This window comes from Podarcis cretensis, assembly GCF_951804945.1.
Source record: "Podarcis cretensis genome assembly, chromosome: 1".
Taxonomy (NCBI): domain Eukaryota; kingdom Metazoa; phylum Chordata; class Lepidosauria; order Squamata; family Lacertidae; genus Podarcis; species Podarcis cretensis.
The window spans coordinates 18,501,746-19,074,141 of NC_137170.1; the positions used below are offsets into that span (position 1 = coordinate 18,501,746).

Sequence of the window (572,396 nt, forward strand, 5' to 3'; positions counted from 1 at the left end):
TACCAAATGATCCTGATCTACCTTCATTCCATCCTTGGTGTGTAGATACATAGTATGTACAAATCCCTGACTTGAGACACTAACAAGTGAAACAGACCTGATTTCTTTCTTAAGAAGTCAGAATGTTCATGGACATTCCATGACATCATGGCAAGTCAGCCAATAACTTGTGAGGATAGGCTTTTGGCCAACACTTCATAGTAGCTTTTTAACATAAGATATGATAACCATTAAAAAAGAAAATGAACTGTAATCTGTTTTCAGAGGGAAGAAAAAAGCAATCCCTTTATATAAAACACACTTTTTATACATAATTAGTTTGAACATTTTGCTCAGCAGGATTTCTTTCACTGAAAGTAACACTGAGAAAACCTCCAAGGTTGATACTTAAAAATAAAAGCTGTACATCAAACCAAAACCACCAGCAGAGACTCTGTATCCAAAAATGAAATACATGTCCCTTTTTCTTTCCTCTTTACTGGCTATAGTAAAACGATCATTTGTCAGATATATTGTTGTATTTAAGAAAGGGGTGTGTATGCATGTGTTGGGAAGTTAATGGAGTCACAAAGGCTACTGTAATGTTCCTTTAAGACAAGCATTTCATGTCAGGGAAATTAAGAGATCAATAGCTCATAACTAGTCAAGAATGTCAGGGTACAGACATCTTGGCGGAAGGCATACCTACCCTTGATGTAATCTAGATCTGAATATGTGTGTCCGCGAAAAAGGACATACTAGATTTAGGAATTTCAGATGGAGAGGAAGACAGGGAGAATTTTGCAGACTTTTGAGTTCTGGAAAGCACTGGGAGTTGAGCTTTCTCTCATGAGATCTGTTGTGAAACAATAGAATTTGCTGCTGGGAGTGTTTGAGCCTAGGTGGACCTATATACTTATAAATAAACTTTAAGACACTTGGACACACCCTGAGTCTGCAATGATCCCTGCATCCAAAAGAAGATGGCAGCCAGGAAACCTAAAAGAGCTTAACAGTGCTGATCAGGCATTTCAGAGGGGACCATGAGGACGGATTTACCTACTTGCAGGTCTGTTGGGAACAAAAACTGTTATCTGGGACAGGAACTGTGTGCATAATAGCCTGCTTCCATCTATGCCTGTTCCCAGCTGGACTGATACAACCACATAGAGCTGGCACAACAAGATATTTTCATGGTAACAACTACTGCTTGGCTGACACAGCTGCTGACAATCCATTATAAGGCTTTAGTGGTGCTTTAAATCAAGTTGTGCACATTTCTGACCATTGTGCCTGGGATCATGTAAACAACTTGTCCAGGTTATTCCATTTTATGAAAAAGGAAGGTTTGCTTTGATCATTCAAACACCACCCATTAACTTGAGAAGTCCCAGAGAAAGATCGCGAAGCAGAACTGAAGCACATCATCAACTCTTGAGTGGATGAAGTTAGTCCCAGTGATTATTCCTTGTCTGAGAACTCTGTATTCTCCCAGTCTCCTTGTAAGAGGCTTGTCTTTGACGCTGCAGATCGCTTAACATAAACCACTCTGTCGCCGCCTAGAATTAATTCGGTCAAGTTGCTTCGAAACAAAGCAAGTGGCCTACCTGAAGGAGAAAATAATTTTGAGAGGGGGTGGGGGTGGGTGGGAGAACAAATCAAGATCTGTAAAATTTGCAACACAGGCTGAGGTAAAATGATAACACTGGAAATGTAAAAGCACTGCAGAAAGAGAAAACATGATGTCCAATCTAAGATGTAAGGAATTCCTGCAACATCTCCTGCAGCCTCTACTATTACAAGCCAATGTCCATGTTGCATTCGCTGCAATCCTCTCCCATGGTGACTGGAACCTGTCCTCACCAAGGTGTGCTCTATATTGACTGTATAGATCACCACCATCAGTGACAAATCTCAAAGTGGCAGCTATCTATAGTTAGCATAGAATGCACCTGTTAGCTTGTTGAGTGGGGCAGCCTGATAGGACTATAGCTCTGAAAGCACTGAACTAGCTGTCAGTGAACTATTGGGACCAATTCAAGGTATAAGTACTAACATAAAGTACTAAGGTATAAGTACTAACATAAAGTACTAACATAAAGGTAAAGGTACCCCTGACCATTAGGTCTAGTGTGGACAACTCTGGGGTTGCGGCGCTCATCCCGCTCTATAGGCAAGGGAGTCGGTGTTTGTCTGCAGACAGCTTCTGGGTCATGTGGCCAGCATGACTAAACTAAGCCGCTTCTGGCAAACCAGAGCAGCGCATGGAAACACAGTTTACCTTCCTGCCGGAGCGGAACCTATTTATCTATTTGTGTTTTGACGTGCTTTCGAACTGCTAGGTGGGCAGGAGCTGGGACTGAACAACGGGAGCTCACCCCGTTGCGGGGATTCGAACTGCCGACCTTCCGATCAGCAAGCCCAACCATCTCAGACCCTACATTCAGCAGGCGTGGTCTTCTTGGTGGTGCTGAAAGCCTTCGCAGCGGTGTTTCCCTAGTTGTGGAATGCCCACCATGATGAAATACACTGTCTCCATCATTATTAACTTTCAAGAGGAGTTTGAAAACACTCTTGTTTTCCCAGGCATTTGGTGGCTGAAGAATACTGTTACTGGCAACCTCGAGATCATTGGGTGGAAGCATTTTTTTATAGTGGATTTGCTTTAGAATGCCTTTTTTTTTTTCTCCATTTCTGCTTTTAAATTGTATATATTGGTTGCCTTGGGCTCCTTGGGGGAGGAAGGGCTGGATATAAATTGAATCAATCAATATACTCAGGTGTTCCACTCCCAGGTAATACCCAACAGGTGAGCAGGGCTGTGCTGTGTTCTCCGTCTCCTAGCGTCCATGCACAGGGTGAACAACTGCAGGGAAGGATGTGCATGGAACGTGTGCGGAGGAGGGCAACCAAGATGATCAAGAGTCTGGAAACCAGGCCTTATGAGGAATGGTTGAAGGAGCTGGGTACGCTTAGCCTGGAAAAGAGGTAAATATCTTAACATGGAAGATGGAGCAAGCTTTCCCCCCCCCTCCTGCTCTGGAGGCTAGAACCCCAACCAATGGCTTCAAGTTACAAGAAAGGAGATTCCAACTAAACATTTGGAAAAATTTTCGGACAGTCACAGCTGTTCAGAAATGGAGTGGTCTCTCTTGGTAGGTGGTAGACTCTCTTTCCTTGGAGGTTTGTAAGCAGAGGTTGGGTGGCCATGGATTGCTTGAGCCGAGATTCTTGCATTGCAGAGGGTTGGACTAGATGACCCTTGGGGTCCCATTCAACTCTGATTCTATGCAAATACTTCCATAAGATCCAAAGCCCTGATTGTGCGAACTCCTTGCCCACGGCTATTTGTGCTGTATGCATGGAGGGGGATCCAAACGGAAGAGCTAGTAGGGAAGGTCCATTGCCGAAGAATTGATGCTTTTGAATGATCGTGCTGGAGGAGACTCTTGAGAGTCCCATGGACTGCAAGAAAATCAAACATGTCCATTCTGAAGGAAATCAGCCCTGAGTGCTCACTGGAAGGACAGATCCTGAAGCTAAAGTTCCAATACTTTGGCCACCTCATGAGAAGAGAAGATTCCCTGGAAAAGACCCTGATGTTGGGAAAGATTGAGGACACAAGCAGAAGAGGACGACAGAGGACAAGCTGGTTGGACAGTGTTCTTGAAGATACTAACACAAATTTGACCAAACTGCGGGAGGCAGTGGAAGACAGGAGTGCCTGGCGTGCTCGGGTCCATGGGGTCACGAAGAGTCAGACAACAACAAGAAGTAGGGGCACGTAAAATTGGGAGTGGGGCATTCCACACTTCGGAGACTTGCAAACAGTAGCTGTTCCCCCCTCTATCCTTAATGGCAATGGTTGGTTTGCTTCAATCTGCATCCTTCATTATTCACATTAAGGGTAATAGCTTAGATGGCTGCAGAAGTGTCAGCTAAAACAGGATAATTGATGGTATAAGATATATCTGCCTGGTTGCACACGCACCCACTAGCTGCCTTCAATGAAAGGCTATAATCAGTGCTAATTACAGGGCATTTGGGAAAATTTGTTGGTCTGGGGATATAGGTAGATAGAAAGAATATCCTAAATATCATTGTTGTAATTAAAAGAGCAGTGCTCTTTCATCTTGAAATATCCCCGAGGTATTCAGACAAGAACCGATGCATAACAAGCAGATTACTTTGCCCTGTCACTGGTTGGAAGATATAATAGAAGCTGTTTAACGATGAAAATCCAGATCAAAAATAATTACAACAACAAATGGAAAGAGATGCAACTCTGGATTGGAGGTACGAGAAGAAAAAATTAGCCCAATATAAGCTTTAAAATGGAGTTATATGTAGAGTCGCCCCTTTATGCTTCAAAATTATTTAGTGTTTTATTGCTGCTGTAATGATCCACCGCTTAGCACTGCTGTTCTGCTGTGAGCTGCTTTCATCATATCCACACGGAAAAGCAGCCTGCAAATTTAGAAAATAAATAAAAAACGAGGACTGGCAGAGCTTTAATTTAAACAACTGCATGAACACCGAGGAAGGTATAACAGGTAACTTAAAGGGAACTGCAAGGAAGCTTACCTGTATTTTAAGTGAATCTTGAACGTGTCACCTAGAACAGGTTACTGGATCCTATGTTGTAGAATAACTATGGCGTTCTTCTTTCTTTTTTAAAAAAGAAGTTGGGGTGGGGGGTGGGGGAGATGATTGGCGCTTGTTAGCAATATTATGTCACTTCCTCTCACCTGTCCACGTTGTCTGCAGAGTGATGAAGAAATGTTGGCACTGAGGATGGGAATTGCAAATGGCGGCAGCTTCCTCTTCGTTGTGAACAGAGAGCATGCACCCCAAGTGGCGATAGGATGGCCAGCACTTGTAGTCCTCTGTATCCCTGCTGTGGAAGCCCTTTAAGGCAATGTAGTCTTGGAAAGGGGAAGAGACAAGATGATACGATTATGTACGCAGCTGGAAACGGAGAGATATTTCGGATTTGGCAATCAGCGGGAGAAACAGGAAATGGTGCCTTTCTTAGTGCTCTTCCCTAGCAGATCAGCTGCGAATCTCATCTCAACAAAAAGGCAGCCCGGAACATACTGTCCTTCTCTTAGAGGACAATGCCAATCACCAAGCGACTCCACCCCACCCCACAGGCAAGGAATGTGAGTTGTGCTGGCACCCCACTGAACTGCTGTTCCCCCACTGAGATCCAACCATTATGTAAAGCCCGTAAGAGTATATTGTGTGAAATAATGTACCTTTCAATTGAGAAGGCTTTTTCTGCAGATAAAGTCCAGACTTGTATAAATGCAAAACTCTCTGAAAAGCTCTCAGGGTTTCATTTGTTCTGTATCGCAAATCACCTACAATTACAGAAGAGGAGACGGGGAATGATTTAAAGAAGGAAGGTGATTAAGAGCAGCTCTTACTTAAAACTTTTTTTTAAAAAAAAACCCCAATTCCCATAAGAATGTACCTGTGGCATTTAGGATATCCTTCAGAATGGGTTGCAAAACGAAGGGTGCAGTATGTGGCAGGAGATAAGTGAAGAAATACCTGCAAATAAATACATCTATTTTAAAATCTTAAAATTCTGTGTCAAAGATCTTCCATATTTCTACAGCACAAGGCAATTAAGAGTCATGTGTTGTTAAAATCCTACACGTTTTGAATCTCATCTCTCCCAATGTTGAAGGCTTGGTTTATGATCTGAAAGCAAGCAAAAAAATTCCTGAGGCCCCTGCAAATATAATAGCTGCACTGAAGAAGCAATTACAGCAGATGCAGCTTGCATGGAAAATATTAAAGTTGCAGGATCACCGTCCTGCATCTGGTTACTGTAGTGGAACACGAACTAACCTCTGGCAGAACAGAATCAGGTTGTCTGACTGATCAAATTTAGTCCTTGACTTAAGGTTCACTTCCCTTCGAATCTGCTGAAATCTGCTCTTCAGATTTACACTGTTTCTCAGGTGCTGGCCATATGGAGCTTCTGACTAGCACATGCCCTCTTCCAGCAGCATTAGACAAAATTAGCCTCTTCCAATTTTACCCTGTCTGGGGAGATGGAGGCAGATACACAGTGTAGTAACACAGAAGTGCTATGGCAGGCATAGGGAACTTCTATTAGGTCCACCAGGCTGTTGAGAATTCTGTTCCGCCTTAAGGGACAGACGTGTGGAATTGTTGCATGTCACATGTCTGTTTACATTCCAGCACAGTATGCTGGGAATTTCCGTTTGTGTATAGCTTTGCTGTTTTGCTTTGGATACGAAGGAGATCAGACATGTTTCCTTTTGTCCTGATCTACGCTGAATAAACCTGCTTGTAAATATGCTCACACAGCCTCTCGTGCCACTTCTGTTTGTGCGGCGTTTTCTGTGCTGAATAGCGTGCTCAGTCTTCTAAAGCCTGGGCCGCAGATTTATGCTGGACCAAGGACCAGAGTTCGTCTGGCGCACCGGCCGGTGGGCTGGAGCCAGCTGGGGGCCTGCCAATTGCCCCCGTTTCCTTGGGTGCATGCCAACATAGGCTTCCCCATGTGGCCTTTGAGGCTGTTTTTGGCCAAGTCATGCCCACCTGTCAAAGCTGGTTCAGAGGCAGGTCAGCACACGAGGTGCAGAGTTTGGCATCGTGAAACTCATCAATACCTCCTGACTGGACTTGCTCCTCTAGAGCTGTTGCCAGGAGTGATTGTCCCTGCCTTCTACTTCCTCTAGGTTTCCCAAGCAGCCTCAAATGACATCAGGGTACCTGTAATCTCTGTTTTGCCCTACGCATCGCCCTGTATGTCCTTGAGAGGGGAGCTTGTTGCAGTAGGACAGGCAAACTCCTGGGATTTTCCTGCAGCCTCTTTGCCCCCCCCCCTTCTTCAGCCTCTGAGTCTAAGCTGCTGCCTGCCACAGGCTCCCCATGCTCACTAAAGCCTGTCGCTTCACCATTCAACCATTCCTCTCCCGCTTCTCCCCTTGACCTCTCCTTAGCGTCCCACCAACAACCCCTGGGCTCTGAGCCTTCCTCCTCTGTGGCTTCCCCAGCTGGTACCTCCCACCGTTCCTTGTCATCTAGCCAGTCCCTGACACCACCTGTCCAACAACCAACATCACGTATGATGTTACTTGTGGGGCAGATGCAAGCACAACTCCTTACCAAAAGTGGTTTTTGCAAATGCTGGTGCTCAAGTGATGGTCAGAAGCTGCAAAGCCTGGTGCCTGCTGGCTCGGAAAGCCTTGAGTCCCTGAGCAGAGGGAAGCATCCAGACCCTGATTAGTGCGGCCTAGGACCCACGTACCTACAGGACCACCTCTCCTGGTACGCCCCACGGAGGACCTTAAGGTCCACAAATGACAACACTTTGGAGGTCCCAAGTCGCAAGTGGTTAGATTGGTCTCAACTAGGGCCAGGGCCTTTTCAGTACTGGACCCGACTTGGTGGAACGGTCACAAGGGACTAGGGCCCTGCGGGACTTGACATCTTTCCGCAGGGCCTGCAAGACAGAGCTGTTCTGCCTGACCTTTGGTTTGAACTCAGTCTGACCCTTATGTTTCCCTCCCCTTATGGTTTTGATCTATGGCCTACTATTAAAATGAGGCTGCATTTTAAATTGTATTTTAAGCTGTGTTTTAAATTGCTTTCTCCCATCCCTATTATGTTTTTATTGTAATTTTACTGATGTGAGCAGCCCTGAGCCTGACTCTGGCTGGGGAGGGCGGGGTATAAATAAAAATTATTAATTTATTATTACTGGACATTTGTGCACTACGCCAGATGGCTTTAGTGTAACTGGTTGTTGTTGTTGTTTAGTCGTTTAGTCGTGTCCGACTCTTCGTGACCCCATGGACCAGAGAATGCCAGGCACTCCTGTTCTCCACTGCCCCCCGCAGCTTGGTCAGACTCATGCTGGTAACCTCGAAAACACTATCCAACCATCTCGTCCTCTGTCGCCCCCTTCTCCTTGTGCCCTCCATCTTTCCCAACATCAGGGTCTTCTCCAGGGAGTCTTCTCTTCTCATGAGGTGGCCAAAGTACTGGAGCCTCAGCTTCACAATCTGTCCTTCCAGTGAGCACTCAGGGCTGATTTCCTTCAGAATGGAGTGTAACTGGTACATTTATCTTTATCTGCCTCAGTCATTCACTGGGTTGGGTAGTTTGGGGCTCAGCCTCTGCCTCTCATGGAAAAATAAATGACCCACAAATGACCATACAGTGGTACCTCAGGTTAAGTACTTAATTCGTTCTGGAGGTCCGTTCTTAACCTGAAACTGTTCTTAACCTGAAGCACCACTTTAGCTAATGGGGCCTCCTGCTGCTGCTGCGCCGCCGGAGCACGATTTCTGTTCTCACCCTGAAGCAAAGTTCTTAACCCGAGGTACTACTTCCGGGTTAGCGGAGTCTGTAACCTGAAGCGTCTGTAACCCAAGGTACCAATGTATAATTTTTTGCTTTGCACTGATTCCTGGTTAAATCCAGTCCCAGAAGAATGGAGTTCCGAAGGCTTCCTTTGTGTGCTGAGCTCCACCTACTTTAAACTCGGAAGCAGGCCTTATTGGGAGTGTAGCCTTTTATTCTCTTTTGTCTCACTCATTCTTATGAATGAAAGTGGCATTTCTAGACTCCTCTGCCTGATGCAACCTCAGCATGTTGCTTCCTGGTAAAGGCAGTCATGGGAGAAAGAGGTTGTAAAGTCCCCTAGGAGTTCCCCACACACATTTGTTTGCAATTGGGTGGGAAGTTAGGGGATGCCTTGATGAGCACACAGAAACTTTGGTACATGTGGATACGGCTCTTTCATTTGACAAAATAAAAAAATTCCTTCCAGTAGCACCTTAAAGAAAGCTCATACCAAGAACTAACTTAGTTGGTCTTTAAGGTGCTACTGGAAGGAATTTTTTTATTTTGTTTTGACTATGGCAGACCAACACGGCTACCTATCTGTAATCTTTCATTTGAGTCATGCTTTAGCGGTTAAATAATCATATGCAATTAAATGCTATTAACCCTAACTTTTTGCCTCCTAGAAGGAGTTGTCCAAAGTGGATTCTCAATAAAAAGAAGGCACAAATCACACAATCATTAAAACATAGCAGCACTGTGAAATTCAGGATGCTGGTTTTGGGGGGCATTTAAAAATAAAATAAAATCACCCCACGTACCGGTAAGCATTGAAGAGGTTCCTTTTCTCATTTATTCCTTCACACTTCCCCTGCGCAGAACACCTGAGAGAGAAGCTTTTGGTGGGGAATTCCAGGGTGCAGTCCCCATCCCCTTCGCAGGACAACTCCTCAGTGCTCACGTCATCCAGGTCTGCGACTTTGAGGACCCCGTTCACCATGACAAACTGCCTGGGCTGGAAATCCAGGAGGACCAGGGAACCCAGAGGAGACTTGGCTAAGTAATGGAGCAGCTCAGCCAGCTCCAGGCAAAGCTGAAAGAGAAGGTGAATACACTTTTATTGGTTGGAAGCATCCGAATAAATGGAAAAGGGATGGCTAACATTATTTATTTCATAAAATCTATCTCCTTAGGGACGTGGGTGGCGCTGTGGGTTAAACCACAGAGCCTAGGACTTGCCAATCAGAAGGTCGGCAGTTTGAATCCCCGTGACGGGGTGAGCTCCCGTTGCTCGGTCCCTGCTCCTGCCAACCTAGCAGTTTGAAGGATGTCAAAGTGCAAGTAGATAAATAGGTACCACTCTGGCGGGAAGGTAAACGGCGTTTCCATGCGCTGCTCTGGTTCGCCTGAAGCAGCTCCGTCATGCTGGGCACATGACCTGGAAGCTGTACGCCGGCTCCCTTGAGCAATAAAGCGAGATGAGCGCCGCAACCCCAGATTCGGTCACAACTGGACCTAATGGTCAGGGGTCCCTTTACCTTAATCTCCCTGGCCACATCAGGAAATCACTAAGTCCTGATCGAACACAGCAAAAACAACCAAACTCCCACTGATGATTATGTCCCTGGACACCCTTAAAGCCTTTGATTGTTTAGAATGGAAATTCCTCTTAGCAGTATTAACCAACATGGAATTTGGCCCCAACTTCCTACAAACCCTTAAACAAATTTACTCCTAAGCTTCAGCAAAATGTAGGGTCAATGGTATGGACTCTAATACCATAGCAATCCAAAGAGGCACAAAACAAGGGTGCCCACTCTTCCCCCTTTCTATTCATCCTGGCCCTTGAACCTCTAGTAATCCGAATCCGGGCAGCCCCTGACTTCAAGGGAGTGGTAATAAAAGGCAAAACCTATAAATCAGGGCTCTTCGCAGATGGCCACAAGACCCCACAAACACTGCAGCCAACTAAAGATATCCAACCACGCCCATCCCCCCAACCTTTCTCACTACCAAGAAAGATGTATGCATACCTCTCCTGTTATGCCCCGCGGAGGACCTTAAGGTCCACAAATGACAACATTTTGGAGGTCCCAAGTCACAAGGTGGTTAGATTGGTCTCAACTAGGGCCAGGGCCTTTTCAGTACTGGCCCCGACTTGGTGGAACGCTCTGTCACAAGAGACTAGGGCCCTGCAGGACTTGACATCTTTCCGCAGGGCCTGCAAGGCAGAGCTGTTACACCTGGCCTGTGGTTTGGACTCAGTCTGACCCTTATGTTTCCCTCCCCTTATGGTCTTGATCTATCGACTACTTTTAAAATGAGGCTGCATTTTAACCTGTATTTTAAATTGGGTCCCCCCCTTATGTTTTTACTGTGATTTTATTGGTGTCAGCCACCTAGAACCCAGCTCTGGCCGGGGAGGGCAGGGTATAAATAAAATTTATTATTATTGTTGTTGTTGTTATTATTATTATTTGTGTATGTGTGTATATACATATACATATAACATAAATGAACAGAGAACCTACTCAAGTTACACTGGCATAAAACCCCACAAACGTATTAAATATTACCACCCCAACCCCCTCTCCCCCTCTTCTTCTTCCCCCATCTTATTCTGTATAATGTCTCTGCCCAAGATCCTGGAGAGCTGTTGCCAGTCAGAGTAGGTAATACTGAAGCTAAATGGACAAATAGTCCACACACTGCAGCTTCCTATAAGGAGTAAAAGGACACTTTTACTCTGGTCAGTGAGGGGAGGGTTGGTTTTATAGCAAATCTGGGTGAAGGTCATTTTCTTGCATTATAGTTTAAGGTCAAACAGCCATTCCCAGGTTCATTTTATCAAACTATTTGAGACTTTTTAAGACTTTACCTTTACCTTTAAGACCATCATCAGTGATGTGGGATACAGGTGAATTGCAATTAAAAAAATAATAATACCAGAGCAAGTTTCATCAGCAAACAGAGAAGATGATCAGTATCAATTCCATCTGCCCTCAGCCAGAGTCCTAAGGTCTTTGAATGAAATGAGCTCTCTTTGTTTTTGTTTTCTTACTTTAAATCTCTCCTCCCAGGGGGTCTGCAGAAGTTGAATCATCTCCAGGGGAACACCCAACTCCAAAACGGTGACCACCTTCATTTCAGGAACTAAGCTAGGATCATAGCACTGACCACGCAACTGTCAAAAGACAAAATGCACAGATTGCTGTTATATGCTGAAATCAGCTAAATGAAAGATAAGATCTGTGTGTGTTTTGCAGAACTGGCAATGCAGATCTTTGCAGTGGGGTGGAGGGACACCCTCAACAGATCTTAGGAGATTCCACAGTGGGAATATTCCTATGTGGTTGTGGTTTCAAGCACGCTGATAGTACTGGATAGGAAACCATAACATTAATTAGTCTGCATTTTGAAGTTGAATGTTTATACCGCCCAAAGAACAGTGCATTCCCATTGATGTTTATTTACCATTAACCTAGCCAAGAGTAATTTCAATTCCAAAGAGGTACCGGTACCTTTTCTATGGCTTTTCCCTCCCCGCCCCCTAATGAGCTCTGTCAGGTCATTAACAATAATTGAACCAAGAAAGAGTTTACAGGATGCAGATGTAAGAGCTTCATTTATCTAAGGTATGTTTGTGATTAAACATTTCCCATTTTCCCCGTTTCGCTGTTCCCACCCTTTCTTTTAGGCTAATATCTCTTTGGGCAGAGAGGCTGGAGGAATAAAGGTAAAGGTAAAGGTACCCCTGCCCGTACGGGCCAGTCTTGACAGACTCTGGGGTTGTGCGCCCATCTCACTTAAGAGGCCAGGGGCCAGCGCTGTCCGGAGACACTTCCGGGTCACGTGGCCAGCGTGACATCGCTGCTCTGGCCAGAGCCAGAGCCAGATCCGCACACGGAAACGCCGTTTACCTTCCCGCTGGTAAGCGGTCCCTATTTATCTACTTGCACCCGGAGGTGCTTTCGAACTGCTAGGTTGGCAGGCGCTGGGACCGAGCAGCGGGAGCGCACCCCACCGCAGGGATTCGAACCGCCGACCTTTCGATCGGCAAGTCCTAGGCGCTGAGGCTTTAACCCACAGCGCCACCTGCGTCCCCGGCTGGAGGAATACACAACGCCATTTAAGGCTGCAAGCCTAACCTAGACAGTGGGGCTTATTCCCAGGTAAATGGGTTTAGGACTGCAGCTAGTGATCATCAACTGAATTCCGCAAGTTGGCAACTACTACTAAGGTTTGAAGAGTATAAAATAGGTGTTCCCAAACTGTGGTCCATGGACCATGAGCGGTGAGCGTCATTTGGTGGTGTGGTCAATGGTTTGTCTGTGAAGAACAGCAGCCGCTACGAATGGCGGGTGCAGCACATTAAATATTCCTCTTGATTTTTAATTGTGTTTCCATTGCTTCTTTTAACTTCTCATATTGCATTTCATTATTTCTTATTGTGTTTGATATTCTACAGGATTGGAACACAAGAAAATAAAAATTGTGGGAAACGCCATTCAAAATCATGCTGTACTTATGTCAGCAGATCCAGATCTGCCTTCTACTTACCCTGGGAGAAAGAGGAAAGTGGCCCAGAAGAAAGGCAATCTAAGTCTAGACATTTCAAGGCAGTAATTCATGGGAAGGTTTGTTCCTCTTTAATAAAGTACAAATTGGCGAAGAAACAACCAGGAAGAGGAGCACTAAGGAGGAACAAGGGAAGCGGCAGATCACAGGAGGCAACATAGTCTTCATAACCTCCATAAGCAATTATCACAGGCTTATCTCACTTAAAAAAGAGAACACACCCTTCAACAGCAGTTGAAGCCAGTACTGTATAGGTGCTTTGATGGGAGAGACACTACTTAACAACTCCAAAACTCAGCTGGCAGAAATACTTGGAATTACATCAGCTTAGACTGCGATCGCAATCGCTTTTGCTTAGAGCAGGGATGATGGGAATTGTAGTCCAAAAAACAGCTGGGGGCCCAAGGTTGGGAAACACTGACCTAACCTACATCATAGGATTGTTGTGAGGATGGCATGAAATGGGGAGGAGAGTCATGTACACCACATTGAGACCCTTGGGAGACAAAGGTGGTGTATGAAATAAATAAATAAATAAATATATAAATAAATGCTGAAATAGTGCAAAGCATTGCAGCAAAATATGATTGAACACATGTATTCAAGCTACAATCCTTGGAAGTAAGATGCACAGAACTTGGGATTTGCTGCCATGTAAATCTGCGAGTAAGCCCCATTGAACAGAACGGCAATTGCATCCGAGTAAACATGCCAAGGAATGTGCAGTTAAGTTTGAGGCCAGAACAGCACCCAGTCCCATAACATTTCTTAGTGTGACAGTTCAAGTCCTGGGCCACGTGGACAATAAATAACAGTACAGTTAAGCATGCACAGATTGACTTTTCCTTCCCAGTGAGTTATCACAGGTCACCCACCGCAAGTGATATTACTGCGGTGGGGAGTTTAAAGTACGATTTCCACTTAGGCCCCTGCCACAATCTACTATTCGCTTCCTCAGAAGCAGTTTCCATTCCGCTTGGTGGGGCTTCCTCGCCGGAAAGTGCGCACAAGAAAGCAGCCTTAATCCCAGCGCAAACTGATTTCAGTGAAGCTTCATAGCATAGAATCATAAATTGGAAGTGACCCTGTGGGTCAACTAGTCCAACCCCCTGCAATGCGGGTTGCAATCCTAACAAGATAGGATCGCACCACGAAGGCGAGCACCGGGCTACTCCCCCAGATTATTCAATCCTGCGGAGTTCCCGATGAGGTCGGCCTTCCCCTGCCTTCCCCAGACCGGTGCTACGTGCCTTGACGACGCCGGGATGCTCCAAGCTCTGCAGCAGAACCATCTCCTTGAGCAGCTTGTAAACGGCCAAGCGGTAGCAGCCGCTCGGGTGCGCGTAGCGTTGCGCGCAGCGGCTCACGTCGCGGCCGGCCGGGTGCACGGACTTCAGGGCGACCTCGTGGCCTCCTGCGCGGGGCAGGACGGCCCTCTGCACCAGCTTGGTGATCCCGGAGCCCACCAAGCGCACGCCCGTCGCGCCGCTCAGCTCCGCGCAACCCAACGCGTCCGCGGCGGGAGAAAAGGCGCAAGCCGCCCGGGCGGACGCAGCCAAGAGCCGCAGATCCACCTCCCGCTGCTCCAGCTCCCGCATCAGGCTCGGGGGCATTGGGGACTCCAGCAGCCGCCAAGGGCCCGAGACAACGAGGGCCAAAGCGAGCAGCGCAGGGGCGGCCAGGAGCGCGAGGAGCGCCCCGGACCTCGCCAGCAGAGCGCAGCCCGGGCAGCAGCGCATGACCCAACCTCCGAACAGGCGAGCGTCCAACCCCAACTGCCTCGCGTGGGAAACCGGGTCAGGTTCCTCCCCAGAGGCGTGTCTGCTGCAGCAAGCCGCCGCCTAGCTCCCCTGGAGAGCCTCATTTCTCCAATCGGGAAGCGAAGAAAACAGAGGGATTCTCCTAGAATGGGAGAGTTGGAAGGGACACCTGAGCATCATCTAGTCCAACCCCGCTGCAGTGCAGGAATAGGCGGCGGGATCGAACCTAATCCCTCGGCGTTAAGAGCATCACGCTCTAACCAAGCTAACTTCCTATCCAGGCATCAGAATTTGGGCAGGGAATTTCAGGGCCAGCTTATTTTGGAGTGGGGCAAGGACTGCTGAAATCCGATAGGTGAGGCTCTGAAATCAGTGCGGGGAAGGGCTTAGTAGTTTAGTATCTGCTTGTATGCAGGTTCCTGGGTTCAATTCCAGGGGTCTCTATGTAGGGCTGGGAATGTCTTCTGCCTGAAACCCTGCCAATGCAGAGCCCAATGGGCTAGTGGTTTCCTTCATAGGACATGCCACATGTGCACAGAAGAAGAAAAATGGAGCTGAATGATTCATTCACAATATACAGTGGTACCTCAGGTTAAGTACTTAATTCGTTCCGGAGGTCCGTTCTTAACCTGAAACGGTTCTTAACCTGAAGCATCACTTTAGCTAATGGGGCCTCCCACTGCCGCCGTGTAATTTCTGTTCTCACCCTGAAGCAAAGTTCTTAACCTAAGGTAATATTTCTGGGTTAGCAGAGTCTGTAACCTGAAGTGTATGTATCCTGAGGTACCACAGAAAGAAACTGTTGCATTCGTAAGAATGGAATCACTAGGGTAAGTTCTTAAACTGTGGTCTGGGCTGCGTTTCTGGATGCTTTCTGAGGTCTAGCTGAAAACAGAGAAAGGTTTCTTGAAAGCTTTGATCGCATGGCAAAGTGAGAGAGCAGAATGGATCTTCAGCAGTAAAAGTATCTGCAGTGGAAAGTTCCAGGAGTTCCGTTCAGCGCTTAAAAATGTAAAAGACACTGTGATTAGCATGCCATAATTATATTTCTTGACCCATGTTTCTGACCTTAAATTTTTGTGTGAGAAATCTGGAAAATCACAACAACAACAACAAAAATTGGAGGGGGGATTCAGTTCTCAACATGTCCACATGAATTTGCAATACAGTCATACCTCGGATTACAGACGCTTCAGGTTGCGTTTTTTTGGGTTATGGACCCGCTGAAACCTGGAAGTACCGGAACGGGTTACTTCCGGGTTTTGGCGGTCGCGCATGCGCAGAAGTGCTAAATCGCAACCCTCGCATGCGCAGATGCAGCACTGCGGGTTGTGAATGCTGCAGGTTGTGAACGTGCCTTCTGCACGGATCATGTTCGCAACCCAAGCATCCACTGTAATAATAATAATAATCCACATGGGTTGTCAATTTTTAGATGTGGCATTTCACGGCGCCACTATCATCAGGAAGCCTGATGTACACTCCCCTGTCCAGGCCTACCATTTAGGAGTAAGAGGATACTTTAATTTAAATCAAAAATCACTTTTCCTTGGTAAAGGTTCTTTGATCCCCTGCCCCGGGTTCCAATTTGCCTTATGGAGTTCTAAGCTCTAGGCCAGTCTTCCTCAAAGTTGGCCCTCCAGATGCTTTGAGATTACAATTCCCATAATCCCTGAGCACTGGTCCTGCTAGCTAGGGATCATGGGAGTTGTAGGCCAAAAACATCTGGAGGGCCGAGGTTGAGGAAGCCTGCTCTAGGCTTTAATACCTTGATCCATCTTCTAACTACGTATCAGTATTTTGCTGCCACCATATAGACATGAATACTTTGGCCAAATATGAGACATGGTTTGAACAAACAAAACTTTATTATTATAGTAAAAAGTTGATTATGACACATTCTTACATATTTTGCTTTCCATAACAGTGCTTGGATATTTTGTGGTTTATAAATCTATTCCTCATGCAGATCTAGCATCCTCCCCCCCCCTTTTCCTGTCCCCCCCACCTGTTCTGTCACACTTCACCCTCAGCCAATCACTGGTCCTAAAGGATCTACATTGGCTCCCAGTACATTTCCAAGCGCAATCCAAAGTCCTGGTGCTGGCCTGAAGGAGTGTCTCCACTTCCATGATTCAGCCCGGACACTAAGGTCCACTTCAAGGTCCTTCTGGAGGTTCCCTCACTGCGAAAAGTGAAGCTACAGGGAACCAGGCAGAGGGCCTTCTTGGCAGTGGCACCGTAACTGCAGAACGCTCTCCCATCAGATGCCAAACAGACAAACAACTATTTGACTTTTAGGAAACATCTGAAGGCAGCCCTGTTTAGGGAAGTTTTTAATGGTTGATGTTGCATTGTGTTTTTAATATTTTCTTGGGAGCTGCTCAGGGTGGCTGGGGCAACCCAGTCAGATAGGCGGCATATAAATAATAAAATTATTATTATTATTATTATTATTATTATTATTATTATTAATAATAATAATCAGCACGGGACACACCCCATCGTCCCAGCCCTCTCTCACTGCTGCTGTGTACTGGACCTTACCTTACGTCTTACAAATATCTCCCTACAATCATAGACCTCTTAATAGGCAAACCTGTACAAGTCAATTATGATGACAAACACCACAAAGCCCCCAACAGATAACCCTTTAGGCCAGGCATCCCCAACCTGCAGCCCTCCAGATGTTTGGGCCTACAACTCCCATGATCCCTAGCTAACAGCACCAGTGGTCAGGGATGATGGGAATTGTAGTCCAAAACATCTGGAGGGCCAAAGGTTGGGGATGCCTGCTTTAGGTGGGAAGTGGGGGGAGGAGAGAGAAGTGGGAAAATATTGTTAAAAAGGTGCAGTCATAGGTATATCAGTGTATTTAAATCTGAATTGTCAAATTGTGTTATTGTTATTATGGTATTTGTTGTAGTGTCTTTTGTGGTTGTTTGTATTGAAAAAATGATTATTATTTTTTTAAAAAAAACCCATCAACCATGATTGCAAAATGGCCCCAACTCCAAAATGAGCTCTCTCCTCCTCCAACGCGCCGGGAAATGGAACTTTTAAGCGGGTTCCAGTAGGAATTCAAGCTGCAAATGACAATGTCCTACTGCTGATTATTTAATCCCCTTCACAGCGAAGGTGGCGCCGTGGTCTCAGTCTGCATACTAAGCCATCTAATGGCTTCAGCGATATTGTCTCCATAATTTTAAAGCTCTGAGGCGGGACCAGCTGGAATTCAAACCGCTGCAGAAATTTGGCCATCACCACTTTCGCCTCCATCTGTGATAAAAACAATGAATGAATGAATGAATGAATGAATGAACTGGCTCTTGCCATTTTGACACAGTTGAACACTATCTCCGGATAAGTGCAAATGCTTATTCTAGGCTTGTTCAAACTACAGGATTAGATTCAGCCATTAAATAAAGAAATAAAAATCTAGCAGTCTAAGAAATCGAGAGCGCTGAAAAAAATTAATAGTTTGGATTTGTTTTTATTTGACTCATCTAAAAATAAAAATTACAGGTCCATAAGTGATACAGACTTTAAAAAAAATCTATATATAATTTCCAACCATCATTCTGCTGCTGAGACCGTTATGGCCCTCACAAAGAACTATAGTCTACAGAACTATACCAAAGAACTATAGTCTAACAATTAAGTCCTCTTGGCAAGGAACTCTTAACTAATTATAGTTTCTTTGAGGGAAGCTGTTCATATTTACAGTGATATCACAGCACTTTAATTGTGTGATGTGAACATGGCCTAAACCTCACTCTGAACGAAGCCTGAGTTCTGCCTTGCTGAGGCCCAGAGCCTGACCGCGAGATCTATATATTTTAAATAAATAAAATATTGGGGAACCCACAGCTGGGGAAGGCTGGGCTATGGGGCACCATCCCTGAAGCTATTACACACCCCACCCTGTTGTTGTTGCACAAGTCCTTTTGCCCAGGCTCCTGGATCAGCAAGGTAGAATCACAGAATATTGTAGAGTTGGAAGGGATCCCGAGGGTCATCTAGTCCAGCCCCCCTGCAGTGCTAAAGCATCCATGACAGATGGCCATCTAACCTCTGCTTAGAGACCTCCAAGATGGGCTTTTAAAAAGGACAGGTGCCACTTAAGAGGGGACTTGGAAATCCTAATGGCCACTGCCTTACCTGTGAAAATAGTTGCCCGATACAGGTATGACCTCCAAGGGAAAATGGGAAGTAGGTAAAGTATGGTCTAAAAAAATAATAGAGAGAGAGAAAATCATAGAATTGCAATGCAGGAATCTCAAGATAAGAGTTATTGAAATGGCTTTGCATAGACAGCGTCCTTAGCAATGGCTTCGTTGCAACCTTGAACTCACTCCACCTGCTTAGGAGTGTACCTGATCCACTCTTTCGGTACAACAATGGTACAGTCATACCTCGGGTTGAATGTGCTTCAGGTTGAGTGCTTTCGGGTTGTGCTCCGTGGCAACCCAGAAGTAATGGAGCCCGTTACTTCCGGGTTTTGCCGCTCGCGCATGCGCAGACGCTCGAAATGCCGTCACGCGCGGAAGCGGCAAAACGCGACCCGCACACGCACAGACGTGCCGTCGCGTTCTATTCAGGATGCGAACAGGGCTCCGGAACAGATCCCGTTCGCATCCCGAGGTACCACTGTAATCATTTTTATAGCTTCCTTTTTCCATTTCTTCGCCCCCCCTTTCCCCCTTTTTAACACATTTTTTATTAAAGATGTCTTGGTTTACAAAAGTATGTGCAATGTCTCTTTCTTCAAGTTACACTTTCTACAGATCAGTTTCATTTGTTGACACATTAGTGTTACATTAGGAAGAAAAGGGGGAAAGAGGTGGAGGGGGGATGGTGAGTGAGGTGGCAATGCTTCTACAGTGGTACCTCGGGTTACATACGCTTCAGGTTACAGATGCTTCAGGTTACAGACTCCGCTAACCCAGAAATAGTAAAATAAAAAAATTCCTTCCAGTAGTACCTTAAAGACCAACTAAGTTAGTTCTAGGTATGAGCTTTCGTGTGCATGCACACGAAAGCTCACACCTAGAACTAACTTAGTTGGTCTTTAAGGTGCTACTGGAAGGAATTTTTTTATTTTGTTTTGACTATGGCAGACCAACACGGCTACCTATCTGTAACCAGAAATAGTACCTCGGGTTAAGAACTTTGCTTCAGGATGAGAACAGAAATCACGCAGTGGCGGTGCGGCAGCAGCAGGAGGCCCCATTAGCTAAAGTGGTGCTTCAGGTTAAGAACAGTTTCAGGTTAAGAGCGGACATCCAGAACGAATTAAGTTCTTAACCCGAGGTACCACTGTATTCTACTTAGTGTATGTGTGGGGTTTTGTGTCAGCGTCGCTTGTGCAGGTTTTCTTTACTATTCACTTGTATTCCTACATTATATGTCTTGCCCAGGCAGCGTCTTGGGTTCCTGTGTGCTTAAAAGTAGCTTAACACAGAGGCCGATTGATAATACTCTATGTTGTGAAAAGCTCCACATGTTAATTTCTGCAGACCAAGCTACCGTTAAAGTAAAAAAGCAGTCAGTTTTTCTTCTGGGAACCAAGTTATCATAGCATCAGAATTGTGTGAATATTGATGTTTGCTGGTAAAGGTAAAGGTAAAGGTACCCCTGCCCGTACGGGCCAGTCTTGACAGACTCTGGGGTTGTGCGCCCATCTCACTTAAGAGGCCAGGGGCCAGCGCTGTCCGGAGACACTTCCGGGTCACGTGGCCAGCGTGACATCGCTGCTCTGGCGAGCCAGAGCCGCACACGGAAACGCCGTTTACCTTCCCGCTGGTAAGCGGTCCCTATTTATCTACTTGCACCCGGAGGTGCTTTCGAACTGCTAGGTTGGCAGGCGCTGGGACCGAGCAGCGGGAGCGCACCCCGCCGCAGGGATTCGAACCGCCGACCTTTCGATCGGCAAGTCCTAGGCGCTGAGGCTTTAACCCACAGCGCCACCTGCGTCCCTGTTTGCTGGTAATCCTCTATTAATAAATCCAGGAGGAAATGTCAAAAGATACCTTTCAATTTAGGAGTAAATTTAATGCCAACTGGCCACTTCAACTGCATGTTCCAAAGTCATTTGTATTCCCAATATGTTATCCATACAGGCCATTCAAATGAGCTTCATGTTACAATTTGTTTTTACATTTTCCAGCTTGTCTCCTAAAATCCTAAGAATTACCAGTAAATGTCAACATTTACCAAGTTTCTAACATTGACTAGACAATATGCATTGTATTAGAGAGTTGTATCCAGCATAGCATTAAATACTGTGCCCTCTCAAAACAAGGATTTCTAATTGTACCAAGCAACTTTCCCTGCTTCTTCTCCCTCTGTGCATCCACGAAACCTAGTCCCACTGCAAAAAAGTGAGATTCTTTGAACTGACAGGATGCATTTCTTGGATACAGCCCAAAGCAAACAATGAACGTTTAGCACAATTTCCCTAAAAATGCAGCAACAGAAACTTACATTGTTTGGTCTTTGCTAAACCGGTCAGGATTGAAGATAAACGGGTCTTTGAAAAACCTTTTCATGCGTCCCATGACATATTGATTAAACTGGCAAGAGAGGAGACAGTCATTTGCACTTGTAAATGCAAAGCAAGCTGCAAAAACATTTGTCATTCACAGCAAGAGGCAGCTGCACATCACAATCTCATTTAATGAAATGATGTTATCACTTCCTGGCCGTTCCTCCACATGCCCTGAAGTCACTACATTTATATCAGCATTAGCTGGAAATGTTTTTAAATTTAATTCAAACCCTAATATAAAATTGAACTCATGGTGCTGTTAGGCTGTTTGACATATGGCTGAAACAGTCACAGGTGTGTGTTGGAGAAAGCAGAAAGCAAATGTTTGCAGATAAAACAAAACACTGATATCTATGAATCTGAAAGAGAATTACTTAGATCTTGCATTCATCCTCCAATGGCATCTGAGCACCTCTAAACTAAAGCACCCACATGCAAGACTATTTATGTATTTTGTGTTTTCATTTTGTATTTTTATGTTGTAAATCACCCTGGTATTTTGAAAATACCGTAAAATCCAAAATGCCCGGTGTTCAGTGGTGGAATACATTAAAGAAATCGCAGGTTACGAATTAGGAATGAATCTGATAAATATACTTTTAATTTTGTTGAAAACGTATGTTGACAATGTGGATATAGAAATGATCCTTGTTCTTTGGATTTCAGCTGATATGTCAACACCTGTTTACTGGGGGAAAGAATCCTCACATCTTCTATCTGAATAGGGTTGTTGTTTTTAGAATATGGGACGTGCCATAATTTATTAGTCAACATATTATACCCAATCAAGGAAAAGCATCTTGTTTGAGAACAAGCTTATTGAAAATGAGTGGGGGTTTTTATATTACTTTTCGGAATGAAAGGTTTGGTGAGGATTTGAGACCAAATTCATTATTATAAAGATATGTTTATGTGGTTGCCACCTAGCGGCCCAAAGGCAAAAGTGTTTCTTTATAAAATTTGTAATGTAGATGCTTAAGGCCTGTTATTTTTATTTTTTAGGAATGGTTCCAAGACGGATGCTAGAGTGAAAACTTCATAACAGAAACTAAGAAATACAGCCAGTTATTGTTTCATCTTACTGGTGTAGCCGACATACATTACAGTGGTATTTTGGGTTGCATATGCTTCAGGTTACAGGAGCTTCAGGTTACAGACTCCGCTAACCCGAAAATAGTATCTCGGGTTAAGAACTTTGCTTCAGGATGAGAACAGAAACTGTGTGGCGGCAGCGGGAGGCCCCATTAGCTAAAGTGGTGCTTCAGGTTAAGAACAGTTTCAGGTTAAGAACGGACCTCCGGAACGAATTAAGTACTTAACCCGAGGTACCACTGTATAATCATTTGATTTGATTCCACATATAATAATTTCTGCTGTAGAGGGAAGTTAGGAGCAGATGCGGCTTGTCAACCTGGGAAGGTAGCCCATCTAGGAGAAGGAAAACTCTGCTCCTAAACTTCCACTGCCTTGTGGGATATCTGAGGGAGAAGAAAAGGCTAAAGATTAAACCCTACACAAATCTGGAGTGGAATCCCTAAGGCGGTTGGATGGTGCCTTGTAGAAGAAGAGATTGGATTTGATATCCCGCCTTTCACTCCCTTTAAGGAGTCTCAAAGCGGCTAACAATCTCCTTTTCCCTTCCTCCCCCACAACAAACACTCTGTGAGGTGAGTGGGGCTGAGAGACTTCAAAGAAGTGTGACTGGCCCAAGGTCACCCAGCAACTGCATGTGGAGGAGCGGGGAAGCGAACCCAGTTCACCAGATTACGAGTCCACCACTCTTAACCACTACACCACGCTGTCTCTCTTGTGCACCTCCTTCCAGCAACTCCTGCAGCTAAGCTGATGCTAAACATATTTCTCTGCTATCCTTTGCAGCACATCAGTGAGGCTGAGAGGGGAGTCTTCTTATCTGGGCAGCCCAGGCTTTGGCCCCAGGGAGGTCACTTTGGTGCTACTAATGCAGTGGTTTGGCTTCACCCCTTGAGGCGCACTCCATTGTCTCTCGAGACAGACGAATGCCAACAGAAAAAAATTCTGGATTTGGTAGGCAAGTGGGCAAGGGCAGAAGACTACACAGAGCACCTAGACTTAAACTTGCTTTCTGGTGCCTGGAATTCTTAGTCACCTCAGCCACCCGCTCTGGTTTCTGTGATTTCCACTGGACCACATAGTTTTAAGCATATCTTTGCCATCGTAAGGGCTTAGAAGTTGCTTTTTTTTAAGGCATAAAGGGGGGGGGGAAGGAGTTCAAGCTGAGATTCTGAGCATGTTAAGTTTTGCGACTGCTTCTACTAGATGTCTGCAGCTTCCTTGCGTTCTTCCCATATAACTATGGCACATCACGCTGCCCCAGATTTACTTAAACAAAAACTAACGCAGACATGTCATCGGGGGATCTGGGAGCTTTGGTGCTGAAGGCCAATATTTTTGAGAGAACCACTCACTTCAGTCCATTCGACAGACTCACCATCAGAGTTGTGTTTGCTGGAATTCTGACTCCTTCAAAGACGGTTTCCTTCAATGTCCAGCGAGGAACATTGGGAACCGGGGAGTATAAGCGCAAGGCTTCCTTGAGAACCTGGGATAATAACAACAGCTTGAGCCACAATTCCACAATGCTGGTAAAGGGACTTCTTTACTTAACAGCCACGGTGATTTGAGAGATAGGAAGGGTGGGCTTTCAGCTGGAAAACAAACACTTTTGAGTTTCGTCTCCAGCTCATGCTCAAACCTGCTTGATGGTTTTCAGCAAATATATTTCCCTTAGCCTTAGTTCCCCACCAGTAAGAAAAGCCTCTTATAATTCTTGAGAAATGGAAGAAATGCCTTTTGCACGACCACAGCCAGGGTTGCTCATCTGCATTTCAAACCAGGGTTTGGTTTTTTTCAGCCGGAGCATAGCTCCGACACCTCTCAGGTGGTGGGTGCCATGGCGGGCTGGCTTCCTGACACTGCCCTGCTCCTTCTGCTGCCAGTTGCCAGGGCAGGAAAGGAGAAACGGAAGGGATGGGAGGCTGAGGATGGAGAGAGGTCAGTGCAAGTTAGAGCCTCCAGGGCACTGACCCTCAAGCTCCTCCTCCTCCTCAGGGAGGCCTTTGACCAGGAACTCACCTCTGGTTTGGAAAGTTACAGACAAATGTATTGAAAGTCTGGAATGAATGATCAACAGGAAGACAGGTATACACCCTGCAAGCAATTCAGGTTGAATGCTCACTGGCACAGAACCACCCAGTAAACAAATTGGAACGAATGCTCAATAAAAACCGAACTGCCCCATAAGCTTTGTTCAGACAAATCTGGATAAATGCTGAATAAACAGATCGTCAGAAGGAGTCCTTAATCTCACCAGTGACCGCTGAGCCAAAAGGGTTGAGAGCAGCGTTGGGTTACCTGGGCCTTTGCTCTTTCTTCCTTTTCTTTTTTTAAATACAATTTTCCTCGCATTTGTTCTCCAAGTTTACCTGAGATAAGTACTGGAGCTTCCCAAGATCTTCATAGGCGATGTCTCTCTTCACACCAATGACGTCATCCACTTCAGCCTGAAGTCTACAAATCAGAAGATTTCATTGGCATCTGCTCCTTTGCAGTCGGAAAAATAGAACACTGGCCTGCATGGGGCATTCGTACAAATTCGTACATAGACTATGTAACGCCTTATGGCCATGCCGTAGAACCATATCTTTACCCACACATCTTATGCACCTGAATTTGGGTATTTGCCAATATTGTCAAGATCCCCAGATTTTTAGTAGATATTAAGTACTTCACCTCTACATCCACAACTCTATATCCACGGTTTCCTCACATTACATTTGTTCACATGCAGTCTGAATGGAAAAATTGTGTGAACTGGCCTCCAAAGTCTCAAATATTTTAAAAAGTGAAAAGCTACAACTTCCTAAAACTACCAGCATGGACAAGTGGAGAGACAAACAGTTCACCTACTTTGCAACTACCTCAGGGTTTCGTGACAGCTCCATTATGGTGAAACTTAACTGGGTAGTAGTGGTGTCGTGACCTGCAGGATAAAGAAAAAGAAGAATTTGGATTTGATATCCCGCTTTATCACTACCCTAAGGAATCTCAAAGCAAAACAATCTCCTTTTCCCTTCCTCCCCCACAACAAACACTCTGTGAAGTGAGTGAAGCTGAGAGACTTCAGAGAAGTGTGACTGGCCCAAGGTCACCCAGCAGCTGCATGTGGAGGAGCCGAGACGCGAACCCGGTTCACCAGATTACGAGACTACCGCTCTTAACCACTACACCACACTGGCTCTACACCACAGAACATGACAAGAGTGTGGTTAGGAATCAAACTATAGGTTGGAATTAGTCTTCTGATAAAAGATAGAAGCCCTGATTAATGTGGCTCATGCATAATGGCAGAAACTTAATTTCCAACAGAAACAAGCAGCAAAATATGAGATTAGGAAATATATTATATTTTCTTTTTCCAAAAGCTGATTTCTGGAGATGGAACAATGTCTCCTGGTGGAATCCGAGTGATAGTTTAGCGTGCTGCTCTGTGAGCACCTCAGGGGTGGTCGAGTGAAGATGCTTACCTGACCTCCTGGCAGGTGAACTGTTGCTGCTTACCTGGAAGAGATGGGGCAAGGCACTGGACAGAGCGACACAGTGCAAATCCACCAGCAGGAGACCATATTGGCTCCACTGGTGCTTTTGCAGCTTGCTGACCTCGTCGCCACCTCACCCCTCCCAGTAAGCAGCAACGACTCACCTGCTGGGAGGTTAGGTAAGCATCTCTGCACCAGCACATCTCCAATGTGCTTCCTCCACCAGCTAATAAAACTGACTTTCAGTCCCTCTGGTAAAAAGCTAAACTTGAGTAAGAGGTGAATCTGAAAGCAGCGCAGCACTCAACACATGAATGCAGTTCGCCAAGGTTGGAAGCAATGCAAAGTTTCAAAGTTGCTTCTTACAAACTTGTCAGGCACAACAGCTACTGACCCTGAACAGAAATAGGTATTATTATTATTATTATTCACGTCAATATATGAATCCAGTTGGTACAGTTAGCCCCAGAAAAAAAAAATCTGTGTGTGGATATTAATCTCAATACTATTTTTATCTGTGTTGGTTATACATGCCAGAAGTCTGTTCTGGGTGGCTGATCTTCTTAATTATATCTAAAGAACAACAGAACTACAAACCTGCAATGAAGAAGGTGACAAAATTGTCCAACATCAGTTCATCGTTGCAGCCCTCTTCCTGTGCTGTAATGGAAAACAAAGAGCAAAATCTGACATAACTTTCTGGACAGAAGTGTAAATTCTGGACTGTTCTAACAATAGCAAGAAGTTGGCGGGAAGGTATTGGACCTGGTTTTTCAAAGCTAGTTAAGTCCAAGTTAGCTTATTGCATTATGCTGTTGATGAGTCTACTTGGAGACTTCCATTAATTAACAGTGGTGCCCCGCAAGACGAATGCCTCGCAAGACGAAAAACTCGCTAGACGAAAGAGTTTTCCGTTTTTTGAGTTGTTCCGCAAGACGAATTTCCCTATGGGCTTGCTTCGCATGTTGAAACGTCTTGCGAGTTTGTTTCCTTTTTCTTAAAGCCGCTAAGCCGTTAATAGCCGCTAAGCTGCTAATAGCCGTGCTTTGCAAGACGAAAAAACCGCAAGACGAAGAGACTCGCGGAACGGATTAATTTCGTCTTGCGAGGCACCACTGTAGGATGAAGCAGCCAGATGACCACCTTCTGTAACACATTTTGATGCTATCTGTTTATGGTGGTTTCCCTAACAAGCAACTAAACTCGGTTCTTTAGAATTAAACGTCATTGCTTCTTGTACTACTAGCTGCAGTACAGAGAAAATATCCCCCTTTTGCTTAGGAACATCAAAGGGAAATTACAAAGAAGGCTGCATACTCAGTTACTAGTAGTACAGTGGTACCTCAGGATGCGAACGGGATCTGTTCTGGAGTCCCATTCGCATCCTGAAGCGAACACAACCTGCGCGTGCGCGGGTCGTGTTTCGCCTCTTTTGCACATGCGCGTGACGTCATTTTGACTGCGCATGCGCATGTGGCGAAACATGGAGGTAACACGCTCCGTTACTTCTGGGTCACCGTGGAGCGCAACCCAAAAATACTTAACCTGAAGCACATTTACCCTGGGGTATGACTGTAGTAGTAAGGTAAAGGGACCCCTGACCATTAGGTCTAGTCGTGGCCGACTCTGGGGTTGCGGTGCTCATCTCGCTTTATTGGCCGAGGGAACCGGCGTACAGCTTCCGGGTCATGTGGCCAGCATGACTAAACCGCTTCTGGTGAACCAGAGCAGTGCATGGAAACACCGTTTACCTTCCCACCAGAGGGGTACCTATTTATCTACATGTACTTTGATGTGCTTTCGAACAGCTAGGTTGGCAGGAGCAGGGACCGAGCAACGGGAGCTCATCCCATTGCAGGGATTCGAACCGCCAACCTTCTGATCGGCAAGTCCTAGGCTCTGTGGTTTAACCCACAGCGCCACCCACGTCCCACAGTAGTAGTAGTAATAGTGACTAATTCAGATGTTTTTGCAACTAGCATGTTCGGCTGAAACGAAGGGCTGTAAACCACTTTGTGCGGCTAAAGATGAACTTGTGGGATCCACATGGAGACACTCATGTGTGGTAAGTACAAAAGATCATAGTCTACCTGCACCCTTCAGTATCTGAGTGAGAATATCCAACGGGATCTCTTCTCCATCCTGCATGTCCTTACGCCTCTGTTCAATACACTCCTTCCCAGTACGACGTAGCATCCTTATGCTCTCCTGAACACTTTTCACTTCTTTTCTGTTCCATGGCATGTACTGTAAAACAGACAACAGGTTTGAATTGCCCATTATATATTTGCTGGCTTAATAATAGTGGGGTATTTGGTTTTTCTCTTTGCAAGCTTCCTTGAGGACTGGCTTGGCTGAAAAGAAGCCTGGAATTTGTATACCGCTCAAACTCCTTTGGGTAGGAGAGGATATACGGTATATTGATTGCAATTTATCCCTCCAGGCACCCACGTGTGTGGGTTAAACAGAGTTTCAGAATCCCATCCTTGGCGGCAAAATGAAAAGCATAGGAATCAGAATGTAAAACCTTGTTTTGAGCAAGTCCAGCTATTAAGTAAGCTGGCTTCCCCCTTCTTACCCCACTTAAGAAAGAATCAGGCAACAATTTGTACAGTAAGTTTAAAAATAAGATTTACTTGCTTTATAATCATGCATTGGTTCACAGCAAAGGCAGCTATGCAGCTAAAATACTTATATTTAGCAGGATAACCAGCTTCACAAGCATCTATTTGTTGGAAAATATTGGATTGTATTTATGTCAAAATATTTCTGAAAAATTGAATATATATATATATATATATATATATATATATATATATATAAATAAAACTGCAGCAGGCAGAGACATGTCTGCATCCAATGATGGTGGAAGGGGGGGCAGGAAGTAATATATGCTCCTTCCTCTCCAGGAGAGGAGAGGAAATGACATCACACAGAGTCCTCTCTACCAACAGTATTTGTATGGTCTGAACACTGCCTATCAGCAATACAGCTCTGTGGACTTAAACCCTTCTCATGCTAGTTAGCAAGAATATGCATAACCCTACGTTAGAGGCTGGGGATTGTCCAGCTGTCCACAAATTTCTATACACTATTTCTATACACTCCAGGCTCCTCTGATTCTGACTGCAGCAAAATGGCTGCACAGAATGCGCAGAGCCCCAGAACTAATGTCCTTGGAATCTGCAATACTGCACCAGTGAATGTGTTTGCCATCTCAGTCAGGGAGATGGTAGGGCTGTGGGGTGGATTGTATACCAGTAAGATCCCTATTCTGTCTCTGCCTCCCAACACCAAATACCAGGGGTCAGCAACCTAAGGCCCATGGGCCGGTAGCGGCCCACAGGGCTTGTCTAACCGGCCCATGGCAACCCCTGCTGCACCCGCCACCTGCTCTTACTGGCATGGTGCAGTGCGGGGACCGACATCCGGGTTGATGGGGCCTGTGCGCATGTGCATGGGCACTCCTCTGACCCAGATGTGCGCTGGAAATAGTGTGTGCGCACGCGTGCGGGACGGAGAAGCGCACATGCACACACCCTATTTCCAGTGCACATGTGGGTAGGAGGAGTGCCAGAAATAGTATGCACATGTGCACAGGTGCTCCTCTGATTCGGAAGAGTGCGCATGCACACACGCTCCAGCCCATCCTCCAACGGATGTAGCGTCGACCGGCCCATCCTCGGATAAGGTTGCTGACCTCTGCCAAATACAAACCTCACATCCAATTGCCAGAAGCACTGGCCTCCTGGTGAGAATGATGGAATATTTGTGGACCACTGCCACACCACATCCTTGTTCCTCCAACAAAAACAACAATATTTCATTTATACCCCGCCCATCTAACTGGGTTGCCCAAGCCACTCTTTGCGGCTTCCAAGACATAAAAGCATAATAAAACATCAGACATTAATAGTAACCATCTGATCCAATATAAAAGTCATAATAACTTTAAAATAAACAACTTACATCAAACAAAGCAACATTCAACAATCCATCTGAATCTAATAGTAATCAGTAAAATTAAACACCAGCAGATAATACGGTAATCAAACAGTTCGACCACAATAAAGAATTAGCAATCTAGAATGTTAGAAGGATGCTGGAATGAAGCTACGTGGTTTTAGCAGTAATGTTATAAAGGATTAAGTAAAAATGGATTGTTAACAGGTCTGAATGTAAAGTTACAATATATTAAGATAAATTAGTAAGAATAAAAACAAAGAAGGAAAGGATTTGCTGAAACAACTAATGAACTAGAATACAAAAAAGGGAGGTGTGAGGAGGTCAAGGAAACAAGCAAATGATAGATAAGATATGGAAAGATGGATGTGTTTTTAATTGTTTTTATATTTTTTTATATTTTTTTCTGTATTTTGTATTTTCTGTTTTTTTCCTTTTTTTATTCTTGTAACCTTTTGAAACACCAATAAATATTATATATATATATATATATATATATATATGAATTAGCAATCTATAATCAACAGAAGTAACAGCAAATCACAATGCATAAAATGCCACAAAACATACAAAACCATGTAAAGGGATCAAACTGAGAAACAGAGAAGCACAACTTGTAAAACTATTTTTTAAAAATATCCCTGAACTCCTCTCCTCCCAGCTGCTGTTCTCAAAGTCAAAGTCTGGGAGAGGCTAGTTGAGGTAAGGCAGGTGGAAGTGTCCTTGCCTGATGAAGAACAGAAAGTCTCTCTCCCCTCACAAGGGGTGCTGCACTGAATATACAGGCTTGCAAAGCCCCCTGCCCCTTGGCCCAGTCTCTCAACAGGAGAGCTCAATATCACATTATCACCCACCAAGCATCCTACTCTCCAGTCTTAAAAATTCCTTCCCCGGGCAATGAATCCAAATTCTTGTCCCTGCTCTCTGAACACAAGGCAGTCCCAGTTGCAAACATTCCTGCAAGGCAGGCGTAATTCTAGGATTTTGGAGACCCCCTGAATAAGCTTTACAAGCAAAATCTTTGCATAGGGCAAGTTCACACGGAAATAAATAAATGTCTGCACTCACCTCGAAAAAAGGAATGTGGGATTTGGATAGTCCTTGTAGGCTCCTGTATATGGCACGTGGAAAAGGTGTCTGGTCATCATAGACAGTGTTCAGTTCTAAGCCAAAAGCCACCTGATTAACATTCAGAAAGATGAGAAGGTTGGTCAAATGTCTGAGGGTCTGGGAAGGAGCTGCTGTAGAAACCCTTCTATTGCCATGTTAATGCACAGGAGTGGCTAGTGCAGTGAGAGTGCCTCTGGGGGGGATGCCACTTACATGACGACGACAACAACAACAACAAATTATTATTATTTAAACCCCGCCCATCTGGCTGAGTTTCCCCAGCCACTCTGGATGGCTCCCAACAGATTAAAAACAGAATAAAATATCAAACCTTTAAAACTTCCCTAAGCTTCAGGTGACCGACAGTTATGGATCCTGCCCACTGATTGGATACAGTTCCCTACCCCTGCTTGAACTTCTTCCTTGGGAGCCATTTGCAGGAATCATTTCCGTTCCCGTTTGGGGGCTTACAAAGCGGTGCCGCAGCTGTCTGTAACATGTTATGCAGCAATCCTTGAGAGGAGCTTCTCGGTGGTGGCACCCCAGTTAGGGAACTCCCTCCTCTTTCCAGTGCAGCTGGTGCCAACCGTAATTAGTTTTCAGTGCCAACTATGCTTGTTTGTTCAGGTGTTTATCGAGCTTTCAGGCCGGAGCAAGTTTGTTTAACTATTGTTTTACTGTTTGTTAAGATTGGCCACGTCCACAAATACCTTTGGGTTCAATAACCTGAGACCATAGTTAACACGGTTGTTTTATTAAGTAGCAGTTGCAACAAACACTAGTTTTCTGCTGGAGGAGCCCTTCCAGCTAGCTACTTTCCACTCCCTCACACCATTCTCCAGGGATTTTTTCCAGACTCCTATCCCAATGTCTCCTACAAGGAAATGCCTTCAAATTACCATATTTTTCGCTCTATAAGACGCACCAGACCATAAGACGCACCTATTTTTGGAGGAGGAAAACAAGAAGAAAAATATTCTGAATCCCAGAAGCCAGAACAGCAAGAGGGATCGCTACACAGTGAAAGCAGCAATCCCTCTTGCTGTTCTGGCTTCTGGGATAGCTGCGCAGCCTGCATTTGCTCCATAAGACGCACACACATTTCCCCTTACTTTTTAGGAGGGGAAAAGTGAGTCTTATAGAGCAAAAAATACGGTACTACAGTTACTGCACGTACAATTCAATTAAGACACTGTTCTACTGCTGTAACAGTAGTGGATTCTTTTGTCAAGTGAGTCCTGAGAGTAGTTGGAATTCCTAGTATTATATTTTAATTTGACAAAACCTGATAATTTATTGTCATGATCTGTGCTTTAACAATAAAAAGAAAAATGGGAAATAAAGAGGAATTCTCTGTGGTGGAGCTGAACTCAGCAGGCATAACATTTAAAACATGGATGGGGAATCTGTGGCCTGGTCGATGTTGTTGGACTCCAACTCCCATCTGCCCCAGCCAGCAGAGCAAAATCAGGGATGATGGGAGTTGGAGTCCAACAACAGGAAATCAATCTAGCATGTACCTTTGCAATGATGTCCAGGGTCACTCGACTCAGCAGACTCAGCATATCAACTTCGGTTTTTCCATCAGCTTTTCCCTCCAGCTGCTCCATAAGCTTGTCGGCTTGGTCGTTGAAGGTTCCCATCAAGCAAGTGAGGTAACTGTCCAATTTATTATTATTATTATTATTGGAAAGTGTGAGAACGGAAGTCAGTCTTATCTCTTCCGCTGTATTGTACTTTTGTACTTTACTTTTCTGTCTCTTGGAGAAGATGTGAGGGGACGCCATGATTGCTTTGTCCTGTATATATTGCTTAATAAATTACTTGGCATGCACACACCTAAGCTCCACATCGTTTCTGCTATACTCTGCTGAATGAGTGTGCACATATCTCCAGATATGTGTCACTGGTGCGCACCAGGACTGAAGATTTATGAATGTCCCGGGCTGCGCTTCATCAGGAAGACGCCCAGAGAGAGCGTTTGCTCTCCCAGGCGTGTTCTGACATTATTATTATTACTACTACTACTACTACTACTACTTATCCACCCTTCACCTGAAGGTCCCAGGGCAGGTCACAACAATTGGACATCCATTAAAAACAGCCAAAAATCAATTACAATCACAATAATAATGATGGGTCCTAAAATATACATCTCAAGTTTCAAAGGCCAGAGTCAATGCATATTTCTTCAGCATACGACAGACCATTTCTACCAAGCTGCAATCTCTCGCTCACACACAAACAGCAACCATTAGGCTCAAAGCAACAATTCGAGGTTTTTGAAGCCAACTGCAGATAAGGAAGGAAGTGTTACCCCTCAGTGGTGACCCTGGTGCAATTAGACTTGAGGGGCGGGCAGCCTTCCAATGTCCAGGTGTGTTGGCAATCCATGAACCAATATCAATGCGAAGGAACCTGCTGGCTTTGGCGATGGTTTGCTAAGGCTACACTTCACACTCATCATGCAGAATGGCATCCCGTGGAATTATTACATGGTGAGGTTCTCTTTTTCTGCCAATTTATTTCACTGATAGAGAGTGAGGTTGGAAACTGCACAGCATGATATGTCTAGCCTTTCATGGGCTAAATTCATTTTTTTCTTCAATGGATACACACACACACACACACTCAGAGCAAATAAAGGAAAGCTGCTCTGAAAAAGGATTTAAATTTGCTATATTTGTTCCATAATACACTTTGATTTTTTTTTAAAAAAAGAAAAGCTGATGAATATGCTGATCAATTCACAAGTCTAACAGTTGTGCAGCTTTGGAAAGTGTTAATTGTAGCAGAGCTGTGGCTGCTGCTTGCCAGAGTGAGAGATCCAGGACTTTCCCAACACACCACCATCACCAACAACAATCCAATTTTTTTGTGCTGGGAGGTTGTCCCTAACTGAATTTCTTATATTAATGAGATATAAGATCATGCATCATAATCCTTCAGAGCAGTTTCTTGCACCTCTAATTAAGAATTTATTTTATAAAATCCATAGGAACATATAAAGCCATTTTATCCAGTCATACCTCTGGTCCATACGGCTCAGCACTGTCTACACCAAATGGCAGTGACTCTCAGTGCTGGAATCTACACACATATAAAAAAAACGCTGTGAAAATACGATTTCTAAAAACGTTTTGAAAAAATACATTGACTTTGGCATAGCTCACTTTCGCCATCTAGTGTCACATTTGTATATTGCACTTCACAACACATTTAGAATGTGTGTTTTGCAGCTGTGTAGCTGAGTCCCAAGGGAGTCTTTTCCAGCTGGAGACACAGGGGGACTGAATCTAGGACCTTCTGTGCACAAAGTAGATGAAGAGGCCCCAAGTGCAGTCTCTGGTTCCTCTTGGGAGGGTGGGAACTATTCCTATCTGAAGCACTGGAGATCCGTGGCAAGCCATTGTAGATGAATGCTGAGCAAGATGGACCACTGGTCATAGCATCAGGCAGCTGCCTATGTTCTCTGCCTTACCTTCGACTGAAAGCCATATCCATAATTCTCCGCTGTTTGTACCAGCGGGCATGGTTGAGGTCACTTACTAAGCCATTCCCTAAAAATCTGCGGAAAATGGAGAAAAACATTATACCCGGCATATGTAATATGTCAGATGTCATATTCTAATCTAGTGTGGAGAATCAGGAATGTGCCACAGACTTCCATGGAGTTCTTTCTTCATTTTATGTTTCCCACCTTTGCCATGATATTGAAACTTGACAAAATACACACTAATGCGTTTGAAGCTGGTTTTGCAAAACCAGGCTTTGGAATAAATTCTGGTCATTGTTTGCCTGATTCAGAAGTGGTGGTAAAAAGTGGTTAGAAGAAACCAGAACAAGGAAGAGATTGGCATACATGAAGGAAGAAAGAAGGGAGGACATGATTCTAACAGCATGTTTCCAATATTTCAAACCTTGTTTTGAAGGATTACCAGAACTGAGCCTTAGATGTGTGAACATAAACTCTTATTTTGTCAACTCCCCTTCTTTAATTTTCACATGTCTGCCTTTTCTTAATATGGTACAATTTGGCATTTTAAATATATGCTACCCACTAAGTTTTCATTGCTAAATATTCCTCCTAACCTCATGGTTTTCCAGACAGGGATCCAAAATACAGTGGAACCTCGGTTTTCAAAGGTAATCCATTCCGGAAGACCGTTCGATTTCCGAAATGTTCAAAAACCAAGGTGCAAAGGGCGGTCTGCCAATTCAATAGAGGAAATTGTGAAAAACAACAGATACACACAGTGGAAGCTGTTTGACTTCCGAAGCGTGTTTGAAAATGGAAGCATTTACTTCTGGGTTTTCGGCATTCGAAAACCGAAACGTTCGCAAACAGAGACGCCTGAAAACCGAGGTCCCACTGTAAGCCCAAGTCTGTCCACATCTCTGCCAGGCATGCACAACTTGTGACCTACCCAGCCTTTCTCAATCTTGAGTCCCCAGATGTTGTTGTACTACAACTCCCATCATCCCTGACCACTGGTCCTGGTAGCTAGGGATGATGGGGGTTGTAGTCAAACAACATCTGGGGACCCAAGTTTGAGAAAGGCTGCAACCCAACCACTGATTGTGACATGCAAGGTGCCAGACACCCTTACTTTATGCAGCCTCCAGACGGGCAAAAAGAACAGGAAGTTTATCAAGGCTCTGGCAGACGCCCATAGAAAGCTCTTTGGCTACATATAATTTAGTGGGTCACAAATTGAGGCTGGTCTTATGCACAGTAGGCAGCTAGGTCTGCAAACAGTCTCCATGGAACATCTTTAAAAGTCACCCTCTGTAGGGGAGGAAAGAGGCAGTGGATTCCCCACTCACTTTTTACCCAGCTGCAAAAATCACCTCTCTGGGATCACAGGTTAACAGAAGCCAAGCAGGTGGGGAAATGTTTATGTATCCACCCTTAAACTGCAGCATAAATATTTGTCAGTTGTTAACCTTTGAGCCACATGGTGGATTTACTGGTGTTTCTATCTACTGAGCATGCTGCGTACCTAGTAAACCATTTCTGTTCTGAGCCGCTTTGGGGCTGTTCTTGCTTATGCTATGGATTGCATGGCGTATTCCGGAAGACTTCCACAGCTAACTAGGTAAAAGGCTGTGTAGCAACTTGGAGTTGCGTGTGGAGGTCCCCCAAGCCCTCCATAATAATTCACAATTCACACATAATTTTTGTTTAAGGTTTTGGGCATAATTTTGGCCATAACTTTATTAAAATACACACATGTGAGTGGTTGCTTAGGCATTGGTTCCGACTATCTGTCCCCCAGCCCCGGGACAGAACTGACTTCCGGATTCCAGTGAAAGCCAGTAAGGGAAAACAATATTGGGGATAGCATGGAGCCGGGCATCAGACCCTCCCCCCCACATGCTCCCAGAGGCTTGCGCGGTCCTAAGCCCCATTCAGGGGTACGGACGAAAGAATGGCAAGCCCCTGTGAAATATACTCGGAGTTGAGAGTGGATTTCATGCTCTTTATTCAGCTCATAGTGGTGAGGAGGAATGGAAGTTCCCCCAGAATGTCTGCCTTATATACAGTTACAGATAGGTAGCCGTGTTGGTCTGCCATAGTCAAAACAAAATAAAAGAAAAAAAATTCCTTCCAGTAGCACCTTAAAGACCAACTAAGTTAGTTCTAGGTATGAGCTTTCGTGTGCATGCACACTTCTTCAGATACACAGTGTATTCTTTAGTGTATCTGAAGAAGTGTGCATGCACACGAAAGCTCATACCTAGAACTAACTTAGTTGGTCTTTAAGGTGCTACTGGAAGGAATTTTTTTCTTTTGTTTTGCCTTATATACGTTATTTACACAATGGGCCCCATGTGATTGGCTAATTCCGGGATTCTCCTGCAGGCCAATCAGGTTGCGGATTCACTTCCACCTGTAGCTGGATTGGGTGGCTCCTGTGGACCAATCAGACTGCTGCATTCTGCATTCTGAATCCTATTGCTCTAGGACAAATCAGACTGCTGCATTTTGGATCCTATTCAGCTCAGTACATAACACCCTGGATTCCTTTAACGGAATTCCTATACAGCAGCAGCATTGGAGGGGCAGGCACCACCAATCCTTACCGCTCCACCAACCAACTTTTTAAACCAATGCCTAACCGCAACTGAAATATACTCAGAGTCGCAAAGTGATTTCATGCTCTTTATTCAGCTCATAGTGGTGAGGAGGAATAAATGAAAGTCCCCTCAAAGTATCTGCTTTATATACATTCTTTACACAATGGGCTGCACATGATTGGCTAATTCCGGAATTCTACTGTAAGCCAATCAGGTTGTGGATTCACTTCTATCTGGAGCATGATTGGGTGGTTCCTGCCAACCAATCGTACTGCTGCATTGTTCTAGGACCAGTCAGACTGCTGCATTCTGAATCCTATTGTTCTAGGACCAATCAGACTGCTGCAGTTTGAATCCTATTCAACTTAGTACATAACAGCAACCTTCCAAGTTGTGATGATTTGCTACGCAGGGACGCAGGTGGCGCTGTGGGTTAAAGCCTCAGCGCCTAGGGCTTGCCGATCGAAAGGTCGGCGGTTCGAATCCCTGCGGCGGGGTGCGCTCCCGCTGCTCGGTCCCAGCGCCTGCCAACCTAGCAGTTCGAAAGCACCTCCGGGTGCAAGTAGATAAATAGGGACCGCTTACCAGCGGGAAGGTAAACGGCGTTTCCGTGTGCGGCTCTGGCTCGCCAGAGCAGCGATGTCACGCTGGCCACGTGACCCGGAAGTGTCTCCGGACAGCGCTGGCCCCTGGCCTCTTAAGTGAGATGGGCGCACAACCCCAGAGTCTGTCAAGACTGGCCCGTACGGGCAGGGGTACCAGCGCGAGCCAGCGCAGCACACGGAAACGCCGTTTACCTTCCCGCTGGTAAGCGGTCCCTATTTATCTACTTGCACCCGGAGGTGCTTTCGAACTGCTAGGTTGGCAGGCGCTGGGACCAAGCAGCGGGAGCGCACCCCGCCGCAGGGTACCTTTAGGCAAAAACTAGATGGCATGAGCCAATCAGCCAAATGGACAAAATTCCTACCAGGCCCCTGCCCCCAAAGCAGATGACCCCATGACAGGCATAGCAAGGTCAATGCAATAGCCCTAGATTAGGGAGGGTGGGCAGGTGATCCGATGCACACAGCAAAAGTGCGCAGTCAGTGCTGCGTGCCTAGCTTTATAACCTTTGGTCCATCCCCCTAAATGGCAATACCAAAATTTGCCCAGAAACCCAACCGCCCAATCACTGCGGATGGTCATCCATACTAACCCGCCCAGCAACAGAGGGGTGGCTTGTACAGACCCCACCGCAACACGTGCTCTCAATGATGGAGAACACGCAAATACAAAATGCAGTGCGCATGACAGGCATATGCTTAGATCTGAGCTACATCACAGGTTTTAATTTGAAAAGTGCTTCAGGGGAAGGATTTAGAGTTGAAACTCAATTGGGATGTGTGTGTGCTTAACCCTTTTTGCACCTGCTGTTTCTCTGCTCCAAATCCATCTCTTCAGGACATGAGTTTTGTCTGCCATAGAACTCTGGACTAGACAGACCCTTCGCAGACCCTCCAAGTGTCCCTATACTCTGGGGACAGTCCCGGATTTACAGAAGCTGTTCCGGTTTCTGATTTGATCATGGAATGTCCCGCTTTTCCTTAGGATGTCCCTATTTTTATTGGGAAAATGTTGGAGGGTATGGAGTTATCCAACCCCCAAACCATCCGAGGGCAGCCCTGTATAGGGAAGGTGTTGTGTGTGTTTTTTAATGTTTAATGTCTTATTTTTATATATGATGGAAGTGACTGGGGTATAAATAGTAAAATTATTATTATGGAATAGGATGTCCCTATTTTCATTAGAGAAATGTTGGATGGTATGCCTTTGGTCTGATTCAACCTTTTGTTTTCCTCTTATTATTCTGAATAAAAGCCAAAGCTTGCATCTGTTGCACTTTGCAGCTCAGAGTCTTGTCTGTTTCTAAGAAGTGGTTTACACAAAAGAGTGAAAGGATCACAGGAATCAGGAGCAGGAGCCTATCCAGACTCCCCAATCCACATACAGTGGTGCCTCGCAAGACGAAATTAATTCGTTCCGCAAGTTTTTTGGTCTTGCGATTTTTTCGTCTTGCGAAGCACGGAAAAGCTTCAAAAATCACCAAAGTCTTCAAAAACCTCAAAAAAGGCTACCACACCGCGTGCTATGAGTTGCTCCTCAAAGTGAATGCACGGTTTTAAGAAAAAGGAAACAAACTTGCAAGATGTTTTCATCTTGCGAAGCAAGCCCATAGGGAAATCTGTCTTGCGAAGCAACTCAAAAAGCGAAAAACTCTTTCGTTTTGCGAGTTTTTTGTCTTACGAGGCATTCATCTTGCGAGATACCACTGTATAGGCATTCTTCAGGGTGCATATGTCTACTACATGAATAGCACTTCCATACTTGTGAGCGTGTGAACCCAGAGTCTTCTTTTCAGTCTGCACTGCCAGATGACAACATACTGGTCCTAGCACTGTATGCTCCACAGCTATCTAGGATGAATGTGTTTGTATCTTGTCCAGAGGATCATTCAGAGAATATGGAACCCTGAAATGGAATTTAAACTTCACTTGTGGAATACAGAGTTTACTTTTCAAGGCCTTCCTATATGGAAAAGCTTGGACAGAAGCAACAGAAAATCATGGCTTCTAAGCCAGGAGAGGCATCGTAAAAAAGAAGAAGAAGAAGCTAGTTATGTGTGGAGGACTACCTGGTCCTGAATGGGGTGCACAGCCTGGGAGTCATTGTGAACTCACAGCTGTCCATGGAGCCACAGGTCAATTCTGTATCCCGGGCAGCTGTCTACCAGCTCCATCTGGTACACAGGCTGAGACCCTATCTGCCTGCGGACTGTCTCGCCAGAGTGGTGCATGCTCTGCTTATCTCCCGCTTGGACTACTGCATTGTGCTCTAAGTGGGGCTACCTTTGAAGATGACCTGGAAACTGCAATTAATCCAGAATGCGGCAGCTAGACTGGTGACTGGGAGTGGCCGCCGAAACCACATAACAGTCAGTCCTGAAAGACCTACATTGACTCCCAGTATGTGTCCGAGCAGAATTCAAAGTGTTGGTGCTGACCTTGAAAGCCCCAAAGGGCCTGACGGAGCATTTCCACCCCCATTGTTCAGCCCAGACACTGAGGTCCAGCTCCGAGGGCCTTCTGGCAGTTCCCTCATTGCGAGAAGTGATGTTACAGGGAACCAGGCAGAGGGCCTTTTTGGCAGTGGCCCCCACCCTGTGGAACACCCTCCCATCAGATGTCAAGGAAATAAACAACTATCTGACTTTTAGAAGACATCTGAAGGCAGCCCTGTTCGGGGAAGTTTTTAATGTTTGATGTTTTATCATGTTTTTAATATTCTGTTGGAAGCTGCCCAGAGTGACTGCGGAAATCCAGCCAGATGGGTAGGGTATAAATAAAATAATAATAATAATAATAATAATAATAATAATAACCTGGTTCTTATACTATAATGATTCCATATATGTATAAAATATGTTTATTTCAAAAGAGCATAAGAAGAGTGGTGCTGGATAAGACTAAAGGCCCAACAGGTCCAATATTATGTTTTCACAACCAAATACCGCTGAAAAGTCAGCAAGAAGGACCTGAATGCAGCAGCTCTCTCCCCATTTGTGACTTCTAGCAACTGGTGTTCAGAGGTGTGTTTCTTCTGACACCAGAGGAAGAAGACAGCTCTCATGGCCAACAGCCATTCATATCTTTGTCTTCCATAAATTTATACATCTGTCCAGTAGAACCCAACAAACTGGCTGTCATTTCGGCATACTTATTGATTGTAACTTACTTTTATATTAACTCACCTTTCTCCAAATATATTACAAGTACGTTCATATTCTTGGTCTTTTGGGTACTGGGGTGACAACAGGCACTCCTAAAATTAAATCCTTTGGTCAGTTTTCTGAAATTCAGGTTAATCTCATTACTAAGAATATCAAGTGCTAAATTTAGGAGAACTGATTTCTAACATCAGTGTGCTGGGCTCAAATTTGAGGATGGGGCGGGTGGGTACCTTCCTTCTGCCTTTAAAAACAGGGGGTCCAATTGAGGGAAGTTATTTCAGAATACTTTGCTTAAATTTGGCGGATCTTTTGCACAGGACTTTGCTTGGCAGGTGGCTCAGCCCCACATGGTAGGGGAAGCAACTTGGAGACATGCTTGATCTGGTACCTGATATAGAACCCACAGAGGACAAACAAGACACCCCACAGGTCAAGGACCTTGAGGAGCAGGCAGGGTCCCCTGAAACCAATCCTTAGGATCCACTGGAGGGACCATCTGGGACCTGCTGAAGAACCTCTAGGGCTGTCAGAGAAGGAGGTGGAGTCACCACCACCACTTGTCCTTGAGAACCCCGGTGCCAAAAAAGGTCCAGGTCCGAGAGCAAGAACATAGTATACATGTGTCAGAGCTGCCTCTAGGTCCCAGCTCACAGAGGACCAACGCTAGGCTGTAGTAATGTACAAAAGTCTTTATTGAAGTTCTGTTTCCATTTCAAAGCCACAGCGTGCAGCCCTACGTCTTAAACCCTAGATCGGCGAAGTCCCGTCTGAGTCTCCTCCCCTATGACACCAGTTTAAGATCCTAGCCCTGCTCCACCTTTTACGCTGCTCTCTCCTCCTCTGGGTCCTCCTGCCCGCTGGGGCATTGCCCTTTCTGGACTCTTCCGACGCTGAGTCGCTTAGCTCCTCCCCCTCCCTCCGGCGGGCTTTAGGACCCGGTTCCCAGTCCTCATTCTCTGCTGTCCTGTGCTCCTGTACATTTGAACTTGCCTCTCGTGCCAGCCCAGTGACCTTTCTCCTAACCGTTACAGTACTTCGGTCACTGCTTCCCTCTTCCGGGACACTGGCCGGATCTGACCTCTCCTCCGTTGTCCGACTTTCTGATGGAGGCGTGGTCAGCCCTGCCTTATCTTCTCTCCCTGGTGGGGAATGCACTGGCCCCAATCCTTGGGACTCTTCCCCCCCACTCTGCTCTGGTGGGGAAGCTGGTCCTGATTTCCAGCTACTGCTCTGGGAGTCCCTGCTGCCCCCTTGCTCCTGGGGCATTCCCCTTGGGAACCCCCTACCCCTGGCCACTGGCGCCCCCTTCTGTGAATCTTCCAATTCGCTGGAGAGGCTCATGGAATCCCTCGGTCCACTGTCCTCTTCTCCTACGCTCCCCTCGGATTCTTCCCCTTCGCTCTCCATCTCCTCTCTTCCCTGTGCCTCTGCTCCTGAGCCCCTGACAACATGTATGAACCCAGAGTTGTCATGATGAAGCTATCCCTGGAACTCCTTCAGGACCAGCATCTGTGGATGGATAAGCCCTTTCTCTTGAGCCTTCCAGTTGCTAAAAACAAGACAAATCTCTGGTTCCTTAGGCCTAGTAGTGGTGGTGGAAGGCAACCACCTCCTTTATGACCTTGTTGAACTTCCTGTGACTATAGGCTGTTCCATGACCTTATCACAGATTATGTTGGGACCTGGACCAGTTTTCTGTGCCTTGGTGTCCTCCAGATGTTCAGGACATGCTGGCTGGGGCTGATGGGAACTGTAGCCTAAAACATTTGGAGGACACAAAGCTGGGGAAGGCCATTTTAGAGGGAGGGGGTCTAAGGAAAAAGTGAGAGCTATGGGATTTATTGGAAACGCCAAAGGTATTAGAAGCCTAGCGGTGATGTAGAGCAGCTTACGCTTTGGAACTGTCTCACCTGTGGTCAGCCTGCACATGTGCACAAATAAACCATAGGTCTCAAAATTCAAGTGAATTTTATTCAAAGGGAATAAAAGCCCTAGATAAACTATTGCACATCTGAAGTTGTAGAATTGTGGCAGTACCTTCACTCCTTCAGGGCTTAATACTATGACCACAGCTTTGTGAAGTACGTTAAAACGCACGACTGGTCCATATTCTTCTGCCCTATGAAGAGAAAGTCACCCAAGGTGTTATGTACTGAAGTTCTTACCCTGGGGCAGCAGGGGGATACTGTAGATAGTTATGCAAATGAAGGATCGAAAGTGACGTTCAGTGATTGCTCAGTGATTTCGCTCAGTGATTCAGTTATGTTCGCCCACAACTTAACACAAAGTATTTAAAAAGGAAAGGGAAAGCTTGCCAGAGATAAGCAACCAGCAAGTTATACGGAACGTTGCAGTCATGTTTTGAAAAACTGGAACAAAAAAATATGCTTTTGTTGCCAAGATCGTTTCTGTGCAAAGTTTATCTTGTGAACAAGTTGTTCCTTCTGGAGAATACATGCCACCATCATGTGGAATAAGAGAAGACCCTACTGTGTGAGTGTGAGTGGGGGTGGGGGTGGGGTGTAGATTTGACCTTTGGAGATTCCAGAGCAGTGCTGAATTTCAACAATAGCAACTCCAGAGTGTAGATAGTCCACTAACATCATCTGCAAAAAAGAATATTGAAATAGTGCCCTCCACCCTCAAATGGGGACAGATATAAGGTTGGACCCTATCCCTGGTATATGGAAAATATTTCATATCTGAAGTCATTCATGGACTGGAAGTAGAAATTTTCAACTTTGCCCTTGCTGTAGAAAACTCTTGTAAATTACTAACAAGCAAAATAAACTTTCAAGGACATAGTTGATGATTTCTAGATTTTATACCCCACCTTCCCTTTACTCAAGAGAGTTAATGGAAATGTACATATTAGGTTGGGTTCGTGCTACATAAGAGTTGTGTAGATGGCTGCACATGCCTTTCTTAATTCCCCATCCCTCCAATTTTATGGCAAACCATAGGGCACTCTGTTTTGCACAAACTGGGACTACAGCACTAACATTTCCTATTCACTTTCCCATTCTGCAAGTAGTGACTTATGGTTCCCCTAACATGCCCAGCTGGGGAAAAGGTTCTTGGCTATATAGATTGTTGGTCTGAATTTGCACTGAAGCTCATAGCCCAGGGGTAGGCAGCCTAAGGCCCGTGGGCCAGGTGCAGCCCAATCGCCTTCTAAATCCAGCCCACGGACGGTCCGGGAATCAGCATGTTTTTACATGAGTAGAATGTGTCCTGTTATTTAAAATGCATCTCTAGGTTATTTGTGGGGCCAGCCTGGTGTTTTTACACGAGTAGAATGTGTGCTTTTATTTAAAATGCATCTCTGGGTTATTTGTGGGGCATAGGAATTCATTCATTAGTTTTTTTTCAGAATATAGTCCGGCCCATGGCTGAAAAAGGTTGCTGACCCCTGTACATAGCCTCTTATACCAAGCTCTCTGAAAAATTGAAAGTAACTTACCACTGCAGAAAGAGATCACCCAATGGCTCCTGGTTTTTAACCATTTTCCAAATGAGTGGCCCATGCCCAAGAAAAAAGCTGCAAATTTTTTTTAAAAAAAGAAACAGGATGTTATGAAACTATATGAAGAACACCGTACAGTATTTTGCATTGAAATCAAATCAGGAGTGCCTATGTGATTTCACACACCAATTGATGGGGGGAAGTAGGGGGGAAGATGGCGCCGGGTCAAGCCTCAACTGAGTCTCTGCTGCGTGAGTAGGAGCTCTAATGATCAAATTACCCTGATAAAAAGGCTCAACCTATGAAAATATCTGCCAACTTTTATCAGTAAAAGGCTCTGGGAGCTGTCGGGTGGACTTTTAAACCTCCCCTCCCTTTTAAATCAACTTTGAACCACCTCCCTTGAAAAGCCCATAAAGCTGTGGGTTGGATAAAATAGCCCCATTTATTTCTGAGTACGAAGATGGTACTTACAAGTTAATGTTGCAAAGAACTGGGGATTTCACCTTTACAACCTGTAACAACTCCCACAAAGAAAAAACAGGCCGAAATTTCAACCTACTTCCATCCCAAGGCTGATGAAGCAAATAATCCAGGAAACCTCCATTCTCATGAGTGGTCTATTGACCACACCTGGATTGGAAGGGAGGAAAAAACTAACGTCGGAGGTGAGGGAATGGACCTGGCAACAGAACTAAAACAAGCTGAGCTAGCCAAAGAGGGACCTGAAGCAAGTTTAGAACAGGAGCTATTCCTGGAAAACCTAGAAGCCATGTCAAACGAGCCTCCCCTCCCCTCCCCTCCCTATCAGGAGAGAATTTAAGGTGCCCTTCCCCGACTGAGCCGATTGAGACAGACAAATGGCCAAACAGCTTAAGGGTACAATACCTGGACAACCTTATCTTCTACTTGTCAGGGATGTTCGAAGAGTTACTCAAAACTCATTTCACACAGATAAGCAAAGAACTTGAGCCACTTAAAAATTTCCTTGAACCTGCTTACCACCCTAACTGAATTGATTAAGAACCATGAGGTCGCTCTCCCTCACATGACATCTGGGACTAGGACTAATGGAGGTGAAACTAAGCCGGGACTCGATTACAAAAAAACAAACAGAAACAATTCAGTGCAGGAGGGAGGGTCCCTTGCTCCCAAGAAACCGACCTTAAAGAGAAAATGCTCAACACAAAAAATGAAGAAGACCAAAAACATCAAATTGAGAGGCCAAAAAGGAGCGCCAACCTGCCGGACTAAAAAAATGAATTTTCAGAAGCTCTTTTAGATGCTGGAGAATATAACAACAAAGAACTCTGCTTCTACAACGCAAAAGAAAATCACAAACTCAGGCATGCCAACAAAGCACTCTGAGGAAAAGCCGCACGGCCCAGGAGATCACACACCACCCTCTAGTCGGGAAATAGGAAAACCAAAGGAAATTTCAGCTCCCAAGCAACCAAGCCTTCTCTTGACATCGCAAATAAATCCTGTGTACCCTAATATAACAAAAAAGGATCAAGATAAAACAATGCAGACTTGTTGGAAGCTAACGTTAAATAATCACAAACTTGCCTTCACAATACTTCCCACAAATAGAGGACACCCATCATATGCTCAAAGAAAAGTAAATATTCCCAAAAAATTGGAATAGTCACCAGGGGCCTCGTGACAGCAGAAAATATCATCAAGATAAAATTCCTCCCTCATGATACGGCCCAAAATAGGGCTATAGTGACTTTTAAGGACGGGCTCTCAACTAAACAGACCCTTTCAAATAAAGACAATTTCCTGAGGACTGGCTTGCTTGTGCACCGTTTCTTCGAAAACATCGAAGACCCTTTACCACTTCTAGGAGCACATAGGCTAGCCAGATCAAAAACCAAAACCAGCACTGCAGAATCCAACAGCACCAGAAACGGTAAGCTGCTCTACCCAGAGGCTGGCAATCTTAAACAATCTGGCAGGCTGTACAAAACCCTGCCCTCACCAAATAAGCTAGAAAAGGATTTCTCCTCAAAGGATGAACAACTCCTAACAACCTACCTCGAGCAGATCGTACTTTCCCAGGAGCACTAATTGAAAGACTTTCGACCATAAGGAAGTCCCTGCCACCTCTAGCCCCGCCTCCTCCCATGGAATTTAATTACATCAATTGCAAATCAAAGCCTTTAACCAACGAGGAATGGACAACTTGTCGATATCTGTCTCCAGAAGAAACGGGCTCTCCTGCACCCCCTCCAATAGCCCAATCCAAAACGCAACATGTTGAACTAGTGGTGCCAGCGCCGGGAATCGGCTCAATCTTCATGGACTGCCTGGGAATCCTAGAAGCTATTCATGCAGAGGAATAAAATAAGGTCAAATTAATACCCCCAAATTAGTCTTTCCCTCAAAAGGCTTCCCCATTCCTCCGCATCGTGGCTCAATCAAGCCAAATTCAAAGGACCTGAGGAATCAGCAGCAGAAAACAGCTTTGAGTGCCTGGAATCTAAAAACCCAAGAATCAACTGCTGCCCTAAACATCATCTCCTGGAATGTTGCAGGCTGGTCCAGATGCCTCTCCCACTCTACAGACATTCCCTTCTAGCATCAAAACTTTAAAATCATCGCTCTCCAAGAGACGTGGGCGGCTGAAAACCCATCATTGGAAGGATACTATACATATGCAGTGGGAGCGGTTGCAGGCAGAGGACCAGGGAGGCTCAAGGGGGGATTATGCATCCTAATCTCACTCTGCCTAAACGCCACCTGTAATGAACTGTCCCCCCTAGACCACCTAGCAATGGCCCTTCTCATATCCTGGGGAAACTGCAGTTTACTAATTATCAATGCTTATATCCCCCCAACAAGCAAAAAAACCCCGATATTGAGGGCATCTGGAATAGACTGGACTCTTACGTTAGGTTAGTGATAACAAACTATCCGGGAGCAAAGGTCCTGCTGGTGGGTGACCTAAACGCAAGGTTAGGTCCTGATGACCTCAGTTTAGAAACCAAATACAGGCAAAAAATAGGGTACCCTGACGACTTTGGCCCGGAGGCTTTACAACTACCAAGGCAGTCAAAGGATCAACTTTGCTGGAGCCTGCCTCCTCAAACTCTCTAGGCAGCTAAGTCTTCATATCCTAAATGGCTGCACCACGGGTGACATCCCCGGGGAATATACATTCATGTCTGGGATAAGATCCAGCACAATTGATTATATGTTGGTGGACAGCGAATTGCTAACAAAAATATTGAATTTAAAAGTGCTCCCAATCATAGAGGGGGACCATTTCTCTTTGCACCTCCAGGTGTCTCCGTTAAACGAGTCACCCTTCCTGAGAACAGTATACCCTGCAGAGACCACCACATTAGAGCGACCTGGCTGCCGAGTCAAATGGACCCCTGCACTTGATTCCAAACTGAAGAAGATTCTAACCTCTGAAAAACTCCGTACAATTTTAACTGGCTTTGGGAATAATCCTAGGCCTGAGGACCCAGTTTCCATGTATGAGAGCCTGCTCCAACAATTAAAACCCTATCTTTTTAATACCACAGAGAAAAGGCCAACTAAACCAATAACATCAAATAAACCCTGGTTTGATTACACCTGCTTTGAGGCAAAGAAAGCCCTGCAAAATGCTTACAAAGCTGCCCTGACAGCCGAAAATTCTGTTAGACATCAAGCCTATCTTGCTGTCCGTGCCCTAAAAAAAGAGTATAAAGACCTAATACTCCACCAAAATAATGCCTATACCAGAAAATGTTGGCTAGAATTAACTAGTGCGGCAAAAGATCAGACACTATTCTGGAAACTGGTAACTTCTGGCACCCATAAAGCTATTTCCCCGTTAACCTCACAAATTCCCCCTAGCCTGTGGGTCTCAATCTTTGTATGAGGACGCTGAACCTCCACTACGGAATTATAATATAGAACAACTGGCTAAATGGCTGCCTGTTTCAGTAACTGAAGTGAAATCATATATAAACCAACTGAAAACGGCCAAAGCCCCAGACTCAGACGGCATTCTGGCAGAAATGATAAAAGCACAGGCGGATTGGTGGGCAGCTTTCTTAGCCACCCTCTTCACCTACATAGATGACACTGGCAGCATCCCAAGGGAATGGGGAACAGCCATAATAGTTCCAATCTATAAAAAGGGCAACAGAGGGGACCCAGCGAATTATAGGCCGATTAGCCTAGTAAGTGTGATCAGTAAACTCTACGCAAAGCACCTCCTTAATAAGTTTACAGAATGGCTAGAGAATGAAGATATCCTGGCAATAGAACAAGCGGGCTTCAGACCTGGAAGGTCCATGACAGATCACTGCCTAACGCTACAACATCTCATCGGCAAATACAAATCAGGAGAGCAGGCCTCACTATATGCTGCCTTCGTTGACCTAAAAGCAGCCTTTGATACAGTCTCCAGAACCAGACTCTGGGACAGACTGTAGGGTACTAATATAGATAGAAGGCTCCTGCTCTTAATTCAGGCACTGCACGCAAACACAGCTCTTAGAGTCAGGTGCAGCCACCTAGGACACCTAACGGACCCTATTAAAACCTTCAAAGGTGTCAGGCAAGGGTGCCTATTGGCCCCTCTACTATTTAATTTCTAAGTAACTTAGTATCTGCACTCAATGACTCAGAACTCCACCCGCCGAAGCTTGCAAATCGGCATATTTCGGTCCTGCTATATGCCGATGATGCGGTAATTCTATCTAGAACCCCCATTGGTCTCAAAAGAGTACTAAGAAAGCTCGCAGCATACTGTCAATCTGAATGTCTCAAAATCAACTATCAAAAGACCAAGATACTCACTTTTGGGGAAAAACCAAAGCTTAGAAGCTGGGAACTCCAAGGCCATAAATTAGAACAAGTCACAAACTACAAGTATCTAGGAATGGTGGTACAGGCCTCAGGAACCAACAAGCTACACATAAACTCCATCGGGAGCTCAGCGGTAAAAACCGCAAATTATATTCTTAAATTCTTCAGAGCACAAGGGGGCTTCTTCGTCCCCGCAGCTCTAAAATTATACAAGGCCAAAACTTTGGCACAACTCCTGTATGGTTCCTTTTTGGGTCCGCCTTCCTCTGCTTTCTCCCCCCTTGAGAAAGTTCAAGCTAGACTTCTTAGAGCTCTTGAGGCATCTAATCATAGCTTGCATTTTTATTGAGGCTTGATCAGGGCCTGTATTTTAAAATGAGCTTAAAGATTTTCAAATGTTCATGCCAGGCAGAAGACCAGCTGCCTAAGAACCTTGGCAAGATGTTTATTCTCCTGGACAAGGGGGCCCCCTGATTTATAGCAGAAAACAATTCTCAAAGTCAAAGGGAATTACAAGCTGACAGCCAAGGTTACACTGACCCTACATATTACAGAAGATAAAAAAAGAGATAAACATAATTAAGAGTGGGTAAATAGTAAAATAAAACCATGTGCCTCCCATTAAACTTGAGCCATATTTTCCTAAGGTTGAAAGGTCAAGAGCAGTGAAAAAGGCAACTGGCTTGGCTGGAGAAGAGGTTTTCTTTCTATCTTATTTTGAGGCTGGAAACTGTTCCTTCCTTTTTTACTTTGAAAAGGTTTATTCTTCTAAAAAGCTATCTATGTTATGTATTAAATATATTGGCTTAAATGAATTATGCAAAGGAATTAGAAGCTAAGAAATGTTAAATCCTTATGCTAGATTCTTATTTCATATAGTTGGAAGAGATCACAGGGGCCATCAGCCACCAGCCCAGCCCCCCCTGCCAAGCAGGAAACATCATTAGAGCACACATATGGTTGTCAGGCCTTTGTTTAAAAGACCTTCAAGAGAAGGAGATCTTTCAATGATGATGTGAACTCAAGATCCTTGACATCTGTTTAAGATAAAAAATTAAGATTAAACCATTTGTTTTGGAGGGCAATAGGGCGAGGTGAGCTGGTAATTAAGGTTCCTTGTTGAGACACATGTAAGATATATTACTACTTATTTGTCATTTATAGATAGAAGAATGTATATCTTTTTGTTTCCCATAAAAGGACAAGAGGAAATGGGTCTATCTTTTGTGATTGGTTCTAGCAAACAGCCAATAGGAATTTCAACCAGGCTGATTGGACAGAGGCAGCCACAGGAGGAGCAAGGGGGCTGGATTAAGGAAATATAAGTGCTGGCCAGAATGGGAGGAGGCCAGGCCAGAGCTTGGTAACCATATACCACTGTGCCTCATATTTATTTGTCTGACAAATAAATTATTATTTTAATTTCTCTATTGCTGCGTTGAATATTTCATTCCAGCTAAGCGTTAACCACAAGCAGGGTGCTACACTCTCCTCCAAGTCCCCAGATGTGTCTCAAACGCATGGGTGAGATTGGAAATGGGGATGATGAGAGTGGAGGCTAGCATTTGATTAACATCAATTTACAAATGGCTGACATTGAATCTGCTCCCCCCGAGGGATAGCCCCACTGATCCTCTGTGATCAATTCCAGTCAGGCTGGCAGACTGCAGTTCTGAACACCCTCCAGAAACTGGGTTTTGCCCCTCAAGCCCTTCTAAGTCTGGGCTTGGGCCAGGCAAAAGCCACGGTCAGGCAAAGAATATTAGATACCGAGAGACAACAGAACTGTGCAAGGTGGCCAGACTGTAAAATTGGAGAAATTGAGAGATATATAGCCGCACCGGCAGCATACCTCTTCTTTCTCATATCTAGAAATGCAAGAAGGGCCTTTACACTCGCCAGAAGCGTGGCTCTTCCCTCACCGGTCCTGGATGGAGCCTTTAGTAAAGTCCCCTATGCCCAGAGACTTTGCACCTGTCCATTGGGAGAGATAGGAAGCCCAGAACACTTGTTCTTTACATGTTCCTTTTACGAAGAGGCACGCAGTAACTTCATTGATCCCCTACTGGTGGGGCTCGCTGACCTCCCGCAAAAGCAAAAATTTGACCTTTTGCTGTTAGGCAAAGATAAGAAGAAGATCTGGATGGTCGCCAAATTCTGTGTACAAATCTGTAGGCGCAGACCATTGCCCAACTCAAAATAGTCCGGCATGAAAATCCCCAAACTCGGTTCCATGGGTGACTCTGAGTCAACTCCCTGAGATAGTTTATTGTTGCACATTGTTTCTAAATTTATTGTTGTACATTGTTTTAATTGCCTGTTTTAACCATATTTGCACATCAGTTTCTAATGCTGTGAGTGTCATCTATTTCAGAGGCTTCTACTCTGCAGCCTCTTATAGTTGTTTTAACTGCATGTTTTTATTTGTTTTTAGTTCTTATCTGTTTTAATTATCAGTTTTTATCCATCCATTATCCGTGTTTAATCTTGTATTTTATTCAGATGTTTTATCCTATGCTTGTTTCTTTGTCCTTATTTGCTCCAACATTTATCAGTTTAAAAAAATCCTAACTGCTATTTTATTTATATGTTGTTGTTTTTTATCCTGGTCTGTGACCGTAATAAAATTCATTCATTCAAACCAATCTCCAAGGAACATGCATTACCCATCCCAGAAATAACAGCCCATGACCCATCCCACTGCGACAAAGGGGACATCGTAAACTTGCATGCCTGTTCATTTTTAAAATTATTATTCCAGATACTACAACCAGCAACAAGAAGGGCCTTTACACTCGCCAGAAGCGTGGCTCTTCCCTCACCGGTCCTGGATGGAGCCTTTAGTAAAGTCCCCTATGCCCAGAGACTTTGCACCTGTCCATTGGGAGAGATAGGAAGCCCAGAACACTTGTTCTTTACATGTTCCTTTTACGAAGAGGCACGCAGTAACTTCATTGATCCCCTACTGGTGGGGCTCGCCGACCTCCCGCAAAAGCAAAAATTTGACCTTTTGCTGTTAGGCAAAGATAAGAAGAAGACCTGGATGGTCGCCAAATTCTGTGTACAAATCTGTAGGCGCAGACCATTGCCCAACTCAAAATAGTTCGGCATGAAAATCCCCAAACTCGGTTCCATGGGTGACTCTGAGTCAACTCCCTGAGATAGTTTATTGTTGCACATTGTTTCTGAATTTATTGTTGTACATTGTTTTAATTGCCTGTTTTAACCATATTTGCACATCAGTTTCTAATGCTGTGAGTGTCATCTATTTCAGAGGCTTCTACTCTGCAGCCTCTTATAGTTGTTTTAACTGCGAGTCTTTTAGTTCTTACGCTCTTACAGTTGTTTTAACTGCATGTTTTTATTTGTTTTTAGTTCTTATCTGTTTTAATTATCAGTTTTTATCCATCCATTATCCGTGTTTAATCTTGTATTTTATTCAGATGTTTTATCCTATGCTTGTTTCTTTGTCCTTATTTGCTCCAACATTTATCAGTTTAAAAAAATCCTAACTGCTATTTTATTTATATGTTGTTGTTTTTTATCCTGGTCTGTGACCGTAATAAAATTCATTCATTCAAACCAATCTCCAAGGAACATGCATTACCCATCCCAGAAATAACAGCCCATGACCCATCCCACTGCGACAAAGGGGACATCGTAAACTTGCATGCCTGTTCATTTTTAAAATTATTATTCCAGATACTACAACCAGCAACAAGAAGGGCCTTTACACTCGCCAGAAGCGTGGCTCTTCCCTCACCGGTCCTGGATGGAGCCTTTAGTAAAGTCCCCTATGCCCAGAGACTTTGCACCTGTCCATTGGGAGAGATAGGAAGCCCAGAACACTTGTTCTTTACATGTTCCTTTTACGAAGAGGCACGCAGTAACTTCATTGATCCCCTACTGGTGGGGCTCGCCGACCTCCCGCAAAAGCAAAAATTTGACCTTTTGCTGTTAGGCAAAGATAAGAAGAAGACCTGGATGGTCGCCAAATTCTGTGTACAAATCTGTAGGTGCAGACCATTGCCCAACTCAAAATAGTTCGGCATGAAAATCCCCAAACTCGGTTCCATGGGTGACTCTGAGTCAACTCCCTGAGATAGTTTATTGTTGCACATTGTTTCTAAATTTATTGTTGTACATTGTTTTAATTGCCTGTTTTAACCATATTTGCACATCAGTTTCTAATGCTGTGAGTGTCATCTATTTCAGAGGCTTCTACTCTGCAGCCTCTTATAGTTGTTTTAACTGCGAGTCTTTTAGTTCTTACGCTCTTACAGTTGTTTTAACTGCATGTTTTTATTTGTTTTTAGTTCTTATCTGTTTTAATTATCAGTTTTTATCCATCCATTATCCGTGTTTAATCTTGTATTTTATTCAGATGTTTTATCCTATGCTTGTTTCTTTGTCCTTATTTGCTCCAACATTTATCAGTTTAAAAAAATCCTAACTGCTATTTTATTTATATGTTGTTGTTTTTTATCCTGGTCTGTGACCGTAATAAAATTCATTCATTCAAACCAATCTCCAAGGAACATGCATTACCCATCCCAGAAATAACAGCCCATGACCCATCCCACTGCGACAAAGGGGACATCGTAAACTTGCATGCCTGTTCATTTTTAAAATTATTATTCCAGATACTACAACCAGCAACACCAGGGTCAGGAAGTTCTGCCACCTGAGGCGAAAAGCCCACCACCACCTCCTTCCTCCTGTGCAGGAATGCCCTGCTAATCCTGCCCCCTCCTCCTGTCAAAGTCTGTCCACAAGACACACATTTGTACATTACGATTCGGAGATCCAAGAGAATTAGCAGCCCCCTCCCTGTGGCATCTCCCATTAAGTATCACAACCCCGCCAGCCTCTTACCTCACCCTTGGGGCGCCAGGGATATGATCATACTTCATGTGGATTGATTTTATGTAGCAGCAATAAAGGCCAAAAGCCAGAAGGGCCACCGCGAGCAAAATGCGCAGCAAGCCCCAGATCACCTCTGGCGCATCCATGACAGCCAGGAGCTCAAGCCACAAAGCTGCAATGCCAAGCCTCCAAAGTTTGAATGATTCTGCCTTGGAGATTGGAGTCCTGGAGTTGTTGCTTTGGCAATAAATCCCTTTTGAGTTTGGGAGGAGCCAGGCTGGGATGCAGTAGGAGGAACCTTTACTTAAACATACAGTCCCTGCAATCAGATTGAGTCAGAAGGACCAAATGATGGTCCATTCGGATTTAATTTTAGGAGTTGGTACAATGCCAAAGCACCCAGTCGGAACATAGAATCATAGAATAGGAAGGAACCCCGCTTCAATGCGGGAATCTCAGCTAAAGCATCCATGACAGATGGCCACTGCTTAGAAACCTCCAAGGAGGGAGACTGTTCCACTGCCGAACAGCTCTTACTGTCACAAAGTTTTTCTGAATGTTGAGTCAGAATCTCAGAGCCTCTTTCCCCAGCTCGGGCTGGCAGCAGCTCAGGCTGTTCCCTTTCTTGCTCTTCAAGACATGGCAACCCTACTTCAGTGCAGCAGAAAAGAAGCTTTTCCCCTCTTCCATGTGACAGCCCTTGAGATATTTGAAGATGGCAATCGTATCTCCTATCAGTCTGCTCTTATCCAGGCTAAACATACCCAGCTCCTTCAACCGCTCCTCATAAGGCTTGGCTTCCAGACCTCTGATCATCTAGGTCACCTTCCCTGCCTCCCCATGTGCAGTAGCCCCAGCTGAGGAGGAGGAGGAGGGGAGTGCAGAGGACAGTGAGGAAAGGGTGAGAGCAGCCCCGAGTGCCTGCCTTGATTGGGAGCAGGTCCAAAGGAACTTATCTCCCCAGCCCAGCCTCGTAAAGCAAGGGGGGAAATCCTCAACCAGGAATCTCCCTTTCTTTCCCTGCTAGAAGAAGAATTGGTTCTTGGAGACACTGGAGTGTTTCTTTTAGGGGGGGGGAGTCTGTGCCACCGCCCTCTTCCCCCTGGGGAGAAAGGAAGGAAGGAAGGAAGTTGAAGTTGAAAAATGTGTCAACCAAGCCAATGAGGACTGAGTATCCACATCTAGTCCAGTATCCTGTCTTGCAGGAGCCAACCAGATGCCCATGGGATTCCCGCAAACAGGATCTGACCACAACAGCTCTCTTCCCATCTATGGCTCTTAGCAACTGGTAGCCAACGAGGCATAATGCTTCCAACAGTAAAAGTAGGACATAGCCATAATGGCTAGGAGCCACTGATGAACTTATCCTCCATGATATTGCCTAGTCCTCATTTAAATCCATGCAAGTTGATGGCTGTCACTACCCCATGTGGGAGTAAATGCCATAAAAACGCTTATGTTTTCTTCATTCCCTTTTTCTGTCCAAAGGTGGGTCACTAAGAAATGATTAACCAGGTGCAATGCAACCTCAACGGAAGACAATCACAGTAATTGAGAACTAGAACAATACAGCTCAAAGGTCGAGCATAAAAGTCATTCTTCCCCATCTCCTAAGTTTGCAATAGGATACAGCTACAAAGATAGGTGTGTGCTGTCTAACACGGATGAAGAAAACTCTGGTGATTAAATATGGTGTTGCCTTTCAAGTTTTCTTTTAACACAGTTGAGAGTAATAGCTAGCAAAAAGGAGTCAGCCATTAAAAAAAGATGGGAAGTCACAGTGCAGAATTGCTAAGCCCAGACGTACTTGTTCAGTATTACTATGGTTGTTACTTTTATCTACTGTTTATTATGGAAAGTGGTTTGTCTGTCTGTTCTCTACGAGTTCAGCCACCGCTTGAGATACTGCTGTCAAACGTGGCACAATGATTCCCAAGGTGGGAGCAGCAGTCTTTGCAGACACCTGGACACCGGGTGCCATTTTGAATCAAGATGGCAGGCAGAAACGTGGCCTTGGTGTGACTTTGCCTGATTTGGGGCCTGAAGGGTCCAAACTCACAATTTATACTATCCATTTTAAAATAAAAATGTTTTGGTTTCTACAAATTCCTGAACAGCACCAGGCACTCACTACAGATTCCAGAATAAAGTATGATTTACTTCTGTTTTGATTATCAGATACAAGAGAAAGCTACAGGAGAGATGGAGAGCCTGTGGGTCCCTAGATATTGTTGGACTGCAGTTCCTATTACATGTGACCATTGGCCATAGTGGTTGGGGCAGATGGGAGTTGGAGTCCAACAGCAAGAGGACCACATACCTGACCTTCATTTAACTTAATTTGTATACCACCTTTCTAAATACACAAGGCAGTTAACAAATAGCTTGGACCTACTGATTTCAACCTTGCTCTTCTCATCTCTGGCATGGTTTTGTTGTTGTTGTCATTTAGTCGTTTAGTCGTGTCCGACTCTTCATGACCCCATGGACCAGAGCATGCCAGGCACTCCTGTCTTCCACTGCCTCCTGCAGTTTGGTCAAACTCATGCTGGTAGCTGTCCAGCCATCTCGTCCTCTGTCATCCCCTTCTCCTTGTGCCCTCCATCTTTCCCAACATCAGGGTCTTTTCTAGGGAGTCTTCTCTTCTCATGAGGTGGCCAAAGTATTGGAGCCTCAGCTTCAGGATCTGTCCTTCCAGTGAGCACTCAGGGCTGATTTCCTTCAGAATGGATCGGTTTGATCTTCTTGCAGTCCATGGGACTCTCAAGAGTCTCCTTCAGCACTATAATTCAAAAGCATCAATTCTTCGGCGATCAGCCTTCTTGATGGTCCAGCTCTCACTTCCATACATCACTACTGGGAAAACCATAGCTTTAACTTATACGGACCTTTGTTGGCAAGGTGATGTCTCTGCTTTTTAAGATGCATTGGGGGTATATGGTGTTTTACGGGAGGGACAGTACCTCTGATGGGGAACACATCGTGCTCCTTCTGAGGTAGTTTGTCCACCTTTGGTCTCCACCTTGCACTTGGCTCTCACCTGTGGCTTCTAGAAGCTGTCGGCATGCGACAGCAACCACACCCCAGAAAAGCTTCAACTGGACAGCTAAACCAGGTGAGGGTAGCCAATAGGCCTTAAACCCTTGGTGAGTTAGGGACTTCCCCTGCATGTGAAGAGAGGCTCTGGCAGATTGAGAGGATGAGACCAACAGTGGGTCCAACAGTTAAGAAGGTGGTTTCTGCACATGCTGTAGAGGGAAATGAGGGGCAGATGGGGCTTGGCAACCTGGGAAGGTAGCCTATCTAGGAGAAGGAAAACTCTGGTCTCAAACCTCTGCTGTTTTGCAGGATATCTTCGGGAGAGAAGAGGGCTAAGGAGTAAACCCAACACAAATCCAGAGTAGAGTCTTTAAGACAGTTGGGTGGCACCTTGTACACCTCCTTCCTGGCAACTCCTGCAGCCAAGCTGGTGCCAAGCGTATTGCTCTGCTTCCCTTTGGACCACATCAGTGAGGCCAAGAGGGAGGTCATCTGAGCAGCCCAGGAACTCTGCACACACTGCCAAGGCTGCACCCCAGGGAGGTCACTTCAGTGACATCTTGAGACAGATGGATGTCTACAACAAACAAAGATGAATAGAATCCTAAGAAAGAACCTGTCACTTAGCTTGTTCAGTTAAAGAAGGTTCCGTTGATGGAAGTTGTACCAATATGGGTATTCACTTATCATTTGAAATATTTGTTCTAAATTACTTTATTGAATCGGGGAACTTCATGTTGAGGACAACACAAGGCACCAGAAGTGAAATGCATTGCGTGAAGTTACCATGAAATATTTGAGGGCTGCACATCTTTTATCTCTCTCACCCAAGGCAGCTGAGGAATGGAAGAGGGAGATGTTTGAGTACAGTGAGAAGGGAGAACACTGACATATGTACCCCTTGATTTCTCCCAGTGCCCTCCCCTGCCCTCCACAGCACTGCAAATGCCCCTTTGCGCTAGCGGACAGAGAACGTTGGATGCAGCCCAATATTATAGATCTGGGTGTTTCCACAGTTGCTTTCTTTCTTTCTTTTGCGTTTCATTCCCTGCTTTTTAAAGAGTACCCAACACCATGCCGTTATCCATTGTTTTCATTTTCTTTATTTTTCATTTAATAAAAAGTAACTGCATAACATTTTAAAAATCACTATGCGATACAGTATACAGTATTAACAAACAAACAAAAATACTACCTAAACCCCAATAAAATAGCAATATATAAAAACCAGTAAGAGCAAATAAAAACAGGACAAACCAAAAAACCACATAGACAGAGTCCACTTTTATGGGTAAAGGAAAGCGTGGGCAAAAAGGTAAATCTTTACAAGACATCTGAAACAAGTGATGGTGGCTGCTTCATATATGTCAAAGGGGAGGTCAGTGTCATAGCTATTGGGGGGGGCAAGCCAGGTTTTTTGCCCTGAGTGAAAGCTCCAGAGGCATGGCATTGAGCATGGGTAGGCAAACTAAGGCCTGGGGGCCGGATCCGGCCCAATCGCCTTCTAAATCCAGCCCCCGGACAGTCCGGGAATCAACATGTTTTTACATGAGTAGAATATGTCCTTTTATTTAAAATGCATCTCTGGGTTATTTGTGGGGCATAGGAATTAGTTCATCCCCCCCCAAAAAAATATAGTCCGCCCCCCCCCAAGGTCTGAGGCACAGTGGACCGGCCTCCTGCTGAAAAAGTTTGCTGACCCCTGGCACTGAGGCTCCCAGCCTGTGTGCATGCAAATGCACATGTGTTTGTGGGTGCCAAACTGGGTCTTTGACCTGGGTGAAATAAAGCCTATAGATTTCAGAACTCTTTTATTTTTTCTTTTGCTATTGGTATATATTGAGATTAAAAGTAATTACACACACACACACACACACACACACACACACACACTTTCAGTGTGGCCCCACAGACATTCTGAAACGCATTTCGCGATGTAGCACATTCAGTCATATTGATGGCGTAGTTTCAGTCTGCAGTCTATACCATCGTAAGGCCTCAGGGTGCCAGCATCCCGAACCCTGAAGCTCTGTGGCTGAACCAGCTGGAATTCAAACCTCTGCAGAAATTTGGCCATGACTACTTTGGCCTCCATCTGTTACAAAAACAAAACGGTGAGTGGGTACGAAGCATACAGACATAAGAGCGCCAGCTGTAGAAAAAGGGCACAATCTCCAGCTAGTATATTGATAAAAGTGTGGTGGGTGGGTGCCAGCACAAAATGGCTGCCATAGGCAACAGAAAAAGCAGGTGCCAGTACTCCACACCAGTGACTGCTGTAACACACAGAAAACCAATCCTGGGCTGGATCTACAATGACCTGTTTAACGTTATTAGAATGATATTAGATATGTCGTTCTGAAACGTCACAGGGCATACTTGTTCATTAAAGCATTTTTTACCTTGTTTGTCCCCACCCGCCCACCTGTCAAGAACGCTGTCTCCCTGCTGCTGGTTGCTCTGCATCACCCTCTGCTGTCACATTTAAATAATACATTATGAATGTTAAAGGGATGTGGGTGGTGCTGTGGTCTAAAGGCAGCCCTGTTTAGGGAAGCTTTTAATGTTTAATAGACTATTGTATTTTAATATTTTGTTGGAAGCCGCACAGAGTGGCTGGGGAAACCCAGCCAGATGGGTGGGGTATAAATAATAAATTATTATTATTATTCCATACCCCTTCCTTAACGTTAAAAACCATGAATATAGATCCGTCCCTGGTGTGGGATGTCTTGGACTCTGTGCAGTTGGAAAATCTGCTGCTATAAACCCTTGTTTTATCATACCCTACCATTTCTGTTATAAATTTAACACAGCCCCCCCCCTATGCTGCAGACACTGGACAGATTGCATCAAATGCCTTAAATGCCCCTTTAAGAGTAATTGTCTTGCTTACCATTGCAAATTTCTGTCCGATACAGGAACGAGGACCCAAGGAAAATGGGAAATAGCAATAGTAATGCCTAAAATAATAATAATAATAAAAGAAAGTGGCTTAAAGTGGTTTTGTTGACATGTCCTGTGTAGTTGTTGGGATTCCTGCGTCTTTAATAGCAGCTTGGTCTGCAGAGATTAGGACAGAAAAATACTTATTTGTATGCTATAAAGTGTTCCTTGTGCTAAGTTCTCCAGATCTAGGTGCTGTTGAAGACTTCAGAGAAACCTCGACTTTTTATATCTGCTCACTTTGCAACTTTAATAAGAGTTGCACTAACTAGTATCTCTTAAGATATTGTGAAACTCATGGAGATGTCAGAAACATCTGACATTTAAATCTACATATTAAAGCCAATGAGGTACTGTCAATAAATGCACACATGCCATAAAAGTACAGGTCATTTAAAGAAGCCTTAGGTCATGAACATTTCTGGCATTTTCTACCAGGCCTCCTAAAATCCTAAGAATTACCAGTAAATGCCAGCATTCACCAGGATCCCAGTATTTACAATGAAATGCATTATCATTTATTGAATATATTAATAGACGGCTCTTTGCCAAACCCACAGGGCAATTTGCAATGCAGATAATATTAAAGCAAACAAAAAAATCTCCAAAAAAGCTAATTCTTAGGGTTTTAGGAGGCCTTGTAGGAAATGTCAGAAATGTTCATGACGTAAGGCTTCTGTACAGTGATCAGTAAGCCCTCCTTGCAGATCTCAAAGACTGGGCTGGCTGCTGCTAGCCTAGCTCTCATATAATACTAAGCCATGGTTTGTTTAACAAATCATGAGTTGATCATGAGTTGTTCTGCAGGCAAACAAACCTTGGTTTGGTTAGTCTTCCAGTTGCTCTTGCCTTGAACCTTTGTAGCTTGGTAAGTATGTAAGGTGGGTTAAAACAAAGCAGTTAAAACAAATTAAGATTTGTAAGCCAACAACAAACCATTGCTTTAAATCTGGGTTTCTTAGTAGTAAACACACCATGGTAAAAATAAACAATATAGCACATTCACCTTGGCTGGTCTCTGTTAAAACGGTCAGGGTCAAAGACAAGTGGATCATGGAAAAATTTCCCCAGACGTCCCATGACATAGGTGCAGAACTGCAAAGAGGAGAGGCACACTTCAAAAAGAGGCAAATGCATAGCTGATTGCAATGCTTTCATTACACCCAGACATATTTCCCCAGGCATTCAACTTTTACGCAAGCCCATACTGCTCAAATCACATCCATGGCATTTGCTGGATGTGTTTTCTCTTTGTTGAATCCTGGCAAAGACCCATTCATGCAGCTGGGAAAGCCCACCGGAGCAAAAATGTCATCAATTGTTTCCCGAAAGTGCAGGTAGTGGGTGTTCGTTGTATCACGACAGGAACGCTATTCCACAAAACAAGGGTAGCCACAGGGAAAGGCCTGCTCTGAGTTACTGTGGAACAGGTTTCTGAGATCTTTGAAACGTCATAGTATTATAGAGTTGGGAGAGACAATGAGGGTCATCCAGTCCAAGCCCACTGTGATGCAGGAATCTTTTGCCCAATGTTGGGTTAAAATCCCTGACTATGAGATTAAGAGCCCCATGCTCTAACTTGCAGGAGAAGCTTTTCAGCAGACCACAGTGACTACAGTTAACACCCAACCACACGAACCACACGCCTTCTGAATAGTTTCTATCCAAGTGCTCTGATTGCACTAAACAATGATCTCAGGGCCAGTTGTAAGAAATAGCAAGCAGTGAGTAGTAAGGAATGAGATAGGTTTTAGGTTATGCTATGCTTCTAATAGGTTGTGTTATATTCTGGATTATGTATGTTTTAATAGATTATGTCTGAATAGGATGAGAGTGTTGGAGATACGTGCAAATGTGTATGTGAATCCGGTCTTGGGTGTTTTGATTTTCGTTGTTGTGTATACTGTGTATATACGGACAATGACAATAAATTTATCTAATCAACAAGTGCAATACTCCTGTAACAGTTATTGCCTGACCATCACCATTCTACCGAGATATGACATGCATATATCCTAAGAATAAAATGGAACAACCAGTGTTGTTCTTTTAATACAGAGAAGGTATCAGTGATGCCATTAGACAGGTTTGGTATTGAAGGCCATTGTGTTCGAGATAACCACTCATGGCCATATCCATTCAACAGACTCACAATCAGGGAGGTGTTTTCTGGAATTCTGATTCCTTCAATGACGTTTTCCTTTCCCGACAAGCGCAGAGTGGCTGCAGCCGGCGGATACAACCGCAAGACTTCTTTGAGAACCTGAGAGGTTGAAAATTGATTTATATATTTATAAGACATACTTGTTGACCGCCATTTTGTTTTGTTTTGTTTGGAAGTAGTTTACAAAACTTAAAATAATAAAAATTCAAAAATTAACATGGATTACCAGATGACTACTATGGAACAATTTTTCTTAATTGTCTGCATAACTATCTGGTGGCCAGACCCAGTGTGTATTTACCAGGGTTTGTCAAACTTGGGTATCCAGCTGTTTTTGGACTACAGTTTCCATCATGCCTAACCACTGGTTCTGCTTGTGAGGGATGATGGGAAACTGATTTAAACCATGTGCTAGACCTTGTTAATCATTTACGGTAATTAAGTCAAGCGTAAAAGCAGGTAATTTTCTTTTGAGTGTTAGCCTGGGGATGGGCCATTTAGGTGACACAAAGGATGAAGGGCAAATCTCATTTCCAGGTGTGTGGGTTTGGTCCCTCCCTCAACGGAGGGTTTAGTTTAAAAGACAATGCCAGTATTTTAGGGGAAGTTAGAGTTTAGAATGGCAGTAAGGGGTAAAGGGGCAGAGTTCATAAGTGGTGTGCTGGTAAGAGAGTCAAATCAGCATGCTGATGTCTGTTTTGGATCCAATGTTGTGGCTAGGGCAGAAGCCAGAATCTCTTGGAATGTAATGCTGGAAATCCCTCCATGGTAGACTCAGGTTGTATATTTGTGTAAATAAACCATATATCATAATGACGCCACAGTTTCCGCTGTGCCTCATTGTCCAAAAGGAAACATAGACACTGGGTCAAAGAGCGCCTGCAACCCTTGGAATCTCACACGGATAACCGAGCTAGGAGTGGTGTGGAACAATATATGCATCTCAACTTTCCATCTCAGTCACACCTTGGATGTCATTCAGCAACCTAACTGCCCAATTCTGCGCCAGTTCCCAGGCTAGCCTCAAGGGAAGCCCCACATATCCATGCTGAAAATTTTGACTAATAAGAGGTATCACATTGTGTTAACATTGCTGCTCAGATTTCACACAACAGTTACAAGTTACCAAGAACTAGGCTTTAAGTTTCATTTGGAAACCAACTTGTTATTCTTTCCAGCTGCCCTAAGGCATAGCAAGGACTATGCGGAAGAGCTCTAGGTTATCTGTGGCTTTGTTATTCACTTGTACCTGTGATAAGTATTTGAGATTCCCAATATCTTCATAGACAATGTCTCTGTTCATACCAATGACCTTGTCTACTTCATCCTGAAGCCTAAGAAGGAAAAACAGGAGAATCTTTAGTCAAATAATGACCACTGATCATTTCTGCTAAAAGGTAAGATTTCTGTATTTCAAAAGATCAGGATTTATTGTCCTTATATTGGCAAAATGGTCAATGGTTCCACTGTGACTGGACTGATGGACTGAGGTCCAAGGGACTACACTTAAGGTGAAGACACGGCTTACATTTGGAGAGTGGTAGAGTCATTTTGGAAGAGCAGATTCAGTAAAAACATACGTTTCACACCCCGCTTGCAAGAGTTTAACTGGGGAAAGAATGGTCGCCAGATAGACAGACAGACAGATACAGTAGTCTAAAAATGAACTGGACTGCTGCATAATATCGGCTATATCTTTTAAAAGAGACTACTCATATTTTCTTGCAATTGATATTATCAGCAGCTGTTCCTTTCTTACAAGGAAAATAGCTATCTGGAGGCAATAAACATTCATATAATCACGGGAATCAGATGGGCAAATGGCAACTGGGCTTTAAAAGATAAAGAACTACGCAACTTTTAGAAGACATCTGAAGGCAGCCCTGCATCGGGAAGTTTTTAATGTTTGACATATTATTTTTTTATATTTTGCTGGAAGCAGCCCAGAGTAGCTGGGGATGGTGATTGTACTGTTTTGAGTATGCAAGGTCTTAGGGGTCATTTTTGTACAAATGGTCCCAACCATCTTTTGGTACTTGCTCATATGGATAAAAGTTAGCATGGATAAAACAAAGCAATCCCAGATGCAAAGTCAATAGCCATTCTCAAGACTGTAATGTAAAGGCTGGGAAAAGGTATTACTGTGATTAATTGCAGATGATGATAACCATGACCTGGTCCATACATTCCAGGTGTCCATATGAACAAGTATTTAAACATGGCCAGGACTATTCCTATGTACAAAACAACAACAACAACATGGTGTGAACTATTCTCCTCTGCACAGCCCCACAAGTCAGAAACCTTTAAAAAAATAAAAACAAGACATTGCAATCTGCTGAAACTATAATCACAGACATGTTAAGGAAACAATGAAAAGGAGACGAAGCAGACAAGGCTGTTTACCAACTTTGCAACAATCTCAGGGTGCCGTCCCAACTCCATTATGGTGAATGACAACAGATTAGCAGTGGTTTCATGACCTGCAGGATAGAGAATCTAATTGGGTAGGGCAGGGAGATAGGAATAAAACTAAACATCACAATTTCAGAAACTTGAGTAGTTTGGTGTGGAAGTGTTCCTCGCTATTTACCTCTCAAGTCAGCTATCTTCTGGCTATGTTGTAGTTGGAATAAAATGCTACTCTTTTCTTAAGAGCTCAGTGCACTCTTTGAAACAGCTCTGCTTCTCATTTAAGCAATAAAGTAGGCGGCAGCATTGATGGTGGGGGTGGCTCTCCAGCTGTGGCCACCACCCTTCCCACCATGGGTGCACACGTTCACTTAGCAAATAAATGCAAAGAGTTTTGGTTCCTGCTCATCAGTTGATGAGCAGGGATTAAATCCCTGCTGCCTTGCCTGCATGATCCTGTTCCTTGCTAGGAACAAGGTGCACAACCAATGCAGGATGTAATAACTCTGTCCTCCCAGCCATCAGGTTATGTCACTAGTTAGGACAACTCATGGAGAGATGGGCGCTGTCTGGGCAAAATGGCTGCACAGGCCAAATTAGACCACTTGGTGTGTCAATATTGGCCTGTAGACTGAAGGTTCCCCCATCTAGGGAAAGTAGCTGCTCAATATAATCCAGCTAGTTCAATTGGGCCCAAGTGAATGTTTTATGAACTGCTTTGTGTGTGATCTGTCTGAAAACGCAGCCCACAAATAGAGGGCCCACACTGCAGATGAAAAGGCAACTAATCGGCATATACATTGGTTGGACATGTAAAAAGCCCATTTCTGCCTGCAGAACTTCCTCGGTCCATGGGGTGTGTGTGTGACGGTATATTTCATTTCAAAAAGCAAAACATCTACCAACCTGCAAAGAAGAAGTTGACAAAATTGTCCAGCAAATTTTCTTCGTCATAGTTCCCTTCCTGATCTGTCGAGACAGACAGTAAAGCACAAGATTGAGACACCTCTTTGAAGGTGGGCAAATTCCAAGACATTCCAAAAATACAATATAGATATTATATAGATGGGGAGATGTGACCTCAATAGTCAAGCAAACGTCGCAGGAACCAAAAAAACACACCTAAAACAACAACAACAACCCCCCCACCTCATCAGAAATACCAGAATTATGCAATAAATAGTCCTGCTTATTAAGAACCAGTATATCGAAGATCAAACCTATCCATTCTGAAGGAAATCAGCCCTGAGTGCTCACTGGAAGGACAGATCCTGAAGCTGAGACGCCAATACTTTGGCCACCTCATGAGAAGAGAAGACTCCCTGGAAAAGACCCTGATGTTGGGAAAGATGGAGGGCACAAGGAGAAGGGGACAACAGAGGACGAGATGGTTGGATAGTGTCTTCGAAGCTACCATCATGAGTTTGACCAAACTGCGGGAGGCGGTGGAAGACAGGAGTGCCAGGCATGCTCCTGTCCATGGGGTCATGAAAAGTCGGACACGACTAAACAACAAACAAAAAAAATCTGGATCCCAATACCCTAGGGGCTACAGCAAAGCAACCCCAGAGCATTTCATAATTGGAACTGCTTAAGACTATCTTACATTGTGTATATTACCTTGCATTTTCAGTATCTGAGTGAGAATATCCAATGGGATCTCTTCTCCATTCTTCATGGCCTTCTGCCTCTGGTCAATGCACTCTTTTCCAGTATTTCGCAGCAACCTTACGCTTTCCTGAATCTCTTTAACTACTTTCCTGTTCCACGGCAAATACTGCACAAATAATAGGCATTGTCATGAGAATGCCAGCATAAAACATAAACGCAGCACAGGAAGAGTTCAGGGATTTTATTTACATTAATAGAAAAATAAATTACATGGTTTTGTATGTATTTTGGCATTTTATGCATGATGCCTTGCTGCTATATTTCTTGATTATAGTTTAGTAATGATTTGTTGTAAGTGTTAAGATTGAATTTCTGGTTAATTATTATTTGCTGGTGTTCAATTTCGTTGTTTACTACTATGGGATTATTGAATATTACTTTATTTGATATAAGTTGCTTATTTTCAAAGTTATTTTTTTATTATGACTTTTTTGTATTGAATCAGCTTGTTAGATGGTGTGTGATCTCTGTTGAATATTTTGTTGCCTTTTCAGCTTGTAGACTGCCTTGTGTATAGCAATATAGAAAGGGGCTTTACAAATTAAAAGTGAAATGAAAAATTAAGAAGCAAAAGGAGGGTTTCATAGTGATATCGTCCAAGATACCAGGGTCCCAATGTCACGGTCCCCATTTTGAGACTCCTGGAACGTTCAACCACTCCTGCAAAAGAAGTCCAATCTCAGAATTTCACATTACCCCCTCCCCCCATTCTGAATTAGCTTGGGAGGCAATAACTTCAGCATCGGACAGGGAGAGTGTTTGAGAAAAGCCTGCACTGACCTCAAAAAAAGGAACGCGGGAAGTGCTCAGTCCTTTTGTAACCATAAGTATAGCATGAGGGAAAGGAGTCCGGTCATTATGCAAGCTCTTCAATTCTAGGCCAAAAGCCACCTGATGAGCATTAAGAAAAAACAGAAGATTTGTCAAAGTTCTGAGTGTTACTTAGAGCTGTCAGTTCTATTTCATGCCAACTGAGGCCGTTACATTCCCTGATTTTGCAGAAGAGACAGGTGGTTCCATTTGCTAAGAGGAGGGCCTCCAAAGTTCAGGTTTTGATCATTAATAACCTAAACAATCTGAGGCCAGGATATCCGAAGGATTCTCAGCCTTTTCCTCTTGCATTCCTTTATTAAACTTACGCTTTGCACTTTGTGTTTGGCTGTGGCCCAGTGTGTTGGCATCTGTGTTAAGAGGCGTCCCCTGCTCCTTAATGGGAATGAGAAATTCATCCGGCGAGTACCTTTGCAATGATGTCCAACGTCACGCGTCTCAGCAGGCTCATCACATCCACTCCATTTGCTCCAGTGCCTTTTTTCTCCAACACCTCCATAAGCTCTTCTGCTACTTCATTAAAAGTTCCCATCAACCCCATCAAGTAACTGGGCAATCAAGAAAGTGATACAAATGTCAATGAAACAAAAATATAATTGCAGGCTGGAGCCATCCATTGTGAACAAAATGCATGTACAAGTTTCCCCCAAGTATGCACATCCACATACCTTCCTACACACACACACACACACACACACACACACGTATGACACTCAGGAGTACAAGCACACACGTTAACACACTGTTCATTCTGTACAAAACAGATCTGGTGATGGCAATGAGAAGAAGGATATCCCTTAGCCCTCCTACCCACCCATAGAACCCATAGTCCGACCACCTGCAAGGCAGGAATCTCAGCTAAAGCATCCATGACAGATGGCCATCCAACCTCTGCTTAAAAACGCCCAAGGAAGGAGAGTCCACCACCTCTCGTGGGAGTCTGTTCCACTGATTAACAGGTCTTACTGTCAGAAAGTTCTTCCTGATGTTTAGTTGGAATCGCCTTTCTTGTAACTTAAAGCCATTGGTTAAGGTCTTACCCTTCAGAGCAGGAGAATACAGTGGTACCTCGGGTTAAGTACTTAATTTGTTCCAGAGTTCTGTTCTTAACCAGAAACTGTTCTTAACCTGAAGCACCACTTTAGCTAATGGGGCCTCCTGCTGCTGCCGCGCCACCAGAGCACGATGTCTGTTCTCATCCTGAAGCAAAGTTCTTAACCTGAAACACTATTTCTGGGTTAGTGGAGTCTGTAACCTGAAGCATACGTAACCCGAGGTACCACTGTGTATATACCGAGAGCAGTGCCCAATTTACGTATAAGCTAAACAAGCTATAACTTAGGACCCCACTCTCTTGGGGGCCCCAAAAATATTTGAAGGGGAAAAAACTGGATGTACATTTCCAAAATATAAGATAAAAAACAAATAAAATAAAACCTACATACAGCAACAGTGTTTTGTGTTGTGCAGGTTTCGATTTTGTTATATGCAAATGGCTTTGGATACCTATTAAGTCCATAAATTACCATATAGCATATATTCAACACAAAAAAAACAGCAACAATTTGTTGTTGACAAAGGACAGCTGGACATATAAAGGGCCCCATTACCTCCAGTAGCTTAGGGCCTCATTAAACCTAAATCCGGCCCTGACCGAAACACACATTCCTGAACTTTTTCCCTGCCATTGATTTGTAGCTCATAGAGTTTTTCACAAGGGGGGTGGGAAGGGAAAAAAATGACACTCCTCCATTGTCCTGAAACCATCCTACACCGTGCAATTATGGAATTGTAGAGTTGGAGTCATCTAGTCAACCCCCTGCAATGCAGGAAATGCAATACAGGAAATGCATTTAATTGTTCCTAGCAACTCACTGGTACTTAATAAGCCATTTCTTGGCTTTATTTGTTTCTCAGTTAACAAAGTAATATATTCCTGAATTATCAAGGGAGTCTCACGTACATGCAGAATGTGCTACCTTTCGGTTTTGGTTGGCCCTCTCGCTTCCAGACTATAGCTATGAGTCCATCTGTGTTTGGCATTATGGGGAATTATGGTCACCTAATTTTAAGAAGCGTTTCAGAAAGGGACTGTGCAGTGGTCCTGAGACAAGCCTTCCGGGTTCAAGCTTCATACATGGAAACAAACAGAGAGACGATCAAGCAGAGATACAAAGGCTGCAAACAGAACGGCACAATCCATAACGTCTAAAGAGTTTAGAAGGCCCTCAGCACTTTCAGAAGAATTACGACAGCACTATCAACACATAGAGGCATGGACACAGAGGGTACTTTATTACAGTGTACATTTTGGAACTCCCTTCCGTTACGGATTACACAGGTGCTGCCCATATTGGCTTAAAGGGCATTTTAATGTGATTTTTTCCCTCACAGTGCAGATTTGAAGTTGTTCTTAATAATGAAATAGCTTTACTGTGTAAAATAGTTTGGAATGAATGAAATAAATAAAGGAATGAAATAAATAAAGCTTATGAGGGGAGAATGTTCCAGGGAACCACCCTGCCAAGAGCATAAAAGGTAAAGGTAAAGGTACCCCTGCCCGTACGGGCCAGTCTTGACAGACTCTGGGGTTGTGCGCCCATCTCACTTAAGAGGCCAGGGGCCAGCGCTGTCCGGAGACACTTCCGGGTCACGTGGCCAGCGTGACATCGCTGCTCTGGCCAGAGCCAGAGCCAGAGCCGCACACGGAAACGCTGTTTACCTTCCCGCTGGTAAGCGGTCCCTATTTATCTACTTGCACCCGGAGGTGCTTTCGAACTGCTAGGTTGGCAGGCGCTGGGACCGAGCAGCGGGAGCGCACCCCGCCGCAGGGATTCGAACCGCCGACCTTTCGATCGGCAAGCCCTAGGCGCTGAGGTTTTTACCCACAGCGCCACCCGCGTCCCGACCAACAGCAAAGCTGTCAACATTTTCCCTTTTTTAAGGGAAATTCCCTTATTTTGAATAGGATTCCTTGCAAGAAAAGGGAAAAGAAAAGGGAAAAGTTGACAGCTATGGCTAAGAGGCTGCTCTTTCATAAAACTGTGCTATAACTCTTGCACATTTGCATGACACAGCATCAACTGAAATGATTTATCTCTGGAAAACATGCATTGGGGCTGTTTTTTCCTCTGACAGTCACTTGTGATAGATAGCCCTCGGGCTTTCAGCCATTTGCGATAGATAGCCCTCGGGCTTTCAGTTACACCAACTTTGGAATGAAATTAATCCTGATCCACATAGTACATTCTACCCTTATTTTACACAAGTCAACAAACACAGTTTTTGGAGTGCCACCGTGACCACCCGCTGCTTTCCTCCCTCAGAACTGGCCCACCCTGCGCTGGGTTTGGATCCCAACCAGCATAATTACAAGGATGTAACAAAAAAAGTCTCTGGACATTGTCACAAGGAACAAAGGAACACTGAACCGAAGGGAATATTTGTTTCTCACAGTAAACCCGTTCAGAATGGGCTGTACTTTTAGCAAGACAGACTGAGGCCAACAGAATCTCCTGAAGAGAAACAGGCAGCCTATTTCAAACCATTGTTTTTGCCTCACGTTGGCTTGAAGGCCGGGTCCATGATTCTCCTCTGGTTGTGCCAATGGTTGTAGTCAAGAACAGCCGACAAGCCCTGCCCTAGAAATCTGAAAAAGGCAGCAACAGAAAGATAGCATTATTTTATGCCTGGTTCAGAGGTCATGGTTCTATTCCTCTCCCCCTCTGGGAATGCTCTAGTTTGCTTCTAAAGGCCATGGGGTTGTTTGTTTGTTTGTTTAACTTGGTTCTTTCTTTAAACAATTTTTTTTATACATTTCACTGATACAGTCATTTCAACATTTCAAAACTTGACTTCCTTCCCCCTCTTTCTGCAGTTCCTTAATTTTTTGATATCTGCTGCATATCCAAATTACAGTGGTACCTCGGGTTAAGTACTTAATTCATTCTGGAGGTCCGTTTTTAACCTGAAACTGTTCTTAACCTGAAGCACCACTTTAGCTAATGGGGTCTCCTGCTGCCGCTGCGCCGTGACGGCACAATTTCTGTTCTCATCCTGGGGCAAAGTTCTTAACCCGAGGTACTATTTCTGGGTTAGCGGAGACTGTAACCTGAAGCGTCTGTAACCTGAAGCGTATGTAACCCGAGGTACCACTGTAACTGAATTTGCTCATTTATTCATCTTCTTTAAATACATACTCTTATGAAACTGCAGGTTATTGCAATAATCCTGCCAAAGTCTTTATTTGTTTGCAATTTATCTGTAAATATTCAATAAACCATTTCCATTCTTTTATAAAAAGTTTGTTATCTTGATTTCTTATTCTTCCGGTAAGTTTTGCCATTTCTGCATATTCCATAAGTTTTTGTACCCATTCTTCCTTTGCTGGGTCTTTTTTTTAACTTGGTTCTGATAGCTATTCAAGGTGTGTATGAGGATGATAAACATGCCACAGGCTCATGCTGGCTTGCCTTCCCAATTCCTAGTAATTTTTATTGCAGCCTGATACAGTATCTGAATTAAGCAAGAGTGTTTCATGTTAACCTCGTGCTAGTAGCTTTGACTCACTTTCTGAAAACAGATAGCCTTGGCTGATTATTGGATTGTTTTACCCCATATGTTAAGGGACGCGGGTGGTGCTGTGGATTAAACCACAGAGCCTAGGACTTGCTGATCAGAAGGTTGGCGGTTCGAATCCCCGCGACGGGGTGAGCTCCCGTTGCTCGGTCCCTGCTCCTGCCAACCTAGCAGTTCAAAAGCATGTCAAAGTGCAAGTAGATAAATAAGTACTGCTCGGGCAGGAAGATAAATGGCATTTCCGTGCGCTGCTCTGGTTTGCCAGAAGCAGCTTAGTCCTGCTGGCCACATGACCCGGAAGCTGTACGCCGGCTCCCTCGGCCAATAAAGCGAGATGAGCGCCGCAACCCCAGAGTTGATCACGACTGGACCTAATGGTCAGGGGTCCCTTTACCTTTACCTTTACCCCATATGTTACTTACCTTACGCCATACATATCATGAAGACCACGGTATACCATGGGGTCCTTTGGGTATTCTGGTGATGTCAAGTACACCTAAGATGAAATCTGTTCAGTCAATGTTCCAGTACGTACCTTTAATATTATATAAAGTACTATCACACAGACAAAAAAAAAAAAAAAAAAGGGAAAAGAGCTATAGATTTTCAAGGGAATATTTTAAAAAACAAACGTTTAGTGTCAAGAATGCTAGCCTCTGGTTAAGCTTCATTTTGGGACAGGGTTGATGCAATCCCATCTAGATTAGCTTTAAAGTGGCCAAGCTGTGGCTCTCCAGAGCTTGTTGGTCTCCAGTTCCCATTAGCGCCAGCCAGCATGGCATTTTTTTCTTGGATACTACCATTTCAGAGAGAGAAATACACTTCCTATTTAGGTTACATGCAATATTATTGTATTGTACAGGTAGCAACCATTTTAGGCATGGGCAACTGACATGCAACCGTTGATGCATGGGTCCTTTTCGACCCCGAAGAGGGAGGAATGGGGACGGAATGGGACAGGCTTCTGTGTGCTCGGCCAATGCACACTTTGACCTGGAACACAACTCCCGTGGAAATAGGGGATTTGCTTGTATTGTATTGGGAAACACTTGCCTGTGAGCGCTCCAATTGGAGAACAGCCTTTAAAAGCTATCAAGGGCTTTGAAGACACTCGAACTCAGGATGCAAGGGAGAAACGCGCTAAGAGGAAGGCACGTTTGGCAAACCCTCACTGTGATCAACTCCCACCTGGAAACCAATGTCCCCACTGTGGAAGGATGTGTGGATCCAGAATTGGCCTCCACAGTCACTTATGGACTCATTGTTAAAACCGTGTTTATGGAAGATAATCTTACTTAGCTACGAGTGATCAACAAAGATTGCATTGCATTAAAATACCAAATATTGTAGTTATTTTTAGGATAGTGAGGGCCTAAACTGGAAGCACTTTCCCTGAACTTAGTCAAAACATACCTATTCCTCTGCTGTGGAGACGTACTTGTAGATTGTTCTACAATAATAATATAATAATAATAATTTATTATTTATATCCCGCCCATCTGGCTGGGCCTTCCCAGCCATAAAAACCAAAAATACAGTAAAATCACACGTTAAAAACTTCCCTGAACAGGGCTGCCTTAAGATGTCTTCTGAATGTCAGGTAGTTGTTTATCGCTTTGACATCTGCTGGAAGGGCGTTCCACAGGGTGGGCGCCACTACCGAGAAGGCCCTCTGCCTGGTTCCCTGTAGCTTTGCTTCTCGCAATGAGGGAACCGCCAGAAGGCCCTCAGCGCTGGACCTCAGCGTCCGGGCAGAATGATGGGGGTGGAGACGCTCCTTCAGGTATACTGGACCGAGACCGTTTAGGGCTTTAAAGGTCAGCACCAACACTTTGAATTGTGCTCGGAAACATACTGGGAGCCAATGTAGGTCTTTCAAGACCGGTGGGCGGCCGCTCCCAGTCACCAGTCTAGCTGCCGCATTCTGGATTAGTTGTAGTTTCCGAGTCACCTTCAAAGGTAGCCCCACGTAGAGTGCATTGCAGTAGTCCAAGCGGGAGATAACCAGAGCATGCACCACTCTGGCGAGACAGTCCGCAGGCAGATAGGGTCTCAGCCTACGTACCAGATGGAGCTGGTAAACAGCTGCCCTGGACACAGATTTGACCTGTGCCTCCATGGACAGCTGTGAGTCCAAAATGACTCCCAGGCTGCGCACCTGGTCCTTCAGGGGCACAGTTACCCCATTCAGAACCAGGGAATCCTCCACACCTGCCCGCCTCCTGTCCCCCAGAAACAGTACTTCTGTCTTGTCAGGATTCAACCTCAATCTGTTAGCCGCCATCCATCCTCCAACCGCCTCCAGACACTCACACAGGACCTTCACTGCCCTCACTGGTTCTGATTTAAAAGAGAGGTAGAGCTGGGTATCATCTGCATACTGATGAACACCCAGCCCAAACCTCCTGATGATCTCTCCCAGCGGCTGCATGTAGATGTTGAAAAGCATGGGGGAGAGGACAGAACCCTGAGGCACCCCACAAATGAGAGCCCAGGGGTCTGAACACTCATCCCCCACCACCACTTTCTGAACACGGCCCAGGAGGAAGGAGCGGAACCACTGTAGGACAGTGCCCCCAGCTCCCAGCCCCTCAAGACAGTCCAGAAGGATGTTATGGTCGATGGTATCAAACGCCGCTGAGAGATCCAGCAGAACTAGGAAACAGCTCTCACCTTTGTCCCTAGCCCGCCGGAGATCATCAACCAGTGCGACCAAGGCAGTTTCAGTCCCATGATGAGGCCTGAATCCCGACTGGAAGGGATCCAAATGGTCCGCTTCTTCCAGGCGTGCCTGGAGTTGTTCGGCAACCGCTCGCTCTATCACCTTGCCCAAGAATGGAAGATTTGAGACTGGGCGATAGTTGGCCATTGTGGCCGCATCTAAAGATGCTTTTTTAAGAAGCGGTTTAATAACTGCCTCTTTCAGCGGGTCTGGGAAGGCTCCCTCACGGAGGGAAGCATTCACCACCCCACGAAGCCCATCGCCCAGTCCTTCCCGGCTAGCTTTTATAAGCCAGGATGGGCAAGGATCCAGGAGACAGGTGGTTGGTTTCGCTCGTCCAAGCAGCCTGTCCACATCCTCGGAGGTAACAGATTGGAATTGATCCCACTCAACTTGACTAGACAGAACTCTAGCACTCTCCCGCCCTGGCCCTGCTCCCACGGTGGAGTCTACTTCTTCCCGAATCTGAGCGATTTTATCTGCAAAAAACTTTGCAAAATCATTGCAGGAGAACATGTGGCCCGTACTGGGCCCCGATGTTACAGGTGGTTCCGCTAAATTGTGAACCACCTGAAAAAGTCTCCTGCTGCTGTTTTCTGCAGATGCAATAGAGGTGGTGAAGAAATTCTTCTTCGCCGTCGCTATCGCCACTTGGTAGGCTCGACGTTGAGCTCTAACCTGTGTCCGATCAGATTCGGAATGAGTTATCCGCCACCGGCGCTCTAGCCGTCTCAAAGATTGTTTCATACAAGTTTAAAGCAGAAGCTGTACACAGTTCAGGCTAGTTCATGTCCCCCCCTCCACTCAAAAGAGCCAGCCACCCCTGGAATAATTTTGAATTGGATAACCTCGGGTTACTTTAAAAAATCAAAACACAATTAAAAGGGAAGAATGCATAAATGTTAATGCTTTAAAAACATTTTTTGGCCTTTTTAAAAAAAAACAGTCAACAGCCTGACTGAAGCATGTGAGGAACAATTCCAATAGCCAAAATAGCATTTGATTTGCTCATTTACACATCCGCCATTTCAGTTGTGAAAAAGGGCTCCATTTTCTCTTTTTATACTACGTTCGCTTTCAGTCTTAGGAGAGATAATGTTTCATAGCGTACCTTTACTCCTTCAGGGGCTGATACTAATAATGCAACTTTGTGAAAGGCATTTAAACGCAGGACTGGTCCATATTCCTCGGCCCTATGAAGACAAAAAGTGACCACTGAATAATAACCCAGGGATGCACTCCTGCTGCCGTCACCACCAGAGGAGAAAGGAGAAGCAGCTGCTGCGGCTTCCAAGTTCTAGCGAGATTGTGCAACAGGGGCTTCTTGCAAGAACCCAGGAGCCTCAGTTGTGCAACGCCAGTAAGAGAGGCTTTGGCTGGGGCAACAAGGGAATGTGGACATTGGGCAGTGGGCAGCTCATGCCTTCCCCTTTCACCTCAGACAGCAAAATTGAACAGTCCATGGTCCACCCCTGAGCGTGTGAGTTGTCAGACTGTGTGCTACATGGTGTCTTATATGGTTTACCATGTACTTACGTATCTGTGCACAGCCAAGATGCAGACCCGCAAGCACTAATGAGAGGTTTAGCTTTTAACTAAAGGCTCAGGGGAGGGCCCTGTATAGCAATTCTAGTGCATCTTTTAAAAGCACCCCCAAAAGCAAACAGGAAATTGGAAACTAAAAAGAGGGACTGGAAAAATAAATCAGCCAGCAGTCTTAACTACATTGGTCTAGTAAATGCAGTGCAGAGCCTCTCGTTTCGAGCTGTCTGAATACGCAAAATAACTTACCACTGCTTAAAGAGATCGTAATAAACTTCCTGCTTTTTAATCATTCCCCAAACGAGTGGCAGGTGACCGAAGAAAAAGCTGCAACGTTAAGATAAGTCAGGCATGACTTGATGAAAACCTTTGGGGCTCCTTACAGGAGTCGAACACCAAGGTCAAAGTAAGCAGGAATTCCTATGCAACCTCAACAACCAATTTCACAATACAATGCATGTCTTATAACAAGGAACATAATGACCCAAGGGAAGCTATATACACACTGAGAAAGCCACAGTAAAGATATGTATCCCCAGGGGCCATCAAAACATCCACAAAAGAACATGTATCCCCAGAAACTATCAGAGACTCAAAATGCATGCACACAGGGGAGGGGGGGGGATGAGGATGATATGTTTTTGATAAATTGTTATGTTGAAATTTCCAATAAAAACTATTTTTAAAAAAATGCATGCACACGGAGCATGAGGAGGAGGAATGGTGTTGTTTTTCCCCCTCCTGTGTATTGCTGGGGTCATTCATGCATGGGCTGGAGAAGTTCTGTGTCAGTAATCCTTGCAACAAACCAGTATGATAGGCCAGGACTCTTATTCTTTTGTTGCAAATATGGGGCTGAGCCTGACAGAATAGTGACTGGCCCAAAGGCGCCAGGAGAGTGTATGGCACCAGAACTTCCCAGCTTGTAGTTCACACCGTAAATCACAATGCTTCACAAGTGACAGAAGACAGGGAAACAGGGCCGGCCCTAACATTAGGGTCACGGTCCACACCATATGTTGAGCACACGTTGAAAGCACATGGCTTCCTCCAAAGAATTCTGGGAATGCACAGCTGCAATTCCCAGAATCCTTAACAAACTAGTTCCCATGATCCTTTAGGGAAAGGAACATTGCTTTAAATGCATGGTCCGGATGTGGCCACAATCCTGGAGGTGGGAAAGCCAACCTAAATAGACCCCTTTCAACACATACACACACAACTAGCCTAATGAAAACCCATCATGTTCTGTAGCCAGATGTGTCAGCTGGCAAAGGAGGAAAATGTGGGGTGGGGAGAGTGGAATTGCCTACCTGAGGAACCCTAAATAAGGGCACTCTTGTTGACCATTGCCACCTTGGTTGGGACTGACAGCAGCCAATGTCCAACAACATATGAAAATTGGAAATTGCTTAGGAAACACTCATCGGTTTTTGTTTTTTTTTTTAATTTTATGCCCATTGTAGCAATTTAAACGCACTGTTTCTGGAAGTTGTACAACTTTCAATTCTACTTTTCTTGCTTCTTTTTACCGCTCATTTTATCGCATTGCAATTTGAAATGAAATTGTGACCCAACACGAGAAATAAAAAGGAGCCCTAAAAGCACAGGTAGAAACCGGTATGATCATTTTAATGCAACCACACAACTGCAGACCACCTGAAGGAAGCCCACGGACCCCAATTAGGGAACTCCTGTAAGCAGCCCATCCCCACAATGCGCCCTCCCTCCTCCCACCGAGCACCTCCTCCTGCCGGTCACTTACCTCGCCCTGGGGGGGCCAGGGATGTGGTCATATTTCATGTGGACTGATTTGATGTAGCAGCAATAAAACACAAAGACAGCGAGGAGGGCCACGAGCAAAGGGTGCAGCAAGCCCCAGATCGCCGCTAGAGCCCCCATGGCAGCCGGGCAGTTCCGAAAGCAGCCGCCTCAATACCGCCGGCTGATGCCCTCGCTCCTCTTTTGCTTTGGCAAGGGGAAGAGCCCTTCCGATGTGGGAGGGCGCACGCTGGAGCAGGAGGGTCCTTTGCGTAAAGAGGCCGCCCTAAATCACGAGAGGAAATCCTAAACGAGTTGCAGGACCAAATTCTCCATTCAGCAATTTCCCGGGGCGCGCGGCTGGACGCGCATCCTTCCTTCCACCTTGGCACCTGCCCTGTGGAACGCCCTCCCACCAGATGTCAAAGAGAAGAACAACTACAGACTTTTAGAAGACATCTGAAGGCAGCCCTGTTTAGGGAAGCTTTTCAGACCACTGTATCTTAATACTTTGTTGGAGGCCGCCCAGAGTGGCTGGGGAAACCCAGCCAGATGGGCGGGGTATTAATAATAATAATAATAATAATAATAAAAAAAAAAAAAAAGACTCTCAGTCCCAGTTCAGTCCGATGTGAGCACCACTTGCACAAAACTGACCGGGTTTTTATTTCTTTCCTAGGGGAAACCGTTATGGATGCTTGGGAATGCGCCTCTCCAGCTGAGTTAGCAATTGCGCGCGGGCTGTATCTTTAAAGGGAAAGGCTTTTTGCGCGCTGGCTCCTCCCAGTCTAAAGGCCTTTTTTGCCTGACAGAGGCGGATGTTGGCTTCGCTCGTGCCGAAGCTGAGCTCTCCGCCGCCATGGAGCCGCTGGAGGTGATCTGGGGCTTGCTGCGCCTCTTGCTGGCCATGTCCCTCCTGGCGTTTGGCCTCTACTGTTGCTACCTAAAATCTATCCATATGAAATACGATTACATCCCCAGCGCCCCGAGGGCGAGGTAAGAAGCGGGAGCGTCGACAAGTTTCCTTTCCCGATTCTATCCAGGGAAGCAGGATAAACTACAGAGCAGCAGTCAGCGGTCTGGATCCCACCCCCCACCCCCGATGCTGGCTGGGGTTAATGTGACTTTTAGCCCCAAATATCTGGAGGGTAGTAAGCTTCCGAGGGTAGTTTCTTCCCAGTACAACCCGTGCGTTTTTACGCAGAAAGAAGCCCCCTGCTATGTTCCAGGGGACTTTCCGCGCATGCCTATGTTTGCTCAAAAGTAAGCAAACTTCAACGGGGTTTACTCTCTCGTAAATGGCGGGTTTAGGATTTAGAGGTTCAACCTCCCCCACTCCACTGCCCCCTTCCAAGCAACGTGTTTATGATTCATCTTGGTCAGGCGCTATCCAGTTCATTTTCCTTTCGCTTCTTTGCTTTGGCAAAGATCCAGGCTGGAGCAAATTCATGTCGCACAGTTGAAGTCGGTTTGATATTCTACTTGCTCAAAGAACCCCCTCCCCAAATCAGACCCCCCCCCTGGTTTTTTTCATCGATAAGGAAGGCCATGCGGGAAATGGACCGGATTGTTTGCAACATCTACAACCTCCCCGCAATCAGTTTGCAGTGGATACTCAATAAATAGCAGATGTTGTCCAAGCTTTTTGCAAACTTTGTGCAAATAAATCCCGAGGAACATAAAAAAGTCGTTTGGGTTTTTGTTTGTTTGTTATGCAACAGCAGCAGCAGATCAGCTAGAATTGTGGAACTTGCATTTGTGTTTGAATCGTGGCAGTCTGGTAGTATTCCACCTGTCTCTTCTGGGATAGAAGCAAAAGCTGTGCCAAGAGACTCCTGCTGTTTCAGATTTAGATCTTATTGCATGAACAATGTTGAGCTTTAAATAATGTTTTAAATCCCGCCCCTCCATACAAGTACAGTCTACTGTGGAGGGGACCACACTGCAGCAGAGAGGAGTTTATGGCAATCTTGCAATGCAGTCCACTGTTGATGTACCAGGTAGCAGGTGGGGCCAAGGCTGGCCTAGACTTGAAGGCAAAACCCACCCACCCCCAAAGCAAAACACCCTGCAGAATGCCGAGAAACTAAAATTGTACCCCCTCAGATTCCTTCCCAGCTTGTGGAAGTCCAGACAATTTCACAAAGAAGCTTTGTGGGCAGTTCCACACCCCTTGCAGTTAGACCCATGCTTCTAGATATTAATAAGAACTCAAGATACCGTATTTTTTGCTCTATAAGACTCACTTTTTCCCTCCTAAAAAATAAGGGGAAATGTGTGTGCATCTTATGGAGCAAATGCAGGCTGCGCAGCTATCCCAGAAGCCAGTACAGGAAGAGGGATTGCTGCTTTGACTGTGCAGTGATTCCTCTTGCTGTTCTGGCTTCTGAGATTCAGAATATTTTTTTTCTTGTTTTCCTCCTCCAAAAACTAGGTGCGTCTTGTGATCTGGTTTGTCTTATAGAGCAAAAAATACGGTAGTTTTAAAACCTTACATATGAAGCAAGAGCTGGGTTAGAATGAGCATAGACACCACAGCTGGCAACTGTCTTTTGTTTCTTGGGCAGTGGGCAGTGTGGTGCAGTGGTTAGAGTATTAGACTGAAGCTCTCTAGATGGAACTGGGCAAGTCACACACTCTCTCAGCCTAACCTGCATCCCTGGGTTGCTGTGAGGCTAAAATGGAGAAGAGAGAAAACATGCAGCACCCTCTTGAGCTCCTTGGGATATTACTACTATTGCTGTTATTAATTATTAAATTGGTATAGTGCCCTTCATCTGAAGATCACAACATAAAAATACAAAACGAGAACATGAAATGCACATTAAAAATAAAAAGCAAACCAATAACCCTCCTCCCACAAACAAATTTAAAGGGACATAGAATGATGTGATAAATCAGGGACTGCCAACTTTGGCACCTCCTTTGGTGCCCCTGGGTTGAACCATAATTCCCCGATTCCCAACTTCCTTTAAAAAAAAAAAAGTTTTAAAATATTTGGAACCTGAGATAGGAGGCAAGGCCAACATTCTCATTCCCCCCCCCACTCATCTCTTGGTGTTTTGCCCCCTCCCTTTGGAATAATTTGCTGCCCCAAGAAGAATTCCTGTGTAACCCCAGTATTTGAGAGAAGGAAAGGTCTAGGTGTGGTCTGGGCAGGGGGGAGCAAGGGAGTGGGGATTTCCACAGGCAGCTCCATCAAAGTCTAGTCCAACAGCTGGGTACTCTTCTGAGTCTTGATGTTGTAAGTGGTTCTTAACACGCTGGAATTTTCCAGACATATGCCTCTTCTGCAAGACGGGATCCACAAGTTTGCCCTGTTCAGCTGGCAGATAATTGGGGGGCTGGAGGAACTGCCATAGTCTATGTCATTCCACCCATAAAATTAGCAAGACTGTGTGTAAATCTGGAGAGGAGTCATTGGCTGGTGATAGAATTTGTGTATTGTATGTCAAATCACACCAACCTAGCAGTTTGAAAGCATGTCCAAGTGCAAGTAGATAAATAGGTACCACTCTGGCGCTTCCGTGCACTGCTCTGGTTTTGCCAGAAGTGACTTAGTCATGCTGGCCACATGACCCAGAAAAACTGGCTGTGGACAAACGTCAACTCCCTCGGCCAGTAAAGCGAGATGAGCGCCACAACCCCAGAGTCGTTCACGACTAGATTTAATTGTCGGGGTCCTTTACTTTTTTTTTAATGTCAAATCACACAGCTCTGCCCTACTCCAACTCCCTGGTCCTGAATGGGGTAACTGTGTCCCTGAAGGACCAGGTGCGTAGCCTGGGAGTCATTTTGGACTCACAGCTGTCCATGGAGGCACAGGTCAATTCTGTATCCAGGGCAGCTGTCTACCAGCTCCACCTGGTACACAGGCTGAGACCCGACCTGCTCGCGGACTGTCTCGCCAGAGTGGTGCATGCTCTGGTTATCTCCCGCTTGGGCTACTGCAATGCGCTCTATGTGGGGCTATCTTTGAAGGTGACTGGGAAACTGCAGTTAATTCAGAATGCGGCAGCTAGACTGGTGACTGGGAGTGGCTGCCGGGACCACATAACACCAGTCCTGAGAGATCTGCATTGGCTCCCAGTATGTTTCCAAGCACAATTCAAAGTGTTGGTGGTGACCTTTAAAGCCCTAGATGGCCTTGGTCCAGTATCCCTGAAGGAGCTTCTCCACCCCCTCGTTCAGCCCGGACACTGAGATCCAGCTCCGAGGGCCTTCTGGCGGTTCCCTCATTGCGAGAAGTGAGTTTACAGGGAACCAGACAGAGGGCCTTCTCGGTAGTGACGCCTGTCCTGTGGAACGCCCTCCCATCAGATGCCAAGGAAATAAGCAGCTATCTTATCTTTAAAAGACATCTGAAGGCAGCCCTGTTTAGGGAAGTTTTAAATATTAAATATTTAACTTTAACACTCGATTGTGAGCCACCCAGAGTGGCTGGGGAAACTCAGGCAGATGGGCAGGGTATAAATAATAATAATAATAATAATAATAATAATAATAATAATAATATCATCATCATCATCATCATCTTGCTGGCTATGGAGCCAGCCTTGACAATGATTAAAGGGGCAGGATCCATGTCCTCCTCTTCACCTGACTGCATCTTCCATGTATGTGTATGCCTTACATGCCTTAAATTCTGCCTTTACCATTTTTTTGCAGCTTTTTCTTAGGCCACCTGCCAATGCTATGGGGAATGCTGAAAAATAATGAATGTGTTCATCAGCTCTTCTTGCAATGGTATGTAAAAAAATAATAATCAAATAGTTTAAAATTTGAGATAATGAATTGCATTGCCAGCAGTCTATATGGTGTCTTGGTTTGTTTGCTTTTTAAAAAATCTTTAAATGCATGTCTGCAGACAGAAGCTGTTCTTTTTGAAATTTTGTGTGGCACCTACTAATTGTACATACTTCGTCAATAATAAAATAATATGATAACTAGTTCTCATCCGGTTCAGAAGAAGTGTGAAAACTCCAAATGTTAGCCTCGCTGAAGAAGCAGATACTTGGGTATGATATAATTTTGTGTTTGTGGTGTTGAAAGCTGATTAGCCAATGTAGAAATTTGCTTTGTTTGCCTGGGTACTGAGAGTGAACCTTTGATCATGTGATGAAGCTACTGAGTTGCAAATTTGCCATTTGGAAAGGGTGGTGGCTGTTAGTCCCTCTCTGACCCTGACAAGTGATAATATTGCTTAACATTTCATATTTTGTAAGGTGCCAAGCCTGTGCTGCACAGCACAAGACATTGTATGGATGTTTTTGATGTTTTAATTCTGTTGTAAATAAAGTTTTGCCAGTAAAAGTTCGAATAATATTTCTGTGGGCCTCGGCAATGTTTCATTTCCAAAGGAGTCGGTTCTTATGTTTCCAGTTGCTTCAGACTGCGCAATATTTAATATCTGCGACAGGGAATGCCTTCTTTGGGGCCGCCGCCACCTCTGAACTTCTGAGGGAGGTGGAATTTCCACTGCTGAACGTAACACCTCAAGGGGTGTGTAGGGGGCAGTCTGTCAGTTATTTGAGGCACAAGTCATTTAGGGCTTTAAAGGCTAGTGTGAGCAGATGTTGGGCTCATAAAGGAACCAGCAGCCAATGCAGCTGTTTTAGAACAGGGTTTCTAAAGGAAACCCCAGCAAATAATCTGGCCGCTGTGTTTTGGACCAGTTGAAGGTTCTGAGTCATCTTCAAGGGAAGCTCCCTGTAGAATACATTGCAGTCATCCCATCTTGAAGTTACAGGAGCAATGGAGTACTATGGGCAGTTCATCTCTCTCTTGAATATCTTATATATACTCCAGCTGTCCCTATATGCTGGGGAACATATTCTCATATCCCAGACACTAAAGATACAGCTTTTTTTTTTTTAAGCGAGCCCATGTTCAGGAATTTCCTTTCAAGTCTTTACACAGCAATGACCTTAGAAAGAAAGAAAAATACGATGTCTCTTGTTCTAGTGCAGTGGTACCTCTGGATGCGAACTGGATCTGTTCTGGAGCCCCATTCGCATCCTGAGCAGAACGCAATCCACGTCTGCGTGTGCGCGGGTGCGATTCACCACTTCTGAGTATTTGCATGACGTAATTTTGAGCGTCTGCGCGAGCGGTGAAACCCGGAAGTAACCCGTTCCGTTACTTCCGGGTCGCCGCGGAACGCAACCTGGAAACGCTCAACCTGAAGCGTATTTAAGCCGAGGTATGACTGTATGTGCTTAGTATGGCAGCAGCATTTCTTACACCTTGTTTGATAGATAAATATGGTCATTAACTTGATCGTATGGTCACTTTTTACTACTGTTCAAATATCTTCCTTCACAGGGCTAATGAATATGGACCCATCTTGCGTTTTAATGCCTTTCACAGAGTCATGGTATTGGTATTAAGTCCTGAAGGAGTAAAGGTATATTTTGCGGTTTTCCCCTCTGAGCATGAAAATGAAAGTGATTTTTCAGAATTCCAGTATTTAGTGTATTATGCATCATTCCCTCTTCCAGGGAACTCTAGGAGTTGTAGCTTTGTGAAGACAGTAGGTAACTCCTAACAACTCCCAGCGCATTGATCAAACTACCACTCCCAGGATTCTTTGGGAGAAGCCGTGACTGATAGAGATCTTGACTCTTTGTTGTTTTAGAGTCTTTGACTCCTTATTACAAACCACTTGAGCACATTTTTAACTATATAGTAAGTGGTCTATTGACACGGGTGGCACAGAGCCTAGGGCTTGCCAGTCAGAAGGTCGGCAGTTCGAATCCCCACGACGGGGTGAGCTCCCGTTTCTCGGTCCCAGCTCCTGCCAACCTAGTAGTTCGAAAGCACATCAAAGTGCAAGTACCGGTAGAGAAATAGGTACCGCTCCAGTGGGAAGGTGAACGGCGTTTCCGTGCGCTGCTCTGGTTCACCAGAAGCGGCTTAGTCATGCTGGCTGCATGACCTGGAAGCTATACTATCCCTCGGCCAGTAAAGCAAGGTGAACACCACAACCTCAGAGTCGTTCTACTGGACCTAATGGTCAGTTGTCCCTTTACCTTTACCTTTAAGTGGTCTATAAGAGGACTAAATTATCCCCACCCTCACCCTCCAACTTCACCACATTACAAGTAGCTCAGGAAGACTGCTGAATCACACACTTCCCAGCATCTCTGATTTAATCCCTATGGTTCAAACCATTTGTTTTCCCAGTAGAAGAGATCTGTACATTTGGATTAAATATAGCAGGGGTGCAGGAATTAGAATTACTAAGGAAATGGAAGGAGATGGATATGAGGGATATAATTCATTCAGAGAGCCTGCGTTCATAAATAGACCGATAACAAAAAGTTCAATTCACAGGAATTGCCTTGTGGTGCTTTCAAATTTGCCATGAAAAGCAATCATAAATTTTTACTTGGTGATTGCTGTGCTCCTCAGTGCACTTTTTTGGAAGTAAAGTTCCCTGAGTTCAATACCAATTAAACATGTTTAGAATTATTATTATTAATAATAATTAAATTTGTATCCTGCCATATACCCGCAGGTCTCAGGGAGGTTCACAGGATAAAATCACGATATAAAAACACAATACTTCAGGCATGGACAAACTCTGGTCCTCCAGGTGTTTGGGACTACAATTCCCATCATCCCTAGCTAACAGGACCAGTGGTCAGAGATTAATAATAATAATAATAATAATAATAATAATAATAATTTATTTATGGGATGATGGGAATTGTAGTCCCAAACATCTGGAGGGCTGGAGTTTGCCTATGCCTGCAATACATCATCAAAATAAAAACAAGAGCAACCCAATAATCCACCAACCCCACATTTTAAAAGGGCATTGAATGTCAGACAAAGGCCTGGTTAAAGAGGTACGTTTTTGCCTGTACAGTGGACCCGCTACTGGGTAAACTGTAGGTTTCCCTTTGACGTTCTAATAACAAACTTCCCTGCTAAGTCCATCTTGTCTGAGTGCCAGCCTCACACCCAGTTAAACATATCTTCTTCTTTTTTGGAATATTTTTTTGAATTTTATAACAAATAATGATACAAATTTCATTCATCATGTTATTTGCAATTATTCTCCCTCCCCTCCTCTGGACTTCCCTCAACTCCCCCTCTGCTGAGTTATTTAGTTTTATTTATTGTATCCTGATTTTCCTACACAAAAATAAAACCCCTTATCATTTCCTTGAAATATCTGTTACTCAAATGAAATTGTGAAAGTTTAATCAAATCCTGCCAGTGAATCCAGTCCATTCTGTTGTTTCTGCAAAAAAACCTGTAAATGATTCCCAGACTCTTTTGAAGTCCTTTTTGTCCTTCACTTGTAGTTTATCTGTTAGCTTAGCCAATTCTGCGTAGTTCACCAGCTTTTCTTAACATTGTTTCTTTGATGGTATTTCTTCCATCTTCCAATATTGTGCAATCAAGATTCTTGCTGCTGTTATAGCATACATAAATAATGTCCATTTTTCTTTTGGCAGCTCTTGATTTGAGATATCTAACAAAAAGACTTCAGGGTGTTTAACAAAATTCATTTTAAACATTTTTTTCAATTCATTGTATATCATTTCCCTATATTTTAATGCATTTGCATTTCCACCACATATGATAAAATGTTCCTTCCTTTTCCTTACATCTCCAACATCTGTTATTTTCTTTCCTAAACATCTTTGCCATTTTTATTGGTGTGACATACCATCTATACATCATTTTCATGTAATTCTCTCTTAATAGTATGCAATCTGTGAATTTTATATCAACCTTCCACAATTTTCCCCACACCCAGTTATACATATCTGAGGTTTCTCTGAAACAGCATTTGTTGATTCTCTGAAGACCTACAGAATGTGTCTTACAAAAAAGCATTTAAAACTTTTTGGGGGAAATGCTCTGGCACCACTTATTGGGTGAACTTTCACACATTGAACCCTCTCAAGGCAGAAAGGTGAAGACCTCCCAGCCCACCCCAAATTTAAATACCCCAAATCCCACACTCTAAAGACTTCAGGGTGTTTAACAAAATTCATTTTAAACATTTTACCTTTCCCGCCCCGACTTGGCCACAGTGATCCATGCGACGGTCATCTCCAGGCTTGACTACTGTAATTCGCTCTACGTGGGGCTGCCCTTGAAGCTGACCCAGAAACTCCAGCGGGTGCAGAATGCTGCAGCGAGGCTCCTCACAGGGGCTCTGCCATGGGAGCATATTCACCCAGTGCTTTTCCAGCTGCACTGGCTCCCGGTGGAGTACAGGGTCAGGTTTAAGGTGCTGGTTTTGACCTTTAAAGCCCTTCACGGCCTAGGACCCTCGTACCTACGGGACCGCCTCTCCTGGTGTGCCCCACGGAGAGCCTCAAGGTCCATAAATAGCAAACCCTAGTGCTCCTGGGCCCTAAGGAAGTTAGATTGGCTTCAACCAGAGCCAGGGCCTTTTCAACACTGGCTCCGGCCTGGTGGAATGCTCTGCCTCATGAGACCAGGGCCCTGCAGGATCTGATTTCTTTCCACAGGGCCTGTAAGACAGAGTTGTTCCGCCTGGCCTTTGGCTTGGAGCCAATTTGATTCCCTCCCCCTCTTTCTTTTTTCTTTTCCTTTCTCCTCCTGAGATGAGGCTACATTTTAATATTTTAATGTTTCAATATTTTAATGTTGTATTTTATTTTTGTTTTTAAGTTGTAATCATTCTTCTTGTTTTTATTATTGTTTGTAAGCCGCTCTGAGCCCGGCCTTGGCTGGGAGGGCGGGGTATAAATAAAAAATTATTATTATTATTATTATTATTATTATTAAACACTGGTGGGATGGAGGCAGCCCTGTATATCTTATTCCCTCTTCACAATTTTAGCGGAGGGTATTCATTGTGACCACATGAATTACCATATTTTTCCTTGTGTAAGACTATATTTTTTCCTAACTTTTTGAAGTTTAAAATATGGGGTCGTCTTATATACGGATAGTGCATAGTGCATTTTCTTAATTTTGAGTCCCCCAAAATAGGGGGCATCTTATACATGGGGGTCGTGTTATACATGGAAAAATACCGTATATGTGAATACGGACTGACAAAATGATTTAATTTTAGGAGTTCCTGATGTTACCACAATACCCAAAGGATTCAGTTTCATATGGACGTCTTTTTAATTTATTTGGTGTACGGTAGGTAAGATGTACATAGCTAAGATGTACTGGTATGTGGCGTGTGGGATGAGAAAATTCCATTGATTCAGAAAAAGGTTGTGATCTTTAATGCCACCAGGCAGGTGAATTTTTTCAGGCTCTGTTATATGCAGAAATGGATAGCACTAAATAACTTGGGTTCAGGATTCCTTAAGGACCACCTGACCCTTTTTATCCCATCCCAGTCACTGAGAATATCCTGAAGAGCACTGTTCATTGTCCCCCCCATCTTAACAGAGCGCTGATGGGCTTCAGCTGGAAGTTGAGTTTTTTGCTTTGCTAGTCCCAGGCTAAGGGACGCAGGTGGTGCTGAGGGTTAAACCACAGAACCTAGGACTTGCCGATCAGAAGGTTGGCGGTTTGAATCCCCGTGACGGGGTGAGCTCCCGTTGCTCGGTCCTTGCTCCTGCCAACCTAGCAGTTCAAAAGCAAGTCAAAGTGCAAGTAGATAAATAGGTACCGCTCCGGCGGGAAGGTAAACGACGTTTCTATGCGCTGCTTTGGTTCTCCAGAAGCTGCTTAGTCATGCTGGCCACATGACCCGGAAGCTGTACGCCGGCTCCCTCGGCCAATAAAGCAAGATGAGCGCCGCAACCCCAGAGTCGGTCACAACTGGACCTAATGGTCAGGGGTACCTTTACCTTTACCTTTTAGTCCCAGGCTATGGACCACCCTCACAGCAGAGATTTGGCAGTCATCCTTACAGCTAACTCTTGGGAGACCTACTTTATGTGGACAGGTCTATTCAGCTTCATTCCCCCCCCCCCCAGATGAGCCTGTCATTTTAAATGATTATTTTGTACACCACCTTGATATTTTCTATGAGTGGGCAGTATACACATTTTTTAAAATAAACAAATAAATAAAAAGTGCAGGAAATGTTGTACAATCGAGGTGTCGAACCTATGAATTGGTGACAACAGACCCCCAAGTGCCAGATGGCATTTCTAAGCGGTTTCATACAGATATTGGAACAGCATAGGAGACAAGATAAACTCAAAAGTCTAAGGTATTGACCCAAGAATATCCTATTGCCGCTTTCTGGTACTGACACTGGAGGGAGTTCTGGAAGCTCTGTCAATTAGAGAAGAGGTCAGTTCTTCTTCAACTCAGTCTTGGGCTGATTAACATCCAATACCCTTTTAAATGTGTTGCTGGGGGGGTATTGTTATGTTTTTGTGCTTGCTTTTATTATGCATTTTGGGTTTTCTCCCTCCTGTAATGAAATTTTCTGTTTTACATTTTAGAATATTCATTTAAGCAATCTTAAAATATCAGTGACTTCCCTTCTTCTCTTTCCATGGTTCATTTTGCATAACTTAAATCCCTGCATATTTTACATAAACTATACCATTCAGTATTCCATTATTACCATGGTTCAGAACATGATTTCAAAACTGGCCCTGAAATAGTAATAAAAATTCTCCATCGTTTTTCAGATTTTTAGGAAATGGCTTGGTGACTGATCGTGATTATGACCACTGGCACAAGCAGCGGAAAATTATGGACCCGGCCTTCAGTCGCAAGTAGATATTAACTGAATGTCTTTTCTTAAGTGATGCTGCGCATTTTGGTTCATGTTAATAACCAAACCACCTATCTCTAAATGAGCTTATGGCTCAATTTGCAGATAGCACTAACCCGAACAGCATGAATGTATGAATGTGCAGGCTTCTGGAGAGGCAATCATGACTGTTTTACTTCTCTTGTTGCTGCTGTGAGCTAATCCATGATTTGGGTTAGCAGGTTGTCTGAACCAGGATTCATGGTTTGTCTCCCTCCAGACAAACCATAGGCAGTGTAAAACCCAAGGACAAACCTTGGTTGCAGTTTGGCGCAAGACAAATCATGAGTGTGGGTTTGGAAAATATACTAAGACAAACCACAGCTTAGCTCACAGCAGCAGGAGGACCAGATGTGGAGAGGAGCAAAGTAGTCACAATCTCCTCTCTTGAGAACCAGCACGTTCATGCTAAGCTATAGTCCAAGTAGCTGTGCTGTGTTTCACCTCCATACTGGAGGCAGAAATAATTCTGTGTGTGTTGCTGGAAGCCACAGGAGGCGAGAATAACCTTGTGCTTGGGTCTTGCTTGCTTGGCCACTGTGAGAACGGAATGCTGTACTGCATGGGCCATGGGTCTGATCCAGTTAGCTCTTATATTCATTTGCATACCTTAGACAGCTTCTAGTTTGACCGCAAAGTCCTGCATTTGCTTGATTTTATTAATTTTACAGTTACCTGATGGACTTGATGGGACCCTTTAACGAGCAAACAGAAGAGCTTATGAGGGTGCTGGATGAAAAAGCCGATGGAGAAACTGCAGTGGATGTGATGAGCCTGCTGAAACGCGTGACGCTGGACATCATTGCAAAGGTACTCGCCGGATGAATTTCCTGTTTCCATTAAGGAGCAGGGGATGCCTCTCATTCTGAGTCAAATTGAGTCAAAGGGCAGCACAAAGGACAAGTTCAATATGGGAGAAAAGGGTGTTGGGAAGCCCTCACCCTTTTGGGCTAACACATAGGGAAAGGAAATCTTACATTGCATGTCTGTTGAATAGAGCCACAGCACAAATAAATAATTTTTGCCAAGTATCCAGAGAAATGCTGCAATTCACCAGCTCAACTTTCACCCAGCTTCATAAGACATGCAAAGCTGACATCAGAATAATAACAATGTTGTAACTATTTTTTTAATTGCTGTTGCTGTTTTAATTGTATGGAATTCATGTTGGCTGGCTTTAATAGTGTTTAATTTTGGTTTCATTTTTGTATATTTCTGTGCCAGGACCTTCAGGTGAAAGGCAGGCTATATATATGTTAAGTAAATATATAACAAAATGTACACATGCATACACAGCCTGTTGTGTTTCTGACCAAGAAGCCAAGGGCTTTTTAATGTTCCTGTAACACTTTTGTGAACTTGAAACAAGATGAACCCCACAGATATAGTGTACCAAAACATTTCCTCCTCTTTGGTGTTTAAAAGACTTGAGAAATAGAGATCAAGGTTGAACTGCAAAGGAGGATGGCAGAAAGCAAAGATGTTTTAGATCCCCTTTCTTCACATTATCAGGCAGCCTTTGGCCTTGAACTGAACACCCTGCATGATGACAGCACGCCTTTTCCGCATGCGATCTCCATGATCATGAAAGGACTGGGTCAGTCACGCAATCCATCATTTAAGGTCAGTGCAGGCATTTCTCGTGGAACTCTGACCCTCTCTGAAACATACATTATTGCTTGTCAAGCTTATTCCAAGAGTCTTGGACAAATCCTTTTGGGAAACTGGCAAGTGATGTTATCACTTAGTTCTTTTGCACCCCAGCATTCCTGCGCCACTAGATATGCCTTGAACATTTTTGCTTGGGCTTGCCCTGTTCTTCCTACCTGTTTCCAGACTGTCTTGTACAACTGTAGGACCAGCGTAGATTTTGCATAGCTGTTTTATTGCTGATCAATCAGCGATCTCTGATATGTTGGAATGGACCATTCAACACCTGCTGGTTGCTATTGCATTCACAAAGGATGCTTGTCTAAGGGATCATGAACCGCCAATGGGCCACAGCTATCTTCTGTCTTAGCAGGTGGCTTTTGTTGACAGCTACGCCGTCCAGTAATATGTTCTTGGTTTTGCTCTGCTCTGCTCCTCATGATAGTATCTGTTATCTGTCCAGTATCTGCCAAAGTACAGGAAAGAAGTGAAAAAGGTTCAGGAGAGCTTGCTGCTGCTGCGCCGTTTTGGCAGCCAGTGTATCGAACAGAGACGCAAAGCTATCCAGAACGGGGAGGAGATCCCATTGGATATTCTGACTCAGATACTGAAGAGTGCAGGTAGGGGACTCCTTTTTTAAATATGCTTTTTATTAATTTTCTGGTTTACACAAATAAATACAACAAATTTCATCCATCGTCCACTCATTTCCTTATCTGCCGCTCTGCCGAGCCATGACTTCCCTCGCTCCCTCCAACCAGTTTTCCTTTTTCAATCTACTTCCTGCAGTCTCTTCTTATTTTCCCAGTCCACGCCGTAATATTTATTTCAGTCCTGCTAGTATCTTCAGGTTCCTACAGTTATTATTTATCTTTTATCCTAAAAGACTGGCTGATTAATTGGTGTGTCTCTCAATGCCCTGTCTCCTAGAGGTGTAAGTTCCAGCGTTAAAAACCACAGTAATCTCCAATTTCCCCTTCTATTCTGTGTTATTTATATAATCCATAAATTTAATCCAGTCGCTTTGGAATTTTGGATCCTGCAGGTCAGTTTTGCTAGTTCCACATATTCCAACATCTTCATCTGCCACTCCTCCACAACTGCTAATTCTTGTACTTTCCATTTTTGGGCAAACAAAATTCTAGAAGCGGTCATTGCATACATAAATAACCTTCAATCCACCTTTCAATTTCCTCTCCCATCAAGCCCAGCAAAAAAGCTTCTGGCTTTTTAGGAAAGGTATATTTAAACATCTTTTTCACTTTGTTGTAAATCATTTCCCAAAACGATTTTGTTTTCTCACATGACCACCACATGTGGTAAAAGTCACCATCCTAATCTTTACACTTCCCGCGTAATTTACTTCTCATCCTAAACATTTTTGCCAATTTCACGGGTGGCAAGTACCATGGGTACATCATTTTCATTGTATTTTCTTTTAAGATGGTACATGCTGTAAATTTTAAGTTCTCGTTCCACAATCTCACAACATTGAGTATGATGTGTGAGTAGGGGACTCCTTTTTTCAAGGAATCTTAGAATTGGAAAGGACCAAATATAGGATGGGGAACACTTGGCTCGCTAGCAGTACATGTGAAAAGGATCTAGGGGTCTTGATGGACCACGAGCTGAACATGAGTCAACAGTGCGATGCAGCAGCAAAAAAAGTGAATGCTATTTTAGCCTGCATCAACAGAAGTGTAGAGTCCAGCTCAAGGGAAGTAATAGTACCACTCTATTCTGCCTTGGACAGACCACACCTGGAATACTGTTTCCAGTTCTGGGTGCCACAATTTAAGAAGGATGTTGACAAGCTGGAACTTGTGCAGAGAAGGGCAAGTAGGACAATAAGAGCTTTCTGACAGTAAGAGCTGTTTGACAGTGGAACAGTCTCCCTTGGGATGTTGTGGACTCTCTCCTTGGGGGTTTTTAAGCAGAGGTTGGATGGCATCTGTCATAGAGGCTTCCTTTTGGGCAGGGAGGTCAGCCTCACTCTTGGTTTCCTGTCTTGACAGCTGAGGGAGGGGACTGCGATGCTGAAATTCTCCTGGACAATTTCGTCACTTTCTTCATTGCAGGTTGGTAGATCTATATTCCGTTTTCCCTTCCATCCTTTAATTATGAACTGACCCAGACCCTGCGATCATCCTTTGAGGCCCTTCTTCATGGGCCTCCTCCGTGAGAGATCTGGAGGGTGGCAGCATGAGAACAAGGCCTTTTCTGTGGTGGCTCCCCACTTGTGGAATGCTCTTCCCAGGGAAGTTCGACTGGCGCCTTCATTATATATCTCCAGGCACCAGGCTGAAGTGTCCCTCTTCAACCAGGCCTTTGGCTAAACTGAGTGGTGGTGATATTGTTTTTATTTGTTATTACGGTATGTATTTTTGTGTTGTAAACCAACATGTGATCTTCAGATGAAAGGTCATATAGAAATGTAATAGATTGTAATAATAAAGTAATTAGATTCCCTGTCTTGCAGGTCACGAGACCACTGCCAACTTGTTGTCTTTTACCATATTGGAACTGGGACGGCAACCTGACATATTGAAGAAGTGTGTGAAGTTCGCCCTTTCCTTTTATTCTTCGTTTATTTGTGTTTTTATTTTTTAGCAGGTCCCTCCTACCCATTGACGGTCCGTTGAGTTATTTTATGCACTCTGTGTATGTCTAATGTTATACAGTGGTAAAGGTAAAGGTAAAGGTACCCCTGCCCGTACGGGCCAGTCTTGACAGACTCTGGGGTTGTGCGCCCATCTCACTTAAGAGGCCAGGGGCCAGCGCTGTCCGGAGACACTTCCGGGTCACGTGGCCAGTGTGACATCGCTGCTCTGGCCAGAGCCAGAGCCAGAGCCAGAGCCGCACACGGAAACGCCGTTTACCTTCCCGCTGGTAAGCGGTCCCTATTTATCTACTTGCACCCGGAGGTGCTTTCGAACTGCTAGGTTGGCAGGCGCTGGGACCGAGCAGCGGGAGCGCACCCCGCCGCAGGGATTCGAACCGCCAACCTTTCGATCGGCAAGCCCTAGGCGCTGAGGCTTTAACCCACAGCGCCACCTGCGTCCCTTGTATACAGTGGTACTTCAGGTTATATACGCTTCAGGTTACAGACTCCACTAACCCAGAAATAATACCTTGGGTTAAGAACTTTGCTTCAGGATAAGAACAGAAATCATGCTCTGGCGGCGCGGCGGCAGCAGGAGGCGCCATTAGCTAAAGTGGTGCTTCAGGTTAAGAACAGTTTCAGGTTAAGAACAAACCTCCGGAACGAATTGTGTACTTAACCTGAGGTACCACTGTAGCCAGAAACTGGAGAAAGGAAAAGGAGCTCAAGGTGGCGCACAGAGTTCTCTTCCTCCCCATTTGATCTTCACAACAGCCCTGTGAGATAGGCTAGGCTGAGAGTGAGTCACTGGCCCATGATCACCTAGTGAGCTCCACGGCTGAGTGAGGATCTGAACCTTGGTCTGCCAGGTTTTAGTCCAACACTCCAACCATTATATGTGTTGCATCTCCCTTCTCTCTATATGTGTTGAACTGTGTCCTGGATTGTAACCACCCAGGGCACCTAAACTGGCTAAGATTTGGGAGCAATTATTTCTTATCTTTGGATGAACCAAACCAATATGCATTTTGACTGTGTGAGTGAATTATGGTGCTGCTTAGTCCTAGGAAGATACCGTATTTTTCACTATATAAGACGCACTTTTTCCCTCCTAAAAAGTAAGGGGAAATGTGTGTGCGTCTTATGGAGTGAATGAAGGCTGTGCAGCTATCCCAGAAGCCAGAACAGCAAGAGGGATTGCTGCACAGTGATCCCTCTTGCTGTTCTAGCTTCTGGCTTAGCTGCGCGAAGCCTCTTCAGGGCAGCGGGATGAAGGCTGTGCTGGCTTCTGGGATTCAGAATATTTTTTTTCTTGTTATCCTCCTCCAAAAACTAGGTGCATCTTATGGTCTGGTGCGTCTTATAGAGCGAAAAATATGGTAAATACAGATACTTTCAAAGGTAGATGTCTGCCTTTTAGCATAATAAACAATCCACGGACATTTGAGTAAAATTTCTCCTGCATTTCCTTCTTAAGACTTCAGGCTGAAGTGGACGAGGTCGTTGGGGTGAAGAGAGATGTTGCCTATGAAAATCTCGCAGAGCTTAAATACTTATCACAGGTACACTTGGGGAATGCTCTGAAAAGCTCCTAGATGCCCAGCCATTAAGAGTAAGACATTGGTTTTAAGATGAAACTTGAGGCCTCGTTTTAGAGGAAAGAATATCTCAAAGTTCTTTAGCTGTAATATTAACACCATGAGGGGAAAAAAAATCTCAGTTTCTCGTAAGGAATTCTCATAGTGCAGAGAAATCTTATCTGCTTCATCAGCCTCCAGAAGAATAAATGTGGTACTGTGATACTTTTTTAACTGTTCAAACACTGGATATGCAGTTGACTCTAATTCTTCCTGGTCCATCCCTGTAGCAGTAGGAAAGTTCAACTAGTGCAAGCAAAAAAATCCCTTAGTGCAGGAGCAGCCAAGATGGTACTCTCCAGATGTTATGGATTACAGGTCACCAGCCAGTGGTTAGGGATGGTGGGAGGGCACTGCATTAACTGTCTCTTCCTCACAGCACATAACTATGTGGTCCTTTCGTTTGGGCATGATGGAATAAATATGCCTCTGTTACTCATTTCTTGTGCACAGATCTTCTAAGGTTATGCTTCCTTTATGCAGTGGTACCTTGATTCTCGAACATAATCCATTCTGGAAGTCCGTTAGACTCTCAAAATGTTTAAAAACCAAGGTGTGGCTTCTGATTGGCTGCAGGAGCTTCCTGCACACAAGCGGAAGCCGCGTTGGATGTTCAGCTTCCGAAAAACGTTTGAAAACCAGAACACTTACTTCTGGGTTTTTGGTTTTCGGGAGCCGATTTGTTCATCAACTAAGCCGTTCGAGAACCAAGGTTCCACCATAAATTCTATAAACTGTTCTGTTCTATATTCTGTTACCATTGCATTTTCCAAGCACTCAGAGAACATTGTTTTGAACGGGGGGTGGGGGGCCTGCAATCCTTTCACTTGCACAGCATGCCAGTTTTTGCTGTGTTTGCCCTGTCTTCTAATTTTCAGTTTTTAAAGAGCTAGGAGAACTGGCAGTCTCCTCTGGAGACTACATAACAAACTATTGCTGCTAGTAGGATACTCCTACAACAATGAAATGGTAGATGAGGCTCACTTTTTCTGGGTCTGCAAAATGAACAATCTTGGTTTGCATCCCTGATGAGTGCTTATCTGGGAGTCAGCCCCACTGAACACAGGGGCTGCATTTGGCCACAGCATAGCACTCAGAGAGCAAGCCTAGCTTCCCCTCTGAGTTCTTGCACTTGTCCCTTCCCTCTCTTCTGGTATGGTAGCAAGAACATCAGAAACTTCCATTTCTGGTTTAGATGAACCACAATTCAGTGTGTCATCAGACCTCTAAATACAGTCGTACCTTGGTTTTCAAACAGCCTAGTTCTCGAACGTTTTGGCTCCCAACCGATCAAAACCCAGGAGTGAGTGTTCTGGGTTTTGAACATTCTTTTGGAAGCCGAACATCCGACGGGGCTTCCGCGGCTTCCGATTGGCTGCAGGAGTTTCCTTCAGCCAATCAGAAGTCACAGAAGTAGGAAACTTACAGGGGAATTAAGGCTGAGAACAAATTATTAGTTCAAATAGCCCCAATAAACTTGTGACTGAACTGACTTTCTATGGGAAGAATTCCAGATGAAAACCCAACCCTACCATTTAACAAATCATACTAGTTGGTGAAAAGAAATGGCTCTTTTTACCTTTTCACCCTCTTAGGTTCTCAAAGAATCCCTGCGGTTATATCCACCAGCTCCAGGAACTGTCCGCTGGACTGAAAAGGAATGTGTCATTGAAGGAATCAAAATTCCAGCAGAAACCACTTTAATGGTGAGTCTTGTTTGAATGCCATGTGCTGTTATCTAACACATTGGAATTCAACACCAAACTTCCCCTGATGCAACAGACTTTTATGTCCAGGGCAATGTATGCACTCTGATTCTCTAAGAGGATGAGAAAGCAGCAGAATCTGCTCATGGCTTGTTGTGGGGATGGTGACTGGGGAGAGGGCCTTCTCAGTATTGGCGCCCGCCCTGTGGAATGCCCTCCCATCAGATGTCAAGGAAATAAACAACTATTTGACTTTTAGAAGACATCTGAAGCCAGCCCTGTTTAGGGAAGTTTTTAATGTCTGGTGTTTTGTTGTATTTTTAATATTTTGTTGGAAGCAGCCCAGAGTGGCTGGGGAAACCCAGCCAGATGGGCAGAGTATAAATAAGTTGTTGTTGTTGTTGTTTATTATCCTTACTGTGGCAAACCTAGGCAAGAGACATAGTAATTTCTAAAAGTAAAATTCCTGACACCCACAAAGTTGTTTAGCTTTATTTTGGGAAACCTCCCGCCCCTGAGTGATTTTAAGCTTTTGGAGCTGTTTCCACTGCTCCCCCCCCCCACTGACATCATTTTTACACCCAAAAACCAGTCTACCATGCATGACTAAGTTTTTTTTTTTAAAGTTATGCAAATCTCCTCCTTAGAATGACTAGCAGAAGCTGAATTAAATTGTGCAAGCTGTAAATTATGTGAAATGCAGGATGACATGCAAATTAACGTACCTTGCAATCCTATACCTGCCTACCCTGTTAAGTAGAGGAGATTACATATGGCATATAGGATTACAATATTCATTTCGTAATTGATACAGGTTCCACTATTTGGTTTTTGGATTGTTGCAGAATTTTTCTTCTTCTTTTAATTACAGAACGCTTGGTTTTGTGCCCCACTTTACCAGGCAAATTTTCCACTCAAAGCAGCTTTTAATGTCTAAAATAACACAATGGTTTAACAAAACAACGTTAAGCTATAACGAAGCAATGAAATATTAAAAAGCGGATCGGGAGAGACACACTAACTGATAATTGTATGCTAGGAAATGTGTACTTAGTGGGGGTGTTCAGTGTGATCACTTATTATTAAATGCTTTTAATATTTCTTTGCTCACAGTTAAGTTGCCTTGAGCCCTTTAGGAATAAGGCGATGCATGTTCTGTGCAGGACTAATCGGAGAAAGGAACAAGGACTTAATTAAAATACTGTATGCATTTGCCTCTAACTTTGAACAACCAATGTTTTTGAAGAATCATATATACAAATGTAAACTGTTCTGTTCCCTTGGCAGTTCAGCACCTATGTCATGGGACGTATGGAAAGGTTTTTCAAGGATGCGCTGGTCTTTGATCCTGAGCGATTTAGCAAAGACCAGCCAAGGTGAGTCCCTTTGTTATTTGTTCTAACAAATAATCATAATCATAATCATAATAATTTATTTATACCCCACCCATCTGGCTGGGTTTCCCCAGCCACTCTGGGTGGCTTCCAACAGAATATTAAAATACAATAGTCTATTAAACATTAAAAGCTTCCCTAAACAGGGCTGCCTTCAGATGTCTTCTAAAAGTCTGGTAATTGTTCTTTTTGACATCTGGTGGGAGGGCATTCCACAGGGCAGGCGCTACCACCAAGAAGGCCCTCTGCCTGGTTCCCTGTAACTTGGCTTCTCGCAGCGAGGGAACCGCCGGAAGGCCCTCGGCACTGGACCTCAAAAATACGTGGTGACTGTCATTGAGACATACTACTAATTCTTAAGATTTTCAGAGGGCTTGAAGAAAATATCAGAAATTTTTGAATGCCAAACACAACATTAGGACAGGCATTGGAAGTGTCTGCCGGGTAGGGGTGTAAGAAGGCATCCATTTCTATTGCAATCCATTTTCGTTGTGTGCAGTGCTGTCTCCATTCTGCTGCAGTTTGTCATCTGATTAAAAAACTTACATTATTCACCTCGCTGTCTGCTGCGGTGGAATTTCACGTTATTAATTACATTATTCCATCCCATTCATTTCGGTGCAAAGGAAATGCAATGCACACAGAGAACCAATCATAATCGATTGCATACCACTTGCAGACTGAAAACAACAGCAACAGTGAATATTGATTGTATTTGCTGGATTGATTTCCATTTGGCACGTGGAACGAATAAGCAAACATCAAATTCTCCTGCGTCTGTACCAGCAGACTATAAAATTTTCTGCCGCGTGTCGGACTTTTTAGACATTTTCCCTTACTTGTGATAAAAACTTAAGAGTTTCCAGTAAATGGCAACATTCAGAAAATTATTTCACTTATTTAGGGTTGCTACGTGACCAGGGATAAAAACAGACTTGGCTTCTTTCTGTGCTTTTTAACAGCAACTTGATCTGTAGAAATTAATCGACAGAGCTTTTTTGGGCGTAAGCAGAGATCAGGAAGTGACTATGACTATTGTCAACCTGCTATTAAATACAACACCTAAATGGGAAGGTTCAGTCATAAAGCAAGGTCCCAGGTTCAGTCCTCAGCATTTCCAGGTTGGGCTGGTAAATATTCCCTGCCTGAACCCCCGAAGAGCTGCTGTCAGCTAGTGTAGACAATATTGAGCTAGATGAACCAATATCTGACTCTGTATATAGCACCTTACTGTGTTCCTATGTTCATTAGCAGCTGTAATATATGCTGTTGCCTTTCTGGTGTTTTAAAAACCATCTTATTCTTGTCTGTCTTGTTTTTGTGATGGTTTAGGCTGTCCTTTTGCTATTTCCCATTTTCCCTGGGACCTCGTTCCTGTATTGGGCAGATATTTGCACTGGTAAGTAAAGCAGTCCGCTGGTCAAGTGATGCAGGAGATAGGTCCCTTTGTTTGAATTGCATCCCCTCCTCTTCTGCTTTTATGAAGTCCTACTTGCTGCTGCGGGTGGCGCTGTGGGTTAAACTACAGAGCCTAGGACTTGCCGATCAGAAGGTCGGCGATTCAAATCCCCGTGACGGGGTGAGCTCCCATTCCTCGGTCCCTGCTCCTGCCAACCTAGCAGTTCAAAAGCATGTCAAAGTGCAAGTAGATAAATAGGTACCACTCCGACGGGAAGGTAAATGGCGTTTCCGTGCGCTGCTCTGGTTCACCAGAAGCGGCTTAGTCATGCTAGCCACATGACCCGGAAGCTGTACGCCGGCTCCCTTGGCTAATAAAGCGAGATGAGCACCGCAACCCCAGAGTCGGTCACGACTGGACCTAATGGTCAGGGGTCCCTTTACCTTTTTACTTACTGCTGCAGGCAGGAGTGGAAGCTGAGTTAAGGTACTAGTGGAGTAGCAAGATGGGAGACCCAATGGCAATATCAAGGATGCCTTAGTGGAAGAAGCACCATTTTATAAAGCAAAGATAAAGAACCTTACCCCCCCCCGGTGTCGTTGGACTTCGACTCCCATCAATATGAACCAGCATGGCCATGGTTTCAGAAGCTGGTGTCGCGGTCCGGTTCATGGGCAATCGAAGTCCCGGCTGGGGATGTCGGGACCGGGTGCAAGATGGCGGGGTGGGAGCAGGAACCGGAGGCGAGAAGCCAGGAGTCAAGAAGCCAAGGGTCCGAGGGTCAGGAAGCAAGGAGTCATGAAGTCAAGGGTCCAAGGATCAAGAAGCAAGGAGTCACGAAGGCAGGGGTCCAAGGAGCAAGGAGTCACGAAGGTAGGGGTCCAAGGAGCAAGGATTCAAGGAACCAAACGCAGCAAGGCAGGGAACGTGTTGCTGTGGCAAAGAGCTCTGAAGGAAAATGCTGACCTTATATCCCTTCCCGGCTCTTGCCACCAGGAGCTGTGAGTTATCAATCGGCCTCACCTGTGAGGCCGTGCCTTGCCTCTTCAGAACAAACCTAGGAAGGCCCCAGTCCTGGTCACAGGGCCTGGCTCCTGCACGCACCCCTGACAGCTGGCTTCTTTCAACAACCCATAGTTAAGATCAACCATAGTTTAGGGTTCCAGACAGATTGCTAAACGGTGGTTATTGGAAATCAGAACGGGAAGCTTCCAAACTGATGGAGAAGAGAAGGGAGCATGTGAGTTCAAGGCTTACTTAGACTCGTTCTGGTCATCCTAAACTATGGTTTTAACATGTGGATGGGGGACCTCAGGCCCAAGAGCTAAATGCAGCCCATCGAGCCCTTCTATCAAACCCTTGAAGACTACCCAGGTGAAACCACTCTCTGGCCTTGCTACTCACCACTCTTAAATGCTTTTGATTGGCTAGAATTGGTCACTGAACTGTGGTCTTGCATATTGCTTGCCCAAATGGAGGATGAAAATGGGTGTCAAAGGTGCATCCGGAAACATGGCTGGAACGTAGCATACTGTGAGAGTCCTAACTCTTGCTCAAGCCACCTCTTTCCTCTGGCCCTGCTCCGTTACAAGGCTAGCAGCCCCTTAAAAGTTAACCAAAAATGAATTATCACCCTTGAACTAAAATGTGCTGCAACAATAAAAAATACAACTTTTTTTAATCCAAAAAACAAACAAAACCCCCTTGGTTTGGGGCTTCAAAGGTACTCAGTTAAGGTAATTGAAGGTGACACCTGACCAGTGATATCTGTCACCTCTGAGTGCACTTTCAACCAAGGAATTATGCTTACACAGATTTACAATTGTCTTTTCACCATTTTCAAGTCTGAACGAGTGGCTGGTGGCTGACTTGCACATAGTTTTTAAAAGCGAGGTGTCTCCCCAATCTGGCATGCACTCTGGGAGCAATGTACTCAGTCTAGGAACTTCATAGTCACTGTGGTTTGGGATTTGTGCAATCAGGGTGTAACCAGTGAGGAAATAGCAATATACAGGGAAATGGGTGTGAGCAATGTAAGGGTCTAAGGATTTCTTAAAACAAGAAACTGTGTACAGTACAAAATTGTATAAATTGAAGGAGCTCTTGAAATATACTCTAAGAAGGCTCCCATTTAATTTGGATTGCGAAAGGCATTATTAATTAAACACGCTACAGTTATGGGAAGCCATAATAATAATAATAATAATAATACAGTGACATCTTACTTTGTGCGCATAATTGGGTATTGGTAGGTTTTGTTATAAGGATGATTATACACCTAAAGTTGGCAATTTTGGGGAAATGATAACTGAGACAATTTCAGGAGAAGAAAGGGAAGAGGAAGAGACAGACGACAAAGAACAGTAGATCTAACTCAGACTTGACAACTTACTAATTGTATATAAATTATGGCTTTAAAAACACTGTCTTGGAACATGAATGGGCTTAACAATAAAAATAAAAGGAATCAGACTGCTCATATATTATTAAAAAAGAACCTTGACCTAATCTTCTTACAAGAGACTCATGTAACAAGAAAACAGAAGAGAATCTTAAGTAATAAGAGATTAGGGTTGGACTTTGTGGCATCAGATAAGGTTAAGAAAAGGGGAGTGGTACTATACATAAAAGAAAAATTTGATCCAAAATTAATGTACAAAGATGAAGAAGGGAGAATGATAGTAGTACAAATTACGTTTCAAGGAGAAAAAATAATTGTCGTTCTCTGAACTAGGTAATAAGTTACTAGAGTGGATGGAACAAAAAATGATATTGATGGGATTTTAATGGAGTGGTGTTACCAAATTTTGATAGATCAACAAAAAAGCAAGAGATGAAGGAAGGCAAGTTACCCCGAACGTTTTTTGATTTGGTTGATAATATGGGACTAATTGATGCTTGGAGATTTAAAAATCCTACTACAAAACAGTATACTTTTTTCTCAAACCTAAATCAGAGTTGGGGGAGAATAGATCATATTTGGATATCGAAGGAACTGACACAGAGTTTAAGTAAATCTGAAATTCTCCCACAAACTATATCCGACCATAATCCAGTATTTATAGAGATAAAGGGTAAAGACGTTAGAGCATTCAGATGGAGAATGAATGAATATCTATTTAATGACCAAAAGATAGTAAGCAAGGCAAAAGAAACAATTGAAGAGTACTTCAAGTGGAACTTAAATAAAGGGACATCTATAGAAATGGTTTGGGATGCAGGAAAAGCCGTTATGGGGGGCTTCCTAATTCAGAAAAATAGCCACTTAAGAAAAGGAAAAGAGAAAAAGAAAGAGGAGATTTTAATACAGCTTATGGAGAATGAAAGACAACTACTAAACCAGGAGATGAGACAATAAAACAAAATATAAAGATATTACAAGCCCAATTTTCTATGATAGTAAACCAGGAGACTGAGTGGAGAATTAAAATGATGAAACAAAAAAGCTTTAAATCAGCCAATAAAATAGGGAAATAACTGGCGTAGCAACTAAGAGAAAGGAAAAAACAAAATACGATCTGTAAGATAAGGGATGGAGAAAGGATAGTGGAAGAGCCAAAAGAAATAAAAAAGATATTTCAGAAGTACTACAAGCATTTATATAAAAGAGAAAAGTAAATAGATCATGAAATAGAACACTATCTGGAAGAACATCATCTACAACAGATTGCAACTGAAGAAAAAGAGCTATTAAACCAGACGGTTACAGAAGAGATTAGGAAGGCAATAAAAAAAATGAAAATAGGAAAAGCCAAATATTATAAAACATTAAGTGACCAACTATGTCCAATATTATGTGAAGTTATGAATAACACTTTAAAAGAAGGAAGGATTCTGAACACTTGGAAGGAAGCCTATATTTCTTTAATTCCTAAAAAAGATGTGGACGCCCTAGAGGTGAAAAATTACAGGCTGATTTCGTTATTAAATAACGACTATAAATTGTTCGCGGATGTAATGGCAGAAAGATTTTAAAAAGTGTTAAATAAAAGAATTCACAAAGACCAAACGGGCTTCTTACCGGGGAGACAACTGAAGGATAACGTAAGAAATGTGATAGATATCATTGAATACCTGGAAAGTAGAATAGATAAACAGGCGGCCCTGATATTTATTGATGCCGAAAAGGCATTCGATAATGTTTCTTGGCATTTTATGAAAGAAAATCTGAAAATGATGGGGATGGGAGAAAGATTTAGAAAAGGTATTGAAGCTATCTACCACGAGCAAAAAGCGAAACTTGTAATAAATAATAGTACATCAGAATTTTTCAACATAGCCAAAGGGACTAGACAAGGTTGTCCCTTGTCTCCTTTACTATTTATAACAGTATTGGAAGTACTTACTAAGAGACTGAGGGAAACAACAGGTTAAAGGAGTGAGGGTGGGGACTAAGGAATACAACATGAAAGCCTTTGCAGACGATATAGTACTAACATTAGAAGATCCAAAGAATAGTGCTCAAGAAGCTTTACAGAAATTTGAAGAATTTGGCATAGTGTCAGGCCTTAAAATCAATAAGACCAAAATGTTGACTAAAAATTTAACTAAAGAAGATATAGTAGATTTAGAACAAAAAAACAGGAATTATGACAGCAAAGAAGGTGAAATACCTTGGAGTGTGGATTACAGCTAAAAATATCAACTGTAATGGTTCTAGGGGTTGCTCGTGCGTAAACCGGCTGGGTTGCCTGGCTGGGTTGCCTGAGTGAACCTTTTCTGTCCGGACAGCCACTCACCCGTGGCTGTCTCAATCGCTGGCAGAATCCATCAGTGGGCGTTTCTTGAACTTCTTCCAGCAAAGAAGCTCTTTGAAGCCTGGTCTCCGCCTACTCTCCCTGCGAGGAAGCCTTCTGCGCAAGGAGGGTGTGGGCAGCGGAGGACCCTTACTCTCCCCGCTGGCCCCGCGGCGAGGAGTCATGGGACCACCTCGCCGATTTCCCCATCTGCCCCCCCTTCTCCACTGGTGCTATGCTGATTCCCTTCCCCAGAAGATGGGCTGCCTCTCCCCATCCCTCTGGATGGGGCCCGCTCTCTCCCTCTGGCCCTGATGGCAGTTCCCTGACATCAACCTATATAAGGACAATTATGAGGCCACTTGGAATAATATTAAGAAAGATCTAGAAATCTGGGAGAGAATGAGACTATCTTTTTTGGGGAGGATATCGGTTATCAAAATGAATGTCCTGCCCAGAATGTTATTTTTATTTCAAACTATTCCTGTACTTAAAGGGTTAAAGCAGTGTAAAGAGTGGCAAAGAGCCTTGGCGAGATGTATTTGGCAGGGAAAAAGACCGTGAATAAAAATGAAAATATTGGTAGATAAAAAAGAAAGAGGGGGTTTTTCCCTACCGGATTTAAGTTTATATTATGAAGCGGCGTGTTTAACGTGGCTGAAAGATTGGATAAGACTAGAAAATACTGACACTTTGGATTTGGAAGGCTTCGATAACAGGTACGGGTGGCACTCGTACCTGTGGTACGAAAATGTGAAAGTACATAGAGGCTTTCTAAATCATATATTTAGAGGACCAATATTCCAAGCATGGGAAAGAAACAAAAATCTATTGGAAAGGAAGACACCTTGGTAGATTTCACCAATAGAGGTGTTAATTGTTAAAAAAATCAGTATGGAAGGGAAAAACGCCACCTATGAAGAACTTACGTTGAAAACTGACCAAGGCATTAAACTTAAACCTTACGAAGAGATAAAGAATTCATTTACAGGGTGGTTGCAATACCACCAGGTAAATGATTTTCTAAAAGAAGACAAAAAGAAATTAGGATTTGAAGATAAAAAATCTAAATTTAATGTGGAAGTTATAGAAGGTAAAAATAAAACATTGTTCAGGATGTATGATCTTTTACTGGAGTGGTACACAAAAGACGAGGAGGTGAAGGAGGTCATGACTAAATGGGTGATAGACATTGGTTATAACATCGATTTTGCAAGATGGCTAGAATTGTGGAATGTTAATATGAAGTTCACGGCGTGTACTGCACTAAGGGAAAACCTTTGGAAAATATTCTACAGGTGGTATCTCACGCCAGTGAAATTAGCTAAGATCTATAGGTTGAAGAATAAAAGATGCTGGAAATGTGGAGAGGTAGAAGGTGATTTCTACCATATGTGGTGGTCATGCAGCAAAGTGAAAGGCTTTTGGGAATTGATCTATAATGAGCTTAATTTTTTTTTTAAATACACTTTCCCCCCAAAGCCCGAAGCTTTTCTGCTAGGAATGACAGGCAAAGAAATTAAAAAAGAAGATAAAATATTATTCCTATACGCCACAACAGCCGCAAGAATTATGTTAGCACAAAACTGGAAAACGGAGGTAATACCTGACTGGCAGGTCAAAATGATAAACTATGCCGAGCTTGCTAGAATTGTTAAAGAAATTGGAGTTCTTGTTGGAAGTACACTGAAAAGGATATACCAAGAGCTCTGGCCAAAAGTTTCAATACAAGGAATAATTCCTACTCGAGAGTTGAAAAGAAAAACGTGTATATTCTGCTAAGAATAACAGTTTTAAACTAATAGTAAATTTAAACACAATGTATAAGTGCGACAGTTTTAAAATAATAGTAAATTTAAACACAACGTATAAGTGCGACAGTTTTAAAATAATAGTAAATTTAAACACAACGTCTAAGTGCAGAAATAATGTAGTTTCAAATATGCAGTGATATAGTATAAAGGTACATAAAATACCAGTATACAACAATTGTTTTATACAAGTCTGAATGGCAGTCTAAAAGAGTCCATATTATATAAAGTCAGAATAAAGAATCAAATAGGGCCAAAAAGAAGTATCCGGAGTATGAATTAGATGTACGACTCAGTAGTGGTGACCAGGACAGAGCCCTGTTTCGGAGTAAATGCCTTCTTCAGCTGGTAATATCAAATAATATGTCAAAATAGATCAAGGTTCTCCAATACCATAAATCATAAATATAATGAAATATATACATTCTGAAGTATATTAACGCATATCATGATATTTGGTTCTATACCTCGGTTTTTTAAGGAATATAAATCTGTTGGAAGTCTGTATCATTCCATTCTTTTGTGTTTCTTTTTCAACCTGCGTCTAGAAATGAGAATTTGCAAGAGTTATTATTACCAGTCAAATTGTTTGTGAAAAACGGACATCAGATGAGTGTTTTCTCACCTTAGATAAATGAATCCAAATTTTCTTGCGTTTCTCTGTGCGTTTTCTATTAGGGAGTGAGATCATTGCCTTATATGTGTGTCTGTTGGGGAGGAGGATAGGCTCTCCCTTCTTAAAGGTGTAAACAGAGAAGAGATATAAAGTCCAAGGTCATCTGTAGTGGTTTTTTAAAGAAAAGAATTGTAGTCTTGATGTTCATTCAAGCCCTTGGGGGACATCGTTTCAAACAAATGAATATATCGTGCTTCCTATTGTAACAATAGTCTATCAATGTTTCTCCTGGTGTATAAATCTACTTTTGGTTTCCAGATAATGAAGAAGACAAAATCATCCTCCGTATGTTCTTGCTGTATATAATGTTCCACCATTGGGGCTTCTAGCACTCTGTTGCGGATCCGTGATCGATGTTCGTTTATGCGTAGTTTAATTGATCTGGTGCTTTTGCCTATATATATCTTGTGGCATGGGCACATCCATGCGTACACGCTATTCTTCGTGTTACAGTTACTAAAATGTTCAATCTGAAATTTGAAGCCGGTCTGTATGTTGACAAACTCCTTTACTTGTAGTGCGTATTTGCATACATTGCATCTACCACATTTGTAGTGACCTTTAGTTGATGTTTCCGGGTATGTAAGTTGGTCCGATTTCACCAAGTAATTTCTCAGTGATTTGGGTTTTTTTAGACCAATTATAGGTGGTTTTTGACATCCTGGGATGTTGGATAACAAATGCCAATGTTTATATATGAGTTTCTTAATGCTAGAAGTATATGGTGTAAATTGCAGTGATGTGTAGATACGATCTTCTCTGGGTTTATCCGAGGTTTTTAAAGCAAGAAGGTCTTTCCTGTTTTTCACTTCTGCTCTATCTTGAGCTGCAGCAAGAGTCCGTGATGTGTATCCTCATTGTAATAAAGACTGTGTGAGTTGATGGGCCGCTATTTTATAGTCATGTTGGAACGATGCATTTCTTTTTAGTCTTAAATATTGTCCATACCGTAAGTTGTTCAATAAATGTGGAGCGTGAAAAGATGAAGAGTGTAGTAATGAATTTCGATCGGTCAGTTTGTGATATGGGCGGATCTTAAGTTGTTGAGAGTGATCTTTAAAGACTGTGACATCCAGAAAATTAACTGATGTGTCATGAATGGTCCCGGACAGTTGTATATTTGGATCTTGGTCATTGATCCATTGGAGGAATTGTACTGCTATGTCTTGATCCTGTATAACGAAGAATAAATCATCTATAAACCGATAATACTTGATTATTTTAGATCTAAAAGGATTGTTATCATGAAGGATGAAAGTTTTTTCAAAGTGTATCATGTAAATATTCGCAATAGAAGGGGCACAGGAAGAGCCCATCGCTACGCCTTTGGTTTGCAGATAGAACTGTTTTAAGTAACGAAAAAAGTTATAGTCCAAAATGATATCCAGGATGTCGAGCAAAAAATGTGTTGGAGGTTCTCTCGTGGGTCTGGAATCCAAAAGTGTTTCTATAATCGTCCTGACCTCAGGTAACGGGACATTTGTATACAGAGACTCGACATCCAGGATGATAAGGGAAGCCTCCTTTGGTATAGTAGTGTTCTCGATGTGTCCAATAAATGTTTTCGTATCCAAAATATAAGACGGAGTGTCGATGGCGAATGGGTGCAAATAATATTCCATATACTGACAAAGGGGTTCCAAGATAGAGTCATTACCTGAGACAATCGGTCTGCCTGGTGGAGCATTGAGTGATTTGTGAATTTTTGGAAGTATATAAAAGTACTGGGGTATTTAGCTAATGGGACCTCCTGCTGCCACTGCATAATTCTGTTCTCATCCTGAGGTAAAGTTCTTAACCCGAGGTACTACTTCCGGGTTAGTGGAGTCTGCAACCCGAAGTGTTTGTAACCCAAGGTGTTTGTAACCCGAGGTACCACTGTACACTGCTTTTCACCACAAATGGTCACAAAGTGGTTTTCCACTACCAACAATAAAACTATCAATCCATCAAAATAACACAAGTGTTCAAAACAAAAATCACAGGTTAAAAACACATTCAGTAAGTCGACAGGGCACAACTTGCTTAAAACAGCCACTGAAAATAAAAAAATGTTTTTCTTGAGTTCAGAAGGAGAAGGAAGCTTGTCTGATCTCAGCTTAGGATGCAGGGCCACAGAATTGGGCCCACAACACTGACTGCACACTGGATACAAGCCGTGCATCTGAGCCCATGGGAAACCACTGACAGAAACTCTCCTGAAAATCTCAGAGATGGGGAAAGAGATATAAGGTATTAAGGAATCCAGCTGGCACTGTAAAGAAAGAATTCAGAGTGTACTTAGAGCGTGTTCCTGGTCCTTCCTTTCTGAAGTTGAATTGTTAGGCATCACATGACATCAGGCGGTCAACAAGTACCCACCCACCTGTCAGAAGTGCAGAGAGTACCTTGGTTCTCAAACTTAATCCGTTCTGGAAGTCCATTCCAAAACCAAAGCGTTCCAAAACTGTAATGGTTGTAAGGGGTTACTTGTGCGTAAGTTGCCTTCAATTTCAGTTAGATTCCCTGGTTCACCATGCCTTGGCTGACAGCCCACACTCCGTGGCCGGTCAGTCGCTTGCAGAATCCGTCAGTGGGAGTTTCTTGAACCTCTTCCAGCATAAGAGCTGTTTGACGCCAAGTCTCCTCCTACTTTCCCTGCATGGAACTCGTCTGTGCAAGTAAGGGGAAGGCAGAGGCGTGTCAGCGCTCTCCCCACTAGTCTCTCGTGAAGGGTCTTGGAGCCCTGTCTCCAAATCCTCCATCTCCTTCTCTTCTCTACTGGTGTTACGCTGAATTCCTTCCCCCCTGCTGGTCCCCTCTCCTGCATCGTTTTGGAGCCTTGCCTCCATCTCTCGCTCTGATGTCAGTTCAGAACCAAGGTTCGTTTTACCATAGAAAGTAATGCAAAATGGATTAATCTGTTCCAGACAAGACCTAAAACAGCAATTTAACATGAATTTAACTAACGAGACCACTGATCCATAAAATGAAAGCAATAATCAATGTACTGTACCATAAAATAAATAAGACAGTATTGTAGATAGAAATAATAATAAAAAAAATTTCTTACCTGCACCGATGATAGTTATTGTTTGGATTGCGGGGGCGGGGGGCTTTTTATCCATTTCCGCAGTCATACAATCAATCAGTCAGTAGGTGAACTGGGTTCCACACAGTCACAAAAACAAATCAACCGAAAAAGCCTCAAAAACGAAAGCACCAAACTTAATCCATTCTGGAAGTCCATTTGACTTCCAAAATGTTCAAAAACCAAGGTGCAGCTTCTGATTGGTGCAGGTGCCCCGGAAACAATACCCAGCTTCCAAAAAACATTTGAAAACCAGAACACTTATTTCCGGGTTTTCGGCATTTGGGAACCAAGGCATTTGAGTACCAAGGTGTTTGAGAACCAAAGTACCACTGTACTGGATTGGGGCTGCCGGTTGCATCCTGATTTCAGATTTAACTCTCTGTTTTGTGGTCCAGGAGGATTCCAAGGCAAGTGTTCTCTTACCCCGTGTGTCCAGAGAATATATAGATATATTTGAGCACTAATTTGAGCAAGGGGGAGAGTCTTGCTGCTCTCAGTAGGTGGTGGCAGTTAGTATTAGCTGGTAAGCTTCCCTTATTGACCACCTGGGGAGAAGGGCTTGTGAAGGGACCCCATGAAGGTCACACAGAGTCACTTGGAAGGACTGGATGAAGATGCAATAAAATTAAACACACCAAGCTCACTATTCTATTTTGGTTTTGTTTGCTTATAACAGATGGAGGCTAAAGTGGTGATGGCCAAGTTCCTGCAGCGGTTTGAATTCCAGCTGGTCCCGCCTCAGAGCTTTAAAATTATGGACACAGAAACACTGGCGCCATTGGATGGTGTGGTGTGTCGGCTGAAGCCACGCCGTCAGATGGGCGGGGAAGGAAATACTTACTAGAATGTGTTTAAAAGTGCACTTTATACATGGAGAGAATAATTGGGTGCTCTCTTCCCACCTTGGATCAAATCTACACTTCTAGGTGCCATAAGAAAGCTGCAGAGATAGCGCAGGATAGTGCGCACCCCGGAAATGATCTCTTTCAGCTTCTGCCTTCTGGAAGAAGGTACAGCGTTATTAAGACTAGGACTATCCGCCTGAGAAACAGTTTCTATCCAAATGCAATTTTGATTTTAAACACAGTGTAAAGAATCTCTATGGGACTGTATTGTATTTTTAAAAGGGGGTATCAGAGTTTTTAGGGGGCTAAACAGGCTGGGATAGCTGGGATAGCAGGCTTGTTGGTTTTGAATGTCTGATGTAGATTTTTTTCAATTCCGTTGTTCTGTATGGGACAATGACAATAAAGATTATCATATCGTATCGAGAACAGACATCCCCCCAACCCCTGTGGGTCAGGCTGCCCTCTAGTCATTCACAAGATGCTTTTATGTAAAGCAGTATCATGGGTTCACATGGTTGGAAATCAGAGGTGTGGGGCTTTGCGAGTGCCGCCAATCAGTTGATCTGGTGCTTGCCAAGAGCACAAAGCTTTGTAGATGCCAATGATCTGCTTGGACCCCCTCATCTCTAAAACTCTAACAAAACAGTGTAAGACACCACAATAACTATTGCAGAGCACTTTACAAGCTGCAGCCAGCTTCCTAGTCATTTTTGCACTTTTTTGTATTCATATAAAATTAGCCGAGAGCACTTTTTAAGTTGATGGGTAGTGGTGTCTTTCCTTTGGCCGCAGATCACCTTCTGCTGTAAACTTTTCAAAGCTTAGCAACTGTGTGAAAAGCAGAAGGTGGCAACTTCAGAGGCATTCGCTCCTGTGTGAAAACGAGGAATGCTTCTGAGGGGATGACGCTAGCATGTTATCATACAAAAACAAAGAATGCATACTTCTTTTCCTGTAGGACTAGGGGTGGGGTTGTTGGGTGATAGCTCCGAGGCCTGGTGCCTCCCCACAAGGCAGCGTTGCCTGCGATTCTACACTCCAGTCTCCTGTCACGCTGATGTGGCCCATATCCAGAGACGTGAGCACACAATGAGCAGAGTTCAAAACTCCTCAGCCGTGAGCAGTAACATCTAAGCCTAATGTATTGCAAATTAAATCAATCGTAACAGAACAAAGAAAATATGGCCTCTCTGTCTCTTGCTCGGAGGTAAAGGTAAAGGGACCCCTGACCATTAGGTCCAGTCGTGACCGACTCTGGGGTTGTGCCGCTCATCTCGCTTTATTGGGCGTGGGAGCCGGTGTACAGCTTCCGGGTCATGTGGCCAGGATGACTAAGACGCTTCTGGCGAACCAGAGCAGCGCACGGAAACACCGTTTACCTTCCCGCCACAGCGATACCTATTTATCTATTTGCACTTTGACGTGCTTTCGAACTGCTAGGTTGGCAGAAGCAGGGACCAAGCAACAGGAGCCCGCTGACCTTCTGATCAGCAAGTCCTACACTCTGTGGCTTAACCCACAGCGCCACCCGCGTCCCTTCTTCCTTGGAGAGAGAACTGCAAAAGCAAAAGCAATACAGAGCGGAAACAGCGTATCTCAATTTCCTCTCACAAGACTCCCAAAATCAGTGCTGGAATGTAAACAGACATGTGACATGTAACAATCCCACACACATACCTGCAGCTCGGGAGGAATGGAATTCTCAACATGGATTCCCCTAACAAGCTCCATCAGGAGAAGCTCTTCACAAGGACATGCACTTAAGAAATGGGTGCCCCCAATTTGGTTCTGCAGGTGTCTGGGGCGAACCCCAAGAATAGGGAGGAGTACTCCATGTGCCAAGCTGAAATGCTTGCACAGATGGAGCGTTGCACAGATGGTGCAAGCGTTTCATTTCCTCCGTTTTTTCTCCTATGCAAAATTTAATTGGTTAACCAACCCCCATCCACGTGATTTGGTGATTCTGGTTTGTTAAATGGGACGCTGTAACCAGGTTTTACAATATCCATCTGTTTCCCATCTGAGAAAAGGGAGCAAGCAGTGAGACCAAGCCACTGGCGGACTAGTCCTTTCCCATTAAATCAGGGATGGACACCCTTTGCCTCTCCTGATTCTTGTTAGACTTCAGGCTCCCATCATCCCTGCCTACTGGCCATGCCAGCCGGGGCTGATGGCAGTCGGAGTCCACAACAACATCTGGAGGAGCTCAGGCTAGCCACCAATGCACTAAAAAAGTCTGGAAACTTTCCTTGCAGCCTGTGAGTCTCCCTAACACTGAGAGAAGTTGTTTCTACAACTGCATACAGTGGACCAGTGTGATTATGCCAATGTGTTTTGTATATATACAGCCTAGGACCCTCATACCTATGGGACCGCCTCTCCTGGTATGCCCCATGGAGGACCTTACGGTCTTCAACCAAAGACATCTTGGAGGTCCTGGGCCACAGGGAGGTCAGGCTGGCCTCAACCAGATCCAGGACTTTTTCAGATGTGGCCCCTATCTGGCAGAACGCTCTGTCACAAGAGACTAAGGCCCTGCAGGACTTGACATCTTTCCGCAGGGCCTGCAAGACAGAGCTGTTCCACCAGGCCTTTGGCCAAGGCACCGTCTGACCCCCTCCTTTGGTAATCCTCATAGAACTCTAGCCCAATGGTTGCCATTAATTTGATTTTGAATTCATTTTAGAATGAATTGGTTTTAGAATGTATTTTAATTAATTGATTGTGATTTTATGTAAACTTTTACTTTTACTGTTGTTAGCCGCTCTGAGCTCTGCTTTGGCTGGGGAGGGCGGGATATAAATAATTTTTTATTATTATAGAATCATAGAGTTGGAAGAGACCACAAGGGCCATCGAGTCCAACCCCCTGTCAAGCAGGAAACACCATCAGAGCACTCCTGACATATGGTTGTCAAGCCTCTGCTTAAAGACCTCCAAAGAAGGAGACTCCACCACACTCCTTGGCAGCAAATTCCACTGTCGAACAGCTCTTACTGTCAGGAAGTTCTTCCTAATGTTTAGCTGGAATCTTCTTTCTTGTAGTTTGGAACCATTGCTCCGTGTCTGCTTCTCTGGAGCAGCAGAAAACAACCTTTCTCCCTCCTCTATGTGACATCCTTTTATATATTTGAACATGGCTATCATATCACCCCTTAACCTCCTCTTCTCCAGGCTAAACATAATAAATAAATTTTTATTATTATATCTTGTTCTACTTTGCTTCCAAGAAAATACCACTGTCCTGCCATCTCTTGGCACTACTTTCTGTTCCCAGATGGACAGCTGAGGGCTCGGCCATGCTTCTTCCATGCAATTCTAAAATATAAATGTGCTTTTACCCTTGCAAGATTGAATATACTGCCTTCAGCTGTACTTGAGGGACGATTCCAACAAGTCCCACATGAAAAACGGTGGAAGCATAAATAAAGAACTTCGCAAGGTTTTCAACAAATTGTATTCAAAAGGTTTGAAAAGGGTTCAGTGCTTCAAGAAGAGTGCAGAGAGCAAGAGATGGTGTGATTCGGTTTTGGCGATTGCGTAAATGGTATAAAAAGGAAACGGAGACTCAAATTTAGGCTTTCAAGAGAAAGGCAGCCACGGAAATGCAGTGAAAACAGAGATTGCGCAAGTTGATTTGAAAGAACTGATGTGCAAATTTTGAAAAGAAGTGGAATTTGAGTTGAGGAAAGAGTGAGACTGAGGAAGTGGAGCTGAAAAGAATAAAGATTAAAAAATGGATCTGAAAGAAGTGGTGGATTTAAAAGAAGGGAAGCTGAAAGGAGGTTTAATAAGTAGTTGAAATTATATGAAATGGAGAAAAATACTGATATATAAGCTGAGAAAGCAGTCAATATACCAAGCTGGATCCAGAGACTTTTGCTCAAAGAACTTGCTATTCAGAAGAACAACATATCCTTTCAAAATGTGAAATGTGTGAAAAACTTTAAACACGAAACTTTTTTGGTAGTCTAATGTTAGGTCACAACTACACCATACCTTTAAAACACATGGCTTCTCCCAAAGAATCCCAGGGACTATAGTTTATCCCTCACAAAACTACAATTCCAGGCACCCTTAACAAACTATAATTCCCAGGATTCTTGGGGGGAAGCTGTGCACCCTAAATGCATGGTATGCCTGTGACCTGAGCTTTTAATATTATGCAGGAAACTTGGTTGGTTTTTGCAGCAACAGGTTTCCAGAATTGCTTGGCTGACATTAAGCACAGTAATACTGGTTTGCCATCTAGTGGTTGTCTGGATTTATTTATTTTTAGGGTCTCAAAGCGACATGGAAGTATCTCATATGTCAGGGAACTGACATCGGAGCCAGAGGTGGAGGCAAGGCTCTCAAGCGATGCTGGAGAGGGGCCCAGCAGAGAGAGAGGGAGCTCATCGGCTGGGGAAGGAAATCAGCGTAACACCAGGGATAGAGGGCAGATGGGAGAATCAGTGAGGGGGCTCCAAGACTCTTCGCTGGAGACCAGCGGGGAGAGCACGGGTCCTCCGCTACCCACACCCACCCTGCGCAGAAGACTTCCGTGCAGGGAAAGTAGGCGTAGACTTGGCGTCAAAGAACTTCTTTGCTGGAAGAAGTTCAAGAAACGCCCACTGATGGATTCTGCTAGCGACTGAACAGCCACGAAGTGAAGGGCTGTCCAGCCAGAACAGGTTTAACCAGGCTACCTAGCCAGGAGTGGTGGTAACTTACGCACAAGCAACCCCTTATAACCATTACAGCAATCCGTCAGTCACTGACGTTGCTTGTGCACAGCGACAGGCAGGCAGCAACATGAGTCAAACCGGAGGAGCCGGCGCCACGGAGCAAGCAGTTGGAGTGCAAAATCTGGTGGAGAGGAACCGAGATTTGGAACAGCATGTGGCTCTCCTGACGGCGCGGCTGGACGAAAGGCGGACTCGGGATGCACAGGTCAGACCCACCCCCGTCGCAAGGAAGGTACCAGGACTGGTACACAAGTTTGGGGGGAAGCCCCAGGACTATAACGCGTTCCGAACGGAAATAGAGTACGCTTTGGAACTGCAGCATGATGACTTTGCTGATGATGGGGAAAGGGTGGCCTATATTGTCAGGCATTTACAGGATGGGGCCCATGAATGGATCAGGCCCCTAATGGCGACGCAAAATGCTGCCTTGAAGGACCTTAGGAAATTCTATCAAGTGATGGATGCAATGTATTCCAGTCAAGTGGAGCAAAATGTGACCAGACGGGAATTGATGGGGTGCAAGCAGGGGAGTCTATCAGTTAGAGACTACTGGTCGCGTTTTGCGATATTGATACACCGGCTTGGGTGGGATCTGGACTCTGAACCCATTCAAATGTTGTTTGAGGAGGGGTTGTCCCCAACCGTGAAGGACGAGCTTTCCCGTGTGCTCCGCCCGCAGTCCATGGATCAGCTGACCAAGGCTGTGCTTGCGATTGGCGTAAGACAGGAAGCGCGGGCTCAGGAGAAGCGTGAAGGGAGAGGAGAACGTTGCCATGACTACTGCGTTCCTGAAATGCCGAGGCAGCCTTCCCAGCCGGTTGAGCCAATGGAAATAGACGGTGTGCGCGTGAGAGAGAGGTTTCAAACTCCAGTGAAGGTTGCAAGAGGGAGGGAAAGGATTGGAAAAGCACCAAGTGTTTCCTCTGCCAACGGCCAGGACATTTTGCCAGGGTCTGCCCACAAAGAAAGGCCTGGCAAGGGATGGTGGGAGCCGCTGGCTGTGAGGAGGAGGGGGAAAAGGGGCAGGTGCAGGGAAATGCCAATGCTTGGCTGCCAATCAGCGGGCACAGCAGCCAGGCCAGCAACCAATAGAAGTGCCCCAGCCAGACCCCCCCAAGGCAGCTATAGCCATAGAAGTGGTACTAGAACTCCCAAATGGGCACCCAGTCAAGGTGAATGGGCTGCTGGATTCAGGCAGCTCCTGCAATTTCTTCAGCAAGGACTTCGCTCTAGAGCACCAACTCCACCTGCTGCCCCTGGATTTCCCCTTGCAAGTGACCACCATAGATGGCAGGGAACTTCTGGGAGGGGAAGTGACGCATCAGACCGGGCCATCTGAGCGGTATTGTTGCAGCCAGGGGCCCAGCAGAGCTGGAGGCCGTGCGCCTTTTTTCCGAGGAAGCTGAGCAAGTCGGAGCAAAACTACATGGTGTATGACCGCGAACTGCTTGCATTTTATGCAGCATTTCGACGATGGAGACATCTGCTAATAGGGGCACAGCACAAGATCCAGGTGTGCACGGATCACAAGAACTTGGAATACTGAAGGACTGCGCGAGTACTCAACCAGAGACAGATTCGATGGGCACAGGAGTTCTCCAAGTTCTTCTTCGAGATCCGGTACGTGCTGGGAGAGGAAAACGTAAGAGCAGATGCTCTCTCCCGGAAGCCGGAGTACATGGAAGGAGAGGGACTGCCGGAAGTCAGACACGTGTTCCCAGAGAACCGATGGGTGTGTGGGGGAGTGTTGGTTGGGAAACGAGAACTGGCCGGGCTGACTCGAAACGACGAATTCGCTCAAACAAAAATCAGGGAACTCCGGGAAGGGAGGGAAAACCAGGGAGGGTTTGAGGAAAAGGAAGGGCTACTGTACTACAAGGGGGCGATGTACATACCAGGGGAGACCTTGAGGGGAAGGGTGCTCAAACAGCTCCACGACAACCCAACAGCGGGGCACTTTGGTCAACACAAAACCATGTTGCTTGTCACCAGGCAGTTCTGGTGGCCAAAGGTAAGGGAAGATGTACGGGAGTATGTACGGGGGTGCAACCGCTGCCAAAGGGCAAAGGGGGAGAGGGCTGCCCCCGCAGGGTTACTGGAACCCTTACCCACACTGGGAAGACCCTGGGAGGTGGTATCCATAGATTTTATGACAGATTTGCCCAAGTCAAGGGGGAAGACAGCAGTCATGGTAGTAGTCGATCTGCTGACAAAAATGTGCCATTTCATAGCTTGCTCGCATGCGGTAACGGCAGAGGAAACAGCCAGGTTGTTTGTAGATCACATCTTCAGGCTGCATGGGGCTCCCTCGAGGGTCATCTCGGATCGCGGGAAACAAATTACTTCCCGGTTCTGGAGGAGGCTCATGAGCTTGCTGCAGGTCGAGGTGGGCTTCTCGACGGCGAGACACCCGGAAACCAATGGGCAAGCAGAGAGAGCGAACAGTATATTACAGCAATACCTACACTGCTACGTCAGCGAGAGACAGAACGATTGGGTAGAGAAACTAGTGCTGGCTGAATTTGCGTACAATAACGCTGAACATGTGTCCACGGGAATGAGCCCGTTCATGGCCAATTATGGGTGTCACCCCAGGGCCTTCCCGGGGAGGGGGGAGGAAGGGTGGAGCGTACCTGCGGCAGAGCAGTTTGTGGAAGAAATGGAGGCCTTGCACCAGCAACTTAAGATAAACTTGGAACGGGCCAAGGAAATTTACAAGAGGCAGGCAGACAAGCACCGTCAGGAAGGGGAGACCATAAGGGTGGGAGACCGGGTGTGGTTGTCTACCCAAGGGTTATGCTTTAAGGGAGGGTGCAAGAAGTTGCGGCCAAGACGGCTGGGACCTTTTGAGGTAACGCAGCAGGTGAACCCCGTGGCATTCAAGCTCAAGTTACCTGACAGCATGAAGATATACCTGGTGTTTCATAGGTCCCTACTCTCACTGTACGGGGGGGCGGGAATTCCCGGGGCGAGAGGGAGAAGTCACCACACACCCGCAGGTAGAGGAGGGGGAACACCACAACCAAGCCATGGAAATCCTCGATTCAAGGTGGTGAGGGCGCCAGGTGGAGTACTTGGTAGCTTGGGAGGGAGAACCCGAGTCAGAAAACACGTGGGTTCCCGCGGAGGCGACCAATGATGCATATCTTGTGGAGGAGTTCCACGGCCTGTTCCCAGATAAACCCAAACCACTAGCGAGATTCTGGGAGGAGCAATTTGGAACCACAGACGACGAAGAGGATTTTGTGGGTTTTCCTGCCTCTGAAGAGATCGGAGCGGGTGGGAAGCAGGGTTTGAATCCTCAGAGGATGGCGACAGCTCATTCCGGGGATTCCCTGCATCGTCGGCCGAGGAAAGAGACGAAGTTGGGTCAAAAGGTCGGGCAGGGGGTGGAGGGGGTCCTGGGGGGGAGGTGGATGTCAGGGAACTGACATCGGAGCCAGAGGTGGAGGCAAGGCTCTCAAGCGATGCTGGAGAGGGGCCCAGCAGGGAGAGAGGGAGCTCTTCGGCTGGGGAAGGAAATCAGCATAACACCAGAGATAGAGGAGGGCAGATGGGAGAATCGGTGAGGGGGCTCCAAGACTCTTCACTGGAGACCTGCGGGGAGGAAGATGGCTGCTGCTCAGCAACAGCAAGGCCATGAGAGCTACCCCGGTGAAAGACTGAATGGGGCCAGTTGGGAAGACTGGAGTAAGCGCATATACTACTGGCTGGAAGAAAATCAGCTTTGGGAATGTACACAGGCTGAACTACTTCTTGCCCAGCCCAGTGCTGCAGCTGCAGAGGCTGAGAGGTCTGCAGGCACAGTGGAAGCTTGTGAAGCAGACGTGGCTGCTGCTCTAGAAAAGGGAGCAAAGGGTGCTAGCCATTTTAAGGGCCAACGTTGAGGCTTGGCTGTTGCCAAAGCTCCAAGGGAAGAAGCCCTGGGTCGCGTGGCAGGCACTGAAGACGGCATGTCAGGCCGCAGTGGGAGCCAGACCAGAGGGGGCTAGAGGATGCCCAGAGAGAGCTGTGAGCCCAGAGGGGGCTGGGACTGTTCCTGGAAGCTGTTTCTATGCTTCGACACATCTCTGTGATGGACTGTGTGCTGGAGAGAGGCTGAGAGCTGGGAAGAGGAAGGCAGTTGCAGTCTGTTCCTCAGGCAGCTGGGCACCCAGGAGTGGGGGTGCAAGTCAATCCAAGAGCTCTGGGAAAGCCAAAGTCTCCAAGAGTTGTTTGTGCTCTGAGGCGAAGTCCAACAGCGAAGGGCATTGTTCTGCAGAGGCTCTGGAATGCAAGGTCAGCCACCTGCTAGGAAAGCAGATAAGCGGCGGTTCTCAGACGGCGAAGCGTGAGAACACCAGCAGGAGCCTTGCAACCATGACAACCACAAAGGACACTGACACTGGCAGAGGCCCCGGTGGGGGTGCGAGCGTTGCCATGGCAACCTTGGAAGACAGCCAGAGAGCCACTTTATCTTTTGTAATCGATACGGGAGCGACCCACAGCCTAGTGCCATCTGGTGGGCTCCTGAGAAATTGCAAGACAGTTAAAACTGGGCGTTTTGTCACGATGGCAGATGGTTTTAAGAGACAGTTAACTGAGACTGGTTTTTTATACTGTCCTTTTATAGATCATGAGGTGCAAGCTTTTGTGGTCCTCAAGCTTGCTCATTCTCTTTTAAGTGTATCAGCTCTTATTGCTGATGGGTTTGATGTGGTGTTTACTAACAATATGTGTTATTTTTACAGGGATGGGAAGAAGCTCCACAGTGTTGAGGGGAAGGACAGGCTCTTTCTGGTGCAGATGCCTGTCACTGATGCTACTGTTGCAGAGTCCCCTGAAGAAGCACAAGTGCAGTGTGCAAATGTACCACCACACCATGATTGTTTACATTTGTGGCATCACAGGTTTGGGCATGCAGGGTGGTCATATGTTAAGAAAGCCGCAGAGAACACAATTGGGTGTGGGTTCAAGGCATGTGATAAATACTTAGATTGTCAAGCTTGTAAGCAATAAAAGATTACAACATGCACATATCCCAGGTCAGAAAGGAGGACCAGCAAACCCTTTGATCTGGTTCATGCAGATTTATGTGGTCTGATGCAGGTAGCTTCTCTGGTTCGAAGCATGTTTTGGTTCTGATTGATGATTTTTCGAGACACACCTGGCTGTTTACACTTAAACACAAGTGGGAGGCGGCTGCACTGATCAGGGATTGGATCACAGCGGTAGAGCTGCGTTTCTCCGCCAGGGTGGTTTCCTTTCAATCTGATCGGGGGCGGAGTTCACAGGTTCTGCGCTGCAATCTTTCTTCAGGTAGAAAGGTATCAGTCATCGATTGACTGCCCCCTACTCTCCGCAACAGAACGGGGTTGCGGAGAGAAAACATCGCACCCTACAGGAATCAGCGAATGCTATGCTGGCAGACTCGGGTCTGCCACAGCGCTTTTGGGCTGAGAGTTATAAGACGGCATGCTTTGTTCAGAACAGGGTGTTCAATTCAAGTGTGGGAGACACGCCGTACTTTCTGCTGCATGGGAAGAAACCCAAAGTGGATTTCTTGTGTGTGTTTGGCTGTGAGGCTTGGGTCCTCATTCCAATGGCCATTCGCAGAAAAGGTGAACCAAGATCTAGGAAAATAATCTTTGTAGGCTATGAGCCGGGCTCAAAGGCGTGGCATTTCGCATACCCTACTGACAACCAGTTTAAGCTGCTTATTAGCGGCAGTGCTGTTTTGCGAGCAGAGTGGGTGGAAACGTCTTCACAGGAACCCGGATGTTCTGTTTGACTCAGATGAGGAAGAGGAGGAGGACGAAGCTGAACCTGTTGCTGAGGTGGACAGTCCACAGCCACAGAGTCCAGAACCGAGGTCTCCAAGGCAGAGGCTCCGAACCTCTCCAAAAGGGAGTCCCAAAACCCCTCCACAGGTCTCTGTCAAGTCTGAGCCAAGGAGTGAGCCATCCTCGCCAGCAGACCCAGCTGTGAGGCCAAAAAGGCGCAGCAGGTCAGAGGGGGAGGTTTCTGACACAGGGGATGGTGTGGCTGGCCCAAGTGAATCAGGCACAGTTCCAGAGTTCATGCTGAGGAGGTCAGCAAGGTCAACCAAGGGAAAGGTATGAAGCCACTAGCGTCTGGGTAGGTGTGGCTAGATGTGAACCTGAATCCTTTGAGGATGTTCAGAAGTTGCCTCAGGAAGAAGCTAGCAAATGGCGTGAGGCGATGCAGAAGGAGATGAACTCAATGGAGTCTCTTGGTGTGTTCTCACTCACACAGCTGCCGGCTGGAAAGCAGGCTGTGAGTTGCAGATGGGTTTACCGTCTTAAATCCACAGAAGCTGGAGAACCACAGTATAAAGCTAGGTTAGTAGCCCGAGGATTCACACAGAAGAAGGGTGTCCACTTCACGGAGGTCTATTCGCCGACCTCGAGAGCTGAGACTTTGAGGACACTTTTAGCTTGTGCTGCACAGAGAGGTTGGAAGGTGAACCATTTTGATGTGGATGTTGCCTACCTGAACTCAGACCTCCAGGAGCAGTTGTACATGCTTCCTCCTCCAGGGTTTGGAGTCAGTGTGCCAGGCACCGTGTGGCGGTTGCACAAATCCATCTATGGATTACGCCAATCTGCCAGAAATTGGAACATGTGTCTGAATGAAACCTTAGAAGAGCTAGGTTTCAGGAGAAGTGTTGCGGACAGCTGTCTCTACCTTAAAGGTTCAGGTGAGATCCAGCAAGCTGCCCAGATTTTTGTTGATGATATCTTGATCATGGCACAGACAGGCCTAGTGGTGAAGTTTGGGAACTCAGTAGTTGGGTGGAGGTCCCGAAAGCAAAGTCTCTTTGCACTTTCATCTACTGAAGCTGAGTTCAGTGCGCTATCTGAGGTTTGCAGAGAGCTGGAGTTCTATGTGTGTTTGGTCCAGGAACTCTGTGGAGAAGATTGTCTTCCGGTCGTGGTGCATGAAGACAATCAACCGTGTCTCAAATTGGCCGAGACGGCGCAATTCAAGGCCAGGACCAAACATTTGGACATACGTTTTCAGAATGTGTGTCAGAGCGTTTGTGAGGGGCTAGTTATTCTAAAATACTGTCCCTCAACCAAGAACCTCGCTGATGGTTTCACAAAACCGTTATCCTTCCAGAAGCATGAGGAGTTCTGTGAAGGTCTGTGTTTGGGGTGAGCATTGTTGCTTATTTCACCAGATGCAGGACAAGAGGGGGTGTGGAGTTTGGAGTTCACAGGGTTAAAACTCCTTGGTGTCCTGTATCTGGGAGGGGCCTGACGCAGGGCTGTACGTCACAGGCTTTGTCTGTCTTTGTCTGTGAGAATTGGTTTCACTTTTGACTGAGAGACGCTGCAAAGAAGCTGCGTGTGCTTTTGGCACGGGAAAGATGCCGGAAAGCTCCAATGGAATGAGACTGATTTATGGCTTGTAAATAAACGCTTTTAGAGATAGCAACGAACTGTCTCTGGACTTGATTTATCCCTCTATCTCACATGGATGGCAGGACCGCTGCTGCAACTCTGTTTTTCCTGCCCAGGTCAGCCCCAAGCAGAACTACGCAGGGAAGCGCTGACAGGACGGCAGGATTTAATTGCCAAAGAACCCACTTGCCAATCACCCCATCACATCATTGTCAGATGACTGACAGGTGGGTGGTCCCATCCAGCTGTCAAAGTCGGCCCATGGGGTGTGGCCCCAAAAGATCCCTAACTCCTGCTATGCATGTCTACTTAAGAGGTAAGCCCCACTGACTTCAGTGGGCCTTATTCTCAGGTAGGTGTGTATAGGACATTGTCCCACCTTTCATTTATATGAAAAGTTTCTCATAGCTGTCGAGATAATCTTTAAATTGCGTAGGCAATGTTTCAAAGGCCAATAATAAGAATTAAACAGACACACACCTTTTTTTTTTAAATAAGCAACAATTGTAAATATTAAAAGACCATCTCCAGATTTTCTGAATTGCAATTTTGAGAGAGGAAAACAAAAACATAGAGGAATACAATTTTCTGCATACCAGCTGCCTGGAAACATGAGCTGGTGAAGTGTTACCTGTTCATCACAAGCAATGCTATGGCTTCTTGCATATTAGCTAAAGGTAAAGGGACCCCTGATCATTAGGTCCAGTCATGGATGACTCTGGGGTTGCGGCGCTCATCTCACTTTATTGGCTTCCGGGTCATGTGGCCAGCAGGACTAAGCCACTTCTGGTGAACCAGAGCAGCACACGGAAACGCCGTTTACCTTCCCATTTATTACCTTACCTATTTATCTACTTGCACTTTGACGTGTTTTCAAACTGCTAGGTTGGCAGGAGCAGGGACTGAGCAACAGGCGCAAACACTTGGCAAACCCTCACCCTAATCAACTCCCACCCGGAACCCAATGTCCCCACTGTGGAAGGATGTGTGGATCCAGAATTGGCCTCCACAGTCACTTACGGAATCATTGTTAAAATCGTGTTTATGGAAGACAATCTTACCCAGCTATGAGTGATCGACAAAGATTGCATTGCATTAAAATACCAAATATTGTAGTTATTTTTAGGATAGTGAGGGCCTAAACTGGAAGCACTTTCGCTGAACTTAGTCAAAACATACCTATTCCTCTGCTGTGGAGACGTACTTGTAGATTGTTCTACAAGTTTAAAGCAGACGTTGTACACAGTTCAGACTAGCTGATGTCCCCCCACTCCACTCAAAAGAGCCAGCCACTCCTAGAATAATTTTGAATTGGATAAAAATGTTACTTTAAAAAATGAAAACACAATTAAAAGGGAAGAATGCATAAATGTTCGTGCTGTGCTTTAAAAACATTTTTTTGCCTTTTTTAAAAAAAACAGTGGACAATTCCAATAGCCAAAATAGCATTTGATTTGCTCATTTGCACGTCTGCCGTTTCAGTTATGAAAAAGGGCTCCATTTTCTCTTTTTATACTACGTTCGCTTTCAGTCTTAGGAGAGATAATGTTTCATAGCGTACCTTTACTCCTTCAGGGGCTGATACTAATAATGCAACTTTGTGAAAGGCATTTAAACGCAGGACTGGTCCATACTCCTCAGCCCTATGAAGACAAAAAGTGACCACTGAATAATAACCCAGGGATGCGCTCCTGCTGCCGTCACCACCAGAGGAGAAAGGAGAAGCAGCTGCTGCGGCTTCCAAGTTCTAGCGAGATTGTGCAACAGGGGCTTCTTGCAACAACCCAGGAGCCTCAGTTGTGCAACGCCAGTAAGAGAGGCTTTGGCTGGGGCAACAAGGGAATGTGGACATTGGGCAGTGGGCAGCTCATGCCTTCCCCTTTCACCTCAGACAGCAAAATTGAAGGGTCCGTGTGAGTTGTCAGACTGTGTGCTACATGGTGTCTTATATGGTTTATCATGTACTTACGTATTTGTGCACAGCAAAGATGTTAGTTTCTGTTTCCTTCACTGTGCAGCAAAATGCTTGTCACGGGACATTGTTTTGCATTCCACAGTCAGAGTACTGTTGGGTTCCCACGGGAATGGGAGACTGGATGTGACGTTCACTGGTTTCCTGTTTTTCACTGTTTCTCTCGATGTTCTTTGTTTCCGAGAGGAGTTGCTTCTCTGCTCTCGCAGAGGCAAGATACATGTTTGTATTCTCTCAGCATAGAAGTGTAAATAAAGTTAAGAATGTGGCACATACTGCTTATCTTCCGCTGTGTGTGACGACGCTCTGTTTGGGCTCCAGAGAAGACGAGCCTGTATCAGCTTCAGCTTCAGATGGGCCGAAGCTGGTCAAAATCTCACATTTTTTGTTCTGGGCCCAGAAAAACACAATCTAACTGAAGAATGGCCGCTGGCAAAGGAACAAAGAAACAAAGGATCGGAACAGTGGCAGAGGGACGGATTGGACGTTATCTGCGCGTCAAGATGATTGATGAGAGGTATGTGCTCATTGCTCCGGGCAGCCTGCCAGCTCCTAATTAATGGCTTTATGGCTGGACTTTGAACTTTTAAAGCCTTCTGCTTGGCAGAGGCTTGAAAAAAAGTGCTTTTAAAAGAGCTTTTGGAATGAAGCAGCTAAACACAGACTCAGCTTGTTTAGAGCAGCAGAGATGGCTAATGCAAGGCTGGCTGATGCTTGTGGGATTCCTAAGCTCAATAAAAAGAATTAAGCGAACTGGGTGCTCTATGCAGAGGGTCTTCTGCGAAAAGAAGGTCTGTTTACAGTTATTACAGACGCCCCCCCCCCAGCTCCAATAACAGATGAATGGGCAGCTAGGGATTCCAAAGCAAGGGGAACACTTACATTGATAGTCTCCCCAGAAGAGCTCTGTCTGTTGCGTGATAAGACCTCAGCCAGAGAAATTTGGGACACTTTGAGAGAGGCTCATTTGAGGACAGAAGCTGGTGCTTCTTTGTTCTACTATGCCAAGTTGCATGATATGGCACTTGCTGAAGGTGCAGATGTGCGTACACATCTGATGGAGATGCAGAATCTGAGACATGAGCTGCAACAGAGAGGACTCACCTTTCCAGAGGCTGTGTATTCCTTCATGATACTACATTCTTTGGGTTCAAGTTGGGAGTCCATTGCCACTCAGATTGCTGTTCAGCCAACTGCTCAGCTCACAGTAGCCCATGTTACTGCCATGATTCTGAATGAAGCAGGCCGCCGGGGTGCTAGTTGCATGGGTAAGGGGGAGTCTTCACAGACGTCATCCCAGAATGCAGTGGAACCACCAGATGGCGCCAAGGCTTTGAAGGCAGTGAAATGCTAATCGTGTGGATGTCTAGGCCATATGAAGAGGGAATGCAGATTTCCCAGGGCCAAGACAGAGCAGCGCAGTGAAAGCTCATCGCGTGGAAAAGGCCAAGGCCAAGGCAAAGGTCCGGTGTCCAGGACAACGCAGCACAAGGCAATGGTCTCATGCTTCACTCCAAAGGTTGCAAAGGTCCAGAAGACGTCTAGATCTTTCTTTGTCGTGGATTCGGGAGCCACGAGACATTTATGCAACGACAAGCGACTGTTCATGTCTTTTACACCACAGGAAGATGCGATTCACCAGGCGGATGACCACGCGATCCCCAGTCAAGGCTACGGAACTGTTGTTCTTCACAGTTTGGTCGATACACAATGTGCTCTACGTTCCAGATGCCACACACAATCTACTCAGTGTTGTGCAGCTGAATGAACGGAAAATTGAGGTTTCCTTCAAGAACAAGAAGTGCACCATCACAAAGAAAAACAATTATGTATTGCATGCTGAATATGTTGATCGTTTGTTTGTTTTGTATTTTGATGATGATGTGCAGGATGAAACTTGTTGCATTGCAGGTTCTAACCAAAGTTTGCATGCAGGATGTATTCATGATTTTCACAAGAAATTTGGTCATTTGCATTTTGAGGCAGTATCTAAAATGCCTGCCTTGGTTGAAGGTATGCCTACTAAACCCTGCAGGTACCACATGAAGTGTAAGGCTTGTGCAGCAAACAAGGTGAAAATGGCTGCGAAAGGTAAGGTGTCTAGTAGGCAAGCTACAAAACCATACCAGGTTGTTCATGCTGATTTGGTTGGTCCACTATCGCCCTCTTTGGGTGGAAACAGGTACTTCATGGTTCTCATTGATGCATTTTCCAGGTATATTTATGTGTACAATCTCAAGCAGAAATCAAAGGCTTTTCCAAGGTTCAAGGAATTCTGTGCTTGGTTGGAAAATATTCATGGTAAAAAGATAAAGACTTTTTTCACTGATCATGGGGGGGAATTCACTTCTCAGCAGTTTGAAGCTTTTCTGACTGAGAAAGGAATTCAACACGATTTGTCTAGTCCTCGCTCGCCATGGCAGAATGGACTTTGTGAGAGGGCAAAGAAGACTTTGCTTCAAGGTTTAAAAGCTGAATCTCTCTCTTGTTTTGTTTACAGTTATAATCGCAGGTTATCTTCAGCGATTGGTTGTACCCCCTATGAGAAGATGTTCTTTGTTTCCAAGAGGAGTTGCTTCTCTGCTCTCGCAGAGGCAAGATACATGTTTGTATTCTCTCAGCATAGAAGTGTAAATAAAGTTAAGAATATGGCACATACTGCTTATCTTCCGCTGTGTGTGACGATGCTCTGTTTGGGCTCCAGAGAAGACGAGCCTGTATCAGCTTCAGCTTCAGATGGGCCAAAGCTGGTCAAAATCTCACATGTGTGCTACATGGTGTCTTATATGGTTTACCATGTACTTACGTATTTGTGCACAGCAAAGATGCAGACCCACAAGCACTAATGAGAGGTTTAGCTTTTAACTAAAGGCTCAGGGGAGGGCCCTGAATAGCAATTCTAGTGCATCTTTTAAAAGCACCACCAAAAGCAAACAGGAAATTGGAAACTAAAAAAAGAGGGACTGGAAAAATAAATCAGCCAGCAGTCTTAACTACATTGGTCTAGTAAATGCAGTGCAGAGCCTCTCATTTCGAGCTGTCTGAATACGCAAAATAACTTACCACTGCTTAAAGAGATTGTAATAAACTTCCTGCTTTTTAATCATTCCCCAAACGAGTGGCAGGTGAACGAAGAAAAAGCTGCAACGTTAAGATAAGTCAGGCATGACTTGATGAAAACCTTCGGGGCTCCTTACAGGAGTTGAACACCAAGGTCAAAGTAAGCAGGAATTCCTATGCAACCTCAACAACCAATTTCACAATACAATGCATGTCTTATAACAAGGAACATAATGACCCAAGGGAAGCTATATACACACTGAGAAAGCCACAGTAAAGATATGTATCCCCAGGGGCCATCAAAACATCCACAAACGAACATGTATCCCCAGAAACTGTGGAGTTTGGAACAGACAGGGTTACAACTCCGTGGTGCCCTGCATCTGGGAGGGGCCGGAAGCAGGGCTTTACGTCACAGGCTTTGTCTGTGAGAGTTACTTTCAGTTCTACCGAGAGACGCTGAGAGACACAGCTAAACAGACAGGCTGTGTCTGTGTGCTTTTGGAAGCACGGAGAATGCAGGAAAATTCCGATGGAGAGACGGATTTATGGCTTGTAAATAAACGCTTCTAGAGATAAGAACCGATCTGTCTTTTGGACTTGATTTATCCCTTTCTCACATGGACTCAGGACCGCTGCATTATTCTGCTAGGCCAGCTCAGAGCTTCCAGGGATACGGAGCTGAACTGGGAAGCTTGCTGGACCCAATATTCCGGACGGGGAATTTATTTTCATGCCCAAAGGTTATGGGTGTTACGTGTTTCCTGACAAGTGTGAGAAGGGAGGAGAACGCCAGCTTTGAGTTGCTGTGATCTCCTGCCAGGGAAGGCAGTGGGAGATGCTGGGGAGCGGAGCCAAAAGCCAAGAGAGACGGCTGCTTCGGACGTCCAGCTTGCTGGCAGAGTGAGTACGCTGAAAGCCCCGGGGGGAGGAGAATGGCTGCTGCTCAGGCACAGCAGGGCCAAGACAGCTACCCCGGTGAAAGGCTCAATGGGGCCAACTGGAAGGCCTGGAGTGAGCACATGTACCACTGGCTAAAGGGAAAGGAGCTGTGGGAATGCACGCAAGCTGATCCAGGCCAGGCCCAGCCCAAAGCAGACGTGGCTGATGCTCTAGAGAGAGAGCAGAGGGTGCTAGCCAGTTTAAAGGGTGGCATTCATGCATGGCTGTTGCCAGAGCTCCAAGGGAAGAAGCCCTGGGTCGCGTGGCAGGCACTGAAGACTGCATGTCAGAAAGCAGTAGTAGCCAGGCCAGAGGGGGCTAGAAGATGCCCAAAGGGAGCAGCAAGCCCAGGAGGGGCTGAGCAACGCCCATAAAGCCCAGAGGGAGCTAAGAGAAGCCCAGAAGAAGCTGGGGCTGTTTTGGGGAGCTGTTTTTATGCTTCAACACATCTGTGTCCTGGAGAAAGGCTGGGAGCTGGAAAGAGGAAAGCAGTGGCAAGCTGTTCCTTAGGCGACGTGGCACCCAGGAGTGGGGGTGCAGGCCGATCCATGAGCTCTGAGAAAGCCAAAGTCTCCAAGAGTTGTTTGTGCTTTGAGGCGAAGTCCAACAGCAAAGGGCATTGTTCTGCTGAGGCTCTGGAATGCAAGGTCAGCCACCTGCAAGGAAGGCAGATAAGCAGCGTTTCGCAGACAACAGAGCCTGGGAACAGCAGTAGCAGCCGTGCAGTAACCATGGCAACCAGGATGGACACTGGCATTGACACAGACCCCAGTGGGGGTGCGAGCGTTGCCATGGCAGCTTTGGAAGACAGCCAGAGAGACACTTTATCTCTAATTATAGACACGGGAGCGACTCACTGTCTTGTGCCATCTGGTGGGCTCCTGAGGAACTGCAAGACAGTTAAATCTGGACAAAATGTCAAAATGGCAGATGGATCTAAGAGACCACTGACTGAATCTGGGTCTTTATATTGTTCTTTCTTGGATTGTTGGGTGCAAGCTTATGTTGTCCCAGAGCTTGCGCACTCTCTTTTAAGTGTAACAGCCTTAAATGATGCTGGGTTCGATGTTCATTTCTCTAACACTTGTTGTTCCTTCTACAGGGATGGGAAGAAGATCTACAGCGTTGAGAGAACAGACAGGCTCTTTCTGGTGCAGATGCCTGTTGAAAATGGGGCTGGTGGAAAAATGGGACTAGTGGAAAATGGGACTGGTGGAAAAATGGGGCTGGTGGAAAATGGGGCTAGTGGAGAGTCCATTGAAGATGCCCATGTGCAGTGTGCAAATGTCCCACCACACGATGGTTGTATTCATTTATGGCATAGAAAATTGGGGCACGCAGGGTGGTCGCTTGTGCGAAAGGCTGCCGAAAACACCATTGGTTGTAGGTTCAAGGCTTGTGACAAATACCTAGATTGTCAAGCCTGTGAGCAGTCGAAAGTCACAACTTGCCCATATCCCAGATCAGAGAGGAGGACAAGCAAACCCTTTGAACTTGTCCATGCAGATTTGTCAGGACCCATGCCGACACCTTCTTTAGCTGGGTCTAAGTGGGTTCTAGTTCTGATTGACGATTTTTCGAAATTTTCTTGGGTTTTTGTGCTTAAATGCAAGTCAGAGGCGGCTACATTGATCAGGGATTGGATCACTGCAATAGAACTACAGTTCTCTACCAGGGTGATTTCCTTTCAATCTGATCGCGGGGGGGGGGAGTTCACAGGTTCTGCGCTGCAATCGTTTTTCAGGCAGAAGGGTATCAATCATCGATTGACGGCCCCCTACTCTCCGCAACAGAATGGGGTTGCAGAGAGAAAGCTTCGCACATTACAGGAATCTGCAAATGCAATGTTGGCAGACTCAGGTTTGCCACAGCGCTTTTGGGCAGAGAGTTATCGGACAGCATGTTTTGTGCAGAATAGGGTGTACAATTCCAGTGTAGGCAACACACCGTATTACTTGTTGCATCAGAAGAAGCCGAAGGTGGGGTTTCTTCATGTTTTTGGGTCTCCGGCTTGGGTTCTCATTCCAAAAGCCATGCGCAGAAAGGGTGAGCCAAGGTCTAGGAAGATGATCTTTGTGGGCTATGAGCCGGGTTCAAAGGCGTGGCGTTTCGCATACCCTACTGGCAACCAGTCTAAGCTGCTTATTAGCGGCAGTGCTGAGTTTTGCGAGCAGAGTGGGTGGAAGCGTCTTCACAGGAACCCAGATGTTCTGTCAGACTCAGATGAGGAAGAGGAGGAAGGCGAAGCTGAACCTGTTGCCGATGCGCGCAGTCCACAGCAACAGGGTCCAGCACCAGTTTCTCCAAAAGGGAGTCCCAGGACCCCTCCACAGGTCACTGTCAAGTCTGAGCTAAGGAGTGCACCATCCTCACCAGCAGAACCAGCTGTACGCCCGAAACGGCGCAGCAGGTCAGAGGGGGATGTGTCTGACACAGAGGATAGTAGAGTTGATCCAGGTGAATCAGGCGCAGTTCCAGAATTCACGCTGAGGAGATCAGCTAGATCAACGAAGGGAAAGCCACCTGAAAGGTATGAAGCCACTAGTGTCTGGGTTGGTGTGGCTAGATGTGAGCCTGAATCCTTTGAGGATGTTCAGAAGTTGCCTCAGGAAGAAGCTAGCAAATGGCATGAGGCGATGCAGAAGGAGATGAACTCAATGGAGTCTCTAGGTGTGTTCTCTCTCACGAAGTTGCCGATGGGCGAAAAAGCTGTTAGCTGCAGATGGGTTTACCGTTTGAAATCCACAGAAGCAGGAGAACCACAGTATAAAGCAAGATTAGTGGCCCGAGGATTCACACAGAAAAAGGGTATCCATTTCACAGAGGTATATTCGCCAACCTCGAGAGCGGAGACTCTGAGAATGCTTTTGGCGATAGCAGCACAGAGAGGTTGGAAGGTGAACCATTTTGATGTAGATGTCGCCTACCTGAACTCAGATCTCAAGGAGGAGTTGTACATGCTTCCTCCTCCAGGGTTTGAAGTCAGTGAGCCAGGCGTTGTGTGGCGATTGCACAAATCCATCTATGGATTACGTCAATCTGCCAGGAATTGGAATATGTGCCTACATGAAGCTTTAGAAGAGCTAGGTTTTAAGAGATCTCTTGCAGACAGTTGTCTTTACATTAAAGAGTCAGGCTTAAAACAGGAAGTGATCCAGGTGTTTGTTGACGACCTTTTGATGATCGCACAGACAGGTAAACAGGTGGAAAAGTTTGCTAGAGAGCTTGGAAAGCGGTTCAAGCTGAAGCAGCTTGGAAATGTCAAATCCTATTTGGGCGTGCAGATCACAAAAGCAAGTGATGGAAGCTTCTTGCTTTGCCAGAAAGATTGAACAGTTGCTTGAGAAGTTCAGGATGTCTGAGTGTGCAGGTGCCAGATCGCCCATGGAGGCTGGTTTTGTAAAGGAGTGTCAGCAAGTAGAACGTGTGGTGTTCGAAAACACTGAGCTCTTTCAGTCAGCTCTGGGTAGTCTGTTATATCTGTCACAGTGGAGCAGACCAGATATAGCGTTTGCTGTCAATCTGCTCAGTAGAGAGGCCTCAAGTCCTAGTGTGCAGGCCTGGAATGGTATAAAGCGGGTGCTGCGTTACCTGCAAGATACCAAAGACTTTTGTCTTAAGTTGTCAGCTCAAGGAGATGTCAAGCTGACTGCTTGGGTGGACTCGGATTGGGCTAACCTTGAGGATCGCAAATCAGTGTCAGGTCTGGTGGAGGTCCCGGAAGCAAAGTCTCATAGCGCTTTCGTCTACTGAAGCTGAGTTCAGTGCGCTATCAGATGCTTGCAGAGAGTTGGAGTTCTATGTGTGTTTGGTCGAGGAAATCTGTGGAGAGGATTGTCTGCCCGTTGTGGTGCATGAAGACAATCAACCGTGCCTTAAATTAGCTGAGACGGGGCAATTCAAGGCGAGAACCAAACATTTGGACATACGTTTTCAAAATGTGTGTCAGAGCGTTCGTGAGGGGCTAGTTGCTCTGAAATACTGTCCCTCAACCAAGAACCTCGCTGATGGTTTCGCAAAACCATTAACCTTCCAGAAGCACGAGGAGTTCTGTGAGGGTTTGTGTATGGGGAAAGCATTGTTGGCTATTGTCCCCAGATGCAGGACAAGAGGGGGTGTGGAGTTTGGAACAGACAGGGTTAAAACTCCGTGGTGCCCTGCATCTGGGAGGGGCCGGAAGCAGGGCTTTACGTCACAGGCTTTGTCTGTGAGAGTTACTTTCAGTTCTACCGAGAGACGCTGAGAGACACAGCTAAACAGACAGGCTGTGTCTGTGTGCTTTTGGAAGCACGGAGAATGCAGGAAAATTCCGATGGAAAGACGGATTTATGGCTTGTAAATAAACGCTTCTAGAGATAAGAACCGATCTGTCTTTTGGACTTGATTTATCCCTTTCTCACATGGACTCAGGACCGCTGCATTATTCTGCTAGGCCAGCTCAGAGCTTCCAGGGATACGGAGCTGAACTGGGAAGCTTGCTGGACCCAATATTCCGGACGGGGAATTTATTTTCATGCCCAAAGAAACTATCAGAGACTCAAAATGCATGCACACAGGGGAGGGGGGGGATGAGGATGATATGTTTTTGATAAATTGTTATGTTGAAATTTCCAATAAAAACTATTTTTTAAAAAATGCATGCACACAGAGCATGAGGAGGAGGAATGGTGTTGTTTTTTCCCCTCCTGTGTATTGCTGGGGTCATTCATGCATGGGCTGGAGAAGTTCTGTGTCAGTAATCCTTGCAACAAACCAGTATGATAGGCCAGGACTCTTATTCTTTTGTTGCAAATATGGGGCTGAGCCTGACAGAATAGTGACTGGCCCAAAGGCGCCAGGAGAGTGTGTGGCTCCAGAACTTCCCAGCTTGTAGTTCACACCATAAATCACTGTGCTTCACTAGTGACAGAAGACAGGGAAACAGGGCCGGCCCTAACGTTAGGGTCACGGTCCACACCATATGTTGAGCACACGTTGAAAGCACATGGCTTCCTCCAAAGAATTCTGGGAATGCACAGCTGCAATTCCCAGAATCCTTAACAAACTAGTTCCCATGGTTCTTTAGGGAAAGGAACATTGCTTTAAATGCATGGTCCGGATGTGGCCACAATCCTGGAGGTGGGAAAGCCAACCTAAATAGACCCCTTTCAACACATACACACACAACTAGCCTAATGAAAACCCATCATGTTCTGTAGCCAGATGTGTCAGCTGGCAAAAGAGGAAAATGTGGGGTGGGGAGAGTGGAATTGCCTACCTGAGGAACCCTAAATAAGGGCACTCTTGTTGACCATTGCCACACTGGTTGGGACTGACAGCAGCCAATGTCCAATAACATATGAAAATTGGAAATTGCTTAGGAAACACTCATTGGTGGGTTTTTTTAAAAAAAAAATTATGCCCATTTAAACGCACTGTTTCTGGAAGTTGTACAACTTTCAATTCTACTTTTCTTGCTTCTTTTTACCGCTCATTTTATCGCATTGCAATTTGAAATGAAATTGTTGTGCAACAAGAGAAATAAAAAGGAGCCCTAAAAGCATAGGTAGAAACCGGTATGATCATTTTAATGCAACCACACAACTGCAGACCACCTGAAGGAAGCCCACAGACCCCAATTAGGGAACTCCTGTAAGCAGCCCATCCCCACAATGCGCCCTCCCTCCTCCCACCGAGCACCTCCTCCTGCCGGTCACTTACCTCGCCCTGGGGGGGCCAGGGATGTGGTCTTATTTCATGTGGACTGATTTGATGTAGCAGCAATAAAACACAAAGACAGCGAGGAGGGCCACGAGCAGAGGGTGCAGCAAGCCCCAGATCGCCGCTAGAGCCCCCATGGCAGCCGGGCAGTTCCGAGAGCAGCCGCCTCAATACCGCCGGCTGATGCCCTCGCTCCTCTTTTGCTTTGGCAAGGAGAAGAGCCCTTCCGATGTGGGAGGGCACACGCTGGAGCAGAAGGGTCCTTTGTGTAAAGAGGCCGCCCTAAATCACGAGAGGAAATCCTAAACGAGTTGCAGGACCAAATTCTCCATTCAGCAGTTTCCCGGGGCGCGCGGCTGGACGTGCATCCTTCCTTCCACCTTGGCACCTGCCCTGTGGAACACCCTCCCACCAGATGTCAAAGAGAAGAACAACTACCAGACTTTTAGAAGACATCTGAAGGCAGCCCTGTTTAGGGAAGCTTTTCAGACCACTGTATCTTAATACTTTGTTGGAGGCCGCCCAGAGTGGCTGGGGAAACCCAGCCAGATGGGCGGGGTATAAATTATTATTATTATTATTATTAAGACTCTCAGTCCCAGTTTAGTCCGATGTGAGCACCACTTGCACAAAACTGACCGGGTTTTTATTTCTTTCCTAGGGGAAACCATTATGGATGCTTGGGAATGCGCCTCTCCAGCTGAGTTAGCAATTGCGCGCGGGCTGTATCTTTAAAGGGAAAGGCTTTTTGCGCGCTGGTTCCTCCCAGTCTAAAGGCCTTTTTTGCCTGACAGAGGTGCATGTTGGCTTCGCTCCTGCCGAAGCTGAGCTCTCCGCCGCCATGGAGGCGCTGGAGGTGATCTGGGGCTTGCTGCGCCTCTTGCTGGCCGTGTCCCTCCTGGCGTTTGGCCTCTACTGCTGCTACCTAAAATCTATCCATATGAAATACGATTACATCCCCAGCGTACCGAGGGCGAGGTAAGAAGCGGGAGCGTCGACAAGTTTCCTTTCCCGATTCTATCCAGGGAAGCAGGATAAACTACAGAGCAGCAGTCACCTTTCTGGATCCCCCACCCCGATGCTGGCTGGGGTTAATGAGACTTGTAGCCCTAAATATCTGGAGGGTAGCAATCTTCCAAAGAGTGCCATTCCTGGTTTCTTCCCAGTACAATCCGTGCGTTTTTACGCAGAAGGAAGCCCCCTGCTATGTTCAAGGGGACTTTCCGCGCATGCCTATGTTTGCTCAAAAGTAAGCAAACTTCAACGGGGTTTACTCTCTCGTAAATGGCGGGTTTAGGATTTAGAGGTTCAACCTCCCCCACTCCACTGCCCCCTTTCAAGCAACGTGTTTATGATTCATCTTGGTCAGGCGCTATCCAGTTCATTTTCCTTTCGCTTCTTTGCTTTTGGCAAAGATCCCGGCTGGAGCAAATTCATGTCGCACAGTAGAAGTTGGTTTGGTGTTCTACTTGCTCAAAGAACCCTCTCCCCAAATCAGACCCCCCCCCGTTTTTTTTTCATCAATAAGGAAAGCCATGGAGGAAATGGACCGGTTTGTTTGCAACATCTACAATCTCCCCGCGTACAGTTTGCAGTGAATACTCAATAAATAGCAGGTGTTGTCCAAGCTTTTTGCAAACTTTGTGCAAATAAATCCCGAGGAACATAAAAAAGTCGTTTGGGTTTTTGTTTGTTTGTTATGCAACAGCAGCAGCAGATCAGCTTGAATTGTGGAACTTGCATTTGTGTTTGAATCGTGTCGGAAATTAGTGGCAGTCTGGTAGTATTCCACCTGTCTCTTCTGGGATAGAAGCAAGAGCTGTGCCAAGAGACTCCTGCTGTTTCAGATTCAGATCTTATTGCATGAACAATGTTGAGCTTTAAATAATGTTTTAAACCCCCCCCCCCCCATACAAGTACAGTCTACTGTGGAGGGGACCACATTGTAGCAGAGAGGAGTTTATGGCAATCTTGCAATGCAGTCCACTGTTGATGTACCAGGTAGCAGGGGGGGCCAAGGCTGGCCTAGACTTGAAGCCAAAACCCACCCACCCCCAAAGCAAAACACCCTGCAGAATGCCAAAAAACTAAAATTGCACCCCCTCAGATTCCTTCCCAGCTTGTGGAAGTCCAGGCAATTTCACAAAGAAGGTTTGGGTGCAGTTCCTCGCCCCTTGCAGTTAGACCCACGCTTCTAGATATTAATAAGAACTCAAGATAGTTTTTAAACCTTACATATGAAGCAAGAGCTGGGTTAGAATGAGCATAGACACCACAGTTGGCAACTGTCTTTTGTTTCTTGGGCAGTGGGCAGTGTGGTGCAGTGGTTAGAGTATTAGACTGAAGCTCTCTAGATGGAACTGGGCAAGTCACACACTGTCTCAGCCTAACCTTCATCTCTGGGTTGCCGTGAGGCTAAAATGGAGAAGAGAGAAAACATGCAGCACCCTCTTGAGCTCCTTGGGATATTACTACTATTGCTGTTATTAATTATTAAATTGGTATAGCGCCCTTCATCTGAAGATCACAACATAAAAATACAAAACGAGAACATGAAATGCACATTAAAAATAAAAAGCAAACCAATAACCCTCCTCCCACAAACACATTTAAAGGGACATAGACTGATGTGATAAATCAGGGACTGCCAACCTTGGCACCCGATTCCCAACTTCCTTTTTTTAAAAAAAGTTGTAAAATATTTGGAACCTGAGATAGGAGGCAAGGCCAACATTCTCACTTGTTCCTACTCATCTCTTGGTGTTTTGCCCCCTCCCTTTGGAATAATTTGCTGCCCCAAGAAGAATTCCTGTGTAACCCCAGTATTTGAGAGAAGGAAAGGTCTAGGTGTGGTCTGGGCAGGGGGGAGCAAGGGAGTGGGGATTTCCACAGGCAGCTCCATCAAAGTCAAGTCCAACAGCTGGGTACTCTTCTGAGTCTTGATGTTGTAAGTCTCTGGTTCTTAACACGCTGGAATTTTCCAGACATATGCCTCTTCTGCAAGATGGGATCCACAAGTTTGCCCTGTTCAGCTGGCAGATAATTGGGGGGCGGGGACTGCCATAGTCTATGTACTGTTCTCATTCCACCCATAAAATTAGCAAGACTGTGTGTAAATCTGGAGAGGAGTTATTGGCTGGTGATAGAATTTGTGTATTGTATGTCAAATCACGTCAACCTAGCAGTTTGAAAGCACATCCAAGTGCAAGTAGATAAATAGGTACTGCTCCGGCGGGAAGGTAAACGGCGCTTCCGTGCACTGCTCTGGTTTCGCCCGAAGTGACTTAGTCATGACTCGGAAAAACTGTCTGCGGACAAACATCGGCTCCCTCGGCCAGTAAAGCGAGATGAGCACTGCAACCCCAGAGTCGTTAGTGACTAGATTTAATTATTGGGGTCCTTTACCTTTTTTTAAATATCAAATCACACAGCTCAGCCCTACTCCAACTCCCTGGTTCTGAATGGGGTAACTGTGCCCCTGAAGGACCAGGTGCACAGCCTGGGAGTCATTTTGGACTCACAGCTGTCCATGGAGGCGCAGGTCAATTCTGAATCCAGGGCAGCTGTCTACCAGCTCCACCTGGTACACAGGCTGAGACTCTACCTGCCCGCGGACTGTCTTGCCAGAGTGGTGCATGCTCTAGTTATCTCCTGCTTGGACTACTGCAATGCGCTCTACGTGGGGCTACCTTTGAAGGTGACCTGGAAACTGCAATTAATTCAGAATGCGGCAGCTAGACTGGTGACTGGGAGTGGCCGCCGAGACCACATAACACCAATCCTGAGAGATCTGCATTGGCTCCCAGTACGTTTCCGCGCACAATTTAAAGTGTTGGTGTTGACCTTTAAAGCCCGAAACGGCCTCAGTCCTGTATACCTGAAGGAGCATCTCCACCCCCATCATTCTGCCCGGACACTGAGGTCCAGCGCCGAGGGCCTTCTGGTGGTTCCCTCACTGCGAGAAGTGAGGTTACAGGGAACCAGACAGAGGGCCTTCTCGGTAGTGGCACCTGTCCTGTGGAACGCCCTCCCTTCAGATGTGAAGGAAATAAGCAGCTATCTTATCTTTAAAAGACATCTGAAGGCAGCCCTGTTTAGGGAAGTTTTTAATATTTAATGCTGTATTGTTTTTAACACTTGATTGTGAGCCACCCAGAGTGGCTGGGGAAACTCAGCCAGATGGGCGGGATATAAATAATAAATATCATCATCATCATCATCATATTTCTGGCTGTGCAACCACCCTTGACAATGATTAAAGGGGCAGGATCCATGTCCTCCTTTTCACCTGACTGCATCTTCCATGTATGTGTGTGCCTTACATGCCTTAAATTCTGCCTTTACCATTTTTTTGCAGCTTTTTCTTGGGCCACCTCCCAATGCTATGGGGAATGGTGAAAAATAATGAATGTGTTTATGAGCTCTTCTTGCAATGGTATGTAAAAAAAATAATAATCAAATAATTTAAAATATGAGATAATGAATTGCATTTCCAGCAGTCTATATGGTGTCTTGGTTTGTTTGTTTTTTAAAAAAATCTTTAAATGCATGTCTGCAGACAGAAGCTGTTCTGTTTGAAATTTTGTGTGGCACCTACTAATTGTACATACTTCGTCAATAATAAAATAATACGATAACTAGTTCTCATCTGGTTCAGAAGATGTGTGAAAACTCCAAATGTTAGCCTTGCTGAATAAGCAGATACTTGAGCGGGATGTAATTTTGTGTTTGTGGTGTTGAAAGCTGATTGGCCAATGTAGAAATTTGCTTTGTTTGCCTGGGTGAACCTTTGATGAGGTGAACCTGATCAAAGTGAACTTTTGATCAGGTGACGAAGCTACTGAGTTGCAAATTCGCCATCTTGAAAGGGTGGTGGCTGTTAGTTCCTCTCTGACCCTGACAAGTGATAATATTGCTTAACATTTCATATTTTGTAAGGTGCCAAGCCTGTGCTGCACTGCACAAGACATTGTATGGATGTTTTTGATGTTTTAATTCTGTTGTAAATAAAGTTTTGCCAGTAAAAGTTCGAATAATATTTCCGTGGGCCTCAGCAATGTTTCATTTCCAAAGGAGTCGGTTCTTATGCTTCCAGTCGCTTCAGACTGCGCAATATTTAATATCTGCGACAGGGAATGCCTTCTTTGGGGCTGCCGCCACCTCTGAACTTCAAGAGGGAGGTGGAATTTCCACTGCTGAACGTAACACCTCAAGGGGTGTGTAGGGAAGGAGGTGGTCTGTCAATTATTTGAGGCACAAGTCATCTAGGGCTTTAAAGGCTAGTGTGAGCAGATGTAGAGCTTATAAAGGAACCAGCAGCCAATGCAGCTGTTTTAGAACAGGCCTTCTAATGGAAACCCCAGCAACTAATCTGGCCGCTGTGTTTTGGACTAGTTGAAGGTTCTGAGTCATCTTCAAGGGAAGCTCCCTGTAGAATACATTGCAGTCATCCCATCTGGAAGTTAGTGGAGCATGGAGTACTATTGTAGCACTCTGCTTGTGGTTAACGCTTAGCTGGAATGAAATATTCAACGCAGCAATAGAGAAATTAAAATAATAATTTATTTGTCAGACAAATAAATGATAGGCACAGTGGTATATGGTTACCAAAGCTCTGCCTGCCCTCCAGCCCTGATGGCCAGCACTTATATTTCCTCAAACCAGCCCCCTTGCTCCTCCTTTGGCTGCCTCTGTTCAATCAGCCTGGTTGAAATTCCTATTGGCTGTTTGCTAGAACCAATCATAAAAGATACACCCATTTCCTATTACCTTTTATGGGAGACAAAGAGCTATATTTCCTTCTATCCATAAATGGCAGACAAGTAGCCATATATCTTACATTTGCCTCGACAAGGCACCCTAATTACCAGATCACCTTTTGCCCCTGTTGTCCCTGTTGCCCCTGCATTCCAAAACAAATGGCTCGTGGTATTAAGTTCTATCTAAACAGAGATCTTACTATTTACCAACTCTTAATTAGTGTTTTTGCAGCTTGATTGTATTCTGTAATATGTAGGGTCAGTGTAACCTTTGCTCCCAGCCTGTATTTCCCTTTTACAACCTTGAGAAACCTGTCTCCTGCTACTACTATAAATCAGGGGGGCCCTTGTCCAGGAGGATAAACAACTGCCAAAGTACTTAGCCAGCTGCTTTTCTGCCTGGCATGAAACATTTGCAAATCTTTAAGCTCATTTTAAAATACAGGCCTTGATCAGATGCCTCACTATTGTAGCCTTTTTTAATCCATGGGTAGGAAAATTTGTTGCAGAGGCACCTGTGTGATTCAGTTCACAAAAGACAGGCTGCAGCAAAAAGCATTTTACATCAGGTTTTTATCCTGTTCCCCAAACCCCTTCTTCCCTCTCCCCCTTCACAGATTTTTACATAGAAATGTTTCTTTTTGTTCTCTGGCTCTGCTCCCAGAAGTATGTTGCAAATCAATGTACCAGGACAAGGTTATCTTGGATCTGGGAAGCGAAAAGCTTTACTGTTCTCAGCTCTAGGTTTGTTACAGTGTTTTTCGTTACAGAGAGGACTGCTTAGCTAACGCTTTTTGTCTTAGAGGAAAATGCAGTTTTAAAATGCTTAAGGGGAGGCCTGGCTGGGGGGGGGGGGGAATTCACAAACAGTTTTTAGGGCTTTCTGGGGTAACCCTAACTGTACCCCTTCACTATGGGCAGTTCATCTCTCTCTCGAATATTTTATATATTCTCCAGTTGTCCCTGTGTGCTGGGGAACATATTCTCATATCCCTGACACTAGAGATACAGCTTTTTAATATATATAATGTGAACCCATGTACAGGAATTTCCTTTCAAGTCTTTACACAGCAATGACCTTAGAAAGAAAGAAAAATACACTGTCTCTTGTTCTAGTACAGTGGTACCTCTGGATACGAATGGCATCTGTTCCGGAGCCCCATTCGCATCCTGAGCAGAACGCAACCCACGTCTACACGTGCACGGGTTGCGATTCACCACTTCTGAGCATGCGCGTGATGTAATTTTGAGCCTCTGCGCATGCGCGAGCGGCGAAACCCGGAAGTAACCCGTTCCGTTACTTCCGGGTCGCCGCAGAATGCAACCTGAAAACGCTCAACCTGAAGCGTATTTAACCCGAGGTATGACTGTATGTGCTTAGTATGGCAGCAGCATTTCTTACACCTTGTTTGATAGATAAATATGGTCATTAACTCGATCGTATGGTCACTTTTTACTACTGTTCTAATTTCTGCCTTCACAGGGCTAATGAATATGGACCCATCTTGCGTTTTAATGCCTTTCACAGAGTCATGGTATTGGTATTAAGTCCTGAAGGAGTAAAGGTATATTTTGCGGTTTTCCCCTCTGAGCATGGAAACGAAAGTGATTTTTCAAAATTCCAGTATTCAGTGTATTATGCATCATTCCCTCTTCCAGGGAACTCTAGGAGTTGTAGCTTTGTGAAGACAGTAGGTAACTCCTAACAACTCCCAGCACATTGATCAAACTACAAAGCGTGTTCTCCTTCATGGAGAGCACGTGTTGCGGTGGGGTCTGCTGAGCCACCCCTCTGTTACCAGGCAGGGTCTCTAAAGATGGCCTGGGGCAGCGATTGGTTCACTGGGTTGCTGGGGTAAAAGTTATGTTGCAATTTTGGTGGGAGGGGTAAAATGTTTAAATACTCTGCACGCAGCCTGGAGCTTTCTCTTTGCTGCATGCAACGGATCACCCGCCCACCCGCCCTTGAGTAAGGGGTTGTTGCATTGACCTTGCTATGCCTGTCATGAGGTTGTCTGCTGTTGGGGCAGGGGCCTGGTAGGAATTTTGTCCATCTGGCTGATTGGCTGGGCGATTTGGTTTTTGCCTACTGCGTAGCAAATCATCACAACTTGTAAGGTTGCGGTTAGGCATTGGTTATAAATTGGTGGAGGAGGGGTTAGGATAGGCTGGGCCTGCCCCTCCATGGTTGCTGCGGAAAGGGAATTCCGTTAAAGGAATCCTGGGGCTTGCCATCTTTTCGTCCAATCCCTGGAATGGGACTAGGGCTGGCAAGCCTTCGGGGAGCATGCGGATGAGAATTGAGGGTCTGTGACTCAGCTCCATTTCTCCCCGACTTGTTTTCCCGCACTGGCTTTCGGTGGTGCCCGGAAGTCAGTTCTGTCCCCAGGCAGGGGGACAGATATGTTGTAATCTTCGAGCCTAGTCAGAGGAATGTGCCATTCTCCAGGCACCCGGCTCAGATTACTTGTTGACCTCCCTGTCAGCGACTCCCAGCAGGAGACAGGCGGGGTCTCTATCGGCGATCCTCCTCAGACGTGAGAAGAACACACCACTCTTCCCTCCTCCCTATCTTCCCCAGGAGGGGGAAAGAGACAGACAGAAATGTATTTACATGCCTTTATTTCTGTCTATGCAACAGTACAGAGAAACATGTCCGTACTCTTCAAACACCAACAGCAGAGAGAGAAAACTCCACCCCTGTACTTCCAGTACATGTCAGGTGACACACTGAGCTAACATCCGGTGCTCAGTACAGTGAATAGACTGTCCCTTTGCTCCCACGGTACAGTCACAAACATCAACATCCTGTTTGGCTTTTCCAGCCAGCTGCAGCTCGCTGCTGCATTGCTCCTTTTTGTAACATACTCCCCCAAAAGAATCAATGCGTGTTGCGAGCAAAGCTTGATCCAAAGAGGAAAACAAACAGTTGTTATACATACAACATTCCCCTGTTGTTACAGTTCTACCCTTGGAACTCCCCGCCACTGGTTTCCCCAGCGTACCTCTTTGGTTGTCTGGCTTCCAAGGAATGAGTGCTTCTTCATTACCTTGGTTAGCAACTCTCTGTTGTGCCTTTGTCTCTGACTTAGACACAGTTTCAACCTGTCCTCGGTTGTGTACAACAGCAACACATGCAACAGCTAAGTTGGCAAACTCTTCTGAATACCTCTTGGGTGGTACACCCTTTGTAACTCTCTCAGACCTATGTATGAGGTGCTGATCCTCTCTGCTCACTGGTTCAGTCTCAGGACTCTTTGGAGAACCAGTTCCAATAGTAAACAGTGGTTCTTCTTCCACCTGTGAAGGTCTAGCTATTGTGTGAGATTTCCTCTCAATGACTGTGTCAACTGAGCTCCCTGAGCTATCACTGTCTTCATCAGTACCACTGTAATGAGTAAAATCATCATCATCATCTGAATTGTCCTCTGTGGGAAATGTGTGAACAATTACTCTCTCCTGTTCAGGAGCGCTCTCTAGAAATTTTGTAAGAATCACCTGACCAGATTCAGACAGATTCAGATTCAGACCAGATTCTGTAGAGACCCTTTTCATATCCCACAAAAATGCCTTTGACATTTTTAACTCCACCTGGAGCCTCTGTCCTCACATGAGACCCAAAAACCTTGAAATGGGCAACAGAAGGTTTTCTATGGAACAGCTTCTCAAAAGGAGAACTTCCCAATTCTTTTGAAACCCTTCTCAACCACATATAACAATACGACATTAACGACTCCGCCCAGAACTCATGTGGCAGATGTGAACTAAGCAATTGCGCTTGCATCCCCTTTTGCAATTCTTTGTTCACCCGTACACAGACACCCCTGTTCCACGCTTCCGCTGAAACAGCTACTTTGTGCCTTATCCCTTTCTCCTGCAGGAAGTCCTGAAAATCCTGTAAAAGAAAAACTGGCTTCTCATCTGTGAAAAGACAATCAATGTTAGCATCATGCACATTTTTAACCTTGTCACAAAACTCTTTAAACCTTTCTAAGGCTTCTTGTGGTTTTTTCAAAACATACACTGAAACATAATGAGAAAAACAATCCACACACACAAGGTAAAATCTTGCATTGCCTCTAGATGGTGCTAGAGGACCAATCACATCAGCATACACCCGCTGAAATGCCCTGTCGACTCTGGTGACCTTCCTGGCGTCCTTTGCCACACCTGCGAAAGAAATCATGTTAGAATCAGATGAATTACATTTCATGTAATCACTTTGATCAAAAGTCAACAAATACAGTCCATCTTTCTCTCTGGCAGAAAAATACAACTCTCCATCTTTGTAGATCTTGTACCTTTCAGCATCATAGGACAGTTTTAGTCCTTTCTTGGCAATCTGTGAAACACTCAGCTGATTGAATTGCAACTCAGGAACCAAGTACACATTGTCTATAGTCAAGTTCAGACTCTCAAGATACACAGTCCCAACTCCGGTCGCTTCCAGCTCCTGACCGTTGGCCTGCTTCACAGTGAAGCTTTGCTTCTTAAACGACGAAAACAGATCTCTGTGTGGGGTCACGTGGACGGTGCAACCAGTGTCAATGATAAAAGCGTTCCCCACCTCTGGCGTGGTTCCTTTCGACATCAAAGCCTTTGCAGGTTTCACCTGTGACTTGGTACGACTTTTGCCTGACGCCTCAGGCCTTGCAGAGCTCCCCTTGGCTCCTTTCTGTTGACGTGGCCTCTTACAGTTCCGCTGAAGATGCCCAGTATGTCCACAATTATAACATCGGACAACGTTCAAAGCTACAGCATCCTCTCCAGTAGCAGTAGCAGTGGGGGAGCTAGAACTCCGTTCCTCCCTCCCCCTGTCCTTTACTTCCAGTGCAGCAAGTCTGTCCTGTTCATTAAGGACAACCGCGTACACTCTCTCCGAAGTGAGATCGTGCGCTGGAAGGGAACCAAGCTGACTGGCAACCGTTTTGTAAGTCCGATTCAGGCTGTTTATCACCATGAAGCAAAACACTTCCTCCTGCAGATGGAAATTGCGTTCTACCATCTGTTGGCGCAGAAACTTCATCTCCGTCCGGTGCGCTTGAACATCTCCATCAGGCGCAAGCCTCAGATTGGTCAGCTTTTCAAAATACAGCAACGCTGAAGAACCAGCATCTCTCTGATGTGTTCTACGCAGCGTCTCCCAAACCTCTCGCGCATATTGCAAATCCTGAATATGCACCAATTGACAATCCGAGACACACAGAATTATGGCCGTCCTGGCTTTCACATTCCGTGAATTCCAACCTTGCGTTGGTGCTGCAGGGATGGGGTTCTCAATCACCCCAAAAAGCCTCTGATTCTCAAGCAGGGCTTTCATCTTTACAGACCATGAGGCATAATTGTCATTAGTCAGGGGAGGTGGGTAAGGCAAGCCTCCCCCCTTCTTGGCATCCATTTTAAATCTAGGCCTCAGTTCTCACTCTAGAGTCTGTAAAATTTCCAAGAGTCTCTCTTGGCTGTTTTTACTGCCTTCTCCACTTGGCAGTAAAACCGCAAGCTGCTTAAAAGTCCTTGCAAAGATCAGTGAAGTAGACAAAACACACTCCGTGTTCCAGCCCCCAGCCAGCAAAAGCTTACTCTTCTGACTTTCCATTGCTTAGCAACTGTGCATACCAGTCTTATCTCGGTATGCAAGGCATGCGGCTGTGTTTCTCCACAGTGCTGGTTTCTAACGCAGACACTTTTGTGAACCGAAAACTTTCCTTAACGCGTTCACTTTACAGCCATAAATCCTCCATACCTTGGGGCTCCGTCGCTTGGCAATCAGCTCGTCTCGATGCCCAGCCGTCTGTTCAGCTCCCAGCTGCACGCAGACGTTATCTTTCTTCTCTTGGTGCAGAGGATGAAGAACGATCCATCAACCTCTCACGTAGCTTTCCATGGATCAGAACCACCGGCTCTTGCTACCAGATGTTGTAATCTTCGAGCCTAGTCAGAGGAATGTGCCATTCTCCAGGCACCCGGCTCAGATTACTTGTTGACCTCCCTGTCAGCGACTCCCGGCAGGAGACAGGCGGGGTCTCTATCGGCGATCCTCCTCAGACGTGAGAAGAACACACCACTCTTCCCTCCTCCCTATCTTCCCCAGGAGGGGGAAAGAGACAGACAGAAATGTATTTACATGTCTTTATTTCTGTCTATGCAGCAGTACAGAGAAACATGTCCGTACTCTTCAAACACCAACAGCAGAGAGAGTCTGTGATAAGATCTGTTGGCTAATTACTTTATAGCCCCAATTAGCCTCAGTTTACTGCCCAGCAGAGCAAGCTGCGCAGACCTGCTTCTCTCCGGCTTCGCCTTGCAGAGTAAAAGCACAGCGGAACAAAACTGTTGCAGTCTGCTTCAGATCCAGACAAACACACCAAGCACCTGTGTGTCCAAATTCATCAGTTCTTTATTGCAGCAAATATTTACAGCTCAGCATTTCTCAGATTCTCCTGGACTGCTAGCATTCATGGCGTCCGTCTCTCTCAGAGACAAAGAGAGAACAACAAGTAGAGCTCCTCCCTCCTTCCAAACGTCAGAATGGGAGGCACAACTCAGAACAAATTAACCCAGTAAGTTCTGAATCCCAACAGAGTCCACCCCTGTACTTCCAGTACATGTCAGGTGACACACTGAGCTAACATCCGGTGCTCAGTACAGTGAATAGACTGTCCCTTTGCTCCCACGGTACAGTCACAAACATCAACATCCTGTTTGGCTTTTCCAGCCAGCTGCAGCTCGCTGCTGCATTGCTCCTTTTTGTAACAAGATAGTCTTAACCAATGCCTAAACAACCACTCACGGTTTTGTATTTAAATAAAGTTGTGGCCAAAATTATGCCAAAAACCTTAAACAAAAATTAAGTGTGCGTTGTGAATTATTTGGGGGGTGGCTTGGGGACCTCGACACGCAACTCCCAGGATTCTATGGGAGAAGCCGTGACTGATAGAGATCTTGACTCTTTGTTGTTTTGGAGTCTCTGACTCCTTATTACAAACCACTTGAGTACATTTTTAAATATATAGTAAGTGGTCTATTGACACGGGTGGCACTGTGGTCTAAACCACAGAGCCTAGGGCTTGCCGATCAGAAGGTCGGCGGTCTGAATCCCCGCGACGGGGTGAGCTCCCGTTGCTCTTTCCAGCTCCTGCCTACCTAGCAGTTCGAAAGCACATCAAAGTGCAAGTAGATAAATAGGTACCGCTCCAGTGGGAAGGTGAACGGCGTTTCCGTGCGCTGCTCTGGTTCACCAGAAGCAGCTTAGTCATGCTGGCCACATGACCCGGAAGCTATACTGGCCAGCTCCCTCGGCCAATAAAGCGTGATGAGTCGTTCGACTGGACCTAATGGTCAGGGGTCCCTTTACCTTTACCTTTAAGTGGTCTATAAGAGGACTAAATTATCCCCACTCCCACTTCACCACATTACAAGTAGCTCAGGAAGACTGCTGAATCACACACTTCCCAGCATCTCTGGTTTAATCCCTATGGTTCAAACCATTTGTTTTCCCAGTAGAAGAATTCTGTACATTTGGATTAAATATAGCAGGGGTGCAGGAATTAGAATTACTAAGGAAATGGTAGGAGATGGATATGAGGGATATAACTCATTCAGAGAGCCTGCGTTCATAGATAGACCGATAACAAAAAGTTCAATTCACAGGAATTGCCTTGTGGTGCTTTCAAATTTGCCATGAAAAGCAATCATAAATTTTTACTCAGTGATTGCTGTGCTCCCAGTGTGCTTTTTTGGAAGTAAAGTTCTCTGGATTCAATACCAAGTAAACTTGTTTAGAATTATTATTATTATTATTATTATTATTATTATTATTTAAATTTGTATGCTGCCCTATACCCGCAGGTCTCAGGGAGGTTCACAGGATAAAATCACGATATAAAATCACAATATATCAGGCATGGACAAACTCTGGCCCTCCAGATGTTTGGGACTTCAATTCCCATCATCCCTAGCTAACAGGACCAGTGGTCAGGGATGATGGGAATTGTAGTCCCAAACATCTGGAGGGCCGGAGTTTGCCTATGCCTGCAATACATCACCAAAATAAAAACAAGAGCAACCCAATAATCCCCCCAACTCCACATTTTAAAAGGGCATTGAATGTCAGACAAAGGCCTGGTTAAAGAGGTACGTTTTTGCCTGTACAGTGGACCCACTACTGGGTAAACTGTAGATTTCCCTATGACGTTCTAATAGCAAACTTCCCTGCTAAGTCCATCTTGTCTGAGTGCCAGCCTCACACCCAGTTAAACATATCTCTCTTTTTTTGGAATATTTTTTGAATTTTATAACAATTAATGATACAAATCTCATTCATCATGTTATTTACAGTTATTCTCCCTCCCCTCCCCTGGACTTCCCTCAACTCCCCCTCTGCTGAGTTATTTAGTTTTATTTATTGTATCCTGATTTTCCTACACAAAAATAAAACCCCTTATCATTACTCTGAAATATCTGTTACTCAAATGAAATTGTGAAAGTTTATTTAAATCCTGCCAGTGAATCCAGTCCATTCTGTTGTTTCTGCAGATAAACTGTAAATGGTTCCCAGACTCTTTTGAAGTCCTTTTTGTCCTTCTCTCATAGTTTATCTGTTAGCTTAGCCAATTCTGCATAGTTCATCAGCTTTTCTTGCCATTGTTCGTTTGATGGTATTTCTTCCGTTTTCCAATATTGTGCAATCAAGATTCTTGCCGCTGTTGTAGCATACATAAATAATGTCCATTTTTCTTTTGGTAGCTCTTGATTTGAGATACCTAACAAAAAGACTTCAGGGTGTTTAACAAAATTCATTTTAAACATTTTTTTCAATTCATTGTATATCGTTTCCCAATATTTTAATGCGTTTGCATTCCCACCACATAGGATAAAATGTTCCTTCCTTTTCCTTACATCTCCAACATCTGTTATTTTCTTTCCTAAACATCTTTGCCATTTTTACTGGTGTGGCATACCATCTATACATCATTTTCATGTAATTCTCTCTTAATAGTATGCAATCTGTGAAATTTATATCATCAACCTTCCACAATTTTCCCCACACCCAGTTATACATATCTGAGGTTTCTCTGAAACAGCATTTGTTGATTCTCCACAGACCTACAGAATGTGTCTTACAAAAAGGCATTTAAAACTTTTGGGGGGAAATACTCTGACACCACTTTTTGGGTGAACTTTCACACATTGAACCCTCTCAAGGCAGAAAGGTGAAGACCTCCCAGCCCACCCCAGATTTAAATACCCCAAATCCCACACTCTAAACACTGGTGGGATGGAGGAAGCCCTGTACAGTATATCTTATTCCCTCTTCACAATTTTAGCGGAGGGTATTCATTGTGACCACATGAATTACCATATTTTTTCTTGTGTAAGACTATAATTTTTCCTAATTTTTTGAAGTTTAAAATAAGGGGTCGTCTTATATATGGATAGTGCATAGTGCATTTTCTTAATTTTGAGTCCCCCCAAATAGGGGGCATCTTATACATGGGGGGGGGGCGTGTTATACATGGAAAAATACAGTATATGTGAATATGGACTGACCAAATGATTTAATTTTAGGAGTTCCTGATGTTACCACAATACTCAAAGGATCCATTTATATATGGACGTTATTTTAATTTATGCGGTGTACGGTAGGTAAGATGTACATAGCTAAGATATACGTGGCGTGTGGGATGAGAAAATTCTATTGATTCTATTGATTCAGAAAATTCTATTGATTCTTCAGGCTCTGTTATATGCAGAAATGGATAGCACTGAATAACTTGGGTTCAGGATTCCTTAAGGACCACCTGAGCCTTTATATCCCATCCCAGTCACTGAGAATATCCTGAGGAGCACTGTTCATTGTCCCCCCATCTTAACAGAGCACTGACTGGCTTCAGCTGGAAGTTCAGTATTTTGCTTTGCTAGTCCCAGGCTAAAGGATGTGGATGGCGCTGTGGGTTAAACCACAGAACCTAGGACTTGCCGATCAGAAGGTCAGCAGTTTGAATCCCCACAACGGAGTGAGCTCCCGTTGCTCGGTCCCTGCTCCTGCCAACCTAGCAGGTCAAAAGCATGTCAAAGTGCAAGTAGATAAATACGTACTGCTCTGGCGGGAAGGTAAACGGCGTTTCCGTGCACTGCTCTGGTTCACCAGAAGCAGCTTAGTCATGCTGGCCACATGACCCGGAAGCTGTATGCCGGCTCCCTCGGCCAATAAAGCGAGATGAGCGCTGCAACCCCAGAGTTGGTCATGACTGGACCTAATGGTCAGGGGTCCCTTTACCTTTTAGTCCCAGGCTGTGGACCACCCTCACAGCATAGATTTGGCAGTCATCCTCACAGCTAACTCTCAGACATTTCTTGGGAGACCTATTTTATGTGGACAGGTCAATTCAGCTCTCAATTTTTTATTTTTTTTTCAAGATGAGCCTGTCATTTAAAACGATTATTTTGTACACCACTTTGATATTTTCTATGAGTGTGCAGTATACGCATATTTTTTTTATAAACAAATAAATAAAAAGTGCAGTAAATGTTGTGCGATCAAGGTGTCGAACCTATGAATTGGTGACAACAGACCCCCAAGTGCTGGATGGCATTTCTAAGCGGTTTCATACAGATATTGAAACAGTGTAGGAGACAAGATAAACTCAAAAGTCTACCCAAGAGTCTATTCCCACTCTCTGGAACTGACACTGGAGGGAGATCTGGAAGCCCTGTCAATCAGAGAAGAGGTCAGTTCTTCTTCAACTCAGTCTTGGGCTGATTAACATCCAATACCCTTTTAAATGTGTTGCTGGGGGTGGGGTATTGTTATGTTTTTGTGCTTGCTTTTATTATGCATTTTGGGTTTTCTCCCTCCTGTAATTTTAATGAAATTTTCTGTTTTACATTTTAGAATATTCATTTAAACAATCTTAAAATATCAGTGACTTCCCTTCTTCTCTTTCAATGCTTCATTTTGCATAAATTAAATCCCTGCATATTTTACATAAACTATACCATTCAGTATTCCATTATTACAGGACAGTGGGTCAGAACATGATTTCAAAACTGGTCCTGAAATAGTAATAAAAATTCTCCAACTTTTTTCAGATTTTTTGGAAATGGCTTGCTGACTGATCATGATTATGACCACTGGCACAAGCAGCGGAAAATTATGGACCCGGCCTTCAGTCGCAAGTAGATATTAACAGAATGTCTTTTCTTAAGTGATGCTGCGCATTTCGGTTCATGTTAATAACCTAACCACCTATCTCTAAATGTGCTTATGGCTCAATTTGCAGATAGCACTAACCCAAACAGCATGAATGTATGCTTCTGGCATACATTCTGGAGGCTTCTGGAGAGCCGATTGTGACTGTTTTTCTTCTCTTGTTGCTGCTGTGAGCTAATCCATGATTTGGCTTAGCGGGTTGTCTGAAACAGGATTCATGGTTTGTCTCCCTCCAGACAAACCATAGGCAGTGTAAAACCAAGGACAAGCCTTGGTTGCAGTTTGGTGCAAGAGAAATCATGAGTGTGGGTTTGGGCAATAAACTAAGACAAACCACAGCTTAGCTCACAGCAGCAGGAGGACCAAATGTGGAGAGGAGCAAAGTAGCCACAATCTTGAGAACCAGCACGTTCATGCTAAGCTATAGTCCAAGTAGCTGTGCTGTGTTTCACCTCCATATTGGAGGCAGAAATAATTCTGTGTGTGTTGCTGGAAGCCACAAGAGGCAAGAATAACCTTGTGCTTGGGTCTTGCTTGCTTGGCCACTGTGAGAACGGAATGCTGTACTGCATGGGCCATGGGTCTGATCCAGTTAGCTCTTATAAAGTGGTACCTCTGGTTACGTACTTAATTCGTTCTGGAGGTCCGTTCTTAAGCTGAAACAGTTCTCAGCCTGAAGACCACTTTAGCTAATGGGGTCTCCTGCTGCTGCCGTGCGATTTCTGTTCTCATCCTGAAGCAAAGTTCTTAACCCGAGGTACTATTTCTGGGTTAGCAGAGTCTGTAACCCGAGGTGTATGTAACCCAAAGTACCACCGTATTCATTTCCACACCTTAGACAGCATTTAGTTTGACCGCAAAGTCCTGCCTTTGCTTGATTTTATTAATTTCACAGTTTCCTGATGGGCTTGATGGGGCCCTTTAACGAGCAAACAGAAGAGCTTATGAGGGTGCTGGATGAAAAAGCCGATGGAGAAACTGCAGTGGATGTGATGAGCCTGCTGAAACGCGTGACGCTGGACATCATTGCAAAGGTACTCGCCGGATGAATTTCCTGTTTTCATTAAGGAGCAGGGGATGCCTCTCATTCTGAGTCAAACTGAGTCAAAGGGCAGCACAAAGGACAAGTTTAATATGGGAGAAAAGGGTGTTGGGAAGCCCTCACCCTTTTGGGCTAACACATAGGGAAAGGAAATCTTACATTGCATGTCTGTTGAATAGAGCCACAGCACAAATAAATAATTTTTGCCAAGTATCCAGAGGAATGCTGCGATTCCCCAGCTCAACTTTCACCCAGCTGCATAAGACATGCAAAGATGACCTCAGAATAATAACAATGTGTTGTACCTATTTTTTAATTGCTGTTGCTGTTTTAATTGTATGGAATTCATGTTGGCTGGCTTTAATAGTGTTTAATTTTGGTTTTATTTTTGTATATTTCTGTGCCAGGACCTTCAGGTGAAAGGCAGGCTTTATATATGTTAAGTAAATACAGTGGTACCTCGGGTTAAGTACTTAATTCATTCCGGAGCTCCGTACTTAACCTGAAACTGTTCTTAACCTGAAGCACCACTTTAGCTAATGAGGCCTCCTGCTGCCGCTGCGCCGCTGGAGCACGATTTCTGTTCTCATCCTGAAGCAAAGTTCTTAACCTGAAGCACTATTTCTGGGTTAGCGGAGTTTGTAACCTGAAGCGTATGTAACCTGAGGTACCACTGTATATAACAAAATGTACACACGCATACACAGCCTGTTGTGTTTCTGACCAAAAAACCAAGGGCTTTTTAACATTCCTGTAACTCTCTTGTGAACTTGAAACAAGCTGAACCCCACAGGTATAATGTACCAAAACATTTCCTCCTCTTTGGTGTTTAAAAGGCTTGAGAAACAGAGATCAAGCTTGAATTGCAAAGGAGGATGGCAGAATGCAAAGATGTTTTAAATCCCCTTTCTTCACATTATCAGGCAGCCTTTGGCCTTGAATTGAACACCCTGCATGATGACAGCACGCCTTTTCCGCATGCGATCTCCATGATCATGAAAACACTGGGTCAGTCACACGATCCATCATTTCAGGTCAGTGCAGGCATTTCTCGTGGAACTCGGACCCTCTCTGAAACATACATTATTGCTTGTCAAACTTATTCCAAGAGTCTTGGACAAATCCTTTTGGGAAACTGGCAAGTGATGTTATCACTTAGTTCTTTTGCACCCCAGCATTCCTGCGCCACTAGATATGCCTTGAACATTTTTGCTTGGGCTTGCCCTGTTCTTCCTGTTTCCAGAGTGTCTTGTTACAACTGCAGGACCCGCATAGATTTTGCATAGCCGTTTTATTGCTGATCAATCAGCGATCTCTGATATGTTGGAATGGACCATTCAACACCTGCTGGTCACAAAGGATGCTTGTCTAAGGGATCATGAACCGCCAATGGGCCACAGCTATCTTCTGTCTTAGCAGGTGGCTTTTGTTGACAGCTACGCCGTCCAGTAATATGTTCTTGGTTTTGCTCTGCTCTGCTCCTCATGATAGTATCTGTTATCTGTCCAGTATCTGCCAAAGTACAGGAAAGAAGTGAAAGAGGTTCAGGAGAGCTTGCTGCTGCTGCGCCGTTTTGGCAGCCAGTGTATCGAACAGAGACGCAAAGCCATCCAGAACGGGGAGGAGATCCCATTGGATATTCTGACTCAGATACTGAAGAGTGCAGGTAGGGGACTCCTTTTTTAAATATGCTTTTTATTAATTTTCTGGTTTACACAAATAAATACAATAAATTTCATCCATCGTCCACTCATTTCCTTATCTGCCGCTCTGCCGAGCCATGACTTCCCTCCCTCCCTCCAAATAGTTTTACTTTTTCAATTTACTTCCCGCAGTCGCTTCTTATTTTCCCAGTCCACGCCGTAATATTTATTTCAGTCCTGCTAGTATCTTCAGGTTCCTACAGTTATTATTTATCTTTTATCCTAAAAGACTGGCTGATTAATTGGTGTGTCTCTCAATGCCCTGTCTCCTAGAGGTGTAAGTTCCAGCGTTAAAAACCACAGTAATCTCCAATTTCCCCTTCTATTCTGTGTTATTTATATAATCCATAAATTTACTCCAGTCTCTTCTCTTTGGAATTTTGGATCCTGCAGGTCAGTTTTGCTAGTTCCACATATTCCAACATCTTCATCTGCCACTCCTCCACAACTGCTAATTCTTGTACTTTCCATTTTTGGGCAAACAAAATTCTAGAAGCGGTCATTGCATACATAAATAACCTTCAATCCACCTTTTCAATTTCATCTCCCATCAAGCCCAGCAAAAAAGCTTCTGGCTTTTGGGGAAATGTATATTTAAACATCTTTTTCACTTTGTTGTAAATCATTTCCCAAAACGATTTTGTTTTCTCACATGACCACCACATGTGGTAAAAGTCACCATCCTTATCTTTACACTTCCCGCGTAATTTACTTCTCATCCTAAACATTTTTGCCAATTTCACGGGTGGCAAGTACCATGGGTACACCATTTTCATTGTATTTTCTTTTAAGATGGTACATGCTGTAAATTTTAAGTTCTCGTTCCACAATCTCACAACATTGAGTATGATGTGTGGGTAGGGGACTCCTTTTTTCAAGGAATCATAGAATTGGAAAGGACCAAATATAGGATGGGGAACACTTGGCTCGCTAGCAGTACATGTGAAAAGGATCTAGGGGTCTTGATGGACCACGAGCTGAACATGAGTCAACAGTGCGATGCAGCAGCAAAAAAAGTGAATGCTATTTTAGCCTGCATCAACAGAAGTGTAGAGTCCAGCTCAAGGGAAGTAATAGTACCACTCTATTCTGCCTTGGACAGACCACACCTGGAATACTGTGTCCAGTTCTGGGTGCCACAATTTAAGAAGGATGTTGACAAGCTGGAACTTGTGCAGAGGAGGGCAAGTAGGACAATAAGAGCTTTCTGACAGTAAGAGCTGTTTGACAGTGGAACAGTCTCCCTTGGGATGTTGTGGACTCTCTCCTTGGGGGTTTTTAAGCAGAGGTTGGATGGCATCTGTCATAGAGGCTTCCTTTTGGGCAGGGAGGTCAGCCTCACTCTTGGTTTCCTGTCTTGACAGCTGAGGAAGGGGACTGCGATGCTGAAATTCTCCTGGACAATTTCGTCACTTTCTTCATTGCAGGTTGGTAGATCTATATTCCGTTTTCCCTTCCATCCTTTAATTATGAACTGACCCAGACCCTGCGATCATCCTTTGAGGCCCTTCTTCATGGGCCTCCTCCGTGAGAGATCTGGAGGGTGGCAGCATGAGAACAAGGCCTTTTCTGTGGTGGCTCCCCACTTGTGGAATGCTCTTCCCAGGGAAGTTCGACTGGCGCCTTCATTATATATCTCCAGGCACCAGGCGGAAATGTCCCTCTTCAACCAGGCCTTTGGCTAATTAAACAATCTGTGGCCTTTTAAACTGGGTATGTATGGTTGTAAACTGACCTGTGATCTTCAAATGAAAGGTGGTATAGAAATTTAATAAATCGTAATAATAAAGTAATTAGATTTCCTGTCCTGCAGGTCACGACACCACTGCCAACCTGTTGTCTTTTACCATATTGGAACTGGGACGGCAACCTGACATATTGAAGAAGTGGGTAAAGTTCGCAAGTCCCTTTTATTCTTCATTTATTTGTGTTTTTATTTTTTAGCAGGTCCCTCCTACCCACTGACAGTCCATTGAATTATTTTATGCACTCTGTGTATGTCTAATGTTATATCCAGAAACTGGAGAAAGGAAAAGGAGCTCAAGGTGGCGCACAGAGTTCTCTTCCTCCCCATTTGATCTTCACAACAACCCTGTGAGATAGGCTAGGCTGAGAGTGAGTCACTGGCCCATGATCACCTAGTGAGCTTCACGGCTGAGTGAGGATCTGAACCTTGGTCTGCCAGGTTTTAGTCCAACATTCCAACCATTATACGTGTTGCATCTCCCTTCTCTCTATATGTGTTAAACTGTGTCCTGGATTGTAACCACCCAGGGCACCTAAACTGGCTATGATCTGGGAGCAATTATTTCTTATCTTTGGACGAACCAAACCAATATGCATTTTGACTGTGTGAGTGAATTATGGTGCTGCTTAGTCCTAGGAAGATACCGTATTTTTTACTATATAAGACGCACCTTTTCCCTCCTAAAAAGTAAGGGGAAATGTGTGTGCGTCTTATGGAGTGAATGAAGGCTGTGCAGCTATCCCCGAAGCCAGAACAGCAAGAGGGATTGCTGCACAGTGATCCCTCTTGCTGTTCTAGCTTCTGGCTTAGCTGCGCGAAGCCTCTTCAGGGCAGCGGGATGAAGGCTGTTCTTGCTTCTGGGATTCAGAATATTTTTTTTCTTGTTTTCCTCCTCCAAAAACTAGGTGCATCTTATGGTCTGGTGCGTCTTATAGAGCGAAAAATATGGTAAATACAGATACTTTCAAAGGTAGATGTCTGCCTTTTAGCATAATAAACAATCCACGGACATTTGAGTAAAATTTCTCCTGCATTTCCTTCTTAAGACTTCAGGCTGAAGTGGACGAGGTCGTTGGGGTGAAGAGAGATGTTGCCTATGAAAATCTCGCAGAGCTTAAATACTTATCACAGGTACACTTGGGGAATGCTCTGAAAAGCTCCTAGATGCCCAGCCATTAAGAGTAAGACATTGGTTTTAAGATGAAACTTGAGGCCTTGTTTTAGAGGAAAGAATATCTCAAAGTTCTTTAGCTGTAATATTAACACCATGAGGGGGGGGGGAAATCTCAGTTTCTCGTAAGGAATTCTCATAGTGCAGAGAAATCTTATCTGCTTCATCAGCCTCCAGAAGAATAAGTGTGATACTGTGATACCTTTTTAACTGTTCAAACACTGGATATGCAATGACTCTAATTCTTCCTGGTCCATCCCTGTAGCAGTAGGGAAGTTCAACTAGTGCAAGCAGAAAATCCCTTAGTGCAGGAGCAGCCACATCTGGTACTCTCCAGATGTTATGGATTACAGGTCACCAGCCAGTGGTTAGGGATGGTGGGAGGGCACTGCATTAACTATCGCTTCCTTACTGCACATAACTATGTAGTCCTTTCGTTTGGGCATTGTCAGAGCTGCCCGAGGTCCCAGCTCACAAAGGACCAACGCCAGTTCTTGCTATATACAAAAGTCTTTATTAAGGTTCAGTTTCAATTTCAAAACCGCGGCGCGCAGCTCTACGTCTCAACCCTAGACCTCTGAAGTTCCGTCTGAATCTCCTCCCCCCAGACACCAGTTCACGACCCTAGCCTTGCTCCACCTCCTCCTTTGCTCCTTTCTCCTCTGGGTCCGTCTGCCCGCTGGGCTGTCGCCCTTTCTGGACTCTTCTGATGCTGATTCCCCGGATTCTTCCCCCTGCTTCCGGCGTGCTTTAGGACCTGGCTCCCAATCCGAGCTCCCTGCTGTCCTGCGCGCCTGTACATTTGAACTTGGCGCGCGCGCCCAGCCGGCAACCTTCCTCCTGACCGTTACACTGCTCCTGTCACTGCTTCCCCCTTCGGGGGGGCTAGCTGGGTCTGACTTCCCTCCCGTTCCCTCACTCAGCGATAGGGGCGTGGTCAGCCCTGACTCATCTTCTCTCCCCACTGGAGGGGAAGCCGGCCCTGACACGTGGGACTCTTCCCCCCCGCTACGCTCTGGTGGGGAAGCTGGTTCCGATCTCCAGCTGCTGCTTTGGGAGTCGCCGCTGGCCCCTTGCTTCTGGTGCGTCCCTCCCGGGACCCCCCTTGCCCTGGCCATCGGTGCCCCCTTCTGGGAATCTTCCGAATCGCTGGAGAAGCTCATGGAATCTCTCGGCCCACTGTCATACTCTCCTACGCTGCCCTCGGATTGTTCCCCTTCGCTCTCCGCCTCCTCTCTCCCCTGTGCCTCTGCTCCCGAACCCCTGACAGGCATGATAGAATAAATATGCCTCTGTTACTCATTTCTTGTGCACAGATCTTCTAAGGTTGTGCTTCCTTTATGCAGTGGTACCTTGCTTCTCAAACATAATCCATTCTGGAAGTCCGTTTGACTCTCAAAACATTTGAAAACTAAGGCGTAGCTTCCAGTTGGCTGCAGGAGCTTTCAGCACACAAGTGGAGGCCGTGTCGGATGTTCAGCTTCTGAAAAACGTTTGAAAACCGGAACATTTCCAGGTTTTTGGTGTTCAGGAGCTAATTTGTTCGTCAACTAAGCTGTTCGAGAACCAAGGTTCTGTGCGATGGTCCGGGAGAGAGGCTGAGAGCTGGGAAGAGGAAGTCAGTTGCAGTCTGTTCCTCAGACAGCTGGGCACCCAGGAGTGGGGGTGCAGGCCATTCCAAGAGCTCTGGGAAAGCCAAAGTCTCCAAGAGTTGTTTGTGCTCCGAGGCGAAGTCCAACAGCGAAGGGCATTGTTCTGCAGAGGCTCTGGAATGCAAGGTCAGCCACCTGCTAGGAAGGCAGATAAGCGACGGTTCTCAGACGGCGAAGCGTGAGAACACCGGCAGAGGCCTTGCAGCAACCATGGCAACCAGGATGGACACTGGCAGAGGCCCAGGTGGGGGTGCGAGCGTCGCCATGGCAACCTAGGAAGACAGCCAGAGAGCCACGTTGTCTCTTGTTGTCGATACGGGAGCGACCCACAGCCTAGTGCCATCTGGTGGGCTCCTGAGAAATTGCAAGACAGTTAAATCTGGACGTTTTGTCACGATGGCAGATGGCTCTAAGAGAGTTAACTCAGACAGGTTTTTTATACTGTCCCTTTATAGATCATGAGGTGTGGGAATATGGTCATTTGTCCATAAGAGCATGGGCAAAAGTTCATTATTGCAAGGTGATTTCATAAGCAGAAAGCATTGCTTGGAGCATGATCAACGCGTGGACAGCTCATGCTGTCCTAATGATTGGTCCACGTAACATAGCCTGATGGTCTACGTGGTCTAGTGCGATGGCCCTTATCTGCTGGCTGAGAACAAGTGGGATTCCTTGTATTTTGTATCTTTCTGACTTTACACAATAAAGGCTATGCTCCAGCAGCTTCTAGAGAGAGCTGCGGCCAGACTTCTTCAACCCATCTTGGTGTGAGACTGATTATTTACGGATGGCGAGCAGGTTCTCGTCAATGAGGTGCAAGCTTTTGTGGTCCCTGAGCTTGCTCATTCTCTTTTAAGTGTATCAGCTCTTATTGCTGATGGGTTTGATGTGGTGTTTACTAACAACATGTGTTATTTTTACAGGGATGGGAAGAAGCTCCACAGTGTTGAGGGGAAGGACAGGCTCTTTCTGGTGCAGATGCCTGTCACTGATGCTACTGTTGCAGAGTCCCCTGAAGAAGCACAAGTGCAGTGTGCAAATGTACCACCACACCATGATTGTTTACATTTGTGGCATCGCAGGTTTGGGCATGCAGGGTGGTCATATGTTAAGAAAGCCGCAGAGAACACAATTGGGTGTGGGTTCAAGGCATGTGATAAATACTTAGATTGTCAAGCTTGTAAGCAATCAAAGATTACAACATGCACATATCCCAGGTCAGAAAGGAGGACCAGCAAACCCTTTGATCTGGTTCATGCAGATTTATGTGGTCCGATGCAGGTAGCTTCTCTGGTTCGAAGCATGTTTTGGTTCTGATTGATGATTTTTCGAGACACACCTGGCTGTTTACACTTAAACACAAGTGGGAGGCGGCTGCACTGATCAGGGATTGGATCACAGCGGTAGAGCTGCGTTTCTCCACCATGGTGGTTTCTTTTCAATCTGATCGGGGGCGGAGTTCACAGGTTCTGCGCTGCAATCTTTCTTCAGGCAGAAAGGTATCAGTCATCGATTGACTGCCCCCTACTCTCCGCAACAGAACGGGGTTGCGGAGAGAAAACATCGCACCCTACAGGAAGCAGCGAATGCTATGCTGGCAGACTCGGGTCTGCCACAGCGCTTTTGGGCCGAGAGTTATAAGACGGCATGCTTTGTTCAGAACAGGGTGTTGAATTCAAGTGTGGGAGACACGCCCTACTTTCTGCTGCATGGGAAGAAACCCAAAGTGGATTTCTTTTTTCTTTTTTTTTAAATAATATTTATTAAAGTTTCCAGAATAAAAAAGGAAAGATAGAAAAAAGAAAAGAATAAAGTTTACACTTAATTTCGTTGACATCTTTCCCGCACTTCCCCCTCCCCTTCTTGTATTCCCATTCCATAAAATTAATTCCACAAATTCTTACCCCAAATTTTAAAACCTTATTATAATTATAAATAACCCATTTATTCAAAATTAATTTATCTTATTTAACCATTTCTCCTTATAATTTTTATGCTTCCCTAAGCTCGACCCCAATTCTCTTCCACGAATTCCCCTATTTTCATAGAACAAGAAAAAATAAGAGAAAAGAAAAGAAAGAAAAAATATGTAATTTTACAGCCTTTGGATTCCAAATCTCCCTCCCCCTTTTCCCGGTTCCGATCCCCAAAGTTCATCCATCTGTCTACTGCCAAACTGGAGAACCCACGTCCATGTCTCAGTTCCACTTTGCTGTCTTTTGATAGCTTTTGGTTTCTGAAAGTCCAATCTCGGAGAAACTCTCCGAAAAGATCATTCTTCTTCCATCCTGACCTCTATGTTTAAGAGTATAACTCAAATTCTGTTTCTTGATCCTTTTAAAGTCTGGATGTCCCAAATGTTCCAACTTCGAGTTTAGTCCAGCTCTTATTCCTCAGGTTTCTTTTCCTGTTCTGCTGCAAAAACCTTCTAATTCAGAAACTTCTTGTTCTCCACAGAGGCTTTATTTATTCAGGAACATAAACTTACGTCAAGTCCCTTCCTTTCTTCAATAGATAAATCCATTGTCTCCTTTAGTGTAGAAACCTCTGTAGACAAAATAATGCTTCGTTTTTGCAGCTTTCCCAAGAGATAACAAATCCTGCTCAATTTCATAGTATTTTTTCACTTGCTGCTACTGTTGCAATGTCCCAACCTCCCTCTAGAGGGAATATGGTAACTTAACTTCTTTCCAGATCAGACCCAAAAGTCAAATAACTTGTTGCCTTTATTTCCAATAATTTATGTCCAAATTGTAACAAATCTAACCAGCAAAGCCATTGTAACAAAGTTCTCTTTTATTTTCCTGCTTTGACAGCTACTTTGACAGCTGTCAAAGTTTCTGTGTCTCTTCGCCAGTTTCTCATGACGGATCGCTCCCGGTTCCCGGGGGAGTTGCATTTTAATTCTCACAAACCAATCTTCTCCTCCAGCACAATTATTGTAATTTCCCTTCGTGAAATTAATTTTTTTCAAATAAACAAGTTCATCTCTCGCTCTTAGTTGTCAAATCCTTGCGTTAAGACATCTACAACAGGGGGGGGGCTTCCTTTTTGCACCTCCCCCGCTCGCTCCAAATTCGTAAATCAAATTTTTCCTTTTAAGTCCGATAAATTCACTCACGGGTTGTTCTTTTTAATCCAAATCCAAAATTTTCCAAAGAAGAAGTCGTTGCTCTCCGCCGAATGGCATGCGGCTTCGCTGGGCAGGGGAAGCAGTGGACTCATAGCACCACACACACCCCGTCACCCGCTCCGCAGCCTTTAAAAAGGCTCCTTCGCGGGTCGGGGGGCGCAAACGGTGCCCGCCGAGTCACCAAGTCCATGGGCATCACCGCCCATGGTTTTTGAGGGTCCCCGCGTCGCCGGCGCAGCAGGACCCAACCCCTACCCAGCAGGCTCCCTCCGGAGCTCGGAGGGAGTCCGCCATTCGGCGATGGCGCCGACCCGGAAGTCAAGGCCAAAGTGGATTTCTTGTGTGTGTTTGGCTGTGAGGCTTGGGTCCTCCTTCCAATGGCCACTCGCAGAAAGGGTGAACCAAGATCTAGGAAAATGATCTTTGTAGGCTATGAGCTGGGCTCAAAGGCGTGCCATTTCGCATACCCTACTGGCAACCAGTCTAAGCTGCTTATTAGCAGCAGTGCTGAGTTTTGTGAGCAGAGTGGGTGGAAACGTCTTCACGGGAACCCGGATGTTCTGTTTGACTCAGATGAGGAAGAGGAGGAGGACGAAGCTGAACCTGTTGCTGAGGTGGACAGTCCACAGCCACAGAGTCCAGAAATGGGATCTCCAAGGCAGAGGCTCCGAACCTCTCCAAAAGGGAGTCCCAAGACCCCTCCACAGGTCTCTGTCAAATCTGAGCCAAGGAGTGAGCCATCCTCGCCAGCAGACCCAGCTGTGAGGCCGAAAAGGCGCAGAAGGTCAGAGGGGAAGGTTTCTGACACGGGATGGTGTGGCTGGCCCAAGTGAATCAGGCGCAGTTCCAGAGTTCACGCTGAGGAGGTCAGCAAGGTCAACCAAGGGAAAGCCACTGGAAAGGTACGAAGCCACTAGCGTCTGGGTAGGTGTGGCTAGATGTGAACCTGAATCCTTTGAGGATGTTCAGAAGTTGCCTCAGGAAGAAGCTAGCAAATGGCGTGAGGCGATGCAGAAGGAGATGAAATCAATGGAGTCTCTTGGTGTGTTCTCACTCATACAGTTGCTGGCTGGAAAGCAGGCTGTGAGTTGCAGATGGGTTTACCGTCTTAAACCCACAGAAGCTGGAGAACCCCAATATAAAGCTAGATTAGTAGCCTGAGGATTCACACAGAAGAAGGGTGTCCACTTCACAGAGGTCTATTCGCCGACCTCGAGGGCCGAGACTCTGAGAACGCTTTTAGCTTGTGCAGCACAGAGAGGTTGGAAGGTGAACCATTTTGATGTGGATGTTGCCTACCTGAACTCAGACCTCCAGGAGGAGTTGTACATGCTCCCTCCTCCAGGGTTTGGAGTCAGTGTGCCAGGCACCGTGTGGCGGTTGCACAAATCCATCTATGGATTACGCCAATCTGCCAGAAATTGGAATATGTGTCTGAGTGAAGCCTTAGAAGAGCTAGGTTTCAGGAGAAGTGTTGTGGACAGCTGTCTCTACCTTAATGGTTCAGGTGAGATGCAGCAAGCTGCTCAGATTTTTGTTGATGATATCTTGATCATGGCACAGACAGGTAAACAAGTGGAGGAGTTTGCTAAGGAACTTGGAAAGCGGTTCAAGCTCAAGCAGCGGCGCAAGATTGAGCAGTTGCTTGAGAAGTTCAGGATGTCTGAGTGTGCAGGTTGCAGAACACCCATGGAGGCTGGTTACGTGAAATAATGTCAGCAAGTAGAACGCGTTGTGATCGAAAATACTGAATGCTTTCAGTCAGCTCTGGGTAGTCTACTGTATCTGTCACAGTGGAGCAGACCAGACATAGCGTTTGCTGTCAATCTGCTCAGTAGAGAGGCTTCAAGTCCTAGTGTGCAGGCCTGGAATGGTGTTAAACGGGTCCTAAAGCGCCCCCCCCGACCCACGAAGAGCCTTTTTAAAGGCTGCGGAGAGGGTACGGGGAGTGGCGTGGTGCTGTGAGTAGACCGCTACTGCAGTGGAGCGAAGCCGCGAGCCATGGCCGGAGACCGCTGACTTTCTTCCCTGAAATTCGGACTCTAATTAATCCGTGAGTAGATTGGAATTTGGACTTTAAAAAGCTTATCCTTGAATTCGGCACGATCGGGGGATGTGCTAAAGGGAAGTCCGCACCCCCCCTGCCTACAGAAAATTTAAAGCAAAGATCGGAGAACTAAGGTGGAGAGTTCTTTCCTTGGTGTTCTGTAAAAGATAAGATTTGCATGAATTTGACAGAAGAAGATGTGTGCTGGAGAGTAAGAGTGATTTTTTAGAAGTTTGTCTTTTTTGAACCCCCCCAGACCCGGGGGTGTCCTTTTATGTGAGCTGGAGAACAAGGAACGAGGAGTTTGACAGCTGTCAAAGGAGCTGTCAAACGGGCAGCGAAAGTGAAAAACTCTATTATTTAACACTTTTTGGACTTAATTTGTTACATTCGAACTAAAGTGGTTGGAAACAAAGTAGGGAAATAACAAAGTAAAGGACTATTGGAAAAGATTACTAAGTAACTAGAATCCCCCTAGGGGAAACATTGAAACATTGCAATGGCTGCAGATGGAAAACTACAGGCAGAGCTAGAAAGAATGTTTTTTCTTGTGGGAAAACTGGAGGAGCAGACTACGGTCATGAGTAAACAACTCATAACCTTGAACTCTAAAATAAATGACTCTGCTGAAGGTACAATGGATTTGACTGTGGAAAAGTCTGCAGCTGAATCAGAAGAGATAACTTCGGAACAGGGGGAGAGCGAGCAAGGGCTAGTACAGATGGAGACTACCAACCACAAGCCTACATTGTTAGAATACAAAGAAGAAGACCCTTGGATTACAAATCTGCGAAAGATGCGAAAGAGGAGGGAGGAAGCCCCTGGAACATCTGGAATACCTGATTTTAAAAGAAATAAGAAATACGACTGGGGCTTCCTATTTGAGTATGGACTGGTTGATCTTCTGCAGCAGCTGGTGTCAAGTACTTTGGATGGAAGAAATTCTGATGAGACTGAGCTGAAATTTCCCCGAAACCTGAGGACCAATGAGGAGGGTTACCAACAAGATCGGCAAAGAGAGACTGACAAGGACTTAAAGGCCTCAGATGTGAGGAACCCAGGCTAAAAACTGTTGTTATGGATGGGGGGACATTTGGAAGGGACAGAAACCGGGGCTGGGGGGGGGAAAGGAGAATTTGTTTTTAAATCTTTATGACTTTTGTGTTTGATTATTATGACCTATTTTTAAGATTAAAGGGAAATTCGTGGAAGGAACTCGAGACGACCTTAGGAAAGGCTTTAATGTTTTATAAGAAAATTGGATAAGTAAAATCTGGCTAAGTAAATGGTTTTTTTTTTAAAAAAAAAAAAAAAACATATATATTTAGATATAGTAATAATATGCAATGGATGAGAGATTTGAATTTGCTGAGTTAATGTAACTGAACTAGGATGTATGAAGGGGGGATGGGGGGAGGTCAAGAACTGGGGTTAGGAAAGTAAGGTTATGAAATTTTTATACGTGTTGTCTTTGTCTTTGTGTGTGTATGTTTGTCTTTATAAAATGTGAAAATTTAATAAAAATATTTAAAAAAAAAAATGGAATGGTGTTAAACGGGTGCTACGTTACCTGCAAGATACCAAAGATTTTTGCCTCAAGATGTCAGCTGAGGGTGGTGTCAAGCTGACCGACTGGGTGGATTCAGATTGGGCTGAATCCTTGAGGACCGCAAGTCAGTGTCAGGCCTAGTGGTGAAGTTTGGGAACTCAGTAGTTGGGTGGAGGTCCCGAAAGCAAAGTCTCATAGCGCTTTCATCTACTGAAGCTGAGTTCAGTGCGCTATCTGAGGTTTGCAGAGAGCTGGCGTTCTATGCGTGTTTGGTCCAGGAACTCTGTGGAGAACATTGCCTGCCCATCGTGGTGCATGAAGACAATCAACCGTGTCTCAAATTGGCCGAGACGGCGCAATTTAGGGCCAGGACCAAACATTTGGACATACGTTTTCAGAATGTGTGTCAGAGCGTTCATGAGGGGCTAGTTACTCTAAAATACTGTCCCTCAACCAAGAACCTCGCTGATGGCTTCACGAAGCCATTATCCTTCCAGAAGCATGAGGAGTTCTGTGAAGGTCTGTGTTTGGGGTGAGCATTGTTGCTTATTTCCCCCAGATGCAGGACAAGAGGGGGTGTGGAGTTTGGAGTTTACAGGGTTAAAACTCCTTGGTGTCCTGTATCTGGGGAGTGGCCTGAAGCAGGGCCGTACGTCACAGGCTTTGTCTGTCTTTGTCTGTGAGTTGGTTTCACTTTAGACTGAGAGACGCTGCAAAGAAGCTGTTTGTGCTCTAAGCACGGAGAGATGCCGGAAAGTTCTGATGGATTTATTGCTGTGTAAATAAACACTTTTAGAGATACCAACGAACTGTCTCTGGACTTGATTTATCCCTCTATCTCACACGGACGGCAGGACCGCTGCTGCAACTCTGTTTTCCTGCCCAGGTCAGCCTCAAGCAGAACTATGCAGGGAAGCGCTGACTGGACGGCGGGATTTAATGGCCAAAGGTTCCACCGTAAATTCTATAAACTGTTCTGTTCTATATTCTGTTACCGTTGCATTTTCCAAGCACTCAGAGAACATTGTTTTGAACGGGGGGTGGGGGGGCCTGCAATCCTTTCCCTTGCACAGCATGCCAGTTTTTGCTGTGTTTGCCATGTCTTCTAATTTTCAGTTTTTAAAGAGCTAGGAGAACTGGCAGTCTCTCCTGGGGACTAGATAACAAACTATTGCTGCTAGTAGGATACTCCTACAACAATGAAACGGTAAATGAGGCTCACTTTTTCAGGTTCTGCAAAATGAGCAATCTTGGTCTGCATCCCTGATGAGTGCTTATCTGCGAGTCAGACCCACTGAACACAGGGGCTGCATTTGGCCACAGCATAGCATTCAGAGAGCAAGCCTAGCTTCTCGCTGGGTTCTTACACTTTTCCCTTCCCTCTCTTCTGGTATGGTAACAAGAACATCAGAAACTTCGATTTCTGGTTTAGATGAACCACAATTCAGTGTGTCATCAGACCTCTAAATACAGTCGTACATTGGTTTTCAAACAGCCTAGTTCTCGAACGTTTTGTCTCCCAACCGATCAAAACCCAGGAGTGAGTGTTCTGGTTTTCGAACGTTCTTTTGGAAGCTGAATGTCCGACGGGGCTTCCGATTAGCTGTAGGAGCTCCCTGCAGCCAATCAGAAGCCGCCCTTTGATTGCCAAACATTTCGGAAGTAAAATAGCCTTCCAGAACAGATTTTGTTTTACTTCTGAGGTACAACTCTGCTGTTTAATCTTTTGAAACTTTAACTGCTCATGGATGTGTTTGAAGAAAAGAGGGAGCAGTCAAACCCAGGGAGATAATTCTTGTAACACTAAACCATGGTTTGCCATTGCCTCCAAAGCAGCTCATTGAGACGTACTTCTGAGTAGGCATGTGTAGCCTTGTGCTGTAGATTTCTTTTTTTATTCCCCTTCCGCAAGAAAAATACAAAGTAGGAAACTTACAGGGGAATTAAGGCTGAGAACAAGTTATTAGTTCAAATAGCCCCAATAAATTTGTAACTGAACTGACTTTCTATGGGAAGAATTCCAGATGAAAACCCAACCCTTCCACTTAACAAATCATGCTAGTTGTTGAAAAGAAATGGCTCTTTTTACCTTTACTCTCTTAGGTTCTCAAAGAATCCCTGCGGTTATATCCACCAGCTCCAGCAACTGTCCGCTGGACAGAAAGGGAATGTGTCATTGAAGGAATCAAAATTCCAGCAGAAACCACTTTGCTGGTGAGTCTTGTTTGAACGCCATGTGCTGTTATCTAACACATTGGAATTCAACACCAAACTTCCCCTGATGCAACAGACTTTTATGTCCAGGGCAATGTATGCACTCTGATTCTCTAAAAGGATGAGAAAGCAGCAGAATCTGCTCATGACTTGTTGCGGGGATGGTGAATGGGGAGAGGGCCTTCTCAGTATTGGCGCCCGCCCTGTGGAATGCCCTCCCATCAGATGTCAAGGAAATAAACAACTATCTGACTTTTAGAAGACATCTGAAGCCAGCCCTGTTTAGGGAAGTTTTTAATGTCTGGTGTTTTGTTGTATTTTTAATATTTTGTTGGAAGCAGCCCAGAGTGGCTGGGGAAACCCAACCAGATGGGCAGAGTATAAATAAGTTGTTGTTGTTTATTATCCTTACTGTGGTAAACCTAGGCAAGAGACATAGTAATATCTCAAAGACTGTACTGAGTAATTTCTTGGTCCCTTGCATCTCTCTGGGATTACATCTCTCTGCAATGAATAGTAATAATTGCTGAATAGGGCCATGCATTAGGGTTGCCATATTTCTAAAAGTAAAATTCCTGACACCCACAAAGTTGTTTAGCTTTTTTTGGGAAACCTCCCGCCCCCCCGAGTGATTTTAAGCTTATGGAGCTGTTTCCACTGCTCCCCCCACTGACATCATTTTTACACCCAAAAACCAGTCTACCATGCATGACTAAGTTTTTTTTAAAAAAGTTATGCAAATCTCCTCCTTAGAATGACTAGCAGAAGCTGAATTAAATTGTGCAAGCTGTAAATTATGTGAAATGCAGGATGACATGCAAATTAACTTACCTCGCAATCCTATACATGCCTACCCTGTCAAGTAGAGGAGATTACATATGGCATATAGGATTACAATGTTCATTTCATAATTGATGCAGGTTGCAGTATTGGGTTTTTGGATTGTTGCAGAATTCTTCTTCTTCTTTTAATCACAGAATGATTGGTTTTGTACCCCACTTTACCAGGCAAATTTTCCACTCAAAGCAGCTTTTAATGTCTAAAATAACACAATAGTTTAACAAAATGACGTTAAGCTATAATGAAGCAATGAAATATTAAAAAGCGGGGGGGACGATGCTAACTGATCATTGTATGCTAGGAAATGTGTACTTAGTGGGGGTGTTCAGTGTGATCACTTATAGTTATTATTAAATGCTTTTAATATTTCTTTGCTCACAGTTACTGTAAGTTGCCTCGAGCCCTTTAAGAATAGGGTGATGCATGTTCTATGCAGGACTAATCAGGGAAAGGAACCAGGACTTGATTAAAATACTGTATGCACTTGCCTCTAACTTTGAACAAGCAATGTTTTTAAGAGTCATATATAGAAATGTAAACTGCTCTGTTCCCTTGGCAGTTCAGCACCTATGTCATGGGACGTATGGAAAGGTTTTTCAAGGATGCACTGGTCTTTGATCCTGAGCGATTTAGCAAAGACCAGCCAAGGTGAGTCCCTTTGTTATTTCTTCTAACAAAAATACGTGGTGACTGTCATTGAGACACACTGCTAATTCTTACGATTTTCAGAGGACTTGAAGAAAATATCAGAATTTTTTGAACGCCAAACACAACATTAGGACAGGTATTGGAAGTGTCTGCCGGGTAGGGGTGTAGGAAGGCATCCATTTCTATTGCAACCCATCTTCATTGTTGTGGCGTTTGCCCTCCTAGGTGTGTGACATCATACTGGGTTCAGAAGGAAAGGGTTAACTAAGTGTAAAATGACTAACCAATGGGAACCCAAGGGGAGGAGTTAGGAGTTAGAGTTAGGGTGGTTGAGAAGTTAGTCTGGAGTTAGAGAAGAGATGGAGAGGTTAAGTCTGTGGGCTGCCCTAGTCTGATGTGAGAGAGTGAGAGAATTTGTTAAGAGGAGTCAGTCAAACAGTTGATATAATCAGTCATAAGGTATTAGGAAGGTATAGGCCAGTACAGAAACTAAAGTTAAGATACTGACAGGATTATTTTATGAGAAACCATAAACTTGTTAATGTTTATAAAATAAACATGTTTATTTGGTTCAAGTTTAACAACTGTCTGGACTCAGTTGGTGGCAGCGGGGAAGCGAGCACAGTGGTGGCACAGGGATCAAGAGACCGTTAAATGTCTGGGGACCCTGTGTGATCGCCACAGTTGTGTGCAGTGCTGTCTCCATTCTGCTGCAGTTTGTCATGTGATTAAAAAACTTATATTATTCACCTCGCTGTCTGCTGCGGTGGGATTTCACGTTATTAATTACGTTATTCCATCCCATTCATTTCGGTGCAAAGGAAATGCAATGCACACAGAGAACCAATCATAATCGATTGCATACCACTTGCAGACTGAAAACAACAGCAACAGTGAATATTGATTGTATTTGCTGGATTGATTTCCATTTGGCACGTGGAACGAATAAGCAAACATTAAATTCTCCTGCGTCTGTACCACCAGACTATAAAATTTTCTGCCACGTGTCAGACTTTTTAGACCTTTTCCCTTACTTGTGATAAAAACTTAAGAGTTTCCAGTAAATGGCAACATTCACAAAATTATTTCAGTTATTTAGGGTTGCTACGTGACCAGGGATAAAAACAGACTTGGCTTCTTTCTGTGCTTTTTAACAGCAACTTGATCTGTAGAAATTAATTGACAGAGCTTTTTTGGGCGTAAGCAGAGATCAGGAAGTGACTATGACTATTGTCAACCTGCTATTAAATACAACACCTAAATGGGAAGGTTGTCATAAAGCAAGGTCCCAGGTTCAGTCCTCAGCATTTCCAGGTTGGGCTGGTAAATATTCCCTGCCTGAACCCCCGAAGAGCTGCTGTCAGCTAGTGTAGACAATATTGAGCTAGATGAACCAATATCTGACTCTGTATATAGCACCTTACTGTGTTCCTATGTTCATTAGCAGCTGTAATATATGCTGTTGCCTTTCTGGTGTTTTAAAAACCATCTTATTCTTGTCTGTCTTGTTTTTGTGATGGTTTAGGCCGTCCTTTTGCTATTTCCCATTTTCCCTGGGACCTCGTTCCTGTATTGGGCAGATATTTGCACTGGTAAGTAACGCAGTCCGCTGGTCAAGTGATGCAGGAGATAGGTCCCTTTGTTTGAATTGCATCCCCTCCTCTTCTGCTTTTATGGAGTCCTACTTGCTGCTGCGGGAGGCGGGTGGCGCTGTGGGTTAAACTACAGAGCCTAGGACTTGCTGATCAGAAGGTCGGCGATTCAAATCCCCGTGACGGGGTGAGCTCCCATTCCTCGGTCCCTGCTCCTGCCAACCTAGCAGTTCAAAAGCACGTCAAAGTGCAAGTAGATAAATAGGTACCACTCTGGCGGGAAGGTAAATGGTGTTTCCGTGCGCTGCTCTGGTTCACCAGAAGCAGCTTAGTCATGCTAGCCACATGACCCGGAAGCTGTACGCCGGCTCCCTTGGCTAATAAAGCGAGATGAGCACCGCAACCCCAGAGTCGGTCACGACTGGACCTAATGGTCAGGGGTCCCTTTACCTTTTTACTTACTGCTGCAGGCAGGAGTGGAAGCTGAGTTAAGGTACTAATGGAGTAATAAGATGAGAGACCCAGTGGCGATCTCAAGGATGCCTCAAATTTTTAAGTTGAAGAAGCACCATTTTATAAAGCAAAGATGAAGAACCTGTAGCCCACCCCACCCCCCGGTGTCGTTGGACTTCGACTCCCATCAACACGATCCAGCATGGCCAAAGCCATGGTTTCGGAAGCTGGTGTCATGGTCCGGTTCATGGGCAATCGAAGTCCCGGCTGGGGACGTCAGGACCGGGTGCAAGATGGCGGGGTGGGAGCAGGAACGGGAGTCCAGAAGCCAGGAGTCCAGAAGCCAAGGGTCCGAGGGTCAGGAAGCAAGGAGTCACGAAGGCAGGGGTTCGAGGAGCAAGGAGTCAAGGAACCAAACGCAGCAAGGCAGGGAACATGTTGCTGTGGCAAAGAGCTCTGAAGGAAAATGCTGACCTTATATCCCTTCCCGGCTCTTGCCACCAGGAGCTGTGAGTTATCAATCGGCCTCACCTGTGCTTCTTCAGAACAAACTTAGGAAGGCCCCAGTCCTGGTCACAGGGCCTGGCTCCTGCACACACACCTGACAGCTGGCTTCTTTCAACAACCCATAGTTAAGATCAACCATAGTTTAGGGTTCCAGACAGATTGCTAAACGGTGGTTATTGGAAATCAGAACGGGAAGCTTCCAAACTGATGGAGAAGAGAAGGGAGCATGTGAGTTCAAGGCTTACTTAGACTCGTTCTGGTCATCCTAAACTATGGTTTTAACATGTGGATGGGGGACCTCAGGCCCGAGAGCTGAATGCAGCCCATCGAGCCCTTCTATCTAACTCTTGAAGACTACCCAGGTGAAACCACTCTCTGGCCTTGCTACTCACCACTCTTAAATGCTTTTGATTGGCTAGAATTGGTCACTGAACTGTGGTCTTGCATCTTGCTTGCTCAAATGGAGGATGAAAATGGGTGTCAAAGGTGCATCCGGAAACATGGCTGGAACGTAGCATACTGTGAGAGTCCTAACTCTTGCTCAAGCCACCTCTTTCCTCTGGCCCTGCTCCCTTACAAGGCTAGCAGCCCCTTAAAAGTTAACCAAAAAGGAATTAGGCCCTTGGATTAAAATGTGCTGCAACAATAAAAAATATACCTTTTTTAAATCCAAAAAACAAACAAAAACCCCTTGGTTTGGGGCTTCAAAGGTACTCAGTTAAGGTAATTGAAGGTGACACCTGACCAGTGATATCTGTCACCTCTGAGTGCACTTTCAGCCAAGGAATTATGGTTACACAGATTTACAATTGTCAATACCTTTATTAGGATCAACAAAAATGTCACGAAATAGTGGCATGGTTTCATGTTCTCCAGAACGCTTAGAATCAGGTAGAATTTCCACTAAATTCACGCTCCATTTTTCTCAGTAATCTTTGCAACCACAGCTTTAATTCAAATGCATTTTTTAAAAACTTATTTCCAATTTATTTATACAGTGGGACGCGGGTGGCACTGTGGGTTAAACCACAGAGCCTAGGGCTTGCTGATCAGAAGGTTGGCGGTTCAAATCCCTGTGACGGAGTGAGCTCCCATTGCTCAGTCCCAGCTCCTGCCAACCTAGCAGTTCGAAAGCACATCAAAGTGCAAGTAGATAAATAGGTACCGCTCCGACAGGAAGGTAAACAGCGTTTCCGTGCACTGCTCTGTTTTGCCAGAAGCGGCTTAGTCATGCTGGCCACATGACCCGGAAGCTGTACGCCAGCTCTCTCGGCCCATAGAGCGAGATGAGTGCCGCAACCCCAGAGTCAGTCACGACTGGATCTAATGGTCAGGGGACCCTTTACCTTTACCTTTACCTCTGGTTACGAACTTAATTCGTTCTGAAGGTCCGTTCTTAACCTGAAACCATTCTTAACCTGAAGTACCACTTTAGCTAATGGGACCTCCCGCTGCCACCGCGCTGCCGCTGCATAATTCTGTTCTCATCCTGAGGTAAAGTTCTTAACCCGAGGTACTACTTCCGGGTTAGTGGAGTCTGCAACCCGAAGTGTTTGTAACCCAAGGTGTTTGTAACCCGAGGTACCACTGTACACTGCTTTTCACCACAAATGGTCACAAAGTGGTTTTCCACTACCAACAATAAAACTATCAATCCATCAAAATAACACAAGTGTTCAAAACAAAAATCACAGGTTAAAAACACATTCAGTAAGTCGACAGGGCACAACTTGCTTAAAACAGCCACTGAAAATAAAAAACATTTTTCTTTAGTTCAGAAGGAGAAGGAAGGTTGTCTGATCTCAGCTTAGGATGCAGGGCCACAGAATTGGGCCCACAACACTGACTGCACACTGGATACAAGCTGTGCATCTGAGCCCATGGGAAACCACTGACAGAGACTCTCCTGAAAATCTCAGAGATGGGGAAAGAGATATAAGGTATTAAGGAATCCAGCTGGCACTGTAAAGAAAGAATTCAGAGTGTACTTAGAGCGTGTTCCTGGTCCTTCCTTTCTGAAGTTGAATTGTTAGGCATCACATGACATCAGGTGGTCAACAAGTACCCACCCACCTGTCAGAAGTGCAGAGAGTACCTTGGTTCTCAAACTTAATCCGTTCTGGAAGTCCATTCCAAAACCAAGGTTCGTTTTACCATAGAAAGTAATGCAAAATGGATTGATCTGTTCCAGACAAGACCTAAAACAGCAATTTAACATGAATTTAACTAACGAGACCACTGATTCATAAAATGAAAGCAATAATCAACATACTGTACTATAAAATAAATAAGACAGTATTGTAGATGATAGAAATAAAAATTATTATTTTTTCTTACCTGCACTGACGATAGTTATTGTTTGGATTGCGGGGGGGGGGGGGGGGGGCTTTTTATCCATTTCCGCAGTCATACAATCAATCAGTCAGTAGGTGAACTGGGTTCCACACAGTCACAAAAACAAATCAACGGAAAAAGCCTCAAAAACAAAAGCACCAAACTTAATCCATTCTGGAAGTCCATTTCATAGAATCATAGAATCATAGAGTTGGAAGAGACCACAAGGGCCATTGAGTCCAACCCCCTGCCAAGCAGGAAACACCATCAGAGCACTCCTGACATATGGTTGTCAAGCCTCTGCTTAAAGACCTCCAAAGAAGGAGACGCCACCACACTCCTTGGCAGCAAATTCCACTGTCGAACAGCTCTGACTTCCAAAATGTTCCAAAATGTTTTGACTTCCAAAATGTTCAAAAACCAAGGTGCAGCTTCTGATTGGTGCAGGTGCCCCGGAAACAATACCCGGCTTCCAAAAAACATTTGAAAACCAGAACACTTACTTCCGGGTTTTTTGGCAACTGGGAACCAAGGCATTTGAGTACCAAGGCGTTTGAGAACCAAAGTACCACTGTACTGGATTGGGGCTGCCAGTTGCATCCTGATTTCAGATTTAACACTCTGTATTGTGGTCCAGGAGGATTCCAAGGCAAGTGTTCTCTTAACCCCATGTGTCCAGAGAATATATAGCTATATTTGAGCACTAATTTGAGCAAGGGGGAGAGTCTTGCTGCTCTCAGTAGGTGGTGGCAGTTAGTATTAGCTGGTAAGCTTCCCTTATTGACCACCTGGGGAGAAGGGCTTGTGAAGGGACCCCATGAAGGTCACACAGAGTCACTTGGAAGGACTGGATGAAGATGCAATAAAATTAAACACACCAAGCTCACTATTCTATTTTGGTTTTGTTTGCTTATAACAGATGGAGGCTAAAGTGGTGATGGCCAAGTTCCTGCAGCGGTTTGAATTCCAGCTGGTCCCGCCTCAGAGCTTTAAAATTATGGACACAGGAACACTGGCGCCATTGGATGGTGTGGTGTGTCGGCTGAAGCCACGCCGTCAGATGGGCGGGGAAGGAAATACTTACTAGAATGTGTTTAAAAGTGCACTTTATACATGGAGAGAATAATTGGGTGCTCTCTTCCCACCTTGGATCAAATCTACACTTCCAGGTGCCATAGGAAAGCTGCAGAGATAGCGCAGGATAGTGCGCACCCCAGAAATGATCTCTTTCAGCTTCTGCCTTCTGGAAGAAGGTACAGGGTTATTAAGACTAGGACTATCCGCCTGAGAAACAGTTTCTATCCAAATGCAATTTTGGTTTTAAACACAGTGTAAAGAATCTCTATGGGACTGTATTGTATTTTTAAAAGGGGGTATCAGAGTTTTTAGGGGGCTAAACAGGCTGGGATAGCTGGGATAGCAGGCTTGTTGGTTTTGAATGTCTGATGTAGATTTTTTTCAATTCTGTTCTTCTGTATGGGACAATGACAATAAAGATTATCATATCGTATTGAGAACAGACATCCCCCCAACCCCTGTGGGTCAGGCTGCCCTCCAGTCATTCACAAGCTGCTTTTATGTAAAGCAGTATCATGGGTTCACATGGTTGGAAATCAGAGGTGTGGGGCTTTGCGAGTGCCGCCAATCAGTTGATCTGGTGCTTGCCAAGAGCACAAAGCTTTGTAGATGCCAATGATCTGCTTGGACCCCCTCATCTCTAAAACTCTAACAAAACAGTGTAAGACACCACAATAACTATTGCAGCGCACTTTGCAAGCTGCAGCCAGCTTCCTGTTAGAATTCAGGCTCGGTCAGAGGTATGTGCCTATCTCTCCAGGCACCGGCTGAATTCTTTTGACCTCCCTCCGGCGACTCCCGGCAGGAAAAACACACGAGGTCCGTTCCGGCGATTTTCCTCAGGCTGTGAGAAAAACACACCAACTGCTTCTCCTCCTCCCTGTTCCCTGCATATCCCCAGGGAGGGGAATCAGACTCAGACAGAAATGTATCTACATTGCTTTTATTCCTGTCTTTAGCAGTCATACAGTGAAAGATGTCCGCTCTCTTCAACAAACAGAGAGAGACTCCAAAACTCCACCCATGTACATCCTGTACAGGTCATATGACACACACTGAGCTCACATCCTGTGCTCAATAAGGAGAATGGACTGCCCCTTTGTTTCCATGGCAACAGTCACATACATCCTGTCTGGCTTTGCAGCCACAAGCAGCTGACTGAGCTGCTAGAGCCTTTGCTTGCTGCAGCATTGCTGCTTTAGTCATTTTTGCACTTTTTTGTATTCATGTAAAATTAGCCGAGAGCACTTTTTAAGTCGATGGGTAGTGGTGGCTTTCCTTTGGCCGCAGATCACCTTCTGCTGTAAACTTTTCAAAGCTTAGCAACTGTGTGAAAAGCAGAAGGTGGCAACTTCAGAGGCATTCGCTCCTGTGTGAAAACGAGGAATGCTTCTGAGGGGATGACGCTAGCATGTTATCATACAAAAACAAAGAATGCATACTTCTTTTCCTGTAGGACTAGGTGTGGGGTTGTTGGGTGATAGCTCCGAGGCCTGGTGCCTCCCCGCAAGGCAGCGTTGCCTGTGATTCTACACTCCAGTCTCCTGTCACGCTGATGTGGCCCATATCCAGAGACGTGAGCACACAATGAGCAGAGTTCAAAACTCCTCAGCCGTGAGGAGTAACATCTAAGCCTAATGGATTACAAATTAAATCAATCGTACCAGAACAAAGAAAATATGGCCTCTCTGTCTCTTGCTCGGAGGTAAAGGTAAATGGACCCCTGACCATTAGGTCCAGTCGTGACCAACTCTGGGGTTGCGGCGCTCATCTCACTTTATTGGGCGTGGGAACTTCAAGAAGAGTGCAGAGAGCAAGAGATGGTGTGATTCGGTTTTGGCGATTGCGTAAATGGTATAAAAAGGAAATGGAGACTCAAAGTTAGGCTTTCAAGAGAAAGGCAGCCACGGAAATGCAGTGAAAAAAGAGATTGCGCAAGTTGATTTGAAAGAACTGATGTGCAAATTTTGAAAAGAAGTGGAATTTGAGTTGAGGAAAGAGTGAGACTGAGGAAGTGGAGCTGAAAAGAATAAAGATTAAAAAATGGATCTGAAAGAAGTGGTGGATTTAAAAGAAGGGAAGCTGAAAGGAGGTTTAATAAATAGTTGAAATTATATGAAATGGAGAAAAATACTGATATATAAACTGAGAAAGCAGTCAATATACCAGGCTGGATCCAGAGACTTTTGCTCAAAGAACTTGCTATTCAGAAGAACAACATATCCTTTCAAAATGTGAAATGTGTGAAAAACTTTAAACACGAAACTTTTTTGGTAGTCTAATGTTAGGTCACAACTACACCATACCTTTAAAACACATGGCTTCTCCCAAAGAATCCCAGGGACTATAGTTTATCCCTCACAAAACTACAATTCCAGGCACCCTTAACAAACTACAATTCCCAGGATTCTTGGGGGGAAGCTGTGCACCCTAAATGCATGGTATGCCTGTGACCTGAGCTTTTAATATTATGCAGGAAACTTGGTTGATTTTTGCAGCAACAGGTTTCCAGAATTGCTTGGCTGACATTAAGCACAGTAATACTGGTTTGCCATCTAGTGGTTGTCTGGATTTATTTTCTTTAGGGTCTCAAAGTGACATGGAAGTATCTCATAGTTTCAGTGAAAATGTTTATAAAGGAACCCTGGAGGAAAAGATGCTTTGAGAAGGAAAGTGGGGTTTGGGCAGATGTTAACAATACTTTTCACATATTTGGTGAGGTGAAACTTCTCACTAAATAAATAAATAAATAAATACAGGAACCTTGAACACACTCATTACAGTGGTACCTCAGGTTAAGAACTTAATTCGTTCTGGAAGTCCGTTCTTAACCTGAAACTGTTCTTAACGTGAGATACCACTTTAGCTAATAGGGCCTTCCACTGCTGCCGCCCCCGCCCAATTTCTGTTCTCATCCTGAAGCAAAGTTCTTAACCCGAGGTACTATTTCTGGGTTAGCGGAGTCTGTAACCTGAAGCGTCTCTAACCTGAGGTACCACTGTATTTATAAAACCAAATCAGGGGTAGCCAACCTGGTACTCGCCAAATGTTGCTGGACTCCAGTTCCCATGGCCAGCGGTCAAGGAGTTGTTGACCAGTAACATCTGACAGGCACTGTGCTGGTTATGTGTGAGGCAAAGGCTAGTAGAATTTCACAGGAGGCGGGGAGACGATGCTTTCTCCGATCTGTAAAATACATTATTGAGGTCATTAAGGAGTTGGTGCCAGGAGCAGGTCAGCAATAATTCGCACAGCTTCAGTGAATTTAACTCTCTTCAAAAAAACAACAACAAGACAGCCCAGGAGACCAGGCCTAGTGAGCACATCATCTCTTCCCAATAGAACTTGCCCCTATGAAGCAGTTGTGGGGGCTGAAGGTCCCTGTCTTCCCACAGCCCCCTAAGGCTCATCCTCTGGTTCCTTCTCAAGCAACCTGAGAGGGAGGCTGGTTGCAGCAGGAGGGGGAGACTCCCTGGCTTCTTCAGCAACTCTGCCTCTTGGCCTCCCTTCTCCAGCTTCCACTTCTGCCTGTGATTCTGGGCTGCTCTCTGCCCCAGCCTCTTCCTGCTCACTAAACCCTGTTGCCTCTTCACATTCTGACATCACCTTCTCCCGGTCTGCTCCCTCTGACCACTCATCGTTGTCCCACCACCATTCCCTGGGCTCTGAGCCATCTTCCTTTGGGAGTTCACCAGCTTGTGCCTCCCACCATTCACCTGCTTCCAGCCAGCCCATAATGTATGAGCAGGATGTTAGTTTCTGTTTGCCACTGTGCAGTGCTTTGGAGTCACAAGACTCTGTTTTGCGTTCCACACATTCCAGACTGTTGGAAGTCTCACGGGAGACGGATGTGATGTTTAGTGGTTTCCTGTTCCTTTGTGTTCAGTTGCTCTCTGCTTTCACAGAGAGAGGACGTATTTCTTTTCTGTCTGTGTAGCTTAGTAATAAAACCCTTTAGCCATGTAGCTCATACCATCTCGTCCTTCCGCATGCTGCTTTGAAACTCTGCGTAATGGGGAATGGGCCTGGAACCTTATCAGAGGCTCAGGTCGTTCATCATGTCAGAGGCGATTCTGGAGGAGCTCGGAGGAGCTCGGTCGAATGCAGGTTCCGACACAGAAATGGGGCACAGGAGAGCTGTCTTTCCAAATGTGTCCCTGTCCCATTGCTCCAAACCAACAAATGGTGTTCAGGTTCTGAGGGCAAATTAATAACTCCTCTCAAGCCAGAGGCTGCTCCTTCCTCACAGAGGGCTTCTGATCTGGAAGCATTTAGACACATATTGCCTCAGAGCTCCTTTCAGAAAGGGAAAGTCATGTTTTGGTATGCCCCCACCTCAAAAATAATATTGTCAAGTTGCAAAAAGGTTCAGAAAATAACTTTTCTGTTACTAATTAGTACAAGGATTTGTTTCAATTATGTGTGTGCACAGTCTTAAGACTGCAATACTAAATACACAGAGGACGAAAAAAGTTCTCTTGAGCGCAGTGCAACTTGCTTCTGAGTAGAAATGTATAGAATTGCACTGCAAAGGAAGTGTCCACCTGAATCATAGCCGAAGGGGAGCCATCATTTTGCCACATAGGGGAAACGATCCTTTCAGACACTGCATATTAGGAGGGGAATTCTACAACCCTGGGAAAGGAAAGGAAAATATTTTGATCCTTGCATAAAGCCCCCCCCCTTTTTTTTTCTTCTTCTCCCAACATTCAACACAGCAGAAAATGGCACAAACATCATTACCTTTAATCATATTACTTCTGGGTCTATACAATCCAGGAAATGTGAAGCTTTAGGCCAACCTGGCCTTGACTCAATGTTTTGACGTCCTGGTTTCCTTCCTCTGCATGATGCATTAAAAACATACTGGCCTTGACAGTCCTTAGTCTGGATTTCCTGACGTTTTTCTCAGACTGAGTCATGTCTCGTGGGTTCTTTACCTACTTCCTTGCGACTCGTGGTCTTTCAGTTTTCTAGTTAACAGCGCAATAAAAATGATTGGATGAAAGACTGAATGTGTTTGGGATGCACGGATTCAGGTTTACAAGGGGGGAAATCAGGCTGCCCCAGATTTACTACTGTCCCAGCCCAGCTCCCCCATGCCAAGGGGCTCCCAGGCCTCACAGTGCCTCTGCTGCTACATCACTCAATTTAAAAAGCACCAACTTCTAAAATAAGGGTTCCTACACAACCAGAATGTGACGGGCTCAAACAGGTTTTTATCTTATTAACAGGTTGCTGGAATTGGGGGATGCAAAACCTGAAAGGAGAAGAGAACACATCCAGATAGTTTCTTTCACGGTGAGGGCACGGCTGTGCTGCTGCAGTAGACACACCTATGAATCAAGGTGTTGCATTACTTGCAAAGTCAGACATCTGAAGGCATCTGAAGGTAGCCCTGTTTAGGGAAGCTTTTAATGTTTAATAGGTTATTGTATTTTAATATTCTGTTGGAAGCTGCCCAGAGTGGCTGGGGAAACCCAACAAGATGGGCGGGGTATAAATTATTATTATTATTATTATTAGTCAGGTATATATAATTATAAAGAGAGCAGCACAGCTGGAAGCCTGCTAAGCAACTTGCTAAACAGAACTGGGCCAGTAAGGTATGTGTGGCTATGATCAGTACCGGATTTACGTATAAGCTAAACAAGCTATAGCTTAGGGCCCCACTCTCTTGGGGGCCCCCAAAAAATGTAAAGGGGGAAAAACTGGATGTACATTTCCAAAATATAAGATAAAAAAAACAAATAAAATAAAACCTACATATAGCACCAGTGTTTTGTGGGCTCCTATTTGTTATGTGCAAATGGCTTTAGATACCTATTAGGTCCATAAATTACCATATAGCATCTATTCAGCGACAATTTGTTGTTGACAAAGGACAGCTAGACATATAAAGGGCCCCATTACCTTCAGCAGCTTAGGGCCTCATCAAGCCTAAATCCGGGGCCCTGGGTATGATTACGTACAAACATGCTCAGCAAATGCAATAAACGCCAGTTATTGGTGCTGCAATTGCCATTTCTCTTACGTGGAAGCACCTTCAATAGCAGTCACTTTGGAGTAGGCATGATTAAAACTGTTGTCACATTACGTGCTGCTGCAATCCTGTCTGGTCCATGGGCCAAATTTGGTGCGCTAGGCCTCCCCCATTTTTCTTGTGAGGCCGTTTCCCCCCAAACCACACATTTTCCCCCATAACAGAACAACCCGAGGGGGAGGTGGTCAGGTAGCCAGATTAGCTGCTTGTGTAGCCAGTCCCTGCAGAAAGCAGAAGTAATAGGGACCTCCATCTTGCTTGATCACCATCTCCCCTCACCAGTACAGGCCAACCTTTGGCAGTGGGGTGGTGGAACCCACTTGCCAATCACCCCATCACATCATTGTCAGATGACTGACAGGGGGGTGGTCCCGTCCAGCTGTCAAAGTCGGCCCATGGGGCATGGCCCCAAAAGATCCCCAACTCCTGCTATGCATTTCTAAAGGTAAAGGGACCCCTGGCCATTAGGTCCAGTTGTGACCAACTCTGGGGTTGCGGCGCTCATCTCGCTTTATTGGCCAAGGGAGCCAGCGTACAGCTTCCAGGTCATGTGGCCAGCATGACTAAGCTGCTTCTGGCGAACCAGACTAGCGCATGGAAACACCGTTTACCTTCCCGCTGGAGCGGTACCTATTTATCTACTTCCACTTTGGTGTGCTTCCGAACTGCTAGGTTGGCAGAAGCAGGGACTGAGCAACAGGAGCTCACCCTGTCACAGGGATTCGAACCGCCGACCTTCTGATTGGCAAGTCCTAGGCTCTGTGGTTTAACCCACAGCACCACCCGCGTCCCTTATGCATTTCTACTTAATAGGTAAGCCCCACTGACTTCAGTGGGCATTATTCTCAGGTAAGTGTGTATAAGACATTGTCCCACCTTTCATTTATATGAAAAGTTTCTCATAGCTGTTGAGATAATCTTTAAATTGTGTAGGCAATTTTTCAAAGGCCTATAATAATAATTAAACAGACACACACCTTTTTTTGAAATAAGCGACAATTGTAAATATTAAAAGACCACCTCCAGATTTTCTGAATTGCAATTTTAGAATCATAGAATCATAGAGTTGGAAGAGACCACAAGGGCCATCGAGTCCAACCCCCTGCCAAGCAGGAAACACCATCAGAGAGAGGAATTTTGAGAGAGGAAAACAAAAACACAGAGGAATACAATTTTCTTCATACCAGCTACCTGGAAACCTCAGCTGGTGAAGTGTAACTGTTCATCAGAAGCAATGCTATGGCTTCTTGCATATTAGCTAAAGGTAAAGGGACCCCTGATCATTAGGTCCAGTCATGGACGACTCTGGTGTTGCGGCGCTTATCTTGCTTTATTGGCTGAGGGAGCCGGCGTACAGTCATGTGACCAGCATGACTAAGCGGCTTCTGTCGAACCAGAGCAGCGCATGGAAACGCCGTTTACCTTCCCATTTATTACCTTACCTATTTATCTACTTGCACTTTGACGTGCTTTCGAACTGCTAGGTTGGCAGGAGCAGGGACTGAGCAACGGGAGCTCACCCGTCGTGGGGATTCGAACCGCCGACCTTCTGATCGACAAGCCCTAGGCTCTGTGGTTTAACCCACAGCGCCACCCTGCTGTTTATAATGTTACCCATCAGTTACCTTGGGTTATAAGACCTAGGCTCTTGGATCCACATTAACAGTCATGCATCTTTTAAGCACTTAAGAATTTCTGAGCTTGGGTGGGATATTCTCCATAATGTTTCAGTTATTTCTTTGTAAAATGTGGACCACATAATATAAATCCTTACATCAAAGAATAATATTAAATCACCATGAGATGTTTGCCACGTGATCTTATTTTTAATCCAGCTTTCCAACACAATTGTTCTCTTATTTACAATGGAAACCTTTTAAAAAATAAAAAAGGGAAACAAATGCTGGCTAGTTATATATTACTCCCATTTGTAAAATGGCAAGCTTTCACTGACCACAGATGTGGTCAGTTTAGAGACAGTGTACTGCTTTTGTACATCTGGTATACACAAATAATTGGCTAGATCCAGACTTTATTCATGATTAAGTGGTTGAAATCAATGGGTGGTGCCTAACTTAAATCTCATTGACTTCAATGAGTCTACTCTATGCAAGTGTAAGCGGAGAGTGAATGGAAAACTGATAGCTGGGGAATATGAAGCTCTATTAGGTGAAGTCAGAGAGAACAGCTTCCAGATGGGGGCTTAATACTGTAAACATGTGGTTCAGGTAGTGCACAGTTTTCTGGCATCAGTTCCCCCCTCCCCTGCCCCAAATTTATCATATTTTTTCACTAAAAGGGTAATCCAGACTGAATGCAAAGGAAAGGTGGACTGGCATTTTGAGGCCAATGACATAGTGTGGAAAAAAACTTGCATGTCTTAGAAACACCCATCCCATGATAAACACTAATCTGAAAGAGATAGGGATATGGTGTCAGATTTTTGTTAGGGTAGAGGCAGCCAAAATTGTTGAGCTTTTTTTAGGGGGGCAGAGAGCCATCTGTGTTAAGGGTGCCGAGAGCAATTGGAGAAACCTTTTCTTCTTGCAGAGCTACATTTTGCAGAGTGGTTTTAACGAGCAATCCCTCCCAGAGAGTTCCCAGAGAGTTCTGGGGAATGCAGCTTTCTGTAAGGAACAGAGGCCTCCTTGCAGCACTCAGTCCCCACAATTCTATGCAAGAAGCCATGATGTTCAAAGTGCTATGACACTGATTTAAACATCTAGTGCGGATGGGGCCCGAAGTCTGGATCTAGTCATTAGGATTTCTAAACCAAGGTGTGTTAATTACTCATTAAGGGTGTGGGCTTGCTTGTTTATTTGACAGGACAAGACTTGGTACCATCCCGTGATTCCATTCTCCCTACTGTTCAGTCTCGAAAACATCTTCGTGACTACATATCACTCCCGCGTCTTCTTTGTGGGAGCAATTGTGCCTCCCAATGTTTGCGTGGGAGCATTCCAGGAGCGTCTTCTCACGCCCTGTGCACTGGACGTCATCAAGGAGAATGGGAAGCGAGAGACCCTCCCCGAACGCTGCTTTCTTAGTTGCCCGGATCACAAAGGCAAAGCCCAACTGGCGGCACACGACCGCGGCTGCCTTCGAGTTCCACAAGTCGTCGCACACGGTGCCCCATTCTCCATTGATAAAAATCTCAACCCTCCCCCGATCTTTCCCCTTCGCGTTGCCGTCCATTATCCGGACTGCACCATTCCGTGGCTCCAGGGGAGCACTGGTGGGCTTCTTCCTCCTCCTCTGGCCTCTTCTTCCACCGGCCCTTCCTCCCTTCCTGGGCTTTGGGGCTCTTGTTCTCGGTGCTGCCGTTGTCATCTGCACTCTGTTCTGGTTTCTCATGAGGGTCAAGAGTTGCTCCAGCCAATCTGGAGTAGTCGCTCGAGGAGGTCCTGCAGTTGCTCTGCTCCTGGTTGGAGCTCTAGTCGTGGCTCTTAGCTTAGGGCGCTGCGTTGGCTTTTTAATTATAAGCTCTAGAGTGCAAAAACAGAGACGTGGGTCAGCATTTTAAAGAGACCCCTGAAGACCCTGGGTCCAGAAAGCATCCTCTGCATCACTGCTAGCAACAAGCCAGGAGTTGCCTGGAAGATTCAGGACCCAGGACCCCTCCAGAAGATCCAGATCTTCTGAATATTGAGCGTTCATCCCAATTTTACATGGTTTTGTGTGTTCCGTGGTATTTTATGTATTGGGGGGCCGCCAGGACAATATAACACCAGTCCTAAAGGATCTTCACTGGCTCCCAGTACATTTTCGAGTACAATTCCAAGTGTTGGTGCTGATCTTTAAAGCCTACACCCATTCACAGAAATTGGGTTCTTATTGGATAAAGGCATGGAACAACACTGCAGGAGAGCTGGGGTGGCCTGCAATGGCACAGGGGCAGGGGCCCAACCGGTTCTATGATTCTATGGAGCCTGGAGCCAGCTTCTAATGGGGTCATATTTGCTAGGCTGCAACCTCTCCCCTTTACCGAACTGCCACGCTTGCCGCAATAAAACCCACATGGCTTCCTTGGAAGATGCGGCGATGGCATTATTACGCCAACTCCGCAAGCGGAAATGCAGGCACATGTTTCTGTGGGCTGGGATATTTCTCTCTCAAGATTTCATCGTGAACCGGTTCAGTACACCGCCTGCCATCTACCCGCTCTTCAGAAAGCATCTCAAACGCATTGTTCCTTTCCTTTTCTTTTTGCTGTACCCTTCATTACTACTTCAGATTGGCTCGTTACAGCCTGTGGGAGATCCAGCTTGCCTAATATGCCAGATACGCTCATCCACTGGTGGCTGAAAATATCGAGCATTCAGAGCCTATTCTCTTCCGTAATTGGAATGTGAATAAAGGGAGAAGAGTTGCTAAGGGCAACCCATGACACATTCTGCACAAGGGGACGACAACGAACCTTTTCCTTTTCAGTTCTTAATGAGAAAGGCAGCAGGAAGAAGACCTATTTCCTTTTACCATCACAGGTTCCAAAAGCGACTGAGCTGTTTTCTCCCTGCTATTCCCCCCCCCCCCCATTCATCAACCTCAAGATCTAAAGAAATAGTCTTCAAAGGGTGTTCAGTGTTCATGCCACAGTTGCAAAGAGCCTATGGGAATCTCCTTGATTCGAGCAGCATATTTTTTACATGACTTTCACAACTATTAGAGTTATGTTTCCTCTAAGAGAAAAGACCCACTTCTGCTTCGTACTACAGAATATGTAGACTGAATAACTTTTTACTGGTCATAACATGGATGAGTATTTTATCCACAACATGAGAATGCCTGTGCAATTCTTCTACCTGACCTACATTGGCTCCCAGTAAAGCTCCGAGCAAAATTCAAAGTGTTGGTGCTGACCTTTAAAGCCCTAAACGGCCTCGGTCCAGTATACCTGAAGGAGCGTCTCCACCCCCATCGTTCAGCCCGGACGCTGAGGTCCAGCGCCGAGGGCCTTCTGGTGGTTCCCTCATTGCGAGAAGCAAAGCTACAGGGAACCAGGCAGAGGGCCTTCTCGGTAGTGGCGCCCGCCCTGTGGAACACCCTTCCAGCAGACGTCAAAGTGATAAACAACTACCTGACATTCAGAAGACATCTTAAGGCAGCCCTGTTCAGGGAAGTTTTTAACGTGTGATATTTTACTGTATTTTTGGTTTCTATGGAAGCCGCCCAGACTGGCTGGGGAGGCCCAGCCAGATGGGCGGGGTATAAAAAATAAAATATTATTATTATTATTATTATTATTATTATTATTATTATTATTAAAATTGCCTTTTGCCTTGTTGAGACTAGCACCTCACAAGAAGCTTGATGCAGCTTCAGAGTAAAATTTCCTGTATGTTTTAAATTATGGCTGTAAATTTTTCAGTGGTAATTATATTGTGAATATAAATATAAATATAAATAAAACATTTTAGTGCAAAGGCATCACTTTTTGCAAATGAAAGAGATTTTGACCTTGGAAGGCTTGCAATAAATGAAAACGTCGGCAGCCCACCCTAGGAAGTTTTGAAAGGACATTCATTGTTTCGTTTGCACTACAAATGCAGAATGAGCAAACAAAATTCAAACACCAGCAAAGAGGGCCAATGCAGCCAATTTTATTTGTGAGAATGGAGCTCAACTTGCCATTTTAACAGTCAGTTTTCTTGCATGCAGCCATGCCTGCTTCCTACTTGAAGCTACAAGCTTGAATGAAATAGAATTTCTTTGTGTTTTATGTTCTGAACTCTGCATCCAGTTTCTTGGCTTGTAGCCTCCATCAGCCCCCACCCTCCTGAAACCAGAAGCGTTCATTAAAAATTCTTGTGCGAACCAGAACTTTGCCCCTCAGAAATCCCCAATGTGAATATTCATAAATAAAATATATGCGGCACTCACTTTCCTTTGGAACAAACTTTGTGAGCTTGCCTTTCACTTTCACTGGTAGAGGCTCAATGCGGCATTTCCCAGGCGGTGCTCTCCTGAAAAAAATAGGAAACAAAAACGAGATTATTATAATGAAGCCTAGCCCTCCTCCCCCTCATCCCCCAGTGAAATGTTAATGGTTGTGAGAAGAATAAAGACTACGGAACAAAAATTGAAGCACTACGACTTGAGTTTTCTCCTTCATATCAGAGAATAAACATTTCTGAGCCAAAACGCACTGTGCCTTACCGTGACGTGTCAACCATTTTGTAAACTACACCGTTGGGAGCGGTGGCACTTGGGACTCCAGTTGACAAGAAATAAAGTTCTCCTTCATGAAAAAAAAAACAAAAACAAAAGAAGGCATGAATCTTTCACATGTATCCTGGGGGCTCCACCGAGTGCTTTACTATCACAAAGCTAAGTAGCCCAATGAAGTTTGTCAGCAGCAAACTCCAAAACCAATGATTGGGGGATTCTTATGCATTCTCCAGATCGTCAATTTGATTTAAGTAAATGAAGATGTGTTGTGATCTGGGAACTAGAGAGCTTTTCAGTGGTGGCCTCGTATCTGTGGAATTCACTCCCAAGGGAGGGAGGTGTGAGACCCACCCCCCTGCTCCACTTTACTGGATTTTTTTAACCAATTCAGTTCAGCGTAGCAAATGAGTTCCCCTTCATGTACAGTGGTACCTCAGGTTAAGAACTTAATTAGTTCTGGAGGTCTGTTCTTAACTTGAAACTGTTTTTAGCCTGAGACACCACTTTAGCTAATGGGGCCTCCTGCTGCCGCCGCCTCACGATTTCTGTTCTCATCCTGAAGCAAAGTTCTTAACCCAAGGTACTATTTCTGGGTTAGCGGAGTCTGTAACCTGAAGCGTATGTAACCTGAAGCGTATGTAACCTGAGGCACCACTGAATGTTGAAACTACTACCTTATTTTCAGATAGCCTTGTTTTGCTTCCAGGTAAAGGTAAAGGTAAAGGGACCCCTGACCATTAGGTCCAGTCGTTGACAACTCTGGGGTTGCGGTGCTCATCTCACTTTATTGGCCAAGGGAGCCGGCGTACAGCTTCCGGGTCATGTGGCCAGCATGACTAAGCCGCTTCTGGCAAACCAGAGCAGCACACGGAAACACCGTTCACCTTCCCACCGGAGCGGTACTTATTTATCTACTTGCACTTTGGCATGCTTTCGAACTGCTAGGTTGGCAGGAGCTGGGACGGAGCAATGGGAGCTCACCCCGTTACGGGGATTTGAACTGTCAATCTTCTGATTGGCAAGCCACCCATGTCCCGTTGTTTTGTTTCATGTCTATTATTGTATCGCATACCTCATACAGCTCCTAAGCTCCAACTCTCTACCTTGAGACTCTCATTCCTTAAAACGACATCCATTTATTGGCTATTTCAGTGCTATCCCCTTTTTAAAAATGAATGGTCCATCTAGTTGTTCTCCATCATCTCTGTTTGCAGCAAGTGCCATCTATTTGAGTGCCCAGAACCACCACCAGCCCTCAGTATAGCTCAGGGATCTTGGCAAAGAGTCACAATTGCAGACGCCAAATAACTTCGGTTTACAGTTGCTGGGAGCCAAAACTCGTAAACTGCAAAATTGTGGATGCTGCTGCTTAGCAACAATGCTCAACACTGATGGGGTGATGCTTTTGCCTGCATGTGCTATGGATTGTAAAATGAATTTTCTCTTATAAACCTGTCTCAAGCGAATCATGCTGCAGATCTAATCAACAGAACTGCCCAAGGGAGCGTCACTATCTCAAAGGTCCTTCCTCTCGTCCCTGAAGTCTCCAAATCCACGGACCAAGGAATCATCCATATAACTGAGCACCCTCCGTTTTATTTGTCACATAGAAACTCCGAGGGTGGCTATTATCATTAGTTTCCAATTTCGACAACTGAAAGCTTATCTTTTTCAAGAGTTAGCCTTAACCAATGAAACTGATTGAGGGTTGATTTGGGATCACGCTTCTTCATGAAATGCACAAGTAATTTATGGAATTCATTATTGCAAGATGTGCTGATAGACTTTTTAAAAAAAGAAAAGAAAAAGAAAACCCATTAGATAGATTCATGGAGAATAGAAACAGACGCTAGCTAGGATGAGCCAAAACGAAACTTTCATGACTTAGGGCATCCCAGGGGCCAACGGACAGGGAAGTTCTTCCCCTCCAACTGTAGAAAGGGAGGCAGAGGGAGAGATCCAGAGATACAAGCAACCCAGTTGCGGGGTAATAATAATAATAATAATTTTTATTTATACCCCGCCCTCCCCAGCCAAGGCCGGGCTCAGAGCGGCTTACAAGCAATAATAAAAACAAGATGAATGATTACAAACTTAAAAACAAAAATAAAATACAACATTTAAATAATGGAACATTAAAATATTAAAATGTAGCCTCATCGCAGGAGGAGAAGGAAAAGGAAAGAGAGAGAGAGAGAGAGAGGGAGGGAGGGAGGGAGGGAATCAAATTGGCTCCAAGCCAATGGCTAGGCGGAACAACTCTGTCTTACAGGCCCTGCGGAAAGAAATCAGATCCTGCAGGGCCCTGCTCTCATGAGGCAGAGCGTTCCACCAGGCCGGAGCCAGAGTTGAAAAGGCCCTGGCTCTGGTCGAAGCTAATCTAACTTCCTTAGGGCCCGGGACCACTAGGTAGAGAAACCTCTGCTGCCATTACTACTTCACTGTCACTACTCCAATGGAAAAAATATGTCATCCCGGGGCGGGTGGAAAATCTGCAAAAAGAACTGTAGAAGAAAACACCATCCAAATGAAGAGGACAGAGGAGAAACACAGGTACCTGACTTGGCACAGCACATTTGACATGGCAGAAGCTCTCCAGGGGTGTGAGAAGGAGCCTTTCCAAGCCTTACCTGGAGAATGACAGGTAAGGACTGAACCTGGGCAAAGCATGTGCTCTGCAACTCAGCTGTGGTCCCTGCCCAAATCATAATGGTGTGTTGCCAAACTGTCTTAGCAGTGAATATGTTTTCCAGGAGAAAGGCGATGGAGTGGGGGGAATAAAAGCTTGATGGATCAATGGCACGGAGTTGCAGTGGACCTAAGGTGGGCTGAGGAAGAAGGCTTTGGAGCAAAGAATCTGGCACCCGAGGAATGAAGAATTACGTTTGTCCAAAGAGAAGAAGAAGACGAGTGTGGATTTGATATCCCGCTTTATCACTACACGAAGGAGTCTCAAAGCAGCTAACATTCTCCTTTCCCTTCCTCCCCCACAACAAACACTCTGTGAGGTGAGTGAGGCTGAGAGACTTCAGAGAAGTGTGACTAGCCCAAGCTCACCCAGCAGCTGCATGTGGAGGAGCGGGGACGCGAACCCAGTTCACCAGATTACGAGTCTATCGCTCTTAACCACTACACCACATTGGCTCTCTGAGAGGGTTAGCCACACATGTTGTTTAGCAATTTAGTGCTTACCGGCCTCGTCTTCAGCAAAAGAGATGATATACTGATAGTAGTTATTGATAAGTCCAGGAAACATGCAGGTTTGACCTGTTCCCATGCATATTTCATTGTACTGCCAATCCCCAGTTGCTCGATTCTCTCTCAAGGACATGAGGCGCCTGTAAGACAAAAAGCAAATGAGGAGCCCAAGGTGGGGCAGGTGCTTATTAACTTGCATAAAACAATTTGAGAGAAAACTTTGTTTACGCCTGCTCCAATCAAGATGATTAAATGTGTTTCCTCCCTCTCTCCAGAACACTGGGTGCCTTCAACAGCAAATGGGAACTGAAGATGCACATAAGGACTGCCTGCATTTCTGGCACAGCTGAAGTGCACTCCTGAGCCAGATTAATTTGCAGCTCTGACCGCGAGTGATGAACATCATTTGCATATTGAACAGGGTGGGTGTCAAGATATAGCTGAAGGTCAGTCTTTGTTCTACAAGGATAAGAACATAACAAAATTTTTACCTTTTAAATTGTCTTCTTATTTCCAGTACCTAAACCCTATTGCCATCTTATTCATGAGGACCAGACACTTATTTTTTTTTTAAAGAGGCAAAGGTGGGATTCCTTGGAGCACATAAGCCATAGGAACTTGCACATGAAACCCATGGAATATATATTGCTAACTCCAGTTAAACATTGGCATATAACTGGTCTATTAAAGTTAGGACACTCGTGAGCTTTAAAACCATGGAGGCTAGAAAGGCCACCTGTAATTGGAAGCAAAGTATTAAGCACTGAGAATATATCAATCTGTCAAACACTATTTTAACTAAAGACAATTTTTTGAAAACGTTTATGGCAGGGCAAGATATTCAGATTCCTCTGGACTTAAGTTAAATATAAATCTGACTGCATGCAAAGCACGATTACACATGGAACAGCAACATTAACCCCTCATCCTACTGTTACCTTCATAGACCTGAACATTCGTACGAATATAAAGACATAGGCTAATGGGATACACGAGTCAGCTGTGATAACGTATTAGTGGCTGAACGCTAAGCAGTCATTGGCAGATTGGTAAGTGTTTACAGTGCGATAGGTTTTTGCATCTCATATTTGAAAATTCTGAGAGGAGGAATTTCATTCAGTATGCATTTAAAGCCACAAGATATATATAACTGGCGCTTTCTGAAACAATAATGTAAAGCAAAAACAGAGTTATCCTTCAAAGTTCATGCTGATCTGAATTTTCAAATTCATTTCTCCAGCCAACGTTTACAAAAAAAAAAAATGCACATATTAAGGGAAAGTGTGCATTAAAATGTGCTTATTAGGAAAATTGCACATTAAATGCGGATGGATTTTCATGAGGATGTTCTTTAAAAAAATAAATAAAATAAAATTGCTGCAAAATGTAGAGAACTGAATTTAAGATGGGGGTAAATTGAGGAAACTGGGAGATATGAAATTAACAGATCCTCTCATCCCCGATTCCAGCTGGACATGTTTGTTGCTCACCTAATGGCCGCTCTGCCTATCACTTACCCGCTCATAAAATCTCCAAATATGTACACCCCATTCAAGTTTGGAGACTCACAACCCCGATAGACATAGCCTCCTGTCACCGACTTCCCCATTTTGTGTGGATAAGCATATATGGGGAGAACATCATCTGCAGAGTGGGGAAAAGAGAATTATCATGCCTGGAGGATGCAAATCAGCCATTGTATAATCATTCATATATCACGCTTCATTAATGGCTAGAAAACGTCATATTGAATTCTGTTTTTTATTCTATAGCCTGCTTTGTTTTAAACCCCCCATAGAGTAGAAACAGTGTTAGAAACTGAGGTGTGAAAGCTAGGAGCTAAATGGCACCTTAAACTTAGGTTATGGGCACAACAATGGAATATCTAGGCTCACTTTTTTAATATAACAAGAAAGCAAAGCTGAAAATGAATGAACAACAGCTAAAATATTATGTTCATTTTTCACATGGTCTAGTCCTTCCCCTGTCCACCCCCCTAATATTCTTAAGAGGGTCTCTTCTCCAGTCTTCAGAAAGTAGCTGGAAGTGGGGAGGCAGAAAAAGGTCCTCCTTTCCTTCCAATCTGCAGTTATAAATATGAAATCTTAGGCGCAATACTGCTCCCAGAGCTCAGAAACGGCTCGTGATAATGAAATTCCCTGTCGCAAAATGAGCCTAGAACAATGGGAGTTTCGAACACTGAGTAGAAACAAGAAGGTATATTTTACAGAACCTTCTTCCAAAGACTGCAGCATTTACAGGGCTCCTCTACCAGCAGAAATATCAGGGTTTTATTCCCCAAATACAACATGGTTTAACTCAAAATCCAGTTTATTTTAGCACTTAAAAGTCCCCCTAAGTAATATTGCATTGTCTGCTTATTGTAGCTCTGGATGTTCCTAGCATGAGCAGGAACATAGGAACCTGCCATATTCTGAATCAGAGTAAGTCTATCAAGTTCAATATAGACTACACAGACTGGAAGCAGAGAAAAGTCCCAGCCTTATCTAGAGATACTAGGGGACTGAACCTGGGATCTTGTGCATGTGCTTTGCCACTGAACTACAGTCCTGGCACAAGCCACAAACATTTCTAAGGCAGTGCATGGGAGCTTGTTTTGAGGCTCTGCTGCAACCTTTACGAATGTATAATACACCATAGCAACATTTACGAACTACAGCCAATCCTCGTTTTGTGCGGGACTTCCGTTCCAGACCCCTTCCCCCCATGCATTGGCAGAGCATGTGTAAGCCCGCCACTTTCCATGATGTCTTTATGACATTCTGGTGTCTACTTCCAGATTCAGCACCATATGCATGTGCACAATCACGTGGCGTTCAGACGCTCCTAACGGGGAGTTCCCTGTATTATAAACTAGTACACACACAACTTTGAAGTCTGCCCCAGACCTCTTGGCTTCCATAAATAAGTCACAGCAGCATCTACAAACAATTTTTCACAGGGGAAGGGCACCCTGTTGGATCATTCTGCTTCCTCCAACAAGGATGGGAGGATAACCTGATGAAAGAATACCACCCAAAATGCACGATGTCTGAGCTCATAATGGCTTCTTCACTTATAGCACCATCTGATTTATTATTTCAATATGATGACAATTAAAAGGAGAACTGCAATACTGCTTATGAGTGTCAGTCATCGGGATACAGACCTGTGCTGACATTCATCCCTTTTGCTCAGATCCAGTTAGCCAGTTTAGTTCAGATTAGTTAGCCAGTTAGCCAGTTTAGTTCACTCTAGTCTGAAGCCTAGACTTGCATGCTGGCCGACTGATCTGAAGTCTAGATTTCACAACCCTTCTCTACTGACCTGGCTCAAAATTTAAGAAGCTGGCTTGTTTTCTAAGCAGCAGTGACGGAATTTTATAAAGGACAAGGTAGCTTTTTAAAAACAACAGAATGACTAATCTGTGCATGGGATTAAGAGTTTAGAAACTAGGTTTTTATTGCTCTAACTAGACTGTGATTCTAAGCATTCTGGAATCAAGTTCCAGTGAAATCAACGAGGCTTACTTCCAAATACATAGGTTTAGGCTTGGGACTCCCACATATTTATCCCTTATGGTAAAAAAATAAATAAATGCATTTCCTAGGGAAAAAACAGAACACAGAAGCCGGTAATATGTATGCCTCTGTGGGATTTTCATTAAGTAATAGTCTGGACAGCAGAGCTAAATTTGTCTTTTCCACATATTTGTCGAGTCCCTAATGCAACCACTCTGAAAATCTGGCACACTAGGGCATCATTAGCAACATAGCTGGCTAAGAAGCGGGACAGCAGCAACGGAACAGCAGCTCAGATTCCTTTTCCACTTCTCACTCGCTGTATAATCTGAAGAGCGGCAAGTCTGCTTCAGCACATTCTGCAATTCAGTTCCTATCCTCCTGGCCTGAAATTGTGACTGGAAAGTCTGAAGCTAGGTCTGCGGCTTGTGACTCTTCAAGCCTGAACAGAGCCTACCAGTGGCCAGATTGCTCACCAGAACAAGACGTTTTGAGCATATTAACACCAATCCTGGCACAATTGCACTGGCTGCCGGTTAGTTTCCAGGCCCAATATAAATGTTGGTTTTGACCTATAAATCCTTAAACAGCTCAACGCCTCAATTCCTTAAGGTCCGCCTCTTCCCATAAGAACTGACCTGGTCCCTGTGCTTGTCATCTGACGCCATAATAATAATAATAATAATAATAATAATAATAATAATTTATTACTTATACCCCGCCCATCTGGCTGGGCTTCCCCAGCCACTCTGGGCAGCTTCCAACAAATTATTAAAATACTGCAATACATCAAACATTAAAAGCTTCCCTAAACAGGGCTGCCTTCAGATGTCTTCTAAAAGTCTGGTAGTTGTTTTTCTTTTTGACATCTGGTGAGAGGGCGTTCCACAGGGCGGGCGCCACTACCGAGAAGGCCCTCTGCCTGGTTCCCTGTAACTTGGCTTCTTGTAGTGAGGGAACCGCCAGAAGGCCCTCGGTGCTGGACCTCAGTGTCCGGGTAGAACGATGTTCCTCTATGTTTCCTTCTCTATGTTTCCCATCCCAGAGAGGTTTGAAGGGTAGCAACAAGAGAATGGGCCTTTCCTGTGGTGGCTCCCTGATTGTGAACTGCTGTCCCCATGAGACTGTCTTGGCACCAGCATTACATGCCTTTAGGCGGCAGGCAGAAACATTCCTCTTTGCCCAGGTCTATGGCTATTAATTAATCTAAGGACTGTGAAAATGTGGGGGAGAGGACTGTTATTATACTGACTATTTTATTATAAGGCTGTCTGCCAGTATGCTTTTTATTATGTTTTTAACATTGATATTCTAAAATGTGTTTTTAGTGTTGTTCACTGCCCTGGTATCTTTTGATAAAGGGCAGTATATAAATTGAAATAATAATAATACCAAAGGTTTGTGACATTTCCATCCTCTTGATGTCCCAAGAGCATCCTGCCCAATATATATATATATATATATATATATATATAACACTAGTGATCTAGCTGCATGAAGCCTGATGCATCATGAGCCCAAAATGCGTGCTTCCAAACGGGCAATCCAAATTTCCAAAATCACCAAAGCAATTCACTGACCAATTCAATTACTCAGAAGCCATAATCACCTAATGAGGAATTGGTGCAAAGTTTTTTGTCGTAGCAGCTAAACCCTTCTCTTGCTCTCCAGCCGTAATTTTTCCCTTTCTCTACTATGTCGATTTCTTCGAATTTATTCTGCCCCACGTCGCCACAGAAAAGTCGGCCTTTCCCTTCCTTTGTGTAGGGGTCACCTCTGTCGAAAGAGCAGCGCCACATATTCCTCACCCCATAAGCATAGACTTCTGGCCGGGCTTTTGGCTCGTTAATGAAAGGATTGTCCGGAGGGATTCTATAAAGAGGCCCATGGTCGTTGTTGTCCACATTGATCCGGAGAACTTTGCCTAACAGCGTTGACCTGTCAAAGGGCGAAACACCAAAATAACCTTGTGTTAAAACTTCCCCTTCCATTAGATTATTGCAATACATGAACACAGCAGCAAGGTTTCCATAAGCAGGGAGACTAACAGTGCATATAAATTTTATTAGGAGTTCAAAGAGATGTTTTTGAAGATTTTTCACGGAAGTGCTACGGCATATTAAATAACCAGAAGTATTTGGTAAATGAATCAAGCGTTTCATTAAGCAATGGCTGGTCTCTGAGATGGGCTGCATAATGTGTGCAAATGTATTTTCAGCTGACTGTGTTTTTGTCTGTTTTTATCCCATTCGGATTGTGTGCTTCCTGAATGTATTTTAATGTGTTCTGCTACTCACCCAAGTTTTCTACTAAATTCACTGGAAAGGTGAATTAATAAGCATGCATGTCTTTCTTCCTCACAAGCCATACCAGGTGAGAAGATATTGTTAAACCCTTCTACTTATGTAAATAATAGGTGGTTTGGAATGCATTCTTCCTTGCAGAAACCCTAAAAATTGGGGAAATGACTTGCAAAAGGGCAACATTCATTTTGCTCAGCAGACTGCCTGTGCCATCACTGGGCTTTCTAATGAGACTACCAAGCTGAGAGTGTTTATTCTGGACATTCACACACCAGAACTTGGAGCAAGACCATCTTATTTCAAAGGGGCTATTGAGAATGCTTCCCAAGGATATGCCCTTCTGCGGTCATCCGTGTGACATATTCAAACTAGTGGCTTTAATGATTTCTTTAAAATCTTCCTTGGCTACGGACTGAAGTGGGTATCAAGCTACCAGAAAAGCAAGCTCAGTTCTGGAAAACAGTAAATTCAGCTTTTTGAATCATATTGTAAGAAATATCATATATGGGACAAATATAAGAATTTACTGGAAAATAAGACCCCGTGGTGGATTTCACCACTAGAAGTGTTAGCGGTCAAAAAATTAAATATGGAAAGAGGTTGGTTAACTTATAGAAAGTTGAAGATAGAGGAGGAAAATCAATTGAAATTGAAGAAAATATAAAACATTTGTTTACTGATTTGCTCCAGTATCACCAAATAAATGATATATTTAAATTGGATAAAAAAGTGGGTTTTGGGAAAGAAATCTCAAGATTACAAAAAGATCTGTTGGAAAGTAATGAAAAGGTTCTGTCAAAAGTATATAAAATGTTGTTGGAGTGGGAGACAAAAGATGAAGAAGTGAAATCGGTAATGATACATTGGGCAAAAGATGTGGGGCATAATATACAATTTGAGGCATGTGGAAAGTTATGGAAGGTTGATTTAAGATTTATTTACCACATGCTGTTCATTAAAGGAGAAATATATGAAAATGATGTGTAGATGGTATTTAACTCCTACAAGACTTGCAAAAATGTCAAATTTGTGTTGGAAATGTAAAAATAATGAAGGTACATTTTTCCATATGTGGTGGACCTGTAAATTAGCAAAATCATATTGGGAAATGATATGCAATGAATGTTAAAAAATGTTTAAAATAACCTTTATTAAAAACCAGAGGTTTTTTTATTAGGCATAATAGGAGAAGAAATTCCAAAAGACGACAGCGGCGATAATGTTATATGCCCAGGGCTGGAAGGAAGGAAGAACCCCATCGAAAGAAGGATGGATAAGGAAATTAATGGACTATGCCGAAATGGCGAGGATGACTCGGAAGATCAGACACCAAGAGGATAATAAGTTTGAAAAAGAATGGGCTCTTTTTGTAGACTATCTGAAGGAGGCCAGTAAACATTTAAAAACGTTAGCAGGCTTAGAGTAACACTTGTGATGTATCAGGGGAGATTTTAATACGGGAGGTGAATAAATCAGATAAAGGTACAAAAATGCTGAAAAGAAAAAAGATAATGCTTGGGAAAAGGGGAGGGGTGGGGGAAAGTAGTTGGGAACCTCTTGTTATTGTTCTGTGTTTTGGAATGAATGCAATATGTAAGCAAAAACTTTCTATCCCTGGGCACTAAAGGTAAAGGGACCCCTGACAATTAAGTCCAGTCGCGAACGACTCTGGGTTTGCGGTGCTCATCTCACTTTCTTGGCTGAGGGAGCCGGCGTTTGTCCGCAGACAGCTTCCAGGTCATGTGGCCAGCATGACTAAGCTGCTTCTGGTGAAACCAGAGCAGCGCACGGTAACGCCATTTACCTTCCCGCCAGAGCAGTACCTATTTATCTACTTGCACTTTTGGTGTGCTTTTGAACTGCTAGGTTGGCAGGAGCTGGGACCAAGCAACGGGAGCTCACCCCGTCGCAGGGATTCGAACCGCCGACCTTCTGATCGGCAAGCCCAAGAGGCTCAGTGCTTTAGACCACAGTGCCACCCGTGTCCCTAACTTCAACAGAACTTCAACAGAACATACATACCACTTAACTGCAAAAACCCCTCTAAGTGGCTTGCATAAAATATACATTAAAATTACTGATAAAAGACAGAGGTTAAAAACAAGTTGATATTCAAGAAAAGTTCAAAATGTAAATAAGCCAGCAGTTAAATGCATACACAAACAAGTTTTTAGCAGGTGACAAATACAATACAGTGAATATGCCAGCCTAACCAATGTATTTTATTAAGGCTTTTCATATACAACACAATAAACAAAACAAATGTCTGCCCAATGTCAATGGGAGTTCTGGAATGCAGGTGCTGCCACACTGAAATTCCTTACAGGTGTGGAATAGACTTGTGTCTCAATCAGTCATATTTAATGTGCCATATTCACAGCTCAGAAACTTTTATGGTGGACAATATGCTCTGTACAACATTAGATTGCTGATGATAAATACTGGCAAAGAGCCAGTGCTTTTGGATTTGGAACCAAAGGTACCTTTTTTTTGCACTAATTGTACAAAAGTTGGCAAATTAGGCAGAAATTTGCCAGATCACAAAATACACAAAATCTGCTACATAAGAGCATGCCATTATGCCAGCCTTCTCCAAGCTGATGCCCTCGGGATGTTCTGGACTACAAGTCCCATCAGTCCCAGTCTGCATAGCCAATGGTCAGGGATGATAGGAGTTGTAGTCCTGACCATCCAGAGGGCATCAGGTTGGGGAAGGTTGCATTATGGCACTGAGTAGCCCAACCTGAGGTCAAGAAAAGCAATAAGGGTATGTAGTACTGCTGAACCTATTTTGACTTCTACATAAAATCAACGGAGTGCAGCCTGCCTGCCCCATTCCCAAATAATATCATGTCCGTCTGACTCCTACTTGTTTTGAGCATTTCCAAACAATGCAAAAGGATCACCGGCCATTCCCCCATCTCCAGTGAAGATATAAAGATAACCATCATCTCCAAACAACAACTCGCCTCCATTATGATTGGAAGCAGGTTCATCTATCTCAAGAATTACCCTGCAGAGAAAAGAGAGAGAAATAATCATAGCAGCAAAACATTAGCAATACAGACAAACACTACAACAAAACGAAGTCTGTTGACATTTGTTAAGGATTGGAAACTTGTTATGGACTTTTTGTGTTTGTGTGTGAAACAGAAAATGGACTTGTAATATCGGGATTTGAAGAGTGGAAAAAAATACTGGTTTATAGAAGATATAATGGTTGGATTTTAAGGAATGAATATTATATGTAGTTGCAGGACAGTGAGCCAAAAGTCGTTTTACTCTTTTCTATCTTTCTGTAGTCCCCCCACCCCCACTTCTTTCTCCTTTCTCTTTTTTTGAGTCTCTCTTTTTCTTGTCTTTTCTTCTTTCTGACTTTGTTCTTTTCAAGACTAAGTAGCTGCTTTATCTTAGCATATTATAAAAAGATACTTTGTAATGGGTGTGTATTTTTTGCATATCTATGAATAAGGTAATGGTAAAGGGACCCCTGACCATTAGGTCCAGTCGTGACCGGCTCTAGGGTTGCAGCGCTCATCTCGCTTTATTGGCCGAGGGAGCCGGCGTACAGCTTCCGGGTCATGTGGCCAGCATGACTAAGCCGCTTCTGGCAAACCAGAGCACACGGAAACGCCGTTTACCTTCCCGCAGGAGCAGTACCTATTTATCTACTTGCACTTTGATGTGCTTTCGAACTGCTAGGTTGACAGGAGCAGGGACCGAGCAATGGGAGCTCACCCCATCACGGGGATTTGAACCACCAACCTTGTGATCGGCAAGTCCTAGGCTCTGTTGTTTAACCCACAGCGCCACCCGCGTCCCACATATCTATGAATATGTATCAATAAATAGGCGCGCACACACACACATACATATATATAACGCAAAGTATTAGACGGCTGTGTTAAACTTTATTAACTTATCTTAGCATCCAAGCCAATATATTCACCATGCAGCCCTAGCGGGAGGAGGGGGCTTGCCTCCCTATTTTCTTCTGACAAAGGTAGCCCTAAACGCACAAGAGAATCTCATATTGGTGAGCAAACCAGACCAGGAAGATTTTAGGAGAGAAGAGATTGTCAACTGTCCTGTCCTACTGGTGCAAAGAGGTACCCTTGGGTGGTGTGGATGGCTTCCCTTGCAGTCCCTTCCATTAGGCAGGCAGAGTCATGAAGCACAGACATAACAGACCTAACGCCCGTCAGGTCACTGGAGTCAATCACCACAGTGGGCTCGAGTCCTGGCAGCAAAGTCATGGGAGGGAATAAAACATACCTGAGTTCTCACACATACATCACAATGCTATCACCCCTGCCTTTTGAGCAGCAACTTTGCTCTTCACAAACTAAGCGGGAATTGCAGCAAATTTCAGTGCAAATGTGCAGTGAAGAAGGGAACTGAGAAGCACAGGGATATATACATGCCAATGTGCAACGCAACAAGAACATCTTTCAGCTGGTGGCTAAAACTGAAGGGGATTTATCTGAATTCTAAATATTATTTCCTATGGACAGCTCTGCAAAACTTTTCGGCCCCTTGAGAACACTTAAAGCATGATTTGTTTCTGTTCATGCAATCTTAAGGCTATAAAGGGAATGAAAGTCATCTTGACCAGGGATGGGTGGCCTGTTGCCCTCCAGATGATAGACTACAGTTCCCATCACCCTTGACCACAGGCCATGCTTTCTGGGGCTGATAGAGGAGTTGAACAGCTGGAGGGTCACAGGTTCCCTATCTCTGATCTAGGACAAAGCCACTGAGCCGCTCCGTACGAATTCTTCTGCAGCTAAACAGTCATTACCCAAAGCATTGCATGCCAAAAGCAAAAGGCACTGGAGCCATAGGTGTCTGTAGACACAGAACAGTTTAGTAAACACGCCCAGATGTCGGAAACCAAGCCAGATGAATCACATGCTGCAGAAAATGAAAATTCTCAGGAGGGAACACTCATTTGCAGACTCTAGTATGGAGTTTAGTAGAGTAGAATCTAGTTAGCCACTACATTTTCTTGGCCCTCTGACTCATGTCAATCTTAGCCAATGCCCATCTTCAGTTGTGGCGATGGCCAATGAAGGGATCTTCAGAAAAACCATTTTACCTTTTTAAGTTTGTGGGCTTCCTCAGACTGGGGGAGCAGTGTATTCCAGAAGCAGCTGGGAAGCATCAAAGACACAAGCTGCATTTTGTCTATATGACACTTTTTCGCACTTCCCTACTCTGAGTGGCTTGGTCTACCCATGCATCAGACTTCAGCTTTCTGTCTGCAATGGAAGCATGCTAAGATGCAGGTAACAGAATGTGTTGCTATTAGACTGTGTACACATTGCCATTTGCTCCGACTCCAATGTGCTCCCAAGACTGGCGTTCAAAGCCATGTTCACTTGAAAATACCTACAATCCGTATCTAGCCTGCATTTTCTTGAAAATGACTGCTTTGTAAATGCATTTTCCCTGTAACCAGTTTCCATCTGATTTGAAAATGGAAACTGCGGTTAATCTGAGATGTGTACATTTGAAACAGCCATCGCTCATGCCCAGATGACAGCTTCATGAATAGGAGTTATGGGGGGTTGCAGGCCTGGGGAAACCAAACATGTTAGGTGGTACTTTGGTTTACGAACTTAATCCATTCTGGAAGTCCATTCTTAAACCGAAACCATTCTTAAACCAAGGCACGCTTTCCCTAATGTGGCCTCCCACCGCCAGTGACCTTCCACCATTCAGATTCCGTTCTTAGACCAAGGTAAAGTTCTCAAACCGGGACACTATTACCGGTTTTGCGGAATTTGTAAACCAAATTGTTCTTAAACCGGACTGTTCTTAAACCGAGGTACCACTGTACTGTACATTGAGTGAATGCATCCCTGTTTCCTCCCTAGCATGTACAACAACATGTACATGTGACTTGAAACACAACACGCAGGGATGGGGTGGGATAGCACTTGCTGTGTTTTAAGCCGCTAATGTATACAATCCTTAGATGTGCATGTTTGCCCTCCAGCATCTTAAATAAATGTGACAGATAAAGGTGCATACAATACCTTTCAGAACCATGGTCCACAGAGTTCATGTCATCAGGAGAAATTCTGAACTCACTGATTCGGATTCTCTCTTCATACTGCACTTCAACTGAATAGTAGACATACACTTTACCATTAAATTTGAATTTAGGATGGAAGACTATACCTAGAAAACCTCTCTCATCTCCTTCCCAAGGTGAGGTCAGTACAGCTTCACTGATGTTCAGAAATGGTTTTTCAAGCCATGACCGATCTGGGAGGTAGGTCCAGACTAAGCCAACTTGCTCAGCAATGAAGAACCTGTGCGTTCCGTCGTTTGCATGCACCATGGCCACTGGATTCCTAAGCCCGTTGGCAACCTCAGCTAGGCACAGCTGTAGACATCCTGCTGTATCAGCAACCACTACCCCAAGGTTTTGATTGAGATTGTTATTGACCAGGAGGTGGGGGAAGCAGTAGTCGGTGTCGTCGAGGGACAAATAATGACAGAACTTTGCCATGTTGTCTTCCAGGGACAGTAACTCTTCATCTGGGGTAAGGAAACGGAACATGGCCCTGCAGGTTTGCCACACTTGTACGCAGTAATCTTTGCATAGTCCTGGCACAGTTCTCTCTGGAGTGGAAGGGTCCTCAGCATCATACAGGTGAGCAGCATAGGGGGAGCATTCCTGCAGGTAAAGGGAGAAGCCTGTGTCAGTTGTTTCTATTCATTGTATCATTAGCCCTCTGCTCTGGCTCACTAAGGGCCAAACTAGATGTGATATTAAATGCATTAATGCATTAATGAATTAACACAGGGTTTCCCAAACTTATTTTTCCAGTTGTTTTGGGACTACAACTCCCATCATCCCTAGCTAGCAGGACCAGTGGTCAGGGATGATGGGAACTGTAGTCCAAAAACAGCTGGAGACCTAAGTTTGGGAAAACCCAACCTTAACATGTCTAGAGTCCCCACCCCCACAACTAACAGCCATGCAGGGAAGCAATCAAAACCATAGGGAAGTGGGGATTAACTAACTATCTCTCCCCCCCTCCCGCCACTCCCAGTGTGATCCCAAAGGAAACTGCTCCCCACTGCAAGCTGCTATTGACACGGGGGGGGGGGGGATTTGATTGGCATCAATTTAAAGCTTCTGTCCTGAAGCTATTAAGGATGTTTTCTGGAAACAATACTGGGTTAGATGGTTCAAAATGGTACATGACAGCTTCATATGTCAAGATTAGTTCTGTGCTTTGGATGTTTGGAGACCAGTTTACTGATCACGAGTAAAGCCATTATTTAAATATTGTTAAGATCCCAAAGTTCAAGATACTTTAAATGTTCTAAAGCTGCAGCTATGTTGATTTTATAATATTTTAGTATGTTGAATAACAACAAAAGGTCTTATTAGTGTGCTGCAACTTCAGGAAGAGAATAGCTTGTTGCACAACAGCTCATATTTCTGCATGCAAAAGCAAAAAGATACAGATGTGGGCGTTAAGCTACTTTTATTTTTCTGCAACTACAGCTGAAACTTGGGGAGTTTAGCACATGGCAAAATGTGAGAATGTTAGTCATCTGTCTCGCCACAAAGAGACAAACAGAAGGCATTTAGAGAGAAACTGACTCAATGATTGCTTTACCATACACTAAGATTCAGTGGGATATCTCCATGCCATGTGGGGATAATCTAGTATTTTCTTGCAATTAGATTCAGGACAGAGCTGGTCTGGGTTTTAAGGCAACAGCTGTATTGATTTCACTTTCTCCTATGAGGAAAAACCTAAGGTAGCATGTCCTTAAATCTCTTATTCAGTTGCAATTCAGCCAGCAACTCCAAACTGCCTGCGCTGGGGAGTTTGATAATTGCCAGTTCCCACAAGATCTCCTTGCAGCCAGAGGAAAACTCTTGCCTCTGGTACCCAGGAATGTGCATAACTTATTGTCTGAACTTACTGAGATCCAATGGTAGGTCTGCACAGGAACCTTGTTGGTTTTGCTTTAAGACAGGACTATAAGATACAAGCAGAAAAAGAAGATACAAAACAACCTTAAGAGCAGGCTTCCTCAAACTCGGCCCTCTAGATGTTTTTGGCCTACAACTCCCATGATCCCTAGCTAGCAGGACCAGTGGTCAGGGATGATGGGAATTGTAGTCTCAAAACATCTGGAGAGCCAAGTTTGAGAAAGCCTGCTTAAGAGGTTACTGAGTCCACAATGCAACTTAGATCTTACGCCAGGGATAACGTGGCATGCATTTGGGGGTGAGCAAAGGGTCAGTATGTTTTAGAGAATGTGTGGAAAACAAACAGCAAATCCTCAAAAGAAAAAGGACCTACAGACATGTTTCAAGAAGACAGCTAAAAAAAAAAATATGCAAGGCATTACCATTGCCAAGCAGAACCAAGGTAAGAGGCATTGCATATGTCCTATTACTTTCGAAACCAGCATTCTTAGCTGGGGTGATGTATCTGCTGCACGTACACACCACACTGCCCTGGTTCACACATAACGCTAAACCAAACCATGGCTTAGCATAAATGAGCATATGTGTAGACTCCTGAGAGGAGACAATGGGCACTTCATTCGTCCCTGGTGGTTTTGCACTCGTGGTTTAGTTGTCCTTGACAAACTATAGACTGTAAGTTAGTTGCTGGTTACAGTTTATGGTTTGTCTGTGCTAAACCATGGTTTGGATTAGTGCTGTGTGCAAAGCAGGGCGCACACACACTGAGAGATGGGCAGGGTATAAATATATTGTTGTTGTTGTTGTTGTTGTTGTTGTTGTTACACATAGCACATTCCTGACTATTACACATAGCGCATTCCCGACTACATAAAGAATAAATTCTGCAATTTGTATGCAGCATGCAAATTTACATCTGCCTGCCTATTTTCAGTCATTTATTCTGTTTTCATTACACTTGAGAAGCTGTAAGAAGCTATTCTGAAATAGTGACTTCTGAAATACTGATTTCAGAATACAAAAAGCCCTACTGAGCTTTCACTGGATATCTCCAACATCAGTTAAAACCTATTCAAACAGGCAACAGAGTTTAAAACTTTTTTAAAAGAAGAAGGTAGATGCTGAAATTTGCACACAATATTAAATCACATGCTTTTTTGGGGGGGGCCTTGGTGAAGTAATTGCTTTATTCAGGTATTCACAACTGTAAAGCCATCATCTGAATATTGAACCCTAAAGTAAAAAAAAATGCATGCAGTGCCTGCTGTGGAACATCTGTCCTTACAATCAACCAATTGAAGAATTGCATCTGGTTTGCTGACTTTAATTTGGTGCTCTTAGTCATATTGTTGGCTGAATTTCACATGCAGCTGGGCCAGCTGAGGACAAGATGTAAAATTCCCTTACATACAAAAAAAAAAAAGTAGTTAAAAAACCCCAACTCATAAAACTAACAGGGTTTGATTCACTTAAATAAATTAAGAGCCCCGCTGCCTGGATCGACATGGGTCAAGAGACCCCACACTGTGATTAGGATTAGGAAATGTGATTCACTGTGATGTAAAAAGTTCGCCTCATTGGCTAAAATGTTCTATGCATTTAAGCAGCTGTGATCTGTCTCAGATTTTATTTTCCCTTAAGAAATTAACCGAAACAGCTGGATTCAAGGAACTGCTTGCTCTTGTTGTAGTGTGATTTGTTTATCTATGATATCAGCTTGGCAGCTCCAGCAAAACTTCTTAGAAAACTGCTGTAATTTCCTTTTATATGAGTACTATTACTATCAGTTCCCATCTGCAAACTACAGTACTACAGGAAATCCAAATAATCTCCGTCTTCTTTGCTAATAGTTTAACCATATTGGTACATAATGCATGCAGGGAAAGTTGCATTTTGTTGAGCACAAAGGAATCCTGCAACAAAATGTTTCGGTATGCAGTGATCCCCACCCCATCCCCAATATAAAATTCTGGCTGCATTTGGAATATATAACATTTGGGTCCAATATGAAGTTGCAGTACTTCCCTTTACATAATTCATTAAATTGGGGAAAACAGATCCATTGGGATTTGTAACCGACATATGTCATCTATCACTTTGGTCCCCAGGTGGGGCTGGGAAGGTTCTCTGCCTGAAACCCTGCTGCAAAGTCAGCAAAAACAATGCTGAGTTAAACGCAAAGCTGCGTAAGATGTAACTCAACATGTAGATGTTGATGTAAAGCAGCCTCCCATGTTCCTCTGTCTGCCAACAAAGGTCCGTATAGTTAAAACTATGGTTTTCCCAGTAGTGATGTATGGAAGTGAGAGCTGGACCATAAAGAAGGCTGATCGCTGAAGAATTGATGCTTTTGAACAATGGTGCTGGAGGAGACTCTTGAGAGTCCCATGGACTGCAAGAAGATCCAACCTCTCCATTTTTAAGGAAATCAGCCCTGAGTGCCCACTGGAAGGACAGATCGTGAAGCTGAGGCTCCAATACTTTGGCCACCTCATGAGAAGAGAAGACTCCCTGGAAAAGACCCTGATGCTGGGAAAGATGGAGGGCACAAGGAGACGGGGACGACAGAAGACGAGATGGTTGGATAGTGTTCTCGAAGCTACCAACATGAGTTTGACCAAACTGTGGGAGGCAGTGGAAGACAGGAGTGCCTGGCGTGCTCTGGTCCATGGGGTCACCAAGAATCGGACACGACTAAATGACTAAACAACAACAATGTTCCTCTGTCATATATATTTGTTTTCAAAATTTCTGACAGTAAGAGCTGTTCAACAATAGACTCCCTCAGAAGGTGCTGGACCTTCCTTTATAGACGTGTTTAAGCAGAGGTTGAATGGCCATCTGCTGTGAGTGCTTTAGTTGAGATTCCTGCACTGCAGGGGGGTTAGACAAGTTGACCCTCAAGGTCCCTACCAGCTCTTAAGTAACCTCTACCGCTAGTAACCATCATTCTCCACCACTTGACCTTCAGAAAAGAAGAACGTTAGGGAGTGGGAAATGTAGCTGAGTCATTCACAGCTCCACACACAATTCTCTCTGAATCATCCCATCTTTGCAGAACAATGGATCTCATTTCAGAGTGCTTGCACATAAATACATGTTCTCCATTCTGGCACTTATTCCTTAAATCAAAGCCTCTTCTCTGTGTGTCATAAATAAGCTTTCATCAAACAGACCCTTCTGTGTTTCTTGCCATCCCTTGCCACTCTTCAACAATGCCTTGATTGCTTCCCAAGGCTGCAATCCTGCACTCGAGATTAACTGAGCTGAAGGGTCATGAACATGAATAAGAAATCAATCCATCAGAACGTGTTATTCCATAAGTCTCAATGAATGGATGGGAACAGAACAAGAGCATTGTAGGACTTTTTATTTTGCCAGTGTAGGAAGAACTCACTGTGCTCAGGACTGCAGCCTAGGAGAGGTTTCATGGCCATCAACGCTTTATGTAACTAATGAAATCTTTAGTCTGGGTGATAGTCAACATTAGTCACATGTAGAGTAGACCCATTTATTTCAGTGGAACTACTTTTAATATGACTTAGATATTACCCTCCCACTTGGGAATTAAGGGCATTTGGAGGTGGGTGTTGGTTTCTGTAAGGATGAAATAAGGATATATCTGATTTTGCCCTGGACCAGTTGAAAGCATCAAGGAAAAATAACCAGTAAGCAGTCACAAATGTTAACATTATTTTCCATGGATAAGGGTTTATTTCCTTAATGTGCAAGCTTGTTTTAAGAAAAGGCCGATCCACACATGCACGTACACAACTCCCTCCCAACTGAAATCAGAAAGGCACCCTTACTTGCTGAACTTCAGGAACGTGACTAAGAATTTCTTGTTCCAGCAAGCATTTTAAGGTAGCATTCAGTTTTATTATAAACCTTTATTTGTTTTGTTATCCAGTTTTCTGTGGATTGTTCTTACGTAGGCTGCTTAGAAACGCATATAAATGTCTTAAATAAAAAATTAAACTCACACCTGAATTTATCAACAGCCTCCACTGAAAAAGCAACATCGCTGAAATGATGTGAAGTGTCTATAGCTGTGGCATTCACACATGCAGGTCATCAATCTAGGTGACAAACATGCACATGTGAACCAGTGCCCTAAGATATTTACTGCATTAACCATGACATCCAGTGCATTCCACTGAGTTCATTGGGACTTGCTCCATCAGGAGGCTGTGGACTCTCCTTCCTTGGAGGTTTTTAAGCAGAGGTTGGCTGGTCATCTGTCATGGATGCTTCGGCTGAGATTCCTGCATTGCAGCAGGGTTGGACTAGATCAGGCATAGGCAAACTTGGCCCTCCAGATGTTTTGGGACTACAATTCCCATCATCCCTAGCTAACAGGACCAGGGATGGTCAGGGATGATGGGAATTGTAGTCTCAAAACATCTGGAGGGCCGAATTTGCCTATGCCTGGACTAGATGATCCTTGGGGTATCTTCCAACTCTATTAGTCTACTCTCTAGTAAAGCAAGATAAGCTTGCAACCTAGGAGGGTCAGAGATCTTTTTGTACTAGTGTAATCCCTTTAACTCCCTTTAGGAGGTTCGTTTCCCCCATCTTTCCAGGAACGTAAAATATCACAGGGGTAAAAACATAGGGCTTTGACAGTCTATTTGAGGGCTATTGCCAGCGGTGCAGATAAACAGTTTCTTTCGGCTATTGCAGATGGAATAGATATGGCAACGCGATCAACATTTCATTCTATTCCCGGAAGAGAAACAATGTCATATAATAAACCACAACTAAATATAGGAAGAGCTGGAATTTGGAGTATTCACATTCATACACAGAGACACTTGTCAAAATAATGTGACTAATGAATACATTTTGAGGAAAATTACCATCTGTGTGTCTGAGAAGCAGGGCCTAAATCAGTCTAATGGATTCCTGTAAATTATTCATCTACTATAGCATAAAAACACAAGCACAACGAACGGCTGAAAGTGGCGTGTATGGGATTTCAGGGCTGTGGACGATGCAGTTTTTTGACACACAAGATAAGGAACAGAACAATGGCCGTAACCTATGACCTTTATCTCCAGAGCTAAACAGCACAAACACACACTGCAAATTTGCCACAAGCCCTCCATCAGCAACGCTCCGCAGGAACTTGACAACTCTTGCACCTATGGTATTCCATGCTAGTCCAACTCAGAGTAGACCCACTAAAGGTAATGGACTTGGCTATCTTAGGTTCATTACATTCAAGGAGTCTATGCTGAGTAGGACACTACCCTTGGCATTTACAACAGATGCTTCTTTTTAGTCTCCATTTATCCCAAATACAGTCGTACCTTGGTTGACGAACGCCTTGGCAGCCGAACGTTTTGGCTCCCGAATGCCGCAAACCCAGAAGTCAGTGTTCTGTTTTGTGAACGTTCTTTGAAACCCGAATGTACGATGCAGCTTCCATGGTTTCCATTTGCACGCAGGAAGCTCCTGCAGCCAATCAGAAGCCGCGTCTTGGTTTTCGAACATTTTCAGAAGTTGAAGGGACTTCTGGAACGGGTTCCGTTCAACAACCAAGGTACTGTATACCTATCTAAAGGTGTTTCCAGACCACCTATTTATTAAGCGCTCATCCTGATTCGTTTGCAGGGAGGTTGAACGATATTTAGTGAGCATGCATACTTATTTGTTTGTGGAAAGGTTAGATATTGCATCAAGTAAAGGTTATCTCACTTGATGCATTTTCCCATCACTTTCCTTATTGCAAACAGTTCAAACTTTTTGGGAAGTGAGTTTGTTGGGCAAGACCTCCCAAACAATTACAAATTGCACAGCCTGAATTTGCCAGTGATCTGAATACCGCTTAAAACTAGTGACAGTCTGGAAATGCCCTAAGTTATGCAACTTTCATGGCCAGTGCAGACCACATGTTAAAGGTAAAGGTACCCCTGCCCGTACGGGCCAGTCTTGACAGACTCTGGGGTTGTGCGCCCATCTCACTTAAGAGGCCAGGGGCCAGCGCTGTCCGGAGACACTTCCGAGTCACGTGGCCAGCGTGACATCGCTGCTCTGGCGAGCCAGAGCCGCACACGGAAACGCCGTTTACCTTCCCGCTGGTGAGCGGTCCCTATTTATCTACTTGCACCCGGAGGTGCTTTCGAACTGCTAGGTTGACAGGCGCTGGGACCGAGCAGCGGGAGCGCACCCCGCCGCAGGGATTCGAACCGCCGACCTTTCGATCGGCAAGTCCTAGGCGCTGAGGCTTTAACCCACAGCGCCACCTGCGTCCCGACAACATGTTAGCTTTCTCTAAATGAAGAGGGAGAGATCCAGAATCCAGAATCATATGCCAACATGCTCATGTCTTCTTTGGAGAAAATTCCTCCTGTTTCATTGCGAAATAATAAAATATGATGTAAGACCTTGTGAATTAATATAAACATTTAACAATGTCTTCTGAATCATTTGTTCCTGCCTAGAATAAACTAAGAGTTCAATTAGCACAGTTGGTTAGCGCATAGTGCTGATAACACCAAGGTTGCAAGTTTGATGGGATAGCTGGGGTGCGGGTGGGAGGAAAGGGGCGGGCCGCGTGGCCCCACCGGGCTCACCTGGCACAGGAGGTTCTGCAGGTGGCTGGCGCAGGCGGCATAGGCGGCCTGGTCGAAGTTCTCGGCCACTCGGTAATAGCGCTGCAGCAGGGAAGCGTCGCGCTCGGCGTCGCAGCAGCCGAAGTCCGAGTACTGCACGCAGAAGTGGAGCGGGCGCGGCGGCTTGAAGGGCGGCTTGAAGTCCAGGCACTGCGGGTGGCCCCACAGCAGCCCCGGCAGCGCGTGGAGCAGCGCGAGGAGGAGCGGCCACGGGCGGCGGCGCCCAGGAGGAGCCCGCGCCATGCTTCCCTTCCTCGGCGCTGCTGCGCTCAGGACAGGCGCGGGCTCCTGGCCGCGAGGAAGCGGCGGCGGCGGCAGCTCCGGGGCTCGCGCCCGGCCATGGCCCTCGGCGGGCGGGCGGGCTGTGAGGGCTCACGCGGGCTCTCGCAGCCGTGCGCTGCGAGGGTCTGGCGAAGCGCGCGCGTCGCGGTGCGCCTCGGCGCTTCGGCAGCTCCCGCCGCCGTGCCCTGAGGGCCCCTTAGCCGAGGGAGAGACGGGGAAGGCGAGAGGCAGCAGCCGCCTTCTCGGGTTGGGCAGGGAAGGGAGAGGACGCTGCCCTGCTGCGCCCTCAGCGCGCTCGGAGGACGACTCGGATGCAGCGCCGAGGGGGCAAAGGGGACCTGCTCGCTCGGCCGCCCCTTTGCTCGCAGAAGCGCCTCAGACCCAAAAAGAAAAAGCTGAGGAGGAGGGCGGAGGCGCCGCCTTCTCCCCGCTCGGGGCGGGTAAAGAGTCGCTGGAGCGGCGCCCGCCGAGCTCGCGGAGCGCCAAGGAGAAGGAGACACGTGCCTGGAGGAGCGAGCGGCGCGGAGGAGACCAAGGCCGGCCGCAGCCTCGGAATTCGTAGGCACCAGGCTTGGAATAAAGGGCACCAAGCCAAGCGTCCTCCCATCCCCAATGTATTTACCCCCCTTTAAGAACTCTAAATCGGGACGCAGGTGGCGCTGTGGGTTAAAGCCTCAGCGCCTAGGGCTTGCCGATCGAAAGGTCGGCGGTTCGAATCCCTGCGGCGGGGTGCGCTCCCGCTGCTCGGTCCCAGCGCCTGCCAACCTAGCAGTTGGAAAGCACCTCCAGGTGCAAGTAGATAAATAGGGACCGCTTACCAGCGGGAAGGTAAACGGCGTTTCCGTGTGCGGCTCTGGCTCGCCAGAGCAGCGATGTCACGCTGGCCACGTGACCCGGAAGTGTCTCCGGACAGCGCTGGCCCCTGGCCTCTTGAGTGAGATGGGCGCACAACCCCAGAGTCTGTCAAGACTGGCCCGTACGGGCAGGGGTACCTTTACCTTTACCTTTAAGAACTCTAAATATATATATATTAGATAGGGCAACAGGGACAGACTGGGATTATAGGGCGTCAAAATATGGCGCCCCTTTTCTAAATAGTTCTGATTTTCACAATAACTGCTCTTGGTACAATTTTTTTTTTAAAAAAAAATATATCTTCTCAATAGGCACCTGTATAAAAATAAGTCTTCTTCTTGTTATTATTTTGCGTCCTCTTGGGTCGGCGCCCTGTGCGGAGGAACCATCCGCGCCTCCTTAAACCCAGCAGGAATGCCAAATTATATGCTGTTCTTGGTCTCACCAGAAACCGTGATGGTCAGCAAATTCAAGATGATGGGGCTATCCTACCAGCCACAAGGTCTATGCTCTGTCTCCACTGTCTGAGACAGTATGCTTCTAAATTCCAAGTTCTGGAAACTGCAGGAGTCAATTATTGTTGTTGATTATTGAATTTGTCAGTCACCTTATCTTGCCCAGGGGAATCCAGAGCAACATACAAACAGACAAAAAAATAACAACCCCACAGATACATGAAGAGGGTTCTTGAACTCAGGTCCTGCTTGCAGACTTCCCATGGGCATCTGGTTGGCTACTGTGAGAACAGGATGTTGTTAGTATATGGGCCATTGGCCTGATCCAGCAGGGCAATTCATAGGTGCTTATTACATACCATATTTATAGAACCATAGAATTGTAGAGTTGGAAAGGGATTCCAAAGAGTTAATGCAGGAATCTCAGCTAAAGCACCCATGACAGATTCCCACCCAACCTCTGCTTAAATATGCTGTAGTATAGCACATTGAAGGGACGCAGGTGGCGCTGTGGGTTAAAGCCTCAGCGCCTAGGGCTTGCCGATCGAAAGGTCGGCGGTTCGAATCCCTGCGGCGGGGTGTGCTCCCGCTGCTCGGTCCCAACGCCTGCCAACCTAGCAGTTGGAAAGCACCTCCGGGTGCAAGTAGATAAATAGGGACCGCTTACCAGCGGGAAGGTAAACGGCGTTTCCGTGTGCGGCTCTGGCTCGCCAGAGCAGCGATGTCACGCTGGCCATGTGACCCGGAAGTGTCTCTGGACAGCGCTGGCCCCTGGCCTCTTAAGTGAGATGGGCGCACAACCCCAGAGTCTGTCAAGACTGGCCCGTACGGGCAGGGGTACCTTTACCTTTACTTTTAGTATAGCACATTATATTATGCTGAAAACCTTTCTGTTCTGCCAGGCTTATTATGCAGGCCATTAAAAAAAATCCACAATGGTTGGGCGATTTGAAATTAATTTAATTCTAATATGTTTTAAATGTATAGTTTAATGGGTGATTGTTCCAATGCACTGCGATATTGTTTAGGAGCAATGGTATAGAAATGATTTAATAAATAAAATAAATAAATCATAGAATATAAATCCCAACCCCTTCCTGAACTTCAGTTGGCCCCTTTTGTGTCATTTTTTCTTCTTTTTCTGGTGCTTTCCCTCTGCACACCCCTAAACAAATCAGTGCAGGAATCATTCATGGAATGTGGGAAGGGATAATAATGCCTAAGCAAGCAGATTATTTCTCTACCAAGAGCCAGTTGAAGACACGTGCGTGTTCTTGCCAAGCCACTCAGGAAATCTAAAGCAAACTGAAGTTTTCTGCAGGCAGTTCTTTGAACTCTGAAATTCTGGAATTTCTGCTGTAATTTCTACAGCTTTGACCTTTTCCCGTGTGTTTTTCCCCCTCTCCTTAAGTGACGCAAGTACTTGCTTAAATTGCTGCTGTTGGAGGTGGGCCTTCAGAAAAAGACTCCTCTGGTTCTGGTTGGCATCTGTTTGTCTCGGGAGACAATGGAAGAGTGTGCCAGAAGTGGATTTAGGGGAGTGCGGCCAGTTCAGTTGCACTGGGCACAGAGCCTCAGGGGCACCACAACTGCGATTTAGCATGGAGCGTGAGAGGCAAAGGGCACCAGATTTTGGAGCTGCACACAGCACTCTTGAAATTTGAGACCCTACTGAGTGCACCTTTGGGAACTACTTTTCTTTTATGGTGTTCTACAAACCTAGACAGCATCTTAAAAAGCAGAGACATCACCTTGCCAACAAAGGTCCGTATAGTTAAAGCTATGGTTTTCCCAGTAGTGATATATGGAAGTGAGAGCTGGACCATAAAGAAGGCTGATCGCCGAAGAATTGATGCTTTTGAACAATGGTGCTGGAGGAGACTCTTGAGAGTCCCATGGTCTGCAAGAAGATAAAACCTATCCATTCTTAAGGAAATCAGCCCTGAGTGCTCACTGGAAGGACAGATCATGAAGCTGAGGCTCCAATACTTTGGCCACCTCATGAGAAGAGAAGAGAAGACCCTGATGTTGGGAAAGATGGAGGGCTCAAGGAGAAGGAGACGACAGAGGATGAGATGGTTGGACAGTGTTCTCGAAGCTACCAGCATGAGTTTGACCAAACTGCAGGAGGCAGTGGAAGACAGGAGTGCCTGGCGTGCTCTGGTCCATGGGGTCACGAAGAGTCAGACACGACTAAACAACAACAACTTTTGTGTGGTGGGACAGTGTTAGAGCAGCTGTCAAAAGCTCTGGAAGGCAGGTTGTGCCAGGTCCATACTCCTTCCTTTATTGAATCTGTGCTGCGACTGCACTTCCTGTGCTAGTTGGGGCTGATGGGGGTTTTAGTTCAAAACCTCTAGAGGGCACAACGTTGGTGAAGGCTGTTCCAAAGCCTTTTGGTCTCTCTTTCGTTTCCCCTGCCAGTTGTGAATCTAGTGTGGCTTCTGTATACTTTTTTTTTTAACAAGAAAACTTAAATAATTTGTAGAATTATATGTCTGTCACCTCTATTTTTTATGTTTCTGGGAGTCTTGACATTAAGAACCACAGTGGCATGGAACAAATCATGTTACAACAGGCGTTTCCCCTTTTTTGAAAGACAAGGATCCTCAGGCAGAATTCTTAGCTATTTCAGTCGTTGCAAAATGTAAAATGTGGCTAATAAAAACAAGCCAAAACCTGCACAAAGCCTCCCCTAAAGTATATAACCATAGATGGAAAGTGCCATAACTGGAATTGCACTTATGGCTCAATTAAAAACACAGAGGCCTTTGAAAAATTTGGATTCGGTGCACGCTTTCTGGCTTGACAATGGTTCTCCAAAAAAGGTGAGCGACATTATTGTAGCCAGCAAATACCCGAGTCCGCAAACCTGTTAAGACAAAGTATTTGGAAAAGCTGATTCAGTCTTGTTGGAAGAAGGTGAGACTAAATGGGCTTAAGCCAAGATTATCCCAGTTGTTCATGGATTCAGTAAAGTTGTTTTGCAAGTGGAAAAGCTGTTCACTGTATGAAAATGGGGAATGCAAAAGCGCAAGTGAGCCACTCTTCTGCTTTCTCCATCTTCTGCAAAGTGGAGGACTTCAAAATGAGCCTAAGAGGGCCATTTCTCACCTTATTTATTTAAAAGCATTTATAAATTGTTCAATATTTTTAAAATCTCTTAAGTGGTTATATAATACTGAGACAAAGAATATCATTGGGGGGGGGGAATTCAACATAAAACCAATGTAACAGTAATATATTTATACATATATTAAAACAAATAAAACAGGAATTCGGGAGATTCAAGCACTATCTTATGGGCTGGGAAAGCCTGGGCAAAAAAAAGAAGAAGTCTTCAGCCTGATGCAACTGAATATTACTGCTTCATGTATGGTGGAAAGAAGTTGAATTTTCCCTGATGATCTAAGTGTTCATACAGGTCTATATACAAGGGCAGGCAGTAGTTATTAGAACAGAATATTTGTGCTTTCCTATGACTCCATCCTATGCTGCCCTAGGAGTGAATCCCCTATCTTCTGCAGAATTTCAGATAGCTGTAGAAGGATTCCTACCCATGTATTATTCCCTGTGTGTGTGAAATGTGCCATAGCACATTACAGGGGAAAGCTTCGATTAATAAGACGTAAAGGTAAAGGGACCCCTGACCGCTAGGTCCAGTCGCGGACAACTCTGGGTTTGCGGTGCTCATCTCACTTTATTGGCCGAGGGAGCTGGCATACAGCTTCCGAGTCATGTGGCCAGCATGACTAAGCTGCTTCTGGCGAACCAGAGCAGCACACGGAAACGCCATTTACCTTCCTGCCAGAGCGGTACCTATTTATCTACTTGCACTTTGACGTACTTTTGAACTGCTAGGTTGGCAGGAGCAGGGACCGAGCAACGGGAGTTCACCCTGTTGCGGGGATTCGAACCGCTGACCTTCTGATCGGCTAGCCCTAGGCTCAGTTGTTTAGACCACAGCGCCACCCGCTTAATTTTGTTTGCTTAATTTTATTTATTTAACAAAATCAGTGCTGCCACACGAGAAGACCAATTTCTTACAGCTGTGGAGTGAGTATTATGTGGCAAGGCCACAGGCTGAAGCGGTTGCTGGAACACTTGTGGAATAAAATGATCCCACAAGAAAACTGTTCCCAAGCCATTAAATACTTTATACACACCTTAAGTGGCCTAGTAACAAATCTGCAACCAGTGAAGATCTCTGAGCAGAGGTGTTGCATGCTCATGGGGTCTCACTCCTGCCAGCCACCATGCACTAACTGCAACTTCCAGGTCAGGCACAACAAGGGAAGCCCCAGCTAGAGTGCTTTGCAGTAATCCAATCTTGAAATCACAGTTTGTTTATTTTCTTATTTATTTCATTGACCAGACTCAGAGCTGCTTATTTTTACCATGGTGGTGGCCTCATGTGCCTTCAGAGTCATATGCTGGGACCACAAATGGAGTGTGTGACTGGGCATCGTGTGACTTCTTCGAATTCTTAGTAAAAGGGACACTTCCTTCTATTTAGAGCAGCCAACCAGGTCAGGGAAGAACAGAATAAGCTTCTTCTGCCTTTTCCAATCTGTCCTCCTCAGCAGCTGCGTCTATCTTCTTCAAGTAGCACTTCTTAATTGGCTCTCGAGCAGCCGTTCGTCTCAAGCAGAAAAAGGAAAGAGCCCACAAGGAACTACTGTTCTAAGGAAGCAGACACAGTTGCAGAGGAGTCTCCTTCAGAGGAGTTGGAGAGGAGGTGAACACTCAATGACCGAATCAATCAGAGGTACTGCCAGGCAAGGCCCCCTGCCCTAACCACTTGCCCTTGGTGTTGCCTCCCCATTCTTCTCCTGCCTGCTGTCAATCTTCTTAGACCAGTCACCATTCCACTACTACCCCCTGTGCTTTTTGGCTGGGCATCTGGCCAGCTCAGGCGGGGAGGGAGGTTGTGGGGCAAGGATGCCTTGTGGCACATAGTATTATTATTGCCCACCACCGTTTTGGTTGCCTGAAATTCTTCCAACTTCTGCCAAGCCAATGCTGCCTTTGAGGGTTATAGACCCAACAATGGCTCCAAAACAGCAAGGAGTTGGAAGAGTAATGCTAAGGTTATCCTACACCTGTGCAGATAGCACTAGTGTTCCATTTTAAAAAATCAGAAGTTCGTGGGGTTTTTTTGCAGACCAATGTTGTGAAAATGTTTTTTTAAAAAAAGTTTTGAAAAATATATTGAATTTTCCAAAGCTCACCATCGCCATCTAGTGTCACCTTTGTATAATGCCCTTTACAACACACTTAAAACGTTTTATTTGCAGCTGTATAGCTGAATCCTAAGAATCTCAGAGAAATGAGGGAAGAATGGTTGCATGGCCACATTGTACAGATCCGACCCCCCCCCCCATTGGAAAGTAGATGTACACGTGAACTGGTATACCTGTAAAAAGTAATAACCTGTGGCTATTCCACAGACAGCTCTCTAAAGTCATCCTACAGAATTCTGAAGGTTACCAGCAAAAGCAGCTTTCCTCTGAATAAAGCTATCGGAATAACGTCAGTAATCTGCAAGAAAAGTACCACCAGAATCAGCCCTGACATTAAACAGATTGTATCTTTGTCACAGCATCTGTGAGTACACTGGAGCCAAATGGAGTCCTTCACAGATTTTGGAATGCTTCCTTGTAGCTTAGCTGTGCTGAGCAGTTACAAAGAATCCCACTATGAATCATTCATCAGAGTGGATTTGGACTCCCACCCCTCCTCCCGCAGAAGATGCTTTATTGGACATTCAGAGCTGTTTTCAAAGCAGTGTGTGCATGCATTGCCAAGAATGTTCCTTTCCTGGAGGTTCTGGAAACTGGTTTAAAATTTCTGATGCAGTGACAACCTAAAGTAAACATCCAACTGCTGGCATAGACCTCTCCATAAGTCTATGTCATCATCACTAAGCTATATTGAATTTAGGTTTTAGGTTTTTGGAAACTGTTAGGAAGCAGCTGGCTAAGCATCTTGGCCTTGAGCTTTTATTGATACACATGTCCTGGGACATGGGTGATGCTGTGGTCTAAACCACAGAATCTAGGGCTTGCCGATCAGAAGGTCGGCGGTTTGAATCCCCGCGATAGGGTGAGCTCCCGTTGCTCGGCCCCTGCTCCTGCCAACCTAGCAGTTCGAAAGCATGTCAAAGTGCAAGTAGATAAATAGGTACCGCTCCAGCGGGAAGGTAAACAGCGTTTCCGTACACTGCTCTGGTTAGTCATGCTGGCCACATGACCTGGAAGCTGTACGCTGGCTCCCTTGGCCAATAAAACGAGATGAGCACCACAACCCCAGAGTCAGTCACGACTGGACCTAATGGTCAGGGGTCCCTTTACCTTTACCTTAACCTGCTCAAATGTTCTTCCCTGCAAACCCCATTGATGTGGATGAATGCATTGCAAGAGCACAGCATATGGGGCTTGAGAAACTAAAAAGAAACTAAAAGACCTTTTAGAATTTCAGTTGTTTCTTCTTTGGATTATTGGGACTGTAAAGAAGGAAAAACCTCTTTCTTTCGGTTGAACTTTATTACTCCCCCTAGAGGACTTTGGATTTATAATTCTCTGGGAACTACATTTTGTTTTGATTCTCTGCTGCCTGGTTGTTTATACTTTGGAACTGTCTCTCTCATGGGAACACATACAGTCTGACCTTGATACACAGACGGGATTGGAATGAGTGACGCAGGGAAAACAAGGCTGGCTAAAATAAAGGCAAAACAATTGGTACAAACAACTTTGACTTCCCAACCATGTAGATCATCTGTCCCAGCTGTTCTAGAAATACAAAAAGGGGCTGTTGAGCAGACATCTACAGGGGATATGGCTTCAGGAGGATCTGAAAAAGTTTTAAATCAGATCCTAGAACAACTGGCAATTCTAAATAAAAAGGCGGACGAACATTCGACTAAAATTGATCAAGCCACATCCTCAATAAATAAATTGACTGACCAGGTGGCTCAACACACACAAGCAATTGGGAATCTTCAAGAAGCAACAGCAGAGAATCACAAACTGGCTGAGGAAGCCAAACAAAAAGCAGAGGAAGCCAACTTGAAAGTTGAGGCATTAAAGGTGGAGGTGAAGCCGTTGCATAAACAGATTAGTGAACAGCAGGCCTACTGGTCGATGACTGAACTGAGAAATCGGGAAAGCAATCTTAGACTTAGAGCTATTCCAGAACTTGAACAGGAAGATCTGATTGGTTATCTGACATTAGAATTTTCAAAGTTCTGGGGTATTGAAGAGGATAAGGATTTTAAAATTGTGACTGCTTTCAGATTGGGAAGAGTGACGAGGAGGGATAAACCCAGAGACTGTTTGATCATTTTAAGATCTAAGCAAGAGAGAGATAAAATATTAGGCCTTCATTTTGGAAAATCACTTGACATCCACGGCAACAGAGCTGAAATTTACAGAGACATACCAAAACAGCTTTTGGATCTTAGAGTGACGTATATAGAACTTGCAAAATTACTGAGAGGCAACTCAATTCCTTATAGGTGGGAGTTTCCTCAAGGACTATTTTTTAATTTCAAAGGAAAGAAAGTTAAAATTAGAACAGCAGAAGACCAACAAAAGTTCTTGAACGACCACGAAGAGGATCTACAGAAAGGGACAACAGGAGCCTGGCCACCGCCACCGCTTACACCTATACTGGCACCTACACCCTCGGGACCAGAGGACCAAAAGAAAGGGACGTCACCACAGGACCAATAGATTGACCCAGGATGTCTCTGCAGCTTCTTAGTTGGAATATAAATGGCGGAAATTCCCCAGAGAAAAGAAGAAGAATTTTTCATATATTGAAAAAAGAACAATTGGACATCATCTGCTTGCAGGAAACACATGTGACCAGGCTCCATAGAAAAGTTTTGATTAATAAAAGATTAGGCCAAGAATTCATCTCATCGGATAAAGTAAAGAAAAGAGGAGTGGTGATTTATGCAAAGGAGAGACTGTCACCAAAATTTTTATTCAAAGATGAGCAAGGAAGAGTTTTGGCTATTGAAATACAGGCCCAAGGAGAAAAATTTTTGCTATTAGGAATTTATGCACCGAACGAGGGGAAATCAGAATTTTATAGGAAACTGCATGAGACAATCCTGGACTATTTGGACTACACCAACATCATTATGATGGGAGATATGAACGGAGTGGTCTCTACAAATATGGATAAGTCACAAGACCTAAGTCTAACAAAAGATGGCAGACTACCCAAAACTTTTTTTGAACTAACTGACAATATGGACTTAATCGATATTTGGAGGACTAAGAATCCCTTAGGTAGAGAAGGAACTTTCTTTTCTGAGGCTCATCTGTCATGGACAAGAATAGACCAAATATGGACAACTAGAAGGCTGGCACCTATGATTAGAAAAGTGGAAATCTGCCCAAAAACTTGCTCCGACCATAACGCTATGAAAATGGAATTAAGACTTACTCCAATCGGCTCCTTTAGATGGAAAATGAATGACACCCTATTAAGAGATCAGGAGATTGTGAAGAAGGCCCAAAAAACCTTGAAAGATTATTTTGAAATAAATTTGAATACTACGGTGGAAAGGAGAACAATCTGGGATGCAAGCAAAGCAGTTATGAGAGGGTTTCTGATACAACAGAACACGATAAAGAAAAGAATCTGGAATGGGAAAAAAGATAAGATTTTAGAGAAGATAAGAGATGGAGAGAAAAAGTTGAGATCTAAGCCAAAATCGAAGGAGATCTTGAGAGAAATTCAATTTTACCAAGCACAGTACGTGAAATTGATAAATCAAGAAGTTGAGTGGAAAATTAAACAAATGAAACAAAGATCATTTGAATCAGCTAACAAGTGTGGGAAACTATTAGCATGGCAATTGAAAAAGAGACAAAAATTGAATACAGTCACCAATCTAGAGATTGAAGGGAAAGATATCCAGAAACCCGAAGAAATTAGGAAGTGTTTCCAGAGATATTTCAAAAAGCTCTATACTCAAGGGCCACAAGAGGAGAAGGAGATAGACCAATTTTTGAAAACAAATGGTTTACCAAAACTTGCCCAGGAAAAGAGAACAATCCTGAATCATAAAATAACACAACAAGAAATAGAGGGTGCCATCCAGAATATGCAACTAGGCAAATCTCCAGGTCCGGATGGGCTTACCTCCAAGTATTATAAGATATTGAAAGATTATTTGATACAACCATTAATGGAGGTATGCAATCAGATTTTGGAGGGGAAGAAGGCACCGGAATCGTGGAAAGAAGCCTTCATCACATTGATCCCTAAAGTGGAAACTGAAAAGACTCAACTTAAGAACTACCGTCCCATCTCACTCCTAAATGTGGATTACAAAATTTTTGCAGATATTTTGGCAAGTAGATTTAAAAAAGTATTAAATGAAGTAATTCACAAGGACCAGGCAGGCTTTCTCCCAGGAAGACATTTGTCTGATAATACTAGGAATATTATTGATATTTTGGAACTTTTGCAAACCAACATTAATACAAAATCAGTGTTAATTTTTGTTGATGCGGAGAAGGCCTTTGATAACATTTCTTGGAGGTTTATGAAGAAAAATTTGGAAGGGATGGGAGTGGGACGGGGGTTTGAAAATGGAATAGAGGCAATTTATTCAGAGCAGAAAGCTAAACTGATAGTAAACAATGTGGTGACAGAAGAATTTAAAATTGAAAAAGGAACACGACAAGGTTGCCCCCTATCCCCTCTGTTATTTATTTCTGTTCTGGAGGTGCTTTTGAACATGATTAGGGAAGACCGGTTGGTACAAGGAATACAGGTCGGAGTGAAACAATTTAAATTGAAAGCTTTTGCAGATGATTTGGTTTTAACACTACAGGAGCCAGAATCTAGTACGAAGAGAGTGTTAGAATTAATTTATGAATTTGGTCGGGTAGCGGGGTTCAAACTGAACAAGCAAAAAACCAAGGTTTTGGAGAAAAATCTGACACCTTTGGAAATAGGTGGGTTTCAGAAAGAGAGAGAGTTAAATGTTGTTAAAAAGGTAAAATACCTAGGGGTAAATTTGTCTGCCAAAAATTTGAATCTATTTAAAGATAATTATGAAAAATGCTGGTCAGAAATTAAGAAAGATTTAGAGATCTGGTCAAGATTGAAACTTTCCTTGTTGGGTCGAATTGCAGCTATAAAGATGAATGTATTGCCGAAGATGTTATTTTTGTTTCAGATCCTACAGATCGTGGACAGAGTGGAGTGTTTTGGGAAGTGGCAGAAAGATATTTCTAGGTTTGTCTGGCAGGGCCAAAAGCCCCGAATAAAATTTAAAATATTAACGGATGCAAAAGAGAGAGGGGGGTTTGCCCTGCCAGATTTAAGGTTATATTATGAAGCTGCGGCTTTCTGCTGGATGAAAGATTGGTTACTCCTTGAGAACACTGACGTCCTAGATCTGGAAGGGTATAATAATGTTTTTGGATGGCATGCATATTTGTGGTACGATAAGGTAAAGGTTCATAAAATGTTTAAAAACCATATTGTCAGGAAAGCTATATTTATGGTCTGGACAAAATACAAAGACTTATTGGAAGGTAAGACCCCGAGGTGGTTATCACCAGCGGAGGCCAAGGTTCGAAAAAAACCCAATATGGAGGCCGGATGGCCGAAATACTGGGAAATAATAGAAAAAATTGGAGATAATTGGAGGCTGCAGAGCTTTGAAAAATTAAAGAATAGGGTGCAAGACTGGTTTCATTATGCTCAAATTCAAGAGGTTTTTAAGTCAGACAAAAAAATAGGATTCCAGGTGGAAAAATCGAAATTAGAGACAGAACTGTTAGAACCTAAGACCAAGGCGCTTTCGAGAATGTATAACTTGCTGCTTAAATGGAACACCCAGGATGAGATAGTCAAATCAGCCATGATAAAATGGGCTCAGGATATTGGGTACAACATTATGTTAGAAGACTGGGAAAGGTTATGGACCACTGGAATGAAATTCACGGCATGTAATGCCCTGAAGGAAAATATTATGAAAATGATATATAGGTGGTACATGACCCCAGTCAAACTTGCAAAAATATATCATCGGTCTGATAATAAATGTTGGAAATGTAAGGAGGCTGAAGGGACATTCTTTCATCTTTGGTGGACTTGTCCAAAAGTGAAGGCCTTCTGGGAAATGATCTATAATGAGTTAAAAAAGGTGTTTAGATACACCTTCCCTAAGAAACCAGAGGCCTTCCTCCTGGGCATTGTGGACCAAAAGGTGTTAAAGAAGGATGGAACTTTTTTTATGTATGCAACTACAGCAGCAAGAATACTCATTGCAAAATATTGGAAGATACAAGACCTTACCACGCTGGAAGAGTGGCAGACGCAGTTGATGGACTATATGGAACTGGCTGAAATGACTGGCAGAATCCGAGATCTGGGAGAAGAGACAATGGAAGAGGACTGGAAGAAATTTAAGGACTATTTACAAAAACATTATAAGTTGTATGAATGTTAAGAATCTGCATGACTTGGAAATTTTAGCTCCTGCAATTAGATTAGGAAAATAGAAAGTTAAGTTATAAGTAAGAAAAAGTTGAAATTTAAAGTTATTTTATGTATTATCTTAAGGTATAAATATTTGACAAAAGGTACTTTAAATTTAGAAGTAAAACACTCTGAAAGATATAAATAAGATACGAAACAAGGTAATAATTTGCTGATATGTTTATTGTAAAGAACGCAGGGTGAGGGAGATGTGGGGAAGTCCAGTTAGTAACCTAAAAATGTATTTTGAAAGTTGGATTGTTTTTCTTTCTTTCTTTTTTCTGGTTTGTCCTTCTTTTTCTTTTCTGCAAACTGAAAATGTAATAAAAATTTTAATAAAAAAATAAAAAAATAAAAAAAAGAGAAGAATAATTTCTCGGTGGACTGTGTCCCTTGTTGTTTCCTTCCACTGTTTTTAGTTGCACTTGGATGTCATCTGAAGGAAGCTGGGGCAGAGATGCAGAGAAGTGGTAGACAGAAAGACCGCCAAATAGGTGGGAAGGTAAACTGCCTTGAGGTTTTGCAATCAAGCAGTGTATAAATTTTACGAAATAAAAAGACATGGTCCTGAGAATCAGACAGATAAGTTTCACTCAATCAAGGAACTAAGAGGGGATCTTGGAAATCAAGTCCAGCTGCCCGCTCAGTGCAAAATATCCAATGGCAAATGAGTACTCACCATCTTCTTAAATTCACCCAGAAAGCCCAAAGCACACTAGCTGCTTATGCAGTTTGCACAACTTCTGGTGGGGTGCATGTCATGATTCTTCTGGGGTAGTTTGTCCACTTTTGGTCCCCACCCTGCACTCAGCTTCCACCTGTGGCTGCTAGAAGCTGTCAGCATGCGACAGTGGCTGCACCCCAGAATGGCTTTGACTGGACAGGTGAGGGTAGAGCAGCCAGTGGATCTCAAATGCTCAGTGAGTTAGGGACTTCCCCTGCAAGCTCCAGGAGATAGAGCAGAAGAGACCAATAGTGGGTCCACTGGCCAAGAAGAGGGTTTCTGCCAGTGGTGTAGCGTGGGTTGTCAGCACCCGGGGCAAGGCAAGTAATTTGCGCCCCCTAACCCGTGGATTTGCGCCCCCTAACCCTAACCCCCAGATGTTGCGCCCGGTGTGGCCAGCCCCCCCTGCACCCCCCACGCTACGCCACTGGTTTCTGCACACGCTGTATGGAAGTGAGGAGCAGATGGGGCTTGTCAACCTGGGAAGGTAGCCCATCCAGGAGAAGGAAAACTCTGATCCAAACCTCTTGCCTTGTGGGATAGCTTCAGGAGAAGAAAAGGCTAAGGCATGGGTAGGCAAACTAAGGCCAGGGGGCCGGATCCGGCCCAACTGCCTTCCAAATCTGGCCTGCGGACGGTCCAGGAATCAGCATGTTTTTACATGAGTAGAATGTGTCATTTTATTTAAAATGCATCTCTGGGTTATTTGTGGGGCCTGCCTGGTGTTTTTATATGAGTAGAATGTGTCCTTTTATTTAAAATGCATTTCTGGGTTATTCGTGGGGCATAGGAATTCATTCATTATTATTTTCTTCAAAATATAGTCCGCCCCCCCCCCACAAGGGACAGTGGACCGGCCCCCTGCTGAAAAGGTTTGCTGACCCCTGGGCTAAGGAATAAGCCCTACACAAATCTGGAGTGGAGTCCTCTTGGAAACTGCTGCAGCCAAACTGGTGCCAAACATTGCTCTGCTTTCCTTTGGACCATATCAGTGAAGCTGAGTGGGGAGTCTGGTCATCTGGGCAGCCCAGGACCTCCATACACACAGCCCAGGCTTGTGCACTTGTGCACTTGTGCTGCTAATGTGGCAGTTTGACTTCACGCCTGGAGGCGCACTCCATTGTCTCTTAAGACAGACAGATGCAAACCACTGCCACCGGGGCCAAACTCACCCTCTAAACTTTTGAAAGCTCTCCCCTCATGTTCTGCATGTAGCTGTCAGGAGAGCTGTATTGAATTCAACCAAGCTGCAAAATTAAGTACGGCGAATGACTTCTTCCCCAGTTAGCTCAATGAATACATCTGAAAAGTTCTTGTTATGCAATAGGTCTCATAAAGCATTTCCCCTCCTTCCCAGTGCACATAACACATAGTTTGTCCAGTGTTATAGATTTCCCGTATTTCACCCACATGGAATTCCCACCATGGGACATTGTTCTAAGACAGTGATATAAATGATCACTGAATAAAAGTTTCACCAGGGAGGTTTCTAGAAAGTTCTGTGCTTTATTTACTGCCAGGATATAAAGGTAAAGGGACCCCTGACCGCTAGGTCCAGTTGCGGATGACTCTGGGGTTGCGGCTCTCATCTTGCTTTAGTGGCTGAGGGAGCCAGCGTACAGCTTCCAGGTCATGTGGCCAGCATGACTAAGCCGCTTCTGAGCAGTGCACAGAAACACCGTTTACCTTCCCGCTGGAGCGGTACCTATTTATCTATTTGCACTTTGACATGTTTTCGAACTGCTAGGTTGGCAGGAGCTGGGACGGAGCAATGGGAGCTCACCCCGTTGCGGGGATTCGAACCACCGACCTTCTGATCGGCAAGACCTAGGCTCTGTGGTTTAACCCACAGTGCCACCCGCGTCCCATTTGAGCAGGTTATTCCCAGATTAAAGGTCTTCAGCATCCTATGGAGGAACAAACTGCTCCCTAACTCAGAGATGGTGCAGTCTGCAAGAAAAAATGTCATCAAAGGCCTTATCCAGCCTACGAAACCTGATTACACCAATGATTCAGCCAGAGACCTCTTTCACTTTGTGCAAGTGATGCCAGCATGTGGACTATATTTCACCTACCTTGCCCTATTTGGACTAACCTGTTGACTTGATCTACTTATCCTGCTTCACATTTGAACTCCTCCTCAGGGACAAAGATCATAACGTTAGTCACACACAAAAGTGGATGAAAGCGGGGCCCTCTATAAATGACCACTGTGTCTCCATGGCTCTTTGATCTTTCTGTGGAAAGGCCTAGCTGTCTCTCCTTGTTTTCCAGCACTTGGTGATTTAAGAGTTGCCTTTGAGCTCTTTGACATTATTCTTGTGACAAATAGGAGATATCTCTTCCACAGCTGTGTGCGTGTGAGAGATCTGATGTCAGCCCTTATATCATGAATTGCTTTCATCCAGCACAGGGCAAGCCAGCTCTTAAATACCATCCATCAAACCTTGTATGCTCCCTCAGAGACATTGTTTTCAGCAATTATTCAGAGGTATATGCCGGGAAGTTGTGGGAGGGGGAAAGGAAAACATTGATATCCACTGGCCAAAGAAGACAGGTTTAAAGGCTGGCTGTGCCAATAAATTAACAAGCGGGAGGCTAAAGACTGAAGCGAAATTAACATATTCATTAGCTGTCCAAATATTCCTAGTATTAATTGCCTGTGGCGTGCTCTGCCCAGAAAAGAATTCCCCTGACCTACATTTCACCATAGGAAAGCTCTGCCTTCGCTGAGAAGAAAGTAAGACTTCAAAAGAGTGGAGAGGATTTGTTTGGGCTCCATCTAGTGGGGCTTTTGTTTCAACCATGGCTGTGTTTTGACCACCAGTCATATTGTCATGGACTCCAGGGCTGGGAAGATGCATGTTTAGAGATGCATTTCTGCCTTTGCACACAAAAAAGGAAATGCAACTCCATCCTTAATTTTCTGTTATGGACAGTTATCTCCTGAAATAGAAACAATTCATAAACATGAACAGGGAGCAGCCCCACTCCAGCAGAGAGGTCAGGCAAAATACATGCCACCATTTGCCAGGTTTGTGCACTCTCTGGATGAGCCTGCTAATTGAATTTCTCATGGTGTCGTTAGAGGTTATTTTGGTGCCGACATCTGTCCCCCATGGACTGAAAGCACTAACTCATTTCATTTGGCTAGTTAACAGCTGTCAGATGATAAGAGTATTCAGTCACTGCCAGATTTGCCTGGATTTGAACCAGGAGCTTCGAAATGAAAGATTCGTATGTCATCATTACACTGGTCCCTGGAGAGGTGCAGTTTCCCCTCAGCAGCAGATGTTTGGTGTGTTAGTAGCAAAAAGATGCGAGCCAACGTCTAAAGAAGACATGATATGTGGTGTTTTAAAGAAATTTAGCCATGAGTGCGTTGCATTGATTTAAAGTGAAGTTGTTTCAACACCACCTGGACATAAACTCTTCCTCAAGCAACACTACATAGCATAATACCCAGTTTCTTAGGATCAGCCAGCAGTCATGGAATAGATGCCTACAGGAAAAATTCAGCTTGTAAAAAGCATTGAGCTTTAACAAAATATGCAACCTTTAGCTTTTAATTAGAAATGCACACATTCTTATAAAGAAGTGGTACCGTTTAAACTGCTTGTGTGAAGAAAGAACCCATACAAAGGAGAGAAGTATCTAGGCTCTGCCAGAGTATTTTTCCTTTGACTTCCTTTATGCTCAACTAGCACAACAATAAGAAAACTTGAAAGCATCATTATCACCCAGAGCAAGATGGCTCCCTGCTGCTGCTGCAGAAGATGGCACCATTCTTCCTCCTCTAGAGCAAGTCCTGGAGCTATACTCCCCAACTACATCAGGGGTGGGGATGAAGCCTTATCCTGGTAGTAAGACCATGAGAAGAGTCTTTCTTGCAGATCTCAATATTTATGCTGGCTTCTTCTTTGGCGATCACTCATAGCCGAGTAAGATTGTCTTCCATGAACACTGTTTTAACAGTGAGTCCGTAAGTGACTGTGGAGGCCAATTCTGGATCCACATGTCCTTCCATAGTGGGGACATAGGTTTCCAGGTGGGAGTTGATCACAGTGAGGGTTCCTCTAAGCATGTTTCTCCCTTTCGTCCTGAGCTTGAGTGTCTTCAAAGCCCATGACACCTTTGGTAAAGGCTGTTTTCCAATTGGAGCGCTCGCAGGCCAGTGTTTCCCAGTTGTCAGAGTTTAAACCTCTTTTGTTGACCACCAGCATTACACTTTCCATTGTTAAATTCAGAATAGAGTAGTCCCTTTGGAAGACGATAATCAGGCATCCGCACAACATGACCAGTTCAATGAACCCTGGAAAAAAATGGAAGGGATTGTAGTGCTGCTTGGGGATCTATCTATCTATATCTATCTATCTATCTATCTATCTATCTATCTATCTATCTATCTATCATCTATCATCTATATCTATCTATCTGTCTATCTATCTATCATCTATCTATCATCTATCATCATCTATCATCTATCATCTATCTATCTATCATCTCTATCTATCTATCTATCTATCTATCTATCTTTATCTATCTATCTATCATCTATCTATCTATCTATCATCTATCTCTATCTATCTATATCTATCTATCTATCTATCTATCTATCATCTATCTATCTATCTATCTATCTATCTATCTATCTATCATCTATCTATATCTATCTATCTATCTATCTATCTATCTATCTATCTATCTATCATCTATCTATCTATCTATCATCTATCTATCATCTATCATCTATCTATTTGTCTATAATCATCTGTAAGTACCATTTCACATTGGAGTTATTTGTCATAGTAGGATAGCATCACCTGTGAGTTGCCATTGATGATAGCCTGTTTTTGTAGTATGTATTCTTCTTGTTTTGTAAAGAATTGGGATTTTTTTGGGGCGGGGGGATAGAGATTCTTTTCATAACGTTATGTGGAACAGTATCCAGTTCTTTCTCAGAGCTCTTCAGCGCTCTGTAGGCATTCCTGACATTTAGCACTATTGGATGAAAATAATTTATTTCTATGCCTACTAGCCTTATATCATTTTAGGCAGAGCTGAGTAATTTTATACATTCATACGGGAAAGTGCTTGATACAGGACCTAAAAAGAAGACCTGCTGGTTCTGTTTTGGTTTGAATGCACGCCTGTCATACTGTCTCTGTCTGGTTTCCTCATCAGACAATATGCTGGCATTCTCAAAGCTTCTATTCCCTGGATGGTTCACAGATCACTAGAGCTTGAATACGAGACATAAGGAGGTACAAAAGTTTAATTATTTGCATCAAATATCAGCATGTGATAAGGAGTTCTGTATTGCTCCAAATGTAAATACCCGTTCATGTTTACATTTTGGACCAATAAACAATCTAACCTTAGCTGCATCTACACTGATTATTACCTATCTACGTTCTGATATTCATGTGCACATAAGATTTAGCAGGCTGCAAGACGTATTATCACAGTTCAAGTACTCGTTGGCAGGGCCAGTGAGGGGTAACGCAGAGAAAGGGTGCGTGTCCTTAGAAGATACTGAGAGCTTGGTAGAGAGGGCTGGTGGGCTACACTTGGACCCTGAGCCTCTCCACCACTGGTTTAATCAGGCTTGAAGCAACGGTATCAATCTCTTCTGGGTAGATTCTTCTTCTTCTTTGGCAATCACTCATAGCTGAGTAAGATTGTCTTCCATGAACACGGTTTTAACAGTGAGTCTGTAAGTGACTGTGGAGGCCAATTCTGGATCCACACGTCCTTCCACAGTGGGGACATAGGTTTCCGGGCAGGAGTTGATCACGGTGAGGGTTTACAACCGCTGGGTGGTGACTCCACTGGGTGTGGTGTGGTGATCCAGTCAGAGGAAAGGGGAGACAGGCTATGTTTAGGGCAACTTTTCTAGCCCCTGCCCCTTTTTTGGTTAGCAGAGTGGATCCTTAATAGGGCTGCTCAGTCATGGATACATCTGCCAAGCTGTTCAACTGCCTCATTCTTTGAGTCAGAGTGACTGAATCTGTATCCACTGCCCATGTGGATGACCATGTGGATGACCACCCATTCTCATGACCAGGTGCGTCCAGATTTTACGGTTCTGCCCCCGTTACAATTTGCTGACCGCCATGGGACTTTTGGGGTTTGGGTTTGGGATGGGTTTGTGGAAGACACCTGTGTGTGAATGTGTTTTATGTGTGGAGATCAGTGCACGGTGACCAATGCACAGTCTTTGCAGTAAGGCTCTATTCCGAAAGCATGAGTACCACGATGACTGATAGATTCTTATCGGCTGCAGCCTTCATCTGCCTTCACAGCCGTTGTAACATACCGCTTGTTGTCTTCCGCCTGTTCTGCCATTGAGGACTTCTTGGATCAGGCACCCCTAAACTCAGCCCTCCAGATGTTTTGGGACTATAATTCCCATCACCCCTGACCACTGGTCCTGTTAGCTAGGGATGATGGGAGTTGTAGTCCCAAAACATCTGGAGGACCGAGTTTGGGGGAGCCTGTCTTGGATCATTCTTTGTCTAGCTCCTCCCCTTTGACCTTACTGCCTTGGGTGACTGCTGGGAGTACGAGACTCCTGATGGCTTTGCTCACAAGAGTCATAGGAACGTGCAAGCCCACTCACCACGACAAGGTGATGATCCAGCGAGTGAGTCTGGGTTAGATTAGGAATGTGGTGTATCACAGTCTGCGTTTGTATGCAGTGGCATAGCAGGATATTGCTCCATTGACCTGAATTTTAGAGATTAAGGAGTATTCAGCTTGGTGCCCAGCAGAGGACAGCTCTCTCCATGCTTGACACTGGGTCATGCTGGCAGAGGCTCATGGGACTTATGGTCCAAACCATCGGAAGGGCACCATCTTGGTTTCCTGTTTCACACATTTCTATGTGGGTAAAGAGAGGATAATATCTAAATGATATCTAGGTGTATGTCTGCAGCTGGACTCTTGTAGTTCTTGCCATTTCAGTTTGTCCTTATTACCAATTCCTCAAAAGATTCCATCAACGGTGTCTCCAAAAAAATTTACACATCACTTGGGAAGACAGGCGAACTAATATCAGTGTACTGGAAGAAGCAAAGATCACCAGTGTTGAAGCAATGATTCTTCAACATCAACTTCATTGGACTGGTCATGTTGTGCGGATGTCTGATGATCGTTTTCTAAAGCAACTACTCTATTCCGAACTTAAAAATGGAAAGCGTAATGCTGGTGGTCAACAAAAGAGGTTTAACGACTGACTCAAGGCAAATCTAAAAAACACTGACAACTGGGAAACACTTGCCTGCAAGCGCTCCAATTTGAGAACAGCCTTTTCCAAAGGTGTCATGGGCTTTGAAGACACTTGAACTCAGGACACAAGGGAGAAACGTGCTAGGAGGAAGGCATGCTTGGCAAATCCACACTGTGATCAACTCCTGCCCGGAAACCAATGTCCTCACTGTGGAAGGATGTGCAGATCCAGAATTGGCCTCCACAGTTACTTAGGGACTCATTGTTGAAACCGTGTTTATGGAAGACAATCTTACTTAGCTACGAGTGATCACCAAAGAGATATTTGTTTGTTTGTTTTGTCTTACTTTGTATGTGGTTTTCTTTTTTATATATTTTATTTCAATACTGAAAACCTCAATAAAAAATATTACTAAACACACACACTTCTTCCTTTTCAGGTTTAGGGTATAAACTTTTTTTTTAAAAAAAAATTGTAACACTGCAAATATTAAGAAGGTACGTAATGCACAGGTGTCGTTACATCGTGAAGCTAATTTATCTAGCGCCTGGATGAAACCCAATGTGCTGTGATTTTTCTTCAACATATAATATGAGAAATGTATAATGAATAAATTATAGATAAATAAATAAATATAAGAACAAGAGACTGTGGGGCTTAGCATGTTTTTGGTGTGCTGAAAGCAGTGGAGTCTGGAAGCTGACACACTCCATCAAATAGAGAAGAGAGGTCTGGATATAACACCACCAATCTTCCTGCTCTATAAAATAAATAAATAACTGAACAGATAAATACCGGTAACTTAAGAGCATTAATCTTGGAAGAGTTTGCATGTTTGCAGTACTCATTTTGTCCTGCAGAGGGAATGTTTTGGTAAGAATTTGGTCCTGTTAAGGTGCAGCTTGGAATTCTAAATCTTAATTGATGTGAAACATTGTTTAAAAAACACCTGCTAATACATAATTTTATTTTATTTTGAGAAAAACCCAGTGCTTAGCCTATAAAGGCTTTCCACAGTTGCTTTCGTCTTATTGTGTGTGTGCACAATTACTCTAAATGCTGACATTATCATTCTTGAAGCCTAAAAAAAAAATTGCTGGGATTTGTTCTGCTGATGACGATACGGCTTGCTTTAAGGGGTGTGTTTAACCAGACTGAGTTCCAAATGAGGTTCAGGAACAGGGATACAAAATGCAATCTGATCTCTATCCTATGAGGGAAAGTGGATACTAATTGGGGAGTAAATTCTATTTTACTCAGTGGGACTTATTTCTGCATAGACATGCATAGGAGCGTAGTGTAAGGCTCCCATCCTATCCCCACTTACAGGGGAGGAAGCCCTATTTAACTCAATGTGACTGAGTTAATGGGGTTGTGCTGAAAAACCTTTTGATTGCCTTGACTAACCAATGAACACAAATTATTAAAGTGATTGATGCCGCACCATAAATGCTCTAGTAAGTGAGGTGACACTTTTGTGGTTATTTAATGGAGATAATGAGCTATCTGTTCTTTGAATAAAGCAACAAACCCTGAATCAAGAGGAATGTAAACATGCTTTGCAACAGCCTCCTCAGTGCTCTGTGCTCTCTTTGCAAAGGATCTTGGACAAATGCAGTTGAAACCTTAATTAATTTTGATTGCACCAGTTACGTAATAATGTTTTCAGTAATGACCAAGGCTAGTCCTGATTACTCGTATAGCACTTTTGATTTGCAAATGTTTCTTTTTGGCCTTTGTTGCATTTGCTGTCACAACAACAGTGGGTTACAATATTACTCTGTTTTACAAATGGGGAATTGGAAATGAAAGGGTGACAGATTCCATTATTAGACATTATTAAACCGAAAACATGTAGGAGGCGTGGGGCTGTGTGTGCTGCGCCCTTCATCCTTGATCTTGCTGTGTTTAGTGGCAATGTGGGAATGTTCAGGGTGGCAGGAGAGGATATATTGTTTATTAATATCCTTCCTAATTTGCACTAGCAAGTTCCTTTACGTAGCAGAGTTTACATTCCCCTTTTTACATGCACAGCAGATAGCTGGTTGCAGGCTCGTTTGAGCCTCTCACTATTATACAATTCAGTCTGTCTCCGATTGAATTGTACAACCCTGGTAAGTTCCCTTGAATCCCTCTTAAAAGAATAAAGACGCCACAATCTTATTCAAAGTCAATAAAAGAAGTTTACTTACATCAGTTCACAGTTGGATCCCTGAAGGCAGATTTAGTTATAAATATGTACATGTGGATCTACCCCATATGGGGGAATAATCCCAGTGCTTCTCCTAGCTGAAAGCTAGCAGAGCAGTCCTAGCTAAAAGCTAGTCAAATGATGAAGGAAGTGGGAAAAAAAGAGAGTGCTGCATGACTCATTCTTTTTCTTACCTGGACAGGTTCGGTCACGTCCACCTTCTTTCACATGCAAAAGGAAGGATACTCCAGCCAGGAGGAACAGGAAGTTTTGACTAGCTGGACCAAACATTCCCTTGCATGTCTTCTCTAGCATTACAAGGAATGTTGTACTTGACAGCCTCTCATGGATCACATCCCACAGGCAAGGTCTGAAGGGAGCTTCTAAGCCTGCTTAGTTAAACAGGCTTACAAACCTTCCTGTAATGGAAAACACTGATTGTGGGTTCCCAATCACAGGGAGGCTCATAAGCGCCATCAGGTGAACATGTTCACAGACCCCCTTCAGCTTTTGCCACTGAATGACACAAGGTCAGAGATGGAAAGGGTGACACCCTACATCTTTTAAATGCTTTCAGTTTAATGAGGGATGTCATGAGGGATGGTTTGCATGTAACACTAAACCATGGCTTGGCATCATGTGGCGTGAGCTTGAGTGAGACTTGAGCTTCCATGCTCTTTCATTCTTTCTCCTTCTGCTGCATGCACAGCCCACCGGAGAAGTTCAGCACTTTTACAGAGTTCTGACTTATATCATACCAACAAGAAATTGGGCCAAAAAATAGAATACAGTGGTACCTCTGGATGCGAACGGGATCCATTCCGGAGCCCCGTTCACATCCTGAAGCGAACACAACCTGCATCTGCGCATATGCGGGTTGCGATTTGCCGCTTCTGCACATGTGCGTGACATCATTTTGAGCATCTGCGCATGCGCAAGTGGCAAAACCTGGAAGTAACGCGCTCTGTTACTTCCGGGTCGCTGTGGAAAATGCTTAACCCGAAGCTACTTCAACCCGAGGTATGACTGTTAAATAAATGATCGGTTCAACATCTTAGTTTCACAAGCCATGATTTAAAGCTGGCTTGTTTTGAAACTGATCAGTTTCTTTTAAACCACGGTCATCCGCTCTTATGAAAGGATGAATGTAGAATCTGTGACAATTAAACTGAACGCTGCTGGAGTTCTCCTTCTGGTAGGTTGGGAGGAGCAAGAAGGAGTGCGCAAGCTTAAATCTCAGTTGGGCTAGTCCCACTTTGTGTGCTAAACATAGCGCCAAACCATGGTGTAGTATTATGTACTGTACAAAGAATCCCACTGAGGTTGTGGCAGAACTGGGACACGAGCTTTGGCTTCATTCATCCAATGTTAGCTTGCTATCCCATGAACCATATCTGAATTAAAAATAGAAATAAAAATTAAGATAATATTAGGTTGCACTGATGTTCTGTTGTGCCTGCCGCATAAAGAATGGCATTAATGTTCAAAGATAGTAGTGCTGGTGCAATAGGATTTTGTCATTGCCACCAGCTACAACTATGCAATTCCTTTGCCTTATGCAAAACACAGAAACAAACACAGAACAAACAAACACTGTCCTGCTTTTTGGAAACACCTTATATGGAAAGTCCCTGGTTTTGTTATGTTTTTACATCTACCTTATACCGTACAAAAAGTGATTCCAATTATTATTATTTTATTATTATTTATTTAATTTAAATAAATTATACCCAATGGGACGCGGGTGACGCTGTGGGTTAAACCACAGAGCCTAGGACTTGCCGATCAGAAGGTTGGCAGTTTGAATCCCCGCGATGGGGTGAGCTCCTGTTACTCGGTCCCTACTCCTGCCAACCTAGCAGTTCGAAAGCACGTCAAAGTGCAAGTAGATAAATAGGTACCACTCCGGCGGGAAGGTGAACGGTGTTTCCGTGTGCTGCTCTGGTTCGCCAGAAGCGGCTTAGTCATGCTGGCCACATGACCTGGAAGCTGTACGCCGGCTCCCTCGGCCAATAAAGCATGATGAGCGCCGCAACCCCAGAGTCGGTCACGACTGAACCTAATGGTCACGGGTCCCTTTACATGATAGGCCAAATGAAGATGAGTAGGGTAAAGAATTGATTCTATATTTATTGTTAGCTGCCAGGGTGGTTAAAGTAAAAAATAAAATAAAAAAGGAAATATTTATGGTACAGTCAAATCTGCACAGCTAGTGCTAAAAAAATTAACAAAAAAATTAAGGTGTAGTAGAGGACAAAGATTTGTTTTCAACCACGTGGCAAACATTTATATTGTACGTAAATTATGACAGCAGTGCCTTCAGTAAAATATGCCATTTGGAATTCTTAGTAACTCTTCAGCATCAAGTGAGTATATCATAAGACCCTGAGGACAGCATCCTGATACAAACAAAACAAACATTTAAAAAGGAAATGTTACTATCCTGCAGTAACAATAGTTCTATCCCCCAGGGATTGTGAGTGAAATGACCCAAAATTGTGCCCTTTTTTGGTATGCATGTTTAATTTGGTATTTCATTTAATTGTAATCCTTCATTTCTGTATAAAATGAAATGCGCAGAATACGGCGTCTTGCCACAGAGAGACCAATCATGGCTGAATTCACTCCCATAAATTCCAAAGAAACATGCTAAAGGGGAAATCTAGCCCTATGAGCTTTCTTTCGTTCTTGTCATATTAAGTGTTGCTCAGTAAACTCATCCCTGATTAACAGAGGGGAGAAAAATTGTCCTCTTCAGAGCAGTGAATGCGATAGGCTTTGATGCTGCATTACATGGGCATAAAAAGCTTAGTGTGGCATGCACATTAAAAATCCCTTTCATTTGCAGCTTGATGAAGGTCCCCCGGCCAAATGTGAGTGTTTGGTCTATTGTTTATTAACAGCCCTTATTTCCCTGTCACAAATTTGCACACATAATATTTTTATTTTTTAAAAAAATGCAATTTCCTGCGAGACAGAGACAGGAATTGGCTTTGTTAGCTTGCTGTCTACAATAGATAAGCCCTCATTTAGAAAGGTGGAAACAGGATGTATTTTATCATAAGCATGCATCACTATCATAATCATTCTGTTGTCTCCAACATGCCATATAGTGTCCAGGCTGTGCTTTAGCGATGTGCCCCAATTTACTCTGACCAGTGACATTAAGACCAACCTTACTGTGTGCTTGTGAAACATGGGCCACTTATAAACGCCATCTCCAACTCCTCGAAAGATTCCATCAATGGTGTCTCCGAAAAATTTTACACATGGGAAGACAGGCGAACTAATACCAGTGTACTGGATGAAGCAAAGATGACCAGTGTTGAAGCAATGGTTCTTCAACATCAACATGGTTGGACTGGCCATGTTGTGCGGATGCCTGATTATCATCTTCCAAAGCAACTACTCTATTCTGAACTTAAAAATGGAAAGCGTCATGCTGGTGGTCAACAAAAGTGGTTCAAAGACTCTCTCAAGGCAATTTTTAAAAAATGTAGTATAAACACCAACAATTGGGAAACACTTGCCTGCAAGCGCTCCAATTGGAGAACAGCCTTTAGCAAAGGTGTCATGGGCTTTGAAGAAATTGAACTCAGGACACAAGGGAGAAACGTGCTAAGAGGAAGGCACGCTTGGCAAATCCACACCGGGATCAACTCTAATCCGGAAACCAATGTCCTCACTGTGGAAGGACGTGTGGGTCCAGAATTGGCCTCCACAGTCACTTACGGACTCATTGTTAAAACCGTGTTTATGGAAGACAATCTTACTCAGCTACGAGTGATTGCCAAAGAAGAAGTAAGGTCCAGGTTTCCAATGGGATGTTGAGATTCCTGCATTGCAAGGGGATGGATGAGTTGACCCTTGAGGTCCCTTCCAACTCTACAATTTTATGATCCTATGGGAAAGGGGGGGCGGGGTGGAGGGTTCTTTGGGTAAGACAGAGGCAGAGTTGCCTGTGGTGTGTACATCCATTGTCTCCCTTCGTGGGATTTGCAGTTATTTTTGTAGGACTCAGAACCCCCTGTATAACCTGTTTGATCAGAGATGACAAGAGAACCAAGTTGTCCCAGAGTAGGGCCCAGCCTTGCTGGCGAGATCCAGCCATTGCCTTCATATCTGACCAGGTGCACCTGCCTGCCCAGACTGAGCACATGTGTGTGCTTGCAGCCTGTAGAGCAAGAGAAGATTGTATGTGAGCTTGCCCTGCCTTGTATTTAAAAAGCTTGGTGGGAGAGGTGAGTCAGCTGACATCTTCATAGCTTCCATTTGGTTATGGCCCTCTTGCTTTGCTCAAGTAGCTTGGAATCTTGACTTCTGGACCTTGTGCTTGCCGCTGAGCCTCTATCGCTGTTAGCCTGAACAAAGATAATCTTCCTTACACTCAAGTGACAGCTGCTGTCCTTGTGTTTCGGGATGGTAGCCTGACACAAGTTTTTTATATGAATGGGACCAACACCCAAATAAGACAGCATAGTATTGCAGCGTACAAGTTGCTAAGATCGCAAAACTGCAGCAACATCTACCTTGGAGACCTTATACTTGGAAGGCAAGATAATAAAACAATGTTTTGCACAGCGCCTAGATTGGGAGGAAGCTAATATATAGCGACAATTTATAAAGTGCCCCAAGATCTAGGTGTTGTGCAAGCCACATTTTCTCATTTTATTTAAATTTTGCCTTGCAAACTTTACAACACCCCTTGAGGAAGGTGAGAGCGAATGTCCTCAGCAGGGACTGAGACACAGTGACTTGCCTTAATGAGCTACTGAAGTAGAATTGTAGCTATGGGGTTCCTGGTTCATGTCTCACATTCTTAGCCAATGCACCAGCTCCGGGGTTATAAAACGACAGATCTTGTGACCATGCTGTGCAAATGTTCTGAAAACAGCCCAAGGTCAAGCAATTCAGGGCCAATGCAGAAAGTTGCCTACTTCCTGTAAGAAAGGTTTTGCTGACTAGAGTCACACCAAGCTCACTTCTAGTGTTCAAGGCATTTTATACACATTCACCCTCCTTAGAATGGCCCTATAAGGCAGGCCAGGGCTGTTTCTTACTTTTCCCAGGACCCCTATAAGCCAATAATGGTTTGCTTAACATACCCTACTGAGCTCTGGCCAGATTTCAACTTTCCAAGTCACAAGCTCATAGCCACTCTTCACTATAACCTATGATTGAACCTGTGATCTTTATAAGAAGTATCTACTCTAACCAGGGAGATAGTTTCTCACCTCCAGCCCATGCTGGCTGATCTCTCGCTCTGTCTTGTTTACCTGTTAGATCAGGCACAGAATTCAGAGGGTGGGATGTCAGCCAGGCCAAGCCTATTTATTTTAAAGGAGGAACCCCAGCAGGATCACAGTACTGTACCTTCCTTTTCTATTTAAACCTTTACTTGGGTCTGGTTAGAAGAAAAAGGGAAATATGTAAGGAAATTTATTTTAATCTAAAAAAAAACAGAGAAAAGCTCCAGAACACATTTATGGGTGGTTTTTTTTAAATAAAAAAAAATCCTTTATTGGCTTGGGAGATTGACGCTGAATGAAAGTCCACGAAAGGAGACACATTTCCGACACCCCTGCGATGGGTGTGTTTTTATCCTCTGGGATGCGGGTGCGCGCCCCTTTCCCTCGCGTTACAACCCCCCCCCCCCCATGGTCGTCCGCGGCTACTTAGCCCCACACTGCTCCCAATTTCTGCCTGCTCGGTTGTTTCTCCCATCCGATCTCAACCCAGAAATATGCCCACCCAACAAACTTAACCATTCCATTCGCCGTCGTCCTCAAAACGGACCCCCCCCAATCTTCCCCGCTTGCACAGACCAAAGAAATTCCCGAGCCGATAAACACGAAACGAAATGAGAAAATAAAATGAGGCTGCGGCCACAACAAATCGAGGATTTCCCAAGTTGTGCTCCGCTGCGCACGGTTGCCTGCGATCCTTTCCCTGCTCTGGGTTCGAAGGCGCGGATTAGAGGTGACTTTTAGGAGAAAAGAATAAGAGAGGAAGAAGGATCAGGAGCGGGGCGGGAAGCCTCCTTTTGTCTGCTGATGCTCCCGGGTGCTGTGGGGGGGGGGGAGAGGGGCGCGCGCGCGGCCCCTTTAAGCGAGGCGCGCCGCGCGTCTACCTTTCCCTTTTGCGCACCTGGCTGTTTCGAACTGCGCCCTTGCCGCCGCCTCATTGGCTGCGGCGCGCCAGCAGCGCCGCTTCTCCCCGGTAACCTGACCCCGGGGCGGAAAGGGAAGGCAACCTGAACGGGCTTAGGGGCAGCAGGGAGGAGAAGCCGCCTTTGCCCAGGGTCCTCTGGATTGGGCCATCGCGAGGCAGCGGGAGGAGCTTGGCTCCGTCATCTGCCCGCATGCAAAACCGTGCAGGGGTCGGCGGCTGCTGAGAGCAGGGCGCTGCAAGGGGAGAGGGGCGTCTGCGCGGTTGCAGATCTCTCTTTCTCTCTCGATCTCCGCCGCACTCGCTTTTCTATTTCTCGCTTCTTCTCCAGCTGCATTCCAGGTTTTCCTCCTCCCGGAGCCTCCCACCTCCTTTTCTCCTCCCCTCGAGGAGGCGGCGCCTCGTTTCAAGCTCTCTTTCTCCCTCTCCCCCTGCCTCTCCTGTTCCATTAAAGGAATGCTCTCCCCTCCACCCCATCTCGCCATCACCTTCTCGCCGTGAAATTTAAATGCAGTTTTGACCCCCCCCCAAAAAAAGAGAGAGACAGAAGAAGGGCACTGACATCATCCTGCCTCGGAACTGAAAGCGAAGAAAACCATTATTGTTTCGTTTTGTTATAACTCTCCAAGCTGCTGCGGGCAGGAGGCTGGATCGCCGAGGGTGCGCGCTCAGTGCCCCTAGCGCAAGATTTTTTTCTTTTATTTTGCAGCGGGGGATCGAGGTGGCAGCGATGTTGGAGCAAGTGAAACGGGCAAAGACCTAAAGCAGGTTGATCTACGAGCCAACAACTGCTCCCCCCCCCCCCGCTCCTGCGCGGCTTGCTGTGGTTTTGATTAACCTCTGGTAAGTTGATTGCTTCACTTGGGAGAGAAAAAATAGCTACAGAGCTTTCGGAGCTGATCCTTTTTTAATTTGGGTTGTGTGGCTTTTTTATTTTTTTGGCGTCGAATTTTAAGGCATGGGAGTTGAAGGCAGGAGAATTCGATTTACAGAAATGAGTGGATTTGCTCTTCTTCCTTGTTGTGCTCTTCCCTGAAGAATTATAGTGAACTGGGGTTTTTGTGTGTGTTTGTGTTGCTGGTTTTTTTTAAAAAAAGAAACCCTCCAAGATGTTGCATTAAAAAACATTTTGACCTGAAGGATTAAAAAAAAAAAATTAAAAACAATTTTATTTAATTTTTGTGAAGGGCAGTTTTCTTAAAGGAGTAAAAGTAGAAGTGGCTCTGTACAAACATGGCAAAGAATTCTGTGGAAGGGTCCAAGGAAGACCTGAGCAAAGTGACGGAAGAGGACATGTTGAGGTGCAGCAAGGAAGAACTGGTGAAGAGGCTGAAGAAACTGGAGAGCGAAAAGATGAACTTGATGGTGGAGCACGGCAACTTGATCAAGGACGTGAACCAGAGGCTCCAGATTCACTTGCACGAGATCAGGGGGCTGAAGGAAGTGAACCAGAAGCTCCAGGACGACAACCACGAACTGAGGGAGCTCTGCTGCTTCCTGGACGACGACCGGCAGAAGGGGAAAAAGCTGTCCAGGGAATGGCAGAGGTTCGGGAGGCACACGGCCGGCGTGATGTGGAAGGAGGTGGGGATGTACCAGCAGAAGCTGAAGGAGCTGGAGGCAAAGCAGGACTCCCTCATGAGAGAGAACATGGAGCTGAAGGAGATTGTCCTGATGTTGGACGAGGAGAGGAACGGAGCGGGCTCTCGGAGTTCGATAGACAGCCAAGCCAGCCTCACCAACCTGAACGGCGGCTCTGGAACCAGGGATGTTGGAGATGGGAGCAGTACCTCCAGCACTGGCAGCGCAGGGAGCCCAGACCATCACCACCATCTTCACCATCACAAGCCTGTTGAGAACAAGGCCGGAGCTATCCGGAGGTCGATGGATGACCTCTCTGCCCCGCTTCACCACCGGAGCATCCCTAATGGACTGAATGGTAAGTTTTCTTTAAATCCACTTATTTCTCTCTCTCTCTATCTCTGCATTGGAAATAGCAAGAAGCTTAGAGATCAGTCCAAGGGGGAACCCACCTGTGGGATTTTGGCTTTGTTTGAGGCCTGTTGATCCTGTCTTGCAACCTGACACTTGTCCTCTTGACTTACAACTCGCTTAACAGAAGTCACGCTACGTAGGTTAAAGTTAACTCATAATAACAGCCCAGCCATGCTAGCAGTCTGGGTGGTTAAGGGAAACCCCCCACCCCCACATTTTTCAACGCATATTTTTTGGGAGAGTATAGCTCAGAAAAAAATAGTTATAAGTATGGAACCAGGTGTCTGTGCTCAGTTAGCACAAAGGTGCAGTCATTGTGTTACCTGCGTCTCTTGTGACACTCCCCCCCCCCCCAGTACTCAGCAGCATGAGCTGTTCTGTTCGTGGTACCAGCCTGTCATTTAGGAATTCCTTCTTCTTGGCTCCTGTGCTAACAGAAAGCTTGGCTATGATGTGCTCTTGCTTCTCTACAGAGTCTCCTGGGCAGGAGTGAAGGCTCTGGCTTCCTATTGTCTAGGCTTCACCATCTGCAGCAAAACAAACAAACAAATAGACAGACAGACACAGCTCCCTTGTCTCCAGGGTTCTTGCCAGGTTCAGTTCATTAGCATGTAAGAAAAGCGCTTTGGGACAGAAGATGTCACAGGGATGCATACGAGATCTGGATGAGTGCAGATCAGGCAATGGTAGCTGAAATGCTGGGTCCCAAATAGCGGTGTTGAGGATCTGATTGTTTTAAAAAACAACAACCCAGTTTCTTTTATGGCTGGTTGAGTGCAGAACAGTTTTGCTGCTGGTACTAATGCATCATTGCAAAATGTTTGCTAGCTGTGCCATTGAAGTGGAAGTTGTGATTCTCCCTCCTGCTCCATTATAAGGCTGAATGAATGGACTGTGTGGAGTTTCTAAATTAAACAGTGTTTAGCAAAATAAAATATAAAGTTTTCCCCTTCAGCCTTTAATGTTTAGTTTTCTCCTGTTTGATAGTTTGAGCACCACAGAAAGCGTAGCAGGGATAGCGATGACGGCAGTTTTAAGTCCTCATCTGTAAGGTGGTGATGAAAATGCTGATTCTTGGGTCTTTGCAATTTTTTATCTCGCTGAACAATATCTGTGCCAAAAATATTGGTTAGTGTATGTGTAGTTTTGTGTGTGTGTGCTTAATTTGCTGTTCAGTGATTGGATCCATATAAATATTCTGAGTCACTTCTGCTAAACCCTGATACAAAGCTGATGTGATCTCATACTTATTTTATATATCTGCCTACATGTTGAGCTCATTCTGTCTCGAGGGCTTAGCAGAGTACGGGAACTTGGTTAGCATGCTGACAGTAGGATGAAATGTGTGTGCGCACGTGCCTTTGTAATGTTGCACGCATCAGATTGCCAAGTGAAAAACTATCCTCCTTATCGCCTTGCCTGCAGCCGCCAAATTTGGTTCAGATAAAACTTAGCATTTCATCTCGGAAAGGTGTTCAGACTTTGAGTAGCCAAGTTGATGGAGATGTGGCAGCCACTCAGTCTGGCCACATGCTTTCTGGACTTTATACAAACAGAAAAGCCATGGGTAATATATTGGGCATTGTAGGATGAGAGGTGGATTTTGGGGTCCTCACTTGAACAAACTTTTCAATTTGTTATGTAGGGCATTGGGCACTGAGCACTATAGTTAATGCATGTGCAAATACCCTTCAAATCTTAGCAGACTGATGCCTAACCTTTTATATTTGGAAATAAGTCTTGCCAGCTGTGTTAAAGGTAAAGGTACCCCTGCCCGTATGGGCCAGTCTTGACAAACTCTGGGGTTGTGCGCCCATCTCACTTTAAGAGGCCAGGGGCCAGCGCTGTCCGGAGACACTTCCGGGTCACGTGGCCAGCGTGACATCGCTGCTCTGGCGAGCCAGAGCCGCACACGGAAACGCCGTTTACCTTCCCGCTGGTAAGCGGTCCCTATTTATCTACTTGCACCCGGAGGTGCTTTCGAACTGCTAGGTTGGCAGGCGCTGGGACCGAGCAGCGGGAGTGCACCCCGCCGCAGGGATTCGAACCGCCGACCTTTCGATCGGCAAGCCCTAGGCGCTGAGGCTTTAACCCACAGCGCCACCTGCGTCCCGCCAGCTGTGTTAGGCTTGTGCTATTGCTTTTGTGTTGAACGTTGGCCAATAACATCTGGAGTGGCACAGGATTTATAATGGTGTAGGATGCTCCCCTCACAGGGTGCTGAGCTGAGGGGCTGCCAAACAACAACAACAACAGCAACACCTATATTTATACGGGCCTTGGTTAGATGGGGGACGCAGGTGGCGCTGTGGGTTAAAGCCTCAGTGCCTAGGGCTTGCCGATCGAAAGGTCGGCGGTTCGAATCCCTGCGGCGGGGTGCGCTCCCGCTGCTCGGTCCCAGCGCCTGCCAACCTAGCAGTTCGAAAGCACCTCCGGGTGCAAGTAGATAAATAGGGACCGCTCACCAGCGGGAAGGTAAACGGCGTTTCCGTGTGCGGCTCTGGCTCTGGCTCTGGCTCTGGCCAGAGCAGCGATGTCACGCTGGCCACGTGACCCGGAAGTGTCTCCAGACAGCGCTGGCCCCTGGCCTCTTAAGTGAGATGGGCGCACAACCCCAGAGTCTGTCAAGACTGGCCCGTACGGGCAGGGGTACCTTTACCTTTACCTGGTTAGATGGGCGATTGAGTTGCTGCAACTATGGCCCACTTGAGAGCATTTGCAGAGCAGAAGGCAAGAGGGATGACACATGAAAATAATAAATATTGGGAGGGGGCACTAAATTTTGTCGTCGCTGAGGGTGCCATATCACCAGAGTCCACCCCTGTCCGGAGGGCATCTCATTGGTTACCTCTGCCCTATGGGATATTATTAATAGAATGAGCCACAGAAGACCTTGTGTTTGTAGTGCTTCTCCAGTGCTGCCCCAAGGAGGAATTTGAAAACTTCCCATTCATTTTTAGACTAACTGCAGTTTGCTGTGGTGTCCAAACCCTGACAAACTGTGGTTAGACTTTGCTATGTTTAGTGGAAACAAGACAGCTTCAAAACATGTTTTACAAAGCTGGTTTGTTTCTCTGTCTGTAGATTGGATTAACCACAGTTTAGGGTCTGGACATAATGCTAAACTGTGCTTAATTTAAAACAGAAGTAAAAGTTTCCAATCTTCTCACAGCCATGCCAGGGATGGAGGGGTGTGCCAGCCCAGATTTCCTGTGGTTCCTTCTTTCAATGTTAAATCATGGCTTGGCATTGTATGTGAAATGGGCTATTGATTTCATTGGGGCTTGACTTCCAAACAAGTGTGCTTAGGTAGGCAAGTGTGCTCAGAAGGCATCTTCTCAAAAGCAATTCAGTTTTGTTAAGAATAATGCTGTGTGAATTGATAAGTAGTGGATATTGTGGCTAAGATGACAAGAAGTGGCCTAGAAATTTTCTTTCTCACACTCATGTAGCCAACCTTTGTAGTAATACACCTGTCAGATTTGGCCTGCAAGGCCAATCCTTATAATGATTTGGCCTCTGGAGCTGAAAAGGCCTTCTCTCCTGCCTCAAACATGTTCTTGCCTTCAGTCTTGCTGAAAACCTAAGGGAATCCATAGTTATGAAGAGTTCCTGTGCTTCAATTATTTACCAGTACACCACTGATTAATGTACTTGGATTTAATCCAAACCATACTCTCCAGACAAAATTTAAATAAGGGTTTTTAATGGAAAAGTTAGTTCTACATAAACACTTTGACTGAGGAAGGAGCATAACACCACAATTGCATCCCAAGGATCTCCTTGAATCAAGGCAACGGAAATCAAGAACAAAACCTGGCAGAATAATTTAATAGGCATGTAAGAATGGGTTTCCTGAACAACTGACGGTCCAGGGGCAAATGACTGAGAAATAAGGGCAGAAAACTGGGGAGAGGGTCTGGCCATGGATTAGATGAGTGCATGGTGTTCATGCTGAAGGTGAGCATGCGCATGGTGTTTGAGTGATGGGACAGGTGGATAATTTGCAGTGGAGTTGTGAGGGAACTGAGGCGTGATAAGAGAAGGTGGCTGGAATAGCTGAGGTAAAAAAAGGAGGGATGGAGTGGAAGGGATGGATTATCACAATCCTGTTCAGTAGGGAAATATGGCCTCTCTGTCTGGCCCTTGGGACTCACTCTAGGCCAAAGCCCCTCCTAAGCCAAACCCCTCACCCGTTGTGTTTTGCACCCTCCTCAGGTAGGAGGATAGGCCCTGAACCAATGGCTTCAAGTTACAAGAAACATCAGGAAGAACTTTCTGGCAATAATAACTGTTTGACAGTTGAACAGATTCCCTCAGACTCTGGTGGTGGACTCTCCTTCATGGGAGGTTTTTTCATGGATGCTTCAGTTGAGATTCCTGCATTGCAGTGGGTTGGACTAGATGACCCTTGGGGTCCCTTTTTACTCTACAACCCTACGATTCCATAAGTGTTTTTTGCCTGGCTGGAATGTGTCCTTGAACTCAGATTATGCGTCTTACTTGCCAGGATAGAGGTGGGTTTGCGTGGGCGGGCAAAGGCAGGAGTGCTGGTAAAAAAGGTAAAGGTACCCCTGCCCGTACGGGCCAGTCTTGACAGACTCTGGGGTTGTGCGCCCATCTCACTTAAGAGGCCAGGGGCCAGCGCTGTCCGGAGACACTTCCGGGTCACGTGGCCAGCGTGACATCGCTGCTCTGGCCAGAGCCAGAGCCAGAGCCAGAGCCGCACACGGAAACGCCGTTTACCTTCCCGCTGGTAAGCAGTCCCTATTTATCTACTTGCACCCGGAGGTGCTTTCGAACTGCTAGGTTGGCAGGCGCTGGGACCGAGCAGCGGGAGCGCACCCCGCCGCAGGGATTCCAACTGCCGACCTTTCGATCGGCAAGTCCTAGGCGCTGAGGCTTTAACCCACAGCGCCACCTGCGTCCCATAGGAGTGCTGGTACAGAGGTAGAAATTGCATGATTGCCCTGCCTCCTTTTGCCTCTGGTTCAACCCACCACTGGCATGCAGCCCCCAGAAGATTTATGAGAAGGAGATATGACCCCTCTACTGGAAAAAGTTCCTGATGAGGAAATGGGAGAATACACTATATTATGCAGTGCTAAAGGAATGGCCCTCTGCTGTGTCTCTTACAGGAGTCAACAATTACCTACAATGCTACTGTCTTTAACAGCCGCTGGCATTTGGGCACTGCTGGTTTGTTAAACCCTTCCCAGTGTTACTTACAAGAACACCTAACAAAACCCAGGAGACTTGGCTGTCTACACACTGCCAATAGGAATTGATAGCAGTACTTCTACAAGATGGCATTAAAGCTCCTATTTAAAACTACCCTCTGCCAACCTGTCAAAGGAAATGGTAGTTTGTTTATTTTTGGCATTTTATGTACCGCCCAATCAACCGTGTTGTGGTTCTGCGAAAGAGCTCAAAGAGGAAACTACAGTTCCCAGCATTCTCCAGTTCTTCAGGAGTTCTGCCTTAGAAAAACTGCAGACTCTGCTCTCGTTCTGATCCCACCCATGGCTGGCATGCCGCCTCTGACAGATTGCGGTAAAAAGGTTTCTCCAGTCCCGCCTTGGGATGAGCGGTGCTAAGCCTCTTTCAATCAAACCAGTTTTAAGTGTGTGCGGTATGGCTGTGCCTGAATAATGGATTCACAGGGCCCTCCACCCTGATGGAGAGAGAGAGGTTTTGCACAAGCTCAGCAAGACTTGATGATTGAATTTGGATGCTGCTGTGCTGGCTTGTGATCTCCATAAAATTCTTCTTGCAATCTAGTTCAGTCCTCAGTCCTCATAATCTACGTTTTGTTCTAATTTTGAGTATCCATACCCTGCATTTCAGCTGAATGATTCTCTTTTTTAATTTTAATTTTATTGTATTATAAATATCAATACATTACAAAACAATATACACTTAACATAACATTACATATGTTACATACAAAACATACAACATATATCTCACCTTCACCACCCCTTCTACCTACCTACTGACCAAGACACAAACACACTGATTATTGAATTCCAACCAGTCTCATTGTGTAATTTTGTCACTCATTAAATCTATGCGCAGTTCATACTACTTATTTTATCTTTTGTAATAATTACGTCTTTTCACTCTTCTGATTTCTCTGTTCATTAGATTTATTTATACATCTGTCAGGAGGTTTGTCTTTTGTATATAAATTTTGAGATAATCATTGAATATTGACCAATCTTTATTGACCCTTTGTGTGGTATTTCCTCTCCATCTCCCAGACGACTTTGCAAGCTGTGAGTACTCAATCAAGTTGAATGATTCTCAAGGTGACTTAAGAATAGGCTGTGTTAATAGTGGGGATTGAGACCCCAAAAGTTGACACAGCCACGGTTCAGCAATCCATAGCTCCCCTGGCTGATAGATGGCGTCCAAATATGCTTCCCTCTGGCTCTGCAATGCCAGAGCAAATGGCAGCTGGAGCTGAGTGTTATTTCTGGCAGGGAGAAAGGAAGCCAGCTCCTTGTAGCTGGTCCTTCTCTGGCTGATTGATGAGGCCAGGCTGAATGTCTCCTTGCTCCGATTGCCTTTCCCCCTCTACATAACTGACCGCTGCAGTCTGCAGGAGAGAGGACCTCCTGTAGATATCAATTTCATCAAGAAGTGTAAGAACAGGTCCTTTAGTATGGTGGCACCTACATGTTGGAAATCCCTCCTGGAGATTTTTATCACGGTTTGGATCTGGCTTTTTATCCTTGATGCTTTGAAATGTTGCTTGCTTTGGGATGTCTCGGGTAGAGTGATTTGCGAATGAAGTAAAAATAAATATTATTCCTTCGGAGACAGGGGGCGTAACCTCCCAGTGGGTGGGTCCCCTGGCACAAGGCATAGGCCCAAGTGTCTGTCTCATCTTCATAAGGAGACTGTAGAGAAGCAGTCTTGCAGTGGATCCATCAGCCCTCTGAATTCCCCCTGTTCTGCTAAGCTGGGAGTACTAGCACTTCACTGCTGGGTTCCAGGGAAGCACTGACGTCAACAGGAACATGTGTGGTAACTTGCCTAAGCTTCCCCTCTAGGCTATCAAGCCACCCACCCCACCCTCCCTTATGTTGTAGGGTTCTGGGGGTTGAGAAATCGCTTGGCAATTCTGCTCCTTTGAATTCCTTTGCCCTGGAATACAGAGACGGGAGAGACGAATAAGTCTGGCACAGGGAAGGCAAATTGCTGCTGAGGCAGTTTTCTTTGGGTACTTCCTCCACTAAATGCATGTGTGGCTTTTGGGAGGGGTAAAAATGCAGAAAGCGGTGGTCTGTTCTTAGGTTGAATCTCTTGTGGGGCTGCTGCTGCTGCTGCAGAAAAGTTGCCGTATGCTGAATCATCCATATTATGGCCGTAACGTGGAGTATTTCATTTCATTTCTTTACCAACCTTTAGTTTAAACTCTGGTAAGTGCCAAAATGGGAGACATCTTGGGAACAATGGAATATCCATAGCTCAGTGTCTGGGCACATGTTTCGCGTATGAAAAGTTCAAAGTTCAACCCTAACACCTCTAGGTAGGTCCAGAAGGATCCCTACCTGGAGAGTCACTGCCCATTATTGTAGACAATACTGAGTAGAAGGGATCTGTGGACTGACTGGGGGATAAGATAATTCTATATGTATTCATAGTGGGGTTCAGGTGCTATCATCAATTCAAAGTGTTGGTGCTGACCTTTAAAGCCCTAAACGACTTCGACCCTGTATAGCTGAAGGAGTGTTTCCACCTCCATTGTCTAGCCCAGACACTGAGGTTCAGCGCCGAAGGCCTTCTGGCAGTTCCCTCATTGCAAGTAGTGAGGGTATAGGGAACCAGGCAGAGGGCCTTCTTGGTAGTGGCGCCAGCCATGTGGAATGCCCTCCCATCAGAAGTTAAGGAGATAAATATATAGTACCTTGGATGTCGAATGGAGTCCGTTCTGGAAGTCCGTTCGACTTCCAAAATGTTTGGGAACCAATCAGAAGCAGCCAATGAGAAGCTGCGGAAGCCCCGTCAGACATTCGGGTTCCAAAAGAACTTTCGCAAACCAGAACAATCACTTTTGTGGCATTCAGGAGCCAAAATGTCCGAGTTCCAGTGCATTTGGGATCCAAAGTATGGCTGTACAACCTTTAGAAGACACCTGAAAGCAGTCCTGTATAGGGAAGTGTTTAACGTTTGGTGTTTTATTATGCTTTTACATTTTCTGGAAGCCGCCCAGACTATCTGGGGCAACCCAATTGGATGGGTGGGGTTCAAATAATGATGATGATGATGATAATAATAATAATTTAATTATCATTATCATCTTCATCCTCATCAGATTGCCCTATAAATTCTGCCTCCTCAAGTATGTGTGGAACATTCTTTCGGAATTAACCAGGATGTACAAGGGTTCATAATTATGCCTGTATACCCTGTATGCCTGTATACCCTGTACCGAATATAAATTTTTTTTCCAGGAAAAATGAAAAGGGTGGTGCTGTTGTGGCCTTGTTCAGTCCCTTGCGTTTATATAAAAGAGACTTAAGTCTGAAGCCTGCTTTCGTACCCTGTGGCACGTAAAACAGGTGTGCCATGTTTGTGCGACTTTTAAGATGCTGCAATTGGCCCCAAGCTCACGTTTTCCTTGGTGAAATGTTGTGAATGGCAAAACCTGCAGTTTGCTGCATGGCGAAGCAGAAGTGCAGACACTTTACTAGCTGGCTGGAATGCAAATCGAGCTCGCCCCACTGAAAAGTGTTTTGTGAATCGGCTCACCATTTGGGTACGCTGTTGGAATTTCTTGCCCTGCGAACAATAGATTCCCTGAGCTTTGTTATAATCTGCTCATGTGTGTGAGCACAGTTCCTCCCACTTCTTGGCTGCCTGTGTGGGAAGGAACTCTCTGGCGGCAAGCCAACATTTTCTCCCCACCCCCCACCCCCTGGGTACGGAGGCCTCTGTTTTCCAAACATCCAGCTTCAGACACCCAAAGGTGGATGGTTGTTGGCGTTCAACTTGGTGATAAGTCCTGGATATGGGTTTCATTTGCTGAGAGTTGAGACAGCTATCTTCATATTCTTTCTTCAGCATCATTCCTGGGTTTCCTTCTAAACCTGATCTTTCTCTGAGTACGTATGTTAAGAACTTCAATGGCTCAGATAAGCCATCAGTATTCTGTGTAGTCCATCCTAAGTGCTTTTTGCAAAAGCCTTCACATATGTAAATGTAGCCTCTTATCCGTGCTGTTTGTACTGAAGTTGAAAAGTCTGCTGTAGCAAAAGCAGTATGTAGCAGTTCTATTAGGACTCATACCATTGCTGGTGGCACTGTGGGTTAAACCACTGAACCTAGGACTTGCGGTTCAAATCCCCGCAACGGGGTGAGCTCCCGTTGCTCAGTCCCAGCTCCTGCCAACCTAGCAGTTTGAAAGCATGTCAAAGTGCAAATAGATAAATAGGTACCGCTCCGGCGGGAAGGTAAACGGCGTTTCCGTGCACTGCTCTGGTTCACCAGAAGTGGCTTAGTCATGCTGGCCACATGACCCGGAAGCTGTACGCCGGCTCCCTCGGCCAGTAAAGCGAGATGAGCACTGCAACCCCAGAGTCGGCCACGACTGGACCTAATGGTCGGGGTCCCTTTACCTTTACCTTTACCTTTACCTTTGCTGGTGGGAGAGTAAACTCTGAGTTTGGAGCTAAAAGAAACCCTCCAAAAACTCTACAATTTTGACCCCACCCAGAAGTCTTGTGTCAAGGCCAACTGTTACAAATCAGGGCCCAGTTTTACTTTCATGTTTTAAGCTGGCATGTTTTCACATGCTACCTTCTTAATGTGTATTAAAAGGGTTGTCCAGTATACGTCGGAGAAAGCAAGTGTTTATTTTTTTGTTAGGAAGTGAAGCTCAAGGGCCTTGCATGCAGAAGATTCAATCGCCTGTTCATCTCCAAATAAGGGCTGGGAATGGTCCCTGCCTTGGACCCTACAGAGCCACTTCTAGTACATATAGATAATGCAGAACCAGATGAGCTAATGGTCTGTGTCCTGTATATGGCAGCTACCTTGTTCATTTTGTAGCTCAGCACTGCAGGTGCCTTGGTGTTAGACCTTTCCAACTCCCTCTTTTCTCTGCTTTTCTTTTCTGCTGTGCTTAGAAAAATACAAAGTGCCCAGGCTGCAGGTTGACATCCTCTTAGAAAAAGAATAGACGTGTTTTGAGAGTGTAAACATGTTTTGAGAAAGAACCTGATAGCAGCGTTCAAGGTCAAAATCTGTGAGGCATCTCCCTCAAACAATCCTGAGAGTTCTTGAAGAAGCAGCAACTGGCATCTGCTCCCTCCTTTCCCCAAGAACATGAGAAATACAAATATGAAAGGTTCCACTCCTTTTCATTGTACAGCTCCTAGTATGTGAGGTGTTTTATTAACCATTTTCTTCTTCTTTATTGCTACACTTAGCATCGTAGCTAAGCTTGTGAGCTCAGAACCCGGAAATCCCCATTTCAAATCACTGGGCCTGTTGGCGCATTATGTTCAGCCAAACTATGGCGTATCATGAATGTACAGGCTCCTGAGGAGGCAGTTGTACCCGTTTGCTCCTTCCTAGGCTTTTTAGGTCAGTGAGCACAGCCAATAAACCAAGCTTTGGCTTAGCATGTTGTCCAAATCCGAAATCATGGGTAAGGGTTCTCTTCCATAACCGTAATGATCTGTTTGTCCTATGGTAGAGGTTTTTAAAACAGTTTAGAAGTGGTGTGTGTCTGTGTGTACCATCTCCCTTGTGCGGAGAGGTGGTTCAGAGTTTGGCTGCAGTTCTCTGTTTTAAAAATGATGAAGGTGCCCAATAGAAATTCACCCAAACATTTCAATCAGAGTCTTGGATTTTTATTTTTTAAAAACCTGCACAAAACATTAACACAGTAAAAGCTCTTTAAGGAAAAAAACAAATCTGGCATTGAGGTCATGATACTTTGCTAAAAGATTTGGTGAGAAACAAACCTAGAATTCGCTGCAATGTAGGAATGCATATTGATTGCATGTGAATATTCTGCTCAAAAGCAAGCTTAAACATTAGCTTGTCCCCTAAATGACTCTCTCCCCAACACTCTTTCTTTCCCGGATGTGTTTCCATGACTCCACATTCTTATGGTTGGAACCTTCCTTAGATTTTGATCAGGCAAGGCCTTTTGAAATTTGACATTGACCCCATGGAGGGCAATGCTTATTTCCCTTTTAGATCCCAAAACACAGAGCGGTAAGGCTGAATGGGATCCAAATGCCAACCTTTTTTATTTGCTTTATGAGGTAGCAGCTTGTGTTTATTGCTGTGTTTCTAAGGACTTTCCCTTCCAGGATCTGGCTCGGCTCAGAACCTGCTTACCTTCACAGGTAAGAGTGATAACATTGGGCCTCTTCAGACCACTTAAGCCCAACCTCAAACATGGGACCCATTGAAGTGCTTTACTGTGTAGATCTTCTACCACCACCACCCCGACCCACTTTTTTTTATTTAAAGAAAACTACAGCAGTGGGAACACTGTGATTCTCATCAGATCAACTCATGACCCAGTTATGGGTCACTTGGACACCAGAGATCTAGGCCAGCTCGCAGCACAGAGACAGAACCCTGCACCCCCACATGTTCCAGACAGATTGTCATGTGTGATTGCAGCCTGTGATTTCGTTTATCTGATGCACAGCCTGCCCGAGGCAGGGAGGAAACGGGTGCATGGCATGTTTTGCCAGACATTATGATGGGAAAAAGGCTCTGGCCTGATTGAAGTGAGTGGCGACCAAACCTTGTGGGAGGAAAAGGAAGCACCTGATCCCTCTCTTCCCCACCCTCCTGTTACTTCCAGTCAATAAGGTGACTGACTGTGGAGGGCAGGTCTCCTATAGCTGCACTATTCATTTGAAGCAGTTGTATACCGGTATATACCACTTTATCTGAAGGAGCTTTACCAGTATATCTGAAGGAGCGTCTCCACCCCCATCGTTCTACCCGGACACTGAGGTCCACGGAAGGCCTTCTGGCGGTTCCCTCACTGCGAGAAGCCAAGTTACAGGGAACCAGGCAGGGGGGCCTTCTCGGTAGTGGCACCCGCCCTGTGGAACGCCCTCCCACAAGATGTCAAAGAGAAAAACAACTGTCTGACTTTTAGAAGACATCTAAAGGCAGCCCTGTTTAGGGAAGCTTTTAATGTTTGATGCTTTATTGTGTTTTTAATATTGTGTTGGAAGCCGCCCAGAGTGGCTGGGGAAGCTCAGCCAGATGGGCGGGGTATAAATAAATTCTCCTTCTTCTTCTTCTTCTTCTTCTTCTTCTTCTTCTTCTTCTTCTTCTTCTTCTTCTTCTTCCTTTAAGCAGTCATTGCTCCCCCCAGAGGATTCTGGGAACAGTAGTGTGTTAAGGGCACCAAGGGTTGTTAGGAGACCCCTGTTTCCCACCCACCCACGGAGTTTCATTTCCCAAATTTCCCTGGGAAAAGGGACAAATAGTTAAACCACTCTAAGAACTGCAGCTTGATGGGGGGAACAGGAGTCCCCTAACAATTCTCCTCAGTGCCCTTAAGAAATTACAGTTGGTTTGATAAAGCTTCAGATGCAGAAGGTACCAGAGAAAAGAAAACTCTGGCAGGTTATAGGTTCTTCTGCACAAGTGATGAAAAGTTGCATTTTGCTGAAATCTCCAATGTATCGGAGCCCTCTCTTCCTGTTACACCTGGTCACCTGCTCGTTCCAAGTTCCTTAGTTTGATCTGGGGGAGGACAAAACATGGGTGTGGTTCCAAACTCGCAATTTGGGCCAGTTTCTTTTCCCGTCCTACTTCCAGTGAAGTTTGAGGTGTCCAAATGCCACACCCTATGGCTGGCATCTTAAATGGCTGCGGTGGCCATTCATGTGGCTGGCTAGGTGTGGCAGGTAAGTGGCTCAGGTGTTGCCATCTCCTGGAATTTCTCTGAAGTGTGGCAAGAGGCAGGATGCGAAGAGCTATAATTTCCCCACTTCTTTGTGACATATCAAAATAAGGATGGCTGGGTGGCAGACTGCAGGCTTGCCCCAACCCCTTCTGGCCCCACCAAATTTTAATCATGGCGTGGCAGTAAATTTCGTGAGGAAAATGAAGCAATGAAGTTTCCATGTGCTTTATATTTCATATAAATAGGTTTTTGCATTGCTGTTTTGTGTGTGTCCTAGAACGAAAGCGGGCCTCTGCTAATCTGGCCCTTGATTTTTTGAAAAATAAAATGGTTCAGCATATTCCCTACGAAGCACCTGAAAGTGATTTCACAATACAGCATAACCTTTATTGGAGAACAATTACACATATAAAAACAATTAAAAAAATTACATATGTAAAAAGAGTTAAAACCTAAAGCCTGTCCAGACACGTAGACGTTTGTGTGTTTTTATCTTTTTATTGCTAATTTTAATTATTTTTAAGGGTGTTTGCTGATAATTTTAATGTTGCTAGCAAACTGCTTAGACGTTTTATTGCAGTCAAGTGCTGTATACATTTTGTTAATTAAACTAATTCACTGAAACAATAAATCTGTCTGTCTGTCTATGTCTGTCTGCCTATCTGCCTAGCTATCTAGCTATCTGATAACTTTTAGGGAAACAGCCACAGCTCAGTGATAGAGCAACCCCGCCAGATGGGTGGGCATGAATAATAAAATTATTATTATTATTATTTGCATGCAGAAGGTCCTAGGTTCAGGTGGTGGCATCTCAGGTATGGCCTGGAGAGAATCCTGCCAGAAACCCCACAGAACTGCTGCTAGTAAGTATAGGTATTATCGATCTAGTTGGGCTAATAGAATCATAGAATTGTAGTGTTGGAAGGGACCACAAGGGACATCTAGTCCCACCCCGTGCAACTGCACCAGTGGTTTGACTTAATATGAGGCAGCTTCCAACGTTAGGAAATTCTCCAGATCCTCAGCTCGTCCCTAATTATGTTAACCTCATATCCTTGGAATGTGTGGTGCACCACTGGTGTGAGTCACCTGCTACATCATTCTAGATTCAGGTAGGTAGCCGTGTTGGTCTGATGCAGTCGAATAAATTAAAAAAGTAAAAAATTGTCCAGCAGCAACTTAGAGACCAACTAAGTTTGTTCTGGGTATACGCTATCGTGAAGTGTGCATGCACACGAAAGCTTATACCCAGAACAAACTTAGTTGGTCTCTAAGGCAGTGTTTTTCAACCTTTTTTGGCCAAAGGCACACTTGTTTCATGAAAAAAATCACGAGGCACACCACCATTAGAAAATGTTAAAAAATGTAACTCTGTGCCTGTATTGACTATATATAAAGTAATTCTCTTGAATAGGAATCAAATAAACACAAAGAAAGTATTTTATAATTACTTTATTATGAAATAGTAAGTAAACAGAAATATGAAAAATTATAAAATACTTTATTTTTAAATCTTTTGAATTTTTCAATTTTTCCCACGGCACACCAGGCAACATCTCGCGGCACACTAGTGTGCCGCGGAACAGTGGTTGAAAAACACTGCTCTAAGGTGCTACTGGACAATTTATTTATTTATTTTGACTGCTACATCATGTTCAGCTTTGTCATATATATATATAGACTTGCTATTCATGAGGTGGCTCAGATTGTTATGTGTGGTTCCCAGAAATATGTCTATTGCTGCTTGAATAGCTAAGTCAATAAAGCATGAGACTCTTAAACTTAGGGTCGTCGGTTCGAACTCCACATTGGGCAAATGCTTCCTGCATTGCAGCGGGTTTGTGGGCCCTTCCAACTCTGAAGTTCTATGATCTATGTACTATTGGAGCATTCAAGACAAGGCACTTTGCCAAGAAACCACCACCTTGCTTCAGTTTGCCCTCTTGCCTTTCTGCCTGAATCTGTCCATATTATGGGTGACCTTGTAGGGTACAGATTCTTTACCCTTAGTGAGTAAAGCACAGGCGTACGGAAGGAAACCAGCTGAGATATTTACCTTTTTGGCCAATTAAGCTGCTGACTGATGTGTCTGCAGTAATAGCCCATCATGGCTATGTGGTTTTCCAAAGAAGGATTGCTGTCTCGGGGGTTAGGAGGGTGGAAAGATCGCCACTAGTACTATTGATCCCCACTTGTAAATGCTCACTTAGGGGGCACAATGTATTGCAGTAAAGCAGAGGTATGGAAGCATTATTTGAAAGGAAGTGGCTGTTGCCCGGGGGGTGGGAACTGATCCATGCGTGTGGCCATTAAGGCACAATATATACCTCCCTCTTCCTTGCCTCCCTGGCAGCCCTGTAGGCCAGAGAACCTTCTGTTTTCATTAAGGTATTGACAATCAATGTGCATGTTTGCTGGGATAAATTAATGAGGCCAGAAAGAGCAACAGAGGGCGGAGGCAGGAAACGGGGCTAGACCATTGGGATTTCCGAGCAACTGGCAAAGGCCATCCTGGATGTAAAAAAATGTTTCGAAAAAATAAATAAAGAACAGAGAAACATGCATTACTTGTTTGTTTTAAATTTCCCAATTCCAAAGATCTCACTGACTGTCTCTCGGTGTACATACCTTCCAACATTTCTCCAATGAAAATAGCAATATCCTATTCCATATTAATATTATTAATAATAATTTTATTATTTATAACCCACCCATCTGACGGGGTTGCCCCAGCCACTCTGAGCAGCTAACAAAATGAATTTCAATAGGGACAAATGTCAGGTTCTGCAATTAGGCAGGAAGAACCAGATGCACAAAATATAAGATGGGGGATGCCTGACTTATTTGCAGTACATGTGAAAAGGATCTAGGGGTTTTCTTAGATTGCAAGCTTAACATGAGTCTGCAGTGTGATGCAGCAGCAAACAAAGCTAATGCTATTCTAGGTTGCCAGTTCAAATACGAAAACCAAGTTCTGCACAAAGCACAAGTGTCAGCCAATCTCCAGGAAGCTCTTGCATGCAGAAGGTCCCAGGTACAATCTCCAGTGTCTCCCGGTGGGCAGGCAGAGACACCTGCCCGAAATCTTGGAGAGCTGCAGTCAGACAATACTGAGGTGGACAAGACAGTTCTCTGACTCAGGAAGCTGCCCGGTACCATGTTCCTTCCTAGGATACCGATTATATTGTCAAGAACGTGGGGTGAACAGCTTGTGGTTCTGGGGCCACACCTGCCTTACCAAGGCTCCCAGGTCCAAGCAGCCACATACCAACAGCAAGAGGGAGATGCTCCCAGAGAGCTGGTTGGTCTGGTCTGACAGCTTTGGTCTGAGAGACTTTCATGTGCAACTCAACCATCTCTTGCTGATGTTGCCTATAGATTTGTTCTCTTGCCCAGACTCTTATTTGTACATCAGTTGAAATGCACCCAGATTTGAAATGGACTATTGCCTAGCGCTTACATCAGTTAAACTTGATAGTTCTTGAGAGTTCAGCTGCCCCAAAGGTGTCTGTGTTCCCTTGATTATATAATTTAGTATTTGTTACTTTTGCCTCAAATCTTTTCCCTTCTTTCTTTCTCTGACCACCACCTCTTCCGCTGCCGTTTCCCGGTTTCCTCTCGGTTTTGGTATGTTCTAGCTAAAAAAAGTCAGAATAACGACTCCTTATGGATTGCGAGAGAAAATCAATCAAGAGCCTCTGGGCCGTTGATGCAATTATGGTCTCATACCTGTCCGAGGCAATTAAATAATGGAACGGAAACTGAGTAATGTCAAATATCTGGTTCCCGCGGTACATGATTACAAAGGATCAAATTAATTTAAGCCATGGGCCTGCTAAGTTAGAGTGCTGCGTTTAGGTGAAGACTGGCTGGGGAATTGGGGAGAGTGAAGGTCCTGAATCATTTAGCATAGGAGCAATCTGAGAGGCAGTAAATAATATAGTTTGGTTTTAAAAACACAGTCATGGGGAACTTGTCCAGAAGAAGAAACCATCCCTTGAGACCTGTTATATTTAAACAGGAAGTGTAATATTGGTAGAAAGTATCTGATACCAAAATTCCTACTTGAAGTGTTTATTCAGTGTTGGCCCAGGCATAAAAAGAGAACCCCTATTTATTAATTCCAGGATTGGTTGGTTGATAAGAATATATTTGCTGGTTCGGAGCACCAGCCCAGTGACCTGTCAAGAATGACATAAGCAGAGCTTTAACCTCTTGTTGGCAACCAATCTATGGTATTCAGATGTGTTTTGCCCCTCAGAGTGGAAGCTCAATAGAGCTCTCATGGTAAACAGCTTTCGGGAAGCCTATTCTTTTACATACAATATGATATATATGCAATTTAATAGCTGTCACAAAGAGGGTGGAGCAAATTTCTTTTCTATAGGACCAGAGGGTAGTATCCAAACCAGTGGGTCCAAATTACAAAAAAAAGGGGGAGGGAGATTTCAACTAAACATGAGTCAGCAGTGTGATGCAGCAGCAAAGATGGCTAACGCTATTCTCGGCTGCATCAACAGATGTATATAGTGCAGTTCAAGGGAAGTAATGGTCCCACTCTATTCTGCCTTGGTCTGACCACATCTGGAATAGTGTGTCCAATTCTGGGCACCTCAGTTTAAGAAGGATGTTCACAAGCTGGACATGTGCAGAGGACGGCAACCAAGATGATCAAGGGTCTGGAAACCATGCTTTATGAGGAACCTTGAAATAACAGTTTGCTCTTTTTCTTAAAAAAAGGCTAAACAAATAACCTCTCAGAGGTATTGTTCCAACCAAATAGTATGATTTTTATCCGGAGAATACCTGCCATGTTTCTCCAGCTGACCTTAATTTTCCTTGAACCCATCTGACTGATAACAGAAAGGTTCTTTTGCGAACTTTTTCCCAACCCAACAATATCCTTTTGGAGGTGACCAGAAGTGCGTACGGTATTTCAAATGCATGCACAAGCTTTTCTCATTCTTGTGTTACCGTGCGGGGGGAAGGGGGTGGGAAAGAGTTCAAGTGCTGAATTGCTCAGAGCTGTCAAAGGTACAGGAGTCCTGCCAGGAAGGGAAAAGCAAACAAACAAACCATGACAACCATAATCTTGTACTCTGACTTCTGCTGTTTGCTCCAGGCCTCTCTGCATGGGTGGGACTTGGAGTGCTTACGCTGGCAATCAACTGGCTGTCTGTGGGACGAAGCTCATATAGATTTAGCGCAAGGAGGGAGAGCTGTTCGGATCGTTGCTACAAGTTACGGGGAAAACTCCTCCTGAGGAGCAGTGGAATTCCTCCCTGCGGCTCCTCTTCCTTGTAGACCCTTCAGGAAGAACTGCCTACAGTTCCCCCAAGCATTCTTTCGCAAACGTGTGTTGGGCGGTTGCAGCCAATTTCAGCAAAAATCGAGGCTGAAGGATAAACCACACGTTTCAGGGTAGACAGGCACAACTGTCTCCTTAACTGAAAAGCAAAAGAATCGTAGGATTGCAGAGTTGGAAGGGACCCCAAAGGTCATTTAGTCCAACCCCCTGCAGGGCACGAATCTTTCGCAAAATCTGGGGCTCAAACCCACAACCCTGAGATTAAGAGTCATATTCTCTAGTGACTGAGCTATCTGCTTTGGGAGGCTGCAGATTTGAGTGAAGGAGGAGCATTGGGAAAGGAAGGGGTTCTTAATTACCGTACTTTTCCATGTATAAGAACAACCCAATACCCCCCCCCCCCCAATAATAATCAGAGAGGGGAAATAGAATTTGAAACACACAATATTTGTAACAAAACATATAAAAATAAGCACACATATAAGTCAAGGAGTAGATTAAAAGATCAATTTCACTTTCAAATCAAATCCATTGGTTCCCCCCCCCCCCCACATCAACCATTCATAGAAGCTCTTTGATCCAGTGGAAGGGGCGCTGGGAGGCAATTTTCTATTACTCCGCCTTCCTTCTGCAGCCCTTGCCCCCATCCCCAAATCTGATCCAAGGGTTGGGGAAAGCTTTGGGATAGCATTTGGTGGGAGCAGGGGAGGGGGTTAAGCACCTCCTCTGCTGCTTCTCTAGTCAAATTGCAGCCTTATCCACTACTTTCCATTACAAAGAAAATTAGTGAAAGTCTCTGACATGTTGGCATATATCGGAGCTGAGAGATAAAAAGGGAAGCTCCTGGGTTCTGATCTTGTCTCTCTGCCACAAATTGGCTCAGTGGTCTTAATCCTGGCTGGTCTTGCAGTGTGTATTCTCTCTATTTCCAATGCTCATTTGGAAGTGGTTTTGCTTATGCAGCTGAACCATCGCCACCCACATACATATTAGGGCATTGACAGATTTGGGGGAACTCTTCAGGGTTGTAGAAGTAAAAAATATTCCTAGGGGAAACATTGTGGAGACCCCCTAAAGCAGCCCAACAGTAACTGAGCATGCTCAGTGGCCCCTGAAACCTGGCAGACTGTTGATGCACATGGAAATGGATGGGGAAATGGAATGGAGTTTCCGGGCGGCGGGCGTGGCTGATTAGAACAGTTAACAAGAACACTGCCCGCTGCAACATTTTGTTGCAGGCCCCACGTGCTAAGCATGACACGTTTCCTGCAAAGCCTTGGGCTGCGAGATTCTCAGAAAGAGAAACTCTCCCTGTGTGTGTGTTTTAAGTCTCACATCCCAATTCTTTAAACGAGAGAGTGCTCGTTAGGGTGGGTGTTTGTGGGTGGGCGTGTAAGTAAAATGAGCCGTTGCCGTTCTTGGCTTTTGCTTCAACCATGCAGTGACTTTCACAAAGAAGCAGCACTCCTGTTTCTATGGAGAGGGACGTGTTCACGCAGCCTTTAATTTGGGAGATGGAGCTAACCTTCTCCTATGCTTCACAACTCAGTAAGCAGCGCGAAGACAGATTCTCGGAGACAATGCTACTTTTTCTGCCAGCAGATATCTATTTGTGGAAATGGGTCAGCTTCCTCTTGGTGGACACGTTAGCGCTCCAGTGCCTGGGAGCGCTTGCTTTACAATTTTTTTGTCCGCGACGCAGGCAGCAGAGCTCCTCTGCATAACTACTCATGGCAGCCCAGTGTTTCATGAATTGAAGCGAGTTAACCACAAGGAGAGGATGACATTTCGAGACAGCGCAGAATGAATTCCAAGTCCTGGGCGCACGCACACGAGCTGGATTGCTGTAAAACGAAAGGGGTTGTTGTTGTTTTTAGTAGCAAATGCAAACACAGAAAACATATAAAGGGAGGCATGCTTAAAACAGCCACGATCGTGGGTTTATTCCATTACCTGCACAAACCTTTGGTGTTAACGAAATCTCACCTGAACTGATGCTGGGCTTCGGTGTGATGGTGGCTAGCTGCCCTCATCTTCACTGTGGGGCTGCCTTTGTTATTGTTATCACATCCCTTCTACGCAAGCCTTTGAGGGTGATGTGCGATAAAAATGGCGGAAATCGGTTAACCACAAAGAAAACCCCGACAGCGGATACTTATTTTTTTAATATAATGAAATAGGCACCAATGGCAGAGGCCCAATCTAGCTGGAAAAGCCTTTTAGAATGAAAATGCCTTCAGTTGTTTCTGGAAAGTGCAGAGAGTATCTCAACAGCAGTACTATCCACCAGGAAAGGGGCAGGCCCACTGAAAACCCTGCTGAATTACTAGGGCAGAGGCAGAGCCGGGACACTAAATTACAGTGGTACCTCTGGATACGAACGGGATCTGTTCCGGAGTCCCGTTCGCATCCTGAGTAGAACATAACACGTGACTGTGCATCTGCGCGTGCGCGGGTCGTGTTTTGCCGCTTCCGTGCATGCGTGTGATGTCATTTTGAGCGTCCACGCGTGCGACGAAACCGAGAAGTAACGTGTTCTGTTACTTCCGGGTGGCCGCAGAGCGTAACTTGAAAATGCTCAACCTGAAGCATATTTAACCCAAGGTGTGACTGTACTGTTTCTGTACCATTTGCATTTCTACCTCCTTTTCTGTGGAATTCAGAGAGCCTTCATCACACTAGATTCCCAGTATGCTAGGGAGCAAACTATGTGGCTTGTATTTGGCACGAGAGGGCATGCAGAGGTGGGGATGTGTGCTGCCCTGGTCATCTCTTTGGTCTGGGGATCTAACTGATGTGACTGCCACTATCTGGGGGTTATCTAAAAACTCAAGGGTGGCCTTAGTGGTGGTTGAAACAGATGGATTTTGAATACCTGAGGCAGGTTAAGCAGCTATGCCACCTGCTTCAAGAGTTTAGAACCTGTCCCCCCCCCCCCCGCACTCTGTTCTTGTATTTGTAAATAGAACATTTGGTACATAGACACCTTCAGAGCTCTCTCACCCAGAGGAAATTATTCTGGCAGTGCCCTGGAACTTGTCTCTGCTCAGGAAAGTTGAATGTCAAATGCATGACAATAGAATGGAATATTATCAAAATGGCGCCGCAGTTGAGAGCTGCATTAGAAAATGGCAACCCAAGCTCTGTTGTACATAGAGCTTTTCTAAGAAGGCTGCACCGTTTATAGTAAAGGCAAGCATAGTGCTGAAAATTGGTCATGTAGCCCACAGCGGCTTGGTTCACATGTTGCGGCCAAACATTTATACCCCATTTTGGGCTTATGAACTGGGAACTAAATTGGGAAGTGAATGCCCATACTCAGACATTCTGATTCCCCATCTCACTTCCTGATTCGATCAAATCACAGTTTGCTGTTATATCTAGACTGGGCAAACCGCATGGTTCATGTAGCACGGTCAGTTATTAACAGCCAGAAAAAGAAAGAAAACACATCACCAAAAAAAGAGTAAGGAAAGATGTTACACATTTGCATAAACTTTGTATGCGCTGATATTTGTGTGTAGATGCATATTAAATATATTTTAATTGGCCTTGGACCAGACAGCCCTTCAAAAATAGAGGACTGTCCTCTGTCTGGTGGGACACCTCAAGTTTCTGCAAAGCATTGTTTTCCTTGGTTGGATGTAAGGGCAACCATGGTTTGAGCAACCTAGGAAATGAGGAAAAGAATTGAATTGCAGTACGTGAGGGGAGGAGATAATGGGAGCCTGAGGTTTGGAAACAGACAGACAAACCCAGAAATAGCTTGCCTCTCTGGGAGATATATAGGGAGGTAGCTTTTAAGATGATGGATGCTTGACAGTATGTCCCTTCCCTCTGCAGCCACTCTGACTATGTGATTTCTGCCAAGTTCTCAGTTTTATATTAGCTGCTGTTGGCCTAATTTTGTTGTGACAGCTCCAAACTACAGAGCAGGCTTTTCCTGTGCCAGGGGCTCCTAAATTTAAGCAGGCAAAAAGCTGTTTTGGGCACCCAAGGAGATTTGTGTGCAAGGCACATGGCAGGACTGCAGTAGGGCTAGACTGACTGTAAGCTTGGTGGCTCAACTTTGGTTGCCCCTAAATCCACAATTTGAAACCTGATGCAGAAGAATTGAAGATCTCTATTTTATTACTTTTTTATTATTCAATTCCATTAACGAATTGCTTCCCGTAAAATATCTCAAGAGTGATTTCCCAGTAAAAACCTTTGCTGCGCTTCAAAAAAACGGAGATTGTAGATTGGAAATGGATCAGAAAAGGGGGGCAAAGATGATCAACGGGTTTAGAGAGACTCCCCTCTGAGGGAAAGGTTGCAGTGGTTGAGGGTTCTTAGTTTCAAGAAAAAGCGACTTAGAGGCGACATTGTAGAAGTTTATAAAGCAGATGGAGGAAAGGTTTTCTCCCTCGTAATGTTCGTACTCGTGGACATCCAACGAATGTCGGAAGATTCAGGACAGCTTTTTAAAAAGTATTTCTTCACACTGTGCATCATTAAACTATGGAACACTCTCGCACATGAGGCAGTGATTGCCACCATCTTGGATGGCTGTAGAAGAGGGGAAATTCGTGGAGGATAAGGCTATACAGTGGTACCTCAGGTTACAGACGCTTCAGGTTACAGACTCCACTAACCCAGAAATAGTACCTCTGGTTAAGAACTTTGCTTCAGGATGAGAACAGAAATCGTGCGGCGGCAGCGGGAGGCCCCATTAGCTAAAGTGGTACCTCAAGTTAAGAACATTTTCAGGTTAAGAACAGACCTCCAAAACGAATTAAGTTCTTAACCAGAGGTACCGCTGTAAACCTGTTTCTTCAGGGGACATACAATTCCGTCCAAAGCAAGCAACTGACCAGGAATCTGAGAGCAAGAACTGAACAGAGCTCAGAGTCCTTCCACAACACCTCAACTTTTTTCCCCTTTCTTCATTTAATCCATGTAATTTAGGGATGTCCTTTTTTGCAGCTATTGTTAAACAACTGGGAGACAGAAAACCTTACCGGTCTATTGCAAGTCGCCCAGAGATCTATCAACAGACCCAGCTCTAACTTCTCCCCACCCCGGCTTGTTGGCTTAATTTGTGCTTCTAGATGTTTGCAGACTTAACATTCACTCAAACTGATCATCTATAATCATATATTGTTCTTATTAATTGGTAGAGACTGTCATGGCAACGACATGAGGACGCTGGAGCGCTCTTAAGATATGTTGACACCAATGCATCTTACTGAAAAGCCTACAACCTTTGACTTTTCTATCTCTGGCAGATGGTATATCACTTTTGTCTGTTTTCCTAAGCGCAGTTAACATAGAAGCAGTTCCACCGAAATCAATCAGTGATGCTTCCGGACTCGTCTTAAATTACTATCTCAGCCTGTGACAAGTGATGGTTTTCAGCTCTAGATAAGCAGAACAACTTGGAAGTACCAAATGGATTTAAACACCGCTCATGAGTGGATTTTGGAATTGGAAACGAATTCTGCAATCTGTTTTGGGCATGCAGCAAAAAAGCTGACCACATCATGTGATCAGTCTCAGGAGATGACAGGCACCTGCTTTGCATGCTTGCAGTTCCGTGTTGAGGGGCTAATATCTGGGGTTGGACATGGACCCTTTTGTCTGATTCAACACAAGTCTGGCTTATTACAGACTATTTACCTCATTAAAAAAGCTTAACTAGAAACCTGCCTCTCTCCTGAGTGTTTTTGCTGTCTACGTTTTCAAAATGTGTCGGAAGTCACAACTAGGGGTTGCATGTCATGGGCACTAAAATAATTAAAATTCTATACGGAGCAAAGCTAGATTCTATGCCCTCAATAGTGGAGGGCTGTATAGACGATGCCAATTAAATTGGCATATCTGTGTACCTATTTTACATATCTTTCAACTTTGTGTCAGTTGTGGGTTGTGGAGTGGGGGGCGGGGAAGGAACTACAGAACCTTTCCTTGGTTTCAAAGATTGATAGTGGTGCAGTTAATTTTAGACTCTGAATTTAATGTTCGTGTTGTGAGGGTGGAGTTGCTTTGGATTCTTTAAATGGTAATGTGTATTACCGTATTTTTCGCTCTATAACACGCACCCAACCATAACACACACGTAGTTTTTAGAGGAGGAAAACAAGAAAAAAATATTCTAAACGAAACAGTGGATGTATGATTTTTGTGGTTCATGCTGTGGCCACAGACATGTGATCTGACAGTGAGTTTGGAGTAGTCCAATGCAAAAATCCTGAGGATCCATGTGGATCCATGCTTTGTAACCACGTTTTTGCACCACTGCGGCCCCAGGCAACAGTGGGTGCGTGATTTTTTTGGTGCAAGATGTAGCCATGGACATGCTATGTGATCTGATGGTGAATTTGGGGTGACCCAGTGCAAAAATCCTGAGGATCCATGTGGATCCGTGCTTTGTAACCATGTTTTAAGTGGGAGGGAAGGAAAAGCACTCAAGGGACAAGGAGCATGTGTGGGGTGGGTGGAGAAGGATGCTGCTAATAATGAAGAAGAGGGGTATAAGGGGAGAAGGCTCCTCTCCTCTCCTGCTTTGCTCCTTTAAAGCAAGCAGGCTCTGCTTTTCTCCCTCCTCCCCGCTCATCCCTGGCTTAGCGAGCTGAAAAACTTTGCTGCTATGTAGCGAGCTGAGTGGGGAGGAGAGAGGGACAGAGAGCCTGCTTGCTTTAAAGGAACCAACCGGACAGGAGCCGCTTACACTCATGTAAGCGGCTCCTCTCCTCTCCCGCTTTGCTCCTTTAAAGAAGCAGGCTCTCTGTCCCTCTCTCTCCCCCACTCAGCGGCTCTTCTCCTGCTTTGCTGTTTCAAAGCAAGCCACGGAGGAGGGAAGGAAGGGGAACCATGGATCCTCTGCTCACCACTGCAGCAGATCCCCCCCGCCACCCGTAGGCATTCCCTCCATAACACGCACAGACATTTCCCCTTATTTTCTAGGAGGAAAAAAGTGAGTGTTATGGTGCAAAAAATACGGTACTTCACTTAAAAACGTAGCAAGCTATCCCTATTGCATTCGGGGACCGTCCAGTATTTTTCTGCTGAGTGGGGCTCTGGAACATTTTCTTGGCAGTTAGTTCCTGCCTGTTGATACTGGTTTTCTTTACTTCGTTAGGCACCTTGGACATTTCTGTGGGGAGGCATTCCCCAAGTGAGGATAAGCATGCTCCATGGGTACCGACTGCTGGGAGTCTGTTGGCAGTGATGATGGAATGTCGAATCTGTACAGCTGGCAGACTGGAACCCAGGGGGTGGTGCTGTGGTCTAAATCACTGAACCTCTTGGGCTTGCTGATCAGTAGGTCAGAGGTTCAACTCCCCGCAACGGGGTGAGCTTCTCTTGCTCTGTCCCAGCTCCTGCCAACCTAGCAGGTTGAAAGCATACCAGTGCAAGTAGATAAATAGGTACCGCTGTGGCTGGAAGGTAAATGGCATTTCTGTGCGCTTTGGCTTCCGTCACGGTGTCCCGTTGCACCAGAAGTGGTTTAGTCATGCTGGCCACATGACCCGGAAAGCTGTCTGCGGACAAACGCTGGCTCCTTTGGCTTGAAGCGAGAGGAGCGCCACACCCCAAAGTTGCCTTTGACTGGACTTAACTGCCCAGGGGTCTTTTACCTTTACCATATCTGTGCATGCTGCAACTTTTTGTTGCAGGCGCCACATGTTCACGTTCTTACAGCTGTGATTGATGTGAATTATTTACCTCATTAAGACATCTTATTCTTCTACTCCACCCTTCAACCTGAGGGATCCTGGGGCAGGATACAAAATACATTTAAGAATACATACAATCCTGTAAAACACAATAAGAGCTCATTTGGGACAATAGGAGCAGCTAAAACCACTGAGCCAGGGTATCAGTCACCATTTAGCCCTAAGTCCTTGACAATGCCTAGGTAAATAGGTAGGTATTTACTCGGTGCCAGTGTCACAAGAGCTTTGAGCACATGCTATGAATAATGTTTATGTTATTGTGTGAAGACATCATGGGATTGGTGGAAAGAGCCAAGTCAGAGAGAAAAATAATTTCTTACTATTGCTGTCCCTCTTTCCCCCGGACATTCAAATGTGTCATGATGGAAGCACTCCTTTTCAGCAACAAGAATAATAGAATCATAGAACTGTAGAGTTGGAAGGGACCCGATGGTCATCCAGCCCAACCCCACTGCAATGCAGAAATCTCAGCTAAAGCATCCATGACAGATGACCACCTAACCTCTCCTTAAAAACCCCCAAGGAAGGAGAGCCCACCACCTCCCGAGGGAGTCCATTCCACTGTCGAACAGCTCTTACTGTCAGAAAGTTCTTCCTGATGTTTCGTTGGAATCTCCTTTCTTGTAACTTGAAGGGCTGAGGCTTAGTGGAAGGGCATCTGCTCAGGTTCAGTCCTCAGTGTCATCATATTGGAGGCCCTCTGTCTGCAGCTCTGGAGAGGTGCTGACAGCCAGTGTAGACAGTACTGACCTAGATGGAACCAATGGACTCGGGAGCACAATATTACAATATCACAGCTCCATCAGGCAAAACGCCCATGGTTCTGCATGCTCATTGCGGCTAGGGATGTTACCTGGCACATGAAAATCTAGGTTCAAAATTATGCCCCAGTGAGGAAGCTTGAACCAGGAAAAAGTACGGCATTACAGTGGACGCTCAGATTGCGAACGTGATCTGTGCAGGATACATGTCCGCAACCCGCAGCAGTGCGTCTACGCATGCACAGGTTGTGATTCGGCGCGTCTGCTACCTGAGCCCCAGCTGAGCCAAGGTGAAGGACTTAATGCTGGCCTAGCCCCAGCTCAGCTGGTAAAACCCAAGATCTGCTGAACGCAAACTCTCCTCCTGGGGGAACTTGAGTTTGGATTGCACTGTCCTATTTTGTAGGTACCAGAGCCCAGTGATCCTTTCTCCTTCAACAGCACCCTCCAAAGCATAAAGGGTAGGAGTAAGCATAGCAGGTTGTATTTCCTGGGCTTTGCAATATATTGATCAGAAAGGAGAACAAACTTATCTGCTCACTCCATTTATCCAGTTTTTCCAGGGGAGAGCACCATCAGAAGCTGGCTAAGCAATTTTTTTGCTGCACTCATCATCAAATACAGACTTGATGTCTCTCCCAGGTTGTTATGGTCTCTTAACCTACTGGGTCACCAAGACCCAGGGATGCCTTCTCGATCCCTTATTGGCCAGGGCTCCACATGCACACAACTTCTATATATGTCAAGGTTACACAGAGCCAAACATTTCCACTGCCAGTAATCTAGGACTTGAGATCTCTGCATTCGCTGAATTCAATAGTCCTTTTGGTCTGCTGGGGACGGATCACTGTGGCATGCAGTAGGAACCCTTGCCTATGTCACTTTGGGAGGGGGGGTAAATGGAGGTTAGTTTGATGCCCCACTACCGTATTTACTTGAGTCTAATGCGCCATCAAATCTAATGTGTGCCTCAAATTTTCAGAACCTTGAAACCCAAAAAAGTATTTGCTGGCGGATGTAAATGTGCCATCAAATCTAATGCACGCCTTAATTTTTGCAGTGTAATTTGGCCAAAAGAAGCTGAGCATTAGATTCGAGTAAATACGGTATTTTTCTGCAGAGTTTTGGAGACCTGCAATGTCACGCCCTTCCAGTTTGTAGCTTTGAATGTCTACCCATAAACCCTGAAGCTTATTCATAGTGATTTAACCCAGTTTCAAAAGCTCTGTGTGGCTTCTCAGAAGCACTTCTTGACACCCGGGGCTCTTGAGGCTGTGAGGTTCTCACTTCTTTTCTCCCATGCTTTTACAATGTGAAGAAGAGAGAGGTAGGATTTTTTTGATATTTTTTTTTTTAAAGTAAAAGGTTGCACATCACTAAAAATAAACATATGTGCTCAAAACTAGGTAATTCTTATGGCATTTGGTGTTGCTGAATCGCAGCATTTCTATGGAAACCACTTGTATGGAAAAAAAGATTTGCTGTCAGTGGCGTTCTTATCTGATAGAGTTCAAGCCAGGTTTAAAGAGGTTTGCCTTTATCCTTAACGTGTTGCTGGCAATCCTTGCAAAGGTGGCACGTTGCAAATGTATAAGGCTTGTCACTCTTCTGGATGTGTTATCAAGCATTCATCAGGAGAATCCTGCATCTGCCTTTGGGCTTGATTTCCGCCCCCTTCGAAAACACACTCATTTCCCTAATAGGCATTCCTGAGAGCCACTCCCGTTTGGCAGGTTAAAAACTTGACCTCTGTTTTGGCAAAATGGGAAGGATGGCAGCAGCAAAATAAGCGAAGTGAATGCCAGGTGAACCTGGTATGGATTTTTATCTTGTATTCAGGTGGGTGGCCGTATTGGTCTGACGCAGTCGTAAGATATTAAAAAATAAAAAAATTGTCCAGTAGCACCTTAGAGACCAACTAAGTTTGTTCTTGGTGTAAGCTTTTGTGTGCGTGCACACTTCTTCAGATACCTAGTAGTACAGTCATACCTTGAGTTAAATATGCTTCGGGATGAATATTTTCGGGTTTTGCCACTCGCGCATGCGCATTGCCTCAAAATGACGTCATGCACATGCGCGGAAGTGGCGAATCGCGACCTGCGCATGCGCAGACGTGGGTTGCGTTTGCTTCAGGATGCGAATGGGGCTCCGGGACGGATCCCGTTCGCATCCACAGGTACCACTGTACCTTAGAGACCAACTAGGGTTGTTCTTGGTATAAGCTTTCATGAAAAAGTGTGCATGCACATGAAAGCTTATACCAAGAACAAACTTAGTTGGTCTCTAAGGTCTCTAATTTTTAATTTTATTTTGTATTCAAAGTTGCATCAGTCCCTGAGGTGCATTTTACCAGAACGCAATGGTCACCTTTTTTCCTCCCTTTGGCACCTGTTTGGGGTTCACTCTACCACAGACCTACAACCTTTCCCCAAGGAGTACAGCAATGAGCATGCACATGTGACTCTCTCAGATTAGTTACAGTCCGTATTGTGCTGTGTGCAGAGAGAGCTGGTGTAAACCTCTGGAATTATGAGCTTGATGGCTACACTTTGCCTCCGCAGCTGGAGGCAGCGATGCCTTCTGAATAATCGTTGCTGGAAACCACAGGAGGGGAAAGGGCTTGTGCTTTAGTCTTGCTTGCTGGTTCCCCACAGGCCAGGCATCTGGTTGGCCAGTGTGAGAAGAGGATGCCTGATCAGATGGTTCTTTGGCCTGATCCTGCAGGCTCTTCTTATGTTCTTAACAACATCGTGCCAAACCTTTGATACATGCTTATCAGAAGCATGGGTGAAGGTGCAACTGCCTGTTGTTTGGCAGGGTGCCAGTAGGTTTTGCACTGGTCTCCAGTATCCTTTTTTTTCTGTGTTGGACAATTTGTATCTTGCCTTCCTTTATATTTTGTTCCTTTAGCATTGTTATCTCAAGACACTGGCAGAAAATGTAGCTTCGTTAGAACCAAGCCCAGGAAAACAAAAGGGAGTTTCAAGGCTATCATGCTTGCTAGGACGTTGAAGCAGCCTTTGCCCACATTCTGCTTTTTTAGAGCAGGCGAGGGAGATAGGATAGATGGTGTAGAACGTTATGGAAAGTGTGGAGGAAGCAGATAGGAAAAAGCCTTTCTCCCTCTCATAATGCTGGAACTCATGGACACCTAACCAAGTTAATGCTGGGAGTTTCAGGACAAACGAAAGGAAGTACAATGCAGTTTAAATGCAATTCTAAATGCAATTTTAAGTAAATGTAATTTAAACTATGGAATTTGCACCCATGAGAAGTTATGCTGGCCACCAGCTAGGACAGCTTCATAAGAGGATTATACAAATTCATGACGGATAAGGCCACTGATAAATGGCTGCTAGCCATGATAGCTTATGTTCTGCCTCCCACTGTCGGAGACAGCAGGCCTCTGAACGCCAGTTGCTGGGAGTCACAAATGGGAAGAGTGCAGTTCCACTCAGGTCCTGCTTTCAGGCTTCCCAGAGGCTTCAGACTAGATGGGCCTTTTTGTCTGACCCAGTGGCGCTTTTGTTGCCATCCATCTGTCTTGAGAGACAATGGAGTGCACCTCTGGGGGGTGAAGTCAAACGGCTGCGTTTCCAGCACTGAAGTGACATCCCCAGGGAGCAAACCTGGGCAGTGTGCAGTGCCAGATTTATGTATAAGCTAAACAAGCTATAGCTTAGGGCCCCACTCTCTTGGGAAGTCCCCCAAAAAATTAAAGGAAAAAAACACCTGGATGTACATTTCCAAAATATAAGATAAAAAACAAATAAAATAAAACCTACATGCAGCAACAGTGTTTTGTGTTGTGTAGGCTCCTATGATGTAATTAATGGGCCCCGCCTGCTCGCCTGCTCCCTAAAATATCACTGGTTTGCTCATTTCTATATACAGTGGTACCTTGGGATGTGAATGGGATCCGTTCCAGAGCCCTGTTCGCATCCCAAACAGAACATAAGACGCGATAGCGTGTGTCAGGGGTTCAGGAGCAGAGGCACAGGGAAGAGAGGAGATGGAGAGCGAAGGGGAAGAATCCGAGGGGAGCGTAGGAGAAGATGACAGTGGCCCGAGGGATTCCATGAGCCTCTCCAGCGAATCGGAAGATTCACAGAAGGGGGCGCCAGTGGCCAGGGGTAGGGGGTTCCCAAGGGGAACGCCCCAGGAGCAAGGGGGCAGCAGGGACTCCCAGAGCAGTAGCTGGAAATCAGGACCAGCTTCCCCACCAGAGCAGAGTGGGGGGGAAGAGTCCCAAGGATCGGGGCCAGTGCATTCCCCACCAGGGAGAGAAGATAAGGCAGGGCTGACCACGCCTCCATCAGAAAGTCGGACAACGGAGGAGAGGTCAGATCCGGCCAGTGTCCCGGAAGAGGGAAGCAGTGACCGAAGTAGTGTAACGGTTAGGAGAAAGGTCACTGGGCTGGCGCGAGAGGCAAGTTCAAATGTACAGGAGCGCGGGACAGCAGAGAATGAGGATTGGGAACCGGGTCCTAAAGCCCGCCGGAGGGAGGGGGAGGAGCTAAGCGACTCAGCGTCGGAAGAGTCCAGAAAGGGCAATGCCCCAGCGGGCAGGAGGACCCAGAGGAGGAGAGAGCAGCGTAAAAGGTGGAGCAGGGCTAGGATCTTAAACTGGTGTCATAGGGGAGGAGACTCAGACGGGACTTCGCCGATCTAGGGTTTAAGACGTAGGGCTGCACGCTGTGGCTTTGAAATGGAAACTGAACTTCAATAAAGACTTTTGTACATTACTACAGCCTAGCGTTGGTCCTCTGTGAGCTGGGACCTAGAGGCAGCTCTGACAGCGCGTCTACGTGGGTCGCATTTCGCCGCTTCCGTGCATGCGTGTGACGTCATTTTGACAGTCTGCGCATGCGCAAGTGGCGAAACTCTGTTACTTCTGGGTCGCCAAGGAGCGCAAGCCGAAAGCGCTCAACCTGAAGCGTATTTATCCCAAGGTATGACTGTATAGGGTGCCTATATATATATAGACTGGTTGCATGGTCCATATATTCATCACAAAAAACAGCGACAATTGGTTGTTGACGAAGGCCATTACCTTCAGTAGATTAGGGCCTCAGCAAACCTACATCCGGCCCTGGCAGTGTGCATGGAGGTGCTTGGCTGCCCAGACAACAGGACCCCCCTCTCGGCCTTGCAGATGCGGTTCAAAGGAAAAGCAGAGCAATACATTTGGCACCAGCTTGCCTGCAGGAGTTGCCGGAAGGAGGCATAACAAAACACCATCTGACCATCTTGGGGACCCCACTCCAGATTTTGTGTAGGGTTTACTCCTGAGCCTTTTCTCCTCCCAAATATATCCTGCAAGGCAGTGGAGTTTTAGGATCAGAGTATTCCTTCTCCGAGATGGAACCTTCCCAGGTTCATGAGCCCCATCTGCCTCTCACCTCCCTCTACATTAGGTGCAGAAACCACCATTGGCCATTGGATCCACTACTGGTCTCCATCTGCTGAATCTGCCAGAGCCTGTCTTCACATTCCCTATCCCACCAAGGGCTTAGAGACCCATCGGCTACCCTCGCCTGTTTTGACCTGCCAGTCAAAGCCGTTCCCAAGGTGTGGCTGCTGTCATATACTGACAGCTTCTAGGAGCCGCAGGTGAGAGCTGAGTGCAAGGTGGGGACCAAAGGCGGACAAACTACCCCAGAAGGAGCATGATGTGTCCCCACACCCAGTGCAGTGGCAGAAGTAGCAGTGATGGGGAAGTTGACTTTTGGAATGTTTGTCCACTGTGATGACCTCCTTATGAAATAACCTCTGAGAAGAGGAAAAACCATGGTTCCTAAGAACACAATTCAGAATTCTTTTGCCCTTGTAGATGCTGTGATCCAAAGTGTATGAAGAGAGGGGAAGGGAACAGAAACTCTTTCCCCTGCAGAAATGCAGGTTTTACCTAACTGAGCAATTTTCCGTGCCCTGTCTCTCACAACTGCAATAACATTGATGGGGGGTGGGTCATGTTCTCCCAAGGGCTTTTGTTTTTGCCGTCCTCTTAACTACCTGTTCTGCCTCTTTAAAACATGGGGATTTGGTTTTTAAAGCTCAAGGCTTTCGTTCCTCTTTGATGTCACGAAACATGATAATGCATGCCTTGTTTGTTTGGATATTCCCGCCTGGAATCCATGAACATTCCACAACTCCCTGGAAATACTGCAATTTGCAGACCTGCGGGCAGTCTTGGTAAATCTGCATATGAATGCAGCCGTACCTAGTTCAGAACCATCTTTTTTTTGTGAAACCAAAATCTGCTTTTGTAAAGATTTTACACATAATAGTTGGCAGTCTGGCCTGCTGAGAACACACTTACATTTTCTTTTATCCACTGTTGTGCTGAAATATGGAACAGCAGCATGGTGTGTGTGTGTAGCATAATTTTTCTGTAGCTGATTTAAGAACAAAATTAATCTGTATATCACTGGCCTTCTGCAGTACCGTATTTTTCTGTCTGTAAGATGCCCCCATGTATGACACCCCCTATTTTTGGAGACTCCAGTTTAAGAAAATTGGGGGAGATCTATCCGTGTATAAGACTCCCCCAAATTTTGGACATTTTTTAAAGGAAAGAAACCTAGTCTTATACACGGAAAAATACAGTATGTACTCACAATTGAACATGGTTTTTGGCCATGGTTCCTAAATAAAACTGGTTCATTGTTTCTTATTAATTCATTCATTTATTTAATTTATATACCACCTTTATTTTCCAAGGATCTTGTAGGTGTTTTCATAATACATTATGTTTTGTTAGCTTTCTTAATATAAGGCGCTTGTGGGAGAATTTACTTTCAATTGAGAATGAGGATAAGAAAGCTGCTGTCCTGTGTTTCTGAGTCTCTTCAGGTGCCAGAGTGTGTCCTTATTCTAGACTTACTCACCCCTCCCTGACTGCTGGTCCCCTGTCTAGCATTTAACAATAATTTAGTGCAAACAATATGCCTGGTGCTGCAAGGCTCTTTCCTATAGCAATTCACATCTACATTGGTTAGATAAGAACACACAAAGTAGGTAACATGGTATCTTCCTTTGGACAAACTTTTGGTTGTTGTAGGAATATTTCAGGAGTATTGAAGATTCCTGTGAAACTCACAGCCTTGCTGCTGCCTAAAGCTGGTTCAGCAGAAAATGCAGTTTTCCTGCTGTGTACATATTTTGTTCTTTGGGAATAGAACATAACTTATTTTTTGTTGGCATCTATCTGTATGTCTCTAGAGACAATGGAGTACACCTCCAGGGGTTAAGTCAAACTGCTGGAGAACCACAATGCCTGCTGTGGCTGCAGAGACTGGTAACTTGTACCTGCTTCTTCCCACATTGTTTTTGCTGTGTTAGTCGCTCAGAAGTGACTTTTCCTGGGCTGCCCAGACAGCAAGACCCCCCCCCCCCTCTAAACGTTACTGATATGATCCAAAGGAAAGCAGAGCAGTACAGTGGACGCTCGGGTTGCGAACGTGATCCATGCGCATGCACGGGTCGCAATTTGGTCTTCTGCGCATGTGCAAAGCATGATTTAGTGCTTCTGTGCATGCACAAGCGCCGAAACCCAGAAGTAACCCATTCCAGTACTTCCGGGTTCGGCGCGGTGCACAACCCGAAATCACACAACCCGAAGGGTCTGTAACATGAGGTATGACTCTGGCACCAGCTTGGCTGCAGGAGTTTCTGGAAGGAGGCGTAAAAGGCGCCATCCAACTGTTTTAGGGACACTGGATTTGTGTAGGGTTTACTCCTCAGCCTTTTCTTCTCCAAGTGATTTCCCTTGAGGCAGTGGGAATGGATTTTTCTGAGATGCCTTGCAGAAAGCTACACCATTGGTTTGTCTAGCTCTGCTTCTCTACTGAGCATGACCAGGAAGCCAACAAGAAGCCATGGGTCAGGATCGGCTAGTGATCGTGACTGTGCATCAAACTATGATCCCTGGTTTGGAAGTAACCCGAAGCCAAGACTGAGCATTGTTTATCCTTCTTGCTCTGGGGAGAAGTAGAGCAACAGCAGTCTGGTTTATCATGGCTTGGCATAAACATGCAGCATGTTCACGCACGCATGCAAGGAAGTGCGGCTTACCATTATGCATGAATGTGGCCATAAGGAACCAAATGGGAGAAGGCAGGATTGGCAGAAGGAGGGATAGAGCGGGAATGACGCTTAATATAGTAAACTGTGCAGAATGGTTAACTGTGAGTTGAAGCCTGAACTCTTCTTGGATCAAGTTGTCGTTCCCACTGTATATTGTTTTATTTCACTGGAGGGGAACTAGGGCAGCGTGTACTCTGTGCTATGAAAACAAATTAAAGTTGCAACCCAAAGCTTACTCAGTCGGGCACAAGCACCATTGAATATGTTGGGGTTTGCTTTTGAGAAAAAGGCACCGTGGCTCACACTGCAAACTTTCTGCGCAAAAGCCACACAGGTTCTGTGCCCAGGAGAGCAGAATTCTGCAACTCGCCTAAATCAGCAAGCTGAGCAATGTTGAACATTCCCCCTCTCCTCCTTTGCACAATTCTAGTTTTGCTAGTAGTGGAGAAGCCCAGGGAATTATTCCTGGCGCTGCTGTCACCATGCATAGAACCCGTACGTAAGAAAAGAAAATGAAATGAAAGCTTTGTTTCTCAGGCAGCTGAATTCTTCTCCCTGTATTACCCCACTTTTTTTTTTTTTTTTTGCACCCCGAACATCCTTAAATGCTAACATCAGGCAACTCTTTTCTTGCCTAACCCAATTGCCACTTCATCGTTCTGTTGATGATTCTGCAATGTTATTAACCCCTCCTGTGTTAGAAGCAATCAGAGTCAAGCTTCTTTCCCTTTGAAAAAACAGTCTTTTGAGCCTGTCACTGCCTATCAAAGTAGTTTGCCATGTTAGGAGGGAGGGTAGATCTGTCAAGAGCTCTGGCAACTTATTAAGGGGAGTGGGGGGGGGGAAATGTGGTGATGAGTCCACAGTAACTCTTCCTAAGCAATTATTGTGAAAGATTGTCAGTGTGAGTAACATGGTATGTTAAAAGCCTTAATTTTAATTTAGAATGCAAACCTTAATGACTTTCCCTGTTCCCAAAATTCCTTTCTTCATGCTTTTTAAGTTGCCAAAGCAGAGAGGGAAGGAAGCTTTAGTAATACAGATTTTTTTTCATTGAAAAATCACTTACAACAAATGATAAGATTATTACGGGCGTTATCACCCTTTGAAAAGTGACATTTGTGTCTGCTCCACCAGCCGCCTCATTGAAGACTCATTGTCTTTCTCTCCTCAGCTGGTTGTTAGAAAGGAGTAATTACAACTCTGAAGATTCTATCTTTTCCCATATTTCACATTTCAGGATCTAAAACCAAAAAGGATGGGGGAAAAGGGGCTTCCTGAATGCATGAGTGTTTCTTTCTTTAAATTCTTCAGGCTATACATGCAAAAAAAACCAGAACCCTACCGGGAGGTGGGGAAAATTTAATATGCCATAATTGAATTCAGTCATTTACTAATTTGAGGCTGAAAGAGTTGCTGAATCTCTCTGTTTGCCATTAGCAAGGTGCTGTTCCAGCCCTCAGAAAAAGAAGTGTTATTTCAAGGGCTGTGGGCTGTTGGATGGACTCTTGAGTCCTAGTTTTATCCTGCTTTGGGTTGGGAAGGTTCCATTTTGTTGGGCATTGGTTCAAAACGAAAGCTTCTCCTTTCAAGCTTTTGTTTGACTAGAGGCTGAACTCCCTGCTCACTTATCTCGACCACCATCTTATCCCAGCCACTCTGTGTTTTGGCTGCCAACCTCCCAATGCATCTTCCAGCAACAACCCCACCTGCGATGGTGGACTAGAACAAGTATAGCATAGAGAGAAATAGCCTCTGAAATGGGACATTTCGTCTAGGAAAATGACTCCTACCGTGACGTCTTCACTATATGTTTAAAGCAGTGTCATGGCACTTTAAATAGGCATGGCTTCTCCCAGAGGATTCTGGGAAGTGTAGTTTGTTAAGAATGCTGAGAGTTGCTAGGAGACCCCCATTCCATTCACAGAGCTACTATTTGCAGAGTGGCCAATCCCTCTTTCCTGGGAATTATAGCTCTCTGAGGGGATCAGGGGTCTCCTAATAACTCTTGGCACTCTTGTCAAACCATACTTCCCAGGAGTCTGGAGGAAGTAATAATAATAATAATAATAATAATAATAATAATAATAATTTATTTGTACCCCGCCCATCTGGCTGGGTTTCCCCAGCCACTCTGGGCGGCTTCCAACAAAGATGAAAAATACACTAAAATGTCACATATTAAAAACTTCCCTGAACAGGGCTGCCTTCAGATGTCTTCTGAATGTCAGGTACAGTAGTTGTTTCTCACTTTGACATCTGATGGGAGGGCGTTCACGACTATTTATAAGTGTTGCAATACTTCTTTAAATGTACAGTGTAGATGGGTCCTGATGTTGGGAAAGATGGAGGGCACAAGGAGAAGGGGACGACAGAGGATGAGGTGGTTGGACAGTGATTTCAAAGCTACTAACATGAGTTTGACCAAGCTGTGGGAGGCAATGGAAGACAGGAGTGCCTGGCGCACTCTGGTCCATGGGCTCATGAAGAGTCGGACATGACCGAACGACTAAACAACAACAACAACAACACCTCATAGGCCTCTATTCTTAAGGTTTCATGCTCTACAGTCAGAGGTTGCTATCACCATGGCTCATTTGTTTATGTTCCGTCTCTGTTCTGCTGTGCAGATTCAGTTTGGTAGCTACTCCTTCCTTTTGCTCACCTTCTTAGGGTAGGCAAGGAAGAAGAGCAGCAGCTCTGGGGAACACCAGAGATACTTACCCTTGATCATATACTTTATATCCTGGGTGGAAAACTGGATCCAGCCCACAAACCAGATCCTCTATCCTTCACTTCCCTGGTGGGACCATTTTTAACTGCTGGACGGGGCCTCCCACCTGTCAATCACTAGACATCACCACAATATCACACAAATCTTTATATGATGGTGATGTGTTTAGCTCAGGCTGAGCAGCAAAGGAAGGATCCTCGGGGCAAACGCATGTTCATTGGACTCTTTGCCCCAGAAAATGTTGTTTCCCTGGTGGTCTGTCGTCTTAAAATGGCAACGTCAGGTGGGTAAAGAATTCCAGGTCAGCCATGAGTGACACTGGAGGAAATCTCTAACTTCAAGGAGCCTGTGGAAATTGATTTCTACAGAATAAATACAGAAGATTGGGTTGCTGGAAAAAGTAGCTTCTTGTTTAAAAGGCGGGGGCAGAAGCTTATTAGATGTTAGATCTCCTACTTCTTTTCACTATGTGATTGTATGAGCTCTAATTAGTCTAAGAAAATATGTGCTGTGTCAGGCGTGTAAGGGCTGCGTTGTGTGATGAGCAGCAAACGAGGTGGTCTATTTTTTGCTCTCTTCTTTCTCAAGGGATTCCAAGCATATGTTCTATATTTTATTTATGGGTTTGTTAAATGTTGGATAAAGAAAACGAAATGGCATGAAAGTAAGTGTCTAGAAGCTGTGTGATAGGGTTTTCCTCATTCCACCATTGTGGCTTTTGTTTTTTTGGGGGGAGCAGCATGTACTGTTCCAAAACTTGGAATGTGTTGTTGTTGTTGTTGTTGTTGTTGTTAAAAAAGCTATTTGCTCATGTCTGCAAATAATACATTTATTTGGTAAGCATGCAAGAGAATTTAGCAAGGCAAATATATTCTGTGCACTTTTTAAATTTATCCTGTATTCATAGGATCATAGAATTGTAGAGTTGAAAGGGGTCACAAGGGGGCATCTAGTCCAACCCCCTGCAATGCAGGATTATTTTTGCCCAACGTGGGGCTCAAACCCACGACCCTGAGGTTAAGAGTCTCATGCTCTACCGACTTCCTTGTGGATCTAGAAATCTTGGCACGCTCTGAGCTCACTGCAGACAGCAGAGAGCCTATTATTTTTCATATGGCCCACAGTGTGTAATGAAAGATTGAGATAATGCAAGAAAACAGTTATTTATCTGGGATTAGCCTACATAAAACAGTTACTTCAAGCAGAAAGTAGGGCAGAATCACAACCTCTTCAAAATGAGATTGAATTGTAGCCTGATTTTTGAGAAATCCCACATCGGTGGGAATCGTTTAAATGGGTTAAGGATTAGGTTCATGGAATGGCTCTGCTGAGTGGGACTAAAATTTGCATTGGCGCCACCTGAGGCCCTCTCAGTGGTTGTTGCTGACTCCAATTCCCCTAAGCCAGTGCCCAGGGATGATGGGAGTTGTAGTCTAACAACATCTAGAGCAGCCTTTCTCAACCTTAGGTCCCCAGATGTTGTTGAACTACAACTCCCATCATCCCTATCTAGCAAGGCCAGAGCTCAGGGATGATGGGAGTTGTAGTCCAACAACATCTGGGGACTCAAGGTTGAGAAACACTGATCTAGAGGGTATCAGATTGGGGAAGCCTGACCTAGCTCTTGTGCAGTGCAATATGGGTACACTCATCACAATGCGTCATGTGTGTAACTATATTGTTACAAAGGTACGGCATCACCCCAAGCTCTGCCGAGCGGTAGCCAAGTTCCAGGGGGTTCTAGGTGCTTATCCCATGATCATGCTTTTTAGGGAATTCAAGCACACCAGAGACTGTAGTGTTTTAAGATACTGTATACAGTTAATTTTGCACCTGTATTGCACCTGGGTCTAGGTGGCAGAAGGGAGTTCGCAGCATTACATATTGTGACCGACTCTGGGGTTGCGGCACTCATCTCGTTTATTTGGCCGAGGGAGCCGGCGTACAGCTTCCAGGTCATGTGGCCAGCATGACTAAGCTGCTTCTGGCGAACCAGAGCAGTGCACGGAAACGCCGTTTACCTTCCTGCCAGAGCGGTACCTATTTATCTACTTGCACTTTGACGTGCTTTCGAACTGCTAGGTTGGCAGGAGCTAGGCCCGAACAACAGGAGCTCACCCCATCGCGGGGATTCAAACCGCCAACCTTCTGATTGGCAAGTCCTAGGCTCTGTGGTTTAACCCACAGTGCCACCCACGTCCCATTACATATTGAGGGGTATGCTATTCCCCACAGCAGGGCAGCAAACCATGAATCTGGGTTCAGAAATACTGCTAAACTAAACCGTCGTATCCTGGTGACAGGAACAGGACCTGGGAAGGAGCAAAATGGCTATTTTGTTGTGAATACTTGCACGCTTGTTCCTTCAGATTGTCTTACAACTCTGTTTCTTCTTTACCTCTTCCCAAGATAAGCGCTCTCTCTCTCTCTCTGTGAAATCTCTGCTTGCTTGTGAGACAAAAGAAATATTTCCAGTGACTTATTGTGGCAGCAGTTTATCCTTGGTAAATAGATTGTGATGCATATGGCTTTTCTGTGGATGAGAAACTTTATCCCTGGCTGCTCCATCACTGCATATTATCATACGGATGGTTCATTGAATGGAATTTCATGACTGCCTTGACCTAATTTAAAGGCCTAGATTAAAACAAAATTTGCCGTCTTCATCTTCTTAATTCAGCATCACAAAGGAAGGATGCTAGGCTCTTCCGTTCTCTTTCTCACCCCACCCCTTTATAACAGACACTGTCTCTGTCAAAAACACACAGCAATATGCGGTGCCTTTTCAGACATCTATTTAAACATGTTGCTTAGCCAGAATTGGCCATTATTTATCAGCGAAAATTCAGACCACTTTATGTATATTTTTATGTGTTTACTAAATTTATTAGATACCAAATAGCTGCTGCTTGCTGGGTATATTACCAAGAAAAATAGATAGATAGATAGATAGATAGATAGATAGTTTTTTTTCAGGGGGTCTTTTCTTCTTTGGTGATCACTCGTAGCCGAGTAAGGTTGTCTTCCGTAAACACGGTTTTAACAGTGAATCCATAAGTGACTGTGGAGGCCAATTCTGGATCCACACATCCTTCCACAGTGGGGACATTGGTTTCCGGGTGGGAGTTGATCATGGTGTGGATTTGCCAAGCATGCCTTCATCTTAGCACGTCTCTCCCTTGCATCCTGAGTTCAAGTATCTTTTAAACCCTTGCAGTATTATATATATCTTTGAAACACCATTTGGAAAGCCTACAGACACCTGTAAACCTCTGGAAACCCTTGGAAAGCCCTGCAAAAAAACCAGCAGCACTCACAAGAAGCCAAACTCCACCACAATTGCTCTGTCCAAACAGTGGTGTAGTTAGTGTGCCCAGTCTACGCCTCTGCCTCCAAACTTCCTTGCTCAAACTTTTCGCAGGCATCAATGGTCAGTGCAAGGGCTCCCGGAATTGCACTTGTAAAGGCTTGTGGGGTGGTTAGGCGCTATTTTTTGCCCCTACTTGTCCTTTCTTCGGCTCTTTTAGGTCTGTTTTGGCCATTTTTAAAGTCACTTCCCGGTTCGGCCCAGTCACGCCTCGATTGGACGCGCCTCAATTGGTTGTTGCCAGTATTACAGTTGCTACAGGAGGCAGAAAAAATATATTAAATGGCCCACCAACCCCCTCAGCAATTTCCAGGCTCCCAGATTAGGTTTAAACACTGCCTGGGGCTATTTTCAAGACCCTGTTGCATCGGTCATGTTGGGTCCATGAGGAGCTGGGATGGGGGAGAAACCTGCGGCTGGCTGGCTGGCTGGCTTTGCTTGTGCTTTTGCCTGGAACTGCCATCTGAAAACTGTGCTCTGTACAGCGCGAGAGGGAGAGAGGGGAGGCAAAGGTGTTCGGGTTGCTGTAAACACTAAAAAACAAAACGCAGATTATTTAATCTTCCTTTCCTGGGCCGGCTGCGTACTGCATCTCTAATCATTTAATCACTACGTGGCTTTCATGAGCAGGCAATCCTTTTGTGCGAGGTCGAGCCCTGCATCCCCACGACAGGACCAAAGCCCCATTCATAAATAAGCCCCTGGACATCTCCCTTTTATCCCGTGCACATGGATGCGAGAGAATTGCAAACAATGGGGCGGTTTGAAACAAAAGTGGCCCATTGTTCAGCGACTGCCAAGGCAGGAGGTCAGCCAGGCCAGCCCCGGCCTCTTGCAGGCGGGAGACTATTGTCTCCGTAATTGGATTTGTGCTGATGGTGTCCAGCCAGTGGGGCTGCAAGCAAGGAAGCGGACCTGATTTGGGGGGCAGGCAGAGGGAGGCAGCAGGAGGAAGGAGACGCTTGCCAAGCGAGATAAACAAAGCTGCCGCTTGGGCCAGCCAGGCTGACTTCGAAGTTGGTGTGGCATTTGCTGAGGGCAACACATTCAAAGTCCCAGGGAGGGGTGGTGATGGTGGAATTCTAATAAAGTTAGAAAGCAACAGGCTGCGAGGCAAAAAGAAGCAGCACTGGGCCTCATGCTGGTAGCCAGGGTGGATCCCAAACGCCCTGGCATATTTTGGCACTGAATTTTGGAAGGTGGGTGGGAGAGAGGGGAAGCTGAGCTTGCCACAAAGTGCCAGCTTTTCACTCCCAGTAAAAGCAGATGGAGGGACACGGGTGGCGCTGTGGGACTTGCCGATCAGAAGGTCGCGGTTCAAATCCCCACGACGGGGTGAGCTCCCGTTGCTCGGTCCCTGCTCCTGCCAACCTAGCAGTTTGAAAACACGTCAAAGTGCAAGTAGATAAATAGGTACCACTCCGGCGGGAAGGTAAACGGCATTTCCGTGTGCTGCTCTGGTTCGCCAGAAGCGGCTTAGTCATGCTGGCCACATTACCCAGAAGCTGTACGCTGGCTCCCTCGGCCAATAAAGCGTGATGAGTGCCGCAACCCCAGAGTCGGTCGCGACTGGACCTAATGGTCAGGGTTCCCTTTACCTTTACCTAAAAGCAGATGGGCTGCTGTCCTGAAAGCCACGTGTTGGTGGTTGGGCTCAGGCTAAGTTGAGTTAGGGGAAGTGCTTTTGTAGAATTGGGTACCTTGACTTCAGAGTGGGTGGCCCAGTTGCCCAGTTTTTCTCCATTCTCTCTCTCTCTCTCTCTCTCTCTCTCTCTCTCTCTCTCTGTGTGTGTGTGTGTGTGTGTGTTTGGAGGGGAAGGTGGGTTTCTGTATGTTGTTGTTGTTTATTCGTTTAGTCGTGTCCGACTCTTCGTGATCCCATGGACCAGAGCACGCCAGGCACTCCTGTCTTCCACTGCCTCCCGCAGTTTGGTCAAACTCATGTTGGTAGCTTCAAGAACACTGTCCAACCATCTTGTCCTCTGTCGTCCCCTTCTCCTTGTGCCCTCCATCTTTCCCAACATCAGGGTCTTTTCCAGGGAGTCTTCTCTTCTCATCTGGTGGCCAAAGTATTGGAGCCTCAGCTTCAGGATCTGTCCTTCCAGTGAGCACTCAGGGCTGATTTCCTTCAGAATGGAGAGGTTTGATCTTCTTGCAGTCCATGGGACTCTCAAGAGTCTCCTCCAGCACCATCATTCAAAAACATCAATTCTTCGGTGCTCAGCAGCATGCCTACTTCTGTTTGATACCAGGTGTGAGCAATATGGGGTCCTGAATAGGCAGGCAATGCCGTACAGTCCGGCATGGAAAGTGAAACTAGAACAAGGACTAGGACTGCAACACAAGTCATGTCTGCATTTGTGAGTTTGTTAGGACTATTGCATTCCTGCCAACATTTCTCCAATGAAAATAGGGACATCCTATTCAACAGCAGCAGCAGCAGCGGCAGCAGCAGCAACAACAATTTTATTATTTATACCCCGCCCATCTGACTGGGTTGCCGCAGCCACTCTGGGCAGTTTCCAACATACATAAAAACATAATTAAACATTAAACAACTTCCCTATCCAGGGCTGCCTTCAGATGTAGTCTAAAGGTTTTATAGTTACTTATCTCCTTGGCTCAGGGGTCGCCTAATTCCATACCCTCCAACATTTCTCCAATGAAAATAGGACTTTCTAAGGAAAAGCAGGACATTCTGGGATCAAATCAGAAACTGGGATGGCTTCTGTAAATCCGGGACTCTCCCTGGAAAATAGGGACACTTGGAGGGCCTGTTGCAATGTCACTTTTAATAAGAGAGTTACAGTTTCTCTACTGCAATCTCTGGTATTCTTTAAACACTGAGGTCAGTTATACAGTATTCCTTATAGTACATTTGCACATGGCCAGATTCTGCATGTGGAATGACTTACCGTATTTTTCGCTCTATAACACGCATCTGACCATAACACGCACGTAGTTTTTAGAGGAGGAAAACAAGAAAAAAATATTCTGAACGAAACAGTGGGTGCATGATTTTTATGGTTCATGCTGTGGCCACAGACATGTGATCTGATGGTGAGTTTGGGGTAGCCCAATGCAAAAATCCTGAGGATCCATGTGGATCCGTGCTTTGTAACCACGTTTTAAGTGGGGAGGGAAGGAAAAGCACTCAAGGGACAAGGAGCACGCGTGGAGAAGGAGCTTTTCGCAGAGCTGAGTGGGGAGGAGGGAGGGAAAGAGCACTGTTGCTTTAAAGGTATACTTAAGGTACTTGCCCTGTGCCTGGGTTTTTTTCCATTTAACAGTTTGCAGCCTTTTCCTTCTGCTCCTTGTTTTGAGGCAGAATAGATTTGAGCAAGTGAGGAGGACTTGGATTGCAGGGGATTCACCATTAGTTGTGTAATAGCGCTCCTCCTTGTAGCCTGAGTGATAAGCAGCCACCAGCAGCAATAGAATGGAGCACAAAAAAGTGGTAGGGGCACTAGGACCCAGACAATGCTCGAATCTATCCTGCCTGAAAACAAGCTGCTCCCTCCCAGCGGATCAGCTGAGACGCTGGGATTTTCGAAGTTTTCCCCTCTCCCTCATCCCCAGCCTTTTTTTTTTAACTTCCTGGTTTTCACTGCGTGGCTCAGAGCTCGAGGTTGGTTTTATTTTGCTGCTGGTTGCTTAAATTTTATCTTTCCTGCCGTCCCTCTGCAGCCTCATTGCTCTGTTTAGAGAGCGCACGGACCTTTGCTAGCGTCTGTCCCTCCTCCCGTGTAAGCGGCTGCTGCCCGCTTTGCTGCCATGGCTCTCCTTCCCTCCCTCCGCTCCAGGTCACTTTAAAGCAAGCAAAGCGAGAGCCTCGTAGAGTGTGTAAGCGGCTCCCGCTTTGCTTGACTGACGGCAGCCATGGCTCCGATCCGTGCATTCGCTCCTTAACACGCACAGGCATTTTCCCTTACTTTCTAGGAGCAAAAAAGTGTGTGTTTTGGAGCGAAAACTACGGTATGTGGAGGGAAAGATCAGCCACAGGGAGTAAAATGTATTGAAGAAGAAGAGTTTGGATTTGATATCCCGCTTTATCACTACCTGAAGGAGTCTCAAAGCGGCTAACATTCTCCTTTCCCTTCCTCCCCCACAACAAACACTCTGTGAGGTGAGTGAGGCTGAGAGACTTCTGAGAAGTGTGACTGGCCCAAGGTCACCCAGCAGCTGCATGTGGAGGAGCGGGGAATCGAACCCAGTTCACCAGATTACGAGTCTATCGCTCTTAACCACTACACCACACTGGCTCTCAGTGACTGGTATTAGATCAGTTGTGCCTCACCTTGAGGGAGAAAAGGCTAGGAAAAAGGAAAAAGAAACTCAGTAGACGAGGAAGAGACCGTAAGTGGAGTTTTCCAAACAGACCACACTTGTCAGTCCACTTACAAATGTTTTAATGATTCTGTTCAGTTTTTACAATTAATTCCAATTTGTCTTATCCATAGCATGTGCTTTTTATATTTAGAAATTTCGGTAATTAAGTGGTACATAAATAGCAGAAATGAATATGCAGAAATCGTACTTCGATGCTGACTTTCCCAGATTGGATCGGAGATAGGAAAATCCCCTTGTTTGAATGCTCTGTGTAAAACAATTTCCTGTAAGTAGAAAGGTAGCGTGACAGGAGGAGGAAGAGTCTTAGTCTAGTCTTCTCCCCAAGCAGGAGGGGCTTTCATTGGCTGCAGGAACATCCAGACATCTGACAATTAACCTTTGCTGTTAGGGATGGTACAATTCAGGAAGGGGTGACCTGCGACTCCAGTCTGCTTGAAACTCCCTTTTGAAGGAACTCGGAAGGGATGGTGCAATAGATCAGGTTGGAGTTCATCTTTGCTCTTCTTCTTTTTTAAAATCTGCTGGCAATTCCCTTTGATGTTTCAGTGTATTTTGGTTTGTTGATCTCTCTCACTCTTGGAGACAGCATTCTTGGGAACTCTGGTTTGACTCTCGTGCATTCCACTTAACAACAGGTGTCTTCAGCAAAAAGTATAAATCACTGCTCTTTTTTACCAGGAATATTTCCAAGAAGAGTGTGCTGGATCAGGCCAATGGCCCATCTAGTCCAGCATCCTGTTCTCACAGTGACCAACCAGACACATGTGTGAAACCAGGGAGCAGTACATGAGCACAATAGTGCTCTGCTCACCTGCGATTCTCATCAATTGGTATTCAGAGGAATCATAATAGAATCATAGAATTTTGGAATTGGAAGGGATCACAAGGGTCATCTAGTCTCACCCCCTGAAATGTCTTCTCTTTGGCGATCACTCGTAGCTGAGTAAGATTGTCTTCCATAAACACGGTTTGAACACCTTTGGGGTGTCCTGGTTTTGAAATATGGTAACCCTATCAGTGATACAACAAGACAGCTCCAGAATTCACCTGGAACATAGGAAGGTATTTCTTATCTAGCCTAATATCACCAGCTCTAACCAGGAAAGAGTGCATCTCCCAGCTCCTTTGTGGCTTTACTGCTGCTGCTTCTTTAGCGATCACTCATAGCTGAGTAAGATTGTCTTCCATAAACACGGTTTTAACAATGAGTCCGTAGGTAACTGTGGAGGCCAATTCTGGATCCACACATCCTTCCACAGTGGGGACATTGGTTTCCGAACGAGAGTTAGTCACGGTGTGGATTTGCCAAGCGTGTCTTCTTCTTAGCACGTTTCTCCCTTGCGTCCTGAGTTTGAGTGTCTTCAAAGCCCATGACACCTTTGGTAAAGGCTGTTCTCCAACTGGAGCACTTGCAGGCCAGTGCTTCCTATTTGTTGGTGTTTATACTATGAGATGAGCGCCGCAACCCCAGAGTCGGTCAGGCGTCCTAATGGTCAGGCGTCCCTTTACCTTTATACTACATTTTTTTTAGATTTGCCTTGATACAGTCTTTAAACCTCTTTTGTTGACCACCTACTCACCTGAAATGTAGTGGAGGTAGAACATAGCCATTGTGGCTAGTAACCATTGAATGCATATGATTATATATAAAGTGTTCTGTGTGTGGGTGTTTGTTTATGAACTGGTCGCCTTTCCCCCTTTCCATACAAATCATCTTTCTCTTTTCACCTGGACATTGGGCTTTCCAGAGATGATAGTGAGGACCTCCTTATCATGCCTTTTTAGATAATGTAAACTCCCCATCAAGCCCTCCCAGGTTGTACCACTTCCCCCATCAAATCAATCCTGGGAGATGAATCACTGATAGTCACACTGTCTTCCTTGACTGCTAAGTTTACAACAGCCTAGATCTGACACTCATGCATTTCCTGGTTAGATGCGGAGTCGCTCCCAGCCACGTGAATCCACCCACTGGCTGCTTGACCTTTCCCACCCACCCCTCCTTTCTGAAAACTAACATTGGCAGAGTGATCACATCTCATTCCCTTCGTCACATGCCTGGGTGCCCAGAACAAAAGCCTTTGTGTGACAATCGCCTTCTTGAGTGTTCATCCTCCATGGCCCAGTATGTGTTTTCTCTCTAGGCTTGTTCACACATTACAGTGAACACAGGTCCAAGCTGTCTCCTCTACAAGTGCTTGTGTGAAAGAGTGTAAACTTTTTAATTTGTACAGCTGGGCCATTGTGTACACAGGCTATACGCTCACTGAATGCTGCATGTGAATAACTGTATGAATGTGCAACTAAGCTGCTTGTATAAAGATTGCGCATTTGTTGAATGTAATGTGTGAATGCACACCCCACTCTTTGTGACTCCTTTCTAAATGCTTACATGTTATTTGGCTTCAAAGTCTGCATTCTGAGCTTAAAAACACTCCCCTCCAGTCTTCTGCGGTGTTGCAGCTTGCAGGTTAAGATAAAGGTAAAAGGTAAAGGACCCCTGGATGGTTAAGTCCAGTCAAAGGCAACTATGGGGTTGCGGCGCTCATCTCGCTTCAGGACTAGGGAGCTGGAGTTTGCCCTCAGACAGCTTTCCAGGTCATGTGGCCAGCATAACTAAACCACTTCTGGCGCAACGGAACACTGTGACGGAAACCAGAGCGCACGGAAACACCGTTTACCTTCCTGCTGCAGCTGTACCTATTTATCTACTTGCACTGGTGTACTTTTGAACTGCTAGGTTGGCAGGAGCTGGGACAGAGTAACGGGAGCTCACCCCGTTGTGGGGATTTGAACCGCCAACCTTCTGATCAGCAAGCCCAAGAGGCTCAGTGGTTTAGACCACAGCGCCACCCGCATCCCTTTCAGGTTAAGATAAACTTTGCTCAACTTGAACTGTTTCATGGCTCACTTCTAAGGGCTTGGAAGACCCTTGCTCCTTCGATAGCAAACTAAGCATGGATTAGAATTTACGGAGTGGCATTATAAAACATGCAAGTCCTACTGTTTGGCCTTTAAAGCGTATTAATATGATATACTTGCTCTTGGTCCTCGTTTAGGAAAATTATCTGAATAAATGGCTTTGCTTGGGTTTAATTCCATCATAGGTCAAGAACTCAGGACTTAGAGTGGGAATATGGCCATGGCAAAACCTAAATCTCTCAATTTAGGCTCAATTTTCAAAAGCTGACGAAACGTGTTCATATAAGTACTGTATGCTTATATAGCTTGCAGAGTTGTTCCAACATTTGCCTTTGTTTCACTTTTCTCCTTTGTTGATTTGACCTTTTTTGGCCCTTAACTTATGTGACAGTTTAATGGTAATCCAGATAAACCTTGAGACATAAATCCATGTCTTTGTGGTATTCTGTAGGAAATGTTTAGATAAGGAAGTGGAAGAGTGCAAAGTGTCCTGGAAAGGATCTTCTACAAGGTTGAAATTGTGGCTCACTGTCAGCTGCCTCTGGTTGACCCTGCTGTGTTTTAATGGTGCAATGTTGAGTTGAGAATTACTTACAATGAGAATTACTTACAAGAATTACAACGCTGAGTTGAGAATTACTGTGTCTCTCTCTGTGTGTGTTGGTGATATGATTAGTCAAGGTCCACAAATGTGCTTGCTGTTGGCGAGGGTGTGTAGAGCCCCAGGGAGAATCGCTGTACAGTGGACGCTCAGGTTGCGAACGTGATCCATGCGGGGTGCATGTTCGCAACCTGCAGTGTTTGCAACCTGCAGTGGCGCACTTGTGCACACACAGGTTGTGATTCAGTGCTTCTGTGATTAAGCGCTTCTGCACATGTGCGACCGCCGAAACCCGGAATTAACCCGTTCCGGTGCTTCCGGGTTTTGGTGGTCCGAAACCCAAAAAAATGTGACCTGAAGCATCTGTAACCCGAGATATGACTGTACTTCTCACAAACCTAGAGTGTGATGAATCTTGGAGACACTTGGAAAGCAGCAAGATGGCATGTTGTTCTTTCAAGTGTTTTTGAGATTCATCACAGCAGATATCCTCTTTCTTTCCTCCCACTCTTTCCTAGCTCGGAGTGAGGGAAGAGGAAAGAACGTCAAACAAGGGCCCGCCCTCTAGGTGTGGGTTTGTGCATCAAGTCAGTCATACATTTGGGCTGGCTGCCAGGGACTCCTGGCTTAGTTTGGAATTTGGACTCCACAGACTGCCCTGTTTTCTGACAGAGTTGGAAAATAATTCTTGACTCCGGCTGCAAATTTCAGACATTGGAAGGTGGTTTCCCAGTCAACTTCATGGCTGAATGAAGCTTGGAAGCCAGGATTACTTGACCAAAGCCCATTGCTTTTATCCATCACACCACAACTGGATAGTCTTTTACTTGTCAAGTGACACATTTCCTTGGGGATAATCGGCCAGGGACAGTTCACCACTGGTGGGCAGCAGACAGTGGGATGAAAGTCAAAAGTATGCAGGGCCACCTCCTACCCCCCTCTGCATTTCTGTCACCCCCGCTTTCCTTTCCCCTCTACCTTCTACCACCCCTTTTGTTTCTCCCCCCTCCCAGAATTCTGCAGGGGGAAGGACAGATGGCTCTTCCCAAAAATATGAAGGAAGAGGGAATTCCCTGAAGTGTTTGACCCAGTCAAAATAATAATAATAATAATAATAATAATAATAATAGTAATAGTAATAGTAATAGTAATAATAGTAATAATATTTTCTTTATACCCCACCCTTCTGGCTGGATTTCCCTAGCCACTCTGGGCGGCTCCCAACACAATATTAAAAACATGATAAAACATCAAATATTAAAAATTTTCCTAAACAGGGCTGCCTTCAGGTGTCTTCTAAAAGTCAGATAGTTGTTTATTTCCTTGACATCTGGTGGGAGGGCGTTCCACAGGGAGGGGGCTACTGCTGCAAAGGCCCTCTACCTGGTTCCCTGTAACCTCACTTCTCGCAGGGAGGGAACCGTCAGAAGGCCCTTGGAGCTGGATCTCAGTGTCTGGGCCAAACGATGGGGGTGGAGACGCTCCTTCAGGTATACAGGACTGAGGCCGTTTAGGGCTTTAAAGGTCAGCACCAACACTTTGAATTGTGCTCAGAAACGTACTGGGAGCCAAAGTAGGTCTTTCAGGACTGGTGTTATATGGTCTCGGCAGCCACTCCCAGTCACTGGTCTAGCTGCCGCATTCTGGATTAGTTGTTGTTTCCGGGTCACCTTCAAAGGTAGCCCCACGTAAAGCGCATTGCAGTAGTCCAAGCGGGACATAACTAGAGCATGCACCACTCTGGCGAGACAGTCTGTGGGCAGGTGGGGTCTCCACCTTCATACCAGATGGAGCTGGTAGACAGCTGCCCTGGACACAGAATTAACCTGCGCCTCCATAATCACTGTACGGCCAAAGTAATCGTTACATTGCCTTAAGTTTACTGAGCTACTAACCTTTCCGCATTTTATATTTTGGTTTCATTGCGAACCGGCTTGCAAACATAGCATTCAAAGGGCTTTTGAAATTAGACTGACTGGATGGATTGCTCCACTTTTCTGTCTAGGCTTTGAGTGGTGTTGTTGGGTGCCTGCCGTCTGCCCAGCCCCGACTGGCGACTCTCAAGAAATATTGCTGGGGAAATATCCCTGTATTTTGCACCACAAGCCTCCTGCTGTCATGATGAGCCTTCTTCCGTACTGCTCAAGTCTCGCCTCGCCGCCTTCATATCTTCTTCTGAACCTGCCAGTTTTGTCTCTCTCCCCTGCGCTGTTTTGAAACCCCCCTGATGGTTTTCCGAGGGGGGAGTCCTGGGCAGTCACTCAGATCGGATGGCTGGTGCTCGAGGGAGATATTCCAGGGCCCTGGGAATGACTCAAGGCAAGAAGCCCTTTTCATTTCTGTCGCCTGACGTCTTAACGCAAAGGCTCATCTTTTGGGGAATTTCCCACAGGCAGCCTTCTTGTACAGACTGCACAGCATGGCAAGCAGGAACGCCTCACTCCCCAATGCCTCTCCTTTTGTCTAAAGCCTGATTTAAATCGCATTTTACCAGTACTGCACACCCACAATACTTCTATAAATCTTGCAGCCATTGTACACAGTTGTTTACACAGGGTGAAGGTGTTTTGTCAGGGTTTTTTGCTACTGGCAGTCCACTAGGTCAGGAGTGCAGAGAGGGTTCATTTCTTCGAATGGTCCCGGAGCTTTTCTGAGTTGTGGAAGAGACCTAGGCCCCACCTGCACTATGCATTTTAAACACTAGCATGCCACTTTAGACAGTCACACCTTCTCTCAAAGAATCCTGGGGATTGTAGTTGGTTAAGGGTGCAGGGAGTTGTTAAAATGCCCTCTATTCCCCACAGAAAGCTGCAATTTCCACAGCGGTTTAACCATCCATCACTCTTCCTAGGGATTTCTGGGAATTGTAGCTCTGTGAGGAGAATTGGGGTCTGCTAACCACTCTCAGCTCCCTTAAGAAACTACTGTTTGCCGGATCCTTTGGGGGAAGCACTGAAGGATACTGAGTGGGGGGGGGGGAGCGCCCCGCCCCCGACAGTGCTATCCTGGCAGGGTACCATCATGGCTGCCCCTCCCCGCTCGGTGCCCTGCCCCCAGGACGCATGCCAGGCCCGCCCCCACCTGCTCTGCGCCCCCCAGTGTCGGAGCATGAAGCTCCGCCACTGGGGGGGAAGCCATGCGTTTTTGAGGTGGTGTGATACTGCTAATAATAATAATAATAATAATAATAATAAGAAGAAGAAGAAGAAGAAGAAGAAGTTACTTATACCACTCCCATCTTACCAGGCCTTCCCAGCCACTCTGGGCGGCTCCCAACAGAATATGAAAAACACAATAAAACATCAAACATTTAAAACTTCCCTAAACAGAGCTGGCTTCAGATGTCTTCTAAAAATCAGGTAGTTGTTTATTTCCTTGCCGTCTGATGGGAGGGCATTCCACAGGGAGGGTGCCACCACCGAGAAGGCCCTCTGCCTGGTTCCCTGTAACCTCATTACTCACAGTGAGGGAACTGCCAGAAGGCCCTCGGAGCTGGACCTTAGTGTCCGGATAGAACAATGGGGGTGGAGATGCTCTTTTAGGTATACTGGACCAAGGCTGTTTAGTGCAGATGGGACCTCTGATGGGTACAGGAGACCCATCAGATGTCAAGGAAGTAAGCAACTATCTGACTTTTAGAAGACATCTGATTGCAGCCCTGTATAGGGAGGTTTTTAATGTTTTTCATTTGTTGGAAGCTGCCCAGAATAGCTGGGCAACCCAGTCAGATGGGCAGCATATAAATAGATCATCATTATTATTGTTATTATTACCCGCCCTCCACAGCTTGGGTGGGGCAGGAGGGTGGGGAAGTGAAGAACAGGGCGCTTTCCTCTTCCTCCCACATGGTTTGATCACCACTTACTTCAGTCAGGCCAGTTTGTCTTCCTAAACACAGGCCATTTCCCCGCACCACATCTGGCGAGAGACGCCATGCTCCCATTTCCTCCCTGCCTGTGGCAGACTGTGCATCAGATAAACAAAACCACAGGCTACAGTTGCACATGGCAGTCTGCTTGGAACAGCTTGGTGCGAAGGGATCCTGGCTTCGTGCTGCGAGTCGGCTTAGATCTCCGGTGTCCAACTGACCTGTAACTGGGTCATGAGTTGATTCGTTGGGAATCTTTGAGGGAAGCCATTGCTGTTTAAAGTGGTTTGGTGCTGCTTCAAATCAGGGGCCTTGGTGATAGGGTCTGTCTCATTTATTGATGTGATGGATTGCAGCTGCCTCTTATCCCAAATTTTGCCAGTCACAGCACAAGGGACCTTGTTTGCGTTTAAATTTTGGGATTTCAACCAGCGGCGTCCCACTGGGTTTGGTTGAAATTTCACAACCAAGATGCAGTCTTATTGCATTATACAAACACACTGTCTCTGCTGCCTTTGCCGCACCTGCAGAAAACCTTACATTTTCAAGCATTTTAAGTAGAGATCTTTCCCGGTCTGCATCTATACTGCAATTGCTTTTAGGTATTCTTAGATGTGTTTATATTGTTGTTGTTGTTATTATTATTATTATTATTATTATTATTATTATTTGCTGCTTATGTGTTTTGCTACCCTGGGCTCCTTTGGGAAGGAAGGGCTTTATAAAAATAGGTAAACTAAAATAAGTGGAGCTTGTGGTAGCCTCATTTTTTGATGCTCCTAGCTGTCACTGATTTATTTCCAACTACAGACTGGTGTAGGCAGCATCTTACTGGCACTGTCGTCATATATAAGGGGGTAAAAGAGAGGTCATGGCATGAGGCAAATTTAACGTGGCCTTTTGTGGAAAAGACCAATTCTTAACTATGCAGCCCCAGTGCATTTTATTTTATCTTATGTACTATGACACAGACTGGCCTAAAAGTTCAGCGTAAGTTCATATATGCCGCCAGGAGGATTCTTCTGGGCAACTGGCCCTTCTCATATCCAACTTTTGCTTTATCTGAGGACTGGTTTTTACATCACCAGAGCTGAAATCTCAGCTTTTTTGTTAGGTGTTTTGGGGTTTTTTTGCTCTCTGGCACAGATCTGTTGCTCACGTGTCAATATGTTCCCTTGAAAAGAAACATCCTGCTGTCCAAGCCATTACATACTGATTATGGTTTATCGCTGCTGTGGAATCTTCCGCTCCTCCATTTGTCTAAATTGGAGACATCTTAAACCCCTGTTGAGCAACTAGTCTTCCTGGAGGGGCAATTCTGAGATGTGAGCAGGCGTTGGTGGGCTGGAGTCTCACCCTCCGGTCCATCGCCTAATGCTCTTTGGCAAGTTCTGTTGCCATAGAAACATATTTTTCTTCTTCTTCACCTTGTTTCTGTCTCTAGTCTAGTAATGGAGAGGGCCCAGGCGGGGCTTGTTAAGGAGGCTGGATTTGGCTCAGAAACCTCTGGTTGCTGTATAAAAGGTCAAGGGACCCCTGACCATTAGGTCCAGTCTGACCGACTCTGGGGTTGCAGCGCTCATCTCGCTTTATTGGCCAAGGGAGCCGGCGTACAGCTTCTGGGTCATGCGGCCAGCATGACTAAACCACTTCTGGCGAACCAGAGCAGCTCACGGAAACGCCGTTTACCTTCCCGCCGGAGTGGTACCTATTTATCTACTTGCACTTTGAGGTGTTTTCAAACTGCTATGTTGGCAGGAGCAGGGACCAAGCAACAGGAGCTCACCCCGTCGCAGGGATTCGAACCGCCGACCTTCTGATCAGCAAGTCCTAGGCTCAGTGGTTTGGACCACAGTGCCACCTGCACCCACCTTAAAACGATTTCTTAGCATCTAGAAATGGAGCTCATCCTTGGGACACTTCTGTACTTCTCAAACTACTTGCATGGCTTGGCCTGTAGGGGAATGGGGAATAATGTTCTTTGGAGAAGCGCAGAGAGTTACACATAGCAAGCTGTCTTTTACCAAGTCAGACTATTGGCCCATCTAACTCAGTTGTGTCAACACTGACTGGCAGCTGTTTTCCAGGGTTTCTTTCGCTGCCCTGCCTGGAGATCTACCTGGGAAGTTTTGCATGCAAAGCATGTGCTCTTGAACTACGGCCCTGACCCAAGTTCACATTTGCTATCAGTATAAATTTTCCTTATTTATTGTATTATTATTTTTTTAAATCAGATTTTTTAAAATTTAAATTGGATTTTTAAAATAAAATGCTTTTGGAGGAAAAATCTTTCTAAAGATAGTTTTCTATTTAAGTTACATTATAGTCCAAAGGCTATTCATCAGGAAATAAGGATTTGTTTTAAGTTTTTCATGTGTGCTAAAATTCAGTCTAAGCTTCTTTTTTAACCGTTTAACCACATCAGTTAACAAACATGGATACTGTTATGGTTTTAGTTAAATAAATTGTTTAAATTGTTATTAAGAAAATATTTTTTCTCTCCTTCCAATAGGAAGGAACAATAATATTATTGTGAGGTAACTGTTTATATTTGGACAGCTTTTCTGTCCAAATAATTTCTCACAATAATTTCATAATTACTGTATCTGTCTATGTATTTCTAATAGTATAACCAAATCAGTAATTTCTGATATAACTGTAAAAACTACTCTGAAAATTGATTATTCCAAAAATGAAACCTTCACCTGGTTGTAAATATTAAGATTATACCAGCAAGAATGAGTTTTTCTGTAAAAAAACCCAAACAGATTTAAATCAAGTTTTACTGACTAGTGATTTAAATCGTGATCCACCCTGTTTGTGACTAATTGTCATGTTCAAGAAGAGAAAGGAAAGTATTTGCAAAAGGATCAGAAGGTGTGAGATGCAGGCAGAAACCAGTCAATAGTTGGAGAATAGGCAGAGATCAGAATAGCGTTTTTAAAAAATGAAAAGCAAAACAGCATGTTTAAAGCGAGAAGAGACTGACTTGAAATAGGAAAGTTTAAAGATGTGAATAAGAGGAAAGAACAGGCAGAACACTAGTTACTAAATGCAAGAGGGAAATGGATCAGGAAGTGAAGTAGAAACTTTAATTAAGGGGTGGGGAACCTTTTTTGGTCCAAAGGCCAGATACTTACCAGACAGGCCCTCTGAGGGCCAAGTGGCTGGTTCTAAAGGATGATGCTTTAAATCAAATTAATAAAATTGTATTTTTTATTATTAAAAATTCCCCCCTTGCAGCTTTCCAACGGTATTGAAGCCCATAAGTTATTCACTATCATGTTAAAGGCAGAATTCATGCATGCATATACATACACGCAGAGCAAATTAAAAGGGGACAAGTATGTTTGGGGCAAAAAAAAAAAGTCAAGACACCCTTGGATGACTGTGAACCTTTTTACCCTTGCCTTCAAGTAAATTCCCAGAGCAGCTTACAAGGAAGCTCAAATTGCAATAAAACAATTAAGCTACTAAAAGCTTCAACATCTATAAAAGAAGCTCATAAAACCATTAGCAGAGATAAAACAGACTAAAATAAAAGACCCAGGAAAATAAAAACTTGTTTGCCACTTGCTACAATGACATCAAGGTAGACACAGGTCGAGTCCTCCTGGGGAGATAATTCCATAGCCAGGGCACCTCTTTCACTGATAACCATTCATCCCATATCAGACACGAGAAGAACCATTGGTGAAGATTTCAGTGTACATATGAGATAAAGGTACTAATTGGAGGTGGGGAGAGAATGGGCAAAGGAGCAGGTTGAAGAAGAGAATTTGCAGAAGCAACCAAACACTGAGATGAGAGGAAGATTTGGCAAGAAACCGTGAAATTGCTCGGCAGGAAACAGAGCAGGTAGATAGGAGTAAAGGATGTATTTAACACAGAGAGATCAGAGTGATGTTGTGTTGGCAGCTCTGGCCCAGGAAACAGTCAAGGCTGAGGAGCAACGAGGTAAAGAGAACGATAGAGCTGTGGTAAAGCAGGATGTTGCGAGATGGAGTGGGATGCTATGGAGAAGAAAGACCAAGTGATGGAACAAAGAGCATAAGACGGTTTGAGGAGAGTGAGGTTGGGAAACATAGGAAGGTGGCCTATACTGAGTGCTGGTCTATCTAACTCAGTATTGTCTACATTAACCGGGAATGGATTGCAAGCAGGGTTCTCTCCCACTCTTACGTGGAGATGCCAGGATTTGAACCTGGGACCTTCCGCATGAAAGGCAGATACTCTATCACTGAGCTACAGCTCCTTACCTAACAAGCTGCTGTGCAAGGTGGAGTGAATGATGGACTGAATCTCTACTACACTTTCTTGGTCACCAAATACCACCACCTAGAATGGAGTTTGTGGAGATCTGCACAACTTGTAGCCCACCAAGGCACTTGGGTAGCCAAAATTCATGGCAGGCGGGCTGCAGTCAACTTACTCAGTAATTAAAGGTTCTGTCCCTCAATTTTCAGGGCCAAAGCCCCTACCCAAGGCGGCTTGGCGGATCCCAAGTTCTTCAGTAGCTCCGGGGCATTTTCACTTCTTCAGAAATGGCTGCACAAGAATCAGGATGCCTTGAGTCCATTAAGCAGCCAGTGTAGTTGCAATGCGTAAAAAGCCTGTCTGTTTGGTGTGGGTGGAAGAACACATTAAGCCTCTTAAGCAAAGACAATACGAGACCTGGAATACCAGGCATTCTTCAGAAGAAGAGAGAGACCACCTGCCAGATCAAGGCACCTGAGATCTGAGGTCAGCAGTAAATTTAGGAGGTGGGGATTACTGCAAAGACAGGCTTGTGAGCCACGTTCCCACGCTGTGCTGTGAGCTGTGGATGCTGTGAGCTGTGTTCTGGTATGCGCAAAAAGACTGCCACCATTATAAAGCTGTCCTAATAGCTCGCACACTCTTTCCCTTTGAAACAGAGAAAATCACAGCCTTAAACCATGGGAAACCAATTCTCCCTGTGGCGTTTATTGATTTACTCATTTTGGAATGTTTCTTCTTCCTTTTCCTCTCCTCCAGGGACAGTCTATATGTTCTTGTCACATTGCAGAGAACTGGCCACAAGTGCTCTCTGTGGGAGGTAGAAGATGTGGAAGACTTGGTCTGTTGGGCGAAAATAGCAAAAACCCAGAGTGGGGTTTCTCTGAACAGGGTGGGGTGTATACAGGGGTGCCAACTTGAATAAAATATTGGGTGGGGCCAGGTAAGGCCTACGCTGCACAATCAATCACAAGACACACACCATTTGAATGGCAATGCCCATCAACTTTTGGGGGGGGGCCCAGAGCCCTCAAATATTTTCTCGGGAAAGTTTAATGGGAAGGGAGGGGAACAGGAAACTACTTTTCTTTGAACCACTGAAGAAATCTGGGCCGTATTTCTTCGCCACGATTTTTCTTACCTCTAGAATGAAAACCTTACTTGTGACCAGGCACGGTTACAAACGTTTCTCATATGATACTTTTATCACTGGAATGACGCGTGGGAATCAGCCTTGACACCAAAATGAGTTGTGGGTTTTAATCTTCGGAGAAAATTTGCCGCGTAAATAATACAGTGTTATGACTTCATACTGAAAAGGCGATACATCTCCTTGTAGCTGGCTTGTAGCTGATTTGAAAATAATGTTATGACTTCTTGCTTCTAGGTTCCCTTAAAAAAAAAAAAGGCTGTTCATGCTCACTGATCAATATGGAATGAAATTCAATTTATTAACTAAGGATTCTCAAGTGCCTCTCCGAATTTAAATGGGAAAGTTATTATGGTGCATCTTTTTAAAGAGCCTCATGTTGCATTAGGCATTGTAGTCACTGAGTGGATGGATGTTCGCTCTTTTAACTACACTACCTGCAAAATGAAAATTACGCCATATATCTTTTCTTTTTTAAAAAAGAGCCTTACAATGTTAAGTGGGTCCTCTTAGGAGCATTACTGCAATTCAAAAATAGGCTTTGCTTGGGTTTGACTGGCAATGCATATCTTAAGTGCTCCAGGGATTGGAGAACAAAGATATTGATATTGTGTGAATTCTCTTCCTTAAAAACAGATGAATACATTCTGGCTGTGCGACATCAAAAGATGCAGACAGTGCCAGACTATCCGCTAATGTCAGAATGATGTTTTTGATAAAAGCTTTAGATGACAGGCGTGGATGGCCAAATTAACGGTGTCTGGAGTAACACCTGTCACAGCACCACAGTTTTATCAGGTTTTTTTAAAGGTACGTGAATCTTTTTTCATATTTTGAGATTCACAACAGGCTCGTCGTAAGCATCCTGGGTTTAGAATCTCTTGTTGAATGCAGATAATTGTGTTTCTTTCAGCTTATAGACAGAGAGAACATTTCTCTCCTTTGAGGGTAGCAGAACAGCTGGTTCACACATCCATGACTTCAAGGATGAGCGATGACTTGTACGTGTGAATGAGCCACTGCAGATCTAGCACCACAGATGGAACTCTTACCACAAATTCAATACAGCGTTGCACAAGGGCCCTGCTGGATGAGAGCAAAGGAATCCTGTTCTCACGGTAGCCAGTGAGATGCCTGCGGGAGGCTTGCAAACAGGACTTGAGAGCAACAGCATTCTCTTTACTTGTATCAGGAATTCAGAATCAAATCCTAGCCATCATGGCAAGTACCTGTTGATAAGGGGTTCTCAAGAATTCCCCTAGTCCAATTCCGTTGTTGTTGTTGTTGTTGTTGTTGTTGTTGTTCACCAGAGTTTTGCCCCTGTTAGCAGAGCTGCTTTTGGTGACAGCACCAGGCGTCTGCAGCCTCCACCCAACACCCATTCCACGGAATGATACAGTCTTGAGCATTGTGGGTAAATAAACATGGTGGCTGTTAACAACAGCTCTGCTGCTACTGAGGCAGCAAGGGAAGCATAAGCCTATACATACTGCCTAATGCAGGGATGGGGAGCTTGATGCTCTATACAGGTGCTGTTGAACCCCAACTTCCATTAGCCCCAGGGATGATGGGAATTGTGGTCCTGTGACATTTGGAGGGCCATAGGTCCCTCACCTTTGTCCTGATGGGTGATGAATGGTGGGCCTGAATGGCAAAGCACCAAGTATACCCATTTGCACTCATTTGTTACTAACCCATTTCAGAAATCAGACTAAATGGGGACTCATTCAATTCCCTTTTACATTGGTTCTGAAACAGCTCCCTATGACAGCAGATCATAAAGGTAAAGGGACCCCTGACAGTTAAGTCCAGTCGCAAACGACTCTGGGGTTGCAGCACTCATCTCGCTTTACTGGCCAAGGGAGCCGGCGTTTGTCTGCAGACAGTTTTTCCGGGTCATGTGGCCAGCATGATTAAGCTGCCTCTGGCGAAACCAGAGCAGTGCACGGAAACGCCATTTATCTTCCCGCCGGAGCGGTACCTATTTATCTACTTGCACTTTGGGACATGCTTTTGAACTGCTAGGTTAGCAGGAACTGGGACCAAGCAACGGGAGCTCACCCCGTTGTAGGGATTCGAACCGCCGACCTTCTGATTTGTAAGCCCAAGAGGCTTAGTGGTTTAGACCACAGCGCCACCTGAGTCCAATAAAAATAAAGGGGGCCCAGAGTGCGGTAGCAGGTTTGCTTCTTGCCACTCCTATTTGAAGAACAGTTAATATTGCTTTAAGCATGAGCTGGACCTGATCAGAAGAGTATGTGGGGAATCTGACCTGCGGAGTCAAAAGCCGAAAGGTCATGTATGCAGTTGAAGTGTCTTTGTAGTGGGGATGCCCTCTGCGCCGTCACAACTGTTTACACAGTTGTTGCCGCTTAATTAAAAGTCCTTAAAAACGATGCTGCTTAGGAATCGTTGTTTTTGTTATTGTTCAGTTAGGTGCTTCTTTTCTCGTGGGAAGAGGTCTTGTTGTATTGAAACGCGACTAATTGGATAACGATCTGTATGAAGTGCTTAAGGCTGCAGGGATGCAGTCTCCAGGGAACTCAATGGGACTGCATTGGAAGGAAAAATAATGTAAAATACGTGAATTCAAATATTGTAATGTACATGGAATCAAAGTGATGGTCAAACTTCCAGAAATAATAGAAGGTTGTTCTGCATGGAATTATTCTGACTGCAGGGCTGTAGTTTTATAACTGTATACATGAGGATGCACCATGGATTCAGGTAGCAAGTGTTTTAATATGAAAAACATTTTTAAAGTGATTTTATGTTAGCCGCAAACATAGAACCAAACCTAGCAGCCATATAAGAACATAAGAAGAGCCTGCTGGATCAGGCCATTGGCTCATCTAGTCCAGCATCCTGCTCTTACAGTGGCTACCCTGGTGTCTGCAGGAAACCTGCAAGCAGGATCCAAGCACAAGAGCACTCTCCCTTCCTATGGTTTCCATGCAACTGGTATTCAGCAGCATGGGGGCAGAGTATAGCCATCTGGTTGGTATAGCCAACCAGAGTATAGCTATCGACCAATAGCCGTCTCCTCCATGAATTTGTCCAATCCTCTTTTAAGGCTATCCAAGTTGGTGTCATTCACTGCCTGCTGTGGGAGTGAGTTCCATAGTCTACTGCATGAATAAGTACTTTGAAGAAGTAATTGGTGCAGACTGTTGTCTGTCTCTCTCTCTCTCTGTGTGTGTGTGTGCGTGTGTATGTTAGTGTGTGTGTTCAAAATAAACTTGCATTCTTATTTTGTACAGTCATACCTCGTTTTGCGTTAGCTTCAGGTTGAGCGTTTTCAGGTTGCATCCCGTGGTGACTCGGAAGTACCGGAAAGCATTACTTCCAGGTTTCGCCGCTCGCGCATGCGTGCAGATGCTCAAAATGCCGTCATGCGCAGAAGGGGCGAGACGCGCATACGTGGGTTGCGTTCTGCTTATGTTGTGAACGGGGCTCACAACATGAGTGAGGTGTACCCATCAGATAGTATGTGTCAGTCCTATGTCCAGATTTACAGCCAAAAGTTCTGGATGAGAGCATATTGTGCTGGTGGCTCGCTATCATTCTCAGTTTTTGTTAACATTGGTAATAAAATCATACCAGCCTGAGATGAATCTGTCAACTTTTGATTGACTTTTGGCCATGCTGTAACTATTTTAAAAGGAACTTAAAACAGAAATAAAAATCCTGCCTGCTTTGTATAAATGCTAGGCAGCATGCAATGGCAATGAGGGTGCTGTTTAGGACTGTATTCACAAGATGATGATTACTGTATTTTTTGCTCTATAGGACACACTTTTTCCCCTCCAAAAATTAAGGGGAAATGTGTGTGCGTCCTATGGAGCGAATGCAGGCTCCCGCTGCGTTCTGGAGGCTTCAGGTTCTTTTCGCTGAAGCCAGGAGAGTCTTGCTCTCCCGGCTTCAGCAAAAGGAACCCGAAGCCTGAGGAGCACAGTGGGAACTTGCGCTGTGCTCGGAAGGCTTCAGGGATAGCCGCGCGCAGCCCCTCCGGCAGGGAGAGGCTGCACATGGCTATGGCTTCTTTAGCCCCGTGCAGCCTCTCCCTGTCGGAGGGGTTGTGTGCGGCTATGGCACAAGCCAAGACAGCGAGCAGGATCCATCCTCCGGCAGGAAGAGGTTGCACGCAGCGTGTACGCTGCTCTTTGGGGCTAGGTGGGGAAATAAGATTTTTTTTCTTGATTTCCCCCTCTAAAAACTAGGTGCGCCCTATGGTCCGGTGCGTCCTATGGAGCGAAAAATGCGGTAATTCAATTTGTATACCTCCCTCCATCCCAGGATGGTTCACAACAGAAAAATACGAAACGAGAACACAAAAATAAATAATGAAACAAAAACAGTCCAATAACCCCCTCTCCCACAAACACATCTAAAAAGCACCCATCAGGTGGTCATGGTGGTAAACAGCATAACACATTTTTACTGGTGATGTCACCGACTGTCTGGATGCAGAGGAGAGGTGGGAGGTAAGGTAAAGGTAAAGGATCCTTGGACGGTTAAGTCCTATGAAAAGCGACTATGGGGTTGCAGCGCTCATCTCGCTTTCAGGCTGAGGGAGCTGGCGTTTGTCCACAGACAGCTTTCCGGGTCATGTGGCCAGCATGACTAAACCGCTTCTGGTGCAACGTGACACTGTAATGGAAACCAGAGCGCACGGAAATGCCGTTTATCTTCCCGCCACAGTAATACCTATTTATCTACTTGCACTGGTGTGCTTTCAAACTGCTAGGTTGGCAGGAGCTGAGACAGAGCAAGGGGACCTGACCCTGTCGCGGGGATTCGAACCGCCGACCTTCTGATTGGCAGGCCCAAGAAGCTCAATGGTTTAGACCACAGCAGCTAGGGAATCCCTGGGGATTAGGGGGGTCATTATGATGAATGGGCAGAGGAAGAAGACTGGGAGGTGGCACAGCTGGGATTTTAAACACAATTGCACTCAATAGGAATTACTTCCAAATAACAGGCAGAGAATTATTATTTATTATTATTATTAAATTTCTATACTGCTTAGTTGCCCAGGTGGCTTCTAAGCAGTTCGTACAAGTATAAAACCAATTGTGAAAACTCACATAATTAAAACACGCCATAAAACCATCTCATCAAAACATTAGCATAAGCATGCACAATTGGAAAGTGCAATAAAGCAAGCCCATTGAAACAGCACAACAATTACAACGCTTAAAACAGCAATTAAAGCAGGAGGTTCAAAGTCTGGAGGTTAGGGGAATGCTTTCTAAATAGGTGTGGCAGAATGCTTTCTAAAGAGCTGGCAGAATGCCAGGACATATGGGACCTCTCATATTGCAGCAGGAGAGCATTCTGCAACATGTGAAAATACTCACCTCTCTGCTAGTGCAAACAGATCATCATCAGGCCGTCGTAAAAAATAATCATAATTGGGTTCCATTTGTCAAATCTCAATGCATTTACTGGTAAAGGGCAGGAAAACCATCTTTCAGGTAACTTGGTTCACAGCTGTTTAGGTCTTGACACTTGAGTACCAGGATCACAAAACTGGTTCAGTGGTTTATAGGATCAGGCTGTTGGTTGAAGAACTGGCAGAGTTAAAATGTAATTAATACAGCTGATAGTTGTTTTATTTTTTCTAAAGCTACTTTGGCTACAAAGGATGGACCTTCATTGTAACATTATAGTAAGGTAAAGGTAAAGGGACCCCTGACCATTAGGTCCAGTCGTGACCGACTCCGGGGTTGTGGCACTCATCTTGCTCTACAGGCCGAGGGAGCCGGCGTTTGTCCGTAGACAGCTTCCGGGTCATGTGTCCAGCATGACTAAGCCGCTTCTGGCGAACCAGAGCAGCACACGGAAATGCCGTTTACCTTCCCGCCAGAGTGGTACCTATTTATCTACTTGCACTTTGACGTGCTTTCGAACTGCTAGGTTGGCAGGAGCAGGGACCGAGCAACGGGAGCTCACCCCATCACGGGGATTCGAACCGCCGACCTTCTGATTGGCAAGTCCTAGGCTCTGTGGTTTAACCCACAGCGCCACCTGCATCCCTATAACATAGCAATTTCCAATTTAACAGGTAAAAGCTATAGCACACTTCCCTCAGTGTCTTTTTAAAAACTCTAGATCGGGGGTCGGTAATGTTTACTCCAGCGGAGATCCCTCTGTGGGCCGGATTGTGTGTGTGTGTGAGCGCGCGCGTGCCCCCACAATTTTGGGCGTCTGCGCTTACACGATTTCTGGCGCCTGTGCTGACGTGATTTCTGGCGCCGTGAAAGCGAGTCCCTTCGTCATGCTGGTTTAGTGCCACGTGCGGGGACTCGCTGAGCAGCCGACTTGGTTCAGGGGCGGCTTGTGGGCCGATTAAACGACCCCTGTTGGCCACTTGTGGCCTATGGGCCTTAGGTTGCCGACCCCTGCTCTAGATCAAGGGTGGGGAATCTGTGGCTCCCCAAATGTTGTGGAACTGCAACTCACCTCTGTGACCATGCTCTCTGGGACTGATGGGAATTGGAGTCCGACAACATCTGGCGGACCACTGGTTCTCCATCCATGCAGAAAGTGAAAGCTTGAATGTGCTCAAATTTATTTAAAAGGTAAAGGTAAAGGTACCCCTGCCCGTACGGGCCAGTCTTGACAGACTCTGGGGTTGTGCGCCCATCTCACTTAAGAGGCCAGGGGCCAGCGCTGTCCGGAGACACTTCTGGGTCACGTGGCCAGCGTGACATCGCTGCTCTGGCCAGAGCCAGAGCCAGAGCCAGAGCCGCACACGGAAACGCCGTTTACCTTCCCGCTGGTAAGCGGTCCCTATTTATCTACTTGCACCCGGAGGTGCTTTCGAACTGCTAGGTTGGCAGGCGCTGGGACCGAGCAGCGGGAGCGCACCCCGCCGCAGGGATTCGAACCGCCGACCTTTCGATCGGCAAGCCCTAGGCGCTGAGGCTTTAACCCACAGCGCCACCTGTAAATTTATTTAAATATATGTAATTAAATCAGGTGAATCAGATTACTTGGGTGATCAGTTAAAAGACCAGCCATTAGTAGGATAATAGGCCTTTAATTTGTCGATAGCACTCCTGTTTTATCTTTTTGCACTCCCCCCCAATCTCTCTGCCCACAAAGAAGAAGAAAACCCAGCAGGATAGCTCAGCTGGTAGAGCACAAGGCTCAGGGTCATTGGTTTGGGCAAACGATTCTTGCCTTGTAGGGGGCTGGACTAGAGGATCCCTGTGGTCCCTTCCAGCTCTACAATACAGTGGTACCTCGGGTTACATATGCTTCAGGTTACAAACGCTTCAGGTTACAGACTCCGCTAACCCAGAAATAGTGCTTCAGGTTAAGAACTTTGCTTCAGGATGAGGACAGAAATCGTGCTTCGGCGGCGCGGCGGCAGCAGGAGGCCCCATTAGCTAAAGTAGTGCTTCAGGTTAAGAACAGTTTCAGGTTAAGAACGGACCTCCGGAACGAATTAAGTACTTAACCCGAGGTACCACCGTACTATGATTCTAGGAAGATGAATTTCATATAAGTTTTCCTGTTGTGCTAAAAAAAACATGAGAAACTTGACATCTTTCCGCAGGGCCTGCAAGACAGAGCTGTTCCACCAGGCCTTTGGCCAAGGCACCGTCTGACCCCCTCCTTTCGTAATCCCCATAGAACTCTAGCCCAATGATTGCCATTAATTTGACTCTTGAATGATTTTAGAATGAATTGATTTTAGAATGTATTTCAATTAATTGATTGTCATTTTATGTAAACTGTGTTATTTTTACTGTTGTTAGCCGCTCTGAGCCCTGCTTCGGCTGGGGAGGGTGGGATATAAATAAAACTTTCTTCTTCTTCTTCTTCTTCTTCTTCTTCTTCTTCTTCTTCTTCTTATTTGATTATATCTATCTTTACACCCACACCCTGTATGGTTGTCTACTATACAGAAATGGTTTCACTTTTAAAAAAAAGGGCTAATAAAAAGATTTGTTTTAAAAAAACAGCAACACTTGGTGATCCATGTAAAAGTAGGATGAAGGATCTGTGGCCCTCCAGCCATTTCCAAGCTCCAGTTCCCACCAGTGCCAACCAGCATGCCCAATGACCAGTGATAATGGGCAGCTAGAGTTTAAGCAAAAGACCATCCTTGTTCCATATTTCAGATACACTTCAGCACCAAACTATCTCTAAGGAGGCATGAGCTGTCACCCAGCAATCAAATCAAGAGTCAGGCAGGCAGTTTGGACTGGTGCCTGTTGACGTGTTCTCATACGTGGGAAATTTCCTCCTGTGCTCCTCATTGTTTCTGGGGGAATACACAGCCGGTGTTTATTCTTAATTAGACCTAATGTATGTGAGAAGTACCTAGATAAATGGCAGATTGAGGCTTATCCTGCATGCATAATGTGGCAGCTAATAAGGCGGGAAAGAGACATTGTCTTGCTGAAGGCTCCCTGGTTTCTTTCCTCTCCCATTCATTACCGGGGGGGGGGGGGGGTCCCCCAGTCCCTTTGCACTTCCATGGCAATGCAGTTGGGCCTTCATGCAGGTGATAATCCGAGATGGAAAATCCATTCCATGGATCATCAGCCCCGGACATCATGCTGGCAGCATTTAATAGCAGTCAGCTTTTGATGGCAGAAGTTATCTGGCTGTTGTCTAAAGTAGAGGGGCAGGGATGGGGAGTCCCTTTGGTAAGCCAAGTCAATGTTAACCCGAGCTGTTTTGGTTGAGCTCTGTTTGTGTTGATTTTGACATCTCCTGTGGAAAGGTCCCCACTCTTCCCTGAAGTACGAATGAATGCATCTGTCCATTTCAGTTCATGGGAGTTTCTCATTTATTACATTCTCCAAATTCCTGCATCAATTTGTGGGTTTTTCCAAGTATTCATGAAAATTTTAGTGCAAATTTCCCCTAATATATATGCATTTTTGTGTGCTTCTTTGTCTAATATTCATATTATTGAGGTTTTAAACACTGTATATGCGCACACACACACACAACACTGCATGCACAGGTGTGTGTGTGTGTGTGTGTGTGTGTGAAATAATAAATGTTTTTGCATTTGCATTAAGAAAAATAAAATGCATTTTATATGTTACTTTCTAAAAACACACACAAAAACAACAACTTTGTACAGCTCTTCTCTTCACTTCAAATGTAATGTAGAGCGTTATTATCCCTTGTGCCAAGGAAACTACAGCAAAAGAATGGAAAATCGCTCATATGTGGTCACAGCCACCATGGAGCTTCTTTGAGAAAACACGTGTCTCACACTTCCTGTTTTAAGGCTGCATAACTCGAACTGAATTTTCGTATATAATAAAAAATGTAACACAACACACCCACCGGTCCCATAACATTAATTTGAATTATGCTTATCACGCCATAGAGCTCCGATGCGAACTAAGGCAGGATACCACCTCTTTCCAGTGAAGCACATCCCTGTATCTTTTTGTAGCTTGGTTCTTTTGATGGAACCAACTTTGGGAATGGGTGGGGTAGGTGTCTCCGGGCCTCAATAAACCAATTGTACTGGGTGTTACAGATAATGGGTCATTGCCTTCCTTGGGTGTCCCTGGGTGGCTCAGCGACCAATGTTGAAAGCCGGCCGTGATGCTTTGATTTTGCCGAGCTGTAAAATGCAGCTGCTTAGGCCTGATGGTTGACTGCAGGCATTTAATTCTTTGCTGTGGGTGGGAGTGAAGAGAAGGCCATCTGTTCCTGTTGAGGCGTGTGGCCGGATGCTTCTGGGAAGGGAAATCTCAGCAGTAACATCTAAGTTGTTAGTGGGTGATGAGATCCAAGGCTCAGCTTGTCCAGCAATCCTTCTTTATCTTGAACAGACAGATAGCCCGAAAAGAGGGTATACAGCCCAAGGATGGTGAACCTCAGGCCCTGAGCCCCCCTACCCCAAAAGAATAATAATAATAAGAGTTTGGATTTGATATCCCGCTTTATCACTACCCGAAGGAGTCTCAAAGCGGCTAACATTTTCCTTTCCCTTCCTCCTCCACAACAAACACCCTGTGAGGTGAGTGGGGCTGAGAGACTTCAGAGAAGTGTGACTGGCCCAAGGTCACCCAGCAGCTGCATGTGGAGGAGCGGGGAAGCGAACCCGGTTCACCAGATTACGAGTCTACCGCTCTTAACCACTACACCACACTGGCTCTCCAGTGCAAATCTCTCAGGTCCTCAGGAATTTCCCAAGCCCACAACCCTGTGAGGTAGGTTAGGCTGAGAGGCACTGATCACCTAATGAGGGTTTGAACCCTGGCCTCCTGGTCCAGCCCCCTAAACTTTGAATGCCTTGGAAATCCGACACTGCTTCTTGCCAGCTTGAATATAGGATATTTTCTCCTGCTGCACAAAGGTAGAATTATTCGTCGTCCTTTGCCTCTGGACCTGTCATGTGGTCTCCCCAGAAGGTCTTCAAGAAGGAAATGTGGTCCTCCGGCTGAGAGTGGTTACTCATCCGCACTGCCATGGACTTGCTGGATGCAGAGGCACCAGCCAGGGACAACCCCCCCCCCCCCCCGCCCAGTAAGAAGGACCAGAGCCTTGGGGAGTGGTGGTGGGACGACTATTTATTTACTTGATTTTTTTGAGGGGAGCAGCCACTTAGGCTCATCTGACTCCAGTGGCTGGTATCCATAGAGGCATATTGACTGCCAAGTTTGGAGCTTCCATTTGACAATGATGGCTAAAGAGCGCTTGGCTGAAGAGCCCTCCTTGAAATTCCGTAACCCCCTTCCAAAGCTGTATAAAGCAGCAACCATCACCACATCTTGTGGCAGTGAGTTCCACCGGATGATTGTGTGCTGTGTGAAGAAGTACCTTCTTTCTGGCTGTAAATGTGCTGTGGTAGTGGGTTTACTCTGGAAGGTTTGGATTTGAATCCCCACACACTTCGTAACCTAGGAGGCTGCTTTACTCTGCATCGAACCCTTGGTCGATCTAGCTTAGTGTCTCCCACACTGACCAGTAGGGGCCAGTCCACACTGACTGAGCAGCCACCTTTCCCCAAAGGGCCCTTCCTTTGGACACCCTGGTCTGTTTGCTGCTTTTCCAAACCTCCATCCCAACCGCAAATTCACATAGTGTGTAGCGGATAAGTGATGAACAGGGAAGTCTTGAGTTCCAATCTTGCCCCAGCCAAGATTTCCCTAGCTGTCTTTATGAAAACCACTATCTCAGTTTGAACCCCTCATCAGCAGTATGCAAATTAGGCTGCTCTACCTCACAGGGTGGTTGTTGTGTTACTGAAGTAATGCATATACGATGTGCTTTAAGCACTCTCCAGCGCTTTGGAAATGTCGTGTTTTGTTACTTGTGACAACTGTAAGGCCCTTAGTTCCTTTTCAGGGTGGGGGTGGGGACTCTGTCAGGGCTCATTCTGCCCCCTCACTTTTTAAATGAGAGTTCTCTGCCACATCTTGTCAGTCTCTCCATGCTTGTCCCACTTCAAATAAAACACTTTAGGAAGCTTGTTAGTAAAACTGGCTCATGCTTGATGTTCCTAAATTGACTTTTAATCTTCTCAAATCCAACAACTTGCAATTATAATGAGGCTCTGCTAAACGTTGTAGAAAATATTTCTGAATTCCTCATCTTGTTTTGTAAGCACCTGATCGCATTGCTGAAATTGATTTAATTTAAGTGACATGATTGACCTACTTTATACTCTAGTTTCCTTTCTCTCTTTCTCTGCTCTCTCCCCCCCCCCACCCCAATTTTGTTGTTAAGGAGAGGCTTTAAAATGCTGGATATTACTTTGGATAACACAGGAGGGGGGTGGGAGAGCTTTTTTCTTTTGCAAAAGCCAAAACCTTGTTTTAAAGTAGGATTATCAGATCAAAACTTCAGTGCTTTAATTCTGACATTATGTTCTATGGCTGTGTGAAAAATGAGAACGAGACAGCGGTTCTCTGCATGCTCACTGAGCAGCCTAGTACAGCTAAGGACATTTTCTTCCAAGTTAAACCTGAACGAGCTGCGTAGGAAAGACCTTTTAGAACGAGGTCTCTCTCTTAAAACAGGGGTTGGCAAGGTTTACCTTGCCTGGGCTGGTTCACTTCAGCGGAGATCCCTCCAAGGGATCCCTCGTGTGCACGATCCAGCATCTGTACATGCGCGGACATGATTTTCAGCACTGCGGAAGCGAGTCGCCGCGCTGCACCAGTTTAGTGCAGCGCGTGGGGACTCACCGAGTGGGCGGCTCAGTTCGGGGCTGGTTAAACGACCCCCATGGGCTGCTTGTGGCCCATGGGCCTTAGGTTGCAGACCCCTGTCTTAAAATAAGAAACACCAGACTCTTTGTATAAAATACAGGTTGCAAATCTGTTGTTCCGAAAGCTGGAAGAGAGAACAGCAGTGTTAGAGATAAAAAAGAGGTTCCCACAGCAGCATCCTTCTGTTTTTAAATATTTAGGATTTTCTTTACCAAAAAACAACAACAGAGAAGTGTCCCAAGACCTTTGGCGGGCGGGGTCCAACTGACAATGCCTATAACTCCCTCCCACAAAAACTCAGGCAAATGAAACACAGACCGGACGGAAAGGCAGGCAACCCCCCCCCCCCAGCATTTGAAGCAAAAACCTTAACCAAACTTGGGAGCGGGAGAGGACCTTGGCGAGCACCAAGGGGTGTGTCTGAGGGCACCGCACTGGGGACCCCAGGTTTGAAGGATTTTGCCTCGGCCCCTAAACCTTGTGTGGCTGGCTGAGGCACCTGGCAGGGCTGAGGATGGAAGAGCTGAGCTGCATTCCCAGGATCTGTTTCCGGAGTGCCACTTCCAAGTGCTGGCAGTGGTCTTTCCCAACATCTGCTGCCTGATCCTTTCAGCTGTGAAGTCAGGGACTGAATCTTGGCTCCTCTGCATACAAAGGATGTGCTGCCTGCTGCTGAGCTGCAAGTCCTCCTCAGGAATATAGGACGCTCCCTTGAGGCGCCATGTTGGTTAACCCCAATCTATACTGACTGACTGAGCCTCTGCATGCTGGCTAGTTCAGTGGGCAGAGCATGTGACTTTTAATCTCAGGGCTGTGGGTTCGAGCCCCACATTGGGTTTCAAGATTCCTGCAATGCAGGGGGTTGCACTAGATTACCCTCGTGGCACCTTCCCAACTCAATGATTCTGTGAGATTTAACACGGGACCTTCTGCATGCAAAAGCATTGTGATGATCAGTGAAATGTATTGTAAATGATAATATAGTGGTACCTCGGGTTAAGAACTTAATTCGTTCTGGAGGTCCGTTCTTAACCTGAAACTGTTCTTAACCTGAGGTACCACTTTAGCTAATGGGGCCTCCTGCTGCTGCTGTGCGATTTCTGTTCTCATCCTGAGGAAAAGTTCTTAACCTGAGGTACTATATCTGGGTTAGCAGAGTCTGTAACCTGAAGTGTCTGTAACCTGAAGTATCTGTAACCCAAGGTACCACTGTGGTACCGCTAACCCAGAAATATTACCTCAGGTTAAGAACTTTGCTTCAGGATGAGAACAGAAATCGTGTTCCAGCGGCGCGGCGGCAACGGGAGGCCCCATTAGCTAAAGCGTTGCTTCAGGTTAAGAACAGCTTCAGGTTAATAATGGACCTCCGGAACGAATTAAGTACTTAACCCGAGGTACCACTGTAATTAGACTTCAAAGCAGGCCAAGTGTTCCACATACTTGGTTTCAGCAGTGGTAAGGATAAACCAGGCATAGGCAAACTCGGCCCTCCAGATGTTTTGGGACTACAATTCCCATCAGCCCTGACGACTGGTCCTGTTAGCTAAGGATAATGGGAGTTGTAGTCCCAAAACATCTGGAGGGCCGAGTTTGCCTGTGCCTGGGATAGACCAATGTTGCTGTCACCATATTGTAGACAGATATTGCAGAAGCTAAGAATATTAACCGCTAGCCTAAGGCCACCTTAAAAATTCATTGTAGAGGTGAATGTTGAACTGGGAACTTTCTAGGGCAAGGGTCTGCAACCCACGGCTCCGGAGCCACATGTGGCTCTTTTACACCTTTGCCGCGGCTCCGGGGTGGATACTAGTGAGGGGAGGAGGTGCATTGTGCGCCCCGACACTCCCCACTGTGGTGGGCGCTGTACTGGCTGTGACGTCGCATGGGGGCGGTGCGTGCGTTAGTCACGCACCGTCCCGACGTCACCTTCCCGCCCGCCTGCTACATTGTAAGGGGCATGTACGCTGGTCACTGCATTGAAGGGGGCATGTACGCTGGTCACTGTTTTGAAGGGGAGTGAAGAACACACACACACACAAAAGGTAACTTGTTAATTTAACGTTTATTTCTATGAGGAGGAGTAATTCTGAGGGGTCAAACAAAGAAATAATAAAAAGTGACAAAAAAGTTATTTTTATAATGACGAGTTTTGCGGCTCCCAGTTTTTTTTTCTTCGGAAACGGGTCCAAGTGGTTCTTTTTGTCTTAAAGTTTGCAGACCCCTGTTCTAGGAGAACAGCTTACCCCAAATTTCCAGCTGTGGCAAGGTGGTGGTTTGCTAACTAGAAGATGTTCAGGGTCTGTTCAAACTAGATAGTTCTTAGTCACTTTGCTTTATTAGCCTTTCTAATGAATACCTCAATACGAGGCACTTAGATTGCTGTCGTTTAGGATGGTTTTGTGACATCTCATGGCAGTTGCTAAGCTATATGGCTTGAATTTCCATGTGGCTTCCGCAATACCACCACCCCTCTCCAAAAACACAAAACAAAAACCCAAGGCCAATCCTTTGCATTGCGGAATGTCCCTTTAGAATACAAGACATCTGGTGAGGCTAAGTGAGGTTATGGAACGTTAATGATCAACCGCTGATTTGTTGGCGTCCCCTTTAGTTTGAGGGGGTCGATTTGTGGTGCTGCTGTGAAATTCAAACCTCCCTCACTTGGATCTCTATGCCAATAGCTTTGTGCTCTTAAGAAACTGTAATTAGAGCAGCGCTACCACTAGGGTTCTGCAGTTATAGCTTTTATACGGCAATTTCTTCCTTGGCAATGAATGGTGAAGCCCCCCCCCCCTCCTTTCCAGAGCATTTATGAGTAGATACGATAGTTTAGGTTGTGTAATTGCCTGTGTATAGTCTTCTCCCACAGAGTTTCCTTATCTCTGGCATGTTTAATGATACTTGTGGGTGTAGAAGTGATGTACACTACCTTTTCTGCTTGGGGCGAGGGAATGCACTTGTCACCTTCATTGAATGACAGTTTTCTGCAGGGATCAGGAGCTGTTCTTTTGCTGAAGCTGTGTTGTTAGTGCATATATTTTTTAAAAACGAAGTCCTTTTTTTAGAGCAAGCATTTTCATGGTGCCGAGACGCTCTGTGGCGTTAAACCGCGAGAAGACATGTTCTCGTTAATGTTCATATCTAAAGGGGGCACTATTTTCTATTTGACGGAGCAGAAACAAGAGCTGAAAAACTTGCTCATGAATTTATTAAACTATGGGGGAAAAGCCACATACTTGTTGCGGATACATTTTGCTAAATCATTGCAATGCAATCAGCGTAGGTCAAAGACACAAACATACGCTTCCTTTTGAAGCAGAGATTTTGTGCCTTTGGTATGCATAGCTAGTCTAGTACATGCACCTAGAATTCCTTGGAATTTTACGGATGTGAAGCATTCTTTGCCACCCAGCTAAGACACTTCTCTAGTGAGGAATTGCATCCCAGGAATATTTCTCTGGGGATGACTCTGCCAATGGCTTTGATCATGATCAGGGGCCTATAATTTTTGGCTAGCCTTGCTGGCTAAATCAAAAGTTTTAGTTGCCCCCCTCCCTTACTAGCAACCCCAGCAAACTGTCCCCTTGTATTTCCCTCAGGAAGGGAACCGTGCTAGCACGAGCACCTTGAAGCATTGGCTTCAATTACCACCCCCACCCCCCAATTTTTTTTAGATGCGGCAAGTAGATTTGTTGAAATCTGATTATCATAATCTAAAATTGGGATGTAATTTTATCTCTGGTGAAATTGACTCGCGATCTTCCTGTTTATAAAACAGGGGTATAAACAAGGAGCTGTGTTTTGGATTATGTACAGCACTTTAAGAGTTTTGTGATACAACGGTCTATAAACATTTCTAAATAAGTAATTTTTGCCTCCCCTGCATCGGCTCACTTCCCTGAGTCTTCTCCAAGGTAACTGGCCTGGAGTTGTGGATTTGTCTTTCAATTGAATCCAGGCTCCGGCCTACCTGCTGAATGCGAAAACCCATCATAGATTAAATAAATCCATCGTTCTATCAGGATATCCAGTCATGCACCTAGTTTGCTCCAGCTTGTGGCAAACTTTAGCCTAGATAATTATATTGATAAAAGTGGGTGGGAGTGAGAGCTTAGGCTAGACTTCTGTGCCTCTTTCCAGCTGGATGATTCATTTCCAGCTGGATGTTTGAGCCATTAAATCAATGAACACCGGATGCTGCAATCAATGAGGAAGCTTCCACTCGGATTCAGAGGGAGCGAACATAAGCCCAATGGGATTTATATGAACAGTGACATTCTCAACTTTTAACAGGCTCGGCAGTGTTCAGAAACTGTTCTGGGAAAGCCACGTTTAACTTCTTGCTCCAATTCACTAAGTACCTTTTTAGCATTATTGTTTCAGTTTTGGACACAGGTGGGGTGTGAACTGAGTAGAGCTATTTCAAGCATTGCACATGGACCTCTGCTTTTGTGTGCAGGAACTCTTTCTCTTGCCCCTTTTATGGATTCGTGAAGTGAAGCTCATTTATTTATTTTATTCGTCATCATGAAGATCTCAGGCTGTCTACAATGGCAATTTCATTGCATACTTATAGAGAACGCTAAAACAATCAAGGCCACAAATGATGAAAGGAGCAGGTTGAAATACAAGGCAGACTGTGAACTTACAAAATCCAGAAGGACTCAGTTTTCTGCATAAAATACCCACATATCTTGCAAATGCCTGGGCAAATAGATGGACATTTTCTTGACACTGAAACAGCATCATTGGTTACTAGGCGGGCTTTTAGCAGGAGGGTTTCCAGTTCTGGGCGCTACAATTTAAGAAGGATATTGACAAGCTGGAACATGCCAGGGCCAAGAGCTAGAGTACATCAGAAGTTGCAGCAGTAACTAGAACACATCTGAACCTTTCAACACTACTCTGGTTCCTGAAATCAGCTTTAATTCCCTACACTGACTGGTGATTTGAGAATTTTTAAAGTGGCAAAGTTTTGATTGAAATCTTGTCCTTCAGTCATGATGAGCAGTTTCAGCATGTTTGGCTTACCTGAGTTCTTTCAGATGTTATTGGACCACAACACCCATCATCCCTAGTGATTGTGACTATTGGTCATGGGAGAGGTGTTCTAGCAAAACCTTGAGAGTCACAGGTTTTGCCTCTCTGCACTAAAACATGGTATAGTCCCAGGGCATATCATTCTGTAGCATGACTCAGAGAGAGAGAGAGTGCAGATCACCAACAAACAGTGGCATTTTTTAAATGAAGAAAAGCATTTTAAGTTTCATTTAGCAACAGTTAGATATTGTTTGAGTGGTAAGAATTTGTCTAAGTGGTTTACAAAAACATAAAATCTAGTTTTGCAATTCTGAAAAAAAATATTTAAATGTTAGGAATTGCAGGGAATGGACTCAAACTGTGTTCATTACAATTCTGAAGCAGCACAGTCCCGAAAATTTTGTAACTGCACTATATTTAACGTTAACACATTATACTTTACCGGATTGCTGCCAGAATTGTCTTCATTAATTTATCTAACACACAGTTGTTTGTGACATGCATCATTATGTTTTGTCAAGCTGGTATCAACTGCAGTGATCACAAGGAAGTCTCTTGCTTCAAAGGATTTGGAAGTGCCAAAAGCATACCTGAGGTTTGGAAGCCCTGGAAGAGTCTCTCTTTAATCCAGCCAAACTGTTGCCTTCCTAGCCTTTAGATCAGGATTGACTTACATAAGAAGTTGTGGCTAACTCAGAGTGAACAATCCAACACGTACTCCCTCAGTTCAGATATCACCTGCCCAACCAAGGTTTGGTCCCTGGGAAAATATCTGTTGCTTGCATGCCCCTCTATTCTTGCCTTCCTCCCTTACATAATCCAGTTTTTTCCAGCACTTCCTGGTTCATCATAACCATTGTTGTTGTTGTTTAGTCGTTTAGTCGTGTCCGACTCTTCGTGACCCCATGGACCAGAGCACGCCAGGCCCTCCTGTCTTCCACTGCCTCCCGCAGTTTGGTCAGACTCATGTTTGTAGCTTCGAAGACACTATCCAACCATCTCGTCCTCTGTCGTCCCCTTCTCCTTGTGCCCTCCATCTTTCCCAACATCAGGGTCTTTTCCAGGGAGTCTTCTCTTCTCATGAGGTGGCCAAAGTATTGGAGCCTCAGCTTCACGATCTGTCCTTCCAGTGAGCACTCAGGGCTGATTTCCTTAAGAATGGATTGGTTTGTTCTTCTTGCAGTCCATGGGACTCTCAAGAGTCTCCTCCAGCACCATAATTCAAAGGAATCATGTTGGCCATGATGTTTAAATCTGGGAAACTGCGGTTATTGTTAACCATAGTTTGCCTCCAAAGCATAATCACAAACCCCAGTTTGACTTAGGTTTCTTGCTCCACATTTGGTGGCTATTACTAAACTTGGCTGTGCTGTCTGGGTGCTAAGAGGAGTTGTAATCCAACAGTCTCGAGGGCACTACGTTGGTGAAGGCTGGTTTATAGCAAGACAGGCCAAAGTGGGTGCTGAAGGAGTGTGTACCTGGTAATGCAGTTCCTTGCACACTTTCTACATATCACGATGCAATGGCTCCCTTCATGTCTGTATAGGGGGAAAGAAATGTGTGAAGTCAACTGACCCATACCTTAAAAGCTCTTTTTTCTCTCTACTGCTAGTTCTTGTGTGTTGAGGAACAGGCTTTAAACTTTAAAAGAAAAACCCAGAAGTAAACAGAGGAAGCCAAAAGCCATTAATTATGAAGTTTGCTTGAGCAACGAACAACCTGACCTTCCAGAAAATGAGAAATTCAGAAACTTTGATAAACCGTCTCTCTGTTCTCCCCTCCTTCTTTTTCTGTTGATGCCACAAGAGGGAAAATAAGTTCATACCAAATGTGCAATCTTAGACATGGTCTTACGTTCCACTGAGTTCAGTAGAGCTTGCTCCCAGCTAATGGAATAGAATCGCAGCCTGAGTTGCAAATAATTATCTGCATTGCAGGATAAGGAGAAAGGAGCCCTCAACATAGAAAACTAGATGTGTTGCTCATAGTGTAGTGTGTTGTCAAAACTTAGGCTTGTGGTTTGTCTTACTACAGGCATACCATTAGCTGTAATCTACGTTTGTTTTGGGCGAGACACACCATGAACTCATGTTCGTACCATACCCTAAGCCAAACCATGGCTTAGCTCTCAGCTGCTCAGGGGCAGGAGGAACAGAGGAGAAGCACATCAGCCACAATCTCTGCTTCAGGACCCCTCACGTCACCTGTTCACGCTAAACCATGGTTTGGTTTGGCTTAGCATTACATGTGAAACAGCTCAGGGTCAGTGGTATGATGTGTTCTATCTTAATTCATACTACGAGGCCAGTTTCCCAGCAGATGGAAGACTTGTAGGCTACGGTCCAAATTTTTAAATTGCCAGAGTAAATGTTGTGCAAGGAAGCCCTGCAATGATTGTGGCATTGTTGGGAAATATCTAAGTTGTTTCTTCCTTCCTGCTGGCCACACACTTCCAGAGGAATGAAGTGTGTTCAGATACCTATGTTTGTGCTAGGCAGTTCTAAAACCATACCCTTAAAATTGCACACTTTTCATGGCTGTGGAATGGGGAAGACTTTCTGGTGCCTAAGTTGTCCATTCCTCCAGGCATTCCAATCCTCTTTTGTCACAAAAGATATTTAGCATTTATATATTTACACCCTGCCTTCTATGATGGAACTTAAAGCAGACCAAACCCAGACCTGCTTGGCTTCAGCAATGTCACTGAATCATGTGACATGGGACAACAGTGCTCTGGTTTGGAGGCCATACAAAGTGCATCACGGACATCACCCCAGCAATCTTCTACAACAGCCCCTTAACCCACAAGCGGCCCTGCAAACATCTTGAACTACGACTCCCATGAGCACCAGCCGGAACACCCGGCAGTTAGGGCTGATGGGAGTTGTGGCCTAAAACACCTGGAGGGCACCAGGTTGGCAAAGGTTGCTCTAAAATGCGCCACTATTACTATTCCAACTTTGCAGTTTGTGGGTGGAGGCCAAGGGAGAAAGAACTAAGGCTGCCAAGCAAGTTCAGCAAATTTTAAAGAAGGAATTCCCCATCTGATGTGCTTATCCCATTTCCAGTTTCATAAAGAAGTCCAGAAAGGATAACAACCTGCAAAAAAAAGAGATAGAATATCAGCCTGCAGAAAGAGGCGGGCAGAGAGAGTGTGTGGCATTTCTGCTGTAGCAATCTCACTCCCTCTAGGTTACCTATGGCTACCAGGCTAGTGTTTTAAAACAAGACTGTATTAGCTGTTACACAGCATAGGAACATGCCTCATATTGAGTCAGATCTTTTGTCTATCTAGCTCAGTATTCTCTCAGGGTGGTCCAGCTTTTCATACCAAGTGGGCTGTAAGGGTACTTTGACCCGAAACCCACGGGCCACATACTGCCTTGTTGCACAGGGGTGGGGTAAGGTAAAGGTAAAGGTACCCCTGCCCGTACGGGCCAGTCTTGACAGACTCTGGGGTTGTGCACCCATCTCACTCAAGAGGCCAGGGGCCAGCGCTGTCCGGAGACACTTCCGGGTCACGTGGCCAGCGTGACATCGCTGCTCTGGCCAGAGCCAGAGCCGCACACGGAAACGCCGTTTACCTTCCCGCTGGTAAGCGGTCCCTATTTATCTACTTGCACCCGGAGGTGCTTTCGAACTGCTAGGTTGGCAGGCGCTGGGACCGAACAGCTGGAGCGCACCCCGCCGCAGGGATTCGAACCGCCGACCTTTCGATCGGCAAGTCCTAGGTGCTGAGGCTTTAACCCACAGCGCCACCTGCGTCCCTTTTACAGGGGTGGGGAGCAAGGTCTAAATTAGACACCCACCCAGCAGCCCTTGCTCTGCCTGTCCAAAGCAAGGCTCCATGCTTTGGGGAGGAGGCACGAGGTTCTGGCAGGGTTCTGGAGCCCTCCTTCTTCCTACCCAAAGCTGAGAAAGTGAGGTGGGAGGGCTCTGGGACACAGAAGGCTGTTTTAACTAACTACTCTGAGAAGCATCAATGCCTTAACTATCACAGCCTTGTATTAAGCACTTGCTCTGCAGCTGTAAGTGACCCGGAATTGCATACTGGTGAATACATGGAATTCCCTGCAGGTGGACTGGTAGAGGCTGGTGAAATATTGCTGCCTTTCCGTTTTGTCCAGCAGAAGAAACTGAGCTGGCAGCCAAAGAAGTAAATCCCCACTTCGCCTCACAGCATAAAAATGCAGCTGGTAGCTTTCTGTCCCTCCTCTGTCAGGCCTTAGCAGGCTAGTAACTTTTGAGATCTTATTTGCAAGGCCAAGTTTACAAATTAAAACATATCCACACACAGCAAGATCTACCCCTGAAGGCCATTTCCATAGTTGCATGTATATTTTGCTATGTGCACAGGCTCTTCAAATCTGTGGCCCATGTCTGCTGCCCAGGTGGGATGCCTGACCTAGTTTGTTTACCAAAGACGTTTATGGCCTTGCAGATAAACCACATTGGAACAATATCCTGATTATCACAGGAGAACAGGGCAGGGGAGCAAAAGTTGGATACCTCTTGAGGAAGCTGGCTTTTATTTTTACTGATTTTTGACTCCCACCCAATCTTTGTCTGATGAGCACTCTATCCTGGCAAGCTCTTCGTAGGAGTGCGGGAAGTAAACACTGCAAATAACGTCTGTTCATCAAACTGGAAGAAGGAGGCATTGTTTTGAAATATTTCTTTGACCGAAACCTCTTGAGGCATTGAGTGGGCATCTGTGTGCTTTTTGTGAACATTTTCTCCCCTAGGGAAAAACATTCTCCACCACCACGCACATACTTTAGGTTGGTTTTGGTTGGGGTTTTTTTGGTGTTTTTTTTTTTTGAGAAGTGCAAAAGGGAGCAAAAGTGTTGTCACATGGAAGCCTAACACACCTTTAGGACAAATTAGCTTCCTTTACCCACAGTGAAGCTGTCACGCAGCCAAATCTTGACTGGCTGTGATACGGCAGCGTTGTTCTTAAGAAGGTTGATTTGAGGAGGGGAGGAGACAAGGATGTAGCAGCCATTGAGGGCAGCAGACACCAGCTAAGCATTAGCAGAAGGCGTGATGGGGTGCCGCAGATCACCTGACCCTCTGGTCAGTTGCATCACTGCTGCTTATTAGGAGGCAGAGGGAAGGCGGTGGCAAGGTTGAAGCTGTACAAACAAAATGGTGGATACACCAGATTGGCTCCATTGGAAAGCTTTTAATGTTTAACAGATTATTGTATTTAAATATTCTGTTGAAAGCCGCCCAGAGTGGCTGGGGAAACCCAGCCAGATGGGCGGGGTATAAATAATAAATAATAAATAATAAATAATAAATAATAAATAATAAATAATAAATAATAAATAATAAATAATAAATAATAAATAATTATATTATATAATTATATTATTATTATTTGTACCTCCCTACTACCTCCCCTGCTCTGCCTCCTGGTAAGCAGCACCAATGGTTGGAGGTCAGGTGAGCAGCAGTGGCTCACAATGCCACCTGCTACTACAGATATCTACTGTGAAAAGGGAAAGATTGAAAGGACTTCTGGAGAAACGTTCAGGCTTCCCGAAGGACTCCGAATCAAGAAACAAAGATAATAGTGTTTCATTCGGTTGCTGCTTGCAAGTTCAGCTTCAACTGGTCAGCAGAATAGAAGTGTAAACTATTGAACAATTAGGAGAGCCAGTGTGGTGTAGTGGTTAGAGTGTTGGACCAGGACCCGGGAGGCCAGGGTTCAAATCCCGACTTGGTCATAAAACTCACTGGGTGACTATGGGTCAGTCACCACCTCTCAGCCTAACCTACCTTCCAGGGTTGTTGTGGAGATTAATGGGGGGGAGGGAATCATGTATGCCACCTTCAGCTCCTTGGAGAAGAAGGTGGGATATAAATGGAATAATTAATTAAATAAATCCAACAACGACAACAGCAACAAGAACTTTGTTGCCTGGTTGCAGCCTGGAGGTCACGCTTTGCATTTAGCAATGCACAAGCAATAGGAGAATGAGTTTTTGCTGTGCCACTGTGCCCATCTTTTCCAAGACCTTGCCACTCATCCTTTTCTTCCATCATCAGGTTGACTGGTAAAGCAAGCCAGTTTTGCAATTTTGCCAACAAACAGATGAGAGAGAACAGCAGGATCTGGGGTGAAAGGCATGCTTGTTGTAACTTTGCCCTTCCGTAGACATTATTAGTGACAGAGGTATGATCTCCGAATTGCACCCTGGCTCAGTGAGTTGCAGTTCGCAGCCCTCTCTGAATAGGATGCTAATGGTTGTTGTTAATTAATTAAATTTATATTCCACTCTTCCTCCCCAGGGTGGCAAATGCGCAAGCAATGCAGCATTCAATCTAAAAGCGATTCTGATGCGGATTCAGACTAGGATATATTTTTATCTAAAAGCCTTTTTAAAAGAGAAAGGTCTTCAGCAGGTGTTGAAAAGACAACAGGTGTCTGTCTAATATTTAACCGGAGGGAATTCCCAGGGGTAGGTTCAATGATACTAAAGGCCTGATTTCTGTAGTGTGTGGGACAGACTTCCTGATAAGATGGTATGTATAGGAGACTATCTCCTGTCAAGTGCAGTCATCAGTGTATACTTGGTGAGACAATATTTTAGGTACAAATGCCTGCTATTCAAGAGCCTTCTTTTAGGGCAGCGTCACCTGTAGGCCTTTGACCTGTGCTCACCTGCCTCAACCTGTCATGTGAGTGTCAGGTTTCCTTTCCCGGGAAGAAAAATTACTGGGAACATAGTAAGGTGCCTTATGCTACGTCAAGAGCATTGTTCCATCCAGCTTGGTGTTGTCGATATAAACCAGCACCAGCTCTTCGCAATTTTATGAAGGGCTTTCTCCCAGCCCTACCAGGAGATGCTGAGGCAAATAAGACATGATAGAACTTTATAAAATTATGCATGGCATGGAGAAATTCGAGGAAGTTCCACCCCCCGCCTCTCCTATCACTAGAACTCGTAGACATCCAATGTTTAATATTTTTATTTAGCAAGATTTTTACTGCTTAATCAATCGAAAACCTCTAAGCAGTTTATATGAAAGGATATAATATAGTAATTGCAAATACTGATAAATGTCAAAAGCAAGTTTATCAAAATTAAGTAACATGAAGTTTTAAAACAGATATACATAGTAAAGTTGTGCATTAAGATTACCTATTTTTTAATATACATTTTTATTGATTTTTTTAAACATATCAGTTCCAACAGTCATACAACATAATTTCTCATCATACAATATTTTAGACTTCCGCCAACACTTCTGATGATTTTCCGTTCTTTATCACTTATTCTGCATTTCTTAATTTTGTATTACATTTAATTGTCCTTAACTAATAATTCTCTTCCTAGTCCTTCTTGCATTGTTTCAAATAATCCACCTTACAAAACTTCTTGCAGTCCTGCTAGCGTAATCTGTTCATCACAATTACTTTTCAAACAGTTAATATATTTACTCCAGTATTCTAAGAATCTCTGATCTCGCAGGTTTCGAATCCTTCCTGTTAATTTATCTAATTCTGCATAGTCCATCAACTTCGTCCTCCATTCTTCTTTCGGCGGTAGTTCTTCTTGCTTCCATTTTTGTGCCAATAAAATTCTTGTTGCTTTCATTGTATATAAAAACAACTTACAATCCTGTAAGTTGTAAGAACTTGTAGACACCCAATGAAGATTTAGGACGGACAAAAGAAAGTACTTATTCGTGCAGCCTGTAGTCAAACTATGGAACTCGCTCCCCAGGAGGCAGTGGAGGCCAGCAGCTTGGATGGTTTTAAAAGAGGACTAAGCAAATCCCTAGAGGAGAGGGCTATGCTCTGCCTTCACAGCTGGAGTCAGCAATACTTCTGAATAATAGTTGCTGGAAACCACAGGAGGGGAGAATTCTCTTGTGCTCGTGTTCTGGTTGCAGGTGTCCCATAGACATCTGGTTGGCCACTGTGAGAACAGGATGCTGGACTAGATGGGCCCTTGGGCTGATCCAGTTGACTGTTCCTTATGACTGAACCTGCGACCTTCTGCATGTAAAACAGATGCCCTCTGGGAATAGGAGAATGAGGGGTAGCTTGACTTCAGCTGCAGTAGGGCCTGGTAGTGGCTGGGCATTGTGAAATGTAGTTATTATTATTATTTATGGAATTTATATACAGTGGTACCTCGGGATGTGAATGGCATCCCCGTTCGCATCCTGAACAGAACGTAAGATGTGACAGTGTGTCTGCGCATGCGCAGTTTGCGTTTTGCCGCTTCTGCATATGCGCGTGACGTCATTTTTGACCATCTGCGCATGCGCGAGCAGCGAAACCCGGAAGTAACGGGCTCCGTTACTTCTGGGTCACCGCGGAGCGCAACCCGAAAATACCTATCCTGAAGCGTATTTATCCTGAGGTATGACTGTACCGCCCTATACCCGGGGAGGGGGGGTCCTCAGGGTGGTTCACAGAATAGAATCAAGATATAAAACCACAAAATACCTAATAAAAATAAAAACAACAACCCAATAGCCCCCCTCCCCAGAACACATTTTTAAAGGGCATAGAATGTAAATCAGATCAACCAAAGGCCTGGTTAAAAAGGAACGTTTTGCCTGGTGCCTAAAGGTGTATAGTGAAGGCGCCAGGTGAACCTCCCTGGGGAGAGCATTCCACAGATGGGGAGCCACTGCAGAGAAGGCCTCGTGTTGCCACCCTCTGGACCTCTCGAGGAGGAGGCACACAAAGAAGGGCCTCAGAAGGGGATCTCAGGGTCTGGGTAGGTTCACATGGAAAGAGGTGGTCCTTGAGGTATTGCGGTCCTGAGCCATTTAAGGCTTTGTAGGTCAAAACCAGCACTTTGCATTGGGCCCAGAAACTAATTGGTAGCCAGCGCAGTCGGACCAGGATTGGTGTAATATGCTCAAACTGTCTTGCTGCGGTGAGCAACCTGGCCACTGAATTCTGCACCACCTGAAGTTTCCGAACCGTCTTCAGAGGCAGCCCTACGCATAATGCATTGCGGTAATCTAACCTTGAGGTTACCAGAGCATAGACAGAGTAGTTAGGCTATCCAAATAAATACAGAAGCAGTGGTGAACATAGGGGTGGCAGCTCACTATTACTTCTGCTACCCCAACCTGTAACACCGCATTTTCTTTTCCATTACTGAATCAAGCTTCACCTTTGTCCTGTCAACTTCTGCCTAGACTGCACCCTAGCCGGGCAAGGATGCTATGGTATGCAGAGGAGGAACCCCAGAAATTCCTTACCAATAGACAGGAACAGGACTATATATAACTCTGGTGCCATCTGTCACTATCACATTAAACAATCAACATTAAAATTGAACCTTTGCCATTCTGCTCGCTCTTCCTGGTATCCTTAATGGCTTGTTTGTTCATTCTTCATGCGAAAAAAATATGTCCACATTAAATTGGCAAGCGACAAATCTACCCATCCCTATTTTTACTCGTATGGTTATTGCTCACCCCCTTGACGTAGAGCCAAAGGGCTGTGTAGCAAATTCCACATGGGAGAAAGGGGGGCAACGAAAGAATGAATAATCTGCTAGCTCAAACTCCCCCAACTTGGTGCCCTTCTGACTCCTAATCCCATAGCTCAGGGATGATGGGAGTTGGAGTTGAGCAACATCTGGAAGGTGCCAAGTTGGGAAAGGCCGGGGTACACAAACGGTGAAATCATTCCTCTCTCTCTGGGTCTGTAGCTAAAATTATGCATGCACAAGGGGTAGGTGTTATAGCAAGTTTGGAGGAAGCCTGAGGATTGCAAAAATGCAAAGAGCTTTAGAAGAAGGACAGCAACCAAAAAATTAAGGCAGGACTGAAGAACCTAAGCTGTCCAGTGAGTATTGAGTGTGCTCATTGGTCACACAGCGCTGAATGAGAGGTGGCAGAGAACGGAATTCTGGGTTGAGGGCGAGGAGACAGAATGGGGTGTGCCTGGCTTACTGGAACCCTGAACAGGGACACTTCCACGCTGACCAGTTTATTGCAGGTCTTGCTTCTCCGCATTTTCCATTGGTGGAATCTTGAAGCAGTCAAACAGTTGACTGTTTGCACCACTGTTACTGTTTGAGGTTGTTGGTCATATATAAATAACCTGTAATTATGGTCAGAATAGGAATTTGAAGCACGTGCAGCATGAAAAGATCTCTACACCTTTAGGTTGTGAGTCTTCCTTCCAGCCTTCCTGTTTCCTTTGTATCTTTGCCCTTGATGACTCAAGAGAGTGCAGCAGGCGGACGGAATGCAGCACATTTTGAAAGACATTGCCTGCTCCCACCTTGCAATGTTGTCAGTTGCAGAGGCTGATGAGCTAATTCGGAGGGAAGATATTTGACATTACCCCCCATCTAGCACTTCCTTGGCTGGGCATGGCTTTTTCTTTCAAGAATTGTAGCATTGTAACAGGAGGAATGGCAAAGAAATGTCACACGGGGCTGCCCAGTGACTTTCCTGGGAAATGTGAAATACTGGCTGCTAAAGTATGAGAGGAAGGGAGGCGAAGGGCTGTAGTTCAGTGGTAGAACATCTGCCTTGCATGCAGACGGTCCCAGGTTCAGTTCCCGGCATCTCCAGGTAGAGAAACTGGAGCCCTTAAGAGCCACTGCCAGACAGTGTAGATTTAGTGTTTCTGGTCTCCTGCTATTGTTGCACTACAACTTCCATAGTCCCTGATCACTGTTCTTACTAGCTAGGGATGATGGGAGTTGTAGTCCGAACAGCAGCTGGGGACCCAGGTTTGAGAAACACTGGTGTAGACAATTCTGGAGCAATGGTTTGACTTATCATAAGACAGTTTCCAGCTGTGAAGTGGGCAAGGAGGTGGTTGCAGTGAGAGCTGTTTGAAGGAAATCTTTCTGAGAATGTTTGCAGTGAACTTGAGGAAGAGTTTGGGCCAGATACCACCCACATATTGGCCCCTTAGTGTGAGGGGGTCCAGCTTATCTGGTAAAGCCCAAGATCCACTGAATCCAAACTCTCTCGCCCCAGTGGACCTTGGATTTGGATTATGTTGTGCAATTGCCAGGGCTGCTTTCAGACAACACTGCGTTCCATTTTTCCGATGTTTCCTTACCTGGTAACTTCCATGTTTTATGTGATCTTTCATATGGCATGAAAGCCAATTATGAAAAGCTAATGGAATCTAGTTTAATGCTCATTTCCCTGTTATCTGCTTTCATAATCATAATAATAAATAAAAACATTAATAATAAATTTGCAAACTCACTAACCTGGAAAATCGTGGGAGTTTTGCATTGTAATTTCATGCGACGAAAAGGGATGGTATTTCGACATATAGTTCTTGCCTGCCGTTTAAGCTTTAGCACAACATTTATATTGGTCAAAAAGCCACAGTTCTGTAATGCAACTTGTAATTTGGTGTACAGTGGTACCTCGGGTTAAGTATTTAATTCGTTCCGGAGGTCTGTTCTTAACCTGAAGCACCACTTTATCTAATGGGGCCTCCTGCTGCCGCCGCACCTGAAGCAAAGTTCTTAACCCGAAGTACTATTTCTGGGTTAGTGGAGTCTGTAACCTGAAGCGTCTGTAACCTGAAGCTATGTAACCCGAGGTACCACTGTAAAAGGAATGTTGGAATCTGGGAGAGAAATGCTAGCCTGTTAATCAGGAAAACGAATGCAATAATCCACACATTTTAATGCACCCCAGGTGATTCACGAATATAGTGTATATAAACAGTTGTTCCCGGGTATTTTGTGCAGTTGAATCTGAATGAAATGCTAACTTACCACAGATGGAATGGAGAAAGTCAATCGAATAAACTCCTTTAATAAATAATAAAATGGTGTGCAAGGCAAGTGCCATTCACAAACATGGACAGAAGTTTGCTGTCTTGTACCTGCCGTAATGCCATTCACACCCATCCAGCGACTGCACATTTCTCCCAGGTAGCTTTCAGTGGGGAGCCTGAGGCTACGAAGCAATTTTTGTAGTTTCCGCACGGCTTTGGAAAGGAAGCTGCTTGTTGTGAATTCACCAAGCTGTAGCACTGCGGCAAAATTTCCATGAAAGTAGCTGAGGGCAACGAACAAAGTATTGCTCTCTTTGCAGAGAGAGAGAGAGAAGTTCCTGCTCTAAAATTTAGGCAAGCGCAGAAAAGTTGCATTTATTACAGCAAGGGCAAACTTCTATAGAGGTTATTTAGCTAGATGTCCCAGATGCCTTTATCATTTGCGCTCTCTTTATGTCTACTCCTGGGTGGTTTTAACTTTGAAATCCACCTGGAGGTTTCCATATCAGGAAACGATGCTGCAGCCTTGATTGATAAAATAATATCTCTTTCATAGGAGGTTTTTAAGCAAAGGCTAGATGGCCATTTGTCATGGATCCCTGCATCACAGGGGGTTGGACTAGATGACCCTCGGGGTCCCTTCCAACTCTACAGTGCTGTGATTCTGTGACGTGAACCTTAAGATCTGTCATCTGAGACCTTTCCCCAGAGGTTCTATGTGTGAGAACGGACTCCCTTGGGAGGTCGCAGACTATCTTGGAGGTTTTCAAGCAGAGGATGGATGACCATCTGTTATCGATGATCTAGTTGAGATTCCTGCATTTCAAGGTGTTGGCGTTGACCTTTAAAGCCCTAAACAGCCTCAGCCTAGTATACCTGAGTCTCCACCCCCACCATTCAGGCCAGATGCTGAGGTCCAGCTCTGAGGGCCTACTGGCAGTTCCCTCACTTCGAGAAGTGAGGTTACAGGGAACCAGGCAGAGGGCCTTCTTGATGGTGGCAAACGCCCTGTGGAATGCTCTCCCACCAGATGTCAAGGAAATAAACAACCATCTGACTTTTAGAAGACATCTGAAGGTAGCTCTGTTTAGGGACATTTTTAATGTTTGATGTTTTACTGTGTTTTTAATACAGTGGTGCCTCGCAAGACGAAAAGAATCCGTTCCGCGATTCTCTTCGTATAGCGGTTTTTTCGTCTTGCGAAGCAAGCCCATTGACGGCTTAGCGGCTTAGCGCTTTTAGCGGCTTTTAGCGGCTTAGCGGATCAGCTGATAAGCGGCTTAGCGGCTTAGAAAAAGGGGGGTGGAAGGAAAAAAAACCTGCAGGAGCTCGCAAGACATTTTCGTCTTGCGAAGCAAGCCCATAGGGAAATTTGTTTTGCGAAGCGCCTCCAAAACGGAAAACCCTTTCGTCTAGCGGGTTTTCTGTCTTGCGAGGCGTTCGTCTTGCGGGGCACCACTGTATCCTGTTGGAAGCTGCCCAGAGTGGCTGGGGAGGCCCGGCCAGATGGGTGAGGTATAAGTAATAAATTATTATTATTATTATTATTATTAGTAGTAGTAGTAGTAGTAGTATATTACAATGCAAGGCTCTGGGGGTCCTTTCCAACTCTACAATTCTGTGAATCTATGAAGGGAGTGGACCTTTTGCTTGTGGTCCCCTGCCTGTTATTATTATACGTATTAGTCACTTTTTCCACTTATGCGATTCAAAGTGCCTTAGAGAAACAAACATTAAAAACAAGCATAGAAAGCAACCTGGAATGCTCACCCACCTTATGTATAAAAGGGTAAAATCAACTCACTCCACTAATAAGATGAGCAGAAGAACAGGCTACAAATGTACTCCCCCTGCAAAAAAAAAAAGTTTGGGTAAATAAAACTGGTTTTGTTTTGATGCTCAAAAGCTGATATTGATGGTACCAGATGGGCCTCTCTAGGAGAGCATTCCACCACAGGGAGCCACCACTGAGAAGGCCTGGTTCTTGACACCATCCTGAGATGGGGGGGAGGGTGTCCTATGAAACGCTTCCTTAGTGAGGCCACCGATATGAATAGCTTTTTGGCACCAGATTAACACGGTCGTTTTCTCACAGACACTTGATGGAATATGACAAATGGGTTGTTTTGCTCCCATGTTGGTGATGCTTTTGAACTGCCGGTGACACATCCGAGTTACATTTTTGAGAACGCTCCTGTTTTGATGTTGTTATGATGTGTGTTTTTAAACTTGGCTGTAAGCCGCCAAGAGACTGCCCTGGCAAATGACAGAGGGCATGAATCATCATCATAAAATAATAAAAATAGCATAGCCAAGCGTCGAGCACAATCATTGAGCCCACTTGCTTTTTGTATATTTAGCACTGCTGTATCACTTTGGAGAGCTCTGCATACATTATTTTGAACAGCACCCCTGGAAGGTAGGTAGGTCAGGATTATCGCAGTGTCTACCAGTGAACTTGGCTAGAGAGCGCAGACAACTAATGCTATTGGCTTTTGAAAACAGAAAGAAGTAGCTAATGTCGTACACAACAGCTCTGTCAGTGGCCAGGGCCGTCTTAAGCAAATCCGGCGCGCCCCCCCGGCAACTCGAAAAGAAGGGAGGGGGCAGTGGAAAATGTCCTCTGCCTCCCCCACCGCCCCGATCCTCAGCGTGGCGGTGGCAATCATGCAGGGAAACATGCTGGCGGACATGCTCTCCGGTGTTGGGGCGCCCGAGAAGTCAGCCCGGGAAGCCTGCGTGCCCCCTTTCGCCAGGAAGCAGGAGGAGGACAACGACCAGGAGCAGGGCCATCTTTAGCAGATGCAGAGGCCCCTCCTAAGCCTCTGTGGGGATCGCTCTCCTCCTGCGGAGGCTTGGGAAGGAAGCTGCATGCCCGCCAGCCATATAGTTGGTGGGGCGCAGGGAAAGGGGAGGCTGTCGGCCAAGCCGCACAGTTCCCCCACTCACTAGGGTACCCCTGAGAGGCCGGCGCCCTGGCACAACGAACCACTAAGACAAATGGGAAAGAAGGCTCTGTCAGTGGCTGTTACGTAATGTCCAGTGGCTGCATTGCTCCTGAGTAATAACATAAGAGGGATGCGGGTGGCGCTGTGGGTTAAACCACAGAGCCTAGGGCTTCCCGATCAGAAGGCCGGCGGTTCGAATCCGCGCGACAGGGTGAGCTCCCGTTGTTCTGTCCCAGCTCCTGCCTACCTAGCAGTTCGAAAGCACGTCCAAGTGCAAGTAGATAGGCAGAAAGGTAAACAGCGTTTCCATGCGCTGCTCTGGTTCGCCAGAAGCGGCTTAGTCATGCTGGCCACATGACCCAGAAGTTGTACGCCGGCTCCCCCGGCCAATAAAGCGAGATGAGCACCGCAACCCCAGAGTCGGTCACGACTGGACCTAATGGTCAGGGGTCCCTTTACCTTTACCTTTACCTTTAATAACAAAAGAAGAAATCTGGTATCATCTCCTGCACTTGCGGACTTCTCTCATTAGGAAGAGAATGTTGGACTTTTGATCAGCACAGCAGTTCTTTCATTAACAAGCAGAAGAATCCCAAGTCCTAAGACAGGATCAGTACTCTGCAGATTCTCCCATGCAATTCATGCCACGTTATTCCTCAGCCAAGGGGGTGGGAGCGTTGTAGGTGCGTCAATAAATCAAATCAAAGTTTGCAATGTTACACATTTATGACCTAGATTTCAATGAATCAGCATTCAAAGAAAACGCGCTCGTTGAATCACCCAAGCAACCCAACCAGTATGTACAGACTCGAAAGTGTGTGCCTCTGGATAGGAATGTTTCAGTGGGAGCCTGTGGGGCGAGAGATTTATGACTTTTAGCACTCTGAATGAGAAAACGTGATGAGTTCTATGTGCAGAGCCATAATGTTAGCAGGGCTATAATTAACCCTACTGTGGTAATAAATTTTCTTTCCCAACAGCGAATGAATCATTTGTTTTATTGAGATGAAATTGGATAATAAGACAAGAGTTCTGCTTCTTAGTCACCTGTACTATGGTTTCTGTGCTTTTTTTTTTGAAAAAACAAACACCACCCCATTCATAGGTTAGGGGTGGGCAATCTGTTGCCTTCAGACCCAGTTCTTCCCTTTGAGAGTTCAGCCTGACCTTTCAGTTGCCAAACTTTATCCTAGTGACTTGCAAAACAAAATAGACACACCTCGTACAGGGATCCTGGTTTGCTTCCTGTCAAGCTTTCTGCTTTCCTGAGCTACATCATTGCACTGACTCTGGATAGCTTTTGGCATCAGCTTTGGGCTGGTCTGTACTAAATAATTCCTGGACATGAGTACATGTTAAACCAAGGAAAATTTAGCACCTATTGGATTAGCAAGAGTAATGACTCACCCAGTTCTCCTCCGTAGCGCTTTTCAGCCGATTCAGTTTACACATTCAACTGCCATTCATCAAGAGCTGGGTCACACATACAGATCACAGAATCAGAAATCCTGTCTACAGCTGTCCTTGGGTAGACTCGAACCACCAACCTTCTGGTTAACAGCCAGATGCACTGATCCACTGCTGATGGACTGACCTTGGGTCAGTCACTGTTTCTCAGTCTAACCTACCTCACAGAATTGTTGCAAGTAAAGCCCTGCCTTGTTTCTCGAACAGAATGCATTCCGGGAGTACGTTTGACTCCCGGAACAGTTCGACAACCAAGGCACAGCTTCTGATTGGCTGCAGGAGTGTCCTGCAGCCAATCAGAAGCTGCACCGGATGTTCGACTTCCAAAAATCATTCAAAAACTGGAACACTCACTTCTGGGTTTTGATCGTTCGGGACCCGATTTGTTTGGGAGCCAAGGCATTTGAGATCCAAGTTACGACTGTATAAAAAAGGTTGCCTTGAGCTTTTTAAAGGAAAAGTGGAATATAGATGCAACAAATACCGTTTCCCCAAATTTTGGGATGTCTCGCCTTCTCCCACTTCATACAAGAAAACTCCAGTTACTTTTCTTAATGGGCCAACACAGCTCTTTTGCATTTTCTTCCCAAAATACTTGTAAAGGGTAAATGAATACTGATATGATTTAAATCCATCAAGCCCACCGGAGAGTGAAGAGAATCTCCTTGGATCCAAATAGCTTTCTAGAACACAAGCAAGCCAGGCTCAGAAATTGGTCTTCAGTTCCCCATTTGGGGTTTGGGATTGTTAACCAAAATGTTAGTGCAGTCATAACAGACGGGGAATGCAGGGAAGTTAATGAGTAATGTTTATCACCTAATTTTAAGAAGTTTGGCATGTAATGAGGCCAGCTTGGTGATTATTGCCTCTGTAAATCATTATGTTTGTGATTGTGCTTCAGGAGTGAAAGGCAACCCGAGAGAACAGCCCCTTTAACCCTTTGAAATCCCCTTTGATTAACCTCTGGCAAACTTTGTGAGGTGCTTTGGGTTGAGAGGTCAAATGAACATAATGGCAGGAAACGGTAGGGCTGCCATAATGTCCGGAATTTCCAGGACATAGCCGGGATTTTTGGAAATCTGCAAAAATGTCCAGGAAAACCCCAGTGTATGGAAGTTTTTTTTTTTTTTTTTTAATTTCCTAAATAACAACTCAAAAGCTTCATTTTTTGAGGGAGATATAGGAAGAAAAAGCTCAACAACTTTGCCCCAAAAGTTGAAATATGGCAACTCTAGAAACGGGGATTTGAAGACGCAACGTAATGTTTTATTTTAAAAATACCTCTAAAACAGAATCTATTTTGGCATTAAGCGGTATATAAATTAGACAGTCGTGATGATGACATTTATATGCCGCTTTGCTGCCACAGATGAAATGGATTGAACTAAGCAGCAATGTAAGTCAGAATCAAAACTGGGGTGTGTGTCAGACATTATTAAAAGTATACCAGAAGTTGGCTTTTTCTGCATACCTTCCAAGTGTCCCGATTTCCTAGTGACAGTCCTGGAATTACGAAATACATCCTGGCTTCTGATTTGACCCCAGAATGTTCCTATTTGCCCCACCAGTGCTGCGTCCTGTTGGTGTTATGATAGTGGCACTTGCCTTTCTTCAGACAGGAAATGCTCTCTGTGGTGCAGCGGCACACAAAAATGGCCTGTTGTGGCCTCAAGAAGGCTACCCATAAGGGAATATGGCCCTAAGTCTGAAAAAGGCTGCCCACTCCCGTGGTAGATAATGTGTGTGTGTGGAAACCAGCTTTCTCTTGAGGAAGGATGGGGAAATGAGCCGCTTCCGAACTGTTTCACCCGAAGCAGCACCTACACTCGTAGCATGACTGGCCAGGCAGACTATTTAAAAAGAAAGAAGGAAAAGAGCAACTCCTCTTTCTTCTTTCAAATTAGCTGAACAGTAATTGGGCCATTCTCTCCTCTCTGTGGGTCTATTTGCAAATGGGAATCCTGCACGTAGCCAGCTCCCAGGCTTTTGTTTTGCTCAAGTGAGCAAACACACAGCCTGCCAACCTCCCATGGTCATTAGAGTGGACTAGTAGAGATGGTTTCCCTCCCAGTACTCTTGGAAATATGGTGGTGTGTCACTGTAAGAAGTGGAGAGGGTTTCCACTGCCTTCTGGAACCTTCTATGGACCACCTTCTCTCACTGAGTCTGCCACCTCACTGAGGCTTGCACCCCACATGTTCATGGATGAGTAACTTAGGCCAGGAGACTATTTGTGGCCCTCAAGGCATCACTTTATGGCCCTTGGGAGGGCCACACATCCTAGGTGTGAGGACTAAGCTGATGATTCTTGGCCTCTGGTAACACAGAGGTGGTATTTTTCCCTGGTGGCACCAGTGTTATAGAATGCTCTCATCAGTATTGGCATTCCGCCGGCTTGCCAGGACACCTGTTTAGATCAGCATCCCACAATCTCCTGTCCCGAACTTCCTTTTACTTACTGTTTTAACTATTTTTTTCATTGTTCTGTGGCTTTATGGGGCGTGTTTCCTTCCATGTTTTATTTACGAATGTTTCTGTGTTTTTAAATTGGTTTTGTACTTGCAAACATTTTCGAGGCCACCTTGGCAATGAAGCGGTATCTCAACGCATAACAGCATCATCATCATCAACAACAACAACATTGCAGGGGGATTCAAGAAGGCTGCTCTAGGTGTTGAGGGCAGAAAGAGAGAAAGGGTGAGGTTGCTTAAGGGATTAGGAGACATTCAGGCAGCCGGGGGCTGGGCGGCTGGAGAATCGGAAGGTGAATGCTGGAGGCACAGGAGCCGGGCCCCTGCAAGGAACCTGATTGAGCCATTTTCACATCAGCTCTTGTTACACAGTGTAGCCTGTCACCGTGGGAAAGCTGCCAAGGCTTTAACATTTAAATCCCTGTAGTTGTAAATCCCTTAGTCTGACTGATGGGAGCTACAATTGAGTATTACCCAGTTTATTATTGTTGGTTGGTTGGATTTCTGTTGGTCAACATCAATAGCATTGTTTTGAGTGCCACTGTTTTGAGGGATGGAAGTGAGGTATTCCACAGAGAAAAAAGGAAGAAAAAGCTTCGTTTTTAAAAAAAAAAACACAGCAAAAAACACCACACACTCACGCTCACACCCACCCCACCTCTTTTTAGAATGGGGCCATAAATCCCTTTCATACTGCTTTGCATTGCTTTTCACTTGCTCGGCTGATCCTAGTGCAGAATGAGTGCTTGCAAAGACTGGCCCTTTGTTGTTTAGACAAATGTCTGCTATGAAAGCATTCGTTTGGGTGCTGCAGAGGGGGAGGGGGGTGTCCCCTCCCCACCCCACCAAAGGGGCTCAGAGATACGAAGCTAGGAATAACTGACGTAAAATGAATGCAGGCCATGGAAACCATGTGAAAATGCATGTGTCCCAAGTCCGCCACCCTCCCCTGATGCAACAAGGCTCCCGTCTCGGCCTCGCCAGTGTGGTCCAAAGGAAAGGCAAGCAATAAATTTGGCATCATCTTGGCTGCAGGAGTTGCTGGAAGGAGGCGTACAAGCTACCATCTGACCACCTTAGGGTTTACTCCTGAGCCTTTTCTTCTTCCAAAGATGTCCTGCAAAGCAGCAGGTATGGATTCCCCCCCCCCCGGGCTTTACTCCCAAAGCCTTTCTCATGGATGATAGCTCAGTTGGTTAGAGCAAGGCGCTGATAATGCCAAAGTTATGGGTTCGATCCCTGTATGAGCCACCTGCATATCCCTGCATTGCAGGGGTTGAACTAGATGGGTCACAGCCAACTGTACAATTCTGTGGTTCTGTGAGTACAGTGGTACCTCGGATTAAGTACTTAATTCGTTCCAGAGGTCTGTTCTTAACTTGAAACTGTTCTTAACCTGAAGCACCGCTTTAGCTTATGGGGTCTCCTGCTGCTGCCGTGCCGCCGGAGCACAATTTCTTTTCTCATCCTGAAGCAAAGTTCTTAACCTGAAGCACTATTTCTGGGTTAGCGGAGTCTGTAACCTGAAGCGTATGTAACCTGAAGCGTATGTAACCCGAGGTACCACTGTATAGCCACAAGGCAGTGGAGATTTAGGATCATCACCATCATTTATTTATTTATACCCCACCCATCTAGCAGGGTTTCCATTTCCTAGATGGACCACCTTCTCAGGTTGATGAACCCCATCTGCCCCTCCCTTCCCTCCCTTTCTGTCTCGCCATTCCACCAAGAAGCTCCACTCACCCCCTTCCTCTAAATCTCTGTTTTCAAAGGGCACCTTTTTTCCTGTGTGACATCACACCCACCTTAACCTTGGCCACACCCTCTTTGCTCAGATGCCAAGGATCTTCTTTGATGTGTTGATGGCTGGCTGTCAGGAGCTTTGTTCTCCCTTAGTACCCACAGACCCCCAGGCGATGCCCTGGAAAAGAAGTATAGCCTGCCTTTTTGCACTGTTAAGTCCAGCGCCCATTAGCATACTTTAGAATCATAGAATTGCAGAGTCGGAAGGGACCCTGAGGATCATCTCTAACCCCCTGCAATGCGGGAATATGCCGTTGGGATCAAACCTGCAACCATGGCATTATCAGCACCCCGCTCTAGCCAACTGATTAAACCCCAGCTCCCAGGTATCTAGAGGGGGGTGAAGTTGCCCAGAGGCGTCAGGGCACCCACAATAGTATTTCCAACACTGGCTGGCAGTGGCTCACCACCAGGATTTCAGGCACAAGCATGTCTACCTGGAGATGCTGAGCTACAGCCCTTCTGTGAAAGTCAGGCCACTAGGACACAGAAGGGCATCTTGCAGGCCCTGACCTCACTTGATCTGCTTGCAGGCTCCCCCACAGGCACTGTGAAAACTGGAGGCTGGACCAGATCATGCAGAATTTGTCTTATGCTCTTATGATTAACAAAGTACTGATCACAGGGCAGGGTTAATGCTGACCTATCCTACAAGGATTAGGGACGCGGGTGGCGCTGTGGGTAAAACCTCAGGGCCTAGGACTTGCCGATCGTATGGTCGGCGGTTCGAATCCCCGCGGCGGGGTGAGCTCCTGTCTTTCGGTCCCAGCTCCTGCCCACCTAGCAGTTCGAAAGCACCCCTAAGTGCAAGTAGATAAATAGGTACCGCTTTATAGCAGGAAGGTAAACGGCGTTTCCGTGTGCTGCGCTGGTGCTGGCTTGCCAGAGCAGCTTTGTCACGCTGGCCATGTGACCCGGAAGTGTCTCTGGACAGCGCTGGCTCCCGGCCTCTTAAGTGAGATGAGCGCACAACCCTAGAGTCGGACACGACTGGCCCGTACGGGCAGGGGTACCTTTACCTTTATCCTACAATGATTACATACCGAAATGAAATATCCCAAGGGCCTTGAACGCATGGAATATGCAATATAAATACTAGATATTGGTTTTTTTTAAAGGGTTCTTTGAACCTCGTGTGGCATTTGTACAGAGCCCCTGGTCGTCTCATGGACTATTGACCTGTACACCACTAATCCGCTGCCACCAACCAGGTCCTCCCCGGTAAATCACTTAGTCTCAGCCAGGTTCTTAAGTTAACAATGAAGATTGTAGTTGATTGCAAACACAAATAACCTTTAAATGCATTCGAAACGCTGTTACCCTTTCCCCTTGTAGTCTTGTTTTATCATGTCTCTAACTCTTCTACCTCCCCTCACACAAGAACCAACTGCACTAACTGTCTCTCTATTTCCATCTGTCTGCCAACTGCTTTCCCAACTTCCTTTCCTAACTAACTACGGTAACTAACTAACTAACTAACTAACTAACCAAACCTCGGGCTAAGCCCTTTTATAAACAGGTAGGCTCCGCCTCTGGCTTTCCTATTGGTCTACCTATTAACTCTTTCTCCCCCTGTACAGACATTTTCAAAAGAACGGGCAAACGCCAGACCTTGATTTCTCAGTTTTCACCCTAGCCGATAGCTCCCCTTCCCCATTTCTCATTTCTTAAACCCACACGCATACCCTCCAATGATTAAGTCCCACACATGTGCGAATAAGCCTCACAAGCTGTGCAGCTGGATGTGGGCAGCAGCAGCAGCAGCAGGAGCCCCCCCCTTGCCTCATTCACAGGGGTGTGGGTGAATCTGGTCTCCAAGGAATTTTTTTTAAAATCCTATGGAATCTAGGCATTATCACTACAAGCATGTAGTCTCTGTTTACATACCCTGACTGGGAAGAAATGGAGTTCAAGGCATTGGGGGCTAAATAGCCGGCTGGCTGGAACTCTGAATGGAATTGACAGATTGGAGGTTTCCCATCCACCAATGTGGGAAAATAGCTATGCACAGGAAGTAAATCCAGGAAGGTTTACTCTAGAGTAAATATACACAAAATTGGGCTCAATGCCCCCCCACACACACATGCGCTGCTCATAGGTTTTCTTATAGTTAAGCAGTATATGTTATATAAGTGAAATAAACAAGCATGCTTAAATATGTCTCATTTTTCTTATGTCTCATCTAGTAAGGTTAAGATTTGGTGTTACGTTTGCTAAATGACCTAGGCAGCAACAGTTGGCACTAATCTTGGCAGCAAACTCTAGGCATTAATTGGATGCTAAATAAGGCAGTGGTATTTTATTTTATTTTATTTTTTGCTTCTCATTTCCTGCTTAATCTGGCGCTCTCGTGTTTTATTCTGAATTTTGGGTGGCGGTTTTCATTTTTAAGATTAGCTTCACACAGGAAGCTCCCATTAGTCCAAAGTATTCCACGCTAAGGCAACAAGCCTGTTGATAAGTAACTTGGGTGCCTTGCCTTTGTTGTCAGTTTCGCTATGATGGATGGCGTTTTTAGTTAAACAATGTACTTTCAGGGACACCCAGAAAAATTTTAATGAGAGAGACAGAGATTTGAAATATGTTGCCTTACAGATCCTGGCTCATTTAGGCTGCCGAAAATGCTGTTTCTTAAATTATCCCGGCCAATGAGTGAGATCTCTGACCTCTTAGTAAGGGGTTGCAAGTTTAAAATGCCTCACATGCTGGATCTAATCTAGGAGTGCCAACTATCCAAGGGGTGGTGGTGGTCTGATCTTCTCTTGTGCGTTTAACATGCCTTTATAGGCAGAAATAAGCAGACGAAGGTTGCCATGTTGTGGGGCTAAACATTTATTCTCCTCTGCAAAACTCCAGTTAAAGAGACAGTCACAGTGACCCTTTGAAAAGTTGGGAATCCTAATCTAAATAGGCAGAAGAGTTGGTTGTGACTTCTGATCATAGGATGAGATGGGGCAGGCATGGAAACATTTGGCTTCCTTCGTATGTTGCCACCTAGTTTTACTAGGCTTCCACTTCTTCTCAGCCTTTAACAGCAGCCTGACATCCAGATGTGGAGCAGAAGAAGATTTTGCTGGCATAAAGTCCCCATTCAAATTATTTCAGGGCTCTATGGGACCACCTGTAGGTCTGTGTGGTATTTTGGCAGGCTCGTATACCCCAGGCTTGTGTGAAGGCAGTTTGTGATAAACTCCTTGTGTGCCCAGTATGGTTTGTGGGCCATTGCAGTTCAGGGCAACCACAGGTCCACACACATCCACTCATGGAGGCACCAGTGAGTCATTGTACCCCCTTCCCTAGAAGCAAAAGCACCTCCTGCCAGCTTTCCTCATATTGTCACCTGGCTTTGAAAGGTAGGGGCAGGGAAAGTGACTGTGTAGTCTGAATATTGTTAGAAAAGTTGAGTGCCTCCTCCTCTCTCTGCCAAGCAGTGGCAGGAGTCCATTGGGTTCCAGGCACTCACCCAGGGTCTGTGTCCCTTTGGAAGACTGAGACACAGCGGAGACTGTTGTAGCTTTAAGAAATAAGGTTTATTCACCTATTTACACCTTCCATCTGCATGGAATGGGTCCCGATCTTACAGCAGGGTCATTTCAAGAGGGGCTTGTCCCCCACAGCAGTGCAGCCCAAGGCATCTCTCCCAGCCAGCCTTCAGCCAACCTGCCCAAGATGGACCCCAGTCTTTCCTCTTCCTTCTCCTTCCCAGCACCCCTTGCTCAAAAACTCTCTTTTACTGTCACCTCAAACACACACACCCCCCGTCACCTTGGCAACATCTCTCTCCCCAGGCCAAAGGATTCCTCTCAGATGGCCCATCCACCCCTTTTGTCATGTTAACCAATTTGCTCTTCGCTAGGCCAGCCAGCCTGGTTTGCATAAGTCAGCCCTGGGATTCCTTGTCTGGGACAGTTCTGCAGCTAGTACTTTCATCCATATCCCAGTTAATCAAAATCCTACCGTTTATCAATTTCTAGGGTTAAGGGATGTGTCTCACCCCCCCACCCCCCACAATCTACAACAATATATCTCTCTTGGGCTTCTTTCAAGGCCAGAAAGTAAAAGTAAACACACATTTTCACACAGTTATGTTTCCTCTGAACTGCGCTTCTCGGAGTTCGAAGCAAGTAGAATGTGCTCATGAGAGAGCATGCACATTTTTAGGCACTGATGGGAGCAATTTGGAGGAGTCTTGCCCTTTGAGCAGGACAAGAGAACTGAGGGTGAAGGAGCCAGAGAGCCCATGTGCTGAGGCCCCTGCTCTACCTTGAACCCAGACGTAGCATTCAGGACATTCCACCACTGGGCTTTTTCTCAGCCCCTTGCTTGTAATGAACATGGGACTGCAGCCAAGTCAGATGGATTTTTTTCCAGGCCAATTACCTGCCACACAGGATGTTCTTCCTAGAGGCTGATACACACCATTACTACAGCTAAGCTACAGTCAAGGTAGATCCATTGAAATCAATAGACTTAAGTTAGTCCATTGATTTCCGTGGATTTTCTCTCAGTTGGGTAGAATTCAGTGTAGCGCTAAGGAGATTTCTTCATCAACATGAGGATTTCTGCTTGCCTAATGGAACAATCTCTTCCCCCCCCCTCCCACTCCCATACTGTTCTGGGGGTTCTTATGACACACAGGGATGCGTTAAGGAAGGTGTGTGTGGGGGGGGGAAACCTCATTGCACTAGCGGAAGTCCTTGCATAGGCTTCTGTTAGTGCAGGCTTTCCCACACTTGAGTCCCCAGCTGTTTTTGGACTACAGCTCCCATCATCCTTAACTGGGAGGACCAGGGGTCAGGGATGATGGGAATTGTAGTCCAAAAACAGCTGGAGACTGAAGTTCGGGAAACACTGTGTTAGTGGGATCTGTGTGTCAAATTTGGCTCCAAAATTGTGATGTCACAACTGGTAGTTGATTAGAAAACAAAACACCTTTTCCTTGCAAATACTATGCTATTTAGATTGGGTATTGCTCTGATCCTCACTATGTTTAGAACTATGTGGGAACTCTGAACCCATTGTCTCAGTGTCTGGATATACTAAGTATGGGAGAGTCACTGCATTTTTGCCCAAAGACTGTGTGGGATAAGCTCTGTATATGTTGCCTTGAGCTCATCATATAGAGATCCTATTAACAGCGCTAATATTTCAGAATGTTCCATCCAATGGCAAGTTGATAAGCACAAGAATAAGGTCTGGACCATTCCCACCACCCAAGTCTCTAGAGAAGAGCTGTCCATTCATAGCGGCATCCATCTCCTTTCTGGGTTCATCTCCTTTGACTGCTGGCTCCTTCCGCCCAAGCAAATAAGCAGAGATTCCTTCATGCAAATATGGTTTGTGGATCCATGGGATACCAGACTTAGTAAAGAATGGATGCTGGAGGGGGTTGCTCCACCCATTCAAAAGGAGGCAAACTCTCCCAGCAAGCGGGCCTTTGATGTTCTTCCAGCCTCTTCTAACCAAAGCATCAGCTATTGAATGAGTTTGTGATTTAGGCCCCAGTAGCATGACTGAAACAAATGAAAAGCAGGAGAGGAAGGGGGGGGGGAGGATGGAAGGCAGGAAGATTGCTTACCCTAATCTGGAATGGCTGAGTAGCCTGAACCAATTCAGCCTCCTTTTTGTTAGCCCAATAATTAGTTTTGCTCTCTGCCGATTACTTTCTTCCTACTTGTATTGGAAAGCAGTGTGTGTGTGTGTGTGTGTTTTACATAGGAGTTATCATTGGGAAACACAAGATGGCTTGCATAATGCAAATTCATTTTGTTTTACAATTCCCCCCAAGAGCTGCTTGGTGGAGAGTTCTTGGAGCACTGACTATGAAGCAACTCAAGATTTGTAGTGGCTGTAGTACTGCTAAAGCAAAAATGCACTTGCATTGTGATTCCCAGCTATTTATGCAGCCTTCTTCCAGACCTGCTGATGGTATTGTCCGAAAAGACCCTTCTTGAACAAAAGGCCAAAGGGCTGCTCTCATGAATAAATTTTTGTTGCCTGGCAAAAGTATTACGTTGGGCAGCAATCTTGCAAAATAATTGCTCGTGTCTGAGATGCACAGAATGTATCTGAGCATAAACGGGGTCGGATCGAATCCTTTAATTTGCAAAATAAATAAATAAATCAGGGTGCTCCCAACAGACACGGTTCCATTTTTATTTCCTACGTCTGCAGAATAGCAGCATGTTTATTATGACAGATAAATGGAAACTTCAGATGTGGTTTTCTTCTAATTACCCTATGTTGGGGATAAACAGCCTTGCTTGTAGACCCCTCAGATGCATCTGATGGTAACTGAAGGAGCGTCTCCACCCACATTGTTCAGCCCTGAGAGCAAGCACCGAGGGCCTTCTGGCGGTTTTGTCACTGTGAGAAGTGAAGCTGCAGGGAACCAGGGCCTTCTCGGTGGTGGCACCCACCCTGTGGAACGCCCTCCCATCAGATGTCAAGAAGATGAGTAACGATATAACCTTTAGAAGACATCTGACAGCAGCCCTGTATAGGGAAGCTTCGTTAGGTTCAATGTTTTATTGTGTTTTTATATACGTTGGAAGCTGCCCAGAGTAGCTGGGGCAAACAAGTCAGATAGGCAGGATACAAATAGTAATTTATTATTATTTATTATTATAACTGTTGTAGAGATCATAGCTCAGTGGTGGAGCTATGCAGAAGGTCCCAGGCTCAGTCCCCAATATCTTCAGGTAGGACTGGGATTGTCCCCCATCTGAAACTCTGGAGAGTCCTTGCCAAATCATTGTAGAGAATAATACATGGATGAATGATCTGGCTCACTATAAGACAACTTCCTATACATTGTTTGCAGAAGGTCCCAGGTTCCATCTACTGCATCTCCAGAATGGTAGACTTTATAGACTTTTGATGTCATCCAGCAAGTCAAGAATTATAATAACATCCAAGATTCTCATACTTTTGCTACCATTTCCTGGTGAAGAAGAGAGACTTCCAGTTCTTTCTTGACTGTGTAACGCTGCTGAAGTAAGTTACAAAGGAGGCTCTGAAGCTCTGAAGCTGTGCTGGGAACCATATAAGAAGCCTCTGAAGGCTGCATGGAGCTCCAGAAGCTCCAGCTGACTATCGCCAGGAGATGCCCAAGTCATGTTGCTGCGAGTTGAAGGACAAAAGGGTGTTCCTTCTCCACTGCATCTACAGAAGCCGACTGGGCTGACAGTTAACTTTTATGCCAATACTGGTGATGGGATAACATCTTCCACCATATTGAAGGGAGCAGGCCACATTAGGATGGTCCAGGACAGGTTATATAGCATCTGCCACATGAAGCAGTTGCCTATCTCTGCCTAATGGTAGGACTGGCTCTTCCTATCCCTGTGGTAAATGATCAATTGAAGATTCATTCTTGGTGAAAGGGGCCATAGTTTAGTGCTAGAGTAAATGATTTGTCTGCAGAAAGTCCCTCGTTTGGTACCCAGCATCTCTAGGTTGCCCTGGGAAGGTGTTGTTGTTGTTTAGTCGTTTAGTTGTGTCCGACTCTGTGACCGCATGGACCAGATCACGCCAGGCACCCCTGTCTTCCACTGCTTCCCGCAGTTTGGTCAGACTCATGCTGGTAGCTTCAAGAACACCATCCAACCATCTCGTCCTCTGTCATCCCCTTCTTCTTGTGCCCTCCATCTTTCCCAACATCAGGGTCTTTTCCAGGGAGTCTTCTCTTCTCCTGAGGTGGCCAAAGTATTGGAGCCTCAGCTTCACGATCTGTCCTTCCAGTGAGCACTCAGGGCTGATTTCCTTAAGAATGGATAGGTTTGATCTTCTTGCAGTCCATGGGACTCTCAAGAGTCTCCTCCAGCACCATAATTCAAAAGCATCAATTCTTCGGTGATCAGCCTTCTTTATGGTCCAGCTCTCACTTCCATACATCACTGCTGGGAAAACCATAGCTTTTACTATACGAACCTTGTACTATACCATAGCTTTTACTATACGAACCCTGGGAAGGACCCCTGTCTAAAATCTTGGAGAACAACCATACTATTGATGGTCTGACTCAGTATCAAGTACTTTCCTATGTCCTTATTCCAGTGAAAATGAACATGATTTCTATCCAGAGTCGTTAGGTGGTTCTCTTTGGTACCAGAGACTTGTGTCCAGCTAGAGTTCTTCGGCAAGGGATCACAGGACAAGTGCCATTGCCACGTTTCCTACAAAATGCTGGTACCATAACAAATGTTTCGACTTCTTTGTAGCCAGAGGGAAAGCCGCTAATCGGCTTCATTTTTCTGCTGGGTCATGTGACTAACGCTACCAAGATTAACGCTGCACGAGGAAAGAAAAGAGGCTTAAGTGACTTGAGGGTGCCCAGCAGGTCATTTTAACCTTTTCCTAATCGTTAAAGCCACGGAATCTCATTAGTCTGCAAAGTGACTTGCAGTTCCAACCCCTGAGTGGCGGCAATGCATAAAACTTTTTTCGGTTTGTTTGCCTCTGTCCTGGTGAGACGGGGTTTGCAAATAACAAAATCAGAGAGGGCGTCTGCAATGTTTTAAGAAGGCTGGCCCACACAATTGTGTCAGAACCAGGTGGGGTTCTTCTGCACTCCTCGGGCCATGAGCTAATTTTTGCATGTCACACCAAGGACAAGTTCTATGACAGGTGGAGTTATCAAAGGCCGGCGATTTAGCACCAGGTACCTAAAATTAGACTTCTAAGAAGAGTGTCTCGAGGCCATACTATAGTAGATCAGTGACTTCCCACCTGCACTAAAAAACAAGGAAGGCTGTGTCGCCAATTTAAACCGCTGCTTCTGCAGTGTTTTTCGTTGGCAATGCCGGAGGAAATTGTACTGAAGATCCACAAAGGATCTGGGACTTTGGAGAAGAGTAGCTAGGAGATCTAGGTGGAGAGCTGGTTCACGCAACTATTTCCACATAGTAGCACAACACCAACTTGACTCTGCTTCAATACACGCTTGGTTCAAGGTCCAGTTTTGATCTCCAACTCCTGGAACGGTCTGGGCCAGGGAGACAGTTGTCTTGAGCTCCTTGTTTTTGTGCTTCTCCAGCCTTTAATCTGAAACGCAGCTTTCTCCTCTTCCTGGGAACAATGCAAAATGGACGTGTGGATACAGAGAGCAAAAGATTTGTCCACCTCCCAGTTCCTCCAACAAAGGGACATAGAAAGCTCAGTGGCAATCTGCTTTGAATGCGGAAGGTCCCAGGTCCAGTCTCCCTTTCTGAATTTCCTTAGAGCATGCCATTGTAGACAATACCAAGGTAGATGTACCAATGGTTTGACTTGGTAGAAGGTGGCTTCCTTTGTTCCTATGCCCTAGGTCACATTATGCATCCATCCAACGCAGTATTAGTAAAGTCTCCAGCTGAAGTCTTTCCCATCACCTGATCCTTTTTAACCATCAATTCTGGGAATGGAACCTCTGTGAAGTCTATTACAGTGGTACCTCGGGTTAAGAACTTAATTCGTTCCGGTGGTCCGTTCTTAACCTGAAACTGTTCTTAACCTGAGGTACCCTTTTAGCTCATGGGGCCTCCCACTGCCGCTGCACGATTTCTGTTCTTATCCTGAAGCAAAGTTCTTAACCCAAGGTAATATTTCTGAGTTAGCGGAGTCTGTAACCTGAAGCGTATTTAACCTGAAGCGCATATAACCCAAGGTACCACTGTACTAAGCTGTGGTCAGTCCTCATACTCATCATTTTTAAGACCCCCTCTCTGAAGAAATTTGCAAAAATTAATTTTCATTTTTATAAAACTTTTAAGCGGGAGGGTTAATTGGTTGTTATTATTTTTGTGTTTTTATATTGTAAACTGCCCTGTGATCCTTGCATGAAGGATGTTATCTAAATGAAAAACAATAATAGCATTAGTAATTGTTCTTCTTATCAAAAGCGTAACATACAAGTACTTTGGAATCCAGAGTATGCAATGTATGCTTGTATTTTGAAAAATCTTAATTTAAATACACACACACACAAATAAAAAGTAGTGTCGATTTTTTATTTTTTTACATTACAAGCCGGCATTTGTAGGTAAACACTTTGAAAAAAACAAAGCAAAAGTTTCACCCGTTCTCTGGTGTTGGTGTGGAAGTGCTGACCTGGCTAATAAATCAGCATGTTTTACGAGGCAACGCAAGGTCTGTATTTTTAACCTTAAGTGCTGTTCTCAGGAGGCCTGTCAAGGAACGAATCTGAAATATTGCACTAAAGAGCGGAGGTAAAATTTCAAAGCCCACTGACAGCCATTGGAAGCAAAATATTTTACTTAGTCCCCGCGTGGAGGTCCTCACTTGACACAAAGTTTGATGGAAAGGTCATCGCACAATGCAGTGGAAATAGAAGTGTCAGAATCATTCACAGAGCAAGGGAAAATTAGGGCAGCAGACAGGGTGATATGAGAGAGAAGTAGGCCAACAGACATTCAGCTTGGCTGTGTGGAATTCGTGCGATGGGGGGAGAATATTTGTGCTTTTTGGGTGGAGCAAGTTGCTCTGTCGTAAACCAAGTCTTGGTTGCATGTGCCACAACTCAGTTAAGTGTGGATGGCTAGCCTGTTGCTGACCGACAGCTCTCAACAGCCAGCATGGCCAATGATCAAGGATGATGGGAGTTGTAGTTTGGCACTATCTAGAGACTCTGTGTGCAGAGCAAAAATGGGGCCCTAAGGACTTAGTTTGCAAACGGTGCGAAGGATGTGTTGTCCTCTGGGTGGTACCAACTATCGTTGTACCTTGGTTTTTGAACAGCTTAGTTCTCGAATGTTTTGGCTCCTGAATGCCGCAAACCCAGAAGTGACTGTTCCGGTTTGCGAACTATTTTTGGAAGCTGAACGTCCAATGGGGCTTCTGCAGCTTCCAATTGGCTGCAGGAGCTTCCTAAAGCCAATTGGAAGCCGCACTTTCGTTTCCGAACGTTTTGGAAGTTGGAACGGACTTCTCCGGAACAGATTCTGTTTGACTTCCAAGGTACAAATGCGCAAAACATGGGAAATAAACAAGATGAGCTTGAGCTCTTGGTACAGCAAACTAAATATGACATAATAGGCATCACTGAAACCTGGTGGGATAAGTCCCACGATTGGAATGTAATAATGGAGGGATACAATCTATTTCAGAGAAACAGACCAGACAAGAAAGGAGGAGGAGTGGCGTTATATGTCAGGGATGTGTATACCTGTGAAGAGATCCAAGATTTAGAACCACAAAGCCAAAGTGAGAGCATTTGGGTCAAAATTAAGGGAGAAAAGAATAACAGTGACCTCATTGTGGGAGTTTACTATAGATCCCCAAGCCAAACGGAGGACATAGATGATGCCTTCCTGGAACAGATGGCCAAGCATGCAAAAGGAAGGGAGATAGTAGTAATGGGGGACTTCAATTACCCGGATATTTGTTGGATGTCAAACTCAGCCAAGAGCATAAGATCAAACAGATTCCTCACTGGCCTTGCAGACAACTTCATTGTCCAGAAAGTGGGAGAAGCAACAAGAGGAACAGCCATTTTAGATCTGGTCCTAACCAATGTTGATGACCTGGTTAGTGGGGTAGAAGTGGAAGGATCATTAGGCGCGAGTGATCATGCACTTCTGAAGTTTACTATACAGCGGAAAGGAGCAGCCAAGCATACTAGGACTCAATTTGTTGACTTTAAGAAAGCCGACTTCATAAAACTTAGGGAAGTGCTGGGTGAGATCCCATGGACAGTAATACTAAAAGGAAAGGGAGTTCATGATGGCTGGGAGTTTGTTAAGAGGGAGATAGTAAAAGCACAACTTCAGGCAATACCAATGAGACGGAAACATGGAAGGTGCCTAAAGAAGCCAGGGTGGCTATCTAAAGAACTTTTAACTGAGTTAAGATTAAAAAAGGATGTGTACAAAAAATGGAAAAGGGGGGAAACCACCAAAGAGGAATTCAAACAAATAGCACGTGTAGACACAAAGTCAGAAAAGCTAAAGCACAGAATGAACTCAGGCTTGCTAGAGAGGTTAAAAGCAACAAAAAAGGCTTTTATGGGTATGTTCGTAGCAAAAGGAAGAACAAAGAAACAGTGGGGTCACTCAGAGGAGAAGATGGTGAAATGCAAACAGGGGACACAGAAAGGGCTGAACTCCTCAATGCCTTCTTTGCCTCAGTCTTCTCCGATAAAGAAAACAATGCCCGACCTGAAGAATTTGGAGCAAATGATTCAGCAGAGGAAACACAGCCCAGAATAACTAAGGAGATAGTACAAGAATACTTGGCTAGTTTAGATGTATTCAAGTCTCCAGGGCCAGATGAACTGCATCCAAGAGTATTAAAAGAACTGGCAGATGTGATCTCAGAACCACTGGCAGTCATCTTTGAGAATTCCTGGAGAACAGGCGAAGTCCCGGCAGACTGGAGGAGGGCAAATGTTGTCCCTATTTTCAAAAAGGGGAAAAGAGAGGACCCAAATAATTACCGCCCAGTCAGTCTGACATCAATACCAGGGAAGATTCTGGAGCAGATCATTAAGCAAACAGTCTGTCAGCACCTAGAAAGGAATGCTGTGATCACCAATAGTCAGCATGGATTTCTGAAAAATAAGTCATGTCAGACTAACCTGATCTCGTTTTTTGACAGAATTACAAGCCTGGTAGATGAAGGGAACGCAGTGGATGTAGCCTACCTTGATTTCAGCAAGGCATTTGACAAAGTGTCCCATGATATTCTTGTAAAGAAGCTGGTAAAATGCGGTCTTGACTATGCTACCACTCAGTGGATTTGTAACTGGCTGACTGACCGAACCCAAAGGGTGCTCATCAATGGTTCCTCTTCATCCTGGAGAAGAGTGACTAGTGGGGTGCCACAGGGTTCTGTCTTGGGCCCGGTCTTATTCAACATCTTTATCAACGACTTGGATGATGGACTCAAGGGCATCCTGATCAAATTTGCAGATGACACCAAACTGGGAGGGGTGGCTAACACCCCAGAGGACAGGATCACACTTCAAAACGACCTTGACAGATTAGAGAACTGGGCCAAAACAAAAAAGATGAATTTTAACAGGGAGAAATGTAAAGTATTGCACCTGGGCAAAAAAAATGAGAGGCACAAAAACAAGATGGGTGAGACCTGGCTTGAGAGCAGTACATGTGAAAAGGATCTAGGAGTCTTGGTTGACCACAAACTTGACATGAGCCAACAGTGTGACGTGGCAGCTAAAAAAGCCAATGCAATTCTGGGCTGCATCAATAGGAGTATAGCATCTAGATCAAGGGAAGTAATAGTGCCACTGTATTCTGCTGTGGTCAGACCTCACCTGGAGTACTGTGTCCAGTTCTGGGCACCACAGTTCAAGAAGGACACTGACAAACTGGAACGTGTCCAGAGGAGTGCAACCAAAATGGTCAAAGGCCTGGAAACGATGCCTTATGAGGAACGGCTAAGGGAGCTGGGCATGTTTAGCCTGGAGAAGAGGAGGTTAAGGGGTGATATGATAGCCATGTTCAAATATATAAAAGGATGTCACATAGAGGAGGGAGAAAGGTTGTTTTCTGCTGCTCCAGAGAAGCGGACATGGAGCAATGGCTCCAAACTACAAGAAAGAAGATTCCACCTAAACATTAGGAAGAACTTCCTGACAGTAAGAGCTGTTCGACAGTGGAATTTGCTGCCAAGGAGTGTGGTGGAGTCTCCTTCTTTGGAGGCCTTGAAGCAGAGGCTTGACAACCATATGTCAGGAGTGCTCTGATGGTGTTTCCTGCTTGGCAGGGGGTTGGACTTGATGGCCCTTGTGGTCTCTTCCAACTCTATGATTCTATGATCCTTGTGTTTTCAATCTTTCCCAACATCAGGGTCTTTTCCAGGGAGTCTTCTCTTCTCATGAGGTGGCCAAAGTATTGGAATCTCAGCTTCACGATCTGTCCTTCCACTGAGCACTCAGGGTTGATTTCCTTCAGAATGGATAGGTTTGATCTTCTTGCAGTCTATGGGACTCTCAAGAGTCTCTTCTAGCACCATAATTCAAAAGCATCAATTCTTCGGCGATCAGCCTTCTCTATGGTCCAGCTCTCACTTCCATACATCACTACTGGGAAAACCATAGCTTTAACTATACAGACCTTTGTTGGCAAGGTGATGTCTCTGCTTTTTAAGATGACCCGCTGAAATGGATGAACAGGAATAAGTTAGGTCCATCAATTTCAGTAGGACTGCTCAAGAGCAAAACTTAGTTGCATACCATCCCTTGGTCCCTCAAAACTGGTGGTGGTGTTTATTAAATTTGTACGCCACCCTTCATGCATGGATCTCAGTTCACAACATAAAATTGCCATATAAAAAACACGAACTGCATGATGAAGATAAGAACAAACACAAACCAGTCATTCCTGCCTCCAGCAACACATTTAAAAGCACATTGGATCCCTATGAGGCTCTGTTGAAGAATAACGTTTTTGCCTGACCTCTAAAGATATGTAACGAGGGTGCCGGTCAAACCTCCCAGGGGAGAACATTCCATAAATGGGGAACCAACTCAGAAAAGACCCGTTATTTTGTTGCCGCTCTCCAGACTCCTCATGGAGGGCCTCAGATGATGATCTCAGGGTTCCGAGTCAGTTCATATGGAGACAGGTATTGCAGTCCTGAGCCATTTAAGGCCAGCACTGGGCCTAGGAACTAATTGGCAGCCAGTGCCGTTGGCCCAGGATTGGTGTAATATGCTCAAACCATGTTCCTCCAGTGAGCAACCTGCTCGCCGAATTCTGCACTAGCTGAAGTTTTTGAACCGTCTTCAGTCACAACCCTATGGGACTTCCCCATCACTGAAGCAAAACAGCCTTACTGCAATCTGTCATTCTTCGGTTTACCTGCAATAATAATTACAAAGTTGTTTGTCAGCTTGGAGAGGGGGGAAATTAGATTGAATTGAGGTTGAATTACACTATATACCAGATGGAATAACCCTTGTGCTAAGATCTGCATGTATTCGTGAGGGTAATAATACAGCTTCTTTAATGAGTTTAATTCCGGTCCCACAAGCAGAAATGATATCAACTTAGCCAATTAGCTTTTCAGATTCTCAGGATAGGAAAAGGGCGTTCAGGTTTTACAACTCAGCTGTAAGAGGAACTGAAGTGGCTGTTAAATTTTGCTTTTCAGCACAAATGCCGCCAGAGCATCTAAAAATCTTATGTGGATACACAGGCCAAACCTCTAGTGTGGGAAGCTGTCTCCTCAGCTAGAGAATTAACTCAGTAAGACATTCTGTAGCAGAAGTACAAGAGAGATTTTCTCAGCAGCCATTACTCAATTAGATAGGCGTCCAATAAAACAGGCCTCAATTGCCCAGTCACAAGATCTAGTTCCTGGTGCTTCTTCTTCTGTGGACATCCTAGTTGTTTTCTGTCCTTCCTTTGAAGTGATGGCTCTCTTGTGGTCCACAGTTTATTCTCTCATTCATGGTTCACCTCAAACTAGCCAGTGGTAGTGCAGGGCTTGGAGTGTCAGACTAGGACTTGGGAGAACAGGGTTTGATTCCCTGCTCGGCCATGATGCTCACTGGGTGACCTTAGAAGAGTTTGGATTTGATATCCTGCTTTATCACTACCCGAAGGAGTCTCAAAGCGGCTAACATTCTCCTTTCCCTTCCTCCCCCACAACAAACACTCTGTGAGGTGAGTGGGGCTGAGAGACTTCAGAGAAGTGTGACTGGCCCAAGGTCACCCAGCAGCTGCATGTGGAGGAGCGGAGACGCGAACCCGGTTCCCCAGATTATGAGACTACCGCTCTTAACCACTACACCACACTGGCTCTCCGCTCAATAGGCCACTCAATACCTCCCAGCATGGATCTCCTTCATGTGCATGTCACGTGGAGGTGATGAAGCTGCCTTCAAGATCATAGCCCTTAGTTTTGCCTACACCAGGGACAGGAAGCCTGGGGATCAGCCTGACCAATGGGCAGGAGCCATAGTCCAGCAATAACTGGAAGCACATTGACTTCCCATCCCTGGTCCACACTGAGCAGCAGTGTGGCTTTAGGGTTTCAGACCAGAGTATTCTCCAGCCCTACCTGTAGATGAACCTGGGACCTTCTGCTTGCAAAGCAAGTGATGTGCCACTGAGCTGAAGCACTGCTTTGGGTATTTAAACAAAAAGAAGAAACATTTGGGCCAGGGCCGTCTTACCCATAGGCACTAGGAGTGTGGGGCACCTGGGTGCCGGGCTCTCAGGGGTGCCAGGCCAAGAGTCTGGGGCCCGAGAGTTGAGTCCGGGGAAGAGCCCGCCCGTCGGTTGGAGCACCGCGGTGGGCTCTTCTGCTGCAGGTGGCTCTGTGCTGCGAGTTTGGGAGTGACAGAGCCAGTCAGATGCTGAGGCAGCCGTCTGGCTCCGCTCTCCTGCATGCCTGGGACTGGACAACCTGGGGAGGGGGCACCAGGCAGATCTTTGCACCCCGGCACCGCATATGCTTAAGACAGCCCTGATTTGGGCATACGTACATGTGACTTGTCTGCACAATATTTCTTTATCCCAATTTTTTATTCTTTATTTCCTTCTCCAGTTTCCTTATGCAGTTTCTTTACTGCAGAGAAAATCATTATTGCAGATCTTACCCTTTGCTGAAAGCAAAGGGTCGGCTCTTTGTAATGTAGGTCCCGTACTCACCAAATGTTGGGTATTTAATCTCAAAGGGAGCAACAGGAAGGGCAATGGGTTAAATTTGCTTTCAGGCTGAACGTCAAGCGCTGGCAGTAACACCGCTGATTCGTTTTTTTGCTCTCCTTCGCTTCTGCACACACATCCCCTGCCCTCTGTTAAATTGAATTTTATTATGATTGCCCAGTGTTTCCTTACAGAGGCCAGAATGTAAAGAGCCAAATGGTTATTTCATCTGAATGGAGATTAAGGTCTCAAGGCAATAGTTTGATAGAGAGAGTGTAACTTTCATACTTTTCATTACTGGAGCAATTGGTGATGCATAGAGATGCTCTTCACTTTATTGGGAGCAAGGAATGTCTTAGCACTTCCAAAAGTACTCATGGAAAGTGCCATTTACTTATCACCAGGTGCTGATTGCAAATTCCTTTTTAAAATAAAACAAAACCCAGTGTTCTGTCCCCCATCCATCTGCAACCAATGAGTAAGTGTGTGGGATTTTGTATTTATTTATTTTGGGCAGTGGGAAGGCAGGTATATGGTGAATTAAATATTAATTTGTTGGAACCTAAGGAAAGACCAGGTGCCTAATATTTACTGGGGGGGGGGGGGCGGTCTCTTATTTCCAGTGTTATTTGGATGATGTCGGTAGCGGAAACATTTTTTTTTAAAAAAAAATCGTATTTACAGTAAGACAAATTAAGGATCAGCAAATGAGATACCTATAAAATAAATAACAAATATCAAGAGATTTAAACATTGCAACAAAGTTTTGACTGTTAGCGAGCTACTACATCTGTTATGGGGGTACTGTTGTGTGTGTGTGTGTGTGTGTGTGTGTGTGTGTGAGAGAGAGAGAGAGAGAGAGAGAGAGAGAGAGAGAGAGATGCATTTTTGTATGAATGTGGCACTGCTATAGTGTGTTTATGTTTTTAAATATGTCATTATCCCCTTGGAGACTTTCGTTTAGCAGGCTATTTAAAAAGTCAAATAAACAAACAAAAGTGATCAGAAGCGAAAACTGGAAAATATAACTTTGTTGCCAGAACCGCAGCATGCTATAATGTTTAAGAATTACAAAGTGGAAAGCAGTTGGGCACATGTATCTGCGGAGGGTTTTTCACAACTGAGGGGGCCACTGTGGAAAAGACCCTTTCTCTCGCAGCCATCTGCAATATCCCAGTTGATGGGGAGCACCTGGAAAAGGACTTCGGATGATGATCTCAAGGTCTGGGCAGCTCATATTCCACAGGGGGGGCGGGTCTGAAAACATGGGAGGCCACCACCTAGCTGAAGCTAAGCAGGTACAGGTGTGCTCAGTTGGGTGACTGCCTGGGAATCACATTTGTGCTGCCTTTGATCCCGTGACAAAAGAAAGGCAGGATGTAAGCATAAGAATTCATTTCTTACAAGCTTTTCGAACTAAAAAGCTCCCAAGGGCTTTTGAAGGTCAAAACCAGCAATCGGGCTTGGAAATGGACCCAAAGTCACAGGCGATGATAGAAAATAGGCGTAACACGCTTGTGGTGCCTGGTCCCAGTTTCCTGGCAGCTATACTGTGCAGTTTTCAAAGGCAGTGTTGCAGAAATCTAAAACAGAAAATTATATATGTGGAGAGATGTGAATGCCCTTGAAACACTGCATAAACACTGGGTGTTCTTTTTAACCGCCTTTGCTCGTTCCCTTATTCTTACTACATGCAAAATCTTTCATACTCCTTCAAAATAAACAGCAGATATTTTTGAGCGGCGGTAACCCATTCCCCCCCCCCCACCTGCTCCCAAACTCAGCTCTTTTGAAGGAGACGGCCTCCTTCTGCCTGCACAAGGTCACCCCAATGTCCCCTTGCTCTTTTGATGCCTAAAACGTCTTCTCTTCTGCTGCTTTCGAAGGAGACTGAACCGAACCTCATTATTTCTGCCTAGCTTCTCGAAATGCTCCTGTTACTGGCACAAACCTCCAAGGGTTGTGAGAGGCCTTTTCTGCTCCTGGGTTTGCTTCTGTTCTCTCTGTGTGTGTTTGTGTGTGTGTGTGTGGTCTTTGTTGTATTAATGGATTCAAACTGAAATGCCCGCTTTGTTCCCCTGGGCATTGTTTTTCAGTTCTTGTCTTGACCTTTCTTCTTCTGCTGAGAGGAAACATTAGTCTAATTGTGAAGCTATCTTGCTTGACTTTAAAGCACTATCTCCTGGGAAGGTTAATCTCTCATTTTTGCCTCTCTCTCTCTCTCCTTCCTTTAAAGATTCATCTTCTAACTACATCAGACAACTTGAAACAAAAGTCAAATTGCTAGAGGACGACAATAAACTTCTCTCTCAGGTAGGTGGGCTTTCGTAAGCATGTGTCGCTACCCTGGTTCCCCCTTCTGGCGGAGCAACAGCGGGTGTGGACCAAGAGGGGCCTGAATTTTGATGGGAACGTACCTTCACTGGCTGACAGAAGATCCGATCCGACCAGCTTCCTTGCTTCGCTAAGCATAAACTGAATTTTGAAACTCTGAAATTGAAAACTGTTAATCTATTTTCACATTATTGTTATTATTATTATTAACAACAACAACAACATTATTTAGACCAGAGATAGGGCCATGCAACCCAAAGAAATGAGGTGGGAGGGAGAAGGAGAGAGATAAGGGAACAGTACCCCCATCCCAGAAGCTATATGGGCTGGCAGCTGAATATTATTTCAGTACTGGAAATGGGAGAGTGTCCTCCACCCCACTCTTGCTAATGGAGGTCCACAGCTCCATCAGCCAAGGTGCTGAGGAGGACAGCAGGGGGCTTTCCCTGCTGCCCCCCACTATCTCCACATTTTCCACTTGAGGCAGTTGCTTCACTCAGTTAGGCCTGGCTCTGCTCACTGCTGTACTATGTTCTAGATCAGGAGTGGGGGACCTTGGGACCTCCAGATGTTGCTGAACTACAACTCCCATCAGGCCTGTGTCTGGGGATGATGGGAATTGTAGTTCAGCAACATCTGGGGGCAAGGGTTCCCCACATCTGTTCCAGTTAAGAATGAAACCACCGTATTTTTCGTTCTACAAGACGCACCTAGTTTTTTGAGGAGGAAAACAAGAAAAAAATATTCTGAATCTCAGAAGCCAGAACAGCAAGAGGGATCGCTGCGCAGTGAAAGCAGCAATCCCTCTTGCTGTTCTGGCTTCTGGGATAGCTGCGCAGCCTGCATTCGCTCCATAAGACGCACACACATTTCCCTTTACTTTTTAGGAGGGAAAAAGTGAGTCTTATAGAGCAAAAAATACGGTAACTTCTTGGTCCTCTGGAGTGAGTATATTGTATAACACATTGTTTTGAAGCAAGGGTTGTGGCTGTCTCTTAAATTTTAAAGCATTGAACTGGCTGGGATCTGCGTATCTTAGGAACATGTCTCACTATATAAACCTTCCCCCCCCCCCCGCTTTAAAATCCTCCCCAGAACCCCCTGCCACTTCAGATGCCTCAAAGGCAAAATATTTGTCATCTGAGTCACCTACAGAGGAAACCCTCCACAATTGCTATGAATGTCCCCACTTTTTCCTATTAGTTTTAATCCTTATTTTAAAGTTATAATGCTATATTTTAATGTTTCACTTTATCAGTTCTGTGCTTTAAGTATGTCACTACGCCAGATTGAATATAGCCAATTTTTATTTTAATGTAATCTGCCTCGGAGATAATGAGGTGTAAATGGAGGAGACAGCTATCTGAAATGACGAAAAGAAATCCCCATCGCACCACAGAGGAGTCCAAGGCTTGTAATGTTTTTATGTGGCACATCCATGACCAAAGGGACATGGGAAACCTCCTTATGCTAGGTCAGATCATTGCTCCACAGAGCCCAAAGCTATCTTCTTGAAGTGGCACTGAATCACCCAAGGCTTAGGGTGCTTCTTCCAGCCTTCTGAGATCTGATAGAAGTACAGTGGTACCTCGGGTTACAGACGCTTCAGGTTACAGACTCCGCTAACCCGGAAGTAGTACCTCGGGTTAAGAACTTTGCTTCAGGATGAGAACAGAAATCGTGTGGCGGCGTGGCAGCAGCAGGAGGCCCCATTAGCTAAAGTGGTACCTCAGGTTAAGAACAGTTTCAGGTTAAGAACAGAATGAAGTCCTATTGCGATTAATTGGGCTTACTCCCCAAATAATCTGTGGGATATTGCCATGTAAAGTTCTTGCAGTGTGCTGAAATGCAGGGGCTGATGGGTAGTTTTAGCCTGGAACTTTGAAATTCTGAGCCACGTGTTCCAGTAGTAATTAATGTCAGGTGCTTTTATTTTTTATTTCAAGGAAGCCAAGTTATTATCACTAAAATAAAAAAATAAGTAGATGGCCTCTTTTGGCAGTGTGGCCTGTTGCCAGGCAACAAGTCATGGATCGGATCGTGGTGACTGGCTCCCTGTTCAATATGCCCTTGGCCTGACTTCTTCCTGCTTTGTGTGTGCTGCACAAAAAAACACCAGAGGGTACTTTATCTGTTTCCCCCCCTTTTTTTTAAACATATATATGAGGTCAAAAGCAGGATCAATAACTAATAGTTGAAAAGTGCACGGGCAATTAAAAAAACAAGCAAGCAGCAATTTTCCCAGTTCTTCTCCATAGCAGGTGATGTTCTTTCTGCAATTGGGCCTCTGAGATTAGGGAACCACTGAAGAAATGTTCTGGTTGAAATTTAGCAGATTTGCTTGTTTATTTATTTATTTATTTATTTTACACCAAATCTGGCCTTTTGTGTTGTTGTTGTTTATTCGTTTATTCGTGTCTGACTCTGTGATCCCATGGACCAGAGCACGCCAGGCACTCCTGTCTTCCACTGCCTCCCGCAGTTTGGTCAAACTCATGCTGGTAGCTTCGAGAACACTGTCCAACCATCTTGTCCTCTGTCATCCCCTTCTCCTTGTGCCCTCCATCTTTCCCAACATCAGGGTCTTCTCCAGGAAGTCTTCTCTTCTCATGAGGTGGCCAAAGTATTGGAGCCTCAGCTTCAGGATCTGTCCTTCCAGTGAGCACTCAGGGCTGATTTCCTTCAGAATGGATAGGTTGGATCTTCTTGCAGTCCATGGGACTCTCAAGAGTCTCCTCCAGCACCATAATTCAAAAGCATCAAAAGCTTTTGTGTTAAAGCACTCTAAAAAAACAAACCCAGAAAACAAAAAGGCTGATCAACAATTTCAAGCCATGGCAGACTGGGGGGGTGGAGACCTTTGCTGACACAGATTGTCACATAGACAACGGAGCAAATTTGTTTTCTTCCGCCTAGCCCTAGAGCCTTGGCCAACCTGTTGCCCTCCAATGTTGTTGGACTTCAACTCCCATCAGCCCCTGCCAGCACACTTGTTTTCAGTTAACCTAACACAATTGAAAGGGGGGAATTCCAATAATAAGTAGGTAGGCTGGGACCACTCTTTAAAATAACACCTTTTAAAAGGTTGGTCAGGCCCCAGATTCCATCCTTGAGAAATTTGAACTAACCCCGTCTAGAAAAGAAGGGGCTTTGTAGTTGGTCTCGTTATGAAAATAATAATTACCCAACTCCCAAATAATTAAAAGCATGCAGATCTAAAACGGATAGCCTGACAAATGTGCATCAACAGTATCTCTAACAACAGGCATGGCGGGTTCAAAGGAACCTCTGGAATGTATCCTTCTATTCACACGAGACTAGCATTCTGCCTTCTCATGTGTTGAAAGACTGCAGAGATGTCACGAAGTGTGGAATGACGAGGTGCATTGAGAAATCCTTTGCTAACTTAATTTCGCTCTCTTCTCAAGGAGACACAATGGGAGCCTTGACGCATCACAGAGCATCAACTGAGCGGGTCAAGTGACTTGTTCCTGAGAGCGGCTTCTGGTAGCAAAGGGTCTTTCAGGGGGTGGGGGTTATTTGCAACAGGAACACTTTTTTAAAAAAAAACAAACCAAAAAGCTTGCAGTATAGTTTTCAGCCGGAAGATCAAATTTCCTTAGATGAAGCAGTATTTTGCTTCTGTGTTTAGAAGCTGGAAAGATGCCAGGTAGCTTTCCATAATCACCAGCGAGTCACTAATCTCTTAATGCATGGGCATTTGTTAGGACCTCAGATTTCATCACTCGGGGAGTCTTGTCTACACAACTTCCTACCAGCGAACATACCAAAAGTCACTGAGTGTCAGCATTCAAGGGTAAAAGCGTGCTGGGATCAGGCTTCGGTTCAGCCGGTGATCTTGTGAGCATCCAGCTATTCCAGGGGAATTTGTCAGCTTTGAAGAAAACCATCTAACACAGCGGTTCTCAACCTGTGGGTCCCCAGATGTTGTTGGACTACAACTCCCATCATCCCTGAGCTCTGGCCTTGCTAGCTAGGGGTGATGGGAGTTGTAGTTCAACAACATCTGGGGACCCACAGGTTGAGAAAGGCTGATTAACAGAACTCATCTCTCTCTGTCTCTCTTTCTCAATCTCTTGTTTGTGCTGGCTTCTAATCTAGGAACAGTCAAAGTCAAACATCAACTCCATATATGTTGTTAACAGGCAGGGCTCAGAAGGATAGATGAAAATGTAATAAGAGTCCTGCAGCGTCAGACCAAATCTAGTCCAGCATCTTGTTTGCAAACGGGCCAACCAGATTTGTATGGAAAGCCTGCAAGCAAGGTTTGAGTGCAAGAGCACTCTCCTCGCTTTTGCTCCCCAGTAAGTAAGTGATAGGGATGCGGGTGGCTCTGTGGGTTAAACCACAGAGCCTAGGACTTGCTGATCAGAAGGTCAGTGGTTCGAATCCCCGCGACGGGGTGAGCTCCCGTTACTCGGTCCCTGCTCCTGCCAACCTAGCAGTTCGAAAGCACATCAAAGTGCAAGTAGATAAATAGGTACCGCTCCGGCAGGAAGGTAAACGGCGTTTCTGTGTGCTGCTCTGGTTCGTCAGAAGCGGCTTAGTCATGCTGGCCCCATGACCCGGAAGCTGTATGCCGGCTCCCTCGGCCAATAAAGCGAGATGAGCGCCACAACCCCAGAGTCGGTCACGACTGGACCTAATGGTCAGGGGTCCCTTTACCTTTACCTAAGTAAGTGATATTCAGAGGCATATTGTCTTCAACTGGAGGCAGTTTGGAGCCCTCGTGGTAGCATTTTACTGCCTCATCCTCCATGGAGTTGTCCAATTTCCTTTTAAAATCTGGTGCCCAGATCACAAGAGCTTTCACTACATCAATATTAACTGCAGTTTAGATAGCAACTTTGTTTATGACATACATTGCACAGCGGTTCTCAACCTGTGGGTCCCCAGATGTTCTTGGACTACAGCTCCCATCACCCCTGAGCTCTGGCCTTGCTAGCTAGGGGTGATGGGAGTTGTAGTTCAACAATATCTGGAGACCCACAGGTTGAGAAAGGCAGCATTACAGTCTAGGGTCTGGGGAAATAAAGGATGGGGGACACCTGACTTACTAGCAGTACATGTGAAAAGGTTCTAAGGGTCTTGGTGGACCACAAACCTAACATCAGTCAACAGTATGATGCAGCAGGGAGAAAAAGCTAATGCTGTTCTAGGCTGCATCAACAGAAGTGTAGTGAGGGAAGTAATAGTACTACTCTATTCTGCCTTGGTCAGACCACATCTGGAATACTGTTTCCAATTCTGGGCACCACAATTTAAGAAGGATGTTGACAAGCTGGCAGCCAAGATGGTCAAGGTCTGGAAACCAAGCCTTATGAGGAACAGTTGAAGGAGCTGGGTATGTTTAGCCTGGAAAAGAGGAGAATGAGAGGAGATATGATCGCCATCTTCAAATATCTCAAGGGCTGTCACATGGTGGATGGAGCAAGCTTGTTTTCTCCTGCTCCGGAGGGTCGGACTCGAACCAGTGGCTTCAAGTTGCAAGAAAGGAGATTCCGACTATACATCAGGAAATCCTGAGGTTTTTAAGCAGAGGTTGGATGGCCACCTGTGCTGGAAGTTTCAGTTGATATTCCTGAACTGCAGGGAGTTGGACTAGATGACTTCTGGGTTCCCCTGGACTGTTTCCATTGCACAAGAGGGGTTGGGTGGGATAGCAAAATATGAATCAGAATTCTGACCCTGAATTCATTTGTGCAGACTAAGTCTAAAGCATGCTGCTTTCACATGACGGTGCACGACTGCTGTCCGCTCTTCATGTATTCCTACTGAAGATTGCAGAAAACCCCGTTAAGCAGAGGCAGCAGCCGCAGAGCAGCCTGGTTTTGTGGACTGAGCCCTTTATCTGTGCAGCTCAGTCCTGCGCAGGAAGACATCTAAAAATAGTATTGTGCTAACGCGTTTACCTCACTGGTTTGTCATGTTCAATTCGGGGAGAAATCGCAGATGAGTCACAGCAAATTTCATTCTTTAGAACTATAAAATGCACGTCACTATCTGTGGCTTTTCTCTTCCGTTGCTCCCTGTAGTTCCCACCTTGCAGGTTGAGAAACAAGGCCAGGCTTCCCATTCCGCTGGGGGCTTTACATCACTACTGGCAAGGGGCCATAGCTCACTGGTAGAAGAACACACGTGCTGCATTGCAGAAGGTCACAGGTTCAGGTCCCAGTGTCTCCAGGTAGGGAAGAACCCTGTATAAAATCTTGGAGAGCCACTGCCAATCAGCACAGTCAGTACTAAGCTGCATCGACCAATAGTATCCTGCCTCCTCACCATAGGGCAGTATCCGGTGTCCCATGATGTTCAGCGCAAGGACCATTTCCAGCCACAGATTTGGGGAGTGTCATGTTTGTCATTGTAAAATAAATAAGCGAACTTGTGGGACAGCAAATTTAAAGGACAGCATAATAATAATAATAATAATAATAATAATAATAATAATATTTATACCCTGCCCTCCCTGGCCAGAGGGCAGCTAACACCAATAAAATTACAGTAAAAACATAATGGGGGGGGACGGACAATTTAAAATACAGGTTAAAATGCAATTTAAAATGCAGCCTCATTTTAAAAGTAGCCCATAGATCAAAACCATAAAGGAAGGGAAACATAAGGGTCAGACTGAGTCCAAACCAAAGGCCAGGTGTAACAGCTCTGCCTTGCAGGCCCTGCGGAAAGATGTCAAGTCCCGACAGAGCGTTCCACCAAGTCGGGGCCAGTACTGAAAAGGCCCTGGCCCTAGTTGAGACCAATCTCACCTTGTGACCTGGGACCTCCACTTAGATATTGCTGGTGTTAAAGAGATACAAGAAAGTGCTGTTAGAATCATACAACCATAAATTTGTAGAGTTGGGAGGGACCACAACGGTTATCATCCAGTCCACCCACCTGCAGTGCAGGATTATTTTTGCTTGAAACCATGACCCTGAGGTTAAGAGTCTCATGGCCTGCCTGAGCCACTCTGAACATTCAGTAATAGCAATGCAAATGAAAGATGGGACATTTTGCATCTTTAAATTTTGATACCCTCTGGTCATGACAGAAGGCGAGTCTTTCCCGTGATGCACCTGCCAGAACTTTGTCGTGAAACAGTAGCACCAAAGTCCTGGAATCATGGGGGTGATAGACTATGAAGAAATGCTGGGAATAGACCAATTCATATCTATGGATTTAAGATGCTTACAGCAAGTCCATTGATAGCAGTGGTTTTATTCTGAGTATGCCTAACATCAGATGTCACACACACATTGTTTGCTGTAAACTTGCTGGGTGTTGGTTCAAGAAACCTTAAAAATTGATTTCACACCTTTTTGTCACCTTAACAAAGTGAACCTGTGCAACACACACACACACACACACACACCAATAAAAATCTCCAGAGCCGTTCCCAGGCCACCAACATAACTATCCTATCCTAGGTAACATGATGGGAGAAACTGTGGCCTAATGAAACAGGGGTGGGGAATTTTCTCAGCCCAAGGTCCAAAATCCATTCTGAGAGGTGGGGGTCACATGTCAGTGGTGGGTGAGCTAAGAGGCTGAAGTGAGTGGAGCAATGACACTGAGTTTTCCCTTTGTACAGTTGGTAACTTTCTGCACACATCCCTGCGTCCCTCTCTGCTCTCTATCCAGAAAAGCAAGAGAAAAATACTACAGTTCAAGAAACCCATTGCAGCCAAGCAAAAGTGTTCCAGGGTCCAAGGCATGGGAGTGGTGGCTGTTGTCTGCAGAAAGTGACAAAGCTCCGAGAGAGAGACGTGTATGTCCTCATTTGGCCCTGGGCTCCAGATTCCTCACCTGTGCAGTAAAATAAGGTCTGCTCCGCTCTTAAGGAGAGTTTGGAGCCTGGTTGTACAACCACTGTACTGAACAGTAGTGATCACTGGGCAATTTGTGTGGTGGGCCCTTTCCCTCCGCCAACACGTACAGAATTGTGATTGCGTCCTGCCCTTTTTGCATAAGGTTTCATGCTTCTCTAAGCTCAAAATCAAGACTTGAAGGAAGGCGTGTACCGTATTTTTCACTCTATAAGGCGCACCCGACCATAAGACACAGCTAGTTTTTAGAGGAGGAAAACAAGAAACAAGAAAGCAACGCAAAGCCTCTTGAGCGAAGAGGCAGGAGCGCTCCGGCTGCACTCAGGAGGCTTTGCGCAGCTATCGCTGAAGCCAGGAGAGCAAGAGGGATCGGTGTGCACCGATCCCTCTTGCTCTTATGGCTTCAGCGATAGCTGCGCAGCCTGCATTCGCTCCATAACACACATACACATTTTCCCTTACTTTTTAGTAAGTGCGTCTTATAGAGCGAAAAATACGGTAATTCTTGCTTGTTTCTTCTGAAACAAGTGCATACATTTTCAGCCCCTCAGTTTCGGTTCCATGCCGGTTCCATCGGCTGTCAAAATATCAGTGCGTGCTTCTAGCCTCTGTTCAGAACCAGCATTCCCAGGGGATTTTCCAGGTCAGAGATTGCCTCCACATTCATTGGTTGTCTCTGACCCGGAAAAAAAGCCCAGATTTCAGTGGGGCTCACATTTCAATGGCAAGTCAGCAAGATGGGAAATAGGAAGAAAGTTTGTCACCCAGATGATGAAAGGGTTTCCATCAAAGCTTTGAGTGCCATGTCCTGCAGTGCTTTTAACAGATCTGAGAGCTAGGACTTGTTGGTGGGATTTGCATTTTTGCATTTAGTGGATTCAAGTTGCATGACTCTTGTTTTTTCTTTTTTGCCTCTGGCTTAGTGCGCTGAACTTGCCACCTGCCACCTCTTGCTCTCCTGCTCAACCCTCTGTGTGAGGCTTGACTCATTAGCAGGTTGCGTGTCATGCAAGTAACTTCCACCGTGGGAAAAAACTTCCTGCCGTGTCAGTCCAACACAGCTAAAATGAGACATAGAGTCCTGTAGCAGCTTAAAAGCTAAGAAGCATTGCATTAGTCTACAGAGGCTTCATCAGATGCATGAAGGGATATTCCCATCTTACGTCATGATGCAGTGGTTAAGTTTTTAAGGTGCTACAGCAAGGATAAGGAACAAATTAAGGCCAAAGACCTCATTTCTTCAGGGCTAACTTGGAGGCTAGATGTCAGCAGTGAGTGGACCAGCTCTCTACACGCATTTCTGCCAGCTGGGATGCAGGTGGCACTGTGGTCTAAACCACTGAGCCTCTTGAGCTTGCCAATAGGTCAGCAGTTCAAATCCCTACAACGGGGAGAGCTCATATTGCTCTGTCCCAGCTCCTGCCAGCCTAGCAGCTTGAAAGCACACCAGTGCAAGTAGATAAATAGGTACCGCTATGGCAGTAACATAAACGGTGTTTTCATGCACTCTGGTTTCCGTCAGGGTGTTCCGTTGCTCCAAAAGCGGTTTAGTCAACCCCATAGTTGCCTTTAACTGGACTTAGCCTTCCAGGGGTCCTTTACCTTTACCTATCCATACCTATCAGAAATAACACATGCACCCACATCCATTCTCACACGCAGCAGATATGTAACACATAATTACGTACGTATTTATTCACATGCACGTACACACAGACAAACACATCCAGACTCTCGCACACACCCCTATGTATATTTATAAAATATTTATATTTATATCCTTTAGGGACCCAGGAGGCAGCTAATAGCAGCACCTGCTCCATCCAATCATGGATGCAATTAAAACAAGCAATTAAACCACAGTATAAGCTGTGAGCGAGGAATTTCCAGCCCTGTGGACCGGACCTCTATTATTTGGCCCTCCAGGCCTTCACCAGCCCTGCTGTGCATCCGCCTTGAGTGCTTTTGCCTGGCTGGAATGTGGCCTTGAACTGGGACAAAGCCCCTTGCTTGCCTGGATGGAGGAATCCTCGCACATGACCCCTGAAATACTGTGCACAAGGGGGTGTCGCCCCCAGGCTGAAAAAAAGATTTCCCACCCTTAAAATAAGCTGATCAATAATAAAAATGCAAGATATAGTAGAAACGTCCAGTCCGGCAGAACATTGTTCAGCCTGGTCCTCAAAGCGCTTTGAATACAGGGGTGTTTTATTATGCTCCCTCCTGATAATGATGGAATCAGCTGAACCTCCCTGGGAAGTGACTGCTACAAACTTGCCACCACCACTGAAAAGGCCCCGTCTTATGTCAAAGGCCCCTTATGTTGCTAAAATGGCAAGAGAAGGGGTTATATGTGCACACCTGACTGGATCTCTCCCTTTGTGGTAGAGCCCCCTCCCACACTGGCTGGGCACATCACCATTTGGCAGCAGGGACTTGTCATTGTCACCAGGCACATCCTAACCTCCCTGTTGGTGAGGGATGCTTGTGTGAACACCCCCACACACACACCTTCACATATGAATTGCATGAAGAGGTTCCATGTTATTACATGGGTAGCCGGCCTGCCCGTCTGGCATGGACGTCTGCAGTGGGGAATCCTACAAGAGAATCCTAATGGACAAAGGGCTCCAACTCCCAGAGAAGTTTACATGCATATAGATCTGTAGACGGCCTATTCTGGTCTGGCAAAGGAGCCCACAGAGCAAGGCAAGCCAGGAATTTCAGTACCACGGAGAGCTCCCGAGTGAGCAACTTGTTCCAGCAATGGTTGAAAGCAAACGGAGCATTCTGAAGCCTCTGCCTCCCAGACCACCTCTCCTAGGCTGTGCCCCCTTGCAGAGAGCTTAGTTTATTAAATAGCCAACCCTTTAGCCGGAAGACGGGCACTCCTCCTATGCTCTATGGCCTCCCTACTGTTGCGCTCACTGCACAAATACTGTGGGAGGTATTTGGTTCCTCAGGCTCCGATGAGTTTTTTGCTTTTGGAGGTTGTTCTGGGGACTCCTGTCTGTCAGCCTCAGGTGAATCTCCATCATTAGGCTCAGGGACCTGGATTTCTCGTGGCTCCTTAGCTGGTGACTTTGTCATAGTAGGGTTTCCTGCTGCAGATATCTGCGCTCAGAATAATAATAATAATAATAATAATAATAATAATAATAATAATATATTTATACCCCCCTTCCCGGTTCAGAAACTGGGCTCAGAGTGGCTAACAACAAATTTAAAACACTTAATTGATGCAACAAAAACCAGCATAAAATACAGTATAAAACGTGAATAACAATAAATTCAGAATTCAAAAATCAATTTAGGGGGAAATCCATCCAATAAACATTAGATTATCACCAAGGCTAGCTGGCTAAATTAGTCCTATTTGGGCCAGTGAGGAGACCAGGGGAGAATTAGCTGTGGGATCCCAGAGCGAGTAATCTTCATAAAAAGGGGAGAGGGAGAGAAGGAAGGGGAATAAAAGATCAGGCTAAGTTTAAATTGAAAGCCAGGCAGAATAGCTCTGTCTTACAGGCCCTGCGGAAGGAAGTTAAATCCTGCAGGGCCCTGGTCTCATGGGACAGAGCATTCCACCAGGTCGGAGCCATCACTGAGAAGGCCCTGGCCCTGGTGGAGGATAATCTGACTTCCTTAGGGCCTGGGACCTCTAAACTATGATTATTCATGGACCTTAAGGTATAGGAGCAGGACTGAAGAAAGTGTGGGGCAGGTCCAGCAATGTGACCCCTTTTTGATCACTTGGAACTCCTTTCATGCAGGAGGGGGCAAGTAGTCTATGTGTTTTCATGCACATATGCCAATCAGCCGCTTAGCCAATGTTTCCTGAGGCTAGGATCACATCTGGATCTGCCAGGTATAAGGAGGAGGTAAGCTCTTTCCTTCTCCCCCAACAATAACTAGATTATTTCTTTTGGAGCCATGTTAGAAGCCATTTGTGGTTCCCACTCGTTATGTTTGTGTCTTTCGCATAGGCCTCTCATTAGCCATGAACAGTAGTGCCCCCCTCCCTCTCTCAAGGACCCTTTTCCAGTTTGTGCTTGTTAGCTTTGTAATGTGGCAATTATATCCTCAAGAAGCCGCGCACGTATCTCCCACAAGTAACATGAAATTGCAAATCTCTCCTTATTTCCCCCAAGCCCCCTCCTGTTTGTGGGGGTGGAAATTGTTATTATTTTAATGCACGAAACCACAAGGCCAATTTCGAGCAAATGACTCATAACGGGGAGGAGGGGAGGAAAAAAGCAGCCCACAATTTCCTATGTTCAGCTTCTCCTTAGTACACAATAAGGTAAAATATTAAATAGGCTGTAGCCTGAACTGCTGTGTTTTATGTTTTGGTATGTGTGGACTCATACTATTGGTTTTTTTTTTAAAAAAAAAAATGTGTGTCCAGGCATTCCAAATTCTGCAACTTGAATAGATTATACAAATTGAGGATAATGTACATAATTTCTCTTACTTTGCATGAATTCTGCAGGGTAAAAAAAAAAAAAATCAAAATCAAAACTCTATTTGTTCACTGAATGGTCCCAGGGTAGATTACATAAAACATAACAAATTAAAATAATGAAAACCATTAAATTAAATGAAAACCACAAAACTGAAGAAAACACAAGAGCAAGAACGCAGCAGTATAGAAGGAGGGGACACACTCACCCAACAGCCTGAGTACAGAGGTCCGTCTTATCCTGACTACTCAATAATAGTACAAGAGGGAAGGGCACCAGGCAGCCTAGGAGCCACCACAGAGAAGGCCCTGCCATGCAACTCCACCCCTCAAACCACACAAACATGTGGTACCACTAACAGGCCCTCTCCTGGGCAGGTTGGCTTAGTTACTTTAGTTTAACCCAACAGCACAAGAATAGCTTTGCTTGATCAGGGCATTGGCTCAGTCCAGCATCCTGTTCTCACAGTGGCCAAACAGGCTCCTATAAGAAGCCTGCAAGCTGGACCTGTGTGCATCAGCACTCTTCCCTCTCATGTTTTCCAGCAACTAGTATTCAGAAACATGCAGCTCCCGGCAGTTTAGCAAGCAACTATGTAAGTGCTGCAACTGGGCCATCGGCAGCCACAGTCTACTCCTATTATTTACATTTACATCCTGCCTGTCATTTCAGTACCACGGAGAGCTCCCGAGTGAGCAACTTGTTCCAGCAATGGTTGAAAGCAAACCAAGCATTCAGGGCAATGTGCATGGTGGTTCTCTCTGCAGTCCCCACTGTCCTCGCAGCAAATAGGTTATGCTGAGAGATTAGGATTGGCCGAAGGTCACTCAGTGAGCTTTGTGGCTGAGTGGCCCTACGGCCAGCTTGCTGCCTGCACTTGATAGGGAATAAGGTGCTTTCCATTTAGAAGGTGTAGTTGTGGTCCAATTGGATCACCCAGTCCATGAGAATTTTCAAGGATTTACACCAATGGCGAAAATATCCTTGAAGGATTCCATGCATCTTCTGCATCTTCATATTACCCGTTTAGGTAACACAACAGTCTCCTGGTGTAAATTTCTCTCTCTCTCTTAGCCTAAGAGTTATTGTTATGCAAAAAGCTACGCTGAGTATATATAATTGTAAACGTAAATGCCATTTCAGTGTGTGTCACTTACAGTCCAAACCCAAACATATTATTTGACAAGACTTGCTCCCAGGTAATTGTGTACAGCCAGGATAGCCAACATGTTGCTCTCCAGTTTGTTGGGCTACAACTCCCATCATCCTTGACCGTTGACTATGCTGGCTGCAGCAGATGGGAGTTGGAGTTCAACAACATCTGGAGGACACAACATTGACTACTGCAACTTAAGGGCTGCAACTTAAGATAACAGATCATAGAATTGTAAAACTGGAAGGGAGCACAAAGGTCCTTTAGTAAGTGTGTGCCTGCTAACGGGGAGAAGAGAGTGGTGGTGGGGGTACATTTGGTGTCTCTGGAAATTTTAACATGTCACTTGGGAAGACAGGCGAACTAATACCAGTGTACTGGAAGAAGCAAAGATCACCAGTGTTGAAATAATGGTTCTTCAACATCAACTTCGTTGGACTGGTCATGTTGTGCGGATGCCTGATGATCGTCCTCCAAAGCAACTACTCTATTCCAAACTTAAAAATGGAAAGGGTAATGCTGGTGGTCAACAAAAGAGGTTTAAAGAATGTCTCAAGGCAAATCTTAAAAAATGTAGTATAAACACCAACAATTGGGAAACACTGGCCTGCGAGCGCTCCAATTGGAGAACAGCCTTTACCAAAGGTGTCATGGGCTTTGAAGACTCTCAGAACGAAAGGGAGAAACATGCCAAGAGGAAGGCACACTTGGCAAATCAACTCCTGCCTGGAAACCAATGTCCCCACTGTGGAAGGACATGTAGATCCAGAATTGGCCTCCACAGTCACTTATGGACTCATTGTTAAAACCGCGTTTATGGAAGACTATCTTACTCGTCTACAATTGATCGCTAAAGAAGAAGAAAGAAGACATTGACTCAACATTTAAAAATTGTATCACCAAAGAAGTCAGTGTGAATCAAATAAATTAGTGGGATCTGGGCTTTACTGCAGATGTGAGGATTCCAGCTGGGTGGGGAGAAGAGGGGCTGTGTATTTTTGCAAAATTAACTCGATATCCTGTTTGCCGTTCATGCTTCAGGATGCTCACAGTGACACACCCTGCTCTCCTCTCCTCCCTTGAAAGCACAGGTTCAGTTTGCCTTGCTTTGCTGGGAAGAAGAGAAAGGCAGCCCTTTTGGAATGTCAGTGGCTTTGTTGTATTTCAGTTCGGTTTCTCTGCATCTGTAGAACACAAAAGCACGTGATGCCACACGCCGCTTTTGCTCCTTGTTCCCCACAGATGATAAATATTTTCATGATTGTTAATTTTACATGCTGAAGCGAAACCCCTTATTAATGATCCCCCGCTATTTGTCATGCGTCCCCCACAGCTTTATCTCTCTGCTGTCAATTACGAATTCCAATTTGCACCAGTTCTCTAAATAGCGCACTGTTGCAATACCTCTTCCAGTTTAATTCACAAACCCATTTTTTCAGAGTGAAAAGCTAGGCTGTTGACTGCTGAAATCTGCGGGACTTGATTTATTTTCCATGCCAGTTTTATACTAATTGAGTTCTGTGTTCTTTCAGTTTCACCCTTGTGAAAAAGGCAGTGCTGCCCATCCATTTCTCCAATCTCATCTTTTCAGACCTCCTATATAAGACATTCTGAGACCTTTTATTTCAGGGCCACCCCCCAATATGCTTATTGAACTGCATATCTCATGCATGACCACAACTTTCTTCGATGCAGGAAGGATTAACACAAATGTAGAGGCTGCTTATTTTTAGGATGCCGTTTTTGAATGTTTGATATTGCTTTGCTTTTCATTATAATCTGATATGTATAATATTATTTTGTTCCCTCCTAGCTGGCTGGTCACAACAGTTCACCAAGAAATTTAATTAAGGTAGACGTATCTTAAGACATTTAAGCTTTCAGCTTTCTGGGATATGGGGAAGCCTTGGCTTGCAATGTCGGTGATGGGTCTTTGCTGCTTTCGTATGTCTAACTTGCAAATGTTGGCAGGTTCCATTTTTAGTAATCCCGAGTTTTTTAAATGAATGCCCAGTTGTTTGACTCATGCTCAGCATGGTGGGTAAATACATTGATACTGAGGCCATACTATCAAATCCTCTCCACTTAATGTTGACCAATCTGCCTATGCCCAGTGAAGGATGGAGACCTTCTGTTAATCAATCAAATACAAAGAACTGATTTTGAGTGCCAAAAACTGAAGTACTTTAAATATGAGCAAAACAATTTGGGGAGAAGGAAGCATCTACCAATGTGGTAAATAATTCACATCAGTGACGAGCACATGATCTCCTTTTAATACAAGAACCTTAGTTGTTACATTTTGTACCAATATTTAATGGTTCGAAGAAAATGCAGCCGTCAATGTATTTCCTCTGAGATGTGATCCTTCACTTGTTTAGTTTTCATACCTGTTTGTAATATATTGCAAGGACATTGGATGGTGTCTTGCACGCCCATGTGTGCTGCACATGAGACCACTTATAGAATGTCGTTGGCAATCCACACAATTTGTCTTGGTCTTTCACCCAGTTCCCTTTCACAACGATTTCAGCCTGTGTGTTTTCTTAGAAACCTGTTGATCCTTCGCAAGACCTTCAGTTGCTTTGCTTCTCATAACCCCACCTCTCTAAAGCCCTATTAGGTGTTATCTGAAACCGAACTGAACATGAATGTGGAGAGCACAAGAGTGGCTAGTGGGGAGAGATGATACCACTCACTGGCCTCCTGGGACTGGCGTGGCTGTGGCTTACCGGGGTGGCGGCGGCAGGGAGAAGAGCAGGGTGGTAGGAATGTCAGTATGGTGTGAATGCACCTGCTGTCCAGAAGTGTGGACTGCAGTTTGCATTATCCCTGACCATTAACCATGTTGACTGGGGCTGATGCAAGGTGGGAGTCCAGAACACCTGTGAGGCATCATGTTGGCCACCACTGCTGGTCCATCTGGACCAGCAAACTATGGTTTGCCCTGAAAACCAGGATTGCGAATCAGGGTTTGTTTGCACAAAGTAGCTAATTAAGCAGAACAGCTGGGGGGTAGTGTGTAGAGGCAAATGGATTATTCCCATAATGCCAAACCAGGGGTTCTAGTTAATGTGTGAAGCATCAAGTTATGTGCAAAGTGATCTCTGCTCTGTCATTTGTCCACTTATATGCCACTTCCTTTAAACAAATCATGGAAGCGGCACACAATTAAAAGAGCAAAATAAAACCAGCAATCAATATTACGTTTATTCATTTACTAATCAGATTTCTAGACATAATCCATTTAATTATCTCATATATGAAGAAGTTGGCTTTAAAGGGGTGAATTGTTTGTTGGAGGTGCGAAATAATTTGTATAAAACTTTTTTGAGATTTTGAAATTCTTCTTAAGATTTAAAAGTTGGAACTGAAAATTCAGAATATTTGGATATGTATAAGTCAATGGCCTGTCTGTATGTTTCACTCTTTCAAATAACTATCCTTTCAATATGCTTATTTTTGATGAGGATGTTGGTGGTGATGATTCTTAATCTTTCAAGCCTTTTTGTTTTGTTTTGGCTGTTGTAAGCCCCGTACGGCTTAATAACATTATTTCTTCTCTGTCATTATTTTCTAACTTTATATCCCTCCTTTCCATGAGTCACGATTAAGGCAACTTATGATTTAAAACTGGGATGGTCCTCCCCATTTTTTCAGACTTTGGCTCCCATTTTCCCTATTTGCCACGCTGGCATGTGGGAGGGGGCACAGCTGCTCCACCCCTTACTCAAAAGGAAGTGGAACAACACATACATTTACTGCCTGTTGTGCTGCTATGGAAACTATTATTGCAGAATCTGTGTGAATGCTTGAAGCTTCTTCTGCTGAGTCAAACCACCAGCCCAATCATTTCAGAAGCTCTCCATGATCTTAGGCATGGGGCGAGAGCTGCGGTCATGTTAGCAGATATGATAGGGCTTCCCCTTTCTCTTCTTTCTCCCCTGCAGCATCCCAAGTCCTCCATTCTCCTCCAGGCAGTCCTCCAGTCCTCAGGAGCAGAATTTGGGAGGGCACATGGGGTTGCAGAGGGGAGAAGAGGGAGGGGAAGTCCCAGCTGTGGAACTAGATTTCCACTGTGTTTGTGGGAGTCCACAATTGGGTATCATCCAACAGTATTCTTAGCTAGGGTATCTGAGATTCTTTCACAGGAGGTGCTGGGAACTAAACATGAGACATTCTGCACGCAGAGCGTATGCTCCTCTGCTGAGTTCTGGCCTCTCAGCAGCTGCAGTGGCTGTGAATCTCCCTTCCCTTTGCTCGCTGTCGCTCTGAATATAAAATACAATCTGCTGTCTCTTTTGGTCAGCATCAGTCACCAAAAACCAGACGAAGCACGAGGCTTACAGTTTGGCGTCTGAAAATTACGACCCACTGGGAAGCCTGCAATCTGCGATGCTATCGGTAGCATTGCATTCTGTTATTGTGCATCATCCCGGTGCCTCCTTCTCAACTACCGATTTGACTGACAGTAACTAAAAACTCCAGACATGCACATTATCATTAGGAGGAAGCTTTCTAACAGCACGGCTCTTGACAAGATTGATGTTCATTCTGTTTCCCTTGCAAGTCAGAGCATCAAATGGCAGCTTGACAGATCAAAGTAAGAGAAGGGTGGGTTTGGGGAGCGTTGTGGGCTCCCCCACTTTTAAATCACCCAGGAGGGACACAACAATATCAAGGCGACAAAACAGTCTCACTGAGAACAGTTGGCCATTCCATTTTGCGAAGACTCTAATGCAATGATTGTTAACTCAACAAATGAAAGTTGTTGGGTACCATTGTGTTGATTCCCAAGACGACAAGATGATAGATAACCTTTTGTAAAATAAGTTTTGGTTGGGCATACAATGTTCTTGAACTTGTCCTTCTCTAGCTTAAGAAGAGTATTTTTTTAAAAAGACAAACAGCGCCAGAACAGTTCCTTGCGATCAAATGATGGGTTGTTGTTTTTTGCTTAGGCCTTCAAATTCAAACTGTCAGATGTATCAGATACTGGTTGAAACCCTTCAGGTTTTTTTTTAATAACTTTTTTATTCATTTAGCTCATTCCATTCATGAATCACTTCTTGTGATGCGATTTAACAACAAAAGCATCAACCATAAAGACACACACACACACACACACACACACACACACAAATTCATATAGAGTGGTACCGTGGGTTACAGACGCTTCAGGTTACAGACTCTGCTAACCTCAGGTTAAGTACTTTGCTTCAGGTTGAGAACAGAAATCGTGTGGTGGCAGCGCGGCAGCAGCAGGAGGCCCCATTAGTTAAAGTGGTACCTCAGGTTAAGAACAGTTTCAGGTTAAGAACGGACCTCCAGAGCAAATTAAGTTCCTAACCCAAGTTACCACTGTATAGAAGCCTACTCTGATGCTTAGAAAGTTGAGGTAATTTTAATCTGTGTGTGGGTTTTTTAACTTGTGTATGTTTTAAAATTATGGTTGCGATTTTTCTCTCAGTTTTCTCTTTTGGTAAACTGCTTTGAGGTGCTGTTGTTGTTTACAGTCAAGCGGTGTCTACATTTTATGGGGAAAACAAACAAACTGATTTTAAATCCAATACTCATACAGAGTAGGATAACAAACTCCACGTTAAAAGTTTGTTGGAAAAGAGAACTTCAATAGGCCCTGCTGAACTTCAATAGGTGCTGCTGAGGTCATAGAGAACATGCCTGTCTTACATGTATCTGGAAAATGTCCTGAAGGGTAGGAACTGCGTGAGTCCTGAAAAGATATACTTCAGGTATCAAAGTGGTGTGTCTTCTGCATATGGAGGAAGCACACCTCTCTGGGGAGGGAATTCCAGCACCTAGGAGCTGCCACAGGAAATGCCTTCTCCTGGACCAGCCCCCACATCCCCAAATCCACTGGAGGAATTACCAAGAAGGCCTCTGTTTGTCAGTCTTAAAACTTGAGAGAGTCTGTAGGGAAGGAGTTGGTCTTTCAGATATCTGGGTGAGGTGGAAGACCCCTCAAGACCAGAGGAGACACAGCATTTCCAGACACAGTTGAGGCCAGACATCTTTGCGTGTGTGGTCCTGATCTGGGGCCTGTTGGTTTCAAGTGCAGAAGAGGACATAGTCCTGTTGATGAAGATTCAGCTGCTGGTCCTTTACATGGGCTAGAGGGTTGTGTGAGTGCCATCTTGTCCTTTGTCTTGGCCCACCTCTTTTTAAGCACCGCTGGTGACAGGGTGCCTAGATTTTTACATCCCTCATTAAAGTACCGTATTTTTTGCTCTATAAGACTCACTTTTTCCCTCCTAAAAAGTAAGGGGAAATGTGTGTGCGTCTTATGGAGCAAATGCAGGCTGCGCAGCTATCCCAGAAGCCAGAACAGCAAGAGGGATTGCTGCTTTCACTGCGTAGCGATCCCTCTTGCTGTTCTGGCTTCTAAGATTCGGAATATTTTTTTTCTTGTATTCCTCCTCCCAAAACTAGGTGCGTCTTGTGGTCTGGTGCGTCTTATAGAGCGAAAAATACGGTACTTACTATGGGAAGGGATTAGGGAGCATCAGTACTGGGTGACCCCACACCTTTAAATAATTGTTTGCAGCACTGGATTTAAGAGTAATCTCTGCTAATGAAAAGTAGGGAGGATAATAACAGTAGCTCTTCTTTATTTGTGAACAAACTGTCGAGGCGCACGCAATGATTTTCTCCTTTTTTTTCCTTAAAAAAGGGGTTTAAGTGGAATTACGCTGTCTTCTCTTGACGTGTTATTCGTCCTAGTCCCGTTAATGAGCAATTTGGGTTTTTCTTTTCCTCTGTAATCTTTTTAAACTTGGTAACGAAGCCTGCCTCAATGGGTAAGTGTTTATAAGCATCCGAGGAGCACGCAAGGAGGATTTTACAGGGGTAATTAAAATGCTTTATCCCTCTTATGGCTGTTGTAATATCTTATTAGATTTGGTTGAAAAGTGAAACATATTGTTCATGAAATGTGCACAGTGGCGATATTAATGATGTGACCCCGTGGGGTTGCAAAGACCTGATTTAGCTGGTCTCAAATTGAATTTGCAGTTTCCAAAATGAACCAAACCAGCTGAGCTGTTTAGAATTATCGCTAATGGGGCTATATTGCAATGAAGAAAAAGGATTTTTTTTCCAGAACAAAAAGAGACATTTGCAAGAAAACTTTAAAAGCTGGAGCAAGGCATTCAGTAAGGACATAGGGAGCCACCTTACACCAAGTCAGACTATTGGTCCTTGTGGGTCAGTGTTGTCAACACTGACTGGCAGTGAGACCCCAGGATTTTAGACAAGGGAGATTTTCCTGTTGCTACCTGGAGATGCTAAGAATTGAACTTGGGACATTTTGCACACAAAGCGGATTCTCTACAGTGCTTTCCCCACAGCTGTATCCCTCAAGGGTAGTTGTGATGCTCTACCCCATGGAATGAAATCAGCCTTTTTACCCCATGGGAGCTCTTGTGTCTATCACTAGGATGGGTGTCAGGAATGAGCCAGCTCCAAGTGAAGGTTTGCAGCCAACTGCAGCAAGCAGTCAGGAACAGAGAGGCTTAGATGTTAGTCAGGCAGGGGAGAGCCAGCAGATGCAGACTTCGGTTCTTCCTGACGTTGACAGAGAAGCTGATAAGGCAGTAGCTGAGAGCAGGCTAGAAAACACAGCCAAAGCTTGCTGGAAGCACAAATAGGCGTGAATAGACTTAGAGACTGTTAATGCTTTGATTAGCCATAGTACTTTAATAATAATAAAACCCCTCCCTTTTTATATCAGTGAGCAGTATGTGAGGTTTTGAGTGTCCTTCTCATTCTATTTAATTCCTTTATTTTCACATCTTGCCAAGATGGATGGGACCATTGGTAAAGTGGCAGTCAGCTGTATGCTGACATTGCACTATCAGTTTAGGTATCTTATCTATCCTCCGTGGATAGTGAACTCATTTTCGGAGTGCCCGTCTTTGTATAGCTGAGAATCGCAAAGTGGGGGAGAGCATTGTTGCACACTGGTCGTGTTTGCTGGCTTACTATAGGCACCTGGTTGTGAGAAAAGGGATGGTGGTCTATATTGGCCTTTGGTCTGATTCAACAAGGTTCTTCTTAGAATCGGATGTAGCCAAAATGGTCCCATCAAAGCACAACAGGAGGCAACAACAGGTTCAGTATGTAGAAGAACAAACAAGCAACCCTTTAGGGAGAAAATCCTAAGCGGGCAACAGCAATAACAACTCACATTCCCAAACCCAAAACATCCCTAAGAGGACTAGGAACTGAGAATGCTCAGTGAGTACACAATGTTGCATGTCTGCTGGGGAAAACTCTCTGAGAAAGTCGAGTGGGGATGGAATGGAGCATCTTTTAATAGGGAATAACTGCCTACCTGCTTGGAGCCCTGAACAGGAGCATTCCATACTACACAGGACCCTACTTAAAATTTGTTTGCAGTGCTGTGGGTGGAACCAGGCAGAGGGCCTTCTCGGTAGTGGCACCCACCCTGTGGAACACCCTCCTATCAGATGTCAAGGAAATAAACAACTATCTGACTTTCAGAAGACATCTGAAGGCAGCCCTGTTTAGGGACGTTTTTAATGTTTTATCGTGTTTTTGATATTCTGTTGCGAGCCACCCAGAGTGGTTGGGGAGGCCCGGCCAGATGGGCAGGGTATAAGTAATAAATAATAATAATAATAATAATCCTCTTGCTGTACATCCCTACCTGGTGTGTAATACAGTGGTACCTTGGGTTACATACGCTTCAGGTTACATACGCTTCAGCCTACAGACTCTGCTAAATAGTACCTCAGGTTAAGAACTTTGCTTCAGGATGAGAACAGAAATCGCGCGGCAGCAGTGGGAGGCCCCATTAGCTAAAGTGGTGTCTCAGGTTAAGAACAGTTTCAGGTTGAGAACGGACCTCCAGAACGAATTAAGTACGTAACTAGAGGTACCACTGTAAAATCCTACCTGCTGCCCAGTGGGATGGGCAGGTATTCAAGCTTCCCAAAACTGGGAAGGCTCATCCTGGGGTCAGTTGAGCATCACTCTTTGCCTCTCTGACAAAAATGTGTTAGTCACATGTGTACCCCAGCTTTCCCTTCAAGGAGTTCAGGACAGTGTGCATGACATTATTCAATTTCTCCCCTGCCAAGTCCCTGTAAGGTGTGCTTAGATGAGAGACTGGAACAGTGACCAGAAGGGAGACAGTGAAGGAGCCATAGGAAATGTAGGTTTGCAATGAAATTTGAACCCAAGATACACCAGGATGAGAGAGTTCAGAGTTATCTTGGGCTTTTCCAGGTGAGCCAGAGCTCAGCCAGGCCTACACTGGTGTAAGCAGGGCTCTGCCAGCTCACCTGTGGCCCAGCCAGTGGAACTTAAGCAAATCTAAGTTCCTCAAAAGGGGTGAGATAGGGCTGGAACAGTGTAAGGAGAGACTTGTACCTCTTCCAAACCCTGGTCAGCTGTTTTTGTGATGTGGTTTTTGGGATTCTGTTGCTTTACTTCTGTGAAGTGTTGCTTTACTTCTGCCTTGAAACCAAATGGGGCAATCAATTGAGGAACGCAACTCCCCACTGTGCTGTTTAGCTTCGTTACCGCCGTGCCTGACAGCAGATATGCAAGGGCCTATGCAATCTCTCACACAGCTCAAATGATTGTGTACCATTTACTGACACTTCAAAATCATTATGAGCCTCTTGCCTCAGATGGTTGGACTCTGAAGTGCATTTTTGGAAGGGGAAAATGCAGACTGGGGTCAGGACAAGAAAGAGAGCCTTCCACTTGCATGTTGCAAACTCATGTCATGATGGATTCATGAGTTGGTTCCCCCATGACAAATTTCACATATGGGATCCTCTGTACGCATTAATCCGTGGGTTCCAATGGCCTCCGACACACTGCTGGCTCTTAAGATCTTGGCATATCAGTGGGAAGAAAACTACTTGACGTAGAAGATGTTGATTGCAGTCAAACCCTCAAAACACCTGGATTCTTATTGGATGCACAGCTAAGCTTGTTTTTGTGGCCTTCCATCAAATTTTGTTGCCGCAATGGCCCCTCCTCCTTCCATTTCTTTCGAACTGGAAAAATATCATTGCAGCACCAGACGCAACTCAAAAGCTTTAATGGAGCATAAAGAAACCGGAAAGGTCATGTTTTTGTAGCCTCAGAACGGAGAACAGTCCACTACTGGATGGCCTTTGAAAACCGAAAAAGTTAATGAACACAGTTCATGCTAATAAAATTGTGTTGTTTCCATCCAAGAGTGTATATTTGATAAATCCGAAGCATTTATATTTTGTTGATTGTCTGGTTTCCAACATTCTGACACTTAATGGCATATAGATTTATATACATGCATTCACACAAATATACAGGGACTGAGTACTGGAACCATACCTGGTAGCAGGGACAAGCGGGGAATATGCCATGGTTACATTCTCTTTTCTCTTTCTCTTGTTTTCTCTAGTTTTTCAATACTTTTTTATATATTGGAAACATTTTTTAAAAGCTTTGGGGTGGGTAGGTGCGGGGGATAAAGAAGTTCTTTACCTTGGACTGAGGAGGACACAAACAGGAAGGGGACACTCGGAAGAGGGGAGCCCCTGTTGTATGAAAGGCAGGGTTAAAAGGGTCTCCCAGGGTGAGAGACTGGGAGAAGAAGTAGGCTCCTAGGTTGAGTCTACCTCTCTGTATGTGGATAAATGACAGGATAGATTTGATATAAATATGGTAAAGGGCCTCACAGGTATTTTCTCTCTCTTCTCCCCCATTTTTTTTTTAATATTCTTGTTCTGTAGACTAGTTTGATTCTTGTATTTTATCTCAAAAAATGTCAATTTTTAAAAAATAAAGCATACAAACAGGCAGTTGAATGCAGTCAAAAGTTGCTCAAAGAAAGTGAAAGTATACATACAGGACATTTGTTCCTTAAAAATGTTTTTTATCAGCCTTTTCAAAGTAAGTTATCTAACCCAAGAAAATGAGTTTTGCAAAGCCAGGGCTAGCATGGGGGGGGGGGTACCATACATTATCAGCTTCCAAGGACCCTTCTTGTTGGGTAGGGACACAGTGCCTGTGTTCAAACATAGCAGCAAGCCATGGTTTGTTCTAACCATGGCTTGTTCAGCAAACCACAGACATCTCGCAGATGAACAAACAGCCCACTGCTTGTTGGGAATGCACACTTTCCCACTTCCTTTGTAGCCTCAAGCACAAGTTAGATTTGTGCTGATGCTAAATGGGGTTTCCATCTTTTCCTGTAAATAAATGTTTATTTATTATATGCAAATGCCAGTTTTCAGGTTTGCAGCTGCTTAGCTTCAGCCCTGCTGCAGCAACACATTTTCCAAAATGATTCACTAGACTGCAGGGCTGCCATCTTGACCAAAGTTAGAAGCGACCTGGGTTTCTAAACTTTGGCTAATGGAGAATCTGGTTACATAATGCTCTGGCCGGAGAGGGTGGGATACAAATAAAACATTATTATTATTATTATTATTATTATTATTATTAATCATTATTCTTCAATGGTTAAGGCCCACAGTGGAGAGTAGAGGGGAATCCACGTGGGACGAAGGATTGGGAGAGAGGGCACGTTCCCAGAGTTAGTTCCTTATTTGCAAACCATGGTCTGTAGGGAACCAACATTGTACCCAATCTGTTTGTCTGATATGTAGCATATTCATTTAGTTTCTTTCATGTGTGTGTGTGTGTCATGCCTTTGCCCCAAAAACCCCCCATCTCCCCAGTGAAATTGCATGAGATTCAGTGAATGATAAGTCAATATTTAAAAAGCACTTACTTTTAATTGAGTGATAGTCATAAAATAAGGACACAAATGCAGGCTTTCAGAAACATAGGCCTCACAATTGAATTCCCTCAATTGTTTATTGTTTTATTGAAGAGGATGCCATAAAGACACACATACTTTTATATACTGTATTTTTCGCTCTATAGGATGCACCCGACCATAGGACGCACCTAGTTTTAGAGGGGGAGAACAAGAAAAAAAAATCTCTCCCTCTCTGTGCAGCGCCCCTTCAGTGAAGCGGCAGGAGAAATGGAGCCCCTTTCATTTCTCCTCTCGCTTTGCTGAAGGGGCGCTGCGCAGAGATCCCTCTTGCTCTCCTGGCTTCAGGCGGCTATCCCTGAAGCCAGGAGAGTCTTGCAACGCGAAGCCTCTGGAGCACGGCAGGAGCTCTCCCACTGCGCTTTGGAGGCTTCGCGCTGCTTTCGCTGAAGCCATGGAGCCTGCATTCGCTCCATAAGACGCACATACATTTCCCCTTAATTTTTGGAGGGGGAAAAGTGCATCTTATAGAGCGAAAAATACGGTACTTTATATCGTTCCCAAATCATAACATAGGAACTTCACGGAGCTACAGTTCCCAGAGTGGTTTAACATTGAACCCTTCTTCACAGGGAACTTGGGGAATGGTAGCTCTGTGAGGGGAATAGGGGCCTCCTGACAACTCTCAGCACTGTCAACAAACTATAGCTCCCTTTGAGGGAAGCCATGACAGGTCAAGGTGGCATCATCATGTTTTAAATGGAATGATATGAATGTGGCCTCCGGCCTGCTCAGGCCCACCCCCACATCACCCTCAGTTCAGCCCATTTGAGGGTTTTCCCTTGTCCCTGCTTTTGCAGCGGGGAAGCTAGCTGAACTGGGACGGGGAGGTAATCCAGCCTCTACCCCAAACCGGCAGTTTGGATCCAAGCAATATTCCATTTCCTTTCCAACAGCATGCTTTTAAACTAGATTTTTCTTGTCATGTGGTACCTACAATTGAGCCAGATGAGCTGGAGAGGCGAGGGTAGGAACCAAATAAGGAATCGAAAGTAGAATAAAGTCTCGTTGTCTTACTTTGAATTAAATAGAAATCCTTTTCTCTCTCTCTCTCTTGCAGCAATCAAGCTCTGGGGATCTGAGGACTCTGAGGAAAGGGTTATCCCCGTACCATTCCGAGTCGCAGCTGTCGTCACTGCCGCAGTATCAGGACGCCATGCAGAATGTAAGATGCACGCATCGCTATCTACCTGGTGTAATTATGCTGATGGCAATCGTAAATTAGGGGAGAGAGGGAGACGGGAGCCTGACCCATGAATGCAAACATCTGGCAGGCGGGCTGAATTGATTCCAGCATTCTGCAAACACTGGAAAGCAGGAATCAAAACCAAGTGTTTGATTCTGGCATGTGTACACTCTGTGTCCTCTTGCTCTGTTTTCATGGGAGTCGTGAGAAACCAGTGCTGGCTGTGAATAAGAACATAAGACAAGCCCTGCTGGATCAGGCCAGTGACCCACCTTGGCCATCATCCTGTCTCACAATGGCCAACCAAAAGCCTGTGGGAAAAGCTGCAAGCAGGATGGGAGCTCAAGATCACTTCACTTCACTTCACTCTGACACTCACATGATAGAAGTGTTTAAAATTATGCAATTGTGGATAGAGAAAAGTTTTTTTTCTCTCCCTCTCTCATAACACTAGAACTCACAAACATCCAACGAAGCTGATAGCTGAGGCTCTTAACAATTTTTCTGCCTCTTGTAGCAATTGTGATGCGCCATGCACGATCTTTAATTGCGTTTCTAACCGCTTCTCTTATTCCTTATATATTGTATTTTATTGCATTGCATGGAATTCAGATTGTAATACGATAGAAAGCAATGTAAGGAATAAAAGAAGCCATAAAAATACAATTAAAAATTGGTATGAATATTTAATGCCGGCGCCCGTCTTCTCAACTGCAGGTCCACAGGCACGCTGCAGACTGCTAAAATGGAGCTCACACACCGCGGTTTGGGAACCCCGGGCTGCAAATCAGCTTAATAATAGCTAGGTAAATAAATCAGTCACAAAAATCAGCAGTGCTACCCTGCAGAGCTGTAATTAATTTAAGAGAAACAAGTGTCGTTGCGGCACACAGTGCATTAAGTGTAACGTGTAGTTTGACCCTCAGCTGACAACCAGTGACACCTGGTGGGTTTGTGTGTACGCACATGTATTTCATGCGTAAGATAAAAAAGGTTGACCCTGTGTAAAAGAAAATACCCTTTCCCGTAAGGACTTTTCCTTGTGCCCTCGGTTATTTTTGTTTGGACTGGCAATGCATGGTCAATAAGCTCATGTGACTCAAGATTTTGCAGGCGGTTAGAATAGGTGACCCATTTGTATGATTCCATGACTTCCTTTGCTTCCTCCCAGAGAACCCTTTTCCAGAGCAAAACATTTTCGTTGTTCTATCCTGGACACCTCCCTTTTATTTCCCATGACTCCCAGGAACTACTGGACACAATGTAATGGATGGCCTACACGAAAGCGCTTCAAAATGTTCCTTTCCCAAATATTTACCAAGGACTTTTGGACCATTTCCACAGAGTTGCTGGTAAATGGGTGGATAAGAAGTGCTAACTGTGAAACTTCCCAGGGGCTTCCCGTCAACAGAGTGGTTTCACGTGATCTAAGAAATGATAAAAAGGCAAGAACACGAGCGCTGCTTATCTGTCACGGCTGGAACGTTTTGAAACTGAAGAAGTTTTGCAACTTAAGACCTTTTCAGTTTTAAGGAGTAAACTGGGGCTGATGGGATGGGAGTCCAAAATGCCTGCAGGTCACCAGGTCAGGGAAGGCTGATCTAGCCAATCAGAATGCTAGGTTGCAGGTGACTCAGAGGTTTGGCTTATACATGATGTGGCCTTTACAGGGAAGAAGTATCTTGTTCTGAATCTCAAACTCCTCAGACATGCGTGAACTGTGCTTAGTCTGTAAGTCTGTAAGTTTCCCTTTCCTTCCCTCCCTCCCTCCCTCCCTCCCTCCCTCCCTCCCTCCCTTTCCTAAATGTTGTGTATAGTTTTCATAACAGGTAAGATAGAAAGCAATTAACATAATCCTCCCCGCTCCATACAAATAACAAAAATAACTATAATTACAATTGTCCTCTCTGCTTGCTCATTTTTACCTTGGCTCACGTAACGTTAAAAAAGCATATAGCCATAAAGTAGAGGCTGGACTCCAAGAGCTGTGATTCTGTTGATGGGAGATAGAATCATAGAATTGTAGGGACCCCGAGGGTCATCTAGTCCAACCAACTGCAATACAGGAATCTCAGGCATCCATGACAGATGGCCATCCAACCTCTGCTTAAAAACCTCCAAGGAAGGAGAGTCCACCACCACCCGAGAGAGATAGTTCCACCGTTGAACAGCTCTTACTGTCAGAAAGTTTTTCCTGATGTTTGGTGGGAATCTCCTTTCTTGTAACTTGAACCCATTGGTTCACGGAGCAGGAGAAAACAAGCTTGCTCCATCCACCATGTGACAGCCCTTGGAATATCTGAAGATGGCTATCATATCTTCTCTGAGTCTCCTCTTTTCCAGGCTAAACATAGCCAGCTCCTTCAACCGTTTCTCTTAAGTCTTGGTTTCCAGACCCTTTATCATCTTGGTTGCCCTCCTCTGCACATATTCCAGCTTGCCAACATCCTTCTTAAATTGTTGCAGCTCTACCTTGCTGGGCAAGCCACTTCTGGCATGGTGCCACGAAACTGTTCTGATAGTTAACCCAACAGTTAACTGTTCTGATAGTTAACCCAAAAGGGCAGCTGTATAGAAAGCCAAAGATCCCCTGTTCTCATACTGGTAGATCCCGATATTTGATCAACATTCAAATATGCATACCAAGCACTGTTTAAAATGGCACAAGCCAGATAAATCTTTTCCACGTGATTCTGATGGTTGTGCAACTGGGCCCTGAGCATGGTTAATATCTACCCCAGCATTTTTCCTACTGAGGAAATGCTTGTTCCCCTTGGAAAAGTGCTCTTCTCTGTTTGGAAGCTGGATGTCTTGATATTTGTTGGAAGCACAACAGCAAGATCTCTTACCGTGCAATTTAAGGGTTAATTCTGCTAGTGTTAAAGTCAACTAGCCAAGGAGGGTGGGTGGGTTGTGCTTAACAAACAGGCAGAGTGGCAGCATGCTCATTGAGCCAACACAAGCTCTGATTGGCTCTGCAGTGCTGAGGGAGATTTTCCTCTGTATGGTTGATTGAATTTCTTCCAGCTGTTTACAAAGTTTGAACTAAGAAAAGGGGGGGGGAGGATTCTCTGTTGCTTTCTCTTCAAAGTATACTCTGCTTTAGTTCCGTTAGTTCCGTTAAAGTGTTATCAGGTTCCTTTTTTTTCCTCGACTCCCATCTGCATTATTCAAGTGTCTTTGCTAACAATATTACCCCATAGCTCCAGCCTTACTCCTTAACAAGATAAAACCATATGACACTTCCTCACTCAAGTATATCTGAGGTTGCCTTTCAATGACAGGTGATATATAAGAAGAAAATAGGTAACCTAATAAAATAGTTGAGATCAGCCTCGACTCACAGTCTTGCAAGAGCTCATATCTCCTTTGTAGTCTTAGGGAGCTAGCATGATATATAGGCCTCTGCTGGTGCACGTAATAAAGTCATTTTAAGGAAGCCATTCTCCAAATCATAAGAGATAATGAAACTCCTGGAGAGGGGAAATGATCAGTCTTTAAAAGGCTATGGGAGGGGACCATTTTTCTTGCAGAACTGAAATACCAAATTGAAAGCATTACCATACAAATGAGCCTCTCACACCATCAGGAAAGTAGCGGGTGGGTGTCCAATCCTTGCAAACAGGATGCTGTAGGACACAAAACTACTCATTACGCTGTGGATCTGCTCACAAGCCTCTTATTTCTTTTTCTTCTTTTTTTGTAAGGGGATATGTTGGATCAAAAACTACTTCTGCAAACAAGTAAATAAACAATGGAACTTCCGTCTTTGAATTCTCTTGTTGCCAGGTCTCAGCAGTGCCATCCCAATAAATAATCAGGCATAAACAAATGGCCACTCAATTGCTAAATAATCATCCTGCTCTTTCTTCATTCTGTCATATAGCAAGGAAGCTAACAACCAGAGCCCGGTCCAAAAGACATACACTAAGAATTAAAAGCGTTCTGAGCCCGGTTCCAGAACTGAAAGTGATCTTACAGTCCTGTAGGGCTGAGAAAAGGTCCCCCATCCTCTGCCTGAGATGTTGCTCAGCAGATGTGCCCATGTGGAATATGCTTCCCTTAGGACGGCCTTAGAAGCCAGTGTGGTGTAGTGGTTAAGAGCGGTAGTCTCGTAATCTGGGGAACCGGGTTCGTGTCTCCGCTCCTCCACATGCAGCTTCTGGGTGACCTTGGGCCAGTCACACTTCTCTGAAGTCTCTCAGCCCCACTCACCTCACAGAGTGTTTGTTGTGGGGGAGGAAGGGAAAGGAGATTGTTAGCCGCTTTGAGACTCCTGAAGGGGAGTGATAAAGCGGGATATCAAATACAAACTCTTACTCTCTTACTCTTATGCGGAATGCAGCTTGGACAGCCTTAAGGCACCTGCGAGGTAGCTCAGTCAGTAAAGCGTGCGATTCTTAATCTCAGGGTTGTGGGTTTGAGCCTCATGTCGGGCAAAAGTTTCCTGCGTTTCAGGGGGTTAGACTATATAACCCTCCTGGTCCCTTCCAACTCTACAATTCTGTGATTTTATAAGGCTGCCTTCTGTGGAATTCAACTTGGAAAGACAGTTGCTTTGGGCATTTGCTGCTGAATTGCTCCTGAGGAGAAGGAGCAGCCCTACTGGTGAAAGAGATCAAAATGTCCGCTATTCAATTCAGCTATTTAATTTACTGTCGCTGCAAGAAGAAAGAGAGACGGCAACACCTCTCTCCCCCCCCCACCCCGGCACCCAAATATATTGGGCTGTCCCTGCACAAAATATTATTAACTCAGATCCACGGGTAACTCTAGGCCAATTTTCTATGGTAGTTTCCCCCAAAGATTTTATGTGTTTACGTGTTTAGTGCATTTTTAAATAATAATAATATTAAATAATAATTTTTTATTTATACCCCGCCCTCTCCGGCCAGAGCCGGGCTCAGGGCAGCTAACATCAGTAAAATTACAATAAAAACATAATGGGGGGGGGCAATTTAAAATACGGGTTAAAATACAATTTAAAATGCAGCCTCATTTAACTTGTAAGCCATTGCTTTAGATGTTTGCTTTACTTTTGGGAGTGCAGTCCCATTATGTGTTTTACAAGCTGGTCTCCGACCGTAATAATAAATTGTTATTATAAAATATTATTTACTTTTGCATTTGTCTATACTGCCTGTTGGAGCATTTTGTGTTTTGGCATACCTGTGCTCACTTTCCCCAACTCACTTGGCTTTGAGGGGACCTTTGAATTGGATAATTTAGCTCACAGAGCTCAGCGGTGCCCAGTGGCAGCAGGTGACTAATGAATGGCAGTACAACTTTGCAAGGAAAGGGAGGAGACAATGGCTAAAGAGCAGAGCCAAAGGGAAGGAGAGGCCGACCGCGCCATGAGGCTGCCGAACAAAGGGTGAAATCTGAGGCAGCCCTTTTAACACAAGGACAATACAAGAGGGGGAAATGGATTTGTGGGTAGAGACAGGAGGATGCTTCTTCTACGCTTCTGATTGGGTATTTAAAAAAGCAACGGAGCAGAAACATTATGGGCTGCTGAAGAAAGCTAAACCTTATCCTTTGGCTATTGTGCAATATTCAAAGAGGGCAGGGAATCGTGAATAGTGGAGGTTGTCATAAGATGATCCTAAGAACATCATAAGAACCTGCTGCATCAGGATAGTGGCCCATCTAGTCTGGCACCCTGTTCTCACTGTGGCCAGCTCTGGGCCATAAAAGCATAAAATTATAGAGTTTGAAGGGACCCCGAGGGCTAGATGCTTGTGAGAGCACAAGAGCCCTCTCCTCTTCTGCAACTTCCAGCAACTGGTATTCAGAGCAGTATTAGAAACTCAGGTGCAGTGGTACCTCGGTTTTCGAACGTAATCCGTTCCGACGCACGCATTTCCGGAAGCATTTATGTCCGGAAAACTCAATACGGAAGCCGCGTGGCACGTTTGGCTTCCAAAAAGTGTTCGAAAACCAAAGCAGTTACTTTCGGGTTTCCAGCATTCGAAAGCCAAAGCGTTTGACTTACGAGACGTCCGAAAGCTGAGGTACCACTGTATATAAACTGATCACCAAATGGCACCTTGAACCTAGGTTCGGTCACCACAACAATATGTCTAGGCCCCCCCCCCCCAAAAAAAAACTTTGTTGTTGTTGTTGTTGTTGTTGTTACTATTATCATTTCATTTCAATACCGCTTTATATTTTAAAGAAAAAGAATCTCAAACACATTAAAATATCCAATAAAACAACCTGGAATAAAACAGATTTGAGCTTCAAGGAGAATATGTCAGAGCTTTATCTAGGTGACATTTTGCTTTGCTTTCCCCATATGTATTCACCTACTTGATTTATATAGCTGTCCCACCCATGCAGGTGGCGCTGTGGGTTAAAGCCTCAGCGCCTAGGACTTGCCGATCGAAAGGTCGGCGGTTCGAATCCCTGCAGCGGGGTGCGCTCCCGCTGCTCAGTCCCAGCGCCTGCCAACCTAGCAGTTCGAAAGCACCTCTGGGTGCAAGTAGATAAATAGGAACCGCTTACTAGCGGGAAGGTAAACGGCGTTTTCGTGTGCGGCTCTGGCTCGCCAGAGCAGCGATGTCACGCTGGCCACGTGACCCGGAAGTGTCTCCGGACAGCGCTGGCCCCTGGCCTCTTAAGTGAGATGGGCGCACAACCCCAGAGTCTGTCAAGACTGGCCCGTACGGGCAGGGGTACCTTTACCTTACCTTTTACCCACAGCAGAAGTACTCTAGGAAGCCAGTGTGGTGTAGTGGTTAGAGTGTTGGATCAGGACCTGAGAGATCAGGGTTCAAATCCCCACTCAGGCGTGAAGTTCACTGGGTGACCTTGGAGTCAGTCACAGCCTCCTAACCTACCTCACAGGGTTGTTGTAGGGATTAACTGAGAGGAGCTATGGAAACCATTTACTCCTTGGAGTAAACGCAATAAATAAGCTCTTCTGCCCGTCTTCTTGAGAAAGCTGGAGGGGCAGCCAGATGGAGATGTAAGTCGCTAACCTAGCATCCAGAGATCTCCACGTGGTTGCAATTGGACCCGTGCCAGTCACAAAATGCAACTGGAGACTTTCGATTCAGAGGTATGCTGTCTCTGACAGCAGAGGTAATAAACAGCCCTCCTGGTTAAAAAACAACAACTGTGTGTGCTAGATCACATGTGGAGGAAATTTCCCTCTGCATTTAAATTAAGACAGTGAGTCTTCACAACTGAGAAGACCTCTGTGTCCACTAGCTGGTGGTAAGCCCAGAACAACTCTTTCAAAACTAACATCTGGGACCATCGCATGTGCCTATATGTAGCAAGTCCTCTGCATATGTGCTTAGTTCTGAATGTCCTTCTGGAAAACATCCATAAGGCCACAGAGCAATAAAGAATATGCATGCATACGCATGTCTCTGTGTGCATGGGTTCAATGAGAATATGGACATTGGAAGCTGCCTTCTGCTGAGTCAGATAAATGGTCCATCTAACTTAGCATTGTCTACACTGACTGGCAGCAGGTCTCCAGGATTTCAGACAGGAGTCTCTCTCCCAGACCACCTGGAGATGCCAGGGATTGAACCTACGACTTTCTGCATGCAAGGCAGATGCTCTCCCACTGAGCTAAAGCCCTTCCCCCTGTTTCAAGGAGGGTTATTAATCAAAGGGGGCATGTAAGCCTTTTTTGTGGATTAAGTAGATTTCACCTAACGTTGCCAAGGCCCTGAAGATATGCTGTTGTGTCTGACAAGTTGGTGTCTGAGCTGTGCAGGCAGATGGAAGGGGGCTTGGCTTGGCTTGTGGGCAAGCCCCATGGTTAATTCATAGATTTGAATGTTTACATGGCCGGCTGCTCAGTATGTCTAATGAGAGGCAAATTAAATAACCGATGAAGGAGATTAGCATCTGGAGTAAAGTCCATCTCAGCTGGAGGAAGAAAATTGTTTTTGTTTTTCCTTGCTAATACCGTGCGTCAAAAGGCCTTACCCGAGTTTCGAAGGGCTTCAGTGTGATGTTGGGAAAGAGCTCCTGATTTGGACAGGACCCATACAGTTCTTCCCCTGACCTTTCCTCCCCTCGCTGCAGAAAATAAAAAATAAAATTGTGTTTCCCAGCTTGTGCCCTGTGGCAAGACATTCTGGGTTTTTTGGCAGCAGGAAAATTCATCCCAGCAGGAACTAGGACAGCACAGCTATTTAAATATATGAGAGAGAGAGAGAGAGAGAGAGAGAGAGAGAGAGGCCGGGGTTGTGGGGTTTGTTTTGTTTTAAATTGGTTGCCCACAGTGCATCTGACTACTGGCTACCCCAAAATTAAATGTCACAACTGGTAAATGGATAGGCTGGGCAAACTGATGACCACCTGATATTTTGGTGCATCCTGTATACCAGAGGCCTGCAAACTTTTTCAGCAGGGGGCTGGTCCACTGTCCCTCAGATCCTGGAAGGGCAGTGTTTCCCAACCTTGGGCCTCCAGCTGTTTTTGAACTACAATTCCCATCATCCCTGACCACTGGTCTTGCTAGCTAGGGATGATGGGAGTTGTAGGCCAAAAACATCTGGAGGCCCAAGGTTGGGAAACACTGTTGTAGGGGACCGGACTATATTTTGAAGACAAAAATGAACAAATTCTTATGCCCCACAAATAACCCAGAGATGCATTTTAAATAAAAGGACACATTCTACTCATGTAAAAACACGCTGATTCCCGGACCATCCACGGGCTGAATTTAGAAGGCAATTGGGCCAGATCTGCCCCCCCCCGGCCCTTAATTTGCCTACCCATGGTGTATACTGTAGGATTATAAGGCTGGATTTAAAAGCTGGACTTTGGCAAAGAATAGTATGCATTATAATCACAGAATGTGAAAGTTGTAAAGGACCTCAGAGCCCATCTAACCCAACCCCAGTTCACTGAAGGAAGCTTTCAGTCACATCATCCCGGGCTGATGGCTGTTCACCCTCTGCTTAAATGCCTCTGGCAAGGGAGGGGACACAAGCTGCTGAGAGAGGCTGGGACACCGTCTAGCAGCTCTGACCATTAGTGGTGCTGATGATGGCTCTCTGACAAGTGGGTCAAGAAAATGCCATGGTACAATTGTTGTGGCCGTCCTTTTTGAAGTAGGAGAAAGGCTTGCTTCTCCCATTGGCGTGTGTGCCCCAGTGCAGAAGATGGAATATGGACTGAGCCCAGGAATGCAATGGTTTCCTGGGAATCGTGCTTTTCATTCCAAAAATACAGCAAGTTTCTAGACCTCATGACCATAGAGAAAAACTCAGAAGAAATCTTAAATGCACTCAGAGTGAGGCTGGGTATGTCAAGACAGTAGATTCTTGCTCATGTACTTGTGCCACCAATGCGTGGCTGCCCTTTGAGTCCCCTAGGCTGGGGCAATATAACTATAATTATTGCTGGGGGTTTTTAATAGTTAGTGCTATTTTTCTAGAAAAAGAGGTGCCAGAACTCACCATGAATACCTCCCTTGTTTTTTTATAATGGCAATGGTGCCCACCTGAGAAGTGCCGGAACTGAGACCCGGTGAGTCCCGGCTGAAAAAAAGCCCTTAGTTGTTATATTTGCCGATCCAGAAGTTAACTTCATGCCAGAAAAAATAAATAAATACATGTGAAGCATTCCTTCTGTTCCTCCCTCACCCGACCTGATGGTCACATTTGGAGCTGAGAAGTTTATTGTCTCAAGCTCACTCTGGGTATTGTGTGCTGTAGTGGTTAAGAATGTTGGCCTAGGGAGTCCAGGGTGCAAATCCACATTCGGCTTTGAAGCTCACTGGGGCCAATCACTGCCTCTCAGCGTAACCTACCTCACAGGGTTGCTGTGCGAATACAGTGAGGGAGGGGGGAACCATGCATGCTGCTTTGAGCTCTTTAGAGAAGTAAAGGTAAAGGTAAAGGGTCCCCTGACCATTAGGTCCAGTCGTGGCCGACTCTGGGGTTGCGGTGCTCATCTCGCTTTACTGGCCAAGGGAGCCGGCGTACAGCTTCCGGGTCATGTGGGCAGCATGACTGTTCACTTCTGGCGAACCAGAGCAGCGCACGGAAACGCCGTTTACCTTCCCGCCGGAGTGGTACCTATTTATCTACTTGCACTTTGACATGCTTTTGAACTGCTAGGTTGGCAGGAGCAGGGACCGAGCAACGGGAGCTCACCCCGTCGCGGGGATTCGAACCGCTGACCTTCTCATCAGCAAGTTCTAGGCTCTGTGGTTTAACCCACAGTGCCACCCGCATCCCTTAGAGAAGTAAGTGAGATATAAATGCAATGAATGAATGCATATTTACGCACTTGCCACAGTCTTCCTTTCCCCACTCTCGCAGGAGACTGAGGAGCTTGTTTCCACTCAGCCTCCTTGAAACCTCAGCGTTTCTCAGCCTTTCACAACCCATCTCTTTGGAGCGTCTTCCTGCTTTTTTTCCTTAGCGGAAGGGAGACAGCTGGGCCCGGGAGGGAGGGGAACCGCTGCCTGCTGGGACGTTGAGCTGCAGCCATATGGGCCCCTTCATTAATCTTCCCTCGCACACCACCCCCCAGCCACCCATATAAAGATGGTGTGCCCTAACTGTGCCAAAAGGGGCAGGTTTTACTATAGACGCCCATTATTTCCATGGAATTACATGGGCAGCCTTATCCTGACTGAGGCCATCGCTTCATGACCTTCCTCTACATTTCCAGATTGCCGCTGCTGACCTCCCACCCTCTGCCCAGACACCCACCTGCTCATTTTCATCTCTCGCACGCCCTTGGGGGGGGCAGTTTCTGAGGGAAAAGGATATTTCTCCCTTTACGTGGCGACATTTGTGTATCTGTTGCCATTCACAGTTCAGTTCCTTCCCCAGTTGGGAAATCTTTTATTCCACCCTCCCCCCCAAAAAATACAGTGAAAAACTCACACCCTTCCTGAAAAAAAAAGCCTGAGAGGGGAGGTACATAAGGATGAGAAGAAGCGTGCTTCCCCCCCTTTTCCTCCCCCCCCCCTTTTAGCATGTTCTCGCCAAAATACTTTTCGCCAAGCAGCAATGACAGCCTGTTAGAACTGAATGGTGTGATTTCTCCTCACATTTCTGAATGAATCATCCAGCAATTTAAGGTAAAGAGATGTTTGGTTTGCAGCCATGCCTCCCCTTCCCCCTCTTTCTACTGATGTGATGTGTGAGTCAGGCACAAATGTGAAAAGTTGGAATTATCCCCATAAATGTCCGCTTTTGGGGGCTGTTCCCCCCCCCACAGCCTAATCTAGTTCCTGGCTCGTTTTCTTTGAAGTATATTTACCTTTTAAGGACACGGGACATTTTATAAGTTCATTCTTACTTATTTTCGGTCTTCGGCAGGGGGTCTTTAAAGCAGACCACAACCGTTTAAATCGTAAGTTTTTTTCACTCCGAAAATGACTGTGAAAATCAAAGCAGTGGAACTAAAATCCCCACACAGTCACAGCTAAACAGTGGGTGCCACCTTAGATTTGTTCAGAGTCCTTGCAGAATAAAAAAAGGTATTGACTAGCCTCCAAACCAAGCTTGATAAGTCTCTAGTTGCAAAAGGTTTCACAGAAGTGACCCTTTAAAAGGTAAAGGGACCCCTGACCATTAGGTCCAGTCATGACCGACTCTGGGGTTGCGGCGCTCATCTCACTTTATTGGCCAAGGGAGGTGGCGTACATGGCAGTCATGTGGCCAGCATGAGTAAGCCGCTTCTGGGGAACCAGAGCAGCGCACGGAAATGCCATTTACCTTCCCGCCGGAGCGATACCTATTTATCTACTTGCACTTTGACGTGCTTTCGAACTGTTAGGTTGGCAGGAGCAGGGACCGAGCAACGGGAGCTCACCCCGTCGCGGGGATTCGAACCGCTGACCTTCTGATCAGCAAGCCCTAGGCTCTGTGGTTTAACCCACAGCACCACCCACATCCCAAGTGACCCTTTACTTCCCTCCAAATATCTGGTGGCCTTCTTTTCTTTGCCCTGTTGCTCAGTAATCCAGATTCTGCAAACCAAATCCTCTATTCAGGAAACCAGTATTATTTATTATATCTATATGTCTCCTTTGCTCTTTGGAGCTCTCCCCTATCTCATCTTATCCCCACAACGACCTTGTGAGGTAGGTTTCGTAGGAAGCTTCATGGCTTCTTTTTCACATTGTTGTACCTCAAAAAGTTGTGTTTCCATAGCTAGAAATGTTATAGTAGCTTGGGAAGGCAAACCTTGGAGGAGGTGGCACTGTAAATCAAAGTTAACAAAGATCCGAACACAAGTAGCATAATATGTGTAATTTAGACCTGTTTAATAAATGTTTTCTAGATATATTCATCATGCAAATGCCTTGTGCACTCATTGACAAGAACAGTGGAAACAAGGTGCAGGTTTTACTTCTTATTGTGTGTTTCTCTCTCTATTTTTCCTTATACCTCTATAAGGTATGGTTACTAGATGTCCCCGTTTCCCGGGGACAGTCCCCGGATTTACAAATCTGTCCCCGGACAAAATCCATCCCCGGAATGTCCCCGGATTTCATTTAGTGTCCCCGGATTTATATTTTAAGTTTTCTAGATTTATTAGTAGGGAATGAATGTTGTGTGATTGGTTCAATGGCACAAAACACATCACATGGGGACTTCCAGCGAGGCAAAATGGCGGGCGCCATGGCAGCGAGCAGCTCCTGAAGCCAGCCAGAGCCAACTGCGCTACCAGGCTGGCTCCGGGCTGCTGAGACTGCCATTGCCACCACCACTGTCAAGGGGGAATCAGGGGCGCCCAGCCCTGGGGGAACCGCACACCCTGTGACCCAAATCAAGCCAGGAGCAAGAACACCTGGCCACCCGGCCGACTGCCCAGCGGTGCTCTGGGGCCAGGAAAATCCTGGAGCTGGTGCAGGGAGGAGAGGAGACGGAGAAGGGAGAGAGAAAAAGAGAAAGGAGAAAAAAGAGGAGAGCCCTGACCATGACGTGCCGCTGCTGCTGCCATTAAAGAGGAGAGGTAGGAGAGCACCGGGAGGGCAAGGACACGTGGCCGAGCCCAGGCCTAACCTGAGCCTATTCCATGGCAGCTAGCGCTTCAAGAGAGCAGGCCAGAGCCCAGAGGAAGGCCGCGCAACAGAGGAGACCATAGAAGAGAAGACATTACTTCTTTTTTAATAAATAATTTTTTAAAGTAACTTCCCCCTCTTTTTTAAAAAAAAAAAAGTGTCCCCAGATTCTTTGAAAAAAATCTGGTAACCTTACTATAAGGGGGTGGGAGGAGACTAGGGACAGCCTTTGCTGTTGGACTCCAACTCCCATCAGCCCCTGTCAGTCATGGGTGACCAGTTGTCAGGGATGATGGGCGTTGTAGTAGAGGTACTAAGTCGAGGAAGACTGGAGTACAGATTTCTGCCTTTTTAGCACTAAGACTGAAAGCTCAGAGAGGAGGAATATCCCTGGGGAGATTAGGTCCCCTGAGTTTGTCTTGCATTTTACTGACTGTTTAATTGTGGAGGCAAAGTGCTGTGAGCTGGTTGCCTGGAACCTAGTGGAAGTTCTGGGCTGCTTTTGGGTACCAAAATGCGGGTGGTTGTTGTGGTGCAGCAAGGCAAATAAACTGCCGCATCCTCTAGTTCTTTTTAAAAATAGTGTTCTTCTGCCACTCAGTTGGTCTCTCAATGTCTCCCCACCCCACCCCCAGACTTCCCATGCTAGTATCTAAACGGACTTTTTATATGCCACTGGTAGATGGATGCAGCAAAGCGCTGCATATGCCAATGTTTGTTTCCATAGTAACTAATGCACTTCAGAGAAGGAGAAATAGGATATTCAGGAAGGACAAGGGGGGAAAAGATCGCAATAAAACTGGCACAGCAAGTGTAGATGCCGGATGCTTGGAATATTTTCTGACAGAGGTTTCGGCTCACAGAGCTCCCCTAAACTTGAGTGGTTTTTAGTGTTTTGGCTTCTGAGTGCCTCATTAGCCACAATCGTCATTAACCACTTATCATTATTAACCGCTCTCATCTACAAAGGTTGAGCTCAGGGAACAGGGCACACCTCTAAATGTTTGAACAGTTCATAGTTATTTGTCCCAGGTTTCCTGTGTGACCTTGAAAATGGATGGTGATCATAGAGTTGTAGAGACAGAAGGGACTCTGAGGGTCATCCAGCTCAACCCCCTGGTGGCCACAGACCAAGGGTAACTCAAGAGTGGTGTGAGCTATTGTTCTGTATTGTGTGGCCCAAACTAAGGAGACCATATGCTGATTAAATCCAGCACAGGAATGTGCCAGACAGCCCAATCCTATCCCTACCTCTACTCAGAAGTAAGCCCCCATTGAATTCAATGGGACCTACTCCCTGCTAAATGTTTGCAGGATTGCAGCCTAACCCTAACGGTTCATACTCACTTCTGAACAACCCCACTACAAATATAGTTACGCCTTCTTTGGGGGGGTATTGATATGATTCCCCATGTGGTTTTCATAAATTAATGTCAGCCCCACGACTTCACCTGCTCCAGGTGAGCTCTACTGAAACAAATGGATGTCGCCTAGTAGCCACTTTTGGCTGACTGGTGATATGTGCCAGTGGACTCCTGGACCCTCCTGAGGCAACAGTTCCATCTCTTGGAGTGAAATCATTAGGAAAGCATTTCTCCTTGTTTTGAAACTAATTAAACATTTGGAGTACTATTAGTACAACGGATGGCAGTTTTACACAGCATCAGCAACTCTGAAGAGAGAAGGTGAATGGATATTGTGGAGTAATGAACTGGGAGTCGGGGGCAGAAATAAATAAGGAATCGCGTTCAGGAGACAAAGAGCTGTTTTCTTCCCAAATCCCATGAGAAATTAACTATTTGTCGGGGTTTTCCTGTTCTTCAGAGAACACAGAGTAAAAGAGCTCAGGCTTACATACTGTTCTGCCTGCTTTAATACTCTGTTACTCTTATTAATTGTGTAAACATTTTTAAAAAACTATTCCTGAGGGTGTGTGGATGGACAAAGATAAATATCAGCCCAGTCCTCAGCAGGGCCTCTATTCATCTGGTCCGGTGCAGCAATCACCTAGCCATCTCTAACAAGGGCTTTTTTCCCAGCTGGAACTTACCGGAACTCAGTTCAGGCACTTCTCAGGTGGGCGTCATTATGAGAGAACAGGGGAGGCGTTTGTGATGAGTTCTGGCACCTCTTTTTCTAGAAAAATAGCACTGGCTACTGGTAACCAGGTTTACTTTTTATGGTTTGCAAACCAGCTTCTAACCTTGGTTCCAACTTTCAGTTGAAAACATAACCTTGGTTAGCTTTAGCCATGGTGAGTGTGAATGCAGAAATAAATAGGGTGTTCTCCAGTTTGTGCCTTTGAACCCATGAAAGGGCTTTTGATCTGTGCAGGTGTCTACTAATGAAAGAGGAAGGGGTGCAATTTTGGGAGATTCCCCTCTGCCCCCTGAAACCACCTTCCACCTTGTTCTGAATGGTTGCCATCATCCCTGACCATTGGCACCATGGTGGGAGTTGGGGTCTGGCCACATCTGGAGGCCCACAGGTTTCAGAGCAAGCCAGGATCAAACACCATGGTTTGATCCTGGCTTGTTCTCTCTTAAAGGTAAAAGGTAAAGGTACCCCTGCCCGTACGGGCCAGTCTTGACAGACTCTGGGCCAGTCTTGACAGACTCTGGGGTTGTGCGCCCATCTCACTTAAGAGGCCAGGGGCCAGTGCTGTCCGGAGACACTTCCGGGTCACGTGGCCAGCGTGACATCGCTGCTCTGGCCAGAGCCAGAGCCAGAGCCGCACACGGAAACGCCGTTTACCTTCCCGCTGGTAAGCGGTCCCTATTTATCTACTTGCACCTGGAGGTGCTTTCGAACTGCTAGGTTGGCAGGTGCTGGGACCGAGCAGCGGGAGCGCACCCCGCCGCAGGGATTCGAACCACCGACCTTTCGATCGGCAAGCCCTAGGCGCTGAGGCTTTAACCCACAGCGCCACCTGCGTCACCTGTTCTCTCTTAACTGTAGTTAAAAACAAAAAACGACCATTTCCCAAGATTGGACATAATGGGCATAAAATCAGAAGGGGAAGCTTTTGATCTCTTAACCAGGGCTATGAAAGAGGAAGAGGAAGGATGCAAAGACTCTCTGTAGCTCTTTCATGTAATGGGAAGCTGCTTTTTTGGTTATGTTCAATGTTAGCCATCAGTTGATCTGAAGGCTGCTTAGCTGGGACAGAAAGCTGAATAAGAAGCATGAGGGATAAAGCCAGAGCAGCAAAATCTTTAAAAACTACAGCTCCTTCCTTCCTTGTCACATCTGTAATTGTGAAGTTCTAAGATAAGGCACATTTTTTTGTGTGTATTTTAGAAAAAGACTATAATATGCACTTCTTCACACTGCCTGGACAGCACATTCCCTGCAGTGATACTGCATACCGCTCTGTCATCCCAATTTACCTTCACAGCCCAACGGGATAATCCCCCTTTTGTTTTGCCAAACAGCATGAAGGCAAAATATTGGAGAGTTCTCAATGAAGCCATTGTTGGTTTCTCTGAATGGCATAGTGCAAACATACAAATCATAGAGACAGGAAGGGGGCATCTTTCTGAATAAAGACATTGTGCCTCACCTTGCTTGGGAGAGACCATAAAAGGGATCCCCCGTACCAGAAGGTGAGTGTTGGACTAGTTGGGTACTCAGGTTTCTTGACATTAAAGGAACTTTTTTTGAGTTTTCAAACATCAGAGAACTTGATGGCCCATTTATTTAAAAAAACCAGCCCTCCTTTAGCTGCAGCTGTGTGTATATACTTACCTCCTGGGTTCCCTTCACAACCTTCCTTGAAGGGCACTTGATGCTCTTTGGAGAATGTTGCCATGCAGCCAGCGAAGTGGGTGCCAAATATTCTCTCCCTCTGCCCGTGTCAGACAGAATATTGCTTCCTAGTTAAAAGCGGCCCAGTGCTATGGGTGACTTCAAAGGTTAAGTTGGTTTCCGGGGTTGAAAACTTTCCCGGTATGTTCTGAGTAAACATTTCATTCCACCAAGGACACCAAGGTGCATGTTAGGTAAAACTGTATTTAATTGTAGATCAGTCCTTTTGCTACTGGAAAAGCCACTTCAGGAGGAGTCAGTTGGGCCTGGGAAACTCACCCCTCCAGTAATGTACAGTCATACCTCGGAAGTCAAACGCCTTGCGAGTTGAACGTTTTGGCTCCCTTATGGCACAAACACAGAAGTGAGTGTTCCGGTTTGTGAACTTTCTTTGGAACCCGAATTTCCGACGTGGCTTCCGATTGGCTGTAGCCAATCGGAAGCCACACCTTGGTTCCCGACGTTTTGGAAGTCGAACGGACTTCCGGAGCAGATTCCGTTCAACTTCTGAGGTATAACTCTAGTGACAAAATCAGAAGTGCAGGGTCCCTTCAGGGTATCTGTAGCCAAGTCTCTCACAGCCACACTTCTTTATAATTAATAATAATTTAGGGTGCATTGCAATGATCAGTGCAGACCTCCATGTGTTTCCTTTCAGCTAGACCTACCATTTTCTGTGTGGATAACATGGGAAAATAATTTGGAGTGCTCTTTCACAGTGACTTGAGCCTTTATCAAAGTCCCATTGTACGTAACAGAACTTGTAAACCGTCCTCTTGAAACCTTGTGCTTTCAGTGTTCTTAAAAGCTTAGCTTTGGAGTGTACTGAACACCTTATTAGGTATGATGATTCCAACCAGCACCAATTTGGATGCCTCTGAAGATCTTGTTGCCCAAGTCATACTCCATTGGTAGAGCATGAGTCTTGACCATATATCACCCTCATGGTCCCTTCCAACTGCACAAGTCTGTGATTCTATGACATCCTTAAATAAGCAAATAAATAACAAACCATGATGCCTCTGAACATATCAGGGGAAATCCATCCAGATGGGTGGGGTATAAAAAATAAAATAAAATAAAATAAAATAAAATAAAATAAAATAAAATAAAATAAAATAAAATAAAATAAAATAAAATAAAATAAAATAAAATAAAATAAAATAAAATAAAATAAAATAAAATAAAATAATAATATTGCTGTCATAATCATCTACCTTTAGACACCAGACACCACATCAAATCGAGATGGCAGTCCAAATAAACCATAATTAAACTTTAGACACACACATCCCATTAATCCAGAGCTGGGTCAGGTGTTCTTTGGATCAGGTCAGAGCCTAAAACAATATAAAACCTGTAGTTAAAAAAAAAATCACAATATGTGTTGGTTTTCTATATAAAAAAATCACAACATCTATATAAAAAAATCACAACATGGTTTCCTCGGATTCTTGGTCAGCACCAGATGTTTCTTGCTGGAATATATATATACCGGTATATACTTACCAGTGTTTGCTCTCTTGTTTTTTGCAGGGCCCTGTCCGCATGGCTCCCGATCTTGCCGCGTCTCCTGCCGTGGGATACGTCTCCATAAACCAGAAACCTGAAGCCGTGGTGCACGCTATGAAGGTAAGGGGAGGGGTGTTTTGCATGCATTCATCTGGGCTTTGCATTCCAGCTCAAGAGAGGAAGACAATGCGGAGGGGGAATCAGAGACTCTGGGCCGAGAAATAGCTGAGCAGGTGTGCTCTTTTTATTGACATAAAAAGAGCTTTGCTAGATCAGGCCTAAAGCCCATCTAGTCTGCCACCCTGTTCTCCCAGTGGCCAACCAGTTGCCCATGAGAAGCCCACAAGCAGGACCTGAGAACAAGAGCCCTCTCCCCATCTGTGGTTTCCAGCAACTGGCATTCATAGAATCTTAGAGCTGGAAGGGACCAGGAGGGTCATCTAGTCCAATGCAGGAGTCTCAGCTAAAGCATCCATGGCTGTCCATGGCATTTCAAGATGGCTGTCCAACCTCTACTTAGAAACCTCCAAGGAAGGAGAGAAGTATACAGCCTGTGGCAGTAGGCTAGTAGCCATCGATCGCCCTCTCCATTAATTTGTCTGACCGTCTTTTGAAGCCATCCAATTTGGTGGTCACCATTGCCTGGCTTGCAACTGATATTCAGAGGCTGACTGTCTCTGATACAAAAAGTAGCACCCACCAACATGGCTAGCCTCATCCTCCATGAATCTGCCTAATAATAATAATAATAATAATAATAATAATAATAATTTATTATTTATACCCCACCCATCTGGTTGGGTTTCCCCAGCCACTCTGGGAGCCTCCCAACAGAATAATAATAATAATAATAATAATAATAATAATAATACAGTGGTACCTCTGTTTATGGACGTGATCTGTTCCGGGGTGCTGTTTGCACCCCGAAAAGTCTGAAAGTAGAGCACCACTTCTGCGTGTGACGCGATACAGCGTTCCTGTGCATGCGCGAAGCGCACAGATTGCTCCTGCGCATGCACGAAGCGGCGAATCCAGAAGTACAGTGGTACCTCGGGCTAAGAACGTAATTCGTTCTGGAGGTCTGTTGTTAACCTGAAACTGTTCTTAACCTGAAGCACCACTTTAGCTAATAGGGCCTCCCGTTGCTGCCGCCCCACCGCTGCACGATTACTGTTCTCATCCTGAAGCAAAGTTCTTAACCCGATGTACTATTTCTGGGTTAGCGGAGTCTGTAACCTGAAGTGTCTGTAACCTAAAGTGTCTGTAACCTGAGGTACCACTGTAAACACTTCCGGGTTTGCCGCATTCGTAACCAGAAAAAACGCAACGTGAAGCAAACGCAACTCGAGGTATGACTGTAATAATAAAGCGATAAAACATTAGACATTAAAAACTTCCCTAAACAGGGCTGCCTTCAGATGTCTTCTAAAAGTCAGATAGTTGTTTATTTCCTTCACATCTGATGAGAGGGCATTCCACAGGGCGGGCGCCACTACAGAGAAGGCCCTCTGCCTGGTTCCCTGTAACCTCACTTCTCGCAGGGAGGGAACCGCCAGAAGACCCTCAGAGCTGGACCTCAGCATCTGGGCAGAATGATGGGGGTGGAGACGCTCCTTCAGGTATACTGGGCTGAGGCCGTTTAGGGCTCTAAAGGTCAGCAGCAACACTTTGAATTGTCCTCGGAAATGTACTGGGAGCCAGTGTAGGTCTTTCAAGACCGGTGTTATATGGTCTCGGCAGCTGCTCCCAGACACCAGTCTAGCTGCCTCATTAGTTGTCGTTTCCGGGTCACCTTCAAAGGTAGCCCCAGATAGAGCACATTGCAGTAATCCAATGCTACATTATAAAGCCATTACTACATCTTGGGGCAGCAAATTCCCCAGATTACCTCTGCCTCGTGTGAAGAAGTACTTTATTTTGTCTGTTAAGAGTTCACACGCATGAGCTTAGGCTACTCCCTCACGATGGCAGCAGAAAGAGCATGACAACATCAGATAGGAATAGCCGAAGCTTCTCTGACTGGGCCCCGTGTTCCTCGGACCAGTATTGACACTGGTGTTCCCCACAGGAAATGGAAACCTCTAGTGCTGCCGTGAGGAATTCTGGGAAAGAGGAGAGTCAAAAACCTCTTTTCTATGCTGCACGCTACAAAAGTGATCACAAACCAAATCCTCAACTTTGCCGTAGCCACGTACGCACAGACTAAATGTCACATCGCTGTATCTGTATCGTCCCCCCGAGACCATTGTTTTCATTATCCACGAGTTTCAGTGCTGTGCAAAGCACTCTTAATGTACCAGACCCGAGGGCACTTAGATAATCTTCCAGGTTGCGATGCTGTGCATAGATACCAAGGAAAGGGGTGTGAGGAGGCGAGAGAGAAAGCTTGCTCAGCTGGCAGAATCAGCTTGTATTTCTGGGTCCAGAAATCTATTTTTAACAGAACAGACTACAAACGCTGCATTTCATCAGGGCGCATTGACAGAGAAAACTGCCGAGCATCTTCCAGTGGCGCAGCTGTTGGGAAGCCCAGACCCCCTAAAGCGCAGCCGCAGTAGGACACCCCTTTCCAAAGGTTGCCACAGCCCTGCTCCTCTGCCACTAGCAGCCCGAGATGCAGGAATTCAGCAGATGAGTTGTTTTCCGTTGTTTCCTTCGCGGGTCTTTGATAAGCTTCACCTTAATTTCTGTTTGTCAGGCTTCTGTCGAAGGCACAGGGCAAGGTCAGAGAGGAAAGGTGGCAACGCTAGGAGAAGATTGCCCGCTGAGTGTTGCAACCTTTTCATCCTGCCAGCGGCTTTGTGTTTTTCTACATCTGTATGATTTGGACTCATTCACCTCTTGGGGGGGGGGAATTATCAAACAGCTTATAAAATCCATTAATAATAATATTGCTGGGCATATGTTCAACAGGAGCAGTTTTCTGCATCCATGCATCTTCATGCAATACAATGCAAGCAGATATGAGGTTTTTTCCCCTTGCCACAAATCCCTGTTGTTAACATTTTACACTGGGGGAAGAGATATGAGGATACCATGTAGGGTTAGGTTACTGGAGGGTTTCATGCAGGCAATAAAACCTAACGGAGAGTCTCAGCCTGGAGTACATACATGTGGCCATGTGCATTTATTCAGCTACCGGCATATTTCTGGGGCTGGGATTTGATTATCCAGGCTGATGAGAATCGCAGGCGTGCCCAGACCAACGGGTCAGTTTCGCAGCCTGCATCCAGCTTGATCAATAATTAATTCCTTCCTATTCATTAGAGATCTATTTTTATTTGCAAGCTTGTAAATGCCGCTTGCTTGCTTGCTTGCTTGCTTGCTTGCTTGCTTGCTTCCTTCCTCTGGTGTTCCTGCGCCCCCTTGCAAAAAAGAGAAGAGCCAACGGATTGAATTAATTTAAGCGAAACCATACAGTCATGCAAAATTGCCATTGGTTCAAAATATGTCGGTTAAGCTAGTGGATAATGCAATTTCCAAAGTAGGTTAAGGGCCCTAAGAGAATGACCTATTTTTGTAACTGAGACTTCTGAGGCACGGCAGGAAAGGGAAGCATTGGTCCAGTTCAAAGCGGTCAGTGTGCAAAGCGCAGTGCCACCCGCTAGAAAGCTGAGCGGAGCATTTGTGCCTGGTTTTACAGAGTGTTGTGTTCATCTGAATCAAAACAATCCACATTCGTTGCGGTGTTAACCATAATTCTGTCACCGAGTTGGGGGGAAGTGGAAGCTTGATTCTTCAATCGGAATTATGATGTGGCTGATTATTATGCTCGTGTCACAGCACTGTCAGGGATGTCCAGCGTGAGGAATTAACTCTTTCTTGTCAAAAGCACACTTGCAAGTTAGGAAAAGTCTTGCGTCTCTCAGGTGTGTACCCAATGAGGCAGTTGCGGCAACAGGGAGCTGCCGCCCCCCGGCTCAGCTTATGTATCTCCCCCATCTGAGCAGGCAGAGGCGACGTCTGTGTGCAACTTACCGTATTTTTCGCTCTATAAGACGCACCAGACCACAAGACGCACCTAGTTTTTGGAGGAGGAATACAAGAAAAAAAATATTCTGAATCTCAGAAGCCAGAACAGCAAGAGGGATCGCTGCGCAGTGAAAGCAGCAATCCCTCTTGCTGTTCTGGCTTCTGGGATAGCTGCGCAGCCTGCATTCGCTCCATAAGACGCACACACATTTCCCCTTACTTTTTAGGAGGGAAAAAGTGAGTCTTATAGAGCAAAAAATACGGTACTTCAGTCCTCTTCTGGTCCTGGGAGACAGTGGAGCAGGAGAGGTGGGGGCAGGAGGAGAGGTGTGGCAGCCCCAGAGTCTACACCAGCCTGACCTTTCCCTCCCTCCTCCTGCACCTGCTCTTGACTCTCCAATCCTGCAGCTTCTCCTGCCTCCGACTCTCATCTCCTGGATGCTACAGGCTACCATGGATCCTTTCTTCCCAGCCCACCTTCCCAGTCAGTCTCCAGCCCACCTTCTCCCAGTGCCCATGCATCCAACCACCATTCCTCAGGGTCCAGCCAGTCCCTGACAGCTAGACATGAATGAGGAGTAGGGTGGTCATGTGTCTCTTGCTTTGCAGAGGACCATCCTCTGTCTGAAGGAGTCCTCTGTCCAGTCCAGGCTTTCTTTATATTAAAGATAAAGAACTCCAAGAAGGGAGAGCAGGGGCCTGAAGTTGCCTATATCCATACCTGGAAAGCAGACTGAGCAGGTACACACAGTCACCTGGTTTTCCCCATAGCGGCAAGATCTATTTCTGTTTAAAGTATAGTAATGATTTATCCGTTTGTGTCTCTGCATTTTAATCATCCTCACCTTCTGCAAATCTGCATACAGTCGTACCTTGGAGGTCAAACGGAATCCGTTCCAGAAGTCCGTTCGACTTCCAAAAAGTTTGGAAACCAAGGTGCGGCTTCCGATTGGCTGCAGGAAGCTCCTGCAGCCAATTGCCAGCCGCGACAGACGTTCGGGTTCCAAAGAACATTTGCAAACTGGAACACTCACATCCGGGATTGCGGCGTTCGGGAGTCAAAACGTTCGACTCTCAAGGCGTTTGGGATCCAAGGTACGATTGTACTCTTTTGTCTTCTCTTTGGCAGGTGACGCATAAGTGGCCAGTCTGCTTTATGCGGAGCCACACTGTCCATCTTCGTAGCTCAGCATTGTCGAACTGGCTCAGGTTTAGGGCAGGATTCCCTGGAGAAGTCAGGGATTGAACCTGGAACCTTTTGCATGCATAGTTTCTACCACTGAAGCTCCAGTCCTTCCTTAACCACTTATGGACCACTCTTCCTTTACTGGCTTCTGCACCTAACCATGATGGCAGAAGTTTGTCTTTTTTTACCATACGTTGGCACAATTTGGGGGCAGGAGATCTGAGTCAGGCCACAGCTTTTTCCAGCTTAGTTACCTTGCACCTGCACAATTCAATGGCCATATGGGCAGCATCCAGTGACCATTTGCAAAAAGTGTGTATGCATATGTTGAAAGTAGTTCACATGTTCTCCCCCCCCCCCCGGAACTCCCCTAGTGCTAACCATTCATTTCCAGCTTAGTGATGTATGCAGATGGAACATTTATCTCAAGCTCCATATGTTTTACTGGATATTAGACTTCCCACTCTCCTATGTGTGTGTTGAGATTTTGGCCTGTTTGCCCTCCCAATGTGGCAAACAGCATGAGGATGGAGTGGTCATTCCACTTAGGGGTACCTTAGGGTCTATCACTGTGTGACATCATTTTACAATTTCATGTCCATTGTGTTTGTAGGTCCTTGAAGTCCATGAGAATTTGGACAGGCAAATTCAAGAAAACTATGAAGAAGACCTGAGTGAAAAGGAGAAAGCAATTGTTCGTGAAATGTGCAATGTAATGAACCCATTTTCACAGTCTTTCCCATTTCAGTTTTTCACTTCCAACTGTGGTGTTAAATGCTGTCCAATATCTTGTTCTGTGTGTGCAGGCTTAGTCGCTTGTTGTCTTTGCAACCTGCAGAGAAATTGGGTTACGAATACTGTCAATCAAAACGTTCACACACTCAGAATGCTTGTGGGTGTAAGGTTGCAGAGGCTTACTGCAGTTTTACAGAAATGTGGCCATCATGGCTCCTTCCATCCTCCCAGCCATGGTCATTATAGTTCAACATGGTGGTGAGAATCACCTATTGAAGATCTTTTCCCCTATCTGATCCCAAAAACACAGTTCTTAAGGCTTCCTGTGAATGGGAATTGTTATTAAATCAGTTAAATCTACAATCCTATATATGGTTACATGAGAGTTGTAACATCTGAAGGGCACCAGGTTGGGGCTGACTTAGACCTCACATATGGATATATGGACTGGTGTATTTTGTGTGTTGAGTTATGGTTGGGGTTTGGCTTCCTTCACTGAAAAATGTGGGTGGGGAAAATTCCATTCATGAATCAGGATTCCCATAGCCAGAATGGATCAGTGCCTGTGTGTCTTATTGGACTATAATTCAGAGAGTGTCTTAGTAGTCCAGAGCAGCCTTTCTCAACCTTGGGTTCCCTGATGTTATTGGGAGTCTCGGAGAAAGACGTGCTCTCCCAAGCTCATGTTCCCAGCATGTGGCACTCCTGTCTCCAGTGCCTGGAGGCAGACAGGTTGTGCTTCCATAACAGTGACCAGAGGAGGAATGGGCACTGGGAGGAGCAGAGAGAAGAAACGCCATGGTGCATCTGCAGCAACACAACCGGATGCCTTCATCTGCCACAGCTGCAATGAAACATGTCTCTCCCGTATCAGTCTCTACAGCCGCAGTGGGTGCTGTAACTCTTGACTTCCCCCTCAAGAGATGTACTTCTCCATTGTCTCCTGAGACAGATGGATATCAACAATCAGTTGCATTATTTCTGACCACTGCCCCTGCTGGTAATGGATGATGGGCGTTGTAGTCCAATAGGATATGAGGACCCAAGGTTGGGAAAGGCTATTCTTGAAGGTTGTGCATAACAAATTGCTTTTGAAAGTCAAAAACTGTGGTCATCTTTTACTTCCCCTTCTTTCCTCTTTTGCAAGTGAAAAGCCTCCCTGGATCTTCAATTTCAGACTGACCCAGTCCATGTTTAGATAGATAGATAGATAGATAGATAGATAGATAGATAGATAGATAGATAGATAGATAGATAGATGATAGATATTCTTGGGAACCTCAACTGGGGCTTACCTTTAGTTAACTGTGTATAGGACTGGAGCCCTGCAGCCCAGTCCTATGCCAGTGATCTCTCGATAAGAGTGGGTAGGATTTAACCTTCGCCTTGAAATTCTCTGGTTTGCATCCACTTGTTTTGACTATTTCAGATCTGTTCCCCTAAAAACCAAACATAAACAAAACTTTGGAGCATTGCAACGCTCGTGGGGCCGCCTAGGGTAACAGTTATGGTTGAAAGCTCATACTCCCCAGTGGGATCTGGTCCAATTTAGAAGCTTTCAGTAGATGGAAACCGCTAATCTTTGTATGATGTGAACACCCTGGGCTTGTGGGTTGCCACATGGCATGAAGCCATAAGCACCAATGACAAAAGAAGCACTGTTTCTTTAAGCGCACTCTGTTGCACGGGAAAGGCATCGTGGTTTTTCCCACACACAAAGAGTGAAAAAGCGTTCCAGGATATGTCCCTGGAAAACCGCTGTGAACCTTAGACCTGGGTGGTTTCCCACAAACCATCTTGCCATTGCAAGTGCCATCAACTAATCCGCCCTCTGGGATGTGAAGCACTGCGGAATGTGCTCTGTTGTTCGACAATGAAATCTGTAATCTGTCTTTAGAAAAAGCTCGCTTTTGGTGCAGGGATGTGAGGGCTGCACCTCAAGAGGCTATCCCTCTTAGCTTCTCTTTTTAAAACAAAATAATGATGTTTGCACAGCCTGAGATATTACGACAAACGAGGAAATCTTCTCAGGAATGCTGCTGACACTTCCTGGTCTTTTGAAATGAACACCCCAAACTGACCTTGCCAGGGGCTGGCCTAAGAGCCTGGTTTGGCTGGCAAGCTTTCTGGAGACCAGGGATTTTTAAAGGGTTCAGTAATCTGAGCCCTGAACTGGTACAGCCCTTCGTAATGCAGCCCTCTCTTTCTCTCGGAAACTCGTAAGGAAGGTGTCTTAAGGAAATTGTCCAAGACGCGTAATTTTGCTGGGGCAGAGCTATGGCTCTTGCCTGGGAGCAGGGTTGGCTAATAATAATAATAATAATAATAATAATAATAATAATAATAATTTGTTATTTGTATACCACCCATCTGACTGGCTTCCCACAAATTGTGAAACCACAGTAAAACATCAAACATTAAGAACGGATGGGAGCTCTAGTCCAAAACAGCTGGAGGGCACTCAGTTGGAGATGGCTGCTCTAAGCATTTTTGGATTTCTAATGCAAGGCAACTTTGTGTCTGAAGGGCACACAACTTGCTCCACTTTGGAAGCAATGCTTGATGAAGGGAACATGACTCTTGCAAGCTTGCCAGCAACTGACCTAGCTCTGAACTCAACTTCTGAGCCTAATTTGCTGGTTTGATACCGTTACCTAAGGCATCTCTCCCTCTCTAGTTCTAATTTCGGGAGACTTTAACAAGATCAGCATTTTAAAGCTGTCAGCCAATGTTATCTCGGGATCTGGGTGCCACCTAGTGAATCAGAGAGGAATCTCGCAAACCCAGCTGGGGCCAGGAATTCCTCAGAACTGAAAGCGCTTAGCAGCCTATCATATCTTAGGACAATGAAGTCTTAAAACGCCCTGAGTAGCACATATAGGCGCTAGAAGGGTGGGATAGAAAACTCTGTACAAATGCAGATAAAATAAATGGTAATAAGCAGCCTCTCTTTCCTTTTGCTCTTAGGTCGTCTGGAGGAAACTGGGGGATGCAGCGAGCTCCAAACCATCGATCAGGCAACATCTTTCCGGAAACCAGTTCAAAGGCCCCTTATAAGCACCTCACGCAGCAAGGCTGGGAGAGGAAAGAGGAAGAGCAACAGGGACTTCTCTGCATCTAGCTGCCAGGGTTATCTTTTCCTACTCGCTCCCATCTTTCTGTAACTGTTTATAGTGTAAATAAGGCAGCTTGGAAGGCTTTGTCTGCAGGCTGTGCTGATCCAGAACAATGTTAAATGGGTTAATAACTATCCTCCAATGGCCGATTTGTGTCATTTGTATTGTAGTGACAACCTGCTTTGTTGTACGGTCATATGTAGAGATACCTGAACCCAAAAGCAAGGGACCTTCCTCGCCTGGACAGTTTCCAGTCCGTTGCCATTTTGCGATCGCAAATTTGGGTTGCACCCCGGGAAGTTGATTGGGAGGTCTTGCACAACACAACTGCTTCATTTGTCCGCCTCCCCCCCAAAAAAGATTGGGCTGGTTGCCATAAGGAAAGTGATGGAGAAATGCATTGGAAAGTGTACTTTTTTGGTGCAACACCAGCCTGCAAACAAATCAGGACAAATGTGCAATAAAACAGGTCGTCCAAAAGCACCCTCCCTTTCTTCCTTTGCCCTGTTCACGGAGCTACAACCCCAGCTGCGTTGTTTTAGAAACTAACATGGAATCCACAACACCAAAAGTAGCTCTGTGATTTCTCTGTAGCCTTATTATTTTGGCAATTACCTGTTGAGAGTGATAAGCTTTGCTAGAGATCTTTAGTTGGTATTAAAATGCGCGCTTTGAGAAGCAATCCGCGACCTGCACAGCTGAAGACATTGTGACTGCCTTCATGTTGCTAAGTCACATGCCCCACCCTAGGCTGAAGTTCCCAAATCCCGCAAGTCATGGTGGCTGCTTTAGATCAGGAATGGGCAGAAGGTAGATCTGCTGGGGTCTGATCTCTGGCCGATTTGCAGGGGCTCTTGACCGCCCATTGTTTCAACAGTAGCAACAGCACCTTACTTAGGCTGCCTGGCACAAAGAAAGATTTCGAATGGGTTTTTTCTGTAAGCTCCGTTCAGTTCTGGTGCTGAGAACAGATTCCTAGGCTCAGAGCATGCTTGGAGGCACCACGTTCTTATATTCTCACTGTTATCTGTTTTGCATCAGATAGATATTGCAGTTCCTGCAGAAAGCAAAAGAGCCCCAATAAGCCTGATGTCTCCTATCTCTCTTGCATAGCAGCTTCCGGGTGAGGCACTCATGCGAAGGAGACCCCCACTTGCATAAACTTACATTTTTTCATGTTGCTGCAGCGGAAATGCTGCAGCTTCCAAGCAATAATAGCAGGCACTTAATGCAACGTTGGCATACGGCGTATGGTAGGCTAGAGTGATCAAGTGCTCAGGAGGACCAGGCTCAGATCTGGTGTCAAGGGTCACAATCAATGACCAATTGGCCGAGGCCCACACCCTAGCCAAGGTCCCACTGCAAATTCTTGCGGTCTTGTGGCCTTCTTGCTGCCTGTTCCCCAGCGGTTTCTGAGTGAGCGAGGAGGAAAGGACCCTAACATTTACACCATGGGTAGGCAAACTAAGGCCTGGGCGCCAGATCCAGCCCAAACGCCTTCTAAATCCAGCCCGCGGACAGTCTGGGAACCAGCGTGTTTTTACATGAGTAGAATGTGTGCTTTTATTTAAAATGCATCTCTGGGTTATTTGTGGGGCATAAGAATTCGTTCTGCCCCCCCCTTCAAATATAGTCCGGTCCCCCACAAGGTCTGAGGGACAGTGGACCGGCCCCCTGCTGAAAAAGTTTGCTGATCCCTGATTTACACGCCTTTCTCTCTGTGTGTGCAGTGGTGCTGATTTGCATCCAAGGGAGAGGAAGGTGAATTGGCAAGAGTGGCGGGAAGAAAGAGGAGGCGAGCTCGCTTAGAGATGGAGCGCCACTAGCATTGAGCAGGGCGCTGGCATTGAGCAGGCTCCTAATAGTTGCATGGAAGAGACTCGTTCAGTAAGTGGCACCCCCTGCCTGCAACCCCGCAAACCACTGCTAGGCCATGGAGAAAGTACTGAACTAGATTCCTCAGTGTAAGGGCAGCATCCCATTCTCACCTGCCTAAACTCCCTCTTTCATGCAACTCTGCATCCGACAGTGGAAGGTACAGTTGCCTTGCCTACCTTTGCCTCACCCTCTAGTGGACATGCTTCTGTCTCTGTTGTTGCTTTTGCTTATCCAGACGTTAGCTCCATGCCAGAAAGAAAGAAAAAAGATTATGTGAAGCAGTTCTTCGGTGTCCCCTCTTGGCTATGCTTTACAGAACTGAAAAGAAAATGCCACCCCTTCTCTCCATTTTTTAAATATTTATTTCAGCCTTGGCATGACATTGCAAAGAGTGTCTTTTCTTTCTTTCTTTCTTTCTTTCTTTCTTTCTTTCTTTCTTTCTTCTCACTGAAATAATGTGCAGAATGGTGTTATCTAAAAATGTAAGCAGAGGAGCAGCCGTTTGTGTCGCACAAAGAAAACTCTGTCTTTCAGAAGTGTTGCCTCCGCGGTTCAGCCACTCGCCCGCATCAAGTGTCTCTTTGAACTGCTGCGTAGTGGATGGGCCGCCGGTATTCTATTATGACAATGCAGCTCTTTTGTAACCTGCCAAAGACTTTGATCGCTTTCTTCCTGTTTCATCGCATTTCTTGGTACATCTTCTCAAATTGTATAGCGCAGGCAGAGCCAGCAGAGTGAGCTTCACACATTGCTAGAATACAAGGCCGATCACCCTGAACACTCACTGGCTAAGGCTGTTGGGAGTTGTAGTCCCAATGGCATGATGTTGGCTCTCCCCAAGAAAGCATAACAACTCACTAGTCGGCTTTGAAATTCCACTTGTGTAAAATAACCAACAGAAAGGGAGGTTTGGGGGGCTAATGCTCACTCTTCAGATATTTGCATTTTTCCATTACCCTGAAGTTGCCAAACCTTCAGCCGTTGCAGTCTGGTCTCAGAAAGAATTTTGGCTATTGTGCTGCTAGATCTTTCTGTTTTTTAGGCCTGCTTCTCTTGGATGCCACTATTCAGGGTTTGTTCTTATTGAGGACCTGCATAGATCTGCAACCAATAGATGAACCGAAAAGATTTGAGTCAAAGTCTTCCCAGTATACCTCTCCATTTGCATTTCCACTTGAATATGTTCCAGCCTTTCTTGGCTTTGCACATCCTTCCCATACCCAGGTACTGGGCCTATTTGGATGTTGTTTATGACCTGGGGCATCCAGACGGTTGCTGGGATTCAGTTGCAAACCAGCAAATTCAGGTCGTGCAAGATGGTGAGGTCTTGTACATCAAACAAACTCACTTCCTCAAAAGATGGTGCTGATTGCAGTAAGGAATGTGATGGGGACAAGCTCTGGACAGTGTGGGAAAACACTCGTTTTGAAGCATCATTATCTAACCTCCCCAGAAACAAATCAGAATAAATGCCGGTGTTGACAAGTCAGGGTGAATGAATACTCAATAAACAGGTCACCTAGCAGCACCCCTGGGAATTATCCAAAGGAGAGATCAGGTGGGGCCTTGAGCTCACAACACAGCCTCCCTCCTTCCTTTCTCTTCTCACCACAGGCATATATAACAGTGATAATCTCCCTATTGTTCTCCCCCCCCCCTTTTATTATTCAAGTAAGAGGAATGAGGATTGGGACCCAAGGCTTTTTTCTAGGCACTCTCTCCCAAAAAGCCCTTAACCTACTCAGGTGAACATTCACTTAATGAAAACTACAGTAGCAGAAATATTTATGGCCACGTGCCCTCTCCATACCTGTAAAATCCAACTCATCCATTTAAATAGGCCCCAACTGACCCAAACCATTTTCAGGTCAGTTGTAGTTCAGCCTTTCGGAACCCATTTCTCATGTGAGCCAAAGTCCAAGAGAGCAAATTGGTCTCCCTGCTGGGAATGAAACCACTGATGGCTTACATTCTTTTTGAGTGAAAATGGTGAATGTGAGAAGCTCAGGTGTGCAAGCATGTATGGACAGTACAGGTGGAGCAGTTAGGGAATCTGGATTGCTTAGAATGGACAGGAGGCTCAGGGATGCCTGAGATCTGAGAGCTGAGATCTGACAGTTGAGATCCCCCGCATGTACACAGAAAATGGCTGAGGTGGATGCATAAAAGGCAAATGAGAAAGGAAAGTGTCCTGATGTGGTCTCAGTCTCCTCTTTTCCAGGCTAAACATACCCAGCTCCTTCAAGCACTCTGCATAAGACTTAGTTTCCATACACTTGATCATCTTGGTTGCCCTCCTCTTGCACATGTTCCCCCGTGTAATATCCTTCTTAAATTGTGGTGCCCAGAACTGGACACAGGATTCCAAGTGTGGTCTGACCAAGGCATAATAGAGTGGTATTATTACTTCCCTTGATCCGGACACTATACTTCTGTTGAGGCAGCTTAGAATAGCATTAGATTTTTTTGCTTCTGCTGCTGACTCATGTTCAGCTTGTGGTCCACAAGGACCTCTAGATCCTTTTCACATGTACTGCTAGTAAGCCAGGTGTCGCCCATCTTATATTTTTGCTTCTGGCTCTTCCAGTGTGGTGTAGTGGTTAAGAGTGGTAGACTCGTAATCTGGTGAACCGGGTTCGCTTCCCCGCTCCTCCACATGCGGCTGCTGGGTGACCTTGGGCTAGTCACACTTCTCTGAATTCTCTCAGCCCCACTCACCTCACAGAGTGTTTGTTGTGGGGGAGGAAGGGAAAGGAGAATGTTAGCCGCTTTGAGACTCCTTCGGATAGCGATAAAGCGGGATATCAAATCCAAACTCCTCCTCTTCTTCTTCTTCTTCTTCCTGCCTAAGTGCAGAACCTTACATTTATCCCTATTGAAATAACATTTTGTAGCTTGCGCCTAGTTCTCCAAACTGTTAAGGTCATTTCGAATTCTGATTCTGTCTTCTGTGGCATTAGCTACCCCTCCCAGTTTGGTGTCATCTGCAAATTTGATGAGTAGTGTTTTGGTGTATAGTTCAGGCCCTTATGGATCCCACTCCAGATGTTTGGGTGGGCTGGATTTTTCTTTCAGCTTGTTGAATGACGGGGGAGCTGGCAAGCCAAAGGAAAACACTTACTTGCATTGCATTTTATTTCATTGGGTAAAATTCAAACTTTAAAAACACAACAGGGATGAAGTGTTGGCCATGAAACCAACAAATGCCATGAGCGCTACCTTCACCCCCAAGCAATCTGAAAATGAGAAGACATCCAGGACTTAGTAAACTCGCTATAGTGGATATTGCACAATGCAAGATATGCATTGTAGAGGTTACAGATGTAATGCTATATGTAATTTTGTTTTGTTTTGTTAATTGCTGCTTTGTATTTAGCTCAACCTGAGCTAAAGCCAGTGTCTTCCTTGGGGATCGGGAAACGGGTGGGAAATGTCACTCAACGACTTGGCAGTATGACTTGGGTGCTGAAGTTTCAGTTGTCAAAAACAGCAAAAATAAACATTGCATACTGTGCTCTAAAGTGTGTGTTTTGGGGTGTAAATCTTGCTCTTCAGTTGAAGGGACAGCCACACCCCTGCTACAAATGATGGCCATTTTAAAAAAATGATAGTTCAAAGCTACAACCTGCTTCAGAAAGCTGGGACCAAATTTTTATACCCCAGAAATTCGTGAGCATTCAGTTTTGAGTTGCAACTGCTCTAAAATGGCTGAACAAAATTCATGGTTTTCCATCCTCTACCCTCCTTTCTTTTGAAAAAAAATGGGTAACATTTTAACATTTGCAAGTCGGAGGAAAATTCTTAAATGGCAAATTCCAAGTGGGCTGGCTCCCTGTACCTTTGTGAGGAAGAGCACAACCTTGTTTCAGAACGGCACATTTTTTTTTAGTCAAATGATAGCGATAAATCAGTGTTTTAAAGTGACCTTTTACCTTTTTAGAAACAAGGTGGGAGAAGTACTACTGATCTTTTTCAAAGTGCATGACTGTAAAGTGATAAAATTGTATATTTTTCATAAAGTGGGGAAAATTTGTGCTGCTTTTGGAAATCAGTATGAAATTATGATTTCTGCTCAACCTGTGATCTTACAGCCCCACTATATTTTCTGTATATGACTGACTAAAAGAACTGGAATAAATTAGTACCTCTGCTCATGTATATATAAGCAATGTCTTTAGATCTTAGCACACACGTTTATACCTTTGAATCACTTTGCTTTTGTGAAGTTGGGATGGGGCGGGTGGGGAGGAGAGAAAATGTAAGCAGATTTTTTGATAAGTGTGTAAAACTTCATTTGAAATATTTTAGTAAAAATTAAGTAAGAGATTGTGATAGTGCATACATTCAGTTGAAGAAAATAAAATACCTTATTTGTAAGTGAGATGTGATTTTTTTTTGCTTTTTGACAAACTAAGGGCTTTAAATTAATTGGATTCAAATTAGGATAGGAAAATGGTTTCTGTTCACCCTGTGATCTTGCAGTCCTGCAATATTTCAACTTAGTTTGCAGTTATAGGAATATTTTGCAGAGACACTGTCACCTGAATATTTTAAATCAGATCAGTATTTAACCATAATTTACTCCTTTTGTCTTTTTAACTAATTCCATTGGCCCCAGTGAGTACAGTCAATATGCAAGGATGATTATAATTATAGTCCAAAATAGCAACTGGGAGTCTGCTTCAAATATATACAGAAGGGATGATGTTGATTAAGTAGAAGGCCACAACACACATTTCATCCACTTCTGAAAGCACAGACTACTGATTTCACTTTCACTGAGCTACAGGGCAGTATCAGAGGTTTATATTCTGGTTTTTTCACAAGCAAACAAAATTATTTACAAAACCAAAAGTTGAAATTGCAGTGTAACCTTCCAGAACCAGCAGGTGCTTGCTTCTACCTGGAAAAAAAAATCTCTCCTGTTAAAAGGCATAACCAGAAAGCATTCACTAATCAAAAGAAAAGTGATGCTTTCTGAAAAAAAATTCTCTTTTACATTGTCCAGAAAAGCTTAGCTAAGACTTAAGTCCCCTATTATACAAACTCCAGCAAACCAGCTCCCGTTGACTTTTCTCCTCCAGCTGTAAAGATTGCCATGTTGATCATTTCCCAGGAAACTGTGTAATAGTCTTTGATAGCATGGTGTGGCTTTTATGAAAGTGCTACACCGTGTTCCTTGCTACAGCTGATGACCTTTTAGACAAAATTTATTGGAGAGTGCCAAGCCTGCAGCAAGCTGAAATGGATCTGCTTGAGCTCTGGCAACATCTGATGTCCTGCTGTCAATATAAACAGTGCAGAACCATGTCATTGACCTGCTGGTTATTCCTAAGCATTTACAGTATTTCAAAAGGAGAAGAAATCGAAAATATATATCTATACCTGGGAACAAACATGCCATCGAAAACCATTCATAGGCACTGTGGAAAGATGAGTGTATACAAGTTATGTGCAGAAATGTTCTCTACCCAGCACAGTCCTTGCCATGTTATGTGCTGCTGCTATTGGCATCAGTCTGTCTCGAAGGACAATGGAGTGTGCCTCCAGGGGTGAAGTCAAATAATGCTCTACCACTGAACGACGTTTCTTTCCCCCTGAAGCTTCAGCAAGTCAATGCAAAGATGTGATCATGGAAAAATAGAAGGATGTGATTTCATGAATTGCCAAGGGTGATCAAAATACGTGTTCAGAAAAAGACTTGGTTCATGCCTGTTATAGATGAACATGCCTAAATGTCATTCTTTATCCTCCCACCATAATGCTCTACAGCAACCCATTTCTTTTTGGGGGGCCAGGAGTACATCTGGAAATTGAAGAACCTGTTGTAGGTTACACAAAATAGCCATTTCATAGAAAGAACTAGTGATGCTCACACTCTGCCATCCAAAATAAGCAAAACATCTATCACCATCAAAACAAGAAAAAGCAGCCAACACCTTCACAAAGAGGCAGGATCCTTAACAATCCATGAACACACACTCACACTCATTTTAAAAAAATGGAGAAAGCAGGAGTCTTGTTGGACCCAACGTCAGGGACCCCCAGCTCTGCAGCAACACCACAAACAAGCAAAGGACCAGGTTACTCTAATGAAGGACCTTCTAGCTGATAGAACTGGTTCTCCTTCTCCTGGTTAGCCAATTGGTATTTAAGCAAAACCATTGGTTGCCATCATCTGGCTGCCCAGTAGCTGACTGTGACTTAGAGCAGCAAGCAAAATCTATCAACTGCTAAGGCATTCCTTTCGTCTCTTTCTAGGAATGCCTTGCAGAGAGAGACAGAAAATGTGGTAGGGTGAAAGTATCAGAAGAGCAGTTAAGTAATTCAGAGAGGTGATGTGACTGCGAGTAGCACAATTTGAGTTGGAAGGAGAGGCGCTGCAACCATCTAATGCTATTGGGATAAATGACTGCTTTTCCACACTAGAGTCCAGGACCAGGTTTATTCAGGTACATTTCCACAAAGTCAGCCTTTTTTTTTAAACCAAGTTGTAAATCACAATATGCCATTACATTCAGACTTCCACACTTAGAAAATATAGATATTTATGTACAGGAATTTGCATATAGGTTTAAACATACATTACAGGTCAAGAACCCAGTACATTCCAAACCAAAAATGACAGAAAGCCAGACACCAATGGAGGCTCATCAGCAATCAGTTGTTGAGTGTTATATATGTGCATATATATTAAATAAAATTGCCTCTAAGTGTTGCTGGAACACTACATAAATGAAAACCATAAAGGGTCTCTCGGATGGAATGCTAACCTTAATCAAGATACTCAGTAAGTAGGCACTGATTTCTAGAAGCAAGTTTTCTTCTTATCAATATAACTTAGCCAATATGGCTTTTAAAACATCTTCACTAGTGCAAAGTAATCCAGTGCTAGAATGAACTCGGAACAACTTGGATTTCAGTTAGCTTTGCAATATTGAAACAAAAAGCCTGCACTGCTCTCTACTAACCGTGAACAAATTGGTCAAATTTCTAAGTCACTGCCTCCTAGATTCCATACACCAGCCTCTTCATTATACAGACTATTCCCCTAGTTGCTGCTCAGCTATCCTGTTTAAACCATTTCCCTCCCCCACCCCCCAGGTTAAAGCGTATGCTATGTACAACTGCTATCTCATCCAGGTAGCACGTCCAAGTCCAGCAACAGGTGGCATCCCAGGTGGCGGTATGGGAGGTGGCACTGGCGGCTGCCCACCAGGGGGCACGGCAGGAGGGGGGTAGTTTGCTGGTGGCATTCCCAGTCCTGGAGGAGGATGAGGCGGGACAGCATGAGAAGGAGGTAACCGGGGAGGGGGGAAGTTAGGATTGTAGGTAGGCGGTGGCGGGTAGCCCGGGGTAGGAGGAGGAATAGTTGGTGGGGGGAATGACGTGGGTGGCGGAACAGGAGGAGGAGGGTTGGGAGGGTACACATGCGGGTGGTATGGTAAGTGAGTTGGAGGTCCATAGGAGGGTGGCAGAGCTCCGTAGGTCGGTGCTTCGGTCTTCATCATTGACTGAAGGCTCTGATAGCCCTCTCCCGACATGTAAGAATTGGTGGTGGACATGCCGGTGATGTAACTGGACGGCGGAGGCGGAGGTGGCGGGCGGTGAGGCATAGGAGGTGGCTGATGCACAGGAGCGGGATGTGACGGAGGAGCAATCTGCACCTTTGCCATGTCTACAGAATCTGCTGTAGTCGTCTGATCGCCTGCTATGGAAACAGCGGCGGTCAGAGGAGGCTTATGCTCTGAAAAACAGCAACAAAGAACACAACACTTCAGTCACAACTGCATCTGCACATGACAGAAAGAACACTGACAACTAACTGGGCAATTGATCTGTACGTGTTAGGAGCTGATACGTATGTGTTAGAATATTCCGTTCCACCTTATGAGGAACAGGCGTGACTGTTGTGTGTCATATGCCTGTTTACACTCCAGCACAGCTTGCTGGGAACTTCCGTTTTGTGTATAGCTATTGCTTATGCTGCTTGCTTGGACATGAAAGGGAGAAGACATGTTTTTTCCTTTGTCCTGATGAGGTTGAACTTGACCTCAACCAACAGTATGCTCCCAGGCAACCTCAGCTTCCTCCATGTAACAAAACCTCAACAATGCACAATAACCATTTTGGCCTAATAGTCTCAGCTGCAGTAGAGACTTATAAACTCCCTTGCTGCCGGATTATGTGTCCAATGTCTTTCGTCAAAACAACAGCAGAGGGAATCTTTAGCAGAAAGGGAGTGTTGGAAAAGGAAGTTTCTGGTTTGAATGCCATCTTTGTTACACTGGTCGGGTTAGTGGAAACATGAGCCAACATCCATGATGTAAGAGAGGGGCCGCCAGAGACACCATTGCAATAGCCATCCAAATCCTGGGCTCCTGGGGGCCGTGCTGGGTACGGGCTAACCATATGCTGACAATTCCAGCGTATGTAGAGTTTCAGAGAAAAACAGTGAAGGCAACACCCACTTTGCAGATGGCAGCAGAACTTACCAGGTGGTGGATGCGCAGGGGGTGCTGGTGGGTGCGAAGTCTCAATTTTTGCAATTTTAGGAGGAGGAGCCTCTGAAAATAGAGCAAAACAGAGGTGATCTTGTGAGTGTCACACCCAAAAGAGTAGCAACCAAGTTTTCTTCAAAGAAAATAGCAATGCAATTAAACACTCATTGTGACTTAGCTGCGGGTAGTTATGCATAATAGTACACTTTAATAATTCAACCATTGTTTTACCATACAAAACAAGATCATTTTAAAACAAAAGGGGGGAAATACCTGCAGTTTTGGTTTCGTCCTTTGGTGATGCTGCCTGTTAGTGAGAAAAAATTGTGCAAATCAAACACTCAAATCACACCAGCAGTATTCAAAGCACTGAGTATCAAGAAATCCAAAATTAGCCTCTCTGGACATCAAATGTTGGTGAGTTAAGATTTAGGGTCATATGTAGAATCATATTTTTTAAAAATATTATGATCAAAATCCTTAATATGATGACATCAGTGGCATAAATTCATACCCTTTCAATATTTTAACAGCCAAATAGTTGAAGCTTTTTAGCTTGTGATCTTCTGACCATAGCTTCATGCGGCACAAATTGGTGCATGCTCCCTTACTTCAAACACCAGCAGTCACTTGATAAAACTTCAGCTTCCATGTTTCGAAAGGAAATATCTCAGTAGTGGAAACACAGTGATTCAGCTCCTTTCTTGTTGGGATGCACCAGGGTCCTTTGTTGCAGGACAATGAAAACATTTTTACTGCTGCTCTCTTATGGTTAAGCATTTTAATTAGGCTAGTGTTGCTGCTTCATTTTTAACTATTCTTGTAATGTTATAGCTAACCTAGGATTAATGTTACCTGCTGGCTGCTGCCACTGATTACTGTGTTTTTACAGTTTCAATTCATTATGCTTTATATTCTGCTGTTGGAATCTGCTTTGCTTTGGGGGGGAGGATTTACCCTAAAAGATGGCTTATAAGTAATTTCAATCAATCAATAAAACTGCAACACCATGTACCTTTTCATATTGTTCCATGCTTTCTCAAAACTTTAGATATTCGTTTATTCTATTCATGTACAGTTAAGAGCTTTATGTAAGTTCTGCATTGCATAAAGATTCTCCAGTAAGACATCCTGTTACCAACATCTGATTTAAAAAATGGCCACTGTACTTTCCAATGCAATAATATCATTTCTGTTATTCTTACCACTGGTCTTTTCGCCTGCCTGGGAGGACTTGACTGAGGAGATGGTTTTTTAGACGGCTGCGTTTGCGGAGGTGGGGGTGGGGGCGGCTGTCCTGCCTGTTGAGACTCTTTCGGCTGCTGCGCCTGTGACTGCTCTGAGCTTTGAGACTGCTGGGTTGGAGGCACCGGAGGCGTCGACTGAAGGGAAGGAGGCTGCTGCAGCTGATGTGGGGTGTGATGAGGCATTTGTTGCTTCCCCTGCGAGTACAGATCCAGGATCTGGTGACAGATATCTTTTAAAACAATGAAATAAAAGACAGAAAGTTTCACACTCTGGTGAACAGCTAAAGCGTGAGACTTATATTTGTAAGTTGTGTTCAAAAACATACCAGAAACATTTTATCTAATGCTTTTCCAAGGAACCACAAACTTCATTTATTTTCTTAGCTTTCCTTTATATGACATTCTGAGTGCCTGCCAGCTTCTCAGCTGGCCATGACAAACAATTGCCCCCATATGAGGTTGTTGCCCATTCCCTCTTTCCCTTGCAGCTCCCCTGTCTCCCCCATCACCTCTTCTGTGCTGCTCTCTCGTGCTTGCCAGAGCAAATTTTGAGGGGGCACAGAGGGCCTCAGAAAGAAGAAATAAATGAAACTTGCCCCCCCCTCTTATCCAGCAGAGCTTTATGTGAGTAGAACTCTGCTCACCAGATTGAGATCAAAACAGATCAAAACCATTAGAAGGCAAACTGTTGAGTGAATGCTTCTTTAAAAGTATGGGCCCTTTTTAAACATGGTTTTACTGAAGGACCCAAAGCATTCCATAAGGTTCAAAAGGTATGATATAAACACTGATAGATATTTATCGATATTAGGAAGGAGGCAAATAGAACATGAAACAGTACTTTTCCCAGACAGGCTCTAAATGAGGGCTGCAAAGACCCCAGTTTATTTAAATAGAATCACAGAATTGTAGAGTTGGCAGGGATCCCAGGGATCATCTAGTCCAACTCCCTGCAATGCAGGAATATGCCGTTGTCCCACACGGGGATCGAACCTGCAACCTTGGCATTATCAGCACCATGCTCTAACCAACTGAGCTATCATGCTAGATTCTGGTTTATAATAAACAGCAGTTTGTATTCAAGTTGTATAAATCATGTCTGTTGTAAAGGTAATGGTTCAGAGAGCAATGTTTCGGGCAGCAAATACTTTTGGTACCTTCCAGGACATCCACAGGTACATCTTGCACAAACTGCTCCCACCACCTTCTGTACATTGGCTTCGATGTCCACTCCTGAATCTCAAACTTGCACAAGCGGCCGGCCAGATACATGACAGCAACCGCTATGATCTCAGGCTCCCACTGCAGCGACAATGTAGTGCACAGACTAGAAAAACCAAACCAGAATCCATTATCATCAGACACTGGTATATGGTATTATAAAACACAAACCACTGGGGGTCCTTTAGCAGGAAGGCAGTAAATAAATCTTACTAACTGAAGCTTCTGGAGTATTTACAAAAGGCAGCCCCATGCACAATGCATCACAGTAGTTCTAATGGGCCTGGATAACTGAAGTGAAACTATCCCTTGCCCAGGGAGGGCTAAGCTGGTAAATGGCACTTCAGACCAGAGGCTGCTTGTGTCTCCTGTGACAAAGATGGAATAATGAGCACTTCAGGACTATAAACCTGATCCTTCAGGGGAGTGCAACCTTCTCGACAACAGGTTGAATGCCACTTAACGGAGCGGATGAATCATCCACTGTTCACACCCCCATGTTCTCTGGACTGAGCTTTAGTTTACTGGCTCCCATCCAGCCCATTACCATTTCCAGGTACTTGATTTAGCACTCCCACATCATGTTCCTCTTCCATCCACTGCACACTTCAATATACAGCTATAGCCACATTGCAGAGCACTTGTCATGTGTGGCCAAGGATGTGGGATGGGGTAGACTAAAAGTCTGAATAATGCCATTTTCAAGTTTTTTGGAAATGCTTCAGAAAAGAAAGTGAACGGAAGCCTCAATAAGTGATTAACTACTGAGCATGATTTTTAGTAAAAATTAGCATATGATTGCAGGGGTTCTTTTACCTGTCGTTTACAAATGTCCATGCCATTTGAACCAGTTTTTGAATTTTGTTCTTGTCACCTATTGAGAAGTGGGGGTTACGTGACAGAAAGAGGAAAGGAGAAAAGAAAAGGATTACTAAGAAAATGAAACAGCCTGGTGATTATCAGATATGTAACACAACCTTATGCATTTCCACTCAGAAGCCCCATGAAGTAAAACTGGTCTTCACAGAAGTGTATATAGGATTAAAACCAAAGAAATTTGTTGTGTTTTTGCAGTTTGCAGGCTTAGTGAGAAAAACAGCTTTACATGTTTTCCTTACCTACATTAGGACCAAGTATATACAGAGGCAGATTTCTCTATGGCTATCTCCATCTAGATGGTGAACTTTGCACACAACCGCATGAAGCTTTAGATTCAATGGATTGTGCAGTCAAAGCCCATTTGAGAAGGCTACATTCTGCCAAACCAAAAAGGCTAGAATCAGACACCCCACCTTCCACTAAACAGCCAATGTGCAAGTCTAACCTTTTCAACAATGGCTCTCTACACACAGCCCTCAGCTGCTGCTTGGAATTGTGGCAACTCCAGCTAAAAAGAAAATGAAAAAGTGAGGTGTGTTCCTTGACCTAAGCAGAATTAGATGGCTCCTCCTCCTTGGAAGAAAGAATACACTGCAGTTTAACTGCACAAAAAAATAAAAATGTGTGATGATCTACTACACTGTACTCATAACTTTCTACTTTATCAGGAGTGGGGAATTTGTTTCAGCTGGTGGGCCGGATCCAATTGTGACTAACCTTCTACAAGTCCCATTTGACAGGTGTGCAGGGTCCGTCCACCAGTTAATCATCTGGTATGAGGAGGATCCAGCCCACACAGTGTGGCTTACATTCAGCATCAAATCTGAATGATGCTGATAACACTCTCAATTGCTCCTTTTCAACCGCAGCTTTATCTACCCCATGCCTGACATCATATGACATCAAGTGAGCTGCAGGTGGGTCTGACTGAGGGACGATTGCCTCATGAGGCAAATTAAGAACCGTAACAGGCTTGATGATGCACACATACAGGGTTTTACATTGAGAAAAGGCATGAAGAAGCCCCTGAGTAAGTGTAAGCTCAGCTCTCAGTCTACAAAACAAATAGCATACATGAAACACACACATTCAGCGCAAAATATGCTAAATGGCCTATCAGACATTTCATCTGTCTGCCTCCCGCCCTTCAATAATTTCTTCTAAAAATGTGGCTGATTAAATTGACACAAACAGCGGGGGGAAATGAATATGACATCACCTATACACACCAGCACTGAGAAATGCAATGCTATTTTCATACCTTTGAGCTGCTTAGCATATTTAAGCAGGAACTGGTAAGGATGCTCCACTTGCAAGTCAAATTTTATTGTCTGCAACAAGATCCTCTCTAAAACCATAACTTCTTCCTAAGTATCATAAGAAGAGAGCAAGGACTCCATTACTCCAAAAAGCCAACTGATTTTTTTTTTTACATTTTATAAAATTCCAGGTGGCATTACACAATAATGCCAAATGCCAAGGATAGCCACATTGAGGGTTATCTACTTCTGGGCTTGTCTGCAGTAACTTCACCTAATTTAAAAAACTAAAATTTTGCTTTTAACAGCTATATAAAATGAGTGCATATAAGCACCCACATTATTGTGGTTGTGCAACAACGTTCAGCAACTGGAAATCACCTTCTACCTCACTGATGACCAGAATCGTGTTTTTTTCCTTTCATATCCTATTTATTATTTTTTCATATCCTATATTTGGCATTACAGTGGACTTAGAGATCATAGAGACAACAAAGAGCAGAGCATAAGGAACCATGATTACGATCAAGTCTTGTGTGCCTCCATTTTCCACTTCTGGCAAAAAAACCACTCTCTTGATCTGCTGGCAAAGTGTCACAGAAAGGGAAAAATAGGGGAAGAGAAGAGGAAGGTGGAATGGGAATGGGAAGTCACAAGTTTTCATGGCAGTGAGAGGGCTTACTTTCCTAGCTAGTACTATCTCCACAATAAAGCCCAATTGCAAATCCTGTTGCTGATCCCTGCTGTACAACCACGTTTTTGTCTTTTTCTTTTAAAAAGTCCATAATACTGCAACACAGTTTTGGGGAAAGAGTGAAACTGCACAGAAGTGCAGTCAAATGCTAATTACTAGGAAAAGAAATACGAGCTTCCGGATTTCAATTATTTCAGGAATGACTTCCAACAGCCAAAGTAAAATATCCATCATAAAGGGATACTTTGGAAGTTGACAGTACTCCCTGAGCATATTCTTTCATTTCCCCCCATTACTTATAGCACTAGGTGCAAGAGCTAGGCAACCATCCATGGCTATGAGAAGGTGGGAGGAGTGGAACCAAATGCTTGTTCAGCCATCAAACTGTGACGGGAGCTTCTTAGCCTAAAACTCCAAGCAAAGTTGGAGGAAACATTCTTGGAAGTCAAAGTGGACAAGCAGTTCCTTATTACTAATATTGGCTATCTGAGTGCCTTATGACTAGCTCAAGGCTTGGGTCTACAGAAATTTACACAAAAAATAGACAACCACAGTGATATTTACAGGGAGTTGCTCCAAGAGGTGTTCAAAAGCTTCCAAACATCCAAAGTTACTCACAAATAATGCGGCAGCACTGTCTAGCAAGACATGTACACTGTTTACCAAATTATGCATAAAAAAAGCCAGTGAAATACTATGTTCATGCTAACCTGCAAGACTTTCCAGCATGTTAATTTTTTGAAGACTTCGTGGCTAACAAAATGCCTATTATAACTATAACAAAGAAATAAGTGACAAAAGTGTATTTGTTCCAGTTTGCTTACTGTATGCATATGGCTGCACTCTGTGTGGCCAGTTTCACTGCTTCCCCTGTGCAGTGGATTATTTCTTTGCTGAAAAGACAGGCAAACGCAAAGGAGAACAACACACAAGCACTGCAATACACATCGCCTTTGAAAATAACATATGGCAAAAATACTATCTAAATGAACCCAACCACTGAAATATCTTCCAGCTGTTTAAATACTGATGAAAGGTCCTGGTAATATTTTATCTTAAAAGTATCAAGTTTTTTTATCTAGCGTAAGAAGAATTCTAGTTCACACTATTTTACTCTAACACTATCACTAAAACCATGTGCTATACTAAATATCTACAGACAATATTACTAGGGTTGTACCATGTTAACTTAAGTTAAAGCATCCTTAGCACATGTCTGTTTACCTTTGGATCATCTCCAAATTGCCCGAACTGCACATCATTTAACAAACTACGAGCTGTTTTGATTATATCTTTACATTTTTTGGGTGTTTCTTCAACTTTTCCTGCTAGGAAGAGACAGCAAGCTCCAGTCACCTATTGAGAGAGAGAGAGAGAGATCTCCTTTAGGAAGTTGCCCAAATATAAAATTCAGAGGAAATAATAATTTTATTTTATAAAAGAAGAACAGATTATCCACTCATACAAAAGAAAAAATATATATCTGATCGATGTGCTGGGGATGTCAACCATTTGGGGCCCATGGACACATTTGCAAACTGGAAAAACTGTCAAGGGCACGATACTCAGACTGAAACCAAACACACACTACCACCTTTCCTATTTGCTGCAATAAAATGCTTCTTTCAAGCAATGAGAAGAGAGGGAGGAGGGTCCCGTGGGTGTCAGGGAAGGCCTTTGCAGGCACAAGTGGGACTATGCACACCACACTGAAGCCCCGACCAACTGTTCACCATCACCACTAGTATTTTGGAAAGTTGTATAAGATTTTATTGCTGTACTTGGCCAAGGTCAATGCATCATGATAATAAAAGCTGCCAGAAACCATAGTAGCTAACACTGCCATGAAATAATTTTGCAAAAAAAAAAATGGCATTGTGTCATGCTGGATTTGTACACACAATGGGTTGTGCCACTTGTGAGAGCACACAATGAAGTGTAACAGTGGCATTCATATGACCTTTACAACTTGGGACTATAGGAACATGATTTTAAATTATATTCCACCTAGTTCAATCTTCTGTTTCTAATAGGCAACCTAATGGCAATGTAATCACTATACAGTTGTACCTTGGATGCCGAACGCCGCAAATCCAGAAGTGAGTGTTCCAGTTTGTGAACATTCTTTGGAATCTGAATGTCTGACATAGCTTCTGACTGAGTGCAGGAAGCTCCTGCAGCCAATCGGAAGCCGTGCCTTGGTTTTTGAATGTTTTCAGAAGTTGAATGGACGTCTGGAACAGATTCTGTTTGACTTCCAAGGTATCAGTCGTACCTCAAAAGTCAAACGGAATCCGTTCTGCAAGTCCATTTCTGATTGGCTGCAGGAAGCTCCTGCAGCCAATCGGAAACAGCAGAAGCCCCGTCGGACATTCAGCTTCCAAAAGAACGTTCGAAAACTGGAACACTCACTTGCGGTTTTCAATCATTCAGGAGCAGGAATGTTCCCAAGGTTTTGGGAGCCGAGGTACAACTATGAAATCACCAATTTCACCCTCAGATTTGTTGACTGGTAGAAATTTAATTTGCAAAATAAACTGTCCCTATTTAATGTAGCATATTATGGTATGATCCCAGCAAAAATGCTAAGCTATAGCCTAACTATAGTTTGAATTATGGACTGTACAGGCAACCCCCCCCCCATTTATGTGGGCGCTATGTTTAGAGGCACCTGCACACCAGTGAAATCGCATATATTTGAACTATCAATGAAAAAGCCTGCAAACTCCCCACTCTGCCGCATTTTGTGATGTTTTCTGGTCACTTCTGGGTTCATACACATGAATGGCAGAGTTAACAGAAAATTAACAGTTTTTGAATAAAAACAGTTTTTAACAGTTTTTGAATAAAAACAGCATATTTATACTTACATATCTTGGAAACTGCTTGAAGGAATGGAACATATAAAATCGATGAAAATAAATTATCCCAGTTGCTAGCGTATCATAATGTCTGGATTACAAGATAAGGCTCTGAACAGATTTTAGCTCAAACCCAGCTATAAAGATTAACTGCAAATGAAACTGAATGATGCATCAAAATGCAAATGATGACAACTTAATTTGACAACTTATGATGACAACTTAAATGATGATGCATCTGCATAGGGTCGTTTGCCAAGAATACGCTCCCATGCATGGTGCCAGTGTCACAGATCCATTGCAACGAACTTCTCTTGACACTTTTGCAAGAAAGCAATTTCATGACTGTCCCCAGTATTAGGGTGGAAGGGGCAAGAGGGTACTCTCCCTCCCATCCTATAAGCCACTTCGACAGATCACTGCACACAAGCTATTGAAACCCTGACTTAAATATTCAGGTGGAACTACTCAACACCTACTTTGCCTGACTTTAAAGTATTCAGGTGTTTAAGCAAGAGCAATCTCAACTGCTAAAAAAAGCAACACCCAACCAACTGTGCAACACCCAACTCAAAGGATACAGTCCCAAACGGGTTCCTACATCAAATATGAAGCGAGCACCTTCCCTCCGATATCTTGCTTCGGTAGCTGGATCGAGTCCTTCTAGCTGCGATGGCGTATGAGCCAAGTCTTTCTTATCCCAGTACCAGCATGGTTTCGTGTGGTCCAGGTTTGCCGATGTTACAGAAGGGCTGGAGTTCTCTTTTGTTTCCTTCATTTATTGATGCCGAACGGTTCCAGGTTTTCAAGCGTTGGCTTTTTTACACGGCAACTTCTGAACCTTTGGTGAGGGGGGAAAGGATTTAGTTTTATGACCAGAAGACAACAGTTTCCCACACAAAATGTCACACACACAAATAACAGGCATCTACCAGAGCCTTTTGTGGCACCTTAAAATTTACTAATTTATTATGACATAGGTTTTTGCCGGTAACATCCTTTATAACATTAGCATCAGATGTCAAGAAAATAAACAACTATCTGACTTTTAGAAGACATCTGAAGGCAACCCTGTTTAGGGAAGTTTTTAATGTTTGATGTTTTATCGTTTTTAATATTCTGTTGGGAGCCGCCCAAAGTGGCTGGGGAAACCCAGCGAGATGGACGGAGTATAAATATATTATCATTATCATTATTATAAAAAACCTCCTCAAGAGCCCTTTTAAGGCGGTTTCAGGAGGGGCTGAGGCAAAAACAGGAAGAGTGGAGCAAACGTTTTTCCAACCATCATTACTGTCGCCGCCACAAGCTCTTTCTAGGAGGGACCCCCTTTTTAGGAGGCTTTCGGGGGGCCCGCAACCCTCTTTCAGCCACTCGCATTCCCCAGAACGACTCACAGAAGCAACGCGCCACAGGGAGCCAAACGCGTCGAAGCATCAACGACAACCCCTGCGCAGCGCCATCTTGGGAGAGAGCCTCGACAGAGACGTTGCCGACGTCGTCGCGTCACGCAGGCTACGGGAGAAACGCCAACGTGCGAGTCGCCTCCGCCAATCGAAAGCCCACCTTAAACTATTAATCCCGCCTCCTCTATTCTCCCGGCGCGCGCGCGCGCGCGTGCAGGCGCTCCCTCCTCCAAGCACGTCCGCGTTTGAGCGAGATAGAGAGAGACGAAGCTTGGTTTTGTCTCTCACCCACTCCGCTTTGCCCTCGACTCCGTTAGCCAATGGGAGGGACGCACGGGAGAAACGAAGGCGGATGACTCCAGCCAATGAGCTCTCCAAGAGGCGGGGGGGTGGGGAAACGAAGAAGACGTACGGGGTGAGGAAGGGGGCGGTGTTATTGGGCGGAGCTCTTATCCCCGCCAATCAGAATTCGCAACACCACCACCCCCTCTCCTGCCCTCGCTCCGCTGCCCTTTCCCTCCCTCAGGCTGTCGCGCACGCGCCCCACCCTTTCAAAAGTGTGTGTGAGAGAGAGGCGGGGCGAAGGGGAGGCGCGCCGGATTGGCTGGCCCGCCCCAGTGAGAGGACTGCGGGCCAATGGCAGAGGTGGAGGCCTGGGCTCCGCTGGAGGAGGGGGGGGGGGAGGGAGGCCGCAGGCGGGCCGGGGCCAGCGCTGGGTCCTCAGAGCCGCTGAGTGAGTTTGTAGGTGTGTGTTTACGCGCACGCGCGCGGCGGGGCTGTGGTTGGCTTCGCTGCCGCCACCACCGCCGCCGCTTCCTCCTCCCCCCTTCCCCTCCCCCCTCCACACCCCGGGCAGCGCCGTCCGGTGAGAGGATTTTGAACCCCGTGTTGTCGTCGCTAAAAAAGGTAAATGGGGGAGGCCTAATCCCGACCCCGTCTCTCTCGTGCGTCGCCTCAGAGGAGGGCGAGGCGGGTGGGGGCTAGTCCGGCCCTGGCGCCTTCCTCCTCCTGTGTCTTTCTTATTTAAATAAATTTTAAAACCCCATGTGGCTGAGGGCCCTCACACGCCACTGAGGAAGACGCTTCCGCCGCCGGCTGCTCTCTTCGGACACCGACACACGCGATTCAGGAGGTCGCCTAGATGCGTCATCCCGTGCCAGCCCCCGTTCACACGATCTTCCTTGCACGCTGTCATGTCCGCGCCAGTGAATTGGTCCGGGAGAACCGCCACCGCCGCTTCCCCTGGGCTGTAGTCGGGGTCGGCCCACGCCCCTCCCCGTAGTTTTCTTCCAGAGGGCTAGGAAGGGGTGTGGGTGTATGCGTGTGTTTCAAACCAGTCGTGCGGTGCCATCCTACAAAACATAACGCTCCAGTTTCCGAAGTAAACATGCGTATCTCAAGGACGGAGGGTGGGGAGGAAGAGGCGTTGCGCTCATCAGTTCCAACGGATCCTGAAGATGCGCCCCTGCAGCCGCCCGCATGGTTTATTTTTAAGTCGGGCCCATGGGTTTTTTGGGGCAAGGCGTTCCTTCCAAATGAGTGTGCATAGGATTGCAGCCTTCCTAAGGGCCTTGCCCCTCCGCCTCTTCCATTTCGCAAACGCATTTGCTGCAGGCACCGGCCTCCTCCATGCATATTCATCTCCTCATATCCTGGCCTGTTCTATGCCCAATTTTGGCTTCTGCCTCCTGCTGTCCACCATTTCTGCTCAGCTTCTACTCTCTCTTCCCTTTCTAATAAATACTGTAACAGGTAAACACTACTTTCAGGGGCCTTTATGACAGTTGCTTATCACTGTAATACAGTTGCCTCACAGTCTCTTTGGCGTTGATGTTTTCCAAATATTACCTATTGTTTGTCATAATGTGGCTTAGCTGCCGGCATGCATGCAACTCCCGGTATTTACTTACCCATCTTGTCTATTAAATCAAATTCATGCCTTTTTCCCCTCTCACACACACAGTGAGGCTGTCATAAATACTTCACTGATTGTCATCGTTCCTTGATGGTTTTTTGCTTTTACTTTAATCTTGACCAGGCCCCTTGTTACCATTCCCCTACTAGTCAACATTACAACACTGGATATTGCCCTTTCCTGACAACTCGCAATCTCTCTGTGTTATCCCCTGTTAGTGGGTTCAAGATTGCAGCCTAAGACTCAGAAGTAAGCCCCATTTTGTTCTGTGTGGTTACTCTAGGGCAGGAGTCAGCAAACTTTTTCAGCAGGGGGCCGGTCCACTGTCACTCAGACCTTGCGGGCGGCCGGACTATATTTTGAAGGGGGGGGAATGAATGAATTCCTGTGCCCCACAAATACCCCAGAAATGCATTTTAAATAAAAGCACACATTCTACTCATGTAAAATCACGCTGATTCCTGGACCGTCCACAGGCCGGATTTAGAAGGTATTGGGCCGCATCCAGCCCCTGGGCCTTAGTTTGCCTACCCATGCTCTAGGCTAAGGGTGTATAGGATTGCAGCGCATTCAGCTTAATTTCATGATTATCATATATTTCTCAGATTAAATTGCCTATAGTTCCAGTATTTTGCTGCTTGTTTTCTAAATTTCTCAATGGTACATTTATCACATCTTGACCTTAATGCCAATTCCATTTCTCTTACAGGAATCATACTGACATTAGTAATTCTTTTGTAATTCTCCATGCAACTGTTTTGATTGTCTCATACACAACTTCCATTCCTTTCTTTAAATGTCTGTCTTGTTTTTTCAGATAATTCTTCTTCTTTTGCCTATTCTTCATAGGGATGAAGCCATAACTTTTCAATTCTCTTCTCTTCTGTTTTTTTATGCTAGTTTACTTTATACAAACTCTAGGGGTCATTCCTAGAGTGGAAGAAAGGGGAAATCACAGAGGAGGAGTATACACATGTAGCCAACAGTTGCAGGGGAAAGACAGGCTGGCTAAACCGCAAAACGAGCTTAGGCTTGAAAGAGAAGTTAAAAAGAATAAAAAAGGCTATGTCTGAAGTAAAAGGAAGAACAAGCACGTGGTAGGTCCTCTGTGTAGGGAACACGGAGAAATGCTGTTGGATGACAGAGAAAAGTGGAACTACTCAACACCTACTTTGCCTCTGTCTTCACCCCAAAGGAAAGTGATGCCCAACCTGGTGATAACAGAATAAATGATGTAAGAAGGGACCTGGCAGCCCAAGATAGGAAAATAAATATTAAGGGAACACCTAGCTACTTTAAATGAATTCAAATCTCCAGAGCCTGATGAGCTGCATCCAAGGGTACTAAAGGAGCTTGTGGAGCCTTTGTCTATTATCTTTGAGAACTTTTGGAGAACAGGTGAAGTCCCTACAGACTGGATGCGGGCAAATGTTGTCCCCATCTTCAAAAAGGGAGGAAAGGAAGACCCAGGTAACTACTTGACCGGGGAGCCTGACATTGATACCAGGGAAGGTCGTAGAACAGATGATTCAACAGTCGGTCTGTGAGCATTTAGAAAAGGATTCTGTGATTACTAAGACCCAGTATGGGTTTCTCAAAAATAAGTCATGCCAGACCAATCTGATTTATTTTTTGATTGAATTACAAACTTGGTGGATTGGGGAAATGCTGTGGACACCTTGTATCTTGATTTCAGTAAGGCTTCTGACAAAGTACCTCATGGTACTCTCAAGAGGAAGCTGGTAAAATGTGGTTTGAATGAGGTAACTGTTAGGTGGATTTGTAGCTGGTTGACTGACTGAACCCCAAGAGTACTCATGAATAGTTCCTCATCATCCTGGAAAAAAGTAAAAAGTGGGGTGCTGCAGGGTTCTGTCCTGGGCCCGTTGTTCAGCATCTTTATAAATGACCGATGAAGGAATTGAGGGGATGCTCATCAAATTTGATAACACCATACAGTACTGGGATGGGTAGCTAATGCCACAGAAGACAGAATCAGAATTCAAAATGACCACAACAGTTTGGAGAACTGGGCGCAAGCTACAAAATGTTATTTCAATAGGGACAAATGTAAAGTTCTGCACCTAGGCAGGAATAACCAGATGCACAAATATAGGATGGGGGACACCTGGCTTACTAGCAGTACAGGTGAAAAGGATCATGGGGTCTTGGTGGACCACAAGCTGAACATGAGTCAACAGTGTGATACAGCAGCGGGGGGGGGGGGGGGCTAATGCTATTCTAGGCTGCATCAACAGAAGTGTAGTGTCCAGATCAAGGGAAGTAATAGTACCACTCTATTCTGCCTTAGTTAGACCACACTTGGAATGCTGTGTCCAGTTCTGGGCATCACAGTTTAAGAAGGATGTTGACAAGCTGGAACATGTGCAGAGGAGAGCAACCAAGATGATCAAGGGTATGGAAACTAAGCCTTATAAGGAGCGCTTGAAGGAGCTGGGTATGTTTAGCCTGGAAAAGAGGAGACTGAGAGGAGACATGATAGCCATCTTCAAATATCTCAAGGACTGTCACATGGAGGAGGCAGCATGCTTGTTTTCTCCTGCTCTGGGGGGTAGGACTCAAACCAATGGCGTCAAGTTGCAAGAAAGGAGATTCCAGTTAACATTTGGAAAAACTTTCTGACAGAGCTGTTCAGCAGTGGAACAGACTCCCACAAGAGGTGATGGACTTTCCTTCCTTGGAGGTTTTTAAACACAGGTTGGATGGCCATCTGTCATGGATGCTTTAACTGAGATTCCTGCATTGCAGAGAGTTGAACTGGATGACTTTTGGCATCCCTTCCAACTATGATTATATGATTCCAGACCTTTTCTGCCAAATGAATGTACAGTTTCCCCCTTATACTTTAACCTGCTCATAAGCAAATATTAATTGTAGTGTGATTGCACCTGCTTCCATCTTGAATTCCCCATTCTTATTCATTGATTAAGTGGTTAAGATGGCGGCGCGCATAGACGCTGCGGCTTAGTACTCTCCCTTGTTTTTCAGCGTTTTGTTTTGTTTTTTTATTATTTTTACTTGTTCTGAGTATGTCTGGTCGGGCAAGAAAGATTTACAGCAGGCAGGAACTTCTGAAGGTCGGGTTACAGTGTGTACAAGCTGTAAGAGCTGATTATTTAGATCTATCATCTATCAACTGTCATCAACTGTCAGCCAAGATGGCGGTGCGCACAGACGCTGTGGCTTAGTGCTCTCCCTTTGTTTTTCAGCGTTTTGTTTTTGTTTATTTTTACTTGTTCTGAGTATGTCTGGCCGGGCAAGAAAGATTTACAGCAGGCAGGAACTTCTGAAGGTCGGGTTACAGTGTGAACAAGCTGTAAGAGCTGATTATTTTCGCCCAGATACCGTTCCTGTGGGAGTAGCCAGGCCACCGGGCTCTCCATGGATTACTATGCCTCCAGGGAGGAGGCGAAGGCGGCGTAGAGACAGGAGGCAAAGGAGGGGTTGTCGGGCCGGCGTCCTGGTAAGATTGCAGAGGAGTCCATCTAAACCACCACTCCCTAGCATATTTCTTGCTAATGTGAGATCTCTTGCCAACAAAATGGATGAATTGAGGCTGCAGGCAGCAAAGAACAGCCTTGTAAAAGATTGCTGCGTTTTATTTGTCATTGAAACATGGCTTCAACCGTCCATACCAGACATAGCTATTCAGTTGGAAGGCTGTGCGGTACATCGTCATGACCGAAGCATGGACTTCGGAAAAACCAAAGGAGGGGGGCTGTGTGTATATGTGAACAAGTGCTGGTCTAAAAATTCTAAGACTGTGGGCAGTCACTGTTCACCAGATTTGGAATTTGTAGCTGTTAAATGTAGACCAGCCTATCTCCCTAGGGAGTTCACAGCTGTTATGCTAACTGGTGTGTACGTGCCACCAGATGCTAATGCCAACTTGGCTTTGGGATGCCTGCAGAGCCTTATCAGCAGCCAGCAAGACAAGTATCCTGAAGCTGTGCACATCATTGCGGGAGACTTCAACCATGTTGAACTTAAAACAGTGCTCCCAACGCTCTATCAGCATGTGAAATGTCCCACAAGAGGGGACAAGACACTGGATAAAGTTTATTCGAATGTAAATCACGGCTATAGGGCTTTACAGTTGCCACATTTGGGCCAGTCTGACCATATGTCTCTGTTCCTGGTACCAGCATATATCCCACTCAGGAAACGGGCTCCCACAATATCAAGGACTGTTAAAATCTGGCCTGAAGGTGCTATTCACCAGCTGCAGGACTGTTTTGAGAGAACCAATTGGGATATTTTCGATCGTTCAGACCTGGAGGAGCACACGGCGGCAGTACTGTGCTATATCAATCACTGCACAGACACTGTCACAGTAAATAAATCCATCCGGTTTTACCCCAATCAGAAACCCTGGATGAATAGAGAGGTCCAATGCCTGTTGCGGGAAAGAAACAGGGCTTTCAGGTCGGGCGAGGTGCAGCTTTACAGTGTGGCAAGAGCAAACTTGAAGAGGGGTATTCGACGGGCGAAACTGGATTATAGACAGAGGATTGAGGATAATTTAAGGAGCAACAACACAAGACAGATGTGGCAGGGGATTCAGCATATTACCAACTATAAACCTAACCTTGGTGCTGTCGACGGTGACCCTTTGCTGGCGGAGGAGCTTAACCTCTTCTTTGCTCGCTTCGAGAGGGAGCCACCTGAGACGTCGGTATTACAGCCACCAGCCCATAGGGGCCCCTCATTCACTGTAGAGGAGCACGAGGTGAGACAGGTATTGAGGATGGTGAATCCGAGGAAGGCTGCTGGACCTGATGGCATCACTGGAAAGGTGTTGAAGGGCTGTGCGGATCAGCTGGCGAGGGTCTTTACTAAGATCTTCAACAAGTCCTTACACCAGTCTATTGTCCCACCCTGCCTGAAGTCGTCAACTATTGTTCCTCTGCCTAAAAAACCCACAATCAGTAGTTTGAATGACTACAGACCAGTTGCACTGACTCCAATCATCATGAAGTGCTTTGAGAAACTGGTGCGCCGTCACATTATTTCCTGTCTTCCACCAATTTTTGACAACTACCAGTTTGCATACAGGGCAAATAGATCCACAGAAGACGCTATCACCACCACTCTCCATGCTGCTCTGTCCCATCTGGAGCAGCCGGGGAGTTATGTGAGGCTGCTGTTTGTGGATTTTAGCTCTGCTTTTAACACTATCCTCCCCCATAGACTGGTGTCCAAGCTAGAGGCGATTGGACTCTCCAACTCCACCTGTCTCTGGGTTTTGGATTTTTTGTCAGAACGTTCTCAGAGGGTTAGAGTAGGGTCACATATGTCCAAAGCCCTTAGCCTTAACACCGGCTCACCACAGGGTTGTGTGTTGAGTCCCCTGCTCTTTACTCTCTATACGTATGACTGTACAGCCATCTATTCCAGCAACAAAATCATCAAGTTTGCTGATGACACTACGGTGGTGGGGCTCATTTCAGGAGGGGATGAGTCCGCCTATCGGGACGAGGTGGAGCGGCTCTGTGTTTGGTGTGGAGAGAACAATCTGGCTCTTAATACAGCTAAGACCAAGGAATTGGTGATGGATTACAGGACAAAAAAGGCGGTCATTCAGCCCTTGTATATCAACGGGGAACGGGTGGAGAGGGTGGCGGAATTCAGGTTTTTGGGAGTGACTATCGATCAGGGCATGACTTGGAGCGCAAATACCACTGCTCTGGTGAAGAAGGCTCAGCAGAGAATTTATTTCCTCAGACTTTTAAAGAAGAACAATCTGAGTGAGAAACTGCTGGTGTCCTTCTACCGAGGCTCCATAGAGAGCATTCTCACATACTGTATTTGTGCTTGGTTCTCCAGTTGTACAGCTAGGGAGAAGAAGGTGCTCCAGAAGGTCATAACCACAGCCCAAAGGATTATTGGTCATCCTCTCCCATCTTTGGAAGAACTGTACGGTTCCCGTTGTCTTAGGAAAGCAAACAACATCCTGCAGGATGCATCTCACCCGGGATACAGTCTGTTTGCACTACTGCCTTCTGGCAGGAGATATAGAAACATCAAGTCAAGGACAAATAGACTGAAAAATAGTTTCTATCCAAGAGCTGTGGCCTTTTTGAATGCTGTAACTCGATAGTGTGACCTGGGAGTTTGATGGGTGTGGGTGTGGGTGTGGCTGGAATGTGGTTTGTTTGGTTGTTGTTGCTGTTTTGCTTTTGTTGTTTTTTTAAGGGATGACATCCAATTTCGTTGCACTGTGCAATGTTGCACTTGTGTAATGACAATAAAGAATCTATCTATCTATCTATTGATAATTTAATGTCCCTTTCTCTGAAGTTATGTTTCCTCTCTTCTCAAAGTCTTTTTTTGTAGTAGGTTTAACTTTTTACTGCATTTATCCATCCACCCGCTTAATACTGTCTTGGCAGAGATATGGCTAGTCGTATATGGGTAATGGAGTGATGCTGTTTGCCGTGCCAAGGGTTCTTTGTTGTTAGTTCCTGGGGGAAAGATAGGCAATCTACTTGTGGCTCATGTGGTACGAAAGCGGAACACAAATCTAACGAGGCTTGATGATGCATTAAGATCTTAGTTGTAGTTTGGAGGCATTTTTTATTTTGTGAAATCTTGGTTCCCTTCCTGTCTGTTCAACCCAACTGATGTGCCCCTCACCATGAAATATTAAAATAAGGCAAAAAAATCAAGAGAAAAATGGGAGAGGGTTACTGCATTCATGCCTTGCATGTGGGCTTTCCATAGCCTGGTTGGCCATTGCAAGATTTGAATGCCAGGCTGTGCATGTCCTTGATCTGCTCTCATGCTTTTTGGGGAGAAACTGTTAAACATCATTATGCTTCATCTCTCATTTGGGAATCATTTTCCTTTAGGACATGGATGAGGATCCTTTGACTCTTCTGATGTTGTTAGACTCCACTCTCATCAGTCACAGCGAGCATACCCAATAGTCAGGGATGATGAGAGTTGTTGTAGTCCAGCAACATCTGAAGGGCCACAGAATCACAGCATCTGCTTCCGCAAAATGGCTAGCTTGTTCTAGCCATCACTTCATTTTACTATTCCTTGTTTTGTGGTATCTGTGACATGATTTAACCTGCTCATTGTTTATGGCAGACTGTTAGGTTAGGAATTTGAATTTGCTAAATGCTTTTGCATTAGATATGCTTTACAGATCCTTTCTTTGGGTTGTATCCAAAGGTGTCTCTGCACAGGTAGAACAGACTTCCATATACGTAAGAGAACTTCTCCTTGCTCTCCTGCTGCCCACCTTCTCCAAAAAGTCTGCTTTGGAGAGTTTGGGGAATGGCAGGGAGTTAGGAGAAGGAATGAGAAATACTGTTGCAAATCAGAAGTCTGCTTGTTTGCCATTGGATCTTACTCTGTCTTCTGGTATATGGAAAGCCTTTGTATGACAAAATGGTGAAAGAGTAAAAGCCAGCAAAGAGGCTTGTGTGACTACATGCTATCTCAAAATGAAACACCAGTATAAGTTTGTCTCCTTGCTAGTATGGTACAACTTCGTTTATGATCTTTAAAAAATCCATATTCTACAAGGAAACTGGAGAATTGCAAACTCTTAGCAAATTAAGTACAGAATTAATATTCACTTTCTTTTAATTGATAATATACTTTCAGTAGGTATATTTTTTTATTAGCATAAATTGGTTGCAACCCACATGCGTCCAGAATCCCAATTAATTTTAATGATTGTTGAGAAGCTGCATGTACAAAACATGATACACCATGTTGTAATTAAATGTCAGGAAGATGTCATAGTTTTCTAGTGTGTGAACTTAACAAGAAAAATGCTTTTTCTTTGAAAGTTGTTGTGGACTTTGCTACATAGATTTGCTGAAACCTAATTTTTCTTGATTGGTTTAAGTTCTTAAAAGGGGAGCTGGTTCAGTTGACAGGCAAACAGTCATAAACCATGCTACTGTGATAGCTAACACAAGTAGAATTTATCTTTGTAAGATAAAAGTACTATTTGGGTATTCAGTCTTCTTATGTGGGGGGAAAAACATGCAAGGAGAAGCAGGGTTATGCAGCCCAGCTCTGTTTTAATAGTAATAGTAATAATTTATTGTTTATATTCCGCCCATCTGGCCGGGCCTCCCCAGCCACTCTGGGCAGATCATCTGTACACAGTTTAGAACCTTCCATGAATTTGGGGTCTGAACTAGAGAGCTGCACAACATATTTTAAAGCCCTTCAAAATCAGAGCTTTAAATCACACATTTTTTGTTTTTTTTAATGCTTTTCAGATTTATACATTTCACTAATTTTACAATCATTTTAACATTTCAAAACTTGATTTCCTTCCCCCTCTTTCTGCAGTTCCTTAAGTTTATTTTTAATATCTTCTGCATATCCAAATTAACTTAATTTGCTCATTTATTCATCTACTTTAAATATATACTCTTATAAAACTGCAGGTTATTACAATAATCCTGCCAGTGTTCTTATCTGTTTACAATTTATTTGTAAATATTCAATAAACCATTTCCATTCTTTTATAAAAAGTTTGTGATCTTGATTTCTTATTCTTCCAGTAAGTTTCACAATTTCTGCATATTCCAGAAGTTTTTTGTATCCATTCTTACTTTGCTGGGACTTCTGCTTCTTTCCATTTTGGGGCAAGTAGCATTCTTGCTGCTGTAGTAGCACAGAGATTCTTCACAAGTAGAATATGTGTTCATCCTCGTGTCTTTGAATGTGATCTGTTCCATAGTAGAACAGACTCCTTAGGGACTTTACTTTCTTGGAGCTTTCTAGGATTCTAAGACTGAGATTCTAAGCTTCTAAGACTGAGCCCACAAATAGGGCAAGAGTTTCTGATGCAGTCTGTTGTCAGTAGGCAGTTGCTTTGTGAAGGAAAGTAGCTTCACTGCTGTATCAGTTACATCAGCCCAAGTACTAATTTTGGGACATTGCAAAACATACCGACTGTTACTGGTGGCCTAAGTTCCTGGCTTTCTCTGCAGTAGTAGGGTACAAAGGTAACAAATGGTAACAGACCGTTAGACTTGGTGACTTTTAGCTACAAGAAATAAAATTGAAACCTCTGTGTTCAGTGGCAGTACACCTCTAATGATCAAATGCTGGGGTCGAGAAGGGAATGGGTTTTTTGTGACGTCTGCTTGTGACTTCTGAGGATTATCTAACAGGTCACAATTGAGTACTGAACTAGACTGGCATCTGGTCAAAAGTGAGGCAGCTGGAAGTGGAGCATGTTTCGCTAAAGAGCAAAAGAAGGGCTTTCACTGGCAGTTTCCTTGTTTCCCTAGCCCTCGTCTTGTTTCTGAGATTTTAAAGGATTATTCTGTATATTGTTCCCACAGTCATAAAAATGTCAGGATTCAAAGCATAACTTGTCCTAGCTCTCAGCAGTATTTGCAAAATAATATGTAACCTCATTTTCTGTTAAATGAACAATGACAATTTTGGAATGACATCTAATGATACCTGCCTAATTTGCCCAATGCAGATCTTGTGCAACATGGCTTAAGTTTCTTTTCTCCACCCCAGCCCTCTGTGCACCCCAAAGCATTCTTTGTAGAATCCTCTGGGGCAATATATTTCCCCAAGGTGGCTTCAAAGGGAGGACAGGAAGGAGAAGTCCTGTTGCACGAGTGGATCTTGCCCATTGAGTGTACTTTCAGATGACACCTTAATGACACCTTTTCTGCAGTGAAACTTGCTTTGCTTAGTTCTTACAAATGAGCTTGGACTGCTAAAAGCCAATTTGTAAAATTGTGATCTTATTTTGATCTTGTACTGAAATATGCTAGTTTGGATTTTGAAATAAGTTAGAATGTGTGGGAAAGAGTTGGAGATTTATTGGCTATATCTAGAGGATTTGGAATTTGTTGTTGATGATTGTCTTTATTTCCCCTAAAAAGATTTCATCTGACATCCACTTTGATACCGGTTTAATTTAGTCAATTCTAGAGGTTTTTTTCAAAGACAGGTATGCCTTTGGGTTCTTATAAATATTAGTTTGCAGCATGTACAGTATTCTGTTTTACTACAGTGAGCAAGGAGGACACGTTACAAAAGTATAGTTATGCATGAGGTGGGGGGAAAAGAATAGGTTCTCTTTCTCCTGATGTTTGAACCCTGGATCATCAAGTGAAACTAAATAGTGAGACATTCAGGGCAGACAAAAGGAAATACTTCTTCAAACTGCATAGTTAAACCATGGAGTTTGCTAATGTGGTAGTGACCACCAACATGGACAGCTTTAAAAGGGAAATAATCTTTATCTTCCAATGGACACTAATTGGACACAACCCTTTATGAGCAAATATTATTTTATACTACAAAAAGAAAATTTAACAGTTTCAGAATAGGAAACTTGATATAAATCACTTATTATAATTCATTTAACTCCATTAAGTGTAAGTGCCTGGGACCCCTGGAATCTCACACCGCTTAGAGATTGGGATGGCATGCAACAATACCTTTTAATGTTTCAATATTTTAATGTTGTAATTTTTAATTTTGTTTTTAAGTTGTAATCATTTAACTTGTTTTTATTATTGCTTGTAAGCCGCTCTGAGCCTGGCCTTGGCTGGGGAGGGCAGGGTATAAATAAAAATTATTATTATTATTATTATTTAAATCTAGGTGCTTTAAATCAGTCAATTTTGTTAAACTTCTTTGCATTGCACCAAAGAAAATTATCTCTTCCTTTTTTCTGTGTTATAGAAGTGACCACTGTATCACAGTGAACTCAAATAGTTCTGAGATTCCTGTTAGAGGATAGTATTTCACTGTGCAGAAATTTCTTGTACTTTTGATTTAAATTATAGCAACAGCAGTTGGGAGTTGTTGGCATTTTAAAAAGCAACTCGCCAGAAGTGTGATGACACAATTCATTTTTAGACTTCAGGTGTCTTGGCAGAACTTCCATGCTGTAGTGTAACTTATCCTAAGTACATGTAAATGCAATAATCACATCCTTTCCCTGTTGATCCTGGCTCCATTTGTTTCTCTCAGCTCTGTTGTCTGTCTGGTATCCTAGATTGTAAAACCCTCAGGGTACGGATCTGTTCTGTCATTATTTGTGGATAGTGCTGCAGAAATGATACTGTGTGTATAGTGTTAAAATACTGTTGTGAGTTTGCAGCAGATAGGCTGTATGCCCTGAGCCCTCCTTCCAATTCCTGGATCCAGCATGGATTCAGTTGCTGGAATAGCCAGACCATCCTGGTAATGGCCCACAAAGGGAGTGGCTCTGTGCCAGAGGGCAAAGGGTTAGACCTCCCCTCCCTCAATTGTCTGTTAGAAAGACAAAAGTCCAGTGAGAGAGAGAGGCCTGATTTCCGCTGCAATCCAAGGCTGTGGCTATGAGAGAAGCAGGACTTACTTGGGAGGTTAATGCTGTGAACCTCTCCATCATAGGCTCAGGTTGCGTATATGTGTAAATTAAGCAGATATCATAAAGACTCAACAGTCTCTAAAGTGTCTCATTCCAAAAGACAAACCCCGGGTAAGTGCCTGGGACCCCTGAAATCTCACACCGCTTGGAGATTGGGATGGCATGCAACAATACCTTAAATGTGTTTATGGGCATGTTTTAAATAAGAAATCTGATAAAAGTTAGCTAGAAATTCTTAGACTTGGTTATGTGATAGAGATCTTCTCCTTATTCATTCTGATAAGGTTTCTGGAATATTTAAGTTTGCACCAATTAATAGATTGTGCAGCCGTTGAGTCCTAAAGCATTCTGTTGAGAGCAACATGTTTGCAGAGTTTTCCTAATCCTATTAATCTAACTTTAGGGTTACATGGTGTTAAGGTTGCAAAATCATGCACTAATGAACTTATTTATTGCAAAGTGAGTGCCTTCTGAATGAAAGTATTGGGTGCACATTTTTTTGTTTAAAACTGCGTGGGAAGGAAGAAATATGGTGGAACAGAAATATGGTGGAACAGAAGTTCAAAGCCGAACACAACATGAGATCTTTGCCAACAAGAGTTAAGAGTGGGAGATGAGTTAAACTCTTGCTGCCACTGTTCTTGCATGCTATTTGGTGCCAAGTTCATTGGATCCTCTATATTTGGAAATGCGACTTTGCTGCATGTACCAAGCATATTCATCAGCACTTGACAGTTTCTCCCTTGGAGAAAATTTCTGTGGTTTTCCAGAAATTTATGTTTTTGATATATTAAAACCAGCTAGCAGAGAAAAACATTTTAAGAACTGGCACTGGCTGTTTGCACAGGTAGGCACTACTTAACCTTGTTAAACAAACCAGCCCTCATCAAAATAAATGAAAGAGGAAGCAAGTCAGCTGTTCTTTTTTGATAGGTTCTAAATAAAACATTTTATTGCAGCTAGGATCAAATCCAATTTATTGAGCATTTTAAAATGTGTATATTTTTATAAATGTATACATACATTTATGCTAACTTGACTTACATGGTACCAGTGTTTTTAGTTATACATGGGAATGCTTTTCTTATACACTTGAGTAACAGAACTCGTTTAACTGGATGGTATACAAAAGTAGTGGCACCTAAGTTCTTTGAGCAGAACAGACTTCCATTCATGCAATCTGCTCCATAGGTTTGGAGGACCTTCCTAAACAGATCTGGGAGCGGAAGCTCACAGGTATAATTTTTTACAGCGTATCAGGTGTTTTCTTTCAAGCCTTTCAGATATTTGCTCATCTTCACCTCCCCAGCATTCAATATATTTGAATCTATGGTAAAAATAGAAAGAAAGAGAACATAAGTAGTAAAAGAAACTCTTTGCTTATTTAACTACTGTTCTCTTTTAGTTGGAAGATGGGGAAGAAAAGCAGAGTGAAAACTCAGAAGTCAGGCACTGGAGCCACGGCAGCAGTCTCTCCAAAAGAAATGTTGAATCTAATTAGTGAATTATTACAAAGTAAGTATGTTGTACCATAGTTGTAGCAAAGGGGATGATCTCTATAAGTTCATGTGGAAAATAGGCAGGATTGAATTTTTTTCTATTCAGTATTTAAATTAGGAAAGGAAAGTCTATCCAGGCTCTAGCCCCTCTATTCCTGTAAAATATTCAGGGCTTCAGTGAACATATGTTTTTAGTATTGAAGTTCAAATGGAAGTTATGAAATTGAACATATAAATCCATTTATGATACTCTCTTGATGTTAAGGAGAGGAGAAAAGTTAAATTTCAGTGAGCAATAATTTTTTGTTTGTTTATCTTTCCAGAATGTAGCAGTCCAACTCCAGGTCCTGGAAAGGAGTGGGAAGAGTATCAACAGATCCGAGCTCTTGTTGAGAGAATCCGTAAAAAACAGAAAGGTAAACAAGAAATGGCTTTTCTAATTGCTTGTGGTCAGAAGTAATTTTGGCACTGAGTTTTGCTGCCTTCTGTCTTTTAAAAAAGACTCTAATTAAATTCCAAGCACACTCTGAGTCACAAATATTTCTTATTTTAGTATTCTCAAAAAGACTGAGCTTTCATTCCTTTGCAAAAGTGTTGAACAGAGACTAGTCTGTATTGTAGAGTGGAGCAGAGCACCTGAGTGTTGAACTTTCAGGGACCACTTCAAGTATTATAAATATTTAGTTGTGAAGCATGTTTGTTTAGTTGCTAAATGCTTTTTATTTGTAAGCATTCCCCTTATTTAAAACAAAATAGCTGGTCTTTCATCAGTCATTACATTCTTTGTGTGTGTGCTGACACCACAACTGCTATTTTTGCAGTGTCTGCAATGATAATTTGTATTGGATGATTCATTAGTCACATTTAACCTGGTAGGTTATGTTTGCGTAACATCTTAAAACAAGTGAAAAGATATTTCCTGTTAAGATTATTGTTAATGCTTGAATAGATACCAAAAATTGGGCAGTCCCATTTGCAAGTGACCACCATAGGGAACTCAGCACTTTGTTTCTAGAAACAATCCTTTTGTTTATGCTTTTTTCTTCCCCTTTATTTGTGGCATCACAGTAAAAATGTGAGTTTAATTATTGAATTGCACATGTGGGCTGTATGTGCTTTTATTCTACATGGTAAAAAGAAAATCTGTCTTAGCCTGAGCTCCACATGCATATTAACTTTTTAAAATAAAAAAGGTAGAAAATCTAAAAGTGCTGCTGTAGACACTTCCTCGTTCACATTTATACAATAAAGTATTTTCCTCATGTTTTAAAACATTGCAGTACAATAATGTTAAGAAACAGTTCATTGACCTTGTTAGGAATGTTTAACCTTTTATATCTCTAGCTACAGTAAATAATTCTGCCATTTCTAACTCTTCTCACTCTGATGGAATTCTACAGTTTTACCACTTCTCCTGTTCGTCCTAGCTTGTGAGACTTATCCTACGCCTACTTGGAGAAAGATCTGTAGGTTCATAATGATTCCAAGGAGAACTTCATTAAAGTGAATCCTCCCTAAATATAAGGCAAATTAAGATAATGTAATCTGTGGTCAAGAAAAACAAAGGAATTGTGCCAAATAGCTTTTCATAAGCATGTGACTTGACTGGCAGAATATGTGGTGTTTTCGCTGAGGAATTTGGGAGTTGCTTGAGCTCACTTTTTATTGACATGTTGTCTTTCACTCTGAGAATTAAAGCCTTGGTTGACCAAATTGAATTGAATTGATTGTACAGCCGTACCTTGGAAGTTGAACAGCTTAGTTCCCGAACGTTTTGGCTCCCGAACGTCGCAAACCCAGAAGTGACTATTCCGGTTTGCGAACTATTTTTGGAAGACAACGAGACTTCTGCAGCTTCTGATTGGCTGCAGGAGCTTCTTGCAGCCAATCAGAAGCCGTGCTTTGGTTTGCGAACATTTTAAGTTGAACAGACTTCCGGAATGGATTCCGTTCAACTTCCAAGGTACAACTGTATTTTAAAAGCTGCTATGAATGCTTCCTAAACGTTTTTAATAACTGTGTTAATTAGTACTGGTGACTCATTGTGTTTTTCTCTGCTGCTAAATATGTACATAGGTTTGTCTGTCGTATTTGATGGGAAAAGAGAAGATTATTTCACTGAACTAATTAACTGGGCCAGAGAGAATGGTGCATCTACCGAGGGCTTTGAAGTGGCTAACTTTGGTGAAGAGGGTTTTGGTTTGAAAGCTACGAGAGAGATAAAAGTGAGTATAGGATGGCATTGGAAGGTACACTGGGGGCATTTAAAGATCACTCAACCAGTCCCCAGTGTTTGAAATACTAAATTGGCAGAAGACTAGATCTTTTGAAATTTAGTACAGGTGTTGAGCTTGTCCAAATCATGGTCCTAATGCAGAGATCCTCATGTGGAATAGCAGGATCCTCCATCTTCCAGAAGACAGTGATGTTACAATATCTCAGTGTGCTAATATGTCCCTTGTGAAAGAAAATGTTAGGTATAAATGGCCTGTCTCCCCATCCTCCTCCAATTAGTGATGCAACCATTGCACAAGCACATATAGTGCAGAGGCTTAATGGTCACAGAGTATAATAATAGTGCTTGCACCAGGTGTTGCCCAGCATCTTTCACAGGTGCAAGACTTGGACTTAGGTTGTACACTGTGCCACTGTGCTTCCACTAGCAGAATGGCTGTTTTGCAATTTGTTACCATCCTGTATGTTTATCAGATCTGTATGATATTGTGAACTTTCCCTGTGTTTTTCTAGGCAGAAGAGCTTTTTCTCTGGGTTCCCAGAAAATTGTTGATGACTGTTGAATCAGCGAAAAATTCAGTTTTGGGTAAGAGAAGATTTTGAATGCGTTTGCAGATGTGCAAAGGGTGTGTTGATGGAAAGTTCTCCACTAGCATAAAGATGAAAATTGACAGTTAGAATTGTCTAGTGGGCTTATTACAATGCTTGAACAAGGTATCATATTTATTATTATTTATTGAACTGGGGTGTATGGGGAGGGGTAGTACCTCTGGTGGGGGACACCATACTTCTTCTGGGGTAGTTTGTCTACCTTTGGTCCCTACCATGCTCTCAACTGTGGCTTCTAGAAGCTGTTGGCATGCAGCAGCGGCCACAGCCCGGGAACAGCTTTGAGTGGCTGGCTAAACCATGTACTGGTAGCCGATGGGTCTCAAACCCTCAGTGAGTTTAGGTACAGTGGTGCCCCGCAAGACAAATGCCTCGCAAGACGAAAAACCCGCTAGACGAAAGGGTTTTCCGTTTTCGAGGCGCTTCGCAAGACGAATTTCCCTATGGGCTTGCTTCGCAAGACGAAAACGTCTTGCGATTTTTTTCCGCTTCCCCCCACCTTTTTCTAAGCCGCTAATAGCCGCTTTGCCGCTAATAGCGCTAATCCGCTAAGCCACTAATAGGGTTGCTTCGCAAGACGAAAAAACCGCTAGACGAAGAGACTCGCGGAACGGATTCTTTTCGTCTTGCGAGGCACCACTGTATTCCCTTGCATGCAAAGACAGGCTCTGGCAGATTGAGTGAAGAGTCCAACAGTCAAGAAGATGTTTCCTGCACGTGAGGGGCAAATGGGTCTCGTCAACCTAGGAAGGTAGCCCATCTAGCAGAAAGAAAACTCTGGTCCTAAACCTCTGCTGCCTTGTGGGATATCTTCAGGAGAGGAGAGGTCTAAGGAGTAAACCCTCAACAAATATGGAGTGGAGTCCCTAAGATGGTTGGATGGCACCTTGTACGCCTCCTTCTGACAAACTCCTGCTGCCAAGCTGGTGCCAAATGTATTGCTCTGCTTTCTTTTCTCAGCAAGGCCAAGAGGGGTGTCTTGTTATCTGAGCTGCCCAGGACCTTCATACACACTGCCCAGGCTTGCGCTCCAGGGAGGTCACTTCAGTACTGCTAACACAGCGGTTTGGTTTCACCTCTGGAAGCGCGCTCTGTTGTCTCTTGAGACAGATGGATGCCAACTAATTTATTGAAATTACCATTTTTAGATCAGTTTAAAGGTTATAGGAAAGTCTATCATAGGAAGTAAACAAAATTCATGTTATTGCAAGACATACTTATTTTGTTAAAGTTTTCTTTCTTAAAAAAATCACTTAATATGCACTTAGGAATCCTGTTAGGGGGACTAAAATTTCTTTTCCTTTTTTAGGATCCTTGTATTCTCAAGACCGAATTCTCCAAGCCATGGGCAACATCACGCTAGCATTCCACCTTCTTTGTGAACGCTGCAATCCTAGTTCTTTCTGGCTGCCTTACATCCAAACTCTCCCAAGTGAATACAATACTCCTCTTTACTTTGAAGAAGATGAGGTTCAATATCTTCAGTCAACTCAGGCCATACATGACGTTTTCAGCCAATATAAAAATACTGCTCGACAGTATGCCTATTTCTACAAAGTTATTCAGGTAAGAGCCTGGAACAGACACTTCATTATATGAGGACCATAGTAAAGTAGAACTCTGACATTTTTAAAAGGCTTGTTAAGTGGCCTAAAGTTCTAAATACCACAGTACCAATGCTAACCTGATTACTTTTTTTACCATTGCTTATACTAGCAGAATACTGTTGCTATGATAGTTGTGTGTGGAGGTAGTGGTTATATATGGAAGGACTTCTGATAGAAGTGCAGTACATCGTCTTGCTCTGAGTGCACACATGCGACATACATTTTGGGATAGCTATCTAGTGTTATTGGAAGAGGGTAGATTTTGCCGCCATCAGTCAGCAGTGTCCCAAGTGCACCATTTTATTTTCTCTATAGTGGAGACCTGATTAATACTACTTTTTGCCCCTGGTGTGTCTAGCCTTTAGATGTCTGCATAAACCTATCCTGGGTTGTTGTGATGGAATTTTGAGAATCACTCAAAATGTGCTATATCTGTTTCCTGCAGAAGATACTTTGTAGTGAATGGGAAGGGCTTCATTTTCTTTCGTTCACATATGCAAAATGATCCGAAAATGATTGTGATCATCTGGCATACACTTATGAAATTTTGTGTTCATTTTTAGTGAAAAATCTTTAGCCTGTAAGGTTGCTGATGTACTTCAGATGATATAGAATGTAATGGCAATAATTTAGTTGTTTGCAGAGCTCATTCATTCTCATGTATGACTCTTCATTTGTAGCCTTCTCCCTGCTCCCCGCCCCCCGAATATATACCTAATTCCTTTGGGTAACATATATCTTTCCTCTTAAGGAAGTACTGTAGCTCAGTGGTAGACCACATGAATTCACATGCAAAAGATCCCAAGTTCAATCCTGGGCATCTCCAGCTGGATCTGGGCAGGACTCCTGTGTGAATTCTGAAGAGCCACTAGCAATCACTATAGACAATATTGAGCTCTATGGAATAGTGATCTGGCTCTGTGTAAGGCAGCTTTCAGTGTTCCCCTCCTTATTTTACTGTTCTTTTATGACGAGTATGCTCATGCTTATGATCTTAAAAGTGCTTTACTTCAGTAGTAAAATACTTCACTTGTGTATCTCCTGTCCTGTCATCTTAGTTAGTAAACTGAGTTAGCCATTTAGACACTACAAGAATTGAGTAAATTTTCTGCTGGAGTAAACTATGGCCTTTTAAAACCATGATAAAAAGGCAACAAAACCCAGACACCATATAATTTTACTTCATGCAGTCTAAACACAACCAGTATCTCGCTATCTAGATTTTTATCACCCCTGTAGCTCTCTTCTGTATCTTTTTTTCAAGGTAACCAAATTCGTAATGAACTGTGGAGTCCCATTTTTATACAAACTGTACCAGATAATATCTTCAAAGTACTAAGTAGTGTTGTTGCTTCTTAACTCTTTGAAGTGGTTGGGGTTCAAAGAGGGTACATGAATGAGCAGGAAAGAACTATAGGCTCAGTCTCAGAGCTTTGCTCACTTTCTCTCTTTTTTGCTGTAGTTGCTTTTTTGCTCTGTAGAAGAGGCAGACAATCACTTAGTTTTAGAGGCATGAAAACAGCTACATCATAGAGTAAGCAACCCTTTGGCTGCAGGTAAAGTTCTCTCCTGTGTGTTCACGTGTTGACTTTCATTCCTGACCATAGTTCCTATAGTCATAATCCTATTTCAGAATCTACACCCCAGTATTCACACTGATGTGTAGATCATTGATTCCGAAACTGTGGTCCATGAATTGCATTTGAGTGGTCTGCAGTATACCCGCATTAAATATTCATCTTGTATTTTTATTGTTTCTTTATTTCTATTTTACTTTATTGTATTGTATTTTAATTTGCAAATTTTAATTAAAAAAAAAAAAGAAATAAAGAAGCAATAAAAATACAGTTAAAAATCATTCATCTAGTATAGGACATTACAGTTGCTACAACAGGCAGAAAAATCATTGAGTTTTTAAATCAACAGTTTTTAAGTAGCCTGTAGAGTGGGAAGTTTGGGAACTACTGGGTAGGTAATCTAGATAGAAAAACAGCTTTGTAGTGGCCTACCTGCCAGCTCCCTGGGCAAAAGTATCACAGCTACTGCTGTGAAACCATTGCATCAGGAGCTCATCTGGGGCTGAGTGCCTCTGCACAGTAGTACTATTGATCCATAGCTCCTTCTTCCTTGACAGCTCTGTAGAGCTGACAAGCTAGTGGACTCTTTTGAGGAGGCAGGTTTGTGGGGGAGGAGAGAACATTTTCAGTTCTAAAAATGGCATTTGTTTCTTGTAACACAGCATCGCCTGTTCTCAATCTGTATACATTTTCCTTATGAGTGTTTCTTTCTTAGACCTATGTCTTACCCTTGTCACACATAGCATTTCATAGCCACAGATGTAATGTAGCTGCCTATGAGTAATCAAGGCATTATATTGTTAACACTATGGAAAAAGTGTCATTCAGGTAAAGTGTACTGGCAGAACATCTTCTCAGACATCATTTTGTGGCTCCTTAAAAACCAGGCAAAGATTTCTTAGGTAGTTATTCAGCCTTCATCAATCCTTTATTGCACAGAAATGTTTCCAATATACAGATGGGTGTACCATGCAGCAGCGTGTTTCAGCCATCAATGTTTAATGGAACAAAATCTCTGCTGAAACATAATCTACTTCCTGCCTGTCTTTATTGAATCGTAATATCTATTTACAATTATTTAGAATGTTTTTTTAATATTTTAAAATTAAAGTTTTGTACTTAATGTTGTCATAAAAGCCACTTCGAAAGGTAGGCTAGACAAAATAGTCCCAGTTTGCCTTTAAAGCTATGTGAGTGGTTTTGTTTTGTTTTTTACAGAGGATATGAAAAATATCAACACTAGGTTTCCATAGTACTGAGTAAATCTGTTATTTCATTTCAAGAGCTATGTTTATACAAAAACTGCCTTGTTTCTTTGCTTCAGGAGTCTAGGTTGCTCTAAAGTTGTAATAGTACCACTAGGTGGTATTTATAATTTGGGGAGTTCAAACCATGTCTGGACAATTCTTAAAAGGTTAAAAAGGTAAAGGAATCCTGGACAGTTAAGTCCAGTCAAAGGCGACTATGGGGTTGCGGCGCTCATCTCACTTCCAGGCCAAGGGAGGCAGTGTTTGTCCACAGACAGCTTTCCGGGTCATGTGGCCAGCATGACTAAACTGCTTTTGGCGCAACGGAACACCGTGACGGAAATCAGAGCGCACAGAAATGCCTTTTACCTTCCCGCCACAGCAGTACCTATTTATCTGCTTGCATTGGCATGCTTTCAAACTGCTAGGTTGGCAGGAGCTGGGACAGAGCAACGGGACCTGACCCTGCCGCGGGGATTCAAACCGCCGACCTTCTGATCGGCAGGCCCAAGAGGCTCAGTGGTTTAGACTACAGCGCCACCTGCGTCCCTATGGACATTGTATGAAGGGTTAGATTTAGATTTCTTCTATTGGGAACAGAAGGTACTATATTAATGAGATGCAAATGTCACAGATAAGCTCCAGCATTATTATTTTTAAAAACTGGCAACGCTAGGCATCTAACACTGCTTTAACTGATAGGCTAGCCAATCTTCATGCCTGCCATATGTTACCCTAGTGCAAAGTTAGTAAAGTTTACCGCTAAATGGCATGATAGCTAGTTTATAATTTACATGTACTACTGACATTCAAGAGGACAGAGGTGTGATCATCATCTTGCCAGAATTTCCAAGTGAGAGATGTACTTGGGAGGAATAATGGGGTGTCTGTATGTTCTTTAAGAGGGACCTGTTAAAATGCATATTGCACCTAAAGTCATGTGGTTCAACTCTTCTTATGCTCATGCTCTTATGGCCTGGCTGCTGTTGCATCATTTAAAAAAACAACCCCAATCTACTAACCTCTTACCCATATGAGATTCAGTCATATACCAGTCCCTATAATAGTGAACTCAGGTGGTGTGTGCTGAGAGAGATGTGGCCACTGAGAAACAATAAAGAAGTATCAGCAGAGTCTGAAGAATGCTGAGATTTGTTGAAATACTAACAATATTTTTATAGCCTAAGGGAACGAAACACAAACAGTCCAGTGATGACAGAGCATGCTGGAAAGGAAAGACATTAAAGCAGGTTTGGGTAGAGATGGTCTGCTGGAAGAGAGCATGGCTAGCTGGCTGGAGCATTTTGTGGCAGCTAAGGGATAGAGCTACTAATTAGGAAGTCCGTGATTTGAATCTGATCTCTGTCATTAGCTCACTAGTTGATCCTTAGGTAAGCCATTCTTTCCTACCTCTCCCGTGCCCCCCCCAAACCCCCCCAAGCCACCTGTAGATTTGGAATAATACTGATTTATCTTACAGGGCCGTTGTAAGGATTGTAATTAGATATGCACATAAAGCATTTCAAACACCTGAAAGTGCTTTACAGATTTCAAGCATTGTTGTTGCTGTCTAATGAATTGTGCCATATCTCGTTGGAAAGCCAAGGGGTTGTATGAGAGGCAACTAGAACTACTTTTAAAAAATGCATCCTTTTCATCAGCTGGCAAATAAATACATGGTATCTTATCTCCTCCTGTTCTCACAAAGACCTTGTGATAATGACTGAAAAAAGAAAAACTAAAAATGCAGAATCAAGCATAGGACAAAATCATCACAGAAAACAGGTATGAAATCAGTGGCATAGTTGAGTTTCAAGGCTGACCTGAGTCCAAGTTCAGCACTCTTTCCTGCACCACGGTGGCTTTTTGCTTAGTTTCTTTAACAAGTAAAGTGGTGGCATTTTGAGGTATTCTTTTGAGATGTGTTATGTTCATTTGGTAGCCAGTAATTGCTTCTTCATGGGAGCAGAGGGGAGGTTTAGAAGAGGGCAGTTTTCAGCTGAGCTCTACCTTTCTCTAAGTAGTCTGGATGTTCATGAAGATGGCAGAGACTTCTTCCTTTTACAGTTGCTCCCAGCTGAATATTAGTCTGGTTTGACAACTAAACACAGGTGCAACGCTGGCCTGCCAGAAATAGCCCATTGCTCCAGGCAAAGGACTCCACTGACACCATTGAAATGTATGCAATTTGATACTTAAAATGTGAACGGAGGTAGGTGACTGGATCTCTTAAGATTGCACTTCAAGAAAAAGAAAGGGTTTGGGGCTTAGATGTTCAAGTTACTTCAGGAGGGGTTTTCAGTTTGTTCTAATATGTCCATTTACTTGCGTGTGTTACTACCATTAGCATGTTATGGGCACTGAATGTGCACAGCGGAGTGAACAGAATCTGTTATGTTTATTGCATAATGCTGGATTCTCTATGCACTGAAATGTGGTGTAATAAGCACAAGAGGGAGCCATATCGTTTTACATTCAGAGTGAGATTCCTTGTTCCTTGAAGATCTATAATTTAGTTTGCCTTTGTAAATGAATATGCAGTGGTTTTCTGTTTTAACTTTTTCCCCAGCTTCCCAAGGGGCATGGCTGCAGCCTTCTGTCAAGGGGAATTGGTCCATAGATTATTGCAGAGCAGTGCTCTTTAGCTCATAAAACATAGGCAGCAGTACTTTCCCAGCTGAACCCCCTTTTCTGCCAGATTGGGAAATGAGAGAGGGAGAAAAAAAGTGAATGATGAAAGCTTTTCATTCACCTTCTTAGTAACAAAAACATTTCAACGTAAGTATTGCTTTCAAAACTGTATTATGTCTCTACTGCCAAAATAACACCCCTAGAAAACGAATATTCCTCAGTCTTCAGTATAATTTGAATTGCTTCCAGGGGGAAAAGAGCCACAAAAGGGTTAGGAAATTTGTCAGGGGCGTTAACCATTCTTTAATTTCTCCATATTGATCATTTCACAACAGTTTTCCAGTGTTTCAAAGCTACTTTTCTAAAAGTTCTACGGACGGGGAAAGGTGAAACCATCATACAGTTAACACATCTGCCTGTTGTCTATTGCTTTTGCACAGTTAAGGACTAGGAGTGTATTTCCCTATATTCATCCCTACAGGCAAAGTGCTACAGTGGCAAGGCCAGAATGCAGTCCAGACAGCTGCTTCCTCCTCGATCTGCATGCCAGTGGAGAGGTACCCACTCCTGAGTGCAGTTGCCAAGTCAGCAAAAGGATCCCCCTGAGATGCTCTCTTTACAGAGAGGCCTTTTTACAGTAGAAAATATGTAGCACGGTATATTGGCCCAGATACTTCCTTATGGACTGGTGGCGGAGCAACATGTATTAGAGAATCAGTGGAGCACAGCAATCTCTGGATATAAACTATACAGGAAGGACATACTGGAGGTGGTATTGCTCTGGAAGTTAAATAGGGCATTGACTCCAGCAAGCTAGAAATCCCCAAAGGGACAGAATCGTTGTGGGTGATGATTTCTGGTCCCGGTAGTATTTTAGTACGTACTGGGGACACACTATCGTTTCCCGATGAAAATGTTTGGGAAGATCTAGAGATGAAGAATGAAATCAAGCAAGCATCCAGAAGAGGAAATGTTGTAATTTAATTAATTAATTATTGTGTAACTTACACTCTAGAGGTATCACATTATATAGTCCCTATATCAGGTGATTTACAAATGGGGGGGGGGAACACTCATAAAGGGACTTCACAATTTAGCAGAAAGGCATAGAGGAAAAAGAGTTCATAATGCCTGCAGAAGAGATTAGTAATTAAAGGGGGAAAGAGGGTTGAGCAGCGGGGTGAGGATGAAGTTGGTTTGAATATAGACAAAGAAGTAGCAAGGTAATTCCAAAGATAAGAATCAATAACAATGTTGTTTTAGAAAAGAGGCATGTATCAAAAGAATGAAGAGATGAAATATAAAGTGAGGCAAGTGATTAAAAGTTGAATTTTAAAGTGTGAAATTAAGTGGAATCCAGTGAAGTTGACAAAGCCAAAGCAGGGACATTGTGGAAGTGATGAAAACAGAAAATGGGACTTGACTCAGCATTCGTAAGAGAAGCAAGATGTAGATTAAGGAAGGCCAGTGAGAAGAACATAATCAAGATGAGAAATAATAACAGATTGAAAAGTGTTTTAGTAGTGCTATATGGAAGAAAGGAATTAATCTTAGAAATATTGAGGTCATGAAAAAAGATCTGGCAAGGTCACAGATATGGGAGGAAAAGGATTAAGTGGAATCAAAAGCAATACCTAGATTATAAGTGTTATAGAAGAATAGCAATACTAGTTAAGAGGGGGAGAACAATGCAAAGAAAAGATTTGGCAAGACCAAATTCTTAAGATTTAGTTTGAAAAGACAAAATTGTAATTGTCGACATAAAAATGATAGGAGAGATCATAAAGAATGTGATGAGTCGGGGCCTCAATACAGATCCCTGCAAGAGACTAACAAAATGAGGGAAAATTTGTGAGAAGGAACCATTATAAGACATTTTGAAATAATAATTAGATGAATATTGAGAGAACCAAGTGAGGGCAGAAACTCTGGATAGAGACAGGAGAAGAATGGAATTATTATCAAGGGCTGAAGACACACAGGCCCTACTTTCCGAACACAATGCGCTCCCAGGAAATTGTTCGTTAGGCGAGTGTTTGCACAATGAGCTGATGATTTCCATTATTTCCTATGGGAACATTTCTAATCCATGATTTGTCTGATCCCTCTCCCTCCCTCCGTGCTTTCTGCCTGAAACAGCTGGTTTCAACCAGCACAACACAAACAAGTAAGGAAGTGGGCAACCTTCTGATATTTGAATCAGCCATTTGTGTAGCAAGGTTGGGTTATAATTCTTTGTGTTTGGATAACTGAGATTTTGAATAACGAGCGTTCCAGTAGAGGGATCTGCATGTGCCATCCGCAGTACAGAACTAGCATATTCTATATTGCAAGGTGAGGATCCCTGCTAGGCAGCCTGAAGCACATAGCAGAGTGTGTCCCTTTGCCACACTGTCACCCAGGATTTGGATACTAATATTTTCAAGATAAATAGAAACCAATTCACTAAGTCCCTTTTCTGTAACAGTGGGAAATTTGGGAGGCTGAGTGAGAACTTCCCATTTTGAAAATCATAAACTTCTCATTTGGGAAACCGTTATCTCCTGTATTTTGGACCCTGCTTGCCAACATAACTACTTTTAATTTATTTCTGCTTCTCTGAATGGCTTACGATCCCATTAAAATAGTCTCCCCAAACACTTTGTCTGAAAACGCTGTGCTTCAAAACCATATATGCCAATATTAGATGAAATTGTTTCTGCACATTTTTAAGCCGCACTTGGGAGAAATATTATGTTGGCTAGAAAATACAGAGGTCTATGGAGACTCTTGCTTTAGAAGATGAGGTTTCTAACCCTTCTCCTGTCCACAAATTCAGAAGAGCAGTTGATTCTGCAGCTATAATAGTACAACCGCTTATTTTCCTCATATCAAGTTGCACTTCCACAGAGCAACTGCCTCCATCCCCAGGGATGTTATCTGTGCTTTGGGACTCCATGCCTCAACAGTTAATCATACTTTTTCACTGATACATAGGCCTTATTGTTAGGATTTAATACTTTTTTTTCTTGATGTAACTGCAGTTATGAACGTTCAATAAAATCAAAGCACAGTAGAAAGCTGGTGTATCTAGAGTGAAATACTCAAAGGAGATATATATTCTAAGCACTGTTAAACTATTTAAGGGACTTATCTTGGTGGAAATTAGTAATTTAACTAAATTAGAAAATGGATTATCTTATACACTCTTAGAGTCTTGTGATATGTCTCAGTGTAGGAGGCTGGAATGTTTCTGAAGTGAAACTTATAAAATGCTTCTTTCTGTGTTCGCTGTGATAAAACTTAAGCATAATTGCTTCCCTCTGTTCACATCTCTGAGTGCTGTCCAATAATTGCTGCACTAGCCAAAGTAATCCTAAGTCATTTGAAAGTCCTAACATACTGCTCTCTCTTGTACGCACTGCTCTTGCCATGTAGAAAGGGTTCAGCTAACCACCATTATATCAGGTAATTTCAGTGGACTGGTGAAAATAGCTTTTGTTTAGAACACGAAGAGTTTTTGTGTTTTCACTAAGCTTTCAGTGAAAATACTACCTAGAGATTTTTAAAATATTAAGTGGTTTATAAATGCAGACAAACAAACAAATAGCTGCTAAATAAGACTCTGATTGGCATACTGACTGGTAGTGCCTAAAAATTACTGAACAGTCTGGCCATTAAAATGAATGTTACATTGTAAAGGCTATAGGTATTGAATTATTGATTATATGATTATACTGAATACTATATTAAATGCCAATTTATAAGCCTTCATAGAATCAGATTTGCAGAGACCCCTAGGGTCACCAAGTCCAGCTCCCTGCAATGTGGGAATCACAAGTAACAAATCCCAGACAGATGGCCATACAACCTCTGCTTAAAAACCTCCAGTGAAGGACAGGCCACCACCTTCCAAGGTAGTTCAAAGTTGTTTGTTATTATTAATTACCCATCCTTCACCCTAAGGTCCCAGGGCTTAAAACAATTTAAAATACAACACTGAGAACAGTTTTAAAACTTAAAAAAACACAATTTATGTAAGAACATAAGAGCCCAGCATCCTGTTTGACACAATAGTCAACCAACAGCTTCCTTTGGGAAGTCCCCCAGCAATTGGTATTCAGCGACATGGTGCCCCTAGCCCTGGAAGTGGTACTATATACCCATCATGTGCAAGTTCCATTGTTGTTTGCTTCAAGTAAATATGCATAGAATCAGACCATTAGTAACTTTGATTCACCACATTATTAAATAGAAAACATTTAAATCTGTGCTTTATTCTAATTAATTGTAATTAGTGGGACTTTAAAATTCATAACTCTGCATTCCTAAGCATATTTACTCAGAATGTCCCAGTGTATTCAATGAGTTTATCCTAGGTTAGTGTTTATTCTAAGGCACGATCTTTTTCATTGTTTTATAGGCCAGCTGGAAGGTGACATGAGTATAGTAAATAAATTTGAGATGTTACAATGTGTATACCCATCTCTCTCTCTCTCCCCACCCCCCAATACCTTTGGTTTAATGGATGCTGGTCCTTCCATATGATTGATCTAGTTTGCCCTAGAAAGCTGTGTGGGTTTGCTAAGGGTACATCTTTTGAGTGTGCCTTTCTGCATAATGCAAGCTGACAAGAATTACTGTTGGAAGAGAAGAACAATGAAGAAATCTACTCAAAAGACATTGAGTTACTTGCAGAGTATGTGCTAGTAGAACACTGGAAAGTTGGTTGATGCACATTTAATTATAGGCTCTTATTGACTAGTGACACAGTTTTAGCTCAGCTTTTGTTGGTATTTAATTTTTTATAATAATTAATTGTAACAATACTTAAAATTTATTTACACACACACACACACACACACACACACACACACACCGTTTGATTGTAGTACTAATTTATTGTCAGTTATTCTTCTACTTTGCCCTCACTGGCCAGAAATTGGATAATGTATTTTCCCTTACAGTTCCTTTCACTGAAAGGGTGGCAGCCTTGATTTTTTTTTAAAAAAATAAGAATTAGGAAAAGAGGCTTGGAATATCCTTAAGGTGATCAACCTCACACCTTCCCAGGACTATGCCCTCTCTCTTTTTTTCCAGTGGGGTGTAGGCATTAAAATGCAATGATACTTCTCTTAGACTTAGTCACAAAGATGGTTGCAGTCAGTCAGAAGGCACAGGAAGGAACTAGTGCTGTGTAGCCTCCCAGCTGTTTAAGCACTGATTCTCTGGGGCAGAGAAACACTTGACTAACCCATCCATAGCTAAACAGTGTTGGGGTGTGTCGAGCATTATTTATGCAGACTCTTATTCAATGTGGCCTCATTTCAAAATAAGTTGTGAAATGCCCTATTTTGAAATTTGGTATTAATTTAATGTTGTTCAAAACTCAAGATGGCAGAATTCTTTCCTCTGTATGTCCCCAGATTACTAATACTAGGGAGGCTAAAAGTTTGAATAAATTTTTCATTATCAATGTTTCTTTGAAGGTTCAGCTAACATTTTTTGCTATTTATATTGTGCATAAAGTTACAATATGGCATGCTTCTAAGTATCAGGAATGATTTAGTTTACCTTGTGGCATATCACTTAAGCTGTGTTCCAATTTAATGCCAAGCCATGGCTTGGTGATCAGAAAAATCTTTGCTTGTTCATTTGCCCCTTCTTCCTCATTTTACACAAGTTCTTTTTTCCACTTCCTGATTTTTGCTAACAGTAGTTTGCTGCGATATTTGAATAAGCAAACTGTGGTTAGTGCTTTGCTTCTAAATTTAAATTTGCAAGCTGGGTTTTGGAAGTAAGGTACTAAATTTAGCTTCCCAGTTTAGTAGTCAGTAATAAAGTGATAATAGTATTTAGGTCTAGTAATGCATAGAAAGGTGCCTTCTGATCAGTATTGTTTTGATTATATGTTGGAACTATTTTGTATATTTGCAAAAATTATATTGTTACTCTTTATTATTTTGCTACTGATTCTAACTGTAATTGAGAATCCTTGGTTTCCTCCTGCATTTTATTCTACATCCATTCTTTAATAGATGGTGTGTAAACCAATCTACATATTTTAGAAAAAAGTATTATTGCTGACATATTGATCTTTTGTATCTGAATTGGAGTAATATACCCACCTAGTCATGATCTTAAAACAGTCCACCCTTTTTACTGTATTTATGGAGAATCTATATGCCATTTGCAAAATGTTTTCCCAGATATCCAGTAGTATATTTTTACCGATTATGGGGGCCCATTTTTTTCATGTAATCTCTTATTTGTTCATATTCTGTTAACGTATTTGTTAAGCAGCTGATATTATTTATTAACTTCTGTAGTTTTCATGATAAGGTGTTTGAATTCAATCATATCTCATTATTTGCAAACATAATTTCAGTTATTCTTGTACACAATACTTAATTTGAAAGCACTCAAACCAGGTGAGTTTCTCTTTGATACGGCTATTACCTAATCAGGGGAACAGCTGATTTAATCAGCTGAGTTTTAGTTGATTGGCTAAAGCTGCATAGGAATAAAATAGTTTAAAGTGGATGTACATATGTGTTGTATCAGTTTAGAAGAGGCATTCTGCTTCCACATGAAAGAAGAGTGGGAATGCCTCTAATAAAAGGAGCGATGATGCCTCTTCTAAGATACCTCTTCTTGCCACTTGTTGTATTGTACTCATATTAAAACAGTTACTTCATCAACCAGTGTACCTTATTAATCAAATGTTGCAGATCTGCTTTTTCTGTTATTTATTTGATTAACAGGACTTGCAGTTACAGCAACTTTAGAGAGAAGAGGTTCTCTTAGAGCTGTTTGCTTCAAAGGTTTTTCGTGGCTGACAGAGCAATAGCAGCCAGAAAGTGCTGATAGATTTTACTGCAGCAAGCCTTATGCACATGCCTGGCACATGCTTGTTTTTTTTCTGCATACTTTACATGTTGGCCTGAAATCATCATGTAGCATCCAGTCTGATTGTTAATGAGATCTCTCCTCCCCCTCCTGCCTATTAATAGGACGGGGCTGAGGAAAAGAGATCTCATTAGGATAAAGGGGAGACCACTGAGAATGAGGCAGCAAAGCATTGTGCTTGGTCAAAAGGGGGAAAAAAGCCTTGAGCTCTGTGTTCAAAGACATTCAACTTAACAAGGTGAAAATCTTAAGCCTCTAAGTACCTTAAAGTCCTCTTGCTTTTTTGCCACAAAGGTCTTAACTATAACCCACGTTGAGATGATACAAAGAAAATAACCTCATCTTGGTGCCGTTCAGGGATTCCTTGTGGCTGTTGGAAAGATGAGAATTAATGTATGGATTCTTTTCACCAGCAAATTAAGCTCATGTGAAGACATGGACTTCTGAAGGCCTCTTCTGGCAGCCATCATATTCTACAGCATACAGTAAACATTAACTGGTCAGTGAACTCAGATGCATGTGTGCGCTATTAATACAGGAATGAACTCAATCCAGATTCTGCAATGCCATTACTTGCTGCAGGAAAACAGTTGAAGGTAGTTTTCTGATTGCTCATGCAATGCATTAAACAGCAATGCAAGTGGCAGCTGATATTTAAATACAGGCACATTTCAGTGTTGCTCTTGTTCTCTCCTTCCTTCTCTTTTTGTTTTTCTCTGCACTAATCTATTTGTAAAATTGGAATAATTAAGAGAAAGGCTCCCATTGACAGGAGAAGAGGTGATAATATATTTTCCAAGGTGGCATGTGAACTCTTCACTATGTCAGTTATGGAATTGCCTAGCTATGTGTTAAAGTGTTAGTTATAATCTGGATAAATTATTAAGCAAATGGAGCTGACCATGATCCTAGCGATTGAAGTAGACATACATAGGGTTGTACTGCATGCCATGGTCTCTTGATTCACCATCTATTAGAATTAAATTTCCCATCTCCAAACCTTTCCTTGTTTACAAATATCCATGTAAATAGTCTTATTACTAGTCCAATAAAACGGCAGCGTGTGCTTTTCAATTAAGCATTTGTCCTAATGTTCCCATTTGCATTTTTTTAGAAGTCTGCTACATATTCAGAGTTGACTAAAATAAAGTGAATGTAATACTGTTTCTAAAGCTAAGGAAGCATGAACTTAAAAGATCTGATTTTTGCCATTTATCAACTGGTTGCTTCATTTGAATAAGTGTCTATCTCTTTTTGATCAACCTGAAAAATTTGCATGCTCTGCAGCAGCCATATTCTATACTTTATTAAATATCTGTCAATTATAAATATCAAGGTTTTACATTAATGTCAAGATAGTACATCAAAAATTCATGGAATATGTGACTTTTTCCAAGGGTATTTAATACTTAATGCATTTGTGTCATTTTTCTTTCTAGATATATTGACAGGTTTTATTAAGTGTTTGTTAGGGAGATTTCATTTTTACCGAGGGACTGTAAAGAGAAGCTGCATGCTAAATCGATTTTTTAATCAGAGTATTCTTCTCTTGGTCACTTCAGCAGAGATACGCCAACATACTTTAAAACTCTGGAAAGCATTCTCAGAAATTCAGCAATTAATTTCTTTATAACATAATTCTCTAAACACATATATTTTGCTGTGAAACAGTAATCATTTTGTATTATAATTCAGTATTGTTTCTTGTGCTCCATTAAGAGTAGAGCTTGATTTCTGGAGCTGTACAAATAAGTAAATTTCCTTTGAAAAAAGTATCTTAAAAGGTACAGATGGCTTTCAAAAACATTGTATAAAGCTGTTGACTTTTATTTTCCCTGATCATTTTTAGTTTTTGCCATTTAACACATTATTAAACACCAATTGTGTTAGATACGGAATGTGTCCACTTTCAGTGCTATTTTAGTATCGGCAACACAACCAGGATAAAACTGGAACTATAAATGTGCATCCACAGATTGAGAAGTCCTATGTTTTCCTCCTTGAAATAATACCTTTATGGGCAAAGCATACACATCAAAATGCATAATCAAGTTTGCATTCTGTTGCAACTTTCTTCTATGGGCAGCGTTTGATGAATTTGTATGGTTTGGGGCAGGAAATGAGAAAATACTGAGAAGGAGCTGGAATTAGGTTAGTAACCAAGGGATGACAAACATAGCATTTACACATGGACCATATAGTCCCATAGGGCAGGGGCAACTGAAATGATGCTCTCCAGATTTTGGACTACAACTCACTTCAGCCCCAGTCATGACCAGCATTGAGGTATGATGGGAGTTGTAGTCCACATCATCTGAGGGGCACCATGTTGGTTACTCTTGACACAGAGTGGATGAAGAAGAAGAGGAGGAGGAGTTTGGATTTCATATCCCGCCTTTCACTCCCTTTAAGGAGTCTCAAAGCGGCTAACATTCTCCTTTCCCTTCCTCCCCCACAACAAACACTCTGTGAGGTGAGTGAGGCTGAGAGACTTCAAAGAAGTGTGACTCACCCAAGGTCACCCAGCAGCTGCATGTGGAGGAGCAGGGAAGTAAACCCGGTTCACCAGATTACGAGACTACTGCTCTTAACCACTACGCCACACTGGCTCTTCATTAAAAACATGCAATCTACACTGGATGTGTAGATTGCATGTTTTTAATGAAAGTGTACTGTTAAGATTATGTCCCTGACCAGAATACCTTAGGAAATGCCCATTTGCATAGCCTGAGGTGGTAATAGGCAAGTTTCTATGTATTGAGGCTCTACTCTAGGCTTCCTCTCTTCATGAACTCGCTAGCATGTGAAGCAGAGCCCTTTTAGTGGTGATTTTCCAGAGGCAGTGGTCTGCTCCTTTTTTCGTGAGGTTAAATTGATCTGTTCAGTACAAGGCTTTTAAGTGACTTTATGGATACAGTCGTACCTCAGGAGTTGAATGCCTTGCGAGTCGAACGTTTTGGCTCCCAAATGCCACAAACCCAGAAGTGAGTGTTCCGGTTTGCAAACATTCTTTGGAACCTGAACGTTCGACGCAGCTTCTGCAGCTTCCGATTGGCTGTAGGAGCTTCCTTGGTTTCCAAACGTTTTGGAAGTCGAATGGACTTCCGGAACATATTCCATTTGACTTCCAAGGTACGACTATATATTTGAATGTCATATTAAACCATAGTTCATGTTTAACACTACTCAGAATTCCCCATTTCACTCTTCCCTCGATCATGGCTGCAAAAAGCCACAAGCCTTGCTTTGTTGCATTGGAGTCAGAATTGTAGAGTTGGAAGGGTCATCTAATACAACCCCCTGCAATGTAGCAATCACTTGATAACAAACTTGGGCCATGGCTTGTGGTTTGTTTGTAGAGCCCTAGTTCAAAGGACACAACAAGCTTGTGGTTTGGCATGGGCATAAGTAGAGCAAAGCAGGGAATCATTAAGCCACAGTTGAACATTAGGGTGGAAGTCAGCTTTGCAGTACTGGCAGCTTGCTGGACAGAACAATCCCCCCTCGCCTCATGCATTGTTCTTGGGGTTCCCCTGACCCCCTCAGCTAATTGGTTTTGTGGTTGAAAGTCCCATTGTGCAAACAGAGCTTCCACTGACTGGGTTTATTAGGTGAATTCTGGTTTAATGTGACATCGGAATCAGTTGTATATTTGTCTTGTTTAAAGAGCTGCTGCTGTTGTTTTAAAAAATCATAATAATGAAAACAAAAACAAGGTCAATTTTTAATTTTCTGTAAGCCAACATCGTTTTTGTTTTTGTCGTCATTTTTTACTGGATAAACATAGATTTCAAATCAAGAAGGTCTGTGTGAGCTTTCATTCTCTGCAGAAGTTACCTTCTTGCAGTCTGTGGTGAAGTAATCTGATCATCTATATTTAATTGATGTTAAATTCCATCTTGAATAAAATTGCCCTTCTGCATGTTTTTAAGACGAGTTCTAAGGCTGTATTCTGTATTAAATGTGTTCCAGTTTGGTACCAGTAGGTGGAGTCATAGCCATTCTAGCAATCCCATTTTTGCTTCAGAGCGATCTTAACCAAAGGGTATGACCGCTTAGCTGGAAGAACCCTTTTCTTAGTTGAATTGTTACACAAAAATAATGTACAGTAACAGCACTTTTTGTCTAAGGTTTTATGATGTCCATAGGTATTTTCAAAAAGGGTTTGCCCATAACAAGACATGATGTTGGCTTTCTAATGTGTTTTTCCCTGCCATGTCAATGCAAAATATCTAAGCAAATTAATAACCAGTTATCTGTGAACATTTTTTACTTGTCAAGGTAACTTTTACCAAAATCGGACCATTTGTGTAACCTTGAATTATATATTTTCACTGTATCAATGCCCACATTGTCAAACAGCAAAAACGGGATAACTGAAAAATTATGTGCTTGGTTTTGATTTCAATATGCTTTTTGATTTATAATGAGCCTAGTGATAATGACTATCCTAAATTGTGACACTGAGCTTAACACAAATTATTCTGAGAATATCCAACTAAAATAGTCAAATGAAATTTTGCATGTAAACCAAATCACTTATTTTTTATTAGTTGAGAGAGCTGTGGTTTTCAGAGCTAGTCCATCCATAGGGCTAATTTAAGGGGTTGGAGAGAGCAGACACCTGGGACATAACACCCAATTGGCAGTCTTTTGTAATATATAATTTGCCTAAAATTGTGCACTGAGCACAAGCTTTTGTTTTCTAATTGATTTACGGTTTGAGCCACTTTTACCTCATCCCCTACTGTCCTGCACACAGTGCCAGCAAGTACATTACTGTGAGAGATGATAAATTACCATGCACTTGTGATGCTAATGCATCAAGAGTAAAGAAAAAAGAAAAAAGGAGCACACTACATAGAGCTCCTTGCATTAACAGTGTTGCAAAGATACATCCAAGCAAAACTCATTTGTATCATTAGAAATAACCATTCATTTGATCACTTACTGAAACCTGCCTATTCAACTGTAATTGAAATGGAATATTAAAATGATACTGTTAATGGCTCTCAATCTCTTAAGAGGGGAAAGGGGTTTTTTTTACGCATGTTCAAAAGGCTATGATTCTTTTTAGCTACTGTGTTTTAAAGTGCATAAGGCAAAGTGGCCTTGGAAGTACTTGAAGTTGGTTGGCCAGAAACGAGAGGCTAGTTCTGTGTAATTAATTCCTCTTTTAAATCATTCTTATTTCCTCATAATAATTAAGGTAGGCTTGCCATATTTCAGAAAGTAAAATTCCCGAGACACCCCCAAAGTCGTTGAGCTTCCTCTTTCTGGGGCTGGCTGTGCGGCAGGCACCGGGCATGTTATGAGCTCCTTCCCAAAGGGAGAGATTTTAGATTTAGATTTGCGGAGTTGGAAAGGACCTTTAGGATCATCTAGTCCAAGCCCCTGCAATGCAGGAGTCTTTCACCCAACACATGGGACTCAAACCCACAACCCTAACATTAAGAGTCTCATGCAGAGCTATCTGGGGGGGGGGGGTGTTAATGCACACAAACAAACAACCTCTCCCTGCTCAGAATTCTTTTCCCAACCCCAGAGTGAGATCCCAGCATTCTGCAGAAGGAGTAGGAATGACAAGTTCACATTTCCTTCACATAGATGGGAAGAAGCTTTCCTTTTTAGCCACCTTGGTTTCCCCTCCACCAGATCAGAGAAGACCAGAGAGACTCCATCCCAAATCCCAGAGAGTCCCTGCCAGTCACCATAGACAACACTGAAGTAGAGGGACCGATAGTCAGCTTCCTACGTTCCCAATTCAAAGCATGGTTACTCAGAGCTTAATTCCATTTATCCCAATAGGGCTTACTGCCTTGTAAGGTGCAGAGGCGTGCAGCCTTTAACATGTGGTATGTCCAAAATATAATTATATAACCTATGCATGTGACCATAACTGCTTCAACATTTAAATGTATTATGACTTGCAAGGCATGTGTAATGTCTGATTATTATTATTAAAAAAAAGAAAAAGAACCATTTTTGGATGTAAAGGAAGAGAGATGCTTAAAATACATTCACCCCTAAAGTGTGACTAAGGAGAACATAGAATTAACGTTTCAGGTTAAGAAAAGAAAAGAATTGGGACAAGCTTTTTCTCAATCAAGTTTTTATGTGTGGCGGGGAGATGGGAGTCCACCTTAAATGTGTGTGTGAGAGATGTTGTGGGTTCCAGTCTTTGAAATATGAAGAAACAGATTTATAGCGGCTGCTGGGCACAACAAATTAAGTTGACAGTGATGTATGAGAGCATAATAGCATGATGATCCCTCTGTAGCGCGGCTGGACGCCTCCTGCTTCATTTGGCTCTTGTTAGGATCTGTTAGGCAGCTAAATAATGAAATTCTGCTGACTGATTTCTGGTTGTTGTTTTTTGTTTTGTTTTTCCTTTTCAACTCTTCTCTGAATCCTCTTATTTCTCAGACCCATCCTAATGCCAGCAAACTGCCATTAAAGGATTCTTTCACTTATGATGATTACAGGTTGGTTTCCCTTTTTATATAAAAGTGGGTTGTTAAATGCCTTCAAATGCTTCCCTAGAAAATAATCAAGTTATTAATCATGAATCCCTGGTCCAGCCATAGTAGTTATATTACAGATCGGAGAATATAATTAATTTAGCCATCTAGATTTTAACATCAAAAGTTTTATAGCTAACCAGTTAGCATTAGTTAATGGTTGTTTCTAAATGCTGTTGTATTACTTTTCTTAATGCTTTATATTACTTTTTTAATTGGCCTTGGCCCACAGTTACTGTTTAATACTCTGGTATCTGTTAAAACAAAAGTAAGACCCTATATATATATATATAGATATATATGCTGGAGCGTGCTTTGTAAGAAAAGGAATAACATTCATAAAAGTCTTGCTATGTCTGAATTGACTCCCAGAGAAATTATCTTAATTTTCTGACTTATTATTGACCTGTCACTTCAAACCAATACATTAAGCAAAACTGGATATAATTTGTTTGTTTGCTTAGTCTGTCCCACATTCCTTTAGGTTTTCAAAATATAGATGCTGCAAGTGATTTATTATTATTATTATTACTACTACTACTATTATTAACAACAACAACAACAATAATGTTATTATTAGTCCCCTCCCATCCGACTAGATTGCCCCAGCCACTTTTGGTGGCTTCCAACAAAATATTTGAAATACAATGAACCATAAGTCATTAAAAGCTTCCTTATACAGGACTGCCTTCAGATGTCTTCTAGAAGTCATATAGTCATTTATCTCGTAGACATCTGATGGGAGGGTGCTTCACAGGGTGGCACCACTACTGAGAAGGCCCTCTGCCTAGTTCCCTGTAACTTCACTTCTCATAGTAAAGTTACTGCCAGAAGGCCTTCAGAGGTGGACCTCAGTGTCTGGGCTGGACAATGGAGGTGGAGATGCTCCTTCAAGGGCCAAGGCTGTTTATGGCTTTAAAGGTCAGCATAAGTGGACAGAAGACAGTAGATTGGCAAGGGATTCTGATTCCCAATTGTTTTGCAGTAGCAACAGCAAGCAAAATGACACACACACACCCCCAAAAAATACCTAGGTTGCTGAACTGGAGAAAGAATGATGTTCTTCTGAAAGAACTGTGAACTCATTTCAGTTCTTGTACTAAACAGTTATTCCTTGGCTCTTAATGTGCTCAGAGGCGTCCTGTTCAATTCTAACAATATGTCTTTTCACCCGACTGGTTGGTACTAAGAGCAGAATTTTTTTCTGCTATTGGCAGAAAGTTGGGAAGGATTATAATCTGAATTGGAACTTTTTGTCTATGGCTTTCACTAAACTGAGTATTTTGTCTTGTAGATGGGCAGTTTCCTCTGTCATGACACGACAAAACCAGATTCCTGCTGAGGATGGTTCCCGGGTTACCCTAGCACTGATTCCTTTATGGGACATGTGTAATCACACCAATGGGCTGGTAAGAACAGTGTTGTTGGGTTGTGTGTGTGTGTGTCCGCGTGTGTGTGAGAGAGAGAGAGGGAGAGAGAGAGAGTGTCCAATAGCACATTGACTAATCCACAGTGGCTATCCCTGGGATAACGGATATGTCTCAGGTTGACAAGATAACTCTAAATATGTCAGGATGAAGAAGATATTTTTAACAGGTGTTTAACACACAAGAGCCAGACACTCGGAGGTAAAAGAATTCCAATAGTAAGCAGCAGAATGGGGGGGGGGGCACCCTCTAGGCATGGAAGGTGTTGATTTGGGGATGCAGATGTTTGTTTCAGAGGACCTTACCACCTTAAAACTAATACCTAGACAGGAGGAGAAGTACAATATAATGTTGAGGAACAAAATCATCAATACAAGTTTTGCTGGGAGGAGAAAGCATGTGCAAAGGAACTGCTTTGTGAAGTTGTCTTTATCCACATCTGCAGTAAAAACAAAGATATGTTGCCTCCTTTCTCGAGCTATGATGTTTGATACCAGCTAATGGATCTCTTGTATCTCTGTTTTTCTATAGTATTAATACTAGTAATTTTGGGCTTGTTGCATGATGATCCTCTCCGTCCAGTAGGCTCTAAACCTCTGGCAGCACCAGCAACCAGTTTGACTGTCAAGTCACAATACCGCTAGAAAATAACAATGAGAAATACATGAAGACAGTATTCTTGACAGAGTTCTTGGAGCAGGATGATCTAATTAGTAGTGTCAGGAGCAAGAGAAAGCAGGATGGACACGGTTCCAGCTAAAACCAAAAGAGCCTTTTATTATTTAGCTTGTGGAAGAAGAAGAAGAAAGGCCCATGGGGTAGAGCAAGAATAGAGATGCATTATAGCTGACTGACTCGAGAAACATCTCGCCACCAACTTTGCAGCAGACTTCTCTCTTCCAGCTTTCATGCAGTGAGTCAGGATTTCATGGAGCATCAGTATGGAATCAGAGGCCAGAGTTGTGCTAAGCTCACAGGGAAATGCTTCATTGACGGGACTTTGTTGTAGCACACCTGGGTGTCAACAGTTTTCATCTGCACTGGGACATCTGCACTGTCCCATTTGGTTGGCGAGCCTTCTGAACTTCATGCACCTTCCCAAAATATAGCTGCAAACAATATAGCAATCTCAGGCCTAGGTCCATATGCAGCCCCGCAAGCCTCTCTGTCTAGCCCTTGGCATTCCCTCAGGCTGGTGCTCCTCCACACCTCTCGCTAACCCTACCGTGTGCCCCCTTCAAGTGCCTTTGCCCGAGTAGATGTCTCCTTGAACTGGGATGATATGCATGAGTTTTGCCTGGATAGAGTATGAGTTCGTGTAAACCTCAATAATTTGTATGGCTGGAATGTAGCCAGCTGTAATAAAGGGAGGAGTCCTCCTATCTGTTGCTCTTCCACCCTCAGTCCATGAACTGTAGTGGGGACCCATAACTAAACCTGACCAGCACTGTTAACATTGAATTTGCATTTAGCTTTAAGCATTTTTGGAAGGGGGGGGATCCACATTTGCATTTTGATGAAACGTTTTCTTAATGCATCATTTTGTGGATATATTGGCCTATTTTTCATGTCTTAAGGTTTACTTTTCATGTGCCTTTGATATAGAAGGGGATGTTTCCCTTGAGCTCAATGAATGTTGTGGGCAGGTTGATACTCAAAATCAAAACTGTCCATTAGCTCTTTGGATTTTATTTGGTTCAGAGCCCTTTGCTGTGGCTATTTACTTTTCCTAGCCCCGCTCCCTCCTTGCTAGACTATAGTCTATATTTCCCCTGGGTGTTGGTGCTGGGGATTAGCTGGGACTACTGCGCTAGTCCTTATGGGTTTGATCCCCCATGGATAGTTTCTCCTCATTTTTCAGCTCCTGGGACAAGAGGAATTTTTTTTTATAGAACTATAAAAATCAGACATACCCAAATTCCAAGCTGCTTTTTTGTTTGGAACACTTGTATACAAACAAAAATGATATAAGGAAAAGAGAAACTTTGAGAAGGACAAAAAAGCAGGAAGCTATTCCACTAGGGAATGAGAGGAACAGCTTTTTAAAAAAAAGGAAAATGAAAGCCCATAAAACAAGTTTCATATGCCATAAAACCAGGCACCCTCCCACAAATTCTATATATCGAAACATTAAAAGAGCCCTGAAACACTTGAAACTGATTGTCATCCAATTTAAAGTATTCTGATTAAAGGTGTTAGTTTGAAGAAGAAGAAAAACATTTTCCCTTTGTGTTTAGATGATGGCATGTGTCAGGGCAGGCAACATACTAGAAAAGGCATTCACTTGTATGCGATATAAGATTAATACCTCCTCTAAGATGATACCTGCAACCCTCTTTTTCTTCTTCTGCCTGATTAAATAGGGCACTCTTTTAAATCAATGAAAAGATTTTAAATCTATTGATTTAACTGATTATTCAACTAAGCATTACAACCCCAACTGAAAACCTCTGTAGATTTTGTTTCAAATCACATCTATGTATGAGGCCTGTTCCTTGAGATTGGTATGTTTTCTGTGTTGTACAGCTTGATTTATCAAGAACATTCCTGCTTAATGAAAATAATATTGTGGGACAATTTCCATGTTAATAATGAGCCACTTTAGTCATTGTGGTTTGATAAAAGAAATATGGTTAAGTGGCAACTTCTTCATCTTCCCACAGCAAAATCCCATCACCATCTAAGAATAATTACCTAAGTTTCAGATAAAGAGATTATTTGCAAATAAATTGGAGTCCTCTGAAGAAAGTATCCCCCAAAGATTCACAGTTATCCACTCCTCTTTTTGATTTAGAGTGATGAAAAATGCACTGAGAGTTGAAGTGTGTGACAGAAACTAGTTCTCTTAGTGCAGTGCTGCAGAGGACCCCATGGGAGTGACTTGAAACTCAACAACACTGTTATGGGTGAGAGGGGTCAACTTAGGACCAACACAAAGTGGTCTAGAAGGGTGCCATTTTTTATAGCTTTTCTATAATATTTGAGAATTGTTGGAGAACAGGTGAGGTCCCTGCAAGCTGGAAGTGCGCAAATGTTGTCCCCATCTTAAAAAAAAAAAATTGGAGGGAGGGGTTAGCTGACCAAACTCTCACCAGCCTTTGAAATAGGGTTGGGGAGCCTCTGCCCTCCAGATGTTTCTAAACTACAACTCCCACAATCCCTGACCATTGGCCATGCTGGCTTGGGGCTAAAGGGAGTTGGAGTCCAGCTACAGCTGGATCGGCACAGGTTCCCCAATCACTGTTCCAAAAGAAAGAAAAATACAAGGTAACTTCCCCAAGGACTAAGAGGCTTGACTTTGTTACAGGGTAGTAGGTGCTGTTTCTTCTTGTTATTTTTTAAGTAGTAGTCATTTTACGTCCTTTAAAGCAGGCACCCCCAAACTCGGCCCTCCAGCTGTTTTGGTACTACAACTCCCATCATCCCTAGCTAACGGGACCAGTGGTCAGGGATGATGGGAATTGTAGTCCCAAAACATCTGGAGGACCGAGTTTGGGGGGTGCCTGCTTTAAAGGAAGATCAGGCTCATACAAACAAGGTTGAACTATAAAATGCTGAACATTTTTCTTCTTTCTTTTGAATCCTCTGTATAGATCACTACAGGCTACAATTTGGAAGATGACCGTTGTGAATGTGTAGCACTTCAAGATTTTAAGGCTGACGAACAGGTAATCTTGAGATGTGTGTGTGTGTGTGTGTGTGTATGTATTTGTGTGTGATTTAACATTTGAAGTTCCATGTGTAGAATTCACACATATACAGATGCATCCAATTGATAGTAAATACACACAATTCTAATTTAGCTTCAGGAGTCTTGTTAGGAGTGTTCCATGAGACATTCCTTACAAATGTGTTATAAAGACTGAGGATAAATAGCTCTCTTTTTGTAACATAAAAAGTGCATTTGTCATTGCAAAGGAAGAAGAATGCCTTGATCTAAAACAACCTTACCTTGTGTCATGAGTAACTCAGCCATTTTTTGTTTTGAATGATAGCACATTGGTAGGAATGTTCACATAGGTGAGGGCATTTAAAATACTTGACCTGAGCATCATGAGCTGGGCAGCCATTGTTTGTTCAGCATTTTGCTCTTTGGCATTATTTAGTTCACATTCAGCTGTTTTCTGACTTCTTACCACTTAACCGTCCAGAAAATAAAAGATGATGTCACTAACCAATTCAGCTGTCAGGATCCATTCTCTAAGGGATGTATAGCTCCTTTTAACAGGCATCAATATCTGCCTTCAGTGCTCACTTCTCATATCCTTGCGATTCATGTTGTCCATTATTACTGTTGACCATTAATTCTTGGACTTCCCTGTGATGTAGTATAAACAGCTATTTGTTAATGCTGTTTATACCCCACCCTGTCACAACAGCTTGAAGTGGATGCTTCATATAGGTTTACAATTTCTCATAAATTTCTTGCAATTCTGAAACATGTCCCAGCTGCTAATTTAGCGAACGACATTATTAAGTAAAATTATTGGATGTTCTCATAGTCCGTTGCGAACCTCCCTGGGATCTTCAGATGACGGGCAGTATACCAATTTAATAAATAAATAAAATAAAATAAATTAGGTCATAAACTTGCACACAATTAAGTTAAATTTGGTACTTATATAGGTGGGGAAAGTGGAAAGAATATTATGCCCCCTTCTCTAGAGTCCAGAAATCCAGGCATCCATTAGCCACCAGTACCTGAAAAGCAACATGGTGACTGGCACGTGAATTACTAACGAGATCAGGATGCAGATTTTCTTCTTCTACTGATGTGTGCTGCTTTTTGGGGGTCCTGGTTCCTACCTCCTCTGAGTCTCTGTTTTGTTCCTTTCCCAACTGTGCTCCCTTCCTCTTGGTATATGCTATGCTCTGCACCCTTACACTGATATGTATGTGGGCTAGCAGCAAGACTTTCCCCTCCATCCCCATGAAGAGGGGAACAGACCAGAATATTCCAGCAAGTACAGGGCTCACCCACTTACGGGCCAGGGTGAAGCAGCTGCCTCAGGCAGCCCTCCGAAGCAATGTCAACATTGGTGCCAATTTGCCACAAGTTCTTGACGAAATCACAAGAAACCTTGCGATATTTTGGCAATATCTCACCAGAAGTTGACTCTGATGCCAGCGCCACAGCAACAGTGCTGGCAGAGCTGGTGGCGAAATGGGTCACACCGACCCTGGATCCCACTTCTCACTAGTGGGCATAGGTTTCCATTTCTAGTTATTAGGAAAACTTACTAGCTTTGGTGTTTTGCAAAAACTTTGCACCCCTGCCGCTCGGGTGATCTTTGCTTTTTCCATTAAAAAAGACCAAGTATAAATCCACTGATGGCTAACAGAATGCGACAGAGGTGAAGGATGAAGCAGAGTTGACACACTGGAGAGAGGATAAGCATTCTATGGATATCTGTTGAAAAGGGGGAGCACTATCCAAAATTAATCATAGGACACCAGTTTTGATAACTAGAGTACAGAATTAAATGTTTTTTAACACATAGAGTAGACCTCGAGTCTCTTGGCTAGCTGGCTTCCATTCAGTGGTCTTGGGAAGGTAAGCAGAAGGAAAATCTCAGTTAACTCCCCCCCCCCCCCGCGTAGTATCAGCAAACTCTGTTAGACGGAACCCGGTTCAGGAATGATATCCAGTAATATTTTGAGGTCCCTTTAGAATGTGAATGCCATCTTTTTAGGTGAGGTGTTCTCTTTCTTTGATTGGTCAAGTCATTTGACAGCTCACGGTACACCATTTTTTGGAAAAAGCTGCATTTCTGTGTGAATTCTGTTGCTCTCTATGTCTAATGCATGTAGTTCTGAAGATGGTCAATGGAGGAGCTTTGGGCACATGCAGGTAGAGGTCTCTGTGTTTAGAACAGCATCCAAAGTGTTTGAGTAAAAGTAGTTCCTAGGGTTAAAGTTTGCCTTGTCCGTTATTTAAAGATAGCATTCTCATATGCATTGTGGTCTGCAGCACTATAGTATGGGGGGGGGGGTTGTGTAATGTGTAATTTGTCATTCCATGAGTTGATCCTAAGCTATTTTTCTGTCCCTTCGCTTCTCTTTTCATCCTCCTAGATTTACATTTTTTATGGCACTCGGTCAAATGCTGAATTTGTGATCCACAGTGGGTTTTTCTTTGATAATAATTCACATGACAGAGTGAAAATAAAGCTTGGAGTGAGTAAAAGTGACAGGCTGTATGCTATGAAGGCAGAGGTCTTAGCTCGCGCTGGCATCCCAACGTAAGTCAAATTGAAAGACGCTGTTTTTGTATTGAAACATTTCAAGCTCTAAGGTCAAGTAGAACATTATAGCAAAACTGCTGTTCATTAAAGTAGGTGGAGCCTACATTATATCTCACTCCTATATAGTTATCTTAAATTGCTGTTATTAAGCAAGTTTGCTGATTATGAGACACGTTTACCAACATCTTAAGAATAAATTGCCTGTTGGAGGGCAAGAGAATATGCCGGTTTGTTATTTTTGCTCTCTGTTTCCCCTCATTATAAAAGTACTGTCATGGTCTATTTGTGACCTATAATGCTTTCAGCATCCTTCATTTTTGAACCATAAATCCAAACACACACTGTTACTTTTGAACCATAATCTTTTTAATTCAGACTATTGTACAATATCTAGTCAGTGTTCTTTGGTTGAATTACCAGCCTCTTGCTAGATTGAATAGATTTTCTTCTAATAGATTTTTCAATAATTTCTGATGGTCAGTATGTCAAGGAAGCGAGTGTTAATATTTTGTAGCTTGGAAATGAGATTTCTATAGGTCTTAACGTGGTAAATGAAAGCATGCACAATTTTTATTAGGTAGTTATATAAAGTAATAGTAAAGTAATACTTGACTAATCTATTATAGAGAAGGAATTGCTCAATTTTTATCTGAGAAAAGTTTGAACAGCTTCAGTTTAATGCTCAGAAATTGGATTGACCCTTATACAGCTTCACTTTACAATAAAAAGAATATATTATAAATTAAGGATTTTCATACCGCATAATCAAGCTACCAAAGACTGACATCTTATTCACTTTTTTTTTTACTTTCTTTTTTAGTTCTAGTGTGTTTGCCTTGCACTCAACAGAGCCTCCAATCTCAGCCCAGCTTCTGGCTTTCCTTAGAGTGTTTTGCATGACGGAAGGTAAAAAACCTTTATGAAAAATTGTATCAAATTTTGTTCTATTGTTTGAAGGTCAAAATTGGATTAAGGAAAGAAAATTCAGCCCTCCAAAGAATTCCAGAGAAATTACTAGCCCACCAAAGAAAAAAACATCCTAGCCTTTTTGACCATATATACCATCCTCTGGTAGACATTAATGGAACATTGAAGCTATGGAAAGACTATTTTCCAGTTTGCAAAAGCTTTTATTTTAGAGTTGGAAGGGATCCTGAGGATCATCCTGTCCAACCCCCTGTAATGCAGGAATATACAGCAGTCCCATGCAACGATTGAACCTGCAACCTTGGCATTATCAACACCATGCTGTAACCAACCTAGGCAAATTTTACTTGTCACAATTGATTACACAAATGGCTATTTACAAGCCTAGTTTGGAAGCCAAAATATATATTCTTCAGGATTTTTATACCTCTTTTCTCTTGGAGATGCTGTATTGAGGAAGGTGGGGAATTGCAAATAAAAGATCATTAGTTAGGTATTTATTTATCGCTTTATGCAAAAATAAAACCCCTCACAAGGTGAGTTTGTAAGATGAAATAAATAAAAGCAATTTAAAACCACAAAAATTTAAAATTATGAACAATACACACTCTATGATGGTGAAGCCTTCTTAGGCTGTGATATTTTCACAGACTTAGCTGGAAGAAAATCACATTGAACTTGGTGATGGCCAGAATAGATGGAACAATTCTCTGTTTGAATTTAGAGAATCGATTCTGTACCAGTAAAGTCTTGAGCTTCAGCTCTGAAGAACTCAGAAAGCAACAGGTCCATTTACTCATGCTTATGAATGGTTTGGTTTTGTTAGCCTTCCAGAGGCCAAAATAAATGGAGCAATTGCTGATTGTCCTTTCTCCTCCTCACAGATGAGCTGAAGGAACACTTGATAGGAGAGCATGCAATCGACAGAATCTTCACTCTTGGCAATTCTGAATTTCCAGTGAGCTGGGACAATGAAGTGAAACTTTGGACATTCCTTGAAGCCAGGGCATCTCTTCTGTTAAAAACCTACAAAACCACTATTTTGGTAAGACTTCTAAGAGCATGCTCGTACTTACAACCTAACAGGATCTCATAGGAATGAGTTCGTCTTTTTAAAACATTCCCTTTTGGTGCCTTTCTTCTCTAGAAAGGAGTTAATAGTATTCTTTGTGCTTGGGAGATGTTTAGAGGTGTAAGCTCATCACTTGGCTGCTGCACTGTAGGTTTTCTGAACTTTGTACGGTGGTACCTCTGGTTACGTACTTAATTCGTTCCGGAGGTCCGTTCTTAACCTGAAACTGTTCTTAACCTGAAGCGCTGCGCGATTTCTGTTCTCATCCTGAAGCAAAGTTCTTAACCCGAGGTACTATTTCTGGGTTAGCGGAGTCTGTAACCTGAAGCGTCTGTAACCTGAGGTACCACTGTATTCAGAAATGGACCATGATCTACAGCCCATATGCTGGGCTTCTGAGAAAAAAAAAATTCTATTTTAGTATATGTGCAGTACTTTGGGGTTGAGGAGGCAGGCGTGGACCTCTTAATGCTTATGATTTATACCCACTTTTCAGACACACTCATTCCAGCTACTCTATGTCTTTCTGGGCATGGAAACTCTTTTGTCTTCTTTTGTCTTCGAATTGCAAACATTTCCTTTTTTTCAGACCTCCACTGACTTAAAATTCCAAGACTGTTTCATACTCAGTATTACCTGCTCACTTTAATGACTCTACTCTCTGTCTCTTAGGCCTAGAACACCTATCAGCTGCTACCTTTCACTATGTATAACTGCATTCATTTTTACATTTGACCTGGCATAACAATGGCATTGTTATGATTAATACAGCAATGTAAAAAACTGGTAACTTTGACCACTTACAGAAGTACAGCTTTATGGTTAAAATCCAAAGCCCTGCTTAGATTTTGGTGAATACACCACGTTTTATTCTCTTCTCTTCTCCCCTCCCCAATTTCTGATTTTAGGATGATAAATCTTTTTTGGAAACGCATGACCTTACCTGTCACGCGACAATGGCTATTAAACTGCGCTTAGGAGAGAAAGAAATTTTGGAGAAAGCAGTCAAGAGTGCGGCCGCCAACAGAGAGTACTACGGCAAACAAATGGCAGAAGGAGTTCTCCTCCCCAAGTATGAAGAGAGTAATATTGCCTTACTAGAGAATACTGTGGCAGACTCAAGACTCCCAATTGTCTTGAGAAACTTGGACGAAGAGACAGAGGATCAAGAGGACTTAAAGATTGAGGAAGCCATTGGGGCAGAAGTTGCAGCAAACGGATTTGTGAATGGTGACAATTCTTTGCTTAACGGGACCAAATCGGAAAACGAAAATCTAAATCAAGAGGAAAGTAACAGAGAGACTGAAGATGCCAAAGAATCTTCTTCAGACAGTACTGATGAGGTTAAAGAATAGCTCTAAAATAGTTTTGAATTTATTGTGAAATTGAAAACTAGCAGGTGTTCTCTTCTTCTTCTTCTTCTTCTTCTTCTCCTCCTCCTCCTCCTCCTCCTCCTCCTCCTCCTCCTCCTCCGAACAGTGATTTACATTGGTGTGTTTCCTAACATTTCTTTCTGCAGAGGAAAATGTTTTTTGCTGCTTTATAATAATAATAAAAAAAAGATTTTTAAGTTATTTAAGAGATTTAGCATCCCTTTTCTACTAAGATTGCCATCTTGCTTTTGGAGGACTAGGGTCCAGGGAAAATGCGAGAGGTGGTACCTTTGGAGAATTGTGCAGCCCTCGGTTAGGAAAACGTGTTTACTTCCTAGGGAAGAGTTCAACTTTATCTGCTATCTTTCTGTCCTGTTTACTCTGACTTCTAAAATGTAAGGTTTGTTTTCTTGCCCAAGGAGGTGGCAAGTTTGACTGACTGTCCACTTGGCATAAGCAGAGATCAGAGCAGCACAAAAGAGTAGATGCACTGAAAAGTAGATACACCCTTAAAAATGTAAGGTGGCAACCTTATTTTCACTAGGTTTCACACGTTAAGAATACATTCTAATTACAGTGGTTTCTATGAACTATCGTTTATTTTGTGGTTTGGTTTACTGTACAAGAAACTTAATTTCCCACCCCACCATATCCTTGAAATCAAAGTGCGCAACTACAGTACATCCTCAGTTTGTTTATTATTATTTTTTAAGGCTTGACTTTTTTAAATTTTCAAAATGGCACTGGTTTAATTTTGTGAAGGAAGAGATTGGAAGCAGCTCAGCCCAGCCTCCAGATGCAAACTGTGTTGTTCAGAGTGAGGCTGCTCCCCAACCTTTTCAGATTTTCACAAATAGCTAGAGATTTTCAAAGCTACACTTTTGACTAAGAAAATTATTAAAAGTAAAACTTGATTAATTTGTGTCTGCTGCTATTTCATTCATTTTGCATGAGCATATTTGCATGACGTATTGACTTAGATTTCAATTCTGGTTACACAGGCCACAAGGGAGTTGGGATAGGAGTGGTAAGCAGCAGGGTCTGGGGAATGTGTGAATACACACAGCAGGGGTGAGAGGAACTGGATCCCACCAGTGTGGACCGCTTTGGCGTGTGGGTGGGGCACTATCCTCTCAAATCATGTGATAACAAGCGATTCAAAGGTCAGGTATTGGCTTTCAGTGGAAGATTCTTCGTTTGCAGTTCTAGCTCCTCTGCAGCCATTGCTTGACTTCAAACTAGAGAGGCAAAAAGAGACTCTTCCTTGAACTTTCCCATCTGATGTTATATGGTGTCCAATTTGGGGGAAGTAAAGGTAAAGGGACCCCTGACCATTAGGTCCAGTCATGACCGACTCTGGGGTTGCAGCGCTCATCTTGCTTTATTGGCTGAGGGAGTACAGCTTCCGGGTCATGTGGCCAGCATGACTAAGCCGCTTCTGGCGAACCAGAGCAGTGCACTGAAATGCCGTTTACCTTCCCGCTGGAGCGGTACCTATTTATCTACTTGCACTTTGACGTGCTTTTGAACTGCTAGGTTGGCAGGAGCTGGGACCGAGCAACAGGAGCTCACTCCGTCACAGGGATTCAAACCATATCAGGTGGATGACACAGGATAGGGTATTTTCTGTAGCTAAATTGCAGCTAGGTAGCCAGTATTATGTGCAATACACAGGGATTCGACCCGCCGACCTTCTGATCAGCAAGTCCTAGGCTCTGTGGTTTAACCCACAGTTTAACCCACATTTGGGGGAAGTGGGTAGTCCTAAATACCCTGGTGGGCCAACCTCTGGAACTTGGTTGTTTTTTTTAATAAGGATTATTAAACAGCTAAAAAATTTTTAACCCCCTAAGGCTGTGTACAACATAAACAATATTGCTAAAAGAAAAATGCAGCATAGAACCAGTGAAATAGCAATAGCAACATGTCCATGAAAAAAAGTCTGGGTATGACACTGTTGTTTCTCAGGACATCATTAAGCCTGCAATTGTGTGCCGCCTTATGTAAGAGTAAATCGTTTTGAAAACATTGGGCTTTACTTCTGAGTAAACATGCATAGGATTGCATTTAAGATTGTGCTTTATTAAGTCCTTCAGCCGTTATTACTAAATATTACAATATTTAGTGACCATATTGTTGACTAATCAGGTTGGAAGGCTGGGTGTTCCCCACCAATGAGCTGAAGCCTATTCGTTTGGGATGTAACCCAGAGAAAGCTAGGCATGCCCAAATCCCATTGACATCTGTGGGTGATTAGAGCTTAACTACAGAGCTAAACTGAAATAGCCCTTTTTAGTTTTGTTCTTGCTATTGTCAAGAGACACTTCTATTTTTTATATGCTTTTGACTGCAACCTTTATTTTTTTGCCAATATCTTAGCCTTGGAATTAGAAGGAAGCATGACTGGTCTAAAAAGCCTGGGTTTTAACGGTCCAGACAATTGTGCAGTTCCTCACAGATCACAGATCAGGAAAGATCTGGAACCTTGGGGGCAGGCGAGCCGTAATCTATAAACTTGTCTGAACAAACGCATTCAGGGAAGTTTCCCAGTCTAAGATACCAGGAGTCACCAACTTTTGGGGGCCTATGGGAACATTTTCTATTTTGAGAGTGTGCATTGGGTGCCACTCTCCAGTTGCTTCTTCCTCTTCCATGTCCGTCTGTTTACTCACCCATCAGTAGGAAAGGAGTAGCATGCACATACACTTTGTTTTTCCGGGTGTCTGGATAAAAATCTGATCCTGCAGAATTAAAAACAGGCACTATTAAACTTTCCATAATTTTGCACAAGGTCCTCAACAGTGCAAGCTTATAGTACATTTCAGTTTTTAAAAAGGGCAGATCTGGTGTGTAGCCCACCTCCACAAAAAATTACATTGCATGGGTTTTCATGTTTTTTTACTTCGGTAAACAACAAAACCACCAGTTACAGAAACACAAATTTCAGGAAGTGTCTGTGAATACTAGTTGTCCTATGATTTGATTGTAGCTTTGATGGGATTCCCTTGTAAAAATTATGAAGAACTGTGCCTCAGGTTCATGTATTTGTGCCACGTCAGCTTTTGAAAGCACCTGGACCCATAATTTTTTTATGGTTCAGTCAGTGGAGATGAATGTGATCTGTGATATGATGGCTGTTGGGTGGGAGGAGATTCTTTGAAAATAGTATGTAATTTGAAGAGAACATTTATGAATCCAAGTTGTTGGGGTGGGGACTGCAGGCACCTTCTCTCTCTCCTGTAGGACCTCACTTTCTTCTCTGTTCCTACCTCAAGACTCCTAGATCATTCCCCTTCATTCCCACCTTGACGGTCCGCTTTCTGTGCTGCTGCTCAGGTACATAAAGTTAAAGGAGGAAGTCGCAAAACATATTTTATTTACCACATTCTCTTGCAGCTTTATGTACTTTTAAAGGGATGAAAGGTAATTCACCCTCACCACCCTATTATTAACTGAGCCCTGGCGTGGGGAGGTGTAGATGTTCTGCTAATGCCAGGAGACGTATTCAGGGGTCCCATTGCACCATGACCACCACTTGCAGATGTGCCCCGAAGTTTCATATTTGATCCTCCAGAGGGCCCTGTCCAGGACAGGTAATCCATTCCCAAAATCACACAGACCACCAGCAATCATCATTTCTGTATTGTCTGGATTTACGTTAATCAGAAAACAAAAATGGCACCTCTTTTTTTAGCCGCTTAGTCATCAACCTCTAATCCAGAACAACATGGAAATAGTTTTTCAAAGAAGCCATTGTATTCTCAAGTCTGAGAATTAAAGCTTTTGGTTGTCGGGTTACACTGTGCCTTCGCATTGGTGTACAGAACATTGAAGGGGCTAAAATATAACCTGGTGGGATCTCTCTACTTACTACTTCCCAGGTTATAAAGCAGACACCATCTACTCAAATCTCCTGTATTTTGATGCACCATCCTTGAGGATACTCCTGATAGATCTGGTGGTCAGATGTATGAAAAGCAATGAAGTAGTCTAGAAGACAGGGTCACATTCGCCCATCTCCCTACATGAGTACTGCCTACTAAAGCAGCTTCTGCCCCAGATACTGGTCACAACCCAGAATTATCTGGATCCAGAAAATTGGTTTCTTGCAAAGAATGCTTCGAGCTGTCACATCTAAATACTGAACTTCAAAGAAACAAAAAAGGTTTGTATGATATTACTTGGTTGAAAAGAGAGGTTTCTTTAGCAATGATGACTAACTCTTCTCATCCACCTGTGGTTGGTAGTCGTGAGATACAATAGCACACAGCAAAGTAGGAAACTCACATGGTCAGATTGCAGCAAGGTTAGGCAGGGTATTAAGATGACTGACAATGACAGCTCCCAGCAACCAACTTGTTGCAATAGGGGCTTAGGAATGGAAGCCTTAAAAGCTGCTTGACTCAAGTCATGAAGAACCTCTGGCCTGAAGATTGGTGCTCCTCTTTAGCTCTGTGGTCTGTTGCCCATTGTTTCCCGTACTATTGGACTGGCAAGGTGGTGTTTTGTTTTGTTTTAAAAGAGCAGATAGGGAAATAATCAGTATACAGAATCACATTTCAAAATGGAGTCATACCTCTCTGCTTCAGGCCATGTTAGAAAATACCGAAAGACCAGGCCAAATTGTTTTATGTATGCAACCACGGCTGCCAGGATGTTACTTGCCCAGAGGTTACTGTCCCAACAAAGGAAGAATGGCAAGTAAAGTTAATGGACTATGCAGAAATGGCAAAACCACAGGAAGATTAAGAAATCAAGAACTTTCAGCAAAGAATGGGGATTATTTTTTTAAAAATGTAAACAAATACATTAGCAGAATTAATTTAAAATCTAGCAGTTAAAATGTGGCTTTGGAAGAAGAATAAAGAGTAATGAAAGGAGTTAAGGAAGAGATGCAGCTTTGCAAATGCTTGTATAGGGAACCAAGGAAAGGGAGGAGGGAAGTCTAAACTGTATTTGATGGTTATGTTAATTTGAAAAACTGAAAAATAAAACCTAAAAAAAAAAGAAATTGCTTTAACCCTTTAATTGTTAAAGTGGCTAATGCCTCTCTAACTTTTTCGGTCACTTACTTGAATGATCTTGGTCTCATCCACACTAAAAGTGAAATAAGATTGCACTAGAAAAATGAACTGCCTTACAAAACCCACAGCCGCTTGTAGGCTGCCGAAGAGTCTTGAGAATAATAACTAAAATATTGCAGCAATTAATTTAAGTGATTGGATGCTGGGGATGGTTTAGTATAATTGCATACAGGTAGTAATTTATTAAGGTGGCTGTTTCTTTTGGCATATGTCAAAAAGGTCAGAGTTTATACCTTTTTTTTGGACATTAACCTAGTCTTCTGAAACTCAGAAATTCTACTTTTTGGTCATTAATTTCATACATGCTGTGATGGTGACAATTAACCCACTTAATAAAGGTCAAGTTTCAATTTTTTCCAATTTCTGGAACACTTAACTTTATTCCTTCTTGAAAATGGGCAGATTACTGAATGATAAATAGCTATTAAATGAGTGCAGGAATGCAGCTCTGCTGACAGGATAGCTGCTGAACAGTTGGCAACGAAAGGAGTAGGATTACTGTATCTTAACAGAAAGGTAGAGGAAAGGAGGAAAGGGGTCTTCCTTCCATAGCTCTATTTTTTTTAAAAAATACTGTAATTTAACACAAAGCATACCGGTTTCAGTTTTAGACAAGGCTGCGGGTGGTTTCAGATGACTATTTTGACAATCGTCGGCACTTAACGTGGAAAAATTCTAGTCAGAAATAAGGTGGGGATTTGGCTACATTTACGGATTTCTACTCTGGCAGTCCAGGAAAAAGAAATAGAATCAGGGCTGTCTTAAGCATATGCGGCACCGGGGTGCAAAGATCTGCCCGGTGCCCCCCCCAAGTTGCCCAGTCCCAGGCGCGCAGGAGAGCGGAGCTGGTCAGCCGCCTCAGCATCTCGCTGGCTCGGTCGCCCCCAAACTCACTGCAGAGCCGCCCGCAGCAGAAGATCCCGCCGCGGTGCTCTGACCAACGGGCGGGCTCTTCCCCGGATTCAACTCTCGGGCCTCGGACTCTTAGCCTTGCACCCCTGAGAGCCTGGCGACCAGGTGCCCTGCACCCTTAGTGCCTATGAGGAAGAAGAAGAAGAAGAAGAAGAAGAAGAAGAAGAAGAAGAAGAAGAAGAAGAAGAAGAAGAGTTGTAGTAGTAGTAGTAGTAGTTTGGACTTGATATCCCGCCTTTCACTCCCTTTAAGCAGTCTCAAAGCAGCTAACAATCTCCTTTCCCTTCCTCCCCCACAACAAACACTCTGTGAGGTGAGTGGGGCTGAGAGACTTCAGAGAAGTGTGACTAGCCCAAGGTCACCCAGAAGCTGCATGTGGAGTGGGGAAGCGAACCCGGTTCACCAGATTATGAGTCCACTGCTCTTAACCACTACACCACACTGGCTCAGACGGCCCTGAATAGAATTCTATAACGGAGGAAGCTGTGATCCACCAGATTGCCTGCACTCCCAACTCCTGTCATTTCTGATCATTTGCCATGTAGACTGGGGTTGATGCGAACTGGAACTCGGCAACAACTGGTGGGATCCAGTTTCCCCACTCCAGCCCTAGAGAGTTGCATGTTGTGGTGGTTGGCATCCACCTGTCTCGAGAGACAATGAAGTGCACCTCTGGGGGTGCTGTTTTAAGAGCACCAAAGTGACCTCTCTGGGGCGCAAGCCTGGGCAGTGTGTCTGGAGGTCCTGGGATGCACAGACAACAAGATCCCTCTCTCTCGGCCTCTCTGATGTGGTCCAAAGGAAAGGAGAGTAATACGTTTGGCACCAGCTTGTATGCAGGAGTTGCCAGAAGGAAGCGTTCCAGGTGCCATGGTTTAGGTTGATAGTATCTTAACTATAAAGGGACGTGGGTGGTGCTGTGGGTTAAACCACAGAGCCTAGGACTTGCTGATCAGAAGGTCGGCGGTTCGAATCCCCGTGAAGGGGTGAGCTCCCGTTGCTCGGTCCCTGCTGCTGCCAACCTAGCAGTTCAAAAGCACGGCAAAGTGCAAGTAGATAAATAGGTACTGCTCAGGCTGGAAGGTAAACGGCATTTCCGTGCACTGCTCTGGTTCGCCAGAAGTGGCTTAGTCATCCTGGTCACATGAGCCAGAAGCTCCCTCAGCCAATAAAGCGAGATGAGCGCCGCAACCCCAGAATCGGCCACGACTGGACCTAATGGTCAGGGGTCCCTTTACCCTTTACCGTTATCTTAACTGTAAGAACTAGCTAAGCAGCACAACAGGTGAAGGATAACCAGGAGGTTAATATTCTCTCTAGATATATAAATTTAAAACAAGGTTGGAGTGTATGGAGTTATGCAACCCCTGAGCCAAGGAGATAAGTAACTGCAACCTTTAGGAGACATCTGAAGGCATCCCTGTATAGGGATGTTTCTTAATGTTTAATGTTTTATTATGTTGGAAATTGCCCAGAGTGGCTGGAGGATGATGATGATGATGATGATGATGATGGAATAAGACATCCCTATTCTCATCAGATAAATGTTGGAGGGTATGGCGTATTTGTTGGCAAGGGCTCCCATCAAATATTTCTCTTTTGTCAAAAGCTGGCCAAATCTCACTAGCCAGCAGCTGGTCCTGTTTTTACTGTACCTTCTTAATTCTCTCACCATCCGTGCTATATATGCGTATCTCACCTCAGAGTGTGAATTTTTTCAGTTCATTATGTTCTGAACTGTTATTTAATTGAAGCTTTGGATGGCAAGTCAGTAGGTAGAGCATTGGAGAGAGCCATTTAAAATACTCCCAACAGTGTGCACTTTTTGAAAGAGGTGACTCAGTCGAAAATTAGGTAATGGCCTCTTGCCTGTGGCAATGTGCTCTCAGTTTCAAATTTCCTTGCAAGAGAGCCCAGTGCTTAAGCTGCCTGAAAGCTGTGACTCGCCTCACCTCAGTATATATATATTTTGCAATCTTACCCCTGTATGGTAGGGCTACAATAAGGAAGCCCTCAAGGCAGTTTACGCTAAAGTCCCCATAAACAAAGCAACTTGTTTTGAAGTAGTTCATCAAATAATAAAAACAAAAGCAGGGATTGGGAGCTTTTCTCAGCCTGAGGCCCACTTTATTTCTGGGCAATATTCCGGCGGCCAACATGCCAGTGGAGGGCAGAGCAATAAATGCAAATTTTACCTTTGTATAGTAGGCTGGTTTCTCCATACCATCCCATATCCCTCTCTATCCTCCAAGGAAGGAACAGCCATGAGGAGAGAGGGGGGTCTGTGGTTTGAGGAGAGTCCTGTGGGCCAGATAGGTAAGCATGGAGGCCACGGTCGGGTCTCCACACCTCTGTAAACACCTGGTTTACAGAGCAACTGTATGTATGAAATATAGTTCCAAAAGCCCTTCTGGGAAAATAGTTTCCACCATTTTTTTGAAAAACCGTGGCAGAGCAAGCCTGACAAGCTCTACCAGGAAGCATATTTCAAGGAAGGGGCCACAGTCAACAAGGCCATGCTCCCTTTTCTCACTGGACTTTCCCATACCCTCCATCATTTCTCCGATGAAAATGTTGTTGTTTAGTCGTGTCCGACTCTTCGTGACCCCATGGACCAGAGCATGCCAGGCACTTCTGTCTTCCACTGCCTTGGTCAGACTCATGTTTGTAGCTTCGAGAACACTGTCCAGCCGATGAAAATATTGATGTCCTATTCCATAACAACAACAATTTTATTATTTATACCCTGCCCATCTGATTGGGTTACCCCAACCACTCTGGGCATTTTCCAAAACATAATAAAACATTAAGAAACTTCCCTATACATGGCTACCTTCAGCTGCCTTCTAAAGGTTGTATTGTTACTTATCTCCTTGGCTCAGGGGGGGTCACATAACTGCATACCTTCCAATATTTCTCTAATGAAAATAGGGACGTCCTGAGGAAAAACAGGACATTCCAGGATCGAATCAGGAACTGGGATGGCTTCTGTAAATCTGGAAATTAGGGACACTTGGAGGGTCTGCTTTTTTGAGGATGTTCCCTGAAGTATCCTGTACCTAGATTATGAAGGCCTTTAAAGTTTAAAGCCAGCACTTGGAAGCTGGGTGCTGGGAACAACTATAGAAGCTATCAAAATACCTTTTGAAATCTGTGTTAAACATGCTCTATTTGAATAGCGCCCATGTAAGGAGAGACCCAAGGGACGCGGGTGGCGCTGTGGGTTAAACCACAGAGCCTTGGACTTGCTGATCAGAAGGTCGGCGGTTCGAATCCCCGTGACGGGGTGGGCTCCTGTTGCTCGGTCCCTGCTCCTGCCAACCTAGCAGTTCGAAAGCATGTCAAAATGCAAGTAGATAAATAGGTACCGCTCCAGCGGGAAGCTAAATGGCGTTTCCGTGCGCTGGTCTGGTTCGCCAGAAGTGGCTTAGTCATGCTGGCCACATGACCCGGAAGCTGTACGCCGGCTCCCTCAGCCAATAAAGTGAGATGAGGTCTGCAACCCCAGAGTCGGCCACGACTGGACCTAATGGTCAGGGGTCCCTTTACCTTTACCTTTAAGGAGAGACCCATTAGGGTAAAAAAAAAGCTAAGGTGGTTACTACCTAAGCCAGGGTAGGGAAATCCATGTGACAAATGTTATTTTAACATTTTTACAGTTGCCTTGTTTCACAAGCACTTAAACCTCTCCTTCATCCAGGCAAGTAAAAGGGGCATATTCCAGCCAGGCAAAAACTCTTGAGGTGTGAAGTAGGGGAAGTGATGGCTGTGGCTTGGAGAGAATTTCAACTGCCCAACAGCATCCTGGAAGATAATATTCAGGCAGTAGGCTTGAAGTTCCCCACCCATCATTTAAGGCTGATTCACATTAATGTACTTAACACAATGTACACCAACGCACAGTTAGTGTTCATTGATACTGATTCAGCCCCCAGTTCACCCACAAATGACTTGAAGATATTAACAAGGGGGAAATAATACGGGAATGATTGGGGCACCAGGCTTAAGGTTTCATTCCAACTCCTCCGCCAAAGAAGAAAGCTGGGTTTTTTTAAATGTTGAGGGTGGTTGTTTCCCCCCACAAGAGGTCCATGTCTTCTTCCCCACCCCAGGCGCCCTGATTTTCTGAGATTTGAGGGCAGGAAGATGCATTAAAGTTATTACCAGCCCTGGAAATGTAGCTCTGTGGTCTTGGATTAAGCCTACAAACTGCTCCAGCCCTTTCAGCTTCAGTGGGAAAACCGCTTCGTAATCTCTAGTAATGACCCACTCTAACGAAAGAAAAAGCGCTTGTTAAAGGTCATTTTTAGCTGAGCGGAGAATACTGTTTCCTCTCCCAAGTGCTGTCATCTTTCACTTTAATTAATCTCCAAAGTGCAGGCTGATGGCAGTGGCTTCAAATACCGTAACACTGGGAGACTGGACTTCCAGTGACATTTTTATTGAAAAAATGTAAATCATATTTTGCTAGCGCTGTAATATAGGTGTTCATTAGCAAGAGCTAAATTGCCGCAGCACACCTGTGGAAGTGCATCTGGTGCCTCCTGAATCTCAAATGAGATGGTGATAATCAGCAGTTTCAGAGCAACAATACTGGCCGAATTGGGTTGCCGTCAGAAGACTTACATTTGAAGTGGTCTTTATATTGGCTCTTGTCTGTCTGGCCCAGGGATGGAGAACCTAGGCTCTTCTAGGTGCTAAGGGCATAAGAAGAGCCTGCTGGATCCTGAGCCTATGGCCCATCCAGTCCAGCAACATGTTTTCACAGTGGCCAACCAGGTTTTGTCAGATTATTACTCCAGTCAACACCCAGCAAGCATAGCCAAGGGTCAGGGATGACAGAAGTCGCAGTTCAGCAACATCTGGAGGGCCACAGATCCCTCATCGTTGGTTCAACGACACAGCTCATGGCTCCTCAGCAAATGCAGGAGAAATTGCACCCGTGAAAGTCTCCCACAGTGCATGTGAAGCCTCTGCACCCCTGCTATCACTAGGAATAACACCCCCCATCATTGGATGTGAGACAAGTCGGCCCTTCAAGTCCCGGATATACAGAAGTCGTTCTGGTTTCTCATTTGACCCCGGAATGTCCCGCTTTTCCTTAGGACTGTCAGGAGCTCAGCCTACACTTGAGTAGGACCCTGGCAGAGACACATGCCCAATTGGCATGTTCTCTCCCTCCTGGTCAATCATTCGGGAGCTTCAAAAGCTTTCTTCAGCCCAAACATCACAGCGACCGATGCCAACCAACACCGGCACACTTAGGGATCCACAGAGTTTGCGCATCATGCGTAACAGACCTCAGCAACTCAGCATTTTGGCTAATCTACTTTATTTACATATAAACACACACGGAGCACTGCAACATGGCTCCCTCTCTTTCTAGCATCAGACTGCAAAGAGAAAAATAACAAAGGACAATAGTCCCACTTCATAGAACACAGTAACACAAACATCCTGTCTCTGTCACTTCCCACTCTGCAGAGTCAAAACATATACCGTCATGTGAAAGACAACAATCCCATGACTGCAGTCACGGTGCAGGAATTCTAACAAGGACATCCCTATTTTCATCAGAGAAATGTTGGAGGGTGTGGAGTTACGTGACCCCTGAGTCAAGGAGATACAACTGTTAGAAGACATCTGAAGGCAGCCCTGTACAGGGAAGTTTTTTAAAAATGTTTAATGTTTCATTATGTTTTTATATATGTTGGAAGCTGCCCAGAGTGGCTGGGGCAACCCAGTCAGATGGGTGGGGTATAAATAATAAAGTTGTTGCTGTTCTTATGGAATAGGACGTCCCTATTTTCATCAGAGAAATGTAAGAGGGGATGCAAGGGCAGTCTCAAGTCACATCCACACCATACGTTAAAAGCACATGGCGTCCCCGCAAGAATCCTGTCATTTACCCATCAGACAACTACAATTCCCCAAACTCTTAGCAAACTATGTTTATCAGCTAAGTCCTGAGTGCCTGTATGTAAAAAAATGAGGTAGGTGGTGGTATGTCAATGTTGATAAGAGTGCTTTAGGTGTCAGCACAAAATGGCTGCCATGGGCGGCAAAATAAGTGCTGGCACAATTTACTGGGTGGGTGGCTGATTGAAAAAAGGTTGGATTATTCCCAGCAGAGAGATGTCATTCTTTGGCACAATCCTTTTAATTGTTAATGCAGGGAGATGAACCTGGGACTTTTATACATTAAAAGAAAGAGAACATATTCTGCTACTAAGCTTTGTACACGCTTGCAGTCCCCTTGTATAGTCCCAGGACTTCAAAAGAAACAAAGCGATGAACACTGACGTCTTGAGAAGCACCTGCAGCATCTTATATCTTGTATACAAAACTAGAAGTAGAACTCTGCAAGAGAGTTCATAAAAATAAAAATGCTGCAGGATAAATTATGCATACATGTTCAGTTTGCATACTTCAGTTGGCAAGTTGCAGGATTCAGAGTGGAATGTGAATATTTATTCCTTTAGCATGAAGAGCCCAGAGCCTTGCAAACGATCTCTTTGCTTATTTGGGCAAGGGTTGTTGTTTGTTTGTGCTAGCGTTGGTTTGGGGCATGAGCCAGCCAACAAATTAAGTACTTTGCAACTGTAAACACATGTTTAATTGTCCCATTGAAATCAATGGAATTTAAAAACAGCATTAAGTTTGGGCTGGACATTTTTTGGCTTCACATTTTTAAGAATATGTTTTGTTATTAATGTCCCCAGTGCAGCTGTAGTTATAAACTGATAGTCTTGCGGATAGGAAAGAGGAAACTGCCTTATATTGAGTAAGACCATTGGCCCAACTAACTAAATATTGTCTACAGAAGGAGAAGAAAGCCTTTGGCGCTTCAGAGGGTTTTGAACTACAACTTCCATTGGCACTGGTCAATGACTGAGGCTGGTGGAGTCCATCAACAGGTGTTCTTGAACTACAACCCCCATCACTCCTGGCCACTGCTATGCTGGCTCAGAATGATGGGAGTTGTAGTCTTTAACAACATCTAGGAACCCAAGGTTGAGAAAGGCTGGCTTGGAGTGTCAAAATCCCAGGAATATGAAACCTGACTACATAAGGCAGTCAGTAATTTTGTGCAACTTCTTTGGCTGCAAGAGTTTAGGAGAGGGAGCTGAAATCTGCGGTTTTGGGGGAGGATGGAGAAGGGAGAAGCTATATGCCAGAAGATATGACCAAGAACCTGCTAATCTACCTCAGGTCACACGCACAGCTGTAAAGAGAAAGAAGTTAGAGAAAGGTGCTAAAAATGAGAAATAGTCTCCCAGTCCACACTTGATTGGTTGATGTGCTACTGTTATGCCATTCAGGAGACAGCAAGATTTCAATTTGCTATGAAACGTTGGGCAGGCTATGGCGAGAACCAGCATGGTACAATGGTTATAGCTGCGGTCCCCAGTCTAGTGCCCTCTAAATATTGTTGGACTCGTAATGCCTGTCAGCCCAGGCAACATAGCCAATGCCCAGCAACATTTGAAAGCACCAGAGCCTACAATTGAGACCCAGGTTCAAATTTTCTCTCTGATTGAAGCTCATTGGGTGACTGCTTCTCATCCTAATCATAAAATGGTTAAGCAGGAAGAGCCCTGAGGTTCTTGAGAAAGGTGGAACAAAATAGGAGGTGATAGAGTTGGCTCGTGGGTCATGGGTCATGGGTTGGAGCCCCATGTTGGGCAAAAGATTCCTGCATTGCAGGAATGAGCCCCGTGGTCCCTTACAACTCTGTGTTTCTATGATATTTCTGTGGAACCAAGCTAAGTTAGTTGCACTTAACTCCCACTGAAATCAGTAAGCCACTCATTGCGTAAGTCCTATTGATTCAAATAGGAACTAAGGGCAACTTAGACTGGATACATCCCAACATAGCAAGTAGTGGCCCCATGAGCAGATGTGCTTCTGCATTTGCATCAGTGCAGTGGTGTGGTGTGGGAGGGCACAGGGTTCATGGCCCCGGGTGCAAAATTGTTTTTGTTGTTTAGTCGTCTTAGTTGTGTTCGACTCTCCATGACCCTGTGAACCAGAGCATGCCTTGGAAACTCTCACTTCCTTTTCAGAGCTTCTCCTTTTTTTATGTCCATGGAGTTTTCTTGGCAAAATACTGGAGTGGTTTGCCAGTTCCTTCTCCAGGTGGATCACATTTAGTCTAAACTCTTGGCTATGACCTGTCCGTCTTGGGTGGCCCTGCACGGCATAGCTCAAAGCTCCTCTGAGTTATTCAAGCCCCTTCGCCACAACAAGGCAGTGTGATCCATGAAAGGGGCAAAATTGTTAGAGGCCGCAAAATTTCATCACCCAGTGCTGCCTCAATACAGCTGTGCACTTCTGTTGCTGAGCTCCACTGACAACAGCTGCTCCATGCAAACCAAGAAGTGACCTCTCCATACAAGAGAACAACTCTTCTTTTCTTATCTCTGCAGCTACAATTTCCTGGATGACACAGACAGTGTTAGGCAGTTGAAGGTACATGCATATGCCATCTGTTTTCCTCCCACCCCCTCCGCACGGTCCCGGGAGCCAGCAACCCACTCTACACCACTGCACCAATGCAGTTCAGTACAATGTACATGGACATTGCAGTGTGCACTCAGATTCACACTGGTATTGCATGGAAGGGCAGTTGTGCATGCAAATATTTCTCACAGTATTAAGGCAAATATATTTAACTGTTACCCTTTTATATATTTCTCAGTGGTTTTGTCTACCCCGTGTCTGAGGACAGGGCAGGTTAAATGGAATATTGGCTCACTCTTTTTTAAAAAATAAAGATTAATTGCAAAAATATAAATCCAGGTATATATCCCTGCAACCCCAATGTTGGCAAGACTGTGGACACACACACACACACACACACACACACAGAGAGAGAGAGAGAGAGAGAGAGAGAGAGAGAGAGAGTGATCTGTCTCTTCTTGGGGGCTGCTTGCTTGATATCTGGCCCAAATGCCGTGAATGAAAGCAGGTTTCCATGTATTGTGGCTAAAGGTGCAATTAAAGAAGAAATACTAGCAAGCTCTTTGAACTGTGACATATCTGCAGAGCCTTCAATTAGAGCCACCGTTACTTCTGCTTTCACGCAGCTTAAATCATCAGCCTTTGAACTGATTTATGCAGAGGAAAAGTTGCACTAAAATAATCATTTTTTCTGCAAAGAGTGATGAGCCTTCCTGGCTGGAGAGGTGTAAAATTCATTTGAAAGATATATTGTCTGGACATTCTCAGGTTTCTAAATATGCAGCGTCAATAAACCTGTGTGGTCACAGGGCATTTAGAGAAGGGCTTAAGTACCATCTGTGAAGGTTTGAGCTCTGCAGCAAATAAGTTATTTTAGGCTATTCAAAGCCAGTTTCAGTCACAGGAAGCGGAGGGAGGGGACCATGGTCACAGAGCCACGGTTGCTAACTCTTTCTCTGAATCCCGAAAGGCAGGAGAGACTATTCTGTCAAAACATCGTTGAAAAGGGCCATAGCTTAGTAGCAGAAGCATGCGTTTTGTATGCAGAAGGTCCTTTGCCCAACCCCTCACATGTCCAGGTAGCGCTGAGAAAGAATTCTGTCTAAAATCCTGCAAAACAGGGGATTTGTAGAGTTGGAAGGGATCCTGAAGATCATCTAATCCAGGCATAGGCAAACTCGGCCCTCCAGATGTTTTTTGAGACTACAATTCCCATCATCCCTGACCACTGGTCCTGTTAGCTAGGGATGATGGGAGATGTAGTCCCAAAACATCTGGAGGGCCAAGTTTGCCTATGCCTGATCTAACCCTGCAATGCAGGATTCTCAATTAAAGCATCCATGACAGGTGGCCAACCAACTTCTGATTCAAAACCTCTGAGGAAGGAGAGTCCACCACTTTCCAAGGGAGTTTCTCCCATTGTCAAACAACACTCTCCGCCAGAAAGTTGTTCCCAATGTTTCGTTGGAATCTCCTTTCTTGTAACTTGAAGCCATTGGTTCAGGTCCTACTCTCCCAGAGCAAGAGAAAACAAGCTTGCTCCCTCTTCCAGCCCTTTAGATATTTGAAGGTGGATTTCAGATCTCCTTTTTACAGGCTTGTTGTTCAGTCGTTTAGTCGTGTCCGACTCTTCATGACCCCATGGACCAGAGCACGCCAGGCACTCCTGTCTTCCACTGCCTCCCGCAGTTTGGTCAAACTCATGCTGGTAGTTTCGAGAACACTGTCCAACCATCTCGTCCTCTGTCATCCCCTTCTCCTTGTGCCCTCCATCTTTCCCAGCATCAGGGTCTTTTCCAGGGAGTCTTCTCTTCTCATGAGGTGGCCAAAGTACTGGAGCCTCAGCTTCAGGATCTGTCCTTCCAGTGAGCACTCAGGGCTAATTTCCTTCAGAATGGATAGGTTTGATCTTCTTGCAGTCCATGGGACTCTCAAGAGTCTCCTCCAGCACCATAATTCAAAAGCATCAATTCTTCAGCGATCAGCCTTCTTTATGGTCCAGCTCTCACTTCCATACATCACTACTGGGAAAACCATAGCTTTTACTATACGGACCTTTGTCGGCAAGGTGATGTCTCTACTTTTTAAGATGCTGTCTAGGTTTGTCATTGTTTTTCTCCCAAGAAGCAGGCATCTTTTAATTTTGTGGCTGCTGTCACCATCTGCAGTGATCATAGAGCCCAAGAAAGTAAAATCTCTCACTGCCTCCATTTCTTCCCCTTCTATTTGTCAGGAGGTGATGGGACCAGGGGCCATGATCTTCATTTTTTTAATGTTGAGTTTCAGACCATATTTTGCGCTCTCCTCTTTCACCCTCAATAAAAGGTTCTTTAATTCCTCCTCACTTTCTGCCATCAAGGTTGTGCATGTCTGAGGTTGTTGATATTTCTTCCGGTAATCTTAATTCTGGCTAGGGATTCATCCAGCCCAGCCTTTCGCATGATGAATTCTGCATATAAGTTAAATAAGCAGGGAGACAATATACAGCCTTGTTGTACTGATCCATGAAGGGGCTTTTACAGGCTACAATTCCCCAGTTCTATGATTCTATGATTCCCAAGCCCTAACCTGGAGACATCAGGGATTGGTGCTGGGAACTGTAGTTTCTGTGAGGTCAGCACCCTTAACACTCTACACTTCCCAGGGTCCTTTGGGGGAAGTCCTCACTGTTAAAGTGGTATGAGAGTGCTATGAACGCGTGGCTGAGACCAAAGAGGCTGACAGGAACTCTTCGCTTCCTGCTCTTCTGCCCTGTGGTTTCCATTACGGAGACAAGTTTTATGTAGGAATTGTGTGTCTTTAATCATTTAATTCAGTTAATTTAAAACTATGTATGCATAATTTATTTACAGAGAGGTAAAACCTTCTAATCCCTGCATTTATTATTATAATGCGTAGTATTAGTGTATTTTTATCACTGCTCTCTGAGCACTGTCTCAACATGTTAGCATTATACACATCATGCAGGAGCAACTGTGTTGGAGTCGGTCTGAGACCCCTGTTCACGTGACATTTCCTCATCCATGATGCATGGAGCTTCCATTTTGAGCTTCAGGAAATTATAATACAAATTAATCTACGTTCCAAGGCGCTGTGCCTGCGTTCCTCCTTTTAAATACCTGAATGCCGTGCATGCTTCGAACGATACAGTCTGAGCAATTTGCTTTGGTTAAGATTGGCTGAAATATTGGCTTAGAACTGACAAACCCACCAGTTAAAGGCTAGAGACAGGTGGAACTCCCCAACCCCACTTCCTGGGATATTTACAAGGCAGTCAAACCAACAATGCATGTTTGCTAGATAGGCACATGATAGGAGCCAATCTAGGAGCCTTACAGAGTCCTGTAAGTTTCCTAGAGAGGACTCTTGTGACACACTCCCATATAAACTCCTCACCTGGCCAGAGGACTTCTTCGTTCCTTGCTCTCTCACCTCATTCCAGCAACGTCTGCATGTCTGAGCATCAATGCTCAGACATTATTTTAAATTAGACCAAAGTATGTCTTAATAACTGGATTACCATTTTCTTTTATGTCATGTTATTTTTAAATTTTATTTATAGATCTCAAAAGTAATAATTTCAACATTTCCTAATTAACCATCAATTAACTCCATCCTGCCATTCTTTTCCCCATTTTTCCAAATATTGCTGCATATTCTAGTTATTCTATGCCTTTGTCTCCCCCACAGTATTTTCAAATATAAATGTTCTACTGCTGTTCTTACTCTAAGCCTACTTGCATTTTAACATGTTTGCTTTTAAAAAAACAAAACAAAACCACACCAATCTACAAACATTTTCCAATCCTCCTTAAATCCTGCCTCATCTTGATCTCTAATTTTACCAGTTAGACTTGCCAATTTGGCATATTCCATCAATTGATTCCCATTTTAACCCTGCCTGAACAAAGCTGCTGTTATCTGTTACTTCAACAAGAAATACTGAGTTACTAAATGATATTTTTTACCTTTTACAAGACTATTTGTGTGGTTTTTGTTTCAAGGGGGAGACAAAGGGTGTGTGTGTGTGGAATACCAGGAGAACCCAGTATGCCTCAAAGATTCCTGGATTACTTAAACAAAAAGGCTAAAACTAGCCTATATAAGCTTCCCTTTTAAGCTGCAAAGGGATGCACTCTGATGAACTCACAAGTGTGAGGAAGGAAGCATAATATGTAATAAATATATCCTCTCCTAGCATCTATTCACATCCCCTATGCCATTCAGCGATGAACCTCCCTGGGTCCTCCTTGGGCTCCTTTGAGTCACTCAATCTAGCCTACCTCACAAGATTGTTGTGACAATAAAATGGAGAGGAGGGGAAACCATGTGTGCTGCCTTGAGCCCTTGGAGGAAAGGCAGCATATAAATGTAATGACCGCTCCCCACATTACATGCGGGGCGCTCTTTGTGTGGTCACACGTAGCCCCCTGGACCCTATGCGGCACCATTAGCACAGGCTTGGCTTTGCCTTCCCCAGGTGGGATACCTGGAGGTCTCCTCCTACGTCAGCCAGTTGCCCAATCCTGCCTGGGGAGGCATTGCCAAGGTGACCAGGCCTGGTAGGGGTGTGAAATATACTCAGAGTCGAGAGTGAATTTCATGCTCTTTATTCAGCTCATAGTAGTGAGGAAGAGTGGAAGTTCCCCCAGGATGTCTGCTTTATATGCATTATTTACACAATGGGCCCCACGTGATTGGCTAATTCCGGGATTCATCTGTAGGCCAATCAGGTTGCGGATTCACTTCCACCTGGAGCTGGATTGGGTGGCTCCTGTGGATCAATCAGACTGCTGCATTCTGGATCCTATTGTTCTAGGACCCATCAGACTGCTGCATTTTGGATCCTATTGTTCTAGGGCCAATCAGACTGCTGCATTCTGAATCCTATTGTTCTAGGACCAACCAGACTGCTGCATTTTGGATCCTATTCAACTCAGTACATAACAGGGTGGGACCACCTGCCCACACAATAGGGAGAGGATCTTACCTGGGAATTGTCAGTTGGCTACAGAGCTTCTACCACCCTACCCACCCTCAGTTCAGACTTCTTTTGCAGGTTAACCTTTTCTCCACAGGTTCATGGGTGCTGCTACGTCAAGGTCGCTGTTGAAGGGCCGGAAAGGAATTCTCCTGCATTGGCAGGTTTGCCTTTCCCATAGCAAAACGTCACAACTTTGGCGGAATCAGGCCTTGGGCGGAATCCTTTAGTCTATCTTTCCTAAATGGGGGGAGGGCGTGCAGCAGGGGTTGTTTGTGGGGAGGCTTTGGCCGTATGCCTAGAGGTTGTCATTGCTCTCCCCTGCAACAGCGGCGTAATGGGGGCGGACTCTCTGCTTGAACATATGTTCTCCAGAGCCAGCCCCCCCCCCACTAGATAACCCTGGTGTTCCCCAGATCTCCGGCAGGGGACTGGGAGGAATAAACGCCCAATGCCTGAGTCAAGGTCCACCCACATCTGAAACATAATAAAGTTGTGGCCAATTTTAATCCCATAGCATATTGCCTTGAGTCGTTATTCCACATGGGAGCCGCCCAGGGTTTGGGGGACTCCGCCTGCCCACGCAATGATACATAAATAAATAAACATAGTAAACTTACAGGTTTTTTTATTATTATTATGGAATAAAGTGTGTCGGCCAATATTGGTTCCCCAAACTGCTAAAAGCAGTTTCCAGAGCAGCTTTCTTGAAAAACCACCTATACCCATTGAAGAGATGGAGGTGATATCTGATTCAGTTTGCGTTTTAGAGGCAAACCTACCTAATTTGCGCGTTCTGAAACTATGCTGCAAACTGCCCTGTAATCCTCAGATGAAGGGCAGTTTAGAAATCTAAAGAATAATAAAAATAAGCCCACAAAAGGAAACACAGCCAACCTTCGAGATTCTCACTTCTCTGAATTTTGAAGTGTGGTTCTCCAGCCAAGTAATGCGAATAAAGATGCATATATTGGAGTAGCATGTGCATAAAAAATGCATACCTTAGTGAAAAAGACATTCAAATGGGCATTATATTCAGGGGAAAATGCTTTGCAGAAAATGTGTATGTTAGGGGAAACTGCATAAAAATGTGTATTAGGAGAAAGTCCTACTAAAATGCTGGCGAGCACCCAATAATGTTTAATTTCAAAGTTGGTAACACTACAGAAAAGGCTTTCTCTGAAACTTCCTAATACTCATGGGATGTCAAGAGTGTGACAGATCATGCCAGCTTTGTTCACTTTGCATCATCACACACAGGTGGCAAAATTCAGGTTCTTGGCACAGAATTCAGGTTACATTGACACCGTATTTTGATTCACACACGCTTAGTGCAAGGTATGCCCCAGCTCTGGTTTCAGGGCAGGAAAGTTTTCAGCAGCAACAACTCCAGTTCCTAATTCGCGAGTTTTGCTGTAGCCTGAAACTGACCTGATTTTGCCTTAAGCCACATTGGATTCCTGCCCGTTCCTTGCTTCTGTGACCTGTGCTGCAAATTGAAGAGACATCTTCATCAAGCCGTCCGTGGTGGTGCCTTACACCGCTAACTCCCAGCCCCTTGGTGTGTAGGAAGAGTTTAAATTATTCCTTGTAATGTGCATTAGCTAGCACTTATCTATGCTGGATTTCCTCTGCCGTCCTGTTGCCCAGCTACAGTTGGGTCAGATCTTTCAGAAGTGCTTTGCCTGTCCCCATAGTCTTGGCTAGCCTACATAATTGTGTCATCGGGACATTTTAACATCCCTTGCTCCCAGGTCACAAAGAAACTTCACTTAATGAGAATACCAGGACATTCTGAGGAACAGAGGGAAGGGAAATAAATTCCTTTGCACTGGGATGGTGATGAATTGAATTTCCTTTTGCAATTTATTTGAAATGCAATTTAATTAAAGGGCACCAGGGAGGCTAACTACTCTTTATGCTAACCTGTCAGATTCCCAACCCCACCCCAGCTCCAACTGGACCTCTTTCTGTGCAAATCTCACGGGGAAGGAAACAGGGGAGAATTCACACTTGCCTTGCTTGTAAAAACCACAGGTTCAGTCTCAAGCTTCTCCTTCAAAAAATACTCAGGTAGCATAAGAAGAACCTCCTGGATCAGGGCAATGACCCATCTGGTCCGCCATCCTGTTCTCACAGTGACTGGGAAACTCACAAGAACTCTCTCCTGTGGTTTCCAGAAAATGGCCTTCAGAAGCATTGTTGCAGGACTGAACTCCCCACCCATCAGCTGATGCACAGGTAGCTCTGCTTTGTGTAGGAATTAGTGATGTGATGCATCAACAGGTGATTCAGCTGCATCTCTACCTGCCCGACACCTCAGGCCACATATGATGTCAGGTGTGGGTCAAGTGGGCATCATTTTTTGAAAGCTGCTCCATGCTCCAAATGAGCCAATTTCATTCCATGGCCCAGGGGTCGTGGGTCCAAAGAATGTGAGATTCTTCAGCAGGTGCGGGTTTTTCTTATCCATGCGTGCCGTGCTGGATGTACCAAAGCTCTTAATGTACCTTCCCAAGAAAATGGCAGAAGGGTGAAAAAATATCTCTTTAGTAAGTGGAACAAATTCCCAATTAATAATGTGCACTTCTCGCTATTGCTTTTATAATTTCATCTGCCTTTAGAAAACATTTCTGCTGCGGAAGTCTGTTTTATTTTATTTTTTAAGGTCTCTATTTTTAGTGGTATTATCCGTGCTACATATTAGATCCAGCTTCAAAAATAAAGTTCCACAGTTTTAAAAGTTTGCTGCCTGTGGTCATATTTCACACAGTACTTCAAGGTGCAGGCACCCAGCCTGCCTTTTCTTTGATCATCATTCTACAGGTCAGAGGGCTTGGGATAGTGTGTCTTCCTGTGGAACATCACAAATAGGGGAAGGTGCAATGGGTTAGATAACTGTTCTGGGTTAGGCAGGTTCGTTGAAGTAAGGGCAGCGAAAAATGCAGCCAAGAAGCTCAAGTCATATACATGACTGACACCCTTCTTTGGAAATTAAACAATTGTCCAGACTTTAACATTCAAAAACTTCACTTGCAGAAACTTATAGATGAATTAAAACATAATATTTGCAGTCACATGCTTGTGCAAGCATGGGCTTACAGTCTCTTCTTCTAACTTCCAAACAACTGTATTTTCCTCTCTTTCCAGAGCTCAGCCTTCTGTATCTCCATTAGGCCAGGCCTTGAAGCTCCTATGAGAGAATTCCACTTTTACCTTCTCCTGCAGCTCTGCTCTCTTTCTTTCCAGCAGAGAAGAAGCACTCTAACACTCTATTCTAACTTAGCAGTGTTCACAGTGGATTCTGAAACTTCGCTTCACATAAAATGGAGTCTCTCCTTCAATAGATACCTCCCATGTGACCAACATCAGCCAATCACATGAGAACTTCTAAAGAACTTTCTAGAATTCAGTTACCAACCAATCAAATTTAAACACATAGTAAAGCATGCAAGCACCTACAATTTCAGTGGATAAAATTACTATACTTAACACGGTTGCCCTCTTGAAATCCCTTCCAGCCTTCTTATCCTAAAGGTGTAAAATTGGTGTATAGAAAATAAGAAGAAGACCAGTTTCTGAAGTAAATGGCCCTGACTAGGTCTGTTAAGTATCCCCTTTGTTATGTAAGCTGGAGCAATACATTACCATAGAAATTGAATAGTTAGAAACACTGACAGTAAGAGCTGTTCGACAGTGGAATTTGCTGCCAAGGAGTGTGGTGGAGTCTCCTTCTTTGGAGGTCTTTAAGCAGAGGTTTGACAACCATATGTCAGGAGTGCTCTGATGGTGTTTCCTGCTTGGCAGGGGGTTGGACTCGATGGCCCTTGTGGTCTCTTCCAACTCTATGATTCTATGATTCCATGATTCTATGATTCACTTCTGGAACCAGTATGGCAAAAGAGGGCATATCTTACAGTACACCCACCCACACACTCCTTGAAGGTTATTTTCTCAAGGTGAAAGAGAACGATAGACTGGCAATTTGAGGGTGACAGAAAGAGTCTATAGCATTTGGAAGGTTAGCTATATTCCCACTAAAATTCGATATGAAGAAATGAATTTGGGGCATGAGGTGGGATGAAGCAGCTACCTCAGGCAGCAGAGTCTCCTGAGGTGGCACTCCCACAGGCACCCCACCCCCACCACCTCCACTGCTGGTGGAGATGTGCCCCCAGTGTCTGCACTGGTTTCCAGTGAGATCTCGTGAGACCTCACAGAAGAATCATGAGATCTCGTAGAGCGCAAGAGCTCCGATTATTTATAGTTTTATCAAATGTTTTCAGTGAGGAAGTAATGTGAAGAAAGAAGAAGAAAAACAAAACAAAACAAAAATTTAAATTGTGATACAACAGAGTATATGGGCATATAAGTAATATAATTATTCCAGTAAATGTAAAATTATTAACAAGACATTATACTTTTTATCAATGGATTCCAAATTTCATATTTATCCATACACAATCTAAAAGCAATCCATTCGTATGTTGCAAGAGTTGTCATGTCTTCTGTCCATTGATCGAAGGGGGCCATAGTATTATCTTTCCAGTGAATTAATATCCGTCTTTTAGCAGAAGTAAGTGAAAAAGGTAAAGGTAAAAGACCCTTGGACCGTTAAGTCCTGTCAAAGGTGACTATGGGGTTGTGGTGCTCTTCTTGCTTTCAGGCCGAGGGAGCCAGTGTTTGTCCACAGACAGCTTTCCAGGTCATGTGGCCAGAATGGCTAAACCGCTACTGGTGTGACGGAACACTGTGACGGAAACCAGAGTGCATGGAAACACCATTTTTACCTTCCTGCTGCAGCGGTACATATTTATCTACTTGCACTGGTGTGCTTTCAAACTGCTAGGTTGGCAGGAGCTGGGACAGAGCAACAGGAGCTCACCCAGTCGCAGGGATTCAAACTGCTGACCTTTTGATCAGCAAGCCCAAGAGGCTCAGTGGTTTAGACCACAGCGCCACCCGCATACTTAGCAGAAGTGAGGACACAGAGAGTACATCTATGGTGGCCCATTGTCAAACCCCATATAGTAGGTATATAGTTTAAAATAAAACTGCTAGATCTTTTTCATGTGTACTACTGTCAAGGTGGACGTCACCCATCCTGTGTATGTGCACATCTGTTGAAATTTGTTTTGTTGGCCCAACCTGTCAAGATAATCTCAAAATCTGCTTCTGTCTTCTAAGGTTTTAGTGACCTTCGACACCCACCCAGCTTGGCGTCATCAGAAAATTTGATGAGCATCCACTCCACTCCTTCATCCAAGTTATTTATAAAGCGAGTGACTAGTAGTATAAACACTGAGAACTGGGAAACACTGGCCTGAGAGTGCTCCAATTGGAGAACAGCCTTTACCAAAGGTGTCATGGGCTTTGAAGACACTCAAACTCAGGACGCGAGGGAGAAACTTGCCAGGAGGAAGGCACGCTTGGCAAATCCACACTGATCAACTCCCACCTGAAACCTATGTCCCCACTGTGGAAGGACGTGTGGATCCAGAATTCGCCTCCACAGTCACTTACGGACTCATTGTTAAAACCTTGTTTATGGAAGACAATCTTACTTGGCTGTGAATGATAAGAAGAAGAAGAAGAAGAAGAAGAAGAAGAAGAAGAAGAAGAAGAAGAAGAAGAAGAAGAAGTTTATGCATCATATGACTATGTACCTCTTTTGACCTGAATCTGCCACCACTTGGTATAGCAGGATGAGCCTGGGTTCTAGAATATTGAGGGATGGAGAAACCCTTTTTCTACATCTCTCTCTCTCTCTCTCTCTCTCTCTCTCTCTCTCTCTTTCTCTCTCTCTCCTGTTGGGTAGCTAGGCTGTATCATACCAAATCAAAAATCGTCCCCTCTCTGTAGACAAACCATTAGTTTACCTGGACACATGGAACTCCACAAGAATCTTACAAAGACAAGCAGTAGCGTTTTGCTTGGATTGTGAGCCCCAATGTCTGTTTTAGGAGGGGAAGTTTCTCCCTTGACATTTTCACAGCACTGAAAGGAACAGGAGGGACTGATGACTCCCATCTCAGCAGAGACAAAGAGGTGATTCTGCCCCAGCGGGCTTTGATGAACCTTGGCATTTAGCCACCACTCGTACTTACAGTCCCTTTCACTCCCACATATCTGCAAGAAAGCACGAGAATGTTTTGTGCATCAAATCCATATTAATGCCTGCATACCAAAAAAAGTGTCGTTTTGCCCCCAAACTCTTTTGCATTGTTAGAACAATGACCTACTATTGTGCTAATTTTCTGCACAAATAAAAGAGAGATACAGCCGATAGAGGAGCAAATAATTTCTTAAAAACATGTAATAGTAAAAACCCCCCAAAACAACCCTCTATATCTTAATGCATTACGTGCTTTGCCAAGTTTTGTCAACAGAAAAAGATCAATCAATAAATGTAATTATAATTTCTGTTCGTCTTGCTTACCACATTCTGTTTTAATTGCCCTGAAAGATAGTCAACTGGCTTCAATGAAACTGTCTTTACTGCTTAAAGTGTTGCACTGCTTTTATTCCAAGTAGAGGGGGAAAATAAGGGGAGATAGTATAATTAAAACTAAGGGATCCTAGACCTGGAATGGTTTATATGTGGCCACAGAGGGAAGATTGTAGTTCATTATACCCACTGTGGATGGGTTAAAGCACAACAGATTTAAATTTAAGAAATGTAAGACCAGACTTGGAGCTGGTTCAAAGCGTCATTTTCTATAACCGGTGGGTTGGGTCCAAACTTAGTCACAGTTAGAAAGAGACCCGCTGGAATCTATTGGACTTTAGTTTCTCATGACTTAGATCCCACACATGACTCTAACCATGACTAAGTATTAATTCAGCCTAGTGTTCAGTAAGGCAACAGAGGTAAGTGCCTCTGCTAAAAAACATTTGCCCTTTTCTGCAAAGTATAATGTTTTTATAAGTGTTTACAGGTAAGACAGTTTGCCCCTTGTTGCCGGAAAATCCGAGGGCTCTCTTGGACAAATGAAGACACCAACCAGAGCAAATCAGAGCAAAACAGCAGCCAGTAGGCTCGGTCTTTATTAAAGAGAAAGACTGTCGCGACAGGACTCCCACCGCCCACGAGGTGAAGCAAGATGGAAGCCTCGAACAAAAGAAGACCCTGACTTTTATTAGTTGCTAATCCCCCAAGCTACACCCCCAGAATTACATCATATTTACATCATGATTACATTAAAATTGGGAGGAGTCGAGGAGGGGTTACACAGGTAATCCGAGTGTCCTGACACCTGGCCGGAGCCTCCTCTCCCCCTCCCACATGAGTCATTTTCAAAAACAAAAGAGAAGGGCGAGGTTTCCTGCCCCCTGAGGGGAATCCGGTCAGAGTCCTTTGTGAGAGTCCGTGTGGAATACACTAAAAGGTGCAGCTTTATTGTGTCCTTGATAGCCTCCTGTCTGGACCCATCACGATGGCTATCAAGGCAGTCACGTCAACCGAGAGGAGTCGCTGAGTACGTGACCGCTCGGTCGAAGGATTATGGTTGCCCAGCATCAGGTCACCCCCCTTTGATAGTCCTAGAGATATGCAGTAAAATAAAAGTGGTCCGACAAAAATCCAACGTACGGCTGATTTTTGGTGAATATAAAACGGCGAAGGACGCAGGTGGCGCTGTGGGTTAAAGCCTCAGCGCCTAGGGCTTGCCGATCGAAAGGTCGGCGGTTCGAATCCCTGCGGCGGGGTGCGCTCCCGCTGCTCGGTGCCAGCGCCTGCCAACCTAGCAGTTCGAAAGCACCTCCGGGTGCAAGTAGATAAATAGGGACCGCTTACCAGCGGGAAGGTAAACGGTGTTTCCGTGTGCGGCTCTGGCTCTGGCTCTGGCCAGAGCAGCGATGTCACGCTGGCCACGTGACCCGGAAGTGTCTCCGGACAGCGCTGGCCCCTGGCCTCTTAAGTGAGATGGGCGCACAACCCCAGAGTCTGTCAAGACTGGCCCGTACGGGCAGGGGTACCTTTACCTTTACCTTTACCTTTAAAATGGCGAAGACCTTGAAGTTCAATCCAACCCCAAGTTTAGGAAACAATGTAGCAAGGTCTTGATTGGATCAGTCATGGTTGATTGAATTTGGAAACGTTGTATCAGTGAGCTGTCAAACAGGGAACCAGCGAATGCTGGCTGCAGTACCAGCGCAGCCGCCACCAGGGGCGCTGTTCGCTAATGCTGATTGGTTGAAGCGGCAGTCGACTGACCCAGGGTTCGGTCGCCCGGTCTACTCATGTTAAAGATAGGGCGATGCAGAGCGCTATAGCGGAGAACTGTCAGGCTAGCGCTTCCTTATTTACGGAAGGCTTTTAAGAGGTGACCCTCTAAAGGGACATCTCTAGGACTGGGGAGGGGAGATGCGTGTATGTGTGAGTGTGGTGCTTGTGTAATACACGTGACAATGGAAGGGGGGGTGACTCCCGGCGACACCCTAAATACAGTAGTTTGCTCTTTCACATCTATCATCATCATCATCATTCCCAAAGCCACATTGTACTTCTAATTGTGTGAGTCCACTTTTTTTCAAGACAGATCAAAATGATATGTGAAACCACAGGAGGCATTTAATGTTTAAATTCAATTTCCTTATCCTGAGGAGCAACTTTCCAAGAAAACCCCATTTGCCTATCTTCACAAGTACAGTGGTACCTTGGGTTACAGATGCTTCAGGTTACAGACTCCGCTAACCCAGAAACAGTACCTCGGGTTAAGAACTTTGCTTCAGGATGACAACAGAAATTGCACAGCGGGGGCAGCGGGAGGCTCCATTAGCTAAAGTGGTGCTTCAGATTAAGAACAGTTTCAGGTTAAGAACGGACCTCTGGAATGAATTAAGTACGTAACCAGAGGTACCACTGTCGTGCTTTTTTCTGGGGGGTACTCAAGGGAACTTTCTCTCCCCTGCAAAAGTTAAAAGCGTGGCACTCTCTGGAACAACTTCACGGTGAGTACCAGTAACCTTTCTTTCTAAAAACAAAGAAAAACAAAAACAAACTGCTCACAGATACTATTTGTACTGCCATTCCTTCACAATTGTGGCTTGTTTAACATTAATGCCCTGGTGTTCTCTCATATATGTGTGTTGCTGCTCCGCATGTGGCTTTTTAAAATCTCAAAACTACGTAAACTCTTTTTGTGCAAATGTGTTTTTCTTGTGGTTGCACTGCAGCATAGGTTTCATAGTGCTGGTAATGAGATCATGTTGTGGGAAAGGGGTGAAATATTGTGAGACTGATGATGGGGCGGGGGAGACCCACACTACTCCTTTCAATTGCACTGGGGTGGGGGTGGGGGGGTGAGAGGAATACTACAAAACTTCCTGAATGAACGTAAGCTATAAGATTCAACAAAATGTAAGATTCAGCTAGAAATGACATAGTGTTTTAGAGCACCGTCCTGCTTTGTCAAATGGCAACCGTACTCATATCAATGAGTTTCATATAAATGCCATCCAAAGTCTTTCCAAAATAAAATGACGCTCTGTGCAATTGATACACAATTTGCGCAACAAACTGGCTCAGTGCAGGGACAGGAAGAACCTCAGCTTCGGCCCAGTATACCTGAAGGAGCGTCTCCATCCCCATTGTTCAGCAGGGACACTGAGATCCAGCTCAGAGGGCCTTCTGGCAGTACCCTCACTGCAAGAAGTGAGGTTACAGGGAACCAGGCAGAGGGCCTTCTCGGTAGTGGCACCCGCCCCATGGAACACCCTCCCTTCGGATGTCAAGGAAATATACAACTATCTGACTTTTAGAAAACATCTGAAGGCAGCCCTGTTTCGGGAAGTTTTTAATGTTTGATGTATTTATTGTGTTTTTAATATTCTATTGGGAGCTGCCCAGAGTGGCTGGGGAATCCCAGCCAGATGGGCGGGGTATAAATAATAAATTGTCATTATTATTATTATTATTATTATTATTATTATTATTGTTGTTATTATTAGGATTCTTTCCGTGTGTTGGCTCCTGACCCATACACAGCAGTTGGGTGAAAGCGGATACCTGGTCAGTGGGCTAGGATGCCGGGTATGGCTGCAGCTGGAGGAGAAGCCAGCAGTTTGTCTGCCTTTACGTATAGTGTAATTTCCTATGAATTATTGAGCGCATTCTGCGATCGGAGGTAGGCTTCGCCTCTCCCCTGCTGGAGGTCATCAGAAGTCTAGCCGCCCACTCTGTCCCCAAAAGCATTAGGCAGCTGTCCCAAAGCCCCTATCTTTGCATGACTGCCTCCTCATCCCAACACATAGCCATGTAGCCCCTATAATGGAGAACTGCATGTATTATTAAGCAGCTGAAAGCACTTGTACAAGGCTGACGGCACACATGACTTATTTACGCTGACCTAAAATAGCTGCACTTTAAGTGATACAAACACAGAAGACTTTAAAGTGCTCCGCCAAGAATTGTAAATAAAAAAGAGAAACCCGTTGGCTAATTCGCTGAGAGGCGGGGGAAGGAAATAAAAATAAAATAAACCCAATGTTGTTTTCTTATAAAAATGAAGGTGGTAACTGAAAAACAACAGCACACGCATCATCCGGCCCTTTCTTCTTACCTGAAGAGACATTAACTCATTTGGTCCATGTGGGCCTCAGCATTAGCATCTATTTAGCAGCCCTCCTTCCTAGTTTCAATACCACAAGGTGGTTCCAGTGGGTTTCAATGCTCTCATGCTTGCTGGGTTAGAAAAGCACTCGTTTTTTCACCTCTTTGAAAGGCATGAGCCGGCAGCCCCACTATTCTTGAGGGTGGAGGTTTGATGACTCTGTTTTAGCTATCCTATGGCTCATGAAGGCGAAAGGCAGAAAACAGTTTGGTTCCATTATCACTCGCTTGGCAACGAGGACACAGCTACTAAGGATCCCACACCTTTACTCTAGAGAAGGGCTCAGCTTTGCTTCTGAATCAGAACAGAGGTCAGTACAGGGGCACCCTGGGAAAAGATTTAAGTGTCTATGGTTTATGTTCTGCTGATGCAGAAAAGGCAGATACGTATCACTCTCTCTCTCTCTCTTTAGTTAATCCCTGGTGGATATATATATATATATATATATATATATATATATGAAACCTTTAAAGATTACTTAACCACCATTTTAATATAAAAGTCTAACTTACACGAAATTTAATTTAATTTATTTTTACACCAGCAGCTGTCAGTTCAAAGAACAACAACACAGTGGGCCATCTGTCCTTAATTTCATCAATCTACTGTAGGCTGTCACATGACAGCGCAAACTTGGACAAAAACGTGTCACATGACTGGCTCCAGCCACTTTTAAGCCATTCTGTCATATGCAGTCAGATTTAACTGCATCATGCAGGCAACAAGCCCATCCAAATCAGAGGCGGCGGCAGCAGAAGCAGCAGCATACCAACCTCCCGTGAACCAAACAAGGGATCAACATAACCGGAATCTGAACTGCTCTTCTTCATCGTCTCCCACTCCTTGTACTCCCGTCTCATTTCTTTCAATCTGAAGGACAAACGTTTTCAATTTTTAATTCGGACCTATAAACTGATCCAAAAATCTAAGTGCTCGTCGTGCAAAAATCTCGTTTCTCCTGGTTTTATAACGTCAAGGAAATTTTGCACCGTGCAAGAGCAACGTGGAGCTGGGGAATTGCTGAAATATATATATATGTCAGTTCCCAGATGTTATCTGTCCCTCTACTTAAAAGACAGTGGTCCTGTTTTCCAAAATTCTTAGCTTAGTAAAGCATAATCCAGAACTCCTTTTTTAACAAGGCAAATACATAAAGAATAGATTATTATTATTATTATTATTATTGCATTCATATCCCAGTCTACTTCTAATGAGGACGAGGTGAGGTATACCTTTCCCCTTCTTCCCATTGTATTCTACTTTTGAAGAAGTTGAGGCTGAGATATCTGAGTGGGAATCTGGAGGTGCTTTTGTGCATTGCTGAACAACGTCCACAACGCTACTGCATTTCATCTGGACTCAGAGCTCCCATGTCTTTTTTGCTCAGTTAAAGAAAATAAAATAAAAAAGGAGAGGTAAGTAGGGGGGGGGGATGAAAAAGTGGCAGGAGAAGAAAGGGGGAAATGGAAGTAGAACAGTTGGCGGCTGCTCTAAAGGGACAATGCAACACTGTGCCACCAATTTCAGTCTGTCTTAGAATCATAGAATGGTAGAGTTGGAAAGCATGCTGAGGACCATCGAAGTCAACTCCCTGCAATGAAGGAATATGCAGCTGTCAAACCAACTGAGCTATCTTTAGCCACCCTGCCTTCTTACTTACAACAACCAACTGTTAAGATATTCCATTCCACCTTAAGAGGAACAGGCTATTGTGTCTCACATGCCTGTTTACATTCCAGCACAGCTTGCTGGGAACTTGTGTATAGCTTTTGCTTATGCTCCTCGCTTGGACACGAAGGGGAGAAGACATGTTTTTCCCTTTGTCCTGATGCTGAATATAATGCCCATAAATACGCTTTACACAGCCTCTATCTGCCCTTCTGTTGCGAAGAGCTTACTCTGCTGGCTTGCGTGCTCAGCCTCTGAAGATCTCTGAAGCTCGAGTTGCAGTTACATGCTGATCCAAGGACTGGAGATCTCCAGGCATTGCTGGCTGGTGGGCTGGAGCCAGCTGGGGGCCTGCCCATTGCCCCTGTTTCCTTGGACACATCCCAACACCAACCTCACAGTGATAAGGAAAGTCCAAACATGATACCAACCAAAGTTCTCAAAGGGGGGAAGAAGCAGAACAATAGAAGCTTCTTCTGCAGGGCAAGAAAACTTTTGAGGAATCGGAGGATGGCATTCATCACAGCACTGACGTTTGCCATGTTTAGCTGTATTGACCCTTCATGTTATGTTAGGAACAGGAAACAAGAGTGGCCCTGTTTGTCGCATGCTGTGTCACGCGGCTGGGCACTGCTGGGAACAAGATGCTGATCTACATACATAAAGCATACATATTCCCCTATACCATCATCACATAAATATATACCGGGTTCTTTCCCTGGAGGGAACACCAATGTCCTCCGAAAGGAAGGGAAACAGATTCGAGAGAAGGCTCATCAGATTTTTTTAAATAAACACTTCTTCAGATACACAGTGTGCATGCACACGAAAGCTTATACCCAGAACAAACTTAGTTTGTCTCTAAGGTGCTACTGGACAATTTTTAATTTTGTAAAAATTTATTTCGACTGCGTCAGACCAACACGGCTACCTACCTGAATCCAGTTTTGTTTTTTTTATTTAGCTAAATAGGATCCAACCCTTGGTTCGCACCAGAAAGTTGGAGGGGGATTGCTTGCATCATTTCCCAAAACAAACACTATCCTGCTTATTGTCCAGAGACCTTTCCCAGTGTAAGGATTCTAGTGGAAGCATGGTTGGCTATGGAATAAAATGACCAATTGTGCGTTGCCAAAAGGGAAGAAATGCATCACCAGATAAGAGGACAAAAGAGGGCACAGATTTGCATATGCTAATGTGTATGTGTGTAATAAGTGTATATATATATTACACACACACACACAAATACAGACATAATTATATATAGAAATACAATGCATCTTACTACATAGCAAGACAGACCAGGAACAGGTGGCCTGGGCACCTGCTAAGTCTGCTCTCCAGGTGCTAACTGCTGATGGAGAATTGGAAGGCCACCAGCTTTCCCAGTTTAGGGTTCTTTATCTTGAAACTAGCCTTGGACAGGGCAGTTAGGACTGACCTCTGACAGCCCTTCCAATAGAGGACAGTCCATTGTTAAGTAGGAGGACATGGCTGCTCTACAGTGACAAGAGTTGAGTTAGGGCACCCAAATTGCGGAATACCTTCCTCTCTTTATCCTCCAGGCTTTGCTCCTGCCAGGTCTTTATACAAAGTTTGTTTCATCTGTTCTGTCCTCCTCCATTGCATCCTGCTTGATGTTGTGGTTTTATGGCAATATTTGTGGTTATGGTTGTTGTGAGTGATGTATTTGTGTTAGAAGGGTGGGGCAGAAGAAGTTCTCCTAGAAAGAAAATAGATGTACCCTCCATCTGATCTGCTGGGGCTCTTGCAGTCTCTTACAGGGCACAGACAAACCATTTTGCAACATTAATAATTCCACAAATGTTGACCTGGCACCTTAACCTGTGGAATAACCACAGAAATGTCTCATCACTTCAAGGCAGGTCCTTCCATTGCTTTACAGCTAAAAGGAAAGGAGTTGAATTTCAAGCCTCTTCACTGCAAAGTGGGCAGATGGAACAGGGAAGGAAGTTAAAGAATGCCCAAAGTATTCTTTAGGGGCAATGGAGAAAGTCACAGCTTTATTTGCTTAGCCCGATCCTCGCTCCCAAGAAAGTGCAAGAGAGATTCAGGCGGAAAGGGGTTGTAATTAAAATACAGATCAAAAAGTCACATTTTTCAATTTGCCATGTTAAAAAAATAACAATCATCTTGTCATATTCTCTTTAAATAACAGATGGTCAAGCATGACTAATAGATCGCTGACTGATGGAAATATGCAAAGTCTTTTCATTTAGAGAGGGTTTCTTTCTTTTTTTTAATTAGCTAAAGCAACACGGCAATGCCAAATATTCAACAGGAATTTCAAGGCAAAATGTCTTTGTTTAATGTAAAAACGCTGCCAGTCACCCACATCTGGCTTTGGGAAGTATGTCTATTGTATACCTAAGTTTATTTCATACCCACATGTGTGTCAAACTGATTGTGATGGTTGGGGGGAAATCCGTCCCATCCAGGGAAGTTTCCTTGGACTTATACAAATTCTTGTGCATGTGTTTCTTTACGACATCCTTTAATCTTCCGCCTTCCCAAATGTAATTAGACTAATACTATACCTGTACAGAAGGGCTACTGATTTATATTTGCATAGCGCAATGGCAGAAGCATAAATCAAAGTATTTGTGCTTTCCCCCCATTGTACTAAATCACAGAGAGCAATGCCTCTGCGGGTTGATAACTTCCTCCTTCCAGCTATGGAAACACCTACGGTAGAGAGCATCCCAACCCAAGTGAGGAACATGAAACTAGAGATAAATAAAAAGTCCACTCATCCTCTGGGAATCTGGCTGAAAGGATGGATGGTTTAAAACCTACTAGTCCACATTCTACTCAAAGGCTGCGTAAGGTTGACACCCAACACCTATCAACTGTTTAAACACCAACATAGCCAGATTACACATGTTTTTGGTCATGGAATAACTGGAACATGTTTGGCTTGACCTTCCTTGGCTTTTCTTGTCTGGAGAGTAAATAATGAAATTTCTAACTTTCCTACGACGGTGTCTGGGTCTCACTTTTTCAAAAGCCTTGATAAATGGATGCCAATGGTAAGTACATCCTTCCATTTGCCAGACTTGTTTTCATTATTCTCTACATGTTTTCCTCAAAAACAAAAACCAAAGTGCTTTGTGCATAAATTTAACTTGACACCCTTCTTTCACCTGCAGTGCAGAGTTACCCAAGTCTAGACAGGAAAGCAGACACACACACACACACACACACACACACACACACACACACACCATCTTATAGAAGTGGCCTGAACAATAGTTACCCTTTCCAAATGTTTGCTTCCTGGGTTAAGGATGGAGAATGAGTTTGGCATTCCTTTTCTGTTTTCTAGACTATTTCATGGGCGATCTGTATGAGTTTCTTTCAAAAGCATGGGTGATCTAAATAAATGGTGCTTTACCTGAGAGTTGCATGAGATAATACATTGATATTTGGTAAATTGCCTTTGCCTGGTGTAAAATTAAGTTCCGCAATGCAACACGGAAACAGAGTCTTCTGACACCTTAAATATGGGGGTGGGGGCAGTATGTTGGCATAAGCTTTCATGGGCCAGTGCTCACTTGACAGATTGATGGAGCGTCATCCTGAGTTTGGAAAATTTGTGTATACATATATGTGTATATCAATGTTACATGGGTGTAGAAAGAAAAATGTGAGCAGTGGGGTCAGAGGGAAATAGAATGCAAAATTTGAAAAACCAGACAGTGATCATTATGTTTTTATTTATTTATTTTGTAAATCGCTTTGAGTTTTATGATCAAGTGGCATACAAGTCTTGTGAAATAAAATAGTGATAATAAAATAATTATGCCAAGCTTAAAAGTAAAAAATAATGACAGTGACTACTCATAATAACACATCCTGGCATCAGCAAACTATTTAGCACCCACTGTAGGATAAAAACCCATTATCTCTATTCATGCCACAGCTGATAGAATTGATCTTCTCAATAAACTAGGAGGTCCGCTTCCTTGTTTTTGCCACAGTGAAAGATCTGGTCCTCTTGTGATTCAAGCACCAAGCGAGTCTGAGGTCTCTCCCAGCATCTGCATTTAAATGAATTTCAAGTAGTTCTGCGGCTAAAGTCTCTTCTTGACTGAAACCTTAGAGAGTCAGTATGCATCAGACTTCACAGTATTGAGTCGTATGGATCAGGGAACTTCAAATGTTCATAGGCTGGCACTGTAAACAACACCAGAAATTCAGCTGTCGATTCACAACAAATGGAGTAGTGTTAGTGAGGGAAGAATATCCTGCTTTTTATTTCCAGAGGGATAGCCATTGATTGGGAACCGTGGATGAAGTGTTGTTTGGAGACGGGTGAAACCCTGCAGTCAGACAGTGGTTATTCAGCGAAGCTCGCTAGCTTGTTAAATCTCTAGCTAGGCAAAACCTATCCTTTGTTTAATTTCAGTTATTGCTTAGTAGCAGCCCCATACCTCTATCGTGTCTCGTCTTAGTCACCTTTTCTCTAAAACAGTGATAGCCAGCAAGGTGCCACCCTAACTCCCATCAGTCACAGGCAGCATGGCCAGAGCGCAAGGGATGATGGGAGTTGCTGTTCAACAGCCTCTAGAGACCAGCTCATTGGCTGCCCCTGCAGCCTGAAAAGCAGCCTTTCCTCATAGGGGACTTGCTCCACAATCCCCTTGAGCATTTCTGGTTGCCTGTTTCTGAAACTTTCCCAGCCAAAGGGTCGCAATCTCCTCACTCATGCTCCAGAAGGAAAGTGTGTTGACATTCTGGAGGAGAAACACAAAGCTGTGTACGAAGAACGCTCTAGTGAACGAGTTATCTGTTAAGTTGCGGGTGAACATATCAGATGACACAGCGATTCTTCAAACAGCTCTTGTTTATTCACATGCTAGAACAGAACTGAACTGAAGGCTTCAGCCAGCCTGCTTATATAGAGCTCCACTAGAACGCAACAGTAACCATCCAATCACTGTAACTATCCAATCACTGAACGTCACTTTTGATCCCTTATTTGCATATGTGGACCTGAACTATCTACAGTATCCCCCTGCTGGCCCAGGGTGAGAACTTCAGTACATAACATTATCTATGATGAAGCCCCTGAGGAAGAGCCTGAAGATATTAAATATGACTATGTTGATAACTACCAACTAAATCTTAATGTGGAGGGAAAAGGTTTATGCGCTGGAGCTCTCTATGATTATCAAAGCTGCTGATGACATAGAGATTTCTTTTGACCCCAAGAACTGTATCACAAGCATTGAGATGACTGATGAGGGCTGGTGGCGTGGTTATGGTCCCGATGGTCACTTTGGGATGTTCCCTGCTAACTATGTAGAACTCAGTGAATAACATCTGAAGGCAGCCTTGTCTAGGGACGTTCTTGATGTTTGATGGAGAGAAGAAGAAGAGTTTGGATTTGATATCCCGCTTTATCACTACCTGAAGGAGTCTCAAAGCGGCTAACATTCTCCTTTCCCTTCCTCCCCCAGAACAAACACTCTGTGAGGTGAGTGGGGCTGAGAGACTTCAAAGAAGTGTTATTAGCCCAAGGTCACCCAGCAGCTGCATGTGGAGGAGCGGGGAAGAGAACCTGGTTCACCAGATTACAAGACTACCGCTGTTAACCACTACACCACATTGGCTCTGTTTTATCATGTTTTTAATATTCTGTTGGGAGCTGCTCAGAGTGGCTGGGGAAACCCAGCCAAATGGGCAGGGTATGTATGTATGTATGTATGTATGTATGTATGTATAAATAAATAAATAATAGTTAAAACAAAATAAAAAAATTCCTTCCAGTAGCACCTTAAAGACCAACTAAGTTAGTTCTTGGTATGAGCTTTCGTGTGCATGCACACTGCTTCAGATAGGTGTGCATGCACACGAAAGCTCATACCAAGAACTAACTTTGTTGGTCTTTAAGGTGCTAATGGAAGGATTTTTTTTATTTTGTTTTGACTATGGCAGACCAACACGGCTACCTATCTGTAAATAATAGTTGTTATTATTATTATTATTATTATTAGGCGTTTTGAGAGAAAACCAAAGTGACTTGCTTCCCCCACACCTTGACTTATCTATTGGGCTTTAGCACTTCATCCTGTTTATAATTACTTTGTGTCTCCCCCACCCCCAGGCAAATCACTTGGATGTCTAAACTATAGGTCCACTGCCCACTTTTAAATGAAAGCATTGTTTTGAAACAGCAGTTCAGGCTTTCGCGCAGGGAAGCTATTGACGTGTGACTGCCAGGAGTCACCAAGGTCTCCTCCTCCTTGCTGCCAGGGACCAGGCAGAAGGGTTAGGCTCACATCACGGTCACCTCAGATGCAACATGTTTAATGGTGTCTGTTCACACATTCATCTGTGAGTCATTAAGTGTTTGAGTAATAAAGCCGATGAGGTAAGCGATGAATATGTAGATGAATCAGCCTTCACTTAAATCCCTCTTTTGAAAGTGTTGAATGACTTTCTATTCAGGCTGCCTTTTGGTCCAGGAAGGAAAGGGTTTTGTCTTTGCTGGGCAAAAGAAAACCTTGGAGACCCAACACATCTTTGCAATATTGGTTTTGCTTACAAATGCACAAGCGTGGTGGTAAACTGAAGGTGGCAACGGATCTGCTTCTCTGGTCGCTTCCAAACAGGGAAGACTCGAGGATAAATAGCACCCTCAGCAAGGAGTGGACATGAGCATAGCAGCACTCTGCTCACCAGTGTGGTGTAGTGGTTAAGAGCGGTAGACTCGTAATCTGGGGAACCGGGTTCGCTTCCCTGCTCCTCCACATGCAGCTGCTGGGTGGCCTTGGGCTAGTCACACTTCTTTGAAGTCTCTCAGCCCCACTCACCTCACAGAGTGTTTGTTGGGGGGGGGAGGAAGGGAAAGGAGAATGTTAGCCACTTTGAGACTCCTTCGGGTAGTGATAAAACGGGATATCAAATCCAAACTCCACCTGTCAGGAGCGAGCTGGCAATAAATCACACCTTTTTAAAAAATTATTTATTCACAAAAACACAAACTGCACATGAGTGTCAGGCCTAATGAGCACACCAAATCATCTCCGGCAGGCCTTGCCGCAAATAAAGCAATTGCTGACACTGAAGCCCTCTGCCTCCCCACAGCTGCCTAAGACCCATCCTTTCCAGGTCCCCCCACAAGCAAACAGAGACTGTGTCTGCCTGTTGCCAATCTCTCCTCTGCCCTTTTCATGCCTCTTCTGGTTCTGGGAGACAAGGGGGAGGGGAGATGGAGCTTGTCACAGCAGGAGTGGGAGACAGTCATGGCTCTTCACCAGCTTGGCTCATCTCTCCCTCCTTTGCTTCAGCATCTGCCTCTGATTCTGAACTTCTATCTGCCATAGCCTCTTCCTGCTCACTAAACCCTGTTACCTCCTCAGCTTCCGAAACCTCCTCCTCCCAGTCTTCTCTCTCTTCTCCCTGTGACCACTCTTCATTGTCCCACCACCAATCCCCTGGCTCTGAGCCTTCTTCCCTTGGGGGTTCCCCAACTGGTTCTTCCCACCATTCCTCTGTGTCCAACCAGTTCATGACTTCACCTGTTATTCCCAGCAACTGATATTCAGAGGCATACTGCCTCTGAAACTGTAGGTAGAACATAGCCATCATAACTGCATCAACAGAAGTATAGTGCCCAGATCAAGAGAACTCTATTCTGCCTTGGTCAGACCACACCTGGAATTCTGTGTCCAGTTCTGGGCACCACAGTCTAAGGAAGATGTTGACAAGCTGGAATGTGTGCAGAAGAGGGCAACCAAGATGATCAAGGGCTGGAAACCAAGCCTTATGAGGAACAGTTGAAGGAGCTGGGTATGTTTAACCTAGAAACGAGGAGACTGAGAGGAGACAGGGTGGCTACCTTCAAATATCTGATGGGGGGATGTCACATGGAAGAATGGAGCAGCATGTTTTCTCCTGCTCTGGAGGGTAGGACCTGAACCAAACAATTCAAGTTACAAGGAAGGAGATTCCGGCAAAACATCAGGAAGAACTTTCTGTTGGCAAGAGCTGTTTGACAGTGGAATGGTCTCCTTCAGGAAGCTGTGGATTCTCCTTCCTTGGAGGTTTTTAAGCAGAGTTTGGATGGCCATCTACCATGGATGCTTTAGCTGAGATACCTGCATTGCAGAGGGTTGAACTAGACCCTTGGGGTTCCTTCCAGCTCTGCAATTTTATGGTTCTGTTATTCTTTCCAAAGTGAGACTACCTCAGCTACTACAGCGGTACCTCTGGTTATGTACTTAATTCGTTCCGGAGGTCTGTTCTTAACCTGAAACTGTTCTTAACCTGAAGCACCACATTAGCTAATGGGGCCTCCCGCCGCCGCCGTGCGATTTCTGTTCTCATCCTGAAGCAAAGTTCTTAACCCGAGGTATTATTTCTGGGTTAGTGGAGTCTGTAACCTGAAGTGTATGTAACCCAAGGTACCACTGTATTTTGAATTTATTTACATACGTTTTATCTTCTATCCATTTGAAGTGGCTCACACAACAGTTAGAAATATAACATTAAAAACCAACCCCAATGAAATGAAAAATTATATATATATATCACATCCCAAAGCTTCTTATGCAGAGAGAACGAGAACTAGTACAGTATGTTTTAAACATGCATATGGTCAGATTTATTCCTTTATTCTAAAGTTAATTTACTAGGCACCCACCTTGTGGCAGTATCTGGAACACCACGTATAAAAGTGCAACATTTTGCAAAACTGGCCATCATACTCAGAGGACATGACTGCAGCAATCTGTTAACAACTGTCCTAAGAAGAAAGACCAAAAAGAGAGAGCTAAAGAAACAAAATGAAACATTGGATAGGCAAAATGAGAGAGGCCCTCCCAATGCTCAAAGATGGAATGACCTGAAGAGAAAGACCCTTACAAGCCAACAGCCACCAAAAGACCCTTGTGGACATCCTTGGGGAAGCTGTTCTGTAGATGGAGACTCAAGCACAGCAGAACTTTAAGGTAATACACGGAGGTTGTGTGTGTAGAATTATAGATTTTGTGTTCCATAAGGCAATGATTATGTGATATACATATTTTCCTTCCAAGATCAAAGTCCTGTTGTTAATAGTTAAATATTCACAGATGCAAATGAGCTCTCGTTTGCATAAAGCGATAATCATTTTATTCATTAGGCCTCGGTAAATGTTGTCCTCAAATTTCATGCTAATTTTTGCTTTAGGGTTCCCGAGAAAAAGTGAGCTCGTGAGTTGAACTGGGGGGGATGCTACTGTGAGGAGGGGCTGGTTTTCCAAGAGAGGTACCTGCTTCTTTTCCTTCACTTAAACAACTCCAGCATTCTTCAGCAGACATGTCCGGCCTTGCCTGTTGTATCTGCTAAATGTCTGCAGGGAGATTCAGAGGACTAGTGATTCCTGCAAGGTCATCTGTCAATGCCAGAGGAGCAGGAGGAGGAGGAAGAGGGAAAGAACTGTCAATCTCCTTCTGTCTCCCCAAATGTGTTCCCCACCCCCTCACCCCAACCCCAGTCTGCCCCACCCCTGTCTCTTTGGCATGGACAGGGGACAGTATTGTGGTGGGCGAGACTCACCCTTCCTTCTTTGCCTCACCTCCCAAACACTACATACACACAGACACCCTTCCCCTGGGGCAAGAGAAACAATGGGGCAAGGAGGAGAGGCCAAGCTTGCACTCAGCTGCAGACACTTGATAAATGGGTGGGCAGGCAGCAAATGACAATATGCAGACAAGTGATATCATTTGCAAATGGATCTAGCAAAGGAAAAAGAGGAATGGTGTGTGTGTGTGTGTGTGTGTGTGTGTGTGAGAGAGAGAGAGAGAGAGAGAGAGAGAGAGAGAGAGAGAGAGAGAGGGGTGGACAAAAGTCATGGACATTAGGGAGGGGAGCGTTTCACTTCCAGGTATGCAGTGAATAGGAGATTTCAAAAGCTGGGAATGCCTTAGGTTTGCTTAAGCGGACATTTTTATGGTAAGGGAACTAATTTTCTACCTGAATATAAAAGATGGAAGCAAAATTCTAAAGTACTTAAATGCGAACAGCTCTCTGCTTCTTTGAGGAGAGGGGAAATGACAGTAGATGTCAGGAGTGGAGGCCAGGGCCAAGAAGCTAGGAGATGTGGTGGTGGCGGTGGCAGCTTCTGTCAAGATTTCAAGGCATTTCAACTGCAGCAAGTGAAGGGGAGCAGCGGGGGAGGACAGGAACTTCCCATTTTGCTTCAGGAGGCAAAACTGGAAGTGCCACTCCTGCTGGAGGCTGATCCATTAGTGTTGCCCATGTTGAAGTCAGGAGGGAGGAAGATGGGGACAGAACTGGAATTTGTTGGCTCTGGCGCCACCTAGTGTTGGTCTCCCTGCTTTCTGCCCTATATGGGTACTAGCCACCACTGGGTATCAGGTTGGATAATGAATGCACATGGAAATCCATCACATGTAGGCTCTGATGCTCATGAGTCAGTCTCTGATCTGGCTTCCCTCATTTTCAAAACCATGTATCTTTGGACACCCCATTCCATCTCCAATCCCCCACCTTTTTGAGGAGGGCAAGTGGGGTCAGCTTCTGCGAAGTGCCATTCTTGAACTTTATTTCTTTGCTATATATCCACACTGTATGGTATATTAAAGGCCTGTCTGGATGGCCTTCGTGTGATTCAAGAGCTAGAAAAGGTTCACGGGGTGCAGAAATTGGAGTTGTCAGGGTACATGAGATCATCTTGTTGGTGTAGTCAAGGTTTATCTTATCTGTTTGCTAAAGAGACAAGAGATTATATTCTAGCTTCTTGCAGAAACTCTTCTCATGAAGAAATCAAAAAGCTTTTCTTATATCACGTAGTGCCATGTAGTTATGTTTGCAGACAGACAATGCAAAACGGAACCTATTCCCCTAAAACTAGCCTTTTCAGCTAGTTGATGAATTATTATTATTATTATTATTATTATTATTATTATTATTAAACTCCACCTTTTCCTCTGACAGGAATCAAGGCAGTTTCCCAACCATTAAAAACACAATTAAAAAGCAATCAGACATTGAGAGAAGCAAAACTATATACATATATAAAATCTAATAAAACCATACAAATAATTACAATAAAAACGGCACACCACCAGCCCTTTAATTAAATGCAGTCCATTCCCAAATGCAGGTTGGAACAAGAAAGTCTTCTGCCACCTGCTGGCAGAAGGACAACAAGGAGCGAGCCAGTCTGGCTTCTCTAGGGAGGGAGTTCCAGAGTCTGGGAGCTGCCACCACCAAGAAGGCCCTTTCCTGTATTCCTACCAAGCGTGCTTGTGAGGGTGGTGGGACTGAGAGAAGGGCCTCAAAACCTGGACTGGATGAGGGAGTATGGTCTTTTAGATAACTTGGACCTCAGTCATATAGGGCAGGGGTCAGCAACCTTTTTCAGCCGTGGGCCGGTCCACCGTCCCTCAGACCATGTGGTGGGCCGGACTGTATTTTGGGGGGGGGGGAATGAACAAATTCCTATGCCCCACAAATAACCCAGAGATGCATTTTAAATAAAAGCACACATTTTACTCATGTAAAAACACACTGATTCCCGGACTGTCCGCTGGCCGGATTGAGAAGGCGACTGGGCCGGATTTGGCCCCCAGGCCTCGGGTTGCCTACCCCTGATATAGGGCTTTATAGGTGATAACCAGCATGACTATCCATTGCCATGCTATGCACCCAAAAGATGTGAGCAAAATGATTTCTCTCTCCCTTATTTTTCTTTTTATGGGATACCAGCTGCAGAGGCCATTTTATAGCCCTTCCAATTAAAAATGCTAAAAATACAGATCAAATTGTCAGGCCTTCCATTAACTCCCTTAGTATCCTGCTGAATGCGGATCCTTTTCTGACTTTTATTGTGGACATGGACAGGAAGCATTTAAAAACCTGGCCAGCATTAATAACCTGACACTGTCCAGCACCTGCATTCCTCTCCCTCCAAATGGCCAGTTAATGACAGCATTTACTTTTAATGTCGTTTATTAAATTGCATCACCTGTAACAACCTTTTGTGCATTTGGCTTAGAACCTATTTCATTTCATTCCAGGCTCCCCACCAATACCACCACCACACACTTTTTTGTTCCCTCCCTGAGGGCAAAGCTTTCTGACCAAACTTCTCCAAGGAGCTCTGTTATTGAGAGAGAAAGAGAGAGAGAAAGAGCTGGTCAAAGACAAGAAAATAAAATGAAATTGCATAATAGCCTTTCCTGTCTCTTATTTCTATACATGCCTTTCATCACAATGACACCGCTGTACAATAAAACGTAGATGAGGAATCGCAGCGCTTCAAATGGGTCTCTTCTCCCCAGCTATCTTGGGTATGTGATGTTAGGCCTGATTTATGAATGCAGTCTGATACTGCTTGCCCACCCCCCTCAATGCTCACACCTCAGACTCGTACGTTTACTTGCAGCCAAGCAAGTGTAGAGCAGACAGAACCAAAATAACCACTAATGATTTTTGCACAGGGCAATGTTATTTATCTAAATGGTGTGTGCATAGAGCAAAGCAGCAGGATAAATATCATGTCAGGGACCCAGGTCTAAATGCTAGCGAAACCCAACAACTTGCCACTGAAGAGACAGCAAGGACAAGAGATGACCAGCAGATCTTGGGAGCTTTATACCTGGCAGCGGCATGGGATAGCCTATTTGAGATCACCTGATTCTTAGGAGAGGGAGGGGTTTTACAACTGGCGGTTTCCTCCTCCAATCAGCAGTTCCGGTGGTGCACAGAACAGGAAACCAATGGCTGATCTCTGTGCTCCTTGTTCAAATCCATGGCGCTTGATATAATGAATGATCACCTATGTGGATACATGGGAAAAGGGGCATGTGAATCTCAGCGTTGTATTTGTTTATAAAACACAGCAGAAGGGCCATCTCTTTGGCGATCACTTGTAGCCGAGTAAGATTGTCTTCCATAGACACGGTTTTAACAATGAGTCCGTAAGTGAATGTGAAGGCCAATTCTGGATCCACACGTCTTTCCACGGTGGGGACATAGGTTTCCAGGCAGGAGTTGATCAAGGTGAGAGTTTGCCAAGCGTGCCTTCCTCTTAGCACATTTCTCCCTTGCGTTCTGAGTTTGAGTGTCTTCAAAGCCCATGACACCTTTGGTAAAGGCTGTTCTCCAACTGGAGCGCTCACAGGCCAGTGTTTCCCAGTTGTCGGTGTTTATACTACATTTTTAAAGATTTGCCTTGAGAGAGTCTTTGAACCACTTTTGTTAACCACCAGCATTACGCTTTCCATTTTTAAATTCGGAATAGAGTTGTTTTGGAAGATGATCATCAGGCATCAGGCACAACATGACCAGTCCAACGAAGTTGATATTGAAGAGCTATTGCTTTGACACTGGTGATCTTTGCTTCTTCCAGTACACTGATATTAGTTCTCCTGTCTTCCCAAGTGATGTGTAAAATTTTTCGGAGACACCTTTGATGGAACCTTTCGAGGAGTTGGAGATGCCGTAACTCAGTGGTAGAGCAAGTGCTTTGGAGGCAACAGCTTCCATATTCCAATCCCTGGGATCTCCAGGCTCCAGGTAGGGAATGATTCTTCCCTGATATCCTGGAGAGCTACTGCTGATCAATGTCAACCATAGTGAGGGAGATGGACCAATGATCTGACTTGGAATAAAGCGGAATGCTATGTTCCTGTGTTCCGTTCTGACTCTGAACTTGGCAGCATCCTCTTAGAAACTTTCTAGGGCTTGTAGACAAAAGGTAGACTAGCCATGCAAAGTGTGGAGAGACCTGGCCTCTGAAGTTAAGTTCTTTTGTCAGAGTGAAGAATCTTTCCCAAATTAATATGACCTGGGTCAGAGGTGACAGTCTAATAAAGCTATGTTTTAAGGCACACATTTTAAACAAAAAATATTCCTAATACAATTCAGACTTAATGTAATAAGAGAACAGGAAGGACATACATTTAGAGAAGATTGGAAAACGTTTATTGAATATATGGGGGGAAACTGTTTACACCTGAAAACATGTACAGCATGAAGATAAATTCAACAGTGTAAATAAGTTTTGATGGATGCAATAATGGAATACTGAATGGTTTAGTTTTTGTAAAATATGCAGGGATTTATGAGAAATCCAAAATGAACCATTGAAAGAGAAGAAGAGAAGTCATTGATATTTTAAGGATGTTTAAATGAGTATTTTAAATTGTAAGGCAGAGAATTTAATTTTTAAAATTACTTATACAATTCATATTTGTAAGGTTTGTTTTACTCATATGCATTTTGTGCACAATTTTCTGCAACATACAACTTTCATAGAAGTGCAAATTTCTTCTCTTTAAAAAAAAAGGTGTTATATTGAAGGATAATGAGCATTACTGACAACCCAAAAATACAGCAGGGTATTTGTGTCCCACCATAGACAAATGGAGGCAGTGAGAGATTTTACTTTCTTGGGTTCCATGATTACTGCAGATGGTGACAGCAGTCACGAAATTAAAAGACGCCTGCTTTTTGGGAGAAAAGCAATGACAAACCTAGACAGCATCTTAAAAAGCAGAGACATCACCTTGCTGACAAAGGTTTGTATAGTTAAAGCTATGGTTTTCCCAGTAGTGATGTATGGAAGTGAGAGCTGGACCATAAAAAAGGCTGATCACCAAAGAATTGATGCTTTTGAATTATGGTGCTGGAAGAGACTCTTGAGAGTCCCATGGACTGCAAGAAGATCAAACCTCTCCATTCTGAAGGAAATCAGCCTTGAGTGCTCACTGGAAGGATAGATCCTGAAGCTGAGGCTCCAATACTTTGGCCACCTCATGAGAAGAGAAGACTCCCTGGAAAAGACCCTGATGTTGGGAAAGATGGAGGGCACAAGGAGAAGGGGATGACAGAGGATGAGATGGTTGGACAGTGTTCTCGAAGCTACCAGCATGAGTTTGAACAAACTGCAGGAGGCAGTGGAAGACAGGAGTGCCTGGTGTGCTCTGGTTATGGGGTCACGAAGAGTCAGACATGACTAAACGACTAAACAACAACATAGACAGGAGGAGGAGGAGAAATGTGGTAACACACCAGTATTGATCTAGACATCCATATTCCTGAGCTGGCCTGGATGGTGAATGTTGGGCATCTACTGTAAGTCCAAAGTATAAGAAATAAAATCCCACCAGAGGACATAGAAGCATTCTCAGTCCTCCATCCCTCTGGGGGCTTGCAATTTCTGTGTTATTTGTTTCCACAACAGCCAAAATCCGCAAGTTCTTATACCACAAAGAAAAATACAGGTTTTTATTTTTGTTAAGTTTTCAATTGCTTGGCTACTGAAATCCTAGCTGCAACCGGCCTCCATGTCAGAAGTTCTTTAGAGTGACTAGGTTACATGTTATCAGCCCACAAATTAAGTAGAAGTATGAAAATCGATGGATAGCTGTGTTCCAGTTCCTGCCCCCCCCCCCCCGGAAGAGTTTATTAGGTAGACTCACAATAAAATACCAAGCAAACCAAATTTATCTCCCATCCCTAGTTAGAGGCCATGACATCTGAACCAGGTCCATGTCAGTCCTATGCAAACCATCTGGAGGAAAGTTAAAAAAAGGTAAAGGACCCCTGACCATTAGTAGGCTATAGGTATAGCTATTGAATGAAAATACTTGGATTTGATTTGTATTTTCACTTGAAAAAAATGTACATTAGTTTCAACTCTAACTGACAGTGTGGCATCTGTCGTGGAAGCAGGAGTGATAAGCCTTCCTGTTGTGTTATTTTGGACAGACATAAGTGCGTCTGCCTTTATTTATTACACCTATAAGCTACTTTTCTTTTGGGATGCTCAAGCCAGGTGTTCAGGAAGGCATCCTTTTTTTCTTTTCTTTTTTTAAGTAACATTGGGGTGGCAATACCTGCATTTCTCTTGGAGGAAAAGGTAGAAGTCTCTGGAACTGCTTCCAAATTCTTTCTGAGTAGCTGTCTCCTTACTGAGATAGATGGCTGCGTTAGTTTGCACAGGTGCACTTTTTGAGAGAACAAGCCCATGATTTATTGATTCATTTGATTGGTTTTGCACACGCACGCGCACACACACAAACACGCACACATACACACACACACACACATTTGCACAATACTTTAAGATATAACTTTAAAGCAGAGAACAGATAAGTAAACAGAAACATTCATATACATCCCCAAAATCTTTAAGGTGGTTAAAAATGCAATCAATAATAAAAAAGAAGCTGGAGCTGTCAACTGATTTGCACATTTTTACCCCATTTATTTTAACAAATCAATTAAATTTAAATGCATTTGCATACTGACCAAACCTCAATATAGTTTCCCTTATAAGATAATGAAAGATGTAAGGTAAGTTAAACTTTAATAAATAAGAACTAAAACAAGGTGCCCCCCCCCCCCCGTTTGCTCTTACATAGTTCATTATGTTTATTTTATTTATGCCATTTGTATCCTATCCTTCGTCTAAAGATCTCCAGGAAGGTAAAAAGCAAAATTCAGAAAAATACCATATCCATACAAAAGATAATAAAACACAGAAGCAAAACTACAACAAATTAATCAGTCTCTATTATAGCAACAGTTAGAACTCTGCATATCGTAAGGAAAACCTTGCCCCCACATTTCCGAACTCTCTTAGATACTTTACATTTTTTAAATGGCACATTTATTTCTTTTCCAGAATATAATCTGCAACATACTAACAAAAAGGGTGAGATTCTTTCCCTGCAGTCTACTGAAAAGGACCTGGGGAAGGATGGTAGTAGCTCAGTGGTAGAGCATCTGACATTTATGCAGAAGGGCCTAGATTCAACCCCTGGTGTCTCCAGGTATGGTTGGACAACAATCCAGTCGGAATTCCTGGAGAGCTGCTACCAGTCAGTGTAGACAATGCAGAGCTAGCTGGACTAATGGTGTGGCTCAGTATGTTCCTCCAGGTACCACCCTATGCCCAGGTGTGATTGATGGCAGTGTTCGAAACTTCTATTGTTCTAGGTGTTCATTTTGTGACAGGGAATTTCATTAGGGCGAGCAGTTTCTGAGCTCTGGGTACAGTACTGCGCCTAAAATTTTGGATTGAAACTGCAAAGTGGAAGGAAAAGATGACCTTTTTCTGCTTCCCCACTTCCAGCCACACTCTGGAGAAGAGACCCTCTTAAGGGAAAGGGAAAGGACTAGACCATGTGAAAAGTGAAGACAATATTTTAGCTGCAGTTCATTCACTTTCAGCTTTGTATTCTTGTTATTAACAATTGCGCCTAGACATTCCGTCGTTACACCCATAACCTAGGTTTAAGGTGCCATTTAGCTCCTAGCTTTCATATCTCAGCTTCTAATACTGATTGATGGGGTTGGTGGGCAGGGCCTTTTTGGTGGCACATTACTCGGTGGTGACGCAAAAACCAAATTTGTGCTCTCCAGGGAATGCCAGAAACCCAGAACCTCAAGCAGGGATTAGCAAATATGTCAATTACAGTGGTACCTCGGGTTACAGACGCTACAGGTTACAGGCTCCACTAACCCAGAAATAGTGCCTCGGGTTAAGAACTTTGCTTCAGGATGAGAACAGAAATTGCACGGTGGTGGCACGGTGGCAGCGGGAGGCCCCATTAGCTAAAGTGGTACCTCAGGTTAAGAACAGTTTCAGGTTAAGAACGGACCTCCAGAACGAATTAAGTTCTTAACCCGAGGCACCACTGTACTGTACATTTCCATATCAGCTTGTGAATCTTTTCCAAAACAAAACCCAACATCGCAGCTTCTAAAGCAGCATTCAGAAGCAGCACACGATTCCATTTTCCCTGATATTTCCCAACGTGATAATTTTTGGCATTTTATGTGATCTTTCACATGATGCAAAAGCCACATCTCTGCCCTTTTGTTACTTGGTTTACCAATGCCAGGACGTCTGTTTTATCAAGGCAGCCTTTTCTCGCGAATGGCTGTTGTTAATTTAATTATCACTGCCTGTATGTACCTTTCCACATTTCATTTCCGTCCTCACTGTTTACAATCCCCCCCCCCCCCGGTGTATATATACCTGCAACTCAGGGCAAACACTTCATACATCTGACAAAATGGACTGTGGTCCATGAAAACATATGCCATAATAACATTATTTATTGTTTTACGTGCTTCTGCAGCATCCAATTCTTATCACTGATTGGAATACGTAGGCACTTCCTCATTCTAGCTGTCTAATCAATCACGCTTCCCTAGCCAGAATCATACTAATTCAGTACTAAAAATGAGTGTCGTGGCATATTTCACCAAAATATAAGCAAACCTTCCTATGATTGGCATTTGCTTGACAAACCCTTTATCATTTTAAAGGGTTGCAGACTACACATTCTCCAAGAAATATATATTTTCTAAAATGCCGAAAGTAGAAGAGACTTCAGGAATTCATCGGCTCCATCATCTGGAGTTAGGTGGCTAACAACACGCTTGTAGTAGATTGAGGGCATTATCTGAGTCCCATGTATAGCCTGAATTCCAGACGAGATTGAAGCCAATTTTTATTTATGTTGGGTCTTGGTATAATATCTTTCCATCATTCAGTTGTCTTGTTCTTTCACATTGCAGAAACGACTTTTTGAAATGAAATGTCTAGTTACAAGGGTCTGCAGAGCTAATAGCACAATTACTTTCCTGGTGTCTATTAGCTGAAATTTCTTAAAGAAAGGTTATATTTTGCCAAATAAGTGATGACAAGCTGCGTTTGATGGACCGCCACTTTGTTTTGATAACTGTTGGCTGTATGAATGGGCTAACACACTTCTCAATTTGCGGAAGCTGAAGGCAGTGGGGGAACCCCCAAGGGTGGGATCCTGTCCTCCTACAATCCCTGCCATTGCAGAAGAAGGCTCCCTTAAGAGTCCTCCCCCCACCTCCCCCCCCCCAACTTAAGGACTGTGATTATTTTTAATGTTGTCTGGATGGCCTGAAGATTTTATCTATTGCTCTTACAGGTCACCTTAATATCATCTCACGGAGAAGGAGAGCGTTTCTTTTCTTTTCTTCCTTTTCTTTTTTTCCGAGTGGGCTAATATTAAGTTATACAGCACAAGGTCAGACCACTGGAGATGATAATATATGAAAAAGGCCACTGGCCATGAGAGAAACTGGCAGAAAGAGAAAGAAGCAGAGAAATTTAAAATTATATATATATATATATAGAAAAAAATATGCTGGGGGAACAAAGGGAAGGAAAAAACAAACATGAAAAATACAAAAGAGAAAGGATTGGACAATGCAAATCCAGAGAGCTTCATTTCGTATTTTGCTTGAGAGCCGATTTCTTTCTCTCTCTCTTTCATCTTTGCATTGGCCTCAGACTCTTTCTTGTATCTGGGATTCCATGTTTTTGAAAATAGATCATCACTCCATTTCCATCCTGAAGGCATATTAGTCTAATGCATCATTATTGTGATGGCTGACTGATGGCACACTCCTGCCATACATCACCAGCAGGAGCATCGTCTTACTTTGATGAAATGTTGGCGTGATACATAATCAAAGAGAAGCACACAAAAGGCCCTGGTCTTAATGAACCAAGGGCGCGCAAACTCCTCCAAATTAAAAGGCATTTGTAGGGAACAAGAGTGTTAAGAGAGAAGGCCTGGATATATATGTTAACCTATATTCCTGAGAGAGCCATTCTACAAGGGCTGGTTTATACATTTGAGAGAATTAAGGTGGCAACTACCAACGCAGGCTACTGCGGTGGGTGAGGGTTCAAATAAAAGCACACAGGCCCCACAAATAAAATGCAGAGATGCATTTTATTTTTATTTTTTAAAATAATATTTATTACTTTTAAAACTTACAAAAAAGAAAGAGAAGAAAAAAGACACAAAACAAAGCAAAAACAATTTAAAAACATACATCATACCATTTCAGTACTCTATCTTTCATTCCCTTGTTTCATCAACCTCCTCTCACCTCCCTTTTTGTATTCCACTTCTATTAATTGTTTCAGCAATTCCTTTCCATCTTTCTCTATTTTCTGTCATCTAAATATCTTAACATATTTTTACCCTTATTTTCCATTAATACTATAATGCTTATTTATGCTTAACTCCTTATAACATTTCTACTAAAGCCATAAGATTTCATTCCAACATTTTTCTAACACTCAATAATTTTACAATATTTCTATTTCTAAAAATAAACTTTAAACTTTTTCCAATCTTCTTCCACCATCTCTTCTCCCTGGTCTCGGATTCTGCCAGTCATTCGTCAATTCCATTCGCTTGGATGTCCAAAATGGGGAACTTTGGGATACGACCAAAGCGCATAAACCTCACGAGCATGCTTCTGAATGCTCTGCCCTTCTGCCTCTGTGTTGCAGATAAAATCAGCTGATGGGATCAGCTTAGAAGTTGCCTCTGCCAATGTTACTGGAATGTGCTCAGTCTCCCGATACTTGAGCAACGTCTATGTTTCTGAGACATACAACAGTCCAGGGAGGGCAGAGGTCAAGCAGATTTAAGAGTATTCATATGGTTTCTGTATGGAAAGATGAAACTGGACGGTCTCGGTGGTGAGAGAGGTGACAAATAGCTGTCTAGGGATACCTCAGGGCAAACCAGAACTTGACACTTTTGACACTTTCCTGTTAAATATGGTGGGAGACAAAAAAGGCAAGTTTTGTCTCCACAGGCTAAAGCTGATGAATTCTGGAGCAAACCTAATGAAGGATGAATGTATAAAACTTAAGAGATTCATTGCAAGTAAACACCCAACATTTCAGATGGTTATCTGAGCTGTCCAAATGTCTGAGCCAAGAATGAAAAAGAAAAGTTACGAATATCTCCCTGACAATTCATAAGACCTGTCTGAACCCTTCATTAATTCATTTCCACATTACGGCCAAGGAAACCTTTATTCACTACTGATGATAACAAGGACCAAAATATTTCAAAAGCATATTGTGAGAGATGCCTCCTAAATTTCTATTAGTCTTCTAATTAAAAACCCTGTTTGAATTGTGTTGTAATTTTTGTAGGAGCTTCAGTCCAAAGCTATGGGGTGTGTATTTTTTAATTAACACAGCAGCAATTTGCAATAGGTAATTTTAAGTTAATTACAATCTTAGCTTTTGCTCAGAGAAAATACTTTTAGGTGTTCCTGTGATCTCTCTCTCTCTCTATGGCTCTGCTTGCACTACACATTTAAAGCAGTATCATACTCTTTAAACAGCCATAGCTTTCCCTAAAGAATCTTGGGAACTGTAGTTTGTGAAGTTCCTGGGAAGACATTCCCCTCACAGAGTAACAATTCTCGGAGTGATTTAACAGTCAGACCCTCTTCCCAGGAAACTGAGGCGGCAGGACTGTCCTTGCTCAACAGACAGCACCCTAACCCTAAAATAGCTATTCACCAGTAACAACAGGCCATATAACAGAGACACAACACAGGGAGCACACCCTGGTCAGATGCCAACTCTACTATTAACACAGCAACATAATAAAAAAATAAGCAACAGCATCAAGGACTCATTCAGGTGCTCACCTTCCAGCCTGCCTGGGTTAAAGGGAGCCCTTTGTGTTGTGATACATACAAAAAAGGTAAAGGTAAGGGACCCCTGCGGTTGCAGCACTCATCTCGCTTTTCAGGCCGAGGAGCTGGCATTTGTCCACAGACAGCTTTCTGGGTCATGTGGCCAGCATGACTAAACCGCTTCTGGCGCAATGGAAACACTGTGACGGAAACCAGAACGCACAGAACTGCTGTTTACCTTCCCGCTGCAGCGGTACCTATCTATCTACTTGCACTGGCATGCTTTTGAACTGCTAGGTTGGCAGGAGCTGGGACCCCTGACTTTGCAGGGAACATGTTGCTAGTGGCAACACAGGAGCTCACTCCGTCGCGAGGATTCGAACAGCCGCCCTTCCGATTGGCAAACCCAAGAGGCTCGGTGGTTTACATTCACATGCTTATCCAAGCATGGGCTTGGTTTTTCTTAGTTGAAGATTACAGCTTCTTCATTAAATATTCAAACAAACTGAGTCTTTTCTCTGTTTCCTGTACTTGCACTCAGTTGTCTGTCTATGACCCAGCAAGGTCATGCAGTTCCTTCTGAGAAGTTTCCACTTTCTCCTTTCAGCAGAGTTCTCCTTACTGTTTCTTTGGGATAACATCAACTTCTGTACTTCTTTCTGTCGCATACACTCACTCAGAAACGTTAGCACCCCCTTCCTCTATTGCATATAGAGAGGGGGTTATCCAATACCGACTCTCCTTCAGCCTTCATGGAGATGCAGCCACTACAGTCAAGTCACACACAAAACAAAATGGAGAATATAATAAGAAGCCTTCCATGTGACCAGAGTTAACCAATCACACGAGAGTTACTGGGGACCATTCCAGAATCAAACATACAGTAATGCATTTGAGCATTCCCAATTTCAGTATATTAAATCACGATACTTAACAGTCTCTTGGCTTATCTTGAGCTCTGCATAGTATTGTCATACTTTTTCACTTCTTGTCTCTACCTGTGTATGTATGTAACTGTTAGGTCGAGCATCACACCTGGTTATAGCTGTCAACTTTTCCCTCTTTTAAGGAAAATTCCCTTATTCTGAGTAGGATTCCTCGCAAGAAAAGGGAAAAGTTGACAGCTATGCACCTGGTGCATTGGGTGAAATGGACCATTAATTTAGGGTACCACAAGTCTCATTATTGTTTTTGCTGTAGAAAGCCAAACAAAACCCCAAAACCGAACACAGCTACTCCTCTGAAAGTTCATATTAAACCAGTTTACAATTACCAACTGCCCGGGGAAAAAATGACATTCTCTGCTCTTCAGAGCAGCCTTGATGTGCAAAAAATCAGCAGCTGAAGCTTTTCACAGTATGGAAATGAAAATCTTTAGCACCCGCTGATATCTTTACATTGAGATGCTTTTAAAAGCCACCCCAAATACTGAAAGGCTTTCGGTCTTAAAATTAAAAATAAAATAAAAGCGTAATGGATACAGGTCTCCTTGTTTTTGTTTTTGTTTCATCTTGCTAAATAAAGGAAGGTGATATCTCAGCAGAGGGCAAACTGCTTGGGCAGGTGGAAATCAAATTCCCGAGGGCAGCTAAACTTTCCTAATCAACCAAGAAGCTGCTTTCCGAAGTCCTGGCGACAAACAGCAGGATCCGTTCCTGGGAAGATGCCAAGGCAAGAGTTAGCTCTTCAGGTTAATAGCACAAGAGAGGCAAATAAATAAGGTGGGGGGAGTTATCGTTTTTCATGTTTCGGCAGCATATTCTAATTATTTACAATGTCTCCTGGGGGACTCAAGGAGAACAAAGCTTACATCTTGGCAGCAAAAAATATATGCAGGAAGCCACCTCGGTTTCATTAGGGGAACAGATTCCAAACAGCAGTACTAGCATGAGACTTAGTCATTGACACAATAATAGTCCATTAGTGGTGGATTTATACTGGACCGTCCTCACATTGCTGTGAACAGAGGGGCCAGCTTGAGAGGGAGATGGGGGGTGAGGAGCAATGTTGTGCGTGTGACATCACACGTGGGCAACGTCAGCTGGGGCTAGAGCTGAAAACAGCAGCAGCATGGCCTCAATGGTTGGTCCTCCTTCTCCTGCCACTGCCATCGGTGGGGGGCTGCTTCAATCCTCATTCCCCTCCATAGCAGGACGAGGAGTCAGAGCAGGTGGCTGTGACGTTAACATGAGAATCCTGGAGGTGAAATAGTTAAAGAGGCTACCCAATCAGGACCCAGGGGGGTGGAGTGAGAGGGACTATAAAACCAGCTCTGGGAGTTTGGGACAGAGTTTGTGGGTAGGTTATATGGGATGTGGGTGGCGCTGTGGGTTAAACCACAGAGCCTAGGACTTGCCGATTAGAAGGTCAGCAGTTCGAATCCCCACAACGGGGTGAGCTCCCATTGCTCGGTCCCAGCTCCTACCCACCTAGCAGTTTGAAAGCACGTCAAAGTGCAAGTAGATAAATAGGTACCACTCCGGCGGGAAGGTAAACGGCGTTTCCGTGCGCTGCTCTGGTTCACCAGAAGCGACTTAGCCGATAAAGCGAGATGAGCACCGCAACCCCGGAGTCGCCTGCGACTGGACCTAATGGTCAGGGGTCCCTTTACCTTTACCTTGTGGGTAGGATGAGTTAGTGTAGCGAAATAAGCTGAGTCAGGAACAGTTAGGGGCTAGGAAGACAAGTAAATATCTGAGAGGTGGTTTAGTGAGAGAGCAGGTAGTGGAAGTTATCAGTCTGAATAGGCACCCCATGATTGTAATTGACCGATACCGTTTATGAAACCACACGCTTGTTAAACTGCAATAAATAAACAGAGGTTTATGTTCCAATTTAACCCTGACTGGACTCAGTATTGTACCAGGTAGGGCCTGGGTGGTGGCAACGAGAAATAAAGTGGTGGCACAGGGATCAATAGACGGTGAAACGTCCGGGGACCCTGTGTGATCGCCACAGCGGCCACTTGAAGCTGTGCCACACTCAGCTCTGCGCTCGGCCTCCTCTGCCCCCTGGTTTCTTGGGAAATTGGGGCGGGTGGCAAAAAGGCTCTGTCCCCCTGAGGTGTTGCCTCTGGGCTGTGAACAAAATGGGACTTACTTCTAAGCATAGGATCATGTGGCTTGTTGCCTGTGCAAAAGATATCGGGTGGCACCAGAGCGTATGTTTATTTTTATTTTTATCCGCCCATCATCAACAGGTCCTCAGGGCAGATTACAACAATTTAAAAATCAGGATTTAAAACTCGTAAGGCGAATTACGGTTGCATGAATAAGGGTGGGTCATAAAAACACTCATCTCAGGCCAGGGTAAAAGGGGTACACCTTCAGCATTTGCCAAAAGCTGTATGCTGGCAGTTCCAGATATTCCTCTGTGGGGAGAGAATTCAATAACTTAGTACCTGAGGGTGCCCTCTCCCGGGCCACCACTCCCCCCAGACCTCTGGGGGCAGTGGAACTACCAACAGTACCCCTTCTGCTGAGCTTAACACCTGAGAGAGTCTGTAGGGAAGGAGGTGATCTCTCATATATTTGGGGTCTGAGTCATTTAAGGCTTTCAACACTAGTGTGAGCACCTGTAACTAGGCCCGGAATTGAACCAGCAGCCAAATATGAATGCCAAGGTTTGGGTTACTTGGATCTGCATCCTAACCTTTCCATGCCTCACAACTGCTCCCACTGCAGCCTTTCAGAGGCTGTGGCAAAAGGGCCGTAATTTAGGGCTCCCTCATAAACACAGCTCCAAAACATAATTGGCCTGATTTCCACACTGCAGCAGCAATTTCTAATTATTTTACTAAGAAGTTGACTCCATCGGAGCAGCGCTGTTGCTGACAGCCTCACTCATCTGTCCCAAACTGCAGAGCTTTCATTGGCACCTCAGCATCCCGACACTCAGGCTATGAGCTGTTTCCAGTGCCAGGGCTCAGTGGGGTGACCAGATGCCATCTACTCTAAGGCTCTTGTATCTCTTTAATGGCTGTGTGGAAGAGGGGAGTTTGGCAGCTCGGCTCGCTGCTCGCGAGGGCTGAGCAAAGCTGCACCTGCTGCAATGTCAACTTTATGAAGGTTTTCAAGGTACAGGAAGCCTGCCTTCTGTCATGGAGCCTTGGCGTGGAAAGAAAGCTTCCAAGCCAAGAGTCCTTCCAAGGTGCCCAGATTCAAATTAAAGCTCCTTGATTTGAAGAATGGCTGGCAGGAGGGCTGAACTGAAAGGAAATATTCTTCCTTAGTAGAAGGTTTGGAAGCAACCTACAGGTGTGTGGTGACAGAGGGCCAGCCCAAGGGATTTTGCTGCCTGAAGCAAAGCTCAAGAAGTTGTCTCCTCGTGGTCCCCTTTCATGTACAGAAGCTCAGCAGAACATCTTGTTTCAACATCCTCTATCGCAGCCCAAGGGCAGTGGCCTAGTTAAGTGGGCGCAGGACAGAATGCATGGCACAGACCATAGAGCTCTCTCCACTTGCTGCCCCTCAGTATTTGCCGCCTGAGGCAGCTGCCTCACCCTGCCTCATGGTAGGGCCATTCCTGTGTGGTGAGGTTACTCTCAAAGCTATGGAAATGTCATCATCAGCCCACCCTGCACCCTAAATTCTCGGGGTGGGTTAAAGCAATTGGAGCACAGTATTAAAATCAGTTTAAAACAACTTACAATCACAGAAATTAGGTTAAACCACAGAGCCTAGGACTTGCTGATCAGAAGGTTGGCGGTTCGAATCCCTGCGATGGGTGAGCTCCCGTTGCTCAGTCCCTGCTCCTGCCAACCTAGCACGTCAAAGTGCAAGTAGATAAATAGGTACCACTCCAGCGGGAAGGTAAACGGCGTTTCTGTGCGCTGCTCTGGTTCGCCAGAAGCGGCTTAGTCATGCTGGCCACATGACCCGGAAGCTGTATGCATGCTCCCTCGGCCAATAAAGCGAGATGAGCGCCGCAACCCCAGAGTCGGCCATGACTGGACCTAATGGTCAGGGGTCCCTTTACCTTTACCTTTAAAAATATACATCTCAAAAGCCAGGATACAGAGGTACACCTTCAGCATTCAGTATAATGTGGTATAATGAGTGTGCCGGATGCTCCCCCTGAGGGGAGGGAGTTCCACGACTAAAGATACGTAATGAAGGCAACAGGCGAGTCTCCTTGGGGAGTGCCACCACAGAAAAGGCCTGTTCTCGTGTTCCAACTCTCCAGGACTCTTGTGGAGGGAGAGCACAAAGAAGGGGCTTAGATGATGATCACAGGGCCATAAAAAGGTATTTAATCCACACTCCTCACACACCAGTACATGAATCAAGCAAGACACAGCTATCCGATACACACAGATATGTACAAAACTGTATATATTGGGGGAGGGAGAAGTATGCAGTAAACGCAGACATTAGTAAAATATCATCAAAATGCATTACAGTGGTACCTCTGGATGTGAACGGGATCTGTTCCGGAGCCCTGTTCACATCCTGAAGCGAACACAACCCACGTCCGCGCAGGTCGTGAGTTGCCACTTCCACTCATGCGCGTGACGTCATTTTGAGCGTCTGCGCATGAACGAGTGGCAAAACCTGGAAGTAATGCTCTCCGTTACTTCCGTGTCACCATGGAGTGTAACCTGAAAATGCTCAACCTGAAGCACATTTAACCCGAGGCAGGTGGCGCTGTGGGTTAAAGCCTCAGCGCCTAGGACTTGCCGATCGAAAGGTTGGTGGTTCGAATCCCTGCGGCGGGGTGCGCTCCCGCTGCTCGGTCCCAGCGCCTGCCAACCTAGCAGTTCGAAAGCACCTCCGGGTGCAAGTAGATAAATAGGGACCGCTTACCAGCGGGAAGGTAAACGGCGTTTCCGTGTGCGGCTCTGGCTCGCCAGATGCAGCTTTGTCACGCTGGCCACGTGACCCGGAAGTGTCTCCGGACAGCGCTGGCCCCTGGCCTCTTAAGTGAGATGGGCGCACAACCCCAGAGTCTGTCAAGACTGGCCCGTAGGGGCAGGGGTACCTTTACCTTTACCTTTACCTTATGGCTGTATCTTAGAGGAAATTGCTTTGCAAAAATGCGCAGGTTCTTCAAAGCTGCATACAAAAATGTGTTTGTTAGGAGAAATTTGCGCTAAAATGCTGTCAAATTTTCATTAAGTTTTAAAATTATTATTATTGCAAACACTGTATCTGCAGAAGTGCAGAGAGTTGAATTTAAGAATGGGGGGGGGGGGGTGTGGCGGAACTGAAATTTACAGATTCATCCACCCCTACCTCCAACTCATTCTCTCAGCTTTGCAAAAACAACAAACCAACTCTGCAGCGTGCTTACAAAAGTATTTACAGCTCACAGAGCACCTTTTTGCACTGCCAATTCCTTCCTTGCCAGTTTTCAGCTCAGTTCCCTGCTATTGACTGTAAGAAAAGAGCCAGGAGTCTCGGCTGCCTGGGTTTTCAACTGATGCTGGTGCTAACAGCCCTGATGTATGCTTTTCCATCACCACAATTTGCAGCTAGTTAAATAAAGCTGGCTTTATGAGCAACTGTTACAGCCACCTTAGGCTACACAGGTGTGCTAGGAGCTGTTTGGATGATGCTGGGACTACAGTAGCTGAATTAGGGGGAAGTTACTTTAGTCTTAGAGCACCCCTTAAAGAATAATCATGGAAGAGATCAGGCACAACCAAGACTGAACACCTGAGACAGTTTTCAGTGCAAAGGCTTAGTTCCAGAATGTGCAAAGTGGCGTTATTAATTTTTTCTTGTACTGATATTACTGGCTAAAGGGCAATTTACCAATCAAATTGGCTAAATCCTTCCCCATAAATTTGTGTTCCTATTCTACAGTAGAATCTAAATTGAAAACTATATATCCTGACTTTCAGGCTCAGCCTATGCATTCCTTACAGGTTGGGTAGTCTCTCCAGGCCACGTAATCTTTCTGTTTTACACAGAACATCACATAAAATTCAGCTAGGTTTATCTGGCCAAGTCATTTCGCAGCTGGGACAATAGAAGATCTACATTTGCTACTTCACTTCATCCAGTCTCACCATGAAGTACAGGGTGTATAAAACAGCATTGAGGCATCTGCGTCCGACAAACTTGAACATGGGAAAGTTAAGCATGTGTTCAGATGTGTTTCTTTGACATCAATATGTGTGTGGAAGGGTGTGTGTGTGTCTGCCCACACCTTAGGAACGACGATGCTCAAGGTGTGTATGGTGTAAGTCTAACAAAACCGAAAATTCACGGGTGTGTGCTTAATACAAATTAAAACCTTTGGGTTGGGGGAAGAAATGAAGACTGTGTGTATGCTGGAACGATAGTATGGTGTTGTGGTTAGAGTGTCATTCTAGAACCTGGGTTCAGATCCCCAGTCAGCTCTGAATCTCACTGAGGGACCCGGGGGGCAGTCATGGCCTCTCAGTCTAATCTACCTCACAGGGGTTTTGGGAGGATAAAATCAGGAGGGTGATATTTATGTATACCGCCTTGAGCTCTTTGGAGAAAATGTGAGGTATAAATGTAATAAATAAGTAAAGGTAAAGGTAAAGATACCCCTGCCCGTACGGGCCAGTCTTGACAGACTCTGGGGTTGTGTGCCCATCTCACTCAAGAGGCCAGGGGCCAGCGCTGTCCGGAGACACTTCCGGGTCACGTGGCCAGCGTGACATTGCTGCTCTGGCCAGAGCCAGAGCCAGAGCCAGAGCCGCACACGGAAACGCCGTTTACCTTCCCGCTGGTAAGCGGTCCCTATTTATCTACTTGCACCCGGAGGTGCTTTCGAACTGCTAGGTTGGCAGGCGCTGGGACCAAGCAGCAGGAGCGCACCCCGCCACGGGGATTCGAACCGCCGACCTTTCGATCGGCAAGCCCTAGGCGCTGAGGCTTTTACCCACAGTGCCACCCGCGTCCCATAATAAATAAGTACATAGTATATATTTTTTTACTCTGTGTAAAACTTAGTTGAGCACCACCTAAAATATTATATTTTCTTTTGAACTATTATTGGTTTTTCTTATGTGAACATTCATTTGAATAAAAAAGTCAGTTGACTACAGCTCATCTGATTAAATTGGCTAATGTTTCTTTAGTCAGCAACCAGCACTCCCCCACATAAACATTTATATCTTTAAGGGGTGCCAACTTGAAGAAAATATGGGGGCGGGTGGATAATCAATCACAGTGTGGTGATTGAAAGCCAGTGTGGTGTAGTGGTTAAGAGCGGTAGACTTGTAATCTGATGAACCGGGTTCAATTCCCCGCTCCTCCACATGTGGCTGCTGGGTGACCTTGGGCTAGTCACCCTTCTTTGAAGTCTCTCAGCCTCACTCACCTCACAGAGTGTTTGTTGTGGGGGAGGAAGGGAAAGGAGAATGTTAGCCATTTTGAGACTCCGGGTAGTGATAAAGCAGGATATCAAATCCAAACTCTTCTACAAGATGCAGCACACACACAGCATTTGAATGGCAATGCCCATCAATTGGGGGGCTGCCCCCCTCAATTATTGTATTTGGGGTTGGGCAAAGGGACCCTAGTCTCTAGGTGTTAGCTCCTATGATATCTTCTGAAGCTCTTTGCTATAGCTTGATTGCCTGGGTTTTCCCCAGAGTGCCTGCAGTCTTTTTTTTTTTTGAGCTGCTTAAATTTGTAGATCTCTGAGAATCGGAAGATGGCAGTGGTTCTTTTCTGCATTAGGCCATCCCCGCCAAACCCATTTCTCCCTTCGCCGTGTCCGCCTCTGCACTAGTGCAAATCTGCGTAGAAATAAGTTGCCTCAAGACGGGCTTTCTGGTTTATGACTCTGACCTATGGACGCCAATGTGACAGAGCCTAATTGGCTTTTATAGATGGGGCCATCAGGACGGTAATTATCACTGAGTACATGCCTGCCGTTTGTCCAGGTGCCAGGACAGGAAATGTATGCGAGGCCCCTTTTTCTGTTGCTGATGTAGGGCATTAAGAGCAAAAGAAGTCTTGGGAAGTAAATGGCTGAACCCAGCTCAGGTTCAGTTGAGTCATTACTCCTTAGCGCCCAGCCTTTGTTTGTTTTCTATTTTTCAGTGGAGATCCTTTGCCACAAGAGGTTAAAGATTACTGAGATAACTCTCAATAACTGTGCCTGGCTGTTGTGACTTTTGACTTATAATTATAACTCGAGCGGGTTGCCTGAGAGTGATCTGGGTTGAATCTTATCCACTATCGCGTCGCCGGAGGAAAAGCAAGTGGCAAAGGAACGCATTAAAACCTTAACTCTTTATTAATATCTAAGAGGGGAGAAGCACAGTCACAACCCACCCCCCAAGTGTCCCTTTTTTCCAGGGACAGTCCTGGATTTACAGAAGCAATCCCAGTTTATGATTTGATCCTGGAATGTCCAGCTTTTCCTCAGGAAGCCCCTATTTTCATCAGAGAAATGTTGGAGGGTATGCAGCTATCTGACCCCCCGGAGCCACATATCCAACTCAATGGTGTAATGTTGGAAAATGTTGATTGCTTCTCCTACCTAGGCGGTTATCTTTCCACAAGGGCCAACACTGATGCTGAAATCCAGCATCGTCTGAGCTCTGCGGGTGCGGATTTCTCCCGATTGAAGTGCAGAGTGTTTGAGGACCGGCACATTCGCAGGGAAATCAAAATGCTTGTTTATAAGGCTATTGTACTACCAACCTTACTGTATGTTTGTGAAACGTGGACCACTTATAAACGCAATCTCCAACTCCTCAAAAAATTGCATCAACGGTGTCTCCAAAAAATCTTACACATCACTTGGAAAGACAGGCAAACTAATATCAGTGTACTGGATGAAGCAAAGATCCCCAGTGTCAAAGCAATGATTCTTCAACATCAACTTCATTGGACTGGTCATGTTGTGTGGATGCCTGATTATCGTCTTCCAAAGCAAATACTCTATTCCGAACTTAAAAATGGAAAGATTAATGCTGGTGGTCAACAAAAGAGGTTTAAAGACCGTCTCAAGGCAAATCTTTAAAAATGTAGTATAAACACCAGCAATTGGGAAACACTTGCCTGCGAGCACTCCAATTGGAGAACAGCCTCAGAACTCAGAACACAAGGAAGAAATGTACTAAGAGGAAGGCAACCTTGGCAAACCCTCACCATTATCAACTCCCACCTGGAAACCAATATCCCCACTGTGGAAGTACATGTGGATCCAGAACTGGCCTCCTCGTTCACTTACGGACTCATTGTTAAAACTGTGTTTATAGAAGACAATCTTACTCGGCTACGAGTGATCACCAAAGAATAATAATAATAAGATAATATATTGTAAAATATGCCTAAGAAGATACACACAAAACCCAGAGGTTTTTAAAACAAAACAAACATGCATCATAAAATTACGTGTCTGGGTAAGCAAAATTTTTTTAAGCCGGCATCAGAAACAGTACAACGAAGGCTCCTGCTTGATATCAATACATGTTGTTGTTGTTGTTGTTGTTTAGTTGTGTCTGACTCTTTGTGACCCCATGGACTAGAGCACGCCAGGCACTCCTGTCTTCCACTGCCTCCCACAGTTTGGTCAAACTCATGTTGGTAGCTTTGAGAACACTGTCCAACCATCTCGTCCTTTGTCGTCCCCTTCTCCTTGTGCCCAACTTCAGGGTCTTTTCCAGGGAGTCTTCTCTTCTCATGAGGTGGCCAAAGTATTGGAGCCTCAGCTTCAATACATAGAGAATTCCAACAAGCAGGTGATGCCATACTAAAAGAGCAATTCCTCGCATGTGTGCAACACACATTACGTGGCACTTCGGAGATTCCTGATTCCTGAGGCTGAAGCGGATGAGTGGCCAAACCCATGAGGTAAGAGCTTCCTTCAACTAAACTGCCCCCCCCATCTGTTGAGGACTTTATACACTAGCAGAAACACCTTGAATTTCAACAGCAGCATACCCTTCAACATTTCTCCGATGAAAATAGGGACGTCCCATTCCATAATGATAATTTTACTATTTATATCCCACATATCTTATTGGGTTACCCCAGCCACTCTGGGCGACTTCCCAACATATATAAAAACAAAATAAAACAGCCAACTTTTTTAAAAAAAACCACATTTCCCTATACAGGATTGCCTTCAGACAGGACAGGAGTCAAATACCTCCATAGCCTCCAACATTTCTCCAATGAAAACAGGAACATCCTAAGGAAAAGTGGGACATTTCAAGATCAAATAAAAAACTGGGACAGCTTCTCTAAGTTAGGGAAGTCCCTGGAAAATAGGGGCATTTGGAGGGTTTGCAACAGATGGAGACACAGAAACTGTGGTGTTGAAATTCCTCCCAGCAGGCCCAAAGTGGCAGAAAGAGCTTCACCTGGGATTTTATTGGGAAGGTGAAAGTTTATCAGGCTGTGGCTAAATTCGTAGGAGGGTCAGCTCAAAAAAGAAGGAAAAAACGGGGCAACTCTAAAAGTTGAGGGATTCCCAAAAGTCAGCCACTGGGGAACAGAGTGCTGAACCAGGTGAGTCTTTTGTTTGATCCAGCAGGGCTCTTTTCATATTCTTAAATGTGACGATGATATTATAATATTATAAAACAATCTTAGTCATGGGGATTTGTGAACCCTTTCAGTTAATTTAATTTGAGATGAAGCTTAAAGGAAGAACACTCTGATCCAATTTATCAGGCAGGGGACACAGGGCTGATAGATTGTGTAGGCGTGTGTGTGTGTGTGTGTGTGTGTGTGTGTGTGTGTGTGTTGTGATCTGTCATTAAACCACCAGAAGGATTACTGGGTCGAAATTTGGGATATAAATCTTCCAAGTAAATAAATAGGTGCACACAGTACTACAGTGGTACCTTGGGTTACAGACACTTAAGGTTACAGACTCCGGTTAGGACCTCGGGTTTGCTTCAGGATGAGAACAGAAATCGTACTCCGGCGGCGTGGCAGCAGTAGGAGGCCCCATTAGCTAAAGTGGTGCTTCAGGTTAAGAACGAACCACCAGAACGAATTAAGTTCTTAACCCGAGGTACCACTGTATTTTTCTAGAAAATGAGGTGCCGGAACTCACCACGAACACTTCTTTGTTCACCTGAGATGTGCTGGAACTGAGTTCCAGCTGGGGGGAAAGGCCCTGAGTGTACATAAATTTGCACATCTGCTGTTTTCTTGATGTTCACTTCTTTGTAGGGGTGCTGACTCTTTTTCCTTTCGGAGCTCCTATGGATCAGGCAGAAATTCGTTAGGAAAACTGGAAACAGGAAAACAGGAAAACTGTTCCACGACATATACAGTGGTACCTCAGGTTATGTACTTAACTGTACAGTGGTACCTCGGGTTACATACGCTTCAGGTTACATACACTTCAGGTTACAGACTCCGCTAACCCAGAAATATTACCTCGGGTTAAGAACTTTGCTTCAGGATGAGAAAAGAAATTGTGCAGCGGTGGCACAGCGGCAGCGGGAGGCCCCATTAGCTAAAGTGGTGCTTCAGGTTGAGAACAGTTTCAGGTTAAGAACAGACCTCTGGAATGAATTAAGTTCTTAACCCGAGGTACCACTGTAAAACGTAGTGATGGGAATGCAACCAATGGCCCAATTAGTCCAGCATCCTGTTCTCTCAGTGGCCCAATAGATGCCTTTGGGAAACCAGCAAGCCAGATCTGAGCACAAGAGCCCTCTCCCTTCCTATGGCTCCCAGCAACTAGTATTTGGAAGCCATCACCATGGCTAGCTAGCAGCCATTGATAGCCATTTCCTCCATTAATTTGTTCAATTCCCTTTCAAAGTTGATGGCCATCGCTGGCTCCTGTGGAGGCAACTGCCCCAATTGCTGGTGTTGAAGCAAAATTCAACCACCAGCCTGGTTAGCGAGATGAGATGATGTCATCCGGTAGATAGTCAGAGATCTAGGGTCAGGCCTGTTTGCTAATAATATGTTACTATGGCAATTTTGTTTTGGAGAGTTGCAACAGAAGGATCCGAGAAATAGTTGCTTTCCAAGTACAGGCAGTTTCATAGGTCACTAGAATTCAGTGTTTCAGAGGTCACTAGAATTCAGTGTTCCAGATGGACTGATTCATCCCGCTTAGAACTTGCTGAATTTCCACCCGTGTTTGATTGAAAACTTCTTGCTAGGTTATGTGAGTAGGCCAGCACTAGCCAGAATCTGGTCGCATTGAATGCCCAGGATTAATATTGTTCTTTAAGCAGTGAGAAGGTCCAAGGCATAACAGTTGTCCAGGTTTGCTTCCCTTTGGAAAGAGGTCATAAAAATATGAGAGGAACCCTACTGGATAAATGTTGTGCTGCAGACCCTCTCACTGATCCAACAATAGCAAAAAGGGCATGCAGGTGAGGGGAGCTGAATTCTCTCCATCCCCCTTACTGCCCTCCAATCCCTTTCCCCAATCACTTTTGTGTCAGCAAGTCTCCCTTGGCTGGGAGAAAAGTACCTGAGCCGATGTGGTGCAGTGGTTAGAGCCTTGTCCTAGCGAGTGCCTCACGCAAAGCCTCACTCAGGGATAAAGCTAACTGGGGTCCCCAGCCTTGGACCATGGCCTAACCTACCTCACAGGGTTGTTGGGAAGATAAGACAGGAAGGGAGAAAATCATGTAAGCTGCTTTGAGCTTGAGTGAAAGGTGGAACATGCATATTGTTCAGCTGTACGATACCCCAGTCCCTTCTAATTCCTGGATCCAGCAAGGGTTAAAATCTAATGGAGGATCCCTCTGTTGAATTAGTCAGGCAAGAGCCATCATGCCCCCTAAGTATGGATCATTGTGCCAGAGGTCAAATGTGTGGGCCCCTTCCCTCACCTGGCTGGTAATGAAAAGGACAACAGCCAGAAGTTCTAGCTGGGCTAGAAGCAGGCTGCCGGCAGAAGCCTGAGAGTGAGAGACATCCTTGATTTCTGCTTGAATCCAAGGCTACGGGAGAAGCAAGACCTTCCAGGGGATTGATGCTGTGAACTCCTCCATCATAGGCTCAGGTCTAAGTAATCCATATATCATAAAGACAATGTCCCACATTCCAAGGAAACAAAACCCCAGGTAAGTGCCTGGAACCTTGCAGCGCTCGTGGACTGGGGTGTGCTGTGCAACAGTATAATCAGTAAATCAGCTCCCTTGACTTCCATGCAACTTTACAAAACCCAACGCCCACCTCCTTATGTCTACATGATGGCTTTGGGTTTGTTTTGTTTTTTGCATGTTAAAAAGCACAGGCCTCCCGCAGTCAAGTCTATCCGGGCTTTGATTCTGCATCCGGACTTCCCTTTCGCCTGGCCTTTGGCTTCTTATGCTCCTTTGCACCTGCGATTCCTTTTTGTCCAGGTACGGCAACCCTGCTTTCCATCTGCTCTGCTCAATTCAGGCTCTTATCAGCAGCTTCGCCGTGTGATCTTGGCATCAGGTGTGGCCCAGGGTCACTCTCTGAAATTATCCCTGCCTAGTACCTACCTGTCCAGATCCTGGGTCTGATTTCACAATTGTCCTTGGCCGCCACATGCCCCCCCTTCCCCCCCCCTTCCAGGGCAGGTGTTTTGCTTAACCCTTTCTGCACTGGATGTGATGCATCTTTCACATGAAGGCAGGTTAGCAAAACCCTCGAGTCTGGTTTTCGCTGGTTTTCCTTTCACACACTTTCCTGCCATTTTTAAAAATAAAAATGTATCTATTGAACATTTCCCAAGACAATAATGTCCACTCTACATTATAAAGAGCTTATGACCTACCTACCCTCAGCAGCCAGAAGCGTCATAGCCAGACACAGGATGGACCTGTCAAGAGTAAAGATGGACCACTGGTACCAAATCGTATGGGAAACAGCCTTACTAGAAAAAGCTAACCAATAAGGAAATATAATAAATGAATAGAAAGAGAACCTACCTAAGTGAAGCTGACATAAAACCCCCACAAATGCACTAAGTATTACCACCCTCCCCTCTTCTTCTTCTTCCAGTGTGGTGTAGTGGTTAAGAGTGGTAGTCTCATAATCCTGGGGAACCGGGTTCGCGTCTCTGCTCCTCCACATGCAGCTGCTGGGTGACCTTGGGCCAGTCACACTTCTTTGAAGTCTCTCAGCCCCACTCACCTCACAGAGTGTTTGTTGTGGGGGAGGAAGGGAAAGGAGAATGTTAGCCGCTTTGAGACTCCTTAAAGGGAGTGAAAGGCGGGATATCAAATCCAAACTCTTCTTCTTCTTCTTCCCCAATTTTATTCTGCATACAACACTAACGTCTCACTTCTAATGTGAAAATGATTCTACTGAAAAAAGATTCTACTGATTCTACTGAAAAAAGAGACAAGGCATGTACTTTTGTAAACCAAGAAAATCTTTAATTATTTTTTTAAATGCATCTATATGTTTACTTAGGGACGCGGGTGGCGCTGTGGGTAAAACCTCAGTGCCTAGGACTTGCCGATCCCATGGTCGGCGGTTCGAATCCCCGTGGTGGAGTGAGCTCCCATCTTTCGGTCCCAGCTCCTGCCCACCTAGCAGTTCGAAAGCACCCCCAAGTGCAAGTAGATAAATAGGTACCACTTTATAGCGGGAAGGTAAACGGCGTTTCCATGTGCTGCGCTGGTGCTGGCTCACCAGAGCAGCTTTGTCACGCTGGCCACGTGACCTGGAAGTGTCTCCGGACAGCGCTGGCCCCCGGCCTCTTAAGTGAGATGGGCGCACAACCCTAGAGTCGGACACGACTGGCCCGTACGGGCAGGGGTACCTTTACCTTTTTATATGTTTACTTATGGTATCTATAAGTTGCCCAATAACTCAAGTTTTATGGGGCAGCTTACAGTAAAAGTTAAAAACAGTTGCATGCATCCATAAAGCAATGAAATCCAAACCAGAGTAAAGCCAGGAGCGGAGGTTAATTACCCTAAAACAAAGCTCACGGCAGCACCTAAGATTCTCAGGTCTCAAAACACAGAAATATCCAAAAGGCATAAATACTAAAAATTATTAAAGTGGCAGGAATGGGACAGCATGAGAAAATTCAAAAAGCTTTTTCACCCTTGTTGCTGAAAAGACTACACTGCAGATAGATACTAGGCAAGGTTTGATGAGTAGCACCTCTCATTTGCGGGGGCACAATTATTATTATTATTATTATTATTATTATTATTATTATTATTATTACAATTGCAGTTAATTTACTAATTGCCTTCTAAACCACTGTCTAAAGGTGATTTACATTTTGAGAAGGGCCTCAAAATCTCTCAGAGTGGTAGCAGGTGTAAACGTTGCTGGATGGTTAAGGTACATAAGCAAAAGGGACACAGTGAAGGTGAGTCCAATTTAAATATTTTTAAATTTAAAAAATACCAGATTTCACTCTGGGGTATTAGCCCCACGGAATTCTAAGAATTAAAAAAGGTAAAGGGTAACGGGACCCCTGACCATGAGCTCCAGTCGTGACCGACTCTGGGGTTGCGGCGCTCATCTCGCTTTACTGGCTGAGGGAGCCGGCGTACAGCTTCCGGGTCATGTGGCCAGGATGACTAAGCCGCTTCTGGTGAACCAGAGCAGTGCACGGAAATGCCGTTTACCTTCCCGCCGGAGCGGTAACTATTTATCTACTTGCACTTTTGCGTACTTTCGAACTGCTAGGTTGGCAGGAGCAGGGACCGAGCAACGGGAGCTCACCCCGTCGCGGGGATTCGGACCGCCGACCTTCTGATCGGCGAGTCCTAGGCTCTGTGGTTTAACCCACAGCACCACCTGCCTCCCATTTCAGTAAGGATTACTTACTAGTAAACATGCATAGGGAATAGTTTGCATGAAACCCAGAACAGTAGTTAGGACACGACCAGCAATGGGGCATATGAACTACAAAAGAAATTGTGTTGTTTTCAAGTACAAATCAGGTGGCGCCAGAAGGTTTATGCGGTGAGCAGCTTTGCAAGTCATGGTGATGGTGCATAGAGTTGCATTTCTTGTTTCTTCTCCATTTGATCCAAAATAGACCTTCAATCTTCACCCTAGATATAAAGACATCCACTAGAAGTGAGAAGTACAGAAAGGAAACACAAGCCTTCCTGCATCTCTGATCCTGTAGCAAAAGGACACTCTTACAGCCTGGTGCTTTTCTAACTGTTATGTACAAAGCTTGGATCCTAGAACAATAGGCAGGTAGGATCCTAGAATGCAACAACTGATTGGCTGATTCTGCTTCCCTCCTGGAGCCTGATTGGTCTTCTCCTGCAGGTCAATCAGTTGTTGCATTCTAAGATCCTACCTGCCTATTGTTCTAGGATCCAAGCTTAGTACATAATACTTACTGTTATGTACTGAGCTGAATCCTAGATCAATAGGATTCAGAATGCAGCAGTCTGATTGGTCCACAGAAGCCACCCAATCCAGCTCCAGGTGAAAGTGAACCAGCAACCTGATTGGCCTGCAGGAGCAGCCCGGAATTAGCGAATCACACGGGGCCCGTGGTGCAAATAATGTATATATAGCTAGATGTTTTGGGGAAAGTTTCATTAATTGCTACTATGAGCTGAATAAAGAACATGAAATTCACACTCGACTCCGAGTATATTTCACTTACCTTAGTGCAGGTGAGCCTGGGGCTTTCCAGGTGTTATTGGCCTCCTGTCAGCCCCAGCCAGTGACCCTCCAATGTCGTTGGACTACAATTCCCACCAGCCCCAGCCAGCATGGCCAATGGTCAGGAATGATGGGAGCTGGAACAGAGCCAGGTCTCTGCTATGGGGGCTGTAGCAATACTACCTTTCCCCACAATGCAGATAACACGAAAGGCACATAGCTTTGCTCAGTGACCCCGGGGTTTTCCTCTTCCTCAGTTTTCCAAGGCTCTGCTCATGTGGTTCCAGATTTCCTATGCTGGTGCTTCTCCCCGTGCCCCCCCCCAAAAAAAAAATAGGTGGCGGAACTCACCATGAAGTTGTTAAAGTATGTCACCAGGTGACTCAGAGCAGCCCTGAACAGGCGCCAGTTTGACAACAGCTACGTTCACCACCTGTGGAGGTGCTGAAAACTATGCCAAGCTGCCTCCCTAGCTGGTTTGGGGGTCACCCCAGGTTCCGGCACAGGTCAAATAAATATGCCCCCACCTCCCTCGTTCTCTTAGATTCAGGCAAATGGCCAGGGCAGCTCAGAAAGGCTACTGTCTCCACCCCCCATCGTTCTACCCGGACACTGAGGTCCAGCACCGAGAGCGTTCTGGCAGTTCCCTCACTGCGAGAAGCTAAGCTACAGGGAACCAGGCGGAGGGCCTTCTCGGTAGTGGTGCCCGCCCTGTGGAATGCCTTCCCACCAGATGTCAAAGAGAACAACAACTACCAGACTTTTAGAAAACATCTGAAGGCAGCCCTGTTTAGGGAAGCTTTTAATGTTTGATGTGTTACAGTATTTTAATATTTTTTGGGAAGCCGCCCAGAGTGGCTGGGGACAGCGGCGTAGCGTGGGTTGTCAGCACCCGGGGCAAGGCAAGTAATTTGCACCCCCTAACCCGGGGCAAGGCAAGTAATTTGTGCCCCCTAACCTGGGGCAAGGCAAGCAATTTGCACCCCCTAACCCAGGGCAAGGCAAGTAATTTGCGCCCCTAACCCCTAACCCCTAACCTGCCGCCGCTGCCAGCTTCTTCTTGCTGCTGCCTGGGCTGGGGTATTTACGGTAAGGTAGCCACGGCGGCGGTGGTGGGTCCGTGTCAGGTGATCTGAGGCGAGTTGCCGCTGGCGCTGCTGCCCAAACGACGCCGCTTGCCCGGAGGAGGAGGAGGGCAGAGAGGTGAGGAAAATGCAACATGGCCCAGCAGCTGCAGCGGCGGCGGCAGCAGGGCTGTGAGGAGGCCCTCCGCGGCCCTGATGCGCGGGGACCGCGGAGAGCGCTGAGAGCCGCTGCCTGCCGGACGCCTTCAGCCCGGACGCGTGCACAGCTTGTCGGTTCCGCGAGACATGGGGCTCTGCTACAGCCTGCGCCCGAGGCTCTTCGGCGACTCCGGAGGCGGTGAGCACGCCCACCCAGATGTTGCGGCCGGTGCGGCCGGCCCCCCCTGCACCCCCCACGCTATGCCACTGGCTGGGGAAGCCCAGCCAGATGGGCAGGGTATAAATAATAAATTATTATTATTATTATTACTGTATTATTATTACCCATGTGCACTGGCAGACGAAGGTGGGGGCGGGGGGGTGGTCTGCCCCAGCTGCCATCCCAGGGGGTTGACGTCACGACTGCCCCCCGGGACGCTCGCCGCTTGCAGGGCATACCCCGACACACACCACACCCTCCATGGGTTGCGCGTCACGCCCCTGGGACACATGCCAGCCACGCCCCCAGATTTATGCCGCTCCCGGTGCTGGAGCAGGTAGCTCCACCACTGCCCATGTGTGCTGGCAAGCTTAAAGCCTGCCACCAGTACACAGGAGATGAATGGAAGAAAAGCAAATACAAACTGCCCACTCTACCCCGTAGCTTGACCAATTGCAGCCAGGAGAGGCTAGGAGCTAGATCTTCAAATAGTGCAGGCGCGCACATGCTAGCCAGCTTCTGTTTTGACTTGAAATGTTTGTTTTGGGCTTCTCAGAAGTACGTGAAGGCAAGAAACAGCTAGGGTGAGTGTTGGCCTGCAATGGCCTCCCACCTGAGAGGCTGAAGAAAAGCACTGCTAGAGGACCAGGCTACGCTGGCAACCCTTTGTGCATTTACATTGGACACGTGCATCTTTATCTTCCTGCTCTTCTCCTCTGCAGAAAGAGTTAAGTGGAACTTGGTACTTCAGGGTTATCTGGAACTCTTGTTTACAAGCAATAAACATTCTACCATTCCTGGCTGATATATATGGTCAATACAGACCTGGAGAGCTGTGTATAAAATAGCCTTTTAAGTCTTCTCCAATCCATAGTGTTTCATTGACAAGGAGAAAACATCAAAGGCTGAACTGATGCCAGACCCCAACATTTCCATCTAATATGCTGTTGCCAAACTCACCAGAAATTCAAATTTTCATGGGGGGGGGGGGCATTAGCTCTTTATGCTTTAAATAGGCTGACAGGTGGAATAGTGATGGTAGCTGGGCTTGTGCGGCACAATGAATGGAAAATGTAATAAAATATAAATAAAGCCAGACGTTAAAGTGTGGGGGCAAGGTGAGGGCATGTTGCAAATTTGTTATTTAAAAGCAGGAATGCCTGACCTGTTGCCTTTCAGATGTTGTTGGATTGCAGTTGCCTTCAGGTACATTGGCTAGCATGCCCAATGGTCAGGGATGATGGCGGTTGAGTCCAGCAACATCCGGGAAGGTACTCCTGGCTGTTATAGATAGCCATCTCCAGCCATGCTCAAAGGTGGCCTTTGAAAGGAACTGGCTGAGGACAGCTGAGTTGGTAAAGCATGCGATTCTTAATCTCAGGGTTTGAGCCCCACATTGGGCAAAAGTATTCCTGCACTGCAGGCGGTTGGACTAGATGACCCTCATGGTCCGTCCCAGCTCTGCAATTCTGCGGTTCTATTACCTAAGCACTCCTTATGTGTTATATCACACAACTGGCAAAAAGGCAAGCTGCTGCATAGATTCACTTCTAATCCACAGAACTGGTTCATCTGTACATATTTCAGTGCTTGATACCGTAGCAGCATCAGACAATGATGGGGCAAGTGTGAATGGGTCGTCAGACTGAAACAGCTTTCAGTGGGGCTCGTAGTGGTTAAGAGCCAGTGTGGTGTAGTGGTTAAGAGCAGTGGACTCGTAATCTGGTTAACTGGGTTCGCGTCTCCGCTCCTCCACATGCAGCTGCTGGGTGACCTTGGGCTAGTCACACTTCTCTGAAGTCTCTCAGCCCCACTCACCTCACAGAGTGTTTGTTGTGGGGAGAGGAAGGGAAAGGAGATTGTTAGCCGCTTGAGACTCCTTAGAGTAGTGATAAAGTGGGATATCAAATCCAAACTCTTCTTCTTCTTCACACTTTCTTTTTTGAAAAAATAATTTTTATTAACGGACCAATCACATCAAATCAAACCAAATTACATAAATAACAAATTACATAGCCGAATTTTAAATTTTTGTTGGGGGTACCCATATTTCAAGTTCCGAAGGGGATCCAATCATCTTCTTGCTGCTGCTTTAATGTCCACAAATCTGTCCATATGATGTTCACAATGCTGTCCAGTCCTTTCTTATTGTTTTCCACATCTCCTCTTGTTATTCTCATATATTTTTCCTTTCTCTTTGTGACCTCTGATGCTCTCCAAAGCGGGTTAAGACAAATTGTAATCCTGTGTGGATATTTTTATTCATCCAAGAACCATATTCAGACGGTTTCCGTATATCATCACTTCCATAAATAAAAACAGTCTTACCGTCGTTAATCTTCACAGGTCTGTCGCCTTTCTCCAACCTCTGAGGAGGTTCGCCAGGAATGCAGTCCGAAAACAAATACATTCCTCCTCCCGGTTGTAAATCCTTCGACAAAGCCTCCTGCCAACATGGCGACTGTTTTTATTGCTGCGTCATTCCAAAAGCTCTTGCTCTTTACTCGATCTCCGTAAAACATACTGTCAGAGCTGCCCCTAGGTCCCAGCTCACAGAGGACCAACGCCAGGCTGTCGTTATGTACAAAAGTCTTTATTGAAGTTCAGTTTCCATTTCAAAGCCGCAGCGCGCAGTTCTACGTCTTAAACCCTAGACCGGCGAAGTCCCGTCTGAGTCTCCTCCCCTCTGACACCAGTTTAAGATCCTAGCCCTGCTCCACCTTTTCCACTGCTCTCTCCTCCTCTGGGTCCTCCTGCCCGCTGGGGCATTCCCCTTTCTGGACTCTTCTGACGCTGAGTCGCTTAACTCCTCCCCCTGTCTCTGGCGGGCTTCAGGACCCGGTTCCCAATCCTCATTCTCTGCTGTCCCACGCTCCTGTACATTTGAACTTGCCTCTCGCGCCAACCCAGTGACCTTCCTCCTGACCGTTACACTACTTCTGTCACTGCTTCCCTCTTCCAGGATACTGGCTGGATCTGACCTCCCCTCCGTTGTCTGACTCTCTGATGGAGGCGTGGTCAGCCCTGCCTTATCTTCTCTCCCTGGTGGGGAATCCACTGGCCCCGATACCTGGGACTCTTCCCCCCCACTATGCTCTGGTGGGGAAGCTGGTCCTGATTTCCAACTGCTGCTCTGGGAGTCCCTGCTGCCCCCTTGCTCCTGGGGCGTTCCCCTTGGGAACCCCCTTCCCCTGGCCACTGGCGCCCCCTTCTGTGAATCTTCCGATTCGCTGGAGAGGCTCATGGAATCCCTCGGGCCACTGTCATCTTCTCCTACGCTGCCCTCAGATTCTTCCCCTTCACTCTCCATCTCCCCTCTTCCCTGTGCTTCTGCTCCTGAGCCCCTGACACATACTTTTGGTTAAAGTTCATTTCCACACAGTCCTTAAACATCCTGCTTAGGTCAGTTAACCGACGGTTCCAGCATGAGGAGGGGTTCTTGGTTAATCACATAGAAGAAAAGAAAAAAAGTCCCCCCCATCCAGTCCCACTGCTGACATACCCAGCCTTTGATGTATCTTCCCCATGAAATATTCCTGTTGCTCCAACACGTCGCTCTGTTTTCACAGAGGTCCCTTCAATTAGCAGTCTTCACTCCCCTTCTTCACTTGAAATATGTGCATTTGCTTCTTTCTAATTGTAATATTTCAAATTGCTGCAGCTAGTGTGCAATCAGAGACAGCGTCCAGGAGAGCCGGAGTCCACATGAGGGCATTCTGCCTAGTGCCCTCACCCTCTTCTTTCGAATCCGGGGGTGATTTATGGGCACAGCAGGCAAGGGCAGTGTTCCCCATTCCCTTGGGGCAACAAGGGAGGCTACCTACTCCCATAATAGCCTCTTAATTACCTCGTGTGGGCTGGAGAGATGGTATTGTCGGCCATCTTCCAATGTGCCCCTAGTGGCCCCCTCTTCTTCACACTTTCATCTGCAAGGCATGAAGGGCCTGTTCATACAATGTGCATGTATATTATTGATTTATCCAAAGCTAAAAAAAGGTAAAGGACCCTTGGACGGATAAGTCCTATCAAAGGCGACTATGGGGTTGCGGCGCTCATCTCGCTTTCAGGCCGAGGGAGCCGGCGTTTGTCCACAGACAGCTTTCCAGGTCATGTGGCCAGCATGACTAAACCGCTTCTGGCGCAACAGGACACCATGATGGAAGACAGAGCGCATGGAAATGCCATTTACCTTCCCACTGCAGCAGCACCTATTTATCTACTTGCACTTCGTGCTTTCAAACTGCTAGGTTGGCAGGAGCTGGGACTGAACAACGGGAGCTCACCCTGTTGCGGGGATTCAAACCACCAACCTTTCGATCGGCAAGCCCAGGCGGCACAATGGTTTAACCCACAGCACCACCTGTGTCCCTATTGATTTATCTACCCTTTATTATGATGGTGGCTGGCACCTGAAATTGGGAACCGGCTCCCTTACAAAGCAACGTGCTCGAAGTGCTGTTTACAGCAGCAACGGTGTATTTTCATGTGCAAGGTGACACTTGATATCACAGCCATCAAGTAATATACAGTATATGCACGTGTGAATCAGATCTGTGCCAGTGAGCCCAGAACTAGGGGAAGGTAGTTGTTATGGATGAATTAAAGCTGGATGCAAACAATCGTTATTTTCAAGAGTGGCTTGAGAGAGACTTTGCTTTCAAAAGGATGCACATATATTTTATAATGTGTGTGACTTCTTGAAATGATATCAAACCTGGCAAAGTTATTTTCCAGAGCTAGAGGAGGTTTGCACAGCAACCCCACCTTCAAACTGCCCTCAGATCTCATGGGGGTGCTTCCGGTTGTGTCTTTTCATCCCATGCTTAGTGGTTATTTTGGGGTAACTGTCTTTCTGTCTCCAGGCCTGTTGCTCAGGCACTGCCTTCGTGAACTGGGTTCATCAGCCCAAAGAAAGCGAAAGAAGGATGAAAGAAGGAATGCTGAAGAGTCAAGAGCATACTTCAAGTCAGCCCTTGGCTCTGATCAAATGGCTAGCATTTATGAGCAAGATAATCCGGTTTCTCATTGATCTTGGCAGTGCTGGCAGGGGGCTGTATTTACATTTGGACGGATGGCCCCTGGACATATTTTTCTCCACAGTATTAAACACAAAGAGGCTTGCTATTAGCACCAGGAAAGCTGGTGCTTTTAAATTCATCTCTTCATTACAAATGCATTTCTTTGAAAGCCTAACCTTCTTTGTTCCAATACCTTATTTTTATCTCAGTAAAGTTGCACTGAAGTTTGCAGAACCACAGGGCTCCATTCAGCTAACAGGTCCCACTAGAAGGAGCTTGCTTGTGCAATGGAGCTGTCTTTCCTCTTCTCCCCACATGCCCCTGGTGCCCCCAAATTGGCTCTGGGGCAGTCAAGACAACCCCCAGAAAAGCGCGTGGGTGGGGGAAGAGGAGAAATGCTTGCACCAGGCAAGCAGAAACACATGCGCTGATTGAGTGATCTCCTTAGCCCTATGTTGAATTGATTCTGCCCTTTTTGTCTGTAAGTTTATAACCTTCACATCTGTATTTTGGTTTGGTTTTTTTTTTTTTTTTTTTGCAGATTTCCAATCTTTGCCATTGTATCCTGCTGCTCTTATCTGTAAAGGCCGAATTATAAAATACCTGTAGCTCGAAAGACATCAGGTAAGTCACCATGATGACCGGCATCTGTTTTTAGACAGCAACTCCTAACTCTTGTGCAACTAGTCAGAACATTTCAATGAGCTGCGCTCTGGCTTGATGAAACTTGAGAACAAATCTTTATCCAGGTGAAATTAAACTCCATAAATGGCTGCATATGGCCAGGAGTGGGCAGAAGGTACATCATAGGCTATATCAACTACTATTTGACGTGTTGTTTCTCAAACAAGCTTGATACCAATAGTAATTTATAGGCTCAGATTATATTTGATGCTAACATTCCCCTGTCCTACTCCTAACTATCCGTTTCATGAAGCTACACTATAGATCCTTCAAGACCACTGCTAGTTGCTCCTCCTCACAGTGGCTCTCTTAAGATACCAGGCAGAATTGGGTGCTCCCACCCTGCCCACTCCCCCCAGCCCTGCTCCCTGAGATCATTTATTTGGAGCTGCTAGGGTTTGAACTTGGGTGAATCTAATCTAGAAGACACAATACAAAGGGAAAAATAGATTGGGAGGGATGAGGAGGGATTCAAGATGCATAAACACACAGTCATTCAACTTTTAGAGAATGCGGGGAGGGAATTACTGGGGAATAAGTAGGATATACATGATTATTATTGGGGGGGGGGTGCAGAGCAGGGATCCACACTAACAAAATTTTAACAAGTGGTGGCAGCTGAAAAGCAATGGTGATCTACCAGGAAAAGGTAAACAGAAACTGTTTGAGCATTCTATGATCACATAAGAATCTAAACACAGTAGTTTAATGCAACTTCCTACACAGAATAGTTTTCCGTGTAGGAAATGGATGAGAAGCAGCTGTTTATTAGGTAAAGGTAAAGGTACCCCTGCCCGTACGGGCCAGTCTTGACAGACTCTGGGGTTGTGCGCCCATCTCACTTAAGAGGCCAGGGGCCAGCGCTGTCCGGAGACACTTCCGGGTCACGTGGCCAGCATGACATCGCTGCTCTGGCGAGCCAGAGCCGCACACGGAAACGCCGTTTACCTTCCCGCTGGTAAGCGGTCCCTATTTATCTACTTGCACCCGGAGGTGCTTTCGAACTGCTAGGTTGGCAGGCGCTGGGACCGAGCAGCGGGAGCGCACCCCGCCGCAGGGATTCGAACCGCCGACCTTTCGATCGGCAAGCCCTAGGCACTGAGGCTTTAACCCACAGCGCCACCTGCGTCCCATAGCTGTTTATTAGTCCCATGCAAAAATAATAATCTTGAACAACTAGGATAAATTTGCCCCTGTACTTCTATAGAATCCCCACCCACCCCATTATTTATTTCTGTTTTAAAATTAGTATGAAACAGAACTGAGAAGAGATGGAGAGAGAAAGAAAGATTTGCTCTAGCAATCTGTGGTTTTGATCTAGGGACACAGGTGTCTCTTCCTTGTGCCCTTTTGTGAAACACCAACCCCCTCGGGACAAGTGATAGAACATAGAGATGGCTACGATTCAATAAAGTCGCAATAAAACATCCAGGGCCTTTGATACTCTTTCACTTTCTTTAACTCAATTTATTTTTCATTTCACGGACAGAGATTTAGTCCTGGTATTAGTTTGTGATTTTGCTGAAAGAATTACTCAGCCCATACGAAAGGGAAATATTATCGTTACTCTCTCTCTCTTTTATTTTATTTTATTCTTTGCCCCGCATTATGCCATCGGAGGCTCAAACAGAGCCGACGGAAAACAAAAGAGGAGAGCCGAAATCACTTCACCACTGCTGCGTTTTTCATTACAGAAGTTATTACATATAGAAATTACTCCAAATTATCTGAAATGAATGGAAATTATGAGGTTTAAATTCCCCAAGTTGTTGCAAGCGCAGCACTGGAAATTTATTTTGTCATCTTGCCGAACATAATTGCTGCAACAAAATTCTCTCCCATTTTACAACTGCAGCATAACTTATTTATACCAGTGTTGTTGTAATTCGACATCAATAAGTTGCATGGGAAGACATGCACAGGTGGTAATTGAAAACAATAATTTGTAGCGGGGTCCAGGTGGAATGGTTGGCTGGCTCAGAAAAGGCTTTTGCATCAGTGTGGCCTCCCCCCCCCTTTTCCCCCCACCGCAGCATAAGCATCCCCCTGGTCCAGCAGGCTCTGAGGTTGCCTAATCATCCTAAATTACATTTCAAAGTGTCAGCTGAGGTGAGCCGAACAGCTGATCTATAATTATGGCCTTGACCCACAGATCACAAGCAGGAAGCACAGGCAAGGCATCTGGGGAATCCCTCTTGCTCTCTCTCTCTTTTAAACAGGCCAAGGGAAAGGGGAGGAAAGCCCTCAGCCTCACCGAAAAAACGGTGTTTCAAGGTGGCTAGCCACAGCTTTAAGGCGGCAAACTTCGTCGCCAAGGTTTCTGGTATGGAAAGTTATTGACATTTTGCGGCAGAAGAAGGTCAACTGGCATGTTTGTAATGGATCTTTTGCGTCCCCTCCAACATTTCTCCGATGAAAACAGGGACATCCTACCTATTATTATTATTATTATTATTATTATTATTATTATTATTATTTTCCTTTCTTGGGCTCCATGATCACTGCAGATGGTGACAGCAGTCACAAAATTAAAAGACGCCTGCTTCTTGGGAGAAAAGCAATGAAAAACCTAGACAACATCTTAAAAAGCTGAGACATCACCTTGCCAACAAAGATCCGTATAGTTAAAGCTATGGTTTTCCCAGTAGTGATGTATGGAAGTGAGAGCTGGACCATAAAGAAGGCTGATCACCGAAGAATTTATGCTTTTGAATTATGGTGCTGGAGGAGACTCTTGAGAGTCCCATGGACTGCAAGAAGATCAAACCTATCCGTTCTGAAGGAAATCAGCCCTGAGTGCTCACTGGAAGGACAGATCGTGAAGCTGAGGCTCCAATACTTTGGCCACCTCATGAGAAGGGAAGACTCCCTGGAAAAGACCCTGATGTTGGGAAGGATTGAGGGCACAATGAGAAGGGGACGACAGAGGACAAGATGGTTGGACAGTGTTCTTGAAGCTACCAGCATGAGTTTGACCAAACTGCGGGAGGCAGTGGAAGACAGAAGTGCCTGGCGTGCTCTGGTCCATGGGGTCACAAAGAGTCGGACACGACTAAACAACTAAAACATGCCCATCTGACTGGGTTGCCTCAGTCACTCTGGGCAGCTTCCAACATTTATAAAAACATAGCAAAACATTGAACATTAAAAAATTTCCGTATACAGTCAAACCTCGGTTCCCAAACGCCTCCGTTATTGTACGTTTCGGCTCCCAAATGCCAAAAACCTGAAAATAAATGCTCTGGTTTTTTAAGGTTTTTCAGAACCCAAACATCCGATGCAGCTTCTGCTTGAGTGCAAGAAGTTCTTGCAATCAACTGGAAGCTGGACCTCAGTTGACAAGTTTCGGAAGCCGAACGGTCTTCCGGAACGGATAACGTTCGACCACCGAGGTTTGACTGTACAGGGCTGCCTTCAGATGGTTCAGGGGCCAGATTACTCTATAACCACCAATGTTTCTCTAATGAAAACAGGGACATCTTAAGGGAAAGTGGGTCACTTCCAGGATCAAATCAGAAACCAGAACATGTTTCTATTTTTTCAGGGACAGTTGTGGATTTACAGAAGCCGTCCCAGTTTCTGATTTGATCATATAATGTCCTGCTTTCCCTTAGGACATCCCTATTTCCATCAAAGAAATGTTGAAGGGTATGGTAAAGGTAAAGGGACCCCTGACCATTAGGTCTAGTCGCAGACGACTCTGAGGTTGCGGCGCTCATCTTGTTTTATTGGCCGAGGGAGCCGGCGTACAGCTTCCAGGTCATGTGGCCAGCATGACTAAGCCGCTTCTGGCGAACCAGAGCAGTGCACGGAAACATTGTTTACCTTCCCGCCGGAGCAGTACCTATTTATCTACTTGCACTTGACGTGCTTTCGAACTGCTAGGTTGGCAGGAGCAGGAGCTGGGACAGAACAACAGAAGCTCACCCCATCACGGGGATTCGAACCACCAACCTTCTGATCGGCATGCCCTAGGCTCTGTGATTTAACCCACAGCGCCACCCACATCCCTGAAGGGTATGGTAGGGTGTCCCTATTTTCATGGGAGAAACGTTGGAGGGTATGCAGTTATGTGACCTCCAAGCCCAGGAGATAAGTAACTATACAACCTTTAGAAGACATCTGCAGGCAGCCCTGTATAGGGAAGTTTTTTAAATGCAACCCAGTCAGATTGGTGGGGTTTTGTTTGTTTGTTTGTTTGTTTGTTTAATATACCACCCTATACCTGCAGGTCTCAGGGTGGTTCACAGAATATAATCAGAATATAAAACCACAAAATACATACTCAAAATAAAAACAACCCAATAACATCCTCCAAACAGAATTTCTTTCCTCTGTGGTGAGTTCTGGCACCTTTTTAGTGTTGCTGCTTGTAGCTCAACAACTTAGGGTTGTCCGTCCCAAAAAGGGGGGGGGGGTTTCCTGCACCTCTTTTTCTAGAAAAAAAGCGCTGCTTCCAACACATTTTAAAAGGACATAGAATTATTATTATTATTATTGTTATTATTATTATTGAATAAAATGTCCCTAATTTCATTGGATAAATGTTGGAGGGTGGGGTCACAGGCTTCGGCCTGTGTAGCTTCCACTATCAGTATGATGAGGGAAGCTTCATCATATGTTGAACAATCACTTCAAGACCAGTTTCAATGTTACCTTTAATCTGGTCCTTGTACCACATCCATCCATGCTGTTTGTTCATCCCTTCATCACAGAAGACCCAAAATAAAATTCACACTGGCTTTCTCCAGCGAGAGAATTCTGCTTAAAAATGATGGTCCTTCAACAAGAATAAGGCTATGATTCTAAGTACATTCATGAGAGACGAGGCAAAAGGGAGTTGAACACAATTCGATTGACTTCTAAGCAAACAAGCATAGGATTGTGGTACATAGACATATAGGAACCTCACAAAATGGAGGCCTAGAAAAGTTGCCCTAGTTTGGATTTGCAAATCCTAATAAAGTTTTTCCTGAATTCTGTGTCTCAGATGTATGGCATGTGAATAGCTCATAAACTCCACCTCAGTCCCTATATCTGTAAAATGGAAAGAATAAATCCTTACATGTCTCACAAAGCTGTCAAGAAGACGAATGAGGGAAATATGTTTTCTTGAATTGTTTTTGCCCAATTAAAGTGCTGTGTAACAGATTAATAATAATTGGTTCCCCAAAGGACACAAATAATGATATTCCCCTTGTTAAACTCACTTAAGCTGCACTCCTAGCAAACTCCATTACCAGTTCCTTGAAAACAATAATCTGCACTTAATGTTCAATCCAAACTTATTGCTCCCAGGTTAGGTGTCCCCAGTAGAGTTGGTGTTTCTTTCTTTGTTGACAAGAATAATGTATCTGCAAATGTTCTCAGTAAATCTAAATACTTGAAATTTTAACTCTTTGTTTTGAATATCGTTTGTTTCTTTTAAGTCTCGTCATTCTGCATCATCTAAAAGATTACTTTTAGGGATCGGAACACAAGTAGAGCCCTGCAGGATCAGGCCAAAGACCCAACTAGTCCAGCATCATGCTCTCACAGTGTTTGGCCAGATTCCTGTGAGAAACCCACAAGCACAATCTGAACTCAACAATTGTCTCAACTGTGATTCCTAACAAGTGGTATTCAAAGGCCTTCTGCAGAGGTAATATATGGCCATCATTCATAGCTAGTAGCCATTGATAGCCTTATCGTCTAGCAAAAAATAATGCAAAAAACAACAACAAAACAAACCACAACCCCAGTTGGAACATACTTTTCTGATGATACCAGCTTAATTTGCACAGCCCTGGAACATAAAAAGCAGAAATATGGATGGAGCTAATCCAGAGTTCACTACTGGGCTCAGTTGGGACTGAAAATGGTTTCATTATTTGTTTCCCAAAAAGCTACTGCACAGCAACATCTTGAGGGCATTGGTTGGGGAAGGCTGAACCCGAAAACCCCATTGCATGTGTAAGTCTTTCCATCATGACCCCACAAAGCAAAAGTTTCCTGCATTGCAGTAGGTTGGATGAGATGACCCTCGTGGACCCTTCCAGCTCTATGACTCTCATGAAACATAGCAATACGTCTGAGAGCCTAAGGTGCTGGTTATTATTTTTATTTATCCCACCTGTGATAACATTCAGCGCAAGGGCAAGTGGCAGGCACACACTGCAAACTCTCTTTCCTTGTATTGTGCATGCAGTGGCGTAACGTGGGTTGCCAGGGCCTGGGGCAGTGTGGAGGAGTGGCTAAGAGGGAGGGAAGGAAGGAAACAGACAGAGTACGCATTCAACCACCTAGCCACATCTCTGTCACCCAGGAGATCGAAGCCACAGAGATAAGATGAGGTCACTTCCTGGTTCGCATGGAGAAGCCGTTTGCAAGAGTCCAGCAATGGAAGCACACAGCTGTATTGAGGCAGCACCGGGCGTTGAAATTCTGTGTGTATGGATGGAGGCGAAGGACAAAATGCTGGAGGAAGAGGGCCTACCAGATAGGAGGTGGGGAAGTCAACTGGAGCTATGAAAGCTTTGTTGAAATGATCTCAGTGCATTTTGAACGTGCAACTAAAGGGCGACACACGAGACACAACTCTGTGAAAAAGCTGGAAAGTGTGTGATCTTATGCTGGCGCCTGCAATCTGCCTGGATGCAACATCCTTTGATCCAGAAACCTTTCCCATTAACCCATTTTCTGGAATGTAAAGGATTCCACCATCCAAACATTCCCATCAAAACCAGGCTTCCTCAAGTCTGTTTGGGTGATGGTGCTAAGCACAGCAAGCAGACACACACACTTTTGTGGCACTAAACCATGGGCAGCACTAGAGGGGGGCAGAGGGCAAGCACCCCACCACCACCAAATAAGGAGCTTGCCCCACCTGTGCCCCCTGACTTCTTCTTTTGCAGTTTTCCCCATTCATCTTTGGATCGATGCCTCTTCAAGTTCTCTCCATCATTTTCTGTTGGCTCCTTGCACCCACATAAGCCCTGCTGTTAGTTTTAGATTGTCCACAGGTGGTCACTTACGTGGTCTTTTGAAATTGTAGACTCTCCATACTGACACTGCTTTATTCCATTGGCCCAAATCACGTCTCGCCACATGTCCTGCATGTATTTGTTCACAAGATCCATACCTTTTGATATTTGCCACATCCAATTAGCTTTTCTATCTTTTAATGATATTCCTAACATTGCATGTACCTTGGCGTGCTGTGTCATTCTTAAGCTGTTCACATTGCAGGTGATATGTACATAGGGAACACATTAGCATTCAAGCCAAAGGAAATATTTTTATTTTTCATTATAAAGTTGAATTATAAAGGTTATAAATATGTACTATTATATTTATTTCAGACACAACTTGGGACACAACTTGTCTACCTAGAAATATACTTTGCTTGCCCTTTCTGTACTCACCTGTAAATAAAATTTTGGTACCATCATGGTCCTAAATTTCGGATTACCAATTCACGGCAGAAAGCAGTAAGTGAGCTCATCTGTTCATCTATTCATATTTCGCTTAATGCTCATACGGATTCTAAGCAGTCAAATATGGGGAATCCTTTGTCGAATGTCTCTGTTTATTTATTTTTATTTTAAATGAACCGGCCCCCGGTAGAGATAGGCTCATCGGATGCAAAAGCTCTTCTACTCTATAGATAACAAGCTGCGCTTCCTCTTTTCCTCGCAAGGTGGAGCGACTTTTTCATCAGCTTCTGGCTCAATGTTATTTCACACACCCAAACGCGCCTCCTTTTCCTTCAACACTTAAAAGAGACAGTTATGCCGCAGACAGAGCATTAGTAATAAAAGAAGTTTGATCGAGGGAGGCAGTTTTAATTTTGAAAATAAAAATGAAAATGACTTCCAGCCCGATCACCCTGTGCGTTTTTACTTTTGAGTAGTCCCACTAAGAGTTCAAGGAGACAGAAGGGATTAACTCCGAAATCTCCTCTAAACAGGAATCTCTAGCCCCTAACTTGCAATCCATTGAAGTTGACAGTTGCATCGGACGGGTCGGGTCGGGGAAGAGCGCGAAACACAAACTTTGCAAAAGTGAAAGCAGGCGGCGTGCCTTGCTCCTAATCCACACTAAAGCGAAGTGGCGCCACAAACTTTTAACCTGCGCATTTAAATTTTGCAACACGGCAGTGCAATCAAGAGCTGGCCCGGGTTTTGGCACTTTCACGGGTTTTGTGGTGCCCTTCTATTCTAGAGCATGTGGCTTCACCGGAGAACGTGATTGGTTAATACGCTGGTGCGGTAATATGGCTTGCCAAAAATATTTCCTCCAAACACGCTTTCAAACCTGAGCCTTGCATAACCTTCATTCTCTGTATGAACTGATACTAAGGAACATTTGACTCTCACCTGAAGCTGAAAAATGCTGCATTCACTTACATGGGAGAAAGCCCCATTGAACACAGTGGGGTTTCCCTCCTAGTAAACCTACATAGGTTTGAGCTGCTGCTGCTGCTGCACAATTTTGATTTGTGATTACCCGTGCTATATGACTATGTAGAAAATAATACATGTCTCAATATCCTGAACAGTTAATAAAATGGAGCATTCACATTTATCATATTCTTATAACCGAAGACGCTTTTTATTTAACCCGGTACTTTGATCTAGTATTCATTACATAAAATAACTTGCGTTTAATTTCCTTTCCTTTCCTAAAAAACAAAACACCAAACCTAACCCTTGTTTTCCAGGCTCTTTCTAATCACGTTGCCATTATGATAAATAGTATATTGGTCGCTTGCTTTGCGTCCTAAACCGTGTCTACTTGGAAGTAAGCCCCACGGGTTTCAATGGGATTTACTCCCGAGTAAGCGCGCTCGTGCAAACAAAAACAAAACAAATACCCACCAACCTATGCCGTCGCCTTTAAAAAAAAAAGTTGCAATTCCTCTGCGCGTTTCTTTTGGGAAAAACCAAACACAATTCAATGGGACCCACTTCCATGCAGAGGCTCAGGGTGCAACTTTCTCCAGAACCGTGCCCACCATAAATAATAATAATAATAATAATAATAATATATTATTTATACCCTAACCCTCCCCAGCCACTCTGGGCGGCTTCCATAGAAACCAAAAATACACTAAAATATCACACGTTAAAAACTTCCCTGAACAGGGCTGCCTTAAGATGTCTTCTGAATGTCAGGTAGTTGTTTATCTCTTTGACATGTGATGGGAGGGCATTCCACAGGGTGGGTGCTACTACCGAGAAGGCCCTCTGCCTGGTTCCCTGCAGCTTTGCTTCTGGCAATGAGGGAACCGCCAGAAGGCCCTCAGCGCGGGATCCAGGCAGAATGATGGGGGTGGAGACGCTCCTTCAGGTATACTGGACTGAGGCCCTTTAGGGCTTTAAAGGTCAGCACCAATACTTTGAATTGTGCTCAGAAAGGTACTGGGAGCCAATGTAGGTCTTTCAAGACCGGTGTTATGTGGTCTTGGCGGCGCCCCCAGTCACTGGTCTAGCTGCCGCATTCTGGATTAGTTGTAGTTTCCGAGTCACCTTCAAAGGTAGCCCCACGTAGAGCGCATTGCAGTAGTCCAAGCGGGAGATAACCAGAGCATGCACATCTAAAACGCCTTCGGAAAAGAAAAGAAGTACATGGGGGGTGGGTGGAGAAATTTGATTGTCCCCACTGCAAGACGGCGGTCAATCGATACGTCCTTTTTAAAAATAATAAAAAGTTCAGCAGACTTTTCCCGCGTTTTTATGACGCCTCTGCAAAGTAGCCGATGGGAACCTGCCACGTTCCCTTTGCAACCTTGCAGACTTCTTGCGCGCTTTGCAGAGGACTGGCTGGGGTGGGGGGGGGGCGGGGCGGTGAGAGACATGGGACGGGGAGGGGGGGTCGCGAAGGAAGAAATGCAGACAAAGCAATAAACACTCCGCATCAGGGAGGGGCATCGTCCGGCCAACGTGACTGGCAACCTGGACCTTTGTTGTAAAAGGGGGGGGGAGTTGGGGGGAGAAGGTTTAAACACCCCCCACACTTTCTCTCCCCCCCCTCCTCTTTGCTGCCCTTAGAGAGAAGCGAGTCCCTCTTGATTGTCTCTTGTCCCCGACTGTGGCTGGGATATCGACAGAGTGGGGCGGGCGGGCGGGGGGGGGGGGTGTGAACAAAACAGTGGGGCCAGCTGCAGATGGAGGCGGGGTCGAGGGAGAGGTCAAGGTTAGCGAGAAACTGCTATTGATCTGACTTTGAACGCGAGACGAGCAGCGCGGAGAGACCAAAGGGGGAGCTGTGAGACAAGACATTAACAGCTTTCGCGGTGCTAATGATCACAAGTGCCAGACGGGGGAGGGAGGAAAGGAGAGGCTGTGGAAATCACTTCGGAATATATTTCCGACCCCTACCGCCCGCAAATCTCGTCGTTAGGACATATCCAGGACGCAGAAAAACCTTTTTTTAAATAATAACAACAACAACAACAACAACAATAATAATAATACCCGCCACCACCCTCGAGTGATCTAGCGCCTTTATCTCTCCGGGAAGAGCGGCTTTGCGCGCGCGCCCCCTCTCCCCTTGCAATAAACTCAGGAAGGCGACGCGGCCAGTCGTTCATTCGCCCTTATCTTGGATCTGAATAGCCCCTGGCAAGGAGGGTGGCCTAGCAAGGTGTGTCCATCCCCCGATTGCTCCGCACACCCCACCAGGCCGTTTGAAGTTTCCTGCCTGGAGCGACAAAAATAAAATAAAAATAAAAATGCACTCAAGGTGTGGACTTTGCCCGCCTCGCCTCTCTGGGTCTGCGGGAAAGGCGGAAAGGGCCCTTAGTCGGCAGAAATCTCTTGGGGTTCCAACCCCACCCCCGCTAAACAGAGTTTCCTCCTCTTAACACGTAGGACGCGTTCACAAGACCTCACTTTTGTTACTCTTCGGGGATAGTTCCAAGTCCTGCTTCTGTATTCAGAAGCGTCCGTTGGAGCAGAGGGTGCCTCAAATTTCCACGCTGTCAATAAGCGTTACTGCTGCGTAGTCGTGAAACAAGAGTACAGTATTCTTCACATTGCCTGTTCTGAATTTATACTCAAAGTCAAGTCCTATACGTGTTTCCTAAGAAGCAAGTCGCCCTGATTTCTAGGGGACTGACTTCTGATGTGAACTCGCATTTGGGATCTAATTTCTGGTGGAAGGACGTGACCTACAAATTCGCACCGATGTTTGGGGTTGTGTGAATGCGCCCCAGCAGGGTGGGTTTGAAGGAGTAGGGGTATTATTTTTTTTTTTAAATGTGAGTCTACCTATCCAAGTTTTATGGGCCGATCTACTATATATTAACTCGGCAGCCATTCCAACAACTCAAGTGAGACTTACTCCTAGGTAAGTGTGCCGCGGATCTCAGCCCTAAAAGTGTGTGTTTGGCATGACACTGGTATTAAAGGATTACCAACAACTCAGCAAGAAGTAAGAAAAAGAATCTGGGGGAAATAAAGACTTGTGTGAACAAAGGAAATAAAACTGCTTCGGGAAATTTGTGCAGGAACTCTCCCGGAGAAGGATTCGCGCGTCGGAGTTCAAGTCCAAGATGCTCACCAGAGCTTTTGTTTCCTGAACTATTTGCGCCAACTTCTTTAGTTATCACGTGGTTTTTATACCCGGACCTTCCTCCGCACTTAGGAGCACCGGGCGGCGCACAATACATCAGGGACAGTATACAAATACTGTTGTATCTTCTGGGGCACTTTACGAGCCTAGAAAGGCTACGTGGAAACATCCGGACCCCTCTACTCATGGCATCAATTATAGTGATACCATGTGGGGCTGGCGCGTTCCACGCGTAAAACTGTAGAAAAATGGGACATACGATTTAATATCTGGAATAAGTTTGAAAAAAAAAGACCCTAGTTTTTTGGGGGCGGGGGAGTTTGAGGGCGTGGGACAGAAAGCACTGCGTTCCACCAAGAGTATGAAAACCCCACAAATCCCTGCCTCTTCTCACACAATCGCAGCAGCGGGTCCTTTAAGGCGCCCCCTCCTCTTTCTTTTCTTTGTCGCTGGGATTGTTTGGACAACTTTTTGAAACAGCGCGCGCGTGTGCGTCGAAGAAAGAGCCATCTCTCTCGCTCTCTCCTTTTCGGCGGCTTCCTGTGTTGCAAGAAGTTGTTTCTATCGTGATGCTAATTTGCCTTTTGTATAAACCGGCAAAGCCCCCAGCGAATCTGCGAAGGTCTGGGAGAGGGGCTGGAGAAGGGGGTTTAAAGAGGCGTTGGACGCCTCGCTCCATCTCTCTTGCCCGCTTTGTTGAGTGGAGAGCGAGGAGAACTGAGCCTAGGTCTTCAGAAGAGCAGTTGGGGGGAGTTTGGGCCGGGGGTTGGCCAATGAGGGCCCGCCTTGGCGCCCTCACTCATCCCACTTCTGGATTTATTTATTTGGGGCGCGCGGGGAGGGAAGAGTCCTCTATTCTGCCCTCAGGTGGAAACAAATAAGCAGGAGTGCCATGTTCCCAAATAAATAGTAGTGAGGATGAGTCGGAAGATGGGGTCATTGGGGTTCCAAGTAGATCCCGGAAATGGAAGCAGGCTGCTGGTTTTCGCTTTGAAAGATGGAAGGACAGTGGAATAGTGAATGCTCAACCCGACCAAATTTACTCACCTGGAAGTGAGCTCCATTGAGCACAGTGGGATATTAGCCTAGGGTTGCTTTGCCTTGTTAAACGCCCGTTGGTTGTGAAAAATTGGCAATCAGAAGTTAAGTCCTATTCAGCGGGACATATTCCAAGAAAAGTGTATATGGGGTTGCAGCGTTACGCATATATTTTAACTCTCCCACTAAATTAAAGGGGTTTAATTATTGCTGGGTTGTCTTCCACTCTGCTTCTTAGCTGAATGTATGAATGCAGATCATCAAAGCATCTCAGGGACTGGAGCAGAAGGGGAGGGAGACTGGAGCATTTCTGTGTGTGAGGAAGACCTCGCCACACATCTCCAGCCGGAGCTCAGGATCAGAGCATCCTCTTGGCCTGGCTGAAGAAAGTCCAAGGTTTGATCTCCTGCGTCTCCAAGTAGGGCTAGCTAGGAAACTGCTTGTCCGGAGAGCAGCTCACCATGTCCGGTGGACTACTCTGAGATAGGTGCACCAGTTCCCTTTATAAATAAGTGGGGCAGGGTGAGATGTGAATCTTAAAACTGGACGGGGCCGCCTCTCCCAGCAGGAGAATACCTCACTACAGTCCTCTCCTGGTCAAGCTATTCAATCTGCGAGGGCTACAAGTGAGCCCCAAGCCAAGGGCTGTTAAGTGTAGAGGAAGTGGTGAATCCGGGCGAGGACACTATGTGGGAAGGGTGGTCGTGATGATGGGGAGTTAATCTTCAATGGGAGAATACTAGAGTACTAGTACTGCTTGGAGTACTAAAGGTCCCAGGCTCAGTCCCTAGCCTCTCCAGATATGTTTGGGAGAGACCCTTGCCTGATCCTTTGGCGCGCTGCTGCCAGTCAGTGCAGACAACACGAAGCGAGGTGGACCCATGGTCTGACGCAGTATAAGGCAGCTTCCTATGTTCCAGTAATGGGAAGAGGAAAGTTAACCACAGGAAGAGGGCCTTTAATGCAATCTCTAACCTCCCACCAAACGTGTTTGAATTCTCCCATGCTACACTTTGTAATTCAGATTGCAACTTCTTGCATATGGATGTGTGTGTGTGTGTGTGTGTGTGTGTGTGTGTGTGTTTGTCAGGAGTGACAAAACCGACGGGCGCAATAACTCCCTAGCGGGGTCTGCTAGTGAACTGGACCCTTGGAGGGCGCAAATCCATTTTCCAATGGCTCTCTCGCTTGCAGGGCTCAAGCGCGCACGGCGTTTCGAAACGAGCCAATGAAAAACCGCGTGTCTCCAGAAGCGCACGTCTCCAGGATCCCTCGCAGAGGATGCTGGGTGCTCTCTCGGATCGTGGCGGCTTGTGGGGCACCTGGGCGCAGAGAAGTAGGCTGCAGGCCTCCTGAAGGCGATCCTACTATTGGAGCCGACCGGTTCCGAACTGGGTCTGTCTAGTACAAAGTCATAAACTCAAGCACCACTTAATGTGGACGAAGCGAGCCTTCTAAAGGCAGTTTAACCACTCTTCTGTGGATCAGGGTGGTTAAAAGTGTGGCAAAGACCACTTACCGGTTCCCTCTTCCTCGCCCTTTCATGTTTACGGTCAGAACTAAAGAGTCAAAATGCGCCAGGCATGACGCGTGTGGAAACAAGCAGTGATGGTTATTCTGCGTTATTTGATCAGAATTAGGGGAAAGCAACCTTGCTCGTTGTGTTTGTGCGGGCATGCAGGTTAGTTATAAACTTTGGGACCCCCAAACTGGAGGATCACTGGTTCATCCAGAGTACTCCGGCACGGAAAGCAATTCAATGCAAAGCTAAATCTCAGAGGTCACCAGGGAACCCCGCATTTCAGAAAGAAACTTGCAGGAGAAATCGCGTAAAAATGCAGCTGCCTTGCGTTTTAATAACCACCACTGCGTAGGAATGTATTGGGGAGGCGCGTGGAGGTCCACCGTGACTTA

General features: G+C 44.6%; 9 protein-coding genes and 2 long non-coding RNA genes across 18 annotated transcripts; 5 read left to right on the top strand and 6 right to left on the bottom strand.

Moving 5' to 3' along the window:
- Positions 1-298: 298 nt before the first annotated feature.
- LOC307200406 (extracellular tyrosine-protein kinase PKDCC-like) lies at positions 299-14,831 on the bottom strand. Of its 2 annotated transcripts, XM_079948947.1 has the most exons (7): positions 14,139-14,830; positions 11,372-11,494; positions 9,132-9,403; positions 5,456-5,535; positions 5,238-5,342; positions 4,728-4,904; positions 299-1,586 (listed from the first exon to the last, which is right to left on the bottom strand). In XM_079948947.1, the coding sequence occupies exons 1-7, from the start codon at positions 14,625-14,627 to the stop codon at positions 1,441-1,443; spliced, it is 1,392 nt and encodes a 463-aa protein (XP_079805073.1). In that variant the 5' UTR covers positions 14,628-14,830; the 3' UTR covers positions 299-1,440. The 2 variants fall into 2 exon arrangements, with proteins under 2 accessions (XP_079805073.1, XP_079805074.1); XM_079948948.1 differs by lacking the exon at positions 11,372-11,494 and having other exon boundaries at positions 14,139-14,831.
- Positions 14,832-17,461: 2,630 nt separating this feature from the next.
- LOC307200291 (cholesterol 24-hydroxylase-like) lies at positions 17,462-54,036 on the bottom strand. Its single transcript, XM_079948795.1, has 15 exons — positions 53,849-54,036; positions 44,159-44,236; positions 42,733-42,814; positions 40,717-40,787; positions 34,330-34,416; positions 32,369-32,507; positions 30,807-30,917; positions 27,866-28,022; positions 26,373-26,435; positions 25,147-25,219; positions 24,663-24,747; positions 23,669-23,779; positions 21,135-21,223; positions 18,810-18,876; positions 17,462-17,927 (listed from the first exon to the last, which is right to left on the bottom strand). Exons 1-15 carry the CDS (start codon positions 53,983-53,985, stop codon positions 17,766-17,768), a joined length of 1,512 nt encoding a protein of 503 aa, XP_079804921.1. The 5' UTR covers positions 53,986-54,036; the 3' UTR covers positions 17,462-17,765.
- A 4,227-nt stretch (positions 54,037-58,263) lies between these two features.
- Positions 58,264-77,852, bottom strand: LOC307200299 (cholesterol 24-hydroxylase-like). Its single transcript, XM_079948807.1, has 15 exons — positions 77,510-77,852; positions 75,994-76,071; positions 75,314-75,395; positions 71,903-71,976; positions 70,465-70,551; positions 67,312-67,450; positions 66,852-66,962; positions 66,021-66,177; positions 65,307-65,369; positions 64,399-64,471; positions 63,238-63,322; positions 61,977-62,087; positions 60,831-60,919; positions 59,775-59,841; positions 58,264-58,973 (listed from the first exon to the last, which is right to left on the bottom strand). Exons 1-15 carry the CDS (start codon positions 77,644-77,646, stop codon positions 58,824-58,826), a joined length of 1,503 nt encoding a protein of 500 aa, XP_079804933.1. The 5' UTR covers positions 77,647-77,852; the 3' UTR covers positions 58,264-58,823.
- Positions 77,853-78,322: 470 nt separating this feature from the next.
- Positions 78,323-110,766, top strand: LOC307200273 (cholesterol 24-hydroxylase-like). 2 transcript variants are annotated; one of them, XM_079948718.1, is made up of 15 exons: positions 78,350-78,501; positions 82,174-82,251; positions 83,830-83,911; positions 87,575-87,648; positions 89,109-89,195; positions 89,905-90,043; positions 90,746-90,856; positions 91,347-91,503; positions 92,899-92,961; positions 93,363-93,435; positions 94,963-95,047; positions 96,718-96,828; positions 98,116-98,204; positions 99,555-99,621; positions 110,594-110,766. In XM_079948718.1, the coding sequence occupies exons 1-15, from the start codon at positions 78,365-78,367 to the stop codon at positions 110,759-110,761; spliced, it is 1,521 nt and encodes a 506-aa protein (XP_079804844.1). In that variant the 5' UTR covers positions 78,350-78,364; the 3' UTR covers positions 110,762-110,766. The 2 variants fall into 2 exon arrangements, with proteins under 2 accessions (XP_079804845.1, XP_079804844.1); XM_079948719.1 differs by lacking the exon at positions 99,555-99,621 and having other exon boundaries at positions 78,323-78,501; positions 110,594-110,748.
- Positions 110,767-124,456: 13,690 nt separating this feature from the next.
- On the bottom strand, positions 124,457-135,051 carry LOC307200818. The gene is made up of 3 exons (XR_013832439.1): positions 134,572-135,051; positions 127,933-128,010; positions 124,457-124,540 (listed from the first exon to the last, which is right to left on the bottom strand). It is a non-coding gene; the product is annotated as an uncharacterized lncRNA (long non-coding RNA).
- A 309-nt stretch (positions 135,052-135,360) lies between these two features.
- On the top strand, positions 135,361-175,937 carry LOC307200287 (cholesterol 24-hydroxylase-like). 2 transcript variants are annotated; one of them, XM_079948784.1, is made up of 15 exons: positions 135,361-135,549; positions 138,929-139,006; positions 141,814-141,895; positions 149,898-149,971; positions 151,422-151,508; positions 152,438-152,576; positions 153,508-153,618; positions 154,094-154,250; positions 155,652-155,714; positions 156,101-156,173; positions 157,081-157,165; positions 167,690-167,800; positions 169,200-169,288; positions 170,814-170,880; positions 175,094-175,937. In XM_079948784.1, the coding sequence occupies exons 1-15, from the start codon at positions 135,413-135,415 to the stop codon at positions 175,259-175,261; spliced, it is 1,521 nt and encodes a 506-aa protein (XP_079804910.1). In that variant the 5' UTR covers positions 135,361-135,412; the 3' UTR covers positions 175,262-175,937. The 2 variants fall into 2 exon arrangements, with proteins under 2 accessions (XP_079804910.1, XP_079804911.1); XM_079948785.1 differs by lacking the exon at positions 153,508-153,618.
- A 7,161-nt stretch (positions 175,938-183,098) lies between these two features.
- HHIPL1 (HHIP like 1) lies at positions 183,099-211,416 on the bottom strand. The gene is made up of 9 exons (XM_079948245.1): positions 211,029-211,416; positions 202,526-203,172; positions 199,354-199,497; positions 195,791-196,119; positions 192,178-192,304; positions 190,655-190,800; positions 187,451-187,532; positions 187,175-187,257; positions 183,099-184,779 (listed from the first exon to the last, which is right to left on the bottom strand). Exons 1-9 carry the CDS (start codon positions 211,308-211,310, stop codon positions 184,157-184,159), a joined length of 2,463 nt encoding a protein of 820 aa, XP_079804371.1. The 5' UTR covers positions 211,311-211,416; the 3' UTR covers positions 183,099-184,156.
- Positions 211,417-240,612: 29,196 nt separating this feature from the next.
- On the top strand, positions 240,613-416,976 carry CCDC85C (coiled-coil domain containing 85C). Of its 3 annotated transcripts, XM_079949260.1 has the most exons (8): positions 240,620-241,333; positions 241,678-242,429; positions 357,041-357,117; positions 372,409-372,447; positions 383,480-383,584; positions 401,949-402,044; positions 407,696-407,794; positions 410,785-416,976. In XM_079949260.1, the coding sequence occupies exons 2-8, from the start codon at positions 241,724-241,726 to the stop codon at positions 410,872-410,874; spliced, it is 1,212 nt and encodes a 403-aa protein (XP_079805386.1). In that variant the 5' UTR covers positions 240,620-241,333; positions 241,678-241,723; the 3' UTR covers positions 410,875-416,976. The 3 variants fall into 3 exon arrangements, with proteins under 3 accessions (XP_079805388.1, XP_079805387.1, XP_079805386.1); XM_079949262.1 differs by lacking the exon at positions 407,696-407,794 and having other exon boundaries at positions 240,613-242,429; XM_079949261.1 differs by lacking the exon at positions 372,409-372,447 and having other exon boundaries at positions 240,619-242,429.
- On the top strand, positions 244,613-251,796 carry LOC307199188. Its single transcript, XR_013831824.1, has 3 exons — positions 244,613-244,785; positions 245,172-247,012; positions 247,420-251,796. It is a non-coding gene; the product is annotated as an uncharacterized lncRNA (long non-coding RNA).
- A 2,266-nt stretch (positions 416,977-419,242) lies between the features above and the next one.
- On the bottom strand, positions 419,243-431,037 carry CCNK (cyclin K). Of its 2 annotated transcripts, XM_079948614.1 has the most exons (12): positions 430,871-431,037; positions 430,055-430,314; positions 429,483-429,564; positions 427,837-427,968; positions 427,437-427,505; positions 425,921-426,026; positions 424,597-424,654; positions 423,717-423,886; positions 422,518-422,789; positions 421,586-421,619; positions 421,307-421,378; positions 419,243-420,558 (listed from the first exon to the last, which is right to left on the bottom strand). In XM_079948614.1, exons 2-12 carry the CDS (start codon positions 430,249-430,251, stop codon positions 419,942-419,944), a joined length of 1,809 nt encoding a protein of 602 aa, XP_079804740.1. In that variant the 5' UTR covers positions 430,252-430,314; positions 430,871-431,037; the 3' UTR covers positions 419,243-419,941. The 2 variants fall into 2 exon arrangements, with proteins under 2 accessions (XP_079804740.1, XP_079804741.1); XM_079948615.1 differs by lacking the exon at positions 427,437-427,505 and having other exon boundaries at positions 430,871-431,036.
- A 555-nt stretch (positions 431,038-431,592) lies between these two features.
- SETD3 (SET domain containing 3, actin N3(tau)-histidine methyltransferase) lies at positions 431,593-480,956 on the top strand. Of its 2 annotated transcripts, none has more exons than XM_079948633.1 (13): positions 431,593-431,612; positions 445,586-445,695; positions 446,003-446,095; positions 447,756-447,904; positions 448,428-448,500; positions 449,833-450,089; positions 468,900-468,958; positions 470,289-470,403; positions 474,015-474,089; positions 476,497-476,663; positions 477,487-477,572; positions 478,478-478,638; positions 479,574-480,956. In XM_079948633.1, exons 2-13 carry the CDS (start codon positions 445,593-445,595, stop codon positions 480,018-480,020), a joined length of 1,785 nt encoding a protein of 594 aa, XP_079804759.1. In that variant the 5' UTR covers positions 431,593-431,612; positions 445,586-445,592; the 3' UTR covers positions 480,021-480,956. The 2 variants fall into 2 exon arrangements, with proteins under 2 accessions (XP_079804759.1, XP_079804758.1); XM_079948632.1 differs by lacking the exon at positions 431,593-431,612 and adding an exon at positions 431,633-431,785.
- The last annotated feature ends 91,440 nt before the right edge of the window (positions 480,957-572,396 follow it).

Excerpts from the sequence above, each read along its gene's own strand:
- LOC307200406 (XM_079948947.1), bottom strand. The coding sequence starts at position 14,627 with ATGCGCTGCTGCCCGGGCTGCGCTCTGCTGGCGAGGTCCGGGGCGCTC. Across the intron at positions 11,495-14,138 it reads AGCATCCCGGCGTCGTCAAG|TTGCGTGGTCAGTGCTATGA; the intron begins GCACGTAGCACC and ends GTCTTTTGACAG. Across the intron at positions 1,587-4,727 it reads TCTGCAGACAACGTGGACAG|GTAGGCCACTTGCTTTGTTT; the intron begins GTGAGAGGAAGT and ends TTTCTCCTTCAG.
- LOC307200291 (XM_079948795.1), bottom strand. The coding sequence starts at position 53,985 with ATGGATGCGCCAGAGGTGATCTGGGGCTTGCTGCGCATTTTGCTCGCG. Across the intron at positions 44,237-53,848 it reads CCTGGCGCCCCAAGGGTGAG|CTTTTTTCTTGGGCATGGGC; the intron begins GTAAGAGGCTGG and ends AAAAATTTGCAG. Across the intron at positions 40,788-42,732 it reads TAAGCCCTGAAGGAGTGAAG|GAGTGCCTGTTGTCACCCCA; the intron begins GTACTGCCACAA and ends ATTTAATTTTAG.
- LOC307200299 (XM_079948807.1), bottom strand. The coding sequence starts at position 77,646 with ATGGGGGCTCTAGCGGCGATCTGGGGCTTGCTGCACCCTTTGCTCGTG. Across the intron at positions 66,178-66,851 it reads CCCGCGTTCCTTTTTTTGAG|TATTTGCCGTGGAACAGGAA; the intron begins GTCAGTGCAGGC and ends TTATTTGTGCAG. Across the intron at positions 59,842-60,830 it reads TTTAACAGAGACCAGCCAAG|GCATTACTATTGCTATTTCC; the intron begins GTGAATGTGCTA and ends TTATTATTTTAG.
- LOC307200273 (XM_079948718.1), top strand. The coding sequence starts at position 78,365 with ATGGAGCCGCTGGAGGTGATCTGGGGCTTGCTGCGCCTCTTGCTGGCC. Across the intron at positions 89,196-89,904 it reads GACCCGGCCTTCAGTCGCAA|TTACCTGATGGACTTGATGG; the intron begins GTAGATATTAAC and ends TTAATTTTACAG. Across the intron at positions 90,044-90,745 it reads CGCTGGACATCATTGCAAAG|GCAGCCTTTGGCCTTGAACT; the intron begins GTACTCGCCGGA and ends TCACATTATCAG.
- LOC307200287 (XM_079948784.1), top strand. The coding sequence starts at position 135,413 with ATGGAGGCGCTGGAGGTGATCTGGGGCTTGCTGCGCCTCTTGCTGGCC. Across the intron at positions 157,166-167,689 it reads AGCTTAAATACTTATCACAG|GTTCTCAAAGAATCCCTGCG; the intron begins GTACACTTGGGG and ends TTACTCTCTTAG. Across the intron at positions 167,801-169,199 it reads CAGCAGAAACCACTTTGCTG|TTCAGCACCTATGTCATGGG; the intron begins GTGAGTCTTGTT and ends TTCCCTTGGCAG.
- HHIPL1 (XM_079948245.1), bottom strand. The coding sequence starts at position 211,310 with ATGGCGCGGGCTCCTCCTGGGCGCCGCCGCCCGTGGCCGCTCCTCCTC. Across the intron at positions 203,173-211,028 it reads TGCAGAACCTCCTGTGCCAG|GAATGCTCCCCCTATGCTGC; the intron begins GTGAGCCCGGTG and ends CTTTACCTGCAG. Across the intron at positions 187,533-190,654 it reads TTTTGCTGAAGACGAGGCCG|GAGAACTTTATTTCTTGTCA; the intron begins GTAAGCACTAAA and ends TTTTTCATGAAG.
- CCDC85C (XM_079949260.1), top strand. The coding sequence starts at position 241,724 with ATGGCAAAGAATTCTGTGGAAGGGTCCAAGGAAGACCTGAGCAAAGTG. Across the intron at positions 242,430-357,040 it reads CATCCCTAATGGACTGAATG|ATTCATCTTCTAACTACATC; the intron begins GTAAGTTTTCTT and ends CTTCCTTTAAAG. Across the intron at positions 372,448-383,479 it reads CACCAAGAAATTTAATTAAG|CAATCAAGCTCTGGGGATCT; the intron begins GTAGACGTATCT and ends TCTCTCTTGCAG.
- CCNK (XM_079948614.1), bottom strand. The coding sequence starts at position 430,251 with ATGAAGGAAACAAAAGAGAACTCCAGCCCTTCTGTAACATCGGCAAAC. Across the intron at positions 427,969-429,482 it reads TCAAGCAGTTTCCAAGATAT|GTGACTGGAGCTTGCTGTCT; the intron begins GTAAGTATAAAT and ends CTCTCTCAATAG. Across the intron at positions 421,379-421,585 it reads GGACGAAACCAAAACTGCAG|AGGCTCCTCCTCCTAAAATT; the intron begins GTATTTCCCCCC and ends CTCTATTTTCAG.
- SETD3 (XM_079948633.1), top strand. The coding sequence starts at position 445,593 with ATGGGGAAGAAAAGCAGAGTGAAAACTCAGAAGTCAGGCACTGGAGCC. Across the intron at positions 474,090-476,496 it reads ATTTTAAGGCTGACGAACAG|ATTTACATTTTTTATGGCAC; the intron begins GTAATCTTGAGA and ends TCATCCTCCTAG. Across the intron at positions 477,573-478,477 it reads AGTGTTTTGCATGACGGAAG|ATGAGCTGAAGGAACACTTG; the intron begins GTAAAAAACCTT and ends TCCTCCTCACAG.